The following is a 576,716-nucleotide window of genomic DNA, read 5'->3' as shown; positions in this document are numbered from 1 at the left end:
AATCGGTCTCACATTTAATTTAAAAAAATAAAATCAAATTAAATTTTCCTCATGGTAATAATATTAGGATACTAAGGGCCTGTTTCACCACTTTCTGATAAAGTGCCTAATAAGCTATTCACAATTTTTTTGACAGATTCTCCATACTTGATCCGTCAAGTTAATTGGTGGATAGCCTTATCAGGAAGTGGTGAAACAGGCCCTTACAATTTTCAACACACGATCTTAACCCTCCGTGTACGAGGTGAGGTAACACATACCCCAGCGCTAAAAAAATTGATAGCATTTTTAAAGGAAAATGTAAGTATGCGAGTTGGTTTCCTCAATAGCTGCAAATAAGACGTTGCTGCTTTAATTCCTACCAAATGTTCAGTCCTATATCTATCACCAATTTTGTTACATGTGATTAAATTTCGTCTGAGTATCACATACCCCACCTTAAAAAAATAAGTACGTAGCTAAAAAAATAAGTGTAACTTCTTTTGTTTTTATTTATTTATATGTTTAATTTGGTGTTTAACTTGCTGAAATATTATTTTCTGGTATAAGTTTTGCTAAGAACGTTTATGTTATCGAAAAAAATATATTATCCGAGTACTGACTGAAGAAGATGATGATTGTGACGCTGAGCTAATGAATTACGAACAAGAATCAGCTGGTAATGAAGATCAAATCAGTAATACCGGATATGAATTATACTAATTATATAGGAGTACTGGGCACATTTGCAAAAAGTATAATATGTCTAATGTCTATATTATGTATTTTACACACTAATTTTTGTGTCTAAATAACTGTCAATATTACGGAAACTTAATTAACCAAGATCTATTTCATATTGTTTATTTTAAACTAGATGACGCCCGCAACCCCGTTGCGCCAAAACTCGTTTATCGCGCGGGAACCGTACATTTTTCCGGGATAAAAACTATCCTATGTCCTTTCCCAGGACTCAAACTATCTTCATGCCAAATTTCAGCAAAATCGGTTCAGCGGTTTGAGCGTGAAGAGGTAACAGACAGACAGTCAGACAGACACACTTTCGCATTTATAATATTAGTATGGATTGATATTATAATAGGTTAAAACTAAATATACTATAGTCTTTGAAATTGAGAAGAATTTGATTGTAATAGGTGCAATTTGATTTTTGTACTGAAGAAAAGATTTCATAGTTTATACTTAGTTTGAGAAAAAAATCAATTTTTTGTACTTTTGCTTATAAAATGTATTTTATAATGTAAAATTGATTTTTTTTACTCAAACCAATTCATTATTAGATATTTAAACAATTTTTCGGATTTAACTGCCTTTTATTGTTGGGGTATGTCACACCCCCCCTAGTATAGCATAGTGAGATTATAGTTACTTAGTACAAGGAGGGTTAACTATAAACTTAGGACACGGCACCGTGTACCACTGTATACCTACATTACAAATATATTTTTTAATTAACATCATTATAATATTATCTTTAATTTAATTATGTTAATAAAAATATTTTTGTAAGTACATATTAGGGACCATTATAATGGTGTAATCGATTGGATTGCGTATAATAAATATCAATTTATTTAGACTTTGCTTTTGTAATACCTAATCATCTCCACCTAATCGAAATCCTTTAAAATAAACACTTATCATTATTTAATTTAGATACCACGTCCGATAAACGACGTAAGCGAAATTAAAAGGAATCAAACGCTTAATATGAATCTTCAATTTGGGATGAGGCGTAAAAAAGGTAAAAATATTTTGACAGCGCACATAATAGCTCAGGTGATTGAGACCGCATGGCGAGAGGGCCTACGGGTCTGCCATTACCTGTGTGTACCTCTATCGGCCATCGCTTGTTTCAATAATATACAATAGACATAAGACGCGTCGCCACAAAGGTGAAAACTGTGAGGACTTAGACTTGACCTTTGACCGTTTTGTCTAGAGTAATACTTTCTCTCTCTAAAAATAAACTCTGGAGAAATAAATTCTCGAGGCAAACTGTTTGTGCGTGAACTCCTCCAAAACGGCTCAACCGATCTTAATGAAATTTTGTATGTATGTTACGCTCAAAGACCGAAATCGCTCAATGAGCGAAAAAATGGCTCACAACGCGTTGTGGTCACAGTGAAACAGCCACGACGCGTTCTGGCAATCACAAAAAGACCATAACGCGAAATTCGTGTCGTGGCTGATATGCTATTCGTTTTTCTTCTTGATTTGTTCTTGATTGATTAATCGTCCATAGGTATGGAAGATTATATTTAAATTACCACGCGTACTACAAAATATTTTTTCTTTTACTAAATCACTGCATAACGTGTTTTTCATTATTATTTGAAAATATCCATAGCTCCATAATATCCGTGCTAATATTATTACTGTCTGTCTGTCTGGCGCAACACAGTGAAACAGCCACGACGCGAATTTCGCGTTATGGTCTTCGAAGTCTTAGAAAGCTGAAATTTAGTATGTAACATGATATTAGTACTAAAACAACAAAAAAATTATCAAACCCAACTTAACCTATATCCGTACCATTATAGAGCAAAATTAGGCAAAAATTTGTGTTTTTTGTATGGGAGCCCCCCTTAATTTTTTATTTTATTATATTATTATTAAATATTAAAGTAAATATATAACTAAGGACTTTTAGAAAAATTCAAGTACCTACCTGTTGCCATTATTGATATAGAGCAAAAAAGGCCAAAAAAATCACGTTTATTGTATGGGAGCCCGCCTTAAATATTTATTTTATTTTATTTTTAGTATTTGTTGTTACAGCGGCAATAGATATACATAATCTGTGAAAATTTTAACTCTCTAGCTATTACCGTTCTTGAGTTACAGCCTAGAGACAGACAGTCTTAGTAATAGGGTCCCGTTTTTACCCGGCCACCGATTTTAACTAATGTGTAGAGTTTTTAGATTCTCCTCGTGCGGCTGACACATTATATTATTATCAAATATTTTGCCGCGCTTTAGTGTAAAATTTAGGTTTTTAGATTTAGGGCTGAGTATGTAAGGTTAGAAACTTGGCTCTACATGAGATCTCACTACTTTTTGATACGACGAACTATAATATTATGTTCTCATCTTGGCAACATTTTTACATGAAAATGTTTTTGGTGGGATTACCATTAATTGCAATTCCATTATTATTCTAATAATAAAGTTTTAATTAAAATGTCAAACAGTCTGAAATCAACGATAATTTACTATAAGTACTAATTAACTGCTACGAAGTGCTACGAAACTTGTTACTATAAGGTAACGTAATACAGCTTGTTTCTTATTTAATGATTTTTGAAAAACAAGTTAGCCTAATAATTTATTGTCAAATTTATTATGCAGGTTTTACATTTCAAAATTATACTTATTAAGTATTAAAAATAACGTTAATACAGTAACTAGGTACCGTAGCAACTAGCACCGCTCCTAGCTCCTAAAGCTTTAAGTATATGAAAATACTAGCTGTCCCGGCAAACGTTTCTTTGTCATATAAAGTAAGTATTTCGCCCGTATTATTTTATTGAAGTGACTAAATAAGTATGTCACCATGGCAACGTCGATCGCTATCCCGTCGCAAAAACAATGGTCCCCGTTAGTCTCGAGTTGTAATAATTTATTATTATTTGTTCAACAAATGCACTTATCAATATAAAAAGTACCCAGTAGCCGATTCTCAGACCCACTGAATATGCATATACAATTTGGTTAAAATCAGTAAAGCCGTTTGGGAGGAGTACGCGGACTACATTGTGACACGAGAATTATATATATAAGATAATGTAGAGATGCGGGTTATTATCAATAAAAAATCCAAAAAATATCTTCATGTCGAATATCGTATACAGTAACCAAATAACAAAAATTAAACGCACTCTACTAGAGGCATCGAGAATATTCACCTAAAACCATAAAACTACACAACTTTTATAGCTACAAAAAGCGGCCTGCAGATACATAAACAGATAATATACGACTTATTTCATCCCATTACTGGCGCGCATCGCCTTCTAATAGGATAATTACTGGGTTGCCAGGTAAAAGCCGTGTTCGCAATTACAGGAGTATAGCAACACTGCTCCGTAAATTATAAGCCTTTTTCACATTTGAATAAGGTTATTTTTTTATTAGCTCTCGTATCGTTAAGTGTACAGGTTCATATTTTCTGCTTAATTAGCCGCTCGTAAAAAATATTAATTTTACCGACCAATAAGCTGATTGGTATGTTTAGTAGACATTCGGATGCAAAACGGTTTATTTTGTGTTGCGTATTGTATTCTGACATAGTACGATGATAAAATATAGTCTCTTTCAGAGATATTATTTGACATAACATAAAGTGCTAGAAAGTAAAGGTGAACATCGCATCACTTCCCTACTAATTTAAACCTTCCCTGGACTTCCAGGGCAAGACTAAAACTTGCCAAATCGGTTTAGCCATTCTAAAATTTATCGAGAGTAACAAAATTGTCTATCTTTTTTAGGGTTCCGTACCCAAAGTGTAAAAACGGGACCCTATTACTAAGACTTCAATGTCTGCTCGCCTGTCCGTCTGTCTGTCTGTATGTCTGTCTGTGTGTCTCCAGGCTGTAACTCATGAACCGCTATAGCTAGTCTTCTGAAATTTTCTCAGATTATGTAAGTACATACTCGTATATCTGTTGCAGCTATAACAACAAATACTAAAAACAAAATAACTTAAAATATATTTCAGGGGGTTCCCATACAACAAACGTGATTTTCTGCTATTTTTTGCTCGATATCAATAACGGCAATACGTAGGCACTTGAAATATTCACGAAATACTCAGTTTTATGTATTCTTTATTAATTTATAATAAAATTAAAATAAATGGAATAATTAAGGGTGCTCCCATACAAAAAAACAATTTTCAGCCTCTTTTTGCTTTATTGCGGTACGGCACCCTTCATGCGCGAGTCCAACTCGCACTTGGTGTATTTTTTTTTATATAGATGCATTAATGATTAAAGTACATAGTATTATTTTTTGCATGAAGATTTTTCATTTAAGGGGGCGACTAACCCTAAAGTGTCGATTTTATAATTCATTTTTATATTGGAAAATAAGCCCCGAATTGTTTCATTTTTTAAAATTAGATACTACATTATATTTCTGAGAATTCAATCTGAGCAAAAACACGATATCTTAAAATTTTCTCGATAGAAAAAAATCACAAACATGCATCTATTTTTCACGAATTTTTCATTTATTGCTATAACCGTGCATTGAACTAAGTTAATATTTTAACACATTGTATAAAATTCTATCATTGAGAGATCGACCTAGGGGATTTTTAAAATGTTGTATATTTATCGAGTTATTGAGAAAAAACTAATTTGGCGATGAACCCGCGTCGTTCTTTTTCACCTGGCATATGAAAGACGGGCGTGAGTGTGAAGAGAGAAGGACGATGTTTGGTTTTTGGGGTTAGTCGCCCTCTTAAGTAGTTACGTCGCGTCGTGCTAATCTTCGGTATTTTGTGCCTACTGCGCAGATACTTCGGCATTATTATAGGACGCAGTTGGCTGGTTTCTTCGAATCGAACACTAATGGCTGGCAGTGCCGTAAACAGGGCGGTGCCACCGGTGCCCAGGCACAGGGCGTAGACTCTGGGGGGCGCAAGAATGGCCAGACTGAACAGATCCTTATTTTTCGAATTGCTCTCGATAAGTTCCCGCTGCGCCCCAGAGATGTTTCCCAATGTATTAAAAATATCCACAGCCGAACATATAACCTCCTTCTTTTTGGAAGTCGGTTAAAAAACAAAGGTGCAGTTACATAGAAGCTGGCACAGGGCGCAAAAAAGGCTATTTACGGCACTGATGGCTGGAGGAATACTGACTTGGTCCTCATGCTGTGTCCAGAGTTAATTTGCATCTTAATTCATCTATCGACGGAAACTGTGCATTTTTGGGGCTAAAATATATTTGCATTTACGGAACTCAAAATATAAAATACTAGCTGTTGCCCGCGACTTCGTCCGCGTGGACTTTAGTTTATAGTTGTTCCCATACATCGATTGAGTCGTTTACGCGCAAATCAGAAAAGTATATAATTGTGTGGGAACCGCACATTTTTCCGGGACAAAAAACATTCCTTGTCCCAGATTCAAATTAGTATCTCTAATCTCCATGCCAAATTTCATCAAAATAGATTAAATAATTTAGGCGAGAATGATAAAAGTTTATTGTGCGGGAACCGTATATTTTCCGGGATAAAAGTATCCCTTGTCCTTTCCCAAGACTGAAAGTATTGCCATACTAAATTTCATCAAAATAGATTGAATAGTTGAGGCGATAATCATAAAAGTTTATTGTGCGGGAACCGTACATTTTCCGGGACAAAATTAGTATTCCTTGTCCTTTCCCGAGACTCAAAGTATCTCCATACCAAATTCCATCAAAATAGATTGAATAGTTTACGCGCAAATCATAAAAGTATATTGTGCAGTAACCGTACATTTTTCCGGGACAAAATGTATCCTATGTTCTTTTTCGAGACTCAAAGTAGATTTATACCAAATTTCAGCAAAATGGGTCCAGCCGTTTTTCGCGTGATGTCGTGACCACGCGAAAAATAACGTTCCGCGCATCTTCGCCCTCGTAAATTAGATATTTCACAGACAAATTAGTCCACAAAAAATAATCTATGATCCTTTACGTAGTCTACTTCTTATCTGTGCCAAATAACAGAAAAATTGCTCCAGTAGTTCGTGAGGTTTTTCCTCTATTTCCTCGTTTTTATTAGTCTTAGCGCAATAAAATATAGCCTATAGCCTTCCTCAATAAATAGGCTATCTAACACTGAAAGAATTTTTCAAATCGGACCAGTAGTTCTTGAGATTAGCGCGTTCAAATAAGCCCTTTTAAATAATTTCCGCCCGTTTTTTCCATACTTTCCTCTATTTCTTCGCTCCTATTAGTATTAGTGTGATAAAATATAGCCTTATAGCCTTCCTCGATAAATGGGCTATCTAACACTGAAAGAATTTTTTCAAATCGGACTAGTAGTTCCTGAGATATTGAGAGACAAAAAAACTCTTCCCAATTATAATATTGGTATAGATAAGTTATGTTTTTTTTAATAAATACTATTACACACGAAAATTAAAAAAGTACGTTGTGAAATATGACGAAACTGTAATGTTAACTAATAAAATGATTTGCCTGATTCATTTACACGCACACCCACTTAATGATGATAATATGTATAACACTGTCAATAAATAATCGTATTTATCAGTCCTTAAAGCATTCAGAGATAGAGATATATACAGTGATGTAATTAAAGAAATGTAGATATATTCAACCTATCACGGTGTATTAAAATATTTCCCAATTCCCGACGGTGTGGATTATGGGATAGCGTTTCTCACGGCCGCGAAGTCTGAAGCATTAACTGCCCTACTGGGACATATTATTTGCCCTGTGTTTAACAGTTTATTGATATTTAAAATAATAATAATTCTGCAGTTTAGTTACATGAGTATTTCGTGAGGAATGGTGATAGATTTCTAAATAATAAACTTTATTTAACCTCTTATTAGTAAAAAAAAGATAATAGACCGTACACTGTGCATATACGAGTTGTCTGTTGTACAATACAATTTTTTGACGTCATTTTCCGTCAAGCTACTTTTTAACATTCAAAATTGCATTAGTATTACGTATTCGCAGTGATAAGACGGGTAAATAAATATGTAATGAAAAACAAAGTAAGTATCTTATTAAATGAGTCAACATGGACTTAAATTACATATGGCACCCGTCGCTACAATCCTGTTTAAATTCGGAGTACGAAAAGCCCGCATTATCTACAATTAACGTCTCAACTCAATAAAACTAAATCATCGCATTAAATATGGCACCCGAGCCCGTGTAGAGTTACCGCGTATTAAAAGGACGTTTACTCAATACGAAGTTATCGGACAATCGGCCGTCTTCCCCGAACCTCCGCGACTAAAACATTATACCCTCACCTACTTTATTGCCGGCCGATAACGAGCTAATCTTCAAAGAGCCTCTCGCGAGGATATTTAAAAAACTATAAAAACTAACCTACCTACGGCGGAGGATCAGAAGCGGCGGGACCTAATAAAACAGGCTAATTTATATCGGACCGAAAACTCGCCACACTATAATAATACGACCACGACAACATCATTCGGCTTATAACATTTTTTAGCTGGCAACTCGGAGGAGGCGTGCGGGGCCTATGTATAAAGCTAGCTCTAAAAAAAACCGACGATGAGGTAACGAAGGCGGCGCGGTTGGTGCGTTCCTTTTTTAAAGCCTCGCCGCTCGACGTGTGTGGTCCGCTCGGGGCTCGATTTAAATAACATTCGCTCCTGTATCGACACCGTACGTTTGAATTTCGAACGCATCGCCTCCACAAATTTCCCGCTCGCCGTCGTATTTATAAATTGAAAATTAAAGACGATAATTGGTAGAAAATTGTTTGTAATTTCGATTGTTTTAAATATTCAAATGTTTTGCTTGTTGGCTCAATTAATGATATCCAAATATTTTGATGAACTTTAAAATTATAAAGTTTCAATTAAAGACGTCAGCTGTCTTTTATTTATAAGTAATTTGAAGGTGACATTCCCTAATTACATATTTTTTTAGGGTTCCCCAGCTATCTCAAATTTAACTTATTTCTAATTTCCACCTACAATATATTTGTTTCTTTCCACACATGATAAAAATGCATTATTTTATCTCAAATGTAAAAAACTATAATTTATGATAAAGTTCATCTTCTGATTACTTACCTTAAATCAGATTTTTGTCAACACCAGCATAATATACATAAGCTGTATTTTATTGTGAGATAGGTATCAGTGCCAGGAGGCATCAGATTTCTGATTTAAGGATCGTAACCGCGTAAGCCAGTTAGTATTTTAAAGGTTTTGGGTATTTATGCAGGTTGCAAGAAACCGTTTCCACGACTCCCGTCGAGACAAAAATTACGATGTATTTTTTTTTTCTGAGTGGCATGGTAATATTTATTATATTAATAACGTATATGCCAAAATGTAGAGGCTATAATTATTTGTCTCTATCTCCACTACTAAATGCAGATACAACTCTTCAACGGGGCAAGAAAAAAACAAGAGAGGCAAAGAATATTAAAGTAATGTATCCCTGAAGATCATAGTATCGAGGTAGCGGTCAATTTTAATATGTTGATAACATTGTAGCCTATTCAAAACGCCATCTCCATATTTTACACAAAATTATATAGTTAAGCTCCCGTATGACAAGGTACATGGTGGCTCGGAGGCGTTATTAATTAACTACAAGTTGACCAAAAAAAAAAAGAAAAAAAACTGGCAGGTGACATGTCTGTCGACGAAGTAATGAGCTGAAGGAAAAATATGTAAGTACCCGGGTAATAAGTACCTGCAGCACGGGAACATGTTTGCGGAGGCCTGGATATAGACATTACTAACAGTCGGAGAGGATCTATAAGGTAACACCTAATTGGGTACTAACCTTTGTTTTAATTAAAAAGTAAAATTATTTACTTAGATTTTAATTTGGACTTGACTGTAACATCATAAATTACAATCAAATCTTCTAATTGAAATTAACCTATCAAGATAACAATAGAATAACAATAGATTTCCAAGAATCCACGATCGAGGGATTAATTTAAATAATCTATTTTCCGACCGTCTACATCATGCCTAACACCGATTGGGACCAGTCCGACGGGCAAGAAGATATATGGATACCTACTATGACTTATTAGTCCCGAAACAGGGTCATAAGATAAATATTTCTGCAATACTACCTACAATATATACCATCAAGTATTGAGTATACCTAATATGTATGTACAAACTATGTACTTCCCTAACTATATCAAGGTGGTATGGTATAGTCTGGAATGAAATATATGAGTGTAATATACCAGAACGAGCGTGGTAGCTAATGGCGGAGCCCATTAAAATCGAAACTTGATAATATTAAAAATTTACAACCATGTAACCCAATACATGAGAGGAGTAAACGACGTTTTTATTATTTCATGACATATTTATCTTATTTATATACTAGCTAAAAGCACGGACCGTAGCCTTAGACTTTAATTGCATTCAAATCGAATAACTTGTTATCAATATGTTTTTAATACTTCTTAAAATACTATTATTTTTTTATAGATCAAATTAATGACAGTTCTTGTTTTGAACTGTACCCATATTACGACGTACGATGCTTTTTAAATTATCGTACCACACATTTCCACTCCCTCCTTTGCAGCCCAACACCAGAGGAACCACAAAATCTTTTTGTCTCAGTGATGACCAGGGACATGATTTACTGTCTTAAAATATGAGACGAATAATATTATAGCAAAGCACAAAAGTATGGCATAATTTATAACCGTAATGGGATATGTATTATGAATTTCATGTCTTATACATTGATATCCTCAAAAGCAGGCCACCCCGAGAGCCTTCCGCATAACTCAAAAACACCATAAAGACTACACAAAATCTAAAATATATTTCTAAAATGTATTAGACTACATCTAATACAATAGAATAAACGACTATTACTACAGCAAATAAACTAATACAGTAAATAAATCCCTGAGCGTTTTCAATGATCACAAGTCCGACACGATCCCTCCTCGCCTGATATAATTACAACACAAATTACCCATATCCCAGCCCTCAGACTCTCCGAGGTGTTGCCCCTGTGATAGCGAGATCATAAGCGAAAGCGTAAAGCGGGAGACATAAAAAATATCCACATTCGAGCGCCTACGATGATTCATAAAGCGATGTAGGCCTAAAAATACTAAAAATTAATAATTAAAATACCTTGGTATAAATTTTAACATTTGTTTGCTATAATTGATGTGATAATAAGTGCGTAATTGTATTACATAAAATTACGTACAATTTAAAATAAAATAATAAAAGAAACAATAATTATAATAATAATTAAGATTCATCGTAGCAGTGCTACGCTAATTGCCTACGGCGTAGCGCGTAGACTCAAAGGTTTTTTTCTAATCAAATGATTTCAACGCGTACCTTAAATTTTTAAATATTGTCTTAATGTGCAAAATGAATGGTTTTCAATACGTGGGAGAGCCATTCGTCGGCACGAATGGGCCGGCTCGACCGGATAAATACCACGTTCTCACAGAAAACCGGCGTGAAACAGCGCTTGCGCTGTGTTTCGCCGAGTGAGTGAGTTTACCGGAGGCCCAATCCCCTAACCCCTACCCTATTCCCTTCCCTACCCTCAACTATTCCCTTCCCTTTCCTTCCCTACCCTCCCCTATTACCCTATTCCCTCTTAAAAGGCCGGCAACGCACTTGCAGCTCTTCTGATGCTGCGAGTGTCCATGGGCGACGGAAGTTGCTTTCCATCAGGTGACCCGTTTGCTCGTTTGCCCCCTTATTTCATAAATAAAAAAATAATAAAAAAAAAATAAAAAAAAAAACTTCTAAGTTTAATAGACTATCGCGTACTTAACATTATTGCTCATTAATTATTTTTTTCTCCATAAAAAATAAAAACACTTTTGAATCTAATATTTTAACTCATTGAATAGTTATTAACAACTTAGCAATAATAATATACTTATTATAATGCTATTATTTTTTAGTTTTAATAATAAATAATAATATGCTAGTAACTATAAGTTAAATTCCGCTGTATCTCGCGCCGTATCCCAAGGGAGTCTATTTAAACTGTGATCCAGGGCAGATTATTGAGTGTGTAATTTATATACGGCTGATTCTCTATTGTTATTAGATCAGTTACTCTCCCTCGCTGTGCCCTTCATTTCTTTATTCTTTATGTTTTAAATAACCATTGTCATTGTCATTTTCATCATTATAATACATGTTCTGATACTAGACTTACATCTATACTATTATTATAAATTGGAATCTGTGTATGTCCGTCAACTCTTTGCGATCGACTAGCTGTACTGATTGAAGTAAAATTTGCTATAAAGATATTTTAACCCCGACAAATCACGTAGGAAAGATTTGTTGCAAAATATACACCGCACAAAAAATATCTGCACGAAATTACGATCAAATATTTCGTAGGTAATATTATGAAACCGATATCATTAGTAAAGATTTTTTAAATAATAATTAAAGTGTAAATACGTACTTACACTATAATGTACCTACAGACTCCCACAGAGTATACATTATATTGAAGTTTTTAAAACAGAAAAAACACTGTAAAAAAAAGTTATGTTAACCTTTTACTAAAACATACACAGAAATTGCGAATCATAAAGAAAAATCGATCACGCGATAAAAACCGGTGTAATGTAGTATGTATATATTATATGTACGACATTAATCACACAGTTGTTTGTTGATAATTTATATATAACCGCGGCTGTACACGCGAAATAGCACGAATTAATACAACAACTTCATTTTCAATTTAATAGAATTGTTTTTGTTTTAATATCAACACCAGAACGCTTAGTTTTTATAGTTGCGTTCTAGATATTCGTAAGCCATTTTGACTTTAAAATTGATGAACTACTGCAAACTTAACACGATAGCTAGAATTGAATGCTTTATTGTATTCATTCCGTAATGATTATTATAAAGTATTATTTCCAGATATTCTATATTATTATATTCAACATTCATAATTGAAGACGTGAGTGGAAGAATCGAACAAGTAACATCGAACAACGGACAATAACTCATTTTTTTCCTTATTATTTTAATAAACCTTGTAACTTATCTCATTCATAACCTAGTTAATATATCTGGCTACACATAATATAATCCACAGTTTTGCTTTTTCAAATTATTTTTCCAGCCTTAAAGCCTCCATTTAAGCAAAAAAACGGGAAGTTTTTTCTTGTTACCTTATTCTTCCACTCACGTCTTGAATTATTATGTCCATGCATACAGCAAGAAAAGCCAACGAACGGTAAACCTATGTAGGAAATTTGATTAGTTAAATATAATCATGTGCCTATAAAATTTATCTTTAGCTCACTTTCATAAAATCATTGACGAACAGTCGATATATCAAAGTAATAACGTAAAGTCTTTAAAGCTAAACAGCCTAATATAAAGTATCAAAACCGAATCGAGAATCCATAACCTCGATATCTAAACGACGTTATGCAATTAAATTTTCCACCTTTAATACAAGACGTTATAAAACTCCATTTATTAATCTGTGTAAGTACGGTGTGCCCCGCGACTCCGCTCGTAAAACGTAGCATTAACATATAAATTGTTATTTGTCAAGTGCGCGCGGCGCCCGAGATAAGGCACGGCCCGTTTGCCCCCGCTGATCATATTTTACAGGTAAACCTTAAGTAATTAATTTCAATTTTAACCTAATATACTGCTTTGTTATAGCTCGCTTGAGTGGTAATTGCGCTGTTTTTACGCCTTAAACTCATTTTTTGAAAGCCTTAAAACTTTTAAGGTTAACAGCAGATCCACTTGGATACTTACTCCTAAGTATTAAGTTCCTAAAGGAACACACATAATTATATTGTAGTATGTTACTAAACTTACCTGCATTTATATGTTTGTGTCTAACTCTTAAATCATAGAAAACAACAAAATTCCTATCATCATTATTTCATTATTCATTATTTCAGTTTACGACACATGAAATCATTAACACGTCCCATGCGACATAACATTTTACGCCTCGACATAAAAGAGACAAATATAAACAGATATTTTATTGTTATTTTCACATAAACTAGACATGTGCGTAAACGCCCTAACCGAAGACAATATGAATCTGACAGATGCAACTAATGTTCCCGCCATCTCCGAACGACCAATGGCGGCCATTTTTTTTTTCTTCGCCGCAACAGCTGCGCGTTTTCAGCCAGTATTAACGCATGTTATTGGGTGTTTTTGTAATCTGTGGTAGGGACTATCAAATATTAGGGATGTAATGGGGTTGTTTTTTCTGTCGATGATTTGTAGCGATGATGATGTTATTGTGTTATTAAATTGAAATTTTGTTTTATCTTGCGTTATCTATCATCTGTATTCACAAAATTTCAATGTGTTTGGGGGAAATTGTTTTATTTTTATTATTACGTGATACTATTATAGAATATACCTACTCGTGGTATCGGGCATTTATTATTATAAGGCCTGATATCACCAGCGACCAGTATTATTATATTTAAGTAGAATTAGAATCATATTACTAAATTTAATATTAACGCATCGTAACGACCGAATTCAAACGACAAAGAACGTGAAACTTCGGCCTCAACGATTTTCTAGAAGGCAATAAAATGACATCTGTTCATTTTTCCTTTATATTAATATAGGAATAGGATCTAGTTGCTGAGTGGGCGAAGTGAAGCAATATCCGCCATATTGCCGAGTGCCGACACTTGGCGGTAACGGCTCGTTCTGTTTCAGCAATCTTCAATTCGTTATGAGTTGCTGAAACTTACGGAAACTTTCACATACAAGAAATGTTATTACGTCGAATATTTGCAGGACGATTGAATGAAACGATTTGTGTTTATCTACTTTTTAACAGTGCTTGTATATTTAGTTATTGAGAAAAGTAGTTTAAACCACAGGGCCTAAGTTAATAAATATTTTATCATTGTGTTACCATAGAAACCGTAGGCGAACATGAAGTCGGTATTAAACTGTCAGCAAAATAATAAAGTAGAAATCACAGATATAATTAACTATCAAACTTAATAAATTAAGCGCTTAGATTCAGTACTAGTTGCTTAAGATTGCTTAGAATATAAAGCAATTTATTTAAACAGTAAAATGTAATCTCATTTCGTTCTACCTAGTTTCAAAGGCCACAGTAGGAGTTACGTAGCAACTACACAGTTATAGCCACAAAACAATGCAATCTCTACATTTTACTAATGCAATCATAATAAAATTATTCGGTCGACAGATCTCATTCGAGTATAATATGCCCGAAGGTACCGACCCGAGCGGCTTATTACACGCCACAGAAATAGCGCACCTTCGAATAAAAAGTAAATCCTCTTTTTGTCATCGACTTTGAGGCTTATTCTGAACGGCTAATCTCTACAAGTCGTTACCACTTTAACGATGTAAGTTAAATCCAATATTACGATTACAAAATACTTGTACAATCAAAGGCGTCCTCTTAATTTTTTTCAATTCGGCACAATGCCCACACCCTCGTTGCCGCGAAAAAAAATGGCGGGCTTTTTGACATGGCCGCGTAAACATCTTGTTAGTACGGACCAAATACGTACATTTATAAATATAAATAAGGCGTAGATATAATACTTTACAATACAATGGGCTTAACAAATGTTTTGCGTCGGGCGTTGTCACTTTTTTCTATGTAAATCGCGCGCGTAATTTGTGATCGTACCTTTGTCGCCCGCTCTCTTTTTCCCCGGCTGACATCTGAAAGGACTCCGAGATAGTTGTATCGCATCGTTGTGCTTATTTTAAATTATTCGTTAAATAACTTATTTTTAGGCAGCAACGAGATGGAGGCATAATTAGCTGAATTTTATAAGACTAAACTAGAACAGACCATTGTCGAAAATAGACCATCAAGCTGGAAATACCTACAGACCTACAAAATCCTGTGCTATAAGAAAATTAATGACAGTTTACAGGATGGCGGCGTTAGTTATTATTTTGACAATGGTCCAAACAAAGAGCCTTGTACAGCTGTACCCTGAAAAAAATACAATATGTACTTACCAAACGTAAAAATATTTAATAAATCCTTCTTCTCTACGGTAATTAATTTCAAACAACTTTTTAAGCACTTATTCCACTTTACTAAATTTAGACGTCTAAATGATTCAGTAACTAAATTTAGTCAAGTGGAATAGCATTTAGTAACTTTCTAAATGCTATTCCACTTGACTAAATTTAGTTACTGAATCATTTAGACGTCTAAATTTAGTAAGGTGGAATAAGTGCTTAAGTAAAAGAAAATGGCTTGCCTACAAACTAATTAGCTTATTACATAAGTTATTAGAGCTACATCCACATAGGCTTACAAGTAACAAGCGTCACGACTAACAAGAACAGCACAGACAATGACGACTCCATGTCATAAGCTGCAGCGATTTACAAAATAATAATTATTACTACCACAAAATCTGCAAACACAGATTTGGGCGACATTAAAAAGGTGTTTTGTTGGACTGTGGTTTTCTCATTTGAAACTCTTTCTTTTACGGTAATTATATTATGAAATATGAATTTATTACAACATCTATACATATAAATAAAAAGATGCATATGAATGTATATAGGGTACATACACCAAAACAACACTTTTTACAATTTTTGTCTGTATGTCTGTCTGTCTCTCTGTCTGTCTGTTTGTTCCGGCTAATCTCTGAAATGGCTGGAGCGATTTTGACGGGACTTTTTTTGGCACATAGCTGATGTAGTAAGGCATAACTTAGGCTACTTTTTAACCGACTTCCGAAAAGGAGGAGGATATATTCCCCTTTTTTATATTGGTTCGCGGACAACTCCGTCGTTTGTAGACCGATTTCCAAAAGTCTTTAGTTGTTGTATGAGATGTAGCCCGAATTTGGTAACATGATCACAAAAGTGGTGATCTGATGATGCAATCATTGAGAAATCGACAGGACTCCTTAAAATTTATATGGAAACATATAGTGATTTTACGTTTTTCTGAAGGATTTTAAGCTTAAACTACCAAAAAATAAGAATTTGCGCTGAAGTACACCCTGGTTCCGAAGATGCTGTACAGAACCCTTGAACCCTTATAGATAATTGTTCGGCAATTTTGGCGTTGTTTCAACAACTAACAGCATATTATTATGTCAATGTGTCAATAATACTAATCATCATCATCACTATAATTATGCCATGAATCATCACATTGTGTATTATCAAAAATCTTGCCTTTGATTATATTATTGTTCCACTGTTTGTTGACTGATTTTCAAAACTCTTTTGTTGCTATTTAGTGTTTACTGTTTATAGAGGTACAATAACCCGAATTTGGTACAATGCTTACGAAAGTGGTGATCTGATACTGAAATTCGTTAGATAAAGAGGGAACTCCTGGATATTTTTTGGGCCACACATAGACGCGTCAACTATTTCTGTATTCAACCTTCATAATTTTTTACTCCGTAGCAGCTAACTTTAGCACAATTTCTATGTGCAATTTACCGCTTTTTTTATAGATCTAGAAAATGAACTAAAAAGTATTAAATAATTCATATTCTGTACTCAGTATTTCTGTTCTCAGTCTTCATACCGGCTAACCTAATCACCAGTTCTATGACAAAATATAACTGCAACTTATATGACTGGTATCGAGTCTGGTTTGGTACCGAGTTCAAATTATGAATATTGAGAACAGAAATACTGAGTACCTACGGAATATGAATTATTAATTAATACTTTTTAGTTCATTTAAGAAATTGTCTTTACCTTGGAAGTCGGGTTCAATTTTTGTTTAAAAATAATAATTTTACTCTTATTGGTTATCCTTCAGATATACAGTATTGGCGTTTTTATCGACAACTTTAGGTTCATGAAAAGTGATCAGATCAACTACTTAAAAAGATCCCATTTTTACTATTTGGGTAGGGTAATGGGAAAATTTCTTTCTTTTTTATTTTCTTTTTTTATCACATTTTGCTGACGCGGACGAAGTCGCGGGCAACAGCTAGTCTTATATATAAAATTCTCGTGTCACAATGTTAGGCCGCGTACTCCTCCGAAACGGCTTTACTGATTTTAACCAAATTTTATATGCATATTCAGTGGGTCTGAGAATCGGCTACTGGGTACTTATTATATTGATAAGTGCATTTGTTGAATAAATAATAGTAAATTATTACAACTCGAGACTGACGGCGACCATTGTTTGTGAGACGGGATAGCGATGGACGTTGCCCTGGTGACATACATATTTAGTCACTGCAATAAAATAATATGGCCGAAAATCGAAATACTTTATATATGGCAAAGAAACGTTTGCCGGGACAGCTAGTAATATTATAAAATAGTGTTACCTACCGTCATTTGCAAACTTCACATCCAATAAAAGGTATCTTCAAAAAATCAAACTGAATAATATTCTCTCAAAAGCACTTTCTTGAGGCTGTTATCTTTATTATTTTAATATTTTTTAAGCTTTTCTAACAACTTAACTCCTGGTTTTCTAAATTAGATATTTGTAGGGCTTAATTTTTTTATACCCTATTTGAATATTAATCCTGACTGAGCAGTTTAAATCGCGGTATTTTGTGATCCAAGCCAAACCCAATGAAAACGCTTCATATTAAAATCTTCAGTTAAATAATTAGATTCCATGGAAAACATTACAGTTTACTTGAATAAAAATCAGATCTGAACTTGTCACTCTTCAGACATGGTCAGTGATTACGATTCTTGTAACAAATTGTTTTCAGTGAATCAATTACATATGAAATGCTGATGATTAGCTTACATGCTACTAGGTAATAGGTATAAATATACAATCTAAGACTATCCATACTTCCATACTAATATTATAAATGCGAAAGTGTACGACTATATGTCTGTCTGTCTGTCTGTCTGTCTGTTACCTCTTCACGCCCAAACCGCTGAACTGAATTTGCTGGGCATGGAGATACTTTGAGTTCCGGAAAAGGACATAGGATACTTTTGATCCCGAAAACATGTACAGTTCCCGCGCGATAAACGAGTTTTGGCGCAACGGAGTTGCGGGCGTCATGTAGTCTAATATAAGACTAAATAATATTACACATACAAGTAACTTATTACTTCGCTTGTGGAGGAAGCAGATGTAATATTCAGTAATTCAGTTTATTTTATATTTTTACATTAAGGGCCTTTTTCACCACTTCCTGATAAGGTGCCGGAATCCTGATAGGTTATCCACAACTTTTTTGACAGATGCTCCATACTCTATCTGTCAAGTTAAGTGGTGGATAGCCTATCCGGCACTTATCAGGAAGTGGTCAAACAGGCCCTAAGGCTCGAACGTCCGCGTGAACGAACGAACAGTTTGACCGCTACGAGATTGCTTGAGAGAAGAGACAATAACTGCTTGTGACCTCGCGGTGTACAGGCCAAACCGCTTGTTCGCGCACAATATACGCTTTACTGATTTTAACCAAAATAATGCATATTCAGTGGGTCTGAGAATCGGCTACTAGTTACTTATTATATTGATAAGTGAATTTGTTGAATAAATAATAGTAAATTATTACAACTCGAGACTGACGGCGACCATTGTTTGTGCGACGATATTTTAATCGAGCCTAATTAATACTTCTTTACTACTTTCTATACTTACTAGTAATATTAGAGGTAGGTATAATCTCGAATGTAACTTTGAGCCCCGGGAAATACATTGGAAAGTTTTATCCCGGAAAAGTGAGCGGTTCCCGCGTTGTAAACGGATTTTGCCGAAACGATGTTGCTGGCAACACCGATTTTAGAGTTCTTATGCGAAAATCTGTCTGTTTGTCTGTCTGTAACGAATTCACGGCCAAGCCACTTAACCGATGTTAGTAAAGCTTGCAGATACTTTGAGTCCTGGAAAAGGGTATAGGATAATTTTTATCCTAGAAAATATACCTACGGTTTCCGCATGATAAACGAATTTTGTCGCAACGGACATACGGGCATCATTTAGTAACGTACATAAGTACTACAATTAAAATCTGTGGTTTCCGATAAGGGAGATATACAAACAATAAATAGATATGAATAACAAAACAATAAATAAAGATTTAAAATATCACCATTACAAACCCACCCTAGAGTATAAAGTTACCCCTCAGATGTCACTAAACCTCAGTAATCGTATAACCAAAACCGCTAAACGTGGTGACGAATAAATTAATATGTGTAAACTAGCTGTCCCGGCAAACGTTTCTTTGCCATATAAAGTATTTCGCCCGTATTATTTCATTGAAGTGACTAAATAAGTATGTCACTATGGCAACGTCCATCGCTATCCCGTCGCACAAACAATGGTCATCGTCAGTCTCGAGTTGTAATAATTTACTATTATTTATTCAACAAATGCACTTATCAATATAAAAAGTACCCAGTAGCCGATTCTCAGACCCACTGAATATGCATATAAAATTTGGTTAAAATCAGTAAAGCTGTTTCGGAGGAGTACGCGGCCTAGCATTGTGACACGAGAATTTTATATGTAACTAGCTGTTACCCGCGACCTCGTCCACGTCAACAAAATGCAAAATACATAGGTAAAAAATTAAAAAAGTAAAAATATGTCCTCCTCCTTTTTGGAAGTCGGTTAAAAAGTAGCCTAAGTTACTCCTTATTACATCAGCTATCTGCCAATAAAAGTCCCGTCAAAATCGGTCCAGCCATTTCGGAGATTAGCCGGAACAAACAGACAGACATAACAGAGTGAAATAAGGGGGCAAACGAGCAAACGGGTCACCTGATGAAAAGCAACTTCCGTCGCCCATGGAGACTCGCAACATCAGAAGAGCTGCAGGTGCGTTGCCGGCCTTTTAAGAGGGAATAGGTGAGGAAAGGAAGGGAATAAGGTAGGGGATTGGGCCTCCGGTAAACTCACTCACTCGGTGAAACACAGCGCAAGCGCTGTTTCACGCCGGTTTTCTGTGAGCCCGTGGTATTTCTCCGGTCGAGCCGGCCCATTCGTGCCGAAGCATGGCTCTACTACGTAAAATAACGTGATGTCCTGGATCTTGCTAACACAGAACACAGGTACAACGGCCGCTCGAGGAGGAATCCACGACCGGCCGTTGTACCTCATAAGGGACCAGACTTCCACCAAAATAAGAAACACTTAATGAAATGAATAAGCACATATAAGGTAAATTCTTGAATTATCTATAACGTATATTATTCTGCTAACCTGAAAATAGTTTGAGCTATCATTCCAAGGCCTGTTACAACGACTTTACTTTTACGTTTGACTTTTATACGTTTTACTTTGTCTGTCTGTCGCAATCATCTGATGATTGCGACAGACAGACAAAGTAAAACGTATGTTATGGACAGTGATTGCCGTGATTATATTGGTCAGTCTGCGGTTGACAGCTGGTGACCATTTGCTACCATCGATATACGATACACAGAATTACCGAAAACAAATATTATGTGACCTAAATTTATTACTTTTACTTTGTACAGATCAAGTAGGCTTGAAACTTCGCTGAAAAATAAATAGGAACTAAATGTTACTCCTAACTTCTTAGCGCTGCAATTCATTTATCAAGAAAAAAACCGAAATAAATACCAATCCTATGTCCTTTCATGAGATTCAAAGATTTGCTAACCAAATATCTGAATTCGCCCTGCGTTTTGGTCTTTGGGTGTAATGGGGCGATAGATAGATCACATTATCACAATTTTTAAACACCCATGTGTTGTTTCAGCAAATAAGGGACACATCCTCCTTGCTTTTGTTATTATTTTTTTATGAAATAAGGGAGCAAACGAGCAAACGGGTCACCTTATGGAAAGCAACATCCGTCGCCCATGGACACTCGCAGCACCAGAAGAGCTGCAAGTGCGTTGCCAGCCTTTTAAGAGGGAATGAGGTAATAGAGGAGGGGAGGGAAGGGAAGGGAATAGGGGAAGGTAGGGAAGGGAAGGGAATAGGGGAGGGCAGGAAAGGGAATAGGGTAGGGGATTGGGCCACCGGTAAACTCACTCACTCGGCGAAACGTGTTATTTCTCCGGTCGAGCCGGCCCATTCGTGCCGAAGCATGCCTCTCCGACGTATAAATTTTGACGGCATTTTCAGTTGTTACATGTGTTTAGTTATTTATTTAGAGCACATAACTGTATATTCTCTTACGCCCCTTGAAAGAAATGACTAGTACCTCTCAGATCGACAAAGGCACCATTGCACATTCTTACATCAATGATAGCCGTCTTCGCGCTATATAAAGGAAAATGACAGATGTCATGTTTTTTTCCTGCATTGTTGAGTGGTCAGTATTTCCTGTGTTACCATTCGTAGTTATTTCACCCTCAATATAACCTTTCTGGCACTAACATAAGAATTATTTGTTGAAACTTGGAGGTAAAACATCTCAGAACGGACCGTACAGCCGTGTAAAGCCCATTGTCCGATAATTTGTTTGGACACGTGTTTGAAAAATAAACAAGTGTTGCCAGGTGTATCTAACACATTGTTTAATTGCATTGGTTTACGTAAAATAGGAAAAAGTATTGGTTGTGGTCAGCCGCTCCGCAGACTGCAATACAACTTACAGACATTATTTGTAACTTTTAACTGCCTATAATTGAAGATCAAACGAACTTACCTTTAGTGAAGTTCGATCACAATTATATGAGCGACTTCATTCTTAGCGATTTATCCAAAGCGACAATAATAATAATAATAATATATAATAAACACTAGCTGTTGCCCGCGACTTTGTCCGCGTCAACAAAATCAGTCCACAAATGGCGTAGTTGTCCAAGAAAAAATTCAAACAAACTTAAATATACCTTCCTCCTTTTCGGAAGTCGGTTAAAAAGAAGCCTAAGTTACATACAACAAGTTAGCCTTACTACATCAGCTATCTGCCAAAAAAAAGTCCCGTCAAAATCGCTCCAGCCATTTCAGAGATTAGCCGGAACAAACAGACAGACAGACATACAGACAAAAATTGTAAAAAATGTTGTTTTGGTGTATGACGTAGCGTATATACATTCGTATGCATGTAGTAAAAAACGGTTCTTTCAATATTACAAACAGACACTCCAATTTTATTTATATGTATACTCGTAGATGTATAATATACGTTTGTACAAGAAACAATATTAAATATAGATAATATACAATTAGTGAATACAAAATAGCGACTAGACACAATTTTATATTGTTAGTAAGTTATGCATCAGCATATTATATCCTAGTCTAGCTCTAGCCTAACTAGAGTCTTTTAACTGTCTAGCTTAGGAACCAATGACATGTAACCAACAAGTTGATATGTATTGAAAGATGACCGAGGCTGAAACTACCAATAGTTACCAGCACAGTATAGCAATATTATGTCATATTGCTATACTGTGTTTACCAGCTCACTTGCATATGACAAGCAATAACAGTTAATATAAAACATTACTTTAAATAACATGGCTCTCTTTCTCATATTATACAAGAAAAGACAAAGATGATATTTTAATCAAGGATTCACCCAGCCAGCTCAAACGCTCTTTCGCGTTAGGTTTTTACATACTAATGCCTGTTTTCACGAATGGTCTCCTAACGCTAAGTGTTCCCTAGCGATCTTTGCGGGTCAAATATCTCTTAAAACAAACACATTTAAAAAAAAGTAATATTTTGCAAAAGTTCTTACGCCCTAAGGGCGAACGTGACACGCAAAAATTCGTGAAATCTTGAAGGATATGTAGGGTACATAGGTAATGGTCGCTAGGGGACTACTTAGCGTTAGGAAGCGGTTGGTGAAAACAGGCATAAGTACATGCAAATACTACGAAACGAAAGACTATAAAAATTCCCTTCATCTTTTAACCGGCTACGCAATTAGTCAGCATTAAAGCGTGTAATTAAACAACTAGGGTGATAATTAAAATGTTTTTAATTGTTCTCCTCCATACATCGACAAGCAAACGACTCGTCTCAGCGATTATGGAGTGGTGTGAAACCGGCGAAAAACATGTCAAGTAATAAAGGTACACCTGTAAAATAAACTGCAATTAAAGACGCAACATCTACAAACTAAAAGTGATCATTGACTTTCAGGAATAAAACGAAGATGGCAATAATATACCCAGAAATTCAGACCAAATAAAAACACAGCGCACGGCCTACACGCTGCGTAAACACACGTGCATCCAAATACGCTACCTTGCGTTAGTTTTAATACTATTACATTACCTAACTGTAGTTTTTTTTTCATGAAATAAGGGGGCAAACGAGCAAACGGGTCACCTGATGGAAAGCAACTTCCGTCGCCCATGGACACTCGCAGCATCAGAAGAGCTGCAGGTGCGTTACCGGCCTTTTAAGAGGGAATAGGGTAATAGAGGAGTGTAGGGATGGGAAGGGAAGGTAATAGGGGAGGGTAGGGAAGCGAATAGGGTAGGGGATTGGGCCTCCGGTAAACTCACTCACTCGGCAAAACACAGCGCAAGCACTGTTTCGCACCGGTTTTCTGTGAGAACGTGGTATTTCTCCGGTCGAACCGGCCCATTCGTGCCGAAGCATGGCTCTCTCACGTCTAAAACAAGAAAAATATTTTGATTTACGCCCTTAGGTACGTTTAACTATCATTAAATGTGTCTGAGTGCGGCAGTTAGAGACATTTAATGATTATTATGAAACTTCAATGTAATGAAGAACTTTAGACAAATAAAGTCGCCGAAAGAGACTTTACGTGATAAAGTGTAGTGTGACTGTGTGTGTGAATGAGTAAATAATATATATTATGATAAAATTGTTCGGCGTGCATCCGTTGTCTGATTGCCATAACACAAGTTTTTACTTAGCATGGGTTTAGACGACGTGATGTACGCTACCTAGCTTTTATACTATTGTATAATATTATTGTATGCTTAATAAAGGATTTGAATTTGAATAATGTATGAAGCGTCAAAATCTTCTTTTAATTTCGTCTCTGAGTGCGGCAGTTTGACTTTACATAATATTATTAACTAGATGACGCCCGCAACTCCGTTGCGCCAAAACTCGTTTATCGCGTGGGAACCGTACATTTTCCGGGATAAAAAGTATCCTATGTCCTTTCCCGGGTCTCAAAGTATTTCCATGCCAAATTTCAGCAAAATCGGTTCAGCGGTTTGAGCGTGAAGAGGTAACAGACAGACACACTTTCGCATTTATAATATTAAGTATGGATGCCAAGCTAGCCACACTTTCACACTTTGAACTGTGTATAAATACTAATTCGTTTTAAGTCTAAAGTGGTAGAGCAACCTTGAAATAGCAAAACTTGAATCTTGACCAATTAAGCAATTTGAATTAAGATTGTTGCTTCGCTATATTTAAGTCGATCTCGATGACTTAATGGCGGCGTTACGCCACGTTAGACGGCTCTGCCAGATGGCCAATTTGTTTCTGACCGTGACCTCGATGTGTGGTACCGTGACTGTCAATATTGCATTATTCTCGTTTTTCACGAACACCACAAACATGAATCGCTTTTGTCGCGTCGGGTACGCCCGGGATTTACGATCGTTGAAATTCTCCGCTTAATAAATTACCTGTTTAAATATCGAGCACAATTGCGAAAGTTTCCTGGCGGCGAACGAAAAAAGTATCCAACTGTGCGAAAAAAAGTAACATAGAGCCCAAATCCACTTTTACGGTGCGGCGTCCGCAAAGCGATGCCTCCAGCGTGGAACGTTCGTATTTTGAAAATATTTTGACATTAATGGTCGTCTTTGTGAGTGGCCAGTGATGTTAGGTGACGTATTGTTTTTTTATGTCCGAAGCTTAGCGCAAAGGCGTTTCGCCGTTATAACTATCGTTCACAGTATGAACACGACTTACGAGCACGTACACGAGCTTATTGTGCGACCGAATTGAATTAAATTTGCCATTTATAATGGAAGTATTTTGATCGTAGAGATTTCTTAGGTGTCATATAACGATATGCGATTCGTATCTTGTTATCACGCGTATCAGACCTTAGTCTGATAGCCTTAGCTTAGGTTGGTAATTGGTATATTTCTTTTTTGTAACATAGGTGTTTGTAACGTAAAGATTTTTTCATCGATCATAGCTATCTTTAGCTACTATCTTATGATGCTACGGCACCTGAATGACGAATTAAAATGTTTTTATCCATTAGAATTTAAAATTGACGTGATGCAATTGTAACAAAAGAAAAGAATACGCTTGAAAAAATAAATAAAATATTAGACAGTGACATAGGTGACGATTTCATACATATAAATATTAATCAAAATGCTTCGGACGAAAATAAAATACGTTCCAGAAATATTAGACAATACTTACATAATATATTCAAAGTTTTCACACGCTTCCGAGAAATGCCGGCCGTTTTTTATCAGGGCTTAGAGAATTTTAAAAAGTCAAATGTCTATTTTGAATTTCGAATGTCGTTTAGGCGCGAAAGCGGGACCGCACACGACGCAAATATGCGCGATCAGCGATTAAGCACGCGTCGGACGTGACAGTATTTTTGCCAATTACAATTATTATTTACGATAAAATTGTAAGGGAGTCGTGATGTGCGATCTTTTCTGTTGCAATTGTTTACACTCGTAAACTTAAACTTATTTTATGTAGCAAAAAACTGTTGTGAACTTAATAATATAATAAATAATAATACTAGCTCCCGGCAAACATTGTTTTGCCATATAAAGTATTTCGCCCATATTATTTTATTGAAGTTATTAAATATAAGTATGACACGGTGGCAACGTCCATCGCTATCCCGTCGCCGTCAGTCTCGAGTTGTAAAATTTTACTATTATATTCAACAAATGCACTTATTGTCAATATAAAAAGTAGCCAGTAACTGATTCTCAGACCTACTGAATATGCATATAAAATTTGGTAAAAATCAGTAAAGCCGTTTCGGAGGAGTACAGTAACTAACAATTCATCAATCAATTCATAAGATTTACTAAGCTATTTAGCAATGCAAGTAAGTTTTGAACGTACCTAACAGTTCATCCGCTTGCGGCAAAACTTTACTGATTAGCGTTGTTAGGTAGCCCACTAACTTAAAAAACTTAATAATTTAGATGAAAGGGGACAGTGAGGCACGATGGGACGGAATTCAGAATTGAGATTCGTAGTACAATCATACCGACAAGAGCTATTAAAATTTTTCTTATTCATTTCGCTGTTATATATTCTTAACCTTAGGTTCTTAAACTAATTATTTCATCTCGTATCACTGTTCCACATTTGGCACGCTTATAGAGGTAATGCATGGACTGTAAGAAGCTTATAAGAGTCTAGGTCGGAATCATTCTAAATCGACTCATCGAGATGTAGAGAATCAGGAGTATAGTTTATTGAGAAGGTTCTTATGATAATAATGACAATAATTTTAGTAAAAAGTAGTCACAATTAAATAATATTTTGGTAAAAGTGACATTATTTACTCAGTGTTTTAAAGGCAGTCTTGTGTCCTTACTCGTAACATACCAAGTACCAACATAGCACTTTTTCGCTTTTTTTCCCTTTGCTATTCGATAATTTGTCGTCAACTTGTAGGTATTCAGTTGAACGCGTGTAATTATGACTTAAAAAGTTATCGTAAGCAAATCAGTTGTAATGAGTGTCATTATGGTTTTTCGCAAGCAATAAGTGGTAATACGACTTAATTGTTGCTGGTGGAGCTGTCAACTATGTTACTGGTGCTTGTATGCATTACTGGCTGGAAATAAAAATACTTTTTAACGTCGACATGGTAATTCAAAATAATTCTAAAATCGATTCGTCTTCGATTCGGTGCCGATAATGGAATCCGATATCGCGCCTTTATGGCTTATGGTTCACTTGTGCTTATTATGCATATTGTGCATATGGGTTCAAGTTAATCCTAGCTTTAGTTTTTATATTATCACTAGCTGTTGCCCGCGACTTCGTCCGCGTCAGCAAAATGTGATAACAAAGATAATAAAAAAGAGAAAAAAATCCCCTTTTTAAGGTTCCTTTATAAAAAAAGTGAAATATATCCTCCTCCTTTTCGGAAGTCCAAAAAGTAGCCTAAGTTATTCCTTACTACATCAGCTATGTGCCTAATAAAGTCCCGTCAAAATTGCTCCAGCCGTTTCAGAGACTAGCCGGGACAAACAGACATACAGACAAAAATTGTAAAAAATGTTGTTTTGGTGTCTGTACCCATATACATTCATATGAATGTAGTAAAAAACGGTTCTTTCAATATTACAAACAGACACTCCAATTTTATTTATATGTATACATGTTAACCATGCAGTGCATACAAAATAGATACTTAACGTATTTTATCAAGTTTTAAAATTTAAACCAAAGCCGCACAAGTGGGCTTATAATGCTAAGTACTCACATACGGTTTTACTCGATCGAGCAATCACGTAGACTGTAGAGTAAAAACCACGGCTCGGGTTTTCGTCCACACATTCAGCATTACTCATTAGTTTTACTCCAAATCGAGTAAAAATTTTCGTGTGGACCGCAGAATTCACACGCTTGAGTTTGGCTTGAGAGCTCGACGGCTTGCGTCGAGTAAGTTCGAAGGAAATTAGATTTTCGAGCCGGCTCGATGTGAGCATTCGAGCTGTCAGTTTTGCGGTCCACACGGTAATTTTTACTCAATTTGGAGTAAAACTATCGAGTTAAACCGTATGTGAGTACTTAGCATAAGACATATGTATTTAACAATATAATGATTGTGTCTGACAAAATCTAAACATATAAATAAAATTAGAGTGTCTGTTTGTAATATTGAAAGAATATTTTTTTACTAGATGCATATGAATGTATATAGGGTACATAATTATACCAAAACAACCGTTTTTACAATTTTTGTCTGTCTGTCTGTCTGTTTGTTCCGACTAATCTCTGAAATGGCTGGAGCTATTTTGACGGGACTTTTTTGGCAGATAGCCGATGGAGTAAGGAAGAACTTAGGCTACTTTTAACCGACTTCCGACTTTACTTTTTTTGTATTTGTTCTCGGACATCTACGCCATTTGTGGACCGATTTTCAAAATTTAACTAAAGTTCACTCAGACGAAGTCGCGGGCAACAGCTAGTAATTAATAATTTTACCGTACTGTGCCGTTTACAGTACACAAAAACAGTAAATCCTGAATTACAGATAAAACATTTTGCATTATAAATAAAAAATGAAGATTAATTGCGGCATTTTGTCGAAATGTCATGCTGACATTAGAAATAGCGCGCCGCGATAGGCTTAAATCTTTTATTTGATAACAGGCAAAGGCATTAGGGTTGGAGCCAATCCCTATTTAATGATTCTAATTCGCCTATTCCTATTCGAGTCACATATAGACCGGAAATGTAAGTTTTATAATCGGCCTATAATACCACTTTACAACATCCGGTATGTTTTTGTTTTGGTTGAGTAGGATTAAGTAGCTCGTGTATAATATTGTAAATTATAATAAAACATCATGTTACAACTATACAGCTGTAGTAATAACAAATTGAAACTGAAAAGACTTCAAAAACCATTCAAACACTAACTGATAGATTGACAGCAGTTCAATATTTCTTAGAACGTGTAAGAACAAAAATTCCATTTGCAACTTTGCAAGTACTTAAAAGAAGTATGTATCTTATATTATCTTTAAACGAGCTAGGGGTTTTCGGGGGCGATAAATCGATCTAGCTAGGAATCATTTTTAGAAAATGACATTTAATTCGTGCTTTATCGAATACCGAGCAAAGCTCGGTCAAATAGCTAGTAATTAAAAATCTTATATATACCTTATACTTAAAAATCTTATGTAAGTACTAATACCTTATACTTAAAAATCTTATGTAAGTATTCTTGAAAATTCGAACAAAGCACAAATTTTTTGTGCTTTGTTTGAAAACCTGGTTACCTGAAATTTTACATAGATTCTTTATATCCCGATAAAATTTACGGTTACCGCGCGATAAACAAAATTATTTAATGTTGGTGTCATTTATAATAATATTATATTTAAAGAACATTCTATTTCCCCGAATCTAATGGCAAAAAGTGAGAAATTAAATTGTCTCAGCAATACCGGGGTAATTGAAATAAAACATTTTGATCCTTTTTTTTTTCCTTATAGCGGCTTATTCTGTGTGGAACATGCAAATATAAAAATTTATCTGATGGTCAAAGGTATTTTCATCAAGGTCAAAATTCGCCATCAGTTTCTGGTAGACCTATATAACTATTCAATTTCCACTGTCTTTGCTCGTCATGTAACTTTTCCAATCTGGCAAACAGAGGCAAGCTGTCCATAGTTATACTATGTAAACATAATACATATTTATTTTTAAGGGGCGATAACAATATTCAAAAGTTCAACATGTTACATTTAAAATTATAAGGTAGAGTTCCCTATAATGAGGAACTGCGGCCCTTAGGTCGTCGACATTTCGATTACAATAGATAAACAAACTATGTTTGGTTCACCATCAATATGACCTAGTTAGCATTTTTTTATTATGTATTCGACTTGAGCCGGTCGATTCAAATTCAAAAATCGGCCAAGTGCGAGTCAGACTCACGCACGAAGGGTTCCGTACCGTTATACAGCAAAAATAGGCTCAAAATTGTGATTTTTGTATGGGAGCCCGTCTTAAATATTTATTTTATTTTATTTTATTATTAAATATTAAACAGTAAATAGAATCGAGGACTTTATGAATATTTTAAGTGCCTACCTGTTGCCATTATTGATATCAAGCAAAAAGGGCCAAAAAAACATGTTTGTTGAATGGGAGCCCCCTCAAATATTTTTTTAAGTATATATGTTTTGTTATAGCGAAAACAGAAATACACAATCTGTGAAAATTTTAGAAGTCTAGCTACAGCGGATCTGGAGATACAGACAAACATACGGCGAAGTCTTAGTAATAGGGTCCCGTTTTTACCCTTTGGGTACGGAACCCTAAATTTCGTTGCGACATCCAATGAATTTGTTTGTTCCATTTTTTTTCAAATTGAAATAAAGTAATATCTTTGAAAACACCACGACCAGTGTAATGTTGTTTTTGTGTATCAACATTCTGTTACGATTTCATTTTAACTTTTAAATATTCCACTAGCTTACCCAAGAAACGTGGTAACTTGTAAATCATTCATATTGTAGATATGAATGATTTACAAGATATATTATTATTTTTATAGATAACGTGACCATAGGTCCCGCTTTGGGCGGGACAGTCCCGCTTTCAGGCAGTTTGTCCTGGTGTCCCCCGCGAGGCCGAAATTGTCCCACTTTTGCAAACAGACCAAACGACATTTTTTTTTATGAAATAAGGGGGCAAACGAGCAAACGGGTCACCTGATGGAAAGCAACTTCCGTCGCCCATGGACACTCGCAGCATCAGAAGAGCTGCAAGTGCGTTGCCGGCCGTTTAAGAGGGAATAGGGTAGGGAAGGGAAGGGAATAGGGGAGGGTAGGGAATAGGGTAGGGGATTGGGCCTCCGGTAAACTCTGAGTGAGTTCAGTTCAGTGAGGCGAAACACAGCGCAAGCGCTGTTTCACGCCGGTTTTCTGTGAGAACGTGGTATTTCTCCGGTCGAGCCGGCCCATTCGTGCCGAAGCATGGCTCTCCCACGTATAAAATTTAAAAGTACTTTTATGTTTGAAATGCCTGTGCATTGTGCAACGCCTGGATGTAAGTACTCCCATACAACAAACGTGATTATTCTTAGCACTTTAATTATTATTCACAAAATACTCAATTATATTTACCTCTAGACTTTCATAACAATTAATAATAAAATAAAAATTTAAAGGGGGGGGGGGGGGGGGGGGTGAAATTCCGTAGGTTTCCCGCTCTGGCAAAAAATTTATGGTCATGATTGTTGATTATACATATCATATTTAAACTATTCTCTTGAATTACTCTATCTTGAAAAACGCATCAACATCCGTTCATATTTTTCTTATAGCACCTTTATCGTGGGTATAGCAGACACAATAGATTTTCAATTGTTTTGCGGCAGCCGGCTGCCGCTTGGAGATTGGTGAATTAGGTATTCACCAACTAACATGCATAGAGGTTAGGGACAGACATCAATATTTCTGGTGATGGAATCAATCACATTAAAGAGATTATTATCTTATAGCTAATGTATTAATAATAATATTATAATAGTTACCTAGCTAGTTTAAACTACACCAGCGGTAGGCAACAGGCGGACCGCGGTCCGTTTGCGGACCGCGAAAAGTCGAATCTCGGACCGCGAAATATTGTAATGTATTTTTTATACCAATTAGTATCAATTAATACATAGATAAGGTAAACGTATGTCGTATACCTTTATTAATAAAATTTAATATTAAAAATATTAAAGCTACATAGGACAAGTGTTTTTTTCTGGACCTCGTTAAAATTTTCCCACAGTATCCGGACCCCACCTAAAACTACTTGCCGACCCCTGCTCTAAACGAATAACGAATAAGAACATAACAGCTTCTTTTCTAATCGCTGCTCGCAAAAATCAACGTCTAGAGCTTCCTTGACTCTTGGTCAATTCAGACCGCAACGTGACGAGGCGAGGCGAGGCGCGGCGCGGCATGTGTATGGATTTGACAGATTTCAATCGCGTGAGACATCTTGCGAATCTGTCAAATACATATAAATTTAGATTTATGCATCTACGCGTCGCGTTGCGTTGCTGAATCAACCCTAAGGATTTAGCTTGTTTATTTTGTATGGATCAAAAGTTGAGATGATAGTCATAAATACTTTTCAAAATTGCACAAAAGCCACTACACCTAAACGTATAGATCTGCAGTAAAAAAGTAAAAACTTTTTTTTACCGTCGATCTTTATTTGACTAACACAATCTCAAGTCGTTAGCATTATCAGCGTTACACGGTGAAAGAAGCTATTCAATATTTAATCAAACAAAAAACGCCCTATCTATGATACTTTAAAATCAATCCCGCTTAGAAAAAAGAACTACAATTGGCTCGTCTAGATACTTATCTGAGGGCTCCTAATGGGCCATTGTCTTCGCTCGGAATTTCGAATTTGGAACGACTTTTTCTTCTTCTTTAATTGCGGCAATTTTTACGGATGTCACTTGACGCGTTCGGGCTTTTTACAAAACACGAATTTGATTTCGTCCAGTTTTATGATAAGATTGTTTTAATTCGTCCCTGCCGCGCCGTCGCCGTGTGGCTACGAACGGACTTGAGTTAGGTACGGTATAAACAGACGGTGTTGGCTTGAGTTGACTCGAAATCATCACTTCTTGGTCTTCAATGCTGTGACCGGTCTGCTCGATGTGGACGGTCGCTGGTAGAGTTTGCGGTCCTACAATACCCGCAACTCCGCCTGAAGCGGGAAGTGGAGCACCGTGGGATTTTAATGTGTAGGGGAATCCTACGTACCCCGACGGATTGCCCCAATCTGCGTATACAGTGTGTAACAAAAATAAGTGATAATATTTTAGGGTGTGTACGTGTTCCTTGTAGAGAGTTCACTGTGAAAGTAGCAGCTCTGAAAGACGAATTTTTTTTTTCACTTTTGTATGGGCAAGCCCGAGGCCCGAGCGTCACGAGTTTCCCCATACAAAAGTGAAAAAAATTTTTGGTCTTTCAGCGCTGCTACTTTCACAGTGAACTCTCTACAAGGAACACATACACACCCTAAAGTATTATCACTTATTTTTGTTACACCCTGTAGATATGTAAAAAAGATGCTACGTGTTTGGTTTGCAAAAATAAATAATTTCATTATATTCGTACTAAATTATCTACAATAGTGACACGTTACAATTTAATGCAATTGAGGGCGACTAACCCCAAAAATCAAACATAGTCCTTCTCTCTTCACACTCACTGATGTCCAAGGTGAAAAAGAATGACGCGGATTTATCGCCAAATTATTTTTTTCTCAATAACTCGATAAATATACAACATTTTAAAAATCCGCTAGGTTGATCTCTCAATGATAGAATTTTATACAATGTGTTAAAATATTAACTTAGTTCAATGTACGGTTATGGCAATAAATGAAAAATTCGTTAAAATTAGATGCATCTTTGTGATTTTTTTCTATCGAGAAAATTTTAAGATATTGTGTTTTTGCTCAGATCGAATTCTCGGAAATATAATGTAGTATCTAATTTTAGAAAATAAAATAATTCGGGGCTTATTTTCACGTATAAAAATGAATTATAAAATCGACACTTTAGGGTTAGTCACTCCCTTATGCTCTTTATATTTAAAACTAGATAGACGCTCGCAACTCCGTTGCGCCAAAATTGGTTTATCGCGCGGGAACCGTATATTTTTTCGGGATTAACCCGTCAAGCCTCATAAGCTCACTGGTGAGCGAGACACAATAGAATAACTATAGATTTCCAAGAATCTATGATCGAAGTATTAAAATCATCCTAACTATGTCCTTTCCCGGGACTCAAAGTATCTCCATAGCAAATAGCAAAATCGGTTCAGCCGTTTGGGCGTGAAGAGGTAACAGACAGACAGACAAATAGACAGACACACAATATTAAATATGGATTTTCGTACCCTTACATTTCTGTAGACTGTGTTGTCCATGAGGACAATTTTACGAGGACAAAGCTCAGCTGTTGACGTAAACAAATTGGCGCGCAGGTACAGACCTAAAAAGTGACAGGTTGACTTTTTTACATCATTGTTGCAAGCCGCAGACAATGCGCTAACGGCCGTGCGTGACAGTGCGCCTGCGCCCACAGCCACAGCAAATATTATACGGGTTTGTGTAATTATTTAAAGCTGTTGCGAGCTAATTATGTTGGCTAATATGGCTTATTAGATTGAGATACTCAGCTATCTCAACATTGAACAGCTGATATTATTACTTATATTAATTTAAGAGGTAAAGGTAAAGTAGGATGTCAGATTTGTGTCGTTTAAAAATAAAGTAGAAGTAAAATCTCTTCCACGTATTTGATAACGGCCTTAAGGGGAGGTTATTCCTAAATTAGCAGGCCGATGTCTGTCAGTGCTAAAATCGACGTAAAAGACATTAAAATAACATTCATATCAGCGCACCTTGTACAGTGGCGGTTACGACGCTCGCCGCGTCCATGATAGGGCGAAATAGGAGAAAAAACCTTTTTACTTAGATAAAAAATAGTATAACTAAACATGTATCCGTACATTTCCCTGTAAAATTTTAATAGTAATCGAACTATCCAAATTATTTTTTGATTGAGTCCCTGTAAGTCCTATAAAACTGAAAATGTTTTTAAAATCGAGGTTGTTTCGGAATTTTTTTTATCGAGTAAAATTATCTGTATTGTGTTTCTAATCGTAAAAGTCACTAGTTAAAAGATGTATCTATACACTTATATATTTTTCAGTTTTTTTTAATGACGCTTTCTTTAAAAATTACTCATTCTAGAAACGTGAATTTGGAATAACCTAGCCTTAATACTTAGACGAAAATTCAAAAAAAAATTGACAGTCCAAATGCTGTGAGATCTCGTAAAATACAAAATCCTAGTTGGTCCCTTAAACATTAGTGGCACCACACCCACCCACAGCCCTAACCTTTTTTTTGTTTTTTGAGTAAATATCGCAGTCTTGTTCTAAATCATCTTATGCTGCGGCCGCACATGCGTTCGTGCTTGAAACGATACCATTGGACGATCTGCGTGTATCGTCCAATGGTATCGTCTCATCACGAAGCTTCGTGACGATAGACGCATGTGCGGCCGCGGCATAAAGAGTATAACTGCATTCGACATTACTCAATACGTAAATTTTTTGTGAGTTAGTACACGAATGCTTAACAGCGTCCAGCTGTTGTAGTGCTCAGATCTGCCGTCTGAAACACTATTTGAAACACAAACTTACAAATAGGCATTTTTTTACCAAATAAGCAATAATTTAGGTTAAATATAATAAGAATCTAATTAGTTAATAATAAACATAATACTATGTCTATATTCGACACATTAATTTCTCTATACACCAAACGTTCCCGACGAAACTAATTTAAACTGAGGCCCTTTATTTTTCTAAGCCCAAAAAAACATAATAATGATCTTCAAACCGCTTCAGCTATCTCTTTCTAATGTGAGATAATTGATGATGCTTTCCTTGTCGCACGACCAAAATGGTGGAAGCAATAATACTAGATCCAACGTAACATGACCTTGGAACATAAAATAAATAAATAAGATCTGGGGTCAAACGGGGCCGGTCGCTAGATCACATGAGAAACATGTAATTTACTGGCCCAGCGTAAAATAATAATTAACTTTAGTTTTCGGTTCTGTCGAAGGGATGTAGGGTGACCAATAGACATAGAAATTTTGAAATAAGGGAATATTACGCAAAGGTAATAAATAATAATAAAAATAATAATATACTTAGTATTGGCAGAAACGTTGTCAAACGTCGAACAAAACGTTTTGTTTACTGTCTAACTCTATGCTGATTGCTGCTGCCTCTAGAGTGAAAATTGCAGTAGCAATTGCAGTAATAATATTATATTCTATTCCAAAAATTTCATTTAGCAGTACATCTAGCAAATCTATATTTATATGACAATTAGCTTATCCGGCTAACGTTGTTTTGCCACATACGTTATGACAATATGCTTAACTCATCAAAGGAATATCTTCCAACGGAGCGATATCTAAGTGTAAAAATAGGTATATAACAATAAAATAGAGTGAGGTTGACATTAAAAATAATATTGTACACTGTGTAAAAAATATACATTTTTCTACTTTTTTTTGTCTTCAATCGTTTTTACTATTTCCCTAAAAACGTTCACATAAAAGTGAGTTGAAATTACACGTATTGAAGATACAAATTATAAACCACTAAAACGCCATGAACTTAAGTATTATACTTAACAATCGGTTATCGTTTTACCGACGAGTACGCTGTAATTTGTTTACATTACGTTTACAAAGACTGACCCACTTGTAAAGAATCGGCTTTAATGGTGAAAGCATTGGTTATTTTTCTTGATTTTGTGGTAAACAAATAACTTTTAAATTGTAAAATAAAAAAAATTACAAATAAAAGCTACAACTTCGAACATGATATGGATACAGCTGGAATAGAAAAACACCTAAAATCTTTCTATTTCTGCCAACTTTGTTTTTCGAGCTATTTAGCGTCTTATATTATGTACCGGCTACTGCCCTACAACAATCTTGCGGCACTTGATTGACATTTTCATAGGGATACAAAGTGGTTGTCACTTAAAAACGATACCAGCGTTATGACGATGTTTACAGTGTGTGTGAAATTACAGCTTACAGTTAAATTATAGGCTGATCTGATTTCGGCTACAAAAAACTTATAAAACTGTCTAATGTTTATTAATGTTATGATGTTAGATTATGTTAACTGCAGCGTTTCATAATAGCAGTGAGAGAGAAATTACAGTTTCTTAATTGGCACTTTATCGGTGTTTGCTCTAATTTTGTTTCAAGAAACTTGTATCGCTATATAATGTTCATTGTCATGTCCCTACATTTATTCAAATAATGGCCACCCTATCGTCAAAACAGCCGCCATGCTGGATTACATAATACTGTCGGGATGACTTCATATAATCTATGGCTCTATGACTCTATACCTCTTCCAAATTACCTCGCTCTGGAAAGCCATCATTAGGGAACACAATATGGCGTAGATTTTTTATTGTATTTTACCAACTTTTGGTTGGTAGTTTTTATAGTTTGTATTCTGGTTGAAAAAACTTATAATTCATGTTCACTTTGGATATTGTTTTGTTGAGAAACTCTTAAGATTTAAAAGTAAAAATCGTAAAAACAAAACCAGAAATTTTTTTCGGTATTTTATCTTAAAAATTGCTTTTCTAAGATAAACTCCAATCTTGGTATCTAAACACCAAAAGTACAATTTTATCGCCCCGTAAAAAGATACCTCGCATAGAAAACGGTCCTATTCAACCGCTAAGATGTCGCAAATAAAAAGTTAGAAAAATTAATATATCATTCGGACCACCCATGTATAAACAGGCCGACTTACCTTTTCAAATTACCTTTTCAAAAAAAGGTAAAGATACCGCCCACTATAAATTACCTTAGGAGACGGTGTGTTGTCAAAACACGTGACAATCGAGCGGCGATTGTTGTGATTTACAGGCGGACACACATCACACAACAATTAGTGAACGCACACAAAAGACGCCCAGTGCGCTATTTTATGCAATTGTATTAGATACCGGTGAGGAAAATCGTCTAGGACAACATTGTTTTATGCCTGCCGTGGCGTGGGGCTAGTGTTCTAGCTATGGGCTTTTCTTACCTTATACATTTTGAAACAATATTCTGTTTTGATAGAATAATGATTATTATTTATTATACATGGGTGCGAGTTTCTTAGACTCCATTCGAATAGGAATATTTAAATTTTAATTAATGAAGAATCTATTAGCTTCTCTTAACTCTTACTTGGAAACTTTTAAAGGCTATAAGACTATATAGCTAAGGCTGGCTCTTTTTCAAAAGTCCTATAGATAACATTATAGGACTTTTGAAAAAGAGCCAGCCTTTGCTATTATCCTCTCATATTTTACAAACTCTATCGTACAACTTGTCTCTACTTAATTACACTCTCCAACTCTATGCTACATGTTCTTTCATAGCTATTTTTTGTTCGACCATAATTAAGATTTTAATTTGCAGATATTAAATTACAAAACCGCAAAATTTTGGGATAGTCTACTGTCTAGAGTTTTTTTCTTAATGATTTACACTACACTAGTGTAGTTTATTCTTAACAAAGCTTATTCTTAACAAAGCTTAGCAGTTCCAGGTACCTACGTCTAGACTCTAGACGTACCTGCAACATTAAACAGAAGTATTTTTTCTGTTGTTCCGACCATTCTGAAATATAATATAGTACATTCAGATTATGACTCCAAAGAACCATTCCGGCTTTGTGAAGCGGTACATACGAACCTTGCCATACAAAGATTCCACAGTCGCATGTCCTCGACATAATAATTATGAACATAGTATGTAATTTGTAGCGTAATTTGGTCGCTACTGTTGCGATTCCCTGAATCTGTCATTACGGCGACGTGGTCATGCAGATTGTGGCCGCTGACCACAGGAAGACACCTGGCCGGTGTGGTCGGCCCAAAAAAACAAATTACTCTAAATATTTGTTTAATATGTAATTCCCGTAATGGCATACGGTCAAGTAACCGAAAAGAAAGCGTGCAGATGGAGCGTCCGCCATCCGGGCAGCGTCGGAACAGACAAACAGAATAAAAACCGGCCAAGTGCGTGTCGGGCCACGCGCAATATGGGGTTCCGTAGGACCGCCAAATTTTGATTGGCCAATGACAAGACATTTATAACGTGTTTTACACTACTAACAATATCATATCAGTTACGTTCAAAGGAATTTTAACGAAAAGTTCCTTTATACATCGCCGAATACATGTTTACTATTATATTAAATTAATATTATAGACTATTACTCAATAACTTATGAAGTCTCCTTAGCCGTGATAATTTTCCTTTTAAATTGTACATATACCCTACTCTTGTGAATTTTTCACATTTTTAGAAGCAACCGTTTTGCAGCCACGTGGGGTGGGCGCGAAAAAAAAATTCATCCCCGCTTGATATGTAGGAGAGGTCCCATAAAAAATATTTTTTTAAGATTTTATATACCATTTTGTCGGCACCATTAATATGTGCATTCATGCCGAATTACAGCTTTAAGGTCTAAAATATAGTCTCGGAGCAAAACCGCGGACAGACAGACAGAACTAAAAATAGAACAATTATTTTTAAACATTATATTTTGAAAAAAGACAAAGTATTTAAAAAATAAATATTATTATATCAAAAGGTTAAGGCGACAAACACGGCAACGATACTATAAAAATAAAATGTCACTAGCTGTACATTTCGTATGAACCAATGCAGTGTGTGACGCGCTTTAAATTTAAATACTACTGTTACTACCTACTACTACTTGTACTGTTATACGTACCGAGGGCGTACCGAGGGAGGGGCAAGGGGTAGCAGCTGCCCCCCCCCCCCCTGGATCATGTTGACGTCCCTACTAAGTATATTATCTAGTACTTTTATCTATAAAAATTAAAAATTAAGAACGAAATTTCGCCATTTGTTTGCAATACAATATTTTTACAACTAAAAATTAATAATTTTTTATTCTTTATAAACACCTAGCTTATGAAAAATCTGATTTGCCCCCCCCCCCCCCCCTGGCCCAGAACCTGGGGGATTTGCCCCCCCCTGGCACCAGAACTTGGGTAATTTGCCCCCCCCTGGCCCAGAACCTGGGACGCCCATGCTATTATCTATTACCTATTGGTTTATCGGTTGCCCTTACCTGTTACATTTTACATTATCCAAACCTCTACCCCTAGGGTAGTAAGCCCTAACGCCTGAAGGAAAACCAGCCTGCATCACAGCTGCCCACGTTTTTTATCCACTGCAGTTATTACCTATTAGTATAGAACTATATCGAAGTTAAATAATTGAAGTGGGCTACAGCGTAACCGGAGTTGCAACTTGTCTTTTCTAATAACATTATTTGGACCACGGAGCTCAGTATTAGCTCCGTGATTTGGACGCTGTTAAGCATTAATTATGTAACATCCACAAAAAATTACGTATCCATTTAGTTACTTACAGTGGGTAGTTTTATATAAAACGAATGTAAATAATATGTACAAAAATAATTGGCTGGCTAACTGCGAGTCGGACTCGCGCACGAAGGGTTCCGTACCGTTAGCGAAAGATGGTAAAAAATTGTGTTTTTTGTATGGGAAAATAAAATATTAAATATTTATTTTATTTAATTTTTTTATTAGGTAATTATTAAAGAACAAATATAATTAAGAATTTTGTGAGTATTTCAAGTGCCTACCTGCTACCATTATTGATTCCGAGCAAAAAAGGCGAAAAAATTACTTTTATTGTATAGGAGCCCCCCTTGAATTTAGTTTTTAGTATTTGTTGTTATAGCGGTTATAGCCTTATTTTATTTAGTTTTTAGTATTTGTTGTTATAGCGGCAACAGAAATACACAATCTGTGAAAATTTCAGAAGTTTAGCTATAGCGGTTCTTGAGCTACAGCCTGGAGACATACAGACAGACGGACAGACTTCGAAATCTCAGTAATAGGGTCCCGATTTTATCCTTTGGGTACGGAACCCTAATATTGGTTTGTAAATAAAAAAAGATTTAATTCCTAAACAAAAAAAAGTGGGTTATTACACAAATGCTTAAAAGTTAAAACTCTTCTTTTACAAACAACAAATTGTTCCTCAAATAACATTATTTATTATTACTATTATTATTTTGCTTTACCAGCGGAACCAACGCTGAGATAAAGTAACTTTGTAGCGTAATGTTACGCATGCACAAGTACGCGAGTTGAGTGCGTGGAAAATCAGACCAACATAACCACATCATTGTCGAGGCAATTTGTTGAGACTTGAGAAATATCAGTATTATGTTATTTGTACAATGCCTATTGATTTTGCCGACTTTACAATCTTGCTGTCACACACGTCCATAATCCAATTGGCCTGTCCGCAGTCCAAAATATTTTATACTAGACGACCTGGCTAAATTCGTATCACTTCCCTCTTAATATCAACCTTCCCTGGACTTCCAAGTTCCACGCATAAATATTTAGAGACTAAAATCAGCTTAATCGGTTCAGCCATTCTCGATTTTTAATAAGACTAAAATTAATATGTATTTTATTTTAGATAGATTTCGTTTCCGTTCTTAAAACAACGCTGAGTTCTCCAAAGTCCAAACTCGTATACTTACCTATAAGAAGACATCCATACAAACATCCATACATCCTCACAAACTTTCCCCTTTATAATATTAAGTAGGAAATAGGATAGTAGAATAGGTTGAAAAACTTTTTTGTAAGGCCTGTAAGGGCGTGCAGTGTTCCAATTTATAGAAATAGCTTTTGAATTAAAATGGTATTCAAATACACTTCAAACATTTTTTTCCAATAAAGAACGAATAATTTAGAAACTGTATTCAAAGCCGTGTTCAGAAAAGCTATCAACGTTAAATAAAAATTATTACCTAATGAAAAATAATTATTCTGATAAGAAAAAAAAACGGTCCAATAGATTTTGTAATTTGAACATTTTTCACATAATTATTTTGTCTCTGAACTCTAAATTGTTGAAAAGCTAAATTTATAATAAATATTTTGTAAAGGCTATAGTTATTTATAGCTGGTACTTATTCGTAGATTCTTATTATATTGCCATACTCTGATTTAAGTAATAGTATAATATGTACATATTTATAAAAATAGGCAGCTTGAAGATTTTATGTAAAATTTAAAACTAATTTAACAGTTCGTTTTGGCCTCTAACTAAGAAAGTCATCAGCATGCTTGACTTAAACTAAATTAATGCCCTCTGTTGGGTAATAGTATAATTAGACTGCCTTGCTGAATACTTTTTGAAATCTATTCGACAACAGATGGCAGACTTGAATTTTTCAGCGCCATCTATTGGGTATTTTGTTAACTATAATAACGCCATCTAGCGTTATTACTTCGAGCTATATATTAACGCCATCTTTTAACTAATAGCAGAACTATCTCAACAGATACCTTTATCGTTGTTATAAAAGTACTATTAGGGATCTAAAGATGGCGCTTTTAATAAAACAACCTTTTTTTCGGGTTTCTTACCCAAAGGGTCAAAATAGAGCCCAATTACTAAGACCTCCTTGTCTGTCTGCCTGTCTCCAGGCTCAATAGCACTTGGTCGACTTTTTTATTGCGTTATATGGTTAAGATAAAATATTTTTTAAGTAGAGGAAGTAGAGAAACTAGTCTGAAAATAAATGGTAACCTTTTTTTAAGATAATATTTATTTATATTTTACTTAACATCTAGATACATAAAGAACATACCATTTAAAGGGAGTTATAAAATTTGGGAATGCATATTTTATTTAAAAAGAAAATCAAATTTCGTAACTAGACTTCTATAACTTCTTTAAACATATAAATAATATATTTTCATTGCAATTCAGTTAATATAAGTCTTGTTACGTAATTTGATAATTGAATAGGCTCATTCTTCATACTTATAATATCTAATCAATCTCAATCCTATTTTTTTTTTCATAATTCCTAAGTGCATGGTTCTAAACAAATTCAATTAAAATCGTCGCAATTTTCGTGTATGTGATGTACTGAGTAAACACGTAAAACGTAATCAGACATAATACATTGTAAAAGTACTCGTAGTCAAGTTTCAAAGCTCGCTCAATACTATGCTTTATAATTTGTGTACAAAATTTTTGTTTACAATGATTTGTCATGTTTTTTTAGATTCAAACTTTCGTTACAAGATTTATCACGTCACTAGTTTATTTGCATTTGTATGTTGATTTTGTGCAAAATAAACAGCCGCATAAAAAGCAGCAAACATCAGTACACATATTATAGATTCGAGTAGCTCAAAATTCATACCTACATTTGCAACCAAAGTAACTGTAATTTTTCTAATGCTTTCCCTTTTTCTTTTTCTTTCTCTTCTTCATATCATATTCACATACGGTCCCACTCAGATCCTGGTAACCATCGGACTTGTGGCTCTCGTAGTTCGGAAAGTTGATGCCCTCAGTCTGTTGGTAGTTCTCGGAGAAAGTTTCTGAGAACTTGGTGCTCAGAGACTCGGAGCCGAAGAATTTGTTGCCGATCTCCGCTTGGAGGTTCTGGTACTTGTCGGTGGTGGGGTAGAGCGTGTGGAGGATGTTGGTGGCGATGGTCACAGGCGAGGCGGGGTACGCCTGCTGCATCGGTCAGAATTTCAGATCCTGGAATATACAGAAGTGATTTGAAGGTTGTAAATATAAAAGTGGGTGCAACATGAGGACTCTATCACACAATAACGTTAGGAACCAGTGGAGGGCGGGCTCGTTATGACCCGTTTTGGAGGAGTTCGCGCACAAACACTGTGACACGAGAATTTGATATTTATTATTAGAAAGATTTTACACATAATGACAAATAAAACGCTTTGCTTCGCAATTTCCGTAAAAGCGAGTAACAACAACAAATACACAAACATACACATGACACCCACTCGAGATTCAGTAACTTCAGTAAGCAACTGGCGAGACGACGAGTGAAGAAACGGGCGGGCGTGGAGTTGGGGCATTCGGATTAGAAGGGGTTCGGATTATGGTGACGCCGCGTTAAAGTAAAAAATTGTTTTGGATATGTTTTAGATCGCTTGTTTTCTATGTGAGGCCGAGCCGGCCTCTCATAGAAAACAAGAAATAGAACAGAAATGAAAAGGGCGTAAGCGACAAAATAGTTTTTGTCGCGTAATTTAAAAACCATAAATATAAGCTATGGGCAAATTATAGTGTATGCTTGAACTAATCTAAGTACAAATTTTGGAAGCTTAAATCACTCTCTTCTGTTGGCTAAATTAGAATCCCTGTTTTTATAGAGGTATTTTTGATTAATTATTGTGTTATAAAAGTTGACCAATCTTATTATGCTATGGGTATTTCAAAGATAAAGACATGATGAATACTGACAATGAAATTTAATTTTAGTCATCATCAAGCTTTAGTCATTATTGAGAAAACATCGATATCGCTGCAGCCAAATTATCAAGGCGTCCGCGTCACCTTACAGAGGTCCTGCTGTATTCATTTTCAAAACGTAACTCCGATGACACGATGATAAGCAAAGATGTTTGGGAATAAGTAGTGTAAGGGCCGACGCTAAAACTCGCGCGGGCGCACGCTCGCGTGTGTATAAATGAAAAATAGTAGTAGCAGGCGCGTGCGACGGAGCGCGGACGCGAGCGACGACGCTGCCCATACGTACGCGCGCGTGCGCTCGCGCGAGTTTTAGCGTTGGCCCAAATACCTTGATGGCCTGCGGCAGGTCGGGCAGCTTCATGTCTCTCAGCTGCTGCGGCAGGTTCATGCTCTTGACCGCGGACACCGCGCGCGCCGGCGCCGCCGATATACCCGCCTGCAATACAAAACACAACACTTTGTTATAAAATCATAAAATTGGTAAAAATATTTGTCCGGGAGTTCTAATCCATACTACGCATATCTAATTAATTCATGTCACTGATAGATCTCTGTAGGTACACAATATCTCTGTGAGCCAGGGTCGTAGCTACCGTTGTATATGCCGTATCGATTATACGGAGCCTCCGGACCTCTATGTGAATTTTGGAACCCTTAGCAAAATCTTTACCATTCCTAAGGGTTCCTAACAATTTTTTATATGGGGCTTCGGAGGTACGCTACGCTTCTGCTGTAAGTTTATAAATTTTTAAAAGTAAGAGTTACAATATGTAATATCAAATACGGAAAATGAAAATTTTAAGAAAATTATTTGTGTAAAGTCGTAACGTATCTTAATTCGTATCCGTAATTCATTCTAGAATATGAAACATTTACAAATTACATGCTTGTTAAATAAAACCATGTACTTACATTGTACAAAGGAATTATGGGCTAGTTCATAACTCCAGTTCAGTTTAAAATGTATTTTGGTACTTAAAAAAAATGTTAAGGGTGGCTCTCCAGAAGTGCTGACAAAAGTGAAAAATAAATAATCGGCCAAGTGCGAATCGGACTCGCACACGAAGGGTTCAGTACCGTTATAGAGGAAAAATAGGCCAAAAATTGTGTTTTTATATGAGAGCCCCCCTTACATTTTTATTAAATTTAATTTTATTAAAGAAGACATACAACCTAAGGCCTTCATAAAAATTTCAAGTGCCTAGCTGTTGCCATTATTAATTACGAGCAAAAAAGGCCAAAAAAATAATGTGAAAATTTCAGAAGTCTAGCTAAAGCGGTTATTGGGTTACAGCCTGGAGACAGACAGACAGACAGATAGACAGACAGACTGACAGAAGGACAGACGGACAGACATTGAAGTCTCAGAATAGGGTCCCGTTTTTACCCTTTGGGTACGGAACCCTAAAAACCAGGGGCTGCTTTGCCCCTCAAAAATTTTGATTTATGTACCTCGGCCTTCTGCATCTTATTTTGCTCCTGCAGCCGGCTGAGGATATCGGCCATGTTGGTCTGCAGCACCATGCCACCCATCACCAGCTCGTCCAACACCTGGTGTGCCGCATCCGCGTGGAAGATCAGGTCCAACTCGCACACATTCTCAAAACATTTGTCCAATGTTTCTACAAATACCTGAAATTTTTATTAAACAAATAAGTGACTTTGAAATCATTATGATTAAAAATAATTTTTGTGTAGAAGGGTAATAAACATGGGCGCGGGCAGAAATAATTTCCAAGGGGTGCAGATTTTAGTTATCTTGCTTTTCTTTTCTTTTTACTTTTTACGAACAACAGTGACTGTCTGTTTACGTCAACAGAACACATTTAGTGCCGAAACATTACAAACTATCTTTATACGGCATGGTAATAGGATAACAAAATGCTTTTTATTTCAATAATTCCTGTTGATCCCGAGATTCCCAAAGGGTGCAAATGCACCACCTGGCACCCCCCTGCCGGCGCCCATGGTAATAAACATCCTTCCTTAGAAGTTTTAAAAGTAGTTGGATTGTAATAATTACCTGAATTAAGTCTAGGATACCAAGTTCACTCTCAGAAGAGTCAACACAGAACACAAAGTAAAGTGTTGCATAATGTCTGTAAATCAGCTTGTAGTCTGAGCCTCCGATAAGACTGAAAATATGTTAACAAAGCTAGGTATATGCCACAAACAACTTTCAGATCTCTTAGCTTAACTAGATGAGAAGTTGGTGCATATCGATAGTTGAATGAAAAAAGCAATGATATTCTATGTTACTAACGTAACTAGATTGGAAGTTTACGGTAGCAACGCGTTGCCACTTCGAAGATGCCTGCAGGCATATCTCACATACATAATGACATAACGAATATATGACTTGACATTGTCTTTTGAACAAAAAAGTGGTTACGCATTTCTGAGAATCTTTTGTAAGACATTGCTACTCTAGTATTTTAGAAACTCATTGGAAAAAAGTTACAAAGCACCAAATTTGCTATTTTTACAACAGAGTTGTTTATAGATTAATTTTTACTTTAAAAATCTTTCTGCCAAATAAATTCTTTAATAAAATATTGTTCAATATTATTGTAAGTCTAGGGGCCTGCTTTGACTAATCGAAAAAAATGTTGGTTGAGAAAAAATTGTTGATTTCGAATATATAAAAACCCATTTTGACCTCTAGTGTCGCTATCAATAACTACCAATTTCACTTTAACATTGCTACTTATGTATGTAGTTAAACAAATGAAATGTAGTCCTAAATTTTTATCCGATAACTGTTGTCATAGGAATAGGAATAACAATATTTAATTTTAAAAAAATACCTTCCACCTTCTAGAAAATTGCAAACATTGTCATCTCTTTTAGAAACCAATTGGAATGTCTCCTTTATTATCTGTTGTTGCATATCCTCATTCTGAAAAAAAAGTGACTTTTTTTAGTAAAAGTGATTTTCAAAACCAAAAGGATTATTCACTATGAATAATAAAAACTAAGGAAACGTAACTCCCACTTCAACCGTTTTGAATTTGGTTCCTTTTCGCACTCAAAAATATTGCAATGGCAACGAAACACTTGATTTACAAATTTACGAAATAAAGCCGTCACTTGTCACTTCTATATGTATTTACACAAAATTGTGTACCGGATACATGCATAAAGTATGCATGTATTCGGAACTCATATTGTAGACTCATGGACAATTTTTTGACACAGTTACTATTCCTTAGTTTTTATTATTTGTAGATGATTCATAAATATTTACTTATGTAAGAAAAAACAGGAGCTTGTTTTTAAGTCTCCTAATGTCATTATTATAAAGGGTCTATTGAACATAGCCCTAAAATAATTGGTTATTGATTTTCTCAATAAATACACTAATTTGCACTTAGTCATTTATGTGTATTCACATTCTATAGAGACAATTAATAGTAAGTTTTATAGGTTAACAATCAACTGTTTACTGTAATGATTTAATTCCATGAAATTATTTAGTGTACTTACAAAATATTGATAAAATTTAGATAGCCTAGGCTTCCCATGGTTGTTGAAAACTAAGATTGCTTTAATCATGTTTTTACTTTACTAAAATAACATTTATGATTAAAACGTATAATTATATTTCCTAATAAACTACTATTTTCAATTATATACAAGTAAAAAATAATAATTTGGAAATCCAAGAACTAAAAAGTGCTGATTGCAGCTGGCAAGTGCCACAGATCAGGGTTGCCAGATCAAAGACCGATCAAATCGCCACTTCGCGATAAAAAGATAGCCCAAAGTAGCCCAATAAAAAAGAAACACGGTAATTAAACGTAATGTCAATAAAACGTATGAATAATATTATATTATGCTACTGTTCTATTACATTAGAGTTATGTATTTACATGTAATTTTATCAATATTTTAAGGAGACTTGCTTCGTTTAATTCAAGAAGCTTATATAATATAACATAAGATTCTTGGTTTAATTGGATACTTGTAAATTTGCATTAGTGGTAACGAGTTGTTTTTATTTTTTGGGGTTTTTTTTCCCAACTATAAAAGTGACATTTAGCAATGAAAATCTATAATTCATAGTATTTATTTTAAAATTATGTATTTACGAAAAAAATCGAAACTCAAATTCACGATGATACCACCTCTTATAGAAAGATGTTGGGCAAGCGTTAGCGCGATGTAAGAGACGTAAGGCGCCATCTAGTATGAATTTTTGGAACTAACTTAATTTGAACAAATTTTCTTATTTTCACCCTCTTACAACCCTTTTTTCCAGTAAAAAAAGTAGCCTATGTCCTTTCTCAGGCCTTAGACTATCTGTATACAAAATTTCATTACAATCGGTTCGGTAGTTTTGGCGTGAAAGCGAGACAGACAGACAGACAGAGATACTTTCGCATTTATAATATTAGTATAGATTATCTATGATATCTACTGCCTCTCTCTCACAGAACACTAACACTCCTACCGGAGCTCTCTCTGCTCCTGAACAGAATGATATTCAACAGCCACCCACGCGGCGAACCACAGATTATGAGTGAAAGTGGCCGCGCATAGACAACGCATCGCTGCGTTCGTTGATATTATGGCCGCGTTCACGAAAATACAATAGTAGGCAGTAGCCCAATAGGCGATAAGTAAAAAACCGTGTCGCCCAACAGGCGATAAGTCGCCATTCCAAATTTTTTGTAGCTGCGGAGGACCGCAAAATAGCCCAATTGGCTACTTGTCGCCCAATCTGGCAACCCTGCCACAGATTACTAGTATATATTTGTAGAGCAAGTGCCAAATGTGAAATGTCAAAAAAAACAGATGACATGCAGGTGACAGAAGACAGCTGCAGTGTTGTCACATCTACCAACTTTATGGTAGATCTACCTATAGTCTGTCAAGAAAGTGAAGAAATTAAAAAGTGGCAACATCGTAGTGTCATCCCTGTTTACTTAGATTGATTTGACACTTTTTAATTTCTTCACTTTCTTGACAGACTTTATGGTTCCACTAAGGGAATACTGCAATTAGTTTAATCAAAATCGGTTCAGTAGTTTTTAGATACGGAATTTTAATTCTTAATACAATTTTGAAGTCAGTTAAGAGGAGTCCACACCGCCGTTTTTCCATACAAACGTTGTCCCCTTTTTCCTCCCTGGATAATGCCGGTAGAATTATAATTTCTTCCTGAATCCCTATATTGAGGGATTTTCATTTATATTTTTTAATTTTAATTTTAACAATCTTAACTAGATGGCGTAAGGATAGACACTTCTAGATTTTCTATTGGTTCCTCACCGATCTGAAATTATCTGCAGGTTGGCATCACTGACTACATATGGGTTGTGTTTCCAAAAAATATCAGTGTACTGTCAAGTGTGACATAAATCAAAACATCTTAAACCTAAGCGATCATTGGCCTAATCGATTAGGCCAGTACACTGGTAATAATTTAGGAACATGCTGACATAATAAAAACTTGTCAAACTGAAACTTGACAACTGAAAGAGTTTTGGCGGGCTTGTCACTTTCAAACTTCTTCTACTTTTTTTTGTTGGTGTGGTTTTTATTATTTTTTCCCAAATTGTGGTTTTTGGGTTTTTGATAGGTATTCATTATTGGTAAAATATTAGCCATTAAATATCCGTTATCTTATACAAGTGCAGGTATGCTGTTGTCAAAACCAAAATGTATAATTCCTGTGACATTTGGTGTGAATATCGGTAAATAGGGCTATTTCTTCAGTGAATTTTAGCTAAAACATCGTTATAATAACTTTATTATCCTATTCATTGAAATATTATTGCGTCTTTTTCAAGTTTTACATTCTTTTGCCCAGTTTTGTAGCAATTATTGATGGTATTCCCTGGTATTACCGATAGTTGTCTACCCATACGCCATCTAGTTACTAAAATGGAAACTGTTTGACAATCAAATTAAAAATATAGGAAAAGCCCTCATTTAGTTAATAAAAAAGATATGAACGTTCAAAAACCCCGTTCAACCCCGAACGTGCAGTTGTGACGCCAACTGCAAGTTTGCTTAGTTATTTCGTTTTGAACTTCGACCGCGGCCGTGCCTATGTTTCCCATAAAAATATAATATACTGCAATTGATTGTGTTTTCAGTAGAACGTCGTTAATGTCTAAGGGAGGATTTCACCAATCACACAACTTCGTTTTATGAAACTTAGTTCTTATTAAACGCGTTCCTACGGGGATGTAAATCTCGTTTTGTTTCAAATGGATTTCATAATCTTCTCTTAAATTTTTTGTTTATTTTACATGGTTTTATCATTTTGGAGTCTAGTTACGTTAAGTTATCGACAACAAAGCAAGAAACGGTACATAAGCTACCCAAATGCATCTATACAAACTTTTTGTTTTCGATTCGCCATGTCACTACACTGATAGCACTTCAACGGCTTTTATGAAGTTTAACCGTACAACATTGGACGTCCTGAAGATAGAACTCGGATTTGCTGTGAACGTTGTTGGTGAAATGCAATTCGGTACTATAAACGCGTTTAAATACGTTTAGAATCGATTTAGTGTACACAAAGCGCGTTTTATGACTCAGGTGAAATTGCATAACATTAACAAAAAATTAAAATCGACTTCCAAGTTAAAAACAATAATAACATGCTTATAATATATACTAAAAAGTATTAAATAATTTTTCCTATCTAATAGTGCCTTTTTCCGAATTCGGCTAAACCTCAACTATTTCTGTACTCAATCTTCATCATTTTGAAGTCGGTACCAGATAACTGAATCTTTAGTTCTCTGACAGAATATTTGAAACTTTTGGAACTGGCACCGACTTCAAAATTATGAAGATTGAGTACAGAAATAGTTGAGGTTTAGCCGAATTCGGAAAAAGGCACTATTAGATAGGAAAAATTATTTAATACTTTTTAGTACATATTATAAGGATGTTATTATTGTTTTTACCTTGGAAGTCGGTTTTAATTTTTTGTTAAAAGTAATCATTTCACTCTTTTTAGTTACCTACTAACCATCGCGTAAGTATATTTAATATTCTACGTATCTTAATTCTTATTACAATTTGTTAAGAGTCAGACGTCGTGCTCACAAATATCAGGTAGATAATTTTAAACAATACATTTAAAAAAATCGAAGTGAACAGTAAACAAGTGCTAGCAGCTAGGCCAGAGGTCGGCAGACTTACCAATCAGATGAGCTAAATATCGAGTTTGTACATTTTCCCATACCTTCAAAGAGCCGCTACATAAATTTTATAAGTCTAATAATAATAATGAGAGTCTAATTCGCTTCACACTACAAAGCTACATTTACAGTAAAAAAAAAGCCGAAATGTGACCCTCGTTAGTATGGCGAAAATACTTCAACCCCTTAATATTATCTTAATCTTGGTAAATGTTTACAAACCTACCGAAATTTATTTGACAAACTACTACAAAAGAAAGTCGACGGAGCCGCGATACGTGGGGCTCCTATTTCTAGGTGTTGTGGTCTAAGTTCCAACCTAACCTAACCTACTTTTGGACTTTCTGGATTGTGTTTGTTTTTGTTTTGGCGGGGGGCTGCGCCCCCCCCCCCCTTCCCCCCTTCGGTATCCGTGCCTGAGTAGTTAAGTAAGACTCACTCATCACAGCCTTGAGATCCCTTAAAAATACTTCGTAAACATCAGATAACAGATGATCTTACTCTATACTTACCTACTTGAAAACGTCCACCGCCAGTAAACGGAGAGTTTACTGGCGGTGGACGTTTCCAAGTTGGTAAGTATAGTATAGTAGTAAGGTTCGTAAGTAGGAGTTTTTCTCACCCAAAACAATCCTTCTTAACCCATGTCACCAACATTTAATTGACGTAGGTTCCTAAACCTTAGCCAAATTTTTCTAAGTATTTTCACCATACCATCAAGGGTCACATTTCGGCCTGTCATTCGACAGGGGTTGATTTTTGAGAAAAGTTTATCTGAGCTTTTTTGCTTCCCTTGGCGCCCCCTATCGATTGGTATATTAAAAAGGGGTGGTCATAGGGGGTAGTATTAAGTATTTTCTCCGTACTAACAAGGGTCACATTTCGGCCTGTCTTTCGACAGGCGTTGATTTTTGAGAAAAGCATATCTGAGTTTTTTTGCTCCCCTTGGCGCCCCCTATCGATTGGTATATTCAAAAAGGGTGGTTATAAGAGGTTAAAATTTTGACGAAAATTTTTTCTGTCTTTTTTCCATAGTGCCCCGTTTCCTTCAGTCCAACCCAAATGTGTGCCTTACGCTCTGGAGTAAAGGTTGAATTTGTTACTTGTGTTCAATTTTGTGGTACTTGAACTTGTTTTTTTTGTATTAAAATCGCTTTGAAATGTACCAAATAAATAAGGACATAACGTGATGACTGATGATATTTTATGGTGTTGTGTGTATATTGAATCCATATTATACAACCATGTGAGTTGTGACATTGGTGACCCTGACATGGTAGTGATGATGATGATGATGAATGTAATTTGCATAGTAGCATATGCTTTCAGTTCTTAAAACAACGCCTAAGCCCCCAAACTTGTATCTATAAGGAATCCGGAGTTCTCTTAGTATCTTCGGAACCATAGTACACCTTGGTGCAAAATCTTGCGTTTTGGTAGCATATGCTTAAGATGCTTCTCATAAAACCAAAATCACCATATGTTTTCATATAAATTTTGAAGGGTTCCTTCGATTACTCATGGATCCCATCATCAGATCACCACTTTTGTGAAAATGAGACCAAGTTGGAGTGAAACCTAATATAACAAAACAAAAATTTTGAAAATCGGTTCACAAACGGCAGAGTAGTGGTCGAACATACAAAAATAAAAATAAATAATAAAAAATAAATAAAATATATCCACAGCCGAATATATAACCTCCTCGTTTTTTGGAAGTCGGTTAAAAATAGAAAGAAAACGATAAACAAGTTGCCGAAACGCATCTGTGAAAACTGTCATTTTAACAAGTTTTTCGTCTATGTTTTTTGATCTGTCATGACACTACACTGACAGGACTTGAATGTGTTTAAAAACTCGAATATTGGGCACAGCAAATCCGATTTTTATCAGAAGATAAAAATCGGATTTGCTGTGAACGAGTTTAGATTATGTTGGTGAAATGCAATGAGAGATTTTCCTATATTTTTAATTTGATTGTCAAACAGTTTCCATTTTTGTAACTAGATGGCGTATGGGTAGACAACTATCGGTAATACCAGGGAATACCATCAATTTATTTAAGTAAAATTATGAACAACATTATTGATGCTCCAGATCTATTATCTAAATTCAATTTCAATGTCCCCAGAAGATACTTTCGCAATTACGTACCGTTCCATGTCCCACCCTATAAAACATTCTACCGCCGCAACTCATTTGTCTGTAGAGCTAGCGCACGTTTTAATAATTTTTATTTAGATAATAATATTGACGACATTTTTAAAATAAAAACATCTGAAATCTGTAAGCTTTTATCAAATGCCTATTTTAAAAATAAAAAATGAAAATTGTTACATACTTTGTATTGAGTAATAATTTCAATTACCTGTTATTATGTTTTGTGAGTGCTGTGGTGTATTATTTCCTAAGTTTTGTAATATTCTTACTGAAATTCACTGTTGTTTCTTAATTTGTTTACCTATACTTTTCATGTCGAGTCACTTGACTCATAGCTTATGTTATACTTTACGTCTTACCTTTACTTGCGAAAACTTTATAATTGGCTTTATGTTTTCTATTATAATTGTACTCTTACTGTATTTTCTGCAAGCTGTAAGTGTTCCGAATAAAATAAAATAAATAAATAATTGCTACAAAACTGGGCAAAAGAATGTAAAACTTGATACATTTTAACTTGAAAAAGACGCAATAATATTCCAATGAATAGGATAATAGAGCTATTATAACGATGTTTTAGCTAAAATTCACGGAAGAAATAGCCCTATTTACCGATATTCACACCAAATGTCACAGGAATTATACATTTTGGTTTTGACAACATCTTACCTGCACTTGTGCAAGATAATGGATATTTAATGGCTAATATTTTACCAATAATGAATATCAAAAACCCAAAAACCACAATTTGGGAAAAAATAATAAAAACCACACCAACAATAAAAAGTAGAAGTTTGAAAGTGACATGACCGCCAAAACAGTTGTCAAGTTTCATTTTGACAAGTTTTTATTATGTCAGCGTGTTCCTAAACTATTACCAGTGTAATGTCCTAATCGCTTAGGCCAATGATCGCTTAGGTTTAAGATATTTTGATTTGTGTCACACTTGACAGTACACTGATATTTTTTGGAAACACAACCCATATGTAGTCAGTGATGCCAACCTGTAGATAATTTCAGATCGGTGAGGAACTAATAGAAAATCTAGAAGTGTCTATCCTTACGCCATCTAGTTAAGATTGTTAAAATTAAAATTAAAAAAATATAAATTGTTCATTATGAATGGGAATTTCACAAATGGATACGATGAACGTACACCATTTCTGCAATAGCGTCCAATATTTACAGAATCAGCATCTTCGCGAGCTCCTTGATCATTTTTATGGTTCCGTAAATCGTAACCAAAGGGTAAAAACGGGACCATAGTACTTAGATTTCGCCGTCTGTTCCCAGATTTTTTTCCTCCAACAATCCCCCCAAAAAATTGTTCCCCCCAATTTTCCCCCCATCACCTAAAAAAAACCCCCAAATTTGGGGGGATTCTCCCCAATCTGGCATCACTGTTTGACAAACCGTTCAAACTGACATCAAACGGTTGCAGCATCAAACACGTTAGGTTTGAATCAAACCATTTGATCGTCTCGAGGGGCCTAATTTAATATACCTAGCACTTAGCAGAATAGAGCAACAATCTCGAGCTGTCAAACAAAACCGAAATTGGTTTTCATCTGTGTGAAAAATATGAGTACGTAATACGTATACACTTACACAAGCATCATTGAACATGAATTCTATGAGATTAAATTGTCAATATGCGGCTCGTGCCGACTGGACGTCAAAAAAAGATTGTTGCTGTCATGTATCACACGTCTCTTTTTACCACGCAGTGTTACTGATAGTGGCATCTCTCTTGCTCAGGCCTTTGTTTCTCTATTCCGCTAGGTATATTAACTTTATGGGCGTGGCGCTCTCTCATAATACCGCGGCCGCATGCTTTGCGATAAAACCGATACCATTGGACAATCTGCGTGTTACGTCGCATAGCACGAAGCTTCGGACGATAGACACAGGTGCGGCCGGGCCGTAAGAAATATCGGACGATAAAATCGCAGCTGCGTGCAAGGAATCGCGATTCGCGAAGTTCTATTATCGACCGATAATATCGCGCTGTCTGCGAGAGGCTTAATACTGTTGGCAATACCATAGATAAGGTAATACTGTTTTTTGTATAATCTGTGGTATTTCGTCTATGAAATCGCCTGTAGGCTCGCCGACGGTGGAAAGATTTTTGTGAGTGCTGCGAAAAAAAATCGTAACAAAACTTAAAACATTGTGTGAGAAAAATTGTACTGTTTTGTAAGTGTTATTGGATGAATAAAGAATTGAATGGATTTACCTCAAAATTCTGCCGAAGTGGATGTTTGTAAATACAGGTCAGTGTAAAAATATGAAGTGTTCATGTCACATTTGTCTTTATTTGGATACCGGGTCGCGCTCTAGCGGTGTCAGTTGGCTAATAACACGTCTATATTTATTACCTGGTTCATAATATAATACAGTAAATTGAAACCATGCGGCTTCAACTTAAAAATCTTTCTGCGTATTACAATAAATATTGTTCTGAAAATTTGTACCAACAGCATTGTTGTTTGTATAAAGTCTTTACAAGTCTATTTCAAAAAGGAAGCTCAGACCAAATTAGTGTTTATGTCGGCATAAAATAATTTTTACCTTGTTACTGATTAGTGATTACGGATTATTAATTGCCTATTTCAAGTATATGCCTTGTTCCTTTGGTACAACCTTTAAAACAAATTATATCTTTTATAACAAGTGTGATTTTAGAATTAAGGCATTTGATATGCGCTTTGCTTTGCATTTATAAACTATCCATTTGTACCAATGGTCCATAATTTTACTTTTAAATATTGTCAAAAATCAGTCAAGTGCGAGTCGGACTCGCGCACGAAGGTTTGCGTACTGATACAGAGCAAAAATAGGCTCAAAATTGTGTTTGTTGTATGGGAGCCCCCCTTAAATATTAATTTTATTTTGTTTTCAGTATTTGTTGTTATAGCGGCAACAGATTTATTTTGTTTTCAGTATTTGTTGTTATAGCGGTAACAGATTTATTTTGTTTTCAGTATTTGTTGTTATAGCGGCAACAGATTTATTTTGTTTTCAGTATTTGTTGTTATAGCGCTAACAGATTTATTTTGTTTTCAGTATTTCTTGTTATAGCGGCAACAGATATGTAACACAATCTGTGAAAATTTCAGAAGTCTAGCTGCTATAGCTACTTCTGACATTTTCTACTTCTAAGGTTCTAGAGATACAGCCTGGAGACAGACAGACGGACAGACAACGAAGTCTTAGTAATAGGGTCCCATTTTTACTCTTTGGGCATGGAACCCTAAAAACTGCTCTAATATATTGTAGCTATACCTATATATATTTTTATGTTGTATTTTTGTCTAGACTTTTGCCAGTTAAAATATGTCATATGCTGTTTATGTATGTGCTGTTTTTGTCTTCTTCGAAAAGTATAATGGATATGTAAAATTTTGTATGTAAAATGTAAATATTTTTACTATAGGAATTGGAGTGTACATACTACAGCTGCTGTAGCCCTACAACATTAGAAAGGAAGAGAATGAACATACTGACAGATTTTAGTGACAAAATGGGAGATTATTTTTATGGAAATGGATTTATTTTTTGTTTTTAGTGCATTTTAATAATAAATATTAAATACATTAAAATGCTCATGTGTTAGTTCTTATTGTTTTATATAGCTTATAAGAAGTTTTAGACGCACTTTTCCAGAAAGGTATATTTTACTATGTAGACCAAAACGATGATTACTTTTTGGTGTTGATAATTATTTTTTGATGATTAATGATTTTTTTATAACCACTGTGGTCATGCTAGGGTACTGGCATAGAAATGGTTTCTTTCTACGGAAGAATAGACAAAATGAGAGATTGACAAAGGTAATCTGCCATTTTGTAACTAAAATCTGTCAGTATGTCCATTCTCTCCCTTTTCTAATGTTGTTATGCTAATCCCCCATAAGTGGACTCAGTGCTAGTGCTATTTTATGGGAGTACATCTTGTAACTAGTATTTTAGTTTTGTAATTCTTCGGCAACTATGAATAATTCTCGCCCCCGAAACCCCCTATATTATACTAAATTTGAAAACTTTAACTTATAAAAATTATCATAACGCAATTCACTAGTATGAGTCCCTGGGACTCACTCGGCGTCATAACTCACCAAATATGGTATGTACGGCGTACGCACTCATCCTCTCGGCACCATGTCGCCCGCGTCACTACATGAAAGTACTGAGACGTGGGGGAAACTAGCTGCTAAGACTTTTAAATTAAGGCTGTTTAAAATTTTGATGCGAGTCCCTGGGACTCAGGAAGTGAATTAAGGGTTAATATTTAGGAGGCAAAATGAAATAAAATATCCTTTTTTTAGGCATTTCTTGTAATCACGTGGTCAGAGAGGTCAATTATTGACATATTTTGATATATAACATATTCGGCCTTTCCATCATTCCATGTTTGCTGTTATTACAGCACAATCACATTTTTATAAAGTTTTCCTGTTTAGGAGGAAAAAAGGGAGAACACATAATGTTATTGCGCTTGCCAAAACCTCAATGTGTAATTACTAATTAGTCAAGTTTTCAGAAAAGCCAAAACAAAAAAAAAAAACCAGTTGGCTAAGCGTCGTCTAGCTGTAGTGTTGAACGTTGTAGTCAACAAGTCGGCTAAACGACGTATAGCCGTGTGATTGAATGGCGTTGTTCAGTCAAAGGGCTAGCTGTTTGATTGAACGGCTATTTAAACCAGTCGGCTGCGACATATATATACAACTAGCTGTTGCCCGCGACTTCGTCCGCGTTAGTATAGTAGATCACGTCCCAAGTATTATTTATTGTACAAAAATATTCAATGTACAGCATTGACTTTCCTACGATTTTATTTTTCCGCGTTCCGCGCGGCTTCGCTTGCGTAATTTAGGAATTTCACGCGACCGTACATTTTTCCGCAAAAAATAGCCTATGTCCCTTAACGTGGTCTATTCTTCATGTTTGCCAAATAACATAAAAATTGCTCCAGTAGTTCTTAAGAATCTTAAGATAATAAGCAATTTCATATAATTTCCCCCGTTTTTTCCACATTTTCCTCTATTTCATCGCTCCTATTAGTCGTAGAATAAAAAAATATAACCTATGGCCTTCCTCAATAAATAGGCTATCTAACACTGAAAGAATTTTTCAAATCGGACTAGTAGTTCCTGAGATTAGCGCGTTCAAATAAGCCCTTTCAAATAATTTCCCCCGTTTTTTCCACACTTTCCTTTATTTTTTCGCTCTTATTAGTCTTAGCGTAATAAAATATAGCCTATAACCTTCCTCGATCAATGGGCTATCTAACACTGAAAGAATTTTTCAAATCGGACCAGTAGTTCCTGAGATTAGCGCGTTCAAATAAGCCCTTTCAAATAATTTCCCCCGTTTTCTCTACATTTTCCTCTATTTCTTCATTTCTATTAGTCTTAGCGTGATAAAATATAGCCTATAGCCTTCCTCGATAAATGGGCTATCTAACACTGAAAGAATTTTTCAAATCGGACCAGTAGTTCCTGAGATTAGCGCGTTCAAATAAGCCCTTTCAAATAATTTCCCCCGTTTTCTCTACATTTTCCTCTATTTCTTCATTTCTATTAGTCTTAGCGTGATAAAATATAGCCTATAGCCTTCCTCGATAAATGGGCTATCTAACACTAAAAGAATTTTTCAAATCGGACCAGTAGTTCCTGAGATTAGCGCGTTCAAACAAACAAACTAACAAACTCTGCAGAATTATAATATTAGTATAGATATACATACATAGGCCTGGAGATGATGACACAAAAATCTTGGTCATTTGTACCAGGCTGGCGGTTTTACAGGGGTATAATTACATAAAGACAAAAAGGAAAATGATGGCCATAGCGCTTGCATTGGCAGCCCAAACGCGTGGGCGTTAAGGCGAGGATAAACCCCAATTTGTTATTCCGTGACTCCCGGTTTACCTAGTTCCAATATAATAACGAAGTGTTAAAAAATATGAGATTTAAAGCACAATATTTAAAATACCTTAAACCATAAATATTTTAATAAAACGTAATACTTTGGCTGTAATTAATTTACAAACTCACCTCCGATAAAAATCTATTTCATAGAAATATAAGTATTAACTAGGATAATAATTATACATTTTATTTGAATAAATTGTTAGTAAATCTATAATAAAATGTCCTTAACCGAACAATTTTGTTTCTTAATGTTTATTTCCAAAGATATTAAAAAAAACACGAAAAATAGAGAAGATCCGCTCGAGTAACTACAGTTTTATGCTAAGCTAAAATGAATCTTATTGCGATGCGTATACGCTTGGTCTTTAGTTGTGTGCAAGGTTATCGTTTTGGATTGAGATTAATCCCCGCCTTATTCGAACGTGTCAGATAAAAAACGAGTGACGAACGATTTGTTCCACAAAAATGCTTGTATTTTCAGATAGTCGAAAAAAAATATAAGTAGGCGGTAGCGTAATGCCATACTTCTCGGGTGTGGCTTACAGCCCGTCATACCGATGCACAGTGTACGGAGGAGACGAAAAATCGGAAATTTTATTTTTTCTTCAATTTTGGATGGGCATTAGTATTATGAATGCGAGAGTAGAACACCCGCGTGTCAATTCGCAATAGTTTTTATTCTACGAGCTACCAAAGTTTAGCGATTTTTTGCGGCCCGGAAGCGAAAAATCTATATATGGGTGGTTCTACAAAAATTGGGTAACTTTTAGGGTTATTTTGTTTACTGTAGTTTTTATAGTAAAGGGCATTGAGTAACTTTGTATGGACCTGTGGCGTCATTTTTTTTTCCAGCGGCCAGGGATTAAACCAATACTATTTTGTAGCACTACATTAGAGAAACATATATTAGTAATAAAAATTATTCTAAGTAATATCGGAGCTGAGATACGACTTTTTTAGTATATTTATTTTTGCGCCTTATGTTCACAAAATCAATAGTAATTAAAGTTACTTTATGGAGCTATCCTTAACAAACAGGTATAGAAAGGGTTTATTAATCTGTTGGATATATATTTCTCACTAGCTATTGCCCACGACTTCGTCCGCGTCAAATATATTAATAATTTTTCATACATATTTTCACACTGGGTTTAATTAACTCTGGTCCGACTAAAATATAGCCAGACTTGAGACTATATTTCACTAGACAGTGGTTTTCAAAGGGCCGGATGCAATATTACTTATTAGGCAATTATAATTATTGCTCTTGTGAATTAATGTGTTGTAGGTAAAATGACTCTAGAGTCTAGGGTATTGTTCCCATAATATAATGTCGATTATTTCCACTATTTAGCGAATTTTCACCATAGTGCAGTATGAGTTATGACGCCGGACGCCACCTTTCGGCAGAATTTTTAGTCTAGCTTTTAAACTCCTTCCCAGCTCATACACGTGGAGCTGCAGAAATGTTTTATAGAATATTAACTAAACTATTTACTTACACTAAAAATATAAAAACATCAAAAGCCCTCTTTAAGAAATTCGAGAAAAAATGGATTTGCATTATTTTGCAAAAGAAAAATAAATAGTTAAAAAAACTCATTAAATGACGGCGCGTAGTAGTAGTATCATTCTTCTAAAATTTACGAATAACTAAAAATAGAAATAAATGATGAATTAATGAATTGTACTTGTATCTACCAGTGTGTAACAAAAATAAGTGATAATACTTTAGGGTGTGTACACTGTACGTGTTCCTTATAGAGAGTTCACTGTGAAAGTAGCAGCGCTGAAAGACGATTTTTTTTCACTTTTGTATGGACAAGGGCCCGAGCGTTTCCCCATACAAAGTTTATACGTGGGAGAGCCATGCTTCGGACGAATGGGCCGGCTTGACCGAAGAAATACCACGTTCTCACAGAAAACCGGCGTGAAACAGCGCTTGCGCTGTGTTTCGCCGAGTGAGTGAGTTTACCGGAGGCCCAATTCCCTTCCCTATCCTCCCCTATTCCCTTCCCTTCCCATCCCTACCCTCCCCTATTACCCTATTCCCTCTTAAAAGGCCGGCAACGCACCTGCAGCTCTTCTGATGCTGCGAGTGTCCATGGGCGACGGAAGTTGCTTTCCATCGGGTGACCCGTTTGCTCGTTTGCCCCCTTCTATCATAAAAAAAAACGAAAGTGAAAAAAAAATTTTTGGTCTTTCAGCGCTGCTACTTTCACAGAGAAAACTCTCTACAAGGAACACGTACACAGTACACACCCTAAAGTATTATCACTTATTTTTGTTACACCCTGTATATCTACAGGTTGTAACCAAACTAAGTGATAATTACTTTAGTTAGAGTATACTTATATTATGTGTCCCTTGTATACAAGGTTAGGTACTCTATAGAGTTCACTGTGAAAGAAGCAGCGCTGAAAGACATTTTTTTTGTGATTTGTATGGGCAAGCACCCTGGCGTAAAGAGTTTCCCCATACAAAAGTGAAAAAAAGTTCTCTTTCAGCGCTACTACTTTTACTCTAAACTCTATACACGAGAATCATACACAGTACACACCCTAAAGTATTATCACTTAGTTTTGTTATACCCTGTATACTAATATTATGAAGTTGAAGTGTTTGTGTGTTTGAAAGTGCTAATCTCAGGAACTTGATCTTGATCTCTTGAATTTGAAAAATTATTTTTATGTTGGATAGCCCATATATCGAGGAAGGCTTTAAGCTAATAAATAATGCCATTTTTGTTTTTTATTTTCCTGAGTATTCATGTTATGATTGAATTTACTTTTAGTTGAAAATACGAACTTAAAATGCCTAATATCTCGGCTCCGATATAGTTTAGCTATATGTCCCCCATAACAAAGTTTACTCCCCTTGATATGGTCTTTCATAATATGCCGGTTTGGTGAGTGGCCGCGAAATTTGATAATGACGCCAATATTACCCAAACCCCTTTAGACATCTTTGGGTTTAAAAGATGGGTAATATAATGAATATATTGTTGCAAATCGGGACAGTCATTTTTTAGAATAGTTTTTAAAATTCAAACGTGGGAGAGCCATGCTTCGGCACGAATGGGCCGGCTCGACCGGATAAATACCACGTTCTCACAGAAAACCGGCGTGAAACAGCGCTTGCGCTGTGTTTCGCCGAGTGAGTGAGTTTACCGGAGGCCCAATCCCCTAACCTCTACCCTATTCCCTTCCCTACCCTCAACTATTCCCTTCCCTTCCCTTCCCTACCCTCCCCTATTACCCTATTCCCTCTTAAAAGGTCGGCAACGCACTTGCAGCTCTTCTGATGCTGCGAGTGTCCATGGGCGACGGAAGTTGCTTTCCATCAGGTGACCCGTTTGCTCGTTTGCCCCCTTATTTCATAAAAAAAAAAACGATTTTTCTGAATTTGACTGCCATATATATATCGGTACTGTGTCACCCTCGTCAGTCCATACCCATGCCTGTATATATCGGTACTGTGTCACCCTCGTCAGTATAGGAATTAACGACTTACCCACAATACTGACTTTTTGACTGGCCCTGCGCAAGATTATGTCATATCCGACGAGCTAGCACTCATACTGTAATAGTGGCAAAGAAATGCTACAGTTCTTAGCTGACAATATTACCAACTAAACAAAATTAATAGTTATTTGACCATGTATACGTGTTTTTTGGTGAAAATTTTCGCATTTGAAAGTTACACAAAGGACTGACGAATGAAACCTATGACAAAGTTTCCTCTCTTTAAATAAAATTAAATACATTGTAAATATTTTTACATTATGAAAGTCCTGACATTCATTATTACGTACATTAAAGATTGTAAGTATATATCAAGTTGTCTGAAATTAATCGTAGAATCCGATGAACAGTCTCTTGATTGAACGTTTTTGGGTTTGTGACAGGCCAAAGTACTGACGTTTTGAGCATACTCTTTTAATTTTATACAATTTCTAATTAAATTACGTATCTGAAATTGAGTGACCAATTAAAAGAGATTACATACTTATAAAATTAAGTATAAAATCTTTAAAATAGAATGTGATTTAATATATATTGACTGGTGACAGCGAGTTACCCAATTTTTGTAGAATCATCCATATCTCCAAATTTTTTACGTAATAAATAAAATTTTGTATTCCACCTGAAAGCCTATTAAATAAGGTATATTTCAAGATTTTTTCCTGATCCGCCGTGTCGATATTTTACCTACAATAAAATAATTTTCATTTTTAGGTTTTTATTTTTTTAATCCAAAACCAAAAAAAAGATGCAATCGAAAATATCAACAAATTAAAGGTATGCAAGCATTCGCATTACGCACAAAAAAAACCACTTGTAAGATCCGTTTACAGGGCATTTTCAAAAAAACGTGTACTCTTGCAAAAATATGTCTATATTTTTTAAGGTCATTTATTTACCTTTGATTGAATGTTATATACAAGGAAAAATATTGAACTAATGGAATAAGTTAAAAAGAACGCCGAAAACGTTATATTATTCTGATATTCTTGAAACAAAATCGAATTTTCGACGAAACAGATTCCGTTGTGCGACTAAATGTAAAATATAATTTAATACAAAAAAATACAGCAATAAATGGATTTCTTCGTTTATTTAATCTAGTGAAATGCATATTTAATTGTTTATTAAAAAATATATACTTAGATAATTTCAAGGATCCACAAGAGTAGCAATTATTTTTAATCCATATGCGATCAACCCACTAGGTTATTTTTCATTTTTTTACATGAGTAAGTAATATTTAACATATTTAAAGAAGTTTTTATAACACAAAAATAAAAGTATTTTAACATTTTTATTGTTGCACTACTTATAAAAGTAAAAAATTCTTTGATTTCATACATTTAACTTCATTAATTAGAGGGACGAACATCTCATAATCATAAAGATGTGTTCACATGTCTACGAATTCCTAAGTTGTTATTAGACATCGGATTATATGCACGTACAAAGTGCCGAAATATGCATGCAAATATGCACTAGAAGTGGTCGAAATATGCACAAAATATGCACAATCAAAAGTCACTTAATATTAAAATTTATAATTTTTTTGAAGACTTTTCCGGCAGTGACATTAATAAAAGCGCCAATTTTTATAATTTCATAAAATCCAGGATTTTTAAGTTCTTGAAATAAAGACTTTTTAGTTTTTATTTATTTATTATACGTCAATAATAATTGTCTACCAACATTTTCCGATTGCCATCATAATGCCCATGGAATTTAAACTACCGAAATATGCAAAATTGCCAAAATATGCACTATCGCCTAAAAAGTGACATTATATGCATTTGCATATGCAAGTATGCAAATGCATATAATCCGATGTCTAGTTTATACGTGGGAGAGCCATGCTTCGGCACGAATGGGCCGGATCGATCGGATAAATACTACGTTCTCATAGAAAACCGGCGTGAAACAGCGCTTGCGCTGTGTTTCGCCGAGTGAGTGAGTTTACCGGAGGCCCAATCCCCTAACCCCTACCCTATTTCCTTACCTACCCTCAACTATTCCCTTCCCTACCCTCCCCTATTATCCTATTCCCTCTTAAAAGGCCGGCAACGCACTTGCAGCTCTTCTGATGCTGCGAGTGTCCATGGGCGACGGAAGTTGCTTTTCATCAGGTGACCCGTTTGCTCGTTTGCCCCTTTATTTCATTTAAAAAAAATGTTATTATATAAATCTAAAAATATCAATGACCGGCCATTATATGTGACCATACGAAAAGTCACAAATCGGAAGTCACGTAATATTACTTTCTTTAACTTTTAAAGTGTTTGTAAATAACCGATAATAGTTATCACAATTTCATTTTTTATACTAAATACTAAGCTAATTTTGCAACGTGTCAACAGTAAAAACAGTTGGAGAAAGTATAATAATGCTTACAAAATATGGTCACTTATCTGAACAAATAAACCGTTCCTGAAGAACCGTCCAACCTGCGTCCGCGTCTTGTAGCAGATTTTTAACTACTAAATTCAAATTGGAGTTTCTCGATGTACAATGAAATATAGTGCTATCATTTAGTGCCGAAAATATTTTTGTAGTATGTTTATAAAACTAAAAAAAACGGTCACTAAACAGAACATTCCGGTCGGGTTGTTTTTTCATGATTATAATTTTAATTAATTTGTAGTTAAATTATGTTACATTTTTCAATAACAAGACATTCAATTGATACATTAAGTATTTAGGAATCTAACATATGTTTTTTAAGTAACTTACTTTATGAAAAAAAAATAGTTATTAAAGATTTTGTTTCAACTTCTGGGAAGGGGACAGGTGAATTTAATAGTTTTCGGTACTTAAAAACCCTTATAAATCTCATACTAAATAAAATTTTATACAAACGTGAATGTATTTTAATAAAAGAAAACTTGTTTTTGCTCCTACATTAAAATTACAAAATGTTAGTATGTAATTTTTTACAAATAATCTGTAGCGAAGTCAAGGGACAAGGTAAAAACCAGGGGTACACATTTTTTTGAAAATGCCCTACAACTGGAGATATTTGATCGTGAAATCCTACGCTAGGGCTGCCACCATACGTCTTTCAATGGATGGCTGTCAATAATGCAATAGAAATAGTCACATAATATATTAACATTTACAGTATGAAAGTTATATATGCTTTTAATGAGTATATTTAAAATTATCACTTATAATACCACAAGAGCTTCAAAATTATCGGATATTTCCCGATAGGTTCGTTGCAAACAAATGAAGGATTTTTCAGGAAAAATCATTTGCGCTTCGCGCTCGTGATTTTTTAACCTGAAAAACTTGACGACTTTATTTGTTTACAGGGAACCTTGAGGGAAATGCCAGATAATTTTGAAGCTCGTGTGGTATTCGGGGGATTATTTTTCCGTCCCAAATGTCGGCCAATATAATTGCACCATGAGACACAATTGAATTCAACCTGTCAGTTTGACGTGTTTGTCTTTTATATATAGCAACTACCAGAGAAAATTTTCAAAAAATTATCAGTATAATACCATGTAGGTTGTACCACGTGACGTCGAATGGTGCAATTCTATTGGTCGATATTTGGGTCGGAAAAATAATCAAAAATAAATCTTAGAAAAAATATAAAACCTCCTCTTTTTTTGGAAGTCGGTAAATAAATCGGATCTCAGTTCGTAATACTTCAAACAATTAATATTATTTCTAGTATTTATTTAAAAAATCAAGGTAAGTGATGGTCACGCGAAAACGAAAAGACTACAAATAATACAGCGTTGCGTCGTTTGATAACCCTGTTGACAATTAAGTTTGTAAATTAAATAAATTGATTTAGCAGTGGTAGTAAGTGGATCTCATGGGTGATTTTTTTTGTGCGTATAGAATGCTTGTATACCTTTAATTTGTTATCTGTAATTGTGTATCTTTTGTTTAGTTTTGGATAAAAAAATAAAAAGCTAAAAATGAAAATTATTTTATTGTTTGTAAAATGTTGATACGGCGAATTAGGAAAAAAGCTTGAAATATGCCTTATTTAATAGGCTTTCAGGTGGTATACAAAATTTTATTTAGTACGTAAAAGTTTTGGAGAAATATGGATTTTTCCCTTCCGGGCCGCAAAAAAACGCTAAACTTTGGTAACTCGTAGCATCAAAACTATTGCGAATTGACACGCGGGTGTTCTACTCCTGCATTCATAATATTAATGCTTATTCAAAATTGAAGAAAATTGAAAATTTCCGATTTTTCGTCTCCTGCGTACACTGTGCGATGCGAATACATTAATTTTAATTAAAAAAAATTAACCATTTGTACCAGGCTAATTTTTGCACAGCTAATCATCGTCGAGTAGCCATTCAAGAAAATCACTTGCCATACTTTTCCGACAGGTCCCAGGCTGCCATACCACACAATTTTTTTGTTTTTGTGACCATATTGAGGACGATCAATCATTATTTTTAAGAGGAATTTTTTTTAAACTAATAATTTAAACAATAGAAATATTAAAAAAACGATTATAAACTATAAAATATTGTTATTAAGAAAAATTTTGTTTCTAAAAATCATAATATTTTCAAGAGAATAAAGGTAAGAATTTTTTTTTTAAAAGCATCGAAATAGCAAATGGCGGAAAAAATTTTTTTTTAGTTAATACATGTCCTTCATTGATATGAAAACAATTACGTGATAATAAATGAAACAAAATTTTTTTTGACATAATATTACTTGGATTTCTAGTTTTTTGTTCAAGTTAAAAAAATATTATAAAAAAAGTATTAAATTTGTTTTAACTTTTATGGCGTGATCTTGTTAAGTATGTTTATATCAAGGGTTCCACGAAGTGAAAAATATTTACGAAAATTATTTAAGATTTTATTTAAAGTACAATGAGGACGAAAGTTCGAAAAAATTTCGTTAGTTAACATTTGTCTAATTTGTTAAAAATTAACTTGAAGTTAAATTTCCAACGGGAGCAAATTCTTTGAAGTGTTCGGAATACACCATACGTTTTCGAAATTTTTAAATTAATATATTTTAATACCTTTAAAAAAATAATCAGTGTGACGTGCTCGGTTTTGAAGCCGCGCGCGCTACCTAAAAATGCCGCGCGGAGGCTTACTTTCAGCGTTAAATTAGAATTATAAATAATAGAGATAGAATTCCGGGAGTTGGGAGTTTTCTTATGGAAATTTCCTCCTCTTTAAGAATATTTTTTTTAAACTTCTTAAATGTTAATAGTTTCGGAGTTTTTAACAAAAAACGTAATACCTTTTTTTTGGCAACATAATTTGCTTATAACTTTTGCAATTTTTGTGTGCTAATACACGCTTCCGATACATTTTTCTAGACGTCTTCCCGAATCTAATGAGCTATCGCACGTATTTTTATGATCCTTATCTCTATATTTCGCCATTCTCAACTTATCGCTTAGACTATGTAAGCCACACCCGAGAAGTATGGCATTACGCTACCGCCTACATATTTTATTTCGACTATCTGAAAATACAAGCATTTTTGTGGAACAAATCGTTCGACACTCGTCCGACACGTTCGATTAAGGAGTAAGCACACTGAGACGGGCCGTGCCGGGGCGCATCGCAAAAATCCGCCTCCATACAATTTGTATGGAAGCGGATGCGCGTATCGCACACTGTGCCGGGGCGCATCGGCGCGGATTTTTGCTCGGCGGATTTTAGTCAATGCGACACGGCCCGACAAGACCCGCTGCGCTCCGGCAACAGTGTGCTATATAATAGCAAGCGGCGCGCGGATGTGATGCGATGCGGCCCGGCAAGCCTGGGCTCAAAATCCGTCAATACGTTGCGCGCCGACCCGCCCCGGCACGCCCCGGCACAGTGAGCGTTAAAAACCGTCAATGCGATGCGACCCGACCCGGCAATAGTGTGCTATAGCGCATTTTGCGCTGCGCTGCGCCCCGACCCGCCCCGGCACGCGCCGACAGAGTGTGCGCGAACCTTTAACGCCCACGCGTTTGGGCTGCCAGTGCGAGCGCTATGACCATCATTTTCCTTTTCGCCTTTACGTAATTATACCCCTGCACAGTGACGGATTAAGACTACTTGATGCCCTAAGGCCTAAGCAATCCATGCCTGTGGGCCCCCCTATCTGTATCTCAACTAGAATCGGTTTTTGAACCTTTACTCTTCTGGTGCTCCTTCAGAACTTCAGAAGTGATGCCCTAGGCAATTGCTTAATTTGATTAAGGGCTAATCCGTCACTGCCTCTGCACTATAGAACCGCCAGCCAGGTACAAATTACCGAAAATTTTGTGTCACCATCTCCAGGCCTAACATAGACTATGGCACATAGATTAGGTTGAGTTTTTTCTTTTCATTTCGATCCAAATGAATTAAACGCTCAATTAAACGATATTCTACACTGTTTCTCACTGATATTCGGGCGAGTGGGTGTGTCCAGTGATAACTCTAGGTCAGTGGGTCTAGCACGAGGCGTCGTGTATTTACGTCGCAGCCCACATCACGATGACGACAGAACGATCATTTTAAATTAAGATTACGATACGTTCAGATTTATTTTACTTCCGACGAAACTATCTTCTCTCGGCGTGTCAGCAGTCTATAATCGTTCCGCTATTGTCCTAAAATGCCATTAGTCAATCAGCCACTTCTTTTAGAAATTACACGTTTCTTAGCAGTCACGCTATACGCGGAGGTGAATTGAATCCAGTCGGACTGAGCGCAGGCCGATACCGACACACGGGAATTCACTCGGTCCGGAGATTTGATCAGCCTCCTTGTATATATGGGACCTTTATGCACCGTTTTTTCGGTTTTAAACCTGAAAAGTCTCTACACATCGGCCTACCCCCTACGCATCTGTACAATATGTCACCTGATGACGTGCGAGGGGCAGCAGATGCACCCGATAAAGTGTAGAGGTGGATATTAAAACTTAGGCACACCGTCTACATTCTACGTGTATATCTGCTGTCCTAGCACGGGGATTGTCGATCTAGAAGAAATAGATAAAAACAAGAAATAACTATAGTTTCTTGGAAAATAGTTCCTGATTTAAAGTAAATAAGGTCGTAGATTCATCGGCAACAATAATCATTTTTTATGTAAGTTTTTCGAGCAACTTTTACGACCTATTGTTTTGCGAGCTCGGATTTATAAACATTTTATAAAATGTTACACAATTTGTCTAGCACTTTGACGATGTAGATTCTTTGAGGGTGGAATTATCAATTTTCCCACGCTAAACAAATGGGTAATAAAAACAGTCCACAAAATGCACTTCAAAATAAAATGACATTGACAATGAATCTACGACCTTATTTACTTAAACGTAGGATCTCTTATCAAAAAAACTATAGTTATATTTTGTCTACAAAGATCGGAAACAAATTTCAATCCCCGTGCTAAGCAAGCTGGCATTAAAGAGAAACCAATTTCTTCAAAGACTTGGGAGTCATTCGTATACCTAAGCCTAAGCCGCTCTTCGTATCATCAAACTCATTGACCCCCTACTGTCGTATGAATTCGAATCGACTATTTCGAGGTCACGGCCTCGGCCGCTGTTTTATTATGTACGACGCAACTGCAAGTGTATCACCTTATTCACGTAAGGTTTGCGGGCGAGTTGATGACAGGTTTCCCTAACGTAAGGCATCGTGAATATGTTATACGGAATAGCGCATCGAATTTGAGTTTTTGATGCACTAGAGAGAATTTGGTGATAGAGAAAGAAAGCGATAGGGTTCTTTCATCGAGTCTTTAAGAGTGATTGCGATCATAAAGTGGACCTGTAATATCTTCTTTCTTCTTTTTTTATATATAAAACTCAAAGGTGATTGACTGACATGGTGATCTATCAACGCACAACCCAAACCACTGGACGGATCGGGCTGATTTTTTGCATGCAGGTAGATGTTATGACGTAAGCATCCGCTAAGAAAGGATTTTGCTATATTTCAACCCCAAGGGGTTAAAATAGGGGTGAATATAGTGGGTTATATATAATAATACTTCTTAACGCGAGCGAAGCTGCGGGCAAAAGCTCGTACATATATAATTTTTTTGATTAGCCTGTGCTGTCCCAATGCTGGGCAAAGGGCCCAGGGTAATATAATTAGTTACAAACTACTGATAGAGTGGGATCCCAGGGATATAATTAAGAGTATTGTATTTACAATACTCTTAATTATCTTAGGTATTTACCTATCTGATGACTGGCATCAGATAGGTATTTACAATACTCTTACGAATAAAATATATTTACTGTAAATATATAATATAACCGTCCGGAAAAGTATCGCTGGTGTCTTGTATGAAGTATGAGAAGTATATAATATGTATTAAAAAAATTGTAGAGACTGGTTCTTTTCAAACTCTACATTTTGTGTTTTGATTCGATCTTAATGCCTCCATAGTTTGCATCTGTTGATAGCCCAAGCAGGTGCCTATTTTTGTCCAGACGATGTTAAGATAAACGTTCGCCAAAATTATGATACTATCGGTATGTAACTTTTTAGGGTTTCGTACCCAAAGGGTAAAAACGGAACCCTATTACTGAGACTTCGATGTCTGTCCATCTGTCTGTCTCCAGGCTGTAACTCAAAAACGGTAATAGCTAGAGAGTTGAAATTTTCACAGATTATGTATATCTGCTGCCGCTATAACAACAAATACTAAAAACAAAATAAAATGACCCCCATATTTAAGGGGGGCTCCCATACAACAAACGTCATTTTTTTAGCCTTCTTTGCTCTGTCTATAGCACTATAGCAATAATGACAACAGGTAGGAACTTGAATTTTTTCAAAGTCCATAGTTATATGTGTAATTTAATATTTAATAATAATATTAAAATAAAAAATTAAGAGGGGCTCCTATACAAAAAAAAAAAAACAAATTTTGGCCTAATTTTGCTCTGTAATGGTACGAAACCCTTCGTGCGCGAGTCCGACTCGCACTTGGCCGATTATTTGCATACCGCTGACACTAAAGTTATATTTTTGTATGCGTCGAATTTGGCGGCTTTCCAGTTTAGTTTGCAGGTGCAACATAATAAAATGACAAAAAAAAACTAATATTTTGCACACCATTCTTTCGCAGTCTTTAAAAACATTAAGGTAATCGAATAGTAACAAATTTAGAAATACGTCTTTTCTTCAGTTCTATGATTTATCATGGTGATGAAATATAATTCATAACGATATAATTAAAATATATGAATCGGGAATAGGCTTTATAGTTATATATAATTCATTATTCAGTATTAGTTTAAGGACGGATGGTTCCAATAGGCAAGCTGCCAAATTTACGCGCAGTGTGTATGTTGGCCAAATATGAGTCAGAAATGCTTTACCTTTTTTGGGTTCCGTACATAAAGAGTAAAAACGGGACCCTATTACTGAGACTTCGATGTCTGTCTGTCTGTCTGTCTCCAGGCTGTATCTCAAGAACCGCTATAGCTAGACTTCTGAAATTTTCAGCAATTGTGTATTTTGGTGCCGCTATAACAACAAACACTAAAAAAAGAGTTAATATTATTTAGGGGGGGGGGGCATACAACAAACGTGATTTTTTGGCCTTTTTGGCTCGTAATCCATAATGGCACCATGTAGACACTTGAAATATTCACAAAATCCTCAATTATATCTATCTGTACTTTAACATTTAATAATAAAATTAAAATAAAATAAATAATTAAGGGAGTCCAGGGCTATACAAAAAGCACTATTTTTTTTTCCTATTTTGTCTCTATATCGGTACGGAACCCTTCGTGAGCGAGTCCGATTCGCACATTGCTGATTTTTTATATTTTTTTACTTATAGTATATTTTAATATTTTTGTAAACAAGACACTTCGAAATTGTTATAAGACTGGAAAAAAATTCTAAAGGACTAGGTACAACCCGATGCTCTACTATTTAGTTCAGATGTTTGCTACTATAACAAACTATTTAGTAATTACCTTAAACTTAGCAAGTTTTTATTAGTAGTTTTGTTTTAAAACCTAAAATGCCAATTAAATTAGGTATCACATAAAATGTTGATCACATCTGTCTAGTGGGAGATCCTAAAACTGAGATATAAATGTGTCACACTTTATTTTTATATATCTGTGAATCTAATTTTAGAAGTGTGAATACACTTTGGTGCGTTACTTACGCAGTTAGTTTGACATTATCTTGTTGTTTGGACAGTTAATAATAACTAGAGATCGCCCAATGGTCGAAATTTGACCTTAGTTTCAACGACATTAGGACTACTACCTATATTTTGTAAAAAATATTGACTTTATCATTTTTTTTCAACTCTTGTCTCTGGGACTTAGCTGATCTCAGACTGGCCGTGTAAGCATTGTCTAATAGTATCTTAAATTCAATTAAAAAAAAAAACTAATCCATTTTCAATTTGTCAACTTGTTGTCAACAGACTTCAACCATAAATAAAAGAGTAATATAATAATTTCAAAATAATATTAGTTCAATGCACTCCTTCACCATATAAAGTATAACTGTGCAAAATTTCATGCACCTACGTTTCCCCATTTTTCGTAAAAAGGATTACAAAGTTTTTCGTTCGCGTAATAATATTATGATGATTAAAAACTTTAAGAAAAAAACATTGTTTTACTAGATATAAAAAGAATAGTACCAAGAAATATAATTTACAGAAATTTATTTTAAAATCTTGACTTACCTGAAAACTACCAGTTAACTCAAAAGTCAAAACGATATGTAACGAACGAATTACGGTAGCTACGCAAAAAAACGTGTCAAAATATAGTCTTATCTTATTCTGGTAATAGTAAATACTAAATAGTAATAGGAATTGATAGCAAAGAACACTAGAAGACGTCCATTGAATTTAAGGCGTAGGAACTTCAATACCCAGACTTCAGAGTTCAGACCAAAGATTCCAATCTCATTCTTAAACCTAATTGAAAAAAAAACAATCGACTCCAACAAAGGGGCGCGAACAATCTATCTAATGGAGCGTAATTTGAAATTGGAATAGTAACAAAAACGCATCCTTCCTGTTTCCGCGTTAGTTAATTATTTAACTATATAAAAGTGATTTTGTCGCAGAGTCAATCAGTATTGGGGTGAGCCTCATCCCTTACGCATACAACCACTACTTCGATAGCTCTCGGTAAGACTTTTACACCTTTTTCCTTAGAAATAATGATATGAATGAGGCATAGACTTTTTCCTTCGTAAAGTATGAAGGAATACACTTATTTCTCCCATAGACTATGAAGGCATATTATGCCTTCTCTTTTTTCTCCATAGGGTATCGAGGCTAGCTCTTCTTTCTTAATAGAGTTATGTTTTTTCTTTTTCTTCAATTAGATAAGAATCCATTTCAAAAGACAAATTAAAAGTAAATAAAAGCAAACTACTTATGTACAGATTATTCTAGGGTGTTGCTTTGGTGGTCTTAATAACAATAAGGAGTCCAATGGTGCAATAACTAGTAATAACAATATAGAGGTGTCCGACTGTCTATTTGTATCGGTTAGCTCATTATGTAATGCAAGTTCAATGTCATACGACACTCATATTGTGTGCTCTGTGCTCGTGTACAGGAATAAAGAACTCGGCTCTTATTAACTTTAATGCTGTAATAGCAGACATGGAGAGAACTAATATGAATCTGTTGTGATGAGTAATGCCTTGTTTCTAAGGTTTTTTTTTTGACAGGAGTTTATCTATTCTCTAGTGCTTTTTCAGCTATCTTCAAAATGCAACCAATCGACACCGTCGCTAAATAGATATTTTTTTTAAACCTCAGAAATATAAAATAAGTGTTACTGTTTCTAAGGGACTTTATCTTTTTCATAGATTTGTTGATTGGTCAACTTTTTGATTAGATTCCTATTTAAAAAAAATCTTTGAAACCGGGCAATATTATGTCAGGCACAAAATAATCGTCGTTTGGCGTCTAGCAAATAAGAGAATACTAGTTTCTATGACGATTTCCTATTTATTTAAATTGGGCAGTCTGGGCCGCAGGTGTGATAGTGACGTTACTGACCAAGTGTGGGTGCAGTACACAAGAGCGCGATTTCTTACTTTGCCATCCCGTCTAGCATGCTTACAGCGAGATATATCTCACTCTCGAGTGTAGTTATATTGTCGATATCGACATAATATATCTATCTCTTTTTCCCTAACTTGTGGTGATCCCACACAGCCGTTAGAAAATGTTTAGTAACCATTTGTTAGCAAACATTTAATCACAAATGTTAAAAAATGTTAAAAATGTTTTCACGTTAGAAAATGTTTAGTAAACGTAAGTTAAAAAATTATAACAAAATAAAAGTGTTACCTTTTGTTTGCAAACCTTTTATAATGGTGACAACGGGGTATGCGGTGAGCCAATACTAGATTTAAATGTTATAAAACGTAAGTAAAAGTTAGTAAACATTTTCTAGTGTAGGAGCACTTATAAATTACTAGCTGTTGCCCGCGACTTCCTCCGCGTGGACTTCCGTTTTTAGCGCGCGATGTCAACAAAATTGGTGTCAAAAGCTTTTATAAAAAACCCTGGTACCCCTTAAATCAAAACAGCTGTGCAGTAACAAAAAGATTTGAATTGTTTAGCAACGATTTTCTGTTTGTTGGGCGCTTTTAAAATGGAAAATGTTACAGCCTGGAGACAGACACACCGACGGACAGACAGATGGACAGACAGACGGACAGACATCGAAGTCTTAGTAATAGGGTCCCGTTTCTACCCTTTGCGTACGGAACCCTAAAATCACGTTTGTTGTACATGGGCGCCCCCCTTAAATATTAATATTATTTCGTTTTTAGTATTTGTTGTTATAGCGGCAACCAAAATACACAATCTGTGAAAATTTCAGAAGTCTAGCTATAGCGGTTCTTGAGATACAGCCTGGAGACAGACAGACAGAGAAACGGACAGACATCGAAGTCTCAGTAATAGGGTCCCGTTTCTACCCTTTGGGTACGAAACCCTTAAAAATACAATAATTATCTCTAATTGATAAGACAAATGACAGATCTACACGAGAAAAAATGTATGTCATGTAAGGCAGGGTCAATAGAGATTTTTTTCTTTATTTTTTTCTCTTTCTCGTTGTGTGCATAATAGGCCGGCTGATGGCATGTGCTATCACTTATCAGAGAAGTTGATTCCTAGGCAGATGGCGGACCTAAGTAATTTTATCGCGTTAAGTTCATGCAGTCAGATTGTGGAACTCGCTTCCCCACACTGTTCGTGATAGCTCTACCATCGGTGTGTTTAAGAGACGCCTAAAGGAGCATCTTCATGAATCTCAATCCATTTAAGTACCGTTATTAAATATACATATAGTATTTATGTATTATAGACATATTGTATAGTATTTATTATTATTATTTATAATTCATATAGTATTATTATTATTATTAGTTATGTAAGTATATAACATAGATTCAAAGTTTAATTTTGTATTTGTGCACGCCCTGTCTGATGTCTTATGTCACATCTCTCTCCGTAGGGCTGCTGTAAGAAATTTCTTTGGAAATAAGCAGTCCTTTGTGTCGTTTTTCTGTGTCAATTTCTATGTAAATACTGTCTTGTGTGCAATAAATGTTTAAATAAATAAAAAATAAATAAGTCAAACCCATCCGAAAGATCATATCTAACATTGAATTGACATGATAAGCCTACCAAGTGGCGTAGGTCCATCAGCTGCCTAGGAACCAATTTCTTCGACAGTACAATCGACGTAGATCTAAAATCGCTAGAAAGTGAAGAGCATTTTATTTTTCAGGCCAATATATTGCTAATATAAGAGAATGTAGCGTATGAGCTGTAAAGTATAAAGTAATAAAGTAAATATTATTACGTCGCCACTCGCCAACCGTATAGCGACCGTAAAATTGTAGTACATAACACGGTAACAATATAGCCTCGATAGGTTTTCCTCCACGAGAGCAGCGCGTCACGACCCAAGATCACGCGCGCGGTAATAGGCACAAACTTGTTGATGTCTCTCAGAGACACTAGTCTATAGTCTTATAGGACACGGACTAACTTATATTTTGCTTTTGGCAACGTTTTTTTGGGATTTATAGACTGGTTCAAATTCTTTTTGGGAAGCATCTTTATATGAATTTTTTTTAATGAAAATTGTTATTAATTAAAAATGTTTGTTAGTAAGGGATCTTCTGAATTCTGGGCATATGACCTACTTTTTGTTATATTAGTTATGATATATATGATATATGTTATGATACGCACTTAGTAGAAAAGTAATGCAAAGTAGAGACTCCGACCGCAGGTCGATTTTTGCCCAAGCCGAAGCCAACATGGTATCATCATAACTTTATTTATCACCAAACTTTCATCTCCATTCCTGGGATGCACCGAGACACCGACTAGTGACTAGTGAGTAGCGACGCGTCATTCCCAAAAATAATTTGAACGAAGTCATGAATATTTACCGAGTGACGTGTCTGCGGCCGTTGTGTTACTCTGTGGCGCGTAACGCGATTCGTCGTTAGTACCGTAACGGCAGTCGTCGTTGCGATAGCTTATCGTTGGAACGGCGCGGGCGCACGTTTACGCGCATTTCAAATTGGTTTTAAACGTTGTACACACCTGTCAATTGTGTAAGTAACATTTAACGCAGTTCTTAAATTAGTTGTGTGTATCATTTATTTGTTTATTCGTCTCGTTATCTGCCTAATTGACGTAATTAATTCCTAGCGTTACTAACGGTGGAGGCATTTCGTTGTATAGTCATGTATAGTTATGCGCGGTTGGAAATGTTTTCAGTGTTGGAAAACATAGCTTATATTTCGCTTATTTACTTCGTTATACCTAGATATTTTCGTTATGCTCCTAACACACGTTTATTGTCCAATGATTCGAACATCAATAGTTTGAACTATTGATATTGTAAAATTCGTTAGTGTGTTTTTCCTGTTTGTTGCCACTGGCGACCACTTAACAACCTCTGTGGCTCAGTTGGTGGGCTATTGGTAGCTCAAGCCGGGGGTCGCGGGTTCGAATCCCGCCAACGGAACAAAATTTTTTCAAAGTTCCTGGGTCATGGATGTGTATTAAATATGTGTATAATATAATAAAAATCTTAAATATATATATAGTATAAAAAGTATTAAATATATTTCCGTTGTCTGGTGCCCGTAACACAAGTCCTTCAGGTACTTAGCACGGGGCCAGGCGGCCTACCACAACCTTTCCTAAAACTATCATGTTTCCAGAACACTTTGTTGTAAGATTACAATAACCTTACTTTGATTCGTACCATGAACTTTTTAAGGTGTATGAAAACAATCTTGTTTTATTCCTGCTAAGTGATGGGAAAGAACGAACGATATCAAATTATTTGTTTACATTTATCAATGGGTGGAAGCGAGAAAAGCAACTATGAAGCGCTTTGTTCCTCTCACACGATTGTGTAAACAAATGAATTGTCATGGGTGGAAGTGAGATAGCAGCTATAAAGCGTTTTGTCACTCTCACACGATTGTGTAAACAAATGAAGTGTCTAATTAGTCTAAACAAATGTAGAAAAAACTTATTAGTGACTGTAGAGAATTCGAATGGTACTACACCTAAATATTTCAATAAATTAAACCGATTCAGCGCTAAATTGTTAACAATAAGAATTAAATCAAATAGTGCAATTGTTGAAAAACCAATGCTGAAACCCAATTAAGACGTGAAGTGTTGTTGTGGTACGCTAAAACAAAAAAATTTTAAGTGGTGTGTGAGTTGCGCGACTTTGAAGACTGTTTCGATATTTTCTATTATAAGGTAAATAGAAGGTACGTAAATATTTAATTCTTTGGTTATCTCAAAGCAAAAGCCGTTTTTTTATGTACATGGTTAACTTTAAATACAAATAAAGTTAAGAATTTTCTTGTTAATACATAATATGCGTAATTTAAAGTCATACCGTACTCAATTTTCAAATATAATTTTACTAAAAAACAGTAAAAAATGCAAAACAATCTTAAAAAAGTTGATATTTCACAGCGGATTTAAGATCGCTAGTTTGACGTTAAAGTAATCTTGCTCATCTGTCAAACGGTGTTAAAATGGAGCTCATGGTACGCTGAGAGCGAATGATATTGGGACATGACGTCACAAAACGTCTTGACGGAACAATCATAAAGTAATCTTACTTTTAAGAGGTGATGGTACGAAATCATAAAGTAAGATTAAAATAATACTGCTATAAGAGGTTGTAGTAGGCCCCCAGACTGACGTGGTGTGAAGCGTCCATATATATTATTATTATTATTACTGGCCAGAGAGAAAACAATATTAGTATTATTTTTTCTCTCATATTATCATGAAATAATTATAGTCTTTATTACCACTTACACCGGCATATTAGTTATCAGAGCTATGTCGCTCTGCTGGTAGAGTCATTAAATGTACATTTTATGATATTGCCTGTAGTTGTTTTGTACAAATACAAAACCTTTATGTATATTTATTTCAATTCGTATTATTTTTTTTGCACGTTGTACTTAAAAAAAGGCCAAGTGGAAGTCGCACTCGCGCACGAAGGGTTCCGTACTGCTATAGAGCAAACATAGACCAAAAATTGTGTTTTGTATGGGAGCCCCCCTTAATTTTTTATTTTATTTTAATATTATTCTTAAAAATTTAAATAGACATATAATTAAGGTCTTTGTAAGAAATATCAAGTGCCTACCTGTTGCCATTATTGATATTTAGCAAAAATGGCCAAAAAAATCACGTTTTTTGTTTGGGAGCCCCCTTTAAATATAAATTTTATTTTATTTTTAGTATTTGTTGTTATATCGGAAACAGATATTACATAATCTGTGAAAATTTCAGAACTCTAGCTATAGCGGTTCTTGAGATACAGCTTGGAGACAGACAGACGGACAGACAGACATCGAAGTCTCATTAATAGGGTCTCGTTTTCACCCTTTGGGTACGGAACCCCAAAAATTACCTAGGTTTGCTACTTCAAAACACGAGGCTATATAGTCCTTCGGATTTAATATTTTGCGTAATGTTTGGATCTACTTGGTTATTGGACAAATGTTTGGACTTTGGGCGGTAGGCATTATACTATAATATGTGTGTCTAGACTTCACATTTTAAAGTTCAAATTAAGCGAAAGTGAAATAGCAAACAATGGACCTAAAATATAGCAATATTAATTACTTAAACTGTAATTAAATTACGCACACATTAGCTGTCATACTCTTCATTAAATTGAAGTTTAAATATCTCTGCAAGTGCGGCAGTAAGTAAAGATCTTTACTTTTGATTTCTGAGGAAGGTTTTATCATGGGGTGTGTATAAATTGGCTTAGCCCCATAACCTCCATTGGCTTCACTCGGTTGCGTTTGTGACGTGTGTCTGATAAGATTTGCGTAACATTACAGATTCGTTGCTCTATTAATACGCGTTATGCAGCCTCTATACATTGACCAAGATGGGCAAACACAGGCGAACGTGTTATAAGGGGATAATTGTCAATGATTCACGTCGCCATCTTGGTCCAGAGTGAAATGGGGGCATTATAAGTGTTACACATTATGTACTAATTTGCCAAATAATATGATCTATGTCAAACACATGTACTAACTAAATAGTAAGCAGTGATAGAATTTCAAGTTTTCGTGACAGTTCTGGTTCAGAAGTCCAGAACTTCTGGAGTTAAAATAACGAATACTTAATAAAGTTTTGGTTGAAAGGCGTTTTTAATAAAATTGAGTATCATAGTTGTATGCTTGCTTGGTAGAGCCACAGATTACTGAATAGTTACTGATAGAGCCTTATTATAAAAGTAATAAATACTTTTATAACATAAACACTACCTAACAGCTTACGTAGTGCTTATTTTGTATCTAAGAGCTGTTTGTAAATCAAAGCGCTGCGCGGCTTTAGTTTTGCAGCGCAATGTTTGTGTTTAGGTGTAGCATAACTCGCACTATGCACGTGCGTGACACGTTTGTTAACCTTACCACAGAATATATATTAGTAGTACCAAACCTTACGCTGAAAATACATACATACATACTAATATTATAAAGTAGATGACGCCCGCAACTACGATTCGCCAAAACACGTTTATCGCGCGGGAACCGTACATTTTTCCAGGACAAAAAGTTGAGGGCGTCATCTAGTAATTTCATATTATGATTGCTTTTATAAAAACCTATAAATAAATATAAAGGTAGCAGCTGAGTGTGAAAATAAACTTTAAACCACGTGATCTCTAAATGCAACTAATGCAATGAAAGCGGCGGGGCTAAAATGGTCACATTTAGCAATTCCTCTCAATCAATTCAGCAAATGATGCATTTTGCGATTTTAGAAAAATGAATCCTATTATGATTCATATCATGATTCTTTAAAGCGACCATTTTAGCCCCGCAGTTCTGTATGAACTTACGTAGTGTGTCACAACTCACAACTATTGCAACACAATTGACAATAAATGACATGCGAATATCTTGTACCTGAGGGCTATGGCACATGGCTAGGCTAAAGTCCATATTGAGATCAGGCTAACTATTATTTATTGATAGTTCATACTCACACCAGTTACAAAACTGAAATAGTGCATGACCTTTATTATTTCTTAAGGACTCTATATTTATACGAGCTAACGCACACACGTGCACCAAAACTACGTTGCTCTCTTTCGTACATGATTTATCGGCTGACTTGTAGTAGCTTAGTTTGACCACAGAATAGATAATAGTTGGTTTGACTCACATTCAGAATATAACCGGCCATGTGCATAGAACACTTCTCATTACTATTTACTACATATTTATTTAAAATGTCATTTCATACAGAATACATAAATGTTATTTTAAGTTTAAAAAGTACATTTATTATGATAACACAAATAATTGCAACCTAAGGTCTTCTATATTTATACAATTGGCGAGTCCACTTTTCGCGTTTCTACCTATCTCTAAATCATATTACTGTGTTCCGAGAAATTCATTCCAAGAAGTATACACTTTATAGCGATAGGAACACGGGTTAGGTACTTTTATACTCAGATAAATAGGTCGTAAATATCGAATTTGAGTTCTAATGTACGAGCATACAATCGATTATCGCATGGACCATGTTAGAAAAGAAACCTCTTATGAGAGTAATGTTTTGCGGAGCACTTCGTTTATTTTATTTGTAGTAACATACTTCTCGTGTAATATGTATAGTATAGAGATCGTAAAGGCAACGACCAGTGCAACGTCTAAAGGCTACTATCAAAATATGCTGAACTATTTTAATACACCGTCTCTTGACTCTTTTGGTAAAGAAGACCATCTTGACTAGTGGTTACTTATATGCTTGGTTACATGCAGCATGCTTCTTTAACCTTCAAGCGGTCGCGCGACGTCGAAAAGACTCCCTTCAATACATTTTCGTTCAAAATATCGATATTTTTCGTTGAATCCGTGTCATTCTCTCAGTGGCTTTTCATTATTTATCTATCTACCAAATAAATAGCTTACTCTTACTCTCCGCACCCCCTTAGCAGAAAAGAGCTCAATTGTTTTTGTCTCGGCGCCGGCGTCGAAAAGACTCCGCGCCTCTCTTATAATTTTACTAGCGACCCGCCCCGGCTTCGCACGAGTATAAAATATATTATAGCCTATGTCACTGAAATAATAACAGCCCTCTTTTTTGTCGGGGGTTAAAAATCAGCCAAGTGCGAGTCGGACTCGCGTACGAATTAATATTATTTTGTTTTTAGTATTTGTTATCTAAGCGGCAACAGATATACACAATAATAATATGTGAAAATTTCTGAAGTCTGGCTATAGCGGTTCTTGAGATAAAGCCTGGCCACAGACAGACAGACGGATAGATGGACAGACAACGAAGTCTTAGTAATAGGGTCCCGTTTTTACCCTTTGGGTACGGAACTATACAAGAATTGCTCGTTTAAAGTAAAATATATATATATATATATATATATATATATATATATATATATATATATATATATATATATATATATATATATATATACAGGGTGTAACAAAAACAAGTGATAATACTCTAGGGTGTGTACGTGTTCCTTGTAGAGAGTTCACTGTGAAAGTAGCAGCGCTGAAAGACGAGTTTCCTCATACAAAAGTGAAAAAAATTTTTGGTCTTTCAGCGCTGCTACTTTCACGGTGAACTCTCTACAAGGAACACGTACACACCCTAAAGTATTATCACTTATTTTTGTTACACCCTGTATATATATATATATATATATATATATATATATATATATATATATATATATATATATATATATATATATATATATATATATATATATATATATAAAATGTCTTTTTATTCGTGTTTTATCGATAATCGATAAACTGAAAAATATGACTCTTCCTGACATCTATTGGCGAATAATAATACTATTTTGTTGGTAACTAATTGTTTTAACGACCAGCAGATGGCGTTATTTAGTAACACGAAGTCAATAAGTGTTTGCTATACCGAGCAAAGCTCGGTCATCCAGGTACTGTTTATTTATAAAACTAAGTCGTCGTTGACCGATAACATTGGAGTGTTATTGCTAGATGAAAAAAAAATCGGAACTAGGATAAGAAAATTCCGATCACTTTTTCTGACCCTGTTCACACAAGATAAACTACTTTGAGTCACCCGATTTTATAACTAAGTTTTTATTAAAATACATTTAATTATCTGGGTGGAATTGATTACTTTTAAAAAGAGTAATAATTAAATTTATAAAATAATAAATCATTTTGAATGAAAAGTGTTTTGTTTTCCAAATTCACCTACGACGTCTTTTAGGTTACGCGCGACCACTTCCGTTACAAAAAAGCGCGCGCCCGCTTAAAGGTTAAAGCAAACTGTACAATATTTTGTATATTTTGATTTTTGTTTGAATGAGCGCAATATAGAAATTTTAATAGTAATCGATTATGTTTATCGATTAATATGCGTTTATAAATAATTATAAATCGTTTAAAAACACGTGATTATGCTTCGGGACTTGCCTCGGGCACGTGCAAAAAATTTTGAAGGAGATTATTTATATTATCGAAGATCTTCTTATTTCAATAATTTAAATATAAAATTAAAACTTGAGAGGTGTCAAGGGACACCCGGATGGAACGAAGTTATAAAAAAATGCTAACGGCCGTTCCCAATATTTGATCTATCTCTGGTTTTGCGCTACTAGAGATAGGAATAACTCACATTAGACATTAGAGACATATATTTTATGTCAATTGTGAGCTATTCCTATCTCTAGTAGGGCACAACCACAGATAGATCAAATATTGGGAACGGCCGTAAAAGAGAGAGAGAGAAACACGCGCTACCGCCTACCGCACGGCTTACAACTATAGCACTTTTGCTCTAGTTGTAAATTGTACTTAATATACCAACACTCTTGTGTCATGTCGCGTCGTTACAACTTTTTCCGTCTAGCCCCTTTTGCAACGCGCGATAAGGAACTTCGTTCCAATAAATCTATTTATACTATTGTTATTCATCTTATTTCTTTGGAAAAACTTTAAAGGAGATTGGTGTAATCTGTCTCTACTATCCCTAATGTTCTTGTCTCTTGAGAGTCGAGACTTAAACGTGTTTTGAACTAGATACTATAGTTAAACAAGACAACTTCTTTTATAGCTATGGCAATAAACATACAATTTCTTTCAAATCGTGTTACTGTAGTGTAGAGTTTCTCAAAAATAGTTCGTTTATTGTATTACCAACTATTTAACATTGCTTCGTAGTTCCCGCAGCTTAAACTTTCCGCTAAGTTTCTAGTTAACAAGTCAAAGGAAAACCGACAAGCGTATTTGCCTCAAAGTTCAACGTTCTTTTTAAGGACACACACAGATATGGTTTTTTGTCTGTCTGCGAATAAGGCCGCTTGTCCACAACTTCCGTCACCGGGACGTCGCGGACAAAAATTCAAATAAAACGCCACTTTATGACCTAGGCCAGGGATAGTGAACCGCTTCGTAATAACGTGCCCTTTTCTGTCTTCTGAAGTCTATCTGAAGAAGTCATTTTTTGTGATTCGGTGCGTATATAAAAATTTGCCTAATTTGGTGCTCACTATGCAGAGGTGGATCTATATCCTTCATTGTTGGCAAAATAATTACTTCGATACTAGTTTTGTGACCAGTGGCGTGCTCTTATGTCACGTGTAGGGCATGGATACCGGTAATCGGTATTACCGGAAAACCGGTAATACCGCACCATTTAGACAATTTTTAAATACCGGTGCTAAAGAGAAAAATACCGGTTTTTCGGTATTTTAGCTTTAATGTATTTTTGTATACGCACACGTGTTTTCAACACAATATTATGATTTATGAAACAATTGAATTTGAAAGTATACCAATACACTCAAAATCAACTGCTAGTAAAATAATAGTTTTGCTGTGTGTGTGTGAGTCCTGTGTTGGCATATATTTTCTTAGTCACACTTATTATTATAATAATGTTACGTGCTAGGGTTCGAAGGATTTGGAAAGAAAGACTGACTCTTATGCTGTGTATTTTATGAAGAACATCTGGTACTCTCGTTCTTGGGACAACTATCTGAAGATAGAACTATCTGCCGTTAGTCTTCTCCCATTTTCGGTAGAGTATTCCGTTTTGAAGTATCAGACTGTCCAATTGCGCCCAGTGCACTCCAGTTTTCTTCCATGTGATGATGTGCCGATGGTCGTCATTTCTTTCTTGAGCCTCCCTCATAGCAATATTCTCCCAGAGCCCCGAAGCACTTGTTCTCGTTAACTTTAAGATTCCTGCTTAACACAATGTTTGCAGTCTTCCGAACACGGCCTTCGTGAAAGTGCGTCGGCATTCCCATGCATCTTTCCGCTGCGGTGTTCTGTCTTGAAGCCAAACTCCTGGAGCTGTTCATGTTCAATCCATCGAGCTATTTGACCTTCTGGATTCTTGAATTGCAGTAGCCACTTCAAGGCTGCATGATCAGTTCACCGTAAAAACTGTCTGCCGATGAGATATTTGTTGAAATATTGTAGCGTCTTTACGACAGCCAAGAGTTCCTTTCTTGTCACACACTAGTTTCTAGAGAGAATCCAGAGGGCTTAGATAATGATTTGCTGAAATATGCAATAACAACTTCTCTTTCACTCTGTTTTTGAGATACCTAACATCCCTCCGTTGGCCGTGTTGCTTGCATCCGTGTTGACTACAAACTGACCTTCAGTTTGTGGATACTCCAGGATTGGTGTTTCACACAGATGTTTCTTCAGTTTCTGAAAAGAATCTTCAGAAGTCTCATCCCAACTAAATTGTCGTTTATCTTATGTCAGCCGATGTAATGGTTTGGCTATCTCCGAGAAACCCTTAACAAAATGCCAGCATGAGCATAGGCCGAGGAATGCCCGCACTTCGGTTTTGTTCTTAGGGATTGGCCAATTTTGAACTGCTTCCAGTTTCTCCGGGTCTGTCTGGATTCCATCACAGGAAACTTATATGTAAATGATAGTCGTTTTTTTAATGTTTAAATAATTGTTGGTTAATTATACTTAAGGAAGATTTTTTTTAGTTATTTGTTTAGTATAAGGAACAAATCACTGTTAAACTTTGAATAAACAAGTTTATTTTAATGTTTTTTTGTTTATTCGATTAAATTATAAAGGATTTAGTGTTTTTTTTTTTATAAATACCGCAAAAATACCGAAAAACCGGAATACCGGTTTTTGAAAAATCAATACCGGTATTAAACCGGTATTGCAAAAATTCCCAATACCGCCATGCCCTAGTCACGTGCCCGGTGCCACTGGTAGCACGCGTGCCATTGGTTCGCTATCCCTGTCCTAGGCTATAGGTTACATTTTCTACTGACATGGGTAATGGGTCTAGCGACCCATGCCGCCGCCGTTTCTAGTGGCGTAGAGCCTATAACCTATAGCCTCGGTCGTAAAGTGGCATTTTATTAAATTTAAATTTTGTCGGTGATTTTCCGGTGTCGGCAATGGACAATCGGAATAAGCCCGAGACCCATTCGTCTCGGGTTTTTTTGGCTGGCTGTGTTTATCAGCTATGAATTTCATAACATGTATATCTTCTCTGGCGCCAGTTATGTAAGCTTTTTAGATGTTTTTATCTTCTTTTATATATGGAATTCAGACGACATAGAATATTTTTTACGATAGCAGTTTTGATGTTACTTTATCAAAAAAATGTTGCTCAATGCTCGTCCAAGCCCGTCATTCATTTTATACGTGTTTATTTTAATATTTAGCTTCTTTAAAGTTTATCAGATGTCATTATTGTTATACTTAAGTTATTGATGGTTAAAAAAATGTATTACTTATAATCAAAAGCCAAAGGACATTAACCATTATTGTACTTCAAAAAGTTTATTTCTTGAATCTTGCACATTGGATCTTTGTAATATCTGATAGTAAAATAATAATAATAATAACACTCGGTCACTAGTCACTACTCACATAATATTATAATGAGCGGTTGATTTTAGTGTAGGAGTTAGGATTCCAGATATTTCTATCACGATGATGTGGTGTACACTAATGAAGCAATAAAATATTAACTCTATGGCTAGGTACATAGAGTTAAAAGTTTCTTGTCAATTACTCGCGTAAATTAAACTTTATTGTTACAATCTCAAAAGGAACAATGCGCTATATTTGTGTCGTTTGTTCAAGCTAATGTGGTCCTTATTGTCTACCATTATGTAATCGTTTATTCCAAGGTCGTAGGTTCGTTAAGATTTTGGCTTTAAATTGAGAGTTTCAAAATAATTAGTGCTAACTTTACAAAATATAGACGATACTTGACTATAGTTTTCGAACTGAAAGTAATCAAAGTGATCATGATGATTTTACTATCAGATTCAATATGGTGGATCTGTCGCAGCCGACTGGTTTAAATAGCCGTTCAATCAAACAGCTTAGAACTTAGACCACAACACAGAGGGAGCCGAGCGAGCGCAGCGAGCGTGCTGCGGCAGCAGCCGCCGACCGTCTTCAAACAAAAGGGGGGCTCGGGGGGCGCAGCCCCCCGCCAAAACAAAAACAAACTCAATCCACATAGTCCAAAAGTAGGTTAGGTTAGAACTGTGACTGTGCTACGGCAGCAACCGTCACAAAACACGCCTCAGAATTTTTTATTTTTACTTATTGCATTAAACTTTTGGTCATCCCTTAAACTTAATCCGAGAATAATCTTTCAATAAAATACAAAAAGTTTTCCTATTTAAAATACTAAAAGTTCTCCCAAATTACATATTAAGCTAATGGTTGCCCTAGTTAATTTGCCATTAAACCAGTTGGCTAAGCGTCGTCTAGCTGTAGTGTAGAACGTTGTAGTCAACAAGTCGGCTAAACGACGTATAGCCGTGAGATTGAACGGCTATTTAAACCAGTCGGCTGCGACATAATATCATAATATTAATACGTGAACGAAAAACTTTGTAACCCTTTTTACGAAAAATGGGGAAACGTAGGCGCATGAAATTTTGTACAGTTATAGTTTATATGGTGAAGGATTGCATCGAACTAATATTATTTTGAAATTATGATTTTATCATACATTTTTTTAACAAATAAAACATTACACACACTACAACACACACACATGAGAAATGACAGATTTTTGAGTGGCAAGCCTATACATACGAATTATACTCTTTTATTTATGGTTGAAGTCTGTTGACAACAAGTTGACAAATTGAAAATGGATTATAGTTTTTTTTATTGAATCTAAGATACTATTAGACAATGCCACAATAGACATAACGACCAGTAGTTCGACTGCAAAGAAACGGACAGGTTTCAATATCTGTCAAATTCGTCGGGTTTCACTAGGATTATGAACGGAATGTGCCTCGCGCTGGCTGATACAATTTATTTTTAAATATTTAAAATAAAGATTTTAAAATTGGATTCTGACAATTTTAATCGCTTGTGCCAAAACACAAACAACAATACGACCAAAGAGGAACACGCCCAGCGAATATGTCATAGTTTTAAATTAGTAGGTAACAAGTTAACAACCCTAGCGACGATTTTCGTCATAATACGTCAAATTTAAAAAATTCAACATCAGTTCTAAGTCGACATACTCTATAATTCTGTCTACTCTGACAATGCTTACACGGCCAGTCTGAGATCAGCTAAATCTCAGAGACAAGAGTTGAAAAAAATGATAAAGTCAATATTTTTTACAAAATATAGGTAGTAGTCCTAATGTCGTTGAAGGTCGAATTTCGACCATTGGGCGATCTCTAGTCTACTTAATTTGGTTTTGAGTTTTGACACGATTAAATAAATATTGAAGTAGTTCTTAGGACTCTTAGGCTTGACGTAGGTCCGCTATCTGCCTAAAAATCAATTTTTTCGATAGTGCGTATAATTTTTTAATTATGAAATAAGGGGGCAAACGAGCAAACGGGTCACCTGATGGAAAGCAACTTCCGTCGCCCATGGACACTCGCAGGATCAGAAGAGCTGCAGGGCGTTGCCGGCCTTTTAAGAGGGAATAGGGTAATGGGGGAGGGTAGGGATGGGAGGGGAAGGGAATAGGGGAGGGTAGGGAAGGGGATGGTAGGGGATTGGGCCTCCGGTAAACTCACTCACTCGGCGAAACACAGCGCAAGCGCTGTTTCACGCCGGTTTTCTGTGAGAACGTGGCATTTCTCCGGTCGAGCCGGCCCATTCGCGCCGAAGCATGGCTCTCCCACGTTTAAGAATGATTTTAGAGCAAAAGGTTATAATCAGTTATAACGTTAAGATAGTAAATCACATTCTAAGTAGGTACATCTGTATTCAGCATTTCTCAGAACTGGGATCGTGCAAATAAATCACGGAACTTCTAAGAATCGAATTGCATGCCATAAGCTCGCAATAGTCTCTTTTGACCGCAAGCCGCAACTGACTACGTTGCCTTCATATTTAACTAATATAATAATATTATCTGCTGGATTAAACCTACTCACTTAAAATACAAAAAGAGTATAGCGCGATATTTAAAAAGTCTAGAAATCTCTAGTTATATGGAACAAATAAGTATGACACGAAAGGCAATATGTTTCACTGTATGAGATAAGATAATAAGTAGGTACTTATAATATGTCAACAAAACAATACCTAAAATCGTGTCGCATAACTTTAAAGTGTACCACTAAAGCACGAGTATACCAAATACAATACGCAGGGCCCATAACCTGTTAATATTTATTTCATGTCTACCCTCGTTTACTACAGATAATGTTCCTAAGTTTTGTCCTTAACTGTTTAATAAACACTATAAAATATATCATACAGGTGATCATAATAATATTATAATCTTGAATCCAACGTTAATCTAAGACGTAACATGACAATGCATTAATAAATCGATGTTAAACGTCGAGCTCAAACAATAAAGTCGTTTAACGGATTGACAAGGATAAACACCGTTTATCAGTTGAAGATAACTTGGCTGGTCTTATCACTCTTATCTCACTGAGATCGTTACAGATAAACGCATGACTTGTGATTTGTAATAACGTCGCGACGTTAAAGATATGATCATTGATCATTGAATCATACATTGTATTATTTTATTGAGGTTAGTTGGGACAAGATTTGGCCCAAAAGCCAGCGACAGACAAACTGTTTTCATTTTATTAAAACTGAATGTTTCCGTACATAATATGACCCCTATAATAGAGGTTAAAGAACGACCTGCAACTGTAGATTTTCGGTCGCGGTTACTTTAGGAGGTATTTAGTTTAGATTCCAGATAGCCTTCGATAAAGTATGATGCACTTATCTTGTTTTCATCGGGATAGTTATCCCGAAGAAAACGCGATTCCTACAGTTGTAGGAGTCACTGCCGGACACTTATGACAGTAATTGCTTTCCACTGCTAGACCACCTCAAAGTCTATAGGGGTGTCTGGCAGTAGATGAATCAAATGAACAGACTGTTGTTTTCTATGTTTGTAAAATGAAATTATTTTTACTTTTTATACATTGTTTGTAACTCTATTTACGTGTATTTTTACATTGCACATCGTCATTTGTAAATTGTGTTGTTTCGTAAACATATTTTATTGTTATGTAATATTGATGAGTGATGACTACTTAAAAATCAGTTTACTCCGTAGCGTTGTTTATTTGAAATTTGAAAATACATACACATTATTATTTGATCTCTATAGTCATGAACTCATGACCGATACTTACCCACAATTAACCGCGCATGCCTGATGTTATACAAAATATAACGTTCCGCGGCCTCTCTACGTTGTTTGATAAATACAGGCGATTTACCCTTCCACTTTTGGACTTATGAAACATTAAAATCAGTTAAGTACCGAGTAGGGAATGCATTACCGGGATACCGGGATCCCGAAATACCGGGATCCCGCATGCATCTTGCGGGACTAATCCCGGTCGAAAATTTAGCGGGATCCCGCGGGACTGGCGGGATTACAAAGAAGCGTGATTCATACGTGTAACTCTGCAGGCGGAGGTACGTGAACTGGCTACTAGCAGCCCACTAAACAATTATTTACCTTCAATTCACTTGTCACCAACCAGCGTTGAAGCTGAGCTAACTTTTTCAGCTGCTGGTTACTTAGTGTGGAATATCAGGAGCCGTTTGGCAGACGACACAAAATTAATACCTTAACTTTTTTAACATACTTTTATAAGTTTGGGCTGTATGTATGTAGCGGACTCTTTGAGTTCAATTTTATATCTATATTTCGAAAAAAAAAAGTTAATTATAAGATGAAAATAAATAAGTGAGTTTTTTTAGTTTTTTTTAACTATTATTATTACGATTATACACTAGACATATAAAAAAATAGTTTTTATTTTTATTAAAAATCCTCTTGCTGAGTAACTAGATAGCATTTTTTTCTGACAGTTACGAAATCGTAACGTTATCGAATGTCAAATCTGTGGGAACTGTCAGCATTACATAATAGTTAGGGAGGGGAAGAAGGGATTTCGCGACATACTAGAGCGTGTCAGATTAAGCTTGTATTGGCTTCCGATATTAGGTGTCTAGTTATCATGATATCATAGAAATCAGATTTCTCACGTTGTGGGTTAAAAAAAGTTATTTTTGAATATTGCAATTGATCGGATCTGTCAGATTAAGATAGTGGATGAGTACCCAAAGAAGCTTCCATATAAAGCACTGACGGTTCAAAGTTTAGGTAAGCCTGTAGGGACATTTTGAAATATAAAAAAAATTGAAGCTTCACATTTTCCTAACTAAGCTTCGCAGATATTTTATGTTGCACTAAACTAAATGATTTAGTCCTTATTGTCTAAAATCTTGTTATAATGTACTTAAATAAGCAATTTTCTGAATTTCATTTCCTTTTCATAACTTAAAAATGGCTGCAGTTTCTGAACCCACCGCTAAAATAAAAAAATGTTCTTATTATTTTTTGATCAATTATACGTTATACCTAACCTAACCTACTAGGATTCTATGACGCTCGACTCTCGAGTGACTACCCACTCTCCACACCCTCGGGCCTCCCCTACTGTAAGTTCAAATAATTTTCGATAACGTTGCGATCATGCCTGTCTACCCATCGAAAACTCATTCTCACCCCTCTAAAACGAAAGAACCCTGTTTCGACTTTCGATATTAATACCATTATAAACATGAAGGTATATTCAAGTCCTGAAATTTAAAATACAGAGTTTAAAGTTCAGTCTGTTGACCAACATGTTCACCTAACCCAGATGACCAAAAATACTTTTTGCGACGTTTATTAGCGGTTTGCGAAACATTGTATTGTATATATGGAGATAATGATCAATTTGGCAAAATAAAACGAAATATGTCCATATTATTTCGTTTTCAGGTAATGTTCTGATAACCACTTTCGTGGTCTAGTGGTTTAGAGCATGGCACTTAAGTCTTGACGCGTGAGTTCCATTTCCGCGGCGCGGTGTAATATAAAATGTTTTTGACGTTCTCTTGTTTGTTTATAACTATTAACTTTATAATTATTGTTATAAAATTATAAACAAACAAGAGAACGAACGCAGGCTGATCACATGATTGACAAGAAAGATGATACAAGTGTTGGATGAGCACGTAAAATGTCGGTCCTGCGTCTGATCTCTTGTCACTCGTGTCGGATTATTCGTTCCACTGAGTTAAGGAACCAGATTATACGAAGAAATGCAATTATATTTGGCACACTCTTTGCATGAAAAAAATACTACCGTCTTACACTATAATTCAAATTCCAAGCGAGTTTTTGGTCAAAAAGAAGCTTTCAAATGCATGTTTCGGTATAATTCGTTGTGGGCGTTGTGTGTTATGCAGGTAGAAAGCAGGTGAAATCGCTAACTTCTGTACACAACCTTGACTCGCTTACGTAAGTGAAAGCAAAGGTTAGCGCTGCTGGGGATGTCTCCCAAGGTCAAGAAGTACCGATAATGTGGTGATTGGGATCTATTTCAGTAGGCAGATGATACTTCAGTTGGAATCGATTAGTGCCACTGGACGGAAGTTGTGAATTTCAAGTATAAAACGGTCACTAGCCGCTGGAACGGTTTTTAAATGTGCTAACTGCTAATGCTACTAAAGTGGCATGGAAGCTAAATTGGCAATTGCCAAGGTATTTAGGTCCCAAATCTAAGCTATATAAATGTGAAAGTATAAAAATACTTTCATGTCAGAAATGGACATCCCACAAGGTTCCCGGGAAATGTACATAATACGTATATCTGCAAATGAGTTATCAAAGAAATAGTTAACAATAACTTTCAGGTCATACCTTTTTAAGCTAGTTCTAGAAATGGTTTCGTCAACTCCAAGGTTTTAACTGTTTTCTAAAATGTAGCGTAGATGGAAGCGATAAATTTTATCAGTCTGTTGCGAAATCTTTTTTGCGCGTGTAAACAGCGGATATAGATAATATTTCGTGTGCCACTGACCTGCCATGTTTGGGTGAGGTAATCTTTTGTTAACGGCCGTCTGATCTATTTTTGTGGAGTTTATTGACTGATGAATATCGATTAATGTAAATGTTCATAATCATTCGACCCTAGGTCTTCTAAGTTGTATGTGTTATAAAATTATGAACTGTTGAAAAGTTGTCTATTTGGTCTGTAAAACTGATATCATTGCTGTGTGGAATTATGTAGGTATAGTTTGTTGTCAATCTACAGCGTTCCTCAATGTAAAAAAAGCCATCTGCCGTTTTTCGTTAATTGGCTTACGATTAGCAGTTCCGGCTTCCACGTTGTTCTTCTTGCGATTGTTATCAGCTAAGTGTCAAGGACTATTCTATATTGTTGGAGAAGTTTTGCTCCTAGCGAGGGGTAACTTGAGAATCGAGAACTGAGATTAACGAAGGACTTTATTCGATTCGATCGATTACATAATACCTAGATAGTAACTAAAATCCTTATTGTTATTTGAGCACGACTAACCAGTCTTCATTATATTAAATAATTTATTGCCTGTAAGAATATTACAGCAATTACATTCTACTTACGTCATGATAAGCCTGCAGCAACCCAAAATTGTAAGTTGTCTGCAATGATGATACCTATGCAATGGAATCAATTTTATCAATCGATCGTAGCGAAAATCATACGACCAATTTGTCTTTGGCGAGTAATTGTCGTTCCGTCTCATTTGCGGTCGGGTCGCGGCTGCCGGCGACCAATCGAAACTCGTCGACGGTCGAGTCTTGTGATTTCCACTTGTACAGTTCCCCATGTTTAATGAGCCGCGACTCTGTTGTCTTATCTCAATTAGTTTGTCATAGCTTCTTGTTCTTTTTTGTCGTGTTGATTTTTAGTCAATTGAGAATTGGTAGCATCTTAACAATTCACTGAAGTATTACAATAGAAGTACTAGAGAGTAGATACATTATCAAATTAACGGTTTAGTACTACAGGTTATGGGCCCAGATATTTTTTTAAAAGATCAGAATATAAACTTATAAATTGATCAAGTAAACAACTATTTCGGACATTTTGTTGATGACAGTAGTGTAAAAATAGCATATTTGTTTCGGCCCTCGCTCGGACAAATTGTATGGCGTCTTGGTATCGAGGCCGAGGCTGACACGAGGAAAGGTGAACTCGGCATGATCATGGCTAATGACCACGCACTGAACCTAATTAGACCTAAATTAGTGCCCATTGAACACTAATTAAATTGGGTTATCTCGATATCCGATAACTAGAGTTACAGCATATTGCACGGGTAGTAACTACATTATTGTCATAAGTTATTGATTAGGAATATTAACCGTGAAATTTGTGATTGGAAGCTGTATATATAATAGCCTTCTTTCTTTGTTGGCAGATTCGAAGCGGACCAGTGAACCCGATGCGACCGTAGTTACACGAAGTGAGCGAAAATGTCGCACCACCTAGTTACAGTGTGCATGTTCTGTCTGCTGTGCGCGGCGCACACCTGCGGCTCGCACGTCAGCATAGACAACGACCTGCGCGCCGTCGACACCACCAAGCAGCTGGAGTATGCGACATTCCACCTCGATAAGCGGAAAATAGAGTCCAAAATACGATACCACCAGAAGCTCCAGAAGATCCGGAGCAAGAGGGAGGTGAAGAATGTCAACCCCGGCGCGTACGTGGAGCAGATATTCGGCATGTATGGCGACGCTACCACGATGACAATGAACCTCACTGGTTTCAAGAGAATGCTAGAGGGTTTAGAGCTGAATACCCTAATCGAAGGAGGGGTTCAGAGGACTGAGACGAAGAAGTATATTTACCCCCCGAGTGGTGCTAAGGACGAGGAGGTAGTTAATGTAAGTTACAATTTTAATATAGCAACTACGACTAGTCCCGGTGGTCATAATATTAAATTGTATGTTTGTATCTTTGTAACTTGTTTTAGTGTGTGAGCAGCGAGGAACTAATCACAACGGTCAACACGAGATTAAAACCGCACGACCATGACCACGACCACGAGGATCACAGCGCGAGCGATCACGAGGCGGAGAATCAAATCTCGGAGGACACCCTCAAGGCTATATGCCCGATATTATTATATCAGAAGCTAGCCAACACCTCCATAGAGAGGGGCGGATGTCTCAAAGAAATGTCGAATACTCTAACGAGTCGGACGGATAAAAAGCAAAATGCATACTCGAAGAGTATGTTTTCGGTGTGGTTGTACTCCTCCCTGAGTATAACGGCGATCAGCGCGTGCGGGCTGCTGGGGGTCGCGGTGATACCCATCATGGACAAGACGTATTACAATCACATGCTGCAGTTCCTGGTCGCGTTGGCCGTGGGGACGCTGTCGGGAGACGCACTCCTGCACCTGATGCCGCACGCCATGAGCCCCATAGAGCACGACCACGACCACGAGAACGCGCTGGAGACGAGGGCGTCCCACGACGACGGCATGTGGAAGGGCCTGGCGGCGATGTTCGGCGTTGTCTTCTTCTACTTCACAGAGAAGGGCCTGACAGTCGTCGCCGAGTGGAGACGGAAGAGACAGAAGATGGAGGACGATAAACTCCCGTCCCGCGTGCGAGTATTAAAAGACGAGGCGGCCTGCTCCGGAGCAAAATCGCCGACGTCGAACTCCTTCATGAAACTCTTCAAACGCGACGAGAAGGGGGATCCCACGACGAAGACGTGCAAGCACAAGTACTCGGAGTACCCGTACTGCTACGACGAGATCGACACGGACACGCACGATGACCACCACCTGCGCGACGGTATACCGCCCAGCCCCAAAGACGGGAAGAAGCACAACAATTCCGTGAGCGTCGTGTCCTCGAACGCTTTGAACGCGGAAGGAAAGGAAAACGAGCCCACGGCCAAGGATTGGCTCCTCAAGTCCGAAACGCCGGCGGTTGTGGAGATGAATAACATTAAGCGCAAAGATGACGGCACGAAGGACGCCAAGGATGGAGACAGTTACACCGTTATATTGAGGTTAGTAGTCTCAACTTGTGTATTAGATAAGTTGTCAAAGCATTACGTCGTTTTACGTACCAATTACGACAGATGTAGCTTCCCTGTCTGTGACGTGGGTAGATCTGAATTCGGAACTGCAATCTACATGCATAATATAACCTTAACAAAATACATACGTAGGAGAACGAAGTACCTGCAAGGTAATTAATTCTCTTTGTTAACATGTTTTTTATTATATTATGTAATATTCCAGGGAGCACTCGCGCGCGCACCACGGGCACTCGCACTCGCACGGGCACGTGCACGCGCCGCCCTCGTCCATGAGCTCCGTCGCGTGGATGGTCATCATGGGCGACGGACTGCACAACTTCGCCGACGGAATGGCCATCGGTATGTGGACATTACTGTACAGAGTATGTAGTCAAGACGTTTTCTTTATCGCTTCTTTATAGAAAAAAAAAATTTTAACCGACTTCCAAAAAGGAGGAGGTGATACGTTCGGCTGTATAATTTTTTTTGTATGTTCAACGATTACTCAGCCGTTTGTGGTCCGATTTACAAAATTCTTTTTTTGTTGTATAGGATCTAACTCGAATTTGGTACCATGTTCACAACAGTGGTGACCTGAATAATATGAGTTATCGGCTTACCTTCTACTTGTGGACGTTTATTTGATGGGGGACTATCTGCTTAACATTACTTGGATGATGACATTAAATAAATCGGTACATTTTCTGTCAAATTTGTCATTAATTACATGCATGAAATGTTAGCAGATGTCAATTTTTACCTCTGTAAAACCTGCATACATACTTGCTTGCATTATAATATAACAAACCCGCTTAGTATTTTAAAATAGGTTCAAGTTAAATAACTTCTTTAATAGATTTATTCTTCTATAAAACATTATCTCATTTAAATACTTTTTTAATTAGGCCAATTTATTATTTTTTTATATTTTCCAGGTGCGGCGTTTGCATCAAACATTGCGGGCGGATTCTCGACTGCTATTGCTGTACTGTGTCACGAGTTGCCGCACGAGTTGGGTGAGGCTTTTTTGTATTAAATTAAATTTTACCGAGAAATGCGAGTCGACCTGTAACATTACAAGTGTGACCTAATTAAGTTTTAGCGCAGTGTAACATGAAGTAGGCTTTCGTTAGCCCACGTTTTTTCCATGCTCAGAAGTAGAAATGTTACGGTTTTTTTTAAGTTTGTCGAAAGTTTAAAAATTAAAATTTAAAAATTATTGTATGCTGCAATAGTTTAGTGTACAGGCAGATTTAGACAGAAAAGGAGAAAAAGTCTTCTTAAGTCTACGATTCAACAAAAGTCTACTATTGTGATGCATCATTAAGGCAGCTTCGTCTCTTGTTCGATCTAGCTCCTATCAAACTACAAAATGGTATACTTTACAGACTGGATCGAACTAAGAATTTTGTTTGAATGTTGCATTAAAAAGTAAAATTGGGGTACAGATAACATAAAATGTACTACTAAACGTACTAAAATAAAACGCTATTTTCAGATTCGAGGTATTCTAAATTCAAAATTTTCCAAATTTAAATTTTCACCAAAATTCATTCATTTCAAATTCTTCCTAATTCGAACTCTTTTTTTTTTCAGGTGACTTCGCGGTGCTCCTCAAGGCGGGTATGTCGGTCCGGCGCGCGGTGTACTACAACGCGCTGTCGTCGGTGCTGTGCCTGGCGGGCATGGTGTGCGGCGTGCTCGCCGGCCACGCCCCCTCCGCGACGCGTTGGCTGTTCGCCGCCGCCGCCGGCATGTTCCTCTACATCGCGCTCGTTGATATGGTGAGTTGATGTCTACGAATAATAAAAACTAAGGAAGAGTAACTGTGTCAAAAAATCTGTTCCACGAGCTACAAAAAGAGACCCGAATACATGCATACTTTATGCAAAAAGAGAGCCGAATACACGCAAGAATTTTGTGTAATTATAGAAGTGACAATTATTGTCAACGGCTTTATTTCGTAAATTTGAGTGTTATAGCACAATAGACATAACTACCAGTAGTTCGACTGCAAAGAAACGGACAGGTTTCAATATCTGTCAAATTCGTCGGGTTTCACTAGGATTATGAACGGATTGTGCCTCGCGCTGGCTGATATAATTTATTTTTAAATATTTAAAATAAAGATTTCAAAATTGGATTCTGACAATTTTAATCACATGTGCCAAAACACAAACAACAATAAAAGAGGAACACGTCCATCGAATATGTCATATTTTTAAATTCGTAGGTAACAAGTTAACAACCCTAGCGACGATTTTCGTCATAATACGTCAAATTTAAAAATTTCAACATCAGTTCTAAGTCGGCATACTCTATCATTCTGTCTACTCTGGTTATAGTTTGTGCGTTTTATGATGATATGCGTGACACATTATAATTGACAATAGTAGGGAAGTTACCTAACAAAAATTAATCGATAGTTTAAAAATATCGAATCACTTCGTAAAGGAATTGCAATCGAAATTATCGATTTCGTACTGACATTTCAGTGGTGCCGGCGATTTAAGATGGCAGCCCTTTTTTATCGATTTGATTTCGATTCAACAGAGTCAATCTCTATTGACATAAGTTTCGTTTCATGCATATGACATTTTTCAAATTTTTTCGTAACAATAATTTTATACTCCTATTTCACAGTTAATATTTATAATTTTTATTAATAAGTTAGCATTTAGCATCTTTTCATTTTTATTCATTAACAATTATAGGAAACATTTTTTTTTGTAGATGGAATATAATTTATTACATTTTGATTTTTTTTGTTTTCTTGTAAAAAGAACCCGTAGCGAGGAACGTGAAAACTGTCACCCATATCATCTTAGAACGCACAAACTATAGTGTTTCGTAGCTATAGTAATAAGTGTGCGAAAAGAAACCAAATTCAAAACGATTGAAGTATGGGAGTTACGTTTCCTTAATTTTTATTATTCATAGGTTGATATATATTATACTAGCTACTAGCTAGTAGACCCTCGAAGTTCAATATGTACTTTGGGGATATCATAAGGCTAGTAGTGGGAGATATTCCTAGTTATCCCGAATAAAATATTATAAAAGAGATTTATAATTAGATATAGAGACTCCTAAAGTAACTACAGCTCAAACTCCGCAGTTGCGTCGTTCTTACTTTCAGCTTTTATAAAATGACTAATGTCTGGCTACCCCTGGTTCTTACTGTAACATTTTTTCAAAAGTAGGAAAGGAGATCGAAACAATTACATACAATTCTGGGCCCTGTATGTAAAAACATGAAAATGGTGTGAATTAAAAGGTTCAAAATTAAGAGTTTCCTTGCTGAAAATTCTATAGATATTGACAATCTGAAAGCTGAGATATTCGAGGTTTAGTAACTCTCTGAACTTATTACATTTGGGCCCACCAGATTCAAATTTCCTTTCAAATTTCCTTTGCGTTTCATATTTCCTCACACAGGCATAATAGGCATGTTATTTATTCTGATTTCTGACACACGCAATCATTTATGCCACAGAAATGGATCTAGTTAGAACCGCCATGTCGCTCCAATTTGCATGAAAACGAGCGTGTCACTTTTTTCATACCTACTGTGACGTCACAAGAGCGCTTTAGTGATGGGAATACCCGTACGCGCGGAATCGATTCGAAGGCATCGCCGCGCCCCGTCTCTTTTGCCACTTTAATAGGTATATCGATTTTTTAATCGATTATTATTCGAGTTAATATACAGAGGAATGATAAATCTAAAGATACGTGCTTGCCAGGACAGCTAGTAATATATTATATTATTCTAAACTAAATCACTAAACAGGAACATAAATCATATTACATAAAATATAATTACCGAGTCACAAAATATCCCAAAGCGAACATTATCATTCCTCTGTTTCATGTCTGTTTCGAAAATCGATTAATTAGAATCGACAATATGTACAACACTATTTGTTTCATTTGACAGAAAAATGAGAATATTGACTGTATACCTCGAAACTAAGCGATGAGTGAAAGTATCGATTGTTTTATTTCCATTGCGCGCTCAATAGCGGACAAACAGAACGAACTCTATAATTTTCAAACTAAAGCGGCAATGTATTATAAATCATGCGGTATACACGCAGTTTAACGTAGATTTCATGGTAAAAACTACAACCACTCACGATTAACATTAAATAATTGATTTTAAAATAAAGGACACATGATTTAATAATAAAATTACTTACCGATGAAAAGAAACGTATCCACTGTTTAGACCAACGTTTCTAGTCGAATTTCCACAGCCCAATACGGCACAATTAGACATTTTTAGAATTCCGATTGATGTCCGATTCCGATAACGGTGGAGCGCAGACTAAAGAACAGACTTTCGAAAGATTGACATTGTACAACGTTTGGGAACGCGATGGCACGCGAAGTACATACACATGGCCTATCTAACTAGATCTATTTCTGTGGTTTATGCCTTGTATAATGTGGTTATGCGAGGTAAAATTTCATCACTTAATTATATTGTTTTCCGTCAAATTTAGATAAGGTTTAATCGTGATTATTTGCTTGCTTCATTGTTGACGTAAAATCCATGAATACCTTCAAAAATTTAAGAAATAAAATTTTATGAGCTAATTATTACGATATTAGTTTGTATCGTAATAAGCTCAAAAACACACACAGAAAAAAGCTCGTCTCTACTTCCTTAGTAGAGACTAATAGTGCCATGCAGCAAACTGCATTAGGTATGACCTCGGTATGACGTATCCATGTTGAATAAGGTGTCGCGATTTCCATGGTTTTTGCTCCATCTCTAAAATGGCTTGTTAAACATTATATAAACAAGTTTTCACCTCACCAACGTCAAATTTTTTTCTTGTTTCAGATTCCGGAATTGAGTTCGTCGCACAGCAACGAGGGTACGTTCTGCCAGTGCATCTTGCAGCTGATGGGGCTGGCCACCGGCATCGGGATCATGCTGGTCATCGCCCTCTACGAGCAAGACCTCAAGAACTTGTTCGGTTAAGTGTCAGTGACGAGTGCTTAGTGTTAAGTGAAGTGACAAAGTGAAGTATAACTACACTAGGGGTCATATTGACCGATGTAACGACATATATGAAATAAAATGTGATGTACTTAGGTAAAGCTCAAATGAATATTTTCTTAGACTCGGTACTATTGCTATCTTATATTTCTACGGTAAGATTTAAGTGTTGGCAGAGAAAGTAGTTGTGGCATTTACATGTACTTTTTGATACCCTCGTGTACAAAATTATCTTTTTACATAGATACCATGGACTTATTTTGTCATCTGAAATGACAATTCTTAATATCTGTCTGAAACATAGTGTGTTTGGAATTAGTATTGTTTAATTTAACCCATCAAGCCCCATTAGCTCACCGGTGAGCGAGACACAATAGATTTCCAAGAATCCATGATCGAAGGATTAAATTATGTGTATTATCTTGAAGTTAAATCATGTGACTACAACGAACAACCCAGCTGTTATTGTGGTATCTGCGTAAAGGGGTTTAAAACAATGTCAATTTTATAATAACTGTGTATTCCCCAAATGTACTTCGTTTACTCTTTCTCTGTTGCCTGTCTGTGAATACTGAGAATTATTATGTTCCTGCTTAATTTTAAGCCTATCGTACTAATTAATCCTTAAATATATAGACATACAAATACGGAGCATTTAATTTAAGACGCACTACTAAATACATCCATACATCGTAATATTGTTTCTTTTAGTTAAAAAGTGCAAGATCCAGAATTCCTTTGATCATTTCCTACTAAATAAGCGTAGCCTAGACTCTAACCCCCTTATAGTGTCTAAACACACTAGGCCGAAAAATCGCAGCCTATGTATTTTAAATTATCGATGACACACCATGCAGAAATTTCGTCGCGTTATATTGTATGCGTAGCGCATTGCTGGCGTAATCATGACGAACTTCGGCCGCGTATTTTCGGCCTAGTGTGTTTAGACACATGCCCCCTTACTAATAAACGCTGTATAAGCTTTGAATAGTTATACAGTGTTTTGTCTTCTTCAATCCAATTAAAAATGTCACTTGTGTGACAGGAACAAAACACTGTATAATTCAAAGCTTATACAGCGTTTATTAGTAAGGGGGTTAGGGTCAATTCAGACCGCAACGCGACTCGTAGATGCATTTAAAAATTTGTATGGATTTGACAGATTTGCAAGACGTCTCAATTGAAATCATACGTGGGAGAGCCATGCTTCGGCACGAATGGGCCGGCTCGACCGGAGAAATACCACGTTCTCACAGAAAACCGGCGTGAAACAGCGCTTGCGCTGTGTTTCGCCGAGTGAGTGAGTTTACCGGAGGCCCAATCCCCTACCCTATTCCCTTTCCTACCCTCCTCTATTCCCTTCCCTTCCCATCCCTACCCTCCCCTATTACCCTATTCCCTCTTCAAAGGCCGGCAACGCACCTGCAGCTCTTCTGATGCTGCGAGTGTCCATGGGCGACGGAAGTTGCTTTCCATCAGGTGACCCGTTTGCTCGTTTGCCCCCTTATTTCATAAAAAAAAAATGTCCACGCGTCGCGTTTCGGTCTAAATTGACAATTTGACCCATTACTGGTAAAATTAAGGTCTACTGCCTATGTCTTTTATGTGACTTTTCCGATATGTCAGACAAAACAAGTAGACCTTGTCATTGACCTTGTATCTCTCACTGTTTAAATATTTTTGTATAAGGGGGCAAAAGATTTATTGTTATTTTTATAACAGGGTTTTCACTTTGTTCATGACTTAAATATAGTTGATTAACAACATGTAATAATAATATAATAATTAAATGATAACTTTAATTCAATACCCTGTTTCTTGTAGCTTTAAAAACAATTGTCGTTTTTAGGATATCCTGCATTGATGTTGTCTAATGATGTTATAGACCTCAGGGGCCCAATTTTTATATTCAAGATGGATTCTACGTTTGTCCCGGAAGTTCGTAGGTTCGAGAATTGGGTCCCAGAACAGAATGTAAATAATGAAACAGTACTTAATTGCATTTCTTTGTTACACTCGAATATTTGTAATGTATCAATTTGTCCGAACCATGATATAAAATATTATTTCTTTAACGATAAATAACTGAAGTTTTATTTATATCGCTGTTTTCCAAATATCTAAACAAAATTAATGCTTGATAGTTGATATCCATACTAATATTATAAATGCGAAAGTATCTCTGTCTGTCTGTCTGTCTGTCTTGCTTTCACGCCAAAACTACTGAACCGATTGCAATGAAATTTTGTATACAGTTATTCTAGAGTCTGAGAAAGGACATAGGCTACATTTTGATGTGGGAAAATATCTTATTTCCATGAAAATATCGATGAAAATGAATTCGCATTGCGCGTGGCCAGCGCTCATCCCGGGGGTCCTGGGTTCGAGTCCCGCAGGCGGAACAAAAAGTTTTCAATGTTCCTGGGTCTTGGATGTGTATTAAAATAAAATTTCAAAAATCTTAAACATATTTTATGTATAATATTATAAAATCCATACTAATATTATAAATGCGAAAGTATCTCTGTCTGTCTGTCTGTCTGTCTTGCTTTCACGCCAAAACTACTGAACCGATTGCAATGAAATTTTGTATACAGTTATTCTAGAGTCTGAGAAAGGACATAGGCTACATTTTGATGTGGGAAAATATCTTATTTCCATGAAAATATCGATGAAAATGAATTCGCATTGCGCGTGGCCAGCGCTCATCCCGGGGGTCCTGGGTTCGAGTCCCGCAGGCGGAACAAAAAGTTTTCAATGTTCCTGGGTCTTGGATGTGTATTAAAATAAAATTTCAAAAATCTTAAACATATTTTATGTATAATATTATAAAATCCATACTAATATTATAAATGCGAAAGTATCTCTGTCTGTCTGTCTGTCTGTCTTGCTTTCACGCCAAAACTACTGAACCGATTGCAATGAAATTTTGTATACAGTTATTCTAGAGTCTGAGAAAGGACATAGGCTACATTTTGATGTGGGAAAATATCTTATTTCCATGAAAATATCGATGAAAATGAATTCGCATTGCGCGTGGCCAGCGCTCATCCCGGGGGTCCTGGGTTCGAGTCCCGCAGGCGGAACAAAAAGTTTTCAATGTTCCTGGGTCTTGGATGTGTATTAAAATAAAATTTCAAAAATCTTAAACATATTTTATGTATAATATTATAAAAAATCCAGAAATATATCGATGCAATGAACATTTTAGTTCTAATACGATTCAACAGATGGCGTTTTATTTTTTACTTTATTGTAACACTAGCTGTTGCCCGCGACTTCGTCCGCGTGGACTTTAGTTTATAGCACGCGGTGTCAACAAAATGTGTGTCAAATTTAAAAACTTTTTAAAACCCTGGTAAGTGGTACCCCTCTTAGGGCCGCGCTACACCGGAATGGCAGCGCTGAAAGTGCTCGCCTCGCCGCTGCCATTCCGGTGTAGCGCGGCCCTTAATTAATCAAAATACCCAAAAACAGATGTGCAGTGTGCACATAATCTATACTAACATTATAAATGCGAAAGTATCTCTGTCTGTCTGTCTGTCTGTCAGTCTCGCTTTCACGCCAAACGCCAAAACTACCGAACCGATTGTAATGAAATTTTGTATACAGATAGTCTAAAGCCTGAGAAAGGACATAGGCTACTTTTTTACTGGAAAAAAGGGTTGTAAGGGGGTGAAAATGCGTAAATTTGTTCAAATTAAGTTAGTTCCAACAGTTCATAATAGATGGCGCCGTGCGTCTTCTACATCGCGCTGACGCTTGCTCAAAAGTCTTTCTATAAGACGTGGTATCATCTTACATTTAAGTTTCGATTTTTTTCGATTGTTATATCTATTCTACGGTATTAAATAAGTCAGTACTTTATCTGTGCAGTGACGTAACCTTAAATCTATCAATGATAAATAGTTTATGGGTAAAGTTGTGTAATTGGAGGGCTAAATAAGCTTTAAAATTTTGCATAAAATATAAAGTTTAATATAAAAAAATGAAATACTTATTGTGTGCACACTGCACAGCTGTATTGATTTAAGGGGTACCAGGGTTTTTTTATAAAAGCTTTTGACACCAATTTTGTTGACATCGCGCGCTATAAACTGAAGTCCACGCGGACGAAGTCGCGGGCAACAGCTAGTATACTATATTGTATGTATATGATAGTTGATATGTATGCGTTGATAACGATACATAACATATAGTCGTTATATGAAAAATTCGGAAAATTCTGGATAATGCCAAAATACACTTTTATGGTTGTGTATTTAGACAATAGGTGGCAAATCGTTTCTTTTCTCAAAAATAGAAATATGGTACTTTTAGCGGCGGCTTGAGAGGTCATTATCTTAACCGAAACAGCGGTCTTACCCCCGAAACTGATATGAGTTTGATTATTGGTTTCAAATTGAGCCGCAGTACGATCTAGCGCTAGTATAGCTGCTAGGATTGGGAAAAACCGTTGAGATCGAATTAGTTCCAAATTGCGCCGCAGCACGAATTTGCGGTATTATAATATTTATTATGTCGGATGTAGCAAAAGCTTTGAGATCGAGCTGATTCGATTCTAATTCATTCGACAGTAAAGACCTGTCCACAGCTCCACGTCACGACGTCGTCGACGTGGGACGGTGCGGTAACGTGGCACGGTACGTTGACGTGACGTGTAAATTTACGTCAACGTAACGTAAAAGTGCACGTTTTTTTCTTCTCTTTCTCCGTTTTTAACAATAGCAAAAGCAGAATACGTATTGTGCGGTCCACATCTAGATTTGTAGTGAAGAATGTAAACAATGTAAAATAATATACATATTTATTTGTTTATACATAATAATTACAAAATGTTGTGTACCGCGTTACGGCGTGACGCGCTTGGGGTCGCGCGGGAACATGGAGGTCTTGCGGATGTTGTCCAGCCCCAGGTACAGCATAACCACGCGCTCCATGCCGATACCGCCGCCTGCAACAAACGTTCAAATCTGTCAGAAACTATGTAACCTAACCCCTATCAATAGAGAGCCATATTTGAGGAGCGAAAATTAGGAGCGCTCCTGAATCAAAAAATCAAACATCTCCCTTCTCTCTTCACACTCACGCCCGTCTTTCATATGTCAGGTGAAAAAGGACGGCGCGAAATCATCGCCAAGTTAGTTTTACTTGAATAAAAGACGAACTATAATGATTTTATAAAAGAAGTGTTTTGAGCAATTTAGGTTTTATCAATGCCTTTTTAGATATTAAAAAATATTAAAGAAAAGACAGCAAAATTCGAAGATCTAAGCAAAAATCTGTCTAAAACAAGGTTTTTTGTAAAAAAGAAACTATCGAGCATTTTTTCAGTAATCGTGTTTTCGTCTTGAGCATTTAATCTTCATGAACTTGTCTTCAAGTTACTTATGTAATCTTATGTATGATTACTTATGTAATCTTATGTATGATTATTGATTACTTATGTAATCTTCAAGTTACTTGTGTCAAAAAATCAGTTTTCTAGACCTTACAGATTTTGAGGTCTAGGTTTAAGTATTTAGTCAAGTTAGGGTCAGGTGCGCTCTTAATGCTCAATTAACACTTTCACAGTCCACGGTATACAAACGGATACGAAAACGTGGTTACCTAATACTTTACAATGAATATTGAAGTGGACTCGAGGGACTAGATTTTGCTTTTGTAATGGTGGACTGTGAAAGTGTTCTGTGTTAAAGCTCTATTTACAGGCATAATCAAGCAGGGGAAACAAACATTACATATGTATGGGTGAGTTAAGACTTAGTCTTACAGCTATACATTTATTTTAGTTGAATATACTCTTACCGGGTAAGACTATATCCAACTAAAAGTAAGGTAGTTGCATTTCGGGGAACCATTATTTTATTATTCGTAGCTTTAAACTAGCCCCTTTAAACTAGTAAAAATATTTTCGCAGCGAAAAATATTCAAGATGTGAAATATTCTGTCGTTGTCTGTCATGTGAGTTGTGACGTTTTCAACATACCAGTCAAAAACAAGTAGAACTGAGAACATGCATAAATTTTATCAGGAAGGGGGAATAAAACAACGCTTAAACCGCTGAATCATAATTTACATCTAGTATTATTAAAAGGAGCTCACCCGCGTGCGGTGGACATCCCAGCCTGAAGGATTCGATGTATGCTGCTATTTTGCTGATATCTGTTAACATCAAAACAAATTGCCTTACTTATTGAACCCAAAATGTATTCTTAGACCTACAATTCTGGGTTAAAGTTGTTATAAGACCTTAGACTTTAGTACCAAATGGCGGACCGCGGTCCGCATCCGGACCGCCGACCTATTGTGTGGACCAAGCATTTTCGAAGATGAACTTCGTTAAAATTAAATTTCGGTCTCGACTTACTGATGAACATCTCCAGGACTTAATATCAATAGCTTGCACCAATTTCACTCTTTGCGTCATGGAGATAATTAGCTGCAAAAATTGTCACTTTTCTCATTGATATGTAAATAAATACCTTTGTAAATTCCGTAATTACCTTTGTTTAATTTTTTTTATGTGTGGATCGCGAAGGTCATTAATGTCTTAATATGGACCCCGAGGAAAACTAATTGGTGACCCCTGCTTTAGTATAACGTATGTAACGTCAATAGTCATTTTCCCTACATCGGTTTCGTGGTAACCGGTATCATAAATATTGGCGAGGGCCACTGATGACTTGTAGTCTATACTCACCAATCCCATGGTGCTTGGCCCGCTCAGTGAGGAAGTCGGGGTCGTGTATGCGCTGCGCCCCGGACAGGATCTCCTCGCCGCGCATGAACATGTCGTATGAGTTCGACCATTTCTGGAAATATAAAGTTTATTTAAGATCCACGCCATGACGTAATTAAATTTAGTTCGGTTCTGGGTAAATTGTATTGATCTCGAATTATAAACTGTCACTGAATTTATAAGAAGCTGTATCTACGACACTTATATGTTCTCATTATTAATTTGATTAATTAATCATAATAACTAATATTATGAAAGCAAAAGTGTGCCTGTCATTCTGTTATCTTTGTACGCTTGAGCCGCTAAACCAATTTTGATGGAAATGGCACAGTACAGTTCTAGATTGCAGAAAAATATACAGCCACCGCGCGATTAACATATTTTGCGCAACACTGTTGCAATCAACATCCTGTATTTTATATTATAACAAATAAATAAATTAACGTACTTACATAATATTATTTTTGTCATGAAAACTATTCTACGTCATTTCTTTGATGGAAGATTGAACTTTTACCTTTATGGGTACGCGAAAGGTTTTATCTCAAATATTATCAAAATGTTGAATTCAATACCGGGTGAAGAGGTTAAACAGACAGACATAATATTACTATGAATAATAATGTTTAAGCCGGCCCCTAGACGATTAATTGTATTGTGCAATATATTGAAGGCGCGTGATGTTCAATATCAACCCTAGACGGTCAATAATGAATGAATGAATGAATGAATGAATATTCTTTATTGCATTTACACATATACATTTTATACAGAAATTCAAACTTAGTACTATTTTAAATAAACACAAAAGGCGGCTTTATTGCTATGCAGCAATTTCTTCCAAGCAACCGAAAAGCTGGAGATTATTTTATATAAAAAGCTAATAGGCAATGTGCAAAAACAAACTACTTACAACTAATTACTTTCATCTCGAAAAATTATATTACACAATAATATTACACAATACGTGATACTGCGCAATAAAATTGCTCGTCTAGGGGCGCGCTAACATAATATAGTTGTGGCTTTACCCACAATTCGCCTAACATTCCTGCATCGCGCTATCGAAGTTTTCTAAGTGTGTTGGTATATATACGACAGCTGAAATGTATCACGCGGGCTCCGGCCTGACCGAGCATAACACCTCGCTCGGTCGGAAGATCTTCCTTTGGCCGCCACACACATTATCCCACATAGTCTTTGTCGACTTACGGGGTTATTAGGGTCGGGCATGGTGTAGAAGGGCCTCACAGCGAGCGGGTACTTGTCGAGGATGTAGAAGTCGGTGTCGTACTTGGCCTTCACCAGCCGACCCAGCAGCTTCTCGTCAGGTGTTGACAGGTCATCCTCTTCGCCCAACGTCACTCCTAAACATGATACAATAAGAATTAATATAAACACTTTAGGAAAGAAAAGGGGTCTTATTAGCTGTTACTACGAGTACGCGTTACAAGAAGTGGACGAGTCTAGAACATCGTGAATGAAAAGAAACGCAATCTTTTTTTACTCGCGCTACTATGACTTAGCTATTCGAGTATTTATTAATATGCACTACTGCAAGAGACAATGTATCAATACACAAAATATAATATTATACAGGGTGCAATTAAACCTTCCTGCCAAATGTTGATATATTGATCCTTGTTAAAAATAAAAATACACGTATTTTTTCTTGTCTGAGTGACTATAAACTCAGTACTAAAATGTTGAGAAATAGCTTCCGAAAGTTATCCTAAAAACATTACAATTAATGGACACGACGCGACGCCCGCGCGTGAGGTGCCCCCGCGCGAGCGCCTCCCCCCGCGTCACCCCCGCTCATTCCCCCGCGACGCGAGTGACCGTTCTGCAACAATTTTAAATGGGATAAAATATGTTATAAAAAAATAGCACCCAATTTTTTTTTTTTTTGTTAAATGGACTCTTCTAATGATATCTAATCCCTAGAAAAAAATTGGCAGGAAGGTTTAATTGCACCCTGTATAGGTACCGCGACTAAAACGCAAGCGCTAATCACGTTTCTTTTCAATGTGTTTTCAAGCTTTTTACCTATTTTCTTTTCGCGCTATTTTTTACGTGTAATCTACTTATTGTTGCATCGTCCAAATTATGAGCAGCATTGGGCTGGGGATGATACGATAACGCGACGTCACAATAGATCAATTTGGATCGCTGCAACATCAGAACATAAGCGGAAGTGTGTACCTGACAGGCAAAGTTGAGGCAAAACTTGCACAGTTCTGTAACATACTAGCTCCGGCTTACGTGAACAATTGACACACCCTTGCGTGTATGGCCTGCTTTAGACGTGCCTTCGCGTACATAAAAAAAGGGTCGTTATTATCTCACCGGCCTCCTTGAGCATGGCGATGGCGTCGGGGAACTCGAGGCGCAGCGGCGGGTCGAGGAAGCGGAACGGCTCCACCTTGTACTGCTGCGCCACCGTCGCTATCTCTGTCGCGTACCTACACACCAAATAGATAAAAATCGGCCGAGTGCGAGTCGGACTCGCGCACGAAGGGTTCCGTACGATTATAGAGGAAAAATAGGCGAAAAATTGCGTTTTTGTATGGGAGCCCACCTAAAACATTTATTTTATTTTTATTTTATTATTAATATTATTATTAGACTACAGATAAAATTAAGGATATTGTGAAAATTTCAAGTGCCTAGCTTAAAAAAAAGGTAAAAAAAATTACGTTTGTTCTATGTGAGCCCCCCTTAAATATTAATTTTATTTTGTTTTCAGTATTTGTTGTTATAGCGGCAACAGATATACACAATCTGTGAAAATTTCAGAAGTTTAGCTATAGCCTATAGCGGTTCTTGAGATACAGCCTGGAGACAGACAGACGGACAGCCAACGAAGTCTTAGTATTGAGTCCCGTTTTTACCCTGTGGGTACGGAACCCTAAAAACTATAAGAGTGAAAGAGAAAGATCTAGTTGTTCCAGTTTAAGGCTGGTATAAATAGTCAGTACTTAAGATGCGACCCGGTCTCAAGACGCAGTTCGGCTCTGTGATTGGTCCAAATTTTGACAGCCAACCAATCACAGAGCCTGAACCGTGTCTTGAGACCGAGAAGCATCTTGAGTACTGACTATTTATACGGGCCTTAGAGTTCGATATTAAAATGTCGTAGTTCCAACATCGTCGGACAAAATTGGTCTCTAATATCTAAATGTTCCATTCGTCTCTAAGTGAGCGCGAAAATGCTTAGCTGACAACAGCTTTTTGTCATTCTATGATAACAATTTATATAAATATAATAGAGACCTACCCCAGCTTTGCTTTAACAATAATTATTTCTAGCCAGATCAATTCATTGTTTGAAATACTTATTAATACACAAATTGCAGATCTTTATTTTTTTCACTGGGCTTGAACAGACTTGATCAAATTACCTAAATAAAATATCAATTTCTCTAATGCAGTGGTACTCACCCTTTTTTTTACCGGCCTACAAACACGTTTAGTCTTGATGTCGTGGGCCGCAACCAAATATGTTTAGGGGCAAGGATATTACAATGATCAAAATTTGCGAATGAACAGTGGAAAAACTGGTGGACAATAAAAAAATAAATATTTACAATTATCATGAGCTTCAAGTGGGCCACAGACAAAGGTCCACCGGACCGCAGATTGAGTATAGCTGCTCTAATGGTACATGGTGTAATCAGATATAGGCCGACGAAACTACGGTATACTCACTGGTCCTGCAGCCCTCGGAACATATCGGTGAAGGTCTGTCCGATGGTGTCCACCACCTCGTGGTAGTGGTGCTTGAAGGCCATCTCCAGATCCAGACCCACGAACTCCGTGAGGTGACGATGCGTGTTGGAGTCCTCCGCGCGGAAGACTGCGCCTACTGTGAACACCTGAAAACAGAGATTATGTAATTACTCGGAAGCCTACTAATAAAAACTTGAGAGGTATCAAGGGACACCCAGATGGAACGAAGTTATAAAAAATAAAAAGAAACAGACAGAGACAGAGAGAGATACACGCGCTACCGCACGGCTTACAACTATGTAAGTATAGCATTTTTGCTCTAGTTGTTATATACCGACACTTTTGTGTCATGTCGTTACAACCTTTTTCGTCTAGCCCCTTTCGCAACGCGCGATAAGGAACTTCGTTCTATCTCGCACCGACGTAACTCCTCGAGTGAAAGACTCTCGATAGACGTGTAAGTATAGCTGCTTGTCTTTGTCTGGCATATTTGAAGAAGCCAAAAGTCAAGCTCTAAACCACCAAATAACGGAGGCGTTTTTGGACAAAATGACGTCATAATATTTTTTATAACCTCTTTAATATCGGTACTTGTGAAAAGTAGATTGTTGTGTATGGCAACTTTTTGGTTTTAAGTCACGTTGACAGTTGTAATCTGTGGTGCAGATCACGTTTAGATAAAATTGTGCACGTGGACAGAAAATCTGAAATCGGTTATAAAATAAAGAACGCAAATATATTTACATTGGTTTTAATACTAACACAGTATATATATTACTGGCGACGAGAAAAAAGGCAACGACAAAATGGCTCCAATTGGGCAAATGGAACAATTTAATCCAGAAAAACAGGATTTCAATGATTACAGTGAAAGAATGGAACAATTCTTTATCGTGAATGCTGTCGAAGAGAAAATGAAAGTACCCATGTTCCTCACGTTAATCGGGCCGGAAACATATAACGTGCTGAAAAATTTAGTGTCGCCGAAAACACCTGCGAAGAAAAGTTACACTGAAATTATATCAGTTCTATCAAAGCACTACACTGTGAGGAAGTCAGCCATTGCGGGTCGATATGAGTTTTACAATAGTTAAAGGAAGGCAAAATCAAAGTATAAATGATTTCATCGTCGAAATAAAAAAGAAGTCGGCGTTGTGTAATTTTGGATCCTTTTTGGATGAAGCCCTAAGGGACAGGCTTGTTTGTGGATTGTCGGATGAAAAAGTTATAAAAAAGTTATTAACGGAGGGCGATACTCTTTCTTTTGAGGAAGCGGCAAAAATAGCCAGAGCATATGAGAGTGCTGAAAGAGAATCAAAAAATATGTAGCCAGAGGTAGCAGAGCGCGAAATTCAGATAGTACAGAAAAAAAGGACAAATGCCACAGTTACATGGCAGAGGCGTTCTCCATCTAGACAGGAAAAGGCTGAATGCAGTCGATGCGGGGGAAACCATGTTGCTGACAAATGTTATAAGAAGACGTGGACGTGTTACACTTGCAAAAGGCAGGGCCATGTAGCAGCAAAGTGTTATTTTCGTCCGAGGGACAGAAATGTGGTGAAGAATTTGGAAATAGAGCAACCTGAGGAGGGGGATGTAGTCCTGGGCAGTATTCAGCATATTACGGGTGAAGAAGAGGCTGCCTGGGTAACATTATGACTCAAAAATGGAAAATCTATCAAACTACAAGTGGATACTGGTGCCTGCAAAACAGTCATACATAAAAGTGATTTTGAAAAGTATTTTGATAAAAATGTGCTCAAGAAATGTAATTATAAGTTAAAATCTGTATCAGGAGAACCATTAAGGGTTATGGGATCTATCAAGTTAGAGAGTGACGGGAAAGAATTGTATTTGACAGTTATAGATTGTGATAAGTATTTTCAACCTCCTATTGGTAGAAATTGGCTAAAGATTATTTTTCCAAGTTGACAAAAGTATTTTGAAATTAAGAAAATTGTAGGGGATGAAAATGAAAAACATTTAATTAAGAAATTGATTGATGAGGTAAGAAATAATTTTTAAAAAGTGTTTGAGAAGGATCGGTCCTCCCATATATTAAATTTTAAAGCAAATCTAAAGCTAAAACCTGGGGCAGAGCCTATCTTTCATAAAGCTTATACTATTCCTTACTCAAAAAAAGAGGAGGTCGAAAAAGAAATTATAAAATTAGAAAAGGCAGGTATTATTGAAAGAGTTAAGCACAGTAGGTGGGCTAGTCCAATAGTTATAGTGCATAGGAATGATAAGAAATTAAGAGTGTGCGTAGATTATAAAGTAACTTTAAATAAAGTACTGGATCAGAACATTACCCTCTGCCTATACCAGAGGACCTTTTCACTGAGTTGACCGGGGGTAGTGTTTTTTGTGTTTTAGATTTAACAGGGGCGTACCAGCAGTTACTTTTAGAGGAGTCTTCCCGGGAATATTATGACTATAAATACTCATCTGGGTTTATTTAGACCAATTCGTTTGCAATTTGGGGTATCCAGCGGGCCTTCTGTATTCCAATGTGCCATGGACCAAATTTTACTAGGATTGAAAAATGTCAAATGTTTTATCGACGATGTGGTAATTAAAGGAAACAGTATTTTGGATTGCTACGAGCATCTGGTTAAGGATTGAAGCGTTTAAAAACATATAATGTCAGAGTAAACATGGACAAATGCCAGTTTTTTTGTAGTGAAATTAAATTTTAGGGCATAATATATGTAAAGAAGGAATTAAACCTTTACCTGAAAAAGTTGAAGCCATTGTAAGAGCACCAGCACCCAAGTCAGTTACTCAATTGCAAGCTTATCTAGGTCTTTTAAATTACTACTGTAAATTTTTGCCAAGATTGTCAGAATGTTTAAAGCCTTTGCATTAATTGTTAAAAAGTAATATTCCTTTTAAATGGTCAGAGAGTTGTAAAAAATCTTTTCAAACTAGTAAACAACTATTAATTCAAAATCAATTATTAGTTCATTATGATTGCCGTAGACAACTGTATTTGACCACAGATGCCAGTGAATATGGTGTGGGGGCATTTCTTAGTTATAAAATAGATGGGGATCCAATTGGTTTTGCATCAGGTACGTTAAACGCAGCACAAAAAAAATATTTCCCAGGTAGAGAAAGAGGCATTAGCCATAATTTTTGCAATTAAAAAATTCCATAAATTTTTATATGGACGAAGCTTTATTTTAGTAACTGATTATCAACTTTTGAAGTTTATTTTTGATCCTTTAAAAATAATACCAGTCACTGCTAATGCCAGACTTCAGAGATGGGCTCTTTTGTTGTCTGGTTATACTTATGATATTGTCTACAGGAAGGGAACCTTGTTAGGAAATGCTGATGCATTATCACGTTTACCTTTGCCAGAAGAAGCCGAAGTTAATGACACTTTAATTTTTTTTAATTTTTACTGAAAACCCACCATTGGATTTTAGAGATATAGCATTCCATACCCGAAATGATTCAGAACTTAGTAAAGTTTTATGAGTATGTAACTACAGGGTGGCCAAAAAGTATAAGCCAGGAGAGTTTGAAGCCTTATTTTCTAAAGCGGGCTGAGCTATATATCGAACAAAAATGTATATTTGTTTTTTATAACCTCTTTAATATCGGTACTTGTGAAAAGTAGATTGTTGTGTATGGCAACTTTTTGGTTTTAAGTCACGTTGACAGTTGTAATCTGTGGTGCAGATCACGTTTAGATAAAATTGTGCACGTGGACAGAAAATCTGAAATTAGTAATAAAATAAAGAACGCAAATATATTTACATTGGTTTTATTACTAACACAGTATATATTATAGATATTACGCTAAAAAGTGTTATAGTGTAATTGTTTGAATTTCCTGTGTCATACACATAAAACGAGTACAAGGTTTGCCAACCTTTTATTAACAGGAACTTTTTGCCTAAAATGCTTAAAATATTTATTTTCATCTAACTGTGAGTAAAATTATGAATTCCGATAAGATGTTTTTCCGCAATAATAACAATCCAGGATGTCAGCTAACTCCTTATCCAATTACATAAAAATCACATCAGCCGTTTAGATGTGAAGAAGTAAAAAACATACCTACTTACAAACTTTAGCATTTATAATATTACTAGAAGACGCCTGCATCTCCATTGCGCCAAAATTCATTTATCGCGCGGGAACTGCACATTTTTTAGGATAAAAGTATCCTATGTCGTTTCCCGGGATTGAAAGTATCTCCATACCTTTCAGGAAAATCGGTTAGCGACACTTTCGCATTTATAATATTAGCTAGTAAGTATGGATGTATGATATAATGATGCTGGCTTCTCACGGCGTCGCACCACCTCGAGCCACCCCCTTCACAGGGCACGTGGCTCGAGCTGGCGCGGCGCCGCTTGTGTTATTACGCGCCGTAAGAAGCCAGCATGATGTGTGTACCTTTTCGAAGTCGGCAGCGATTGCCATCTGCTTGTATAGCTGGGGGCTCTGTGCGAGATAGGCGGACGACTTGAAGTACGAGACTGTGAACACGTTCGCCCCGCCCTCTGACGCCGCTGAGATTATCTTTGGCGTGTGGATCTCCACGAAACCTGCAATAAATGGAGATAGTGACAAACACATTTCGGGCCTAATTCTAATCATTTGGTATTGAATGTAGGACTCGATTATTTTTTAACAAAATATTGAAACCGACTTCCAAGGTAAAAATAATATTCTTAAAAACATGATCTAAAAAGTATGAAATAATTCTTATTCTTCATTAGTGCCTTTTCGAAATTCGACTTAACCTCAACCAATTCCGTACTCAATTTTCATTCGTTTGAAGTCGATACCAGCCACAGAAATGGATCCAGTTAGAACCGCCATGTCGCTCCAATTTGTATGAACACGAGCGTGTCACTTTTTTCATACCTACTGTGACGTCACAAGAGCGCTTTAGTGATGGGAATACCCGTACGCGCGGAATCGATTCGATGGCATCGCCGCGCCCCGTCTCTTTTGCCACTTTAATAGGTATATCGATTTTTTAATCGATTATTATTCGAGTTAATATACAGAGGAATGATAAATCTAAAGATACGTGCTTGCCAGGACGGCTAGTAATATATTATATTATTCTAAACTAAATCATTAAACAGGAACATAAATACATATTACATAAAATATAATTACCGAGTCACAAAATATCCCAAAGCGAACATTATCATTACTCTGTTTCATGTCTGTTTCGAAAATCGATTAATTAGAATCGAGAATATGTACAACACTATTTGCTTCATTTGACAGAAAAATGAGAATATTGACTGTACCTCGAAACTAAGCGATGTGTGAAAGTATCGATTGTTTTATTTCCATTGCGCGCTCAATAGCGGACAAACAGAACGGGCTCTATAATTTTCTAACTAAAGCGGCAATGTATTATGAATCATGCGGTACACACGCAGTTACGTAGATTTCATGGTAAAAACTACAACCACCCACGATTAACATTAAATAATTGATTTTAAAATAAAGGACACATGATTTAATAATAAAATTACTTACCGATGAAAAGAAACGTATCCACTATTTAGACCAACGTTTCTAGTTGAATTTCCACTGCCCAATACGGCAAAATTAGACATTTTTAGAATTCCGATTGACGTCCGATTCCGATAACGGTGGAGCGCAGACTAAAGAACAGACTTTCGAAATTTTGATATTGTACAACGTTTGGGAACGCGATGGCACGCGAAGTACATACACATGGCAGTTCTAACTATATCCATTTCTGTGATACCAGCCCAGAACTGATCAGATACTTGACATAAAACTTGGCCGGTACTGACTTTAAAATAATGGAAATTGGGTGCAGAACCAAAAAATCTTAAAAATCGGTCAACAAACGGCGAAGTGATCGTTGAACATACAAAAAAAAAATACAGACGAACATAATATAACCTCCTTATTTTTGGAAGTCGGTTATAAACATTGCGCACACCGTCATAGCGTTATTTTATGCCAACTTCTGTATTATTTCAATCATTAGCTAATTATACCTTGTTGTGTGAGTATATCGCGGAATAGTCGGCAAACTCCTGCCTCGATGCGGAAGATGGCCTGGTTGGCCGGCGTGCGCAGGTCCAGCACGCGGTTGTCCAGCCGCGTGTCCTGGTTCACGCGGATGCGGAGCGCCTCGGGGTCCTGGGTTGTAATAAAAAAGTGTATGTCATTGTAGCCCCGGCCGTAGATGACAGAGACAGATATATAGAGAACTAGATGACGCCCCCAACTTCGTTGCGCCAAAATTCGTTTCACTAAAATTCGAGCGGGAACCGTACATTTTTCCGGGTTAAAAACTATCCTATGTCCTTTCCCGGGACTCAAAGTATCTCCATGCCAAATTTCAGCAAAATCGGTTCAGCGGTTCGAGCGTGAAGAGGTAACAGACAGACATACAGACAGACAGACTCACAGTATGGATGGGCTCTTTGTCTGTCTCTGTCTACTTACTACATCCTTTTGTGTGGATGTGGATTTTATTATAAAGGGATTATGACTTTCGGATCTGCCTATGCCGGCCCGCAAGCGACCGCGACCGAAAACAATTCAAATAAAATCCCACTTTATGACATACGCTATATGTTTCATTTTCTATTGACACTGGTCCAGCGGCGGCATGCGCCGCTGCTTTGTAAGTTTGTAGTGGCGTAGAGCAAAATGTAACCATAGCCTATGTCACAAAGTGGCAATTTATTTCAATTTTTGTTATTGTGAGCCAGGTTTAGTACTTTTACTGTCATTGTAAGCCATGGTCGTGAATGACCAGAGCCGATGTGAAGAAAATTAGACAGAATATTATGTAAGTTTAATGCTAAGTACTCACATGCGGTTTTGCTGGATAGTTTTACTCCAAATCGAGTAATAATTACTGTGTGGACCGCAAAACTGACAGCTCCTGACAGCTCGAAGGCTCGCATCGAGCCAGCTTGATGGAATTAAATGTATCGATTTAGAGTAAAACTATCGAGCAGTGCTGAATGTGTGGACGAAAGTCCGAGCCGCGGGTTTTGCTTGACGTTATTGCTCTATCGAGCAAAACCGTATGTGAGTACTTAGCATAACATACGAAAAACCGTCAGCTTACTCATCTCGCAGCCGTTTGTAAGATCTTTGGTAGAAAAGACACTTTTTGCTGATAGTGTAAGGGAAATTATTATTTAACGCCTAATTTTTATTTGTGATTACTCGATGTTTTGACGGAAGTCGGCACGACAGACTGGAGATAAAATGGCAGAGTAATTTGTGTTGCAACTATGATATGGCCGCTACGCTCCAACAGACTTTCTAAAGCCAATCCCACTTACGTCAGTCTTCTCCGGTCTCGCAGCATCCTCTATCTGTAGGGGCAGCTGCGGCTTGGCGGCGGACACCACCCACACTTCAGAACCAAGCAGCTCCACATGCTGGACGGTGCAGGACTCCACCGGCGACGCGGTCTTCGCGACTGTGGCTTGGACGTCTACTATCGACTCCTTTGTGATGCTAGAATTATATGTAAAAAAATACTTCTGAAATTGTATTTTTTTCTTTTAAGATTTATCTTTCTTGTATAGAAATGAATAAAATTAAGGGATTTATATTATTTTCGTGGCTAGCATGGGTGTAGCTCTTACGCAAATAAAGAAGATAATTACATTAAGGCGCAGCGCAGATGACAGACTAGCCGTGAGGCCCGTGACGCACTTTTTAGTCTGTGGAAATAGAACCTATGCAATTATATGCAGACAGACTGCTACTAACGCAAACGACGCGCAAAAAGTCCGGCGCGTTACTGCATATAATTGCATAGGTTCTATTACCACAGACTAAAAAGTGCGTCACGGTCATGGTCACGGATAGACTGTCGTCTGCGCTGCGCCTTAATTTTAAATATCTAGACTAAGTTCAGTTTATAACTCCCACTGAAATTCACAATAGAATGGTCATTACTCATTATAATATCAAAATATCATAATGATCACTCTATTGTAATAATATCAAAATATATTACTCTGTTAATTCAAAAAAATAGAGAGTGACAGATTTACAAAATTGTCTGGAATAGTCTGTTCTTAGATCATAAAACTTCAGATAATAATTTAGGGACTAAACATCATATCCTTATGTGATGTTTAGTCCCTAAAACAAACAAACAAACAAACTAAAACAAGTTGAACATTTGCATCTCCAATCTGACGCTGACAACTCCTAAAATGGCATACGCCAAAAGAAGGAATAGAAACATTTAATAATTCTACTGTCGTCACACTAAACCCTCTTCTTAGAACTTAGAACTTACTTGCCAGTGAACTTGACCATCTGCTTGCTGACTTTCCTCTCGTCGTTAACACTGACCAGCAGCTGTACCGTGCTGGACGTCTGTCTCAACACCGCAAAACATTGTTTACCCTTGGCTCTTGTAGTTTGGAGACGAGCTAAAATTCAAATATAACTTTGATGTTATTTATGAAAGATTTAAAAGTAGTGACTAGTACTATAAGAACAGAATATAATTCACACTAACATTATAAATGCGAAAGTGTGTCTCGGTCTGTTAACTTTTTTTTAACGGGCTTTGGCCCCGCCACTCATTCCCACCACCGTATCTTCTGTGTAGCCAGGATCGACAGCAGTATCCAACCACGAAAACCCTTTGATATGATCTCAGGGAGCCCGAGGGACATGCTAAAGCTGTCTTGGGACCCGCAACGAAATTAATCAGAAGAAAATAGGACGAGTAGGAAGAAATTCCAGATTCCCTCCCCATACAAGTGGGAGACAGCACGAAGTTGCAGTGGCCGAAAGTCAAAGAACTGAAGGGGGAAGCACCACGGGAATAAACGATAATAATAATAGTGACTACTAAGCTAGAGCTAATTTAATTTTCTGTGTTGGACTGTTGTCAATAATAATTGTGACAAAAACGCTTGAAGGCACGGAAGTTCCGCGCTATCCACGAGATCACCGTAGTATGGGACTCCAGATGTACACAGTAGGTTGTTTAGCATTGTAGTTTTTTCGTCTTGCCAGAGACCGCACTCATTCAAATATGTTGCCTTCGGTCGAGCACATTTCCATGACCGGTCAGGAATTGAAAACGCAGTCAGTTAACTGTTCACACTTAACCCACTGAACCGATTTTAATTAAAGTTATGGAGACACTTTGAGTCCCGGGAAAGGACATAGGATACTTTTTATCCTAGAAAAATGTACAGTTCATAATTACACGATAAACGAATTTTGGCGCAACTGAGATGTGGGCGTCATCTAGTACTAAATATTTCTTTGTAAAGCCTTCAAATACCTTTAAAACATTTTATGTAAGTACTACAATTAATACTAACCTCTTATCCATACAACCTTTCCGTCTAATTTCACATTCAAATCTTTTACATCAGTGTACACTCTGTCACGGTTCTCCCCTGAGGACTGGATCAGTTTGCTAGTGCCATACCTGCCTTCCGACACGTCCGGTTCTGAAGCTTCTGTTTGTGCCGGATTGGCACTCTGAAGTATAAAATAAATGGCTGGTAAATTTTGTTGTTTCTAAATTTTAATGTCATGCACTCTTTAAATAATGTACCAACATCATAGTTATACAATTTTCTGCCCTAAGGTCATAAGTCATAAGGTCCTAAGGCACATTTATATCAGCACGCACGCGCCGAACGCGCCGCATTTTAGAATTCGTTGTAATATAATATTACTAGATGTCCCGCGCGGCTTCGCCCGCGTAAATCAGGAATTTTAAAGAAACCGTACATTTTCCCATAAAAAAAAATTCCCCCGTTTTTCCCACATTTTCCTGAGTTTCTTCGGTCGTATTAGTCTTAGCGTGAAAATATAATATAGCCTATAGTCTTACCCGATAAATGATCTATCTCACACTGAGATAAGTTTTTAAATCGGACCTGTAGTTCCTGAGATTGACGCGTTCAAGCAAACATACTCTTCAGGTTTATAATATTAGGTAGGTATAGATTTTTTTTAATTATCGCTTGACAAACTCGAGTCTCGATCTAAAAGACTATGAAATGGTATAATATGGCAGTGATGATGATGATGATGATGATTAATGTAATTTGCATAGTAGCATATGCTTTCTGTTCTTAAAACAACGCCGAAACTCCCAAACTTGTATCTATAAAGAATCAGGAGCTCTCTCAGCACCTTCCGAACCACGGTATACCAGGCATATCTCGGTGCAAAATCTTACTTGTTGGTAGCATATGCTTAGAATACTTCTCACGAAACCGAAGTCACCACATGTTTCCCTATAAGTTTTGGATGTTCCCTCGATTACTTATGGATCCTTCATCAGATCACCACTTTTGTAAATATAATACCAAATTGGGATGAACCCTATATACCAAAAGAAAAATTTTGAAAATCGGTTAACAAACGGCGGAGTAATCGTTGAATATAAGAAAACGAACATAACACCTCCCAATTTTGAAAGTCGGTTAAAATTGTAGCCTATGTGTTATTCTGATGTATAAGCTATATTATTGTAAAGTTTCATTAAAATCCGTTCAGTAGTTTTTGCGTGAAAGAGTAACAAACATCCATACATCCACAGATCCACACATCCATACATCCATCCCTACATCCATACATCCAAACAAACTTTCGCCTTTATAATATTATTAGGATGATGTGAAACCTCGCACATTAGTCCGCGCCGTACGCTCCGCATTTCGTGTACCATGTGGTGCGTTCAACGCATACGGTGCTGACAAGTGTGCGATCAGCTTTACCTTAGAAAAGTGACTTATTTAATATAATGTTCTATTCACATTTTACATACAATTTAGTATTAAATTAAGAAGTTACATATTAAAATACACATTTAAAATACTAAATACCTTATGCTCAGCTTTCTTTTGCTGCTTCTCGGCTGCTTTTGCGGCTTTTTTTGCAGCTTTTTTACTTTGAGCTGCATCACCTTCTGCAGGAGGTTGAGTCTGCTCCGATACCACCATGACTGAATTATAATAATATATGTATTTATAAATAAAATATACTGTTTTGTGCACAGAGTATACACATAAAAGCAACATAAAATAAATAAAATTATAACAGAAGTAAAGGTAGCCTTATAAGTAATTAAGTTATAAATTATTATCAGTATTAAATATTATGATCACTATGTTGTCTTTAAAAACTAACAACAACACAAAAATAAATAAATTATACTTCAGTGAAAATATTTTGAGTAAAAACTTGTCAAGTAGAATATTGACCCTGCAGCAGGGTTATCACTTATCTGTTAATTGCAATAACGACACAACAGGTGGCATAAGCATACATGCTTATGCCACCTGTTGTTGATAACCTTTTCATTTTATATAAGCCCTTCGGTGTATTTATTGTCAAAAAATCTGCAGTTTGTTCATCAACAATGATTTGAGTATAAGCGCGTTCTAAATCGATTTTTGTAAAAAATACCCCACCCTGTAGTTCTGCAAATGCTTCAGTGAGAGTAGGTAGAGGGTATGTGTCGGTATCAGTCACAGCATTTACTGTAGATCTATAATCCCCACACAACCGCACCTCACCATTTGGTTTGAGTACAGGTACTATTGGTGTTGCCCATTCTGAATGTGAGGTTGCCTCTGATTGCCATCGAGGCAACCTCACCAAAATCAATGATAAAACACCGGCTGAGCTTCTAAATAACAGACGATTCAGGACAAAATTCGATAAGTTAAACCCTCTTTCCTACAGATACACTGAGAGTGATGAGACAATAGACAAAAATATTAATACGAAGAGCAGGGAGTTTAATGTGGGACAGTCAGTTTATGTAAAAAAATACTGTGGTACACCGCGTTGGTTGAAAGGAGTGGTAGAAAAACGAGTGGGAATATGGAGATATCTGGTTAAATGGAATGATAAACTTTTAATGTGACACATTAATCAAATGCTGAGTTGCGGGGAGGAAAGTCAACAAATGATTTCAGAGCCAGAGCCAGAGTCAACCATAACCATGGATGACAGCGATGAGGATGATGATAGAGTTTCGATACCATCTCCTCGTCATTGGGCGGATATAGTCGGAGTGTCAGGACCACAGGATATAACTATTCATGAGAATTCACAAAATGCCACAGCAGTCAATACTTCTAAATGTCCACGAATTCATCGCCTGATTTAATTGAGCCTAAGCGCTTAGCCATATCTAATACTGACAAGGAATTAGATTGGTCCGAATTAGGAGACCGAGACTTAGAGATTGATAATGAAGAGATCTAAGTTAAATAAGGAATGTTAGGTTAGGGAATACTAGTGTCAGTAAGTGAATGATAGTGTTAGGACTAATATTGTAAGTGAACTAAACTAATTAGTGAACTCTCTTAAGGGGGGAGATATGTTATATATGGACAATGCGGGTAGTGACTTGTTTATGTGTAAAAAGTGAGGTAGTTGAAGAAAGCAGTCTGTCATTGCGATTCCAGCTCATCAACTAGGCTAGGACTCTCCAATCGTAAGATATATTACAATCATAAGATTTTATTTGATGATAAGGGTGAAATACGGTTTCCTAGGCCAAGTTCTACTAGAAATATGCATTAGTTCAATGAATATAGGTCAAGTCGCCTATTTTGTTTTACTACGATAATAATATTATTACGATCTCTTTATTTACTTAGTACGTAAATAAAGATCTGAAGCCTAGCCTTAATTAGTGACGAATGTTATCAAGGTATGTAGACTATTACAATCCCACCAAATACATTTCATGTAAAATGTTACCTCGACAACCATAAAAAGTTTGCCCTGTGAAAAAGACATCAGATCTAATGTGAAGCCAAGCTTCTGAATATACGCAGCCTAACTCTATCGACCCTAACTCCAACAAATTCTACATAATATATCTATAAATTCTAAAGTATTAGAGCTGTTCAATTGAGACTTTGTATGCTTAATAAATCTATTGATGATATCATATCCTGAAAATATGAACTATCTGCTACAACGGAAACCAATTCTATGAAGGTTAAAAAAACGGTGAAACACTTCGAGAAAAGGTAGGTAGTGCCCTTGCGCTTCGCTTGGCTCGTCTCAGCGGGCACACTACTGTGTCCCCAGATTGGTTATCGTTACACACTAAACATTAGGTATAAGGTTATAAGCAAAATTTATTTTCCTTATCTTACTATTGTATTAATAACGTATACGACACCGGTGCATTTTCTTACCTTTTGCTGAGTAATCTGGATGTATCAATTATATTCCAATTTGTGTTTCACGAGACGTTATACGAGTTAAAATGCTATTTTTGTCAATATAACACTTTAAAATAAAAGAACTTGATAAAATGGTTATTGCCCTACGTGTTTGAGGTTATGCTACTGTTGTCAACTTACAACTGTCATGCATGACTTTGACATTTCTGGATGTTTAACGAGTTTTTTTTATTCGTAGCGGGATTTTAACCAAGATGTCATCGTGGATGTCGATTAAATGCGTATATATTTTATAAAAACTTTTTTTATTATTTGAGGCTTTCAGTAATACTGACAGAAAACAGGCATGTCTGAATCAAATCAAAATACCGTATTCAGCATATTACATTGATCCTGTACAATTTGTGATGTCTAAATTTTTTGTTCAAAATGAAGAGAGATTTAACTGACCCTGAAACACAAAAAGCGGGAAGTGTATCGTTGATAATTTTACCAGATTCAAAATTAAAATGCCCGTGTTCACCGCTAACATACCAGGAGTTCTTAAAATTGGAGACAGAATAGAAATAGGCGGAAAAATAAAAGAAAATGCAAGAAAGTAAGCTGTTAAAAAGTGTAATTACAGTTGCCTAGTTTAAATTTAAGTTATTCGTTAGAAACCCTTACTCTCTATGTAGTATTATAATATCTGTTTACCACAACTTTTAGAATGTCAGTTAATCTATGTGCTCAGGAGGGCGAAGAGCCGAAAGATGTAGTTCTCCATTTCGACGTTCGCTTCCACAGAGACAACATCATATCACTCTCCAGAAAAAATGGAGTTTGGATAGGAAGTGGCAACTTAGACACCAACTATAACATGTTCGTTCCTGGTAAGTGTTATGGAAAAAAGTTATAAAATGATCACTAAATGATAATAAACTTACGCCGGTATAAATAGTCAGTACTCAAGATGCATCTCGGTCTCAAGACACGGTTCAGGCTCTGTGATTGGTTGGCTGTCAAAATTTGGACCAATCATAGTGCCGAACCGCGTCTTGAGACCGAGATGCATCTTGAGTACTGACTATATTTTATACCGGCCTTACTCCAACAAGGCATAGGTCTATTTACGAGAACTGCAACATAGATGTTTAGCGCGTCTCCCCACTTTTTCCGTAATGTAAAGTAAGCTTTTCCAATTACTAGGAACAGTTTTTCGGATCGTTTTCGAAGTAAAGGATACAGACGTTATAACTATCTACTGCCAAGGGAAGTTTCATTCGAACTTCTTGCCGAAGATTCCATTAAACATGGCAAAGTTTCTGGTGGCTTGGGCTGATGTGGAACGGATAACTCACTGCTACTTCCGCTTTGCAGGGCTTGTGAGTTTAAAATACGCAAAATTATTTTTCGAAAAGATGCAAACCATTATTTGGTATTTCAATACTGTATAAGACTGTACCTTCATTCTGAAGTACAATTTTCGTTTCAGGGTGAAGGAGACGATGAAGACATTCGCCATTCGCCACGCCCTGGCATACAGCCAATTCCAGGAAACGATGCAAAAAGATGGTAATAAACAATGTTTTAAGATCTAATTTTGTATTAGGCCCATCCTTAGAATCCATTGAGTCCAGTCTGCCTAGCATACGCCAACGAGATATCTCACTCTCGAGATAATTAAAAACTACTTGTCTCATAATGACAAAATCTCGACATTATCTCGACAAAACTCTATAAAAATGTGTTATTTCGATGAGAGATCTACGCGAGAAAAAATGTTTGTCATGCTAGGGTCAATAGGGATGAAGAAACAAACCATCAAACATCGAGAAAACATGTAGAGTGAGATATCTCGTTGGCGTATGCTAGGCAGGCAGGCTTACTTAAAATCTTACCTAAATAGATCAAAGTAGATGGCAAAATAACATACCTTTTTTCAGCACCAAAATGAAAAAACAGACTGCTCCAGATTCCATTGTAGAATCTAATGAAAGTTCTGATGATGACCACAAGGCGCACACGAGGGAAGCTCACATTGACAGATACAACATCTACGACACGCTAATGTGCCAACGGCCCACCATCAAAATGGGATCACCACAGTCACTAAAATGTAAAAAAGGCTTCCTTGGGCGCGGAAAACCCGAACATAAGCATTATAAACATTCTGACTCTGAAAGAGTAGAATCAGATCTATCGGAGGGTGCGTCCAGAAATGATTACTCCTCCGTAGGAGAATCAGAGGAAGCCATAGTCGATGCGAAGAAACGAATGAGGCGAGGCAAATTCGCGCCATTTTCACATGTCGTCAATTTGATGGAAAGAAGTCGCAGAAAGAGCTGATGTTATGAGACAAATGTTGATGAAGACTCGAATAAATAATTATTTTTTGAAAAATATTGCGATATGATTCCTTGTTCTAATGATTCCAATTATTTAAAGTATGAAATCTTTTATGTTTTATATAATAATAATAATTTGACTCAGTAGACTGAGTCAAATTATTATTATTATATAAAGCATAAAAGATTTCATACTTTAAATAATTAGAAAACCTTTAAATTGAGACTTTCCGAGTACATAGTATCTCATCTGGTATGAGTATAGCGTTACTATATCTATTGACGATAAAACAGATGAAGTACCCAACGAAGTTACAATAAAATATGATTACGTATCAATTTTAGTTACATTTTATTCAATAAAATATAATACATTCAGTAATAAGTTATTTACAATAAGATTGGAAGACAAAGAAACTTCCATCAGTAATAATGATAATACAGAATATTTACATACTGTTTTATAAATTGGCATTTTTCTATTACTATATCCACATCGAAACGATTCTATTATTTGTATAGGAACAATTAAAATTAAAAATAAATAAAATATGAATAAAGTAATTCTTAAAGAATTAATAATAATATTGATCGAATACGTCATTAAAATCATACGAGCTCAAAGGAACTCTAGCATTAGATTTCTTCAACGTAATTTAAGTGAAGATCAAGCACTTTTGTCCAACACAGGGCTTCAATAAACTTAAATACTTAAAAAATATTTGACTACTGATCTTAATTAAATGCCTGCTGTAAGTACGCGACACTTGAGATCACTATTTTAAATTAAAATTAACGGTCATAAAAGTCATATACGTTAAAACAACGAACAACATCTAATATATTCACCACACTGACAAATATTATCACACTTATGATTTTTTAACAAAATCACAAATTATGGTTGCATGTTCTTCACTTATTCCTATCTTCGTGAGCTGTGTTTTGGACACGAGGAAAAGTGATTCTCCGTCAATTTCGTGGTCCTGCAATAGCAGTGTTGTTTCCTCCCAACCGAATGGTTTTAGATGATCTACCAGTTTATCTACACTCCATGCTTTTACATTATCTGGGCTAACACTCGCAAATGGATTTTCTGTGAAACAATAAAAGCTTATGTTATAGCAAACATTCAAATGTAGTTAAAAATCATTATAATATTTTATTTTGTATGGTATATTTGTCTGTGAATTACCTTTGTCATTGAGAGGTTCTTCAATAATAGGTTCAACAAATTTCTCTTCCTTTAACTGAAGCTGGGACATATCCAATAGTCTTTCACTCTCCCCTTTCTTTTCTTTTGGTTCGAACTCCGGTTCTGGTTCCGTCTTTGGCTTTATAGCATCAGTGCTCACTCGCATAGTCTTTTCTTTCAGCGGCCTACGAATCTAAAATTAAAGAGAAATTAAAACTAATTCAAATATTTGAAACATATTTTAAGAATAAATTAAATTAATATTATTTTGTACTTACCGGAAACGCCATATTCGACTCTTGTATAACGTAACCATCAAGTACATGGGTAAGTAAAAAGCTTTTTTCATCTTTCGTTTCTTTGTTAGTTAAGCATTCAGTCTTTACTTCCTTGGCATCTTGGACGTCTTTTTTTACCTCACTATCCTTATTTGATACCTCAGTCTTTTCCTCACTTAGCTTCTCATTAACATTATCGTTTTGTGCAGAACTTGTATTAGGTTTGCTATCACTTTGAGTTACAGTAGTTTCGCTTTGAGTTACACTTGGTTGTAACAGACTTTTTAATATTTCTGGCTCTGGTTGTTCCGTCTCAGTAATTAATCTACCCCTGGCTTGGGTATAAACAGTATTCCTAATTAATTTGTCTTGTACGTTTGTATTCGATAAATTTTGAATTGCCTCAACGTTGTTGATCATTTTATTTCTTATCATTTGTTTCGGTTCTATCAATGATATATTTCTAACTGGTTTTGCTAATTCCTCTTTAATTTTTACATTTTGTGTATCCAGTGCCGTTATTTGTAAGCTATTCACAACCATTTTATTTTCCGGTCTCGGTGCACCTGTAGGATTCGAAATAATTTCTATTGCCGGCCTCGGTGGTGGTTCTTGTTTAATAATAATATTATTTTGGTTTGATATTACTACTTTGTTACGAATTTCATCAGGAGATTCGCTTTTTCTTTTTCTTGTGTTATCAATTTTCACATAGTTGGTATTAGCACTCGGTACATTAACTGTATTTGTGCTCATGTTACTTCTTCTAATGTTGTTCATATATACAATATTCTGGGGTGGCAGCTGTTGAACAGTTTGAGTGTTAGTGTTAATTTGGTTGGGTCTTGGTTGTATTGCTCTATAAATTGGTTGTCCAGTTCCACTAACCACTTGATAATTTGTTTTGTTTATAGGCGGTACCTTTTGCGCTACGATCGATTGAATGTTGGGTTGAGCGTTCGTAGGGAATCTCTGTGGCACAAAGTTTTGGTAATTTTGTTGTGTGTTTGTTGGGCTCCTCTGAGTTATAATTTGAAAATTTTGCTGAGCAGGGGCTTTTTGTGCCATGACAGTCTGATAGTTCTGTTGTACGTTTGCTTTTTGTGCTACAATCGTTTGATAGTTTTGTTGGACATTTGTATTGATAGCTTGTGGATGGACCTGTCTTATTTGTATGTTGTTGGAATCGAGCTGCGGTAACCTCTGTTGAATATTTGATAAAACCGGTTGTGATTGTTGGATTGTTACGTTGTTTTGTTTCGGATCTGCTTGATAAGTAGATATATGTTGGTTGAATTGGGCTGATACTTCATGAGGTTTATTTATTTGATTATTGTTTGTCACTTGATTATTTTGTATTGGTTTCTCCATCTGAACAGTTTGGTTTTGTACCTCAGGCATTATAACTTGATTTGGCATTGTTATATTTTGCGTTACCACTCTCTGATTCATGGTCATATTTGGCATCAAGTTTGCAGGAATCATCTGTATCGATCGTGGATCCTGGGGAGTTTGAACTAGCATCTGCGGCATGTTGTACCCGTAAGTCTGAAATTGATTTTGATCTATTTGCGGTTGAAATGCTTGCATGTAACTGTTTGGCACATTTTGCACGTATATTACTTGGTTTTGTACTTGATTTTGTATCCAGGGTGGTGGGTTTTGTGGGTTGATGACATACTGATTTTGTTGGACTTGTTCTCCTGAAATAAAATTGAAAATATTTAGCAATCAGAAATTTTAAAAGAAATACGTTAGGTTAATCATAATATTATTATAGTCAGCTTACCAGGAGGGAGAAACATCTGTGTGTCGTACACCACTCGCACCGGGCAAAGCATCATTTGCTGTTGAAATTCTGGGTTTCTGAAATTAGAGAAAGAGAAATCAGCTAAAGCATAGACTACGAATATTATGAGTAAGTATTGTTAGTAACTTTGTGTCATCACCACTGTCTCTCCCTATCTTTTACTTTTTACCTAGAGAACTTAAAAGATGGTAAATATAATACTTACTCAGAGAGATCTTGATACATCGGTTGTTGAATCTGCAACAAAAAAATTACATCATGATTATGTCGTCAGTCAAACCTTTGGTTACGGTGGGGTGATTGAGTTACGACTCCCAAACCAGCATTAGCTCTATTAGTAAAATTTTAGATTGAAAGTTTCAGCTAATCATGTGGAGGGTCGCTCATCAGCCGTTGGTTTTTTTTTTTTAATGAAATAAGGGGGCAAACGAGCAAACGGGTCACCTGATGGAAAGCAACTTCCGTCGCCCATGGACACTCGCAGCATCAGAAGAGCTGCAGGTGCGTTGCCGGCCTTTTAAGAGGAAATAGGGTAATGGGGAGGGTAGGGATGGAAAGGGAATAGGGGAGGGTAGGGAAGGGAATAGGGTAGGGGATTGGGCCTCCGGTAAACTTACTCACTCGGCGAAACACAGCGCTGTTTCACGCCGGTTTTCTGTGAGAACGTGGTACTTATTTCTCCGGTCGAGCCGGCCCATTCGTGCCGAAGCGTGGCTCTCCCACGTATAATCCGGTCGTCACGACGTTTATTTAAGGATCTCGAATGCAGTAGAGAAGTTTTATGTATAAATCCAGTATTGTGAATGTCCATGGATGGCAGATGTCACTTACCACCAGGTGGTGCATCTGATTGTTTCCTTGATAATTTCATAAAGGAATATCAGATCTAAACTATAGGCACTAGTAATATTACCATAATATTATGTACTTATTATGCAGCACATAGGTATAAAACTATACGGTTCGTTATCGTGCATCACTCATTTCATATCGAAATAAGTCGTAACTCGCAACAGGTTATGGTTTGTTTTGAAATAAAAAATGGTCGTCTATCTCTTTCGACCGGCTTCTCGCTCGATCACCCTCGGCATCCATTATCCATTTTGAATTCCGAATACCGCGTGCCGACAATATCACAATGCCGACATGATCAATAAAATGTATAGGCTCCTTATTTCGATCGCTATAAGGATCAAAGTGGAAGATCTGGTTTTATGGCTTTATGTGCCAAGGCAAACTAAAACATAATGTAAACAAGATAGGTTTGAAATTAGACTGTGTATTTCTCAGCTTGTTCCCCTTTGCAAGCGGACATTTTTGTTTTTTGTAGTGATGTTCACAATATATTTTTATCGATGAAATATTTTTGGAACAATATTCTTAGGTGCATTTTGTATTAAAAAAAGATATAGGTACATAATATGTCTTATTTAATATTTTTACTGACCTTATTTATTTTGTCGAACAATAATTTATTTATGATTTATGAACATTTTTGATAAAAAAAAGTATATTTGTGCGGTAAACATACTTAGTATATTATTTTTAAATTATTAAGTTTTGGTATGAGGTGACCTTCATTTCTTAAGCCATTAAACATTACTATTGTAATTTACTAACATTATGTTATCGATATTTGCCTCGGCAACATTTTACAACATAATATTATATTATTATAGTATCATATCATATTACATTTTGCTATCGCCTATCGGTACATAATATTTTTAACGCCTTACAATTATTTAAAAAAATTTTTAGAATGTGGGGAGTTCGTTATATTACGATTATATTATGGTGTATTTATTTATATTTATTATTGATGCCACATAAAAATAGTAGTAAATTTTAGACATATTTTTATCATGTTCTAACCCGCCTAGTAAAATAAGTTTTTATATAAAGGTTTGTTTAGGTACACGGAATCCCGGATTTACTTGGAATTTTTTTTATTTTAATTTATAACCCATCAATCCCCAAGTGGCACCCGGCTGTCGCATTACAATTGAAAATCTATTGTGTCTGCAATTCTCACAATCGAAGTATTAATAAAAAAATCCTTACAAGTTTAAAGTTCTACCAGAATTATCAATAATAATTGTGAAATGGATTTTGTTCTCTTAGAGCAAGAAAAGCTCATAGTAATTACATATATAATATTCACTGAACTAAATTTTTAAATCACAAAGCTTTTTTTTATACAGGCTGTAACAAAACTATAAGTGATAATACTTTTTTGTATATGGGCCTCCCATATAGAATTCGCTGTGAAAGTAGCAGCGCTGAAAGAGTATTTTTTTACCTTTATATGGAAACATTTATGACGCGCAGGCGCTTGTCCTTTCAAATCACAAACAAAAATGCTCTTTAGGCGCTGATACTTTTACTGCGAACTCTATTCATATAAGGGACACTTACACACCCTAAAGTATTATCACTTAGTTTTATTACACCTTGTATAATATATTTATTCGTACTAATATTATAAATTTAAAAGTGTGTCTGTCTATCTATCTGTTACCTCTTCATAACATAATTTGAGTCCCGAGAAAGGATAATAGAATACTTTTATCCCGGAAAAAAGTACGGTTCCCGCTCGATAAACGAATTTTGGCGTCACGGAGTTCCGGGCGTCATCTAGTTTATGAAATATTTATATTACTAACTACTTAGATCACAGATAAAAGAGTAAATTATTAAACGTTCTGATCGTATCGATACTTATGATGAATAGGAACGTCCCTAAAGCAAATATGGAGCGCTCTGGGGGCGCATCAAACATTAAATGCAGACGCTATAAATAAGTTAGAAGCGTGAAAGAGATAGATGTCCATGACGGGTTTGTGGTTAAAAGGAAACAGACGATGTTCCAATTTTATAAAGCGCGTTAGAAATTAGGATATTGGATTTAAAGTTTTAAAAATTTTTATTTAAAATTTGTCGTTAAATTATTTTTATTTTAAAATTTTAGAGGACTGAATGTTATATTTATCTATATTTTATGACTTTGGCAAATATGGAATAAAAAATAATATTTTTAATAAGTACTAAATAAGCAAAAAAAATGAACCTAAAATAAGTAAAGTAATTTTTAAAAATTGAAAAAAATGGCATACTTACTTACTTATTTATAAGTACCGTTAGTAATAAATCTGCCAACCTACATAGAAGTAAAATTTTATTTATGAGAACATAAATTTCTAAAAACCAAAACAAAAGCTGTTTTTGTAACTCAATAGCGCCATAAAGTAACAAAAACTGAGCACGCCGTCAAAAGTTACGTCCTGTGACGTCACTCGAACCCCGAACACGAGTTCAAGATAAGGTTCACAATCAAAACACAAATAATAATACCAACAACACAAAATACGAAGTATAACCATATCAGCATGCAATTTAATTAAAACAAAACATAAAATAGACTTACCATCTTTATTTTCAGCAAATATCAAATCAAACCAGTCTTTAAACAGCTGTAATCAAATCAAAACGTTCTAAATACGCTCACTTCGGACATCTTACTCGACGAAATGGCTGCTTCGATAATACAATACAACCATCCTACATTCAACCGCCTCTCTACCATACGAACGTAAATTGTACTAAAACGACGACAGTATCGCTGTCAGGCGAACAAAAATTTCAAAACTCGTATCGATTTTATGGCTGCCGGCTACTTGGTACAAGGGCGCTGTAACCAATGATAGTGTTGAGAGTAGGAACGGACCGCATTGGTGCTACGTATTTCGAAATTCAAACACGTGCCATGACCCCGTTTTGCCTCGGCAACCAACGGGGAGCGAGAACACTATATTGATCTCTTTCTAGCATCAATTTCTTTCTTTTGCGAACGGAAAGGCATATTGACTTTTTTCGACTTCAAAGAAATGACTGAATAACAAAGTGTCTTTGTTCTCTTTACTATCTACAATAAACCGTTTTACTGCGCAATAGAACTCAATTTTGGTTGAAAGTCAGCCATTGTTAAAACTCTTGACATCATCAAAACGGAATGGCTGAATGTTATAAAAATACATCTATTCATAAGTTATAACTCTTATCTTGCATTTTACCGGACAAGGTAATCGCTTATTAGTTATTATATTATACACGACTGAGTGTTTTTAATATTTAAAAAGATTTAGTGGGTCATTTAGATTACGTAAATTGGTATAACGCATTCTTATAACTAGATCTAAAACTGCCATCGACATCACTCAGCTGCAAGTTATCCATATTAAATAAATTAACAAAGGATACAAAAAATCCAAAAAAAATCTTGTCATATTATATTATGTTACTTAAATACATACTTACATATTTTTCTATCTTGTTATAAAAATCAACGATGTCAATACTAGTTCTATGATAAAATGACTTTGTTGCAATGTTCAGATTTACAATTAATATTTAATACTTTTTAGGCAAGGACAAATATTTTTGTATGGTTAATAATTTATAACGCTTTATAAATTGTTAACGATTTTATTCATAATAATTAATAACACCTACATTTTTATGTAAGTAAGTATATCAAAGTATTAAAAAATCGATATTTTTTTGTAACAGGGACGTCACTATTTTTATAAAAGGCTGCATTCAGCATTCTTAAAGGTACCGTACCTAATTAGTAATTACTTACTTACCTCAATAATTATTTTAATAACTTATAGTGACTAGTGTATTTAGTATTTAAATACTTGCCTTGTGGCTGTGTTGTAGGTATTCTAGGTAATAATATTTAGGTTTAGTTACCTAGCGGATGGGTATATTCACCCAATGATAGGTTTTTCTGTATGTGTCAGACTTTAACTACTGCACTGAACTGATTGCGAATTGCCAATGAATTTTGGTTTTTTGACGAATTTGACGAGTTTAATACTCGTCAAATTCGTCGTCGTCAAATTCGTCAAAAATAAACTTAAAGCATAGTAGGTAGACACTAGACGTACTTACCTAGTTATGTAATTATATTTAAATGTTTATTGTGCTTAAAGGCACCAAAAGAAAAAAGTTTTTGAAAGCTTTGGAGTTTGGACTATTGACTGGGTATTACCTAGGCAAACTACGTTTTGGCTGAGCGTCTCCCTCTATAATTAATTTGCCCTAACTTGTCCCAAGGACAATCACGTAGCTGTATTAACCGAAAATTCTATCTTTAAAAAAAATTAAGTACTTACTTATACCAAAGTTGGTAAGTATATTAATATAATTTTACGAACATAACTTGTTATTTGACAAAGGACCCTTTACAAAATTTTGTATTTTTTTCAATAAAGTTTGTATTAAGGTGCATTGGGGTAACTTCGGAAGAAAAAAAAAATGGGGATATTCCGAAAATGGCAAATAATTACCAAACAGAAAGTAATTTTGAGCTCTGGCTACATTAACCGAGACGCCAATTTAATCACCTCCCCCACTTCCTTTCCCTCGAGCCGTCAGCCGGCAGTGTATGTGCGCTAAGTTCATTTTTTCGCGCCAAGTGCAATTTTATGATTTTTTTGGGATTATCGAAATTATCGAAATTACCCCGTATTGTTTTACACAGAAATTAGGTAAGTTACGTAATATTTTGTTTGTTTTAAAGAAGCTTTGACGTTTTTTGCTTTCCTAAGAATAGGTTAGGTTGCTCTAGCTATGATTTTTAATAAACATTCGAAATAACCCCAGTGGGGTAAATTTGTTAACGAAATTTCCCCAAAAAATTTTTCATAGTCTTTTGCAGGGGTGCGCAACATAATACATATTCTATTATAATATTCCGATTTGATGGTCCTAAAATATGGATTGTTCTATTTGTAGGACAAGGTTACTCTTGAATTATATAACTATAATAACCTATCATTATACAAAAAAACAGCTTATTAGGGTACAGTTTTAGTCGTTTTAGTTCACTAATCAACAAAACTTAGTTGACTACGGAACCCTAAAACGCACCCCTAACCAGCTGATTTTCTGTATATTGATAGGTTAATAGTTCTATCTCTGTTAGCTACCACTTTCGTTGGCTTTTTTATTGTTCTTATTCTATTTATTTCTTTGCTCCAAATGTTGAGGACATCTGCATCCCCGATGGGGTAATTTCGAAAATTTTTCGGTACAAAACTTAGTTTGGTGTCTTCTATGGCTTGTATGCACAATGTTTTTGTATGGGGTAAAATAGAATAAAAATAAATATGTGCCTTAAATGTATTATTACATTAGGTCGTGTTTCGGCTGATATTCGAAATTACCCCTTGATTATTCGAAATTACCCATGAAAAGTAGAAATAGGGTTATATTTTAAAGGGGTAGTTATATCAGAATCCGTAAATACTTTTGAACTAAAAAATATACAATTCACATGGAAATATGTTTATTATAACTAAAATGTTACAGTTATAGGTAACAATATATACAAATTCGTCTTCTAAACTTGAAACAATGACACAATATACTCACTCTTCCAAAAACTTTACGATATTGCCCCAATGCACCTTATGTACTTAAGTATATTATGTAGGTACCACAGAACAATAAAAGTACGTTTTGAGTGAACGTGAACCTAGAAAATATTATATTGATTGTTTAGTACTAATTAGATACCCGACTGTTTTTTAACCGACTTTCCGCACCGAAAACTAGGAGGTTCTATGTTCAGGGTTACCTAAATATCTTTTACTCTCTAGGTACGAACCCTAACGTAACGACATGAATACATTTTAGGCGACGTTACTCAACTTAGAAATATTAAAATTTTACCTACGTTTAAACTCAGACCAAATTTTTATTTGGTCTGAGGCCTGATATGAGCGTAAATCATAATTTGATAAAGAAAAAATATTGATTACTTACTTACTTATATTATTATTTATTATAGATAGGTAGATGACGCCCACAACTCCATTGCGCTAAATGCCAATGTTCGTTTATCGCGCAGGAACCGTACATTTTACCGGGATAAAAAGTATCCTAATAGGTATGTCCTTTCCGGGCCCCAAAGTACCCATCTCCACACCAAATTTCAGCAAAATCGACTTAGCGGTTTGCGCGTGATGAGGTAACAGACAGACAGTTTTCGCATTTATATAATATTAGGTAGTATGAAAATATGGATTAAGTAGGAGAATTTAAAAAAATTATGTATCTATTCATAAACATACGAACATGATAAATACCGATCAAGTGCGTGTCGGGCCACGCGCATTATAGGGTTCCGTAGTACCTATGGTAGGGTAGTACCACTAGTTTTTCATAATTTTTGTATGGTCAATGAATGTATCTACAGTTATCACGTGTTTTACACTACTAACAACATCATCTCAGTTACTTTTAAAGGAATTTGAACGAAAAGTTCCTTTATACTTCGTAAAATACATTTTTAGTAGTTATATTTCATGGATCTCTTAATCAGAAAATTATCTATGAATACCTATAATATTTTTAAAAAACCAATCCAACCACACCCCACACGATGGGGTGGGCGCGAAAAAAAAATTCATCCCCGCTTGATGTGTAGGGGAGGTACCATAAAATAGATTTTATGTAAGTACCATTTTGTCGACATCATTAATATGTGTATTCATGCCAAACTACAGCTTTGTAGGCCCTATGGTTTCTGAGCACAACCGCGGACAGACAGACGGACAGACAAGGGCGTCGCCAAGGGCGGGCAGGGAGGGGCAGCTGCTCTCCCCTAGAGATTCTAAAAAGTTGCCAAATATAATGCAAACAACGACCACTATAATATTAAAATCTGGTAATAGATGTAAGGCTCGTAGTAGAATTGAAAAGCTTTATGTGCTGTCGAATTTACCAACAATTCATACATTCTTTTCTCATTCATAGAGAATGAGAAAAGTATGAATTGTAGTAGGTAAAGTCAACTTGCCCCCCCCTGCGCCATCGGCTGGCGACGCCCTTGCGGACAGGCAGTCTATTCAGTCAGACAGACGGACAGACGGACGGACAGACCGAAACTATAAGGGTTCCTCGTTGACTACTTTCAGGCAATTACTTTTAGCCGGTTTATATTACTCCAATCTAACGATCCAATCCAGCGCTGGAATGCTGCTGGAATATAATGCAGTAAACGGGTAGTGGAATGCACTGAATTGCATTGTAGTGTATTCCAGTGCCCCTAAACCAGTTTTTAGAAAAAATATCTATCTCCTGTAATTAACCAGCGCACAAGAGACAACGAGAAAGCTACAGATTGTCCTGTGTCCTCGACGTCTACGATCAATAGATATTCACCTTTCGCGTCATCTCTATTATAATAATGCTACTCCTTTTTACGGTTCCGTAGTCAACAAGGAACCCTTATAGTTTCGGTCTGTCCGTCTGTCTGTCCGCGGTTTCGCTAAGGCTTGAGACTATATAGGGCCTACTGCCTACAAAGCTGTAATTCGGCATGCATGCACATTTTAATGATGCCGACAAAATGGTACCTACCTATAAGTAGGTACCTACATAAAATTTCCGTGACGAAATTCACGAAATTATTCACATCTAATATCTATACTAGCTGTTGCCCGCGACTTCGTCCGCGTGGACTTTAGTTTATAGTTGTTACCGTACATCGATTGAATCGTTTACGCGCAAATCAGAAAAGTATATTGTGTGGGAACCGCACATTTTTCCGGGACAAAAGACATTCCTTGTCCCAGATTTAAATTAGTATCCCCAATCTCCATGCCAAATTTCCTCAAAATATATTAAATAGCTTAGGCGAGAATGATAAAAGTTTATTATGCGGGAACCGTATATTTTCCTGGATAAAAAGTATCCCTTGTCCTTTCCCGAGACTAAAAGTATTGCCATACCAAATTTCATCAAAATAGATTGAATAGTTTAGGCGAATATAATCATAAAAGTTTATTGTGCGGGAACCGTACATTTTCCGGGACAAAATTAGTATCTATTCCTTGTCCTTTCCCGAGACTCAAAGTATCTCGATACCAAATTCCATCAAAATAGATTGTATAGTTTACGAACAAATCATAAAAGTATTTTGTGCAGTAACCGTACATTTTTCCGGGACAAAACGTATCCTATGTTCTTTTTTGGGACTCAAAGTATCTTTATACCAAATTTCAGCAAAATAGGTCCAGCCGTTTACGCTTGATGTCGTGAGTCGTGACCACGCGAAATATACGGTTCCGCGCGGCTTCGCCCGCGTAAATTAGGTATTTCTAGTATAGTCCACAAAAAAAGCCTATGATCCTTCACGTGGTCTACTTCTTATCTGATCCAAATAACAGATAGTAGTCCGTGAGATAAGCCCTTTCAAATAATTTCCCCGTTTTTTACACATTTTCCTCTATTTCTTGGCTCCTATTAGTCTTAGCGTTATAAAATATAGCCTATAGCCTTTCTCGAAAACTGGGCTATCTAACACTGAAATATATTTTTGTAATCGGACCAGTAGTTCCTGAGATTAGCACGTTCAAATAAGCCCTTTCAAATAATTTCCCCCGTTTTTTCCACATTTTCCTATATTTCTTCGCTCCTATTAGTCTTAGCGTGATCAAATGTAACCTATAGCCTTTCTCGATAACTGGGCTATCTAACACTGAAAGAATTTTTCAAATCGGCCCAGTAGTTCCTGAGATTAGCGCGTTCAAAAAAATAAACAAACAAACTAACAAACTTCCGCTTTATAATATTAAAAGTATAGATTTTAAAATACGAATAAAAATTGCAATTCTATCCAGTAGTGTCGTTAGGGGGGGGGGGGGGGGGATGTATGCTGGGCCGTGGGCGACCGCCCAAGGCGCTGCGCCGGATAAAAAGAAGCGCCGCGGGCGCTGCGCCCCTATAAGAACTCGACAGGAGGCGCCGAAGAAATCTCGCCCAGGGCGCTGGTAGTGCTAAAATCGGCACTGCCTCTATCACAGATACTGTATCGACCCAAAATCTAGGTCTAGGTGTAAAATTACTATCTAAATCTTTAATTTCTACTTACTGTAAGTACATGTTTTTTATTCCTGAAAAAAAATAGTGGCTGCGATCGCTGACCGCTCTTGACCTCGTGATCCTATCATAAATAATAATGAATACTAAAAGATACCTGTGTTGGTACGGTAGTCGCTAGGTATTAAACTACTAGGTATTAAAGTATAGTTACTGCTTATATAAGTATTATTATGGACTTATGTATGAGTTACGGCTCCTCCCATCCCTAATCAGCCAGTGTCACCGTCTCTCGGCCTTTGTCGACCGTGTAATTAGGTAATCATTGACCTCGATATCATTTGTTTTTTGCGTGACCTTTTAAAAAAGTGATAAGAGCCCTTAGTCAAAATGCATTCGCTAGTTTCGATAGCGAAATTCGCGAATAGACCAAGAGCCTGCGACGGCCATCTGACTTTCCTCATTTAAGAAAAGCTGAAATAAAAGTTTACCTGTTTGTGACCTTTGCAGAGGTAGAAACGACCAACAACTATGGAGTTTCGGTCGCAGTTACGTACAACAAAATCAGGTAACCACCTGATTTTATGGATTTTATGGTAACCACCTGAACCCTAAAACGGAACCCTGACCAGCTGATTTTTTGTATATTGATAGGTTAATAGTTGTAGGTAAGTATAATTTAAGAGCATTGTCCTACAAATAGTACAATCCATATTTTAGGACCATCAAATCGAAATATAAATTATTATCCTTTCTATTAAAATATTTAAAGAAGAAGCAAGCAATGCCGTATAGAAACACCGAAATGTTAAAAGTTTTGCGGGTAGTTGTAAAAATAAAAGTCTATAAAAGAGGTTATGGTTAACGATACTCAAGCATTCAACTTACAATAATTTCATATTTAAGTATTTATTTCTGATTAAAATAAAATATTAAATTATTATATTTATTTACTTACCTACTAAAGAAAGCAGTGAAAAAACTATAAACAAAAAATAATTATTAATTAGTGTAGAAATATAATATACTTAATAACTTCTATAAACACTGACCTCTATAGTGTCTATAAATCATAGCCACAGGCTACGAATAACAGGTGATATTTTTGGTTGTTCAGTGAATCAATTCGTATCTATTTTGCTCGGAACAATTATTATTATGACTTTTAAAAATAAATTTGCCTGGATTAAAATATGCTTAGTTATTACTTATGTTATTATCAATGCGCAATTGGAGTTGGCTAGCCCAGCCTCTATAGTCTGGAATAATGAAATTTGCATAAAGCATTTCTTGAAAGAGACAAGAAACATTAGCTGCGACGAAAATATAGAAGAATAAATGGGCTCTGATTGGCTATTTACTAGAAGCTCTCTATACGGCATTGCCGATGTCTTGATTACCGAATAAAACGTTAGACTCTTTGTTTGCTATTGAGTGGAAATTATAGTTTGTCTAAAATGTCGGACGAATCAGATATCGAGATGCATTCAGCCTTACCGAAAAAGAAGACGAAGAATCCCCCAAAGAGTCCAACGCAAGAAATGCTACCGAAGAGCCAGGATAACAAGAAACCGAGCACGAAAGAAATGATCACCCAGGCTTTGACGGAAATGAAAAGCAGAAAGGGCATCAGTTTGTATGCCATAAAGAAATATATCGAAGAGAAATATCGAGTGGACGTAGAAAAATTCAACTATTTGATAAAGAAGTCGTTGAAGGACGGTGTGGAGGGAGGCTCCATCGTGCAGACGAAGGGCATGGGCGCGTCCGGATCTTTCAGACTCGCCGCTAAAGCTAAGCTTGAGAAGAAAAATAAGCTGGACACGAAAAAGAAAAGTAAACCACCGAAAACTTCGACCAAGAAAAGTGAGAAAGTGACAAAACAGAAGCCAACGAGTAAGACGGAACCCAAGAAGAAAAGTGAAAATAAAAGTGAAAGTAAAAAAGTAGAAAAAACAAAAGAATCGGCTACAGAAAAAACTGTTAAGAAACAAGCAGAAAAGAAAGAAAAGCAAAAAAAGGCAACCAAAATTGCAAAAGGTTTACAGACTCCTTCCAAAAAGAAAGCCGCCATGATGAAAAGAAAAAGTATTGGATCAATCATAAAACCACCGAAAATGAAACCTAAAGCCAAGGCTTAAGATTGTAAATACTATTGACAAATAATAATTATAACGGATATGATGATTTCTGTACATTTTATATTAATTAAACACATTTTATTAATAATTTTCTTTCATTTCATAACAAAGATTAAATTTTAAAAATCTTATTTTCATTAATTTTATAATTTTAATATTATAATTTTAAATGCTTACTATTTGATTAACATGATTGGGATAGTAAATAAGTAACAAAATAATATAAAAAATGTTTATTGATTTAGATTTTAAATGAATAAAAACTCATTGAAACATTTAAATTAATACGGACATTTAAATCTTAATCTAAAATTAACATAATAAATTATAACATTTTTAAAGTATATGTACTTGTCAACGAAAATGGAAATGCATGTTTCGAGGCTAGAAACATTTTAAATAATAATATTCTGTCTTATATCTATCTATTGAGCCCTATTTCAATCTATCCGCATGGGTGTTAAACAATTCAGAGTGAGACAGCATATTATAACAACTTCATGAAGACCAACAGAGACAGAAAAACTAGCACCGATATGGTCCAAATTATCTTTTCGTCGTTGATAAAAAGTATCTCGTCTTAAATATTTTTTGGCGCAACATAGTGATCTGCCTGCCTAGGATACGCCAACGGGATATCTCACTCTCGAGATAATTAAAAACTACTCGTCTCATAATGTCAAAATCTCGACATTATCTCGACAAAACTCTATAAAAATGTGTTATTTCGATGATAGATCTGCGCGGGAAACAATGTTTGTCATGCTAGGGTCAATAGAGATGAAGAGACAAACCGTCAAACATCGAGAAAACATGTAGAGTGATGTGAGTGAAAACATCTCGTTGGCGTTGCTAGGCAGGCTGCTTGCCCTGTAGACATAATCTTATTATTATTTATTACTCAGGCCAGTCGTATTCTTTATATTTTTAATCGTAAAGTCTAGTCGCCAGAGAGAGACAAATTTTGAAACAGATCAATGTATATCTTTCACTCGTGAGCACATTTTTTAAAGTGGCAGAGCCATGCTTCGACACGAATGGGTCGGCTCGACCGGAGAAATACCACGGGCTCACAGAAAACCGGCGTGAAACAGCGCTTGCGATGTGTTTCGCCGAGTGAGTGAGTTTACCGGAGGCCCAATCCCCTACCATACCCTATTGCCTCTTAAAACATGTCGGTGAAAAGACCGATATACCAATGTTTTCACGAGTAACAGAGAAAAGTAACCTTCTTAGCTTAGGCCTAGTTGTTCCCGGCGACTGGACTTCAGAATGTAAATCGTCGAAATGAAGGCCCTGCGAAGTCATGGTATTGCAATAGTATTCTAAGAAATTATAAACACAGTCAAACGCATCTATATCATAATATGTATGTGTTATAGTTGCTTAAAAGCTTTGGTTGATTTACACAATATCTAGTTTACTTTACGTATACTAATATTAAAATATAATTTGTTTACATATTAATTTGCGTATACACTGGACCACAGTTACACATTTCTGCAAACTTTTAATGAGCGATTGTTCCTAGCCTTTCTCATATTATCATTAAACAAAAGTAGTAATCAAAATTATGGTTAAATCATCCAAACTAAATTTTGTCCAGTGTATATGCAGCTCGATAGAAAAACTACTCAGTCTGAGAGACACAAATTTAACCTAAAGGTGACTTTCCGATCCTCGCGACAAGCGACTGCGACCCACAAAAATTCAAACAAAATGCCACTTTATGACCTAGGCCATAGGTTTTATTTTGCTCTACTTTTAGTGGAAAAAGTCGCGAGGATCGGAATGTCACATTAACAGCTATGAGTAATAATTATATCACATGCTTCGTATCGGACTACATGCAAGTAGAAAACGTACAATTATACTGTTCGCGTATCGCTTGAAAAAAAACCGAATTTATTAGCAAAATATGGAGTTTTCAAAACGTATAAGATATGCAGGAATTAAGCCAATAGGAATTATTTCTTCTGTTTTTATTGAGATGTAAACAGTTTAAAAAAATCAAACGATGTGAAAAATGCAAAACCTATAACTATAGGTCTGAACTATTGATTACACATAAATAATAATAAGTCATAAACTATGTAGAACCAACAAATTATAAAATAAGAAAGTGAAGAAAAAATAATAAAAGAGTATTAATAAGAAAGCACCAGTAGAATTTTACATTGAATATTAATTAATGGAACTATGAAATAAATGTTTCATATAACTTTGTCTATAGTAAATTCAAAACTTATTCTACATAGAAATGTGTTGGGGGCGTATACTGTGTAGATTTATGTATTGCTTTTTAAATGCTTTGAAAGTTTAAACTAAGTTTAAATTAAACGTATTTCTTTTCTTACAAAAATCATAGTGTATTAATTGATTTACTTACTATAGCTATCAGCTTAACTATTTAATTTGTTTCTTACATGAGTCATACATACATTTATACAAGTAAATACAATATTTGTATGTACAGTAGTCAGTACCCGACCAAAAAGTGCGCAAAAACGACTTTTTAAAATCAATTTACCTATTCTTAAGCTCTTACGTAACGCAAATGAGATATTGGTATCTAAAATATTGGTATTGTCATGTGCGCGTAAAGAGAAAATAGCGATAGGTAAATTGAATTAAAATAGTAGAATGAGTGAGTGACCCTGATTCTACTTTTTAATTTTTCTTTAGTCAAAAATGTCAAAATACAGTTTCGGTATCAAAGTTCGATGTCAAATATGCATGGGACATGACATTACGCATCGTAAACGCTATGACACTAAGACCCAATTTCACCATCCTCTGTTTGTTAAATCCTAACAAGGCATTACTTAACGGACCTTGGAAAATTAAACAGACTGTTAAAATACTTATGGCTCACAGTAAAAATGTAACAGCGGATTAGTAAATGCAATGATAAGTGAACAACGAGTGAACAACTATCAATTCGTTCATTCTTGTTATAAGGCGACGACCTTGCAATGTACAAGATTAATACGACATGTTTGCTGCAATGTGTCACTTTCTTTCATAGTAGTATAATAGTAGATAATGCGACCAAATTAAAATATCACTGATAGCATACATTTGTTACGCTATAATAGTTCTTCTTAATTTACCAGGTTAATAATTATTATCTGTCAAAGCTGAAAACATGAATCATAATACAAACTTTTATTTACATATTTCGGTTTGGTAATTTTCATACAAGTTAGTATATTTGCAATGTCAAGGAAAATCCGAAGGCTGAATTATTGGCAAAGTGAAAATAAATAATTATTCATAACTATGAAAATAATTAATAATAAGGATGTAGCGGAAACATGGCGGAAAGACTCAAAAGTCAAAACAGATTCTTTTATTAATATTGCATATTATTGTCTTTGAAAGTTGTTATTTTGACTCATATAACAGCCTGTTAAATATTTAACGGACCTCCATAGCAGGAATTAAATTTAACACCGTGTTAGGTGATTTAACATGACATTAGGGCATGGTGGAACGCTCGATAGCTCTAACAGGCCATTAACTGATTTAACAAGCCATTATTTATTTAACATTGCTTGATGAAACTGGGTCTAAGGCCAGGTTCACACGGCATTGTCCTGCACGTTTTTTTGCATTCGTTTGGTGATGGCGTGTAGTGATTTGTAGGTACACGATTTGTTGCAGTACAATCGACGCATGAAAGCGAAGTGTGTGTAAATAGTGGAGCATACAATGTATATAGAACATAATACATTGTAAAACGTATACTGCAAAAAATCGTGCAGGAAACGTGGAGGATTGTGCTGTGTGAACCAAGCCTAAGGGTTAATTCAGACTGCAACGCGACGCGTAGATGCATTTCTTTTGTATGGATTTGACAGATTTGCGAGACCTCTCACGCTCCCGAAATCTGTCAACTCAGTACAAATTTAGAAATGCATCTACGCGTTGCGTTGCGGTCTAAAGTGACCCTTAGAGATGCGTTATGTAAAATCCCATACATTTTTGATATCTAACATGGCTATCGAAACTGACGAATTCATTTTGGCTAAGCACTAAGGGTACTATTGTCAAAGGTCAATGAGCATTGACCGGGCAGTGCATATTATACAAGTCTATATCAAGCCCTTGGCCCGGCTCTCGGCGACAAACTTCCGCACGTGCACGATGTAGTCCAACATCACTGTCGCGAACGCCGCGTCCAACACGAACTGAGGGATTTTACCTAAAAAAAGAAAAAACAAAATAAGCGGAAAGAAATTTAGCCGTGTCCTTTAATCATACATAGGGTGTATCCTGTACATGTACAAGGTGTAACAAAAATAAGTGGTAATACTTTAGGGTGTGTACGTGTTACTTGTAGAGAGCTCACTGTGAAAGTAGCAGCGCTGAAAGACATTTTTTTTTCACTTTTGTATGGAGAACGTCCTGGCGCTGGGGCGCTTGCCTATACAAAAGTGAAAAAAAAAAATGTTCTTTCAGCGCTGCTACTTTCATAGTGAACTCTCTACAAGGAACACGTACACACCCTAAAGTATTATCACTTACTTTTGTTACACCTTGTATACGCGCGTCATGAATTTTTCCAAAGTTGAAAAAAAAGTTACTCTTTTTTTCAACTTAAAGTGCGTGCGTCGATTCGAGCAGACAACTTATAGTGGCAGCAAACAGTGTGTCGCAGTGAGATTACTTGATGCTTTGAGTATCTATGAAATTCCCTCCTCGCTTTATGTCGCTAACTACGGATGGATCTTCATAGAAATTCATCAAACACAGTAGTCAGTGCGACACGTACGTTTTTTTCATATTGTCGTATTTATACTGTGACATGATATCGTTTTTTACGAACATTGTCCATTGGCCCACCGCAAATTCCCACTACCTTGTCTCTTGTGTCGTCAGGATTGACAGCGGTATCTATAATCTAGCCACGGAACTTTAGTATGATTTCAGGGAGCCCGCGAAACGTTCAGCCGTTTTTTTTGCAAATAAATCAGAAGGAAGTAAGAAGTAAGCAATTTTTCTTTCCGTAAAAAGGCGAGGCTAAGTTGTAATAACGTAATAAAGGCCATCTCAAGGACAAGAATCATTACCTTTAAGGTCGCAGCACATGAGCCACTGGAAGATGCTCTTCTCCTCCATCTTGTCGCCCACGTCCACCATCTTGGGCCGCAGGAACCAGCACCCCACCTTGTTGTGACCTCTGCAATCAAAACACAACTTAAGACATAACCTCAAAATATTTAAACACCCTAAGATTTTAACAATATAGGACTTACATGCGCTGTACAGTGTACTTCCAACAAAGATCACAGATTGGAATAAAATAATCTACCACGTTTCAAACTTTATATGCGAGTGTGTACGGTTGGCAAAGAAATATTTAAAACAAACTTAGTTTTATATTCAGATACTAAATGTAATCAAAGGGCAAAATGCTATCTTGTGTAATAAGATTTTGTAAAAAAAAATACAAATGAATCAAATAAATCTTCAGGGACTACCTTTCACAGGTAACTATCATAGTTGTTCACCATGGATGAATAATTTTTACCTGACTACAGCAAAGCAAAAAGTAAGAGTTATGTGTCTCACAGGCTATGTATGTATGTATGTATGTATATGTTACCGTTAATTTGCATAAGCCAGTTGGAGTGCAGATAAACGCGGTATTCTGCAGATTATCTGGGTGAGTCAGTTAAAGTGCAAAAAATTGATTATATTCTTACATTGCTAGATAATCTGCAGAATATCTAGATAATCTGAAGACTACTGACTATGCATACGGTAAATTGCATAAAACAGGTTCTTGTTTGAATAAATAATATTATTTAGTTGTAGGTATAGATAAGGGATTATTGAATTTAATTTTTAGGACCTTAAAAAAGGAATAAAATATTAAATATTAAGTAACTAAAATATTACTGCACTGATAAAATATAACAGATCAAATCAACTAGAAAAAACCAATAATAAACAATTAAAAACACTCTAATGTTAGCCATACACGCAACGGTTTACCAGAGAGGTCTACCTGTGCGGTTATGCCTGCGCAAGAAAATCGGAATGTGTGTGGGAATAGACCTGTGCAGTTGCTTGGACCTGCGCAATCAACCGGCGCAAAATCGAGAATCAATTCTTTCTAATGACACCTGCGCAGGCATACCTGCAGGTAACCTCTCCGGTAGACCGTAGCGTGTGTGGTAGCCATAAGGTTAACATGCTCAAGTCAAAATTTTTTAGGACATAAACGAAGGAAGAGTTTAGCTTAGAATTTAGATTGTGAAAGAGTGACGTTAATGTGTTTTATATTAATTTCCTAAGATTGTTCTGGGTTTTTAATGTGTTTTATTGGTAGAATATTAACCATTAGATATATATTATCATACACAAGTGTAGGCCAGTGATACAACTTCCAGAAACGTGCCTTTTGTGTTCCCTCCTAAACTCCATCGAAAGTTTTAGTAAAGCGTCTACCATTTTACTGAATCGACCGATTTGAGTCCTTGACTGCATTGACTTTTACTTTGACTTTGAGTAAACTTTGGACTTTACCAAATAGAAAATCGATGCTAAAAATTGTTACAAAACATAGTTTTCCCGCCACTTATTTGACACTGGCCATGGTTATATAGCCGAAGAGCCATAATAAGAAAAAAATAAACAAGGGATAAAATATTCAATATTAACTTCATTGTTGTTGTTAATGTTACTCCACTGATAAAATATAACAGACCAAATCGTCGAACATAGGAACAGAGGGGTGGAGTCCCAGCGAAGGAGCGTAACAAAAGTGTTTAGTTCACTGTCTTCCGCAATTCAACGATGTACCATTCGTTACTATGCAAACTAACTAGGTAAAGTACAAAAATTTCCTTTTTTGATTTAAATTTCACACTTTACCGGATGGTATCAGGAAATCTGCAGATTACCTAGTTAATTTGAACATTAACGTATTCCGCATTCTAACGGTAACATAATATTATATACCTATACAATGCATTCGACCACCCTCCCGCTTTACACTGACCTCACCCGCGCACGCCCTTTGCAGGGACTATTAAATACCAGTTATTTGTAAGTTGTAGTTTAAGTTTAATTTATATTATTAAACAATAAACTTAATAACAAAAAAAAACTTAATTTATAATAGACTTTTTTGCAGTCAGTACTTGCGGGCGTTTGATCTTCGGGTAGTTACGCTTGCGTTCGGTATGACCGAATGTCATAAGCCTGCATCCTTGTCACTCTTGTTACAAATAATATTGGCATCTCGCACTTGACTACGTAGATATACTTTTAGTTTCTGTGTGTGAGTAATGTTTTGAGTGTATTGTTTTAGGATTGCTTTTCAAATGACATTTCTTAGAGTACACCACTTCTAATTCAGTTTAAATAGAATTCTTTGAATTACAATAGTATGCCAGTCAGTGGCGGATTAAGCATATTGCCGCCCTAGGCATTGCCAGTGGTAGGCATCGTAGTTTCTACGTTCTTCCGACTTTGAAAAAATGTATTCATATTTCATGATACCTATTTTGAATAAAAAGATATTTATTTAATTTTTATTTTAGTATAAATTATTATATACTTAATTGTTATTTTCTACATTTTGATAGATACCGTACACTGCGCACTTTTTAAGATTACTCGTATCTCTATCGTATAAATATTGTACACGAGCCAATCGCAATTCTAAACGGGCTCTTAGTAGGCTAACTCGGAAACTAAAGCAGCTAGTAAAAAAGCACAAACAGATTTTTCCCGATTTTTGTAAAAAATAAAACCACATCACTAGATTAATATTATATCACTTGTCATAATCAAAATACATGAAGGATTTGCCCAATTTCCTATAGCCTAGTTCGTAAAGTGGCATTCTGTTTGAGTTTTTGCCGATCGCGGTCGCGTATCTCGTGGGTCCAGAAAGCCGGCTTTAATCATCCTGCTATTATCTCCTAACGTAATCGCGGTAGTCGGGTCGGAAAGTCGGTTCCCATACATTTTTTTGACATCAATGTCATGAATGAATGAAATGAATGCATTTTGGTCTCTCAGCAGGCGTAGCATGGTCACCATAGAAACGGTTTCTTTCTACGGAAGATTAGACAAAGTGACTGTTAGACAATGGAAATCCGCCATTTTGTCGATAAAATCTGTCTGTTCGGGGTTGGGATAGATAAACAAGAGATCAAGAAAGGATATTCCTGTATTGCATAGATCTATTACTATAACTAAAATGGGATATGAGATTGAGCCACGCACTCGGTGAGATGTCGCGACGTGAACTAAACTTTATTACATTATTCAAAAGTAATAATTAATCAAAGATGCAGAGTTGCATTATTATCTAAGTTGCATAGTAGGTAATAAGGCAACACACGCTGTACGGGCGTTGACCCGTACACTGTCAGTATGTCGATTCTTTCCCATGTCTACTGTTGTTATGCTAGCCCTGCTGGTCAGTGTGGTGGGTTAAACATCGGAATGACTAGGGTTAATTTATATCTGACCTGACGTAATCGCGGAAGGGCGGGTACCCGGGCACGGCGACGCTGACGCCGCTGGCTATATAGCCGTACGGCTCGTCGTCGGTGGGGCGGCCGTCGCGGCCGAGCGCCGCGTTCCGCCGCAGTATGACGAAGTCGCGCGCCGCGATAATGCCGCGGCCGCCGCCCGCCGTCACCTGGTACGACAGGTCGATGCCGGGACCCACCTCCTGAGAAACCGTCATGTGTTAAAATCACAGTTATTCTTATGTTTATTTTATCATCACTTAACAGTTAACACAATATATTTCGTGACGCATCTGATGGTGTGACACTCTGTTGCGTAGTATCCTCGGATTGTAATAACAAATTTCATGCCATTTTTTTGTTGCTCAACACACATTTGCAATGTGTCAACATACAAGATATCACCCGTCATTCACCCGCTCCTACTTCCGATTTGCGTCGGCAAAACATCGCAATGTTGATAGACTGGCATATCATAAATAAGGGACCTATCAGACAGAGAGCGGTGACGCGGTCAAGCGTTCAAGTTGTCAGTTTTGAGTTCTTTGTATTGTATTAGGTTACATAGATATACTGCGTTCTGACCGCGTCAGAATTGCTCCTGTGTGACTGACCGCTCGAACGTAGAATGGGAACGCAGAATGCTTGAACGCGTGCCCGCTCTCTGCAGCAAGCTTATGCGCAATGTTTAGTGTAGCAACTAGCAATTTTTTTTTATGAAATAAGGGGGCAAACGGGTCACCTGATGGAAAGCAACTTCCGTCGCCCATGGACACTCGCAGCATCAGAAGAGCTGCAGGTGCGTTGCCGGCCTTTTAAGTGGGAATAGGGTAATAGGGGAGGGTAGGGATGGGAAGTCAAGGGAATAGGGGAGGGTAGGGAAGGGAATAGGGTAGGGGATTGGGCCTCCGGTAAACTCACTCACTCGGCGAAACACAACGTAAGCGCTGTTTCACGCCGGTTGTCTGTGAGAACGTTGTATTTCTCCGGTCGAGCCAGCCCATTCATCCCGAAGCATGGCTCTCTCACGTATAAATGGACGCACCTTAATCATCTCGCTCTTGAGTATGGTGGGGTTCCACTCGGGCAGTTTGGTTAGGTTGTTCTTGAGCTCCTCGTACATGAACTTGGCTGGACAGTCTATCAGAGCCTGAAAAAATTAATATTTCGTAAAAAAAATTGCAAACCTGCAGCAGCTTCAACGCGAATAAGCAGCCTCGACCAGGCAAATTTAATACAGCATTGAATGTCATAATTTACGTCTTCGCTCTTCGCTGAATTCAACAACGAATAAGCGTCGATAAGTATTCGCTTATCGACGCTTATTCGCATTATATCATGATAGCTATTTTTAGGTTTGCGAATTTTCTCAATGGAATTACTTATAAAGGTGCGTGCACACTCATCGTGAGTCGGTACACATTGGTTCTTGCCGAACTACCAAGCCTGACTATAAGATAGTAGGCAATTTTCAGTGGATATGTTATGAATATTGACTGGTTGTTTTTTACCACTCTTGCTTTCTCGAGGGTTAGGTATAATATGTGCAGACTCACCGTGAGTCGGTACACCTTGCCGAACTCGTCGGTGTGGACGGACTCGACCATGTCGCCCTTGTGGCTGCCGCGCTTCTCCAGCTTCCAGCCGCCCAGGTGGATGGTGCGGAACGCGTTCTCCATGCTCTTCTCGGCCATCTGCGTGTACTCGTCTATCTGGAATTGGAAACAATTACGGGTACAGAATACTATAATATGGTGATCGCACGTTTAACAGCACGTACGCACTGAACGCGCCGCATTTTAGAATTCGTTGTATGAAATGATGTGAAACCTCGCACATTCGTTATCGTTCGCACCGCATTTCGTGCACTATGCGGTGCGTTCGACGCGTATGGCGCTGACAAATGTGCGATCGGCTTCAATTGTCTTTCCTTCATCAGTATAATTGGCAGTTTATTAAGTTGGCAGAGGGTCATCCTTTGCAGTATGACCCTGTATGACATCCATTGTTGTCCCTAGATTTAATTTACAACCTCTTTTCTTTATTTAGCTACTTAATTTGCTTTGTTGTAGGTATCCTGATTTCTGAGTTATGACTCATGAGTCATGACTCATAAGCCATTAGTCACGAGAAATAAAATTGCGTTGTTAATAATATGTAAATAAGTAGCCTGTAGGTAAATAAGTTCACAGAAGAAACAGATTGAACAGATTATTGCTGCATATTATGTAAACTATGAATTAATGTTAGCAATGGTTTTGCAAGTCACAAAAATAACTTCATCCATCAATCGCCGAACATAACGGAAGTTTTTTACGTTTTACATCTCATTACAAAACTAAGAGCCTGACGTTTTACCACTTTCTGATGAAGTTCCGAATATGCTATTCAAAACTTTTTTGACAAATTCTCCATACTTGATCTGTCAAGTTAATTGGTGGATAGCCTATTCCGTCACTTATCAGGAAGTGGTGAATCAGGCTCTAAGTATTTTTTAATTTTTTTTCAGGTTTTCAAACATTTATTGCTGAGATTGTTAATAAGAATAAAATCATGTAATGTAACATCCCTATTAATTCGATTGCTGTATCAGACCCCCCTAAAGTACATTTTTCTTGATTACGACGAATCCATAAACAAGGGTAAAAAGCATTAAAGTTGCTGTAAGTATTGATATTTGTTTAAAATCTTCTTGTGAGTCCATGAATACTTGGATTCAACATAAAATCATAAATGCACGCATAATTAAATATTAAATCATATCTTATTTTTAATGTAACATTGTTAAATTAGGTATATATTATTCTAGATACAGCTTTTAATTATTTAAGATAAGTAATCAGTGCAGCTAATTGAAAACTATTTGACAAGGTTAAAACAATATTACAAACAACAATTTATTATTTTACAATTAATATTACAATACCATATGCTAAGTACTCACATAAAACCCGCGGTTCGGGATTTCGTCCACACATTCAGCATTGCTCGATAGTCTTATTCTAATTCGATTTAATTTTTAATTCCATCAAGCCGGCTCGATGCGAGCTTTCAAGCTGTGAATTTTACGGTCCACACAGTAATTATTACAGCTACTCGATTTGGAGCAAAACTATCGAGCAAAACCGCATGTAAAGTAAGTAAGTACTTATCATTAAATATTTCTTGTGACAAGTATCCAAAGCATGCATAATAATAATTTAAAAGAAATGATCGAAAAAAGTTTTTGTAATGCTGGGGCCACACTAACGAAAAACGCCATTAATTATTGCGATAATGCTATAACAATATGTTATAGCCAAGAAACTTAAATAATCGGCCAAGTGCGAGTCGGACTAGCGCACGAAGGGTTCCGTACCATTATAGAGCAAAAATAGTAAAAAAATGTGTTTTTTATATGGGAGACCCCCTTAATTATTTATTTTATTTCAATTTTATTATTATTTAATTATTAAAGTATAAATACAGCTGAGTATTTTGTGTACATTTCAAGTGCCTGTTTGTTGATACCGACCAAAAATGTTTGTTGTATGGGAGCCTCCCTTAAGTATTTAATTTATTTTGTTTTTAGTATTTGTTGTTATATCGGCATACATAATCTGTGAAAATTACAACTCTAGCTATTACTGTTCTTGAGTTACTGCCTGGAGACAGACTGAAAGATGGACAGACATCGAAGTCTCAGTAATAGGGTCCCGTTTTTACCATTTGGGTACGGAACTCTAAAAACACTGTTATTTTTGAGCTTCTTGGTTATAGGCTTATACCATTTCTCGTTAGTGTGGCCCTGGCATTAGAAGTAGGTACTTTATGCCCGGTTGCCAAATTAAAAAAAAATAGGAGTTTATGTATTTAGCAGCGTTGTTGATTGGTTACTCATTTGACGTTTGCCAATAAAATGCCTTATTGAATATATAAACTACCGTACAGCGTTAGTATAGGTCTACCAGAATCTGATGGCAATTTTTGACAGCAGTTTTTCAAAAAATATTCTTGATAATTGGATAAATTTTTATATTTGCATGTTTAACACACAGAATCAGCCGCTAGAAGAAAAAAAAGGATCAAAACTTTTTATTCCAATTACCCCGGTATTGCTAGAGTCAATTTATTTATTCACTTTTTGCCATCAGATTCTGGTAGACCCATAAGCTACTTATAATTTGTTTATATTAGCAATGATTCTCATAATGATTATCGTGTAAATTTTTCAAAAGTAAGGATACTGTAACATGCATTATAAAGAAAAAAAAAATCACACAAGAGGAAATGTAACGCCTATTTGAAAATAATACAATCCCAAAAGTGGGAAAGTTTGAAAAATATCCTAAATATTTTGTACCCGACATGGTTCGTCCAAAACATGGGTCTATATGTCAATTGTCAACTTACAGTCAACCACTCCGCATGGAATGGTCCGCTGTTGTCCCTATTGAAGATGGACTTCATAAAGTTGGCGATGGAGAAGCCGAAGATGCTCATGCTGCTCAGCTTCTTCTCCAATTCCTCCTCCGTACCAACATTTTCCAGCTCGCCCATATGCTTCTCAAAGTCTTGGTCGTCGATTTCCACATTATCGGTCTTCACTACTGAATTTGACGCCATTTTTTTAACGACCCTTCTTTACTTAATTATGAGAGATACTTTTATTATCAGAAATACTGTTATAATCAAATCGTTGCTACAATTACTGTTCAGTTGATGAAATCACAAACACAGACGTCCACAGATGTAACAACAAAAATTTGAAGGTACATAGAGAAAAAAGACACCAAAAAAAGCAGCGTATTACGTCTTGATAATAATAATATTATAATTATTGTAAACAAATGTGTGCGCCAAAAGGCAAAATGTAGCAAAAGACCAACACCGCTCCGTAGATTTCAAAATTAAGCCTTCAACTAACAAACTTTATACTTAGATATATTTAAATAACATGCAAGAAGATTGTTTTTTTAGTCAATAAAAATCATTAAAAAAGAAGAGTCGTCCCATTCATTCCATTAAAAAAATAGATACCCAGAAAGTTCATTATTATCAAAGTTATCACCAAAAGCCCTTGTTAGTTGCTTTAGTAAGTCTGAAGCAGACCCGTCCTAGGCAAATCTAGTCTAACTTACAGTTAACCATTCTGCATGGAACGGTTCTTCCTCCTGTTCTTTGAATATATTCTTCATCCAGCCTCCGAAAGAGAACCCCAATATACCCGTCCCTCTCTTATCTTGGTCGGCATTGACTAAGTCTTTGGGCTTCGTTACTTCTACCGATTGATTGGACGATGCCATTTTGGTCGTTTCAACAACTTATAAAAAACGGACGTAAAAACGGTTTTAGGAACTTTTTGTATTGGTATGTGGATAGTTTATTTTATGATGCAGCCTGGGCCAATATTAAAAATTATTAAATATTAATTAAAGTATGATTTTATATACCAAACCCATAAAAATAATGATTGAAAAATCTATAAAGTACCTATTATAAGCATCAAAAATAATATGTTTTTTTTTTGTTATTTTCAAAATGGTTATTTTATGCTATACGTAATACCGAATATTATGTATGCCTCTATTATATAATACTAGCTGTTGCCCGCGACTTCGTCCGCGTGGACTAGTAACCCTTAAATCAAAATATCCAAAAAACATCAAAATACTATTTATTATAATAATATTTCATTATTTTAAATTAAACTTTATTTATGCTACATTTGTTAAGCTTATTTAGCTCCCCATTACACAACTTTACCCATAAACTATAATTTATCATTAATAGGTTTAAGGTTACGTCACTGCATAGATAAAGTACTGAAAGGTGCTACGAATAATAAAAACTAAAGAAGAGTAACTCCGTCAAAAAAAGTGCACCAAAAGGCTACAAAATGTGACCCGAATACATGTATACTTTATGCATGTGTTCGGTACACATTTTTCGTGTATATATACTCGAGTGACATTCAACCAGGTTGATATGACAATTTTGTCAAACTCATTTTACAATTTGTTTACATAGGTTTGTTTACTTACTTTTTACGTAGCTTTTTACAATATTTTTGTTGTTAAAATGCCTAAATGCCCTGTGAAATGGTGTAGAAGTCATACAGATACGACTTTTAATACAGGAATAACCTTTCATCTGTAAGTGAATTGTTTAAAACTATGCTTAAATTTCTTGTATTTTTGTCGACCCAAAAAATATGGTTTATTTAAGTTGGATGCTAGGGTATTTGTATAAAATTAAGCTGGTCTCTTTGTGTTTGTTTACATGTTATTCTAAAAGTGCAATAATCAAAAAATAATATAATTACAACATTTTTACAAAGTAGCCATGGACAGTGTTATGCAAGATGTAACAATTTAATCATAAACGAAATTTTGGGGTCTGGCTGACATTATGATTATACTAAATGCGTTATAAGATGATATGGGTATTCTCATATTTCTTGCTACGGATTTTTTACGACAAAACAAAAAAAACATAATGTAATATATTTTTTTTTATGAAATAAGGGGGCAAACGAGCAAACGGGTCACCTGATGGAATAATTAGGGTAGGGGATTGGGCCTCCGGTAAACTCACTCACTCGGCGAAACACAGCGCAAGCGCTGTTTCACGCCGGTTTTCTGTGAGAACGTAGTATTTCTCCGGTCGAGCCGGCCCATTCGTGCCGAAGCATAGCTCTCCCACGTACCAAAATCTTAAATCGAAAAATTACGTTCAATCGACAAAACAAATAAGTATTTCCTTTAATATTGTAAATGAACAAAAATAAAAAACTGCTAACTGTTATTAAAATATTATATTAATTGTGAGTTATAAACTGTACAAAATTTACGTAAGTTTTTAATTTCAATTCTGTAATAATTTAGCACATAGATTTTTGTAATCTGAAAACGTCTTCTCTAGGTGCTCGGATAGTTTTAGATTCGCCCGAGTCGTACAAGGTTTGTTCATAATTATTAAGTACATGTATAATATTATAATTATTATCGATGTCTGAAGTATCAGAGGAAAAAGTTTGATTTTAAAATAATAATTATGTGCTCGTTTCTTCGTGATAGTAGATGTGCTTGGTGTATACTGCATAATACTATCCGCTTTTGACAATTATTTGTTTCATAACTATGACAATGACAATAACCGCGCAGGCTGTCGTCCGGCGCGCAATATTATGATACGTTACCTGGGATACGACCTTGGCGAAAATCTGAATTGTCATATTTTAGTGTTCGAAAAGGAGCCAAATTTAAAACGGTTGAAGTATGGGAGTTACGTTTCCTTAGTTTTTATTATTCGTAGGAGTAGTGAGTTATACAAAAGCGTGTAAAACAATCTAAAGAATCGAAAAATATATCTTGAGATGGTACCACCTCATATATAAACACATAAGAGCAAGCGATTGCGCGATGTAGACGACTCTTAGCGCCATCTGTTATACATTTTTTAACTAACTTAATTTGAACAAATTTACGCATTTTCAACCCCTTACAACCCCTTTTCCCAGTTAAAAAGTAGCCTATATCTTTTCTCAGGCTTTAGACTATCTGTGTACAAAATTTCATTACAATCGGTTCAGCAGTTTTGGCGTGAAAGCGAGACAGACAGATATACTTTCGCATTTATAATATTAGTATCTAAGATAAAAAAATTATGTATATAATTTGTACATCTATTTGTTTGTATTGTACATTATTATCAATATCTGCGACCTTGCAACGATAAGGATTCAGGTATGATTTTGATATGATACATTTTAAGTAATCAATAAATTGTTATTGACAATGGATTAAATGAGGAGAGATTTAAAACTCGCTTACGTCAGTTTACCCTGCTGACGTCATAATCCCCTAAAATATCTCATTCACGATTCTTCATCAGAAAAGTACCTTTAAATAAAAGTAGTTTGGATTATAATTTTTGGTACTTAATACTTTAAAGGATTGTATAATTTTTTTTTATATGAAATAAGGGGGCAAACGAGCAAACGGGTCACCTGATGGAAAGCAACTTCCGTCGCCCATGGACACTCGCAGCATCAGAAGAGCTGCAAGTACGTTGCCGGCCTTTTAAGAGGGAATAGGGTAATAGGGGAAGGTAAGGTAGGAATGGGAAGGGAAGGGAATAGGGGAGAGTAGGGAAGGGAATAGGATAGGGGATTGGGCCTCCGGTAAACTCACTCACTCGGCGAAACACAGCGCAAGCGCTGTTTCACGCCGGTTTTCTGCGAGAACGTGGTATCTCTCCGGTCGAGCCGGCCCACTCGTGCCGAAGCATGGCTTCTTTTAAATTTTTTGTACTTTATTTTTTTTTAAATTATTAGTACCTTAAAGCTTTGTCCACACTGTGCCTTTTTCTGTTCGTCAAGGGCATGCGTTATAGCGCAGTCAACAGCGAACGTGAGGCATGCCCGCGACGCATGGCCTCTGACCGTATCCAAAACTTCAAAAATGACAATATTGGCCTTGCGTTCCATGACGCATTCAATTATTGAATGCGCCAATATAAAAGTTGATGACGGAAATTGAAGATGAAAGCACAGTGTGGACATAACTATTGTAACATGATCAATTTATTATTTTGCAAACAACTAATTAGCTTTTCTTATTTTCTTGTTAGTAAAATCACTGGACACAGAAAGACAAAGATACTAAACTTATCATTAAGTTTAGATTTTACGTGGGAGAGCCATGCTTCGGCACGAATGGGCCGGCTCAACCGGAGAAATACCACGGTTTCACAAAAAACCTGCGTGAAACAACGCTTGCGCTGTGTTTCGCCGAGTGAGTGAGTTTACCGGAGGCCGAATACCCTACGCTATTCCCTTCCCTACCCTCCCCTATTCCCTTCCCTTCCCTACCCTCCCCTATTCCCTTCCCTTCCCTACCCTCCCCTATTACCTTATTCTCTCTTAAAAGGCCGGCAGCGCACCTGCAGCTCTTCTGATCCTGCGAGTGTCCATGGGCGACGGAAGTCGCTTTCCATCAGGTGACCCGTTTGCTCGTTTGCCCCCTTATTTCATTAAAAAAAAAGTATTACCGTACCTACTAGTGTTTAAAAATATCTTTGTTAATAAGAATTAGGTGACAGGGCCGGATTTGCAAATCGGAATAATTCTGAATAAATAAAATAACAATAACTGTTTTTTTTTTTTACAGAATGAGTAGTAAATTTTAATTAGACTAGACTTTGGCCGTATTCGTTGTTATAAAGAATTCTTAGGTTTACTTGCACCAGTATATTAACCCTGGATTAAATGTATTTTTATTTCTTTCTTCCTCGTATTTGTGAAAGAAAATGTATGATATTTTAACACATGGTTAACTTCAACTCGGATTGGTGCAAGTGTCCTCAGTTGTTTACTGGTCGAGTTATCGATAAGACAAAGTAAACAGCTAGATGTCCCTATTTCAGTTCAATCACCCAATATGACCCAAATTAGACTTACGTATGTCTCCGGAAGATACCTTTCTATGTTAAAAAGTGAAAGGTGAAACAAAAATTGAGCGATAATTAGTTTCTCGAGCATGTTCAGCGAACATTTTTAGGCACACCACATTAACATAATTATATCGTAAGTTCTACAATAGAAACACGCAATAAAAATATATTATACCACAGAATAAATTATATTAGTAGCTTTGATTGACCCAATTTTTTTCAGATTTTTAGCATTCGAGGGGAGAAGTAGGATGTTTGTGACATTTTTTAAATTTCTGTAGAAAAAAAGCATTATTGTATTATAATGGTATTATATTATAAATTATAATTAAAAAAAAAACTTATTACGTCGACGTGGTACACTAAACACAGCTTTCTAGCTATAATAATTTGCGAGATGTGGTCTTTGTCGTTTGGTTAATCGCTACATAAGTATCACAAACTTTGTTAATAAAGCAATGCAGTATACGGTATATATACCCTGTCAACACGATAAAATACTGAGTTGTTAAATTAAAAACAAAGCAATGGGATGAGAAATAAGCAAAAAATTATGTAAGGAAAAATACACGAAAATGATATAATTTTAGTAATGAATGATCATTTTATTCCACTGCCGAAGTTGGCACACTATTAGCACAATGTCGAATCAATCACCACTATCAACAAACTTTGCAAAGTTTAATCAATTTGGACACACGCGTAGCGTCGCGACGACGTACGACCGGCAACTGACTACAGTTATTCTGACTCACGATCACAATACTCCTTTATGTAGGCGAGACCCGATAATACAAATGTTACATTCATTATAGGCTCCGTAAAAAGTCCTATCTGGATTATGAAATATGAATCATGGAGGGTTTTCAATTGTTTGGACTCCATAACTGGACGACTTACGGCCATTTTCATGTGCAGTCATTTGTGTTTTGTGATTTAATAATTTTTAGATACGCATGATATTATTATATTTTATACTTACACAAGATAATATTACTATAGGATATTTTGTACTTTCTTTTGAAATTCTGACACAGTAAACAAACATAGGTTATCCAAAATATAACATAGCAACGATAATATGATAAGCGACAGATAACATAACCTAACATTATCCAATATTACGAATTATTACACGCGGCAAACACTAGGTTTGACCTAAGTATATCAATCTAAAAATAGAAAAACCGGCCAAGTGCGTGTCGGGCCACGCGCAATATTCCGTAGTACCGATAGTTTTTGATTTTTTTTGTATGGTCAATGAATGTACATTTATAACGTGTTTTACACTTTTAACAATATCATCTCAGTTACTTTCAAAGGAATTTGAACGAAAAATTCAAGTTATTTATTATATTCTCTCCTTCCTTGATCTGTCATTGGTGGATAGCCTATTTGTCACTTATCAGGAAGTGGTGAAACAGTCCCTTAGAGTTGTCAGTAATGATAACAATATTGAAACAAAATATTCTTATCTTTAGACAACATGACTGATATAATTATGATTTTGGTGAGAATTATAACTACATTTTATGTATATTTGTCTACACTCTACACTCCACGACATTCGTTTATCTATTTCCTGACCTTTGACATGCTTTGTCATTAGCGTTTTGTTTGTATATAGTTTGTATGTTACATTAATCCAGCCCCATAAGCTCACCGGTGAGCGAGACACAGTAGTATAACAAAAGATTTCCAAGCATCCACGATCGAATGATTTAAGTGAGTTGGGTTTATTTTGGTATAACAAATTCTTATAGAATGTATATAGTTTGGCTAGTAGCCATGAATTTTTAACCAAACCGAGTATTTTTTATAATGTGTTATATTATACCTATATAAATGTAAAGTGTAAGGCAACGTGTTATATATTAGGTCCATAATATCCTTAAACTTTATATATTTGCGAAATGTATGTCTGTGTAGACAGCTTCTTGACGCCTAAGCCATAGGATCAAAATAGATTTTTATAAAAAATGTACAGTTTTGTCGCGTATAAATTTCTGTGTGATCATACGGGTAACTTCTGGTAGCGAATACAAGTCTAATCTATCGGCAAATGCACAAAGAATCGCCTTATTAAACGTTCATCTGTGGTGACCCCAATTGTTGGTATTTGTTGATTAATCAATCATTTATTGCTATCTGCACACGTGCTTGTGCTGGCATACATAGTTAATATAAGTCAGATTAAACAACCACTAAACAATCAATAATCATACAGTACCATGGTGTATTCAGTTATTGAACCTTGCAATATAATGTTATTTATTTTAATAACACGGAATAAGGTTCAAGACTAAAAAATAACACATTTATATAATTACTTAAACGTTAGATATAATATGACAAGGTGATAACTAATGTATACGATAAGGTTCAGAGCAGAGGTAGCGTTTAGCTGGCGAGCGCGGTCGCCCGCTTCGCGTAATATAAACTCACGTACATATTGCGTGCGCATTGGCGTACTGCATTCTGATAATAATAATTATTATTTCATATCAATTTCTTTATCTTCAAATACCAAAAGAATTCAATTTATGATTGAATTTTCAAGCAAACTATACTCAACCATAGCCACCATGTCCCGCGCGGGACAGGCTCAGTCTCGCTTTTCGGGGAAAGCCCGAACGTACGTGCAAAGTGCTTAGGAAGAAAGGTGCGTGATGAAGATGTAGAGGGGTGGATTTTCTTTGGCTACTTTAGCTTAAAAAGATAAAAATTAAAAAAAAACTTTTGATTTTATACTTTTTTTACTTTGTCCTGCTTTTGGCTAAAGAATCCCGCTTTTTTACCTAAAAAGTTGTAAAGTCCCGACTTGGTACAAAAAAAAACTGCCAACGCTGGTACACACCCACCCTAAAGTATTATCACTTACTTTTGTTACACCCTGTATTTAGCCTATATTTAAAGGTGGAAAAAGAAAAAAGTTTAGGTGTAAGCCCAGAGCCCTGAGTGTACGCATATTTACAACTAGTCGATGCCCACAACTCCGTTGCGCCGAAATTAGTTTATCGCGGGAACCGAATATTAATCCGGGATAAAAAAAAGTATTCATTGATTTCTTTTAACTACTTACAACTTTTTTCCCGCAGTGATATGAGACTAGCCTCAATGATAAGAAATGATAGCCATAGAAAGAGCTTTGTAACGAGATACCTCTGACAGACGACAGTTATTGGCGGTGGGTACACTTCCCATACGTTTCCGTCCGTCCTCCTTTCATACAAATCGGTTAGCGGCTTAAATTAAAAAAAAAAATGATCGTATAGGGGCCCGCTTAAGCGTGAAGAGGTAACAGACAAGACAGACACACTGTTGTATTATAATGGTATGAAAGTATGGATATTTAAAAACGCTACGAATGAACGCGTAGTACGAATCCAGCCTAAGTGAATGGCCCCTTTCAGTTTGTTCAAAGCATGAATTTTAATGAATAGGTCTCCTCTTTGATGTAGCGTCTCCATAGCCAGTTTGAATAACCGGACGAGACCAAGGTAGACCACTTCAAGCAATCTTTAGTATAAATAACAATAATTATAATTGGCTACACTTTTTAGTCCTGAGAAGTCTCAGATATATTATTTTGTCCAAATTTGATTGAACATCTTTAGTTAAAATTAAATTATTGCCATACATGGATTGAAATTGTTACCTTGAAGTTATTATTTTATTGTTTTATGTAACAACTAATATTATAGGACACGGTGGTTTACTGGTATTAACTATTTAGTTCTCTGTGGCAGTTTCGTTAAGACGTCAGTGAATCATGCATACAAAAGAGTTCGAACCTTTTTGTATGGAGCGTGGCATACCTAATTAGTTTCAAATGCTTAAAATGGCATATTTTTGTGTACACCTATGAACCATATTTTGTGTACTGTATCAATGTAAAAGCATAAGGGCTAAAAGCCAAAACAAACATTTATAGGAAAAAAAACCTTGGACCGCCCAAAAAGTTTACGTCATCCCCTAGGGTTGACTACGCCACTGGACTTATCGTAGTAGAATTAGTACTTTGTGCAACTGATAGGCACGCACATGACTGAGAAAAGCCGATTACATAAAAATTAAAATTACTACTTTCAACATCAATGCCCATTGCCCACTTGTGATATACGTATCACTAATTAGGATTAACCTATATCAATCATGTTTCATGGCTGATTCTAGATAATGTGAACATATAATAAGTCAACGTATGATAATAATTAATATGTGACAGGCCTAGAAATGTAATTTATGCGATAGAGTGCACACAAATTTTATTTGTTACTAAGCGCGCATTCAGCGTTTTATCAGCATCAGCATTAGGGGCCCTAGGGCCCTAGCCCCTAGCTCTTTTTCTGTTAAGCGTGTCATCGCCCGCGCGCGGATCTAATCCACGTGTTTCTTCCTGTCATGTGTTCATCCCGTGCAGACCAGATCCGCGCGCGAGTGACAACATGCACGACAGGAAAAGCGCCTTTCTAGCTTTCAGCCTAGCAACAGCTGCACAGCTGTTATCCGTTGAAATTATATGCATAATATTATTATCAACATAAACACGTTTTAGTATAGAGAATTAAGTAAAGGTGATCGCAGATTTATCAGCACGCACGCGCCAACAATATTGAACGGCTCGAGGCGATATGGTGCCGATCCCTTTTCGAGTTGATATGTGTGCTGTGACCTTAATTCTACCTTCTACCGTCTACGCAGCTATTACGGCTGCTGCGCAACAACTAATAAGTCTGAATGTAAGTAGTGCATCGAATTGAAAAAATATAGTTATCCAGTCAAATAATCGATACTAAAATTGATACATTTCTGTTCGATATTAAAATTGATTTCAACCAAACGCCCTTTGCCCTATACATAGATAACATTTAATCACGGGCTAGAAAATACAGCTGACAGCTCCACTGCAGCGATTACATATTATTATGTTGTGTTCTTTGTTCTAAAATTGTTTTGATAACTATAAAAATAAATATATTACGATTCACTAGATATTGGCAAACTGTCTGCTTTGCAAAAATATTGTCTTTGTAAGATAAAAGGATATTGAACTTTAAAAGGGTATTAAAACCGACTGTAGTATAGAGGTATGGATTTAGGAAATAATATTTGGATAAGGGACATCCTTGCCTTAAAGTAAAATTTAAAAAAAATTACTTACGCCTTTTCAGTAAAAATAGCAATGCACAAAATGCATTGCCAACTAAAACTGTTTTACTAATAATAATTTTACTAATTAATTTTAAGCTAAAAAGTACTCAACTATTGGAGCAATGAAGAAAGAAGCCCTAAGCCTACAATTTGCACGGAATCAAAATAGCAGGGGTGGCAAATAATGGCAACTAAAGGCTGCCATATAAATGCAAAATATTATAGTAAATATAGATATAGTTAAAATAATTTAAGGTGGCACCAGCGGTCATTCACCTTCCTAGTCTAGGAGGTACCTGAAAAATGCTCGCACTGTATTCTGTTAACAAATTGAGCTCTTATAAAGACACAGACTATTATAGATTCATCGAAAATCCTCTTGGCACCTCTTAGTATGATAACCTCCAACTATTTATGATTTCGAAAGTGATATACTTGATAGTACTTGATACTCAGTTCACATCGAGTATGCAAAATACGATATTATCGCCCATATAGGGCGATATAGATATACTATCAACTAGAAACATCTGTCACTTCATTGTCAATCGCGGTTTGTATAGAAAACGATGAAATATGACAAGTTTTTTGACAGGGGGTCAATGACTGCTACGGACAGAATTCGGCAATTTGAGAACAAAAACAAAAACTCGCACCCAACACACGAAATAATGTGTAAGCTACGAAATATTTGAAACCATTTCCTGTTAAGGTGATCGCAAATTTATCAGCACGCTCGCGCCGTACGCGCAGCGTTTTAGAATTCGTTGTATGAAATGATGTGAAACCTCGCCTCCACCAGGCCTGTCCCACTCGCGAGAATAGGTATCGTACTGTAAGTACCACCCGCGGGTGGCCAATCAGTAGGGACTCACAAGCGAGCGGTGACGCACGCGCAAGATTTTTCGTCGCGTATCTACTGTTTACTGATCATAGAGGAATTTTATTCATGATACTGATTTAACCGCTGTGACAAAATAGTTATAAATCTTATAAAAATGAACAATTAAGAAAGGCCAATGAAATTTGTATTTGAATAAGGTATTTAAATACAAAATTAGATAAAAACTATACAAACAATCCAAATAGCAAATAAACCAATTTCATACAAAGAAACGCACAAACTACACAGAAATAAACACTCGTTACTATGTTTAAATTGTAAAAGTTTCCGGCACTATAATCGCATATATAAAACTAATATAAAAGGTTGGGTCACTAAAATTTTATATTACTATAATTTGCTATTCATACCAATAGTAATTAAAAAATAATATTTTGTTTTCTAAAAGGCGAAAACCTTGATTTCGTCAGAAAAGGTACGAGTTATGCGATAGACAGAGAGTGGACATGTAGGTGAATATAATTGTATGCACCTAGCACTACGCGGTCGGAATTTCAACTTAATAGTATCGTAACATGAGTCGTTATTTCTTTAAACGGGTTTCGCAAGTGAGACTTCTGTTGGTACTACTAATATATATTCTGTGCCTCCTCACCGTACGTACCGCATTTCGTGCACTATGTGCAGTGCCTTTTTTATTATATAATAGCCTTTTTTGCGCCCTGTGCGAGCTTCTATATTATAACTACACCTTTGTTTTTTAACCGACTTCCAAAAAGGAGGAGGTTATATATTTTTTTACTACATTGGGAAACATCTCTGGGACGCAGTGGGAACATATCGGGAGCAATTCGAAAAATAAGGATCTGTCTGGTCTGGCCATTCTTGCGCCCCCCCAGAGTCTACGCCCTGTGCCTGGGCACCGGTGGCACAGCCTTACGGCACTGACTATGCGGTGCGTTCGACGCGTATGGTGCTGACAAATGTGCGATAAGCTTTAGCAACACGGCGAAAATAGGCTCACCTGGTCCTGAGTCAGTATGACTTGTTCCCCGGCTTTCCTCGGTCTGGGGCTGGACTCCGGAGTCTCCACGGGCGAGAACCAGTTGACTGTGGACTCTCCGTGAGTGGACTGGGGCCGGAGGTGTCTGTTGGTGGGACCGCCTAGCAGCGGAGTTCGTTCCGTAGCGCCGTGGTGGACTGTGGACAGATAATCAATATAAAAAAAAATCGGCCAAGTGCGAGTCGGACTCGCGCACGAAGTGTTCCATACCGATACAGAGCAAAAATATAGACTAAAATTTGTGTTTTTTGTATGGAGCTTAAATTTTTACTAGCTAATTGACCGAGCTTTGCTCGGGATTCGAAACACGAATAAAATGACATTTTCTAAAAATGATTCCTAGCTAGATCGATTTATCGCCCCCGAAACCCCTTATATACTAAATTTCACGAAAATCGTAGGAGCCGATTCCGATTATATTTATTATATATATATATATATATATATATATATATATATATATATATATATATATATATATATATATATATATATATATATATATATATTTCCACCCCGGAGTTGATATTGCGTCCTACATGGCGGTTTTTACCGATGATATTGCGTCCGACTGACTTGTTGCATCCTGTATACGGACGCAAGATTGACCATCTCTCAAATTCAGCCAGAAGTAGTGTTAAGGTTAGTACAATGGCTGGGTGAAATATTGGCATGGACGTTGTTTTGTCACCGGAGTGCTTTTCGGCGTATTTCTTAGTTCCGCTATTTGGCGCGCGAATTTTGGAGGTCGCTACTGTGCGCCGTATATCGGTGGCGTATATTCGATACTTTGTTTACGTATAACACGCCGATAATGTGGATTCCTGTATATAATAAAGTTTTTATCAATTCTAATGTGTGATTTAATTACGTCCCACAAAACGACATCGTCCCAGAGGAGACGCGGGGGTGACAGAGGCGAGGGGGCGGAGTTCGCACGCGACATGCAAGGGCATGTTTTTGTTTATATTTTTTGCCGGCCAGCGCGGACGTAATGACGCTTGTGGTATAAATATTGTGTAGTGGGGCGAATATTTGAGAGAGACTAAATTCATGTCTTCAAAGTTGGGTTCACAACGCCTTCGTAAATTTGATGTAACATTACACATTTCAATGTCTAATTAACTTACAAAAATGCTGCTAAAACTATTTGAAAGTAGAGTTAATATTTCAAAAGTTATTATAAAAAAAGTACCAAATTATGAAATTTTTGCGTGTCGTTTCGATACTGCCGCTTACAATTTATTATTTATAAAAAAAAATGAGCTAGAAAGGATTAAAAATTTAATGTTAATTTGAAGATAAAGAAGAGAAGAATCCGATACCAACAAATAACACATCAACTTACATTAAATAACTAAAAATTATATTTTTAAAATGTTCATAAAATTCGCGTCATTGTCCTGCGCATTGTTTGTTTTGAATGCCTTGCCGATATACTCAACGTGACGGGTTGAAACCTATTTTGCGATAAAATCTGCTGGCTCACTTTATTTGATCGCAGTGCTTTGGTGTGGATAGAGGTCTTCGTTTTATGCTCTCTCTCTCTCTCTTTGAAATACGTTCTACAAAAATTTCCAAATAAGACGTCATTTACATTTCTCGATGTGTGCCAACATTTGTCTGTTTTTCACTACTTTTTTTATACCAAGTTATAAAGGCCCGCAACATTTCTAAGTTCTTAATAATTTTCTTTATATCAATACTTAATTATAAACGAATTTAGTGAATTCCTCATTTTCCTGAACGTCTTTTTCCTGAATAGCCCTAAAAACATAATGACGATCATTCAGAATAATGATCAAATCTGTAACTGTATTTCAAGAAAACAGGAACAAATATATCGAATCGATGCAATGTCGATATTACAATTAGGTAGTTATTTGACACATTTTCGAAAAATAGTAGTAGAATAGTAAGAAAAGTAGTAAAAATGTTATCTACACTTCAATATTATAAAGCAGGAGAGGTTGTTTGTTTGTTTGAACGCGTTAATCTCAGGAACTACTAGTCCGATTTGAAAAATTCTTTCAGTGTTAGATAGCCCATTTATAAAAAATAAATAAATAAAAAAATCTTTATTCCAATTTTTAACATTACACAACCACAATAAACAAAAAATACAAAAGAGAAAAAAAAGTGTACATGAGAGAATGTGAAAACAAAGAAAGCACTATCCTAAAATAAAAGTAACAAAATTTGCATATTTAAACAACATAATATTTATGTTTTTTATTTAAACAACATAATAATTATTTATCGAGGAAGGCTATAAGCAATATTTTATCACGCTAAGAATAATAGAAGCGAAGAAATAGAGGAAAATGTGGAAAAAACGGAGGGAAATTATTTGAAAGGGCTTATTTGAACGCGCTTATCTCAGGAACTACTGGTCCGATTTGAAAAATTCTTTCAGTGTTAGATTATCGTGTCAATGGTTGTCGTGATTGATGTAGATCGTTTTTTTTTAAAGAAGTGATTTTAAAAACTATTTTAAAGACAAAATAAAATGGCCTTGGCCGTCGACCCATTTTGTAATACAAAAAAAATGTTTTAATTGTGGTGCAACGACCAAGAATAATATCAATATTATTACAAATAATTTTGTTCTACCTATGAAACGAAAGAACATAAAATCGCTTTATAAATCTTCATTTTTCTGGTGCAGCATATTTATTTACAAATAAATATGCAATTTACGATCATTATCCTGACGTCCAGTGTCCTGTTTGTTGTTGAACTGTTTATATACTTACCTGTCTAAAAGTATTTTGGATCGATTGTATTAACTACTATGTCCCTACCTACATACCTACGTATATGATTTTCTTTGATAAGTACTTACCTATTGTATATTTTAAACAAAAGCCCATCAGTGACTGAGTTTAGACTGCGAATTGGGTTGGGACTAATGTATTTTTAAATATCTATACTTACTAATATTGTAGAGACGAAATATTTAATCGTTTGCTTATTACTATTTAACTTACGAGTTACGAGACTACTGAACCAACTTAAATAATTCTTTCGCTATTAGAAAGCCACGGTAATGAGCAAATAGCCCAAACAAGTGCATCGAAACTCAACGTCAAGTGGTTACCGGGTCATGGGCTAGGCTGTACACTGTACAGTGTTCTAAGATTTTTTTTTAATCTTGACTTTCTTCATTCATAAATCGACACCCTTGACAAGATTTATAGTAACTGTGATGGCATACTTATAATAATAATAATGTACTTTTATTCAGCTCGATAACATAAAAACCTTAATCTAGACAATTACAACATGCAAATTATTTTATTTTCAATGGTTTTTTTATATTAGAATGTTAAGATCGCAACCGGCAGCTTAGCTAGGTTACAGTATAACCTGTGTTAAAGCCACCGGACCCTTTCCCAACTACTGATCGCATATCGCTGATTTTACATTTCAGGCAATTAAAATTAGATTACAAATCAAATCAATGTTTAAAATTAATCAAACTTGATACAATAAACGGGGGCGGTGGTTACTCGCGTCCGTAGGAATTACCTTTTACTACCCTACACGTGTCCCCCGGGTGGTGCTAAACGAGTAACAACGCCGAGTCTCAGGCGGCGGATATGATAACCTGACTCCTAGGCAGTAGTGGCTTTGAGGACTAAATACCCTCAAAAAGTCTAGCGCGGAAAGCAATGGGAAACTACCGCGACTAAAATCCCAAGAAAACCACCATGATTAAGAACGCCACCAGAGATAATATGATGTCATGCGACCCGACTAACGCTCGGCGCCAGCTTGGTTCCGGGCCGACTGGTGTGAAATTGGCTACCGGCTGCAGTTGGAAACATAACATCTTACTCTAGCAAACTAACACCCAAGGGAAGGGCAATAACAATAGGAACCTGGAATGTCCGTGGACTTTTAAGGCCAGGAAAAATCGAAGTTGTTGAAGCGGAGATGGAGCGCTATAATCTGGCTATACTAGGATTGAGTGAGACCCATGTCAAAGATAACGGATACCACATCACACCTGAAGGAAATATGGTAATCTACTCTGACAGGCAAGACAATAGTTTTAGTGGTGTGGGCTTCATAGTTGCTAGCTGGCTACGAGACAAGGTATTGGGGTATAATACCATCAACAATAGAATTATATCCTTAAAAATTTCAGCCCATCCACACCCAATTAACTTTGTACAGGTCTATGCGCCGACCACTGCAGCCACCGAAGAAGAGATGGAGGAATTTTACCACGAGCTAGAATTAACCTGCAAAGCGTTACCAAAGAAGGAATGTACTATCATCCTGGGAGACTTTAATGCTAAGATAGGGCACACTGATAATGATCAACACCTAAGGAATGTTATTGGGGAATACGGCTTAGGAGCCCGCAACAGTCGAGGTGAGATGTTGTTAGAGTTTTGCATTGAAAAAGGACTATTCGTAACTAACACGGCATATAAACAACATCCAAGACGCTTATGGACATGGCGATCGCCAACAGGTCATAAAAATCAGATTGACTTCATATTAATCAGCAGCAGATGGAAGTCGTGCATAACTCTCTCAAAGACTTTTCCGGGTGCAGATTGTGGCAGCGACCATCAGCTGTATATACAGAGTCCGCCTCAAAGTAGTTTCAAAGCCTCCACCATCCAAAAATATTCTTCTAACACAAGAAGCGAAAGCTTTTGAGGACACACTACAAACTCGACTGGACAGTGAAACGTATTGCCCATTTGACTCAGCCAATACATCACGGAATCAGCTTAAGGCCGCATGAGAAGAGACAACTAGAACAATCACAAATGGACGGAAAGTAAAACACCCTAGATCTGAGTGGATGACCACTTGGGAGGCAATCGCACAAAGAAAGGCTCTAAAGACTGGAGGAATTCGTTCAAAGGAAGAACAACAGCGATACTCTGAACTTGACTCACTAGTACAGCGTCTCTGTAGACATGACAAGAATGCATATATCAATTATATATGTAGAGATATACAAACACACTCTGATACCCTACATCCAAGAGACATGTTCTAAAAGGTAAAAATTCTCACACGGGAACGAAAATCAAAATCTTGGAACATAGAAGAGGAAAAGGGTGATTTTAGACAAGAACCAAGTGATGACAAGATGGAGGAACTACTGCCAAGACCTGTACAAATATGACGCTGATGAACCTGACACTAGATTAGATTTTACAGATAAAGAACCCGACATCGTTCTCCATGAAGTAGAAGCAGCTATAAATAAGCTCAAAACAAAAGCTTGCGGTGGAGATGGTATACAGGCACAAGTGCTTAAGAGCTTGGGTAAGTGTGGAATCAGAGTAATGCATTCAATATGTCTTAAAGTATGGAGAACAGGACAGTGGCCAGACGATTGGACAGAATCTCTCGTGATACCACTACATAAGAAAGGGTCGACTAAAAAGTGTGGAAATTATCGGACCATCTCACTAATTTCACACGCCAGTAAGATTCTTCTCCATGTTATAAACAACAGATTGGCACACTATATAACTAGACAGATATCCAAAGAGCAGGCGGGATTCGTAAAGGGCAGGGGTACCCGAGAACAAATCCTAAACATCCGTCAGCTGATAGAAAAGAGCAGAGAATTCAATGTCCCAATAGTACTCTGTTTTGTGAATTACGCTAAGGCCTTTGACTGCATCGTCTGGTCCAAAATGCTGGAGGTGATGAGAGAGTTGGGCGTCCCCGATCATCTCATATTTTTGGTACAAAACCTCTATCTGGAAGGTCGATCAAGGGTGCGATTAGACAATGATCTGTCAGAGCCGTTTGCTACAGAGCGTGGTGTCAGACAGGGTTGCATCCTCTCTCCACAGCTGTTCAACCTCGTAGGCGAATATATAATGCGTCGAGTGTTGGAAGATTGGGAGGATGGTATTAAAATTAACGGATACCTTCTCAACAACCTAAGGTTCGCTGACGACACCACGCTTATAAGTACTTGCGAAGTGAAACTTGCTGAACTTCTAGCGCGGCTCGAAAAGATTAGTCGAGACTTTGGCCTCCAAATCAATCGCAATAAAACCAAACTGATGTACGTCGATAAGCTGAACCAAATACAAAAGACATCCTTACTACAAGATCTCCAACCCGTAGAGGAGTTTGTCTACCTGGGATCGTTGATTAGCAACAATGGTAACTGCGAGAGGGAGGTTGTCCGACGGGCTCAGATGGCTAAATCTGCGGTTGGGCGCTTAGAAAAGATATGGAAGAATAAGAACATCTATCGTAGCACAAAAATAACACTAATGCGTTCCCTAATCTTTTCAATATTTTTATATGCCTCCGAGACATGGACACTAAAAGCACGTACTCGAGCTAAGATTGACGCTTTTGAAATGTGGTGCTGGCGTAAAATGCTCGGCATCCCTTGGACCGCACACTGGACCAACACGTCTATACTTCAGCAACTCAAAATTACCACCCGCCTGTCCACGCTTTGTCTACAACGATCACTTGCCTTTTTTGGCCACATAGCCCGCCGGGAGCCTAATAATCTTGAGAGTCTCATACTAGCTGGGCAATTAGAGGGGAAAAGAGGCAGAGGCAGAGTGGCTACACGATGGACAGACGCGATTGTCAAGGCTGCTGACTGCACGTTCCAGGAGGCATTTCATCAGGCCAAAAATAGAGACAAGTGGAGAGCCCTATCCCAAAAAGCAAATTTTGGTGGTCACGTCCCTCAGCCATGAGGATACGACTAGGAAGAAGATACAATAAACAATACAAAAAACGATCGAAACGATCTACATCAATCACGACAACCATGATTGACTATGACTATCACAGCACAGAACGCAACGTCGCGTCGTGTTTGCTTACGCGCGCGCGTTAACCAACTACTTACGAAAAAATGTATTATTATTGTGAACTTGTATTATAATTAAATACCGTCCTCTTTTTGTACAAAACAAATAAACAGAAATAATAGGTACTATTATAGATAATAACCATAATTTAAATTTACAAACAAAGTATATATATTGTTGTGTAATTTTTGTGTAGTTGTGTAATTTTTTGAGATTTTGGACTGTTTTATCTTATTTTTGATAGGTACGTTAATAATTTTTTAAACGTTTTTATTTTTCTTTTCGACGCCTAAAGGGCCTTTTTTTGAGACTTTGTACTGATAGGTATGTCTGATATGTGATTCTTCAGGTTAATATTTTTCTAAGCATTTTTGTTTTATTTTTTTAACGCCTAAACGGCTAATAACGAATTTCAATTTGTTAAATTTTATCAACTTGTCACGTGGGCAGAGCCACGATTGAAAACTAGTATTGCTTACATACACAAGTTAACTATAGTCAATGTCACAGTAAATTAGCCTCTCAACTGGTCGTTCTTAAAATTGTTAATTTCTTAAATTACTTTTATGTTCCTATTTCGGTGTATTTGATTTGTCCGACACTTTGATTATTATGACTATGGGTTTATTATTGTACCTACTTGATTTTAAACAATAAAACTTAAAAATACCTACTTAAAAATACCGAAACAATTGTTTTATTTTGTGTTCATACTTAAGTTCAGAAGAAACACGCTCACATAAATAAAATGCTCCCACATCATATCTATCATAATTATCCTTAATATTTTTTAGTTAGCCTAGCGGACTTACCTAATTATAATTTAAAATTTAATTAATCTATGTAATATAGGGATAACTTGTTTTTAATGTCTGTTATGTACTCCAAGTTATAGAAATAAGTATTTCATTTTAATCGACTTCATAAAGAGGGATGATTCTCTATTTATACATACATATCGTCACTCCTGTCCCTCATTAGGGTAGACAGAGACCACATCACGCAATGAATTTATTGGGATCTATTATATAGGTACCTATGTATGTATCGATATAACATATAAGGTTAGGAGGAAGCAACAAACTCAACAGTTTATGGCGTACATACAAAAATAATATACGGTACCGATATAATCTCAAATATAGTAAGGAGTCATTTAATTAGTAGAATGCATGGAATTAATATAGTACAATATACGGTATCAATATAACCATACATTTAAATGGATGTAGGAAAAACGATTAAATGCATGGAAGGAATACAAAAATATACAATGTGTCACATGATTTCCATCGCGAACGGAAGCAAAAAACCAGCGAGAATTATTTCAAATTGAATATCTAATTTTCGTACGTAAACAAAATTTCTCGTCGACAATAGAATTCACATGACAGCAATGTAACTATATTCGCACGAATAACAATTAAAAAGTCATTGGAAATGGTAGACGCCATAGGGTTCGACTTTGAAAAGACGCAACAAGTCTTCGGCGATTTAAATATATATATATATATATATATATATATATATATATATATATATATATATATATATATATATATATATATATATATATATATATATATATATATATATATATATATATATATATATATATATATATATATATATATATATATATATATATATATATATATGTAGGTCGTTGTAAGTAATATAAAGTTATTTTACTGCATTTCTAAATAAGTAAGTTACTTACCAATGGCCTCAATGATCTGTTTGGCCTGCAACTCTTGTGGTAGCACCCGGAAGTCCAGAAACCACGCCTCCACCCACGACAGAGTGAACGAAGTCAATATTAAAAATACTTGGAACACCGGCTGTGATGCATCGGGCCACTGAAAAATAAATTAGAATTTAAAAAAAATTAAAGGGTCACATATACAGGATGTATGACAAAACTAAGTGATAATACTTTAGGGCGTGTATGCGTCCCCTACATAGAGTTCGTTGTGAAAGTAGCTTAGCGTTTTTTTTCCACCTTTGTATGGAAAAATCATAATACAGTGGCTTCTCCAGTATCATTGCTTTCCCATACAAATCACAAAAAAAGAAAAATAACAGCACCTATCTTTGTCGAAATTGGCGCGATATCGAATTGCGAAACCGTGTGTCAGAATTATAAGACTTTTTAGCCCTAAAGCGTAGTGTCTTGGTTCTATTAAAATATCAAGAAAACAACTTACATCATACACAAAAACCTTGCCAATTAAAAAGGCACAAGTAAATGATGTGGAGATCTGAAATAAGAAAAAAATACATAAGATTTCTAGGGGTATGAACTTTTGTTATTACATAAGTACATAATATTTTGGATATGTATAAGAAGAAAATATTCAAAATAAAAAACATAAAACTTTTATTAAACAGAGTTGAAGTAAGAATTTATATCATGTTTCCTTATTTATTTTGCTAATTTGATGAATGTGACAGAAAGCAATATTTCAATATTTAGGTGGTTAAAAATATATCTTACCGCAATAACAATCCAGTTGTTAATGTACAAAATTGCATAGAACAATAGAAGCACTAGGAACCTAAGGACAGCTGCTATCACTATGTCAAACAAGGACACTTTTACATCATAATGTACAATTTCTTTATCAAAGATCTGGACTAGTGTATCACCTTTCATCTGAAAAAAATATTGAGAACAATTCTATAGTCATTGTTTGCAAAAACACTACATCTGCAAGTTCTTGACCCAACATATTTTTACAGGGCTACCAAAAGGAAAGCACATAAACAGTAATATTTTAACATGAATTGTTTGAATAAGTCTTAATTTATGCAAGGAAAATTATATTATCCAAAACTAACCACAACACATATGAGCCACATGAGACTCGTGAAGAGCAGATCAAACGTTACAAACAGACAGAAGAAGCGACGGATTGAGGACATGTTGCCCTGGGGCCGGTGGCCGGCGACCAGGTCTTCTGACACCAGATTCACCGATTGGGAGTGACCTGCAATTTAAAACAATGCCCATTGTTAAAGTATTATGACTTTGTTTTTTACTTGTTGTAATCCCTCTGAAGGAATTTTGGAATTTAGTTTGTATGGGAGGTTTTAATACTATTATACAATGTAAAACATATTTAGCCTTTGTATCATGGAATGGCAATTGTAATAAAAATATGAAACAATCCTAGTATTTTATTTAGAAAATACAGGAAATATAATTTAACTTACTAAAATTTCTATATGGAGGGCTAGACACACTACTGAGGAGGGTCTCCGCTGCTTCCCTTATATGATAGTCAGCCATTTTATCTGAAACCATTAATTAATTCTTGTAAATACATTTCCAATAACAAGAAGATTTATTGTAAGGCTTGAATTGTATAATTATTTAATAGAGTCTACATTTAATAATAAATTGTTTGTATGCAGTTTAACAAAATTTAATTCATGAAGCCCTAAGCGGACGCATCCGGCCGTGATAACGATAGATAAGCTATTGTGTCTTGTTATTCCACGATCGATGGGTTAACATAAAATTAACTAATTGATCATAACAGAAACATCACACATAATTAAAAAACCCTGCTATTGACAAACATATTTTAATCTTTTTTCCAAGAACTAAGCTATTGAATGTTTAAATTATTTCACAAACTTCCTTAGTTAGCATCATAATAATATATCAATTGACATATCACTACAGTTGTAAACAAAGATAAAATTGTTTACCTTGAATACTACCATTAGAACTTCCTTCAAGTCCAAGCTATAAGCTCATGAGAAATGTAAAGAAACCCCATAATTAGAATTCTGAGAAACCTATTTTGTTATACTATGTAGATTAAATATTAAAGTTAGAATGATTTTGACCAAACAAGCAAGGCAAAAAAAATTGTAGCTTTTATTGTCTTACATTGTCTTTTGTTTTTGCCAACTTTTAGCTATTGAAATGTTTCAATTTATAGGTCTACCAGGATCTGATGGATTATAGTGAGAAAAGAAATTGACTCTAGCTGTACCAGAGTAATTGGAATACTTAAAACATTTTGATCCTTTTTTTTCTTATAGCTGCTCATTGGGTCAGGTGATTCTGTGCAAAACATGCGAATATAAAAAAAATATCCAATGATCAAGGATATTTTTTGAAAATCTGCCATCCAAATTTGCCATCAGATCCTGGTTGACCTGAACACTCGTGTTATGAGATCTTCTGATAAATAGTGGTCCTATTTATCAGAGGATTTAAATCGTCTGATAAATAGGGCCACTATATATAAAGATTCATGAAGGATAAACACGAATAAAAATATACTATAAAACCTAAATTAATTGAACAAAAGACTTACATGTTGGTGTACACCACTACTTTTTAATCTACAATGCACATAGCTCTATTAACAAAACTAAACAAAAATGCTACACGGTGGGATTGTCCAATAAAGAAACAATCATCTCATTGTTATTTTGAACAAATATTCATCACGAATTACAAAAGTTTCAACAATGTTATCAAACACAATTTTTTGTGCCATTGAAACTTGAAAAGTTGAAACTGAAATGTCAGAATCATAAACTGTCAGATTGGAAAATGACAGCTTGTTTTTTTTCCGCAGCTCTAAGAGTCAATGAAATGAATCAGAACCAAAAGAAGAAGAAGAAGAAATGAATCAGAAGGGTAAATATTTTCGTCTTGGAAGATATTTTTTAATTTTCATAAATTCATACACCAACCCATAGACTTAATATAGGTTTATGCACCAACCAAACCAACAAAACAAAACAACTAGTAAGTAAAATAAAAATCAAACAAAATATAATTTTCAATATTTTTATTGACATAGAACTTACACATTATAATTTACACAGTGTGTTTGTGTAAACACCGTTATCCTTGAAACCATCAAATGAGCCCGTCAAAATGAATAACTTTTTCTATGAGAACAATGCTGGGAACTCAAAAAAAATGCCGTCTTCATACCCATAGACAATGTCCATAGACTTGATATATACTGTCGATGCCCAGAGACTTATATAAGATATATGCTTATTTATATATACTGTTCATACCCATAATACGCATTACGCATGCGGCAATGGCATGCCCGATGGGTATGAAGACGGATTTTTTTGAGTTCCCAGCATTGTTCTCATAGAATAAGTTGTTCATTTTGACGGGCTCATTTGATGGTTTCAAGGATAACGATGTTCACACTAACATCTTGTATAAAGTTAAGAAATAAAGAATTCCAATCATAATGCTTATTTGTACTCGATGTAAGTATGTTTTTCTCTATGCTTATTTATTAGCTTCATGCACTGACCTCCATTATACATCTTGTTTAATGGAGGTCAGTGGCTTCATGGGTTACTATGAGTATTTTTTTTTAATTATGACATAATTCAATGGTGCGGCCGCACATGCGTCTATCGTACGAAGCTTCGTGGCACTATGAGACGATACCATTGGACGATACATGCAGATCGTCCAATGGTAGCATTACGCAGGTGCAGCCCTGGCATAATATTATTACATACAATGCGACCACGATTATAATGTATTTCGGCAATCATTGTTGTAAGTTTTTCATCTTACTGAAGATAGGTATAATTTATTATCATAAATTAGTCCATATCTATCAATTGAAACGACGACTGCCTGAGGTGAGGTTTCTGAGACAAAACCACATTGCAATTAGCAATGTGGTTTTGTCTCAGAAACCTCTTTTTATTGTGAGTCCTCTCTTTCTCTTCTCTGTCTTTTATAAACTTATAATTTAGTATGTTATGCCGCGGCCGCACATGCGTCTATCGTACGAAGCTTCGTGCTATGACTTATGAGATAAGAGACGATATCATTGGACGATGGTACGCAGATCGTCCAATGGTATCGTTTTGGTTTTAAGCACGAAGCACTACGCAGGTGCGGCGCGGGCATTATATTATGACTAGCAATTAGGTATAAGTAGCTATTACTATCATATTGGATATTATTTTAATAACAATCTGATAACCCTAGACAATAATTATTAATAATACCTCTAGAATCAAGATTATTATAATATTCAAGATGTCATGAGTCATGACTCATGGCCAACTTAATATTATATAAGTAATTCTTACTCTCCTACCATTAAATACGAATATAAATATAGAACAGCAACTGCAAATTTTAACTCTACGTTCACAGCTAAGGCAAACAATCATAATAATCATAGTATACAGTCTTAATACCTACATAATTACAATCACTAATAAATAATTACTTAACTAGTAAATCTGTTAAGCAATAATTTTAGAATAAACCAACAAACTTTATTCATACAATATAATATTATCTGTAGTCATAAATTCTATTCTAGTACCATCTAGCGGTACCGACTCTATTATCTGGTGGGTCTCGAGCGCAGCAGTACGAAGCCAGGATGCCCACTGATGCCAGGGCTAGGGACAGTATGCTGATGCTGCAGACCGCTCCGGAGGTGATGTCGTTCATTGCTGTCCCCGGCTTCGGTTCCACCGACAAGAGGAGGAGCAGACCAAACGCGCTTAGCAGCGAAAATGATGAGAGGACGATGTAGCCTGCAAGAGGAGAAATTATTTTTAAAATGTATCTAGGTTTGACTTTGTCCAGTCATCGAACGTTTTTTTTTATGAAATAAGGGGGCAAACGAGCAAACGGGTCACCTGATCAACTACCTTCGCCCATGGACATTCGCAACATTAGAAGAGCTGCAGGTGCGTTAGTCGTTTACCCGGCCGGAGGGAATACGCTTTCTTCTTGAGGTTTGATTTAATAAAATTAAATTAATTAGTGATAAATACTATACTCCTGTATAACAAATATCTATTAACGGAGACTGAAAGAACTTTAAAACATTAATATTTCTCTGGGCTTAGTTAGTCTAAATTAGGGGTAAAACTTCCGCTGCGGGTGGACATAAAAATTGTGGTTAAAATACTTTGTACGATTCATGTCAGCTGACCCGCATTACGTTTTGAGGTTTTCGAACAAAGAGGTTGATCAGTGATCACGATAATCCCCTGCCAAGATGAGACAAGCTAGGCGCAACACGACAATATTGAGTTAATATGTAAAATATTGTTTGGGCGTAAAAAAAACATCATGTACCATCAAGGAAATTGATGTCATGTCAATTCAATGTTTATAATTGTGATCTATCGGCTGGGTTTGACGTAACACGTTACACGACCAATCTACGCAGGTCCGCCATCTGCCTAGGAATCAACTTCTCTGATAGTACCTAAACGTGATAAATAAATAAATAAAATAAATAAATAAAAAACTCTTTATTCAAACCATTAATGAAACAATTCAGATACAAAGAGAGGAAAAAAATAGTTTGAAATGGCGGCCTTACTGCTGGAAGCAGTTTCTTCCAGGCAACCGTAAACTTAATTACTTAACAAAAAAATACTTATCTGAAAATATTTGTGATACAATTTCTATTAATAAACATACTTACAATACATGTATACATACATAAATTAATAAACACATATAATATTATTATGATACGAAGAAGGAAATAAAAGAAATCAGAATTTTAAGAGTTTGCAGATAGATCTAAGTAATGTTGTTTAAGTCTTTTCTTGAAAGTATTAATAGATTTGGAATTTTGTATGGTTTCGGGTAGAGCATTCCACAGACGGATAGCAGAGAAGGCATGGGCGTACCCAGGTTCTGGGCCAGGGGGGGGGCAAATTACCCACGTTCTGGTGCCAGGGGGGGGCAAATCACCCAGGTTCTGGGCCAGGGGGGGGGGGGCAAATCAGATTTTTCATAAGCTAGGTGTTTATAAAGAATAAAAAATTAATAATTTTTAGTTGTAAAAATATTTGTATTGCAAACAAATGGCAAAAATTCGTTCTTAATTTTTAATTTTTATAGATAAAAGTACTAGATATTAAACTTAGTAGGGACGTCAACATGATCCAGGGGGGGGGGGGCAGCTGCCCCCCCCCTCGGTACGCCCATGAGAGACGGTGAAGGAAGAGTCATAGAAGTTAGTGTTGTGAGAAGGGAAGGCAAGAGTTAGTTTATTGGCTGAACGAAGTGTAGGATGTTTGTGTCCAAGAAAGGTAAAGATTTGTTTGAGGTAAGCAGGAGATTTGGGATTAAATAAAATATTGTAAAGAAGATGAAGAATGTGTGTATTCCGACGCAACTTCACAGGTAGCCACTTTAGTTCTGTCCGGTACATAGATATGTGATCATATTTTCGTAGGCCGAAAATAAATCGGATGCAAAGATCTTGCAGGCGTTCCAGGGAAGAAAGAAGTTGATCGTTAAGATCACTGTAGCTGACATCTGCGTAGTCTAAGATAGGAAACATAAGAGCGTGAACTAGTGAGATTTTAGTTGATACAGGAAGGAAGTAACTGAGGCGTCTGAGAGAGGCAGTGGCAGCGAACAGCTTCTTGCGGAGTTCTTGAGTTTGGGTGTTCCATGAAAGAGTGCGGTCAATGTATGTAAACGTGATGCGACATAATAAAAACCCAAGCATTTTCCCTTCATCAGTCTTCACAATGTTCCAGCCTAATTGCCAATGAAGTTAAAAGTGTGTAAATAATATGTACCTACCTGAAATGTAATTTCTGTTTGGCAGAAGCTGGTTTCTTCTCGACCTCAGACCCAGAAGGCCTAGCAGAAAGCACGTGAAGCCGGCGAGAGCTCCGAAGTCCAGATAGTACCGTCTTCCCACCTGAAATATTATGATTTCATGTTAGAAGGCATCGGAATAAAGGCACAGTATACTATCAGCTTTATAAAAGGTACAAAAGAAAGGTTTAGCTTTTATATCTGCGTCATTGAAAGCCACCACACCTCTATATTATGGTCATTGGTCGGTGTCAGTAAAACAGCCCTTACAGCTTAAATAGAAAGCTCTATTGTAAGTTTCATTTGAGAGCTCGCCTTTAGTGAGTTCGATTTTACCCTTTCTTATATCAGGCGATCTGCGGCTAATTTACTGATATGAGCATTAGCTCATAAGGAGGAAATAAGACTTACGCTATACATCATGTAGAAGCTGAGGCACGACGTTAGACCGCCACAGAGAGTCAGCATCAGAGCAGCGATGGTCAGCGACGCCGCCGCACTGCCAGCGGTCTTCAGGCTGGAGATGGACTTGTATGTGTCTTCCGAGTATACTGACGGTGATTGTGGTGCTACCCTGGAATTTGGAGTTATTATTATTTATTGGTAAACAAGGCGAAATAATTCTAAATAGTGTCGAAACTGACGGCTTTTACTCGTCACTTGTAGTGATGTATAAAACCAGCTTAAATGGCTTAGGCAGTGCTATACTTGAAACACCCCATTTTGGACTAGAGTGACATGAGGTGAATTAAAATACGTGTCCGAAGGTATCGTGGTCGAGGATCGTGTGGAACTATCTAAGCTTCGAAGACCATCTTAATGTCTTACACAGTACTTAGGGAATTATGTTATTTTTTTAGTCGGTTATTTTACAGTACAGAGAGGGAATTATGTTATCAGTAGACAGTAAAGTTATTTAGATACAAGAGCACTATTAAAGCGACTTATTTGGATACAAGAGCACTATTATTATCTATTCCGTGACAAGAGCTAGTAATATTATTATCAATGCAGTTTTTATACGTGGGAGAACCATGCTTCGGCACGAATGGGCCGGCTCGACCGGAGAAATACCACGTTCTCACAGAAAACCGGCGTGAAACAGCGCTAGCGCTGTATTTCGCCGAGTGAGTGAGTTTACCGGAGGCCCAATCCCCTACCCTATTCCCTTCCCTACCCTCCCCTATTCCCTTCCCATCCCTACCCTCCCCTATTACCCTATTCCCTCTTAAAAGGTCGGCAACGCACCTGCAGCTCTTCCGATGCTGCGAGTGTCCATGGGCGATGGAAGTTGCTTTCCATCAGGTGACCCGTTTGCTCGTTTGCCCCCTTATTTCATAAAAAAAAAACTTACCTAGGCATAATTACTGCTGTAGTTTTCGCGTCTGGTCTGCCGATAGGTTTCTTTTTGAAACTTCTGTCTCTACTTAAATCACTTCTGTCCATTTCGAAGCTTCTTTCTCTTTTCTCCCTTGGACTCGTCACAAACACGTCCCTTTCCAGTTCAGGTAATCCGTAGTTCAGTTTCTGTTGCGCCTTCGGTGATATGGGCGACGTGGTTCCTCTCATCATTGACAAGTTCGCACAGGATTTTGAAGGCGTGACGTTAGTCGGTGTGCTGGAGATGATCTTCATGGGCGTATCGGGGTACCGCGGACTCTCGGCTTTGTTTGGTGTTATTCGGACTGAGGGCTGACTCGCGTAGCTTTTCAGTTTCCTGGGCGTCGAGAGCAGCTCGTGAAGCTTCTGAGTGGCAATCAGATTCTTCTTGGACATCGTGGGCGAGGTGAACGTCACTTTCTTCTCCTCGTCGTCGGAGGGAACTATCGCGTATCTGTGCACCTTGCCGTTGACGGTTTTGACAATTTCCGTCGGTATTTCCTTCAGCTCGTGCTCGTCGGGGCCGTCCACGTTGTATTCCTCGACCTCGCTCTCGTCGGCCTCCACTATTCTCTTCTTCGTCGGCGAATAATCCATCTCGTCGTCGTAGTCTATGACTTCGTATCTGTGTCTCCTGGAGTCTTCTAAGCCGTCGTCGCTCTCCGCGTTTCTGTCGTACCTGGTTTGTCGCTTCTGTCTGATCTGAGCCATCTCGAGGTCCTCGCTCCTGGTCCTGCACCGGACGATGGTCCGCGTCGGTTTGCAGATCATGGACGACTGTCTCTGGAACTGGTTCTGGTATTTGGCGGGCTTCGGCGGGAGCTCGGGCGGCTCGTCCCTGTGGTACCTGCCCGCCGGCGACATCCGCAGCGGATTGTCCGAGATGTCCGTCCTTAGAATCCTATTTTCCACCTTCCTGGGTGAGTTCGCTCCCAGGGGCGGCATCCTCTTGTTCGGCGAAACGATTTTTGTTACGCATGATTTTTGAAACACCACCTCACTCTGGGCACAAAAGGCTGGGTTGGAATAATATTTGTAAACAATTTTTGGAGATTCCATTTTAAGCGTATATTTTCCCCGGATGTGTTCACTCGCTGAACCTAAATGCTAGTGCATTACTCCTGTGGCCTAATGGAAGGGTGACTTCCTAAGCGGAACCGATCAGGTCTGCTGGTTTTCTTAAGGTTTGCGCGTCCTTATTTGAGTTCACTTCATTCTGTTAAGTTCTTAAGGTAGTTTCGTCTCGTAAGCACTTTTTTCTTTCACTGACATTATAATATTTTAAGTTGGGAGTAACTTTATAATTCCTTCATGTCCCTTACGTGTTCGCGTCACAAAATATAACCGTCAACTGGAGATTCCCTTCGAAAAAAAAACTTACTGGGGTCGGAAATGGCGCGAGCGCACCCCTGTAGCACGCGCTATATTTGATACAGTGCAATATAGATCTTATTTTCCTTAGAATAAAATAGGTTTTAAATTTTCTGTTCTTATATTACAACTTTTTGAATGTAAAAGCTCGTGTATTTGAAAAAATACTTGTTATTTGACTTTGCGCTTCATTTCATTGTAATAGAGTCGAAATTAGCTTTATTGAAAAAGCTCGAAGTGTTGTGCAATTACTGAGTTATGGAGGGAACGGAAGAATGGCATTTTTTGTTCGATTGAGTTCCGTTGGACATGTTTTTTTATATTAATGGTATCAACAAATGATTTCACTCATTTGGCACAATATAAAAAGTGCCAAACGAGAGAAAGCTGCAGGACCTTTAACTGTTAGTCACTTAACCCCTACTATTCGTAGCTTAACTCGATAAAAAGTAATTATATGACGAATGAAATTAATATGACGTGTTACATTAAGTTTTCTGCTGTTTAGTAAGTTGATCGTAATTTACAATATCGTGGCTAAATAAAAATACCAATTTCATTTATTAAAGATCTTTTTCGTTGCTTTTATGATCTGTAAGAGTTCGTTAAACTTTCTACAACTCCTCTGGCTACCATTAATAGAGTGCTAGAAGTCCGGTAAACCAGTCAAGTCAGTAGCGAGTGGTCACAGTCACGGGGACAATACTCTGGCGACACGTGCCAGTAACCGTTACGAACATCTGCCCTACAGCTGCGCGCAGGGGTGTGCAACCGGTGGTGGCATTGTTGGAATACATTTTGCTTACCAGCTGGTATAATACTTAATTTATTCAAATACTAATATGAACAATGTCATTAACGTTTCACTTTCTATACGTAACATATCATCTCGACGTAACATATTATTTAACTACATAAAAGTACCATAGGTAAAAGTACGTCATGGACCATGGTCGATTACCTAAGTTGTAATATAAGTTCTATATTAAAATTGTTCAATGATCTTTCAAAAGATAATGATTTCAACATTGACTACAGTTATAAATTTTAGTAACTTACATTATTATTATGTAAGAAAAACTATTTAAAATTGAAATAAATCAATTTAATATCATTACAATAGATAGTGGGAGAGCCATGCTTCGGCACGAATGGGCCGGCTCGACCGGAGAAATACCACGTTCTCACAGAAAACCGGCGTGAAACAGCGCTTGCGCTGTGTTTCGCCGAGTGAGTGAGTTTACCGGAGGCCCAAAACCCTACCCTATTCCCTTCCCTACCCTCCCCTATTCCCTTCCCTTCCCATCCTTACCCTCCCCTATTACCCTGTTCCCTCTTAAAAGGCAACGCACTTGCAGCTCTTCTGATGCTGCGAGTGTCCATGGGCGACGGAAGTTGCTTTCCATCAGGTGACCCGTTTGCTCGTTTGCCCCCTTATTTCATAAAAAAAAAAAGTTTAAACGCTCGCTAAACATGTAGATTACTGCGAAATAAAAGGTTTAACACCACTGAGTATTAGGAGGGAGCACGGTACCAACTGCAAGGTACCTTTAGGTATGTTCATCGATTTTTTTAAATGCTCAAATAAAGGGTAAGGTCAGGGTTGGTGTTTTAAAATCTAGGCCTAAATGTTAATCCTCAGAAAGGACGGAGCCTAGGAGGCTAGGAGATTTAAAATCTCCTAGCCTTCCTTCCAGCTGTCTGTATAATTTTGATATATTATCTTATCTTATATCTTTAAACGAGCAATTCTTGTATATATATAATTGAAATCTCGGAATCGGCTCCAACAATTTTCATGAGATTTTGTATTTAGGGGGTTTCGGGGGCGATAAATCGATCTAGCTAGGAGTCATTTTTAGAAAATGGCATTTTATTCGTGTTTTATCGAATACCGAGCTTTGCTCGGTTAAATAGCTAGTTTTCATAAAAGTACAAAGATTTCCGATAAATATTGAGGATTCGGATTAATTATTTTACTCTTTAATCTTTGTTGTAGGTACAAACTTTCTGCAGTCTGCAAGTTTATAGTGCTTACTGCTTACGACCGCAATACTAGGTCTAACGGGGTATTTAAATGAAAACCACTATAACCATTACGAAATATATTAAATAATCATTATAAACAAATCACATTCATCAAATCACAGTCTCCACCAGGGCGGTGCCGTCAAACCTTCTCTATTTCGTGGCTCTTGTGGTACAAAGATATGGCCTTGAGGGCTTCGACGTTGGCGTGCGTGGCCAGCTCACCAGGGATCAGCAGCCGCACCGCGGTCTGGATCTCGCGGCTGGAGAGCGTCGTCTTCTTCCCGTGGGCCACCAGGGTCCCCGCTTCAGCGGCGATCTTCTCCAGCATGTCGTTCACGAAGTTGTTCATTATCAACATCGAGTGGCGCGAAATACCGAACGCGTCTTTCGTAATGCTCCTTAATAATTTGAAGATGTAGATCGAGAAGCTCTGGTAGTTCCTCTTCTTCATCTTTTTTACTTTCGATATGGGTTTCTCGATCGGTTTCTCCATGGATTTGAGCGGTTTCTTCGGCACTTTTGTCGGCGCCATTTTGTTACATTTGTGTTATGCGTAGTGCTTACTGTTTGGCGTGTCCGAGTTGAAAATTTTGAATTATTATTTTATATTGACTCAAACTGAGTTAACCGTTGAAGGTGATATCTATTATATATGTGAGACAGAAGCTGCATTACATCTCGCTCTGGCAATCACGTGATGCGTGACGTGATTAATTCGTCCCCTCGCTATAAATACGCGAGGGGTCGCGAGCGCGGCGCATTCAGCTAGCGACGATGACGGGACGCGGTAAAGGAGGGAAAGGCCTGGGGAAGGGGGGAGCTAAACGCCACCGGAAAGTACTCCGAGACAACATCCAGGGGATCACGAAGCCCGCGATCAGGAGACTGGCGAGGCGAGGCGGCGTAAAGCGGATCTCCGGGCTCATCTACGAGGAGACTCGCGGGGTTCTGAAGGTTTTCCTGGAGAACGTCATCCGGGACGCCGTGACGTACACGGAGCACGCGAAACGGAAGACCGTGACGGCGATGGACGTGGTCTACGCGCTGAAGAGACAAGGCCGCACTTTGTACGGCTTCGGAGGATAATTACATAATATACTATAACTATTACACTATTTATTGATTACTAGCTATTGACAAAGGTCCTTTTCAGGACCGCAATTCCTCTGTTTTTTTCATCTAACGACGTATGATTCCTAAATGAGTATCTAAGACAACTTAGCCCCTAGATAAAATTATTAACATAAGGAAAATTGCAGAGTCTGCGATCTCCTTAATAGTTGAAATTACACTACACATTTACATAATACACATAACTGCAAATACTCAACGCACACACAATACTCAACCTTTTTATGAGATTGGAATGTTTTTGCAGCCGGTATTTTATCGGTTATGAGTGCTAACTGCTAGCCCGTAGTTGATCTCATATAATATTTATAAAAATTGTAAATATATGTAAATCATATTAAGTATAAGTATTAAGAGGATTCCACACCGCCCTTTTTTCCATACAAACGTTGTCCCCTGTTTCCTCCCTGGATAATGCTAGTAGAGTTATAATTTTTTTCCTGAATATCTACGGCCACTAATACAATGTCCCTATGTTTTCTTTTTTTTCATAATTTAATTATTAAATAAGATATGAACGTTCAAAAACCCAAAAAAATGGCCAGATTTTCCAGTGCGTTCAAACGTCCAGAAAACAGATTTGGCTAGATTACACAAAAAAAGCAAAACATAGGAACACAGCTGAAGCCTTTTTTTAATCTTTAATGAAAAAAGTACTTAAATCGGTTAAGTTTTGGAGAAGGAATCAGGGGACAACGAATCGTTGATTTTTTGGATTTTCTGCAGTTGTCTCTATCGCGTTCTGCGGTATAGGCTTGAGGTAAGGGAGACAGCTATAGATATTACACGTACTTTTTTTTCATTTCTCTAGCCCCTGGTGTATCCTCTTAAGTTCTTTCTCAGGTGCTTAACGAAAGTTTTCTATCAGTTATTGTAGAAAGTTAATAAATTAATAATAATATCATATAAGTACTTACTTAATAATCAAAATATGGTTACAATTATTTACAATGCTAATTACAAAAATTCAAGCTATTTGCATGTAGATAAGTACATTAATAAATGCAGTTTTCTCAGAGAACTAGTCGTTGAATATTGATATTGGAATAGTGTATCATAATAAAAACATATTATGACTTGTTCCATGATCCACACAATTTAGGTACATACATACAGCCATACAGCAAGCACGTTCATAATATATGTAATTATTTTAATAAAGCATATTTTTACTTAATAAGTTAACACTTTTTAAAGTTCATTCTAACTTTATAGAAAACATTTTAGTAAAATAACTGAATACCTATTCATCGTTCAGAGTTTTCATACCTCGGAGTTGCATGAGAATGACTCGTATGTAGTTGACATAAGCGTCGAAATGTAACATTTAAAACGAAATTATTAAAAATATTGAAGGCAGTCTTAAAAATATCCGCTTCAACGAACGTATATAAAGCGATCAGTCGGCATCTTCGGGCATTTTCAAAAAAATGTGTACCCCTGGTTTTTACCTTGTCCCTTGACTTTGCTACAGATTATTTGTAAAAAATTACATACTAACATTTTGTAATTTTAATGTAGGAGCAAAAACAAGTTTTCTTTTATTAAAATACATTCACGTTTGTATAAAATTTTATTTAGTATGAGATTTATAAGGGTTTTTAAGTACCGAAACCTATTAAATTCACCTGTCCCCTTCCCAGAAGTTGTAACAAAATCTTTAATAACTATTTTTTTTCTTAAAGTAAGTTACTTAAAAAACATATGTTAGATTCCTAAATACTTAATGTATCAATTGAATGTCTTATTATTGAAAAATCTAACATAATTTAACTACAAATTAATTAAAATTATAATCATGAAAAAACAACCCGACCGGAATGTTCGGTTTAGTGACCGTTTTTTTTAGTTTTATAAACATACTACAAAAATATTTTCGGCACTAAATGATAGCACTATATTTCATTGTACATCGAGAAACTTCAATTTGAATTTAGTAGTTAAAAATCTGCTACAAGACGCGGACGCAGGTTGGATGGTTCTTCAGGAACGGTTTATTTGTTCAGATAAGTGACCATATTTTGTAAGCATTATTATACTTTCTCCAACTGTTTTTACTGTTGACACGTTGCAAAATTAGCTTAGTATTTAGTGTAAAAAATGAAATTGTGATAACTATAATCTGTTATTTACAAACACTTTAAAAGTAAAAGAAAGTAATATTACGTGACTTCCGACTTGTGACTTTTCGTATGGTCACATATAATGGAACGGACAAGTCACAACAGGCGGAAAGCATAAGGCTTAGTTCACATTTTAAATAAATTATTTTTTTATTCACAGATTTTATTAAGAAAATTGGAGATTTTTAAACTGGTACGATTAACGTACAAATATATTTTTTATTACTTATGTGTTAAGGTGACGCCGCGTTAAAGTAAAAAACCGTTTTGGATATGTTTTAGATTGTTAGTTTTCTATGAAAGGCCGGCCCGGCCGCTCACAGAAAACAAGCAATGTTACAGCAAAAAATGGAAAGGGCGTAAGCGACAAAATAGTTTTGTCGCGTAATTTCAAAACCATAAATACATTTCATATAAGCTATGGGCAAATTAAAGTGTATGCTTGAACCAATCCATGTACATTTTTGGAAGCTCCCACTCACTCTCCTCTGTTGGAAAAATAGGAATCCTTTTTTTTACACAGGTCTATTTGATTGATTATTCTGTGTTATAAAAGTTGACCAATCGTGTTATGCTATGGGTAAATCAAAGACAAAGACATTGAAAAATCGATATCGCTACAGGCGTCAATCAAGGCGTCGCCTTTACTTAACAGTAACAAATATTTAAAATTTAAGTACCTAAAAGTTTTATTTTTTAAATAATTTTGATTTTATTTTCACTACTTTTCTATCAGTAAAGTTGAAAATCATTTTGTGTCATTGATATTTTTAGATTTATAATAACTAGACATCGGATTATATGCATTTGCATACTTGCATATGCAAATGCATATTATAATGTCACTTTTTAGGCGATAGTGCATATTTTGGCAATTTTGCATATTTCGGTAGTTTAACTTCCATGGGCATTAAGATTGCAATCGGAAAATGTTGGTAGAAAATTATTATTGGCGTATAATAAATAAATAAAAAGTCTTTATTTCAAGAGATTAAAAATCCTGGATTTTATGAAATTATAAAAATTGGCGCTTTTATTAATGTCACTACCGGAAAAGTCTTCAAAAAATAATAAATTTTAATATTAAGTGACTTTTGATTGTGCATATTTTGTGCATATTTCGACCATTTTTCGTGCATATTTGCATGGATATTTCGGCACTTTGATCGTGCATATAATCCGATGTCATTAATAACTTAGGAATTCGTAGACATGTGAACACATCTTTATGATTATGAGATGTTCGTCCCTCTAATTAATGAAGTTAAATCTATGAAATCAAAGAATTTTTTACTTTTACAAGTAGTGCAACAATAAAAATGTTTAAATAAAAGGTTTTTGTGTTATAAAAACTTCTTTAAATTTGTTAAATATTACTTACTCATGTAAAAAAATGAAAAATAACCTAGTGGGTAGGTCACATAGTCACACTATGGATTAAAAATAATTGCTACTCTTGTTGATCCTTGAAATTATCAAAATTCTTTTTAATAAACAATTAAATATGCATTTCACTAGATGAAATAAACGAAGAAATCCATTTATTGCTGTATTTTTTTGTATTAAATTATATTTTACATTTAGTCGCACAACGGAATCTGTTTCGTCGAAAATTCGATTTTGTTTCAATAATATCAGAATAATATAACGTTTTCAGCGTTCTTTTTAACTTATTCCATTAGTTCAATAGTTTTCCTTGTATATGACATTCAAATAAAGGTAAATAAATGACCTTAAAAAATATAGACATATTTTTGCAAGGGTACACGTTTTTTTGAAAATGCCCCTGAATCGTTCTGGCCGACAGTTCGGCCGACGGTCGGCCAGCTCCGACCAGTCGGCCAAACACCGCTGCCGGGGCCGAGACGACAGTACATCAACTGGATATGTGAATAGTAGTAGTAGTAAGTTATTATTAATGGGAAATTATTGTAGTATGTACAGATATCATTAAATTACGCGACGAATACCGAACTAATGGTAGATATCTGGGTGTTTGAACTAAACAAGGCTCTTTTCAGAGCTGCAATTCATCGTTTTAATCTAAAAACGAACGTTTTTCAGCATTTTAACGTAATTTACAAAAATATAATTATTAATTATGTATATATTCGTAACCTAATATTCCTAGTAATAAAATACAAAAGCTACCTAAATTATTATTTCCTGAATTTACGTAAGTGTTCATTCATTAATTTATTTTAATAATATCTTAAAAATATATAGAAAGTGCTAAAAAAAGAAAAACACCACTTGATATAATATAAGTTAGAACTAAATTCTCGAGCTTCGTAGCCCGTTGATGTCGTTTATTTGTTAATTTAATTAGGTGCTATGTTAGAGGTGCTACAAAATACAAATTAACTTATTCTTCCCACACAGTTTAGGGTTTAAAACATGAATTTGTATTATTAGTTCTCTATAAGCAGCTATGTTGACTATTAGTTAATATTGTGCAATTATTTTTTATACCTAATTCGATTGATAAAAAATTCTTATTTTCATTTAAATATCTTTATAAACGAAACTAGTAATTATTGTAACACAATATAATATTATATGATTCACATATTACTTAATCCTACTAATATTACCTATAAAGGCGAAAGTTTGTTTGGATGTATAGATGTATGGATGTGTGGATGTGTGGATGTATGGATGTTTGTTACTCTTTCACGCAAAAACTACTGAACGGATTTTAATGAAACTTTACAATAATATAGCTTACACATCAGAATAACACATAGGCTACAATTTTAACCGACTTTCAAAATGGGGGAGGTGTTATGTTTGTTTTCTTATGTTCAACGATTACTCCGCCGTTTGTTAACCGATTTTCATAATTTTTCTTTTGGTATGTAGGGTATCATCCCAATTTGGTATTATATTCACAAAAGTGGTGATCTGATGAAGGATCCATAAGTAATCGAGGAAACTCCTCAAAATTTGTGGGGAAACATGTGGTGACTTCGGTTTCGTGAGAAGTATTCTAAGCATATGCTACAAACAAGTAAGATTTTGCACCGACGTATACCTGGTATACCGTGGTTCGGAAGGTGCTGAGAGAACTCCTGATTCTTTATAGATACAAGTTTGGGAGTTTCGGCGTTGTTTTAAGCACGGAAAACATATGCAACTATGCAAATTACATTCATCATCATCATCATCATCACTACCATAATATTATACCATGCATCGTCCCATGATTATGAGCCTTTTCATAGTCTTTTAGATCGAGGCTCGAGTTTGTCAAGCGATAATTTAAAAAAATCTATACTTAATATTATAAACCTGAAGAGTGAAGGGTATGTTTGCTTGAATGCGCTAATCTCAGGAACTACAGGTCCGATTTAAAAACTTATTTCAGTGTTAGATATCTCATTTATCGAGTAAGTAAAGGCTATAGGCTATATTATCAATTATATTATCACGCTTAGACTAATACGACCGAAGAAACTCAGGAAAATGTGGTAAAAACGGGGAAATATTAGAAAGGGTTTATCTCACGAACTACTGGAGCAATTTTTATAGCAATATTTGGCACTTATATAGAGTAGACCACGTGAAAGGAGTACTTATAGCTATTTTTATTCGAAAATGTACGGTTTCTGTGAAATTCTTAATTTACGCGGACGAAGCCGCGCGGGACATCTAGTTTAATATAATAATCAGTACAAAGTACGATCCTAACTACTATGTGTACTTAAATTTCGTAGATTCAATTCTTGTTCGATCATCTGAGTAGATTTTTTTTCTACACTCACGAAACTTTTAAATAATAATTTTAATCAAGTAAGAAGTTATTTTCAAAATTATTAAAAACAATTTATAAACTTCACATTCTTCACAACATTCTTATCCAAACGTAAAGACCAAGTTATGACATAATATTATATTTTATAAAGGTACAAGAAAAGAAACAAAATAATTAATTAAACAAAATAATAATTGAAACATTAATACAATCGCGTTACTATTAATTCTCACGAACTAATATAAATTGAATAATCATTTACACGTATGGTTCGCTGTAATTCGCTACACCCGCAGTGACTCGCGCCCCCCTGCAAGACATATAGCCACGCAACGCCGCGCCGGCGAGAGAGAACACAAATATGAAAGAGAAAGATATCAGTGAAAGAGAATATATAGTGTGAAAGAGAAAGATGTCGTCCAAAGCACGCAGAGCCAAAGCGAAGTCGCGGTCCTCTCGCGCCGGCCTTTACTTTCCCGTATCGAGAATCCACAAAATACTGAAGAAGGGGAACTACGCGCCACGAATAGGGGCAGGGGCGCCGGTCTACCTCGCTGCTGCTCTAGAGTACCTGACTGCTGAAATACTGGAGCTGGCCGCAGACGTCGCCAAGGAGAGCAAGAAGACCAGAATCCTGCCTCGACATATTCTATTCGCCATTAAAAACGACGAGGAGTTAAGCAGGATGCTGACTGGGGTCACCATATCAAGAGGAGGAGTCTGTCCCGCCATCCATCCACTACTGCTGCCGAAGAAAACTGTCAAGAAGCTGACGCAATCCCAGCACTCGCAGTCTTCGCAGGAGCACTAAGCTGGACTTTTATGATGAAGAATCTGTTTGTTTAATTATTTATTGTGTATTTATGGTATAATTTAACGTATAATAATAATATAATTTTCATAAATATTTATTTGTGATTTGATACGAGTCCTTTTAAGGACTAAATGATATCGAGTGTTTCAATCGCTTACCACGACAAGCAAAAGCATTCACGACTAAATTTGTATACTAACGCTTTAAGCTACTGTGCATCTAAATATCACAATCAGTATACGGGTGCAGCTTCACACCACGTCAGTCTGGCCCCGTGGTAAGCATCTGAAGGACATGTGTTACAGGAACCAGACAACGGATATATTATATTTAATACTTTTATCGCCAGTCGTGTCGGTCTTCCGTCCCACTGGGTTATGAGAGTGAAGGAATAGAGAGTGTTCTTGTGTACTGCACACTTGAGCACTATAAAATTACTCCTTCGTACCTGGCCTAGTTTCAATGAAACTGGCCACCGTCACCAAAATCGGCGTGGGGAGTGTTATTACTTTTATACTATACATATATTTAAGATTTTTATTATATGATACAGTGTATATTTAGGACACATCCATTCCGTCAGCAGGATTCGAACCCGCGACCCCCGGCTTGAGCTACCATCGCGCTCAACACTGAGCCACAGCCCACAGAGGGCGCCCAAGTTGAAATTTTTGTTTACATTTAGATCAGAATGAATCGAAACGAAGTATGAAGCTACTATATTGTATGTACTATCAGAGAAGTTGATTCCTAGGTAGATGGCGGACCTAAGTAATTTGGTCGCGTTGAGTCAAACCCATAAAGTTAATATACCTAGCGGAATAGAGAAACAAAGGCCTGAGCGAGCGAGATGCCACTATCAGTAACACTGCGTGGTAAAAAGAGTACGTGTGATACATAACAGCAGAAGCAATTTTTTCATCTGTTTGACGTCGTGTTGACAATTTAATCTAATCTTAATTTAATCTTATGTAAACTCATCTTGCTTATGTAAACATGTGTATACGTAAACAAATTTTACACACAGACGTAAATAAATTTCGGTTTAGTTTGACAGCTCGAGATTGTTGCTCTATTCCGCTAGGTAGGTATATTAACTTTATGGTCAAACCCTCAATCACGGATCACAATTCACAGCTAACATTTTTACATAAGCCGACCAAATGACGTATAGGCCCGTCAACTGCCTAGGAATCAATTTCCTCGATAGCACAACATCGTATTCGTATCACAAATTAACTACAATAATTTTATGGTGTAAATAAAACAACTAATTATAAAAACATCCTGTATTCACAACTTACGCCTAAATAAATAGGAAACTGCTATACTACTATGTACTTCCAACAGTGCACTGCACAACTGCATTGAGAACACAAATGTGTGTTGCAGGCCTGCAGCCAACTATACTGTCCTCGGCGAAACATGGCGGTAGCGGTCATTGACTCCCTGTCAAAAACTTGTCATTTTCTATATAAGCCGCGATTGATAGTGAAGTGTCAGATGTTGTCAATTGCGGCTTTGTCCGCTTGTCCGTTGTAATATATTATAAACCGCGAGTGACAGTGAAGTGTCAGATGTTGTCAATTGCGGCTTTGTATAGAAAATGACAAGTTTTTGACAGAGAGTCAATGACCGCTACCGCCATGTTTCGCCGAGTACAGTAAAATTTAATTTGATAGTTAATTTGACGCCTAGGTTGTGAAACGCAATTAAAGCTAATCTAGATGTTTGCCGAGCCTTAGATTTAGATTTTATACAGGATAGAAATCACATTGTCGACCAAATTTAATTAGAAAGCCACAAGACTACGCATATTTTTAGAGGCTCTATCCATCTGTCCTGCACACAGTACAGCGCAACACCAAAATGGCACTGACATAAGGAAAAACGAACCGTATTGCTCCATAGACTAGGACGAGTCGGCACATGAGTACCGAAAACTATTCCACCAAGATTCCACCTCAATTTTTTTATGCGATCCTCTTCAAATTGCCCTCCTGATGATATAAATGCATGTTGCCAGGGCGCAACCCGGTGCCATATTGTTTAAACAAACATTGTTTAAACAATTGCAAGAAATTGTTATTTTTCAACCGAACAACTTTTTTTTATATTCTTTATTGAAATACCAATAAAAAAGGTCCTATGACTTTTTACGATAAAGTTAATATTTTTAAAGATATGAATTTTTAAAGGTTCGAAAAACCTCAAATTTTGGTACTTTCGACAGATGAATAATATATTTAAAAAAAATAATGTCAAAGTAATATATTTTTTTAATTCTATATACAATAGTTAATAATATTGTTAGAGATTTCAAAAAATTTCATTGTTTATATCTTTTTTTTTATCTTAGCAAAAGTAGACAAAAAATTGTGTTTTTTGTATGGGAGCCCCCCTTAAACAATTACTTTATTTTAATTTATTATTAAATATTAAAATACAAATATAATTAAGGATTTCGTGAAATTTTCAAGTGCCTAGCTGTTACTATTATTGATTACGAGCAAAAAAGGCCAAAAAAATTACGTTTCTTGTATCCCATACATATTAACCCCCCTTAAATATTAACTTTATTTTATTTTTAGTATTTGTTCTTATAGCGGCAATAGACATACACAATCTGTAAAACATGTCAGAAGTCTAGCTATAGCGGTTCTTGAGATACAGCCTGGAGACATATAGACAAACTGGCAGACGGACAGACAACGAAGTCTTAGTAAACCCTATTATTAAGACTTCTGAAATTTTCACAGATTGTGTATAACAACAAATACTAAAAATTAAATAAAGTATATTATTTAAGGGGGGCTCCCATACAAGAAACGTGATTTTTTTGGCCTTTTTTGCTCGTAATCAATAATAATAACAGTTAGGCACTTGAAAATTTCATAAAATCTTTAATTATATTTGTACTTTAATAATGAATAATAAAATTAAAATAAAGTAATTGTTTAATGGGGGCTCCCATGCAAAAACACAATTTTTTGTCTACTTTTGCTAAGATAAAAAAAAGATATAAACAATGAATTTTTTTTAAATCTCTATTAACAATATTATTAACTATTGTATATAGAATTAAAAAAATATATATTACTTTGACATTATTATTTTTTTAAATATATTTTTCATCGGTCGAAAGTACCCAAATTTGAGGTTTTTCGAACCTTTAAAAATTCATATCTTTAAAAATATTAACTTTATCGTAAAAAGTCATAGGACTTTTTTTATTGGTATTTCAATAAAGAATATAAAAAAAATTTGTTCGGTTGAAAAATAACAATTTCTTGCAATTGTTTAAACAATGTTTGTTTAAACATGCATTTATATCATCAGGAGGGCAATTTGAAGAGGATCGCATAAAAAAATTGAGGTGGAATAGTTTTCGGTACTCATGCGCCGACTCGTGCTAGTCTACCATCAATAAAGTCCGATATTACTAAGTATATGCGTGAGAATCATCTGGTGTACGTCTCGGAAGACAGTCCGCACGTTGTCGGTGTCAGTGGCGTTAGTGAAGTGGAAGTAGCACTCTCGGGCTCGTGATGCCTCTAGGATGACGAAGCGTTCTGCTGCCACTGACCGCTTGCGACGATCGCGACGGTTCATGGTTATGTCCTGGATAAGAAGGGCATTGTTAGGGCATGTTTCACCGCTTACTGATAAAGTGGCGAATAGGCTATTCACAGCTTTTTTGACAGATTCTCCATACTTTATCTATCAAGTTAAGTGGTGGATAGCCTATTCGAGACTTATCAGGAAGTGGTGAAACAGGCCCTTAGTATAGTTATTTATAGACAGTAACAGATGGGTTTCGCAGACATTTTCTCATAAGAATACTAGGACAACAATGTTCTTATTAATAAATAGATGACACCCGCAACTCAGTTGCGCCAAAATTCGTTTATCGCGTGGGGACCGTACATTTTTAGGGTTCCGTACTCAAAGGATAAAAACAGGACCCTATTACTAAGACTTCGTTGTCTGTCCGTCTGTCCGTCTGTCCGTCTGACCGTATGACCGTCCGTCCGTCCGTCCGTCCGTTCGTCTGTGTGTCTCCAGGCTGTATCTCAAGAACCGCTAAGGCTAGACTTCTGAAATTTTCACAGATTGTGTATATTATCCGTTGCCACTATTACAACAAATACTAAAAACCAAAATAAAATTAATATCAAAGGGGGGCTCCCATACAACGAACGTGATTTTTTTTACTTTTTTTGCTCTTTATCAATAATGGAAACAGGTAGGCACTTGTATTTTCAAAAAGGTTTTAATTATATGTGCACTTTAATAACTAATAAAAATATTAAAATAAAATAAAAATTTAATCCCATACAAAAAACACAATTTTTGGCCTATTTTTACTGCTTCGGTACGGAACCGCTTCGTGCACGAGAACTCGCACTTAGCCGATTATTTCGGGATACAAAGTATTCCGTGTCCTTTCCCGGGATACTTCCGTATCCACTTACAAAATTTCAGCAAAATCATTCTGAGTGGATAAGCGTTACAGAGGTAAAAGACAGGCAGACAGACAGATAGATAGACAGACAGACAGACAGACGGACAACAGACAGCCGGACAGACAGACAGACGGACAGACAGATCATCACTTTCGCATTTATAATAATCGTATGGATATGGAAGTATCGATTTTTCTTGTTTTCCTGAGTTTCGAATTAAAATAATCCTAATATTAAACCACTCACAGCGAACAAACTCTTGATGAACATCTTGGTCCTGGTGTACTCGTCGGCGTGCAGCTGGAAGTTGTCGTACGCGGGGAAGTAGCGCGCGATGCTGCGCCCCTGCGACACCTTCGCCTGCAGTATGTCCTGCTTGTTCAGGAACACTATCAGACCCGCCTCCAGGAGAAACCTGGATAATGATATTTAATTGTAATCTTTGTGTGTGTGTCTCACAATTGTAACGGAATATTGATTTGCGAAGAGGTTAATATAATCCAGTCGTGGAACAATTTAAAATGTATGCCCTATGACTCAATAGTCTCTGAGCAAAACCGCGGACAGACAGACGGACTGGGCCGGTTTTAGCACTACCAGCGCCCTGGGCGAGATTTCTTCGGCGCCCAGGGTGCTGGTATGTGCAAAAAAAAAAGGCGGCGCCCCTTTTGTATGCGTTCGGCGCCCCTCTTTATCCGGCGCCCTGGGCGGTCGTCCAGCATCGCCCGCCCCCCCCCCCCCCCCTAACGCCACTACTGCAGACGGACGGAGAAACAGACGGACTGACAGACCAGACAGGCAAACTATAATGGTTCCTTGTTGACTACGGAACCCTAAAAAAGGGCCCAGGCGGCCCTTTTTTTTCGGGCCGTTCGACCAGCTTGCCCACCCCTCTCCTACCCGGCCCCCCTCCCCCTCACGGTGCTACTGTTGATAGGATAATGTGATAATGGTATTTGACTCTAAACAAACATACCTGCTATGCCACACGTCCTCAAACAGCGCGAGTGACTCCGCGAGTCTGTTCTGCGTGTGGTCCTCGCGCAGGGTCTGGTCGAAGTCGCTGCAGGCCACCATGAACCAGATCGCGTGGATACCCTCGAACACCTGGGGGAGTCATCATCATTGTATGTTACACAAGGCTGGTTTTAGCACTACCAGCGCCCCCCCCCCCTAACGTCGCTACTGTATAGTTACCAGGTTCGTGCAAATTATAAGGAAAAAAATGTGTAAATTTCCGTATGTTACAAAATGTTATTTATCGTGTTGTTCCACTTACGTCTTCAATGGTAATTATTATTAAATACGTGATCCCCCTAAATTTCAGGCTACCACTGCGTCAACACCTACTCCACAATCCATAGACTGGGCTAGTCGACAACCAAACTTAAGATTGCACAGAGTTCTCGACTTCGGGGGTTACATTTTATCGTAAAAACAATAAAAATGATCGTAAAATCAAAATACTGTAATAACGACATAAAATGGAATTTCGTAAAGTTTTTACCTGTATCCACTTCTTCCGTTCCCCCCGCTGGCCGCCGACGTCGAACATCCAGAACTCCTGCACGCCACCGTGCATCGACTTCGGCACCTGGTAACATTCAATAATTTTAGCATGGGACAGCCATGCTTCAGGACCAATAGGCTTGCAAGAATTAAGAAACCAATACGTACAACTTATGTTGTGTTTCGGCAAGTGAGTAAGTTAAGAGGCTTACAGCGGTACAGACTACAGCCTGAAATTTGAGAATATTTTAATTTAAAATAATTTTTTATCTGCTTTCTTACATCCCGTCTCCGTTCGTTAAAGGCCGCTGTAAGAAATTTCTTTTGAAATAAGCAGTCCTTTGTGTCGTTTTTTTCATGTAAATACATAGTATTGTTATAAATGTGTCTTGTGTATAATAAATTGTAAAAATAAAAATTAATTTGTGTAAGTACTAACTTTAACTTTAAACTCGATCTTCTGTATGCCGGTGGTCTTCTGTCGACATCGCAGGATGTCGGCGTCTGACGGCACGTAGTCCGCCTTCTCTATGAGGTCTATCCGGTCTAGGAAACTGGAAACATAAGGGTTTACTATGATAAGGTAACGTATTTTATGTGAAGTATCGGCGGCCTCACAGAATTGTAAGTATCTCGCCGTAAGGCCGTTTGCCCGTTTGTCTACCGTCGCCGTCACCGGGATGTCACTGCCACTCTACGACCTAGGCTATAGGTTCCATTTTCTACCGATATTAGTCTAGCGACTAAGGTTATCGGATACCCAAATGATCAGGGATTATAATATTTTTTTGTATATTTATTGTACTTAGTTATTTATAGTTTAAGGTTTATTAATGGACGATGTAAAGTATTTGTGTACCTATCAACCCACAATTTTTTTTTACCTACGCAGATCTTATCGGTTCAGATAGTTAGCTCCGTAACGGAAGATTAGGCATTGAAAACTAAAATGACGTTCGTATTTCATGTAATACATCTATGTCTGAGTCATTAGTGATTTGGAGTTTTGGTATTAAAGACGTAGGTAATGTCACAAGTCCCAATATGATGGTGATCATTTGTGAGTTGTGACTTGTGAGACAGCGTAAATGGTACTTTATGCAGGACAAAAACTATACCGTCTTACCACAAAAGATCTAAACATCTATTGAATTATTTGAACAGTTGTTTTGAGACTATTATGTACTGAATTTTTCTCTAATCAACTGCTCAATAGTGTTTGAATCTTTTGTAGTAAGACCGATAGTGTCTAAATCTAATGTCCTTTCCGGGGACTTAAAGTGTTATCAATTATCATATCAAACACGAAATGTTCTGTCGCAATTCTAATGTTAGTCCATACTAAAAGCATAAACCATTTTATGCTAATGAACAAACTTACTACTCGGCACTGTCCAACAACTGGTACTCGTTGGACCTCCTATAGCACTCTCTGACTCCCGGGTCCCGCCATAAAGCCCGTACATGATCGAAGTAGTCCTGAAACAACATTCATACTCAGCAATCGGCGACGCACTGAAATCTGCGTACAGGTGGGCGGTATTTATACGCTGCAAGCGTCTGTCTCAGTCACACGCAAAGGAAATAATTTGTGTGTCTCTTTCTAATTATTTTAATTCTTATTGGATTTTTAATGTTTATGTGATATTTCTTATTGGACTATGATTAATAGGTTTTTATTATGTAATTCGAGCTGATGATATGTTATGATAACTTCTCCTGTTAGATAATATTATATTGATTTTAATGAGAATAATATTTTGATTGTGAATAATATATATAAATTAAAAAACTGCAAATGATCGTGACCGTTGTGTAAATGCTTACTTTTGTAATAAAATTTCCAAGTTTTCATGAAATATTGAGATTAACTACTTTGGACCATAATTATAAGAACGTAATCAGTTATCAGCATGACTCCTTGAAAAATACCTTTAGTATCCTGCTCCTTTGTCAAAATAGGTTAGTCTGTGTTTCAAGACGCAAGTGAATGAATCTCACCTCAGTATACTCAAGTGGTCCGTCCGGTCCGATCTTCAGTATGTACTGCTGCGACTGGATGTTCTTGGGGTTGTGCAGGGCGATGCTAAGCGCCGGCATGTTTCGTACTATGTCGTAGATCGACTCGTGCGTGTTGTGACGGATGTGCGCAACTTTCTTGGCTTTTTCGCTAGAATCATACTTGGTATTAGGTCTAAAATTAGGGTAATCACAACATAATATCATATCAGCTGTAATATTTATTACTTTCGCGTTCGCCAAAGTTAGTGATAACTTGATAAGCAAGAGACACATAGCTACGGTGCGCTGCAGCGCATTCTGTCATCAAAATGGAATATAATACCACGGTAAAAATAAACCGTGTTATTACATTATGTTGTGGCGCGCGTTACGGTTAAGGGCTCCCACACAATACTGCGAATTCGCATCGCATTGCAAATATCTGCGACAAAACTCATAATAAAAATGAGTTTGCGATACAAATTCGCACGAATTCGCAGTTATGTATGAGAGCCCTTACACAGTACAAGACGATGACAGCGCCTTATTCATTCCCCCAGTCATGTCCATCGTTCGATCAATATTTACAATGATTCGCGTCCGACATCTTAAAATATCACAGCGCAGCGTCACTCGTTGCACCCGGAGCAGCATGGCTTCGATTTAACATGGATCATCGTCCCTCGAATTAAATTAAAGCTACCGTATAGCTCGGTCATGAACAGTGATCTCACTGTCATATTGTGTGTTACTTTTAAGCTTTTTTAATCGGGCTTTGGCCCACCACACAATCCCACCGCTGTATCTCCTATGTCGCGGTCGTAATGAGCGACAGCGGTATCTAACCACGAAAACCCTTTGATATGATCTCAGGGAGCTCGAGGGAAATCCTGAAGCTGTAAAATTGGGACCCGCAACGACATTAATCATAAGAAGATATGAGAAGTAGGAACTAGGAAGTATTCAGTTAAGTTACTTTTGAGCTTGTAGTCACTTATAGATACGTAAACTTAGTACCTGTATGAAAATCCTTGAACGTGTAGTATGCGCATTTGTTTCAATATGGTGGTCTTCCCGCTTTCGCCAGTTCCTAGCAGTAACAGTTTTATAGCCTGAAAATTATGTAAACTCATGTAGGACTTTGGAATTTTGGAAACCTGCATGATATCTTTTGTAGTAAGCTTGCTAATTCATTGCTTTACCAATGGAACAAATTAGTACCTATACCAAGCAGTACCTACAAACAAGTTTCAAAAGATCTCAATCAAAATATTATTTTTTTAATCTAAGAGGGTCCCGTGAAAATCCAGTGTTTTAGAAATTTGCAACTGTACTTACATTATTATAAGATTTGATCCATTCTTTTATTTCTCTGTCGATTTCTTTGGAGTAAGATTCATTGGCGTTGTGATGTTTTCTACAAAGGAATAGAGGCATAGTGCCTACTCCTAAAAGTTATGCTCTAAAAACTTATTGAAGTTCAGTCCATTCAATATCAAAACACACTTAATTTATGTAATCACTAAAATTAGTTTTGAAATCCATTACAATGTTATCATTTGTAGGCCAAGTGTTTTAAGCTTCAATTACACACGTTCAATTTCAGATCACAGAATTTGCTATCATAAATACACGCAAAACCTTATAGGTACCTACAATCTCGAATTTGAACAAAATTGATATTTATGTCACACCAAAGGAAAGCCTAATGCAATTCTCAAGTTCAGAAGGAACCGTATCTTTCACACTCACTTGTCTGGATATCGCACGAGTATATTCGCGTCTTAACCAAGGTCTAGGTTAGTATAGCTGAAGACAGGGTATACTCTTACTGTCAACGCGCCGCGCGGTCAAAGCAAATCACAGGACTGAATTTGTGACTATCAGATAATTGTCTGATAAGCGATTTCCGCCGATAAAACAGACATAATCGTCTGTTTATTATTACATTTCTCGATTTGCTAATAATATTTGTATGAAATCGATTTTGATCGAGTGATATGCTACTCGATTAAAATGTGACTTCTTCAGTAAGTTTCGTAAGAAATTAGCTTATGTTTTTCTGCAATTCTGTTTCAATATACACCTGTATATTTTATCTAATTTAATTACATAAATTGTAACCTAACCTAGTATTAGTCTAATCAAGGGCCATTTTACATACCTAATTGAATTGATTTTCAAATAAAATCGATATTGCAACGGATTGTAGAATGCAGCTGCGCTTGCGTCAAGTTACCGCCCTCTTGTCACATTATTTGCCAAAAGCAGCTGCTCGAAAATGTTGATTTCAACTTTATCCATTCATTGGATTTTCAATCAATTTGCTTTGACTAATGGGGTGACCAGTATAATAATAATAATAATAAAGCCTTTTATTTCCTCGATAAATATATCCTTTTAGCAAACATTATTTTTCTATTCTAAACAATAATTAATAATCACATGCATAATTAAAATTACAATACAATAAACAAAATTAATATTAAACAATCAAAATAAGCAAAAAAAAAATAGTAATAATTTAAATATAAATCAAAATTTATAAATATATATAATATATGATTCTTAACAAATCTAAAAAATATAATTCATTAGTTTTTATTATTATTTTATTTTTGATTAATTATTATTTTTAAGTTATTCTATATCATCATATAATTAAAATCTCAATACAATAATTAAAATCAAAAAATTAATATTAAACATTAAACAATCATAATAAGCAAAAAATAGTATTAATAGTAATATAAATCAAAATTTACAAAATATATATTATTATGATTCTAAACAAATGTAAAAAGTATAATTCATTAGTTTTTTATTATTTTTATTTTTTATTTTTGATTAATTATTATTTTTAAGTTATTCTATATCAAGGACCTCTCTATAGAGTGAAGGCCTCCTCCATGTCCCTCCAGACTATTCTGTCATTTGCCTTATCTATCCAGTCTTTACCTGCTGATTTTATAATTTCGTCGAGCCATCATTCTGTCGGTCTGCCTCTACTTCTCTTACCCACAGGTCCTTTCCACAATGTTATATTTTTGGCCCATCTGTCATTTTTCATACGTGCAACATGACCAGCCCACTTCCATTTTAGCTTTTTACAGTGTTCTAAAGCATCTATAAATGTTGTGGCTTTCCTAATGTCTGCGTTTCTTTTTTTGTGCCTAAGTCTTAGATTCAAAATGCTTCTTTCCATCGCTCTCTGTGTTGTTGCTACTTTGTTTCTCGTCTGTTTATTGAATATCCACGTTTGGGATGCATATGTGAGAGATGGAAGTACACATATATCTATTATTATTTTTTTAAACTTCATCGATGTGTTTGACTTGAGAATTTCTTTGAAACTCCAAAATTTATTCCACGCCATATTAACGCGTCTCAATAACTCATCATGGTGTCTTGATTTTTTAAAATATACTAATTTGCCTAGATAAGTGTACTCCTGGACATATTCTAAAGCCACATCTTTGATATATATTGGTGTTTCGGTGCTATTCGTCATAACTTTTGTTTTTGTTGTGTTAAGATCTAGGCCTATTTCGTTACTAACAAAATTTATTTCATTTATCATTAACTCTAATTTTGATGGGCTTTCAGCAAATAGCACAATATCATCTGCGAACCTAAGGTTGCTTAAGAATTTTCCATTAATGTATATGCCTTTATTTTCCCATTTTAAGGACTTCATGATATCTTGTCGCACGGTTATGAAAATTCTTGGGGAGAGCGGGTCCCCTTGACGAACGCCTCTACATATTATATCTATTTTACTACCTTTTTTATCAAGAATTACTCTACTTGTGCTTTTCTTATATATGTATTGTATAAGCTGACCAGTATATCGATTTATATATCAGTTATACTGATATATAAATAAACATATTGCACTATTCTCTGAATAGATAATGATTGATTCAGGGATTGGCTTAAGCATGATGTAGGCATTGAGTTGCAAATTGCAATGAACAAATAAATCCAAAGTTTTTTTCTAGTCAGTCATAGAAGAAAAACCGGCCAAGTGTAAGTTGGACTCGCGCACGAAGGGTTCCGTACATACGTATACAGGGTGTCAAAAATAAGTGATAATACTTTAGGGTGTGTGCGTGTTCCTTGTAGTGAGTTCACTGTGAAAGTAGCAGCGCTGAAAGACCAAATTTTTTTTTCACTTTTGTATGGGGAAACTCGTGACGCTTGGCCCTTGCCCATACAAAAGTGAAAAAAAAAATTCGTCTTTCAGCGCTGCTACTTTCACAGTGAACTCTCTCTCTACAAGGAACACGTACACACCCTAAAGTATTATCACTTATTTTTGTTACACACTGTATACATACGTACGTACATACGTTATAGAGCAAAAATAGACCTGGTTTTTATATGAAAGCTCCCCTTAATGTTTTATTATATTTTATTATTATTATTAAATATTAAAGTACGCATATAATAAAAGACTTTCTGAAAAATTCAAGTGCCTACCTCATCCCATTATTGATATAGAGCAAAAAATGCCGAAAAAAATATAGTTTGTTGTATGGGAGCCCTCCTAGGGCCCCGTGAGGGCTAGTGGCGCCTGTGTGCAAAAAATCGGCCAAGTGCGAGTTGGACTCGCATCCGAAGGGTTCCGTTCATACCGTTAGAGAGGAAAAATTGCCCAAAAATTGTGTTTTTTGTATGGGAGGCCCACTCAATTTTTATGTCATTTTAATACTTACATATTATTATTAATTATTGAATAATAATTAATAATAATAATGCCTTCGTAAAAATTTAAAGTGCCTACTTGTTGCCATTATTGATATGATAGGCCAAAAATATCACGTTTGTTGTGGGATTTGGGAGCTCCCCCTAAATATTAAATTTATTTTGTTTTTAGTATTAGCTATAGAATATGTAATCTATACTAATATTATAAAGCGGAAGAGTTTGTTTGTTTGTTTGTTTGTTTGAACGCGCCAATCTCAGGAACTACTGATCTGATTTGAAAAATTCTTTCAGTGTTAGATAGCCCATTTATCGAGGAAGGCTATAGGCTATATTTTATCACGCTAATACTAATAGGAGCGAAGAAATAGAAGAAAGTGTGGAAAAAACAACGGAGGGAAATTATTTGAAAGGGCTTATTTGAACGCGCTAATCTCAGGAACTACTGGTCCGATTCGAAAAATTCTTTCAGTGTTAGATAACCCATTTATCGAGAAAGGCCATAGGCTATATTTTATCACGCTAAGACTAATGGAACCGAAGAAATAGAGGAAAATGTGGAAAAAATGGGGGAAATTATTTGAAAGGGCTTATTTGAACGCGCTAATCTCAGAAACTACTAATCTGATTTGAAAAATTCTTTCAGTGTTAGATAGCATATTTATCGAGGAAGGCTATAGGCTATATTTTATCACGCTAAGACTAATAGGAGCGAAGAAATAGAGGAAAAGGTGGAAAAAAACGGGCAAAATTATTTGAAAGGGCTTATCTTGATGAACTACTGGAGCAATTTTTCTGTTATTTGACACATTATTTTTTCGGTTATTTTTTTTTTTAGGTATGTTCAACGATTACTCAGCCGTTTGTGGTCCGATTTACAAAATTCTTTTTGTGTTGTATAGGGTTTGACTCGAATTTGGTACCATGTTCATAAAAGTGGTGACCTGATGATGGGATCCATGAGTAATCGAGAGAACTCCTCAAAATTTATATGGAAACATATTATAGTGATTTCGATTTTTTCGAAAGTTTTTTAGGCATATACTACCAAAAAAGATGATTTTGCACCAGGATGTACCCTGGTTCCGAAGGTACCCAGCAAAACTTTTGAATCCTTATAGATACAAGTTCGAGGATTTTGGCTTTATTTAAACTACTCCAAGCAAAACTGCTGCTGAACATAGGCTAAATTTTATTTTGGAAAAAATTGGGTTTCGTAAGATATTTGGGTTTTTCGGACGCCAGATGTAAAATCAACCAGAAAAGTTACTTATTTTGCGTACGCTGCCGAAACTATAAAAGATAAAACCATAAATGTTCTAAGTAATTGTAGATCTTATAAATATCTACAAAAAAGTCCGCGACACACTATACTTATCTATGTCGAGTGAGGCACAATAACCATTATTTTATTTAAAATCTTGAATTTTTTTGGACTACATTTAAACGCGTTTATTTTACTTATGCTATTAATCCTTATGAAAATAAATTATTTCATCACTAAGTACAGTTTATGTACATAACAATTTGATCTTTGAATGATTAAAATTGGACGTTTAGTTTTGAAATTATGGCGAAATTAAAATATAACGATAGTGGGCGTCACCAAGCGGGGGTGCGTGTGCGGGAGGAAGACAATCTGTGCAGTGTGCACTATAACTATATATTGCATCCCTTCGGATAATGACTGCGTCCCGTCGTCGATGTCAGTGTTGGAGTCTGTGAATTGACCTGGGAATCATTTTGCTGACCGAGTCTGGGTAGGCTTTTTGCAGCCGCAGCCGCGGGCGACCGCTAGTATTCTATAGAACATTCCTCCACTACTTCTGTAATGGGCCGGGAAATAAATTATAGGAGCTAGACTAAAAATATGTACTGCCGAAGGGTGGCGTCCAGCGCCATACTGCACTTTGGCCAAAAATAGCTAAATAGTGGAAATTGGCATAAAACTTCGCTCCCATACAAAAAACACAATTTTTAGCCCATTTTTGCTCTGTATCGGTACGGAATCCTTCGTGCGCGAGTCCGACTTGCACTTGGCCGATTTATTAGTATTTGTTGTAACAGCGGCACCAGAAATACATAATCTGTGAAAATTTCAGAAGTGTAGCTATAGCGGTTCTTGAGTTACAGCCTGGAGACAGACGGACAGACATCGAAGTCTCAGTAATAGGATCCCGTTTTTACCCTTTGGGTACGGGACCCTAAAAAAGGCAGAATTTAATCTATTCATTACCACTTTTGATTGGCTAGAGTTAAACAGTTAACTAACAACAGTATTGAAAAGGTGAAGTCCTGTCAAAAAACCTCAATATTAAGCAGCTGCAGTAATTCTAAATCAGATTCACTCTTGATATCTCCACAGTCCACATATCATGCAGGTTTAGACAAGCGTCTGATTTTGGCAAACAGTAGGACAACGCGATTGCCCTCCTACTAGCTACCGGGGCTATGTCGATAAGATCGTGTTATCACGTAACACGAAACATCCATTAGTAGAGCACGTATCTCTAAAATATATCATTAAAAGACGATTAAATCATATAATTTCGGCGATATAACAATTATTGGCGGCGAATGACTGTTCTTGAACTTGTAGTTACGATATAGCGGTTTCAATTAGGTAAGTAACTTATGAATAATGTAATACATGGCATAAAACATGTTCGCCAAAATGATATTTAGATAATATCATATACATATACTAATATTATGAAGCCGAAGATTTTATTTGTTTGCTTGAACGCGCTAATCTCAGGAACTGCTGGTCTAAATGTACTAAAATGTCGATGACCAAATACTACAACACTGCCGGACTGCACTGGAGCCCTCCCTAGCACCATTGACCGTCACCACCTCTATTGCTTAACAAAACGGCAAGGAAAGCATGATTTGAGAGCCTCTTAATTTAAGTAGCGTTCAGAATTCAGTTGTATACTGGCGGTACCGGTAAGTTTAACAGTAGGGGATATCTATGCCTCTTGAACTCAAGTGGACGTTTCATGATTGCATACTCAAAGCGGCAAACATCGCAGGGTTCTATTGTTGACTCTTATCTGTGACTAATTATATACTTTCAGGAAGTTCAGTTATTTTCACCCCTTTGCCGATAATTTAAGGTTCATTCTTACATAAATTCAGAGGAAAAATAATTATGAACGATGTGTATGATTATTCTATTTGTCTGTTCTAAATAAGCGATAATATGCGATTTGAATGTAGCGTTACCTAAATGTAATACTGATTACGGTACAACACCACCAGTTTGAAATACTTATCAAATATTATCAAGAGAAAATTTATAATAAAGTTAACGATTATTCCCCTTTTTCGGCACTTTGGGAGTGCCAAAAAAGTGGGTGACTCCACAAAAACAAGCTGTACGATTTGAAATAGAAGAATGAGAGTGCTTACATATTATCATAACGTGAAATAGTTAAAAAAGCGTAACATTACGATTTAATAAACAAAGTAAGATTGTGTTTACCTAATTCGTATTCCGTATTGAAGGGCGCATATTATATCAAATTGCTTCTCTCTTCACACTCACGCCAGTCTTTCATATGCCAGGTGAAAAAGGACGACGCGGAATCATCGCCAAGTTAGCGGGCAGTTATATATGTATTCTTTTTTTAAAGGATATCTATTAAGTTATTAAAAATATGTAAGTAACATAAACCCTACCTTATCTATAATGTAATTATACTAAAAAGTTTCAAGCTTTATTTTAATTTTTAAAGTATTACTTACTCGAATACTAGCAGTTTAACGTGTTAACGTAAATCACCTTCGGAAGCAACTTCGCAATTTTTTTCTATCGAGAAAATTGTATGCTATCGTGTTTTTGAATAACATAGTCACTAGTGTTGGTCCTGAAGTTTGCTGCATCCTAATTTAACATTCAGTTTTTCATTAATATTGATATTACAGACGATCATGTAAAGCAATTTGATAGGTATAGGTAATACGCGCTCTTAAACGGTTTTTCGGCTCACTCATAACTTAGGCTAGTTATGAGTGAGCCGAATAACCTACAAAATATAAGGGAAATCCCCTTACGGTTTTATGTAATCGCCAAATGCAAGTACATACATACCTTATCTAATATCTTAGTTCTTACAGAATGCAGCACTTGTCTCTGCTTAACAATTTTCCTGTTACTTTTTTGAACAATAACAATGATATCAGCAAAAATGTATACCAATTTCGTATACGTAACCAATTTTGATGAGATTATGTATACTTACCGAAAGAGCGTCCGTGGCCTAATGGGTAGACCTTTGGTTCGCACTCTTAGAGGGTGCAGGTTCGGTCCCGGGTGGAGGCGTGTACCAATGAGACATTTTCTGATCTCAAGTATAAGTATATATACGGACGCTCGTACGGTGAAGGAAAACATCATGAGGAAACCCGCACATAGTTGGTCCCAGACATATTGAATAGTTCTTTCCTCTGGACTAGGCCGACTATGATGCGAGAATGCCGTATGCGCTTGGGCAACCATACGTCATACGGACATTTTAAAAAATCTTGTCCCAGGCATTACAGTATTTGAGGAGTGGTTACTTCGCTCTGAAAATCATCCATAACGGATGAAAAGGCCTAGTTTTTTTTATGTATACCGAGAAATACTTTAGGTTTGGGAAAAGACGTAGAAGCTTTTCATACTAAATATTGGCGCAACGAAATTGAAGAACAAATATGAAATAACCAAATAAAATTAAAACAATACTACAGTACCCACTAATGTTCTTATTGAAATAATTATAATAAGTAAGCAGATGAAATAAAACTATTGATTTCAACAAACATTTATTACATAAACAACATTAAATAATGTTATAAATAATAATAATAATCAATGTAACAAAACTAAGTAAATATTTTAGACTACCATACATTTTATGCGACAATATTAACTTACAGTAAGTATACTAATTTTTTGTAATTTATAATAACATTTTATATCTTAAACATGACTACGATTCATATATTTTAGTACTTACCTATAAAACTCAAAAAATAATTTTTAACTAATTTTGGTAATACTGTAAATGGCTAAATATTATTTTAAGAAATAAGTTACAAAGATATTGAAATTATGTAACAAACATAATATTACAAAATAAAATGCCAAGTGTCAATAATAATTTGTTAGCTTGTAACATTTTATAAGAAGAAAGAATTTTTAAAAGAAGCAATCTTTTTTGTGGAGCTAATCTTATAAACTATAAGTAAAGAGATTTGCGAGATAATACCATAATAGTTACTGAAATAGGCACAAAATTTTTTTATTATCTTAAGAAAGGAATGTGAAGTTAGAATCGTTTTCGGAAACAAGTATTTCCAACGTAAAATGTTAGAAAGTTAGAAATGCTATACTTATAGTATAATATTAGTCTATAATTATAAATCATTTTATTAGGCTTTAATAACTAGAATTAGATTAATAGATAAATATAAGATACGCATTTATTCAAGCTATTTAGTGTGTATTTACACGGTCCGATTATATTATAGTAATTTCGCGCATATTGCAGATATATTATATTAAATATGCATTATATTTTGTGTATAATAATAATAATAATATCTATGGACGCTTCACACCACGTCTATGTATTATATTATAATCTATGTATTATATTGTAAATAACGTGAATGAGTCATAAACGCTTGAAGTGCATAATATCATCCCTACAAGGATTTTTTTAGGCGTGGCCAAAAACTAAATCTTGCAATGTGCCACATTTGTTATACATCAACGTAGTTATGTACATGTTTACAGGTCCCTTGTCCCTTTGAACGTAGCCAACATTAGAACTAACGCTTGTGTAATTTGAGTGACTAGAGATCGCCCAATGGTCGAAATTCGACCTTAGTTTCAAAAACATTAGGACTACTACCTATATTTTGGAAAAAAAACTGATTTTATCATATTTTTTTCAACTCTTGTCTCTGGGACTCAGCTGATCTCAGACTGGCCGTGTAAGCATTGTCTAATAGTATCTAAGATTCAATAAAAAAAAACTATAATCCATTTTCAATTTGTCACCTTGTTGTCAACAGGCTTCAACCATAAATAAAAGAGTATAATTCGTATGTATAGGCTTGTCACTCAAAAATCTGTCATTCTTCTTAGTGCGTGTGTTGTAGTGTGTGTAATGTTTTATTTGTTAAAAAAATGTCTGATAAAAGCATAATTTCAAAATAATATTAGCTCGATGCACTCCTTCACCATATAAACTATAACTGTGCAAAATTTCATTCGCCTACGTTTCCCCATTTTTCGTCAAAAGGGATACAAAGTTTTTGGCTCACGTATTAATATAAAGATATTATATTGTATACTAGTGTAATTTGATGAATATTTTTCGCATCAATGTTTTCTGGCAATGTCAAAAGTGTAAAAATATTTTTGTAGGAGCTCCATATCCATACTGTCGCAATTATACTTATTACTCAATTATGCAACATAAATCATCGTGTTTTATTTGAACAAAATGACGTATCACACTATTATTCTTCTTCATGAAATGCCATACTAACCTTTAAAACGTTTTTTACGTATATACAATGCTTTTTTGCCATGATAAGTAAGGCGGGCTAGATTGAACGAGTCATGTATTGCAAGAAATAGTAAAATGAGGGTTTTATGGCGCTATGCAGCCGTAGGGTTCTTCTTCTTCTTTTGGCGTAACCCTCCCCATTAAGGAGCCGTAGGGTCTATCGGGTTAATTGTCGTGTCAAACAGCTATCATATGTCACTATATAGCTTTCACATGTCACGATATAACTGTCATAATATGTCTGTCTGACACATAAAGTTAATATACCTAGCGGAATAGACAAACAAAGGCCTTAGCAAGCGAGATGTCACTATCAGTAACACTGCGTGGTAAAAAGAGACGTGTGATACATGACAGCAGCACTCTTTTTTGACGTCCAGTCGGCACGTGCCACTCGTTTTCAATTTAATCTCATAGAATTCATGTTCAATCATGCTTGTGTAAGTACACATACACATATTTTTCACACTGATGAAAACCAATTTCGGTTTCGTTTGACAGCTCGAGATTGTTGCTCTATTCCGCTAGGTATATTAACTTTATGGTCTGACACGACATTTGACCCCACCGTCCCTCTGGTGGCAAATGATATATCGAAAACCCTCATTGATAACTGCTGATTAATTAATAAACTTGAACTGTCGATTGATATACTCAAACATAACTCATCTACACGTTGAACCTCGTCTCGGAGCCGTCGGCCAGCATGAGTGTTACGGTGCGGGCGTTGGTCCAGACCAGGCGCGCCAGCCGCGCGGGGTTGAGCCGCGCGACGTCCGCCATCGGCGCCGTGCTGTAACACTTCACGCAGCGGGTCTGAGCCGCGCCGAGGCCAAACATACCTGGAATACAACAAGTTTTACGTGGTAGAGCGAGGAGTGCTTTGGCACGAATGGGCCGGGTCGACCGGAGAAATACCACGGGCTCACAGAAAACCAGCGTGAAAAAGCGCTTGCGCTATGTTTCGCCGAGTGAGTGAGTTTACCGGAGGCCCAATTTCCTACTCTTCCCTTCCTTACCTCCATGTTGCGTGTGTCCATGGGTGACGGAAGTTGCTTTCGATCAGGTGGCCCGTTTGCTCGTTTGCCCCTTTATTTCATAAAAAAAAGTTTCGTAGCATTCATAGATGTTTTCTGTAATATTGTTACACTGAAAGTCGCTTTCCCGAAAAAAAAATTACATATAATTTTCCGAGACTCAAAGTATCTCTATACGAAACTTCATGAAAAACAGTACAGAGTACAGACAGAATATCACACTTTCGCATTTCTAACATGACATATGGATAAAATTGTCGTACTTACTTTTAAAAGTAAACGAGCCTTGCAAGACTGAGACTACATGCTGTATACATACCGGCCGTGCTCTGCCAGAAGGACAGCCTGTTGTCGGCAGTGGCGTACGACACGAGGTAGCGGCCGTCGGGGCTGAACGCGCACGCCGTCACCGCGCCGCCGTGCGCCGCCAGCGACTGGCACCGCCCCGCGCGCAACTCGTAGATCGCCAGCTGGCCCGTGTGGGAGCCCACTGAAATGTGGTTACTTGATGAGTTTTAAGGCAAGATAGATACTACACCAGACCAGTGTGATAGGACGCATCTCATAGTACTGGAATGAAACGGTACGTAACAAAGTTGCGATTAATTACGATTTACAAGTATATCTTTATACAATGTCACACAAAAAGCTCACGTTTACAGCCAAATACCCTGTAAAACTATATTCAGGCCGCAAACATATATAAATCGCCTAGTTACTTATCTTTAAGCAGTGTTTTATACGTGGGAGAGCCATGCTTCGGCGCGAATGGGCCGGCTCGACCGGAGAAATACCACGTTCTCACAGAAAACCGGCGTGAAACAGCGCTTGCGCTGTGTTTCGCCGAGTGAGTGAGTTTACCGGAGGCCCAATCCCCTACCCTATTCCCTTCCCTACCCTCCCCTATTCCCTTCCCTTCCCATCCCTACCCTCCCCTATTACCCTATTCCCTCTTAAAAGGACGGCAACGCACCTGCAGCTCTTCTGATGATGCGAGTGTCCATGGGCGACGGAAGTTGCTTTCCATCAGGTGACCCGTTTGCTCGTTTGCCCCCTTGTTTCATTTAAAAAAAAAAGTTATTTGACAAAAGTCGTAATTGTCGTACTCAAATGCTACTGTTCTAATCGAAAATACCTTTTCCAAACTCATACGTAGTATTGCATATGTGGCCCAAACATAAACTTATAATATACTGTCGTATAGACCACCTGACAACCCAAAAATGCGTGACCATTTTTGATCTGTCAATGTGTGCGTGTGCTAGTGATGTATATTTTACTATCGATAGTATAGTATTTTGCTATCGATAGTTTAGTCCGTTCGAGTTATTTTACCTGAGTTTCTATAAGAAATAAATAATATGCAACTTTGACAGATTTTGTATTTCAAATTAGGTATCATAAATTTTAATTGGCAAAAAAGGTGACGATTGAAAAGTAGATACACATTTTCGTTTGGAATGATTTTTCAATCGTCATTCGTCGGATATGTAATGACTTATGACATGAGGTTCTTATAGGGGTAAATAATATACACATAACACATTATAAAGTTACTTATTTATTACTCAGGTAAAATCTATCTGGTAAATCAGCCCTTACATTGCTGCATTGAAAGTAAACGTTGAAAGTAAACAACACACATAGTATATTATATTTTATTCTTAAATTAAATACATATCATAAAATATCATAATACTTTTGGGAGTGCCTCCGCTGCCGGCGCCGTCTCCCAAAAATATCAGTAATGGGAACTACGGTAAGTATACTGCCGGCAGCCGAGATATAAAACAACGACTGCCGGCGCTGGCACTAAAAATGGGAGCCGGTAAAGCGCTAGGTTCCAGCGCCGATACACAAATTTTAAAAAGAAATAATAATTATAATCATAATTTATATATTCGACTTTACCGACTTCCAAAGGTGAAAACCTATTTGTATTACCTGTTTGGTACCTATTTGTTCGGCTGTGGATATTTTAGTTTTTTGTGATGCATTTTGCTTAGCTTAGCTTTACCTTAGCTATCTTTTTTCAGCTACCAAAAAGTAAGATTTTGCACCACAGCTACAGTTATAAACTCCATGGTATACTTCCGAAGGTACTGAACAGAACTTTAGATTCCTTATACATGTTAGAGAGTTTCAGCGTTGTTTAAAGAAGCAAAGATATTGTTTTTAAATGCTACTATGCAGATCACATTTATCAGCATCTTCATCATCACCACCATTAACCCATCCAAGCTTCAAGCCCCATACGAGCACCGGTGATCGCGACAACAATAGAATACAATAGCATTTCCGAGAATCCCTGATCAAAGGATTCAAATAATTATGTATCCTTACAATTATTATGACCTTATTATTTGTACTTTTCATAGTCATTTAGCTCAAGTCTGATGTTTTTGATCATTATTCTGTTTGACAAGCGATGTTTGCAGAATAGGCGCCGGCAGCCTATTCGGCAAACATCGCGTGACTTCGGCAAACTTCGGAGTTCGGAAAACGGTGCCGGCAGCCATTTCGGCAACCGGCGCCGGCAGCGGAGGCACTCCGTAATACTTTTTATTACAATTATTTTTAACCGACTTCCAAAAAGGAGGAGGTTAGACGTTCGGCTGTGGATATAATATTTTTTATGTATGTTCAACGATTACTCCGCCGTTTGTGAACCGATTTGAAGTTAAAGACAATAGTAATATTATACTTAAATGAACTAAAAAGTATTAAATAATCCTTATTCTGTACTCAGTATTTCTGTTCTCAATCTTCATAATTTTGAAGTCGGTACCAGTCCTATTAATAAGTATAATATAAGTTGCAGTTATACCTATTCTGTCAGAGAACTGTCTATTATATTATTGAAAGCTGCATTCAATGAGTATTAGATTCAAGTGACTGATCTGTGAAACCTTGATTTTATACTAGGTATGTCAAAAGATAATTATTACTTAAAAATAATCGTTAAAATAAGATAATATGTCCTTTTTAAGGTGATAAATATAAAGGTAAATGATTTTTATTTTAGTTTTATGTTATTGTAAAATATCGATAAGCATATCGATAAATTTGATTCAAGCACTAGCGTATATGTAAAAAAATTTAATGAAAATTTTTTCTTCAAAATTTGTGTAATATAAGAACAATAGTAACTTTAGTTACGCAAAATATGAAAGTAAAAGGGAGGATTCACAATATTTTATTTGAAATAGAGAGCTAAAGACAGAATAGAGCAAAAATAAACACATCGTAGCAATTAGGACATGAAGATTTACCTGTGAAATGTATATTTTTAACCCCCGACAAAAAAGAGGGGTGTTATAAGTTTGACGTGTCTGTCTGTCGGTCTGTCTGTCTGTCTGGGCATCGTAGCATCCAAACGGGTGGACCGATTTTGATCTAGTTTTTTTTTGTTTGAAAGCTGACTTATTTGAGAGTGTTCTTAGCTATAGTTCATCATCATCAGCCTGCTCCATGCTGAAAAATCGCGATTCATCTGGTTCGTGAAGGGCCGATTAGCAACTTGCAGTCGTTTGGTGGGCTTTATTGCATTCTAGTTCGTGACATTTATGAATATTTACACATTAATGGAAAGTTGACCTGGTGCTGCACCATCACCTGGTAATCAATAAAATACCCAACTCCTCACCAACTTAGAGCAATGGTTTCGTGTTTGGGCTCATTTTAATTGCGACAACTAGTAAGACGTAGATAATCAATAATTTTTTGCATGCTGCTGTTGCAGCCTCACCTGGATTCTATAGGAGCCGAGCTCCACATGAACCCAAAGTGGAGGTTTCATGTTTGGACTCATATTGACGGCCTCATCCAAAAGGGCATTCCTTTATGGTATTTATTCATTGGGATATAATATTATGATCCTGTTGATAGGAATTAAATTAACCAACACAAGTTTAAAAAGCATGAAATAAAATAAAATTAAGAAATTTAAAAAAACCCCCGCCAAACAACTTTAGAAAGTAATGAAATAATATATTTTACTGACTTTAAGTTTAAATAATTCCTAAGTGTAAAGTGATATTTTAGTCCATAATTGTTGTCATGGTGTGTCGGGGGACCGCTAATGTAGATGTTTGATTTCACATAACATTATAGTTTAAGGATCAGTTCACAGCGAACCGAATCGAGACAATCAGTGATATGGCGATACAAAATGCAAAAGACACTGTTGGCGGTCCCCTGACACACCGTGACAACAATTATGGACTAAAATATCACTTTACACTTAGGAATTATTTAAACTTAAAGTCAGTAAAATATATTATTTCATTACTTTTTAAAGTTGTTTGGCGGGGGTTTTTTTAAATTTCTTAATTTAATTTTTCAGGATTATTCTTATGATTTACACTGCAAAGAAGTACAGAACAAGTAATCATTTTTAAATATAATAATATTTATTAAAAATAACAAACAAATTAAACAATATATTGGAAATACCGAATGGGCGTAAAAACGATTGACGACTTTTGACGACCTGTCAAATAAAAGTTGTTACAATTTTCATTAGACTGCCTCTCTCTTTTCATCTTGTTATAATTCCATAAAGGATTTTCTTCTCTCTCGCACTCTTTGTTGGTCTATGCATTATAAGTTTATGGGCCCAAATATGTCTAATTTTCCTTAAAAATAAATTACCTGCAATCCTCCTTGTAGCTGGACAGTGTGAGACCTGGTTGTAGCGGCAGATGGCGGGGAACACCTCGTTCAGCCCCTTGCTCTTCAGATGCGACTGATCCACGCAGTGCAGGATTATGTCCATCACCTGAAACATGTTGAAACCAATAATGACGGACCCAATTTTAGAGTTATTTTACATTGATTCAGTAGCAGGAGTCAAATAGTGGACGCTGGATAGGATTAAATAATGCTACTGGATAGATGGACCTTGCTTATAATGACATTAAACGATATATCCAGTGCCTTCAACCCATTCTTTTTAGCATCCGGCTACTGCACAAATTTAAATCAGCACTTATGTGATACTCGAGTGTATCGCACGCTGTGAGCGAGACAAAAAAAGCACCAACACATACCTCAACCAGCAGCTCAGCGACTTCAGCGTGCATGCGCTCTATGAGCAGCTCTATGCCACGCAGCACCTCCGCGCGGCCGCGCTGCAATGCCGCGGCGGCGGGCGGCGGGGGCGCGCTCGCTGGCGCCGCAGCAACGCGCGCAACCTCACGCGCCATCGTTGTTATGAATGCCGCTGGCCTGCATAATAGTTTAATATATTTAGTATGTGTTTAAAGATAGAAACCGTAAACAAACATAATAATGTATTTTAGGTAGAATGCCACTTTTTACCGACTTCCAAAAAGGAGGAGGTTATACGTTCGGCTGTATGTATCTTTTTTTTTTTGTATTTTCAACGATAACTCAGCCATTTGTGATCCGATTTTCAAAATTCTTTTAGTGTTGTATAGGGTTTAACTCGAATTTGGTACCATGTTCACAAAAGTGGTGATCTGATGAAGGGATCCTGGAGGAATCGAGGGGACTCCTTGAAATTTGTATGAAAACATATAGTAATTTCAATTTTTTCTGAAGCATTCGAGGTAAATGCTACCAAAAAGTAAGATTTCGCACCAGGTTATACCCTGGATCCGAAGGTACCCAACAGAACTTTTGAATCCTTATAGATACAGGTTCGGGGATTTCGGCGTTGTTTAAACAACTGAAAGCATAAGCCAAAACATCAATTTATTTGATCATCATCATCAAAATCATAATTATGCCATGAGTCATCACATTATGACCCAATTATTGATGCTTTTCGTGATATTTTGCATCGAAGCAGATGTTTTTGATGATTATTTTGCTGTTTGTGGACCGATTTTCAAAATTCTTGTGTTGTTGTATAGGATATAATCTTGATTTTGTATAATAATTACGAAAGTGGTGAGCTGATGATGGGATCTATGAGCAATCGAGGGAAATCCTTGAAATTTATCAAAAGACTATGAGGTAAAAATGTTGTTTCTAGTAACTTAAACATATGTTACGAATAAGAGAAAGTTCATACGAAGGTGTCTCTTGGTCCAAAGGCACTGAACAGAACTCCTGAACCTTTAAAGATAAAAGTTTTTAAATTGCAGCTTCGCTTAGATAACTGCAAGCATTTACCACAATTTCGCTTACAGTAACATAATGTGAATAGTTAACATTCGTAGTGGTTATTTACGCATTAAGCCTTATCTTGTAGATAACTAAAAAGAGTGAAATTATTATTTTTAACAAAAAATTAAAACCGACTTCCAAGGTAAAAATAATAATAATATGAACTAAAAATCTCTTACTCTATAATAGTGTATTTTTTCAGAATTCTTCTAAATCTCAACTATTTCTGTACATACTACAGTCTTCATTACTTTGAAGTCGGTACCAGTCCCAAAAGCTTCAGCGGGGCTAAAATGGTCGCTTTGAAGAATCATGACATGAATCATAATATGATTCATTTTTCTAAAATCGCAAAATGCAACTCTGCTTGCAATTCATTTCTGTATTTTTGTACTGATTTGACATTTGTCAGTTTGACAGTTTTGACAATTCATTTGCTGAATTGATTGAGAGGAATTGCTAAATGTGACCATTTTAGCCCCGCAGATATTCTGACATTGACTGAACTCACGATAAAATTAGCTGGTACCGACTCCAAATAATGAAGACTGTATGTATGTACAGAAATAGTTGAGAAAGAATACTCATATATAAATTCTGAAAAAGGCACTATTATAGGGTAAGAGTTATTTAATACTTTTTAGTTCATATTATTATTGTTTTTACCTTGGAAGTCGGTTTTAATTTTTTGTTAAAAATAATAATTGCACAATAAACAACGACACATAAAGTATAAAAGGTAATTGACTTAACTTTCTTAGGTATGTATAAAACTTACCTAAGGAAATAGTAGTTTTCTTGCCCCGCTTTTTTATAATGTATGCACATATACATGCTTGTACGTACCTAGCGGTGGCGATGAGCGTGAGCGCGTGTCGCGCGGTGCGGCACGAGTCGGCCTGCGGCGTCAGCGGCAGCCCGTACGTCATCGACGGCACCAGCTTGTCCGCGTCCGAGCACATCTCCAGCAGACCTGATTAACGATCACTCACTATTCGTCTTAAAACAGTAACGTCATCAGGTAAATAATTCATCTTCAAACCGTACTGTTTAAATGGCTTTCATTGGTGAAACTTAACATCACTGCATTCTTAACGCAAATAAACGATAGTATAAAATGTGACTTTATTTCCTAAAAACCTTTTAAAATTGTTTTACAAAAGTTAGAAGTACTTATGACGTTTTTACTTACTTTGTGTAGGTTTATTTGTAAGTGTATCGGCTGCATTACTTATTTTGAGTGTAGATGTTAGATTTTGAGTGTTACAGGTACCGGTGGAGATATAAAATGCAAATCTAAACAGGACGTTTACTGACCAATAAGCACATGGCTGACGTCAAGGTAGGGCTCCCAGACGGCGAACCCGCGGCCGAGCAGGTCGACGGCGGCGCGGCGCAGCGGCGTGTGCGCGGGCAGGCGCGAGCTGCCCGGCGCCAGCAGCAGGTGCGTCAGCGCCAGCGCCGTCAGTCGAGCCAGGTTGTTCGACGCGGCGCTAAGTGTGAACCCTGTCACGACATAAATACATACATAAAACTTTAATAAATTCCATACAAAGTAACAAAAGTGTAATAATGTAAGCACCGTTTTTGCATGTCAAGTTACTGTTGCGCATTATGTTCGCGTCATTACGCGAACATAATATTTATTTATTAAGTAATATAATATTTATTTAATAAACTTGCCTTCTACAATAGAACTCTTTCTGCTGTCGCCATCTTTACGTCTCTTGTTGCCCGCCGCACCTGTAACATAAAAGATAATAAAATTTAAACAATCAAAAACTATACTACATTCACTACATTTTTATGTAAACATCCTGCTCCATTTTATTTTATTACTAATTTTTGAACAATAACAATTAAAGTTTATGCGTTTTAAGATGATATGGGTGACACATTATAATTGACAATAGTAGGGAAGTTACCTAAGAAAATTAATCGATAATTTAAAAATATCGAATCACTTCGTAAAGGAATTGCAATCGAAATTATCGATTTCGTACTGACGTTTCAGAGTGGCGCCGGCGATTTAAAATGGCCGCCCTTTTTATCAATTTGATTTCGATTCAACAGTGTCAATCTCTATTGGCATAAGTTCCATTTCATGCATCTGACATTTTTCAAATATTTTCGTAACAATAATTTTCACAGTTAAAATTTATAATTTTATATTGTCCGTTACCTTCGCTAGCGATGTCCTGTCCGAACTCAGCGCCGATGACGCCGAGCAGCACGACGGCGGTGGTCTGCTGCCGCTTGAGCTCCGCCTTCGACGACGGCTTGCGTACAAGCTCCTCCTCTTCCTCTTCAAACTCTTCTTCTGGCTGAAAGGGTGACAATAGTTTTTTTTTTATGATGGCAATGACAGTGAGCGCACACCGCCCGCGCCAATCAACCCCCCCCCCCTCCGTTTCACATTGACTTTCGTACATAACCACATCGCAACTACTGGCGACAACGCAACCACGTCGACATTTTGTCGTTGCGATGTGGTGTGGTTGCGGTACGTGCGGGTTGGCCCTTATGTGCCAATGTTGACCAAAAAATAAGGGAGGGGGAACTGAAGCTACAACATTGACAAAATGTAAAGACGAGTAACGGGAAGTTAAGAGAAGGGAAGTGGCCGCTAACGGTAACAAAGTACGTGTTAGTGACCTAAGTTTGACTGCCTGCGCATAATTTAAAGGCGCTGTTAGCAATTTCATCAAGCCTAATCAAACGACAATGGGCCTTTATTGGCCCAATGTAAATTAGATCCTAAACCTTTTGGAACTAATACTCACGTCTTTAGGCACTTTCTCGTGCGGCTCTTTCTGCGCGGCGTGCGGGTTGATGCTCTCGGTGTGCGTGTACAGCGGCAGGTACTGCGCCCAGTTGTCCACCAGCGACTTGCGACCCTTGGGGCCCAGTCTGTGAATAGCAGGGCAGATAAATAAACTTGGAACCGAATAATTCGACAGCGAAGTTCAGAAGTAAAAAGTAAATAGAATTTGACATAAGGCATTTCAAGCGCCTTGTCACGCGTCAACTCCCACACATTTTTGAATTTTTATATCAGCCATGTTACCATAGTAATTACAACGACGAAGTTTCTTTCCTTTCACCTTCCTGGCCCTTTAGTCAAGACTTTATCATTATCGCTTCTTCGTTATCTATCGCGCCGATCAAAATGTACGGAATTGACATAAGCGTTCGTTATTATGACGCGCGTTAACGTTCGACTCGTCTGTGCCATGTAGCCTTTATTATAATCACAAACGACGAAATAATAAGGAGTTATTATCACAATTATATAACGTTATTTTAACTATCCTGTCTGCACTATGTATCCTGACCCTTTAGTCAAAACCTTTTCTTTAACGTTTCTTATAGAATCACCGATCAAAATGTATGGAATTGACTTATGCGTTCGTTAATAATATGACGTTGACGTTCGACTCGTCTAATGTCAATTCCGTACATTTTGATCGGCGATTCTATGAAGAAGCGATAAGGAAAACGTATTAGCTAGAGCTCAGAGCCTCTAGCTGTGCTGGTTATTTGGGTGCAATAAAGATGTTATCACCTGCTAAGTTCAGCGAGCAGCAGCGCCTGCGCCGCCTCGCGCACCTCCAGGCAGTGGTGCTGCCACCTGCGAGCCAACATCTCCACCTGTGGACGCTTAAAGCTCTTTGCACCTGGAAATATATATACTTAAGATCAGGCATTCTTACATATTTCAAGTAGTCCTACTTGCTGGAAGACTGCTTTAAATGTTACGAAAAAGTTAGGTATTAAATTGAGCAATACAATTTTCTAAAGAAGAATTCAACATATTATGAAATGGGATTGATTACTGAAACTTCAATATTTCCTTGCAAACTTACAAATTTTCCTTTTCGTTATTAATCCACTTCTTAAATTAGGTCCTCTGACTTTCATTACAGTTAATAAAAGAGAGTCAACATGCTATCAAATTCAAAGCCAACTTTTATCTAGGACAAATAATATCGGCAAAAGAAATGCCAAAGGATAATCAACTATGGTCCTTCGAGACGGATACGTACCGGCGGCAACGACCTTGTCGGGCAGCAGCACACAGTGCAGCGTGGCCAGCAGCGACCAGCCCTGCTTGATGTGCGCCTGCTGCGCCGCCAGCTGCTCCTCACGCTCTTCGTCACCAGCCCACGAGGAGGTACGGGTTGTGGGCCTAAAATAACCATCATTACCGTTTGTATTGTGGCGAGTCAGCGTGTAAGTTGCAAAGCGCATGTAAGCGCAGCACGAAGATCACGCAACCTGACGGCAAGGTCTCCTGATTTCGGGGATGACGATACGCAAAGCGTTAGCCACGCCCTCTGCAACATGGCCGCATGTGTATCTATTCTACTACATATTTATGGCAACTTCATTCCTTGTTTCAATAAGTCCGGATTCTATTATATAACAAAGTTGTATTCGTATACGCAAACAAACGTTTTGTCGTTTGTTTGACAATGACGTCTAGACAAATTTAACAGACGTTTGATGTTTTAAAATATGTGACAACATTATTCTGCTGTTTGTTCGATGGCTGACTGGATCCCAACTCTATTGTTAGATTAAAAAACAGAATCAGCTTATTCCGACTCCTTATTTACTTTACAAATCTCCTTTAACTGCTGGTTTTTATCATCGAAATACAGTCAACATAGCCGACAATGTCTATTACCATCCTTTATCCAATATGAGCCAATGCATACCTGTGCAATTTTCTAGCGACCTCCTGCTCGGGTACGAAGCTGGCGTTGCTCATTGACATGAGCGTGTTTGCCAGCGCCACGATGGACAGCAGGTGGTTGGTGGTCAAAGTGGTGCTCAACTCCCAGTGGAGTTTGGACGAGAATAGCCTGGGGAGGAAAGGAGGTTTATTGGTAAAACAGTAAAATGTTTTCAACACTTGCAGAGTTAAGTTACAAGTTTGAAGCCGGCTACATGAAGCGGCAGCAGATGACGTGTCGTCGCGACACTACTGGTTTCTATGAAATTTAGTTATATATTTCTATGAAAAGTGTCGCTGGCTTCGTGTCGCTAGCTGCGGAGGGTGTTTCATAGAAATGCATAGAAACCAGTAGTGTCGCGACTACACGTAGTCTGCGGTCGCTTCATGAATCATGTCGCCCGCTGCCAACCACCTTTGACATGGCTATCTATATTATTCTGACAGACTTTAGAGATAAAATAAAATGACCGTTTTTCTTTATCAATCTATTAACTTTCCCTATTTTTTTTTTTGTAGATACAAACCGCTGAAGAAAGTGTGCTGGACAGTGTTAAGTTATGAGATTACCATTGAATTGAAAATTGAAATGTTTATGATAAATTTTATTACCTAACAAGATCCTCGTCTTAAGCGGTATCATGTTTCTTCCGTTACCTGGTAAGCTTCTCCTGGCGCAGCAGCTCCGGCGGCAGGTCGGAGTTGAGGAGGAGCGGGTCGTCGGGGGCGGCCGCACAGGCCTCCGCCCAGCCGCCCAGCCGCGTCGGCAGCTGCACCGACATGTGCCCGTGACGCGACACTACGCCGAAACATACCGGCACCTAAATGGGAAATTCGACGATATCGTTGATCAGCATCGTCATCACTCATCATCAATGTGAAATCTTTAGTATTTTGTTATGATACTTTCTTGGACACTAGATTTTCAAGCTTTTTTGAAGCGCGAATCCTTTAAACTCTTAACAATATAAAGTTAACAGTCAAAGGCGTAATAATAGGCCATCACTTGTGTGAAATATTTAGCAACAGTAAATACATTTTTAAAAAGACAGTAAGGCCGCGTTTCCACTGACGCAGAGCGGAGCGGAGAGAAGCTTAGCGGTGCCCGAATTGACCAATCATGCTATTCCAGCGGAATGACAGCGACGATTTCGAGCATGTTGATTGGTCAATTCGGCACCGCTAAGCTCCTCTCCGCTCCGTCAGTGGAAACGCGGCCTGATAAGGGCGTTCGCTGCGTTGAGTGTGTGCCCGGCGCGGCTGCCCGTCGCGGGCTCCCGCGCCATGCGCTCGCCATAGTAATCGTGCGATGGCTGACCCGCTCAACGCAGCGCTGCTCTATGGGATGACATGACAAGCACGCCTCGCGGGTGGCCGCGCCGTCGCACGCTTAACGCAGCGAACGCCCTAATAATCTCTACCAACTACTGTTGATTGTTAGTCGTTAGATGTTACCGTTCTACGTCGCTGTTGTCGCTTTTGTCTAGGTTTAATTCTCTTAAAAGTCCTTCTTGAGTCCTAAAAGGCTGCCTATGTATTTAGAGTTCTTCTACATTTTGCAGTTACAAGCCATACTACTAATACTGACATCGTACATCGTCATTGGTATGTTTTTAATTACAAAAGAGGTAACCTACATCGACCGAACAGTCTCTGATCCTGTAAGGTCTTGGCAGTACTCGGTAGTTACCATGGGTCGGAGCAGGCCCAGCTTGGACTCGGCGACGCGGTCGAGGTCTGGATCCAGGCCCCAGGCGTGCAGCAGCGACAGCAGGATCTGGGCTATCTCCATCGTGTGCGGCGGCTCCGCCAGCGACATGTCGCGCGGCCGCTGCCGCTTCTGCCCTTGGTCGTCTGTAACCAACGAAATATATGATTTAGTAAATTAGTAAGAATAGTACGCAACTTATGGTAAGGATATTTTAAATATCTATCATGTTTCAAATAATGAACGAGGTAATTTTTGATTTCCTGCAAAATACCAAATTTAAAAAATATATTTAATCATAAAGAAGAACGCCGTCTTACTTCCGTTGCGTCTTTTTCGGAAGATGGCATTTAACACCAACAATCTGAAATGCGTAACATAACGTACTTAATAACATACATATTCGCAGCGCGCGGTATACTTTTTCATTTTATTTAAAAAAATATTACAACTATTATTTTCATCGGATAATTTATAAAAATAATGCAACGAAAATATGAGAGGATCTCTGCATTTCTGCCGCCGCTATGCCTTTCATTGTTTGTAATCTCTGTATACTGTTTCGTGCAATCAACAAAACAAATAAAGATTAACGTTGTTCACACAGATCAGAGATTATGGCGCGTCTGACATTGACGCCGTTTCAGACAACGCCACGAAATGCCGACCGTGGGTAAACCATGGGTAAACAATATCCATAGAGCGCACATCGACCATAAATTTTATGGAGATGCACAAATAGCTACTCATAATAATTTCAACATACTCTGCAATTATTTAAAACCTTTGTGTTGTTTAGTCCTCTTTATCGAAAAGCTGACCCAGACAGACAACAAACCACCAAACCTTCTTTTGCCATATAAATTATTTCAAAGTAGATGTACATACAAAATTTCATAAAAATCGGTTGAGCCGTTTTGGAGGAGTTCGCGCACAAACACTGTGACACTAGACTTTTATATATTAGATAAAAGTAAAACTTTTGCTTACAAAAAGGGGCTTGGCAAATCTTACTGAAAAACCATAAAGTTAATATACCTAGCGGAATAGAGAAACAAAGGCCTGAGCAAGCGAGATGTCACTATCAGTAACACTGCGTGATAAAAAGAGACGTGTGATACATAACAGCAGCACTCTATTTTTGACGTCCAGTCGGCACGTGCCGCACGTTGACAATTTAATCTCATAGAAATCATGTTCAATCATGCATGTGTCAGTGTATACGTACACATATTTTTCACACAGGTGAAAACCAATTTTGGTTTCGTTTGATAGCTCGAGATTGTTGCTCTATTCCGCTAGATATATTAACTTTATGTGAAAAACAAAACAAGAAATAACAAAAATTGTCGTCAAACAAAAAGTCTATAGACAATGCAGCTTGATTTATTATTTTCAAAAATTAAAAGCTTATGACAAAGTAGAAGCAGCCTATTCAGGTATTGAAGAGATTTTGTAATACATCTATGACCCCGCATAACGGGAATATGTTTTTCGTTAACTTTTGTATATTAATTACATTGTTATGGGTATAATCGATGCGCGAGTTGTGTGAACGCACATTAACGATGACTATTGAATGAAGCCGACACGCTTGACCGATTTCTTAAATTTCTTAATTTTTTGTTAATCTACATATAAAACACGACCTGTGTGCCAAATGTCATAACGCTAGGATAATTGGAAGTGGCCTAGAGGTTTTGATTACCGGTCAGTGAGTAAGTGCCAAAATTAGCTATTTAGGGACATATAGGTATCAGGATCTACCCAAGCTATATCTATGAAATTGGGCATACTGCTCAAGTACTAGTATATAATTATGTAGGTATAATTTTATCCTTGCTCTCGAAATAGACACTAAGATACAGGGGAGTCAAAAGCGTCGAAACGGTTCGTGTAAATAGTGCACGGCATGCCCGGGGCCTGCTGGAACTAGGCCTGCGCACTTCCGTGAGCTTTGATAAGATAGCTATAACAGAGCTAGGTTTATATTACATGAGGCTTCGAATAACGAATTTACAATAGAGAATATTTTTATGTACCCTACACTAATGAATACAAAAAATTATTATTGTAATTAACAGTTATAAACTTGTATTGAGACAATTTGGACTTTGTTGTGTTCTCTAAAGATATTAAAATGTAATTTATAATTATAAGTTTATGAAAATGTATAACAGAAGTCCCAAAATGTAGATAGGTATGTTGTGCAGTGTACGAGTAGTTTAAGGCGGCCGGTGTGTGGTGATGTGCCGTGTGTTAAACGAATTTCTTTGGCCAAATATGTTGCAGAAAGATTTGTTCAAATAAGGTTCAAATTATAATACTTAAGTTCTGTAAGTATAAGATATGCCCGTTGCAGACGATGCACAGTAGCTTGCGCGAGTACTTGCGCAGGTACTTGCGCCAGCGTTCAAACGTAAAAAGATCACGCGAAGTAGCTTTGTATAGTGCCAGTGCATAGTAGGCAACCATGGACAAGCGTATGGTTTTGAATAAACTTTTTAAGTGCCTAATTCAAGAGCTAAATGGAGTGATAGCAGAGGAACTGATGCAGGAAATACAGAATTTAGAAAAAGGAAAACGATTGTGGGTGAGAAAATGGATTACAAGAAGGAAATTACTTGGGGGGTCAAATTTATTAATGCGAGAACTAGCTTTGGAGGATGCAAAAGAATACCAGAAAATTATGCGTTTGACAATAGAAATAAAGACATAAGAAACTGTATAGTTTTGTCTGAGTTCCATTTATTCATTTTTAATTCACAAACTTAAAACATTAAGACTCAATAAAACAACCAACTCCCCAACAATCTAGTGGTAGGTTTCTACATCTTTACCAAAACAACAAACAGACTGAACTGGCGCTAGTACTGGCGCTAGTACTGGTCAACGCATGTTCAAACGATGACCAGTGAAGTAGCGCGGGGGTGAAGTAGACGGAGCGGGGGCAAATGAGTCGCACTTGCGCGAGGACCAAAGCGAGTGCTACTAAGCAACTTGCACTCGCACTTTCACTAAGCAAAATGCGTTCACACGATGAAAATATATGCGTAGTATTAGTACTTGCGCAAGCTACTGCGCATCGTCTGCAACGGGCTTACGCTTATTTTCTACTGCAAGTTATTATTTATTTATGTTATATATTTAAGCTGTGTTTTGCGCTAGAATAAGTTTGCTTATTATTAGTCAATGTTCTCAAGTAAGTGAATTATTGTAATTCTTTTTGAGAAATAAAGTCTTTAACCGTAACCATGATATTATTTTACTTATTGTATCGTGACATTCGTGAGCAAAGTTAATAACTCAGAGCCCACGAATAAAAAACACTATAGAAGAGTAATTGATTCAAAAAAAATGAAAAAAAAAAACATTTCAGTTCAGTTGGTTGTCTCTCGGCGTCCATCATACAATTTTCATTGCCTTAGCTTCGTAATGTCAGCAGCTGGACCCTGAGCGGTCAATGTATAAGAATAACTGTTCTATACTGTATTTCGATGCTCAGAACACAGTTCTAGAGTCTAGGAATATAGAAGTATCGAGTATAGATGTAGGTGTAGGCTTAATATAATTAGAGCCGGGCTGCAAGGCCGAGCCGACCGCGCCTACGTCGTTGCAACATTCTTTGTTAATCGCACAGCTTTTACAGAAAGCTCAAGTTTTGCCTTTCACTATATTATAATCTAAGCTATGTTCTTTGTTATTGTTAGCAGTGATGGTGTCATGGCATGCCCTATATAAAAATAATAACTTTAACTTACTGAATGACAACTTTAGCAACATATAGTTTTCGTTCAATAAGTTCAATAAGAGCATCTCGTGAAAAATTAATATACCAAATATTGTCTTTCTCAAAAAAAATAAGTGAGGCCAAATGTTTTTTGTATTGATGAATATTCATTACTTGTCGGTCATGGCTAAAAATTTCTTTTTTTTACATATTTTCGTTTTATATTTTTGACCTTAACCTAATTATACTAATTAGGTACTATTTCACATGTAAACAGTATAACAAAGTTAATAAAGTACTCATTCCTATAACAAAAGTGATCAAGATAAATATCATGTGAGCGAATGGTCACCTTTACTATACAGTGTGTAACAAAAACTAGTGATAATACTTTTGGGTGTGTGTGGGTGTTTGTGTGTCCTTGTAGAGAGTTCACTGTGAAAGTAGCAGCTCTGAAAGACGAACATTTTTTTTCACTTTTTTATGGGCAAGGGCGTCACGACGTCACGAGTTTCCCCATACAAAAAAAAAGTGAAAAAAATTATGGTCTTTCAGCGCTGCGACTTTCACAGTGAGCTCTCTACAAGGAACACGCACACACCCTAAAGTATTATCACTTGTTTTTGTTACAGCCTGCATATTTTTTAAGGAATGTATAGATTCCGAACTTAGCCAATACCTACGCAATTTACCAAACAGACTAAGGTAGTTTAATAAAATAAGCTTCTAAAGTGTATCCAGTATTGGTCTGGTAATTTAAAACAAGTAGATAATGTCGGTGACTCGATGTATACAGTGCATATTCAAACGACCGGCAATTAGACCAGAAACGAAGGCCACCCCGACACTTAATACATGGAAATGATACTGGCATTTACTGACAAAAATATCTTACGCCTCGGCAAAAGAACACTCTAGAATTCTCAATATCAAAATAGAGCAAAACGCTATTCTGGGCTATATATATATATATATATATATATATATTTACTAGATGTCCCGCGCGGCTTCGCCCGCGTAAATTAGAAATTTTACAGAATCCGTAGCTACATTTTCCCATAAAAAATATTTCCCCCGTTTTTCCCACATTTTCCTGAGTTTCTTTTGTCGTATTAGTCTTAGAGTAATAATATAATATAACCTTCTCGATAAATGATGAGTCTTACTCGATAAATGATCTATCTAACACTGAGATAAGTTTTTAAATCGGACCTGTAGTTTCTGAGATTGACGCGTTCAAGCAAACATACTCTTCAGGTTTATAATATTAGGTAGATATAGATTTTTTTTAATTATTGCTTGACAAACTCGAGTCTCGATCTAAAAGACTATGAAATGGTATAATATGGTAGTGATGATGATGAAGAATGTAATTTGCATAGTAGCATATGCTTTCTGTTCTTAAAACAACACCGAAACTCCCAAACTTGTATCTATAAAGAATCAGGAATTCTCTCAGCACCTTCCGAACCACGGTATACCAGGTATATCTCGGTGCAAAATCTTACTTGTTGGTAGCATATGCTTAGAATACTTCTCACGAAACCGAAGTCACCATATGTTTCCCTATAAGTTTTGAGGAGTTCCCTCGATTACTTATGGATCCTTCATCAGATCACCACTTTTCTGAATATAATACCAAATTGGGATGATACCCTATATACCAAAAGAAAAATTTTGAAAATCGGTTAACAAACGGCGGAGTAATCGTTGAATATAAGAAAACGAACATAACACCTCCCCCATTTTGAAAGTCGGTTAAAATTGTAGCCTATGTGTTATTTATTTAATATTTTAATCAGCACATGAATTGAATAACAAAATTTTTTTCAAATTAATCGTAGCACCATCTGTCAGGACAAACTAAAATTGAAATAGAATAATATTGAATGCGATGATAGCGCCGTCCGCCGGATCTAATGTAAAACATTCCAAAATCAACAACTCCTTATAAATAAGAAATTAATTGAAAAAACATTTTCCAGTAGACCAAACTGTAAATCTAAACCATTCTCGAATCTCCACGAACACACACAAAAAATTTCATCAAAATTGGTCCAGTCGTTTAGGAGGAGTTCAGTCACATACACACGCACACAAGAAATATATATATTAAGATGGATCTTTAATTGGATGTTAAATCGATAATTTTTTTATTGTGATACTCAGACTTGTCGTATACTATAATAATAAGTGCGACTCGGACTCGCGCACGAAAGGTTCCGTACCATTATAGAGCAAAATTAGGCCAAAATTGTGTTTTTCGTATGGGAGCCCCCCTCAATTTTATTTTAATTTAATACTAGCTGTTTGACCGAGGTATCCGATGAAAATGACATTTTCTAGAAATGATTCCTAGCTAGATCGATTTGTTGGCCCCGAAACCCCCTATATACTATAATACTAATACTACTAATTTCATCAAAATCGTTGGAGCCGATTCCGAGATTCCATATATATAAACACACCGGCAAAATTAGAGGAACATAACAAAATTTTCAATTTTTTTTTTAATTGTTCACTGATTTTTATATATTTATTTATTTATTTACTAATTGATTATTAAAAAATAAATTTATTATAAATTTAGGGCATAAAAACGTGAAAAATAGAAAAAAATCAGCAAAAATAAAAAAATTAAGAAAATCTTATAAATTTCAGTAGTAAGTTTTTAAGATAAATTCTTCATTTTTATTAAAGAAATGCCATGTTAAAAGCGTGTAATGCTGGTGTAATGCCTTCTATGGATCTCAAGAGGGCCTGGATACGCCATTCCATGCTTGCATTTTAATTGTCAATCATTTCCTGTGGGATATTCTCCTACTCCTCCAGTAGCGCCAACTCGAGCTCCTGGACTCATTTTGGAGCTGGAGTTTTAACTCGTACCGTTCACCCATTGATGTGCCACACGTCTTCAATCGGATCCACATCCGTAGACCACGCTGGCCTCTCCACCTGGGCTACGCCAGCATCGTTTAGGTAATAATGCCCGATTTTCTTACTCTATGGACGCACATAAAATTGAAAATAACTACCTAAAACTGTGTAAAAGGCACACCATGCAGTTCCAGGATGTCGGTGCTATAGCTCTGTACTGTCAAAGTACCATCATCTATAATCATCAGCTCCATGCGGGCTCCAAATCATATGCAACTCCAAACCATTACGAAGCCTGCATCATAGGCCACTGTTTCCGGTAAGTTTGATGGCCTGTAGCTTTCCTTATGATTTATCCACATTCTTTATCGCCTGTCAATACAATGTACACAGAATTTGCTCCCATCACTGTACAGCACAAGATTTCACTCACTTGTCTAATTTTGATGTTCACGCGCAAATCTTAGCCTGGCTCTTCGGTGTCCTGTCTCAAGTTTTGGTGCCCTTGCTGGCACTTTTGAGTTTAATTTAACTTATTTGAGTCTTCTTCTTACTGTACAATCACTTACACGTTCATCTTGGACCTGTTCCGACAGGTTTCGTGTCTGCATAGCAGTTTGAGGTCGATTTCTTAAGTTTTGTTTCCTTACAAAATGGTCATTCTGAACCATTGTCACCCGATATCTGCCTTGTTCTCGTCTCCGAACGTAAGATCCAGTCTCTCTGAAGCCTTGAAAGTTACGATGAACCACGGAAGCCGACACACCTAAGGCCTGACTGACCGAACGGTAGGTGTGACCTTTCTCTATCGTGGTTACAGCTCTAGCTGTCGCAGATGCTGGGAAATCACTAATTTTGTATCTAAGCAATGTGTTCTTCCAAAAACCAAACAATCAAATGAGCTGAGCATACCTTGCACCCCGCTAAAACGCCATTCTTATCAGGAACACTTACAACGTCAATAATCGAAAAACACTTATTAGGGTATAATTGCTATAAAAACCTGTCAACTTGCCAGTTTTGTTCAATATTTTATTTCTTGAATGAGCTTAGAAGCTATAAAAAAGGCTTTCAGACAGCCCGGCCCAGTTGAGTTCAAGTTTTGGCCCTTTTTACCAATGTTCCGCTAATTTTGCCAGTGTGTGTATATATATATATATATATATATATATATATATATATATATATATATATATATATATATATATATATATATATATATTGATTATAGAATTGCTCGTTTATCACATATAACTAAGAACTTTGACAAAAATTCAAGTACCTACCTGTTGCCATTATTGATATAGAGCAATAAGGCCAAAACAATCACATTTGTTGTATGGAAGCCCCCCTTACATATTAATTTTATCTTGTTTGTAGTATATTTTATTGTTAAAGCGGCAACAGATATACACAATCTGTGAAAATTTCAGAAGTCTAGCCTAAGCGGTTCTTGAGTAACAGCCTGGAGACAGACGGACAGACGGACAGATATCGAAGTCTTAGTAATAGGGTCCCGTTTTTACCCTTTGGGTACGGAACCCCAAAAAGTAGTAAACGAAAGATATTATGTTTGCTTTTGTTCTCAGTGCTAGCACAAAGTTTAGTTGATAATGTTCGCAATCCAGTGTCACTAATTTCAATGCGCTCTATGAGCAATTACAGTTGTAGATGCTCTATTAACAAGCGAATATAAATATAAGAAAGCTTATTCTACTACATAGGAGAGTTCATTTCTTCAAGCGAACAACTATGTATCAAAAAGAAATAAAATCAAAGGTATTTTTATTAAACACAAAACAAGTACTTCAAGAATTCCCTTTCAAGTTCAAGAGCAGCCTATACACACGTATCAATGAAAAAATGAAGGAAATGTCATAGTGGTCTAAACCGGCCAACGCCTAGGGCGGCCTTGTGTTGGTGAATGTGCCTGACGCATGGGACATGGCCGATATTATATGCGGAAGTGGCATGCGGGTCTTTAATGTGGAAATGCCAAAGGGACTGAAGCAAGAAAAAACCCGGATTTGTCACACGTAAAAGGGCATAATATATTACTTTTGTTGCGTTGCGGTGCTTGCGTTTACAGGACAACGCATTGTATCATGTATGCCACAATATCTGCGTTGCGGGGGCTCGCGACATTTGACATACAATACAAGATGGTCAGTGGTCACATCCATACTGCGTACATTGTATTTATAAATAAGGGTTCCGTTTTTTGTCATTTGACTACGGAACCTAATTGTAGCACAAATTTAGCGCCGAAATATTAAATCATAATATATCCAAGTTTTCAAAAGTTCGAAAGATCTTGTAACGCTACTTACGGCCGTTCCCAATATTTGATCTATGTCTGGTTTTGCCCTACTAGAGATAGGAATAGCTCACATTAGACATTAGAGCCATATAATTTATGTCAATTGTGAGCTATTCCTATCTCTAGTAGGGCAAAACCAGAGATAGATCAAATATTGGGAACGGCCGTTACTGACTTTGTAGCAGAGGCAAATATAACTTCATTGGAGACCTAATTGGAATTACTCATTTCGTTATAATTTTTCCAAAATGTTCTATTTGTTTATAACGCAAACAACTAAAAACTATATATTTTGCAAAGTAATATATGTATACCGACGTTCAACGATACAGCTCGATAAAGAATGTCAATCGGCAACATTTTGCCCAATTGTCAGTGCATATTGCGGTTTCCGCCGATAGAATATCTACAAATAGATAAAATCTACTGCGGTTACCGATAGCAACATACAAATATTGTAATAGCCATGTCTAGGTATACTTTTAAACCAACATAAGCCTTAAACTATGAGACCGATTTTAATTAGACTAGTGAAGTAAATCACGAGGAAGGACACTGAACACTTGTTAGTGTGAATAAATGTACGGTTCTTCCCAGATTTTCATATATTCTATTGTATGTTATTCTAGCTCTGATTGAGATATTCATCTTTTTTATCTAACGTTCCCGATACATTTTTTTCGCAAGTTAAAAAAACAAATTTGGAAGCTTCTACACATAATTTTAAAGACAATTCTAGCATGTTTTTTTTATAAAATAAGGGGGCAAACGAGCAAACGGGTCACCTGATAGAAAGCAACTTCCGTCGCCTATGGACACTCGCAGCATCAGAAGAGCTGCAAGTGCGTTGCCGGCCTTTTAAGAGGGAATAGGGTAATAGGGGAGGGTAGGGAAGGGAATAATGTAGGGGATTTTGCCTCCGGTAAACTCACTCACTCGGCGAAACAGTGCGCAAGCGCTGTTTCACGCCGGTTTTCTGTGAGAACGTGGTATTTCTCCGGCCGAGCCAGCCCATTCGCGCCGAAGCATGGCTCTCCCACGCATGTGACGCGGTACAGATTATTTTATCACTCAAAAGTTCTTTAGAGTCCATTTTAAAGTTTTATTTGACATCTAGACCGTTACGTTAATATATGGCGTGTGTAATTGCAGGAGATAGGAGATAAGAGGCGTGCGAACATTAAATGACTCATGCGCAACCCATTTTAGGATATTTCAATCTCGCGAAATGCCTTTTGTGTAAATTTTTGTTACGCTTTATGAAAGGTTTGTATTTTTGGCGTCACGTCTTATTAATAAGTTTAGGCTGTCTTATATAATATTTTAGTTAAAGACATAATATTTACACGCCTTATTGACTTATTTCTTGGTAATACGACTCACAAATGGTAAACTGGATCTATCTTCTATTTACTGAACCGTACATTGTCAATTTGCAGTCATGGGCATAGCCACACTGGGGCAAGCTGGGGCGCTTGCCCCACCCTGGCTCTGACCTATAAGGTGCCTAACTAAACAAAAAAAATGTTTTTCAACTAACTACAATCATAATATCCGTACAGCTCGACAAGGCTTTGAATGAACGTGGCGAAAAAAGGAACTAACGCTGCCATCATACAAAAACGTCATTTTTGACAGTTCTCCTTTACCAGCAGCGCTCCCGTCGCTTTGGTAGGTTGACTGCTGCCCCACCCTGTGCCCAAGCCTGGCTACGCCCATGTTTGCAGTGGCAGAGTTTTAAAATACAATTTTATAACAGAGCAAGTAACAATATGAACTTGATATTTAAAACTATTAATATTTAATGTGGTTACATAGAGCAAGGCGATACACCCACTATTTATAAGTTTTCAACACCGGAATTACATTCAATCAATTTTTATTACAAAGTATATTGACAGCTCGCGGAATTTTGAACCTTGTGGTGTAAGTAATAGGAGTGTGCGGTATGGTCAGCTATGTCAGCGTCCCCGGCGAGGTTATATCAACTTATATCACCGCCCCGATCGGCCGTGATTCGACGGAATGTAGGGTGAAAGGTAAAGGTGTGATTACAGGTATGAGCGGAAGCGGAAATTAATGAAAAGCCCCCTAATTGAAGTTGTTTTAAAATATTTTGTAAAATTTTATTTTAGACTTTGCTAACGATTTTGTTGTCATCTAACCAAACGTTGAATTAATTTGTATATGCGATTTCACTACAATACTATTTTTAGGCGAACACTCGCTGTAGCCACTACTCTATCGGACAGATCAAGTATTTGTAGTTATTTTTCTACCTTTTTTTAGGAAAAAAAGAAACATTCGAACAATAAAGCCAATCGCCAATCAATATTCAGTAATCGCTTTTGCCTATTATTTGCACCATACACTAGTGAACGGCGCGTACATTTGGCCCAGACAGACTAGACAATGGAATTGTAACGCGCTGACCTAACAGCTAACAGACAAACAAACAAATATTTACACGATGACTATCATACGCAATTACAGGATTTAAGAAGAAACCAAAAAGTACTAACTGTAACTAAACACGTAAAGTGCCTATTTAAAACTTTTTTTTTTTTTAATTAAGGCAGCTGTTGAGTAAAATAAAATATATAAAAAGTCCTAACTCCTAATAAAAGACTTTTGATTATGCATAATATTTTTAACTTTGTGCCTATTTCGGCCATTTCAACACCTCGATCGTGGGAATCGCAGACACAATAGATTTTCAATTGTTATGCGGCAGCCGGGTGCCGCTTGGGGATTGATGGGTTAAGGGCAAAATTATGCATATTTATGTCTAGTCATCAATTATAAACGAGCGTTATATAACACCGCTTTTCTGTGATGATGTCCTATATTTTGGATATTATTTCTATATTATTTAGAGAGTGCTAAAATTACGATTTAACATTTCATCAGATCTATCAGATCACTGATATGGAAAAAGCAATTACCATCAACTGCTGGCATTATAACCCACAGTTAAAGTTTACTGGATCAATTAACAACAGACTAGTTCCACTTATGGTATTTAAATGTTTGTTTTAGTACTCACGTTATACAAAAGCGTGGGACGATGGTTGCATATTTATTTGTTAGTATTACTATTGACTAATATATAGAGACAAAAGTACAGAACAAATTATGTACAATATAATATGTATTTAATTGAACGAGGTACTTTGTTTTTACAGGCAGCTGAATAAATTGTGCCTAAATCTTGATAAAAGTATAAAATAGTTTTATAAGGGCCTGTTTCACCACTTTCTGATAAAGTGCCTAATAGGCTATTCACAACTTTTTTGACAGATTCTCCATACTTGATCTGTCAAGTTAATTGATGGATAGCCTTATCAGGAAGTGGTGAAATCGGCCCTTAATATAATAAAAATATCAAAGTAGTAACTAGCACGATAGTTATAGTTGTTTGGCAAGATCTAGTATAAATTATATCAAAGATATGACCACATTAAAGATAAGTTACACTCGCTCTGCGCTCAACAATGAAGTCGGCCATGATCGTTTTGCATTAGCTGAGATTAATGTGTTATACTTAGTAGAATATTTTTAATCTTTAATGACTGCTTATCTCTAACATTATTTTTTTTAAGTTTGTAATTATATTTTATGGCAATTAAAATAAAACGATTAAAATCGTTATGTTGAAATATACAACTTACAGAGGGTAGTTATAGACATAAGACTAGAGCACTAAACTTAAAAAAAAAAAAGCACAAAAGCGGCCTCATCTAAGCTTTTGATGGACAACATGACAAACAAATCGGAGAGGCAATGATGGTTGATGCTTTCGATATATCTCGGGGTTCATCGAGCATCGTTGGCACATCTAACAATTAAATCATTGTCGACAGAGCCATGTGATCATGTGTAAGCTGTAACATCATCGGACAATCGGCACTTAGTAACGAAACCATGTCACTGTTACAAAAATCCACACGTACAACACTTCTCACGTCGTGTCGCAACACGTGATGTGTGTCGGTGATAAACGACCTGTCATATACATAAAGGAGCCTAAACATTATCTTGTAAGTCTCAAAATCATGTAGGAAGGACTCCTTCCGCTGCAAAGTCGCGAATTCCTTACTAGCTAAGGCTGTATTTTTTTATGAAATACAGCCTTAGCCAACGGTATATTCGATACTAGATTCGGCGTATGAGAATTGGACCTCTTGAAAATTTATTGCACCAGACAATTGCATGTCTCATACATATAAAGAAGCTGAAACTTATACCTTACAAAGCTCACACGTAACCTTAATCGGCTTAATGCTTAAGAAATCATCCAGCTCCTGGAATTGCTAAAGCCATGAAGTCAGTACTAACTTCCATAAAGTCATGTAGATCTGTCTCCTAAGCCATTGACTATTTATCGTACCTTCTCTATGCCCGGGTTCGTTTTGGTAGTAGGTAACTTGAGACTCTAAATTGATAAAAGTCTAAGTTTTGTAAAAACACATCATAATTCTACTTTAATGCATTTTTTTCCGTTAATTGAATTAGAACAGCAGCAATATTTTATCGAATAATAAGCTGTATATTTGCGACCAATCATTGTTGTCTCTAATTCATATTAAATCGTTACGCCAGTCCAACGCGTTATCGGTGAGGTGTGGACCGACTTCGAGCGTTAAGGGGCCAATTATTATCTTGAGCAGGACAGCCTGAAATTCAATCCTAGACCGCAGGCACGAGAATCAAGAATACTTAAGTACTTTATAAGGCGATTAACTTCTATAAACTACTACATTTTGTCGCAAAAAAATCTTTATGAAAGTCAAAAGTCACAAACAGTGGCACCAAGCCCTATCGTTGTGACTTATGCGTTCCTTTGATAAAACCAACTAAAAGATAAAAATACCAACGATATACCGATTATATTACTATTAATAGTATTAGCTGCACTGGAATACAACTACAGCTACCTTCGAATAATAATATTACCTACACTGGAGTCCGGAACACTACATTTCAATGGGCCAGCACAAACGCCAGCGCTGGCACCAAGCCCCGTTGCGCCAGTAATAAGCCAGCAAAGGTCAGTCGCCGGAGGCCGCCGCCGCACACGAAAGGGTTATTCGCAATTACCCATTATACACGGTGGCTCTATTTGATTATTGCATGTATATGCTTTTTCTATGGGAACTTTACGAAATACTATAAATATAAAAGCCTACTAAAATTGCACAGTGATAAGAAATCTATTATTTTACCGGAAAATAAAATACAAACAAATTGTGTTAAAAATTATGTTACAAACTGTAGAAAACATTGAAACACTTTCAAGTCTTGTCTTTTGACAGTAACATTTTTTTTATTTTTAGTTATGGACGCTTCACACCACGTCAGTCTGGCCCCGTGCTAAGTACCTGAAGGACTTGTGTTACGGGTACCAGACAACGGAAATATATTTAATACTTTTATACTATACATAAATTTAAGATTTTTATTATATCATACACATATTTAATACACATCCAGACCCGGGAACATTGAAAACTTTTTGTTCCGTCGGCGGGATTCGAACCCGCGACCCCCTGCTTGAGCTGCCACACACTCAACCACTTGAGCCACAGAGGTCGTCAAACATTCTTATGTTATTGAAATTTTACCATTTCAAATTATTATTATGTTTTAAGTTCTACACTGCACTACTGCACGTCCATTAATATAACGGTAATATCATTAATTCAAACGTTTAATACATGGAAAACCAAATATAACATAGGGCAAACGACATTCGGAGATAGGCCAACAGCGCGCTATACAAAAGACATAAACGGGCGCGCGGCCCGGCCACCACCGTCTCACATACTTGGTTTTCATAATTACTTCATTACAAAACAGACCTAATTACAGAGGTCGTTCGCAAGGTCTCCAATGTTCAAAATGTGTATGTTAATTACGTGAAATAAAAACATTATATTCATGAAACATTCTATTGCTACGGACTTATTGTTTTGATTAATTGAGATAACTGCGTGTTTATAGTTGTTTTAGTGTTATTATGACACCTTTTGAAACTTTATACACTCTTAAAAATTATATTATAAACATTTTCATTTACACATAAATCACAAATACTAAAAGCACATTAATTTCAATGATCCACGACTACAAATATAAACATCTTCTCGATCTGTCTTCAGTCCGCCGCCGGTGAGCCGCCAATGAGTGTGCTGTGAAAACTTTTATGACACCTTTATTATGCAGAGTTTTGTACGTGGGAGAGCCATGCTTCGGCACGAATGGGCCGGCTCGACCGGAGAAATACCACGTCCTCACAGAAAACCGGCGTGAAACAGCACTTGCGCTGTGCTTCGCCGAGTGAGTGAGTTTACCGGAGGCCCAATCCCCTATCCTATTCCCTTCCATACCCTCCCCTATTCCCTTCCCTTCCCTACCCTCCCCTATTACCCTATTCCCTATTAAAAGGCCGGCAACGCACCTGCAGCTCTCTGATGCTGCGAGTGTCCATGGGCGACGGAAGTTGCTTTCCATCAGGTGACCCGTTTGCTCGTTTGCCCCCTTATATCATAAAAAAAATAAATAGTACTCACAACTCGCGCTTATTAGTTTGACAAACTTCTAAAAGTTCGCACGAAAAGAAACCTCGTGCGATCAAGGAATTCAATCATAAAAATTGATACTATCTTTTAATTTATCGAAACTCTTTGGTATTTCTTAATCACTTAGCCAGCAAGCTTGACCATTGTTATCGGCTAAAACCAATCACAAGTTGCTACGTTATCAACACCGTCAATCATCACCGATAACCAGATCTGCTCATAGTGATGTGACGCCACATGGAGGTCAAGGAACAATGCCTTGCAACCTACTTCTTTTGTGATTTATTTTATTCCTAATGATTTATAAAGAAACTAAAAAAGTAAATAAATTACTATAATAATGAAATCAAATATAGCTCAGAAACAAGTATGAGCAACTCTGAGCGAAGCTCGGTCTCCCAGCTTCGCTCAGAGTTTGCTGGTACCGCAATACCCGCGTTTTACTACAGAATTTCTGTCTCGTTTTTTCTGCTGTAGAAGTCCTTATAGTTTATATGATAATTTTAAGATGACCATAGAGCCGTATTTGCAGTCATAGCCGAGTTTCTTATTATTTGTGTATGTATGTATGTAAAGTACAAGATTTTTTGTCGTAAGCGTTGGTCGCTTAAAATTGCTACACATAGGTAGCAATTTTAAGCGACCAACGCTTATGACAAAAATCTTGTACTTTACATACATACATAAACATAACCAAATTATTTGTTATTAACAAAAATTTGGAATTCAACGATTTAAAAGGTAATCCGATAGGAATCGTGTTGTACGAACCCTTCGCTACGGAATTGGATATGTGAAAAACGTGTATCCTTATCGGGATTCATGCTTACATGTAAGCTCATGACAAACGGACGATCTCTGTACGTCACGACTCTAGTTTTAGGGATTAAATATCATGCGCTGAAACTCCATTGTAAATTCAACTCTATCACAATATCATAAAGTCCAAAATTGAATAAAACTTAATATACAATAACCCACACATATTGAGGTCTATTGGTGAATTTCGATACCAATCTAGATATCCTATAGCTAGTACCTATAGGCTGAAAGGTATCGGGTTAGGTGGAGTAACGGACACCGGGTCGGTTCCGCGTCTCCGGCGTTATATTATCCTTTTGCAATGACACAATTATTCAACGCTGGCAGCCTTGTGCGACTGTTACTGATTGACCTATAAAAGGTTAGAACTTTCAAATCATATACTGGTTAATGTAAACTAATAGTCCGCCCGCGCTAGACGTAGATATTATGATACGAGTATTATGCATATCAATAAACGATGATTATTATTATTATGGTTATTATTGGCCTCCTGTTTGGTCGGCCATTTACTGCTGGGCAAAAGCCTCTTTTATTCTATAATAATTATTATAGAATAAGAGTGGCCATAAGATCACAGTATCGTAAATTATAATTTACGATACTGTGATATTATGGCCACTCTTTGTCGAACGCATCCAGTTCGACGCGCCACCTTTTTTTGGGTCGGCCTCTATTACGCCGACCACTCGTGGTAGCGACAAATGATGATTGAACTTTTTAGTATCTGATATCTGATTAGACGTGGGAGAGCCATGATTCGGCACGAATGGGCCGGCTCAACCGGAGAAATACCCCGTTCTCACAGAAAACCGGCGTGAAACAGCGCTTGCGCTGTGTTTCATCGAGTGAGTGAGTTTACCGGAGGCCCAATCCCGTACCCTATCTCCTTCCCTACCCTCCCCTATTCCTTTCCCTACCCTCCCCTATTCCCTTCCCATCCCTACCCTACCCTATTCCCTCTTAAAAGGCCGGCAACGCACCTGCAGCTCTTCTGATGCTGCGAGTGTCTATGGGGGATGAAAGTTTGTATATAATAATACTTCTTAACGCGAGAAAAGCCGCGGGCAAAAGCTCGTTTCTGAATAAATTTGACTCAAATGCTTTCAGAATGTCGGGCTACATGTTGCCTACCACCGGTTCGGGAACTAACCCGGCGAGAAGAAAAATAAACAGCGAGTAGAGTTTTTCTTACAATCAGTTCCGCTAAATAGTTTGTACGTGTAAAAACTGACTCGTATTTATTTCAGCCGTAACTTGTATTAGGTTCTAGCTTAACGAGTAATCATCAAACGAGGTATCATCATGGTCAGTAATTTTACAAGACAGTTGCTTTTACAACTTGACGGTCAAAACTGCACTTTTACGCCTTCATTTGGTCAAATAAGATACAATGATGGAGCATGGGAAGTCTATTTAGTACTTTGCTATCAAAATGTTCAATTTTTACTTTTTACTTGAAGATACTCATTGGGTTTCTTAAATGTAAAAAATATGGTTAAGAGATTTTTCCATTGAAGAAGTTGGTAGGATTTTAACAATTTTCACTTTTTTACAATCAAATATACACATTTATTTCAATAAAAATATAACTGTTTATTGTGAATTGTGCTAGAAACAATCAAGTTATCAATTATAACAAGCTATTGGATAACGAGCCAGCTCATCCGTGCCGGCGCATGTACAATGTTAATGAATTAGGTCAGTTATATAATACGTTATGAATGGATCCACACTAGCTTATGAATACTGTCCCTGTATGCTTATGAATACTGTCCCTGTATGAATCCGGATACTTTGCGATACGGATGGCAGATGCGTCATTTCTGCTTCATTCCTTTTCCATCAGAGTCACACGTATTGAGATACCAAGAACTGTTGTTGCAAGCTAAGTGTGAAATTGGTGTTCCCTATATTATGTTATGATTTACTCCCTATTGAGAATGAATACTATTCACGTAAAAGCTGTAATTTGTTCCGCAATAAATAAAAACTATCATAATATTATGTCCTTTTCTGGGTAACAGGGAACAGGTAACAGACAGAGAGAGTATTACTTTCACGATTATATAACCATAGCAAGGACTTCCATGTGTCTGTCTGTCTGTCTTTTACCGCTGAACTGATTTTGCTGAAATTTAGTGTGTAAATATATTTTTATGTATGTAGTAATACTTTGAGAACCGGGAAAGGACATAGGATACTTTTTATCCCGGAAAAATGTACTGCTCCTGCGCGATAATTTTGTCGCATCGGAGTTGCGGGCGTCACCATACTATAGTAGTACCATAGTACCATATAAAATAGAGAAATAGAGATGTATATTGTAAAGTGTACGTATGGTATACGACACATTCGCTAGATTTTCGCGTAAACACGTCATGCTAATTAAGCAACATATTATACCGGAAAGCTGTACATATATGTGTGGACCGTACGAGCTATAAGGTCACGGTCGTATTTTGTGCCGAATCAGAACCTGATCGTGAGCTGTTCACACACATGTATTACGTACGTTATGACACAGATAACGGCATAATATGTTTTTCACCTAAACTCGTCAATATTTTGTCTTTTTTTTCGGGATGACTGTAGGAGTCTCGTCTTCCTCTGCCGGTCACTTATGACAGATGCTTCCCAGATCACCTCAAAGTCTAATAAAATTAACGTGGGAGAGCCATGCTTAGGCACGAATAGGCCGGCACGACCGGAGAAATACCACGTTCTCACAGAAAACCGGCGTGAAACAGCGCTTGCGCTGTGTTTCGCCGAGTGAGTGAGTTCACCGGAGGCCCAATTCCCTTCCCTACCCTCCCCTATTTCCTTCCTTTCCCTTCCCTATTACCCTATTCCCTCTTAAAAGTCCGGCAACGCACCTGCAGCTCTTCTGATGCTGCGAGAGTCCATGGGCGACGGAAGTTGCTTTCCATCACGTGATCCGTTTGCTCGCTTGCCCCCTTATTTCATAAAAAAAACTTAAATTTAGGGATGTCTGACAAAGGAAAGGAACTGTCAAAAATGTTCGGAAATGGAAGACGAGATTCCTACTGTTATCCCGAAGAAAATAAGAAAATAAATTGAGCTTCATACTTTATCGCAGGTGAGGTAGACCTTCAGAACTGGATACCTCCTAAAGTAACCGCGACCGAGTCTCCATAGTTTCTGGCCGTTCTTACCTCTATAATAGGGGTCATATACAGAAGAACTTTCAGCTTTTATAAAATGACAAAATTCTGGCAGTCTCTGGCTCTTATTGGGTTATTCAGGCAGTCTCTGGGTTATTTGGTATACTTGTAGGTCTGAGACGAAGCTCAATGTTGTCAGATACTATTTGATATTTAGCGAAAAAATAATTAAGACGTGAAAATCTTTATTAATGCAAATAAAACTAATACGGTCCTTGAACTATAAATGTTTCTTCCGCTTAGGCTATATGAAACAACCTATATGTAATGTTTTCATTAGTGTTGATATCAGCTATTTGCTAAAATTTCATCATGATTATGATTCTTTACAAAAATAGACTTTGCCAGGGAAACCTAGGTAAACATTATTCCTCTCCAAAATCTCCACTTTTTATTGCAATTTACATAATAACGTAGCTAATCGTTAAAAATAAAAGTGTTACATTTTATTTTCATAAATTATATGCAAAAATTATTATAATGATCGCACTAAAAGTGAAACGTTAGCATACGTTTAAACAATAGTTACATTTTGTTCACCTTTCCAAAAAACATCAGTCGAAGATTTTAACAACGAATCATTAAATGTGCCTTTAAGAGGAGTCCACACCGCCGTTTTTCCATACAAACGTTGTCCCCTGTTTCCTCCCTGGATAATGCCGGTAGAGTTATGATTTTTGTCCTGAATATCAATGGCCACTATTAGCATGTCCCTATGTTTTCTTTTTTTTCATAATTTTATTATTAAAAAAGATAAGAACGTCCAAAAAACCAAAAAATGGCCAGATTTTCCTCTGTGAAAAAAAATAAAACATAGGAACACAGCTCAAGCATTGCTTTAATTCTTAATGAAAAAAGTACTTAAATTGGTTAAGTTTTGGAGAAGGAATCAGCGGACAACGAATCGAAGATTTCTGTTCCTTTATTAGAACTTTTGTCGTGTTGTCTCTATCGCGCTCTGCGGTGGGAGACTTGAGACTGATGAGGCAGCAATACATTTTCAAATACCTATTTTCAATTTCTCTCGCCCCTGGTGTATCCTCTTAATGAAGTTAAAACAATTTTGGTGCAAAAGACAGACGCAGATGTGCCTTTAACGAAGCTAAAACAATTTTGGTGAAAATACAGACGCAACCATCATAATATTAAGACATTTTTGTCACCTCAATAAAAGTTATAAATGGCTATCTTTTATAAGTAGGTATACAAATACTAAAGACCGTTTTCACCAACCACCCATTGGCATTGAGTGACCCTTAGCGGTTTTTTAAGTGTCGTGCATCACATATAAACAATTGGTAAAACTTAAGAGACGCCTGTGAAAAAACAATAAAAATTAACGTAATGCATACAAAACAAATAATTCCATCACCTGATTTATATTAATTGAACAAATTATTATCTTAGCAGCTGTACGCTAGCAGCCTTCAATTCAGGATGTAATTATACCTGCTCAAATAGGACCACATTCGTACCTAATAATTACAAATAATATCAAACAAATAAAATTATTACAAACTTAACATAACGAGAATTTCATAAAACACTTATTAAAATTACAACAATTATTAACATCATAAAACAACACTAATTAGAAAAAACAATCGTACTTGTATTTGAAATAATAAGTATCTTACATAATCTGCTCACAACAGCAAGAAAATGGAACTGTCTTAGATGTCTCGGATTGGACGGATGGAAGTTTTTCATATTTCAGTTACACAAAATTCTTGTAAATTCAAAGTTTTAAAAACATTTCTTACGTAGAAACTCTCTGGTCAAAAATTATTTTTAAGAATTTCGTAAGATCGCTAGCGTTATGATGCTAGCGATCTCTTGGACCCTGAATCTATTAACATTTTTTCTAAATTAGTCTCAGATATTCAGGGTATAGAATACAATAAGCATTAATATACTTACAATAATGCACAAATCTTACTTTTGGCTCATATAATTTAATTGACACATTTAAGTTGCGTTAAATTTGTCGATATATTTCGCACGTTTTTATTATTACATTTTAGTATTTTACCATTTAATTGATAGCCTCTAACTCATACTGTACCGCACAAGTAACAGTCGACTTATAGTCGATCATAGAAAAAATGACATTGGTCTGACTGACACATTCCAAAGTCAAAATTTCGTACATGCGTGTACCAAAACCACCGCGCTTCCTGCACCCTTCCCGCCCTTGAGCTCGGCCGCTTACTTTTTTAAGCGCGTTCCGTTTCACACCACGCGCTGAACGTATAAAAACCGCCGGGAACGTAATGAGAGCAATCAGTAGCCCTCGAGCAGTCTACGACAGAAGTGCACGATGAGATTTCTGGTCAGTTCGCCGTTTGAATTGTGTAACGTGAACAGTGCTGTGCCCGACTAGTGCCGCGCCGAACGGATTATCGATAATGTGGATTTATTTTCGCAGATTGTTGCCGCCGCCGTCCTCGCCTGCGCCGCAGCCGCACCCTCGGGTGCCCTGCTGGCCGGCCCCTACGGTCACGGGCTCGGGCTCGCCGGTCCCCTGGGCCTAGCCCACGGCGGGCTCGCCGTCGCCCACGCCGCCCCCCTGGCCGTCGCCCACGCCCCAGCTCTCCCCACCATCCCCCCGGGTGACCTCCAGGGCGCCGCCATCGACGCCCACGTCGAGGCCACCGACCATGCCCGCGCCTCCGTCGACGCCGCCCGCGAGTACCACGACCAGGCTAGCGAGCTCCAGGGTCAGGCCATCAACGCCGCCGAGGATCACGCCTGGCAGTCGGTCGACGCCGCCCAGACCGCCCAGGCTCAGGTCGACGGCGCCGCCGCCGGAGTCGCCCCCGTGGTAGCCCGCCAGCTCGCCGGCCACGGCCACGGCCTGGCCTACGCCGCGCACGCCCCGGTGCTCGCCGCTCCTGCCCCCGTCCTCGCCGGCCACGGTCTCGGCTACGCCGGCCACGGACTCGGATACGCCGGCCTGGGCCACGCCGCGCTCGCCGGCTCCCGTTCCGTCGCCACCTCCTCTCTGTCCCAGACCCACCCCGCGCCCCTGATCCACGCCCCGGTCGCGTACGCCGCGCACGGCGGACTCCTCGCCGGACACGGCCTCGCGCACGGATGGTAAACTGTGATAATTAACTTAGCCAAAAAATACTCAATTGTTCGGAATGTAATATTTTTTAATTGTAAAAAAATGTACAGATGTAAAGGCGAGGATGTGTGTGAATAAATGGTAACTTATAACGAGTCACCCTTTTAATTTAATCCCGGAGACGCAGTTAGACACGAAACACATACAAAAGTAAAAATTCTAACAGACCACACAATAGTCTCATAGATATCTATGGCGACGCGCCGCTACCCTGATCTTTTGGCCTCTATCTATGCAAGCAAACATAATGTCGGCCCGGCACGACATTTCGACGGCGCAACTCGTTGCGACACAGCGAACTAAATATCAAATATATTCATAATTACATAGAATTTATTAGCTGGTACTGTTATTTTGCAATACTCGAGCCCAATTAATTCAAACAAAAAACGATAAAATACTAATTGTAAGATTTGAATAATTATATAAAGCCAGAAACATAACGCACTGTTTAATTACAACGCAAAAGCGATAGTAGATAATAAATTAAAATTAATGATATAAGCGGAAGCCGATAAACCTTGAATAAGTGTAACGAATGGCCCGTGGAGTTGAAAATAGAGCAACAAAAACTAGTAATATTAATAGGAGCACGCTGGCCGCTAGGAAATGTTACACCGAGCCATTTATGTACGGTTTTTTACAGCGACAATGACAGTCCGGTCAATATATAGAGCGGATCAATATCAAGGCCTTACAAGGATTTTCAAACAAAGAACTTCTGTTCCTAATTTAAATATGATCGAATCGGCGACACTTCAACAGGACTTTTCGATACAGATTTAGAAGAATGACAATAACAAAAATTAATTAAACTAAACAAATACCCTCATTTGAGAAATAAGACTGTAAAACTTCATAGACACAAAAACGAAAACATAGAACCACCTCCTTTTTGAAAGTCGGTTAATACCATAAAGGATATAAGTATAAAAACCAAATTAAAAATACATATTAAAATCTTATGGAATAAATATTTTGAAATAGATACAAGGAGGAATTTCAAACCAAAAAATGGGTGAAAAACTCCAAAAAGTAATTACAGTAATGAATTTCCTCAATGATATATCGCAATAGAAAGATGCCTGGAGCCTTGGAAATAAGTGGTGTGTTGCGCAAGCTGAGTCAGTAATCAGGGTTACCAGGCATCCGCCCGCCCGGCCTAGTGTTCACATAAACACATACATTTTCAAACAGTGTTGCCAAACTAAAATTGATGTTTCATATTGTAATGTGCCTTTTTACCCATAATTCTAAGTTATTTCAATCGCATCGAAAAAACCGTTATAAACTATAATTATTAGATTTTATTAGTATAGTATCTAAAAAGCTTAATATCCTAAATTATATACCTATTTTAATTTAGTATATTAAGCTTTTTTAGATAATTATTATTAATTAAGTGAATATATAACATTGTATCCTGTTTCTATTTATCAGATAGATAGGGCTTTTCTTAGCCAGAAAATAAAAGGACTAAAGAATAACAATTTTAAATTAAAATAAAAGAGCAACCAGTAATCAGGGCCAGCCCAAAACTGAAATACTTGACATAGAACTTAGCCAGTACCGACTTCAAAAGAATGAAAATTGAGAACAGAATTGGTTGAGGTTTAGTAGAATTTAGAAAAAGGCGCTTAAGGAGAATAAGAATTATTTCACACTTTTTAGATTATATTTTGAAGAATATTGTTTTTACCTTCGAAGTCGGTTTAATTTTTTTGTTAAAAAATAATAATTTTACTCTTTTTAGTTATCTACAAGATAAGGCTTCATGCGTAAATAACCGCAACGAATGCTAACTACATATTCACATTCTGTTACTGTAAGCGGAGTTATTGTGGTAAATGCTTGCAGTTATCTAAGCGATGCTGCAATTTCCGAACTTTTATCTTTAAAGGTTCAGGAGTTCTGTTCAGTGCCTTCGGATCAAGAGACACCTTTGTCTGCAATTAGATATTTGTAATATAATATGTTTAAGTTACTAGAAAAAACTTCTTAACCGCCATTTGATTTTACAAAATTTCAAGGATTTACCACGATTGCACATAGATCCCATCATCAGATCATCAATTTCGTAATGGTAATACAAAATTTAGATTATATCCTAATTCCTATACAACAAAAGAATTTTAAAAATTAGTCCACAAACAGCGAAATAATCATCAAAAACATCAGCTTCGATGCTAAATATCACGAAAAGTACTAATAATTGGGTCATAATTTGATGACCCAGGCCATGGTATAATTATTATAGTTGTGTTGATGATGATTAATCAACTTGATATATTGGCTTATGCTTTCTGTTGTTTAAACAACCGAAATCCCCGAACCTGTATCTACGTACGGTACCCAACAGAACTTTTGAAACCTTATGTTTTAAAAGTTCTGTTGGGTACCTTCGGATCCAGGGTTTAACCTGGTGCGAAATCTTACTTTTTGGTAGCATTTATCTCGAATGGTTCAGAAAAAAAATCGAAATCACTATATGTTTCAATACACATTTCAAGGAGTCCCCTCGATTCCTCATGGATCCCATCATAAGATCACCATTTTTGTGAACATGGTAACAAATTTGAGCTAAACCCTATACAACACAAAAATAATTTAAAAAATCGGATCATAAGCGGCTGAGTAATCGTTGAACATACATAAAAGTTAAAACAAATACATACAAGCGAACGTATTACCTCCTCCTTTTTGGAAGTCGGTCAAAAATGAATCCATATTAACCTTGGTCACGACATCACGCGTAAACGGCTGAAACGATTTTGCTGAAATTTGGTATATCGATACTTTGAGTCCCGAAAAAGAACATAGGATACATTTCGTCCCGGAAAAATGTACGGTTACCGCACAATATACTTTTATGATTTGCGCGTAAACTATTCAATCGATTTTGATGATTTTTTGTATGGAGATACTTTGAGTCTCGGAAAAAGACAAAAGATACTTTTTATCCCGAAAAATTTACGGTTCCCGCACAATAAACTTTTATGATTTTCGCCTAAACTATTCAATCTATTTTGCTGGAATTTCGTATAGAGATACTTTGAGGCTCGGGAAAGAACATAGGATATATTTTGTCCCGGAAAAATGTACGGTTCCCACACAGTATACTTTTATGATTTTCGCGTAACAACCATAAAGTCCACGCGGACGAAGACGCGGGCAACAGCTAGTTTATAATATGTAGATGTGTTATCATCGTTAGCTAGTTTACAACAATTATTCTATAAATTAAGTTGAGCTATTTATATAAGACGCCTGTTTTAATGACATAGCAATTGAGTCATTAGGATATGGCTAGTGAATGGCAGAACATAAAAGCGATGTGAATGGTGGATAAAATACTGACTTGTACAAGTATTCCATAAAATAAAGTCAATCTTTTAATAGCAACAACAACAAACCTAAATAACAACCTTAAAGCCCAGAACTAAGGGTACAAATTAAGATCCTATCGTCGATCGCTCATTAGGATCTAAAATAACACGAAACGATCAATCAAAGTCAGCAATCGCGAATGTGGGAATGGAAGAGGATGGTACTACTGCAGAGTAATCAATACGTGTCACTTGTCACAACCATAGGTCAATGCAACCTGTTACTAATCGAAAACATAAACCTACTGAGAAGTGAGTGATAGCAGGGCTACGTTTGAATAGTGAAAAATACCCCACACTTTTCTCCACAACTTCCATATTTTCTCGGAACTCAATGTGACGATCGGCGATCGATTTTTTTTTTTTTTTGAAAAATCGCTTTACTACCTATAGCCTTCAAATCGGTCTATAAAGAGGTGTGTGTCTTTTAGTTACCTTCGAGATAACGACCTGTAAATAGTACATTATTTCTTTGACGTCCTTTTGAAGGCCTCACCTATCTCGTATCATTAGGATGGCAATCATTGCTACAACAAAAACAATGACGATGATAGAAATATTGCTGATGATGAAGATGACTACGTTGACAACAATGATGATGATGATCATGAACTTATCAGACCAGATGGGTTCAGTCATCGTGAAACAGCGGTCAGTGGCCGCGAAACGGGTTCAAGATCGAACGAAAGTAAAACGCCTTAAGGCTTCCGCATACCGCGACCGCATCTGCGTTTATCATAATGACGACATCACGCAACCGCACCAATTGTGAATTATCACTTGTTACTAATGTTAACGGAACTTTGGAAAAAAGGTAGAAAGCATTACACTAGTTTGGCTTTAATATTTAAGTGAAAAAAGTGTAGAAAAAACAGCCACTGGAATTATTATACAAGGAAATTTGCAAATTTAAGAAAAAGCGAGGCAAGGGCATAACCTAACGATTTACGCAATCAATATTTAGTACAATATTATAAATCAAGATAATACCCAAACTTTTTAATTTATTAACTGTCCGCCCAACGAAATATTATATAGTAAAGACTCTAAAGAACGAAATTACCCTAAGGTAGTAAGGTTAAAGTTTAAACCACACCGAAAATTTAACGCTTAAAAACATCAATAAATTGAATTTGCCGTCGTTCAGCGGTGTCGTGTTAGCTGGTGATCGTGCATCATCATGTCGCGTTTCTGTGTGACCCGACCCTTACTCAGTGCATGCTCTGCTGTCGTGACCACCCTTATATGTCCCATTACTGCAATACCCCATGTAATAGTCAAATAGTAATAGACTATAAGTATACTGATGCAACCTGCGGATGCCTCCAGCGATTGACATGTCAAATACATGTTCCCTCGCTCGAGGGTCTCCGGTAATAATAGACGAAGTATACAACTAAAATATATGCTTAGAGGGACCATTATGTTAACGAGCGTGAAATTGAATAATATCCGGTTTCTGACAGGAGTTTATGTGTTCAACAGCGTTGTTGATTGGTTAATGTTTTGACGTTAGCAGGTCAAATGCGCTAGGCCCTAGGGAATGGATGAACTCCAGTTATAAGAAAAGAACCACAGAAAACGGGCATAAGCCAAGCTAAAGAATGAGGGATTTTCATTTATATTTTTTAATTTTAATTTTAACAATCTTAACTAGATGGCGTAAGGATAAACACTTCTAGATTTTCTATTGGTTCCTCACCGATCTGAAATTATCTGCAGGTTGGCATCACTGATTACATATGGGTTGTGTTTCCAAAAAATATCAGTGTACTGTCAAGTGTGACATAAATCAAAATATCTTAAACCTAAGCGATCATTGGCCTAAGCGATTAGGCCAGTACACTGGTAATAGTTTAGGAACACGCTGACATAATAAAAACTTGTCAAACTGAAACTTGACAACTGAAAGAGTTTTGGCGGGCATGTCACTTTCAAACTTCTTCTACTTTTTATTGTTGGTGTGATTTTTATTATTTTTTCCCAAATTGTGGTTTTTGGGTTTTTCATATCCATTATTGGTAAAATGTTAGCCATTAAATATCCGTTATCTTGCACAAGTGCAGGTAAGATGTTGTCAAAACCAAAATGTATAATTCCTGTGACATTTGGTGTGAATATCGGTAAATAGGGCTATTTCTTCCGTGAATTTTAGCTAAAACATCGTTATAATAACTTTTTTATCCTATTCATTGGAATATTATTGCGTCTTTTTCAAGTTGAAATGTATTAAGTTTTACATTCTTTTGCCCAGTTTCGTAGCAATTATTGATGTATTCCCTGGTATTACCGATTGTTGTTTACCCATACGCTATCTAGTTACTAAAATGGAAACTGTTTGACAATGAAATTAAAAATATAGGAAAATCCCTCATTAGATAAACTCAACAAATTATGTTTGTTTAGGCACAGGGTTTCAAAGGTGTTATAATCTACGGAATGTAAACTCTTGATTACTTTGACCAATAATGATACTGGCGTCAGTAAAAAAAAATCTCCCTGTTCAAACATCTGTAGACAGTTTTCAGATATTTTGACCAGATTGTAAGCCTCACCATAAGATGATGCTTCATGCATACAAATAAAAAATAACTAACATACGTAGCTTAACTCGTAGCGTTCGTAGCTTCGTAGAGCTACGACCTCCTACGCCTTTTCAAATTCCAACTTCTGTCAAAATTATAGGTCTAGCAGGATATGATGGCAAATTTGAATGACAGATTTTCAAAAAATATCCTAATTATAATATATATCCTAATTATATAATAATTTTGTATATTTGCATGTTACACACAGAACCAGCCGCTATAAAGGAAAAAAAGTATCAAAACGTTTTACTCCAATTACCCCGGTATTGCCTAACATCAATTTCTTTTGTCCCTTTTTGCCATCAGATCCTGGTCAGTCCTGGTAGATCTATTACTACTAGTGATTACGTTTTATAAAACCGACTTTCAGAAAAAAGGTTGTATTTATATTTGACCCATATTTTAGGAGCTTTAAAAGTACCATCTTTGCCTCATATTTAACCGACTTCCAAAAAACGTGCATATTCGACCCAAATATTTTAGAGCTAATACGTACCATACGTGTATACCGTGTGGGCCCAGTGCGAACAAAGCCAGAACAAAGGAGAGCGACATATATTTATAAAAGACCACTATCCTTGCCGAATAGGATAAAATATGCGCCGGACTCTCATTAAAGCGTCTGCTTATAGCTACACTAGCTTGAGCGTATGGATTTGCCTGACTGACAATATTTTTTTACTGAAAAATATTTCTTGCATTCCTGTAGAGTCCAGGGTTTTTCAACCTATTGGTCACTACCCCCTCATGGGAGTTTTTGTAGGGGGGGTCGCCAGAGGTCAAAATGTTGTTAAGGAAAAAATTAAAATGATTAATTTAAAAAATTAAAATGAGAATACATGAAGTATAAGAATTTTAACAAGAGGACTTATTATTTATAAACATACGTACATGATAAAAAATCAAACTGGTGGAGGGGTCGCGAAATATTTTTTCATACCAGGGGTCATATAATAAAAAGGTAGAGAGCGCAGACGTAGAGCTTAGACGATACAGATGACACGTGAAAAGTGTAATTAAACATAGTGTTAATAGTTCAAATTATAAATCTTTACATCTTGACAGTTGGCAGTCATGTTGTGGTACTTAACAATACAATTAGTGACTTTAGCTAGGAACTTCTATTTCTTTTATATTTACAGTGCTCAATCTCCTACCTCCTAGGTACTAATTATATTGAGGGATATAAACGAAACAACAAACAAACGTACAGACCGTCTAGATTTCTGCGTACGCGCAATTACCTGACATTTTATACGCACATAAAATTAAAATAAACCTCGCTCGTAATGTTGACATTTAACAATTGCTTCATACAACGCGAGCTGGTAATTCACTACGGTGACCATGCTTCAACGGAACAAACTTTTAAAAGAATGAAGTCACATGGTTTTTTACGTATGATTTCTAAACATATTTGAAGACACTGTTTTGCCATTGGGTAACTAATGGTAAAAAAGTGTGTAATTTGAAAACTATATTTTTTGCATAAATGGAGACTTTTAGGAGCGGGAAAATTATTTGAAATAAAAAATGCGGAGTCTATGTATGACTAGATGCTAGATGCTAGAGCTACATTAGCTAGATAATGAAATAGCTGGTAAGTTACAAGGTTTGTTCAAATTATAAGGAAAAAAAATTTGCAATTGCTCTTATCTCGTAAAATATTTTAGTTCGCCACTCTATTCACTCATCTCATGTTTCTCGTTGAGGAAAGGGTTTTTCGTGCGGGGACCGTCCATTTTTCCATGATAAAAACAATCCTTAAGTATCCTTTCCCAAAAGTGAAAAGTGTCATGAAATTTTTATCTTAATATCCGATCCCAAGCCAGACCAAAATGACTGTCACCCTAGCTATCTCTAAATAAACTTACCCGAGGCAATATTCAATTCAGTGTTTAAAAGTCAATTCATGTTCCCTATTTAAATTCGTTCAGGTTTAGTGAGGATATGAGAACCTTGATGAAATGATTATTTAAGTATTTGTACAACTAGATTCCTTATTATGAATATTAATTTCAAGATTAATATACCTGACCTAGATAGTCAGGATGTAATTGACAATATTTTCGTCATTTTATGCTTACTTTTAATTTCACAGTAGAAAAATTATAATGTTAATATATTACCCCCAAGTCATTAAGGTCCAGTAGTGCAGATCTACGTTAAATTCAACCCTTGGTTAAATATGATTTTTTCTCTCCTTAAATAAAAAGAGACTGTATAAGTAGGCTCTATAAAATTGCTACTAACTTTCAACTCTGAAATAACATAACGCGTCTTTAAGAGTTTTAATTACCTCTTTAAACTTTTGAAAATTCCAATTTATGCCAGCCTGAGTCAGAGTAGACAGAATTATACCTGAGTGCTTCGCTTCGAGATATCGTTCAATATACTCGTATTACCTGAGCGAAACTTAATACTATCCTTCGGTTCCAAGGTTCGGTTCTATTTTAAAATACGTATAATTTTATATTACTTTATGCATCTTTTCTAGATTCTGAATAGCAAAAATTCCTGATTTATTAAATTTTAGGTGTAGATATTGGATACCTATTATGTAGATATATCATATAGAATATACATAGACAAATAGATACATTATTAAAATATACGTTGATGTAAATAAAGAGAATGGAGAAGCAAGGGAGGGAGTAGTTGTACTTGATGTGTTTTTTATGTTAATCTAATCCAGACCTACTACAATGTGTGGGACTATCTCAGAAGGGAGAAAAATTAAACAAATACGTATCACTTAACGCCATTTATTAATTTATAAAATACCCACATTAATTATCATTCTACTATTATAATATTAAGGAAAAGAAATAAATATGTATAATCATTTCAACGAATTTATAATTCTCAAATTTAATATTAATATCATCAAAAATATAAACTTAAATATCTAAAGTAGATGGTACAATAATCACTCACTAACCTGTTTCCTTGAAGGCGGCTCGTTCAGAAGTGATGGCCGACGGCACTAAATCACTTTTCATGACATGACGTCTGTCAAACGTCAAAGTGACGTTTGACAGTCGCCATAGACATCGGTGACAGATATATGACTAATATTTAAATAAAAAAAAATGTAAACAAACGGTAAAATACTTTAAAATAATACGTGTATGTAACAGTCGGCCATCCTCTAGGAACGAGTCTCTTCGTTCTAAGTTCATCACAACAAATTATTGTATTTATTTTCCATTAATTACATAATATTAAAATGTCACACAGTCATATTTGCACATTTTTATATATTTTAGATTTCACACAATATTTTACATTTCACTTTTAGACATTATATATTTTATTTATACTTACACATTTTTTTAATTGTCATTTTAAAGTTCAATATATATTTTAATAATTATTTACTATAAATTATTATTATTACCACTTTTTTTATATATTGCTATTTTAACTAACAAAAACAATTATTTTACCATAATTTAAATTAGTTAACTTTGCTTAACAATGGTTAACTTTGTATTAGTTACTTCCTTCACCATTACAAAGCAACCTCGATGTCCTGAGCCACTCCTGGGTGGCGAGTTCGTACGCCATTCAGGCCCGGCTCAAGGCATCACTCATCACACAAGTCATCACTTTCTTAAATATAGCTGTATGGTTTGGGAGTTACTTCCTTCACTCACAACTCACACAACTGCGATGATTTAAACCACTCCTGGGCGACAAGTTCATATGCCAATCATGCCCGGCTAAAACCACCCCTCACTCAATCACTGATCATTATATTATTATTCGCTTAATCACTAATTATGCTCGCTTTTATGATCTATAGACTTCCATTAAAAATGATTAGAATATTACTGTAATAATTTAAGTACATATAATAATATTATATTAATCAAATCTTTAATTCCTTTTATATTATCAATTCATAATTTTAAGTATTCTCGTCTTCACTATTGTCATCACTATCATCAGTTGAAGAGCAAGCAGCAGCATTACCGAAACTGAGCCAAGGATAAACTTTGTCTATTGCTACTATTGCTTCGTATTTAGGCCCCTTCCTGGTAAGTGGTGTGTCCTCTATAAGGAATCTATCATTCGGTAAAATCTTTTTGATTCTATAAGGTCCTCTACACCTAGCTTCTAACTTTTTAGACTGACCGGGTCCAGTTACTACATTTCTAATAATTCTAACTAAATCACCTTCTGTATAAATCTTACTAGGCTTTTTCTTTTTATCATAGCGCTCTTTCATCAGCTGTTCATTTCGTTTTAACCTATCACTAGCTTCTGCTCTTATATCTTCTATATTTTGGACATCTGTATTTATATCATTATTTAAGTCATTTAATATCCCTAACGCCGGGTTTGATACATTCTTTCCGAACAAGAGTTCGGAAGGTGTCTTTTTCGTTACGTCATGTACAGAGGTGTTAATACCTAACTGGACATCTGGAAGAAGTTCATCCCATGAGTTTTTGTCTTTACCGTGAACCATAGAGCCAAGAGCAGCTAGAATGGTGCGGTTATACCGTTCTACCTGCCCATTTGCTCGTGGTGTTGCGACAGCATTTAGAATATGCTTTGCGCCAACAGACCTAATAAATAATTTAAACTTTTTACTCGTGAAACTCGTACCTCTATCCGTTATTAATCGCGAAGGCGAGCCAAAAAAACTAAACAATGTACGAAATGCCTTTATAGATTCTTTAGTGCGCGTGCTCTTGACAGGAGTTAAGCTGACAAACTTTGTGAATGAGTCTACCACAACTAATATATATGTATGACCTCGTTTGCTACGTGGAAATGGGCCTAAATGGTCTGCATGTATCGTGTGGAAGGGGATATCAATCTTAGCTATAGGATGTAATGGTCCCTCTTTTGATCCAGATGGCAGTTTATGGTGAGCGCACTCAAGACAAGCGGACACGTATTTCCTAATAAATCTACGCATTTTTGGGAACCAAAATTTTGATCTGACACGCTCTAAGGTCTTTTCAAAGCCAAAGTGGCCCACATCATCATGGTTTGCCTTCATAAGTTGCCACCTTACGCCCCTTGGAACAACCCACCTAGTATTTCCATTTTCTAGAACACGAAACACTCTACCATTTTTAACGCTATATTCTTTAAAGACTTTTGTAACGTAGGGAGTATTACGATCTTCCAAAATTTCCCTGATTCGTTTAATTTCTTCATCAGAAGACTGTACCGTTGAAATCCAATCCTCAGCAGTGATTGCCAGAACATCTAATGTATGTATCGGTTCTGGATCCACTGACACTGGACTCCTGCTGAGAGCGTCTACATGAGACATCCTCTCACCAGGACGGTATTCAATGGTGCAGTCATATTCAAGAAATTGGATCCACCACCTAGATATGCGTGGAATCAGGTCTCTCTTAGTAAAGGTTGTACGAAGTGCATTACAGTCCGTTATTATGGTAAACTTAATGCCAATCAGGTAAGAGCGAAACTTGTTTAAAGCCGAAATTACCGCAAGGGTTTCAAGTTCAAACGAGTGAAATTTCATTTCGTCTCCCTGAGTTTGCCGACTATAGTAGGCAATGGGCTGCCATAGTTCGGACTCTTTTCGTTGTAATAATATAGCAGCCAATCCAAATTTGGAGGCATCAGTATGCAACTGAGTCTCTGCGTGGGGATCATAAAGAGCAAGTATAGGTCTTTCCGAAAGAAATTTCTTTATATTCTCAAAAGCATGAGCTTCGTCGTCACCCCAATGCCATGGCATATCCTTCTTCAAGAGACTCGTCAAGGGTCTGACAATCAACGCAAAACCCTTAACAAATCGCCTGAAAAAACTGGCAAGACCTAGAAACCTCCTGACCTCATGCTGATTTTGTGGAACAGAGAATTTAGTTACTGCTTCAGTTTTTGCAAATCCGGGTCTAACACCCCTGCTGTCTACCTCAAAACCCAGAAAATCAATCTTTTCTTGAAAGAAGTGACATTTCTCCATTTTTAAAGTAAGACCTGCCTCCCGTAAGAGTTTAAGGACTTCTTCTAGCCTTTTTAAGCCTTCTTCAAACGTCCTAGATGGTATCAATATATCGTCCATATATATAACAACGTATGGTACTTTGGACTTACTAAGGACCTTATGAATAACTCGCTGAAATACTGCCGGGGCATTTGCTAGACCAAACGGTACGCGATTGTATTCAAACTGTCCGTCTGGTGTAACAAATGCCGTTTTCTCACGAGATTCTTCAGCTATGGGAATTTGGTGATATCCTGAGGCTAAATCCAAGGACGTGAACAGGAACTGTCCGGACAGTTCGTCTAATAGATCGTCGATCCTAGGAAGTGGGTAATGGTCACGTTTTGTACGCCTATTGAGTGCACGATAATCTACACACAGGCGTTTTTCGCCGGATTTCTTTTTGACTAATACAATAGGACTGGCAAAAGGGGAACTTGATTCGCGAACAATTCCATGTTCAACCATATCACTAACCATGTCCTGTACTAATTTACGTTCCGAGTAAGCCATACGATACGGCCTATAAACTACAGGAGTTGAATCAATGAGGTGGATCTCCATTTCTGCTACGTTCGTAAAACCAAGGTCATGCATGCCTGTAGAAAAACAGTCTTTATATTCGGTAAGTAAATTGTGAAATTCAAGTTTTTGTGCCTCAGTTAATTGTGAGCCATGGTTAGGATCAACAGGTGAGTCATTAATTTCATTAATTATTCTCATAACTTCTTTATATAATCCCATAAATTTAGCACGCGTTACAAGAGTATTACCTTTTAGCTTTATAGGATTCATGCTTACGCTCTGAATTAAAACCTGACAATTTGTTTCTTTTATTTGATACTCCCCAGGTAAAAGATAATATTCTTGTCCTAGCTTTCCACGAATTGATCCGTTTACATAAATATATCCATTACAAGAGACATCCGAAATAACATTCACAGCTTTCATCTCTCCTGCCTTTATTTCAATGTCATTAGCTAAACGTAACTGTAGTTTTAAGTCATGTTCATGTTCTATACGCTCAAATTTTAAATCATTTGGGGTTTTCGTAATTTTAAGTGTAGGTCTTTCCGTAAACGTATGTCCTAGTAGAATGTTACAATTTATTAATTTATCATCAACTATATAAACTTCAACATCATCTTCGCTTACTCCCTGTATTTTAATGTTAGTTGTCGTGCGACCTAAAGGCAAATATGGTATGTTCCCTAGCCCTCTTAATCGTGGTCCATTTATTGGTTCCCATTTTAACCCTAATTCTATAGCATCGCTTTCACGAATAAGAGTAACCTCACTTCCTAAGTCCACTTGACACACAGTAGTAGTACCATTAATTGAGATAGGAAGCTTATACTTTGTATTGGTATTTTCTGATTCTCTAACCTCCAAAACATTTTTGTCTTTAGGCGCAACGGCACCCTTAGTTTTAATGCAATTTGAAGCTTCGTGACCTAAATAGTTGCAGACTGTACATTTTATCAGAGGTTTAGGACATTTGAAACTAGGATGTCCGATACCTTCGCAATTAAAACATTTTACTTGGCTCTTGTACATACTATTAGTATTACTTTTGGTAGTATTGTCCGTTGTCTTCGTATAACTATTATTAGGAGCTGCTAAACTATGTTGCCGTCTATCTCTGTTATTATTGTATTGCGTAACATTGTAATTATATTGACTGCGATTTTGCGACTTAATGGTTTTGAAAAACTCCAAAACGTCTTCCGGTTTATCAAACTTTGCTGCTTGTGCACCTAAGCGAACTCCTCTATCATCAACTCCATAAAGGACACAATCTACTGCTTGCTTTCCAAATATTTTGCACCTATTGAGTAAATTAACCTTAGCGAAATAATATAATTCTAGAGATTCACCAGGGCGTACTCGTCTATTAAGCATCTCGGTCAGTAGTTCCGCGTAGTTTTCCGTCGATGGAAACGATTCCTTTAGCATAGCTTTCCACTCAGACCATGTATGCTTAATAGAGGGTAGTCCCTGATACCAAGTTTTAGCGATGCCGCTAAGTTTGGGCAGGGCATAGTGAATTGTTTGTTTATCACTCCAATTGTAAATCTCCGCACATTCATCTACTTTGTCTATCCAAACGTTTACAGTCTGTTCTCTAACAAGTGGATCGAATTCAGGAATGACATTTGCAAGTACCGTACTAGAAAATGATTCACGACTCCCTGCCCCTGCTCCAAGCATGTTCAAGAATTGTTCCATTAAATTGTCATTCCTATCCTTTATCGGTGGAGCCTCAATATCTGGAGTAAAAAGTGAGCGTCCACGTTTATTAGTACGACATGGGGTTTTGCTACTATTTCTATGTTGATGTATTGTAGACATTTGGTCAGATTCATTATCACTTAATCGCTTACGCAATCTACAGATCTCGCTTTCAAGTACCTTAAGTCTTTCTTCTTTCTGTGAGACTTTTCTCCCATGGTGGTGTGAATGACGTGCGCGGTCAGGGCTCCTGCTCCGACCGCCGTCACGCCGGTCTCTAGCAGGACTGCGGCTTCGTGTCCGCGAGCTGTCCCGCCGGTCGACGTACCGTGAAGTGGCCGACGTTCGTGCGCGGCTCGGACCACGGCGCGATATCCCATTGGATTCACAACCACTCATTTTCTGAAACTCAAAACGATCGTGTGAATATGCGTAAAATACGTTTGATTAAAATAAAATAATAATAAAAAAAATAAATAAAAAAAAAAACGTTATATCTCATAATATTGTGTAAATATAATATTGTAATCAACCGTGATTTGTGATAGTTCATTACGTATTTTAAATATATTATAATAATATAATACAGTAAACTCGGCATTCGCTTGAAATTATTTAGAATAAGCCATTATAAATATTATATTATATTAAAATAATAAAATAAATTCATAGGGATTGAAAAGACGGTAGACTAAAATTATTTCATTATGGCGTATAAGAAAAGTAAACGATAATAATTTAATCTCTCGACATCTTTTAAATCAACAGACTTTTTTTTGGATTTAAAAATATATTTTGAGTAAATATCATTGATAAAGCTAGAATAGAAGTGTATTTCAAAATTATGTCTAATATTATAATATATGATACCTATTATTTTATATAATATTTTATCCAAATTCATCAGCAATCACATATTGAAATTTAAATCGAGGACGGTTTAAATCTATAAAATAATCACTATTCTGCATTGATGACCTTATTTTAATCAAAAATGTTCGAACAATAAAAAGTTTCAAAATTAAAAAAAATATATAAATAGAATACCGTGGCGTGGTACGTGAGTTGTGACACGAAATATTCATTATTTCCGTGATTTATCCCACTTCTGAGATGTGGGACTATCTCAGAAGGGAGAAAAATTAAACAAATACGTATCACTTAACGCCATTTATTAATTTATAAAATACCCACATTAATTATCATTCTACTATTATAATATTAAGGAAAAGAAATAAATATGTATAATCATTTCAACGAATTTATAATTCTCAAATTTAATATTAATATCATCAAAAATATAAACTTAAATATCTAAAGTAGATGGTACAATAATCACTCACTAACCTGTTTCCTTGAAGGCGGCTCGTTCAGAAGTGATGGCCGACGGCACTAAATCACTTTTCATGACATGACGTCTGTCAAACGTCAAAGTGACGTTTGACAGTCGCCATAGACATCGGTGACAGATATATGACTAATATTTAAATAAAAAAAAATGTAAACAAACGGTAAAATACTTTAAAATAATACGTGTATGTAACAAATGTAACATAACAATATATGCGAAAGTCTGTCTTTCTGTTTGTTACCTCTTCCTTATCATATACTTTAATATGGTGCAATTTGAAGTAGCTGTTGCATCAGATGATGTTATTTCAATGGATTCAATAGATGCACGCTGTATTCAATGAAAATTCAATTTCTTTATTATTTTATTACTTACATAAAATAGGAATAATAACTTTTTTTTGCAAAAACATGGTATCTATACTAATATTATAAATGCGAAAGTATCTCTGTCTGTCTGTCTGTCTGTCTGTCTGTCTCGCTTTCACGCCAAAACTACCAAACCGATTGTTATGAAATTTTGTATACAGAATATAGTCTAAAGCCTGAGAAAGGACATAGGCTACTTTTTTACTGGAAAAAAGGGTTGTAAGGGGGTGAAACTACGTAAATATGTTCAAATTAAGTTAGTTCCAAAAATGCATAATAGATGGCGCCGTGCGTCTCTTACATCGCGCTAACGCTTGCCCAAAGATCTTTCTATAAGAGGTGGTATCATCTTACATTCGAGTTTCGATTTTTTTTCGATTATTTCTTCTTTTTTACGTCATTTAATAACTCAGTACTTTATCTATACAGTGACGTAACCTTAAACCTATCAATGATAAATAGTTTATGTGTAAAGTTGTGTAATTGGGGGGCTAAATAAGCTTTAAAATTTGGCATAAAATAATATAAAGTTTAATTTTAAAAAATTAAATATTATGTGCACACTGCACAGCTGCTGTTTTGATTTAAGGGGTACCAGGGTTTTTTTTTATAAAAGCTTTTGACACCAATTTTGTTGACATCGCGCGCTATAAACTGATGTCAATGCGGACGAAGTCGCGGGCAACAGCTAGTTTACAATAAAATGCTACAATGTGAAATAGCACTCATGAGAGGACAGACGATAGCCTAGTGTAATTGGTCTTCAAACAGTTGTTTGAAGACCAACTAAAGATAGTATTTACTTGATGCAAGCGTTTCAAATGCGTTTCGAAATAACAAAAATTCATAGCACTCAATCTTGTCTCGAAATATGCTTCAATTGTGCCCTGAGGTTTTTCGACATGTTTGTCTTTTCAATTGTTCTGTGAAAAAACTTCATAACGGCAACTACACTTTCCTAAATTCCTAGTCCATATTTCGAGTAAGTATGGACTATAGGGCTCTGGGCCATTAACATTCGAAGTAACAAAATAGAAGAAAACATCAATCAGCATTCCACGAGAACCAGTGTGGCCAGTCATGTATGGCGCCTAAATATTGCTCCAATAAACTCGAGATGGCCACAGTTTGCGTCAAATTGGAGTTTCCTGATGCTTACACCTTCGGGCGCTTGACATTTCTTTTTTACATTTTTTATCCGAGACATCCAGTTTTTGAGTCATATGGTACTGTAATATAAAAACCGTCTGAAGCCTGGTGGAGCCAATCAGTAGCCATCCACGCAGCAAGATGAGAGTTCTGGTTAGTTGTTAAGTGATTGTGTTTGTGTATATCGAGACATTTGCGTATATTGGAGCGTTCGGTTCGAGTTCTTCCGCGTTCTTTCTTTGTTCACTTGGGTTGTCTTAAACGCAGTTTAAATTATTCAAATATCAACTTTAGTTAAATGCCCTTTTAAGATGTGATAATTCTATTGCTACGGTCACCTTTTTCGGCGCTTGGCGATGCGTCTCTACGACTTTCAGTCATTGTTGTTTGATATAAAATTATTCGCACTTCATCATGTTGTAATTGAGTTACATTTCCAGACGTCTCAAAATTTGGCCATATTGTTTGTTTATTGAAAAAGTTTCTTTGCACAGAAAAAAATCTAGATTTTTTACGCAAAAAACCTTTTCATTTGTTTTATGAAATAATGGGGCAAACGAGCAAACGGATCACCTGATGGAAAGCAACTTCCGTCGCCCATGGACACTCGCAGCATCAGAAGAGCTGCAGATGCGTTGCCATTTTGTCCTAAAATCTATTTATATTGCTATCAATTTCGAATTTCAAATTCTGAATTTTGTGCGTATTTTAGGTATACGCATAATGCATATAAACAATAAAATTCCGAATTCAGTATTAAAACTAATAGTAATATTTCAGACAGCTGATATTGTTCTCAAATATTAAATTTCCAACATTTATAAGTACATTATCATTCCTTTTGTCCTTATTTCATTGATTCCAATAAGTGAATAGGGCTCTTTACTAAGTTAATCTTTGATCCCTTGCTCAAGAAACAAAGCATTGACATTCAATACTTTCCTCCCACCTAGCTCGACCATTTTGTAAAATTATAAATTTTTTTGGTGACTAAACTATAGGTAATCATGGCCCACGTATTAAAATTATCTTCTAACAATCCGCCCTCGCTGTGTCCTTAATTAGTATCGATTAGACACATTAACAATTGTAATATACCGGTACGAGCAAGGCAGAACTACATACATTTTAATGTAATTTTACTGCAATAAATATTAGATACAAGTGTTTTTTGTATTCGATTTGCAAGAGTGATTTATATTAAAGTGCCTGCTTAAAATTTATAGCTTTATAGCAGTACTGAATTTGCTCACAAAAGGAACTTCGTTGCGAAAAACTTAATAGTTGCTAGTGGTTGGCAGTAAGATGAACCATAGAACAATAATTACACAGCACTAAATTACAAAGCTTTTAAATAAAAAGACAACATTTTTAGTAATGGGTACTTGATGTATTTAATTTTCAGATTCTGTCTGCATTCGTTGCTTTCGCCGCGGCAGCGCCTGCGCCGCAAACGCCTATCATTGGCGTTATACCGACCTTCGTCGTTGCGCCTACAATTCCACCAGGCGATGTGGAAGCCGCAGTCATTGACGCTCAGGTTCGTTTTTTTTTGTAAAATTGACACTACCGTCTTTGGTCACTACAGACTGGAGGCATACTATACATTATCTACTAAATTCTCCAACAGCTCAGATCAACGCACATGCAAACATACGTCTCTTTCATTTACATATCTTTTGTAGACGAACTGTGCAGCTTCACTGTAGTTGAATCTTTGACTGCTGACCTGTTATAATAATTATTAAGTATATTTCACAAACAATACATTTCTTTTTTGACCAACATTTACTTATTAACGCAGGTCAAATCCCTTGATCAAGCCCAAGCTGCCGTCGACCAAGCCAGAGAATTAACCGAAATTGCTTCTGAAAATGTTAACGAAGGTGTTCTTGAGGTTAACGACTTGGCCAAGGAAAAGGCTGACCTAGCTTTGTGGGAGGCTGAAGAGAAGAAATGGCAAAACCTTAACGCTGAACAACTGGCTATTGCCCAGCAGCAAGCCGCTGCTGCAAGCCTTGAAGCAAGCGCTGGTAGGTATTCGCATTAAAAACATTTTTTTATGTGTGTAGTTTAATACCCCTGCACTGTTAAAAATATTATCACTTCTCAAAATTCAATTTGTTTTAAACTTCCAGAACCTGAAATAAAAGCTGCCTCACCTGCCGAAGAACCAAAACCAGAAGAACCCAAAATAGAAGAAGCCAAAACAGAGGAGAAAATTGAACAGACCGCTGAAATCAAATCTGCCGAGCAACCCGCAGAGCAGCCGGAAATTAAATCTGAAAATATCGTCGAAACCTCAGTTGAAATTAAACCCGCTGCTGAAATAGCACCTGAAGTTAAAGCGACTGAGCTGAAAACCTTGAACCTCAGCGACATCAAACCAAAACTACTTAGCCCTGTTGTATACGCTGCTCCTAACCTAGGATTCGGTTACCAACCATTGATTACTCCCGTAGCATATTCCCAACCGGCTTGGAACAGTTACTCCGCAGTGACTTCCTTCCAAAACCTGCAAGGTCAACTCTTGACCCAAATCCACTAAGCTTTTACACTAAGCAAAATAAATTAGAATATATCTGTGCAATCATTGGTTTTTCTTTTTCTGCCCCTACGCGTATGTGTGTGATTGATCGGTATAAACCCTAATCATCGATAGAGGCAAAGCAACGTGTTTTATAGATGAAAGATGTTTTAATAACGTTAATTACTCTGTTGACTCACATTTTAATTATTTATCAAAACATGTGCTATGGTTAACGTGACCATACGTCCCGCTTTGTGCGGGACAGTCCCGCTTTCTGGCAGTCTGTCCCGCTGTCCCTCGCGAGGCCGAAATTGTCCCGCTTTTGCAAAGAGACCAAACGATAATTTAAAAGTATTATTTTACATTCAAAATAACTGTGCAATGCCGGGTAGTCACGCAATTCCATTCAACAAATGTGGTTATTCTGCCATATTTTGCTTAAATACAGATAGGCATTAGACATTCACAACGTACTCAATCAGTTGTACATCCTCTATACTTTCATAATTAATCATAAAATGAAAATAAAATTTATTTGGGGGGGGGCGGGGGTCCATAGATGTCCCGCTCTAACAAAAAAAAATGGTCACGTTAGCTATGGTCGTTATTAAACAGTAGTCTAGAATAGTTCTACTCATTCAGTAGCCAATAGCCACTACGACTAAGATGAGAGTTCTGGTATGTATTAACTATTAAACTATTGATTTACCTTGTTCATGTACAAAGTTAATTGATGCAATAGAACAAGTTTACTGGGTCATTTGTAAATGCGCAATACAAACTGTATGGTATTATTTTTTGTAATCTTATTAGTATATTTGAATAAAGAAAGAAGTACTATAAGCTTGGATCACTTAACAATTAACAAATTATATACATTTTGAACAGATCATCCTTGCTGTAGCCACGTTAACGGCCGCGGCTCCGCACCTTCCATCTAAATCTAATGGAATTTCTGAAGATGGCGAAGTCATTAAAATTGAGAAAGCCTTAGGAGAGCAAAGATTTATACGTTCAACAGACGATTCAGAGTCTACTACTGGTATGTATTATAAATTAAAATACACTTTGCACGTGAAATGGATGATAATATTTAAAAAAAAATTCCAATACAAATTGCCGTTAATTATTATATTTTGTTACAAGTCAACTCATAATTTTAACAGGTACTTAATGATTAGTAGTCTAATAAAGTTTCAAATTTTTTTTAAGAGCCTATGCTGTCCCACTGCTGGGCAAAGGCCCTCCCCCAAAGTCTTCTAATCCTCTCGATCCAACGCAGCCGTAGGCCAACCTGGCTCGTATTTGTTGCTGTTGCTTTGTGACCGTATGCTTGCGGCTTGTATGGCCCGCCCAGTCCCATTTTAGCTTGGCAGCTTTTATGCCGACGTCTGCAATACCAGTTTTGGAGCGCAGTGTGCTAATTCTTATTAGGTCCGCTAGTCTGACCCCTAAATGCTGCGCTCCATCGCTCTTTGGCAAACCCCGAGCTGGGGCCGTTGCGACTCGGTCAATGACCAGGTCTGAGCGCCGTAAGTTAGGATGGGCAAAATAAACATGTGGACGTTTCAGGGAGATTGGTAAATTTCCCTTCATCAGCGTCTTCATGGACCAGTAGCTCTTGCAGGAGTTTTCGATTCGTCGATCGACTTCCTTCCCTTGTCTGTTATCAAAAGAGACAGCTGGCCCAAGTAGATGTATGTACTTAATTATATGCAATACGAGTAGGTATATCAAGTATGTAAATGAAAATAAATTCTGATATTTTAATAAAACTCTATTTTCAGACAACTCAGAACTTGAAGATTCAGACTCGGAATTGTCTGAAGAATCACTTTGGTTGGCCGATGAGAAAAAATGGCACGAACAAGAAAATGAAGGCACAGAAACAACGGAACTCGAGGGAGAAGCTAGTCATGAACAAGGTGAATGTATAATATATTAAGTTATTATTCATGTTCATAATATTGTTTATAAGACAAAAACAATTAATGAACTTAACTAAAACAATTCATGGGTCATTTATTCAATTTATGACAATTGACACCTCATAAATTTAATAAATTACTCTTGAATTGAAATGAAATTGAAATGTGACAAAATCACCACTTTTAAGTCTAATTAAAAAATTTGCTTACATTTTAAAAGACGGTATAGTAAAGTATTTCATGACTAAAGTACACTTTTTATTCTTCCAGAAAAATCATCATCAGAGACAGAAGATTTAAGTGGAAGTATAATACCAACTGTGTTAGTAGAGGATGTAGATTTAAATAATGCAAATGCTGAAACCCTATATCCACAGTCATCATTATATCAAAACAATTTGATGCCTTGGGATATCCCTGGCGCATACTCTAGGCGTTGGCTTTATGAATTACCACAGTACTATAATAGGGTTCCACGTATATCAAAACATTAAGCAAAACCCTTGTTAACACTTTATTTCGTAGTACATTCTATTGTTATTTCTTAGAATATATGAGGGCAGAACCCTAGACACTAGCATTGTATAAACATTCTTAATTAAAATACTTATTACATATAATATTGTTTTTGCATTATATCCTACTAATATTATAAAGGCGAAAGTTTGTTTGGATGTATGGATGTATAGATGTATGGATGTGTGGATGTGTGGATGTATGCATGTTTGTTACTCTTTCACGCAAAAACTACTGAACGGATTTTAATGAAACTTTACAATAATATAGCTTATACATCAGAATAACACATAGGCTACAATTTTAACCGACTTTCAAAATGGGGGAGGTGTTATGTGCGTTTTCTTATGTTCAACGATTACTCCGCCGTTTGTTAACCGATTTTCAAAATTTTTCTTTTGGTATGTAGGGTATCATCCCAATTTGTTATTATATTCACAAAAGTGGTGATCTGATGAAGGATCCATAAGTAATCGAGGGAACTCCTCAAAATTTATGGGGAAACATGTGGTGACTTCGGTTTCGTGAGAAGTATTCTAAGCATATGCTACAAACAAGTAAGATTTTGCACCGAGGTATACCTGGTATACCGTGGTTCGGAAGGTGCTGAGAGAACTCCTGATTCTTTATAGATACTAGTTTGGGAGTTTCGGCGTTGTTTTAAGAACGGAAAGCATATGCTACTATGCAAATTACATTCATCATCATCATCATCACTACCATAATATTATACCATGCATCGTCCCATGATTATGAGCCTTTTCATAGTCTTTTAGATCGAGGCTCGAGTTTGTCAAGCGATAATTTAAAAAAATCTATACTTAATATTATAAACCTGAAGAGTATGTTTGCTTGAATGCGCTAATCTCAGGAACTACAGGTCCGATTTGAAAACTTATTTCAGTGTTAGATATCTCATTTATCGAGTAAGGCTATAGGCTATATTATATTATATTATCACGCTAAGACTACTACGACCGAAGAAACTCAGGAAAATGTGGTTAAAACGGGGAAAATATTAGAAAGGGTTTATCTCACGAACTACTGGAGCAATTTTTATAGCAATATTTGGCACTTATATAGAGTAGACCACGTGAAAGGAGTATTTATAGCTATTTTTATTCGAAAATGGACGGTTTCTGTGAAATTCCTAATTTACGCGGGCGAAGCCGCGCGGGACATCTAGTACTCGGTAAAATAAAAGTAAAGATATAAATTTTATTTTATCGTTATTATGTGGTTATTATGATATCTATTACTTATGATATAAAATTAATATTACTATACGATTAAATAAAGGTTGTTGTTTCGCATTCCAGCCGCGGTTAGTAAGCGCGTGAGCACGTTCTGTGACGTAGTTAGACACGTGGTTAATTCAAAGGCTTTTTCCTTCAATCGACTAAACTTATCTTAGTTAAGTCTACTAATAAAACAATGAATAGCTAACCGTTTCCTATATATTCTATAGCAGCAATACTCAAATAGCTTTCATAAGGGCTCCGGGAGCGACACATGTTTTTTTTAGACATGGTATCATGAATGCAACCAGCATGAAGTCACGTTACAAAACAATGCCACATGAAAATGTTAACTTCCTCTCGGAATAGGCTAGATGACTATTTTGTTTTCTTATTGGTAATTGAAAGGCCCTTAAAAAATAGAAACATCGCTGAAAGAATGACTCTGATAGCTTAAAAATTCACCAAGATATGACAATTCAAACATCTCATAAAATAGACCTGCCCGAAACGCTCCATACAAAGTGCTACGAAAGACTGACGTCACTCTTTCGTAGTTAGTACGCATCGGGAGACAAATTTGTTCGATAGGTATATCAAATATTGCGTTTATGAAAGTAGTTTCATAACAAAAGTTGCTTTTAATTGCATAAGTTATCGATTGGTATACAAATATTAAGAAATTTAATTGAAAAAAAAATCGACTTGATTATCTAACTTTGAAGGCGCATAACAAAAAAAAATAAAAATGCTATCGAGCTGTAATTTTGGGAATACTTATTTTTCGCCGTGATTTCTTTATTTTATTAACCAAATTCGCTAATCTTTGACCTTGTCATCATCCCTATTGTGTACAGCGAAAGAAATGAAGAGAAAGAACATACTTTATACAAATTCTGACCACGCACATCGATCACGAGTGACTAACGAAATGGAAATTATGACCACGGACGAGATATTCTTATCACGCGGCCTTGCACACCAAGACCCGGTCACCCAGATTCGTGTGACGTGTGTTGAATTTGCCAAAAGTATTTACTTTTAATTTCAGTTGTATTTTGCCTATTTGGTTAGGAATTACGAGGGCTGCTATTTATGTATCCGGAACTGGCCACTTACAAGAACAATATTTAAAAAGTAATTACAACATTTGAAAATAGAACTCTTTGGTTGAAGAATACATTTTGTTTCATGTGACTGTCAATTATTTTTCCATTGTGGCGTCATTTTGAAAATTGTGTGTCTTCATTTGCCATGAATTTAACGCGTGAACATTTTCGTGCAATGATTTACTACGATTTTCGGCGTGGGCTAAATCAACAACAGTGCTTTATTCAACTCACCGCAACTTTTGGAGATGAAGCACCATCAAAAACCACTGTTTATCACTGGTACAGTGAGTTTAATCGTGGGCGGTCTATGCTCACGGATGAAAATAAAGAAGGTCGCCCAAAAACAGCTGTTGTCCCTCAAAATATAGATGCTGTGCGGGAACTAATAATGCGTGATCGTCATGTTACATATCGCGAGATAGAGGCGTCCTTAGGCATAAGTATGACGAGCATACATAAGATATTACACGAACATTTGGCTGTAAAAAAAATATGTTCGCGTTGGATTCCGCACAACTTGACAATCGATCAAAAACGGGCTCGTGTCGATTGGTGCAAAAAAATGATAAAAAAATACAACCGTGGTACGTCAAAAGCCGTTTATAATATCTACACAGGTGATGAATCTTGGATCTATGCATATGACTCCGAAACTAAACAACAGTCAACGGTGTGGGTGTTCCAAGATGAGCCGAAACCAACAAAAGTTACTCGTGCAAAAAGTACTTTGAAGCAAATGGTCGCCTGTTTTTTTGGAATTAATGGACAGTGACAGTGCCATTAGAGAATCGTAAAACGGTTAATTCTGAATGGTATACGACCATTTGTTTACCAGAAGTCTTTGAAGAAATAAGAAAGGACAACCGACAACGCAGAATCATATTACATCACGACAATGCTAGCTGTCACACCTCAGCTGAAACAACTCAGTTTTTGGAGGGTCAAAAGATCGAATTGACTGGTCATCCGCCGTACAGCCCTGATTTGGCACCTAACGATTTCTTTTTATTTCCATACGCGAAGAACAAATTACGTGGTCAACGTTTTTCGAGCCGCGAAGAGGCTGTTGATGCGTTCAAAATGCACGTTTTGGAGATACCTCAATCAGAATGGAAAAAGTGCTATGAAAATTGGTTCCAGCGTATGCAAAAGTGTGTCGATCATCGCGGCGAATATTTTGAAAAGCAATAAAACCATATTAAATGATATATGTTTGTTTCTTTTTTTAATTCCGGATACATAAATAGCAGCCCTCGTAGTACGCAGTGATATATTATCGTCTTCTATGTACCATCGAAGAAACTGATTCATAGGCAGTTGACGGACCTACGATATTGGGTCGGATTTTGTCAATTCAATATTAGTCGTTATTTGTCGGCTGGGTTTGAAATAACGCAACCAAATTACGTAGACCATCTGCCTGTGAATCAACTTCTCTGATAGTACATAAACTTATTCTAATCCTACTAATCCTACTAATATTATAAAGGCGAAAGTTTGTTTGGATGTATGGATGTATGGATGTGTGGATGTAAGGATGTTTGTTACTCTTTCACGCAAAAACTACCGAACGGATTTTAATGAAACTTTACAATAATATAGCTTATACATCAGATTTCAGAATAACACATAGGCTACAATTTTAACCGACTTTCAAAATGGGGGAGGTGTTATGTTCGTTTTCTTATGTTCAACGATTACTCCACCGTTTGTTAACCGATTTTCAAAATTTTTCTTTTGGTATATAGGGTATCATCCCAATTTGGTATTATATGCACAAAAGTGGTGATCTGATGAAGGATGCATAAGTAATCGAGGGAACTCCTCAAAATTTATATGGCAATATGTGGTGACTTCGGTTTCGTGAGAAGTATTCTAAGCATATGCTACCAACAAGTAAGATTTTGCACCGAGGTATACCTGGTATACCGTGGTTCAGAAGGTGCTGAGAGAACTCCTGATTCTTTATAGATACAAGTTTGGGAGTTTCGGCTTTGTTTTAAGAACGGAAAGCATATGCTACTATGCAAATTACATTAATCATCATCATCATCATCACTACCATATTATCCTACTAATATTATAAAGGCGAAAGTTTGTTTGGATGTATGGATGTATGGATGTGTGGATGTATGGATGTTTGTTACTCTTTCACGCAAAAACTACCGAACGGATTTTAATGAAACTTTACAATAATATAGCTTATACATCAGAATAACACATAGGCTACAATTTTAACCGACTTTCAAAATGGAGGAGGTGTTATGTTCGTTTTTTATGTTCAACGATTACTCCGCCGTTTGTTAACCGATTTTCAAAAATTTTCTTTTGGTCTATGAGGTATCATCCGAATTTGGTATAGGGTTGTTGAGGAAGTGATTATGAGGAAGAGGAGGAGGAAGAGGAATCGTCACGCGCAAATTTAGAGGATGCGGATGAGGAAGAGGATATTTTTTGAGGAAGAGGATGCGGATGAGGAAGCGGATGAGGAATGGGATGATAGGAAATTTCAAATTATAAATACTAGCGGACCCAAACCAAAAGCCTTTGTCCAGTACATAACTAGGTACATACATTACACAAAAAAAACCGGCCAAGTGCGAGTCGGACTCGCGCACCGAGGGTTCCGACTGCTTAAAGGTATTATAGACCTGAGTATTTGGTATGAATTTCAATTTAATACCTCTACGCGTTTATGAGGAAATGGGTAGTAAGTTTAAAATTATTAAAAAAATATATATTATGTGATGTAACTAAAAATTTATGGTTTTCGTAATTTTTCCTTTATCTATGCTATAAGACGTTGCTTCGTACCAAATTTCAAGATTCTGAGTTCACGGGAAGCACCCTGTAGGTTTTGATTCCCTTGCAAGTGTCGAAAATTTGCGGCATAAACGGCTGTATCTTTTGATTGCGTTGGCTTAGAAGTTTGATTTTTTCACAGCTTCAAGGGACAGTAGACCTGAGTAATTGATATAAATTTCAGCTTCATACCTCCACGCGTTCCTGAGAAAAAGGGTCTTGACAGACGGACGGACGGACAGACGGACAACAAAGTGATCCTATAAGGGTTCCGTTTTTTCCTTTTGAGGTACGGAACCCTAAAAATAATTAAAAGGGCATTTTCCAGTGGACCAAACTATGAATCTAAACCATTCTCAAAACACACACCATAAAGAATCATCAAAATCGGTCCAGCAGTTAAGGAGGAGCACAGTAACATACACAACACACGCACACAAAAATAATCGGCCAAGTGCGAGTCGGACTCGCGCATGAAGGATTTCGTACCGTTATAGAGAAATAAAACCGGCCAAGTGCGAGTCGGACTCGCGCACCGAGGGTTCCGACAGCTTAAAGGTATTATAGACCTGAGTATTTGGTATGAATTTCAATTTAATACCTCTACGCGTTTATGAGGAAATGGGTAGTAAGTTTAAAATTATTAAAAAAAAAAATATTATGTGATGTAACTAAAAATTTATGGTTTTCGTAATTTTTCCTTTATCTATGCTATAAGACGTTGCTTCGTACCAAATTTCAAGATTCTGAGTTCACGGGAAGCAGCCTGTAGGTTTTGATTCCCTTGCAAGTGTCGAAAATTTGCGGCATAAACGGCTGTATCTTTTGATTGCGTTGGCTTAGAAGTTTGATTTTTTCACAGCTTCAAGGGACAGTAGACCTGAGTAATTGATATAAATTTCAGCTTCATACCTCCACGCGTTCCTGAGAAAAAGGGTCTTGACAGACGGACAGACGGACAACAAAGTGATCCTATAAGGGTTCCGTTTTTTCCTTTTGAGGTACGGAACCCTAAAAATAGGCCAAAAATTGTGTTTTTTGTATGGGAGCCCCCCTTAATTTTTTATTTTATTTTAATATTATTATTAATCATTAAAGTACACATACAATTAAGGACTTTGTGAAAATTTCAAGTGCGTACCTCTTGCGATTATTGATTACGAACAAAAAAGGCCAAAAAAAGTCAAGTTTGTTGTATGGGGACCCCCCTTAAATATTAATTTAATTTTGTTTTAGTTTTTGCTGTTATAGCGGCAACAAAAATACACAATCTGTAAAAATTTCAGAAGGCTAGCTATAGCCGTTCTTGAGATACAGTCTGGAGACAGACAGACAGACGGACAGACATCGAAGTCTCAGTAATAGAGTCCCGTTTTTACCCTTTGGGTACGGAACCCTAAAAAGATGAGTGAATGATACAATTCTCGCGCTCTGGTATGTACGTTGCCATGATTGGATACGCAGTGAAATTCCTCATAAATTTTGAGGAAGCGATAGCGGAAGAGGATTTTTTATTTTTATTTATGAGGATGCGGTAGCGGTTGAGGAACCCAAAATATTGCGGAACTTCCTCATTATGAGGAAGCGGAAGAGGAATCCTCAGCAACCCTAATTTGGTATTATCTTCGCAAAAGTGGTGATCTGATGAAGGATCCAGAAGTAATCGAGGGATCTCCTCAAAATTTATAGGGAAACATAATATGGTGACTTCGGTTTCGTGAGAAGTATTTTAAACATATGCTACCAATAAGTAAGATTTTGCACCAAGGTATACCTGGCATACCGTGGCTCAGAAGGTGCTGAGAGAACGTCGGATTCTTTATAGATTTGGGAGTTTCGGTGTTGTTTTAAGAACGGTAAGCATATGCTACTATGCAAATTACATTCATCATCATCATCATCACTACCATGTTATACCATGCATCGTCCCATGATTATGAGCCTTTTCATAGTCTTTTAGATCGAGGTTCGAGTTAGTCAAGCGATAATAAAAAAAAATCTATACTTAATATTATAAACCTGAAGAGTATGTTTGCTTGAACGCACTTATCTCAGGAACTACTGGTCCGATTTAGAAACTTATTTCAGTGTTAGATAGCTAATTTATCGAGTAAGACTATAGGCTATATATTATCACGCTAAGACTAATGCGACCGAATAAACTCAGAAAAATGTGGGAAACACGTGGGAAATATTAGAAATTACGAACTACTGGAGCAATTTTTATGGCAATATTTGGCACAGATATAGAGTAGACCGAGTGAAGGGAGTAGGGACATAAGCTATTTTTTATGGGAAAATGTACGGTTTCCGTAAAATTCCTAATTTACGCGGGCGAAGCCGCGCGGGACATCTAGTAGATAATAATGAAGAAAAACAAAATTATTAGGTCATCTCATAGCTTTGCTAAAAAGCATATTAATGCACAATGTTCGTGGATCGGACAAGAGCTCTACGGGCCAGGCCACAACACTGCGTTGCGGCGTCGCATAGAAAAGCAATGTAGTTTTTTGCGATGCGACGTCGCAACGCAGTGTTGTGGCCTGGTCCTACATGTTATGCAAAAAACATGCAAAAACCATTATGCGCCAACGTAGAGAGGCCGCGTAAATAGGAAGAAAAGAACCCTCCCGATCAAATCTATCAACTGACAGTTGATAGATTTGATCGGGAGGGTTCTTTTCTTACAATTAACCTACATTAAAATCGGTTCCTCATGGGAGTGGCGATGCGACAAAGATAACATAATATTACACGCTTTATTTGTGTTTTATTGCTTCGTAGGCCAACTCTTAGGCCGTGTTCACACCAAACCGACTGTGAGCCACCGAATGTGAGCGAACGCTACGCAGGTTATTGTATTTCTATACGTATTCACTTTTTCGTTCACACCTAACCGACAATACGCCATTACGCTAGGCGTAGGCGCGGACATTCGATACCGCATAATATTCCGTATGATTTTCACGTTCACACTGGGGCTCACAGTGAGCCTGCGCCCTGCTCACATTCGGCGGCGTATAGTCAGTTTGGTCTGAACACGCGCTTAGATTTATAACTTCTTTCACCAGATTCCTTATTTACCGATTGTAAAAACTTTAACAAACTACTACTATAACACTACAAGTTTTATGTAATTATTCTATAACACAATTTTCTTTTTCCGTTACACGTATATGGGTGAAGCTTGCTAAATATGCCAATTATCTTAACAATCACTTAGATCCCAGCAATAATACTGAGAACAGCTATAAATATTGTAAACGTAAAAGGGTTTTCATACACTTCTCTGTAGCCCGATTCTAATATTTTAATGCGACAGTAAGGCAGCTGCGTTCCTTGTTCGATCCAGTCCCTTTCCTATCAAACTATTATGGTATTCTCACAAAATATATAACATACTGCTTTGCCGTTTCATATTGATAAGATCGAATAAGGAGCGATGCTGCATTGATATTTCTTTACAATAGAATAAGTGTGCTGTAGTCATTACATGTGAAAAAACACATGTCACGCGTGCCTATAAACGTCACTAATTACTATTAATATAATGTAACCGGATCAATATAACATAAAACATATTAGACCTCCGCTCGAGGTAGTGATGTCACAATCATAAGTATTGCATCGATGAGGATAAACAATTTTAACAAGAGACTAACTGCCGCACTCACAGACAAATATTAATTATTTACCTGTAGTTAATTGAAGATTTTGACATAAGCCCCATATATTATCTATCAAAGTCTTCATTTAATTATAGCAGTAAGTCGTAAAATAGGTAAAACATAACCATGATTTGAAAATGTAGAGACCATGACAGATAAAGAATATTCACAATACCATTAAATATATGTTATACTGGAAAACTGATGTAGCACCTCCATCGTGGGTATCGCAGACACAATAACAATTGTTATGCGGCAGTCGGCTGCCGCTTCGGGATTGATGGGTTAAATAAAAATTAAGTATGGAGAAACTTTTTGTTCTGGAAAGGGACATATGACATATCACATAAGATTCTATCTCAGAAAATTCACGTTTTCCGCGTAATAATCGTATTTCGGCCCAACGAAGTCAATATATCTAGCTATAAATATCGCTATATCTATATTGTATCTTTCCTCTATGGTACGTTTAACGACATAATATCGATATTGTCTACCGTTAATCACATCACTATAAGTATCACGTCCGAGGGCATCTAATTAAAAAAAAAACAGCCAAGTGCGAGTCGGACTCGCGCACGAAAGGTTCCGTGCCACTATAGAGCAAAAATATGAAAAAAATGTGTTTTTGTTTGTATTTCAATTTTATTAATTACTAGCATGAGTAAAATAAACGCGTTTAAGTGTAGTCCAAAAAAATTCAAGATTATTTTAAATAAAAAAAATTTTGTTGTGCCTCACTCAACATAGATAGGTATCTTCAATAAATTAGAACATTTTATGGTTCTATCTTTTATAGTTTAGGCAGCGTACGCAAAATAAGTAACTTTTCTGGTCGATTTTTTACACCTTGTCTCCGAAAAACCCAAATATCTTACGGAAACCTATTTTTTCCTAAATAAAATTTAGCCTATGACATAGGCTAAATTTTATTTAGCTACATTATCCACGAGTAATACTCGTGGATAATGTAGCTTTCGAACAGTGAAAGAATTTTAAAAATCGGTCCAGCAGTTTTTGAGCCTATTCATCACAATAATTATACAAACAAAGTTTTCCTCTTTATAATATTAGTGTAGAAGTGTAGATTAAAGTACAAATAAAACTGAGTATTTTGTGAACATTTCAGGTGGCTACCTGTTGTCATCACTGATACCGAGCAAAAAATTTTAAAAAATCACGATTGTTGTACGGGAGCCCCCCTAAAATAATTATTTTATTTTGCTTTTAGTATTTGTTCTTATAGCGGCAACAGAAATACACAATCTGTGAAAATTTCAGAAGTCTAGCTATAGCGGTTCTTGAGTTACAGCCTGGAGACAGACAGACGGACAGACATCGAAGTCTCAGTAATAGAGTCCCGTTTTTACCCTTTGGGTACGGAACCCTAAAAATATATAATAAGTCCACGAACAACGCGCAACGTACAAGGTATTGTAGAGGTCGGCCACAACGCGAGCTGACGAAATTGTGGCCGGTGGTTGCGAGCCGGCGTGGTGGGCGCGGCGGGCGCGGTGTCGCCAGGAATTCACTAAAATATACTAAGTATTATTATAATGTGCGAAGCCCGGACAAGAAGAATGAAAAATGATTCACGGACGCACTCAGGCTTGACTTGAAATTGGCTTGAACAGCAACTTTCCATTGTGGCTATCAACTACCAAGCAAATAGCATAATATATACCATAAGCTCATCGTAATATAATTAACTAGATGTCCCGCGCGGCTTCGCCCGCGTAAATTAGGAATTTTACAGAAACCGTACATTTTCCCATATAAAATAGCTTTGTATACTCCCTTCACGTGGTCTACTCTACAGTGTGTAACAAAAACTAGTGATAATACTTTAGGGTGTGTACACGTTCCTTGTAGAGAGTTTACTGTGAAAGTAGCAGCTCTGAAAGACGAACATTTTTTTTCACTTTTGTATGGGCAAGGGCCCGAGCGTCACGAGTTTCCCCATACAAAAGTGAAAAAAAATTTTGGTCTTTCAGCGCTGCTACTTTCACAGTCAACTCTCTACAAGGAACACGTACACACCCTAAAGTATTATCACTTGTTTTTGTTACACCCTGTATATCTGTGCTTAATATTGCCATAAAAATTGCTCCAGTAGTTCGTAATTTCTAATATTTCCCCCGTTTTTCCCACATTTTCCTGCGTTTCTTCGGTCGTATTAGTCTTAGCGTGATAATATATAGCCTATAGTCTTACTCGATAAATTAGCTATCTAACACTGAAATAAGTTTTTAAATCGGACCTGTTGTTCCTGAGATTAACGCATTCAAGCAAACATACTCTTTAAGTTTATAATATTAGGTAGGTATATTTTTTTTAATTATCGTTAGACAAACTCGAGTCTCGATCTAAAAGACTATGAAAATTACCAATAACAGGGTCATTATAGGCTCATAAGTCATAACTATGGGACGATGCATGGTATAATATGGTAGTGATGATGATGATGAATGTAATTTGCACAGTAGCATATGCTTTCCGTTCTTAAAACAACGCCGAAACTCCCAAACTTGTATCTATAAAGAATCAGGAGTTCTCTCAGCACCTTCCGAACCACGGTAAAGTATACCTCGGTGCAAAATCTTACTTGTTGGTAGCATATGCTTAAAATACTTCTCACGAAACCGAAGTCACCACATGTTCCCCTATAAATTTTGAGGAGTTCCCTCGATTAATTATGGATCCTTCATCAGATCACCACTTTTATGAATAACACCTCCCCCATTTTGAAAGTCGGTTAAAATTGTAGCCTATGTGTTATTCTGATGTATAAGCTATATTATTGTAAAGTTTCACTAAAATCCGTTCAGTAGTTTTTGCGTGAAAGAGTAACAAACATCCATACATCCACACATCCATACATCCAAACTTTCGTCTTTATAATATTAGTAGGACTAGTAGGATAGACTAGATGACGCCCCCAACTCCGTTGCGCCAAAATTCGTTTATCGGGCGGCAACCGTACATTTTTCCGGGATATATCCTATGTCCTTTCCCGGGATTCGAAGTATCTTCCATACCAATCAGCAAAATCGGTCAAGCGATTTGGGCGTGATGAGGTAACAGACAGCTGATAGACACATTTTCGCATTTACAATATTAGTAAGTAAGTATGGATTATAATGTACGCAACCCGGCCAAGAAGAATGAAAAATGATTTTTGAACGAACGCACTCAGAGAGAATATTTTGAGAGATTAATTGGCTTGAACAGCAACTTTAATTTAATACAGATTTTGGGTTTTGGAGATCCAATAGAATCGCTGCACATAGCCTGGTCAGACAAATGAAGCAATTCGAAAACACATCACTTCAGGCCCGGATCTAGGGGGGGGCGAGAGGGTGCACTTGCCCCGGGCGGAAAAGTATGCGGGGCGGCCGGAGGCCACCTGCCAAACTTTTGCCGCTTTTTTCACCGCCGCGTGCGCCACCAATGGCCCACCGCGCTACCCCGTCAACGTTGTTTCGCAGAATTCTATCGGTTGTTAAAAGACTTGGAGGCGCCCCTTGTCGCGGGGCAATCATAGCATTTTATTTAAGTACCAATTGAAAACGCACATTTTTGCTTGGAGGACGGCAAATTGGGATTCTGCTCCCCCCTTTTTAAAACGTAGATCCGGGCCTGCATCACTTATAATAAGGCAGCTCTAAGTGGAAACGCACCCTTAGATAGGATATGGTCGCTGTTTGCGTACTGTACTGCATTTGTGTACTGAGTACTGACCCACATTTTTTTTGTCGAATTTTGAATGCAGTCTTATTCTAAATGATCTAAAGAACATGACTGCATTCACAACTCAATCCGTATTTTTTTGTGGGATGATATATGCTTAACAGAGTCTATGTATGGAGTTTACATATAATTTAAAGATAGAGAAAAACAATATAATTTAAAGATAAGTAATTATAACATCTCTTTCATTGCGGCCGTTAGAACATCTTTATAAACATCTTTGAAGATCTGTATCTTCTCGGCCGAACCAACAATTGACCTACACCGTTCCATCGTTATCCGAAAGACATTCGCACGATGCCATCTTTAACAAGACGTAAAATTATATATTAAACTAAAGCGCATTCCACATTATGTTTAGAGGTGAAATATTTTGGGAACTGCTTATTGCGTGCTTCCTGAGTGTAACACCCGTATCAATTAAATGTACAATGTACATACACAACAATTACAATCATATTTTGGTGGTCGTTTTCAATGAATTTAATTGTATCGGAAACATAATCTATTTCTTAAACTACCTATTAATTTTTTACCGCGCTGTCTAGTGTTAAATTCATTAACAATTCATGATGGAATAATTTTTCCTCGGCCTGAAAGAATTTCACAGTATGTTTTATGCGGCCAACTTAAGCATGATGTGCTTTGTGCCTGCATAATATATTTTCTTGTGTCATATCGTATTAGTAATGAACGTAATACTAACAAGCGCAAAACTGACAAGCAGAGGAAATAAGAATTGCGTGACATTTATACGTAGGAGAGCCATGCTTCGGCATTCGCTGCAAAACCTAGTTATTGCGCATGTCCAAATCATGTCATGCCATGGCAACGACAACTGTTTACGACTTGACATTTAACCCAATTGCAATTTGTTGGTGGCGTTGCAATGAACAAACCAGTGGGAGAGCCATGCTTCGGCACGAATGGGCCGGCTCGACCGGATAAATACCACGTTCTCACAGAAAACCGGCGTGAAACAGCGCTTGCGCTGTGTTTCGCCGAGTTTATTATATATTCTATATATTATTTATTATATATATTCCGTGAGTTTACCGGAGGCCCAATCCCCTAACCCCTACCCTATTCCCTTCCCTACCCTCAACTATTCCCTTCCCTTCCCTTTCCTACCCTCCCCTATTACCCTATTCCCTCTTAAAAGGCCGGCAAGTGGCAACGCACTTGCAGCTCTTCTGATGCTGCGAGTGTCCATGGGCGACAGAAGTTGCTTTCCATCAGGTGACCCGTTTGCTCGTTTGCCCCCTTATTTCACAAAAAAAAAAAGACATTAAGGGTTTTCCTAGATCCTAAATTAAAGAAGAGCATGTCAATATAAACTTCTGACTTTTATGATTTTTTTTTGTTAAGGTAACTATTTTTATATTGCCGTTTTGGTATATCTAGAGATCGCCCAATGGTCGATATTCGACCTTAGTTTCAACGACATTAAGACTACTACGTTTCATTTGTAAAAAAATATTGACTATCATATATTTTTTTCAACTCTCGTTGATCTCAGACTGGCCGTGTAAATCTAATCGTATCTAAGATTAGTATATATTAAGTCTATGCTAAGATTCATAAAAAAAATATATAATCAATTTTCAATTTGTCAACTTGTTGTCTCAGACTGGCCGTGTAAATCTAATCGTATCTAAGATTCATAGACATAATAAACGAGGTTTATGCTAAGATTCATAAAGAAAATATAATCAATTTTCAATTTGTCAACTTGTTGTCAACAGACTTCAAACACAAATAAAAGAGTACCTATAATTCGTACGTATAGGCAACAGATATACACAATCTGTGAAAATTTCAGAAGTCTAGCTATAGGCCTCTTGGATATCTCTAGTGGCGCGGCGAGTGGCAGATTCAGGCAACACGTGTCCGTCAGAGTGCGATCAGCTGTAAAATACGGTTTACTAGTTTTAATGAAAACACGTTGAAAATGTTAAAAAGTGCTCTGAAATAGGAAAATATGGGCGGTACGAGGTACTGTTGTGTTGTAGGGTGCAATAATTCCCAATCTTCGAATCGTGAATTAACGTTTTATTCGTTTCTGAGACGGAATTGGGAAACGTATCGAAATCAACATGCCGATTATTAATCATGCTTAAATCTAAATCTCGCATGAATATTTCTAAAATATCACGTGCAAGTTATTTTTAATATCATTGTTTCATTATGTATGATAATATATTGTAATTTAAAAAACGATATAATAAAAAATAACACATAAAATTATTGTCGGTTTAATATTTCAGAACAATACTTATTCCTTCAATATTCACTTTTGCATGTATACTATTATCATACTAATATACTAATTACTGATATTACTAATTTACTAATAATATTATAAGTGCGAAAGTGTGTCTGTCTGTTACCTCTTAACGTCTAAACTGCTGAACAGATTTTGCTGAAATTTGGCATGGATAACTCTATATATCCTTATGAGTCCCGAAAAAGGACATAGGCAGTGGCGTAACTATAAGATCCGGGGCCCGTGGCAAATCGATGGGGCTCTATCAGTAAAAATCGTTACGTTAATAATCTATACTAATATTATAAATGCGAAAGTATCTCTGTCTGTCTGTCTGTCTGTCTGTCTGTCTCGCTTTCACGCCAAAACTACTGAACCGATTGTAATGAAATTTTGTACACAGATAGTCTAAAGCCTGAGAAAGGACATACGCTACTTTTTAACTGGAAAAGGGGGTTGTAAGGGGGTGAAAATGCGTAAATTTGGTCAAATTAAGTTAGTTCTAAAAATTCAAAATAGATGGCGCCAAGAGTCCCCTAGATCGCGCTATTGCTTGCTCATGCGTATTTCTATAAGAGGTGGTACCATGTTAAACTATATTTTCGATTCTTTCGATTGTTATACACGTTATTAACTAATAACTCACCTACCAACTTAGATATCAAATTCAAAAACAACAGCGCCAGAACTACTAAACCGATTGTAATGAATTTTTTACACAGATAGTCTAAAGCCTGAGAAAGGACATAGGCTACTTTTTAACTGGAAAAGGGTAAGGGGGTGAAAATGCGTAAATTTGGTCAAATTAAGTTAGTTCCAAAAACTCAAAATAGATGGCACCAAGAGTCCCCTAGATCGCGCTATTGCTTGCTCATGCGTATTTCTATAAGAGGTGGTACCATGATAGACTAGGTTTTTCGATTCTTATACACGTTATTAACTAGGAACTCACCTACCAACTTAGATTAGATATCAAATTCAAAAACAACAGCGCCAAAACTGCTGAATCGATTGTAATGAAATTTTGTACACAGATAGTCTAAAGCCTGAGAAAGGACATAGGCTACTTATTACTGGAAAAAGGGGTTGTAAGGGGGTGTTTATGCGTAAATTTGTTCAAATTAAGTTAGTTCCAAAAACTGGAACAGATGGCGCCAAGAGTCGCCTAGATCGCGCTATCGCTTGCTCATATGTATTTCTATAAGAGGTGGTACCATGTTGAGTTAATATTTCAATGCTTTCGATTGTTATACATGTTATTAAATAACTCACGTACCAACATAGAAATCAGAAACAACAGTCTACCAATAATAAATACTAAATAGTTTATGGCCTATGGGTATTGGCTATTGGGCAAAGCTAAAGTTCTGTAATGCATTATGCAGCTAAGTTCAAAAGTAAATATCATATTATGTGCACACTACACGGCTGTTTTGGGTATTTTGATTTAAGGGGTACCAGGGTTTTAAAAAGCTTTTGACACCAATTTTATTGACACCGCGCGCTATTAACTGAAGTCCACGCGGACGAAGTCGCGGGCAACAGTTAGTAAAACAATATGTACTTAACAAATGTTGCCCTTTTGGGCCGGAGGCCCGTGGCATTTTGCCAGCCCTATAGTTACGCCACTGGACATAGGATACTTTTTGTCTCCAGAAAATGTACGGTTCCCGAACCCGCGCGAATAAAAAGTTATGGCACAACGGAGTTGCGGGCGTCATCTAGTAAATATGTATAATACATTATTACATATTAAAATTTTCTTTGATAATTAAATACAATATCTTCATTTTCCATTTTCATTTTGCATGTACGGTTGAATAGTTGCTGAAAATATATTTGTTTACATAATTCAACTATTAATTAATTTTCCAATTAATACATAGCTCCACTTTCACGTCGTACAGTCGATTACCTCCTCTGGTCTGTGGTATTACTTTTAAACGGATGATTCGTTCTACTCTCCATCATCATGGATTTCGAAGACCTCATGAACACGATCGCTTTGGAATAGTTTGTGCCCTATAATTTTTAATTAGGTAAACAACCTGTTATTAGTAATAAGTAATAAATAAAATAAATACTTAAATAAAAATAAAAATAGCCTTTATTCTATTACCAATTAAGTGAGTCTTACATTTTTTTCATTTATAAGATTAAGTACATGCATAATATTTTTGTTATCAATAATAGTATTCGGTTTAAATATTACATTAGAATCAACTGATTACAATAAAACATTTGATTTGAGTTTAGGTAATTAAAACATCATACGAAGTAATCAAAAGACCATTAACATTTGTTTGTTATATTATACAATTTATCAATACTATTAGTTTAAAATATTGCATTATTTTAAATTTATTTCATTAAAACATTTCACTATAAATTAATCAAAGCATATTTTTTTTTACATAACTATCAACAACTAATAAAATGATTTCAGTGGTTGTAATTCTTTTTATATTACTATATCCATTCCATCTCATATTACATTACTTTATTAATTATAATCAATAAACCAATGCAACACACAACAAAACATACAAATATTAAATTTATTATTCTGCATGCAAAGAATATACATATTAATTAATATAGCATTCAATTTTCGTATATAATATTAATCAATATAGCATTCAATTTTCTATTTCTTTTAATCTACTAATAAATAATCTATTCAGGTAATAGTCGCCTTATTGGCGTAGGCCTCCCCCAATATCTTCCACCTCTGTCTATCTCTTGCTTCTCTCATCCAGTCCTCTCTAACTTCTGTGTAAATACACAAATATTTACTCTATCGTGTTTTCTCTGTTCTCCTCTATTTCTCGTATTGTCTTGTTACTTATTCTATCTCTTAGCTTAATATATAACATGCTTCTCTCTATTATCCTCTGGCAATCGCTATTTTACATAGTTTAAGGAAAATATTATGCAGAGAACATCTTTTCTTCTAGTGGAAGAGGATGGTGGGGGGTGATTGTCTTAATCTCCCGCGGTGACAAGCCGTACTGGGAGATTGAGAGGGGCCGGAGCTGGTTGTTATTCTGTTGTTGTTATCCGGCTTGAGCAGCTTACCTCCGCAGAATCAATAATTGGTGGCATCTTATCTTGAGATAGTGTGTGCTTCTTAATAACAAAATTATTCATGTTATTAGTTTTATTCATCTTCTTGCGCTGCTTTGGGTTTTGATTTGCTGTATTATGGCTTGAGTGAGGAAGTTTACTACTTGCTTGCAAGTGTGTATTTTCAGAATCAGGTGAGGATGGGAGCGATCTTTTATTGTTTTTTTTTAGTATTACCAATTTATCATATACTATTCTTACTCTATTTCCTTTTTCGAGTTCAATCTTTGCTTGTTCCTGTAGTTCCTTCCTTTTTTCTAACACTTGTTGTGGATAGTCCTCTTTACAATAGTAATTAGTGTTTTTAAAGTTTCCTTTCTTCTTGAGGATATTTATTTTTTGTGCGAGCGTTGAAAATGTTAATTTTGCGGGGCTATTTAATTAATTGGGCGGGGACTATCCCTTCGTTTACCTATTCGCCTTATCACTTGTATATCTCTTGGTTCCATGTAGATAGTTAGGTATTCTTGTATGATGTTAATAAATTTGTTTTGTAAGTTTTCATATGATGATTCTCCTTCTTCGATACCAAAAAACACTAGGTTCCTCTGTCTCACCTCTTTTTCCAATAAATATATTCTGTGTTCTTGATTTTCTATTAAGTTTTCCAATTTGACTTGTTGTTCTTCCCATTTAAGAAACCTCTCATCTAGCATTTTATTAATACTTTGTGTCACTTCTTTTGTTATTTTTTCACAATTTTTCTGTTGTCTATCTTTTGGGCATTTATTTCTTTTTGTATGTTATTAAGCGCGATCATAATCTCCTCCATGTTTATCATGTTCTACTTCTTCTTATTTCTACTTGTTTACAATCTTTTGACAGATCCTGTTTTACCAATAAGCATTGATTGGGTAGTGCCCTAATAAGTAATAAGTAATAGGTAACTAATAAGATGATCTTACAAATAAATAAATACACAGAAAAAAATCATATTCAATGAATTTGAAAGAATATTTCATGATCGTGTATATTTAAGTAAATATAGCTTTCGATAAACAGATTTTCCGCGGAAAAAGTCTGTGGAAATATTCCGAAATCCAAACTTAATAGTAATTTGGCTCATTACTTTTTATTGTGCTAAAAATATAAACAATTACCAAAAAAGTGCTGTGACTTGTATGAGAATCATATGAGAAAAGCGGTCACGAGTTTCCGCCGTCAACCAACCCGCGGCGTTGCCGTAGCTTAGCACCGATATCCAAGAGGCCTATAGCGGTTCTTGAGGTATAGCCTGGAGACGAACAGACGGACAACCATCGAAGTCTTAGTAATAGGGTCCCGTTTTTACCCTTTGAATACGGAACCCTAAAAAAATAAACAAATTTTGATTATTATTCATTACAGGAGTTGCTTTAAACCAGCGAACCTTCTGAAATATCGGTTCCATATTGCAAGATCTACACGAGAGTGAAGAAAAAATGATCCAGTTACCATCCGCGATATTTTTGAACCGGTCCTTATCAAAGGCCGACGACGCTTAAATGCCAACAATGCAAGCCCTCTGCTGTCACATACCACTCAGCAGTTAATTATAAAAAAATCCCCGACAAGACTGTGAAAGATCAATAAAGTACCGATTCAAAGTAGAAAGAAATGGAAGAAGAAGTGAAAAACAATGGAAGAAAGTTATAGATCCTTTGAACATAGGATAGTGACCTTGAAATGCCCACACTTAAGATTATTTCATACAAACCGGAGCTCTATATAAAATATGTAATAAGCGATTACACGTCTTGATCTCGTTATTCTATATGTCAGGCCGCATGTCACACCGTAGCGTAACTTTTATGGCAATATCGGCCAAATAAGATTACTTTTCTAGATAAAAGTTTTAAATATCATTAACTAGCGACCCGCCCCGGCTTCGCACGGGTATAAAATATATTATTGCCTATGTCACTCACTGAAGAAATGATTAAAATCGATTCAGTAGTTATGAATTATATTCATTACTACCCGTGGCCCGCATTGGTCAGTACCGCCGCAAAAGCTACGTCTCACAATTGTTTAATCTGTAATATCTTTGAAAATATTCATTTAAATCATATGCTGTAAAAGGCTATATTATATCTGTATTAAATCAATAATGTATTTAAATTATTTAATTGAATAAGGATTATTGGCGCATAGGTTAAAATCGCTTCGAAAATTAGCCATTATTTGAAGTTAAAAGTAAATGACAAAAAATGTTATTGTGGGATATCCATAAGAGATAGAAATATACCATCGCAGAGCTTTCTGTAGACCTTTTCATAGTATACAGTACATTATTTTGATCAATCCCGTAGGGTTCAGTATGCGTTTGCAATGTATGTGGAAAAAAATGTAATTATTTACGACATCACATTAGAAACCCCAAAAATAACAGTATTTCTCTACTATTTAATGAATGTTATTATACTTATAAACCTTCCTTTTTCAGCACTCATCTAGTAAAGAAAACCTCATCAAAATCCGTTGCGTAGTTTTAAAGAATAAAGGGAACAAAGAACATGAGGGAAAAAAAGCGACTTTGTTTTATACTATGTATCTAGTGATAGTCTGTCTGGTACATTTTGGAAATAATTTAAAGGTTTTATTTAATTAGAAAGAATTTCCTATTACTGTTATTATTGTTATATTGACGTTGAATAAAATTGGCGTAAAAGCTAATTGACTAACACAAAATCACGTATTTACCGGTGATAAGATCAATAAACTTGATACTCGCCCTAGTCCCTTACTGATAGTTCACGCTCTGATATGCACGAAATATGACCTGACCAAACTAGAGTAACGATAGGTATGTTTAATGTAATGTTTTTATCTGACGAACGCACACCAAAATAATTAAATTTACTTAAACTGTATATTTACAATTTCATTATTATAAAAGATAAAGACACTCCAATTACAACAGTTTTGTTTTTAAAGCAATTCTTTCCAGTATACAATACAAACAAAATTGTAATACAAACGTAGAACAATTATAAGACAACTGACAAGCTATTGCCCAAAAATTAACTCTACATATAAATAAATAGACTACAAAGGTAATAATTAAGGGATAAATATTTCATTTATCCCTTAATTTGAGGTTCCACCTTCCAAAAAAGTTCGTTGCAGTGTGATAGCGGCCGAGGGTAGATCCTACCTTCACAAATATGACACCTTAAATGTCACGTACTTTTTTCCTGCGAGCCCAGAGCTTCCTGCTTTGGACTCCGCCCAGCCGATCGCCACATCACATAGAGCTTAGACAAGTTAGACACGCCACAACAATTCATACCCCTCAAACGAAGGTGATAACAAAATTGTTAATTGCTTATTTATATTCATGATACAATTATTACATTGTTATTATTGTAATTATCATTATCATATTATATATAATAGCAAAAGCACTTGCTAGCATAAAAATATTACATTGGAGACTAAATCGTCTTTTGTAGATCTTATGGGACAAAAATTGCACTTAGAATAATTAGAATAGAATAGAATATTTATTTATTTGCAGCTATTACTTACTATTACAGATACAATAAAAATAACTTAAATTATGATAATATTACAACAAAATAATGACAGTAAAATTCCTAAATAAATCAGCCGCAAATTGGACCAAGCTCGGCAGTGTTGGCACACCTAGCAGGTATCCAACGCCGGTCTTCCGCTTGCACAAACATGCACAAACATTCAACATGACTCTACAAAAATATACAGATAAATTATATAAAATAAACAGCCTATTTAAAAACGTAAAGCATCTTTGAGCTAGAAACTCAAAATTTCGCACATGTGTTCCTCCTAATATTAGGTGTCCATTAAGTAAGATAATCAAAATCGATAAAAGATAGGATAGAGACTCAAACATCAGAGCTTATATGTCTGGATAGAATGAAATTAATTTTCAGGATTCTATTTTACACTGACGAAGTCGCAGGAAAAGACCGCAAAGTAATTTAATTCATCAAGCTCCATATTACACTCACCGGTGAACGAGACACAATAGAATATCTATTGTGTCTCGTTTTCCCACGACCGACGGGTTACATAAGCTTTAATTTACTTCTTAAGAAACAGGATTAAAGTAAACTTTGCTGAAACAATCGCACACAGTAAATTAGTCAAATGTATCTGAAATTGCAACAAACGAATTGTTGACATAAAGATTGATTGCAAAAACTTTGAGTCACTGCTTAAAATAATTATAGATCTATTGCTTTTGTAAGTAGAAATACCATGATTAGTCTGAAAGACGACCATAATACGCCTAGGCTAATATTATAAATAAAACAAACGCCTGCATAGAAACGATTTCAAAATCTATGTTCAAAAAAGCGCCTTCAGCAAACAATCATCAATAAAACTAATGATACACACAAAGTCTCATTAATTATGCTCGAAATTACACTAAAAATCACAATTAAACATACAGTCCCACACCCTGACATAAATAAAAAAATATACTAGTTAACCTTTTAATACGGAATTGGCAACTCTATACTTTCTTAAGGCAGCGCGAAACTCGTACTATCAATGATAATGGGGGACTTTCGTATGCTACTTCGGTATATAAGCGGCGTGCAGTTTAGGGATAGCATTCAGTAGCTCTCGAGTAGTCTGACAAAGAAGTACACGATGAGATTTCTGGTAAGATCACATATTATCTTATCAGTATATAACAACCCCTAATTATTCAGAAAAAAGTGATATTAAAAAATAATTAAAGCTCAAGAGTAAAATTTCAATATCCTTTATTGGTTGTCAATTAAAGTTAAAACCATTAATTTCCAAAATATAATAGTTTTTGAAAAATTAAGGGTTGCCATTTCTACATCAACTGTTAATCAGGATTCAGGACTATACAAACAAAATTCATCTCAAAATTAATCTTTTCAAAATTTTCTCAGTATTTTAATACGTCCAGATATAACGTTACAAACTACTTTTATTTGACTGAAAAAAATAATGCTATTTTTTCACGCTTCCAACGCGTTGAAATCTTTTGTACTACAATTTTGTACACTGTCATTAAATTGATCTGAGCTACTTTCTTTTATTTTGCTCATGTACTATTCATTTTATTTATAAATGTATTAATGAAAAGTGTTTAAATAATAGATGTAACAAGTGAATGATTATAATATTACAGAATCGCAATACTCAAATAAGCGCCACGGATTAAGAAATAAATTAATTTGTATGTCAAGTACGCATAGTTTAAATAGCGATCATATCTACCACTAAACATATAACTTATTTTATAAACATAATATAACGGATAACATAAGTCACCGGATGTATAAGACGCGCTAATATATTTTTATTAATCAAACTTTTTAGTAAAGACGAAAAGTTAGTGTTATTTGCATATTTATTATCCTTTATACAAAAAGTATAAGGGCTCCTTCTTAAAACGCGATACACAATTAAAAAAACTATGAAAATCATGAATAACCAGAACTCAGTCCCATAGAGCCACTAAAAACCTAGAGCATCAGAACCAGAAGTTATCAAAATGTCGTTATCAGTAGAGTTGTAGGGGAAAAACTGGTACAATCAAGGCAGCACTTTGTATGCAGGCTGGTGCGTGTTGCGCAATACAAGGCCCTTCGCACACAACAGCCAATATTACTAACGTTAGAGTGATGTACTGCATACAAAAAACGTGCGATTGGAAATGCTATCGAAGAATTTTCCCTATCAATTATATCAAGAAATTACTTTCATTATGTATGGTCCAAACCACGAAGTCCCAATATCTCTCAAAATCTCAATTAGTATTTAGGCTAATAACACTCCTTTTGGCGCAGTCGGAAAAATAGACTCAAATTATTCTTGACTTAGTTGCACTGTTTCCGCCAAAACCTTCAAGTTAACGAATTCTTTATTTACGTATTATATTTAATTTTATTTCTCATGTAAATAATACTTAACCATTGTGAGAACCTTAGTTTGTTTACACCCTATGTATCGTTACTATTCAAATCTTTAACAAGGTTATTTTGTATATATTCGTAGGAGACGTGCTATTTCATACAAATTAGCTTTGTTTGTTTAATTATCATAATAATTGATATTCGTAAATGATTTTCTATGGCCTATTCTTTTAGCGTAAACTCCAAGGTTAAGAATCAGCACTTTAAGAAGCCATGAATGTTTTTGTTGATTCTTTTTAGTTAAGAACAAACAAAACAAAGAAACATAAAACAAAAGCTTGCTCTAGCGCAATAAAAATAAGGCTTCTTAATATCTTTACCCATATTTAATAGACTCAAAGGTTTTAGCAGCAAGCCATAAAAGCCTAATCTTGTTACGTGTTCACTCGCATATAATTCAATCCTACGTTGCATAATTTTCAACAAAGGCATTTAGGAGTGTAGGCGTCATTATATCTCGTTGTCTATCATATCGTACATATTTCGCCGGTAACAAACCCTAAATAACTGCACAGCTTGCAACGCAACACGATTTCTGTAGGCTTCACATACCATTATCGGAACTGGCATGTAGTAGCGTTTCTTTAGCTTGAGACATCTATTATTACTTCTTCACTCATCTCGTAGTCATCATCACTTCTTATGCTTTGACGTCATTTTCCTGTTCTTTCATAAATCTTCATCATCTAATCTAAGATATCTCCGTCCAACAGGTAGCTTTCGTCGCCCTTATCGGCTATGCCTCGGCTAGCGCCATCGTCTCCCCTCTGCTCCTAGGAGCGAACGCGGGAGACGTGCAGGCCGCGGCCATCGACGCGACGGTAGCCGCCCGGGACGCTGTGCGCGCCGTCGGCGAGAGCCAGGCCCGCGCCGCCGAGGCAGTGCTGCAGCACAACACCGAGGCAGTCCGCGCCGTCGCCGAGACCAACCGTGACATCCACGAGAACGCCTACTGGAACGGAGTCGCCGCCTCCCAGAACCTCGTCGCCGCCGCCCAGTCCCAGGCCGCCGCCCTCGACGGAGTCGCCGCCAGCGTCCGCGCCGCCGCCATCGCCAACCCCCTGGCCTACGCTGCTCCCCTCGGTTGGGCCGGCGCCGTCCCCGTCGCTCCCTACGGCCTCGGCGTCCACGGCCTCGGCGTCCACGGGCTCGGCCTCCGCGCCTGGTGATTTAGCTCAATCCGGTAGTCCAGTCCTCGTGTGATGCCAGCGCTGGCAGTAGTCGTACCGCCAGGTCTGGCATGACAACCATCAGTTTGCTCAACGGTACCCAACACAGGTTTCAAGCGTAACTCTCTTGTACTTAGCGGAATCATGCCATCACTGCCAAAGTGTAAATAAAACCTACTAAACATGACGCATTTTATTCTTACTTTCCCATGCATAAGTAATGTGCATAACTCTGTACAATCTAAAACAGCTGATAAGAGCTTTTTATAATAATTAGTCTAGCCGAATATTAATGACAGCGAATACATAAAATAAATAATTACTGTAAATGTTTATAATTTGCATAACAAAATTGGCTAAATACTTGCCTATCTTGCAAAAATTTATGTGTACAATATAAAATAACATACTAATTAGATTTTATGATAAATGCTGTTAGCCCCCTTATAATAATAATTTATCACCACCATTTAACTAGATTTCAAACTGTCACAAAATGATAATAAAGCACAGATTACCACTATTACCATAAAATTTAAAAGAAGGACAACCAATGATTACTCATTTATTTGAATAGGAATGCAGTTAATTCCTGTATAAGTGCATAAAAATCGTTGACAGCTAAAATGAAATAACAAGGTGACCGACATAATAACATAGCAGGGTCCAATGGCAGGATCAAGAGCTGCCATAATTACAGACTTTGGCCTAGTGGACACAGCTCTAATTAGTTATTGATATAAATTACAAGCTTTAAGATAAGTGGTCAACAGTCAACACAAATTGTTAACACAGATACCTATTGTCAATACAAATCAAGGCATAAAAGCCTTTAGGGTCTCCTATCTCGGTTAAAGGTAACTGGGTTAGAAATCAAATTATCTGAAGTGCGTATAATATACGAGAAACAAGAAGCATAACATAATATACTTCAGCCAGTTCGTTTTTAGGTTTCCATAGCCAAATGGCAAAAAACGGAACGGATTCGTCATGTTTGTCTGTCTCTCTGTCTGTCTGTCCGTCCGTATGTCACAGCCACTTTTCTCCGAAACTATAAGAGCTATACTATTGAAACTTGGTAAGTAGATGTAGTCTGTGAACCGCATTAAGATTTTGATACAAAAATGGAAAATTTTAAAAAATTTTTAGGTGTCCCTATAGGTACAACTGAAACATTTTTTTTTTATTTAACCTATGCGTGTGGGTTCAAAAATCATATTGAGGTTCCTCAGGTTTTTTTCTAACCTCGATAGTTTGCGAGAGAGACTCTTCTAAAGTGGTAAAATGTGTGTCCCCCCCTCTAACTTCTAAAGTATCATGATAAGTCTAAAAAATATATATGATGTACATTACTATAAAAACTACCAATGAAAATTGGTTTGAACGAGATCTAGCAAGTAGTTTTTTTTATACGCCATAAATGGTAAACCTTAAACCAACAAAAAAATGTTTTTTCATCTAACCTATGCGTGTGGGGTATCTATGGATAGGTCTTTAAAAATCATATTAAAGTTTCTAATATTTTTTTTTTCCAACCTGAATAGTTTGCGAGAGAGACTCTTCTAAAGTGGTAAAATGTGTGTCCCCCCCCCCTCAAACTTCTAAAGTAGGGGCATGATAAGTCTAAAAAAAAATATATGATGTACATTACTATAAAAAACTACCAACGAAAATTGGTTTGAACGAGATCTAGCAAGTAGTTTTTTTTATACGTCATAAAAGGTAAACCTTAAATTAACTTTCATTAAATCAACTGAAAAACAAAAACCTTTTAATTTCATAAAAATAAACCTTATTGCTGCTGCGGAACCCTTCATGGGCGAGTTCAACTCGTACTTGGCCGGTTTTTTTAAATATGAAATAAGGGATGATGGAAAGCAACTTCCGTCACCCATGGACACTCGCAGCATCAGAAGAGCTGCAGGTGCGTTGCCGGCCTTTTAAGAGCGAATAGGGTAGGGGAGGGTAGGGAAGGGAATAGGGGAGGGTAGGGAAGAAAAAGGGGAGGGTAGGGTAGGGAAAAGTGTAGGGGGGGGATTGGGCCTCCGGTAAACTCACCCACTCGGCGAAACACAGCGCAAGCGCTGTTTCAAGCCGGTTGTATGTGAGCCCGTGGTATTTCTCTGGTCGAAAAAAGTTTTAGTCGAGATCTACGCAAGGCTTCAGTAGCGTATATTTATTGGTCATAAACAAAGTTAAAATACCTAGCGGAATAGAGGAACAATCCCGAGCTGTCCAACTAAACCAAAATTGATTTACATCAGTGTGTAAGTACAAATAAGTTTACGAGTGTGCGTGTAAATGATGTTCCTACATTACATTTTTCTGAGAGCTCAAATTGTCAACGTGCCGATAAGAGCAGACTGACTATCAAACAGATGAAAAAAAGAGTTCTGCCACCTCAAATCACGCATCTCTTTTCTTCCACGCAGTTTTACTTGTTAGTTGTTACTTCAGTCACAACTGATAGTGACATCTCGCTTGCTCAGCTCTTTGTTCCTTTATTCCGCTGGGTATATTAACTTTATGGTCATAAATATACAATAATTGAAATAGACTAAGAAGCAAGTCTGTCAATTAAAGATGTATATCAGGTCAAATTCCGTAGTACATCCAATTAAATTACGAAAGTACTAAATTTGTAAAAAATTGGACACCCAGACACTTATTATTAATTATAATGATTTTTATGTTAGATTTTTAAAGAACTATTCGATATTTAATTACTATTGAAAAAAATAGCAGCGTTTTACCCTGAAATAAAACGCTTATTAAATACTTACCTTATTTGAAGCATAATAATTGAGATAGGCACTTCCGTTTCCGCAGATTTTACCTCCTTTTCTTTCCTGAATGTTGGTAGCTCTGTCAACCTTGGCGCCATCATCGAGCAGGTAGAGGGAGAATTCCCGCTCGACTATGATCATTGAGTCGAAATTACACCAGGCAGAAATAAAGTTATGCTTCAAATAAGGTAAGTATTTAATAAGCGTTTTATTTCAGGGTAAAACGCTGCTATTAAACACTTGACCGTTATTTGAAGCATAATAATTGAGACGTGTTTGTTATCGCCTGGTGATGATGTACGCCAATGTGACAAAATAAAAGTAAGACACCAATGTGAAAAGAAAATATAACAATATAAAATAAAAATAGTAATTCCTTGTGGGAATACTTCTAAAATTTTATAAATGAATATATAGGTGATATAAGAGTGATGGAATAGAAAATCCAGTGTTCAAACACTTTTTTACACAATTATTACACCAAAAACTGATTGACAAATCAAAAATACAACTTGTAAAAGCTTTGATATGGACATAATGAAATCAACTAAAGGAACAAAATAATTTCTTAAATCGTTAGAATTAGATTAAAGTACTAGTTTTTTGTACCGATTTTCAATAACGGCCCCAAAAGTATTTCATGAATGGATACATTGTCTATCCAACTTTCAGCCATAGCTGAGCGGACGTTACCTGGTGGTGCAGTTGTCTCAGACAAGTTAGTTTTGATACCGCCAGCTAAAGGCGGCAGATGGTTTTCCTCGCAAACTCGTAAATAAATTGCACATTTAGCTTCGCTAATCGCTACGCCTGCGATGAAAAAAGTGATTACAGCATTTAAGCCAGTAAACAGCAAGGTTGCTTATTACTGGGATTGCTTAAAATCTTCCAGCTAGATTGCCTAGAATCAGAACTGTTCGTTTTAGTTATGACTAAATAAATTAATCACATTAAGAATTTTAAACCACTGTATTCTTACAGTGTGTAAGATCATGTACACGTCTGCCCGACGAAAACAAAAGCAAAATATCTGTATGTCTAGAAAATACAAATAAATTACTTTCGTCAACTGGCGTCAACAGTATAAGACTTCAATAAGTTTTTAATTTATGTTGTACAAGCTTTTTCAATGCAATAGATTTTAACATGTTTTACCAAACCGTAAGAACTTAAAGGGCCAGAAATCTCTGTATCAGACATGGAAGATATCTACATATGTAAGAAAATAGTGTTATAAGAGAGCTTAATCTATTAAAAATAGATAAGCTAAGAATTTTGCAAGGACTGTGGCCGTCGGCTTGTGAGCATCATAGCATCACATCTGTGAAACTTACAAATCAAAATCAAAATCAAAATTGTTTTATTTCTGAATAAATTTAAAATAAATGTTTTCAGAAAGTCCTACATGATGCCTACCACCGGTTCGGGAACTAACCCGGCGAGAAGAACCGGCGTAAGAAACTCGCACGGGGCCCACTTTTTTACCAAAAAAAGTGAGAAAAAAATTAATCTTTTAAAATAAAGTTTACAATTTTGTAACTAAATATTATATACAATATCCACATACATAATTGTAAGTCCTATAATAATGAAGAAGTAGCCTTGCAAAAAGCCATCCTACTCCCAAGGTGTGCCATCGTTTATGAAATCATTGACCTTATAATAGGTTTTGGCACACAAACGTTCTTTAACTACTTTTTTAAATTTATTAATGGAAAGATTTTGAACTTTTTCTGGGATTTTAATCTGTTATGTTCATATAATTAAGAACACATAAAAATCATCAAGTGCTAACTTAACATGGACTAAACTTTGGCACAGTGAATGGTAACTCAGTTTATAAATAATAATAATAAACAATCGGCAAAGAGCGAGTCGGATTCGCGCACAAAGGGTTCCTTACCGATATATTGCAAAATAATTAAGCCTCCGGCTTAGGAATTGCACTCTAGGGGTTGACAAGCTACTAAAGAAAAAAAAGAAAAAAAACGCTACGCGGGGCTCCTACTTCTGGGTGGTTCCCAAAAAATAACCACGATGGCAAAGGCGGGAGCTACGCTGCGCTACGCTCCCGCCTTAGCCATCTAACCTAACCCAATCAAGTCGTATTGGGCCAACATTGCTATTAATTATTTAAGAATCATTAATAAATTTATTAACCCATACAATTACAATACAATAGAGAATTTTGATAATTTTTCTTAATTTTTATCAAGAAACCTTGAATTACTTATATAGTTTTGGAATGATAAAATCTTTCACCATATGATCTCATCATAATTACCAAAAATCTTTGTCGCTAACACAGAAATAGATCAAGATATATCTGTGGTCGCTAAAGAGTAAAGAGCGAGCGCAAAGGAGTGAGTGCGGCGTTAGATGAGGAGGCCCCAACATGTTTTTCAGTAAAACAGAGAAACAAAAAGATAATAAAGTTAGGTTAAAAATATTTTAGTTGCACGATTTGTCAATTTGTAGACTTGTTTTGATAATAGAAATTGATTTTATTGTGGTCCACCTTTCGATATCGTTTTTAGAAATTCCGTTGTAAGATTGTCCAACTTAGAGTGCAAGTTAGTATTTTTGATAAACAATTTAAATTTTAGTTTTACAAATAATATATCCGATGTATGAACCATATTTATGGTGTGAATTCGGTTATAAAGGTCGTCTCGTTTTGTATTATGTTTAAGTTTTTTTTGAAGGACATGTTCAGTTAATCATTTTGTTTTTTTTTTTGATCAGCATTAGTTTTTCTGGTATGCATTCAGTTAATTAGCGGAGTTAAGGTTTTTCAGCACACCGCTGAAAAATTATTTTGGTGTGCATTTAATAATATCCCCTATAATATTATGATTTATTGTATTATAAGTCGACTTATAATACAATAAATCATAATATTATAGGGTATTACTTGATACGTGGGAGAGCCATGCTTATTCAACGAGCCGACAAGAATTTGTGATACAACTGCGACTTGCATAGATAATATTTTCACCAACTTCCCTATAGGAAGGAAATAATTAATGCATTAAGCTCTGATCACTGTGGACAGTTAGCTTCATTTAATATAAATTGTGATACTAATTTAAAAGAAAAAATTGAATATATACCTATAAATACAAAACGTATTGTGAAATTTAGAAGTAAATTATCATCAAGTTTTGAGAAGTTGAATGTATCAAATGATCCAGATAAAGCGTTTAACAATATATTCAATAGAGTAAATCAGCAATATAACGCTGTATTTACTTCTAAAACGGTCAGTTTGAATAATAAAAGAAATAATTTCAAAAAATGGGCAACTGCAGGTATTATTGTAAGTAGACAAAAATTATATGATTTGTATAACGAGAAAACTATAAACCGGAGTGAAGCTTTTAAATTGTACGTCAAGAAATACTCAAAAACTTTTAAAAAGGCCTGTCAAGCAGCGAAGGCACTTCAAATTAAAGAGAAAATTAGAGACTCTAAAAATAAAGTGAAAACCACCTGGAAAATAATTGCGGATGAGACTGGAAAAGTCGCCTGTCGTAACTCTAAATTTGAACTTTTAATTAATAATAAAAAAATCAATTCTGATCTTGAGGTTGCGACAGTCTTTGAGAAGTTTTTTGCAGACATTCCAATCTCAACTACAAAGAACTTAAATTCATCACCTACAGTTGCAGAAAAAATACTTAGAGAACATGTCAAGGAATGTGATGTCAATTTTATTTTTAGAGATATTGACTCCAGAGATATTATCAAGACTTTCAAATCAATCAATATTAAAAGAACCACTGATCTCTGGGGTATGTCCACAAAAATTATAAAATCAGTAATTGACATCATTGCCCCTTACCTAGCTTTAGTTTTTAATAATTGTATCAAACGTGGTGTGTTCCCAGACTTAATGAAGCAGAGCAAGGTGATGCCTCTATTTAAAGCTGGGAAGAAATCAGACCCAGCCAACTATAGACCAATATCCATATTGCCGACTTTAAGTAAAATCTTTGAAAAAAGAATTCTAAATCAATTACTTGCTCATTTTAACTCAAATAATTTATTACATAATAATCAATTTGGTTTTACTAAAGGTCGGTCTACAACAGATGCAGGCATTAGTCTTCTGTGTAGTATTTTTGAAGCTTGGGAGGAGTCGCAGGATGCACTTGGTATTTTCTGCGATCTCTCTAAAGCATTTGACTGTGTGGAGTATGATACTAATACGATATGATATGATAATATAAGAAAACTACACCATTATGGTGTAAGGGGCACGGCACTTAAACTTCTAAAATCTTACCTTACAAATAGAACGCAGAGGGTGGAAGTTAACTCCATAAGGTCTAATGGAACCAAAATAAAACTAGGTGTGCCACAAGGGTCCATTTTAGGGCCTTTTCTTTTTCTCATCTATATAAATGATTTACCTTATCTTGTTAAAGATAAGCATGAGATAGTACTTTTTGCTGATGACACTTCACTAATTTTTAATGTGAAGAGGCGACAATTTAATTATGACGAGGTAAATAGTGCTCTCTCAAAAATAGTATATTGGTTTAATGCTAATAATTTACTTTTGAACTCTAATAAAACAAAATGTTTAAAATTTATCTTGCCAAATGTTAGGCAAGTACAAACCAATGTACTATTAAATGATGAGAAAATGAATTTAGTAGACACCACCGTATTTCTAGGCATAACGCTTGATTGTAAGTTACAATGGGGTCCACATATTGCGAAACTGGCAGATAAGCTTAGTTCTGCAGCATATTCTGTTAAAAAAATTCGTGAAATCAGTGATGTAGAGACCGCGCGATTAGTTTACTTTAGCTACTTTCATAGCATAATGTCTTACGGCATCCTCTTGTGGGGAAACGCGGCGGACATTAATACAATATTTGTGCTGCAGAAGCGAGCTATTCGTTCTATTTATAAGATGTCGTCTTTGGAATCTCTAAGAGAAAAATTTAAAGAAATAAGAATTCTGACCGTCACATCTCAATACATTTTGGAAAATCTATACTAATATTATAAATGCGAAAGTATCTATATAGTCTGTCTGTCTGTCTCGCTTTCACGCCAAAACTACTGAACCGATTGTAATGAAATTTTGTACACAGATAGTCTAAAGCCTGGGAAAGGACATAGGCTACTTTTTAACTGGAAAAAGGGGTTGTAAGGGGGTGAAAATGCGTAAATTTGGTCAAATTAAGTTAGTTCCAAAAACTCAAAATAGATGGCGCCAAGAGTCCCCTAGATCGCGCTATCGCTTGCTCATGCATATTTCTATAAGAGGTGGTACCATGTTGATATGCGTTTTTCGATTCTTTCGATTGTTATACATGTTATTAAATAACTCACCTACCAACAAAGATATCAGAAACAGTCTACCAATAATAAATACTAAATAGTTTATGGGCATTGGGCAAAGCTAAGGTTGTGTAATGCATTATGCAGCTAAGTTGTGTAACGCTAAATAAGCTTTAAAATTTGGTATAAAAAAGTTTAATTAAGTAAAAAAAAATCATATTATGTGCACACTACACGACTGTTTTGGGTATTTTGATTTAAGGGGTACCAGGGTTTTAAAAATCTTTTGACACCAATTTTGTTGACACCGCGCGCTATAAACTGAAGTCCACGCGGACGAAGTCGCGGGCAACAGCTAGTCTCTTATATGTTAGAAAGAACATAAATATTTTCAAAAAGAAAAGTGATATTCATAATGTAAATACTAGAAATAAGAACAAGTTAGCAATACCAATGTTCAGACTAGCCAAAATAAGCAAATCCTTTAAAGGCCAATGTATACGCCTATACAATAAAATCCCAGAAAATGTTCAAAATCTACCTTTAAACAAATTTAAAAAAGCAGTTAAAGAACGTTTGTGTGCTAAAGCGTATTATAAAGTCAATGATTTCTTCGAGGACAGCACACCTTGGGAATAGTGTGGCTCCATGCAGGTTACTTTTCTTTTAATTTTGTTACATAACTGTAAGCCGTAACATTGTATTTTCCATTTTTTTAGTAAAATATGGCCCCGTGCGAGTTTCTTACGCCGGTTCTTCTCGGCAGGGTAGTTCCCGAACCGGTGGTAGGCAACGTAGTTTCTTCGTTCGACTTTCAAAAAGTGTATCATGATACCCATTTTGAATAAAAAGATATTTTATTATTTATTCGGCACGAATGGGTCGGCTCGACCGGAGAAATACCACGTTCTCACAGAAAACCGGCGTGAAACAGCGCTAGCGCTGTGTTTCGCCGAGTGAGTGAGTTTACCGGAGGCCCAATCCCCTACCCTATTCCCTTCCCTACCCTCCCCAATTCCCTTCCCATCCCTACCCTATTCCCTCTTAAAAGGCCGGCAACGCACCTGCAGCTCTTCTGATGCTGCGAGTGTCCATGGGCGACGGAAGTTGCTTTTCATCAGGTGACCCGTTTGCTCGTTTGCCCCCTTATTTCATAAAAAAAAAACTTATTGATGTGGCATATTATTATTAATAGCGTCGTTACTAAACTTCCGTGTCTATTTGCTCTATTGTATATTATAGTTGTTATAACTTATAGTGCTTACAAGTAAGGAATAGACGAAGTCAAAAAAATTAAGCTTCTTCTAGGTTTTGGAAGGGAGGTTATTGAATATTTTATGAAAATATTATTATTAAGTTTCTAGCTCAGTGTAATATATATAACATATTATTAGATGTAATACGCAGAAATTAACTAGAGACCCTATTCTAGGAAGACTAATGTAATCAATGCCAAATTAATTCCTGCATTTTGTACTTAAATAAAATTGAGAGAGCCATGCTTCGGCACGAATGGGCCGGCTCGTCCGGATAAATACCACGTTCTCACAGAAAACCGGCGTGAAACAACGTGTTTCGCCGAGTGAGTGAGTTTACCGGAGGCCCAATCCCCTACCCTCAACTATTCCCTTCCCTTCCCTTCCCTATCCTCCCCTATTACCCTATTCCCTCTTAAAAGGCCGGCAACGCACTTGCAGCTCTTCTGATGCTGCGAGTGTCCATGGGCGAAGGAAGTTGCTTTCTATCAGGTGACCCATTTGCTCGTTTGCCCCCTTATTTCTTAAAAAAAAATTGTAAACACTAAATGTAGAGCCAAATATGAGTAATAAACTAATAACAATGACTTCGACACGCGCCTAAAAATAGCAGCACGTGCGTCGTGCGTTTTGTGACGTTTATATTCACTTAAAAGGCTATTAAATTCGACCGACACCATTTGCTATTTAATTCACATTTTATTATTGATTCATGACAAAAAACCATTAAAATGTCGACCAGTTGCTAGCAATATGTCAATCGTTTGTCACGCAATAATAGTGTTTATGGCCTAAGCCGAAAGGGCGCCACTTCGTGGTGCAGTAAATATTGAATCTGGGCTGCCTTGGTTAGGGCGCGGGCGTATGCTACACAGTCTATAATTTGCGCGAACATATTTGACATAGAACTTGTAAATTCCATGATTGTAATCGTCATATTGCTGATGCATAAAAGTATGTTTGTCTACTGCATCTTCAAGCTTAAACCGCTAAACCTATTTGGTCAAAATTTGATATTAAAGATGCTTTGAGTGCCGAAAAAGGACTAGTTTTTGTTTATTATTTTTTTCACGAAAAATATAGTTATGTCGCGAAAAAAGAAATTTTAAACGAACTTATTTTTTTTTAATTAAATAAGGGGGCAAACGAGTAAACGGGTCACCTGATGGTAAGCAACTACCGTCGCCCATGGACACTCGCAACATCAGAAGAGCTGCAGGTGCGTTGCCGGCCTTTTAAGAGGGAATACAACATAGCAGCATCTAGTAGAACATAAAATGTTCGTCAACAAGTTGGTCGTTATTTTCGCCCGTAAGTACACTGCGGTAGATTTATCAATTATAATTTACGAATGTAGATCACCTTGGTGGCTATAAATATAATAAATACGCACAGTACTTATTCCAATATACGTTACTTATTGTACGTGTAGGGAGTGACAAATGTCACACTTTTTATATTAATAAATAAGTTTAAGTGGTTTTAAACATTGCCGAAGAATGGAGATAAATGAAATGTAGTTTGTAGGAATGTTGAGAAAACTAAATTTTTTTTTCCTCACATGATTTATCGCTACTACGGGCTTACCTGGAAGAAAAAAAACATTATGAATATTTATCACATAGTGAGGCAATTTGTTTTAACAATCCATATTTCCATACTGATTGCGAAAGCGTCTGTCATCTCTACACTATTTTTACAATTGAACCAACGTAGAAGATAATAATTAAGTAACCTCTGGTATGATTTAAGGTGACGCCGCGTTAAGGTAAAAAACCGTGTTGGATATGTTTTAGAAATGGAAAGGGCGTAAGCGACAAAATGGTTTTTGTCGCGTAATTTAAAAACCATAAATATATTTCATATAAGCTATGGGCAAATTAAAGTGCATGCTTGAACCAATCTATGTACAAATTTTGAAAGCTTAAATCACTCTCTGTTGGCAAAATTAGAATCCCTTTTTTTACAGAGGTCTTTTTAAATAATTGACAACATTTCAAAATTTTAACATGGCTTTTTTATTATTTTATATGAAAGCAGACTTAAAATAAGGCGACACGTGTTTCTTGCTTTTTCAAAATTATGTTTTTATGATACCTAAAAAATAGATTTTAATCCTTCGTATTCTGAAGAGACGTAAGTGCCAAGTGACGTCATACTTACGTCTGGACCACAATAGACATAACTACCAGTAGTTCGACTGCAAAGAGACAGACAGGATTTAATATCTGTCAAATTCGTCGGGTTTCACTAGGATTATGAACGGAATGTGCTGGCTGATATTAATTTATTTTTAAATATTTAAAATAAAGATTTCAAAATTGGATTCTGACAATTTTAATCGCATGTGCCAAAACACAAACAACAATACGACCAAAAGAGGAATACATCCAGCGAATATGTCATAGTTTTAAATTCGTAGGTAACAAGTTAACAACCCTAGCGACGATTTTCGTCACAATACGTAGAATTTAAAAATTTCAACATCAGTTCTAAGTCGGCATACTCTATAATTCTGTCTACTCTGTCTGAACGGTTAATTCCATTACACTTTAACAAAAGAAAATCTGTCAATGTAAGTTTGTTACGTTTATTATGACGTCTGTCAATGTCAACCTGGAGGATAGGTAAGTTACCTATCCTAAGGTAACCAATGAGGTAATGTTATTTTTTAGAAATGTCATTGTTGACAGGTGGTTGACAGTGACGTTTTTGTTTTTATGCTTCATGTTGTCTTTTTAAAACTATTTTACACCAGGCAAACAAACTGTATGATATTATGCCGTAAGTATGACGTCACAGCGTATTTTTCAGTTTTTCTTTTTGAATTTTCATTCATTTGCAGATAAAAAAAATATATATTAGTGTGATGTGACTAGTGAGTGACCCCCCCCCAAAATTTCAGGCTGCGACCGCTCCTGCGGAGAGATGCGCGCGCTTATCTTCTTTCAATATACATACATATAGATGGAGCTCGAGAAGTTTTACTTCAGTTGTGTGGTCTAAACTCTTAAGCACAGGCTTTTTTTTAATGTAGTAACATAACCGAAAACTGCAAAATAGGAACCGTGCCAGAACTGCTGGTCGTATTGATATAGTTTATATATACAGTATCGGTATAATGAACCTACAAAACGGTTTACTCATAAAATGACACGTGTTCTGATAGGTCAAAACTCCAAAAAAACCGACGCTTGTTGTGTATGAAAATATATTTTTTGCTGTTCGATACTTAGCTAATAAATCGTAACTTATTTGTCAACCATTATAATATTACTAGAGATCGCCCAATGGTCGAAATTCGACCTTAGTTTCGACGACATTAGGACTACTACACTACCTATATTTTGTAAAAAAATATTTACTTTATCATATTTTTTTCCAACTCTTGTCTCTGGGACTCAGCTGATCTAAGACTGGCCGTGTAAGCATTGTCTAATAGTATCTAAGATTCAATAAAAAAAACTATAATCCATTTTCAATTTGTCAACTTGTTGTCAACAGACTTCAACCATAAATAAAAGAGTATAATTCGTATGTATAGGCTTGTCACTCAAAAATCTGTCAGCGTTCCTTGTGTGTGTGTTGTAGTGTGTGTAATGTTTTATTTGTTAAAAAAATGTATTATAAAAGCATAATTTCAAAATAATATTAGCTCGATGCACTCCTTCACCATATAAACTATAACTGTGCAAAATTTCATTCGCCCACGTTTCCCCATTTTTCGTCAAAAGGGATACAAAGTTTTTCGCTTGCGTATTAATATACAGATGCTTTGAGTTTATTTGGTCTCTACCTTTTGGGTCTAGATGTCCCTTCAGCTGCTCCGCTTTCGCCTGCAGCTTGGTCTGCATCGTTTCGGCACCTTCCTTCATTTTCGCCAGGATACCTACAATTATAGTTATTATAATCTCATTCTTATACTAGGAATATAACAGAGCAGAAACAGGCACCCTGGTCGCTACGAATACTCATACACAGAGGATATTCGTGGCATCAACCCTAACCATATCGTTCAATTTATGAGCAGCATTGAGTTGGGGACGGTTCTCTAGTGCGAAGAAGTCACAATAGATTCTCATGGGTCGCAGTGACGTCTAGGGCTACAACGACCTGCCTTAAAAATATTGGAATGCCTAAAGTCGGTATTTATCGGAAATTCTGGTGTCATTGTTTCAATGTAAGCTACGCTCACAACAAGTGAAATTTGAGTGTATTCGTAAACGGTTAATATAAGGGTCAAACAATAGGACTAACCTATTAGACAACTAGTAACTACTAACTACCCACCATGTTTATCCTTTTCCTTCAACAAGCGTTCCATATCTCCGGCCTTGTCTTTGACACGACCGAAAAAGTCTATCCAATAGTGTATGCGTGTAAAAGAGATATATTATATGAAACATCACAGGATAATGAACGAGTCCGTGGTCCAGCGGTTTAGTGGCTCTTGACGGAGGTTGTGGGTTCGATCCCCTCGTTGGAAACATGTTTTTTTCAAGTTTGGCTGAACACCTGATTGTCTGACAAATAGGATGATCCATGCGTCGGATGAGTATGTAAAAAGTCGGTTCTGCGCCTTATCTCTCGCCAGTCGTGTCGGTAGTGGGACGGACCCACAGGGTTATGAATAAAGGAATAGAAAGTGCTCTTGTGTACTACGCACACACATGGGCACTATAAAAATACTCCTGCGTAACTGGCCTGGTTTCAATGACACTGGTCACCGTCACCGAAACCGGCGTGGGATAATTATCACAGTATCAAAAACGTTTAAGAATCAGTGGCGAAGAGTCCATATATCCCGATTCCCGTCGGCTTCCCTTTTGGAAAATCGAATCTATGGGCCGAATACATTTTTATCTAATAAATATTTTACATACTTAAAAAACTTTGAATTCACTAAACGCCTACAAAATTTTATATGCAATAAATTTTTCTTTCACTTGAAATAGTTTAAATTAATAATTAATCGCCTACAAATTTATATAGGCAATGCAACGTGCAGGCCATCTCCGATAGAAGCCGATAAATTGGCGGGTTATTTCTTCATACAACGATATTTCATAGTAAGCATCTGTCCTTTTCATTCCTGTGAACTGATCGTCATGTTCTGACTCGTTCTACCACGCGCCAATATACTCTGAAATAAGCCGATACTCGGCGAGTTATTACGGAGAAAGGTTAATTGGCAACGCACAAGTGCGAGCGAGAAAGATGAACTTCATGAAGTAAAATTGTTATGAGTCAAATGGCGGATGAGTGTTTGTAAACAACTTGTTTGTTTTGTGTTTAAATGTCGAATGTTATTTGTTTAAGCGTTATAAGAAGAGTGCAGTGTCGCGAATTTAAATTAATTTGTATTGTGATTTGTTAATTTTGACTCGTACAGCTGAGACTGTTAACGCTTACGCTTCGTTGTTTCGTTAAACGCTTCATAGTACTGTATAAACAGTTTTAGTTCATCGTATAAAGCTACAAAGTTTTGTTTCTTATGTAGATACTAACCGGATATCTTCTTGGCAGCATCGGGGCTGGCGGACTGCGTCAGCGCCGCCACCTTCATGTACTCGCTCGTGATGAGTCCGGCCGCCTGATACAATTGCAATATGAATGAAAATGTGAAAAAAGTTAATAATCGTGCCATCAGAGAAATTGGTCGAATCCGTCGTAGGCACATGGCAGGCCTACATTATTTAGTAAAGTTTTGATAACTCGCCCAGCCGACAGATGACTTACAGTGACTTGACATAACCTAACCAAACAACATAGATCCGCCATCTGCTAATTTATGAGCCTTCTCTTAGGGCTCGTGACGTATTAATTCAGAATTAGCTAGTAAAGCGTTTCCTTACATTTAACAAAATTAATAATATGTAAAAACCCGTTAAATTATAGGGATGTCTTAATTACCTCTAAGCTAGCGGGGCTCATGGCGGAGTACTCCTCACTCAGTAGCTCCACAATCAGACCCTCGATGTCGAAAAAGAGGATGTGACTCTCGGGATCTAAACAGGGAAGCGAAATGTTATTGATACATCGATTTATAACGTCGTGACGAATATGATTTTCTACGACGAATTTAATAATTCAAAGAATATTACGCTATAGACTAGCTGCTGCGGCCTGCGGTGTATAAACAGATTCGTTTATTGATCTATAGCTCAACATGTCAACAAGTCTCTTACACTCACGCAGGAAACAATTGCTCCAGCCTCCACAACCTCCGTTGAAACGAGATAGCAAAATGCGTTATCTTCAGTGTTTGATGATGATGAAGACGATATCGTATAATATTCCGCTGGTGAGTACCAGCGGAATTAGACCGAAAACCCTGCAACCACCACCAGCCCGCGCGCCGTCGCCGCACGCATCGCCGACGATGATGATGATTATTGTGGTGGTAATGATGATGATTCACCAGCCGGGTTGGAGCGGAAGCCATGCACTGTGAGCGGTACGCGGCGCGCGAGTGCGGGCTCGGCAAGCGGGCCAACGCACAATGGAAAATTTGGGTCCGTATCGGATCAAAAATCTGTAACTTCAAGGTTTTTCATCGTATTGTATTGAGATTTGGCACATGTATACAGGGATATACAAAGATTTTAAAAATAATCAATTTTTTGTATTTTTTTTCAATGTATTACATATTTATTTTAGGTTACAAAAAAAGAAAAGAGAAAAAAGTAATACGAGTAGTATTTATATGTTTATTTTTTATAAATAAGTACTAATATGAGTAAAATTAAGAAAACTTAAACAATTACTTATCACACAAGCATAATAAAATACATAAAATTATAAAATCGTATAGTACCTATCTATACCTCACACCAAACCCATTGATCTCAGATTAGACAAATCTTTTTTACTTAGATTTTAAATTAATTAAAAAAATAAGAAAACTTTTAGGTAGATTTTAAATAAAATAAAAAATAAGAAAAATTAAGTATATTTTCAATCACAGTAACTTAGTACAAAAATTTAGAATAATAATGCCGGCTCCGCTACTAATCACGCCATTTTATATCATCCCCTCTCCTCTCCTCGCCTCTCCCGCCAGTCTCCTCTGTTGCACCCTTCACCCCTCCTCCGATTATCACACCACTCCACTCCGCCCGTTACAGTCGGCCATCCTGTAACAATTGCGCCGCAATTGGCACAAAAAAACATCATTAGCTCTCCAATAAATCAATCAAATCATCTCTATCAACTATTTCTTCATCACTGCTGGTATCACTACACTGTGGGGCACTGCGATATGGTCTTATAGAGTCTGCGGCTACAACCCCTGTAAACTTATATTTATATCCTCGCATGCCTTTAATACTTCGAATTTCATATCGCCCGTTAGGTAATACCTTTTACACAATATAAGGCCCCGAATAAAGTGCTTGTAACTTTGTATTTACATTTTTTACTTCCCCACCAGTAGGCGCCTGCTTCCATAAGACCAAATCGCCCTTAGCAAACTTTCTTTCAGGCTTATGACGTTTATCAAAATTTCTTTTCATAACTTCGCTACGATGTTTTAACCTACGAGAAACAATTTCTCGTTTTTCTTGAATAGATGTACTACTACTAGCTTCATTGTGTTCGTTTGTCAAGTTTGGCATTAGTCTACTGCGATAGCTAAATAAAACTTCAAAAGGATGGTAACCCAAGCTCTCATTTATCGTATTGTTTATTCCCCACACGACATCTGGTAAACATTCAGTCCACATATTTGGATCTCTAACTCGCGTACGCATAGCATCAAGTAGAGTTCTGTTGTATCTCTCCACTTGGCCATTAGCACGCGGGCACGCTATAGCGTTAACTGTGTGACGAAAGTTATATTCTACGGAGAATTCTTTAAACACTCTACTTGTGAAAGCTAAGTTCCTATCCGATATGATTCTTTTTGGGTATCCGAATAAACTAAACATGTCTTTGAGTACCCTGACAGTCTCCACAGAGTTTATGGTTCTAGTGGGGCGTGCAATCAAGAACTTTGTAAAAGAATCGACAATCATAAGTATATACTGATAACCTTTTGGTGACCTACTGAAAGGACCTAAATGGTCGATATGTACTGTGTCCATTGGTGATGACGGTTTAGGAATTGGATGTAACTCTCCGGCGGGCTTACCATAATCACCCTTCCCATACGCGCACTCTAAACATGAATTTATGTACTTTTTAATAAAACGTGTCATTTTCGGGAACAAATAATCAGCTTTAATCAACTCATCGCACCTCTTAATACCTACGTGACCTATTTGATCATGCAATTTCTGCATCAATTTCCAACGAGCAAAAGAAGGAACTACGAGTTTTTCCCCGTTAAAAGTTTTTCTATATAAACGATCATTTTTAATTTTGTAATTATTAATCACGTCATTACACGCATTACCCTCTTTTAGTTGCTTAATAATATTGTTTAATTTTTCATCTTGTAATTGTACTGTTAAATACCAATCTTCATTTAAAATTCGTAGCAAATGAAACTGATCATAATCATCAACAGGTACACTAATAGGGTTCCGACTGAGAGCATCGACATGTTACATTCTATCGCCTGGCCTATATTCTATTTCAATATCGTATTCCTGAATTATTAACCACCATCGTGCTATTCTAGGTATTAATTCTTTTTTCTGTAACGTATATCTGACTGCAGAACAATCTGTAATAATTTTAACTGGCTTGCCTAAAACGTAAACACGAAAACGCTTTAGTGACGCCACCACGGCTAACGTCTCCAATTCATAGCTATGATACAAGGATTCTTCTCGAGTGGTTACTCGACTAAAATAAAAAACTGGCTTTAAATTCCCATCTTCCTGTTTTTGTAACAAAATTCCTGCTAACCCACTTTTTCAAGCGTCCGTATGAATTTCGCACGACAATTTTTCATCGTACAAAGCTAAAACAGGACGAGAAATTAGCCTTGATTTAAGTTACTCAAAACTTTGCATCTGTTCATGACCCCATTGCCACACATTATTCTTTTTTGTCAAATCACTAAGAGGCTTAGCTAAAATCGCAAAATTTTTAACGAACTTTCTAAAATAACTACACAACCCCAAGAATTGCCTCAATTCATGTAAATTATTTGGGTGACTAAATTTTGAAACGGCCGCAATTTTATGATCTCCTGGTTTAATTCCTTCACTACTAATTTCGTGTCCTAAAAATGAAACACTAGACTTTAAAAATGAACACTTACGCACATTCAGTTTCATGTGACTCTGTCGTAATTTACAAAATACTTTTTCTAATAACTCTAAACCCGCAGAAACGTCAAATGTTGACAATAAAATGTCATCCATGAAGCAAATAATTTCATCACTACCCACCATTCGTACTAATTTTTGAATGACACGCATAAAAACCGACGGTGCATTTGCCAAACCAAAGGGTACCCTCAAAAATTCGTATAACCCGTCCGGTGTTATGAAAGCAGTTTTATTTATAGAATCTGGATGAATTTTAATATGATGGTAACCAGAAAATAAGTCTAGTTTTGTAAATATTTTCTTATTGGCTAGCTTTGACAACTGGTCATCTATATGTGGGAGAGGAAAACATTCCTTAACGGTTATCGAGTTTAATGACCTATAATCGACACACAAACGATAATCGCCATTTTTCTTGCGAACTAAAATAATTGGCGAAGCATATTCTGATGATGATTCCCTAATAATATGGCCCTCTAACATCTCGTTAATTTTTCTAGCTACTACTTCTCTCTCCATATGAGCTAAGCGGTAAGGTTTTCTTTTTATAGGGATATCACTTGTAAGTTTTATTTCCATTTGCCCTAAATCCGTAACGCCCATCTCTTTGACAGTACTAGCAAAACAATCCGAATACTTATTTAAGTCGATATAATTTATTTTTATCTCCGTCACACAAATTATTGCCCATGTCGATATCATCAAGTTTTACACCACCTATATTACTCTCCTCGCCACTACTCACTAAAAAAATATTTGCACTCACCTCTGGCACAATGTCGCACCTCTCCGCTCTAGTGATAGTCTCATCCTTTTTCCACATTATCGGCTGAGCCCCGATGTTACAGACTTTGATGTAGCCCTTGCCTTCCCGTAAAATTCCACGTCCAAGAGCATACACGACTCCACTTAAGCTGTATTGTCTCGGTTTTGTGCTCAAATATCCAGGAGGTGGATTGGCTACGTACACACTCACGAGGCTGCTTCCGATCGGGACTTCAGTATCTTCGGCTACTAAAACTCTAAAACATAACGCTTCTTCAATTGTGTCGATAAGATTTAAATTAGTAACCGTTACCTTTTAGAAAAATGCACCATCTTTTGATACACTCAAAACAACTTTTTCATTATTTATGACTGGCTGTCCAATTAATAATGCTATGTCTCCTAAATTTTCTCGTGTGACAACTGCAGTCGTACGTAATTGGATGTCATCAACATTCAAATCAAAATGTACTAAGCCGTCAGCTGTAACGGCCGAACCTGCAAATCCTTTTAACATGGTATTGGATGGTTCCATTTGTAAATTGATTGCATCTGCAGCAGTCTTCGTAATCACATTTAATTCACTTCCGGTATCGATAAAAGATTTAACAAGAACTCCATTTACTTTTACCCTCTTCTTATAATTGTCGTTTAGATTCAACAAAACTTGCACCTTCTTTTCGTGACTTTTATTGCTTGCATTTGGCGCAGGTTCCTGTTTACAATTCGTGGCAACATGGCCTTGCTTCCCACATCTACAACACTTACGTTTATCCGGTGCGCTACACTCAGGAGCAATGTGTCCAACTTCATTGCATCGATAGCATATAGGTTGTTGACGAGAATTTTTACTACCAGATGCTTCCATCGGCCGAGATGTTATGTTCCTGTTACTCACTAAACTCTTGGTTACCTGCGTCATTTGGTAGTTATTGACGGCTGACAAAAATCCCTCGTACAACTCGTCGGGACTCGAGCACTGGTATGCCTGAGCGTTAGCATGCAACTCGTGCGGTAACCCTCTAATAATACACGAAACAGCAGCCTTATCACTTAGCTGGCATCTGTAACACATGGCTAACTTTTCTTGAAAATACTTCGTCATAGATTCGTTAGGTAATTTCTTACGGTTCATTAATTCCTCCAATAGAGTTGCATAATCGTGGTGACGGGGAAAAGCTCTTGTGAGTAGGTTTTTCCACTCGTCCCATGAATAGTTATAGGAATCCAAGCGGTTAAACCACACCCGTGCTTGACCTTGTAATTTAGATTGAAGGTGAAATGATTTTACTTCTTCGGACCAAACCTTGACCTTGTAATTTAGATTGAAGGTGAAATGATTTTACTTCTTCGGACCAATCGTAAATATTTCCTAATTGATCAATTTTCTTTAACCAATTCTGCACATTCATATCACGATTTTCAGGATCAAATTCAGGAATTAATTTATCCGTATGGAGTAATTTATCTACCCTCCAAATTGTTATTTTGAAATTTACTGATTACTTCACTAACCTTTTGCGATATTATGGTATCAACACTTTCGGTTAAGGAGTTATTATCTTCATTGTTACTCACGTGTTCATTACTTCTTATTTTCTTGGATTTTGTATTATTACCAGAATAATGACGCCGGAAACGCTTCATCTTCTTAGCACGTGGTAAAAATCCCACTTCTGAACTTTTACTTAGATTTTAAATTAATTAAAAAAATAAGAAAACTTTTAGGTAGATTTTAAGTAAAATAAAAAATAAGAAAAATTAAGTATATTTTCAATCACAGTAACTTAGTACAAAAATTTAGAATAATAATGCCGGCTCCGCTACTAATCACGCCATTTTATATCATCCCCTCTCCTCTCCTCGCCTCTCCCGCCAGTCTCCTCTGTTGCACCCTTCACCCCTCCTCCGATTATCGCACCACTCCACTCCGCCCGTCACATCTTATAATATTATTGGTTTTATATAACTAGGTTTTAGTTAGTTAATGTTATATCTAATTGTTATCGCTATTCCTAAATAAAATTACTTCCGGTGTAAATGTAGGATCACCTTCAGGTACCACCTTCAAAAGACTTAGTGCCTCTTCATCAAGATCCTTCACATTTCTAACATAAGGTTTTCTTAAACTTGAAATGTATGGATCTGAAGTATATAGAAGCGTTTTAAATACGTCTTCATTTGTAGCTATACGGGAACATTTTCTGGCATGGTGCAGGCGCATATTTCTGTAGTCTTTTTTGCGCGACTCTTGTGCATCTTCCGACAGTTGCTCAACAGGAAGAACAGAAAAATGTTTGATCACGTTTTCTCCGTGTATAAGTAATTTGTGCACTTAGGATGGCATGTAGTACCAATCATAGTTACTAACATAAATTCGCGCAGTTTCTAAGGCATAAACTCCAAATTTTTCGAGATCGATCATCATTCCAGAAGATAGAGCTTGTAAAATAATATACAAGCGTTTAATCAATGTCTCATCAACACCTGTTATGTTCGCTGAGCAAGTGTAATTGTAAAAGAACCTTCGTGCTGTATTTCCATCACTTGAGTTTCCACTTACTTGACGAGGTTTGTCGATAATTAATCCTAGCTCTTCCCTGAAACGTTTTTGAACAAATTCCTTCTTTTCATTCTTCAATTTCTTTTTTTCTTCTGTTGTAGCAGACCAAGTCTTAATGTCAAGACTTTAGCAAATGTTTAATACCATTTCCATGCTGCGAATCCAGGCATGCAATGTGGATAATCCATATTGGTAAGCACATTCATTTTCAGGTCACTTAATAGGTCATTCATATCCTGACTCCAGCCAGCTTGGATTATTCCGAATAAATTTGTCCTTTTTCCGTGATGCTTGAGCCCAGCGCTTATTGAAAGAAGGCAGAATATTATGTCTTTGAATGTCACCAATTACAAAACACAAGTTGTTTTCAGAAACATTTTATGTTTGCTGTAGAACTATGGACAACGATTCCAAGGTTCTGCCACGCTCGATATAGGGAATGATCAAAGTCCCTTGCCGTTGCCAAATGCCGTTAGTACAGTTGAAAGTTGACATTTTAATGGAAATAACCAATTTAAATAAGTGTTACTTAATATGAAATACACGCTGAAGTGTGCATTTGAAGATATTTGCTTCCCCTTATATACTGTTTTTTTAGATATGAAATACGTACTAATATCAATGTTATGGCATATTTACTCACGCAGGACGAGTGCAAAATAGATTATAAGCTATTGCTATCAAAATATTGTGGTTAATATTGTTTTTGTAAACTATGTCAGCAGTAACCGCAAAAGATACCGAACTATATACTCCGACCTCTATCACATTTTTAGCCATAACTTCCAGGACCGCAAACTTCCGCAGCAGATTTTTTTATTTTTTCATTTATGAATAGTTAGGCTATCAAATAACACATAAAGTCGCGCGTGGGGAGACGTGGGTAAATATGAAAACCTTCGACGAAAAAAAAAGAAGTGAAAAATAGGGCATGTCAATTTTTAAGTACTTACTCAAAAATAAAAAGCATATTAAAAAAATTTAATAGCTCATTATTAAGAACATAAAATATCCTTTTTAAAAATGCATAAAACCGCATGCATGTGCTAAATACTTTTTTCACAATATTCATTTGAATTGTGTATGCAAACATTTGAATGAGCCATCCGCTACTTCAAATTACTTCAACCTATGATAAAAAAATATTTATGTAGTTTTAGTAGAAAAAAATGTCTGATTAGGATTATTTGGTTATTAGAGTATCGAATTCAATAAATATTTCATTCAAATTGTGATATTTTTAAAAACCATTTATGATATGCTCTAGTTCTACCATTTTCCATAGTGCGCCGCCGCCTCGCTCGCCCGCCTGCAGCGCCGCCAGCCCGCGTGCCGTTGCCGCACGCATCGCCGACGATGATGATGATAGTGATGATTATTGTGGTGGTGATGATGATGATGACTCACCAGCCGGATTGGAGCGGAAACCCTGCACGGTGAGGGGTGCGCGGCGCGCACGTGCGGGCTCAGCGAGAGGGCCGCCGCCGCCGCCGCGCTCGCCCGCTTGCAGCGCCGCCAGCCCGCGTGCCGTCGCCGCACGCATCGCCGTCAGGTTGCGGTGACGCAGACCCCTGTGTGTACGCATTGACGATTTAATCAAAAACTCGGTAGACCATGTTTAGATTTTCGTACAAACGACGAGTCGGTAGCTTGTTGTCATAGCATGAGTTGACAAGCCCTAATCTTATGAGTTATGGCCTTATATGCTACTAAAAATTTTACTCACATACTTTTGACTTCTCCCATTGAAGATGAAGTATGAAGATGTACTGTATACTTATCTACAGTAAACGTACTCTGCAGGTATCCTGACGTCTATAGCAGACATAATTAGGCAGCCCATCCGTCTACTATGTCATACAACTGGATCATAAACATATGAGTCACCTGAAGAAGTGTACGGCGGGGTTGGCGAGGCCCTGCAGGTCGGTGCCCGCACTGACAGCCCCGCCCAGCTCGTCCGCCACCGTCTCGTCGCACGCTGATAGGACTTCTTCCGCTATCATGCCTGATAAGTTGTGGTTACAAAAAAAACTTTTAATGGTCTATTTGGATTATAATATAATAATCACAAGTAGCTAATTGGCGATTGCTTGATTTTAATATTTAGACACGTGATTTCTTCTCTAGATCTATCTAGGTAAATCACGTCTGTTTTCTGTTGAACCATACTGGCACTCACCATGCAGCACCCTATCCAGGTGTCCCGTCTCCATCTGCCAGACGTAGACGGTACCGTCGCTGCAGCCCACCACCATGAAGTCGTCGAGCGGCCGCCACTTGATCGTCGTCACCGGAAACAGGTGGCGCGATGCTAACGTCACACACTTCCGCTCCGACAGACCTAGAAAATCACTTCTTTAATAATCTTTTATCTTTACTATAGTTTGTGTGTTTTATGATGATATGCGTGACATATTATAATTGGAAGTTACCTAACAAAAATTAATCGATAATTTAAAAATATCGAATCACTTCGTAAAAAAATTGCAATCGAAATTATCGATTTCGTACTGACATTTCAGTGGTGCCTGCGATTTAAGATGGCCGCCCTTTTTTATCGATTTGATTACGATTCAACAGAGTCAATCTCTATTGACATAAGTTCCGTCTCATGCATCTGACATTTTTCAAATGTTTTCGTAACAATAATTTTATACCCCTATTTCACAGTTAATATTTATGATTTTATATTAATAAGTTAGCATTTAGCAACTTTTCATTTTTATTCATTTACAATTAAAGGAAACATTTATTACATTTTGTTTTTTTTTTTTTTTTGTTTTCTTGTAAAAAAACCCGTAGTGCCAAGGAATATGAAAACTGTCACCCATATCATCATAAAACGCACAAACTATAGATTTCAGTTTGGTTTTATTTTTGATCAAAAGATTAAATTATGTACTGAGTAAAGTTAAATTATTTCCTTAGTAATATTTCATTCTTTGATTTTGGTTTGAGTTTTTTTTTTTATATAAAATTACTTACTGAGTAAAGTGACGCTGTGATCGGAGGCTACGGAGCAAATACACTTCTGTATGCGAGGCTGTAACAAACGATCAACTATATTTAGGTGTCAATCGAGAAGACAAATAGTGTCAATTTTTACAGCGAAAGTTTCACTTTCGGCAAAGATTATGTGTCTAAACACACTAGGCTGAATTACACCGGCGTAATTTCCGCCGCAAATGTCAAACGCATACAAAATGCGACGTAATAGTGTGTCACCCCTCGTATTCGGCCCGTATTTTGTATGCAATTTAAACGCGGCGAAATTTACGCTGGCGTAATTCAGCCTAGTGTGTTTAGAGCCTTAGTTTGATTTGTGTCTATAGCGCAAATCAAATGTCATCTCAATCCATTTATGGTACACTTAACAGTAACGTAAGATGGAATCCTCTAGAGTCTAGACAATAACGTCACAAGTAACGTGCAACGTGTACGCCAACATTGCACACTAGCGTGCAAGGTTGCCAGCTCGCGCGCATAGGTAATTAGTAAAAAGACCAGAAAAGTCGATAAACAAAATGTTCACGCTAATAAACTCACGCTGCAGTTCTGCGGCGGCACAATGAGCTGCGTGATCTCGCCGGCGTGCACGCAGAACCGGTGTAGCAGCGCGCCGCTGAACAGGTCCCATAGGCACACAGCGAAGTCGATGCCGCCGGACACGAGGTGAGACTTGTCGTATCTGCGACAGAATTTAATTAGAGGTTTCGAGGCTTTTCAATACACAATATAATATGTGTGCCCACGATAATGGTACGCAAACAAGTATGCACGCACACACGCACGTAGTACTATAAACTGAGATTGAGAAACGAGTGAGTGTATGCCTCACTTCTCGTTTACTCCACTATGTATAAAAACGTTGGTTCCACAATAATTTTGATATTTTCTCAGAACTCACGCTTCTTACTTATTCAAATGTATTGGTATTTCATATAGCTGGAGATCGCCCAATGGTCGAAATTCGACCTTAGTTTCAACGACATTAATACTACTACCTATATTTTGTAAAAAAAATATTGACTTTATCATAATATATTTTTCAACTCTTGTCTCTGGGACTCAGCTGATCTCAGACTGGCCGTGTAAGCATTGTCTAATAGTATCTAAGATTCAATAAAAGAAACTATAATTTATTTTCAATTTGTCACCTTGTTATTAACAGACTTCAACCATAAATAAATTCGTGTGTATAGGCTTGTCACTGCAAAATCTGTCGTTTTTCCTAGTGTGTGTGTTGTAGTGTGTTTAATGTTTTATTTATTAAAGTATGTATGATAAAAGCATAATTTCAAAATAATATTAGCTCGATGCATTTTCCCATTTTTCGTTAAAAGGGATACAAAGTTTTTGGCTCACGTATTAATATATTGTATAACGTCAACTGAAATAAGTCTACAATTAACAAACCTGGGATGAACGTGGTGCGGGTATAGCAGACAGTTGACGCGACCGTTGTGTCCTAGCAGGAGCTGATGGGGCGGCCAGTCTACGAAACGGTAATTTATTACTAACATTCCTGCTACTAAGAATATGAACACAGTAAATAACTATACGAAACCTTATCGCCTTTTGTCTAACATATTGGAAACAACGTATTATTATGACAGAATGAGGAGGACCTTGAATAGTTACACGTTAAAAATGTTTAATTAGTAAGGGGCGTAAGTTAGTAAATTCTGAAAATGTAGACTAAAGAGAATCAGCTAAGGCTAACTAGAGTGTATAATGTATATGACTCTCGTCACCTACCGTAATGGTAAAGGTTCAATGAATTAATAATTTCAATATTAATGAAACATACTGATTCTGTATGGTGGACAAATCATAAGCACCAGTAGCCACAGAGACTAAATCCAGCTACGTATATTGATACGTAGCTGGATTTAGTCTCTGTGGCTACATAAAACTAGATGACGCCCGCAACTCCGTTGCGCGAAAATTAATTGATCGGTCGGGAACCGTACATTTTTTGGGACAAAAAGTATCCTATGTAAAGGACATAGGAGACTCAAAGTATCTCCAGACCAAATTTTAGCAAAACCGGTTCAGCGGTTTGAGCGTAAAGAGATAACAGACAGACAGGCACACTTTCGCATTTATAATATTATTAGTATCTATATTAGTAAGTATGGATAGTACTGTTGCACTTTGTTACTGACCATCAAGTTGCTGGTGGCTACCATGCAGCAGCTGCAGCTGGACGGTGTGCGTGGCGTTGACGATCACTATGGAGCCGTCCTCGCGACCCACCACCAGCCGGTTTGCCACCAGCAGGTAGATCGAAGCTGTTAGTTTGATCTCTGTGGACAAAGTATTTTGGTTATACACGGATAACGGTAATAAGTTAAAATGTTTAAAAATAATTACAACATGGAGATGTTCACCTGACCAAATTACGTAGTTTCATACTACGTAATTTGGTCAGGGTAGGTCAAGCACAGCCGATGTAACGACTAAAACTAACTTCAAAATAAAACAACCAAATAAAGAATTTTAGCTATTTGCTTATATTTATCATTTTTCTGACAATCTATACTAATATTATAAATGCGAAAGTATCTCTGTCTGTCTGTCTGTCTGTCTCGCTTTCACGCCAAAACTACTGAACCGATTGTAATGAAATTTTGTACACAGATAGTCTAAAGCCTGAGAAAGGACATAGGCTACTTTTTAACTGGAAAAAGGGGTTGTAAGGGGGTGATAATGCGTAAATTTGGTCAAATTAAGTTAGTCCCAAAAATGCAAAACAGATGGCGCCAAGAGTCCGTTAGATCGCGCTATTGCTTGCTCATGCGTATTTCTATAAGAGGTGGTACCATGTTGAGTTGAATTTTTCGATTCTTTCGATTGTTATACACGTTACTAACTAATAACTTACCTACCAACTTAGATATCATTTATCAAATTCAAAAACAACAGCGCCAAAACTACTGAACCCATTGTAATGAAATTTTGTACACAGATAGTCTAAAGCCTAAGAAAGGACATAGGCTACTTCTTACTGGAAAAAGGGGTTGTAAGGGGGTGTTTATGCGTAAATTTGTTCAAATTAAGTTACTTCAAAAAACTGGAACAGATGGCGCCAAGGGTCGCCTAGATCGCGCTATCGCTTGCTCATATGTATTTCTATAAAAGGTGGTACCATGTTGAGTTAATGTTTAGAATCTTTCGATTGTTATACATGTAATTAAATAACTCACTTACCAAAATAGATATCAGAAACAACAGTCTACCAATAATAAAATATACTTACTAAATAGTTTATGGGTATTGGGCAAAGCTAAAGTTGTGTAATGCATTATGCAGCTAAGTTGTGTAAGTTGTAACGCTAAATAAGCTTGGTATAAAAAAGTTTAATTTGAAAAAAATCACATTATGTGCACACTACACGGCTATTTTGGGTATTTTGATTTAAGGGGTACCAGGGTTTCGAAAAAGCTTTTGACACCAATTTTATTGACACCGCGCGCTATAAACTGAAGTCCACGCGGACGAAGTCGCGGGCAACAGCTAGTTCAATATACACAGAATGCATTTGGTGTAAAAAAAAAAAAGAAATTAGGGCCTGTTTCACCACTTCCTGATAAAGTGCCGGATAGGCTATCCACAACTTATTTGACATATTCTCCATACTCTATCTATCAAATTAAGATGTGGATAGACTATCTGGCACTTATCAGGAGGTGGTGCGCTCAAGCCCTAAATATTGTAACTTGTAAGTAAACTAGGTCTGAAAGGTCAGAAATAAATAATCCTTAAATATTATTAACTTACTTAATACCATAAGTTGTTATACACACCAGGTTCATCAGGATGACTGAACTGGTCCAGAATGCCCACCGGACTGGGGTTCATCTCGGCCCACGCCATCTCCAAACTCGTCAGCACTATCGGCGCGTGCGCTGCAAAAACAACAAACATTTTTTTTTTCAATTAAAACCAATATATTATTCAAGGATATAAGAAGATATAGGAAATACTCTTAAATTAATTCTTTAATGGTCGTATGTTCTCGGAAACAAATCTCATACGCAAGTATATACTGTCTTCTCTGTGCGAGGTAACACTTAGTGCCTATACACACGGCTCGTTGAGTCAGAAGCAGTCTTGACGTAAACACCCCCTCCCCCTTCGTCTCGGGGGCTACTGTCCGTCACGTGTGCGTTGCGCGCTGCTATCACGACGCAGCGTGCCGTGTGAACACCTTGGTTTTTGTATGTAAAACAACGCAACGGCAGCGCTGCATCGACGCAACGCGCCGTGTTGACGGACCCTTACACGGCACTTTCTGCGGCACGGGGTTGACGGCGTCGTCGACGTTCCACAGCGACACGACGCCGGCGGAGTCGCCGCGCAGCAGCAGCCGCCGCTGCTTTCCGCCCACCGACGTCAGCGCGAAGCGGATAGCCGGCGGACACGACAGCAGCTGCAACATAAATCACACAGTAACAGACAGTAAATACAAAGTATACAGTAAAAGATAGCAGCTGCCACACAACGTACAATTAGTAAAAGAAAGCAGCTGCAACTTCCCCATTGCACGTTTTGCAGAAAAAAAGCGGATGTTATTGTTACTGTAAACAAATGAGATTTAACATACCTTATTGTCCGGATGAGCAAGAATGCTATACAGCACTGGACTATCATGGTCGACTGACGGTCCATGGAAACCCTTGTGATCAGGCACAGAACTGAAACATGAAAATTATTTTGTAACACTTCAATAATGACGATTTAAACACACTACAAATCTGCACAAAAGACCAATAATATATTTCAAATATATCATTCGCACGTACGTATTGCGTGCGTACTTTTTTACGTACAGTACGTTGTAACGCACGCTCGAAGCGTGCACTCGATAAATATCAAGCGCATATTACTGTAAAACAATCATATTTTAGGAAAATACAGAGAAAGTTGCATTATTTAATTTATACACACATAAAGTAGAAAATTGTAAATTATTGGGCTTTTTTTGTTAAAAAAAAAGGTAAACGAAACACAGATGGTTGAAATGATGTGCTGTATGCAACATAATACACACACTAGTATCTAATAAAAACATGAAATAGGTCAAGCTTTAAATGGTTTATAACATTTAAAATTTAAGCGCAAAAGCGTAGCCTATTTCATCAAATTAAAATAAAAACTGCACATACAATGAAATTCTAAGAAAGGTAACTTAATTATTTATATATCTAATTATTAAACAATATTACAATAGTTTTAGATGTGAAGCAATTTTTAATAAGCTTGAATCTTATTTCGTTCCAGGAAATGAGTGTTTAGTACAATGTTTATAAATGTTGTAACTTGTAAGTCATCAATTATAATATATTTACAAGATGTAATAATCCTCGAGTCTGCTTGCCACAAGTCTTGCCATGAGACGGCAAGATTACTTTATTGATGGTTTCTGTACAGGATCAGATCTAAGACTAGAGTGCTAAATACCTAAACTAAAATTCACATACACGCTACAAATAAAATACGAAATAAAACTGTGCTGACCTACTGATAGCTCGTCCCCGAAGTTTGCTATAAAAAGAAATTACATTTTAGCCACACTCGAACTGAGCGTAATGATTAGCTTCTTCAAAACATTTTTACTTCCATGCCAAAGTATTTATTATTTGTATCTGGAGGCTTCTGACTCTTATGAAACATGTAACAATGTAAATGTATTCAGTAATATCAAATGCTCATTCAATGGCACTATTGTGTTATGAACTAACAAAAACAGCCGCATAGTGCTCTGATGAATTACTAATGGCTAACATAAAATATCAAACATTGAAATTTTGATAACTGTAAAAAGACTGGTAATGCATATTTTTTTGCTATGGCGCGGGCGCAGCGGTAAATAACATATTCAATTAAGAAACGAGTAGTGACAAATCAATATATGAAATTTCTACGCCACTACACTTTGTCAGTTGCCTACAAGTCTTTTTACATTTTAACTAACCAATTCAATACCAAAAATGTTCAGTAAGTCTATTTTAATACTTTACTTACTTAGCAGGCAGTTTATAAAGGTACCCCTTTCCTTCTGTAGACCATACGAGTACTCTATCAGGTGCTAAGAAGTCACCAGACATCCAGCGCTCACCAGATGGCGCTTGTATAGAGCACAGAACAGAAAAGTCACCTGAAAACATTTGTAATTTTAAAAATATATATTAGTACACAAAAACGTTAAAATATGAGTTTATTTTATCTTCCTTTTTAGCAGACTACAATAGTCCATTTTCAGTATTTTATTCACATTCTTTTGTTTTTATTAAATTTTACAAAAGCTTGCGACCCTTATATTAAAGTACTCTGTAGTCTGTAATTCTTATATTTTTTTAAATAAAATACAAGCAATTCAAAAGATTTATGGCACAAAACTACAGTTCCAACTTACCAGCGTCATATATTTGACAATATTTAGCACACACTATGAGAACAGTGCGTTGATTATAAGCACAGCAGTTCAGTGCCAGGGCATTCAGGCAGCGAATCTGCTTTGACTCATTCTCATAAATTGGCTCAGATTGTTTATTTTCGTGCCCAAGTAGAGACCACACCTGAAAAACAGTTCAAATAAAGACAAGGATTATTTTTATAAACTCATATTATGTCTGACTAACCAAATTTTCAACAGAAAAATAAATTACCTTCACTGTACCAGTTATTGATATAGCAAGGACTACATCATCCTTTCTTGAAGATGGCCTTAAAACCTGAAAAGTAAAGTTTTAATGCTAAATTTCAGTTTTCTATAGATCTATCTATGCTAATATTATAAAGCGGAAGAGTTTGTTTGTTTGAACATGCTAATCTCAGGAACTACTGATCCGATTTGAAAAATTCTTTCAGTGTTAAATTTATGGAGGAAGGCTATATTTTAACACGCTAAGATTAATAGAAGCAAAGAAATAGAGAAAAATGTGGAAAAAACGGGGAAAATTATTTGAAAGAGCTTATCTCACAAACTACTGGAGCAATTTTTATGTTATTTGGCACAAGCATCATAGGCTATTTTTTGTGGACTAATTTGTCTGTGAAATATCTAATTTACGCTGGCAAAGCCCGGCGGGTCTAGTCTCATTATAAGTTTGAAAACTGAATGATATATAGATATTGAATCGACCTATAGGGCTCAGTTGAATCAGAAATCACATTATAACCACTTACGTGCAAGGCAGATATCCAATCTGGATTCATTTTAGAGCTCAGGCAAAAAAGAATTTCTAATGAAAATGCATCCATGATTAATATTTCAGCATAATATCCATTGCAGAAAAGTCTCAGGTCTTCGCTGTTACACATGTGGTAAGCCTGAAAATCAAAACTGAGGTGATGATACAATATACTTACTTTTACAGTAAAAGTTTTATTTTTAAGGTTTTATCCACCAGATTGGAATCAGAGCATACAGATTGTTTGCCTTGTATTGATTTCTATGGTACTATATTGTGTACTGGAACATCATTTCTGCACTGGTCAAATTATAAATGGCGATGCTCCATCTGCACCGTACGTTCCAATTCCAACCCCTTTTTTTTTTTTATCAAATTTTTTATCAAAAAGTAAATGAAATAAAGTATTTACCTGAATGTTAGTATGTATTTGTGTCAACTTAACACTCTCTCTGCATTTCCCATCCACCAAGTCCCAAGTGCACATTTCACCAGCTTCAGAAGAACTGACAATAAAGTTATTATCCTAAAAAAGACATAATTGTAGTGTTATTTTCATTACTGCTACTGCTTTTTCTATTCTGCTACATATATAAAAATATGGTAACAAATATATACCTGTATAATAGAAGCTCTGGAAAGGCAAGTGACTGGTGCAGTATGCCCCACAAGAAGGCAGCGAGGCGTCATTTTTAGGGTCTCAGGATCTACTTGCCATATACAAATCTGGCCGTCATAGCATCCGGTGACCAGAGTCTTCTGATCCCGAGACAGGTACACGGACGATATACAGTGCGTTGGAGCATGTTTTCCCCACAACACCACAGGCACAATAAGATTAGTGCTGGGCATTGTGACTAAGCGAAATTACGTTTCTGTAAAGAATAGCGTATCTAAGGACAAAGTTAAATGTATTTGAATACTATTGAAAAAGTGTATTAGCATAACAAAACCACAAGAGTGGTTGTAATGATAATATTAGTGCTGGAAATACATACATGACAAGGACACAAGTTAATTAGTAATTACACATACCGCTTTCTTAATCTTACAGGTATAGGAGAATATGCATCTATGTTCTGCGTAACACTCATATACAGGTTTTATGAAATATTACTTGTGTATCGCAAAATTACAATTTTATTACGAGACGATTTATATTTTTGCAACAAATCGATGCACAGCTGACAAATGTCAACTGTGGGCTGGCAGTAATAATAAAGTAGGTAGGTACTTTGTGGGGCTCGCTGTCAACTGTCAACTATCTACCTAAAGGTGCCCATACACGGGACAATTTGTCGTTTCGATCGATCGTCAAGAAAATCGTCCAATCGATCTTTTGAACGTAAAATCGGTTGCGATATTGCTACACACGTACAATTTGTCGTTCGATTTTAACATCGAGGAGATAAATCGTTACGATAATTGTCCCGTGTATATTTTTATAAACACACCTTTACAATTATTTTTTTTTTAAATATAAGCCAGAGTCAAGTGAAAATGGCGGGAAAGTAAACAATGTATAAACGGGCACTGGAATGCACCAATTTCTTATGTCAATTCTGAACTTTGACTGAAGTCTGAACCACTGACCAAGCGGCGAGCACCCGGGAGCCTCTGACGGAATCACAGATGAATCACAGATAACTGATAAATATATTATTATTTATAAACTAGCTGAAAGACGAGCTTTGTGAGGGCTCGCATCGTCACCTTTACAATATATTTTTTTAAATATAAGCCAGAGTCAAGTGAAAATGGCGGGAAAGTAAACAATGTATAAACGGGCACAGCTGGAATGCACCAATTTCTTATGTCAATTCTGAACTTTGACTGAAGTCTGAACCACTGACCAAGCGGCGAGCACCCGGGAGCATCTGACGGAATCACAGATGAATCACAGATAACTGATAAATATATTATTATTTATAAACTAGCTGAAAGACGAGCTTTGTGAGGGCTCGCATCGTCACACCTTGACTGACTGATGATAACACATCTACATATAAATAAAAATTACTATGTTAAAGCACAAATCAATAGGCGTAATAGTTTTTCCGTAAAGTATACAACAAAATGTACAGGTTGTGGGATTTGGATACACTAGGGCTCGCTTCACTCGCCCTGATAATGTAAGCCGGCGATTAAAAAATGACGTTTTATTCTTTGGTTTGATTCATTTGATTTGCCTCGTCACTCGTGTATTATTTTTTGTATTGTTTTCCTCTATGGTTTGATTTTTGTTGTTCGCAAAGTCGTTCGTTTGATCGTAAACCATATTTTATGATTTTATTACATTAAAACACAAATATGGCCAAGTCTATGAGAAAAAAGGCAGGAAAAAAATCAGCGCCTTCTACAAAAATTGACGAAACAGATGAAATGAAACTAAAACTCCTCGCAGATTTAAATAACATGGAGCTCCAAGATATTGCTATTTATCCTCCAGAACTTAATACACAATTAATTGAACAACTTCAGGTTTGAATTTAGTTATTATTATTATAAAACATCATACAGATACAATAATAATAAACTTTACGATAACAAAAAATCCGCCAAGTGCGAGTTGGTCTCGCGCACGAAGGGTTCCGTACCAATAAAGAGCAAAAATAGGTTAAAAATGTATATTTTTGTATGGGAGCCCTCCTTAAATATTTAATTTACTTAAGTTATTTCGTTTTTAGTAGGTATTTGTTGCTATAGCGGCAATAGATACACAAAATGTGTGAAAATTTCAGAAATCTAGCTATAGCCGTTCTTGAGATACAGGCTGGAGACAGACAGACGGATAGACAGACATCGTCATCTTAGTAATCGGGTCCCGTTATTTTCAGCAGTATCAGCATCCTGGGCGCCGAAAAAATCTCGCCCACGGCGCTGGTAGTGCTAAAACCGGCCGAATAGGATAGTTTTCATTGTGGAATTTCTACAGCTCAAGGAAGGGCTAAAAATATGATATTACAATAGGTACATACTCTCATACTCTACCATCATAGTATTTGAAATACTCTACCCATAGTATTTGAAATACTATGATGGTAGAGACCGTAGAGTATTTGCAACTTCTGTGAAGAGCGGGTTGAAACACTGTATTTGAACCACTCTTCACTAGCTAGCTTTTAGTTCAGTGCTTTTTGTAGCGTCTCGTATTTTTAAGTACCCACCTACATAGTAGCGATTTCTTAAAAGGTACGGTAGGTAAAATAAATTATTGTGTTTATCTTCTTGCACCTTTTAAAAGAAATTATGTTTATCATATTTTTAGACTTTGACCGCCGAAAATGGTAGCCTTCGTAAGTGTTTATTTACAAAAGACAGTGAAATAAAAGAGCTTGAGACAACGATAGACGAACTGAAAGAGAGAATACGCGATATTATTTCTAGCACAGGACCAGCTATTTCACTAAAGTCTGCTGGAATTATTAGTGACAAAATTTCAGCGCTCTGTAAACAAAATCGTCATCTTGTTGCTGAAGTTGAAAGTTATAAAACGAAAGTATCCAAACTTGAACGAAAATTAAATGAAATTGAAATGAAAACTAAGGAACCCGAAAAACCAGAACATTGTCAATGTAAAACTGAACCAATTGATAACGACCCAGATGAGGTTAAGGAATTAAATAATAAATTAAATGCTGTGAATAAAAAGCTGTACGAAAGTAAAAATAAAAATCTTGAATTAAAAAATGATATTTTGGTAGCTACTAAAATACTCCAACAGGAAATAGGAGACAAATTCATCAATATAAAAGATCTACAAAACGATCTAGCAGGCTGGAAAGGTAGAGCCCAACAGATAGTATTATTGCAAGCAAAAATTCAGGAACTTGAAGAAAAGCTTAATGGAAATCAGAAGGATAACATTGAAGTAAAAGGGAAGGATCACATACAGGTTGACATTTAAAATAAATGTGAAGAGTACCTAATTATTAATGTATTTATCTAAAAACATTTTAAGTAGCCTTATATTTTTCAGAAAATTCGAGAGTATGAATTGAAGAGGAAAAATGAAGTTGATCTAGCAATGAGAGAATTAGATAGAGTAAAACAAGAAAATTTCGAGTTGAAAAGAAAATTGGATGGCTCACGATGTCGTATTCGAAATCTCGAGTGTGATATAGGCATGTTCAGACAAAAGATACAAACATTTACAGAGAAAAGTCAACATGATGACTTACTGGTTAGCGAACAAAGGGTAAGAATAAAACAAAATAAATCCTTGGCATAATTTGCAATGTACGCCATTGGATTCGTAACAATTTTAACGACATTAATCAAAACAACAATATACCTATTAGATCACGGTGATAGCTAGGTGTTAGCCAAGTGTTAGCTTATTTCTATGATTTGTGATGTTTCATTTTTAAATTATAATAAGTTAAGTAATTAATTTTCAGAACCAAATCAAGAATTTGGAGTTACATTACGAGGAATTATTAAAAGAAAATACAAATAAAATGTATAAATTAAAATCGGAAGTAAAAGAATTTCAAATTATGATTTCAAACAATGATTCAAAAGTTAAAGCACTTAGCGAACAATTAAGTGAAAAAACACGGAAAATACAGGATATTCAAGAACAGCTTGAAAAATATAAAAAATGTTCCTTACAAGCTGTGTTTTTTACTCCAATGAAACTAGCGACTGAAAATGAAATCGCGAAACTGTCCGAACTTGTGGTTTCATTAAATAAAAGACTAGATATAGAGCGCCACCATTGGGAAGACTTAGATAAAAGGTATAGAGAAGTGAAGGAGAAAAAAATTCGGGCGGAAAAAAAGATTGTGAATTTGGAGAATGAATTGGGTGTTCTTAAAAATTCCAAAAAAAGTCTGAAAATAACACGATCCATATCTTCCAAGGACACCAACGGAGAAGGCAGTGAAGGTCACATGTTAAAGAAAGTCTCTGTAGCAAGCTATTCATTAGAAAAGCATGAAAATTGTAATTGTAATTTATTAATTGATGAACTGAAATGTAAACTAGAATTGTCACAAGAAAAAATTAAAATCATGGAGGATAAGTTGAAAATGACTGTCGAGGAAAAATCGGAGGATTATCAAGCACTAATAAACATGATACAAACTTCTAAACAATACTTCAATGAAGCTTTAGTCGCTCTTAAAGAAGATAAGTGTCCCTGTCCTCTATAATTTTTATTACTTTTTTATCAAGCATATACATATTCATTTTCTTCTTTTCAATTAATATTTAAATAAATAATTGCAGTTTACTTATTTTCTAATACCTATTTATTTTAAACACAACCCTTCTTTAAGCGCAGTTGCAGCTCTTTGGTGAAACAACAAACGTGAAAGTTGTTAGTTGAAACAGGGCTTCATAACGTTATGAAATAAATATCCAGAAAAAATATCGTTACGTACCGTTGTAGCATAAGGTGATAATAAAAAATAGCAACATCGTAGTGTCATCCCTTTTTTCTTAGATTGATTTGAAAGGGATGACACTACGATGTTGTCATTTTTTAATTTCTTTCTTGACAGACTCTACCTAGCGGAATAGAGCAACAATATCGAGCTGTCAAACGAAACCGAAATTGGTTTACATATTATTGTGTGTGTAAAAATATGTGTACGTATGTATACACTTACACTTGAAGCATCATAGAACGTGAATTCTATGAGATTAAATTGTCAACGTGCCGATAAGTGCCGATTGGACGTCAAAAAAAAGAGTTCTGCTGTCATGTATCACATTATTCACACGTCTCTTTTTACCACGCAGTGTTACTGATGATGACATCTCGCTTGCTCAGGCCTTTGTTTCTCTATTCGGCTAGGTATATTAACTTTATGCGTTGTAGGCTTGTAGCCAATAATATCCTAGGTTGTAGCCAGATAACGGTATTTTTTTAACGATAATAATATTTAAATATTATTTAAGTCCGACAAAAAAAAGACGACATTAATAGAGTCGCCACTTGTTTCCAGTGTGTCCTCTTAATGGCCACATCCAGTCGCTATAAAAGATTTTGATATTTTATATTAAAATTAAATACAGTTTAAAAAACACGTTGTAAATATTATGATTTATGTATAATTGCGGCTCTTCACGATGGGCCAGCGTAGTGGGCCATCACGATGGCCCAGCGTGTACAGGACGTAGTGGCGTAGGATGGCCGATGGCGCCAGCGCTGGCCGTGGAATGGCGGCGGTGTCGGTTTTTCAGCCGCACATCAAAGGATGATGGCCTAGCGATGGCGGTACGCCTCTACACGTTGGCGATACGACAGTCGTGAGTCGGTGCCTGACCGCGGTCGAGTGAGGACGTCGTAATTCGTATTACAATTTACGAATTTCATTCAAAATGACGAGTACGTGGTCTCATAATGAATGAAACTATATTAATATGATAAAGCTGAAAGTTTGTATGGATGTTTGTTACTTTTGTTACTCTTTTACTAAAAACTACTGAACGGATTTATTGAAATTACAACAATTATTATGGCTTTTACATTATATATCTACATAACTCCTGACTCTTTAAAGATACAATTTTAGGAGTTTTGGCGTTGTTTTAAGAACGGAAAGCATATTATGCTATTATTACATTCATCAGTGTCATCATCATCACTACCATAAACCATTATTTTAATTTTAGTCTCGAAATAATTATTCGTAGAATTCAAGAGAAGGTTCATATTATTAGGAGGGAGGTGATACGAAGTTCACCGGGTCATCTGGTGAAGTCATAAATTATTAAAAATGCACGTTTTGCATTGCCGCAAAGGCTAATGCTTACACGTCCATCTTGAACGACGTTTAGATCATAACTGAACACGGCCATCATGTAGAGGCATTGCGACCATTGCATAGCCATCGCATGCGCCATTCGATCGCCCAGCGCTGGCCCATCTTGAAGAGGGGCCATAATATTATGTAGTTATGAAAATTTTAAATAACTGTGATGTAGTTTAAATAGTGTGTGTTTAATTTACGATAATATTACAAGAAAAAATCTTACTTAGATCTATATTCAGTATATAAAAATGAACTGCCCGGCAGAAATTCTGCTACTCACAACTCACAAATTAGATATAGGCATAGTCATATGCCTATATAGGCGTAGGCATAAATACCGTACTGATAATTTAACTGTTGAGTATTGTGTTGAGTGTTGAATCCATTATGTCTATGGTTGAAACAAAGTTTTAGCTTCTTTTAAAGCTCCGTCTTTAATTTTTTAAGCACTGGTAGCCCACTACTTTTTTTTTATGAATGGTAACATTTGCGCCGCCATTTGTCATTTTTTTGGCATGCGCGCAAGGGAATGCATCGAAAGTTGTGCTCTTGAGTGTTTCACATAAATTTAACAAGTTTAAAAACTTTTTTCGTGAAAAGTGTGTCCTGTGCTGCTGCATGAAACTATAGTGACCCTCGTTTGTGTTAATTTGTGTCGATAAGTTAACAAAAAGTCAAAATGAATAAAACTTGTGCGAGGTGCGAAAAAACAGTTTATCCCACTGAAGAATTAAAATGTTTAGACAAGGTAATTCCTATACAGATTACTTATTGATATATGATTTAATTGATTAACTTAGAACTTCGAAAACTTAAATGTTGGTAATTTCAGAAAAGATTTGAGTTTAATATCTCAGTGAGGACAGATACGTACTTATTTATTGCAGTAACCCGGGTACATCATTCTATACTGGCGGACGGATGAGTCATTTTATATAAAATTCGCTGATATCATTAGATTCATTACAGATTATGTGTATCACTCATATTGAACTGTGACTCCCGTTCATTGTATATTTTATACATATTATGTGACCTTGAAACGTAACGTTTCGGAGTATTTACTCCCCATATCAGACGTTTTTATGAATGTATTTGTTGTCATTGACTCCAACTTACTATGACACAAATGCTAAGTAAAAAAAATATAATAATATTAAGTTTAGATAGGATCAATATCAATGATTCTAAATTTAAAGAAATTCACTTTCTTTGTATGCACACTAAGTACATATTATATATTTGATAAGGCTATTGCATATTTTATGTAAACTGTGAAGTTTGATATTCTGATAAGTGATAACAAAAGTAATCAGAGATAAGAAATACAATTTTTACTTCATAAAATATCATCATCATATCAGCCTATAGTTGTCCACTGCTGTACATAGGCCTCTCTCAATGAACGCCAAGATGACCAATCTCCTGCTACTCGTATCTAACATGGGCCTGCAATTATACGGAGATTGTCATCACACCTCGTTGGAGGTCGACCATTGATAGTTTGATTCACTGGCCCCTGTCAGATTGCCAATCCGCGTGCTCCGAGTGGCAAATATGAGCATAGAATATCCCGTCTTTACCCTTTGGGTACGGAACCCTAAGTTAAATTAAAAATTTAACTTGCACTTACTTGCTTTATTCAGTAAGTAGTTAGCAATACCTATGCTCAGATTAGAGCAGTTCCATCCCCCTTCATATTATGGCCCCATTAACGGTGGAAGATTAGGAGTTCTATTATTTTAGAAGCTTAGGGGCATAGCTGGGCACCGTTAATCAAATAGTTAACTTCGTTAATCCGTTAAAAAAAATGTTAGCTTCGTTAAATGTTAAAGTGTTACGTTTCAGACGAATTAACCCAAGTTAATGTTAATCGTTAATCCGTTAATATGTGTAATATGGCCTTGTTGTAACTTATATGCGTTAGTGTACATATACAAAACCTGTTGGTTTAAGGTTTTGGAAGTTAACAGGTTAGGGGAAAACAAAATACTTCTATAATTATTGTATTCTAGGTAGAATACAATAAGTATTTTGTTATTATAAATCATTTACATGTTGATAAAGAAGAGTATATTTTAGTTAGGTAACTAAATTATACTGCACTCTTCTTTATCAATATGCAAATGATTTATAATAACAATAAACAAATCACTCTCTCTCTATAAGCACCGGAGCTGAGTAGTTAAATGATAAAACGAAACAAATCTCTTCTCACTCGCATGCGCCTAAAAATTTATATCAGCTAGTATTGTTTTTGTTTCGTCTGATCCTGTATTCGTGCCGCGCCGCGGTGCCGAGCGCTAAATAGTAGGCATTGGATTAACGATTAATGGACTTCTGCATATTAACGGAAGTTAACCTGTCCGTTAATATTTTTAAAAGTTAACTTAAAAGTTAATCCGTTAATTAACTATTAACGGATTAACGAGTTAATGCCCAGCTATGCTTAGGGGTTAGGGGAAAAGGGCACAGAAAATATTATATTACTCATTTAATTATGCTCCTTTTAATAATAAAACATGATCTTGCATTCTACAATATCTACTCTGTTTGCAATTTTTAATAGTAAGAAATAGAGCACAAAGAAGTTAGTTTTATTATTGCTAAATACTACTTAACACTAGTACTTCTATTTCATGAAACTTCTACTTCTGCATGTTGTTATTACACAACTGACAACACATTTTTTAACGTTATGTCATAAAACTTTGTAAATGTCACATCTGCTGTAATATTTCTACATCATAATACTTTATGGAATCACTTAATGCGGGCTCTACACTCGCGGCGCGAATTGCGGCCGCGATTCACGGATGCTACGCGACGTAAACACGATGCGTACAAATACGAAGCCGCGAAGCGCAAACACGAAGCTGCGAAACCCTCCACACTCGCGGTTCGCGGGCTTTCGCGCCGCGAGTGTAGAGCCCGCATAAGAAGTTCTAGCATTCTAACATAATATTTCCTGTTCCATGTTTGATGGCAATCTTAGCAAACAGATATCAGTAGCTTCTTCATATTATTAAAGATATAGACAAGCCAGCTGATAGTCCATGGCAATCTTAGTTGTAATGATCATGTATGTGATGATGTAATTAATGACAAACACCAATACTTTTTTTTGAATTATTTTTGAATTATTATTTGCAAATTTAGGAAAAAATGCCCCTGCAATGAACAAACACTTCCTATTAATTTCATGAATGAAAGCATGTTACTATTGAGTAGTTTTGTTATTATTCATTTATGACTAATCTGTTTGTTATAGCACTAACTGGTCCGAGTATTAAATAAGGAAACTACAATTACCCAAAGACTAACTCAGTATGAGGTCAGACAACACTTGGAGCGCAGTAAAGTAAAACAGTACAGGCATGTTAATAAGTATTGAAAATAACATTTAGAATTTAGATGAACACCTCCATCGTGGGTTTTGCAGACACAATAGGTTTTGAACACTAATAAAACACTATTTTTCGTGTATATTAGTGGAAAAAGTTCCACTAAATTCAGAAATAATTATAATTTTTTTTTAATTTATAATTATTTCTGAATATAGTGGAAAAAGTGCACGAAAAATAGTGTTTTATTAGTGTTCAACATGAATTTCCACCAAGAACCAACAGTACAATCAATTACATAATATACAATAGGTTTTCAATTGTTATGCGGCAGACGTCTGCTGCATTTGTATTGATGGGTTAAAATATAATTTTGAAATTTTTATATATTAATTTTCTTTCTGATTTAATTTTTATTGCATATTACAAGCATTGCCGAAAATCTCCCCCTAACTTAAAAAAAGTTTTTTCTTTCATCTCTCCCCCCCCCCCCCCCCTTACTCTGTTTTAAAAAAACAACTGGAAAAAGTGTGATTCCGGCCAGGATCGAACTGGCGGCCTTCTGCGTGTAAAGCAGATGTGATAACCACTACACCACGGAACCGATACATATGAGTGCGAAAATATAGTGCGTCAAGAATGTCTAGGAGGCGAAACTTTTTTTTTTTAAGCAATAGCAACACTCTTTTGACATTAATTTTGTCCCTTTGTTGTATCAATACTCTATGACGTAAAATTTACAAAACAAAGATTTTCAATTTGCATAAATTTAGTTTTACAATGTGAAAACAACATGTTACTGCGATTAATATTTATAATTAAAGTGAAAGACGTGTCATAGTGCTGAAAATTTGAAGATTTTCATTGAAGAAAAATAGTAATACGCGAAAATATCACTGAAATTCTCGCGTCCACATTTCCGATTCTGATCGCACAATCGCCATAGTAGCAGGTAATTAAGCGTTTGTTTTATCAATTTTATTTGTTTATTTTATTGTATAATGCAATTTTAAGTAGCCTGAGTAAGTATTATGTGGTTTAATAAAACAACAATTTTACTTAAACCTTATGTTTACGTAAACAATGAACTGTCAAAGAAATCTATCATATAACGCGCCTATCAATGATTGATACTTTGACTTAGGTGCTTTGCGTTTTTAGACGTAGGTATATAAAATTCTCGTGTCACAGTGTATGTGCTTAACTCCTTTAACACTTTGATGCAGCGTAATATAATATTATAATTATTACGTTTTAATTTTTACGTTACGTTTACAGGTAGCAGAAAAATCGTTTAACGAAATAACCGAAATGACTGGGAGAATTTATGCTATCATTTTGAAACACTCAAAATAAATACAAGGAGTGGGAATTAACCCTTTATTAGGATATCCTAAATTCAATATTGAAGAGCTGATTATTGAAGATGAAAGTGCCTCTTCACTGTGACACCACTGCTGTAACTACATGGACCTAGAAAGTGGCGATGATTCTGTTTCCGGCTGCATTGTAGAATATTATTTGGATGATCATATTTTATTAAAATAACAAAACCCTGTTTTTCACTTATTTATTTTTTGTATTTTCTTAAATAAGTAGTTCCATAATAAAAAAGGAGTGAGCTTCTCTCAGCTCTCACTGGTCATCAAAGTAGCTCTGCAGCTCTCAGGGAGAGGGTACTTAAATAACAGGTGTTATAAATTCATAATAGTATGTAGCACTAGTGACTAGATGTCCCGGTGAACTTCGTGTCACTTATAAACCTTCCCTGGACTTCCAGGAATATTTAAAGACTAAAATTAGCCACATCAGTTCAACCATTTAATCGAGTTATTGCATTTTTTATATAGTCCGTCAAGAAAGTGAAGAAGTTAAAAAGTGGCAACATCGTAGTATCATTTCTTTTTAGGGTTCCGTACCCAAAGGGTAAAAACGGAACCCTATTACTGAGACTTCGATTTCTGTCCGTCTGTCCGTCTGTCTCCAGGCTGTAACTCAAGAACAGTAATAGCTACAGAGTTGAAATTTTCACAGACTATGTATTTCTGTTGCCGCTATAATAACAAATACTAAAAACAAAATAAATTAAATATTTAAGCGGGGCTCCGATACAACAAACATAATTTTTCAAACATTTTTTGCTCGGTAACAATGATGACAACAGCCGTGTTAGTTTCATTTTTTGGCAGTTTGGCAGCTGACTGTCAACTTCATAATGGAGTGTCATGTTCTTACAATTTCTGTCAGATTTTAGAACATGACACTCACACTGACACTAATTTTTAACTTTGCGCATGCGCAATGTACATTGAAAAACGAAACGAACACGACTAACAAGTAGGCACTTGAAATTTTCACAAAGGTCATAATTATATTATGTGTTATTTAATAATATTTAAATAAAATAAAAATGTAAGGGGGGCTCCCATACAAAAACACAATTTTGGCTGATTTTTGTTCTATAACGGTACGGAACCCTTCGTGCGCAAGTCCGACTCGCACTTGACCGATTATTTCTTAGATTGATTTGAAAGGGATGACACTACGATGTTGCCACTTTTTAATTTCTTCACTTTCTTGACAGAGACAGACTATGACATAATATACAAAGATTATAATAGGTAGGTACTTTACATAGATTAGATTGTTTCCTGTAATGTCGTAAATTAAACACACAATATAAGTACATCATAATTATTTGAAATTTTCTTAACTACATAATATATATAAATCATAATATTTACAACGTGTTTTTAAACTGTATTTAATATAAAGTATCAAAATCTTTTATAGTGACTGGATACAGTGTGGCCATAAGAGGCCACACCGGAAACAAGTGGCGACTCTATTTAATGTCGTGACTTTTTTGACGGGCTATACGTACTTTCCTGTACTAATAATGTTTCAAAAGGCCGACAAATTGAAAGAGATAAGATTTATTATTTTTTGCAGTAATTTTTAACGTTTATAAACTACAAAACGCAGCATAGAATGGGTTTGACCAGCTCCTTAATTTAGCCAGTCAATTTCTTAATTAACATCTCAGCAAGTTGTCTTAAATTCTTAATTAGCAATAATTAGCTCCCAAATCCTTCAAACTATGCCGGTCTACGTCGCGACTTTCCTCGATTCGGCAGCATTGACCTCTATTCGCCTGCATCTTATCTTATCACATTTTTATCATCGTGACCAGTTTATGGAATCTAAAAAGAATTTGAGACTAAATGCAATTTGTTCTTCTTCCAAACGAATTTCACCCGATAAGCGACAGGAAGTTTGAAAAAGAACCAGCCTTTGAAACTGTTGTCCAGTAATCAGTATCAGGCAGCTAGCAACGCAAAAACAATTTAATATATTTCCAGCCGTACATTTTCTTGGAGTTTTCTTATTCTCACATTATAATATTATCCATGACGGCTTTATCTTATATCTTTAAACGAGCAATTCTTGTATATTATCTTATATATAAAAATGGATTTTCAAATGTGTTAGTCGCGCTAAAACTCGAAAACGGCTGAACGGATTGGGCTGATTTTAGTCTTAAAATATTTGTAGAACCCCAGGGAAGGTTTTAAAGTGACACGCAGTTCACCGGGACAGCTAGTCTTATATATAAAAATGGATTTTCAAATGTGTTAGTCACGCTAAAACTCGAAAACGGCTGAACGGATTGAGCTGATTTTAGTCTTAAAATATTCGTAGAAGTCCAGGGAAGGTTTTAAAGTGACACGAAGTTCACCGGGACGGCTAGTATTATATATAATTGGAATCTCGGAATCGGCTCCAACGATTTTCATGACATTTAGTATATAGGGAGTTTCGGGGCAATAAATCGATCTAGCTAGAAATCATTTTTAGAAAATGTCATTTTATTCGTGTTTTATCGAATAACGAGCAAAGCTCGGTCAAATAGCTAGTTCATATTTAAAGGAAATCTGTCGGTTTTCCCCTAAAATCTGTCCGCACTTCTATTCTCTCGCTTTATAATATTTATACAGTGGCCATCCAGCCTGCAGCTACATATATAATAAAACAGATTTATCTAGACAACTGTATTATAATAGTAATGTGTTCTTTATTCGTAATAAATCCAATGTGATAAATCAAGTCTTCACATTCTTTCATTTAGTCAATAATTATATTGTTCGCAGCTCGCGTGTTGAGAAATCGCAATATCAATTCGTATAAGTTTAAAAAATAAACTACTTCATGTTACTGTTGTTTGTTAGAACATAACTCAATTAAAATCTTAGCTACATAGATTTTCTTCGCTTTCTTTGAATGTTCGCACTTTCACGCTCAGAATACTATCACGAAAATCTGCGCAGATGCGGAAAAGAGCCATTTAATATACTTACTTTTGTTTATATTATTTTAGATCTGGTTCTAAATAAATTGAAAATTAACTGAACAATTTGTCTTTTATTGAAGAATCTTAAAAACTGGGAGTTCTCATACCTAATTCTTGGAAGTTGGAACTCCGACAGAATATTCAAATAAGTAACAATTCATTAATATTTATAAGACTCGAGATTTGTACCCAAATGCTTTATTATTAAAATCTAAGCCAAATTATCGTGATTACGACAAATATTAGGCAACATTAAAATAATATTAGTGTCCACCCGATGTCCTTAGCTTTCTAATATTGCGTGAAGCGTGAACGTGTGATATCGTATTCCGCGAACAATTAGATAAACAGTGTTACCGTATAAAAGCGCACATTCTCTTTAGTATATTCATAAACTTCACTGATTTTGTCGGCCTTCGAAGAGGACCATCCTAACACCTAGGATTAGCGTTTATCACCGATAGTATTCGTACTATCTCGTCAATAGCGATGTTTTCATCTTACATTACCCACATTAATTGGTCACAGTTGGTTAATTGTGTTATTAGCATCCATTGTTATACCTCAAGGTCCCCTCTCTTGACGTAACGGAATGAGACACGGGAGTTCTCACGCAATTCTTCAAAGAGGTTACGAATGTCTTTATCTTCTCATTGTTGCGATGTAAGGCAAAATTTACTTATAATGTCGTTACTAGGTTCTTCTGTAGGACGCTATAATTCTTTAGAATTCTACTTTTGCCATCAGAAGTCCTGACAGCACTAGTAGTAGACGACGCGATGTGTTGTAGACTGCAGAGTGCGCTCCGTACGGCATAGTCCATAGCATCTTGTAGTTTGAGGAGTAATACTATCGCTATTGCTTTGCTGTTAGACTTACCGTAGCATGATTACCACAGTAGAAACGCGAAAGGATGAAAATGCTGACTTTTGAAGACAATCTGACAAATTACCTTTCTGAATCTCTCACTAGGTCAACTCTACCGTATAGGGAAATTTTTTACGGTCATGCTCAGCGTGCGGGGATGTACGATTGTAGCAACATTTTTTTACTGTCAATGCGTGTCTACGAATCGTAAAAGTACCCAAATTCTTTTATTACTCCATCGCGTCAAAACCGCGCGGAATGTCCCGCAATAGAGCTGTCGGATTACGAAAAAAGCTGCATTTTGCGAAAGAATTCACGTCCACTCTGTTGCAAAATCATTGTTTTGTAATGTTATCGGTTTATTCACGGGGATCGTAGATAGAAGCTGAGAGTATTAAAGCTGCTTTGGTTGGAGATGCTCTCGAACTGGAATGCCACAGAAGAGAACAATGACCAATGACATTTCAGTCAGTATCATTGATATTTTATCCACTACCAAACAGACATAAACATCGAATACAGCGCCTTATATTTTTGCAAAGGGATCGCTAAGTCGTGCGTGGTCTGTAAAAATAACGACCCAAAGCTTTTCACCTCTCCATGGCTTCGCGTGAAAGCAATGTTAATTGCTGTGTTGTATTTTCTAATAACCCTTGATGTTGCGTGTTCACTCACCAAATAAGGATTTGTGTAGAAACCTTCATAATTATGAGCGACTTCAAAATGAAGGCTTATGCCCATTCTAGTTGAGACAAAAATGTTAAGTGTGGCCTTTTTATGATCTAAATACTTGGAGATTTAGGTAAGGTTCACGTCGCTGGCTTCAATCATCAATCATCAAATCAAAATCGGCACTTTATGTATTTACCACCAACAAAAAAAGGACAATAATACTAAACCTTATGAATAATTTAGAACAATCAAATTGAACACAATTTTTCATTTCAATGAGGTTTAAATTGTTTTCTTTATTCACAATAGTAATTCTAGGTCGCCTAGGACGTGTAGGAGTTCATAAATCATACAATCTGTTTTATATTTTAATAATATCAAACATTATCAGCAAAACTGTTTCCTAACAAAAAATAAAAGTAAGGCTTCCGTTTAGTCGCGGCCCGAGACCGATAAGTGTTATTGCAAAAATTGTCGGTGAAAGTCAATCAATTTAGCTACAACCATGTTCTGGTCAACATTCAGTAACGATTAACGACCTATCAGTATTTTTGTGTTTGACCCGCGAAGTCGTCTGATGCACTCAGACACATTCAATGACGATATACACCAATTTAATGAAGAGTTTGATAGATAATGTGTGGACTGTGGGGCATAAGTCAAAATATTCATTTAATTACAGTTTGAAGAATTTAAATTTTAATATTCGTCTATGTGTGCGGCAGTTAGTGCTTATTTTTACTATATTTAACAATACAAGCTTAAGACCCAGTTTCATCAAGCAATGTTAAATAAATTATTGCTTGTTAAATCAGTTAATGGCCTGTTAGAGCTATCGAGCGTTCCACCATGCCCTAATGTCATGTTAAATCACCTAACACGGTGTTAAATTTAATTCCTGCTATGGAGATCCGTTAAATATTTAACAGGCTGTTAAATGAGTCAAAATAACAACTTTCAAAGACAATAATATGCAATATCAATAAAAGAATCTGTTTTGACTTTTGAGTCTTTCCGCCATGTTTCCGCTACGTCCTTATTATTAATTATTTTCATAGACTTTATGAATAATTATTTATTTTCACTTTGCCAAAAATTCAGCCTTCGGATTTTCCTTGACACTGCAAATATACTAACTTGTATCAACATTACCAAACCGAAATATGTAAATAAAAGTTTGTATTATGATTTATGTTTTCAGCTTTGACAGATAATAATTATTAACCTGGTAAATTAAGAAGAACTATTATAGCGTAACAAATGTATGCGATCAGTAATATTTTAATTTGGTCGCATTATCTACTATTATACTACTATGGAAGAAAGTGACACATTGCAGCAAACATGTCGTATTAATCTTGTACATTGCAATTTCGTCGCCTTACAACAAGAATGAACGAATTGATATTTGTTCACTCGTTGTTCACTTATCATTGCATTTACTAATCCGCTGTTAAATTTTTACTGTGGGACATAAGTATTTTAACAGTCTGTTTAATTTTCCAAGGTCCGTTAAGTAATGCCTTGTTAGAATTTAACAAACAGAGGTTGGTGATATTGGGTCTAAGTTATCTAGCTATAACTGGTTTTGTTCAACTGTAGAAATAGCCAAATGCAAGATGTCTTTACTTACCTATTCTAGAGCGCATTGGCCGCTCTTCCAGCGTGGAATTATTGGGTCGAGTTTCCTCCTCTCGGAGCGATATTGTATAATTGCCATTTAAATGCACTACCCAGTACCCAGTCATAAGTATAGAATATAGATAGTTAGCGTGGTGTGATGTAATGTCAATCTATATGGGCATTGGGCAAGGCAAGTGGTCTCATACTCTCTATGTGTAATGGATTTTATTTGAACTATATTCTGTAATAATTTTCTAGAAAATAGAATTCGACATACGCATAAGACACATGCGGGGCTAAAATGGTCGCTTTGAAGAATTATTTATTGAATCATAATATGATTGACAATTCATTTGCTGAATTGATTGAGAGGAATGGCTAATGTGACCATTTTAGCCCCGCTGATTCTACCCAAAATGAAAACACGCAGATGTCATTTGGCAAACATTAATTGCCTGACATAAACTTACTCAATCGACTTGGATTTTTAAAAAGAGTTACCTTTTTATAATCCAAGATTCACCACTTTCATACAGCCTCAACTAATCTAAGTTCAAACCAATATTTGATTAGCAACCACTTAAGAGTATAAGGCGTATCCACATCTGAGCAGTGCGGCGCTGCAGCTGACCTGATTTAATCGGTACTCAAACGAGTGCCACACTCCTCAACTGCGGTTAACTACATCTAAATATGACATTCAGCTGTAGCCTGTAGCCGAAAACTATTCCTATACCATACATTTGTACTATTTTATGCCACACTAGCTGTCCCGGCAAACGTTGTTTTGCCATCATAACCGTAAGCAAATCGGTTCAGTAGTTTTCGTGTTAAAGCAAAAATCTTATACAAAATCTGACCCCCTCTTTCTTCCCTTTAGAGGGGGGGGGGTAACTTTTATACACCAGTAGCGGTAGCACGGCGACCAGCGGAAATGCGAAAGTATGGACAAACTGTGGAAATAAACCTAAGGTGCCGTTCCAATCTTTTTTCGTTCCGAAAAATTCAATTAAAATGCCACTTTATGACACAGTATAGTATATGTCATAATGTAGGATATTATTTGAATTTTTAGAACTATAGTCTGTCATAAAGTGGCTTTTTAATTGAATTATTCGGAATTAAAAAAGATCGGAACGGCACCTTAAGTTTATCTCCACAGTTTGTGACTATAGTCTGTCATAAAGTGGCATTTTAATTGAATTTTTCGGAACGAAAAAAGATCGGAACCGCGCCTTAGGTTTATTTCCACAGTTTGTCCATACTTTCGCATTTCCGCTGGTCGCCGTGCTAGCACTACAGATGTTAAGTTGGAAGAAGACAAATATATCTGCGAAAACCGCATTCAAATCGGATCAGTAGTTTTCGTGTGATAGTGGAACAAACACACAGACAGACAGACAGACAGACAGACAAAAAAACTGACCACATTTTTGGCTTCTATAGCGATGTAGTGACACCCCCCGCTTATTATTTTTTGAATATATTTAATGTACATAACCTTCATTTCTACAGTTTTATTATATGTATATATAATAATATGCAGCTTCGTTCCTTATTCAATCTAGTCATTTTTGGGTTCCGTACTCAAAAAGTAAAAACGGGACCCTATAATTACTAAGACTTCGTTGTCTGTCCGTCTGTCTGTCTCCAGGCTGTATCTCAAGAACCGCTATGGCTAGACTTCTGAAATTTTCACAGATTGTGTATTTCTGTTGTCGCTATAACAACAAATAATAAAAAAAAAATATTTAAGTTGGCTCTCAAACTGTTGTTTGATTTTTTTGGCCTTTTTTGTTCGGTAACAATAATGGCAACAGGAAGGCACTTGAAATTTTCACAAAAGCCTAATTATATCTGTATTTTAGTAATTAATAATAAATAATAATATTTTTTAATAAAATAAAAATTTAACCTTTCAAGCCCCATAAAAGCACCGGTGATCGCGACAACAATAGAATAACAAAAGATATCCAAGAATCCGCGATATACTCCCATACAAAAACATAATTTTTGGCCTATTTTTGCTCTATGACGGTACGGAACCCTACGTGCGCGAGCCCAACTCGCACTTGGCTGATTTTTAAAATAGTTTTTTTTTTTAACTAGACAGACCTTTAAGATCGTGGTCTTAGAATCCTGTTTGAACGGATTTCCTACTTCCCTCATGAGCATGACCACTGCTCTCAAACTGTAGCAACTTCTTCTAATAATAAAATTTAATAATAATTAAAGTTTTTTAAACAATTTGAGATTTATCTTAAGACCTGTAAAATTAAACTTTAAAGTTTAAAAGTGAGAAATTCGGCTAATGCAGGGACTAGGGAGGGGTAGGTACTGTTTGCGAAGTCAGGGCGAAAATATTGTTACTGCAAAGTGCAAAGGTACAACTAATAGTTACATGTATTTAGTGTCGGTAGCCCTAGGCTTTGATGACCAACCAAATAGATTGCTTATAAATTGTGACTTGTGACCTCTCATTTCTAATAGATTAAGTACCAACTGTTTGGCCTAAATGGACCTCAGCATCATCTCATAGTAGCTTATAATAATAGCTAGGTTATATTATTATACCTATGTTAACTTTAAACCCGAGCATGTCCACAAAAATTATTAAATCAATAATTGACATCGTAGCTCCTCATTTAGCAATGATTTTTAATGACTGTATAAAAAATTGTGTTTTCCTGACTTAATGAAGCATAGCAAGATTGTTCCTTTATTCAAAGCCGGAACTAAATCGGATCCCACGAATTTCAGGCCTATATCAATTCTACCGACCTTTAGTAAAATATTTGAAAAAAATATTTTAAAACAATTACTAGTACATTTTAATTCTAATAATTTACATGATAATCAATACGGATTTACTAAGGGTCGATCCACAACGGATGCTGGTATAGGACTTCTTTGCAGTATTTTTGAGGCTTGGGAGGAGTCGCAGGATGCCTTAGGTGTGTTTTGCGATCTCTCCAAAGCCTTCGATTGTGTTGAGCATGCTACATTGGTCAGGAAACTGCGCCACTACGGAATTAAAGACTCTGCTCTCAGCCTTTTGACTTCTTACCTTAAAAATAGGACTCAAAGGGTTGAGGTAAATATTAAAAGGTCCAAAGGAACCAAAATAGAATTAGGTGTCCAACAGGGATCTATATTAGGCCCATTTCTTTTTCTCATCTTTATAAATGACTTACCTTATCTAGTTAAGGATAATAATAATGAGATAGTGCTTTTTGCTGATGACACTTCACTTATTTTTAAAGTGAAGCGACAACAGTCGAACTACGACGAGGTAAACAGTGCTCTCTCAAAAATAGTACATTGGTTTAATGTTAATAACTTACTTTTAAATTCTAGTAAAACAAAATTTATAAAGTTTACTTTGCCCAATGTTAGGCAAGTCCAAACCAATGTAGTATTAAATGATGAGAAGATGAATTTAGTAGACTACACTGTAGCGAGTTTCTTAGGTATTATATTTACTTGATAGTAAATTACAGTGGGGTCCTCACATTGTTAATCTTGCAGGTAGGCTCAGTTCTGCAGCATATACAGTCAGAAAAATTAGGGAAATTTCTGACAAAGACACGGCACGATTAGTATATTTTAGTTATTTTCATAGTAGGATGTCATATGGAATCCTTTTATGGGGAAACGCTTCCGACATTAATACAATATTTGTGCTGCAGAAGCGAGCCATACGTTCTATTTATAAAATGTCTGCTTTAGAATCTCTGAGAGATAAATTTAAAGAAATTGGTATTCTAACTGTTGCTTCTCAATACATTTTGGATAATGTAATATATCTACACTACTATTATAAAGAGGAAAGATTTGATTTTTTTGTTTGTTTGAGTCGAATAGGCTCCGAAACTACTGGACCGATTTGAAAAATTCTTTTACCATTGGAATCCTGCATTATTTCTGCTGAACATAGGCTAATTTTTATTTTGGAAAAATATAAGGTTCCGTAAGATATTTGGGATTTTCGGACGCAAGGTTTAAAAAATCAACCAGAAAAGTTACTTATTTTGCGTACGCTGCCTAAACTATAAAAGATAGAGGCATAAAATGTTCTAAGTAATTATAGATCTTTTAAATATCTACAAAAAAGTCCGCGACACACTATACCTATCTATGTTGAGTGAGGCACAATAACCATTTTTTTATTAAAAAATCTAGAATTTTTTTTGGACTATATTTAAATGCGTTTATTTAAATCATGCTATTGACCCTTATCAAAATAAATTATTTCATCACTAAGTACAGTTAATGTAGATAATATTTGGTCTTTGAATGATTAAAATTGGACGTTTGGTTTTAATGTTATGGCGAAATTAAAATATTACGATTTCTGCTGCACGTTGCGAATTGGGCGTCAAGGCGCGATGCGCGGGTGTGCGTGCGGTAGGGGAGAGATTTAATTATCAGTGCCACAGACTCGCCCGGAGAGTCCACGTAAATATTACCTCGATCGTGGGAATCGCAGACACAATAGATTTTCAATAGTTATGCGACAGCCGGGTGCTGCTTTATTGATTTGATATAGACTATCGTGCTTCATTATTATAATCCTAATTTCAAAAAAGCTTTAAAAGTTAGGAAATTATTTGAAAGGGCTTATCTCACGAACTACTAGATCATTTTTTCTGTTATTTGGATTAGATAAGAAATAGACCACGTGAAGGATCATAGGCTTTTTTTGGGGACTGATTTTTCTGTGAAATATCCAATTTACGCGGGCGAAGCCGCGCGGAACGTCTAGTGTTAGATAAAAATATAAGTAAATTTAAAGTTAAAAGTGACATTCACTCTAGGAATACTAGAAATAAGCACAAGCTAGATATGCCGGTGATCAGACTTAGTAAAGTCAGTAAATCTTTTAAAGGTCAATGTATACGCCTTTACAACAAAATCCCAGAAAACGTTCAAAATCTTTCCATTAATAAATTTAAAAAAGTAGTTAAAGAACGTTTGTGTGCCAAAGCCTATTATAAGGTCAATGATTTCATAAACAATGGCACACCTTGGGAGTAGGATGGCTTCTTGCAAGGCTACTTCTTCATTATTATAGGACTTACAATTATGTATGTGGATATTTTATATAATATTTAGTTACAAAATTGCAACTTTATTTTAAAAGATTAATTTTTTCTCACTTTTTTGGTAAAAAAGAGGGCCCCGTGCGAGTTTCTTACGCCGGTTCTTCTCGCCGGGTTAGTTCCCGAACCGGTGGTAGGCATCATGTAGGACTTTCTGAAAACATTTATTTTAAATTTATTCAGAAATAAAACAATTTTGATTTTGATTTCGAGCTGAAAATAGTATTATTTTCCGGAGTTTCCACAAATTCCATTGTTTATGTCAATATCACGTTTACGTGCAGTACTTCTGAGTTTGTGGTTTATCGGTCACGAATTTGGTGGAAATAGTTTTATTTGTATGTTTATCGTAACATTCCTTCACAAGCTGAATTCCTCGTGATATCTTTATAAAAATACTAGCTGTGCCTGCGGTGTTATCCGCGGTTTAAGTGATATCAAATAAAATAAAAGACTATGAAAATCACCAATATAGGGGGCAAAACGGGACGATACATGGTTCTTTAATGGTTTATGCTAGTGATGATGATGATGATGATGATGAATGTAATTTGCATAGTAGCATAATATGCTTTCCGTTCAGATTAAAGCAACGTCGAAGCTCCCAAACTTGTATCTATAAAGAGGTATACCTTGGTGCAAAATCTTACGTGTTGGTAGCATATGCTTAGAATACTCCTCACGAAACCGAAGTCACCACATGTTTCAATATAAATTTTGAGGAGTTCCCTCGATTACTTATGGATCCCTTCATCAGATCGTCACTTTTATGAATATGGTTCCAAATTGGGATGATATCCTATACAACAAAAGAAAATTTTTGAAAATTGGTTCACAAACGGCGGAGTAATCGTTGAACATAAAAAAATCGGCCAAGTGCGAGTCGGACTCGCGCGTGAAGGGTTCTGAACCGATACAGACCAAAAATAGGCTAAAAATTGTGGTTTTTGCATGGAATTAAATTTTTATTTTATCTTAATTAAATACTAAAGTACACCTATAACAAAAGAATGTGTGAAAAATTCAAGTGCCTACCTCTTGTTATTATTGATACCTGTAGAGCGAAAAAGGCCGAATAAATCACGTATGTTGCCAAAGATTGGTCGTCAAAAATGGAAAGATAAGGCACAGTGCTCGACATTTAGGTCTCTTTTTGGTAGGGCGAGGAATGTGCGGGTCGGGGTCCGGGGATGAGCGCATAATATGGAGCGCATAAGACGCTATTTTTAGATAGCGATTAGATGGTGACACGCTATTGGTAGATATTGTCAACACGCGCTAACCAGCCCCTTATGTGTCGCCGAGCGATCTAAAACTTTGCATGGCCTTTATACCTAAGTGATATTATTTACAAGGTTTACAGTGCGCCAGTATTACGTCAAAATAAGGCAATGCGGCGACCAGCTGGCAGAGTGCCTGACCTATCCTTGACCGATCACAACAGATACACAATCTATATCATTTTAACTGCCAAATGCAAAAGTTTTGAAGCTTAGACCTCCTTTATAATATGTATAGGTGTAACGTCATAAGGATGTGACAATACAGGGTGTGAATATTGTGTCTCTTCTATACTTAGAGTTCAATGTGAAAATTGCAACGCTGGAAAAGTAACTTTTCTATTTTTGTTTAGCAAAATTCATGACGTTAGGGGCTTGGAGCACAGGGAACTCTATGTCTATGTGCGGGACACATATAAATAAAATATATTCTCCTCCTCCTAAAGTATATTTACTTCTTTACGTTACACTTTGTATAAAATGTTTTATTTCATAAAGTTATGCATATTTTAGGTTTACACCGTCAAACTTAACGGTGGCTTCAAATTGTGTCTGTCCTCAACAACCTCAACGAGACGTGCGTCGCTCCCCTTGAGTAGTTACAAATCTGTTATTTTACCGTTCTTGACTTGCAAGATTCTGCATATTATCATGATTCATGATAATATGCAGAACATGAAAAGTGCCAATATAATTAACATTTAACAGTATCTCGCTTTGCATGAACTGGAAAATATTCCTATAAGATTATTCATAGGAAATGGGATATTTTCTTCTAGTGGAAAAATCTGAGTGATTTTCAATATTGGTCTTTATAAGCCTTCAGCAGTCAGCACTCAGCACATCTCTTGTTCACCCACTGAGACCAGCCCCGGATTTATAAATAGGCCGTATAGGCCACGGCCTAGGGGTAACAGCGTCCATAGAAGTCGACAGACTTCGCCCATGCGGCGGCGGAAATAAAGTACTACACTCATAAAAAAAATATAAATTCGGCGCTGCCTGAGACTAGTGATGTGTGGCTGAGAAATGATGTAATAGTGGCCCTTTACTATTATCTCAAAGATATTTCTGTTTAATTTGCAGGTATGGCACAAGGGGTGTTTCAAATGTCAAGAATGCGGGATGACGCTCAACATGAGGACATACAAGGGATACGGCAAGCGACCATACTGTGAAGCGTGAGTACTTTCACTTATACTTGTTATAGTGAATAGTCACTTTATGCGGTCACTCCACAATCCACATTGGCCAATTCTTCTCTTCAAACGGAGGAGAACGGAGGAAGGTTTTGAACATATATTCGTCTTTACTCTATAATTGCCTCTTTATCGACGTCGATTGAGCATGTGATATGCGTCCAGTAGATGACTAACAATGTAGGCTTGTCAAGTTGTCATCCCTACAAGGGTTGTTCAAGGAATGAGTAATGAGAATTACCATGAGATTCGAGAGCTCATCGACTCTTGCGCAAGGGATAGAGCGGGGCATGTCCTTCTTTTATTTAGCAAATCATTTAATAACATATCAGCGAAGATAATCATCTTACTTTAAACTTCAAATCTTATGCTGCGTTTCCATGCTTGCCAAGGCTTGGCAAGCATCCACAAGGCACAAGCGTCCACAAATCTCGCTTGACATTTGGAAGTCGTTTACACGCTTGTGAATGCGTCAGTGTATTACGTACATCCAAGCATGGCGAACACCTAACTTGTGTCGGCTAGTACGTTTGATTTAACCTTTCATAGCGGCTACTAAGCGCGCGCCAACGTGTGATCGCGTCGCAAGCGTCCTTTGATCTGTGTCCAAAAAGTCAAAAGACAAAAACCGACACTCAACCGGATCAGATTCAAGCGTCCACAAGCTCACGCAAGCCAAGCCAGATGCTCTCTTTACACGCTTGTGCTTGTGGACGCTGGTCAAGCCTCGGCAAGCATGGGGACGCAGCATTAAAGTTATAGCGATTCGCACATAATATTATAATTTATATTATACTAGCGACCCGCCCCGGCTTCGCACGGGTATAAAATATATTACAGCCTATGTCACTAAAAAAATGATGAAAATCGATTCAGTAGTTTTGATAAATAATTAATTTATATTCATTACTACCCGTGGCCCGCATTGGTCGGTACCTACTGCCGCAAAAGCTACGTCCCGCAATTTTTAATCTGTAATATCTTCGAAAATATTCATTTAAAATTTAAATCATAATATGCTTTATACGCTTTCATACGTGGGAGATCCATACTTCGGCACGAATGGGCCGGCTCGACCGGAGAAATACCACGTTCTCACAGAAAACGGGCGTGAAGCAGCGCTTGAGCTGTGTTTCGCCGAGTGAGTGAGTTTACCGGAGGCCCAATCCCCTACCCTATTCCCTTCCCTACCCTCCCCTACTCCCTTCCCTTCCCTCCCCTACCCTCCCCTATTACCCTCTTCCCTCTTAAAAGGCCGGCAACGCACCTGCAGCTCTTCTGATGCTGCGAGTGTCCATGGGCGACGGAAGTTGCTTTCCATCAGGTAACCCGTTTGCTCGTTTGCCCCCTTATTTCATTAAAAAAAAATTGTGATCGAAGGCCGTATTGGTTAAAATCACTTCGAAAATTAGCCATTATTTGAAGTTAAAAGTAAATGACAAAAAAATGTTATTGTGGAATATCCTTATTCGTATATACTATCGTGTTTTCTGTAGACCTTTTCAATGTGTACAATACTTAGTACATTATTTACATGAAGAATAGATACGTGAAAGGACATAGGTTTCTTTTTAGCGGAAAAATGTACGGTTTCCGTGACATTCCTAAATTACGCGGGCGATGTATAGTGATACCCTTCCCGCGAGCGCATCGCCGCTTTGGTAGCGCCCACTTCGAAACGGGCGTACATCGCAATATTTTAATTTCGCCATAACTTCTGAACCAAACATCAAATTAATAATCAAAAGACCAAATATATTCTACATAAACTGTACTTAGTGATGAAATAATTTATTTTGATAAGGATTATTAGCATGAGTAAAATAAATCCGTTTAAATGTAGATCAATAAAAATCAAGATTTTTAAATAAAAAAATGGTTGTTGTGCCTCACTTGACATAGATAGGTATAGCGTGTCGCGGACATTTTTGTAGATATTTATAAGATCTACATTTACTTAGAACATTGTATAGTTCTATCTTTTATAGTTTGGGCAGCGTACCCAAAATAAGTAAATTTTCTGGTTGTTTCCGAAAAACTGAAATATCTTACGGAACCCTATATTTTCCAAAATAAAAAGTAGCCTATGTTACTCGTAAATAATGTAGCTTTCGAATGGTGAAAGAATTTTTTAAATCGGTCCAATAGTTTTTGAGCCTATTCATTACAATTAAACAAACAAACAAACAAAGTTTACCTCTTTATAATATTAGTATAGATTATGATATCATAATATCATTATTACACCCGTATACGCGTCTATACTCTGCACGGACGTAAAAAAAATCTATGTTAGTATCGATCATTATTGTCATCGGCCTTCGCTTACTCACACTTTATACCGTAAGCAAAATAGATAAAAGAATCACTTCAGAGTCTTGGCTAAGAGTTGGATTAACTGTGGGTTGATCGGTCGGCAATTACAGTCTGTAGACTTGATTGCTTGCTGCTGTTCACCTTTATTTAAATTTTAAATGCTAAATTGATTAAAAATTGTATTTCTAGCAATTAATACTGATCCAATTTATTATGTTGAAGGTTTATCAGATTTTATTAAATTAATATATAGGAGAGCCATCGGATGTAATTCACAGAAGATTTAGGGCCCTTTCACCACTTCCTGATAAGGTGCCGGATAGGCTAGCCACAACTTATTTGACAGATGCTCTATACTCTATCTGTGAAGTTGAGGATAGCCTATCGTCCAATAATGTAGTAAACAATCAGACGACTACTTCAAAGATTCCATTCCATTTTAAGGGTTTCGTACCCAAAGGGTAAAAACGGGACCCTATTACCATAGCTATACTAATACTTCGATGTCTGTCTGTCCGTCTGCCTGTCTCCAGACTGTAACTCAAGAACGGTAATAGCTAGAGAGATGAAATTTTCACAAATTATTCATTTCTGTTGCCGCTATAACAACAAATACTAAAAACAAAAAAAAATATTTAAGGGGGGCTCCCCTTGACGTGACTTTTTTTGCCATTTTTTGCTCTATATCAATAATGGCAGCAGATAGGCACTTTATATTTTCACAAGGGTCTTAAACATATCTCTACTTTAATAATTAATAATAATAATTTAATCAGAAGAATATAACCCAACAAAAATCGGCCAAGTGATTTTTGTTGGGTTATATTATTCTGATTTTAGGAATTAAACTTAATTTTATGGGTCACAAAAGTTAAAATATTTTAATTTCCCCAATCCATCAGAATGCTCTAAAGGTATGCCTTTTCTAAATTAATTTTTATCTTGTATACTTCTACGTCTAAAAGATCTTGGTAGAGTTTATGTACAACTGATTGTTGTACAAATGATTGTTTCATGGCCATTTTTTTTAATTAATAATTACTGGCATTGAATCTAAATCCCGCAATCATTCTTCTTGATCCAGAATAATCACATCATATTATTATAGATGAAAGATGTATCTTCTGTCCGTACCGCGTGGACTGGGTGCGTTTAGAGGCACATGAATCACTTGGTATCGCGTCAACGTTTAATGCCCTACTTAGGTATCGGGCCACAGCACAGCACAATGGGCACCGGTTCCGACGAGAGAAACTCCCGACATCCTACAATCTACATATTGTCTGAACATCATCATCAGCAGGTTCAGCATTGCCACAGTAGAAATGCTAAAGAATAGAAGTGCTGACAGTTTTTGCGGAGAAACTGACAGATTTCCTTTGTTAATCCATCACTTTGTTATCTTTATCATAAGAATATTCCTTCCTTTCTATGGTGGCCATGCCAAGCCTGCTGGTCGTCGCCGTATAAAGAACGATAAGATCAAGTGGGCAAATAAGTGGCCACATTTTGCTAATTGCAATCTATCGCTTCTATCCACCGTAAATTAACTGCAGGCCAAGCAGTTGAAATGCAAAACATAAACGGACAGATGTTAAAGACAAAATTACAGATTTCGTTTAATCGATCTGTAACTTTGTCGCCATAATATAATATTATACCAAATACAACAAAATCGTTCAGTGGTTCCTACGTGAGAAAGTAACAAACATTAGTAGTAGAAATGATACTTCCTAGTAAGGTTTATTATCAGCTAATATCATAATTTATTAGCAAATAGCAGTTACTGAGAATTCAGAATTTCAGACACAGAAGACATGTATAAAACAGCCAGAAGACATATTGTACAGAAAGTGCTTTTCGCAATTTTGTACGGAACAGTTCGTGGGCAAGTCCTGCTCTCACTTGGCCAGTTTTTTTTAGGGTTCTTTCCTGCACATGCGTCGACATTCCACGATCATTAATATCAGACAATTAAGCCATGCGTGTTTCAGTTAATGACAAAATTGTACAAATGCGGATGGAAAAATAAAAATACCGTCACGACCATTAGTAAGAGTTTAAAGAGTGTGATTGAGATCCCAGACCAGCCAGACACTCGTGACTACGGATGAAACATATTATTATACCATGGCGTGGTAGTACTACAATTATTTAGACGTTTGGATGCCAACTAGTTTGTAAGTTAGGCCAATTTAGAGGTACAGGCTGCCAAAGGTACCAAAACAGGCCATGTACCATGAAACTGTTTTGAGACTCAAACAATCGGACGAGAATGCCGCCTCCTACTCTAACAAACGTGAAATGACTTTGTTTACAGAGCTTACTTCTTTTCTATTGTTTACAGCGGGATTATTCTGAAAGCAAACTACAGGAGTTAGGACTTAGGCACCACAGGCTGTCCACAGCCACAGTAAACGTTGGTTCTGAATCTACTGTAGCACTCATAGTACACTGAAAGCGGTTCAGTGGATTTCAATACTTGTACTGATATGTATTCTGTGATTTCGGTACAAATTTGTAATGCAGATCCACCTGTAGCGTCCTTTTGGAACAACCCCATATCGTTTCATTAATAAGAGCAAGAGAGGTGTCTGTCTAGGCTGGGATCTCAGTCTATAGATCACGTACGTGCGACCGAACGACAATGCACTTCATGTCCTCAAATATGTGCAATAAAAATGAAAGTGTTAGCCATTTAACTTGCGCAATGTGTTGTCATCGCACTCACAAGCGATTACCGACCTCAAGGCATTGTAATAAAGATGTAATTGTTTCAGCAATAATGGTAATCCTATCTAATAGAAAATACGTCTTAAGTGATCGAATTAAGGTTGAATTTAAATGCTTTCTCCTAATATAAATTGAATTACATTCGACAACTCTTAATTTGCATTGCCCCGAGTGTTGAACCCTAAAGTCTCGGTGTTAGGGTTTAAACTTGTCTTCACTTGTCAAATTGTAATTGTTATGCACGGTGCACACACGAGGAATGTCACGTTTTGTATTATGACATGTTATGTCATTATGACATTGTTGCTCCATTCGTCACATTATTAAGAAATGGAACGTTTTCACTTTTCGATACACAATTCGCACGAAAGAACGATTAAAATATTACGAATCGGGCGTAGTTAGTTCTGACAGGTTTAAATAGCAGAGTCTCGTTTGATTGAGTGCTTTAATGAGCAGTATGAATGAAATCGTATTTTTTGCGACCGAAAGTAAATAATTCAGTTTAATCGATTAATTGCAGCCGGCACATCACTAATCGTGGTAATTTATCGCCATATTGGGAGTAGTTTTGCGGTAGAAGGCGTCGTGGAAGAAAGTCGGCCGAAGCTGGGTGCGAGTAAGAGTGTGACGAATGAATTCACTACGCAGATTTGTCGTTTATATTCTAGGTTTGAAATAAACCTAGAAGATAAACATTAGTTCGGCTAAATCAAAAAAGCTTAAAATTAAGATATCTAGCCAATAGAGTGTTTACTCTTTCTAAACGAAATTTGAATTTAATGATTAATTTACATTCTGTGTTGGATTATATTATACATAATATGACATCCTAGCTTTACGTAAAAGCAGAATATGTATTATTTTATTAAAGTATACAAGGACGCATTTATTTCCAACTAAATATTTACCAGTGGCCTAACTAATAACTCTATAGAATAGATATTTCTGTCGACTTCACTTCTTACATTTTAAAGAGCGCCATCAAAATCCTGTCCTCTGAAGAAGAACCTGTATACGAACAAACAAACTTATAACAGCCCTCTTTTTTGTCGGGGGTTAAAAAAGAGCTTCAAGCTTTATATATAAAGCTTGAAGCTCTTATATCTCTCTCTCTCTATACATCTTGCTATTTCCTAGTGATATGAGCTAACTGCAAAAGCTACAATTACATAACGAACTTATCCACTTCATTAGATCTAAATACATAGTAAAATATCGACGCATTCACCTAATATGTATTCATTGGGGCTACAATTATTTCACTGGAAGTGTGTCAAAAGGTTAATTAAATGTCGCGTGCTGTATAATATTCCAAAGCTATGTATTTCAAAACCGTATTAGTTTTGGTCACGGTAGCTATTAAGAGGAGTCCACACCGCCCTTTTTTCCATACAAACGCTGTCCCCTGTTTCCTCCCTGAATAATGCTAGTAAAGTTATAATTTTTTTCCTGAATATCTACCACTAATACAATGTCCCTATGTTTTGTTTTTTTTTTCATTATTTTATTATTAAATAAGATATGAACGTTCAAAAACCCCAAAAAAATGGCCAGATTTGCCGCTGTGTTCAAACGTCCAGAAAACAGATTTAGCTAGATTATACAAAAAAAGCAAAACATAGGAACACAGCTCAAGCCTTTCTTTAATCTTTAGTGAAAAAAGTACTTAAATCGGTTAAGTTTTGGAGAAGGAATCAGGGGACAACGAATCGTTGATTTTCTGCAGTTGTCTCTATCGTTTTCTGCGGTATAGGCTTGAGGTAAGGGAGACAGCTATAGATATTACACGTACTTTTTTTTTCATTTCTCTAGCCCCTGGTGTATCCTCTTAAGTATTCCCACAGGAAATATTTGTTTATTACAAAACAAAGGGAAAAAGAGGAGCGGCGTTTTGTTGGTACATTTCCCTTACTTTCCTCTGTTTGTCGAATTTCTTATAGGGCATCACAAGAAGGATCCACGAGATTCTTCTTATCGGGCCTACATCTCGACACGAACGAAACGAGAACGAAAATTAATATGTCATAGTCCTCATATATAGGCTGAGGCGTAAACGAAGAATATTTCAACATAATAATATGTTACTAGTTTCTACCTTCATAAGGTTATATTATAAGTTATAAGGTCGACAAATATTGGCAAATATCACAAGATAACTTATCAACTATTAGCACTGGCGATGGCGTACGTGGGTGTTTTGATGTCCCGCCTCGCGCCTGTTTTATTGAACTCGTGTTACATAAATAACTTACACGAGGTTTATTACGAGGAAAATGTTAACTATTGACCTTGAGAGAAGCCCCGAATTCCAATATCAGATATTGAGGCTTAGGTCTTAGACAGTCCCTATTAGGTGAGGTTCTCTACATATAAATAATTGTTAAAATTAATTTGGCTGTATTAGTTCATGGTTGCATAATATTATTGATCTACTCGCTAGTTATATTTAAAGACAAACTTTAGTTATTGGATTGGTTACTTAGTTAATTGTTTTGGTCTTTCATAGTTCATAATATTATAATATTATTTAATACTTGCAATAATGTATTTTCACTTGTCAATAGGCTAGGATGGCTATTGTAATGCACCAATAAAGAGATACATTCTAATATATAAAATTCTCATGTCACAGTGTTTGTGCACAAACTCCTCCAAAACGGCTCAACCGATTTTAATGAAATTTGTATATATACATTCATTAGGCCTGAGAATAGGTTTTTATCTACTTTTTATATTGATACTAGAAATAATTTATATCGCAAAACAACATTTGCCGGGTCAGCTAGTTTTAATATAAATATGTCATGTATTCCAGGCACGTGCCGAAAGCGAAGCACACGACGATGGCGGAGACGCCCGAGCTGAAGCGCATCGCGGAGAACACCAAGCTGCAGAGCAACGTCAAGTACCACGCCGACTTCGAGAAGAGCAAGGGGAAATTCACACAGGTATGGAGTTTTCACTTTATTACAACACATAGGATTGCGCACCAGAGGCGTAGTTATAGTTAAGGTTAAGGTTATCGTCAAATATGGTGTCCAATATGGACTTCTACTAGGGATTTGACAGTTCATTTGACATTTTGTTAAGGTTAAAATAGTTAAAGTTAGTTGGTGCAACCCACGCATAATGACTTCTCTTCCTCGTAATGAGGAGCCTTAGGGTCTATCGCGTCAATTGTCGTGTCATACAGCTGTCATATGTCACGAAATAGCTTCCACATGTCACGATATAGCTGTCATATTATGTCTGGACTCTGGCACGACATTTGACACGAAAGCTCCTACCGTCCCTCTGGTGGCAAATTATATTCGAAAACCCTCATATCAATCTCTAACTGTAATATATAATGGTTAGGGCTTCCCTCTCGCCATTTCTATTATTTATAATTTCGATGCTATATTTTGTCGTTCTGATTCTGATATCGATTGTGTTGTAAGTCATAACGAGCGGAAAACTCAATCGAATGAATAATATGAAGGTTGAGAGTTAAGCTCCTGATATATTTACCATGATAATATCAGGCTACAGATTTTATATGCTTTCCTCATGTTTGAAACTCAGTTGGCCTGACTCTGTGTTCTGGAAATCTTCTTAATAACTTGAAATACTCATTAAACGCTAACATTTCAGGTGGCCGACGACCCAGAAACACTCAGGATCAAAGCGAACACTAAGATAATCAGCAACGTCGCGTACCACGGCGATCTCGAGAAGAAGGCGCAGATGGAGAAGCAGAGACAGATCAACGAGAACGGCGAGATTGTCGGTCAGTATATACTCTACTCGGGTTGAGAATACACGGAATCCGTACTCTTAAGGTCCATTCACTTATAAGGCATCTTACAGACGAACAGCACTAGCCAACGGCAGATACGACTGCAGCCGTCGACGTGTTGACAGGGCTGCCGACTGCCGTCGACAAGTGCCGGTCGTCTGTAAGAAGCCTTACGTAACATTTAAAGGCGAGAAGGGGTTCATAAAAATCTGACAATACATGTTAAAGAAAAAGTGTCATAAGGAGGGGTTGTAAAATATAAATTTTGAGTAACGTAATAAGTGGATGGTCTCTTAATAATTAATATTATGTCGAATTGGCTACTATTCGTTAATAGCAAGTTAGCTAATTTCGACATTTGTACGCCTGATTTTCTTCCTAACGCGATGGAATATATTTTTTTTTTGGTTTCATAAATATAACACGTAGAAGTATATTGAAAGACATTGGAAGAAGATGCCAACTTAATTTCTACGTGTTGTATGATGGTGTGAGTTGCTTTGTGTGATTTTACTAAGCACTGTGTGCTATCTAGTTTGTTGAAATAATTAAGATCGTTAGTTCTCTTGGCTTATGACACTGGTGCGAGAACTTCTTACTGCCCAAGTGTTCTAGTAAGAAAGAGTTTCAAGGCAAGTGTCTAAAACCATGCCTATAATGTTTAGAATAAAATTTCTCTATAAACTGAAAATGCTACAGCAATACGAGGGCTGCTAGTTATGTATCCGGAACTGGCCACTTACAAGAACAATATTTAAAAAGTAATTACAACATTTGAAAATAGAACTCTTTGGTTGAAGAATACATTTTGTTTCATGTGACTGTCAATTATTTTTCCATTGTGGCGTCATTTTGAAAATTGCGTGTCTTCATTTGCCATGGATTTAACGCGTGAACATTTTCGTGCAATGATTTACTACGATTTTCGGCGTGGGCTAAATCAACAACAGTGCTTTATTCAACTCACCGCAACTTTTGGAGATGAAGCACCATCAAAAACCACTGTTTATCACTGGTACAGTGAGTTTAATCGTGGGCGGTCTATGCTCACGGATGAAAATAAAGAAGGTCGCCCAAAAACAGCTGTTGTCCCAAAAAAAATATAGATGCTGTGCGGGAACTAATAATGCGTGATCGTCATGTTACATATCGCGAGATAGAGGCGTCCTTAGGCATAAGTATGACGAGCATACATAAGATATTACACGAACATTTGGCTGTAAAAAAAATATGTTCGCGTTGGATTCCGCACAACTTGACAATCGATCAAAAACGGGCTCGTGTCGATTGGTGCAAAAAAATGATAAAAAAATACAACCGTGGTACGTCAAAAGCCGTTTATAATATCTACACAGGTGATGAATCTTGGATCTATGCATATGACCCCGAAACTAAACAACAGTCAACGGTGTGGGTGTTCCAAGATGAGCCGAAACCAACAAAAGTTACTCGTGCAAAAAGTACTTTGAAGCAAATGGTCGCCTGTTTTTTTGGAATTAATGGACATGTGGCTACAGTGCCATTAGAGAATCGTAAAACGGTTAATTCTGAATGGTATACGACCATTTGTTTACCAGAAGTCTTTGAAGAAATAAGAAAGGACAACCGACAACGCAGAATCATATTACATCACGACAATGCTAGCTGTCACACCTCAGCTGAAACAACTCAGTTTTTGGAGGGTCAAAAGATCGAATTGACTGGTCATCCGCCGTACAGCCCTGATTTGGCACCTAACGATTTCTTTTTATTTCCATACGCGAAGAACAAATTACGTGGTCAACGTTTTTCGAGCCGCGAAGAGGATGTTGATGCGTTCAAAATGCACGTTTTGGAGATACCTCAATCAGAATGGAAAAAGTGCTATGAAAATTGGTTCCAGCGTATGCAAAAGTGTGTCGATCATCGCGGCGAATATTTTGAAAAGCAATAAAACCATATTAAATGATATATGTTTGTTTCTTTTTTTAATTCCGGATACATAAATAGCAGCCCTCGTATAAAAGTAACATGCTTATCCGAAGTACAATTTATCTCAAAGTCTCAAAGATTTTAAGTATATTTTGTATTTTATAAAGTTAGTAAATTGGGCATCTGATTAGACTACCACGTCCATGAGTATGTTTAAAAATATTTCACCTTGTTTGCCTACTGAAAGCTATACAACTAGCTGAAACTAACCAGATAGCACACGGAGCTGTTTACATGTTGACTGATTCATGTGGACCATTTGTGTTAACTGTTCACGATACATTCATTCGCACATACACTGCGAAGGTCGAGGGATAATACTAAAATAGTAGGAATCTGACTGATTACTTCGAATTATGTGTTCCAAACATTAAATAATATTTTTTAATAAATGGCCATAAAAACATCGACACTTTTTTGTGATTTTCTAAAAGCTTATGGCCATTTTTGGGACCATTGTGCAGCTAAAAACACCTTATAGTTTTATCATTTAGAAGCTACTCAGTCAGACTCCTAGCCGCTCATCCATTTTTCCATTTGTCTGTCATGCTAGACGTAGCCACCAACGACAACTATCAGCACCAAATCGAGACGTACGCCACGGAGATGCTGCCGCCGCCGAACCTGCCGCCCAAGAACCACTACCAGATCCCGGCCGCTCAGACACAGAGACAGTACACCGAGTCGCGTCAGGAGGACTACTATCCGTATCCGAAGTACGAGGACTATCCGAACGCGAATCCGCATCCACAGGCCACCCAAGGTTATGGTCAGAAGATCGGCAGGATTCAGGATTACGATCCGCTAAGCGACGGCCCCCGCGCGCCGCCCAACACGCAGCGCGCGTCCGCCACGCTCATATACTCCAGCGACGGCAAGCGAGGTCAGTCGCACACCGCCATCTTGTTCATATCCGCCATTTTGTGTTTGTTGTGGTTTGGGTGGTTCGCCAGACGGCAGACAAACTATTTGTTATTCTGTTTTAATTTATGCTGTCATCTTTTTCAGTCCATAAATATTGTTACTTAGTCATCAAAAATGTTTTCTACCATAATTTTTCTTATCGTCTAAATAATTTATGTACGGTGTTACAGGCGCACACCAGGTGCAGCAACAACAGAGCAGCAGGCATATCGGACGAGTGACCGACATGGACCCGCTGGCTAACGAGCAGCCGCGAGCGGTCAACCACGCCCCCAACCACGCCCAAAGTCACGCCCCCAACCATGCGGCTAACCACGCGCCTAATCACCATGCGCCTAGTCATCATATGCAGGTAATAAGGTGTATGTAACAGAACCTCACAAAAGAATAAAAACGCCGCTCTCCAGTCCACGACTATAGTCGACGCCGCGCGCCGTCGTTCTGGCTGTTATAAAGATTAAAATTTATTTATCTATCTAATCTCTACTGAATTGGTTATCTCTCATAATAATGCCGTAAATACTAAATTCTTGGTAGGCACACTATATTATATTATGTTATAACGTCGATATTCGAAAAGGACATACATTAATGTTCTTTCTCTATACTTTCAGAGAGTGTACATAGCGATGTACGACTACGAGGCTAACGACAGCGACGAGGTGTCGTTCCGGGAGGGCGACTACATCTCCAACGTCACGTCCATCGACTCCGGCTGGATGACGGGGCAGGTTCTGCGCACCGGCCGCACCGGCATGCTGCCCGCCAACTACGTCGAGCCCGTCGACCCCGCGCATCTCAATTAGACCGCACGACACGATATACCACACGATACGATATGTCGCATACGAGAAAATTATACCAATAGAAGTCTTAAGTTTAAGTCTTAAGATGCCAGACTTCACCGACGCCTGTTAAAGGTATTTCTCACTCTTTGTATAAAAGAGAAGGCATGTGTAGGCGATGGCGAAATTGGGACTAAATCTTATAACATTAACTGAATAATTAACACGGTAGCATGTCCTATACAAGCAACGCTGCAAACATCAGGTTTTTGTTATAAGAATTAGATTTCAATGGCATCTATTTTACATTCAGTGCACAATAATCTGCGTTATTTAAAACGACATACCATAGACAAATAATTCACTTTCACAAAGTTTGTGCACTGACTTAATCATCCAACCACTCACTTATCACTGATATAAAATAAATCGATTAAATAAGCCATTATCCAGGCATTTCATCTTCGAAAATATCGTTGGGGTACCATGGTATGGTATAAAGAAGACGGGCAAGTTGCCAACTGCCTTGTTATAATAATTAAAATAAGGACAATAAAAAATATTGAACATATCACATTGAACATTCGTCGATTCGCTTATCGAATTTTTAATGTTAGGTGATTCCTAAATTTTTTACACAAATTATGGCCTATAACACTGCTTTAAAAAACTCTTTGGAGTTGTAATTTACACTGACTGCTCGTTAGGCGACTAATTATTATTATTAAAATATACTAGTGTCGATAAATGCCTTACCTAGATGTAGATGAAGGCTTTATGCACAATCGAAAGACTCACATGTCTAAAACATAACTGTAGTTCAAAGTATGAGGCTAGTCACAATTTTTAAGTTTTGTAACTTGCGTCGTGGTTTGAACTATATTATAATTTATAATCAATATAATATTTAGTTTTTAGAAGGCCAATAAATTGTTTTTTTTTAATAGTACGTCCCAGTATGACCATACAGTGATATGAACAGAAGTATCTCATATGTGTAATTCCATTAACGTCAGTTACCTTTATATTGCGTGCAACTTTATAAGATAAATTTTTCAATCAAAGTTCTTGCCACTTCACGCCACCACTCCGATGGCACGCCTCTGCATGTTTAACATTACCAGTAACTATCCAGCTAAACTATTTATCTTATTCAATATTTTGCATTTTACATCATTCCGATTTTTTTAAATTTTATCTTAATTTTAATTGTATATATTAAACATGCATTTTTAGAATATTTCGATTGTTCTTATGATTCAGTACTTTGGGTATGCTTTTAAATTTTGAGATTAATTTCACAATAAAATATTTATATAAAATGTACCTGACCTATTTTTTACGGTCTAGGTTATTTGTAAATATATACATTTAGGTATAGGTTATGGTGGACACCATATTTTTATATATATTTTTATAACGTCATTTTTATATATTATTCAGCATAATATATTCGTTAAGGACATTTCTAGGAGGTTGGCAGAAAGGTTAACCAACGCGTTATATCTCCCCTACTCACTTAGCGAATGAAAATATTTTGTCTATCAAAACTAAAGATTGTAAAATTTTAACCGAGTTAGATTTATCACGATATCAATAAAGGGCTTGCCAATCTCCCCAAATATCACATTCCGATATTGTTACACCGATACACGATGTAACATTCTCCATTACGTCATATCAATTATTATTCACTTCAACTTGCTTGATGTAAGCGCACTTGTAGGTTAGATTTTATTTATTTTACCCTCGAAGTGTTATCAAACTATAGAGGGCACTCTGTTAAGGGCAAGTATAATATATCCTTTAGCCTCAATTTCACCAACGACTATTAAAGTTAACGCTCGCATTAGTATCACGTTACCTCTTTCGTTTTTCTTATGAATGAAAGAGAAGACTTGACATTTTAACAAGCTGTTAGCACTAACAGACGTTGGTGAAATTGGGGCTTAAGGTCATAGTTTTATAAGATTTTGTTATATTCATCACAAATGTATCTTATTTTATTTCAATGTTACTATTCTAACGAAAATCATGTTTCCTATGTTTTTGCATTATGACTGTTTTAAACAAAGTATGTATTTTATCACACGATAAATTTTATAATCTTTTTGCTACTTAATTTTTTTTGATTTATCTTATTTTCCAACTTTATACAGTAATTTGTTCGTACATATTTGTACGAACAAATTACTGTATAAGTTTGGAAAATAAGATAAATCAAATCCAATGTATTAAATGAGTAATACTGTTTATTGTAATAACCAATTCTGTGCTAGATTTAACAACAATTTCAACTGCTTATTTAAAATATGTCTAAGACTCACATCTCCATTTTGCCAACAAATGTATAGTAACAGTATTATATCCGCCCCATGTATACAGTGCCTTTATAATGGTTAATAAATTTTAGTTGTATTATAACTGCGTTTATTTATTACGAATACGACCCAAGTAGTAGTCAGTAGATCGATGTTTAGTTCTTCAATTAGTATTATGAAAATGTCTTACTAGACATTTTGTAATAAATTTCCAATAAATACTTTATTCTCCAGACTTTAATAATAATAATCGGTCTATACATTTTTACAAGTTCAACCGCTTCGTAAGGGCCTGTATTCACTTTGATTAGTGATAAATGCAGGTGATTAGTAATCAGGAGAAAGCAAGTGTGGACAGCAAGCGATTAGTGCAAGTCATTTAGGGCCAACGCTAAAACATGGGCGGATGCGATGGGTGCGACGCACGCGTCGGAAGATCACCGCGGGCCACGAATCCGTGAGCGGGCACGCGTGGCGTGCGCCCATCTCATTTATCGCTGCTAGTATATTTTTTATCTCGAGCGTACAATTGTGTCGAGTAAATTATTATTAAAATAAAAAATTACCATGGATTACATTTTACTAATACTATATCATATTAAAAAATAAGAATTAAATTTGAAAGTGATTCCCTTATGTGGAAAAAAACACCCAAACGACGATTACAACTTTAACGACTTTTTGAATCGTTATATTATTTCAAAAACGGTGGCTCTAGGGAAAAAATATTGAACCCGTTTTGTAGATAATTTTATGACCTACAATTTTGTTTCAGGCATTTTTATGAAAAACCAAGTAGTTTTGCTAAAAATCGCGAAAAACTAATTTTTTGGATGTTGGGTATAAAAAATCTGTGCAGAGGAACTATGGAAGACTTTTAAAATATGTATATCATTTGTAATCATATTCTAAACAATATTACCGATGTTCAGCTTAGTGCGAATTTATGCAACCTCAAATGTCTAACTTGACTGGGCTATGGGTTCAATAAAATTAAAGTGTGATATTGACAATACAATTGCTCGTCTAGGCGGCCGGCTAAAGTAGCGCTTGCAGCGACTCTTCCGACGCTCGGGAAATACGACCGTTGCCGAAAAATTACGACTATGTTTGCATTATCAATTTATCACTTTCGGAGCACTGTGTCCTAGAAATAAAACTCACGGAAATATGTAACACATTTATTAACTACAATACTATATAATATAGCATTTTATGCATCATGTTAAACTATTCTAATACTCCGATTAGCAACTAGCGTTTGAAATAGGCACTGCATAAGGCACCTTATAATAAGGCGCTTTGCAGACGACGGGGTGGGGCGGGCCGGTCCATTTCGCTGCGTACGCCCGTCGATATCTGCAGCTGCCCGCGCCGCGTACACAAAGCACACGCCGTCTACGTTACTGCATGTAAACTGGTTTGTGTGATCCACGGCGGGCAGCCCGGACATGCGCCGCCAGTGCCCGCCGGGCACCTGCGGCGCCCACCGTGTGCGTTGGTAATATAGGATTCCCTTTGTGCTATCGTTCGCGGCGAAACTGACCGCCCCGCCCCGCCTCTTCGTCTGCAAAGCGCCTCTTAAAATAGATAACACGTTTTATTTACTTATTCTATTTTATAAAGCTAAGGCATCTCCATTTTTGGGCTTAGTAGCCGCATAAAAATAAAATATAAGGCAAGCGTGTTTCATGATCAAAATGACTTGACCAACAGCAAAACCCATCATGGCGAATTACTGAAAAAGTTGCTATCAATATTTTATCTTTTACACGTTATATAATATTATATTATGACAACACTTACAAGTTATATGACATAATCTAGAGGTAACCAGCTGTAACAATTACATAGCCACTTTGGTGTCAGGAGCAGTTTTTCTCACTTCACATCTTAAAACAGTTCATGAAGTCAAAACACCCGGGATCACTTGAAGTCACCTATTTGGTGCTAGTTGAGTTCACCATTACGATTATGATACCTCTGACATACATAAGCTTTCTTAGTCGCTAAACACATAACAATATATCTTTTACTAATAAAAGTTATAGACCTTTTTATAAATACAATTATATTTCATAAAATATTATACTCTTCAAGATTCTGATCGTAATTGACAACCTATATGCATCCAACCGTTTGACGATCATTTGATAATATGTGCTGAGTGCGCGATGTAACAACTCGCAAAGAAGAGATTGCTTACAATTTGCATGACATCGAAACAGGCAACTTACTTTCAAAACTAGTGTCTTTTAATGCAATACAAATTGTAAACTTCTATACATGTAGAGACAAAAACTAGCACTCATTACACGAAAATCTCCAAACGTAAATGATCTTGCATTTTCATAGTCAATAAAATTACAATCCCTTCAATATTTTGGTCCCTGCTCTAAGACTAATTCATAATGTTCTTATTATTTACCATTGATATCCTCAGAATTTGAGAAACCTACGCACTATAATTTCTGCGTTCTACGATACTACGTCAAAATTTGTATTGGACAAATAAAATCTTATATAATAATCATAATCTAAGTAAAACAACATAACAGACCTATTTATAATAGGCATTATATTTGGATTAAGCAATTTCATGCAATAATATTAATTATTAATGATAATATGACGAATGAGGTGACGGTGTTAGTGAAAAAAATATTGTAAAACACAACTCTACACTAATAGCAACTTGATGTTATTGTTGCTCCAAATTCTTTCAAAGACTATATTACTGCTCCATCAACAAAGTCTAACTCAAACCAACTATGTGGTGAGGGTGTAAAAACCTGATTAATATTAAAAATTGTAGCGAGAGATTTAGGTTTCTCTTCGTTGCAAAGTAAAGGCGTGATTCATTAACATATTAATTCTGACGCTCCTCACATCAGCTACTAGATGTCGACCATGAATCTCTTACTCTCGTATAAATTTAGCTGACTTTCCATTTAACAACTTTGTTTTATGACATAACACAATTAGAGAGAAACTTCCAAACTTATGCCAATTCAACACATTAAATCAAAGCTAAACTTTGAGATTTTTAAACGTCTAGATTTGCAGCTCAAACCTAGACGAGGTATTGTCATCTCAGTGTTTCACCCGGTGGTGATACGGGTTTGTGGGTTCCATCCGAGGGTCTGTGGGTCCCGCCTGTGTAACGGGGGTCAGTTGGTCTGGCTGAGCAGCAGCGAGCCATCGTCGAGTTTCTCCAGGCGGTAGGTGGAGTGGTCGGGCAGGTGGCGCACCAGCTCGTCAGTCAGACGCACCTTGGCTCCGTTCGGCCCCGACACGAGGACCGTGTCGGAATCCTAAAAAATAAAAAAGGATTCTAAAATATGCATTAAAGTAATACTATATAAGCTTTGAATAGTTATACAGTGTTTTGTTCCTGTCACACAAGTGACATTTTTAATTGGATTGAAGAAGGCAAAACACTGTATAACTATTCAAAGCTTATACGGCGTTTATTAGTAAGGGGGAAGAACTTCATAACTTCAGTATTTCTATCTTGTAGTACTTATAATAGTAATCTATGCAAAAACCAAACAGAAGCTAATTTATTTTCTGTCAAAATCCTCATGGAAATTAATATCTGTTATAGGCCTACTACGAAACCGTTTTGAGACTCAAACATCGAATGAGAATCGTGTTCTACTCTAACAACGTCATTTCTCGTTTGTTAGAGTAGGATGCGGCATTCCCGTACTTTATGATATATTACTTACTTTATAGTATATATTGTTTGAGTCTCAAAACGGTTCTGTGTATGTACTATGTAGTGTATGGTACCTTGGCGCCGAGCAGTGTCCGCAGCTTAGCGAGCAGCTCGTGCGCGCGGCAGGCGTGCAGGTAGAGCGCGCTGTACACGCCCCCGCCGCCGCCGCCGCCGCACACGTACAGCGTCAGACGCGGCTCGATACGCCTGACAATAGTTACTAGTTAGTCTTATGCCGCAGCCGCACATGCCTCTAACGTCACGAGGCTTCGTGCTATGAGAAAATACCATTGGACGATACACGCAGATCGTCTAATGGTATCGCCTCAAGCGTACGAAGCACTACGGAGGTGCGGCCGCAGCAATAAGCAATAAATAATATTTTTGTTTACATATAATTTTTTTTAGATTTTAGATTGTAGGTTTTATTGACTCTTGATTATTGAAAGCATTACGCAGCTGTCAGCATATTATAGTATATTATTTTAGTAGACTTTTCTATGCTTTTGACTGAGAATGTTATGTTCTGAAGAAAGCGGAAAAGAAAACTTTAAGGAATGACTTACTTGGCATGCAGAGCATTGAATAGACGAATGCCGTCGGCTAGCCCGCAGATCTGTATTATATCATCACGCGACAACCTGCACAAAAGTGGCTCATTAACATATTAAAGTAAGTCTTTTTTAATTCTCTATAATTAATGTTACTGAATTTGAATTCCATGTGTCTATAGCCCAGTCAACATAGAAATAAATTCAGCCTATCCCCATTTCTCTCATTTACTTGCATAATTATGGAAATTCGGCTATGTCTGCTTGCTATGCTATTCGGCTATGCTTTACATAGAAAGTGTAAACAAAAGGGACAAACAGCGATCGGACTGTTTTCATGAGCCAGAACATCGCCTGCCTCTTAAATAAGAAGACTAGCTCCTGCAATACCGTCTTAAACTCTATTCCTTTTTAATTTGTATAAAGCCACTTCTCACCTGAGCAAATCAGCTCCGGAGAAGTTGTTGAATGTGGGCACATGCTGCGTGAAGCGGTGGCGAGTCAGCCACGCCGCAGTCTCCGCCGCGGACGCCTCCTTAGACAAACCGTAGCTCTGCAACAAAACACGTTTCTAACGTAACAACTAGCCAAAATGAATGATGTATCTAAAGTCTACGGATATTGGACTAAAGTACCAAAGTGTACCTGTCTATCAGTATGTCTGTCTGCCACCACTGCACATATTTACATACAGAATTTGATTATAATTTCTACGAATATACTTCTACGAGTTTAAGGAAAGGGCATGGGATAGTTTTATATACCGGAAAAAATGTGCCGTTCCCGAGCGATAAACATTTTTTTTGCCTTAAGGACACAATCTAGTATCAATATAAATGAGCAAAATGTGCAAACCTTATCTGGATCCTCAGCGGACTGCGGCAGGTCCGGCAGGATGGCGCCGGGAGAGTGACACGTCGGCGAGCTCACTTTCACATCGCCCCCACTGGTGAAACATTGTCAAATTAGAACAAAAATCAGTAAACTTCATGAAATATTTTAAATTGTAGTAGTGGTTTGGATCAAAAAGCGAATGGCTAGACTATAGACTATAGCAGTGTTTTTTAATCTTTTTGATTTCGCGACCTCTTTACAGATTGAAATATACTGGCGACCCCCTCATGTCAAAGAAATAATTTTATTAAAAGGTATTAAAGGTAAAAGGTATTAAAGGTAATGATTTTTCCTAATTTGCTATATTTATCTATTATAATTAACACCTCAACTTTTTCTTTCTGTCGGCGACCCCCCGAGTAAGGCTTCGCGACCCACAGATTGAAAAACACTGGACTGTAGGATGTGGTTAGATTAGTAGTAGTAATAGTTTTTCTGAATTGTTTAGAAAATTTAAAGTAAATAAAGCTATGATCAAAAAATTATATATATATCAATTTTACTTACTCTTGGCAGTATAGAGGTTTCATTTGATTGTTTGAAGACAAAATCGCTGAAACAAAAAACAAACACTTTTTTATTTTAAATCCTTAAATTTTTAACTCAATTAGACTTAAGAAAATAGACTTCAAATGTTCCAAAAGTATTTAGATTTAAATTACCTAGTAAAATGTTTATTAATCATTCCAAGGCTAAATCTGGATCTAGGCAGACTTGAACCTAATTACTAATTAGTAATGCCAACAATTTAACAATTAACTCACCAGGCTGGGACAGAACTGGATTGTTAACCAGTATGGGACTTGCAACAGCTTTTGGTGCCACACTGCAACAAAAACAATTGAATTAGCAATTTAAACAATTCCTTTTACTTTATTTGTCAATGAAAACCATAAAAGTTTATATATGTATGTCGTATGTGCTTGCACTTTAAAGAGTATACCTATATTTAAAATATGTGTTGCTTTTATGTCTTTTCCCATTTTTTATAGTTAGTAATTTTAAATAAGTATAAATACAAGTTACATAATTTTTTAAATTTATATATAATTAGTTAATTACACATAAATTAAAACTACATAATATGTTGTGTTACCTCAACTATAAGCTTTTATGTTTGTAACATATCCTATCAGTAAGAAGTCTAATGACCTACCAGTGAGGAAGATCAAATAACAATCAGGGGTTAAAGACAGGATGTCCGTGACCACTAAGTGGAGTAAGTGGAAAAAATGCTTCTAGAACCTCCTCAGTTTCTATCTAATATCATTGCAAGTTGCCTTGTTAGTTAATACAAAAAAGGATTAAAATTTCAAATAAACCACAAGACGAGATTGTACACTTGCTTGAAGAAATATCATTTCCATTGTTTAAATGACCAAAAATGAAATAATTATCGAGAAATAGCTTTTCTATATACATATTTTTCTTTATCTCTAAAAAACTTATTATAAGACTTTTGTAAAAAGTTGTGTTCCAGTTATACCCATTACCCATGTAAATGTCCTTTTAAATTTTTATTGGCCTTCCAATACAATTGTCTTTCCGATGACTTGTAGTCTTCAGTGACTCAATGTATTCATTATTCAAGTATGCCATACATTTCAATGTTTTTATTTCTTAGCTATTATAATTATATATACCATGTGTGAAATATTTATTGAGAATATTATTATAGTGACCTTGCACACCCAATATTATACTTAAAACAGGTTTACTCGCCTATATTATATAAGTAGTATGAAAACTAGCAGTATAGCTTTGCTCGGTATTCGATAAAACACGAATAAAATGACATTTTCTAGAAATGATTCCTAGCTAGATCGATTTATCGCCCCCGAAACCCCCTATATACAAAATTTCATGAAAATTGTTGGAGCCGATTCCGAGATTCCAATTATATATACTTATACAAGAATTGCTCGTTTAAAGATACTAGAGATCGCCCAATGGTCGAAATTCGACCTTGCAACGACATTAGGACTACTACCTATATTTTGTAAAAAATATTGACTTCATAGTTTTTTTCAATTCTTGTCTCTGGGACTCAGCTGATCTCAAAGCATTGTCTAATACTATCTAAAATTAAATAAAAAAACAAATGGATTACATTTTCAATTTGTCAACTTGTTGTCAACAGACTTAAACCATAAATAAAAGAGTATAATTCGTATGTATAGGCTTGTCACTCAAAAATCTGTCATTTTTCCTAGTAGTAGTGTCACAGTATGTGTAAAGTTTTATTTATTAAAAATATATATGATAAAAGTATAATTTTAAAATAATATTAGCTCGATGCACTCCTTCACCATATAAACTATAACTGTGAGAAATTTCATGCACCTACGTTTCCCCATTTTTCGTAAAAAGGGTTACAAAGTTTTTCTCTCACATATTAATATATAGATTTAGCTTTCTGACATAACTTAGATGTTATGTCAGAAAGTTAAAGACAGACCTTTCAGATGATACAGATACACCCTTTATGACTATGATTGAAAGCAAATTTAAAAGTAGGTCATTCACAATTTCAGATCTAAGCATAATAATTTCATTGCTATAGTATGATTCTTAACATTGAGCATCGCAAGTTATATATTTATATAGGCAATAAGAACATCGCAAGGTTAGTCGGTGTCCTTAAGTACATTGTTTACAACAGTGTTGCAGAACACTTCATTGTACCTGTATTAGTCGCACTTAAAACAATTACTACTATGTACTTCACAGGTATTACATATTTTATCAATAGAGGTACATAGTTGCAAAAAACAATTATCTGTAGAATATAATATATAAATTCCGTCTATTATTAATTGTTCCTAACATCATTTTCTTTATTGTTGAGTAAACTTATGGCTGTTTCTTATTTCCTCAACATGCGAAAATCTGCATTATTCAATGCCTGGGGCATTCACGAAAGGCATATTGTGGCATGTTTTAATTATTGTTTAAATATTTCTAACACATTGCAGAATAGAGCTATAAAAGTGAGTGCCAAGTGTCAACAATTAGGTCACAATATTATTTTTAGCGGATAACAAAAATGATAATTACGGTAATCGCGAGCGGAAAGGTCTAACGTGGACGTTCACAGCCCTCAGCTTCCTGGCCAGCTCCCGGTAGATGGCCGGGGCGGCCTCGATCTCCACCTCGGTCTTCAGTAAACTGAACTTCATGCGCCACCCGTGGGTCTCCACGCCGTGCACGAGACGCGCTCTCAGGACCACCCCACGACCCAAATGCCGTGCACTCAGTCTCTGCTCGAGAACGAGCATATTCCTCGTCAGCTATAGTCCTGTCTGGTCAAGTTGAAGAAGATGAAAGCACCAGACTTGATAGGATACGCTCCGCCTCTGGAAACCACCATAGCTAAACCGCGAGCCCCCGCAACTATCATTGGTCTCGGCTGAACCTAACAGAACGCGCACTAATGATTGACTATCCCTAGAGAGTTTTCACTTTTCACTTGTCCAACATTATCATCGATGTCCTCGCTGGAAATGAGTTTATCACTGCGATATTTCGTGAACGCGAGATTATTTATAAACGTTGGATACGCGAGCGACGAGATAATACCGGTTAGCGGAAAGAAAATTAGGATTCGTAAGCTGTAAATGCGCCCGATTGCACGAAAATAAAAACACAAACAAAGCAACGCAACATCGAGAAGCACCGACCGAATGATACTGGACGAAATGGCGTCTCATTGGCCGAGAGTCGAGACTCGAGAGTTAAAAGTTGAAACGCGCTCGACGATTGGATCAAAACCGGATCGAATCGGTTTGCCGCGGCCGCGGCCGGCTCACGTTGGTGCGTACAACGTCACGGCACTAGTGATGGGCAAGATATTAAATCGGTTTATATCGATTCAGTTCACACTGCACATTATAATAAATTATTATGACATGCAATGTGAAAAACTTTATCGCGAATTATAACACAGTAGATACGAACTGAGTATTATAGGCGTATAGGCTATAGTCATAAGAAGATATTTTTTGATGAAAACGCTAGATGCCTGAGTCGTATCGGCAGCGAACCGGATACAATAATAGGTGCACAGTTTCGGTCAATTGAGTATTTGAAATATATCTATCAATTTGTCGACAACTGCTGTAAACTGGCTTTAAATTGGATTGTTTACAGGCGTATTGGTACTTTTGGAAATATGTGCCTGGCACTTTAAATAAATTCGGGCTTTCGTGAATTCCTGTAAATTATAATACTTGAAATCCTTTTCTTAGTACAATAATAATTATTACTTACTCACTAAAAAACAGATGATCCTATTTTTTTTCCACCTATTTTCTCAACACTTACCTTTTTCCGTCTTTTTACTTTATAGTAAAAAGACGGAAAAAGGTAAATTGCATTTATTAGAAGCGAAATAATATGTAGACAGAAAATTTATTTACAAGCAATTTATCAAATCCATTCGGCAGTTTCATGAATTAATACGCAAACACAAATGATGCGATAATTTTAGATACTAATTTGTAATATATTTTAGTAACTTTTATTAATAAAGTTATATCTGGAATACATTATTGCTAATTGTAAAAATAAAATTTTCAGAATAAAGAATTTTACATACTTAAATGAGCATATAACATACCTACTAATTATAGGGCAAGTAATTTCGATTTTATATGATATTTTTAAGAAAGAAATATCGAATCAACAATTGTTTTTTTCTTAATATTTAAAGTAGGAGACATACAGAGCCAGCAGCGGCGGCATAGGTCGCAATGTCAGTAGGAGATATACAGGGTTCAACAGAACAAAGTGAGGATATTATGAGTCCTCTTTATAATTGTATGGGCAAGTGCCCCAGCGTCATGAATTTGCCCATACAAAATAAAAGAAAAAGATACTCTTTCAGCGATGCTACTTTTACAGTGAACTCTATAAAGGACACTCATACACACCCTTAAGTATTATCATTTTGATTTTGTTACATCCTGTATACTATTTCCATCAATTATGTGTAAAACCGAAACGTCAATCATCATGAAGAAAATATCTCCAAAGACGGTCCCGGTACACATGAGCCAATTGTCATAATTTATCACATTAGACATCGTTTGTGATGTCATGTTGTCGTCGTTTTATTATCTTGACCTTTCACCTGTTTTGAACAGCAATGGGACATTAACGGCAAGTAAAAATAAATGCAATTTAATTTCATCCATAACAACTTCCAATTTGCATCATTACCACATCCGCTATCATTAATTTTTCAAACGATGGTGGTAACTAAGTATTCATTTGGCTCCTAAAGTCTAAGAGGCAATAGTAATTGCTCAATGCTCGATTATAACATTACATCGATCATAGAGGTACTGTATAGTAATTATTTAATAAGTACTAGCTGTCCCGGTGAACTTCGTGTCACTTTAAAACCTTCCCTGGACTTCTGCGAATATTTTAAGACTAAAATTAGCCCAATCCGTTCAGCCGTTTTCGAGTTTTAGCGTTACTAACACAATTGAAAATCCATTTTCAAAACGGAACCCCTATAGATTCGTCATGTCTGTCTGTCTGTCTGTCTGTCCGTCCGTATGTCACAGCCACTTTTCTCCGAACCTATAAGAGCTATACTAATGAAACTTGGTAAGTAGATGTAGTCTGTGAACCGCATTAAGATTTTGATACAACAATGGAAAAAATATTAAAAATTTTAGGGGTCCCCATAGGTACAACTGAAACAAAAATTTTTTTTTTCATCTAACCTATGCTTGTGGGGTATCTATGGATAGGTCTTCAAAAATCATGTTGAGGTTTCTAATATCATTTTTTTCTAACCTGAATAGTTTGCGAGAGAGACTCTTCCAAAGTGATAAAATGTGTCCCGTCCCCCCCTCTAACTTCTAAAGTAGAGGCATGATAAATCTAAAAAAATATATTATGATATGTACATTACTATAAAAACTACCAACGAAATTTGGTTTGATCGAAATCTAACAAGTAGTTTTTTTATACGTCATAAATGGTAAACCTTAATTTATAACTTTCATTAAATCAACTGAAATATAAAAATAAATCAAAAACCTTTTAATTTCATAAAAATAAAACTTATTGTTGCTAAGGAACCCTCCATGGGCGAGTCCAACTCGCACTTGGCCGCTTTTTTATATAATACTAGCTGTGCCGGTAAACTTCGTGTCACTTTAAAACCTTTCCTGGACTTCTACAAATATTTTAAGACTAAAATCAGCCCAATCCGTTCAACCGCTTTCGAGTTTTAGCGCGACTAATACATTTGGAAATCTATTTTTATAATTATATAAGAAATAAGAATATAGATTTTGTAGGTTGAAACGCCTTTTGATACGGTAAAAATTGTAATAAATCTATAAAATTACCTAACATGGATCATTATCCAGAACACATTTATAAAAAGCTAGAACACCATTGTGTTCTAGCGTTTTATAAATGTTTTAACAAAACGCTAGAACACACTACTAAATAAACTACATGGAATGAAAATACTCAGTAGTGTTTAAATTTTCCCAATTTGCGTTCATAAATTCAATTGGTCGTGCTACTGCGTTTGAGCTGAGTGTGCGTGTCACACCACTAAATTGTCAATTGACCAACAAGGGCCGCAATTGAGCAATAATATGTTAATATAGGGCCGGAGAGAGAACTCAGTTTAACAAGCTGTTCTATTTTTAAACTTAACTAGTGATGTGCCATTTCGAATCACTGGTATCGATTTTGTAAGATGAATCTTACAAAACTGGACCATTTTTAATGAAATAATAATGATTAAAGGATCTAACGGCATTATAATAATTAAAACAAGATGTTTTGTAGATTTAAGATGATATAATGGTTTTTTATATTTCTATCAAACTTGATTGAAAAAAATTGTATCGATATCTATAGCGACATCTATAGGCAGTTCATATTGCCCTAAATTATTGAATCATGTTGAAAGCGATATCTTGTGTAAGTAAGTATGCCATTTTCCCCTTTTAAAATAAAGTTCTTAAAAATGAACCTCTGAATAATTTATCTGTCAAGTGAATATACAGGGTATAACAAAAATGAGTGATAATACTTTAGGGTGTGTACGTGTTCCTTGTAAAGAGTTCAATGTGAAAGTAGCAGCGCTGACAGACCAAATTTTTTTTTCACTTTTGTATGGGGAAACTCGTGACGCTCGGGCCCTTGCCCATACAAAAGTGAAAAAAAAAAATTCGTCTTTCAGCGCTGCTACTTTCACAGTGAACTCTCTACAAGGAACACGTATACACCCTAAAGTATTAATAAATCAATGATCAGACTTCTTTACAATTATTAAGCCCCAATTTCACCAACAACTGTTAAAGTTAATGATCGAATTAGTATCACGTCACCTCTTTCGTTTTTCATATGAATGAAAGAGAAGACTTGACATTTTAACAAGCTGTTAACACTACAGATGTTAGTGAAATTAGGCCCAAAAGTTAGATCACTGATCACTAATGAGTAATGATGGCACGTTATCGAATGCTATTGTTTTTGATATTGTAAAAATGCGCAGACCGTCCTTCCAATTCCGCTGAGCGATCTTTAAGTTATGCTCTGCCTAAGCCCGCTGAACAGAGTGTGAAACATGTAACGATAGTAGGGTACTCACCACATGTCCGGCGAGTATGGTGGTGAAGACGTGGTGACCAGGGACGGTGGAGGCTGCAGGGCTTCGTTGGACAGCTGACATAAAGAATAAATGAAAATAATATTGCTACACCAATGCATAAAATGTACAAAGTTTTGTTCTTGTTACGTTTGAAAAGGTGGTTTATAATAGACAAGGACAAAAATAGTACATTACGCACCTAGGGCAGGAAAATAAGAAATGTCAAAAAAAAACACAGGCTTTCTTATTTACTGCCCATTGTGCGTATACTATTTTTCTCCTCGACGGAGACGTAAAACGGCAACATCGGTAAGCGCAGCGGGACGAAAGTTGACGTTTCCCGGAGGTGAGAAAAATTATTTAGCATAAACTTTCTGTAACTATTTTTATTACTAAGGGAGTTGATGTTGATACCGTATAGTCAAGAAAATCATGTGTTTTACAGTTTATAATGAAATTAATGAAGAGTACGCGTTTTCATCACAGCTCAATGTGTAAAATAGGACATATTATTGCAATGTTTTTACGCTAGCTAGGCACCGCCAGCATAGACAAACTAGTAAGCAAAAAGTTTTGTTCGACGTTTGACAACGTTTCTGTTAATAGTAGGGGAGGTCGCGCTCATTTTAAAAAGTCATTTCATACCGAGCGAAAATCGTAACAATAATACTATTCTATTAATACATAAGAGTTTTGATCGTCAGCTACTTCAGTATGGATGGAATAAAAATTGAGAGTATCTCAAAGTTGTTGTTGGGAATCGTATTGAATTGACATTAAAAAGATCCCAATTCGCACCCAATAAAGGTTCATATCTAGATTATACACGTTTTGGTTCGGTAGGTGCTATTTTAGTTTTAGTATATAACAACAGATGGCGCTTTTAATGTAAAATGTATATAATTCTTCTTCACAAATACATATTGACTATCGAATGAATTACTTAAAATTGCTATGTGAGACAATTTTATGGTTAATTCAAACGAAAATGGCCGTCAGGTGAATATTTGCAAGTGGAAATGTCGTCTACGCGACGCCCTAGGATACATTGAGCGCGAAGTAGGGCTATATTGGTTATAGATTATATCGCTGGCTGACGGGCTTTCCACCCGCATATTAACGACTGACGGTGGTCTTTATTATTAAAAAGGTATCAACATTCACCTGTACAAATTTTGTACGGTATGAAATTACTTTATATTTTAATTTTTTAACATAGTTCAGTAACGCGACTGGCGTTGAATCCCCCGTCTGCGATACGGCTGACGGTGCATTTTTGGTTAAGCATGACCTCAATAATCATCCATAAAATTTTCATTCGGTATAAAATCACTTTTCGCAATTATTTTTTTACAACTTTGAAATACTCTCAGTTAACATCCCACTACGGGTGCGGCGACTGACGCTGATTATATTGATTGATAAATATTAAGCTACCGCTGGACAAACGACAAGCGGTATGAAATGACTTAGCAATAAATAGCAGTACCTCCCCTACTATAAGGACGCTATCACAAAAATTATGACAAAAATTAGCAGGTCAGTACGAATATCGACGTTAAGGACATTAAAATAACATTCAATATCAGCGCGCCTTGTACAGTGGCGGTTACGACGCTCGCCGCTTTCTTGATAGGGCGAAAATGTATGAAGAAATTTGAGTTTCTTATTTTTCTTATAAATGGAAATGTTATTTATTTTTATATAAAATATTTAACTATTCGTATAATAAGCAACAATTTTTTTGTATATTTATTTTCCTTAGTTCAGTGTATTTAGCTATAATGGTACCTAATCAAATCCCATTTTTTTAATCTTTTGCGATTATTGTGATGGTTAAAACGCATTTATATGAAAATTTTGTATGCGGCTATAAATTTTTTATGGTATAGACGTGGAGATGAATATGTTATCTTTCATTTGAAACCAAAATATCCTTGGAGTGTGACTCCTAATTCTTTAAAATGGTACCTGAAAATCGCTGATATTTGTGAAAAAATGTGATAGCGTCCTTAATATTCTGGCATGACGTGCGACGTAAAATGCGGTCGAAGCCTTGAGTGGCTTAACCTTTGACATTTGGTGCGGGCATTACTTAGCCATACCTAACCGACAATTATTCTTTTGTTTGTCCCTTGTGTGTTTAATAAAGATGTTTTATTGTTTATTGTTTTAAAGGTTTTCAATTTCAGGTACACGTACGGTGGTGAGTATGGTGGCGTCGCAGCCGGGCTGGTACTTGTCGAGATCCATGCGCGGCCGCCGCAGCACCTTCTCCCGATCCTGCTTGTGCTTGCGGTCAGCACCCTTCAGCTTGAACACCTGAACAGAATAGAGCGGGTGACGTTAGTAGCGGCCCTGGAGGGTGGCGAACAGGGCAATCGCCCGGGGCCTCGCGCTTGCAGGGGACTCGCAAGGTATTTTTTGGAAGACAAAGGTCAAAGGGCCTCGCAAAGACTTGCCGCCCGGGGCCTCGCAATGGATAAGGCCGCTACTGGGTGACGTTATGTTTCAGTATTGTATTGAAAAGTTCGGTCATAGTAAAAGGAGGGGAAGTAAGTTATCTTCATACAAAGGCATCGCGCGCGGCTTGTATGTGTGCGCTATAGTACCTATAGTATACTATAGTACCGCACACCACAAAATCTCGGCGGTACCCACGAAGCTAAACTGGCCGAGATTTTGTTGTGTGCGGTACGTGGCGACGCATTGATACTATGGCGCACACATACAAGCCGCGCGCGGTGCCTTTGTATGACGATAACTTACTTCCTCTCCTTTTATTATGGTTCGGTCGTAGAAATTAAGTTGACCCATCGCTACTTGTCACTATTACTCGTGTATTAAAATATTTATATCACCTTCGAGACTGAAGCTTTAAGCATCGGCTGCATAGGTCGCTTGAAACTGCTACCAATGTCGGTAGAAAATGAAACATAAAGTCATACTTAATAGAGTGGCATTTTATTTGAATTTCTGTTGGTCGCGGTCGCTCACGGTACAATCATTGGTCAATAAGTCGTGGCGCATGTTTATTGGTTGTCAGTTTACACATGAAAGTTGTTGTAAGAGAATGGAATTTAACAACGTTTGGGCTCTATTTGCTACCAACAAAAGGTCCACTCTACCTTGATCTGGCAGGCGGCGGCGTGCAGGCGGAGCGGCTGGTCGGCGAGGCTGGTCTCCACCTGTATGCGGAACGGCACACCCTTCTCGCCGCCGTGCTTCTTAGCCGTGAACTCCGTCGAAATGCAATTCACCTGGATTAAAGTTTAAGAATTAGGAATATTTGAGGTTAATTGATTATTTGATTATCCAGGCCAGGGAAACTACAACGTCTGCGATTTAGACTGGAGGAGGTGAAGAATATCAAGTTTGAAAATTCAGCTAATCATTAAAAATTTAGTACAAGACATTGGTATAATATAGTCAGAAGATCGCCTGCCGAAAACTAAATATGTATTGTCAATAACTATTTCACTAGCCCTAAAATTACTAACTTCTTTGAAGTTCCTGACCTCGGCACATTATTCTCAGCACCACGTTTTAATAGTTACCATTTTCTAAACTTTTTAAAATTTTCTATCAACACGGTTTTACATAGACAATCCCCCCTCCAATTATTAATAATATTTTCAGAAATCGATTTTTAATAACATCATACGTATTAAAGTGATAATTACGTTTTAGAGCTTTAGAATTTAGACATTGTTACATACCTTGATGTATACGCCGACGTCTTTGGTGGGGTCCCAGTATACGTGCAGCGCGTTGAGGCAGGCCGGCTGCTCCACGCGGATCACGCCGTAAGATAGCGGCACGTCCACCTGCACAACGAATACATTCTATAAAGCTCTTGTTTGTGTAAACTTTAACACATTGTCGGAGGTTACACGTTCAGATTCTCATCAATCTGGTAAAGATTGACGCGAAACTGAACGTGTAACACATGGATTGATGGACTGATCATTTTTTATTGTGTACTTTTTAGCCATCAATCTGGCGTCAATCTCAGATTGATGGACTGAACTGATGCCAGATTGAGCGTGTACGACTATGATGTTATACTCTTTTTCTCGTTCATTGGCTGTCGCTGTTGATGAATCAGAAGCGAAAACGACACCATACCGATATACATTGGCTGTCTTTTAGGCCAATAGCGGCCAGGTCGCGGCGGGTAATGATAATCATTACCTCAATGATCCGCTCGCCGGGTCGCTCGGCGTGCCACTGCGCGATCTGCTGCGGCTCCATGTACTGCAGGCGACGTTCGTGGAAGCAGATCTTGATTATACTCTGTATAACACACAACATTCAAGTTTAATATACTGTACAGTTCGTAGCAAGCAAGCAGGTAAAAAAATTAGATCGAAATCGGTCCATCCGTTCAGATGCTACGATGCGACCGACAGACATACACACAGACGGACAAACAGACACCTCAAAGTTATAACACTCCTCTTTTTTGTCGGGGGTTAAAAAGAAGACTGAAACTATTGTCACTTTATAATTTACTGTAAGATGTTTTTAAATAACTTTATTATATCAGCATTCAGCGCCATCTATCAAAAGATTCGTAATTATTGACTTAATCAATTATTAGAGATGTGGAATGGATGGACACAGTTGTGCCCGGTTTCTCATGTTTATTCACTATTCAATAGCGCGTTTAAGCAACCACGGACAAATAAAACAATCAACGATCTTATTGAATAGACTCATATAGACTCATGAAAAAAACATAGTAACCAGGCATAAACTGGTCCGATGTTTATAAAGTGAGTTTATTGTATTCCATAATCGTTTACTATTATAAATATGAAATGCATAGTCTTGATTCACTTTGACCATGGTGTGTAGCGCTAATGAATAAATAAACCATCGACAAAACAGCGTTAAAACAGTCAGTGTTAAAAATGTGCTATTTGAGAAGTTGATTCATAGGCAGATGGCGGACCAACGTACTTTGGTCACGTTATGTCAAGCCCAGCCAAACAGTACACGATTATAGTAGGGAACTTACCTAAAAAAATTAATTGATAATTTAAAAATATCGAATCACTTCGTAAAGGAATTGCAATCGAAATTATCGAATTCGTACTGACGTTTCAGAGTGGCGCTGGCGATTTAAAATGGCCGCCCTTTTTATCGATTTGATTTCGATTCAATAGTGTCAATCTCTATTGGCATATGTTCCGTTTCATGCATCTGACATTTTTCAAATATTTTCGTAACAATAATTTTATACACTATTTCACAGTTAATAATATAATTTTATATTATTAATAAGTTAGCATTTAGCAACTTTTCATTTTTATTCATTTTACAATTATAGGAATCGTTTGTTTTTGTAGATGGAATATAATTTATTACATTTTGTTTTTTTTTTTTGTTTTCTTGTAAAAAAAATCCGTAGTGAGGAATATGAAACCTGTCACCCATATCATCTTAAAACGCACAAACTATAATATTGAATTGACATAACTCGACCAAATAACGTAGGTCCATCAACTGCCTATGAATCAACTTCTCAAATAGTAGGTACATTTTTAACACTTTATTCGATAGTACCTTGAGTATCTTGCCCTTGTAGTGTGAGAGGTCGCCGAGCTTCTTGAGTTTGATCTCGTAGGGCTGCCCCTGGTTGAGGTACGTCAGAGTCTCCTCGTTCTGTTTCGTCGCGATAGATGTCGCCGCTGCCAGCACGTACTGGAATCTGCGGGGTGAATGTATAGTAAAGTAGCTAAAACTTTCGAAATTTTTTAAAGTTTAGTTTTGAATCAAGAAATTCCGTAACGAAAACACCTAACATACGTCTAACGTCGTTTCAGTTCGGTAGACTTCGGCTCAGCGTGGCTCTTTGGCACTGGCCACGGTCGGTGCGAAGTTGCTAGACTTCGACCATAAAGTTAAGATACCTTTTTTTTTTTTCACGCAGAGAAATACATTTACGCATTTGACACAGGGGATGGGGACTCCCGCTGCGGATATGTGGGGCTCATCGCGGCGAAGATGGTATGTGCCGCGACGCCCTAAAACTCTGCGACGCTCCTGTCGCCACTCAAGACGAAGCCACGGGCACGACACACCCACCATACCTAGTGGAATAGAGCAACAATCTCGAGCTGTCAAACGTAACCGAAATTGGTTTTCGTCTGTGTGTAAAAATATGTGTACGTATACACTTACACAAGCATAATTGAACATGATTTCTATGAGATTAAATTGTCAACGTGCGGCACGTACCGACTGGACGTCAAAAAAAAGAGTGCTACTGTCATGTATCACACGTCTCTTTTTACCACGCAGTGGTTACTGATAGTGACATCTCGCTTGCTCAGGCCTTTGTTTATCTATTCCGGTAGGTATATTAACTTTATGACTTCGACATGGTGTTTGTGTGCGTTTAGACGTAATATGCAAATTACTTATAATAATTGCATAAGTTGACAAAAATGTCATGCAGTAGGTTTACCGCGGCAGTCCCCGCGTACCTACTACACGTATTTTTTATACATAATAAAGAACTAAATAAAATACTGCAGGAAGCGTGAATTGTCCCGCGATACAAATTTATAGCAAATGTTGTTTTTCTGTAATCTACTCTAGCTGCGCCAAATTTTATTAAGGGGCTCCAATACGCGAATGACCTTGGGCAAACGAGTGTTTCCACACCCCACTTCCGTACCTCACCCCCGCGCCATTCGTAATAACGACATCTAGTGCAATATCGAACAATTAACACAACGCAGTCTAAAATACATATTTTAATGTAAAGAGGAAAACTATTATAGACAGTTTGCTTATTTCACGAAGGGTTAATGAGTCATGGTAGCGCAATGGTCAGAAGCGTGAATATTCAACATACGTTATGAGTCTTAGGTTCGCTACGCGATGAAAGTTTAATTTTAATTAATTGCTTTTTTACAACATATTTTATTTAGAATATTTTATTATTAATTGGGTAAAACAAATGTTTTTTCTTCAAAATGTTATTTATTCAAATTGCTGTTTTAAAATCCCTTCAGAATAATTAGCTCATTAAAATGTAACTAGAGTAAGTACTCAAAAAATACGTAGGTAATGACTAATGAATGATAGCTTATTTATTGACTTTTTTTTTAATTTTTTATTCAGAAGTAACGCGGTGGACGGCAGGCACACGGCGCGCCGCGCCGTCGCGCTGGACGCACGCTTTTAGTAGTCGACGTTGTTTTCGTGGACGTGTTTTGCCAAATAATAAATTAGTAAATAATCCATGGTAAATTTACTCGACACAACTGTACAATGTACACGCTCGAGAAATTATTATACTAGCAGCGCTAAGGGCCGCTGTACACCGGAATGGCAGCGGCGAGGCGAGCACTTTCAGTGTCATACGGTTTTTATCTTCATTATTGTAATAAGTACATAGTATCGCTTGAGAAGTCTACTAGTCTAAGAGGTAAGTTGAGAATGGCGAAATATAGAGATAAGGGTCATAAAAATACGTGCGATAGCTCATTAGATTCGGGAAGACGTCTAGAAAAATGTATCGGAAGCGTGTATTAGCACACAAAAAATTGCAAAAGTTATAAGCAAATTAGGTTGCCAAAAAAAAGGTATTACGTTTTTTGTTAAAAACTCCGGAACTATTAACATTTAAGAAGTTTAAAAAAAAGGTTCTTAAAGAGGAGGAAATTTCCATAAGAAAACTCCCAACCTCCTAACTCCTAAGTTAGGGCATCGAGACCGGGTTTTCCCGAAACCGGGTCATGAAAAAACCCGGGTTTCAAAAATGGAACCCGGGTTTTTCGAGCTTTTCGGGTTAATTATTAAAGGCCAGACCTGATTTAATGGTATTTATAATAAACTAACATACAAATCATTTATTTTATAACATATTGTATAGGTTTAATTATTTATATTGGTCATAATTAAACAACATATAATATTTTTAAGAAAAAGTTTCGTTTTAGGAACATTAAAGACTAATTGTCATAAAAATATTTATTAATAATAATTAATAATACATATTTTAAAAAACCTACCAAAACTATTCAATGTAAAAAAGCCAAGTCTCTTCAAAAAATCTATCCTTCGCAAAAAGTTTTCAAATTTCATAGAAGCCAAGTCTTGTTAAACTTATTTTATAGTTTTCAATCAATATTCAGTGATTGACTACAGTTTTGTTTATTATGTGATCACAGGCTTACAAGATAAAATGTGGACAGCTTCAAAGGGTTCTAAAGACTTAGAAATAAGTCTGCTGAAAGTACCGTAGACTTTTGATGATGGGCAAGTCAGCCACTAGGTGACAAAACGTTGAAGCTTGTTGGTGATAAAATACACCCATCAACAAGGTCTTTGGGATATTTGTATTTTTGGAATATCTAAAAACCTGTCAGAAATTTTTGAAGACAGTGTATGGAACAATGATAGCTTATTTTTTAATATTTAATAAAATATTATTAAAAACACTTTTCCGAATTTTATCGTTTATAAAGCAATCACAGGTATCTTATAGTCACAAAAAGTCAATAATAAGTAAACAAATCTTTATTTCCTTTCATTAACTGAAAATTTTATTCGAATGAGATATTTTTATTGCTGATTGTCAAATTAATAGTAATAATTTATACTGATCGATTTTTGGCTGCATACAGTATTTTTACAAAAAAAAAAATTATTGTATTCTGCTGCGGTATGACACCCAGTCTTCTTTGCAATTTAAAGTCATTATTTTCAGTCGTCTAACTTACTAAAAACACTTAAAGGTTTTTGTTTGTCGTTATGCTTTTTGTCGTTATTTGTTATATTCACAACATAACAAAAAGCGATAATATGAAGACAATGCAATCAGTAAAAAGGTTCCAGGAGAGCAACCAGCCCCTAGAAACTGACAAAACCATGCCGAGGAGTTTCCATCAAGTATATTTTGAACCCATGTATTGCCGTCTGACAAATGCGGCAGATTGCTTTTTATTGGTTGAGAGACTGATGTTGGTAACACATAATAGGACGAATGGTGGCTTTCTTTAGCCGGCCGTGGATATCATACTAAAACACTGCGGAATTACTAAAACACGTGATTTTGGTGAATCGAGATAAAATATAACAAGCAGAGTTTTTATCAGCATCAGCGCCAGAGACAATTTCTTGTGTGTAACAGCATGCCACCATGGTTAATCTTCCAAATTCATTAAAAGCAACATTCCGCATTTGCCATAATATTATGGTCTGGTCTGATCAATTATATGGTAATCTGACATGAATTTTGTCTATTGTGACTAGAACTAATGACTACAAAAAGCTTTGAGGTGTAGTGTAATGTAAGATTTTTCAGAAATGTAAGATTTTCCAGTTTGTTGGATAACAGAAAAGTTACCTTAAATTGCAAAGAATATTCGGCTTCATACCGTAGCAAGGCAGACCAAAGGCAATTTCAAGTAAAAACTAGGCACAAAAATTTAATTACAGGTATATCATCAATAAGGACCAAATAATTATTAATAACGTGACAATCAGCAATAAAAATGTAAAAGATGAAATAAAGATTTGTTGGCATACGTTTTATATTTAAGGTTATTCTTCCATTTACTGTCTTCAAAAATTCTTGATAGATTTTTATATATACCTATTTCATAAAAAACAAATACATTTAATAATATAATTATGTAATTTGGAGGTGAAGCTTGTTGTAATACTTAATCTTGGGCCGAAAATCTTAATCCCTAGCTTTGATAAGATCCAATATTATGTATAATAGGAGAGGTAAATAGTCGCTTTTCTAAAAGTATGTGACCGCACACTATGGTATTTAAATAGTATTTTACTGAAAAGGAGTTGGCGATCGCTGAAAATCATATTTAAAGTATTTTCGCTTCGTTAATCTTTGAATTTTAAGAAAACCCGAGAAATCCGGGTACCCGGGTTTTCGTTTAAAAAAACCCGAAAACCCGGGTTTTGAAAAAAGGGTCCGGGTTTCGATGCCCTACTCCTAAGCCTCCGCGCGACATTTTTAGGTAGCGCGCGCGGCTTCAAAACCGAGCACGTCAAACTGATTATTTTTTAAAGGTATTAAATATTGATTTAAATTTTTTTAATTTTAAACTACTAATTTAAACAATTTAAATATTAAAAAAAACGATTATGAACAATAAAATATTGTTATTAAGAAAAAAATTGTTTCTAAAAATCATAATATTTTCAAGAGAATAAAGGTAAGAAAAAAAATTTTTTAAAAGCATCGAAATAGTCCATTGGTTTATAAATTTTTCATTAGCAAATGGCGGAAAATTTTTTTTTTTTAGTTAATAAATGTCCTTCATTGATATGAAAACAATTACTTACGTGATAATAAATGAAACAATTTTTTTTGACAATATTACTTGGATTTCTAATTTTTTTTTCAAGTTAAAAAAATATTATAAACAAAGTATTACATTTTTTTAAATTTTTATGGCGTGATCTTGTTAAGTATGTTTATATCAAGGGCTCCACGAAGTGAAAAATTTTTACGAAAATTATTTAAGATTTTATTTAAAGTACAATGAGGACGGAAGTTCGAAAATATTTCGTTAGTTAACATTTGTCTAATTTGTTGAAAAATTAACTTCAAGTTAAATTTCCAACGGGAGCAAATTCTTTGAAGTGTTCGGAATACACCATAAGTTTTTGAAATTTTTAAATCAATATTTAATACCTTTAAAAAAATAATCAGTGTGACGTGCTCGGTTTTGAAGCCGCGCGCGCTACCTAAAAATGATGCGCGGAGGCTTAGGAGGGAGTTCCCAACTCCCTCCTAAGCCTAAAAATATTATATGTTGTTTAATTATGACCAATATAAATAATTAAACCTATACAATATGTTATAAAATAAATGATTTGTAACCTTTAATAATTAACCCGAAAAGCTCGAAAAACCCGGGTTCCATTTTTGAAACCCGGGTTTTTTCATGACCCGGTTTCGGGAAAACCCGGTCTCGATGCCCTAACTTAGGAGTTAGGAGGTTGGGAGTTTTCTTATGGAAATTTCCTCCTCTTTAAGAATCTTTTTTTTAAACTTCTTAAATGTTAATAGTTCCGGAGTTTTTAACAAAAAACGTAATACCTTTTTTTGGCAACCTAATTTGCCTATAACTTTTGCAATTTTTTGTGTGCTAATACACGCTTCCGATACATTTTTCTAGACGTCTTCCCGAATCTAATGAGCTATCGCACGTATTTTTATGACCCTTATCTCTATACATATTTCGCCATTCTCAACTTATCGCTTAGGCTATACGGCCGCCCGTGGCCGCTCGTGGCCGCTCGTGGCCGCTGGCGGCCAACGATATCAAAATACTTAGATACGACGTACATGCCGTCTAAACTGTAGCAATCAGCAATGTTTTTGCATGCAAAATGTGCATCGAGAAAATATTGTCGTCCTTTTTTGTCTTACAGTAATATCATATACTACTTTCTCTTTCGCTCATTTTACGCTTTAATCGAATCGAAAAAATATTGTCGTCCTTTTTTGTCTTACAGTAATATCATATACTACTTTCTCAATACTTATTATTACAAACGGACGTTTTATTGTTGTTCATTTTGACGGGCTCATTCATGGTTTCAAGGATAACGGTGTTTATACTAACACACTGTATATAAATGTATATCATAATTCATAATATATGAACCTACCTATACATATAATAATTATATTATAAATATACATGTAGTAAAAAGAATAATTTCAATATTACAAACGTCCGTTTGTTATATTGAAATTCACTCCAATTTTATTTATTTGTACATATAAATATTTTCCACGTATCATTACATAATAATATAATATTAAAAAAAAAATTGCATCGCAATCGCGTGCATTTGTGACCTTGACATCGGGCACGCCCACGCCGCCGTCTATTCGGTGTGTATGCATGTTACTATAGCAAATACAAGTTCATTGTAGTTCTGAATAATTATGACAGATGGCGTGCCTGATTTTACGTAATTTAAATCGTAGGCGCAGCGACGCGAAGCGACACAACCTCCCCCTGCAAAGGCGCGCAGCCGTCTGCCGCCCGCGTCCCGCTCCGACCCCTCTCTTCAAAAACAGCTATAAGTTGTCATATCTAATAAAATATTGCATTAAATAAAAATGTAAGAAAACACATTTGTAAATGACATATATACTCATAATTTGAGCCAAAATTTCTGGCAATATATTTTGAAACAACAGAATTAAAACAACATTTGTAGGAAAATTATTGCGTTCAAATTTATTTTTTTTCTCGTAAACTATACTTCTAAATTAGAATTTTTTAAAGAGGAAATGAAGGTCAATAAATTAGCTATCATTACGTATTTTATATTGAGTACTCTCTTTACATTTGAATGAGCAATAAAGGAAAACTCTGCGGGCAATATGGTATTTTCACGTAATGAAGCCCCTTAAAGTAACTACTTAGTTCTAAAAAACTTGGTCACGCTGTTTTTTTAACTGAACACGTATAATCCGACCTCTTTTGCTACTTGTCTCTTTTACTCCTGCGTGAGTAAAAGAGACAAGTAGCTACTACTTTTTAGTAGTATTTTTTTATTTATAATTGACAATCACATCCGACATCGTGACTAACAGTGACTAAAGCGCCATCTACCCATGTATCGATTTATCTGATTGTACTGAGTCCGGCGCTCAATGACATACCTGGTATCATCCTTGAAACTTTGTTCGCGCTGCACGGGCGAGTGCAGGAAGCCGTCCAGCGAGCTCGCCGGCGAACACATCAGCAGCCCGCCCGCTGAAACAATAACGCCATTATTACAACTATAACATGAGCATGTATCGTTGTAGTTAAATTATAACTTACGTTAAGTATATTCACTATATACTATTGGAAACAACGTCAACGTCAAATTATATTACCAGTGTCGAGTATATATTATCGTTATCAAACGGACCAGAATTCAGAAAACCAGAGTACGGATCATCTGATGATTAAACCCCTAAGCCCCGACCCATGGCTTTGTCCATTTCAATTTTCAGTAGAAAAAATAAATATGTTACTTTGAATTATCGTAGTAAGTTTCTACTACTATCCAAAAAGTCAGGATTAAAACATTAGCCCTTAATTTTTAAACCATTAAAAGCTTACTCTTGTTCTCCTGTCCGTTGGGCGAGTGGTAGCCGTTGACGGGCATCATGGAGATAGGAGCCATGTTCTGGCACTGCATACTCTCTGGGCTGTTTGCTGCAATTACAATAACTTACTATTACTTAGTTATTCAAAGTTTAACTTCACTTCAATAAAGTCCGATAACACGTGGATAATCTTAAATTGACCTTATGCTACTTGTCTCTTTTACTCGCGCATGAATATTGATACTTTATTTCAACAACAACACAATTAACAGCAGTTGTGTGCGAGTGAAACAGACAAGACACAGGTATAGCCATGTGTCAATATAAAATTTCTACTAGCTCCGACAGTACTTTAGCCTAAAAATCACAATGATCTCACAGAAATATGAAGGTTTCTTTGCATAATATTACGACCTGAAATTATAAACCGAATTTAACGCCAGAATGACAACAAGCAAAAACTAATTTGCAAATAATGAATAGGAGGCCTGCCTACGATGGGGAAGATAGTAGACAGTTTAAAAAATGTCATGTCAGTGACATGTCTTGTTTACTCACCATGTTGGTTCATCATGGCGGCATTGTGTGGGGGGGAGGGCTGGCACCCCTCCTCCATACCCTCGCGACCGTCCACAACCATGTTGGTGATCTGTAATTAGTAATTACAATCAATCATTCAATTCTTACTAATATTATAAATGAGAAACTGTGTCTGTCTGTTACCTCTTCACCGATTTTGCTGAAATTTGGTATGGAGATACTTTGAGTCCCAGGAAAGGACATAGGATACTTTTTATCCCGAAAAAATGCACGGTTCCCGCGCGATAAAACAATTTTGGCGTAACAGAGTTACGGGCTTCATCTGGTATAAATAATTTTCCAAAAAGAAGTCAAAATTTATACGAGTATGCAATCATGAGCTCATATTTCGATAAGAACAGAGACCAGACATAAGAACGTTTTGGTTAACAATCCCACTGAAATATTTCATGGAATATTCTGTGACGGATTATGCCAGCCCGGCACAATTTGACGACACTTGCTATAACACGGCTATTGGCTAATCCAACACTAGAATACAGAATTTGCTTTATATTGTGATAACTTGATAAGATATTGCCCGAGACATCATTTCGACAAAATTAGGGGCAAATGGCGCTATGTAGGCGTACCGCGTAAGCTATATCGTGTCAATCAGCTGTCATATGTCACGAAATAGCTTCCACATGTATATGTGCTATCATATGTCTGTCTGACACGACATTTGACACGAAAGACCCAACAGTCCCTCTGGTGGCAAATGATATATTATCGAAAACCCTCATTCAGTTTACGCGCGTTTAAATAGACTTTCATGTTAATTTATAATACTAAATACATACTAAATACTAATGTATGTATGTGTACCTGTCTGTCATCAGGTCGGCGGGGCCAGGCGCGGCGCGGCGGCGACAGCACGGCGCCGGTGGGCGACGGCGCCTCCTGCTTGAACACCAGCGACGGCAGCGACAGCAGCGCCTCGCTGGAATAACAACAATCATGTTGAACACTAAAGAGAAACCAGGGGGGGGTCACTGCCATATTCCCACAAGGCGGAGCGAGAGCTCAAATTTGTAGGACTATATTATAGCATTCGGGTCCCGCCTTGGTTAGGTTAGGTAATTACAATTTTTTGTCTTTTAAAAAAATCTTTCACCCATCACTTGGGTCACAAGAAATATTGACTAGAAACATAACCAGGAAAATATATGCAACATATCCTCTTGTCCCATATTCTAAATAAAATATATTATGATTGTGTCCTTTAGTACTTGTAGACGTGTAGAGAGAATTGAACAAGTTTTGACTGTATTATGTAAGCGTTGTTAAGTGTAAGCTTCAATTTGAAATTGAAGAGTAAACTTAACAAGTAAGGGGGCGAATGACGAATTATGTAGGGACACGTCTTCATCGAAAGACGAGGTTAAAGGTCCATTAGGGTAACCAAACATGTGTGGTAACTCTAAAAGATTAAGGACCAATTTGAAAAGCAAACATGTCCCAAATCTTGGCACTATGTGTTAGTAGCAATAGCAGTTACTTTAAAACCCATCAATATCCTCCTTTAACATATCGTTTCAGTGGTTTAAGCTTGAACATATGCCTGTACCTCTAAAACAGATAGACAGACAGACATACGCGGCCGGGGACATTATTAGAAATATTATAATATGAAGTGATTAATAAATAATATCTTCTTATTATGAGTGAACATCTATTCTCTTTATCTCTCTTCATATATCACTGTATAGTGTAGACCACCAATTAGTTTCTCTCGGGGTCCGTTTTAATAAATAAAATGACCTTCGCGGTACGCACATTTAAAATAAAATAAACAAATGTAATTACGGAAATACAAAAATATTTGTATCAATGAGAAAAGTGACAATTTTTGTTGCTACATGTTCATCAGTATGTCGAGACCGAAATTAGTTTTTAACGAAGTTCATCTTCGAACATGCTTGGTCCGCACACCGGGTCGGCGGTCCGCCATTTGGTGACCCCTGGTGTAGACTGTATACTATCCCAACTGTTTGTTACAGTTCAGTGGCTGCTACAGTATACTCACTTCATAGACAGCTCGCCGGGCAGCTCGAGGTCAATGTCGTTGACCTGCCAGCCCGGGGACATGTGCGACGACGACGAGCTGGTGCCGCTGCCGACCTCGCCCAGCGTCGCTGGAACAGTTATCACAGGTTCAAGGGTGCAGGGATATACGTGACGAGACCGATGGTAAACAATTGAAATCTTCAGATAATATTAGATTTTGATATTTTGATTCAACATTAATCTTCTCTCTCTCTTCGATCTTGTCCGGATCCCATAAAACAGTGAAATAGTAATCATAAATGCTCGTAACAAATGCCAGACGACTGAATTTATTTCTTTTGTTGTCTTATTATAAAATAAAAAGACTGCATCGAAGCTGTATTAATGGTCGATCGAAATCATAGCATCGCGGTACGGATTGAAATTGATTAGAGCAGGGGTTCTCAAACTTTTAATACCACGGAATTTTTAAAGGGTCTTTCTCATTTCAAGGAAAATAAGAAATCTTGAAAAACAGCGTTAACGGATTTCCCGACCAAAAAAAAAAAAACTACACCTCTCCATCATGAAACTGGACACAAAGTAATTCTACTTTTAAAATACAAGTAACTGTGTATCAACTCTTAATTTTGATATTTATGAAATAACTGATACTATATAATTATTTAATATAAGTACTTTATTACAATATAATATTTACACTGACATAAACCTTATAGTATCTTATCTTGGTCTTCATAGGAAACACTCGACAGCGATTCCAGAGGACATTGTCGTTATGTTTATGCACTTTACAGTCTTTACTTTATCATCATCATTATCATTGACTACAGAGTCACATTCACAGTCACCCAATCATTGGAATTTGGACCTGCAGTTACTCCAACAGTGGCAGATATAATTGATGTCAGTAACTACTTATTGCGCATGGCAATAGATAAGAAAACCAGACTGCGGTGATAAGGGCTACGGACCTCTAGCTCTTGCTAGTTGCTTTAATTACAAATGACCAATGATAAACTATGAGTAGAGATACTAGCACATAAAGGCGTTGGAAATCTTTCCATAACAAGTGAAATAACGGTAGTATTTGATTGTTACGTTTAAATTGGTAATGGTTACTTTGAAAATCAATGATAATAAAAAAAGTAAAGAAAAATCACAAGATTTATATTACTTTTTAGATATATAATTTACATTTTAAAAATTAAACTCGACTACCTTTGAATATGCGAAGTGGCCGAAGTCGTTCAATTTTATGTAATTTCGTGATACTCTTTCATACATAAATTTCAATATAAATCAAGTTTGTAGCTATAATATTTATAAATTACTAGCTGTTGCCCGCGACTTCGTCCGCGTGGACTTCAGTTTATAGTACTTTATAGCGCGCGATGTCAACAAAATTGGTGTCAAAAGCTTTTATAAAAAAACCCTGGTACCCCTTAAATCAATACAGCTGTGCAGTGTGCACACAATAAGTATTTCATTTTTTTATATTAAACTTTATATTTTATGCCAAATTTTAAAGCTTATTTAGCCCTCCGATTACACAACTTTACCCATAAACTATTTATCATTGATAGATTTAAGGTTACGTCACTGCACAGATAAAGTACTGAGTTATTTAATACCGTAGAATAGATATAACAATCGAAAAAAATCGAAACTTAAATGTAAGATGATACCACGTCTTATAGGAAGACTTTTGAGCAAGCGTCAGCGCGATGTAGAAGACGCACGGCGCCATCTATTATGAATTGTTGGAACTAACTTAATTTGAACAAATTTACGCATTTTCACCCCCTTACAACCCTTTTTTCCAGTAAAAAAAGTAGCCTATGTCCTTTCTCAGGCTTTAGACTATCTGTATACAAAATTTCATTACCATCGGTTCGGTAGTTTTGGCGTTTGGCGTGAAAGCGAGACTGACAGACAGACAGACAGACAGAGATACTTTTGGCGTTTGGCGTGAAAGCGAGACTGACAGACAGACAGACAGACAAAGATACTTTCGCATTTATAATATTAGTATAGATTATGTGCACACTGCACAGCTGTTTTTTTGATTAATTAAGGGCCGCGCTACACCGGAATGGCAGCGGCGAGGCGAGCACTTTCAGCGCTGCCATTCCGGTGTAACGCGGCCCTAAGAGGGGTACCACTTACCAGGGTTTTAAAAAGTTTTTAAATTTGACACAAATTTTGTTGACACCGCGCGCTATAAACTAAAGTCCACGCGGACGAAGTCGCGGGCAACAGCTAGTTAGTTAATATTAACGTGTATAACAATCGAAAGAATCGTAAAACTTACCTCAACATGGTACCACCTCTTATAGAAATACGCATGAGCAAGCAATAGCGCGATCTAGGGGACTCTTGGCGCCATCTGTTTTGAGTTTTTTGGAACTAAGTTAATTTAACCAAATTTACGCATTTTCACCCCCTTACAACCCCTTTTTCCAGTTAAAAAGTAGCCTATGTCCTTTCTCAAGCTTTAGACTATCTGTGTACAAAATTTCATTACAATCGGTTCAGTAGTTTTGGCGCTGTTGTTTTTGAATTTGATGTCTAAGTTGGTAGGTGAGTTATTAGTTAATAACGTGTATAACAATCGAAAGAATCGAAAATTGGTACCACCTCTTATAGAAATACGTATGAGCAAGCAATAGCGCGATCTAGGGGACTCTTGGCGCCATCTGTTTTAAGTTTTTGGAACTAAGTTAATTTGACCAAATTTACGCATTTTCACCCCCTTACAACCCCTTTTTCCAGTTAAAAAGTAGCCTATGTCCTTTCTCAGGCTTTAGACTATCTGTGTACAAAATTTCATTACTATCGGTTCAGTAGTTTTGGCGTGAAAGCGAGACAGACAGACAGACAGACAGAGATACTTTCGCATTTATAATATTAGTATAGATAATATTCTAACGTATTAAAAACTATAAACAAAAACATACTAACTAATAAGTATGATTAGTTCTATGTTACAATAAAGTAAAAAAACCGGCCAAGTGCGAGTCGGACTCGCGCACCGAGGGTTCCGACAGCTTAAAGGTATTATAGACCTGAGTATTTGGTATGAATTTCAATTTAATACCTCTACGCGTTTATGAGGAAATGGGTAGTAAGTTTAAAATTATTAAAAAAAATATATTATGTGATGTAACTAAAAATTTATGGTTTTCGTAATTTTTCCTTTATCTATGCTATAAGACGTTGCTTCGTACCAAATTTCAAGATTCTGAGTTCACGGGAAGCACCCTGTAGGTTTTGATTCCCTTGCAAGTGTCGAAAATTTGCGGCATAAACGGCTGTATCTTTTGATTGCGTTGGCTTAGAAGTTTGATTTTTTCACAGCTTCAAGGGACAGTAGACCTGAGTAATTGATATAAATTTCAGCTTCATACCTCCACGCGTTCCTGAGAAAAAGGGTCTTGACAGACGGACGGACGGACAGACGGACAACAAAGTGATCCTATAAGGGTTCCGTTTTTTCCTTTTGAGGTACGGAACCCTAAAAATAAAACGCCATCTGTTGAATCGTATTAGAACTAAAATGTTCATTCCATCGATATATTTCTGGATTTTTTATAATATTATACATAAAATATGTTTAAGATTTTTGAAATTTTATTTTAATACACATCCAAGACCCAGGAAAATTGAAAACTTTTTGTTCCGCCTGCGGGACTCGAACCCAGGACCCCCGGGATGAGCGCTGGCCACGCGCAATGCGAATTCATTTTCATCGAAATTTTCATGGAAATAAGATATTTTCCCACATCAAAATGTAGCCTATGTCCTTTCTCAGACTCTAGAATAACTGTATACAAAATTTCATTGCAATCGGTTCAGTAGTTTTGGCGTGAAAGCAAGACAGACAGACAGACAGACAGACAGACAGAGATACTTTCGCATTTATAATATTAGTATGGATAATTAATCGATAATCTATTTCCGGTTTTCGGAATTTCATGACTCCATAACATTTGGCCGACGCGCGCGCGAGGTGGTTATTACCAGTTCCGAGGCCTGACCAAAGTGTGAGTGATAACATAATGTTCCTGCGCCCGAGCCACTTGTTTGCGAAACGAAGAAAACCAGATAACCGAGGTCAAATGTCAAATCTCTATCGCCCGACTCATGCCTTTAATTTGTTAAATGGAAATATATTTCACCACTTCGTCGGCGCTTTACTGGAACTTTCCAAACGGGTTAAAATAAAAAAATAAAATTTCATCTCTATTTTTACATGTTAGTAGCCCTTTAGCGGCTCTACAATGCAGACTGAAAAAAAATGTTTTGACTTTTTTTATTCGATCAGGTAATAAAAAAGTTACCGTAGGCATTATAGGTAATGCTCGCGAAGGCGTGCGCACCGAACTCGGCGAACCGCCTTCCCTCGCTCGCCTCCCTCGCTGCGAACTGTAAGACGGCGGCGGCGGACACTCTATCCGGCTGCTGGGTGTCCTCTACCATGGTCACACGCACGCGATCACTGACACATCTCCCGACACTTTAAAATTCGTAGCTCAAATGTCGCCGACAGATGGCGCGCTTCGCTGTCAGAAAACACAGCAGTACTTTATCGTCCATATATACTTCTTCGTCAGAATCCTTATTATTTTGTTTGTTTTGATTTGTGTCACCATTTTAGTGTAAACCATAACCGTTCACAACGCTACATAGAAATATATTTGCTTGAAATATTTGGGTTGTGATAGGATTATTGCAATATGTTTCGACTTTAGTCAACTTTATAAGAGTTCTATGATTTATTTTAATTTTTGAGGAAAGTGTGGCTCATACTTGGATTTTTTTATGTATCATATATCACATTTATCTCCTTAGTCTATATTATGTTCTCTACATCACCGTGTAAGTTACTACCTAGTAAAGTGCTTAATTGTTATTATCAGCAGTGAGAACCGTCTATGCCAACATAAAAATATGTCAAAATTTTGTATATGTAAACATAATGTCACCTTATAGGTACGATGCGAATAATAAATTATGGAAGCTCAGACATCAATACACCGGTTTGTTATAAATGCCGGAATTTTCCACTTCTGTATTCTAAATATGACTTAATTTAATAGTTTTCTTATCTAAGTTGTTATGTAAATATTTAATTTAAAGTATAAAATATCGATACTAACAATGATGGAGTACGTAAGCAGCATTGATCCATGGGGTGAAGCAAAGACGCTCATACTGGGACATCCTGAGTGATGAACAAAAAATATAAGTTGTGAGATCAAAATATTATAAAATGCTTTAAAACCTACAAGGCTGCTTGCCTTAATAAATAAAGCGCGTAATTTTTTACAGCCTTTGCATGCTCGCTTCGTTTAAAAAATCAATAATTACCCAAAGTGTTACCTATTTTGTACATTTTGAATTGCTACTACTTTTATAGTCTGTCAAGAAAGTGAAGACGCGCGCGAAAATTTTCTAAACGTGATCACGCTTAAAAGGTGCTTTTTTCTTTGTATTTTCACAGAGAACGCTTATTACATTTTAAATATTGTCACCTTGCACATTTTTATCTCGAATTAATAAAGTTCTCATATTTTTTATTTCATTTAAAAAAAATTGCGCGCGTCTTTACTTTCTTGACAGACTATAAATTAGAACTATCCATTCCAATATTATCTATCTAATTCTTAAACGAGCAGTGCAGTATTTCATTGATCAAGCTCGTCCTTTCAAATATACATGATAATGCTTTACATAACTATATAGTTTAAATGTATGTATGTTATAGTTTAGAGTAATTTCCACGATAGTGATCTGATCCTTTAAAAAAATTCTTCAGACAGGAATTATAGTGTGGTAAGTGATTATAGGTAAAAAAAGTTTTTAAATTAAAATACAATAATAGGTATAGACCAAAATCAAAATTGATTATCACCGTCTATTTCTTACATAATTTGATATTTCATTTTAAGACGTCATTATCAATATATATATTTACCAGAAGTTATATATTTAAAAACTCAAAAGAACGATAAGAAAAGTGTTGCTTTGTTACTTGATATGATTTAAAAGTGTGTAATACAAAGGGAGCCCTTTTCTCTTGAAGATTTTTACACAATCTAGTTAACGTAGGGGTACAAAATATTATGTTCACTATAGCAAGGTAAAAATGTGTTATTAAAGGAATGAAGTAAACGTATAAAAGTGAGTATTCTACAGAAGAAATGTTAATTACGGGGGTTCAAAAATTTTTTCCCTCCTGACGGTGCTTGTAATACTGAGATATTTGAAAATATTCAAAGAAAAGGGATCACCTAATTACATATTGTATTCTAATATTTTTTGACTAGTTATTATGTGTATTCTAGATTTTTAATTTGTATGTCGTTATACAAATTAATATCTTACATTCTCCGTGATCCCTCTCTCGTTCCGTTGATACAAATGATAGAGGCTCATCTTTGTAATGTACATTGTACAGTAATACAACTATTTGCACACCTTATCGTGCTACGTGTGGCCATAAAAATCGTTCTCTGCTGAATAATGCTGTATTTGTTTGCCGTATTAAGGGTACAATAAAGTTAGCTTATCGCACGATTCTGATTATTACAACTAATTTTCAACGGGTTTGCTCGGTTTTTCTGACCTTTGTCGGAAGTAGAATCCAAAAAGACCGAGCACAAGTCTTAACAAGTAAAACTAGTGGGCAAGAGGAGCAAGAGGTTAAGGATTAAATGACCTTCAAATTTAAATTTCAGCGACTTTAATCCCTTGACATTGGAGACATCCGTATTAGGTAATCATGTAATGTGACGTAGCGTGGTGCTAATTGATCGTGACTGATGCACAGCACTCGGAGACGCCTAAACCAGTTCTATACCAAAGTGATGTAAAGCAAATAACTACATACTATTCCGACACCGTACCATAACAACAAATGTGTTAAATCAGGTAACACTTAGCACCGCCACCGCTCTCTTTTTGATCTCTACTTGAATATTATCAAGTTTTAACTACAATTTTTCTTCATTTGGAAAAAAATATGTTTCTCTTTATCAATTATCTTTGCTTTCATTGGTTAATACCGAGTGGTTGGTACCATTAATGATTTTTTAAAATTATTTAAGATGTTGAGATGATGTATATTGTAATTACATACATCATTATAAAACAAAGTGACAAACTGATAAACCTTGTTAGTAGGTAATCTCACGTTAAATTTGGAAGATAAGCCTCACGCAGAACAATTAGGTGATTTACTTTAATTTAGTGTTGATTAAATAAAATTATCTGGAGATTATGTCTCGGGGTGATAGACACCATGTCTACTACAGGAGATAAGGATCACAGGCTAACACACTGACTGTGTTTACTTACTACTTAGCGTCTCGTATTCGGGGGTTGTTTAACAAGGCATGGTCATGACTGTCTCAAGGGATTTTTCCCGGTTTTGTATCATGACACGACATATTTAATGTTCTATATTATTATAGTTTTGCAATTTTAAACTAATTTTATATTATGTATATATATATATATACCTATTGATTTTTAATGAAGTCGTTTTCCCAGATAATTAGTATCTGGCGGGCTGGCGGCCGCCTAAAGAAGTTTCGTGTCACCCAGGGCATAGGGGTCCCGACAAACAGGTTGAAACTGCGCTAGTCGCCAGATTACCTATACTGTATACAGTATACTACGAAAATAAAATTGTGTAAATTCTTTTTCTGTGGTTTAAAACAACTCGCAGCATTTTATGCCCTTAAATTAGGTTTTAAAAGTAAATAGGTTGCATAAAACTGTTCACAGTATTCTAATTTCTAAACGTAAAGCTTACGTTAGACGACAGGAATTACGTTTTATCTAAGTAGCTACGCGATTACGTTTGCTTAGAATTACATACACGTACAGAACAACAAATAATTATGCAATATTATGCATTATTTACATTATTTAATCTTTTCCGTTCAACACGCGTTTATCACGAGCGATTGCTTATGTCGTCTCTATTAACCGAATTCCTAAAAGGGAGATACTATCTATTAGTCTATCAAAATGTATCTTCATTCGAAACCAATCGAATATAGAGGTAATATAGAATACTATTTTAATTCTTTTTTAGGGTTCCGTAGTCAACAAGGCACCCTTATAGTTTCGGTTTGTCCGTTCGTTTGTCTGTCTGTCCATCCAAGTAGACCTACAAAGCTGTAATTCGGCATGAATGCACATCTTAATCATGCTGACAAAATAGTTAAATCTTTGAAAAAAAACATTTTTTCTACGGTACCTCCCCTACACATCAATGCGTGGGTGATTATTTTTTTCGCGTTCACCCCACCGTGTAGGGTGTGGTTGGATAGGTTTTTTAAGAATATTACAAGTAATTTTTTTTTATTAAATAAGGGGGCAAACGAGCAAACGGGTCACCTGATGGAAAGCAACTTTCGTCGCCCATGGACACTCGCAGCATCAGAAGAGCTGCAGGTGCGTTGCCGGCCTTTTAAGAGGGAATAGGGTAATAGGGGAGTTTAGGGATTGGGCCTCCGCCGGCAAACTCACTCACTCGGCGAAACACAGCGCAAGCGCTGTTTCACGCCGGTTTTCTGTGAGAACGTGGTATTTCTCCGGTCGAACCGGCCCATTCGTGCCGAAGCATGGCTCTCCCACGTATAAAAGATCATATTTTTATGATTTCCCTAAATCATAAAATGATCTTTGAATACTCGTAATTTGTGAAATATGAAGTTTTAAAGTGGAAAAAATCGTTAGAGTCCAGTCCCCCCCTTCTACCTGCTAAACGGTTGCTTCCGGAAATGTGAAAATAATCACAGGAGTAGGAAATATTATGCTGAATTTAAAAGGAAAACCATCACGACTAAGAAGACTTCATAAGTTATTGAGTAATAGTCGATCAACTAAAAAGTAAAAACAAATGTAATCGTAGAAGTACCAAGGAACTTTTCGTTCAAAATCCTTTGAACGTAACTGAGATGATGTTGCTGGTAGTGTAAAACACGTTATAAATGTGCATTCATTGATCATACAAAAATTAAAAAAAAAAACTAGCGGTACTACGGAACCCTATATAGCGCGTGGCACGACACGCCCTTGGCCGGTTTTTACAGAGCATTATAAGGCTGTGTACACAAACGCCGCAGCGGCAGCGGCAGCGGCACCGCCACCGCGGCGGTGCCGCTCTATTACTCATACTTGTATTTCTATTTGCCCTTACACACGGCGCCGCCGCGCGCCACGGCGGCTGCGATACCGTGCCTCTGCCGCTGCGGCGCCGTATGTAAGGGCCCATAGAAATACAAGGATGAGTATTGCAGCGCGACGTGTGTGTAAACTACCAAATATGTATCGAAAGAATAATTCGAATTGGAAAATATCCGCTTCTTCTCGCCATAAATTCATCACAGAACGGAACTCTACAACTCTACTCCTTGGGGCAACGTGCATCATGATAATATATTGATACTAGATGACGCCCGCAACTCCGTTGCGCCAAAACTCGTTTATCGCGGCGGAACCGTACGTTTTTTTTGGGATAAAAAGTATCCTATGTCCTTTCCCGGGACTTCAAGTATCTCCATGCCAAATTTCAGCAAAATCGGTCCAGCGGTTTGGGAGTGAAGAGGTAACAGACAGACAGACAGACAGACACACTTTCGCATTTATAATATTAGTATGGATGAAGTATCTATCTTATCTACACGCGTAGGTGTTATTGCAATACATATTAAAATTTAAATTGCTGTTTAAGTACGTGCAGACTGCAGTATACCTACTTCACTTCGGATTGCTGCGCGGAACGTGTATACTATTCAGGGTATTATGTGGGGGACAGTTTTTTTTTTTACTTTCAGCTAAGTATTTTCGATAGAAAAAAAGCAATATGGATGTGACTAATTATTTACTGGATAGTTATTACTGGACAGCAGGACTTACTAGTCGAATCAAGAGACATTTTATCATAGCGTAATTTTAATTTAACGAAAAGTTTGTCAGAAAATGTATGGAGTTATGTCAAAACCTTCAATCCTTCGATGGCAGGTTTGTGGAAATCTATTGTTATTCTATTGTTGTCGCGATCACCCGTGCTCTTATGGGGCTTGAGGAGGAAAAGAATTGAATTCAAGTATCCCCTGAGTGCGGCGGATATACTTGAACAAGGTGCTGTTTCTGAAGTATTTTACCAGGAGATTATATTAATGTATATCAGGGCTCGGAACCGGTTTGAAAATACCGGTTTACTTCGGTTAAAAACCGGTAAATATATCGTTCTTTTATTTACAGGTTAAACAAGCGAAATTGGAATCTCGGAATCGGCTCCAACGATTTTCATGAAATTTAGTATATAGCGGGTTTCGGGGGCGATAAATTGATCTAGCTAGGAATAATTTCTAGAAAATGTCATTTTCATCGGATACCCAGCAAAGCTCGGTCAAACAGCTAGTACTATATAATATAACAATCGTGTAAGACCTTCTTGATGTGAACACAGCATGCTAATATAAAATAATATTAAAATACTTTACAAATTGTTAAGTTAGTAAACAATATTTTTTTTTTGTTTTTGTAACCATTTACCATATTGAAGACGGTCAATTATGATTTTAAGAGGAAAATTTTTTCTTAGCTATTAATTTTGAGAATAGAAATATTGTAAATAATTAAATATTGTTATTAAGAAAAAAATTTGTTTCTAAAAATCATAATATTTTCAAAGCATAAAGTTAAGAAAAAAAAATTTAAAAGCATCGAAATAGTCCATTTGTTTATGCATTTTTTATAAACAAATGGCGGATTTTTTTTAGTTAATACATGTCTTTCATTGATATAAAAACAATTATGTGATGGTAAATGAAAGAAAAAAAAATTGACAATAATCAATATTACTTGGATTTATAGTTTTTTGTTTTTTTTTTTTTTTTTTATGAAATAAGGGGGGCAAACGAGCAAACGGGTCACCCGATGGAAAGCAACTTCCGTCGCCCATGGACACTCGCAGCATCAGAAGAGCTGCATGTGCGTTGCCGGCCTTTTAAGAGGGAATAGGGTAGTAGGGGAGGGTAGGGAAGGGAAGGGAATAGGGTAGGGGATTGGGCCTCCGGTAAACTCACTCACTCGGCGAAACACAGCGCAAGCGCTGTTTCACGCCGGTTTTCTGTGAGAACGTGGTATTTATCCGGTCGAGCCTGCCCATTCGTGCCGAAGCATGGCTCTCCCACGTATAAAACCACGTGTTCAAGTTAAAAAATTATTATAAACAAAGTATCATTTTTTTTAAACGTTAAGTATGTTTATATAATACTAGCTGACCCGGCGAACTTCGTACCACCTAACAGTCAATTGAATGTCGTGTTACTTTTTAGCTGAACTAATTTAGGCTTTGATGAACGTAAAACAATGATACAAAATAATATATTTATATAGATAGAAACAAAAAAGTATTTTATTATGATGAATGATGATGAAAACATACATACAGAATGAGAATAAGAATAAAAAATAATAATTAAGTAAGTACTTCAAACTCATGTCAGAAAAAAATGATTGAAAACTATGTTGTGCAGATTGGGAAAAAAAATAAAACTCGTATTAATTCAATATCCGAAATATAATAAAAAGGCCCATTCACTGCAGGACTGCCGTGCTGTCCTGCCGTGAATGGGCCCTTTAACAGTGCCTGAACTTTCGAGACATAGACAATAGCTCAAAGAGTATATAACCACTACGTATGAATAGCTTATCAAGAAAAATCATAGACAACCTATAAAAAGAAAATTACACTTTTGTTAACCTGTAGATTTTTTTTTCCTTAATCTTATAACCTTTACCAATTGATTTTTTATTCCCCAAATTCCGTTCCTTTCCGATGATTTTATGTTTTTACTGTAGAATAAATCTTAGGTATTATTTTCGGGAATTAAAAATTAAATAATTAATAAATAATTTTCGAAAATTAATGTCTAAAACAAACAAATATAACAGTACCTGAACTTTGTAGACATTTTACAAAAAATAAATTTCTGAACGCGCACATGATGTCTTCAGAAAAAAATAAAGTTGTGGCTTAAATGTCTCAGCAACCAGGCCATAAGCTCCAAAAAAATAAATAGTTGTTACACTATTTGACAGGATTGGACAACAAATGTTTGACATGTAATAAACAAATCAGCATCCATTGAAATCATAGACTTAATATATACTGTCGTAATTGAAATCATAGACTTAATAATTATAGGTTTATGATTGAAATGGTATTCATTACACATATCGAGTTTTCATTGTTTTTAAGATGTATTCTGCTATTCGGGACGGAAACAAATCCAACAAATCAAAAACCATGGCAATCGGTCCAGCCGTTCTCGAGTTATAAGTGTTGTAACAAACACGACTTTCTTTTATATATATAGATTATGTTTAAGGGCTCCATGAAGTGAAAAAAATTTACGAAAATTATTTAAATATTTTTTTTATGTACAATGAGGTTTACAAGTTAAAAAAAAATTCGTTAGTTAACATTTGTCTAATTTGTTGAAAAATACTTTAAGTTAAATTTCCAACGGGAGCAAATTCTTTAAAGTGTTCGGAATACACCATAAGTTTTTTAAATTTTTAAATTAATATTTAGGTACAATATTTCGCGGTCCGAAATTCGACCTTTCGCGGTCCGCAAACGGGCCGCGGTCCGCGTGTTGCCTACCGCTGACTTAGACTATAAAACAAATACACTTTTTAAGTCGAGTAAAATAAAAAACACTACATTTTTAAAAGCTTTTATTTAACTTGCGCTGTATGTATGTAAGCATGTATGTAAGCATGTATGTTCGGGTGAAATCTTGGAACTCAATTTTGGAGTAGATATATTTAACCGATCGAGCTGAAATTTTGCAGGCACGTTTAGTTTGGATGACAATACATGATATTGTATGTGACATCACTCTAAATAAAATATGGCCGACCATCTAAGATGGCGAAATTGTTATTTTCTATGCAGTTCTACAATATGGATATTAAATGAAAGGGCTTTTTGAGAATAACTCTAAAACGAATGTAATGTCATACTACATCCAATATGGCGGCTCATCTAAGATAGATGTATAGTTATTTTTAATGCACTTCTGCAATATGGGTATCAAATGAAAGGGCTCATTGAGAGTAACTTGGAAACGAATGTAATGTCATTCTACATCCAATATGGCGGCTCATCTAAGATAGGGGAATATAGTTATTTTTAAAACACTTCTGCAATATGGGTATCAAACAAAAAGGCTTATTGAGAGTAAATTGAAAAGTCGTGTCGTATCCTGTCGTGCCGTGTCGTGAGTCGTGACGTATCGTGTCGTATCGTGTCGTATCGTAACATGACGTGACGTGACGTGACGCGACGTGACGTGTGGTTTCGTGTCGTGTCGTGTCGTGTCGTGTCGTGTCGTGTCGTGTCGTGTCGTGTCGTGTCGTGTTGTGTCTTGTTATGTCAAGTCATGCAAATTGTATAATATATGGAGGTTATAACTTAATAGTTAGAATTTTTAAGGGGAAATTTATTTTCTTCTTTTTAAAGTAATATACATATAAAAGCTTTTTTTTTCAAAAAGTTTTTTGCTTATAATTTATTTACTGATAAATGTTAAATACCTAATAGAAAACTAATTACCTATTAAAATCGGTATGATCATTTTATAAAAATCAAAATTGTCTGAAACGAGATGGTTGCCGATAACAGGTATAAATCATAATATTCACCCTACAGCACACATACATACGACATAGTAATGTCCATGTCAATGTCCATTACTATTATCATTCTGATGAATATAATTTGCACATACTTTCCGTTCTTAAAACAACGCTGAAACCCCCAAAATCTATAAGGAATCACTTCCGTCAGCATCTTCGCAAATTATACCTTGATGCAAAATCTTACTTTTCGCTTGCGCACGGGGTGGCAACGTCGCGCACGGCAAATTACCGGTTAATTTTCAATACCAAAACCGAAATTAAAGAAAAACCGGTATTCTGCGCTTACCGGTTTTTACCGGTAAAGTGCAACCTTTAACCGAAATCGATTTCGGTTTGGGGTCAATGACCAAAACTGGTTTTGTTCTGCAACCGGTTTCCGAGCCCTGATGTATATAGAACTCCTAGGCCATTTGTTTATTACTGGTACTACTATCTAATAAAATACTCAACTTACTTTGGTCTGGGACTTTGAAGCATTTAATTTTATTTGAGTTTTTTTTTATTCGAACCTCAAAAAATTAGATTGTATTCTATTTCCGAATCCGGTATAATAATTAACACAATCGACCGGAATTATTTTGATAACGATAACCTTAATAGTTAATAGCAATTTATCTTCAACTAGACGTTCCGCGTAAATAAGTTATTTCACAGAAATTAGTCCACAAAAAAAAGCCTATGATCCTTCACGTGGTCTACTTCTTATCTGATCCAAATAATAGTAGTTCGTGAGATAAGCCCTTTCAAATAATTTCCCCCGTTTTTTTTACATTTTCCTCTATTACTTGGCTCCTATTAGTCTTGGCGTGGCGTTAAAATATAACCTATAGCCCTTCTCGATAACTGGGCTATCTAACACTGAAATAATTTTTCAAATCGAACCAGTAGTTCCTGAGATTAGCACGTTCAAATAAGTTCTTTCAAGTAATTTCCCCCCGTTTTTTTCCACATTTTTCTCTATTTCTTCGCTCCTATTAGTCTTTGCGTGATAAAATATAGCCTATAGCTTTCTTTGATAAATGGACTACTTACATTGAAGGAATTGTTCAAATCCACCAACCAGTAGTTCCTGAGATTAGCGCGTTCAAATAAGTTCTTTCAAATAATTTCCCCCCGTTTTTTCCACATTTTCCTCTATTTCTTTACTCCTATAAGTCTAAGCGTGATAAAATATAGCTCATAGCCTTCCTCAATAAATGGACTACTAACATTGAAAGAATTTTTCAAATCGGACCAGTAGTTCCTGAGATTAGCGCGTTCAAACAAACAAACTCTTTCGCTTTATAATATCCGCATACTTAACAACGTGACATAAACTGTGGCAGACCAAATTGAGTGAAGTAACAGAGTTAGTTTGGGAGACAAGGCGAAACCCTATCGGGTCGCCGGGGAAACTGATATGTCGCTCCTTATTAGTCTGACACACTTCGACAGATAATTGTATCACAGCTACAATAACCCACATTAACTAAGAAAAATATTGAGTATATTGAATGGTGAGTCTATTACTTATAAGCCCTTATGTGTAAGGCGATGCCATAGGGAAGTGGTTCTCAAACTTTTTTGGTGGCGGAACCCTTTTAAGAAATGTCATTTTATCGGACGCCAAAAAATAATGTTTTATCTTTGAATGAGTTGACTCTTTGCTGGTGTCTGATGACATTTCTGAAAACAATTTATGTATGGCTCGCGAAACCAGTACAAGGCCTTTGCGGAAACCCAGGGCTCCGCGAAGCACACTTTGAGAATGGATGCCATAAACTATGGACATAAGGTCTTATTCTCAATCGCAATGATAATAGTGGCTCTCTCTACCAGCGGCGCTACATAGAAGTAAATTGCAACAAAATATATTATGTAGCGTTTCTATCAGCTTATTCACTTAGCGTTTTAATAAAACTAGAGATCGCCCAATGGTCGAAATTCGACCTTAGTTTCAACGACATTAGGACTACTACGTATAATTTGTAAACTCTACTCTAACTCTACAACTCTCGTCTCTGGGACTCAGCTGATCTCAGACTGGCCGTGTAAGCATTGTTTAATAGTATATAAGATTCGATAAAAAAAACAATAATCCATTTTCAATTTATCAACTTGTTGTCAACAGACTTCAACCATAAATTAAAGAGTATAATTCGTATGTATAGGTTTGTCACTCAAAAATCTGTCATCTTCTTGAGTGTGGGTATTGTAGTGTGTGTAATGTTTTATTAGTTAAAAAATGTATGATAAAAGCATAATTTCAAAATAATATTAGCTCGATGCACTCCTTAACCATATAAACTATTGTGCAAAATTTCATTCACCTACGTTTCCGCATTTTTCGTCAAAAGGGATACAAAGTTTTTCGCTTGCGTATTAATATATAGATTATTTTAATAAAATGATGCATTATCATTTATGGGGTTGCTGTGCCCGGGCTGAATTCTTGTCATATTATGTTTTTATATCTAAGGACTAAGCATACTACATATTACTTCTAATGAATGATATGGGTTGCTGTTTGATTATCACGAGAAATAGATACATATATTACGAAAAATTCCAATGCGTTTTCACCTATCATAAGACAGAAACAGCCAATGACCATTTTAAGCGGCGCTTGTTATGTAATAATAATAAAAAAAATGCAAGTTACAAACTTTTTAAGCGGCGCTTATAGAATCATGTTATGTAATAATAATAATTAAAAAAAATGCAAGTTACAAACTTACGATAAGAACTATGCTAATAATGGGGTATTTAACTGCATTATAAATCTTATAAATAAAATTCTCGTGTCACAATGTTAGGCCGCGTACTCCTCCGAAACGGCTTTACTGATTTTAATCAAATTGTATATGCATATTCAGTCATGGGTCTTAGAATCGGCTACTGGGTACTTTTTATATTGATAAGTGCATTTGTTGAATAAATAATAGTAAATTATTACAACTCGAGACTGACGGCGACCACTGTTTGTGCAACGGGATAGCGATGGACGTTGCCATGGTGACATACTTATTTAGTCACTTCAATAAAATAATATGGGCGAAATACTTTATATGACAAAGAAACGTTTGCCGGGACAGCTCGTAAATTATAATATTATATTGTACATACTACATAGCTCATTCCATGCCGTCAATGTAACAACCCTTAGAGTATTTATACAGGAATCCCTCCAACCGTGTACAATCGTTTTGAGAGCACATTTTTAACCGTCTCCCCCAGCATTGAAATACTTGGCGTTAACATATCAAGCAAGCTATAATTGACATTAAATCCTGGAGATGTTCATCTGTAAATCGAGACTCGAGACCTAAATTTATTTTTAACGAAGTTCATCTTCGAACATGCTTGGTCCGCACACAATGGGTCGGCGGTCCGGATGCGGCCCGCGGTCCGCCATTTGGTAACCCCTGATCTAGAGGGTAAGGCCAAGTCAGCCTCGAAGAAGCTTGATGTTCTGAACAGAGCGAGACGGCACTTCAGTTCGTAACAACGCCTACAACTCTACAAGGCGCAGGTTCGGCCTCATATGGAATATTGTTCTCATCTCTGGGCAGGGGCGCAAAAATATCAACTGCTCCCTCCGGATCGTATCCAACGAAGGGCCGCTCGAATTATTGATTTACATAGTGTTTCAAACACCTTGGACCCCTTGGAATTACGCCGAGATGTAGCTTCACTGCAGAGTGAAGCTACATCTCCTCTATCGGTTGTATCACGGAGAGTGCTCTGAGGAATTGTTCGGAATCATACCACCTGCAACTTTTCGCCATCAAAATATACCATCCTCATCACCTTGATGAGTGGCAGTCTTCCACCGTGCGTTTCTCGCGTAACTTTATGCCGCGCACTGTAAAACTCTGGAACGAACTGTCACCACCAGTATATAGACCTATACGACCTGCAAACCTTTAAGAAGACAGCGTATTCCCTCTTAAAAGGCCGGCAACGCACCTGCAGTTCTCTGATGTTGCGAGTGGGCAACGGTAGTTGCTTTCCATCAGGTGACCCGTTTGCTCGTTTGCCCCCTTATTGTTGTAATTTACAACTTTTCCATTAAAATGGCGAAGAAGTATGGCCCGGCTTCATACTGTTACAATACTTATAATAAATTTATTTCGAAAATATCTAATCTATGGCTGAAAACCGCATTACAATTCGTTTGATATTGATCATCATCATCTAAGCGAGTCAGCGATAGCGACATAATATGTATAGAGATTAGTTTTGGGAAATATAGTCATTATTTTACCGTAAAAGATTATCTTACGGTAAAAAGAGTAGGAACTAGGAGTAGAGTTGCAGAAAAAAATATTCTTTACGTCAGCAATTACCTCGTGAAGGTGCAGCTTATATTACTGATAGAGTAGGTATGTCCTCTCGCTTGTAGGGTTTGTGAGTATTCATTAAGATTTCGTCATTTTTGGTGAGTAAATATTTAACAAATTCTCCACACTGTTTTTAATTCTGTTATCTGTACCTACATAAAATTTTAATGTACCGTACTACAGTAGAATACAACGAAAAGTATTGCCAATTTTAACATAAAACTAATCGATTTAAGAATGATAACTTTTCAAACCTTCAGCTCTAAATATGTACAAAATTAATGGCCGTCATATTGCAATAATCCGATCCGTAACACGATCTTCACAAATATTTCACGCAAAACCACCAAAAACACAATTTCTTGATAATATAGAATTGAGGGCCAAAAGTTTGAGCGAAATGTCAAACGCGTCTTATTACCAAAACGCTACGCGTGTTACTGCTTTTAGAATGTTTATAATTTTGTTGTCTCCATTCTCCATTATTATCTATACCAGTTAACGTTACAATGTTATATCAAATTTAATGCCTAAACTCGTATGTCTCTGCGGGGAAAACGTGACTCGCTCGATCTAGAAAAAACGATTAGCGATTACATCCATCGATATATTTGTACTTTGAAAATGCTAAAAAAAGAACAATCAAGTTAAGTTTTTAGGAGCTACCCGTAAGAGTAAGTACTTCATAACTATGGAGGTACCAAATTCGAAATAACATTACTATTTTCTACGGCGCGGTGCAATAACTTCGCCTACAAAGTGTAGTAGAGCACAGACTCAAAAACTTAAGGCGTTGAAAAATAATGATATTTAAATCTAGTAGTCTATCAAATACCGAGAAGTATTCAGCTTGAAATATATTTAGGAGACATTATTTAATTGACTTCAGCAACTCTATATATTTTATAAGTTAACCTACTATGGAGGTGCCATAGTAGGTATCGCAGACACAATTGATTTTCAATATTTACTTAATACTTAATACGTAGAGTAACCACAACAATAACAACAAAACAGTACAAGGGTATATTCCTAAAAGGTCTATGCCATGTAGAACATCTATATCTTGTGTAATCATTGGCAAGATGGCCGCTATTTGTCCATTTGTGTCAACATTGTGACACGTTTTGAACTCTACGTCAGATAAAAACGAATATCTTTGATTTATTGGCATTACTATAATATAATGCAATTTGTGTAAGTACAGTGTTATGAAAATATAATTTGTTATATCTAATTGAATAAATGATTTAGCTTTAAAACCTAAGAACTTCTCCTGGTCAAAATTACTAAGATCAGAAGTCAAGAGAGTGGTTGAAGCGCGGCACACATTTGGAACTTGGAGACTGGAATAGTGTCATTTTTGGGACCTTTTCGACTACTTTCAGTCACTTGACCTGTGCCAGATTATAGATAGGTATTTAATGTGCATAAGCCCTCGTTCACAAGAGTTTCTTTCACTTTCATTGCGTAAAAAAGAAGCAGTAAGCTCGTACAATGCTTAATATACATTATTTCTGAAAATGGAACGCTAAATATATCAAACAGAAATGATTGAATTATGCGCCGCTCGTATGTCTATTGTCTACAAAGTCCAGACAGACAGAAATAAATTTGTAATATTCTAAAGTATTTTTATCGTGAGATAAAAAGAACGGTCGACACCGCCAATAACCAAAACATTTTGATTTATCACTATTTTCTATCTTACCTTCATCGTAATCGAACAGGAAAAGACAACAGCTTACTAAAATTATCAGTTTATATTCTGTTGGAATATGTATGTTTACCATTGGTCATTTATAATATAAGGGGTTCTTAAATCTAACTTAAGTATATTATAAAATTTACAAACTTAAGTACCTAATGTATAGATGGCTGCCTTCACATAGATGACTACAGTCTCCATTAGCTAAAGGGGTCTACGCCTTGTTCGTAGAGGGTCTACGAGGCCCTACGAACAACCGCAAAAATGAATGCGTTCGCGTATACGATGTGCAAACCTTTTGCAACAAGCCTAAATATTTTCCCGAAATTACGCAAAGCCGCGAATCCATCTATATGTCGTAGGATGATTTGATAAATCCGTGTTTTCGCGAAATCCCTAGAATTTTCGCGAAAATTCGATTAATCAAATCATCCTACGATGTCGTAGGATGATTTGATAAATCGAATTTTCGCGAAAATTCTAGGGATTTCGCGAAAACACGGATTTATCAAATCATCCTACGTCATATACACGTAGATTTCATATTATGTAGAGTCACAGAATATATTATACTAGCGACCCGGCGTCGCACGGGTATAAAATATATAGAAACTGAAAAAATTATTAAAATCGATAGCCTATGATCCTTTACGTGGTCTACTTCTTATCTGTGTAAAATAACATAAAAATTGCTCCAGTAGTTCGCGAGATAAGCCCTTTCAAATAATTTCCCCCGTTTTTTTCCACATTCTCCTATTAGTCATAGCGTGATAAAATATAACCTATAGCCTTCCTCAATAAATGGGCTATATAACACTGAAAGAATCATCAAAATCCGTTACGTAGTTTTAAAAATTAAAGGGAACAAAGGGACATGAGGGGAAAAAAGCAACTTTGTTTTATAATATGTCAAGAATAGTACTCCATAGTAGAGTATAAGCTGACACATCGCTGTACATTTTTTGAGCCGTATCAGCCGAGCGACTGTCACGCTAAAGTCTAAACTAGCATGATGCTTTGAGAGCTAAGCCGTAATGCGTCGCGGTGAGTCGCCGCAACGGCCATCGTTTGATGTTCTGTCAAACTCTATTTCTTCGTTTCAAATCGCGTTCGGCGACGTAATGTCACATAGATGCGTTACCTCGTCGGACCGGATTGGATAGAACGATGGGAACTGTAAGTCTTATTCTAGAAATCAACTAGAATAAGACTTACAGAGAAATTAGAACTGGCCCAGAGAAGGAGTAACTTGCTGCGCTATCGCCGTTTTGTATTGTGATATTGGGCTTTGCTGTAACGCAACTATGTGGCATACAGCAGGGCTAAAATGGTCGCTTTGGAGAATCATATTATGAATAATAATATGATTCATTTTTTTTAAATCGCAAAATGCAAGTCTGCTTGTAATTCATGTCTAGTAATTCGTATTAATTTGACATTTGTCAGTTTGACAGTTTTGACAATTCATTTGCTGAATTGATTGAAAGGAATTGCTAAATGTGACCATTTTAGCCCCGCAGTTCGTTATGCCGTTCCAACAACGTAACGCAACGTAACCCCCTTCTAAGGTAAAGGCAGCCTTAAGTAGGTACTAGATAATATAAAACTTGTGAGTGAACTTACCCATAATCTTCTTCGGCGGAACTTTCCTCTGCTCCTTCTCGTTGGGGTCGTCGCGGCGCATCGTCTTGCCGTCGCCCTGCCACTTCCGCTTCCGGCCGTCGCGCTCCTCCAGATACATGCCCAGCTCGTCCGTCACGACGGTCAGCCTCACAGACGATTCCCAAGTGAACGGGTCCTCCTTGCGGCAATCATGCATAATATAGTCTTTGTTCTCCTCGAAAAATTCCATCACAGACGAGCCATCGCTCACACTACACTAAGAGTCACTGAATGGATGGATGACGATGATCGATGGGGTGGTCCGCTCGGGCGAGTCGGTTAGAACAGCACGAAGAAGGAGTTGTACAGCTTCTTGATGCCGGTGGTCTCGCGCTGTCGGTGTCTCTGCAGCAGCTGGTTCTCGATTTTCAGGAGCATGTTTGTGCTCGAGCGACAGAGGTGGTACTGTATGTGGGGGACCAGGCCGGGGAACGTTTTCTTGGTGAAGCGGTTGCCGATCAAATACGTTGGCTGGCAGAGAATGGCCTCCATGTGGCCTCCTTTTTACTTCACAAACTTCGAGTTCTTCTCTCGATCGGGCCCCTAGTGTGAGGCTTTTACGGCTCCTGTAAACATAGAACACATATGAAATATTGACATAAAACATTACGAGCTATACATAAAGGCGCCTAACAATCGATCAGCATCAGTGGTTTTCATCAACGAGAGCCGTGTTTGTTCATTGTCGTTTGTGTAATTATGCGAATCAAAATGGTAAGAACAATCTTTAAACACAAAATTCTGTGAGAAAAAATAACGGTTCGGGAATCAGAAATTTGGTAGCGGTTAAAACTATCCCATCAAAACATCCTGTAAAAAACCAAGTCTCGCAACTCAGTTTTTATACCGTAAAAATTTTTGAATTCCACGCGAGCGAAGCCGCGGGCAAAAGCTAGTGCTTCATATAATATATAGATACCTATCTACAACTATTATTCCTTCGAATATACGTACGCAAATATCGATGGTACCGGTACAATGATTCATAAACTTTGTAATCTTATACATGTAGCTATATGGGATTACAAAGTTATTCACGAAGTTAGAGAAAGAAGAAGAAAACTGGACAGTAATTATGAAATGTTTATTAGGTTTTCCCTTAATTAAGACCCTAAACACTAGCTAGATATCTCTCTACCGACGATAAACCGGAGATATTGATGGTACGGGTACAATGATCCATAAACCGCAAATGTAACTTTGTAATCCTATACATTTATATGGGATTACAAAGTTATTTAGGAAGTTAGTGTATCTAGAAAACTGGACAGAAATTTTGATATATTTGAATTTTTCCTTATGTGGTCGCTGCTTAGAATATAATTAGTGTTTAGTGTCTTACTAAACACTAATTATATTCTAAGCAGCGACCACATAACCCAATAGACGCCTAATGTTTTGATTTCTCTTAACAAATTATTGTGTCAATGTGCTGAGGTAAGCGACGCGGGGGGAGACAGAAGAAATGCATTACGATTGGCCAATTCAAATTCACGGCATGTCATAAATCAGAACTAGTGATGGGAAGTACGAGAAGCGCTTGTCAAAAGAAATAAAAAAACCAGTACAATGTACATATTTATATTTTATTTTAAAGTATATAATGAAGAAAAGACTTTTATCCTCTCGTCTGTCAAGCGCCCAAAATCGGCGTCTTAATACGACCTAATATAAATAAACAATATAAGCCAGCTTATATTGATTCTCTCCTTGTTACACTTCTTACAACGTAAACAATAAAACAGAGATGCAAATAAAAGCTGCCAACCTTTGTTTAGCATAAAAAAGGTTATTAATTGTGGCAAGATTCTTAAGATATACAAAAACGTTTTCGGATTATATTAAAAAAGTACCTATACTTACCTATATTTAAAAACATACTTTTTTTTACAAATTATATATACTTTTTTTAAATTTTCAAAGGGCAAAAATTATGTGATATTATATGATTTTTGCGAAACTTTTATCGTTTACGCAGGACAATAGGAAAAATCACCCGATTTTGAAACATTCTTCATTGGTGCTCCGCTCCTATTGGTCTTAGCGTGATAATATAATATAGGCTACATAGGATATATAATAAAGCCTTCCTTGATTAATACTGAAAGAAAATTCAAATCGGTCCAGTAGTTTCTGAGATCAGCGCGTTCAAACAACAAACAAACACTTCAGCTTTATATTTATTATTAGTATAGATTATTTGACTAATTCTAATTCCGCCACATGATTTCTAAGTCACAATGAAATTGATGGAAATTTATTTCTAAAAATATTTGTTCGCCAATAAAACTGCTTGAAGTTTTAGTGACTAAAAATCTTTACTTGGTTACTTTCTTTACGCTTTCAAGATAAGATTTCATGATTACTTCGCAACGCCGACAAAAAACAACGCTTTGTGATGGGTAGTAGTAGACAGGGCCCTCGCTACCATATGTACAATGTGTGCAATGCACACGGGCGCCATGCTCTAGGGGCGCCAAATCGCCATCTTTAGGGGCACCAAAACCAAGGACCGAAAAAATTTGCCTAAGGGGCGCCAAAATCCTTTTTTTGCACACAGGCGCCAGAAGCCCTTACGGGGGCCCTGGTAGTAGATGGATGGTTTATCCATATTTCTCTTACTAAAATTGGCAAAAACAGTGTTGGTACTGCAGAGCTCAGTAATCGTCGACAATTTTTATTGCTATAAATTATAATCATTAATCAGTTGTTTAACAACAGTCCAACTCAAAATGACTTGAGCATATCACGCTTTGTTTCGATTTTCGACAAAAAAAAATATACCTCTGAAAGATATTATATTATTATTATTATTATTATATTAAAGATAGTTGTAATCACATCACTAGTGACGCGTGACGATAACGGAGGAAAGGATACGCATTACTATACTCGGCGCGGCGAACCTTGGTCCCTATGACACTGACAGTTAATAACATTGTAATGGCGTCCCCATTAAATTAGGATCATATTAGAGCTGTCTAAAAATGCCATTTATAAATTTTACGTAGCTTTATGCCATTACAATGATATTCCGTTGGAACTTTTAACAATTCCTAACATTTACAAGAAATTATCTCAACCTGAAATTACGTTTACGTCCTGCAAAACTTACGTTGTGTGATGACGTAAGTTTTGCAGGACGTAAACGTAAATTCAGATTGAGATAATTTCTTGTAAATGTTAAGAATTGTTAAAAGTTCTAATGTAATATCATTGTAATGGCATAAAGCTACGTAAAATTTATAAATGGCATTTTTAGACACATCCAATATGATCCTAATTTAATGGTGACGCCATTACAATGTTATTAACTGTCAGTTTCATAGGGATCAAGGTTCGCCGCGCCAAGTATAATTTGTATTTGATAGAAAGGGATATGACTTATGTCAAATGCTTTCGTCATGGATTGCGACCAGTGTAATTTGAGCTCTGAATAAATTGATTCTTGACAGTAAAAAAAATATTTTGTATGAAACGCACGAGATGTACACGGGTCACGGATGTGGTCGATACTAAGACAGATTTCGCTGTCATTATCTAAAGTAAGACCTATAAGTCTTACATATTGTCTGAAAGTATTCGCCTTGCATTAGGCGTCTAGAGGCTATGTGGTCGCTGATTCTAAGTTTGAAGGTTCTATGTCTGCTAGAAGTGCCTTAGACTTTTGGTGATCGGTCAGTCAGTCAGTCAGTCAGTCTGTGACAAAATTAAGAAACTTTAACAAGTTACAGTTCTTAAACTACTGGTGCAAATTGAATAAAATTTTAAATATACCGTGTTTATACAATGCTTGCTTAACAACTGAAAATTCAGGATTGTTGGTTTATCCACAATGAAGTTATAGGGGGTCAAAAAGAGCCTGAATTGGTTCGAGAAAAGGATAGTACGGCCGTGCCGCTTTTTTGCTCGACTTGGAGGGGGCACTGCCGTGCCCCCAGATTTGCTTTATGTAATTTCACGCAACGCGGAATCACAGAATAATTAAGTTCTGCGCACAGAATGTGATGTCTTAAGCTGCCTTACTTGAACTACATTCGTCAAACACGATTCAATTAGTTGACTGAATAGCAACATGACCTTTTCTTATTATATATTATTGTATGATCAGTCAATGCAGAGTAGGTACGGTGCAGATGCGACAATAGCCGTCCTTCATGTATCTATTCTGCACAATAAATTGACTGAGCAACGATACTGCGCAGTTTGGCTTTAGCGAAGATATAAGGGATATGGTTTGGCTTTGGCAAAGATATAAGGGATACTGGGGCCGTAGTCAAAGTCCCTTTCGTTAAAAACGATGACGAAGCTCGTTATCAAAATGTATAGGATTTAACATTAGTGTTCGAAATCGAAATGTCATTTAGTGATGACTTATGTCAAACCGCATACATTTTGATAACGAATTTCGTCATCTTTTTAACGGAAGATACTTTGTCTAAGGGGGCTGTTTGGCTTTTTTGCGAAGATATAAGGGATATTGTTTGGCTTTGGCGAATATTTAAAGGGTACGGTTTGGCTTTGGCGAAGATTTAAGGGGTACGGATTGGCTTTGGGATACATCAAAAAGAAATAGTGCTATTTTGAATTCTGTAGTTACAAAGAATGGTATTGAGAAATTAACTAGAATAAGACTTACAGAGAGATTAGACTGCTCTAGGCATTCTCAGAAGACTATAGTTTTACACCACAAAGAAAAAGAGATAAAGAACTGTGTCACAAAAACTACCAGAGCCTTATTAAGATGTCCGTGCTGCAATTGTACCACATAATTGAAGAGAATAAAAATATCTAGTATTTATAAAAAAATCTAGAGCTCAAGCTCTCAAATTTGTAGAGAACTATGAAGAATGATGAGGAGAATAGCGTCATTAGACCATTTTATTTTGGTCTCATCACTTTTGACATAATATAATAAAGAAATGTAGAGTATCAAGAAAGTAGGTATTAAAATGAAATTAATACTGTGCGTTGTTGATGCTTACTGCTTAGGTTATTGTATACATAACATCCACATAAGATGTACGTCGCTTACGAATCACATAATAAATTATATAATTAATTAAATTTAAATGAAGTTGTTCTCCTCAATCATTATAATCAATATTTTTCAAAATATTAAATATTAAGTACTTACCAATTAAAATTTTTGCTTTAAAAATAATTTATTATCATATTTTAATCTCTTCTAAGATAAATTACAGAAAAACCTACTTTATTGCTATCAATACATTTTTTTGTTTTAATGGCAAGTAAAAGAAAGGACTCTTGCAAATTGTAATAATAAAATAAATTACCTTAAATTGGTAAAAAATTAAAACAATGATCAAATGCAGTCCTCAAAAATCAAAGAGTCTAGGTAAAAAATAATTAACAGGTTATGTATTTAAAAGGCGCAGAATAAATACACCGTGACAAAAAGAATTTAGTGGAATAAATCAAATCACTGAAAAATATCTTGAAGAACCTCAAAAACGCAAATCCACACTATCCGGCCGACCGGCTCAGACAATCCGCAAAACACATCACATCATAATCCTCACCTCAAAACCGTCCTTGTAAAGCAAACAACTACCACTGCACAAAAGTCAATGTGGGCGTAAATCAGAAAACAAGAGCCATTTTGGCGAATATCCACTTGAGAATGGCCATCCTTCGACCGCCACCGTCTCGGAAATACATGGCTCAATCGACCATTTCAGCGGGAGTTTTTAGTGGAACTTCCGTTGCGATTAACTTCGCGAGAGTAGTGTGCGAACAGCTTGTTGACTCTCTATTGCTAAATTGATGGCAGCAAGACGGTCAAATGAATAAATACAGAAAATTGTCGTTAATTCACTGACCAATGGCGAGCCGGCGTTCGTGGATGTGTGGAATTGGACCACTTGGCCGGCAGGGTCACACGACCGCGACGGGGCGGTACTGCGTCGCGGGACCAGGGTTCCGTAGGTATGTAAACAGACAGATGTATCCAAGAACAAAATAAAAAGAAAACATTTAAGTTTACTCAATATTCAATAGCTGGATCTCTGGGTAGATAAGGAAGTTTCGTGGTCATAATAACTCTCTCTCAAAGGAGGGACAGGTATTAACTATTAGGTATAAACGCACAAGCATAAATAAATGGCAGATTACTAAATTTTAACATTAACTAAAGTCGTCGAATTATTGCTTAATAACAAGCTGTACAAAAGATCATCCTAATCGAAATGGTAATGTTCAGAGTTCAGACTCTACAGTAAGGAGTCCGCAAATATTACCTATTGAACGCGGGTAGAATAAAATTAAAACTGTTCTTTGGCATATTGACAATTAATATACATAAGATTTAAGAAAATACAATGTAGAGTTGAATGTAGCTTGGATATTCTCAGCGAAGACGTTGGACGTTTCAACCAGTCAATTAAGAGCAATGATATTTAATGAGACGCGTGTTACAAACGCCCATACAATAATTGTTATTTATTGAAACAATTAAAAAGTTTCGCGTTGTTCCTTTAATGGAGATCTTAATGGTGTTCAGTTCGTTCCTTGAAATTGTGACATCATACTCAATTAGAAGATACCTTTATTTAATCACAAAATATGTATAGTGAACTTTGAAGAATAACCTTCTTAGTGTGCAAACTCCTAATAGATTAGTCGGGCGACAAGCAACTGCCTAATAGATTGTATTACCTAGGCTTTACAGGCCTAGATAATGTAGTCTGTCAGCTATCAATCCGCAGCCTGCGCAACCTAACCTAACCTAGGTTAGGTTAAATTAGGCTGCGCGACGGAAGTTCCTAAGGCAGATTCATCAGGCTCTAAAGATGAAGTCTGCCAACAAACAATAGGTTAACTGGGCGACGGACAAGAGCCTAAGAATGCGTTTCCACCAGAGTGTGTTGCGAGGAATGTGTTTTTAAGATCCAATAGCTGCATCGCCGCGCTGAGCGATGTCATGGCAAGCTCACGTCAATGAAGCGATTCTATTGGTTCTTAAAATACATTCCTCGCAACACATCTATGGTGGAAACGCAGCCTTAGACAGACTCACCAGACTCTAGATTAGCGGAGCGTTCTTCACATTAAGAGGAGACCTAAGCTCCCGCTATGGGTACTTTATCCTTTACCTTTATATTAGGTATGTTTATTGGCGGATATCAAAATAAGCTATAGTATCAAGTATTTAATGGTCACCTGTTTTGTGCATATTTCAACTAACTATATTTTCACAAGGGAGAATGTGGATAGTAGCAATGTGCCTTTTTCACTTTGGCCCATGATGGATTAGTCCGATTATGAACATGTAGAGTGCATGCTCGTCTATGACTGCTCATGATCGACGTGCATACATTGTACTATCAGAGAAGTTGATTCCTAGGCAGATGGGGGGCCTACGTAGTTTGGTCGCGACTCGCGTTACGTTAAACCCATCCGACATGTTAGGTTTAGGTTTAAAAATCTTTATTTTCACTTATTTTATACGTGGGAGAGCCATGCTTCGGCACGAATGGGCCGGCTCGACCGGAGAAATACCACGTTCTCAAAGAAAAGCGGCGTGAAACAGCGCTTGCGCTGTGTTTCGCCGAGTGAGTGAGTTTACCGGAGGCCCAACCCCCTACCCTATTTCTTTCCCTACCCTCCCCTATTACCCTATTCCATCTTAAAAGGCCGGCAACGCACCTGCCAACTTCTGATGCTGCGAGTGTCAATGGGCGACGGAAGTTGCTTTCCATCAGGTGACCCGTTTGCTCGTTTGCCCCCTTATTTAAAAAAAAATACATGAAAACAGAAAATTACAAGAATAAAATATGTTGATACATTGCGTTCGTCAGTTAGCAACTAGATACATGATATTCACTCAGTGTTTAATTTAATATTTATAGTTAAACTAGATGTCCCGCGCGGCTTTGCCCGCGTAAATTAGGAATTTTACAGAAACCGTACATTTTCCCATAAAAAATATTTCCCCCGTTTTTCCCACATTTTCCTGAGTTTCTTCGGTCGTATTAGTCTTAGCGTGATAATATAATATAACCGATAGCCTTACTCGATAAATGATCTATCTAACACTGAGATAAGTTTTTAAATTGGACCTGTAGTTCCTGAGATTGACGCGTTCTTAAGCAAACATACTCTTCAGGTTTATAATATTAGGTAGGTATAGATTTTTTTAAATTATCGCTTTACAAACTCGAGTCTCGATCTAAAAGACTATGAAATGGTATAATATGGTAGTGATGATGATGATGATGAATGTAATTTGCATAGTAGCATATGCTTTCTGTTCTTAAAACAACGCCGAAACTCCCAAACTTGTATATATAAAGAATCACTAGTTCTCTCAGCACCTTCCGAACCACGGTATACCAGGTATATCTCGGTGCAAAATCTAACTTGTTGGTAGCATATGTTTAGAATACTTCTCACGAAACCGAAGTCACCACATGTTTCCCTATAAGTTTTGAGGAGTTCCCTCGATTACTTATGGATCCTTCATCAGATCACCACTTTTGTGAATATAATACCAAATTGGGATGATACCCTATACACCAAAAGAAAAATTTTGAAAATCGGTTAACAAACGGCGGAGTAATTGTTGAATATAAGAAAACGAACATAACACCTCCCCCATTTTGAAAGTCGGTTAAAATTGTAGCCTATGTGTTATTCTGATGTATAAGCTATATTATTGTAAAGTTTCATTAAAATCCGTTCAGTAGTTTTTGCGTGAAAGAGTAACAAACATCCATACATCCACATATCCATACATCCAAACAAACTTTCGCCTTTATAATATTAGTAGGATTAAATTAATGAAATAAGAGAGTCTACATATTCTGCCCTTTCCAAACACTGAATTATTTGGTAAAGGCAATTTCTTGCCTTTAAGATCACAATTATTAACATTGAATTGACATGATCCGACCAAAATATGAGGTCCGTCAACTGCCTAGGAATCAATTTCCTCGATGGTACTAAAATGGTTTAAGCAATGACAGCTAGGTCTGCAATATTATGGTAATATTGGTTATATTATATCATGGACCTACAAGCTTCTAAAATGACGTGTTACATATGGAAGGACATTTTAAACGTAAAACATAGTAGACGCTTTCATATTTAATAAATAACCAGACAGATAAGGTCAAAACATTGTATAGATGGAATGTCTGTGTAAACCATAAAGTTAATATACCTAGCGGAATAGAGCAACAATCTCGAGTTGTCAAACGAAACCGAAATTGGTTTACTTCTGTGTGTAAAAATATGTGTACGTATACACTTACACAAGCATGATTGAACATGAATTCTATGAGATTAAATTGTCAACGTGACGATAAGTGCCGACTGGACGTCAAAAAAAGAGTTCTGCTGTCATGTATCACACGTCTCTTTTTACCACGCAGTTTTACTGATCTTCCTTGCTCAGGCCTTTGTTTTTTTTTTATGAAATAAGGGGGCAAACGAACAAACGGGTCACCTGATGGAAAGCAACTTCCGTCGCCCATGGACACTCGCAGCATCAGAAGAGCTGCAAGTGCGTTGCCGGCCTTTTAAGAGGGAATAGGGTAATACGGGAGGGTAGGGAAGGGAAGGAAAGGGAATAGTTGAGGGTAGGGAAGGGAATAGGGTAGGGGTTAGGGGATTGGGCCTCCGGTAAACTCACTTACTCGGCGAAACACAGCGCAAGCGCTGTTTCACGCCGGTTTTCTGTGAGAACGTGGTATTTATCCGGTCGAGCCGGCCCATTCGTGCCGAAGCATGGCTCTCCGCCGTTTCTCTATTCCGCTAGGTATATTAACTTTATGGTGTAAACAGCATGTTTTCTAATTTAAGTAAAGGGGTAAAAATATAAGTAGGTATGCTGGTAACTAAGTCAGTATCAGTATGTTATATATTTTTCGTGTCTTCCGGCTCGTTCTCAATGAGGGTGTTTGAAATTATATACTTTGCCACCAGGTGCCGCTATGTAGCCTTAAGGTCTATCGTGTCAAACTACTGTCATATGTCACGATATAGCTGTCATGTGTACACTGACACAATCATATGCCTATTTGACACGATAGACCCCAAAGCCCACATACATAGCGGCGGCGCACAGTGTGATAAAAACCTCGATTTTGTTTCACCGCGTTTTTCTTTCAAAATACTATAGTTGATAGCTATATAAACATTAGAGTAAAACTCCGAGATCGATATTCTTTGTAGTTATTTTTTTAAAGAGTGTCAAAGTTGGCGTTTTTCCGGGTCAAAAATTTGCATAAAAATTAATTAAAAAAAAACTAATCAAGTAACATTAATTTTGAATATACCAATTGAACAAGCACTTAATACTTTACTTTTTCTCCGAATTTGGTTAACCTACTGTGATCAAGTAGGGAGATATTTATTTATTTAGTAATTTTAGTTTTTTATTTTAAATTTCGCGATTAGATCGAATTAGAAAAAGTTTTAAGCATGAAATGATAGTGTGAGTAATCCTTTATCAATGTTATCAAAAATCACACTCTAATAACCTCTGTGTCAGAAGTTATATCGTATTTAAATTTTTTTTAATAAAAATTCGGATTTTTTGTACCTAAGGTTGTCACTAAAGGTCTCTTGTTTGATTTATCCGGTTGATACGCAAATTCGCAATCGATATCCTATACAAAAAATATCAGGATCACGTTTAGGTAGGTCTAATAATAAAAAATCTAAAAAGTGAAAAAATATGACGTAAATTAATGATTTTATATGCTCAAACAGTATCTAATCAGTAATCACCTTCTGATGTAGTCGGGGAAAATAAAATATCAACTTTAGTGACAACCCTAGGTATAAAAAAATCCAAATTTTTATAAAAAAAATTGAATTGGATATTACTTCTGACACAGAGGTTATTAGAGTGTGATTTTTGATAACATTGATAAAGGATTACTCACACTATCATTTCATGCTTAAAACTTTTTCTAATTCAATCTAATCGCGAAATAACAAATAAAAAACTAAAATTACTAAATAAATAAATATCTGCCTACTTGATCACAGTAGGTTAACCAAATTCGGAGAAAAAGTCAAGTATTAAGTGCTTGTTTAATTGGTATAAACAAAATTAATGTTACTTGATTAGTTTTTTTTCTATTAATTTTTATGCAAATTTTTTACCCGGAAAAACGCCAACTTTGACACTCTTTAAAAAAATAACTACAAAGAATATCGATCTCGGAGTTTTACTCTAATGTTTATATAGCTATCAACTATAGTATTTTGAAAGAAAAACGTTGTGAAACAAAATCGAGGTTTTTATCACACTGTGCGGCGGCGGCTGGTGGCAAATAGAATTTCAAAAACCCTCTCATTGTTTGTGTGTACCAACAAATTTCAATTTTGTCTCTTCTATTCTGTTTTGTTACTTATTTCGCTAGTGTTTTGAAATACTACGTAAATCTATTTCAGGATGGGTTCTGCACTTACCATCAAAGGAAAAAAAGCCAGAAACAAAATTCCTCGTATGTCAATCCCTAATGTCTAGATTTCCAAGCGAGATCTTCGATATCAGCTTACAGACAGCACATTCAATTGTTTCCATTTATATAACTATGGCCCCGGGTTGAAAAATATATTCTTCTCGCTCGGTTCTCTCTCTCTTTCTCTCTCTCTGTCTAGTCGGACGTGATGAGCACGTGACTATTCACTCTGGAAAAGGAAAAAAGCCTTTTATTAATATTTTTTTATTTATTTTTTAAAAACCTATTTACTAATTAGTTTTTATGAAATAAAGCCATAAATTTCTTTTAACTGTTACAGAAGTAAGTTTTGGTTAAACGGAACATAAACAGGAAACAAACCATTTTGTAATGAACGGTCAAAAATCCTAAGACTAAAAATTTTGAGATGTTTTTTTTCAATAGTAGTTAAATCTGTAATTTGTACAAGATTATATTAAATTACTGTTTAAAAAAACCCTTTTTCAGTTTACATGTTGCTGATGAGGAAATGCAGAAAAATGTTTGAAAGTTTAGAAGATAAACATTTTAAATAATCACACCTAAAATCATCTTTTCAGAAGCCCGATTTGCGAGGCGTTGAACGCAAAAAAAAATATTTTGCTCCAACTTTACAGGAGTGACGAGCGATACGTCAAAGGAACACTTCGATTACACAATTACAGACAGGCAAATTGATCATTTAAGACGCGACGATGTAATATGGACGTTGAGCAATTGTAATAAAGTCTTTTTAACAGGGACGTCATCAAGTGGTTTGCTTAAAGTGAGATTTATTGGGATCGAGTTAGAACGAACCGGTTTATGCGAGACCGGGGCAGTCAGCATTTTTACTTTATATTATGCATAATCTAATTTATAATGCTGTTGCGTAACTTCTAACGGAAACAGAACCGTATTAGATGCATCATGCAGCACACAGCAAGAAACGCGCAAACGGACAAAAGATAAGTCTAAAATTAAATATTATACAAGTGACAATAATAATATTATCCTTTACGACTTGAAATTCATTTGTTTCATCGTCTGAAAAATGTACAAACTGACACAAAAAACCAAGACCTCTAATTATTAAAAAGTAACTTAAAAACAGAATACTTAATAAAAAAAAATTTAATACCACCCGAACCAGAGACTACACATTTGCCCCAACTTAGATAATTTAAATAAGTTTTAACTATCATAGTCTAATTACTCAAATCAGGTAGACCTATCTAAAGAGAAAACTTTACTGCAGAAAATTGGGTAAATCCATAAAGCACATTTTCAGAAATCCAACCACGAAAAAACCTCAAAGTATTTTTAACCACTCACTCACCAGAAAGCGTCAAAGCTGCAAGCTGACGGAGCCGTGTCCATTTTTTAAACTTATTAGAAAAATAAACTTTGGTGACAAATTTTGAAAACGTTCAACACAACGGGCCGCCTCAAAATGCGGCTAGAGTCTGGTTGCTGGCTGTTGCGCCTGTTCCGATGAGGAGGGCTCACAATTGGTGCAACACAATGACCGCACAGCTAATCAGCGACGAATTTGTGAATACATTCAATACTTTTTGTACGCAGAAAGCGTCTGACTTCATTTGAATGTGAACCATTTACGGTCCAGGGTAGGAACTGCCCCATTCATCGACAAATTCCCTTAAAGTGGGGAAAATATGTTTTGGAAAGTATAAGACAGGTAAATAGCTGCAGTAGCAGATTTTTTTCAAATAGTATGGAGCTAACTAATAGATAATACAATTACCTCATTATAAAGTCTCATTAACGTTTATCTCAAGAGGACAGAGGTTTTTATTGGATTTGACGAGCTGCGCTTTTCTTATCGGACTCTAATGATCGAGCGAGTTTGCTGGAATTTTCTTGTGATGCATACGCGACGTTGAAATGAAGCATAAACATTAAATATGCTAGTTTATGCGTTTAATAGCGCTCTCGTTCAAGGACATCGAGAAATCTTTAGCTGTGGCGTTACAAATTGACAATGGGCGTAAAATTCTTATCATTGCATAACGCAGTGCCAGAAGAGTATTGTGTGTTAGCCAAGGATCGGTCGTTTTGTTATACCAATTAAAATAATTCCTTGTTGTCGGAACAACCGTTAAACGTGTCATATCACCGATTAAAAGTAGACTGAAAAAATACTAAAAAAGTACAGAACAGCAAAATAGGTTCATTTGCTCCAAAATTATAAGTTTTCTTTTAAGAATTTTGCAAATTCAGAATATGTAGATATCAAACAGCTTTCTTGCTTAGCCAATTAGGAAAAAAATCACAGTAACTTGCTTCATACCCATTTCTAGCTTCACGATCGCAAGCATGTAGATAGATAAGTATACTATGTATGTATGTATTGTGGACTGTGGTAGATAGTATGTACTGTGTAGCCTTCTTATTCATAATGAAATCATGCACTTGTTAGGTTAAACGTTGAAAATATTATATTATAACCGGCCGCCTAGAGGAGCAATTTTATTGTCAACATCACATAATATAATATTCGTAATATTATTGACCGTCTAGGGTTGCTATTCAACAATGCCTTCAATCTTATTGTCAAATAAAGTGTTTGATAAAATTGATATTGACATTAAAATTGCTCGTCTAGGCGGCCGGTATTATGTAGTCGGCTAGATCAGCGGTAACTTATTTTGTCTAGCGCCCACTTTGAGAAAAAAAATTTTTGCGCCCCCATGTTTTACCTACTTTCAAACCAAAGCCTCTACACAATGTCTACATTTTTTCTGGGTCCCACACTTTAGGCGTTATCGCCCACTTTGGGAAAGGCTAGGCTAGATTATGGGAACTTGTTTGCTATGAAATAATATTGACAGTTTGAATTGATGCTTGTTATTACTATTTTTTATTTTTTGGTAATTATGTCAATGCTACCTTTTCTGATTCTGTCACAACTCACACACACTGCTCAATACCATAGTCTTTGAAAAGGAGGAAGGTATCAGATTGAGTTGCTTAAAGAAAACATACTGTGGGGATTGAACCAGGAAATGCACTAAACAATACATTTTATGTCAAAATATTTATTAATGATTTACAAATAAGTAATTAAAAATTAAATATTTTTTTACACTAATCCATTGATCATGGATTCTTGGAAATCTATTGTTGTGGCCACTAGGGAGTTGAAGCGTTAGAATATCATAAAAAGTCAGTAAAGACTTCAAAATGGTGATTCAATGATCGCACAGCTTGCAATTTTGCTCTAGATTTCAACGCACCAAGTTCAACATTGTCCAGACAGAAGAAAATACACTTTACTCTGGCATGCACTAGCGCCATACCACACATAAAGCACGGCTCCCTCAATAAATACATGTGATATCCAGTACAAAGATATGGTCCTTCTTTTCCATTAGCTTGTGCCTTTTCGTAACCAAACTTAACTTCAGGATATTTCTCCTGAAGATGTGTCAACACTTGCAAATCATGTTCTCTTGAAGCCCACACTCCCCCGCCTTGTGTTTTAGCAACATTATCAACTGCCAGCATCACAGAATGCTGAACTGGATGGTCTCTTCTGTTATCGAAAGCTATAGCAACAACTGTTTGTGAAACTGGTTCGACAACTAGAGCTGCATTATTAATCATATCATCATTTAAACTTTCCTTATCCTTATGCCATTTTGCAAGTTCAAACACAATTTGCATGTACTTTTTATGTTGTTTTATTTGGTCAGACGAAAACAGTTCATTGTTGACTAGTTTTTCTAAGTACAGATTGGGATGAAAGTTGCATGGCCACAGAGTATTTGCATCCTGATACTGCTTCTTTACTTTTGGTGGCAAAGAGGGGACCTCAACTTGCTGGAAGTCTTCGAATACAGTTGCCAGTTCCTCTGCATGAATATTAATAAACTCCAGTATTGACAAGGGTTGCACAAGCTCCGTTTTACACAGTATGATGTGCTGACGTTTAGCTCTCTTCAAGTGCTGCAAATCTTTTAAAGGCAACTTCTCATTTAAAACTAAAATGGTTTTGGAAATATCCTTTACATCTTTCAAGCACCCTACGAACACATTCACTGATGGTATAGTTTTGTATATATCATCAGCTAGTACTGCTTTCAAGTTTGTTTTCGAGGTCCATATTTTTTTTATGCAATCGTCCACATCCACTTTCATAATTGCATTGTTTGGTTTGAACCTCTTTACTGTTGGCTCAGATTCTGATGTCATTATATTACACTTACTATTTGGTGTTTGCTGAAATGAGAAAGCAATAGAAAACAGTCACTAATAGAAAAGATCCCACTTTTGAATACACATGCCACTTCAAACAACAACAATAATTATCATATTTGTGATAACACATAGAGCACTTTATCAGGATTGCATATGTAATTTGTTTTGTTTTATGACTTTATGTAACCATATTTGTATTATGATCTGGCCAGATATAAAAGTGTGTTTTATTAAATGAGATAGAGAGAGAGATTTTAATGTAACTTTAATTGGAATTGTAAGCAGATATAATCAAATCACCCATTCAATTCATACTTATAATATATTTATTGACAATACATAAACTTTAAGCACTTTGAAGAACAATGTGCACATATTTCATGAATTTTATGAAAAATTATTACAATAACACAATTATGTTGACAATTTTTATGTGAATTTGTGACTAAAAAGATATTATGTGCAGATTTAAAGTCATGTAGATAATAACTAGATATTTGACCGAGCTTTGCTCGGCATTCAATAAAACATTAATAAATAGACATTTTTTTAAAATGATTCCTAGCTAGATTGATTTATCACCCCCGAAACCCCCTATATATACAAGCATTGCTTGTTTAAAGATATAAGATTATATAGTATATATCAAAAACAAGACCTATTTCTTTTATAGTATACAAAAGTGTATACTATAAAAGAAATAGTCAGGAAAAAAAATATGTACTGACCTTAAAGTATTTATAAACTACATTTTCACTTCTCAACTCAACTGTTATTAGAAAAGTTTTTTAACTAAGCTTCACAATTCACTTTAGGAAAAATCCCAATACGATGTTTATTTACGGCCGTTCCCAATATTTGATCTATCTCTGGTTTTGCCCTACTAGAGATAGGAATAGCTCACAATTGACATAAAATATATATCTTGTCTAATTTGAGCTATTCCTATCTCTAGTAGGGCAAAACCAGAGATAGATCAAATATTGGGAATGGCCGTTAGTTAACACTACCACTTGTTAATCCATTGTTTTCTTAAGTTACATATTCGAAAACCTTAACATATTTTCGTGGCTAACTAAAGTAACATTCATGGTAATGTAGCCAGTATTGAAAATTTTAAAGAATTCTATTCATATCAGAATTAACGCGATAAGAGAATTATTACGAAAATAATATTAATCCATTGGTTACGCTGTTTATTAAATATGAAATTATGTCATTAATATATCAGATGTAGATTTCTGTTATAAAATGTTCGTGGTATAATACATTATACTATATAATTAGGCGTAGTAACTACACGAAAGATGATAAAAGTCATAATATTGTAAATAAAATAGATAAAATACCTGTTTGCACAATCCAAATTCAAGTCTGCGAAGATGAAAAAGAGATGTCAATTATTAAGAAATCGTTAAGCATGAGATCAATCATAAAACACTCGCTCGTATAAGAACAGCGATTTTATAACTTTAGCACGAGTTTTAATTATGCACGCATGTAAAATCCTGTATTTTATTAATAAAAATTAAAAATAGCAGCCATTAGACAGACGACGACTGCCGTGGATGAGTGACACTGACAAGTGACAACTGACGTCTGACAGAAGATTAGCGCCAGCAGGCAACAACCATTGACTTTTATAAGTGGACGCGGCATAATGGTCTCTACCAAATCCAAAAACTTATAATGCATAGACCAACAAAGTGTGCGAGAGAGAAGAAAATCCTTTATGGAATTATAACAAGATAAAAAGAGAGAGGCAGTCTAATGAAAATTGTAACAACTTTTATTTGACAGGTCGTCAAAAGTCGTCAATCGTTTTTATGCCCTTTCGGTATTTGCAATTTATTATTTAAATCGTATGTTATTTTCAACAAATACTATTATATATAACAATAATAACTTGTGCTGTGAGTGATTGCAGTGTAAATCATAGGAATAATCCTGATTATTTTTCCGACCCAAATATCGACCAATAGAATTGCACCATTCGACGTCACGTGGTACAACCTACATGGTATTATACTGATAATTTTTTGAAAATTTTCTCTGGTAGTTGCTATATATAAAAGACAAACACGTCAAACTGACAGGTTGAATTCAATTGTGTCTCATGGTGCAATTATATTGGCCGACATTTGGGACGGAAAAATAATCCCCCGAATACCACACGAGCTTCAAAATTATCTGGCATTTCCCTCAAGGTTCCCTGCAAACAAATAAAGTCGTCAAGTTTTTCAGGAAAAATCACTCGCGCTTCGCGCTCGTGATTTTTTAACCTGAAAAACTTGAATCCTTCATTTGTTTGCAACGAACCTATCGGGAAATATCCGATAATTTTGAAGCTCTTGTGGTATTATAAGTGAAAAATATACATTTCACCCGTAAATAATCTTTATGTCCTAATTGCTACGATGTGTTTATTTTTGTTCTATTCTTTCTTTAGCTCTCTATTTCAAATAAAATATTGTGAATACTCCCTTTTACTTTCATATTTTCCGTAACTAAAGTTACTATTGTTCTTATATTACACAAATTTTGTAGAAAAATTTTTCATATTTTTTTTTACATATACGCTAGTGCTTGAATCAAATTTATCGATATGCTGATCGAAATTTTACAATAGCATAAAACTAAAATAAAAATCATTTACCTTTATATTTATCACCTTAAAAAGGTCATATTATCTTATTTTTACGATTATTTTTAAGTAATAATTATCTTTTGACATACCTAGTATAAAATCAAGGTTTCACAGATCAGTCACTTGAATCTAATACTCATTGAATGCAGCTTTCAATAATATAATAGACAGTTCTCTGACAGAATAGGTATAAGTGCAACTTATATTATACTTAATAGGACTGGTACCGACTTCAAAATTATGAAGATTGAGAACAGAAATACTGAATACAGAATAAGGATTATTTAATACTTTTTAGTTCGTTTAAGTATAATATTACTATTGTCTTTACCTTCAAATCGGTTCACAAATGGCGGAGTAATCGTTGAACATACATAAAAAATATAATATCCTCAGCCGAAGGTCTAACCTCCTCCTTAAAGTCGGTTAAAAATGATTGTAATAAAAAGTATTAGGGAGTGTCTCCGCTGCCGGCGCTGGTTGCCAAAATGGCTGCCAGCGCCGTTTTCCGAACTCCGAAGTTTGCCGAAGTCACGCGATGTTTGCCGAATAGACTGCCGGTGCCTATTCGGCAAACATCGCTTGTCAAACAGAATAATGATCAAAAACATCAGACTTGAGCTAAATGACTATGAAAAGTAAGTACAAATAAAAAGGTCATAATAATTGTAAGCATGCATAATTATTTGAATCCTTAGATCGGGGATTCTCGGAAATGCTATTGTATTCTATTGATGTCGCGATCACCGGTGTTCGTATGGGGCTTGAATCTTGGATGGGTTAATGGTGGTGATGATGAAGATGCTGATAAATGTGATCTGCATAGTAGCATTTAAAGACAATATCTTTGCTTCTTTAAACAACGCTGAAACTCTCTAACATCTATACTAATATTATAATTCTGCAGAGTTTGTTAGTTTGTTTGTTTGAACACGGTAATCTCAGGAACTACTGGTCCGATTTGAAAACTGCTTTCAGTGTTAGATAGCCCATTTATCGAGGAAGGCTATAGGTTATATTTTATCACGCTAAGACTAATAGAAGCGAAGAAATAGAGGAAAATATGGAAAAAACGGGGGGAAATTATTTGAAAGGGCTTATTTGAACGCGCTAATCTCAGGAACTACTGGTCGGATTTGAAAAATTCTTTCAATGTTAGATAGCCTATTTATCGAGGAAGGTCATAAGCTATATTTTATCATTATAAGACTAATAGGAGCAAAGAAATAGAGGAAAATGTGGAAAAAACGGGGGAAATTATATGAAATTGCTTATTATCTTAAGAACTACTGGAGCGATTTTTATGTTATTTGGCAAACATGAAGAATAGACAACGTTTAGCGACATAGGCTATTTTGTTGCGGAAAACTGTACGGTCGCGTGAAATTCCTAAATTACGCAAGCGAAGCCGCGCGGAACATCTACTTATATATAATAAAATCGTAGGAAAGTCAATTCTGTACATTGAATATTTTTGTACAATAAATAATACTTGGGACGTGATCTACTATGCTAACGCGGACGAAGTCGCGGGCAACAGCTAGTGTAAAAGGAATCTGAAGTTCTGTTCAGTACCTTCGGAAGTATACCATGGAGTTTATAACTGTAGCTGTGGTGCAAAATCTTACTTTTTGGTAGCTGAAAAAAGATGGCTAAGGTAAAGCTACGCTAAGAAAATGCATCACAAAAAACTAAAATATCCACAGCCGAACAAATAGGTACCAAACCTTCACCTTTAAAAGTCGAATATGTATATAAATTGAAATTATAATTATAATTCCTTTTTCAAATTTGTGTATCGGCACTGGAACCTAGCGCTTTACGCATTATCACCGGCTCCCATTTTGAGTGCCAGCGCCAGCAGTCGTTGTTTTATATCTCGGCTGCCGGCAGTATACTTACCGTAGTTCCCATTACTGATATTTTTGGGAGCCGGCGCCGGCAGCGGAGGCACTCCCAAAAGTATTATGATATTTAATGATATGTATTTAATTTAAGAATAAAATATAATATACTATGTGTGTTGTTTACTTTCAACGTTTACTTTCAATGCAGCAATGTAAGGGCTGATTTACCAGATAGATTTTACCTGAGTAATAAATAAGTAACTTTATAATGTGTTATGTGTATTATTATTATTTACCCCTATAAGAACCTCATGTCAAAAGTCATAACATATCCGACGAATGGCGATTGAAAAATCATTCCAAACGAAAATGTGTATCTACTTTTCAATCGTCACTTCTTTTGACAATTAAAATGTATGATACCTAATTTGAAATACAAAATCTGTCAAAGTTGCATATTATTTATTTCTTATAGAAACTCAGGTAAAATAACTCGAACGGACTAAACTATCGATAGCAAAATACTATACTATCGATAGTAAAATATACATCACTAGCACACGCACACATTGACAGATCAAAAATGGTCACGCATTTTCGGGTTGTCAGGTGGTCTATACGACAGTTTATTATACCTCAGTTTCTATAAGAAATAAATAATATGCAACTTTGACAGGTTTGTATTTCAAATTAGGTATCATAAATTTTAATTGGCAAAAAAAGGTGACGATTGAAAAGTAGATACACATTTTCTTTTGGAATGATTTTTCAATCGTCGGATATGTTATGAGTTATGACATGAGGTTCTTATAGGGATAAATAATATACACATAACACATTATAAAGTTACTTATTTATTACTCAGGTAAAATCTATCTGGTAAATCAGCCCTTACATTGAAAGTAAATTTTGAAAGTAAACAACACACATAGTATATTATACTTTATTCTTAAATTAAATACATATCATAAAATATCATATTATTTTTTATTACAATTATTTTTAACCGACTTCCAAACAGGAGGAGTCTAGACGTTCGGCTGTGGATATATTTTTTATGTATGTTCAACGATTACTCCGCCGTTTATGAACCGATTTTCAAATTTTTTCTTTTGTTGTACATTGTATTGTTCCGAGTAGGTATCATGTTCACAAAAGTGGTGGTATGGTGATGGAAACCATAAGAAATCGAGGTGACTCCTTGATATTCAAATGGGAACATATTATGGTCCCAGAAAACGTTCAAAATCTTTCGATTAATAAATTTAAAAAAGTAGTCAAAGAACGTTTTGTGCAAAGCCAAAATGATTTCATAAACGATGGCACATCTTGGGAGTAGAATGCTGAATGACTGCTTGCAAGACTACTTCTACATGACTTACAATTATTAATATGTATCTATCTATGTTTACATTTTTTCTCACTTTTTTTGGTAAAAAGTGGGCCCCGTGCGAGTTTCTTACGCCGGTTCTTCTCGTCGGCTTAGTTCCCGAACCGGTGGTAGGCACCATGTATTCTGAAAATATATTTTATTTTAGATTTGTTCAGAAATAAAGCAATTTTGATTTTGATTTTTTAAAACACCAACTGTAAGTATAGAAAACCTTAAGGACAGCTTAAAAGAGTAAAATTATTATTTTTAAACAAAAAATTAAAACCGACTTCCAAGGTAATGACAATTGTAATATTGTACTTAAATGAACTAAAAAGTATTAAATAATTCTTATACTGTACTCAGTATTAATTCTGTTCTCAATCTTCATTATTTTGCAATCGGTACCAGCTTACCTAATCGCCAGTTCTCTGACAGAATAGGTATAACTGCAACTTATATACTTAGGACTGGTACCGACTTCAAAATACTTTTTAGTTCATTTAAGTATAATCTTAAATAAACTAAAAAGCAATAATTGCTTATAATTGCTTATTTTTAATAATTACTTCAGTAACAAGTGCAACAGTATGTCAAACTTACTGGTACAAATAAAGTTGGGATAGCTCCTTTAACCAAAATAGTATTTATTCTACTTTTTCTTTAAAAATTTTCAGTGAAATGTTTGCTACATATTGTTGAATTTTTCTTGGGATTCCAACCAACACGACATTTCAGCCATTTTCCTCTTATTAGAGGATCTTGAGGGAATCTGTAAAACAAAATATGATTATGATTTATAAATATTCCTCTAGTTTTAGAGTCACTCTATATTATAGTAGTTATATTATATTAGCTATATTATACTATACTATATTATATTAGTTAAAACAAGATAATATGCCCGTTTTAGTCCGGCCGCACATTATCAGAATTTCTGATCACAAAAATTCGGACGCCCCGCCCCGCTGATACAAATTCTTTTAGTATGATGGGTCTACAACAAAATGTATGAACAGAGTGCGTTCCGCCGGGCGTCCGAATTTTTCTGATCAGAAATTTCGGATAATGTGCGGCCGGGCTTAAGGTGATAAATATAAAGGTAAATGATTTTTATTTTAGTTTTATGTTATTGTAAAATATCGATAAGCATATCGATAAATTTGATTCAAGCACTAGCGTATATGTAAAAAATTTTGATGAAAAATTTTTCTTCAAAATATGTGTAATATAAGAACAATAGTACCTTTAGTTACGAAAAATATGAAAGTAAAAGGGAGGATTCACAATATTTTATTTGAAATAGAGAACTAAAGACAGAATATAGCAAAAATAAACACATCGTAGCAATTAGGACATGAAGATTAATTACCTGTGAAATGTATATTTTTCAGGATTATTCTTATGATTTACACTGCAAACACTTACAGCACAACTCACAAGTCACTACTTTTAAATATAATAATATTTATTAAAAATAACAAACAAATTGAACAATATATTGGAAATACCGAAAGGGCATAAAAACGACTGACGACTTTTGACGACCTGTCAAATAAAAGTGGTTACAATTTTCATTAGACTGCCTCTCTCTTTTCATCTTGTTATAATTCCACAAAGGATTTTCTTCTCTCTCGCACCCTTTGTTGGTCTTTAGTGGTCTTTAGCATTATAGCTTTATGATGACAGCAGCACTCTTTTTTTGACGTCCAGTCGGTACGTGCCGCACGTTGACAATTATTTAATCTCATAGAATTCATGTTCAATCATGCTTGTGTAAGTGTATACGTACACATATTTTTCACACAGATGAAAACCAATTTTGGTTTCGTTTGACAGTTCGAGATTGTTGCTCTATTCCGCTAGGTATATTAACTTTATGGATTGGTAGAACTTAAGCGCTTATTCCACTTGTCCTATTTAGAAGTCCTAGCTAGGATCCTACATAGGAGACTAATTAGTTCGCTTCTTATTCCACTTGTCCTAATTTAGTGACTAAATCAGTTGTCATTTTGTTCAGACGTCTTCTTAATGGCTCCAGTTCTATCAAAGCAACAAAAAATTGGTCTTCTCATAGGCTTAGCTGTTGGCTCAATGAAAATAAAAATAAATAAAAGGCGAAAAAATGGTTGAAAGAATTTTTGCTCCACGTAAAATTATAAATTATGAACTTTCTCAACTACTTGGAACCAGCAGACTTAAGAAATTACCTACGAATGGATTCCAGATCTTATAACATATTACATAATATAAATTGACTTTAATACAGATTTAGCAGTTCCCACTACAGATAAAAGATTGAAACCATCTGGCAACACTGATTTAGTCATTCAGGATCCACATTTTTTTCCGATTTAGGATCCTAGGTAGGATCCTAGCTTTCTAAATGCTATTCCACTTGACTAAATTTTTTAGGATCCTAGCTAGGACTTCCTAAATAGGACAAGTGGAATAAGCGCTTTAGAAACCAATGTGACATGTTTTCGGCCATTGAGATACTATACGACAGTATATGAATAAGTCTATGCTATAGGTAGATAGGAGAGAGCCTTATATCGGTGTATAAGCGTCAAAAGCGTGTAATGTTATGTCCTACTTACTAGGACATAACAAAGGAGTCGGTCTGCATATTTCATGTAATAAAAGCGTTAATAAAGGTTTTTAGCATAGACTTATTTTATGGTTTTTAGTAAACATTTTATGCTAGATATTGATATTGTTGAGTTTTGTGGTTCCGCTAAATTGGTTCCATTAAATACGTAAGTTTTGAACAACTTTTTTTGGGCTTTTCAATCGGTATTTTTGTAATCTAAAAAGACAATTTATAAGTTTAATAATCCCTTATTTGTGCTATATAAGGCATTAGTGTTAAAAATGTCACATCAATTAATAATTTGGCAACAAAAATTGCATAGCTTTTTACGTGTGCCTACGGATTCTCATTATTTGAACTATAGTTTATCGATATCATGAACTAAATGACTTTCTGTCCTGGATTATAATGTGCTTCGAAATGATCGACAAATAGAAATATTCAAGAAAATAAACGCACACTACTTGTATGAAAATAAGCACAAAATGGCCACGCAATGACGGATTAAGATTACATCTATACTATACAATATTGTTTATAACTTTATCTATGTTTTCGGTAGAAGTTTGACATAAGTATTTTTAAGTGATAAGGCAGAAGCTTTTAGAATCAGGCCTAAAGTACACTACTAAATATCAGTATATTTAGTAGTGTACTTTAGGCCTAATTCTAAAAGCTTCTGCCTTATCACTTAAAAATAAGTATTTTTATCTATGTTTTCGGTAGAAGTTTGACATAAGTATGTCAAACTTCTACCGAAAACATAGATAAAAAGCGATTGTTTGCCATAAATAAAAGAAGAAGAAGAAGAAAGTTATAAACAATATTGTTTGTTGTTATTGTTGTTATAAGATAGGGTTGCCATCCGTCCGGATTTCCCCTGATGTGTCCTAGTTTGAAGGGCGTCCGGCCGGGTTTTTGAAAAGTGTCCGGTTGAAATCCGGACACTTTTGATGAGAGAAATCCAACTTTTTAACCAGGCAGTAATTAACGAAAGATAAAAACTCGCTAAGCATACACACGGTTGGAAAAGCAAAAATTGGCAAGACGTTATCGTAAATACTGTTGAGGTGTCCGGGGAAATAATCACATTTCGGCCAAATGTCCGGGAATTTTGTCGTGCCTGACCGGCGAAGGGAATTTGGGTGATGGCAACCTTACTGAAGAATTAAGATTTTTGTTTTTGAGTTCAATCTGCAGACACAGTGCAGAGTTCAGTTTGAGGAATACACGAAATAAGTTGACTCGCTATTTATAATTTATAAATGGCTGAACCCCTGCTATATTCTGATTCATTTTCTTCATTAAAATAATCTGCTCTTAGCTCTTTCTTGCTTCTATCCTGCTTTAAATACCCTGTTCTAGCCAGCTACTTTACCCTGCTTTTAAGTTTAAGCCTACTGCCCAACTTTACACTTCTCCGTTTTACTTTAATCTGAAGAGTAGAGTAGCTGGGTAGAGTAGAGATCTAGCTTAAGCCTACGCTAGTCCCCTCTAACGCTCTACTCAGAGTAGACTAGTAGAATGTAGCTCGGAATTAAAAAAAACAAACGAGTCATGTTGGTTGTGTAGTACGATTTTATTACTTATGATTACTACTTATACTTATACTTATGAGTTATTATGAGGTATTTTATACTTATGAGTTAGTGAGTAGTAAGAATTAGAAGTATATAATGTTATCATGTCAGTACATACTGCAGTATGAAAACGGTACAAAAGTTATCCTAGCTTGTGAGATTGTTGCCATGTTCATTGTAATTGGTGTGTTTCGCGTACATTTTTTCTAATTATTTTCCATTGTTTGGTACCAGGTTTGGCAAGATTCTGAAGCGATTTCGCATAATGCATACAGGGCACTACCGGAAGCATCATAATCTGAAAGAAAAAAAAAACATTTTAGTTTAAGCTTACCCAACGTACCGTTCCAAATTCTTTAATAATTTAATCTATAATAGTAATTATTAGTAGTATTCTATAGTAATAGAATAGAATAGACCAATGCTAATTTTTCATTCTTGAAATAACGTTCGCGTTAAACGAAACCAAACCACGCACAGTCGAAACCAAACCAAATCGAGTTGTGAGTAGTGACTCGTGAGTCGTGAGTCGTTACATAAATAAAGTTAAAAAAGTCTGTCTCCCACGCTGTATATGGCAAAACAAGGTTTGTCGGATCGGGTAATAATAAATATATTTTCACGTCCTTCTCAGTTCTCACATCTGTGTACTCCATTTGCATTTAGATGTGGGAGAGTCATGCTTCGGCACGAATGGGCCAGCTCGACCGGAGAAATACCACGTTCTCACAGAAAACCGCCGTGAAACAGCGCTTGCACTGTGTTTCGCCGAGTGAGTGAGTTTACCGGAGGGGCGGAGGCCCAATCCCCTACCCTATTCCCTTCCCTACTCTCCCCTATTACCCTAGTCCCTTTTAAAAGGCCGGTAACGCACATGTAGCTCTTCTGATGCTGCGAGTGTCAATGGGCGACGGAAGTTGCTTTCCATCAGGTGACCCGTTTGCTCGTTTGCCCCCTTATTTCATAAAAAAATGTGGAAACCCTCTTACCGATATTATTTCTCTTGCCAAAAATGGATCCATTAAATGGTAATTTCTTGGAATTGGCTTCGCAGCAGGCAAAGCACAGAGCGACGATAAGGCAGACCACGACGAAGAAGCGCATCTGAAAGCAGAATTACAATTTAGGGCGTATTTTACGATTGCCTTATTAGTTCTAAATAACCTATTTGGTCGTTTTGCTCAGCTAGAACTTAGAAGTAACCATATGTATCTATACGAAATTTAAAACCCTCCAATAATCCAGCAAAAGAGTGAAATATATTATGTACTTACTGTTGAAGTTAGACCAAATTTTATTAGCAATGAAGCTTATTCTCTGAATTCTTGTAGAGCACTGATGCAGTGACATCAGCCTCGGGGTTTTTATATTGAGCTTGTCTCGGCTAAGAAACGTAAAATAAAATCTAATTAGAGCAACCCTATCTTATTATTAGTTTTGATAATAATTCGTTTATAAATCTATCACGGGATTTTCGATCCAAGTAGTTTATTTTTAACCCCGGGTTTTTTAACAAAAAGACGGGTATAATAAATTTGACGTGTCTGTCTGTGTGTGCGTCTGTCTGTCTGTGTGTGTGTGAGCTGAAAGTACTTTTAATATAAATTTATTTACTTTTACAGAATTATTCTCCATTAATAATAAGTAATGACTGCCAAATCCAAAAAATGTTGGAAGTACGCCTTACATTTTTACACAATTCGTAGTTCGTACGTTTACGTTTTGCTATTAAGTTTCTACAGGACAACAAAATATAAAAAAGAATTAATAGATTCAGTGTAAATATTGTAATAGTTAATACCAACGTCACAGAAGTTCCTATTATTCAAAATTTTACGAAACTTAAGTTCGCTACTCCTACTATGTACTGGAGATAAGATTAAATGTAATATGTTCTTCTATAAATTGGTAAACTATGACACCAACTTTTATATGGATCGGCTTATGCAAAGAAGAGCTAATAATTAATTTTAATCACTGGCCCTTAGCGGACAGTACTACATTTTCTCTATTTCTCTTTGACGTGACGGCTCACATGTAAGAAATTTGCGACTGAAACTTGTTAAATTGACTTCATCTTTACGAATCTTTTATTATAGCTTTCCATATCCATATTCACATCGTGCAATTTATGGACCGGTATTATTTCACGCTCACCCAAATTTCCCTCTATCAATATTATGCACTAACGAAGTTTTGATCCCAAAGGACTTTAATCCTCTATCACAGTCAATATGCGGTCAGTATCCAATAATCCTATAATTGAGTGTGGACCTGAGGGCGTAGCCGCCATGTCCTAATTTTCCACTATAAATTGGCGGGAAAATTCGTCTTGGACATCAGTTGTCATTCCGCTTCAGACAGTGATACCAGCCTGAAGAACATCAGCACACCATAAATTATTAAAGGTTCGTACATATATCTATTAATTATTATTAAAAACAAAAAAACATATATTTTACTATTTTATATTGTAACAATGTCCAACTCCTCATTGCCTATATTGTTAGATTTTTTATTAACTTAATGGCCGGGGATTTTGTGTGACCTACCGAAGCATTTATGAAGGTATTCAATCATATCCTGAAAGGTCGAAAATTACTGTACTTACCAGATGATTTCACAGTGAGATTATATAGTAACCACTAACCAATAACGTGCATGCCTCGTGAGTCGGGAATTTAAAATTTGTGTGTTTCAGATGCGTTTCTCTATCATGAGGTTGACCGTGACTATCGCCGTTATCGCAGTAATACTGAGCGTCATTGGCTCTACCGAAGCTAACTATAAAAACGCTCCAATGAATGGGATTATGTTTGGTAAAAGAGGACCGTCAACAGGTATATGTTTTGCAATTTATAATATAGCAATTTAAATTGCGACTCGGACTTGACAACTATCATCCGCGACAAGCGAGCCAATAAACATTCGCTGTTTCTAGCGTTGACCAATATCAACACAGTAAGTTTTCGAATCCCGAGTCCAACTGGATTATTGTAAATGATTTAAGTGGAATCCATACTAATATTATAAATGCGAAAGTATCTCTGTCTGTCTGTCTGTCTGTCTGTCTGTCTGTCTTGCTTTCACGCCAAAACTACTGAACCGATTGCAATGAAATTTTGTATACAGTTATTCTAGAGTCTGAGAAAGGACATAGGCTACATTTTGATGTGGGAAAATATCTTATTTCCATGAAAATTTCGATGAAAATGAATTCGCATTGCGCGTGGCCAGCGCTCATCCCGGGGGTCCTGGGTTCGAGTCCCGCAGGCGGAACAAAAAGTTTTCAATGTTCCTGGGTCTTGGATGTGTATTAAAATAAAATTTCAAAAATCTTAAACATATTTTATGTATAATATTATAAAAAATCCAGAAATATATCGATGGAATGAACATTTTAGTTCTAATACGATTCAACAGATGGCGTTTTATTTTTTACTTTATTGTAACATAGAACTAATCATACTTATTAGTTAGTATGTTTTTGTTTATAGTTTTTAATACGTTAGAATATTGTGTTTAATAATATTATCACTTGGTATAATAATAATCAATCTATCTTATCTTATGTAGAACTCCTACTGCATTTCTAATCCATACTATCCATACTAATATTATAAATGCGAAAGTATCTCTGTCTGTCTGTCTGTCTGTCTGTCTGTCTGTCTTGCTTTCACGCCAAAACTACTAAACCGATTGCAATGAAATTTTGTATACAGTTATTCTAGAGTCTGAGAAAGGACATAGGCTACATTTTGATGTGGGAAAATATATTATATCCATGAAAATTTCGATGAAAATGAATTCGCATTGCGCGTGGCCAGCGCTCATCCCGGGGGTCCTGGGTTCGAGTCCCGCAGGCGGAACAAAAAGTTTTCAATGTTCCTGGGTCTTGGATGTGTATTAAAATAAAATTTCAAAAATCTTAAACATATTTTATGTATAATACTAGCTGTTGCCCGCAACTTCGTCCGCGTGGACTTCAGGTTATAGCGCGCGATGTCAACAAAATTGGTGTCAAAAGCTTTTATAAAAAAACCCTGGTACCCCTTAAATCAATAGAGCTGTGCAGTGTGCACACAATAAGTATTTCATTTTTTTATATTTAACTTTATATTTTATGCCAAATTTTAAAGCTTATTTAGCCCTCCAATTACACAACTTTACCCATAAACTATTTATCATTGATAGATTTATGTTTATTATTATTATTATTTAAGGTTACGTCACTGCACAGATAAAGTACTGAGTTATTTAATACCGTAGAATAGATATAACAATCGAAAAAAATCGAAACTTAAATGTAAGATGATACCACGTCTTATAGGAAGACTTTTGAGCAAGCGTCAGCGCGATGTAGAAGACGCACGGCGCCATCTATTATGAATTGTTGGAACTAACTTAATTTGAACAAATTTACGCATTTTCGGGGTGAATATTACATTACAACCCTTTTTTCCAGTAAAAAAGTAGCCTATGTCCTTTCTCAGGCTTTAGACTATCTGTATACAAAATTTCATTACAATCGGTTCGGTAGTTTTGGCGTTTGGCGTGAAAGCGAGACTGACAGACAGACAGACAGAGATACTTTTGGCGTTTGGCGTGAAAGCGAGACTGACAGACAGACAGACAGACAGAGATACTTTCGCATTTATAATATTAGTATAGATTATGTGCACACTGCACAGCTGTTTTTGGGTATTTTGATTAATTAAGGGCCGCGCTACACCGGAATGGCAGCGGCGAGGCGAGCACTTTCAGCGCTGCCATTCCGGTGTAGCGCGGCCCTAAGAGGGGTACCACTTACCAGGGTTTTAAAAAGTTTTTAAATTTGACACAAATTTTGTTGACACCGCGCGCTATAAACTAAAGTCCACGCGGACGAAGTCGCGGGCAACAGCTAGTAATCTATATCTTTACTTCTATACTTTTTTAATATTATAATTGGGAAGAGTTTGTTTGTTTGTTGAACGCGCTAATCTCAGGAACTACTGGTCCGATTTGAAAACTTATTTCATTGTTAGATAGCCCATTTATCGAGGAAGGCTATAGGCTATATTTTATCGCGCTAAAACTAATAGGAGCGAAGAAATAGAAGAAAGTGTGGAAAAAATGGAGGAAATTATTTGAAAGGGCTTATTTGAACGCGCTAATCTCAGGAACTACTGGTCCAATTTGAAAAATTCTTTTAGTGTTAGATAGTCCATTTATCGAGGAAGGCTATAGGCCATATTTTATTACGGTAAAACTAATAGGAGCGAAGAAAATAGAGGAAAATGTGTAAAAAAAAAGGGGAAATTATTTGAAAGGACTTATCTCACGAACTACTGGAGCAATTTTTCTGTTATTTGGCAGAGATAAGAAGTAGACCACGTGAAGGATCATAGGCTATTTTTTGTGGACTAATTTGTCTGTTAAATATCTAATTTACGCGGGCGAAGCTGCGCGGAACGTTATATTTCGCGTGGTCACGACATCACGAGTAAACGGCTGGATCCATTTTGCTGAAATATGGTATAAAGATACTTGTAGTCCCGAAAAAGGACAAGGAATACTAATTTTGTCCCGGAAAATGTACGGTTTCCGCACAATAAACTTTTATTATTATCGCCTAAACTATTCAATCTATTTTGATGAAATTTGGTATGGCAATACTTTCAGTCTCGGGAAAGGACAAGGGATACTTTTTATACCAGAAAATATATGGTTCCCGCTTAATAAACTTTTTATGATTCTAAAAAACTTAAGTCCACGCGTACGAATTCGCGGGCAACAGCTAATAATAAATAATAAACAACTATCGATCGAGTACATATAAATTTTTTTATTTATTTTTTTATTTATACTAATATTATGTAAATTTTCAGAGTATGACCCTCGAACAAAGGCCTACACCAGTTTGTGCGAAATCGCGACTGAAGCATGCCAAACTTGGTTTCCTCTGCAAGAAAATATTTAGAGATCTTAATGTTTAACGCGGGCTATGCAGCATTTGTAATGTTCTTATTACATTATATAAACGACACAATATTTAATTTTTTATGATATGACTTTATTACGATGATATCCAACAAACTGTATTAGGCATCTATATAATTATTATTGTAATGTAGAAACTAGAAAGTCTATAAAAAACTTAAAGTGGGATACGATCATCAATGTTATGAATTTTAAATAAAGTATCTCTCCTAAATTTTGTTAATGTCTATTATTTTTATTCCCTATGTACAAATCATTTTATAATTTGTTTTCAAAGACCTCAGAACAGGAAAATAAGTTCTTTGCAGGTTTGTCACAAGGGCACATTGGTTTGTCACCCAACGTAACACAATCTTTTAGGTTTTAGGTAATAAAATTATGTACCCTTGCCTTGACTTTTGGAAAATTGCAATTTTCATTTTTCCAAAACTCGCTATAATTTATATAATAATATAAATATAAGGAAGTATGTAATAGTCAAACATAGTTATTATTATACTAGCTGTTGCCCGTGACTTCGTCCGCGTTAGCGTAGTAGATCACATCCCAAGTATTATTTATTGTACAAAAATATTCAATATACAGAATTGACTTTCCTACGATTTTATTATATATAGATAGATGTTCCGCACGGCTTCACTTGCGTAATTTAGGAATTTCACGCAACCGTACATTTTGCAGCAAAAAATAGCCTATGTCCCTTCACGTGGTCTGTTCTTTATGTTTGCCAAATAACATAAAAATTGCTCCAATAGTTCATAAGATAATAAGCAATTCCATATAATTTCCCCCGTTTTTTCCACATTTTCATCTATTTCTTCGCTTTTATTAGTTTTAGCGTGATAAAATATAGTTTATAACCTTTCTCAATCAATGAGCTATCTAACACTGAAAGAATTTTTCAAATCGGACCAGTAGTTCCTGAGATTAGCGCGTTCAAATAAGCCCTTTCAAATAATTTCCCCCCGTTTTTTCCACATTTTCCTCTATTTCTTCGCTCCTATTATATTTAGCGTGATAAAATATAGCCTATAACCTTCCTTGATAAATGGGCTATTCAACAGTAAAAGAATTTTTCAAATCGAACCAGTAGTTCCTGAGATTAGCGCGTTCAAACAAACAAACTCTTCCCAATTATAATATTAAGTATAGATTAAGCAGTATTAATAATTTAAGAACCTAGTACCAATATAAGAATAATGCTCAGTTTCGATTAAATTTATTTTCTAATCTTTTTAATGGGCATCAATTGTTTCATAGACTGGAATTAAATTCGTGGGAGAATGTTGATGACGACTTTCAATGTTTCTATTGTTAGACATCTTTCGCTTTTTGCCGCTTTATGTAATGTTCCCACTTCCATACGGAAGGCCTTATGTAGTCTATTCTCTTATACACATTTATAACACAAGCTTGTCCCGAGCCCAACTCCCAATCGTTTCGTTCATTTGTTAATTTAAAATTATAGTTTATTTATGCCGTATTATGTGACTTGTGCCTTCTAATTTTTTTTAATGGTAAAATAATATTTATTGACATTTTGAAATGACACAAGTGACATATGTCATAAGTCATTCACAATGCAGTGACGTTTCGCAATTACAATACCTACTCCCTAGAACGAGAAATAAATTTTTATCTTTATGAATTTTAAACCTACCTTTTTTCTAAAATGAGTTCTCTGTTCTCACAAAAATAACCCGAGTGCAAAATAATGTAAGAAAAATTCGTAACCTTCTGCTGTCCCCTAACAAAATATATTGAAAATGACGACCAAGGAGCTATACACCAAGGTAAATATTTCAATATATCAACAACTTATTTGTATTTCTTTTTACAATTGACGAATTTCACTAGCGTATCTTTATTAGTAGTCATATATTTAGTGTTGTTTTCACGCTCTTGACTCTGTGTGTGAGTAATCTAGATCAAGTTGATTATAATCACTCTCACTATCTATGTCAGTTGCATAAAATCATAATACTCGCAAATTAAAAATATGAATTATTCATAAGTACGTAATTTCATTACAGTTGATTGGGGTTTGTAGTAGAATTTGACTATTCAGTTGATTCCTTTTACTCACTTCATAGTTGATACTGCTAATTCTTACAAATAATATTTATTGTTTGAATGATTTATGTACCTGAGTTGGCATACCAAAATACAGTAATAATGAACCTTTCTGTTAATATTATCATTATGTTTATTAAAATCTTTTATATGTTCTATAAAGTATCTATTACTTATACTAAGTGAAGAGAATTTAATTTAAGTACAATTTATTTTTTCATTAATTATAATGCAAACATGAAAATTATTATTACTACCCACATTTTATCTAAGTAATAATTTTAGGAAATAAATTAAAGTAAGTGGAAAGTAGGAAATAAATTGTATACGTGGGAGAGCCATGCTTCGGCACGAATGGGCCGGCTCGACCGGATAAATACCACGTTCTCACAGAAAACCGGCGTGAAACAGCGCTTGCGCTGTGTTTCGCCGAGTGAGTGAGTTTACCGGAGGCCCAATCCCCTAACCCCTACCCTATTTCCTTCCCTACCCTCAACTATTCCCTTCCCTTCCTTCCCTACCCTCCCCTATTACCCTATTCTCTTAAAAGGCCGGCAACGCACTTGCAGCTCTTCTGATGCTGCGAGTGTCCATGGGCAACGGAAGTTGCTTTCCATCAGGTGACCCGTTCGCTCGTTTGCCCCATTATTTCATAAAAAAAAAAAAAAAAAAGTGAGTTACTCTTTTATGTACTTACTAACTGCAAATTATTGTAAACTTATGTGGCTCATTTAGAAACTTATTGTTTTATATAAAAAAAAAATAACAAGTTTTATTCTTTTCAAAAACAAAAACCTGTATTTTACTTCCATGACAGGTTTATTATTGCATAAAATGATTGATGATTCAGAAGATTGTGCATATAATATATCTAAATAATCACAGCAGAGCTATATTCTTAAGCTTTTATAAAAATCAAAATTTCTCTACGGTCTACGAATAATATTCACTAATATTCACACATATATCAGTAGTTCCCGAACTGGTGGGAATACGAAACACTTACATTCAAATTTAGAAAATAAAGCCGTTGACAATAATTATTGTCACCAAATACATGCATAAAGTTTGCATGTATTCGGGTCACATTTTGTAGACTGGCAGACAGAATTTTTGACACAGTTACTCTTCTTTAGTTTTTATTATTCATAGTACCGGGTACAAATAAGCAACATTTTAATTTTTATAACATTTTTAATGAAATATTTCAAATATAGAGCAATGAAACAATACACAACAAATAATAAATGTTGGGTTACATACAATATGTAGTCATCTAGGGCCATAAAGCCAGCTGAACTAGTTAATAAAAATCTTCACATAAAACTGACAGTACTTAAAAACTAGTTGAAACATGTCTAAGGCTGACTGTTATTTGTAGGATGCGCGGATCTGGGTGGAGCACCCGGTGGAGGTGTGGGAGAGTGCCACCGTCACCAGCGATTATCGCTCCGGAGTCCTCATTGTCAAACTCGACCGAAGTGGCGAAATACGTCAAATTAAAGTAAGTGTATTAATATTATTTATATGTATTGATCCATCGCAAGTAACCTTGTATGAACTGGTTTTATTGTAAGCAAATATGTACCCTTAGAGCAAATCAATGGCCGACCCTAGTTACTGCCTGATGCCTCTAATTATATTAGGTAATCATTCTGACTTTATTTGCTAAGAAACAAAGGCAGAAGGGCAACACACATTAGGAATAGCATTTGAATGAGATTTCAATCAGTGTTTTGTACCTGTTAAATTATTTTTGTTCAAAAATACTGATATGGTATTCACAATTTCCCTTTGAGTTTTGACTGAGTTCAGCTCTAGATTTATGTCAAGGCAGTATAGGCCACGGCCTATGGGCGGTAGGCCGGTAGCGTCCTATGGTGTCCTAGAGGGGGCAGCGTCCTAGGATGGCGGCAGAGTTTGTACACAGGGGCGGCAAAATTTAAGTTGGCCCTGACTGAGCTATTGGGCAGCAATTAGCATGACTAAACAGTAAACTGTGAACATTCCTTGTTGTAAGTTTCAGATTCTGAAATGGAATTGTGAATTGAGATTTGAGGGGGTATAATTATGATAATATATGTATAATATAAGCAGTGTTTAAAATTGTTTTTGTAACATAAATATACTCAATCTGCTAGCTAAAAATGGTAATACTCATAAAGATAATTAGGGCCAGTAGGCCTACTACTAAACCGTTTTGAGACTCAAACAATCGGAAGAGAATGCCGCGTCCTGCTCTAATAATGTCATTTCACGTTTGTTAGAGAAGGACGCAACATTCGTACGATTGTTTCAGTCTCAAAACCGTTTCGTGGTACGGGCCCTGTTTCACCACTTCCTAATAAAAGACGAAAAGGCAATCCATCGATTAACTTGACAGATCAAGTTTGGAGAATCTGTCAAAAAGTTGTGAATAGCCTATTCGGAACTTTATCAGAAAGTGGTGAAACAGGCCCTTACTGTTTTATTATGATTGATAAACAGCGGTAAAATAGGATCATGGGTGTGAAAACGTAATTCGATCCTAAATTGTTGAAACCACAGGCCAATTAGTATAATTTCAAATGAATAATCACAACGAAGCCTCAAGCCTGAACGTTCAGCCCATAAGGAGCACGACCATGGCTATAATCTTGTTAGTCCTTACTAATTGTCTGCTTGGGGTGCAAATGTTACGTAATGCTTCTTATGTTTCCAACTAATGATATTCCACCCCAATTTATAATGCGCGTGTGCGATTGCCAATATGACATCATGTTTTATCTACAATGGACATCCGGATTTCCATAATATTACATTCATTCTGCGCTTCTTCCGTAAGCAAATGACTAAAAGTTGTAATATTTATAATTTGAACTTGTTTATTTCGTCGGCATATATCCGTGCTACAAATTTTTTGTAACTTAAGAGCGATTTACTTTACAAAAATTTGGATCACGGATATGCCACCGAAATTGAGAAGTATAAAAATTGGACATAGTTCAGGACTACAGGAAACTGGAAAGTCCTGTGATTATGGGGGAGTCTATTAACACCATAAACCTAAGAACTCAATTAACAAATAGACGATACAAAAATATTTATTTTTATATACTTAATATTATAAATAAAATTAAATTTAAAATGTTGTTAGTCTCGTAACTCGGGAACGGCTGAACTGATTTGGCTAATTTTCGTCTTAAAATGTTCATCGTTGTCCAGGGAAGGTTTAATGTGTTTGGAAGGAAAGGATTCACCGTTTTATTTTTTTTAAGAGCGCTTACAGACGAACGGCACCTACACACACAGGCCACAGCACAAGTGTCAAAAATAATCCAGCGACTACCGTCGACGCGTGCCGTTCGAATGTGACAAGCCTAAAACTTGTAGTCCACTAGCTCGATTATGATGATGATGTAGTTGATCACGGAACTGTTATCACAGCATGGTAGTTAGTGAGTACAAATTACCGAGCTGTTTTCATTCGTAACGCGAATCGCTCAATGCGCTTGTTTGGAGAACTGGGTCAACGACATAGCTCACTGTAATATTATGATCGATGGAACTCGACATGCTAATTATTGGAGCTAATTAACAATAAGTTTTTTACGAAAGACGGACTGATCAAAAGTTTTTGAATAACTTACGACTTATTCGGTAAACACCTTGCTCGATTTATGTGTCTGCGCGAACGAGCTTTTTGGCACAAGAAATTATTGTATGTATGTATTTACATGTATGTATTTACTTTCATCCCGCTATTCAGCGGGACGACTGTCACTATTTAAATGATTCGTTTCATACAATTGCTTGCGATCTCTCGGTTACCGTTCATGCGGACGCATTTAAATCTAGCCTATCTTATATCGAGTCAATTATCCATTCATAGTAAGAAAACGCCTCCGTGGTCCAGTGGTTTAGAGCGTGGCTCTTGACTCGGAGGTCGCTGGATGCTGGTGGTGGGTTCGAAATTCGAATATCGAGTCAATTCTCCATTCATAGTAAGAAAACGCCTCCGTGGCCCAGTGGTTTAGTGCGTGGCTCTTGATTCGGAGGTCGTGGGTTCGATTCCCGCGTTGGAAACACGTTATTTCCAAGTTGGTAAAAGGACAATGCAGGCTGATAACCTGATTGTCTGACAAATAAGATTTTTTTTACATGCCCATCCGACGCATGGATCATGCGTCGGATTGGAATGTAAAAATTCGGTCCTGCGTCTGATCTCTCGCCAGTCGCCAGACGCCAGTCGTGTCAGTCTTCCCTCTCACTGGGTTTTGAGAGTAAAGGAAAAGAGAGTGCTCTTGTGTACTGCGCATACACTTGGGCACTATAAAAATTACTCCTGCGTAACTGGCCTGGTTTTAATGAAACCGGCCACCGTCACCGAAATCGGTGTGGGAGTTATTATTATTATAGTAAGAAAAACCTAAAGTACGCTTTACGCTCCCTTAATATCTGTCTACGCCCCCTAAGAGTCAGTCCACACGGCGCGTTGCGTCAGCGTTGCGTCGACGCAGCGCTGCCGTTGTGTTCTTTTACATACTGACAAGAAGCCCCCGAGACGAAGCGGGAAGGGGTGTTGACGTTAAAGGTCACAGCACACATATCAACTCGGCACCGTATCGCCTCGAGCCGTTCAATATTGTTTGTATGAAACTCCCTACCGCAACGCACACTAAGCGAAACCGTAACGTAATCGCCTCGCCTCGGAAGGGGACAGCGGTCGGCGAGCCGCAAGTGAGGCGTCGTCTAGCCGTAGCTGAGTTGACGTACAGGCGCTACTGATACGCTTTGGTAATGCGTGCATACGTTAGGTTGACGCCTGGTTGACACCTGATTGACGGCGAGGCGAAAGGCGATACGGTGACGATCCCTTTCCGAGTTGATATGTGTGCTGTGACCTTAAGAGGATACAACAGCGGCTAGAGAAATGAAAAAAAAGTACGTGTAATATCTATAGCTGTCTCCCTTACCTCAAGCCTATACCGCAGAACGCGATAGAGACAACTGCAGAAAATCCAGAAAATCAACGATTCGTTGTCCCCTGATTCCTTCTCCAAAACTTAACCGATTTAAGTACTTTTTCCATTAAAGATTAAAAAAAGGCTTGAGCTGTGTTCCTATGTTTTGCTTTTTTTGTATAATCTAGCCAAATCTGTTTTCTGGACGTTTGAACACAGTGGAAAATCTGGCCATTTTTTTGGGTTTTTGAACGTTCATATCTTATTTAATAATTAAATTATGAAAAAAAAGAAAACATAGGGACATTGTATTAGTGGCCGTAGATATTCAGGAAAAAAATTATAACTCTACTAGCATTATCCAGGGAGGAAACAGGGGACAACGTTTGTATGGAAAAAAGGGCGGTGTGGAATCCTCTTAAGACTGCTTCGTAATAACGCATCGATGACGCAGCGCCCGTGTGGCCCGCTATGCGTCAAACGGCAGCGCTGCGTCGACTGTGGTGTGGGCTGGCTCTAAGGTGCCGTGCGGGCGGCGTGCCCAGTGCCCTGGTCGAGAACTCCTGCTATAGAATATCAGTGGTTTGATATTGATCCTCACCACAAAACCATTACATATTAGGTCATGCGAGCCGTGATATAAGCTGATTATAATTTTATCGATTAAAAACAAATGAACAGGCAGGTAAACCTATTACATTGTTCCGACCGCAAAGGAACCTCGTCTAGGTGTTTACTTACGGAAACTGTTTTAACCGACTTCAAAATTGAGAAGCACTTATTCTTAAACTTTTTGCGACTGCACGGTCCCCGTTGGACAGCTTTTCTCTTGTTTAGTAGGTTCTTGACTCTGTCTGATCCATTCAATGATCAGTGTCATCATCAGGGATCAATTCATTTGTTGTTTTTAGGGTTCCGTACCTCAAAAGGAAAAAACGGAACCCTTATAGGATCACTTTGTTGTCCGTCTGTCCGTCTGTCAAGACCCTTTTTCTCAGGAACGCGTGGAGGTATGAAGCTGAAATTTATATCAATTACTCAGGTCTACTGTCCCTTGAAGCTGTGAAAAAATCAAACTTCTAAGCCAACGCAATCAAAAGATACAGCCGTTTATGCCGCAAATTTTCGACACTTGCAAGGGAATCAAAACCTACAGGGTGCTTCCCGTGAACTCAGAATCTTGAAATTTGGTACGAAGCAACGTCTTATAGCATAGATAAAGGAAAAATTACGAAAACCATAAATTTTTAGTTACATCACATAATATATTTTTTTTTAATAATTTTAAACTTACTACCCATTTCCTCATAAACGCGTAGAGGTATTAAATTGAAATTCATACCAAATACTCAGGTCTATAATACCTTTAAGCTGTCGGAACCCTCGGTGCGCGAGTCCGACTCGCACTTGGCCGGTTTTTTTTTCGCGATGTCCGGCTTAAGTGATTAAGGATGTAATCGTTTAAGCTTTAGTTACAACCGTATTATTTTAGTAAGATTAGAGTGTTACGAGGTTTTAGTACTGCTCGTCATAAAAAAGTCCTTTTTGCTGTATTCAGTAGAATATCTCTCCTACTCTCTCTATTCTAGAGCAGCGGTAGGTGTAGAGCATCAAACTTTTTGGTGGCGGAACCCCTTTAATTATATTAACTATTAGCGTTTTGACGGACCCACCAAAAAAAGAATGTTTTGTCTTGGAATGTATTGTCTCTAAGATGGTGTTTGATGAAATTTCTAAAAACAATGTATGTATCGTTCGCGGGGCCCAAGGCCTTTGCGCTACCCCAGGGCTCCGTGGGGCAAACTTTGAGAATGGCTGCTGTAGAGAGATAACTTGTGTCGTGCGTTTAGATACCACAATCGTATAAGGGCCTGTTTCACCAATTCCTGATAAGTGCCGAATAGGCTATCCACCACTTAACTTGACAGATGAAGTACGGAGAATCTGTCAAAAAACATGTGAATAGCCTATTCGGCACTTTATCAGAAAGTGGTGAAACAGGCCATAATTCTCATAAATCTCATTGCCAGTGTCTTGTATCTGATAAATAAATGCAATTACTTATTGAAAATGTTAATTAACTATCCTAATGTTTATTGGTCGTCCTTGTTTAAACTTGGTATGTGCAATTTGTTCGGAATATGAAATGTATAACTTTAAATTGATAAACATATTTAGAAAAACAAAAAGCTGAACAAATAAATGTTTTTGTATTCATACGTGTTGTATCTTTGAACTCATTTTGAAGGTTATTGTACAGTTTAAGTACGATAAAAATAAAACATGAAGTGTGTTCTACATACTAACAAACATATAAGAAAAAGTTTTTATTGAAATGTAGAATATGATATGAAATATTATATGTTTTTTTAAAAAAAGGTGCTTATTTTAACATGAATCAAGTGAGCCACAGGTAAACACAGCTGAATATTTTCAATCTTAATAATTTAGTTTGAGATTATTTTAAAAATATAATATGTGCTGTTTGTATTAAATGTATTTTACTCTATTCCTATTTTAGTAACGAGAGTGAACCTATATCAAATTAGCTATCAAAGCGAACGAAGGCCACAAGAAATATAATATTATGTAGAAATATTCGCCAGCCAACTGTAAGACTGTTAATTAGTGACATGCTAATACTATAATGCCTTTAGTAAATACTCTGTGGGTTTTCTAAATCATTGTACTTCATCATTGTTCTTCTGATTTCAAACAATGCATACCGCCAACTATTTATACCTATAAATCAGAGGTTTTTTTGCTTAACCCCCCAAAGCAATTGAAAAATCAATATTCAAATTAATATTATGTCTAAATATTTTAGATTACTAAAGGACATGCAGTCAAAAACAGTAAGGAAACTTCGATCTCGACGGCCTCCAAGTTGAAATAAATAATTCCTAATTGCAATTTTAATGTGATATTATCTAGTTCTAAAGTTCGATCATCAAACAGGAAGAATTTTTAACAAAGTTTATTATCTCACACGCGTAGGAAACATTGCCCTATTTACGCAAAAACTCTCGACACAAGTAGGCAGTAGCCTCTATCAAAATTATTACTCTCTGTTCGATGGCCAGACTTTGGAATAAGATGAAATTGATGAATTGCATTATCTTGCATTATCTTAAAAACATAATTTGAGCTTTACCGAAATCTTTCAAAGCAAATCAAAATCCTTTTTTTTTGCAAGGAATATGGTACAATAAGGTGTTAGTATTTTCAGTCTCTAGTCTTTAAATATTCTACTATGTTCATAGTGTGCAAATAGGTTGCCCGTGCCCAAATATTTCGCCCATAAAGCCGTGCCTCTTTGACGTGCCCTTATACGCACAATTGTGTTTTTCAGATCACAGATGAGAGTCAGATGCCCCCGCTGCGGAACCCGTCGCTTCTCATCGGCCAGAACGACCTCACGTCTCTATCCTATCTCCACGAACCTGCTGTATTACACAACCTGAGAGTAAGGTGAGAAAACGTAGCATACATTTTTATACGATTTCAAAAAAGAAAGAAACAATTCGACTGTACATATGTTTTTAGTGTTCCGTACCCGAAGGGTAAAAACTGAAAGTAAAACGGGACCCTATTACTAATGCTTTATTTAAACACACTTGACGCTACCGCTTCGCAGTCGCCTGGTCGCATAGGTTTGAACAAAGCATTAGACTTCGATGTCTGATATATAATGAGTGTTTAGTCCTTGTCTGATACTTTGGAAAGCGTTACTCTACGCCAGCCTTTCCCAAAGTGGGCGATAACGCCCCCTTGTGGGTGCTGAGGTCTGAAGGGGGGCGGTGTGGGACCCAGAAAAAAAATGGGGGCGTTGTGTAGAGGCTTGGAGGGTGATTTATTTCATCAGGATACATTTTAAATTGAAACAATGGGGGCGCTAAAATATAATTTGTTCTTAAAGTGGGCGATAGACAAAATAAGAACATCTACTCTACACTTACCTAAGGGTAGTGTATTTAGACAGATGGCTTCAATCTCATCCAAATGGGTCATGCCGTCTTTAACTGCCGGTCTCTGAAAAAATGTCGTAGAATTTATTAAATTTAGTAAAACGGTATTATGCGGCTTTTATAAAATGTGGCCAACGATGCGTCTCTGTTATCTTATTTAACTTTCAAGGTCGATGCACAGTCTTAAACAAAGTGTTAATATTGTCTGCTATTATGTTATGAAGTCATCCTAACAAGGTTTCTCCCAAACTTGTTTTTGTGCAACAAAATTTCGGACATCGAACGAATTAAATTGATGATTAACCATTAGTATTTATTGTTTGGAAGGTTTTCTAACCTACTTAAAATAAATTAAGAAATTTAAAAAAAACCCCGCCAAAACAACTTTAAAAAGTAATGAAATAATATTTATTGCCTTTAAGTTCAAATAATTCCTAACTTGTGTAAAGTAATATTTTAGTCCATAATTGTTGTCACGGTGTGTCAGGGGACCGCCAAGTAAACTACAACCTACAACCGCCAAGTCGCTGGTTACCTATCTCGATTCAGATCGCTGTGAATTGATCCTTAAACTTGTTATGTGAAATCAAACAGATGTTTGATTTTTGTCAATTGTTGTCAAGGTGTGACACACCTTGACAACAATTATGGACTAAAATATTACTTTACACAAGTTAGGAATTATTTGAACTTAAAGGCAATAAATATTGTTTCATTACTTTTGAAAGTTGTTTTGGCGGGGGTTTTTTTTTTTAATTTCTTAATTTTATTTTATTTCATACTTTTTAAACTTGTGTTGGTTATAACTTATAGTGCAGAATAATTACTATCAACAGAATCATATTCTCATGATTACCAGCTCTCAATGTCCTTTTCGATGAGGCCGTTAATATGAGCCCAAACATGAAACGTCCACTTTGGGTTCATACGAAGCTCGGTTCCTATAGAATCCAGGTGATGCTGCAGCAGCAGCATGTAAATATTTACTGTTTATACTTTATCTACTTCTTACTGGTTGTCGCAATTAAAATGAGCCCAAACACGAAACCTCTGCTCTAAGTTGGTGAGGAATTGGATATCCTATTGATTACCAGGTGATGCTGCAGCACCAGGTCAACTTTCCATTATTATGTGTATACGTATATTGTATATTCACAAATGTCACGAACTAGAATGAAATATAAAACCCATTAAAACGACTACAAGTTGCTAACGGCCTTTCATGAACCAGATAAACCCTGATTGTCCAGCACTGAGCAGGCTGATGATGATGAATTATAGCTAAGAACACTCTCGATCATGTCAGCTTTCAAACAAAAAAAAAACTAGATCAAAATCGGTCCACCCGTTTGGATGCTACGATGCCACGGACAGATACACACACAGACAAACAGACAGACAGACAGACAGACAGACAGACACGTCAAACTTATAACACCCCTCTTTTTTGTCGGGGGGTAAAAATAGGAAATTGTAAATTCGATCCGTGGGTTTATTTAAAAACTAGAATATATATTGGTCGCAACTTATTGTAATTCGTTTATCACCCAGTAGTTGTACATTTTTCCGTATAGAAACTATCCTATCACAATACTTGAAATACCCTCATGACTCATACTTAATTTCATCAAAATCGGCTTTCCGGATTAAACGTGAATAGGTATCAGACAGACAAGTTTATTTTCGCATTTATATTATTAGCATAAATATCAGCGAAGGCCATCTGTAAATAAGTTGTATAATAAAAATGTCTAATTGCAGATTTTGTGACCGCAATGCCATCTACACGTACTGTGGTATTGTGCTGGTTGCCATCAACCCTTACTACGACTTGCCGATATACGGTGAGTACTGCTTTATTATTACTTCAACCAGTGGTCATGGTCTTCATTTTGACGTTTCAACTTTTTAAAAGAAAATTTTAAATGTCAAACGTCAAGATTATGACATATAATTCTTTTAAATTGTGTTTTAAAAAGTACAAACGTCAAAAGAAAGCAATAACCTACTTACGGCCGTTCCCAATATTTATCTATCTCTGGTTTTGCCCTACTAGAGATAGGAATAGCTCACATTAGACATTAGAAACATATATTTTATGTCAATTCAATAGCATAGCTCGGTCGTATGTCAAACCAGAGATAGATTGAATATTGGGAACGGCCGTTAAAGTTTATATTAGTCAGGGGCGGATCTACTGTATGGCTTTTTGGGCTGCAGCCCAGGGCCCCGCGAATACAGAGGGCCCCCAACCGAACTGAAACCAATAGACGATATTGTCAATAATAAAAATTATATAGAATTTAAAAATTAAAAAAAAAACCGATTATAAGGTTGGCGCATTATCCAAATGCCGTAGATGAACATTTAGTGAATGAGTGCAAATCTTACTTACTGCAGTCTAAGACAGAGTCGTACACCTTTTGCAGTGAATTTTTTTATAATTTCCTTTCCTCTATTTCTTCGCTCCTATTAGTATTAGCGTGATAAAAATAGCCTATAGCCTTCCTCGATAAATGGGCTTTCTAACACTGAAAGAATTTTTCAAATCGGACCAGTTGTTCCTGAGATTAGCGCGTTAAAACAAACAAACAAACTCTTCCCAATTATAATATTAGTATAGATTATTATAGATATACCTACATCACTACAAAAAACAGTTTCTTGTCAAAATGGCAATTAGTTGAGTAATTAGGTAGGGCCCCCAAAGAATTTTTCAATTCGGACCAATAGTTCCTGAGATTAGCGCGTTCAAAATTCAAATAAACCCTTTCAAATAATTTCACCCCGTTTTTTTCCACACTTTCCTCTATTTCTTCGCTCCTATTAGTATTAGCGTAATAAAAATAGCCTATAGCCTTCCTCGATAAATGGGCTTTCTAACACTGAAAGAATTTTTCAAATCGGACCAGTTGTTCCTGAGATTAGCGCGTTCAAACAAACAAACTCTTCCCAATTATAATATTAGTATAGATTAGTATAGATATACCTACATCACTACAGAAAACAGTTTCTTGTCAATATGGCAATTAGTTAAATTAGTTAGAGTAATTAGGTAGTAACTAAGCAGTATTAGCCCAGCCCATGAGTAGACAATAAGTTGTGACTACTTTTAACTATGTCCTAAGTTCTATAATATACCTAATACTGTATAGTATTAGATTATATTTCAAGACTATCTGGGAGCACGGACTGCCGTGTCTGGAGCACTGGCTCCAGCCAAGCTTTTTAGCAAAGGCGAGGCCGTAGCATACTTTTCTCGAAGCGGTTCCCGGCTTTTTCACACCCCCTTTATTTTCGATGTTAACAAAGCTAGGGATTTAGAATTTCGGTGACTAGGAGCAAGTATTAAAACTAGCTTAACCTCCAAATTACATAACATTTCGATAAATAGTTTAATAGTTACGGATGATCAAAGTTACTACATTTTGTCTCTCACAGACTGACAGATCATCAAAATTCTAAGGTACTTCTAGCAGACTTAGAACCTTGAAATTTGGCAACAAGGTGGCCAAGTGCGAGTTGGACTGGCGTACATAGGGTTCCGTACCGTAAATTTGTATGGGAGCCCCCCTTAAACCACAAGTTTATGTACTTTTTATTACTTATTATTAAAGTTGAAATACAATTAAGTATTTTCTGAAATTTTCAAAATCTTACTTTTACCATTATGGAGGATATACTTAGAGCAAAAAAGGGCAAAAAAACGTGTTTGTTGTATGAGACCCCCGATTAATCATTTATTTTATTTTAGTTGGACTATTAGCTTTTATAGCGACAACAAAAGTACATAATTTGTAAAAAATTAAAATATCTAGCTATTGCGGTTCTCGAGATCTAGCGTCGTGACACACGGGCGGACGACAGGCAGACAGCGAAGCCTAGACTCATTAGGAATAGGCTCCCGTTTTCATCCTTTGGACAAGGAAACCTAAAAACTGAAAAGTATAATCTAACTTTATTAAATAAAAGAAAAAATTTTTAGGTTTGTGGCTTTGCAAGAACATTAAACATGAGTTTCGACTTCATAATAATTATTTTACGTACAAAAGGAAAAATAGTGTTAATAAAGTTAACAATGAAACTATGATAATTAAATTCGATTAAAATATAAATGAAATCAGAAATGCGAATTACGATGTACACTCCATACTCGCTCGATAGATTGTGTAGCACTCCCTTTATATCGCGGTATCGCTTGTTTGCAGAGTATAATTATTATGGTTTAAAAAAATCCGGGATAGGTCGTAATACTCAATCGAAAGTAACATCGGTGCACGAATAACTTCCTGAAAGTTTAAAAGTTGTTGGTCTATCGTCATAGAATTTGTACTTAGTAAAAGTATCTACCTGTTATTATCAATTAATTTTACGACCTAGAGATAGAGAATGGGTGCTAAGCTAAGTACAGAAAAGTTTTAACGTGACCTGAAAAGAAAAGAAACCTTAAAAAAAGAAATGAAATCCCACCAAAACATTAAATGTAAAAAGGAGCCAAGCAAAATATTGCATAGCCATGCAATATATCTATCGTTAAAAGTCTTAGATCACATTCAAGCCAAGCCTTCAACTTATTTTGTAATTTAAATCAACATTCAGTGAATTTATCAATAGTTTTCTTTATTTTATAATTATTATAGTGGCTTGGCAATAAGCACTGGAGAAATATAATCAGCAACTGATTGGATTTATTGGGTACCATCGTCCACATGCGTCGTTACATACTAAAAAACACTTTACGCTTGCCGTTTGTGTAAGTATGAACTACCCCAAATATGAAGTTTTATATTTGTTTTTCTTGTACTCATTGCCGAGCCACTATAATAATTATAAAGTAAAGAAAACGATTGATAAATTCACTGAATGTTGATTTAAATTACAAAATAAGTTGAAGGCTTGGCTTGAATGTGATCTGAAAACTTTTTACGATAGATTGCATTGCATGGCTATGCAATATTTTGCTTGGCTCCTTTTTACATTTAATGTTTTGGTGGGATTACAAATACTTGAAATATTAAGTACAACTTTTTATATTATCGATTACAAAGTTTCAATAACGTAATTTCATGCAATAAATGCAATTTAATTACACCAAATAATTGCATTTGGAAGCACTACGAGTACTTGTTAAGTAATATGTGTTAAGTAATATTTTTTCCTTGTCCTAATTTTTTCTCTACGAATAACCTTCAAAAATACAAAGTACTGGGTACTATTAAAATTTACAAAACTAATACAATTATTAATAGTTATGGTGGAATATGTAGCATGAGTCAAAAAGATGTTGTATGTTTTAGGCGACGAGACAATCATGGCGTACCGAGGACAGTCCATGGGAGATTTAGATCCGCACATCTTCGCCGTCTCGGAGGAGGCCTACACTAAGCTCGAACGAGAAGGACGAGATCAGAGTATTATAGGTGAGATAATTATCAGATTATTATACTAGCCCGATTTCTAAACATGTTTTGTCATAAACCTAACATAAACCGCGTTTATCTGAGGCAGACTTTTAAAACCTCTATCTAGTGACCACTGAATAAAACTTATTGACTACTATACCTTAATTTTTACTTTACTATAAGCTGGGAATGTTACTATTTTACGAATGACATATTATTTGTTTACTTTAGTCGTTCAATGAAACTTAAAACTAAAATATTAACCAACAAATAGTTTTACCAAATTCAAATGCTTTTAGGATACGACCCTTTGGAGTTGCCTTACGCGTCAGTAATTTTAATCATACGCTTTAACAGTGTCGCTTACTTGCTTTATATGCTTTTTAATTCCAATCGTAATATCTTAATATTCAAATCTATTAATATTTGTAGATAAATAAAGTATTCCCAATCGTTATAGTGAGTGGCGAGTCCGGTGCGGGTAAGACTGTATCGGCCAAGTACGCGATGCGATACTTCGCCGCGGTGGGGGGAAACGCCAGCGAGACGCAGGTCGAACGGAAGGTGTTAGCCAGCAGTCCTATTATGGAGGTAAGTGGACTATAGTCTACAGCCTGCTTATTGAACATATAGAAATTGTGCCATTGGGCTATCGCTACTTGTCTCTATCATTCGTACGAAAATATAGCTATCGCCTATCACCCTCCTATCTCGTACGAGTGGAAACGAGACAGTTGTGTGCGAGGAAAAGAGACAAGTAGCGATAGGACAGTCTGGCCGTAATTATTTCATGCTCAGTGGTCAGATAGGCAAATCGCAGAAATAAACTTTCAAAATATGTCAGATATATTAGTATGTCATACTATCTGTCCCGGCGTTGTTTTGCCGTATATTGTGACACGAGAATTTTATATATAAGATTATACAAATTAATGTGCGTAACTCAGTGATCAGATAGGCAAATTGCAGAAATGAACCTTCAAAATATGTCAGATATATAATTAGTATGTCATAATATTATACAAATGAATGTGCATAACTTTATAGTATACTAGCTGTTGCCCGCGACTTCGTCCGCGTGGACTTTAGTTTATAGCGCGCGGTGTCAACAAAATTTGTGTCAAATTTAAAACTTTTTAAAACCCTGGTAAGTGGTACCCCTCTTAGGGCCGCGCTACACCGGAATGGCAGCGCTGAAAGTGCTCGCCTCGCCGCTGCCATTCTGGTGTAGCGCGGCCCTTAATTAATCAAAATACCCAAAAACAGCTGTGCAGTGTGCACATAATCTATACTAATATTATAAATGCGAAAGTATCTCTGTCTGTCTGTCAGTCTCGCTTTCACGCCAAACGCCAAAACTACCGAACCGATTGTAATGAAATTTTGTTTACAGATAGTCTAAAGCCTGAGAAAGGACATAGGCTACTTTTTTACTGGAAAAAAGGGTTGTCAGGGGGTGAAAATGCGTAAATTTGTTTAAATTAAGTTATTTCCAAAAATTCATAATAGATGGCGCCGTGCGTCTTCTACATCGCGCTGACGCTTGCTCAAAAGTCTTTCTATAAGAGGTGGTATCATCTTACATTTTAGTTTCGTAATTTTTTTCGATTGTTATATCAATTCAACGGTATTAAATAACTCAGTACTTTATCTGTGCAGTGACGTAACCTTAAACCTAACAATGATAAATAGTTTATGGGTAAAGTTGTGTAATTGGGGGCTAAATAAGCTTTAAAATTTGGCATAAAATATAATGTTTAATATAAAAAATGAAATACTTATTGTGTGCACACTGAACAGCTGTATTGATTTAAGGGGTACCAGGGTTTTTTATAAAAGCTTTTGACACCAATTTTGTTTACATCGCGCTTTATAAACTGAAGTCCACGCGGACGAAGTCGCGGGCAACAGCTAGTAACTAATAAGTATGATTAGTTCTATGTTACAATGAAGTAAAAAATAAAACGCCATCTGTTGAATTGCATTAGAACTAAAATGTTCATTGCATCGATATATTTCTGGATTGTTTATAATATTATACATAAAATATATTTAAGTAAAAAATAAAACGCCATCTGTTTTCATATATTAGAATTAAAATGTTGATTGCATTGATATATTTTCTGGATGGAATATAGGCCAACACGGTACGCTTGAACTCCTTTATTTTAGAGCGCCTTCTGTCGTCAACTTGTCACATATATTAGAAATGCAGTAGGAGTTCTATAAGATAAGATAGATTGATTATTATTATACCAAGTGATAATATTATTAAACATAATATTCTAACGTATTAAAAACTATAAACAAAAACATAATAACTAATAAGTATGATTAGTTCTATGTTACAATGAAGTAAAAAATAAAACGCCATCTGTTGAATCGTATTAGAACTAAAATGTTCATTGCATCGATATATTCCTGGATTTTTTATAATATTATACATAAAATATATTTAAGATTTTTGAAATTTTATTTTAATACACATCTAAGACCCAGGAACATTTAAAACTTTTTGTTCCGCCTGCGGGACTCGAACCCAGGACCCCCGGGATGAGCGCTGGCCATGCGTAATGCGAATTCATTTTCATCGATATTTTCATGGAAATAAGATATTTTCCCACATCAAAATGTAGCCTATGTCCTTTCTCAGACTCTAGAATAACTGTGTACAAAATTTCATTGCAATCGGTTCAGTAGTTTTGGCGTCAAAGCGAGACAGACAGACAGAGATACTTTCGCATTATAATATTAGTATGCATTTACGATGGGGTAACGCATCACACATTAAAATACATTTTATCATCTTTAGGGAATGTTATTATTCGACAAATTAACTATTCGAATAATTCGAATATTTTGCAAAAGTTTTTGAATAATTCGAATATTATTCGAATAATTAAAAATTTTTGAAAAATGCTGAAAGTCTGAATAAAAGTAACAAAAAGCTTCGTACAACCATGTACAACCTATTTTCTTAATACTATGAAGTAAGCAATTCTTATTTTTATTTTTATCAACATAAATCTTTGTAAATGACATAGTAAATTTTTATTGTTAAACACTTTAAAATGTTTATTTTAAGGTTACAGCTGGGCAATTAACGAAAGGCTGTAAAGTGTAAACCGTTTTCGATTGTATCACCTTTTACTTTTCTCATGTGATTATGCTTAATCTTGCTAGGCAGCAGTGGAGATTAAATAATAATAATATGATATTCGACGTTATGGTATCTGTTCATTATACTAAGCCAGCTTTTTGATATTTTCAATCCACGTTCACCTAGTTCACCTTCACCTGTGTCAACGTGGCTCGAAATTATAAAAAATGGCCACTAGAAAACAAACACCACAACAAAGAAAAAAATTTGCAACGAAGCCCTAGGGGAGGGTGAAACCATCCTAGAGTGATTTTAGTAATATGAAGTTTGATAACGCCAATAACATGATATTAATATTACGGGAGGTCACGACATTTTTGGTAACGATATCCAAAATGACTTATTTTAGATTGAGAAGATAAAGAGCAATTCTCTGATGCCAAATATGTCGGTCTGTCTGCGTAAAGTAGTTGCGTTCTCTGTATAGGGCGCCTGAAAACCCAGTTATCATGACCAAAAAAAAAAGATAAGGTAAATGGCTGAGTAAGTTGTATTAGGTAAGTACTAGTTGTTTTCATATCAGTAGCGTAAAAACTGACCAAATATTCGGTTGCGTTATTAAAATATATATATATATATATATATATATATATATATATATATATATATATATATATATATATATATATATATATATATATATATATATATATATATATATATATATATACATATCATTAAAGATGTAGAATATTCATAAATAATATTATTTTTCTGAAATAAACATAATTGTGTTCTTATTCCATGTTAATTTTATGTTTGATAGCATTTTAAACAAAAATAAAAAATATTTTTACTATTCGAATTATTCGAAAAATAATGTGGCGAATAATAGAATCGTCGAATATTCGAATAAAACGAGTATTCGAATATTCGAATAACATACCCTAATCATCTTAACCAAAAGCGACATCAATATACATAATATAATTTTGAATTTAAATTTGAATACATCCTCCTTTTTCCTTTTTAACCGACTTACAAAGAGGAGGAGGTTCTGTCATCTGTGGATACTTATTTTTTTTAAAACTTATGAACTTGCTTACAGGCCATAGGCAACGCGAAGACGACGCGCAACGACAACTCATCACGTTTCGGCAAGTTCATAGAGATCCACTTCGACCATCAGTACCGGATATCCGGGGCCAGTATGCGCACCTACCTGCTGGAGAAGTCCAGGGTGGTCTACCAGAGTGCCGGCGAGAGGAACTACCACGTCTTCTACCAGCTCTGCGCCGCCGCGCATATGATGCCCGAGCTTAAGTTAGGTAAGTAAAATTTATGTCTGTATCGTGTAATATTCAAAATCGCGTGTATAAGTGGCGAATCGAGAAATACGATCCCGGCATTTTTTTTTATCCCGGGGTTTCGAACTTACATAAAGACAATACCGAGATCCATGCTGGGATTGTTTTAGGATGGCAATGGCAATGACAAGCCAGCAAAATACTGTTTGATTTGTCTTTTGGATATTTCGTCGGTAAGTCTGTGATCAGGCGGGTTGTTATTGGAGGATTGCGATGACACACACATACGCTCCTTGTCTATCCAATTAAAATCAAGCAACGATTAATGTTAAACAAATGTTTTGTATTGCAGATCATCAGGACTCCTTCCACTATCTGAACCAGGGCGGCAGTCCAGATATAGACGGCGTCGATGATCTTAAAGCATTCCACGAGACCAAGAACGCTCTCACAACATTAGGTAACGTGAAACTATAAAGAGATGTGATATTGGTCATTACAATTGTGCTACAAGCTAGAATTTAGAGCAATAATATGAGATCACAGTATAACGCAAGCTCCGAGGATTCGATGAGGTTTCAAAAATTTTGTGAGTAATCTGGCAGGGTTGTTATGTATCTTTCAACAGCAATGCAACAGCAATCGACAGCAGATCTTGCGACAACAATGAAACATACACTTGCTGTCACAAGTCTGTGCGGTGCTGCAAGTGTAGTTTAGGGTAGTCGAACTCGGACTGTAACTAGCTTACAACCACCTTCCCAATCCTCCAGAGTTTGAGTGCGCGAATATTTTACAAAGTGTCTATGCTATGCTTACGTCTAATATACAGGGTGTGTACGTGTTCCGTGTAGAGAGTTCACTGTGAAAGTAGCAGCGCTGAAAGACCAAAATTTTTTTTCACTTTTGCATGGGGAAACTCGTGACGCTCGGGCCCTTGCCCATACAAAAGTGAAAATTTTTTTTCACTCCGTAGCCCAAAATTGTTACTCTAATTTGAAAATGGAATATTGTGCAGGAGTGTCAGAGATAGAGCAGCAGAACATGTTGACGGTGCTGGCGGCGATCCTGCACCTCGGTAACGTCGACCTCACCACAGACCCGGACGACCACACGGGGAACAACGACGGCGCATACATTGATGTTAGTATTAACTTACAAGTTTTAAATTGGGAATATATTGTGTAGTTCGGCTTTTAATAATAATTGAACTACACCTAGCTAATAATTTTAAATATCTTAAGTGGGTGAAGAGTGAGCGGGAGAATGCGCACGGGGACACGCCATCTGTAGATTAACGACCAAACGTTGACATGTTTTTTTTTTAATGTAATAAACGAGCAAACGGGTCATCTGATGAAAAGCAACTTCCGTCGCCCATGGACACACGCAGCATCAGAAGAGCTGCAGGTGCGTTGCCGGTCTTTTAATTTATTTTTTATTTATTTTATTTATTTAGAAAACTTACAACTCTATTTAACAGGATAACTTGCTATTCTAAAAAACTGCAAGCCAATAATAAGTTTCCACTAACACAATATCTAAAGTACTTATGAAATACATATACTATAAAAAGTAATATAATGACCCTTAAGAAATATACTTAACTACCATTATAATTAAATACTACTTTTCTAAGACAAATCTTCTTAAAACCAGCCACCAATGGCATGTACCATTGATAGCTAGTTTCAGAAAACTTATGCTAATTGGAAATAATTAGTGTTAAAGTTGAATTATTTTAAGATAATACTTTAAAATAGTTTCAGATAAATTAAAACAATATCTATAATATAAGTATGTTTTTTGAGTTGCGACTTTCACCATGCAGGTCTAGGCTAAATAACAAATTAAAATAATATTACATTAAGTATACTAAAAGTTTATAATTAAATTTTATTTTACTTAATAGTTTTAAGTAATAGTTTTAACAGTCTAACATTCCTGCAATTCATTATAAGCTTTATAATAAATTACAATACCATCACACTATTAAACCGTATATCTTTAAACGAGCAATTATTGTTTACATATACATACACATACATTCACATATATACATACATACATACACACACATATACATTATATATATATATATATATATATATATATATATATATATATATATATATATATATATATATATATATATATATATATATATATATATATATATATATATATATATATATATATATATATATATATATATATATAATTAATTAATTTCTGAAATATTTTGTAGGGATGTTAAAATGTAGTTTATTATGTAGATATGGGCAGTCGATGTTACCATTAATTATTTTTATTAAATAGGACAAGTCTGTAATATTTCTGCGAATTGATAATGGTAGAAAATGAAAATGCCTACATCTGTCTTCATAAGTCGGAAAATAGTAACCACTTTTGTATTGAAGGAATCGTAAAAACCGCTTTTGAATGGATCCGATTCTATTAATATAAATGTCATATTTGGGGTTCCAAACCTCAGACGCATAATCTAGTATACTCCGGACATAGGCACAATATAAGATCTCGAGTACTTTTAGAGCAGAGAAGTTTTTACTCACTCTAATGATAAACCCGAGAGCCTTTGACGCGTTATTAACTATGAAATCAATATGTTTATCAAATAATAATTTTGAATCTACCATGACTCCCAGGTCTCTCATATTTAACGTTCTCTTAAGCACAGTACCCCTGATGTTGTAGGAGAAATTAAGTAATTTAATATTTCGTGTGAAAGTCATGGCATAACATTTCGAGATGTTGAGATCTAGCTTATTAGCTAGACAGTATTCATTAAATCGATCAAGATCTTCTTGAAGTAGTTGACAATCAGTTAATGAACGAATATTTTTGAAGATTTTTTTGTGTTTTAATAATTATTGTTAAAATAGGGTAGGTACGAGGGCTGCTATTTATGTATCCGGAATTAAAAAAAGAAACAAACATATATCATTTAATATGGTTTTATTGCTTTTCAAAATATTCGCCGCGATGATCGACACACTTTTGCATACGCTGGAACCAATTTTCATAGCACTTTTTCCAATCTGATTGAGGTACTCGTACAAGACTAGGCCGCTCAGCTGACGACAGAGCGAGACGTATACAAGTAATATCGTTAACGTACAGGTTGCAGCAAGATAGCAGCAGGTTAAATTATTACAAGCCAGAATGACCCGTAATAGTAAGTTTTTACTATAGCTTGCATACCATATTTGCGTATTTGCGTAACAGGATTTGTACTTACCTGGGATACTTCTTCGAATTTACATCCAATCAAATGGAACTCAACTGGGCGATAACAAACAAGTTTGTAATAGTCAGAGATTCTCAAACCTTGCATAGTGAATATGTCGCACTTGTAATATAACTTAGAAAATAATAGTTTTAACTTAGTTCTAATTAAGGTATTACAACACAATTTTAAAAACTTAGTTCTAAGTAACGTAAGTAATGTTTTATATATAACGAATGTCAAGTATAATATTTTCACTTTGTAATTCTGTCCAGGTCTTTCTCTGTTTTTATAAAAAACACAGGTGCCGAGTCTGATTTTCTCACCATAATTTTTGTGTGCTTTACCCAAACGTACTTATAGCCTTACTCTTTACCTAAGGATTTGGCTTTTTCTAGAAGGCTTTTGTTTCTTTGAGATAAATGATCGTTGACATATATAGTGGTCGTGCTGGAGAAACCAATATCGGAAGCGATGAGATTGCGTCTTCTCGAAACAGCTACGAAATCTTCTTTAATATATCGGTTATTGAAAGAGACAATTATTGGCTTAGGTATATTAGGTGATCTTGTGGGAACTCGAGCAATGTAGTTTATGTCTTCCTTCTTTATTTCATAATTTGAAGCGGAACCAATTTTTAAGGCTAAGCTTATAAGATTTTCGTTTTTAAGCTGCGGTACTCCTTTGATCTCAGCATTGTTTGCCCTAGCCCATTGGTCTCTTTGATCAATTTCTTCATTTAATCTTATTATTTCTTTTTGCAACTTGGGAATTTCCGATGCAGTTTTTTCCATATCAGCGACTTTGGTAGTTAGTCCTTTGATGTTAGTAGACATTTTGTCCATACGATCATGTGCCATCTCAACGGAGGATATCAGATCGGATATATCCGACTTAATGCTTTTGATGTCTTCTATAACTGATGCAAGGGAGCCAGCTAAAGTAGGACCGCGTTTAACTGGTCTTGAATCCTTTCCAATTGGGTGGGTGTATGAGAATATACAGGAACCGGCGAAGCACAAGGGCTTGCCTTGCACTTCATACATCTCCAGACGTTCTTTCTCTCGCCCAACCGCCTATAACCAGCCTCAGTTACCAAGAGCAAGCGAAATCATATTGTAGCTTGCATACGCTACAAATAGGTCCATCTGAATGACTTTCGTTGCAACTGCCGCACAAAAACATGTTGAGAATCACTGGACGCTAGACAACTCACAAGTACGCGTGCACTCGATAGCAACACCGATTGGCTTGCTCTCACCTCACCGATTGGTTAAGAGGGAATAGGGTAATAGGGTAGGGTAGAGAAGGGAAGGGAATAGGGGAGGGTAGGGGATTGGGCCTCCGGTAAACTCACTCACTCGGCGAAACACAGCGCAAGCACTGTTTCACGCCGGTTTTCTGTTTTCTGGTTGACCCATTCGTGCCGAAGCATGGCTCTCCCACGTGTAAGTGTATTTATTAGTTGCTGTGCAGAAATATGCAGAGAGATTTTAATGCGAGGCGACATAATCACGTTCCAACTTTTATGGAGCGTGAATTTCCTGTTTTCGAGAAAAACCCAAGTTCTTATAGACATTTATTAATGCCTGTGATATAATTAACATGTAAGAAAAACTTTTTTAAGGTCACAGCGCACATATCAACTCGGGATCGTCACCGTATCGCCTTTCGCCTCGCCGTCAACCAGGGTCCAGGCGTCAACCTAACGTATGCATGGACGTATTAACAAAGCGTATCAGTAGCGCCTGCACGACAACTCGGCTACGGCTAGGCGGCGCCTCGCTTGCGGCTCGCCGACCGCTGTCCCCTTCCGAGGCGAGGCAATGACGTTACGGTTCCGCTTAGTGTGAGTTGCAGTAGGGAGTTTTATATAAACAATATTGAACGCCTCGAGGCGATACGGTGCCGATCCCTTTCCGAGTTGATATGAGTGCTGTGACCTTTAAACAACAGTTTTCACAGTCTATTAACAGATTATATACTTTCCCAGAGTCAAGATAGACACCTGACGATCATATGCGCACTGCTTGGAATATCGCGGCCCGAACTATCACGATGGCTGACGCACCGCCGGATTGCGTCTGCGCACGAGGTCAGTTGAAGTTATTTTATCAATGTAAGCTGTATGTTTCTATGTTGTGCCATTATTGACAATCGTAATCCCTAACCTGCTTGCGAAGCTGTTTCTATGTTTATAGCATATAACAGTCCTATCGATTGTGGGTGCAATCAAACGCGGCAAGGAACTAAATTTTAAATATGATCGAAGTTTTAAGTATCCGTAATCGTAATCCATTAAATTTTTAAATAATATACAAAAAAAAATAACGTAAAGTTTTGTGAAATTAAAATATTTTATTTTTAAATACTTGCATTAAAACTTTTGAATTTTTATCCCACTAAATGATCTATAAATTAAATAACCAAATAACTTTATTAGGTGATAGTATCCCGCATGGACGTGCAGCGCGCGGCGTTCGGCCGCGACGCGCTCGCCAAGCGGCTGTACGGCGAACTGTTCTCGTGGCTCGTGCAGGCTGTTAACAGAGCCTTGGATACGGGACACGCTAAGTCACATTTCATTGGCAAGTTTTATTCTGCGTGTGGATAGAATATGGCTCATTTATAGTTAACAGTACCTGAATGACCGAGCTTTGCTCGGTATAGCAAACACTCATTGACTTCGTGTTACTTAACAACGCCATCTGCTGGAATAGCTTTAGCTGTTGTTGTGTCGTTATAGCAATTAGTTGCTCACAAAATTATTCTATATAATATATATATATATATATATATATATATATATATATATATATATATATATATATATATATATATATATATATATATATATATATATATATATATATATATATATATATATATATATATATATATATATATATATATATATATATATATATATATATATATAAAACGAGCAATATATATATATATATTAAAGTAAACTAAAGATATAAGATTTTACGTTGAGTACGTACTACCGTGTACGTACACGCTCGTGCATACGTAGACAAAATGTTGCATTTGTATGATACTGATTGTATGAAAACTTGTGTGTGTAGAGTCAGAGTAGATTTATTGATGTGAATATCTTACTTGAAAACGAATAATTATGTAGTATTAAAGTTAAACGACAAAAGAAACAATCACGTCAAACTAAATGTACGACACGTAAGGCATCGAATCGTTCGCAACTGCACTATGCGTTTGCGAACGAATTTGCAACTACATTGCAGCAGAGCGGCGCCACACGCCCCGTCCTAAAATTCTACGTATGAAATGATATGTCATATGAGACATAATATACCGCACTACCGACTACGCTAAACCGTCTTATCACGTGTCCACTTTAAGACGTGATATGAAGTGTCGCGTCGCTTTGCTATAGTGTAGTTACGGCTAGTGCGGATATACTTATATACCTGATGAAATTACTGTATAAATTAATGATTTTATAATTTAAGGCGTGCTGGATATATACGGGTTTGAGACGTTTGAGATCAACTCGTTCGAGCAGTTCTGCATCAACTACGCCAACGAGAAGCTGCAGCAGCAGTTTAACTCGCACGTCTTTAAGCTAGAGCAGGACGAGTATATCAAGGTATAGAAATGTTGTCAAGATTATTGAATAAACGTTTGATGTCCAAATTATATATAATTTGGAAATCAAACGAGTATATCAAGGTATAGAAATGTTGTCAAGATTATTGAATAAACGTTATATATAATCTTGACAACAAACGTTTATAAACGTTTATTAATTACTTATTTTTTTAATAACGAAAATCATACGACAGGCTTCTGGACCCAAAGGTCGTTCTGTGGCAATAAATCCTAATTATGAGCAGTGTGCGTTTTATGGCAGGATTTCTAGAATTTTCTATTGATTCTAAATAGTCTTTATATTAAATACAGTACATTACTTGCAGGAGGAAATATCGTGGAAAATGATTGATTTCTACGACAACCAGCCGTGTATTGATCTCATAGAGGATCGGTTAGGTGTGCTAGCTCTACTGGACGAGGAATGCAGGGTACCGCAGGGCTCCGACAGAGGGTTCGTCACGAAGCTACATCAGAAGTGTTCGCAGTACCCACACTTCCTCAAACCGAGGTTTGGTGATGCCGGTTAGTTCGTAATTTTAATAAAATAGATAGCAATATTTTGATCACAAATGTTAATAATATGTGTTTAAAGGATCAGTCCATGTATTTAATGTTACGTCAAACAAGCGTAAATCTGTATCATTCGTCTTAATCTCTTTTATGTTACAAACGAGTTATACACGCATATTGCAAAATATTGTGGCTCTAATAGTGTGTATTTCGCAGCATTCATAATAAAACACTTCGCTGACAACGTGGAGTACCAATGTGGCGGGTTCCTCGAGAAGAACCGTGATACAGTGTTGGAGGAGCAGCTTGAGTGCGTGCGACAGTCTACAGTGCGGCTCGTAAGGGTTATGTTGGCGGACGCGAGCGCGGACGCAACTGCGGGCACGCACGCCACGTTGCCGCCACCGTCGCGTCGCCGTACCACGCCATCTGTGCCCGTCGCTAGTCTTACGGTCAGTGGACGTCATATTTGCTATGTATTTGAAATATTTTGGTTGCGTCCTTCGTTTAATTACCTTTTAATTTTATATTTTTTCTTAGAAATTTACGCGCTAAGCTCAGAAGTTTTATATTTGTATGATTATATGTAGACATTTCAGAAACTTTATGGCACAAAAAAGGTTTTTCGCAATTTTGCAATTAAATACACGTTGTGTTTGTTTATGTATAGTTACGTATCGTCACGTTACGTTACCACGTCACGTGATATACGAAGTTCAGTGAACCCTGAAGAGTTATATCCAGCGTATAATATGTATTATTATTATTTTATTTGTAAGGAGTCCTTCAAGCCCCATAAGGACACCGGTGACCGCGACAACAATAGAATACAATAGTATTTCCAAGAATCCCCGATCGAAGGATTAATATGTATTTTTGACTATTGTAACTAAATATTTAATTCTTAATAAATAATATCAGCAACCGCCCCGCCGAGCGTCCGGTCAGAAGCAGACGGTCGGCGCTCAGTTCCGCCAATCGCTATCGGCGCTGATGTGCACGCTGTCGGCGACCACGCCGCACTACGTCCGCTGCATCAAGCCCAACGACACTAAACAGGCGTTCCAGTTCGATGCTGCTCGCGCCGTCAATCAGCTGCGGTGAGTTATAGGGTTGCCAGTGAAGAGTTAAGACTGGCTAAAGTCATCAAAAGTTAGTATTAATTGGTAAACGATATGCCTAGTGGCGGGAAAGTATGTCTTTTGTTTAAACGTCGCATTTCTAATACGAAAGCAAAATAATTGTAACAAGACTTCTATTTGTTATTCCCGATTTTGGCGGGATGTCCCGATTTTTTCATCAAAATTAAATGTCCCGCGCGGGACAGGCTCAGTCCCGCTTTTCGGGGAAAGCCCGAACGTACGTGCAGCGTGCTGAGAAAAAAAGGTGCTTAATGAAGATAAGAGTGTGGGAGGTAGAGGGTTGGATTTTATTTGGCTACTTTAGCTTTCTATTGTCACGTAAACGTTATTTTAACGCAAATAAAATGTTAAAAAATTCAAAAAACTTGTTTTTATACTTTTTTTTACTTTGTCCCGTTTTTGACTGAAGAATCCCGCTTTTTCAATCAAAAAGTTCCAAAGTCCCGACTTGGCACAAAAAAGTCTGGCAACGCTGAGAGACACGTAGTTACATGTTGAAGGCTTTTTTTGTTAATATAATTCTCATTTTGTTACAGAGCGTGCGGTGTGTTGGAAACCATTCGTATATCATCAGCAGGATTTCCGTCAAGATGGCTGTATCAAGATTTCTTCAGCAGGTAATGACGTACGGAAATTACATAAGTAATTTCATAACTTACTCAAATAATTAGCAGTCTCTTAATTTAATTACTGCAAACTAATGAATATATTTAATCCATTTTGTTCACTAACAGCTCTTGTCTTGTAGTAGTATGTCATACGAGAAGGAGTGAACATTACTTTTTTTAAATATTAACCTGTGACCATGTGGGTCACAGTAAGAAGAGCAAAGTGCAAAACCAAACAATACGGGTATAGTGTCAGTAACGTAAAAAGAAAAAATATTTGAATACTATGGGGGAATTTAATATTGATATTTTTGACAGGTACCGACTTCTTTGCCTCTTCAAGGAGATAGACCGGGCGGACATAAAGGCGACTTGCTCCAGAATACTCAATCGACACATCAAAGAGCCGGACAAATATCAGTTCGGTGCGACGAAGATATTTTTCAGAGCTGGACAGGTGAGTCCACTAGAAGAGTTTATGAAGTTATTTCGATAGCAAACTGTGTCTTTATATTTTATGAACATTTCCAGACAGTATAATATTGACCTTATTAATTTAAAAAATATTTACGCAGCGTAAATATTTTTTTTTATTAATACTGACTCTGTTTGTCATGTAACATTTGGTTTGTTTTATTATGTTGGTTATATATTTTTTGTCTTATAATTTGTCATTTAAAAAGCGAAGCGAATCGTTCACAATTTATGTTTAACCAAGCCAACAACACAGGGTCACTCTCATACAATCTCCAAAATTCTAAATGCAATATATAGGTATGTAAGTACATAGTTATTTAGGCATGCACCGTAAGAATGGTCTTTACATGATGTGGGTACTTATATAAAAAAACTAGATAATGTTCGTAATTCCGATGCATCATTATTCATTTATCGCGCGAGAACTGTACATTTTTCCGGGATAATAAGTATCCTATGTCCTTTACTGGGACTCAAAGTATCTCCATACCAAATCGGTTCAGTGGCAAAGTTATTCCATATGTCTGTAACATACAGCCAGACAGACACACTTTCGCATTTATATTTTACTAGATGACGCCCGCAACTCCGTTGCGCCAAAATTCGTTTATCGTGTGGGAACCGTACATTTTACCGGGATAAAAGTATCCTATGTCCTTTCCCGGGACTCAAAGTATCACCATGCCAAATTTCAGCAAAATCGGTTCAGCGGTTTGAGCGTGAAGAGGTAACAGACAGACAGACAGACAGACAGACGGACAGACAGACAGACACACTTTCACATTTATAATATTAGTATGGAAGTATGGATATAACATTAGTATGGATTTTATCGTGCAGGTTGCGTACCTAGAGAAAATCCGTGCGGACGTCCAGCGTCTGTATTGCGTGCGCGTTCAGAGCTGCGTGCGCGGGTTTCTCGCGCGCCGCCGCTACCGCCGCCTGGTGGCCGCGCTGCACGGGATACAGGCGCGCGCGAGAGCTTTCCTCGTCCGCAGGTATGTTTTATAAACAAATTGTCACTACTTTTATATAAATAAACCACAGTATGCGTTCCTATAATGCGTTAAATGTAACGTTTTCAGTTATTAAAGTTCACATTACAATGAAATGGGATATTTTTAGGTTTAAGAATTTCCTTACTGTGAATGGTGAATTATACACATCCGATTTTAGTTCCATTTGCAGCTATCAAAATGTTAAAATAATACTTATGTGCTTGTTTTTTGTGGCACATTATAATAATTGATTTAATACTTACTGTGAGCTACGCCTCAAAGCATTTTCAGCCTGTTCGCGAAGTCTGGTTAAAAATTTACACGATTCTAACAGGAAAGTGCAAGAGATCCGTCGCAACCGTGCCGCGGTTAAGATCCAAAAGAACGTGCGCGGCTGGCTCGCGCGGACCAAGTATCAGCGACTGCGGCGACTGGCGATCGGCCTACAGGCGCACGCGAGAGGGTACCTCGCACGGAAACTGTACAAGGATAAAAGGATGCTCAAAGCGGTAAATTAAAAAATAAATAAATTACAAATTTAATCTGCATGCTATAGTCCGGTCGCTGAACACATTGGCGTAAAGCGCTACGTCACTGTACTCAGCGACCGGATTCAATATTGTCTTCCAATTCTCAACTCGAATATTGTCAATTGTCATCTCATTATCACGTGACAAGTCGCGACTTGTCACATGATAATGAGATGACAATATTCGTGCGAGAATGAAAGAGACAAGTGGCGAAAGATCACTCAATCTCATGGTGCTCTGCGACCAGACTTCAGAACGTGGTACGTAACATTATATCAGTTATCGTTTACTAATATTAATTTGTTTTTTGTTAGACGATCACAATACAACGATACGCGCGTGGCTACCTTGCCAGGAAGAAAGCGAAGAAGATGAGACGCCAGATAATTATTGCGCAATCTGCAGTAAGTATCACTTTAATATGGTATCGATTTTTTTTAAACTCTTGTGGTCTTGTTGACAAAATATATTCAGACCATAAAGTTAATATACCTAGCGGAATAGAGAAACAAAGGCCTGAGCAAGAGAGATGTCACTATCAGTAACACTGCGTGGTAAAAAGAGACGTGTGATACATGACAGCAGCACTCTTTTTGACGTCCAGTCGGCACGTGCCGCACGTTGACAATTTAATCTCATATATTTCATGTTCAATCATGCTTGTGTAAAGTACACATATTTTTCATACAGATTTTGGTTACGTTTGACAGCTCGAGATTGTTGCTCTATTCCGCTAGGTATATTAACTTTATGATTCAGACACAATATTATTATTTCATAATCATAATCATAATATCTCTATTTGCTCGAAATGTGGTTACAAAGGATGACAAAAAGTGAATGAACAGTACCAGCACACTTCGCTAATAAATTGTTAGCATGCAAATGTTCATTTCTTTAAAAGAGTAAGACAATATTAAATATAAACATTCAGACAAAATAAGAAAATCAAATTTAAATAAGTAATACAGTGCTAAGTGTCATTTAAAGAGTAATTAATCATCTTTATAAAATGTTTTATTTATAGTGTTGATGGTCATCATCCAAAATGTCATAAGATACAGATTTAAGTCAATAGATTGAATTAATTAATGAAAATGATGTCATATGGGTATAAATTTGGTCATTGATTAGTAAATTAGTAAAATATTAATAAGTAATGTTAAAGAAATATATTAATAAAAAAAAATATAATAATATATAGTGTCAAAATTAGTTCAATAATAAGAAAAATAAAATGTCAAAAATAATAATAATAATAATAAAATGTCAATTAGTCGAGATTACATTAACAATAGTATGTGATGTCATTTATTTCATTATAATAACAATAATTTCTAATGTCTAGGTTAAAATTAATGATAACTAAAACTCTTCATATTATTTTGATGTTATCATTGAAATAATCAGAAAGGTTATAATAGCATTTGCTTATTAAAAGTTCTTTGACTGATTTTTTGAACAAGTTTATACTGACATTATTTTTTCTTATAGATAGTGGCAATTAATTATAAACTAGCTGTTGCCCGCGACTTCGTCCGCGTGGACTTCAGTTTATAGCGCTCGATGTCAACAAAATTGGTGTCAAAAGCTTTTATAAAAAAAACCCTGGTACCCCTTAAATCAAAACAGCTGTGCAGTGTGCACATAATATTTCATTTTTTAAAATTAAACTGTATATATTATGCCAAATTTTAAAGCTTATTTAGCCCCCCAATTACACAACTTTACCCATAAACTATTTATCATTGATAGGTTTAAGGTTACGTCACTGTATTTATATAAAGTACTGACTTATTAAATAACTTGTAAAATAGAAATAACAATCGAAAAAAATCGAAACTCGAATGTGTCATGATACCACCTCTTATAGAAAGATGTTGGGCAAGCGTTAGCGCGATGTAAGAGCCATCTAGTATGAATTTTTGGAACTAACTTAATTTGAACAAATTTTCGTATTTTCACCCCCTTACAACCCTTTTTTCCGGTAAAAAAGTAGCCTATGTCCTTTCTCAGGCTTTAGACTATCTGTATACAAAATTTCATTACAATCGGTTCGGTAGTTTTGGCGTTTGGCGTAAAAGCGAGACAGACAGAGATACTTTCGCATTTATAATATTAGTATAGATTTTGGATGACATACCTAATACACTTTTACAAACAAGTGACGTTTTATAATTGTTTGTTTATTTATATTTATATTTTTAATTTATTTTTCAAAATATTTTAACGGTCCTTATTAGTTTTGTCGTTCTAAGCGCACCGTGTCTGGCGTCATTTATTCCTTCATACCCTATACAATATATTCTACTTACCCTATTAGATTCGTCGTTTCCTCGCCCGTCGTCTCTACAAGCGCCTGCGCATCGAAGCCCGCAGTCTTGATCATGTGAAGAGCCTCAACAAGGGTCTGGAGAACAAGATCATCAGCCTGCAGCAGCGGCTTGGAGACGCGCTAGAGAAGGCCAGGGGTGTTGAACCATTGCAGGCGCAGATTGTTGAGCTCAGGTAAGTATTTTCAAATTTCTTGCCAGGGTTTCCCAACTATTATAAATGAAGAAAAGCCAGGACGTACTTTCGGACATAATATGACCTTGTTTTACCGAAGGTACGTCCTTATGTGTTCAACACTCTTCAAAGAACTTGGGCCTTTATCTTAACGAAGGTACGAGAAGATATTATTATACTCTTTTTGTGGTGTATTATATTTTAATAATTACGTTATATTTTTTCAACAGGGCGAAACTGGAAATGCACAAAGCGGTAGAAATAGAGGCTAAGGCGCTCAAGGAGAGCATAAACAGCAAAGAGAACCTCCTCACTAAACTACAAGCGGAACTGGCGGAGGAGAAAGAGAAGAATAAGAGAGTGTTAACGGAGAAGAAAGAATTGGAAGAGAAGTATAAACGAGACAAGGAGGCGCTGGCTTCCGAGAGCGAGAAGTTAGCGAACGAACTGAGAAGCAATAAGGAGCATTATGAACTGGCTTTGGAAGGTAAAATTTATGCTATTAGAAGTTTGTTTCCTTGCAGGTAAAAAGGGCAACATCTAACTAAACAAAAACAGCAATAAAGAGGTAGCACTAGAATAAGCAAAGTGAATCTTTCCTTATTTAAAATTCGCGGCACTCGTGTTACAGGTTATGACACTATTGTGAAGTGACTTGATAAGAATATCTTTTGCTTTTTGTATTATTATTTATTTCGTTGCAGATCGACTGTCGTACTCAATTAATTCCATCGTGAAAATCTTACTGAAAATATTTTTCAATGAAATCAGTACAAGTTAGATGGCTCTTGTCCGAAGCTTTTTTATTTTTTATTTAGTACCTAATTCAAATCATATACATATTTAGGATTTACAACTTTAGTCACGTTTTGTATTTTTTTTTATTTACTTATTGTTTTATACAAAAAAGCTTTATATTATTTAATTTTTAGTCATTTATTTCTGTATAAAAATTGTAAAATTGTAATGATAAAATAAAAAATAGACGTTCAATCAACTGTCATTTGCATGTAAAACATTTGTCGATATTAAAATCAACAGAATCTAATTGATTACCGCCTTTTATATGATAAGATAATCCATATTATCTGGCTCGATATTTATTATTTGTCTGCATTGTAATCACAACCGAATTACAACACTCTAAGATCCAAAATTGTCTACAAGTCGATAGTAATTAGCAATATCCATGCGAGAATGCAACTAAGCAAAGTGTTGTTCAGTTTGAGGTGTAGTTATAATGAAAATATAAAGTATGTATTATTAATCATGTGAAGATGTAGGCAATACTAGTGCTTAGGCTTTTAACTGAGTGGCTAAAATGGTCGAGCAATCGTCAAATGAGGATATCAAAGAGGCTTACACGACCGCCGACGCGTACGCTGTTTGGTCGAAAGAGTTCCATCAACGTGCTAACTTTTGGAAAGGTTAACTAGTTTTAACCGTTCATTAGAGTAATTAAAAGTAATCCAGTTATTGCCGTCGTAATACGTAGTTTGTTAGTAGAATAACATCGTAATGATAAAATTTTTGTCGTTGTTTATGTTTATATCGTGACATTCCAATTTCCAACTAGCGTATATTATGGTAAATTAAACATTTCTAAAACTTTATAACTTCAAATAAAATAAATAAGTATTATGTATGTTAGTAGTTAAGTAATTTTTTTTGTGTAAACAATTTATTCGTTTATTTGTTGTAGAAAGGGACAAACAGCACGAAGCAGAGAAGAAGGCGTTATGTCTAGAACTAGAGGCGGAGAGACAGAGCCGACAGAAACTGCTCTCTTCGCAGTACGAGCTGCAGGAACGACTTGATACTATACAAAGGTATGTTCTTAACATTGTAAACTTATTTGGTCTAGAGAGAAATAAACAGAAGTAGAATTTCCATAATTTTATTTTGAAAACACGACGCGATGTAGATAAACATTTAGAATTGAGTATTAAAAATTAAAAAGCTTATACGGACGCTGTTAAGCATTTGTGTCTCATCCCACAAAGAAAATACATGTTTTTTAGATCATTTAGAACTTAACAGCGACCATAATTATATTGTAATCGTTATTTTATAAATGCACTTTATGACACAGTGTTTTTCTTCCATCCAATTTTGATAAACATTGTTTTGTATTTTGTGAAGATCTACAACTTATATTTTATTTACAGAGCTCCTGCACCAAAAGAACATCGACGCTCCCTGTCCGATGCTAGCACAAACTCACAACAAGAGAACACTGTTGAAGATGTAAGTCACAAAATTTTACAACAACTGCAGCGAATGGTTGTGTGGCGGTACCCACAATTCGCCTAACATTCCTGGATCGCGCTATCGAAGTTTTCTGAGCGCGTCGGTATATATACGACAGCTGAAATGTGTCACGTGGGCTCCGGCCTGACCGAGCATAACACCTCGCTCAGTCGGAAGATCTTCCTTTGTGGCGGCCTAGCATTATCTCACATTGGTGACCCTCGACAGAACACGCCTCCTTCATCATCATCACAGTTGTGCGTTCTTGTACGCTCGAGCGTGTACTCACACGATCATTAATCGCACGCACACTCGTGCGTGCACATATGATTAATGAATATAATATGATGTTCTTATACAACGCAATGATTATTTAGTCTAAATACATTTTATGCTTCATAATTTAAATAAAGTATATAAAAAATGTTTGTAGGACTTCGGGTATGGATCCGTCCGTTCTGTGGAGACTACGAGGCCCGCGCTAGAGGCAGTCAACTGGTCCGCCGGCACACACAATGGACCGACACCGGTAAGTTTTAACTTTTAACCGACTCAAAATATGAGGATAATATATTTCCCCTTCAGAATTTGTGAGCGAAACCACTAAATCAGTCACAAAACTTAAGATGAAATGTCAAGTTTCAGGCTTTGTATCTTCGTAAATCCTTTTATTTGGAAAAAATAATGATATGCGAAAATTTAATTTAGGTTAATTTATGTTATTATGTAATTTTGTAGATGGCGGACGCTGGTCTGGTGCTACGTATGCAGAACAGAATCTCCGTGTTGCAGGGAGAGCTCTCCAGAACTGCTAAGAGAGCCGCCGATCTCGAAGATAGACTTACAAGTAAATCCAGTTTAATAATTTTAATAACTAGTGTTTTGCTTTTGCAGGGAGGAAATATCATTTATCAGCGTCATTTAGTAATGTAGTACCCGAATGGTATATATTTCACTTGGAAGAAAGCAGTACGGCGCGCGTTAAATATGGTTTTTTCAAGCCAGGACTTTTTGGTCATTACTGATTTGTAATTTACTTTTTCATTTAAAGCCGCATTTTTTGGAGACTTAGGGCCTGTTTCACCACTTCCTGATAAGTGACGAATAGGCTATCCACCAATTAACTTGACAGATCAAGTATGGATAATCTGTCAAAAAAGTTATGAATAGCCTAATCGGCACTTTATCAGAAAGTGGTGAAACAGGCCCTTAAAATGACTTTTTTTATAGACCGTCTGATGTCACCGCCGTCGAATCCCGACACGGACAGGTTCAAGGTGGAGGAGCTGGAGATTGAGAACAAGAAGCTCCGAGAGCATCTGAACAGGCTGCGGGCGGCCGGCGATGGCAACCAGGTCTCTAAAGAGATTCTAGGTGAGCTAAAAGTATTAGTTACAAAAATACGCATATCAGAGTATACAGTGAGATTTTTCTAATTGTGAAGACTTGAACATTGAATTTCGTCGAAAGTCGGTTTATTATACAAAGTAACAAAGCTGTGGCGGTACCCACAATAGGTAAGATGCTATATTTTTAATTTATGTGTTTATTTTAAACAACTCCATGTAGAATAGACCACAAGTATATTAAACAAATTAAAACACTGGAATTTACTGCAAAAAATGTGGTTTAAAATTGTCAATTTAAATTTCATAGTCTCTATGACGTCACTACTGTAAATTACATTTATTGACAATGGCCCCACCTGATCGTATAGGTCAGTTAACTAAAGCTGGCAATTTCACAGTACTTCACATAATTTCACTATAACTGTATAGTGAAATTGATAAGTGTGAAATGTGTACTGTGAAATTGTTTTTTTATAAATAAATGATTTTGTAGGTAGATTAGAGTCCCGAACGCTGGCCGCGCGCCGATTACACGTGACTGACTTGTAAAATCACGCAGTATTTATAAACAGTAGCAAAAGAAAAGATAGAGAGACGGGCAGACTTTTCATGATGCGTATGCGGTACGACGTCTCGCCGCGCGCTTATTCACAGACACTACACAAGCGCAATGTGTAAATGTGTTGATCGTGCCTGCTTTAGTTAACTGACATGTACCTCTCAAAAAGTTGTCATGCCCCGCGTTCCATTTAGCGTTAAAAACGATCAAAGCGCTCAAAATGGAGACATTTTGATCGTTTTTAACGCTAAATGGAACGCTAGGATAGCATGTGTGACGTCACTGAACGCTGATTGGTGTTTTGAAATCCGTTCCGTTTCAAGCTACTTTTAATTTGTAATTTTTGTAAAAAACAATATATTATAAAATATTGACCTTGCAGTGAGTGGCCCTTCTTTTATATTTTTTTAAACTTTTAATAGCAAAATTTTCACATATATTATATTTGCATGTTCCCTATTAGCGCCACATTCCTGCTTTGCCTACGAATAATAAAAACTATATTATTCGTAGTGCATTGCGCTATCGAAAGTGTGTCGGTATATTATACAATGTGTAACAAAATTAGTAATAATATTTTAGGGTGCGTATGTGTTTCTTAATATAATATAGAGTTCAATGTGTAAGTAGTAGCGCTGAAAGAGCAAAATTTTTTTGTGATTTGTATGGGTAAGTGTCAGCGCGTCATAAATTTTTCCATACAAAGGTGAAAAAAAATTACTCTTTCAGCACTGCTACTTTCACAGCGAACTGGGAACCCATACACACCCTAAACTATTATCACTTAGTTTTGTTACACCCTGTATATGACAGCTGAAATCAATTACGGGGGCTCCGGCCTGACCGAGCATAAAACCTTGCTCGGTCTGAAGATCTTCCTTTGCGGCCACCAAGCATATTCCCACAAAGCTAACAGTAAAAATTACAGCCAAAAAAAATTGTGTCTAATATGTTGGGACTTTTATAAATATGGGGGATTTTTATAAATAACATGAATTGAGTCGATGGATACCATGGACTTTATTCATGTTATTTATAAAAATCTAAAACCATACGTATCGTGCCGTATGTAACTACTCGAAATTGAACTTTATTCTGTAATACACTAGAAGATACATTACTTTATCAGAGTTGAGAAAAATGTGCGTCGAAAAGGTTGTCGATTCACGACTTTGATATCAGATATAATAAATCCGGTATCTATTCTAGACACGTTGAGCGCTATGCAGAAGGAGTTGGACAGGCGGCGCGATGAATGTATACAGCTGAAGAGCGTTCTCACACATCAGGTAAGGATTACAGTATTAATTCAAATATTATTCTGAGTAATGAGTGCGGTCGCGGGATAGAAAGAATCTAGAGCAGTGATCTTTAAGCTGGTGATTACCTGACCGGACTTTAAAAATACGTGTTAAAACTTCCTGGAACCCTGGACCGTAGTCTATTTCACTCGCGTGCGCCGTGCACACATGCTGTCTCACGCTCGGGTGAGACGGTCTGCGATCGAAACGTCATTAGACTTGAGAATCAGAACCCTGATTTATGTTTTAGAACCTCTAAGACTAAGGACCTGTTTCATCACTTCCTGATAAGTGAAGAGTAGGCTCTCCACCAATAAACTTGACAGATCAAGTATGGAGAATCTGTCAAAAAGTATTCTAAATTCAAAAACTATTCACATAGCCTATTAGGCACTTTATCAGAAAGTGGTGAAACAGGTCCTAAAGGTTATAATGTACAACAAAATTAATTCCTAAAAACTTGTATTTACCGGATGTTATAACATATTATCAAATTCCACAGATCCTAGTTTACGATTACGAAAAAAATTGTTTGTATAAGCTGCGTGACATGCGTATCTTATGCTTGATGTATTTATCTTTGTGCAGATAAAAATTTATAGCATCAATGTTACATTTTTTCCTATTTACAACTTTCGCTCAAACTATTTACATATAACTTTTAACACTAAAATTATATCGTATGGTTATAGATAAAAAAACAGAATTTGTAAAATTTGTTTTCTAAATCCATAATAAATCTTTAAGTGACATCATGCAAATAAAAAAACATCTCCTATAAACATTATCACGAAATATTCGTGGTTGATACAAACAATGTTATCTATGAGTCAACATTTGCTCGTCAACACAGCCGACAGTTGTTTTGTAAGAAGAATACTGAGATATGGACTTTGTTGAAATATAATTAAGGATCAAATTACTTTGACATGATCTCCATAAATATTAATCTTATATATTTTTTAATTTTCACCATAGTTTTGTATGAACTGTCAGAGTTAAGTAGGCATGTAAAATGACTGGTGTGTTTATGAAGACGTTGTTTTTAGACCAGCCCTTAAAACGTGTTGTAAAGCCAAAGAAAAAGGTAAAAGCATCCTTAAACCTAGGTCATAGACTCTATGACTATGGCCATAGACTCTATGACTATGGTCATAGACTCTATAGACTCTAATATTACTAAGGTAATAAATAGGTCATAGAGAATTCCATAGTTAGGTTTAAATTTCAATAACTCTAGATTTGGTCAGTTAACTACTGAAATTTGAAACTCGGCATAATATTATAATTAAAAGCACAATTAGATTAAAATTGAAAAAGACCTTAAAATAATCTAGGAATAAGTAGGATTAATAAATCATTACTTAGGAGTAAATATACAATGAAATACAATAATTTAATTGTTTTAAATATTTTGTTCAAGCAGAAACCATGGTTCCAAGCATTGAAAAGTGTTGTGAGTAAAATGGCTCTTGCCATATTTACTAAGTTTCGAATTTTGTTTGCATAGACGACGTTCCATTTTGTTGCACCTAGACTGTTTATTATTGTTATTTTTTAGGTTATAGAATTGTCGTTCTATACAATAAATTATGTTATTTTAAATACCAACTTTTTATTTTAGTTGTAAGTTTATTTTATTTTAAATTAATAGACAAGCGTTATTAATAAGTTTTTCATATTCTTTTTACGCTTCCTTCGCTGTTGCATGGTATTTATTTTTTGTTATTTTCTTGTTTATTGTTATTGCCAATATTTTGTTCATGTTATTTAAATATGGGCTTTATATGTATAGACGGTGAATCTGAAGTCGCTTGCGTCCAACTACGGCTCTGACGTGGACATCATCAACGAAGATGGCGAGCTGGCTACCGCGTATGAAGCCCAGAAGGGAATCAACAGGTATGTAATAAAATATTATATAATAAAAATAATAATAATGAAATATATAAATAAAATTTACAAAAATAATAATTAGATTTGAACAAATGGTTAAGTAAATATATGAAAAAGAGAAAAGGTAGTTTCAGCTTATAAATAAAATATTTACGCAGCGTGTAACTATTCTGTCTTTATCTGTTATTTGACTTGTCTAATATAATATCGTAATAATATATCTATTGTCTTGTTTTTATTAGAAAGTGGGTTTAGGTTTAGTCTTTAACTTTTATTCATTTGCAGAGCACTACAAGAAGAACTGGTTAACGAGAAGAAATATTTCGCGGAGCACCTCGCATCCGCCAAGGCGGAGATTGAGAAGCTGAAAGAAGACAATGAGAAGTATCAGAAGTAAGTCTTGTAGTCTACATGTAGGTAGAATATGTTTTTCTTTCACTTCAGTAATGATATATTAACACTAGCAAATAGCTGATTACATGGTCGTGATATGATTTTAACGCCATAATATAATATATATAGTTAAAATTATCTTACAGAAAAGAGATTTTTATGTAGATATTTTAGGGTGGTTAACTCTTTCGTTACAGCTTAGAAGAAGAATCGTCCATTTCATCTTTCAAGAGATATTTGAAATTTTTGTACCCTGGCAACACCACACAACCAGTCCTACTCTGTGATAATATCCTAATGAATATGACCTACGCTGTTTTTAATATATTTTCTGAATAATTTTAACTTATTAACATATCACATAAAAAAATGAGGTAGACAATATTTATATTTTTTTATTATTATTATCGCACCAATAATTTAAAATCATGGCAAATATTTAATGCCTGCCCTTAATTTTTGAAAGCTGTTGCTACCTATGATAAATACCATCGTTAGTGTGACAACTTTAAAGTCTTTTGGTTCTCTTCAGGACCTTACATCAGTGTACCATGAAAATCCATTACAAGAGTAGAATACGATGTGGTCCCTTTCGTGACCAAATATCAGTGTGCTAAAACATAAACATTTCATCTATTTTAAAGTCTTGCAAAACATTAAAAAAATTTAAGCTGTGTAGCCAATTAATACTCTTTTAGTTTGTTCAACTACTATATCAGTGTACCAAGCCATCACATAAATGCATCACAAGTGTGACCACTTCAATTAGCGATGGTTCGTTTCGAGACTTCATATCAGTGTACCATGCAAATGCATCACATTCACAAGTGTAACCGCTTTAGTTGACTGTGGTCTTTTTCTGGACCTAATATCAGTGTACCATATAAATGCATCACAAGTGTAACCATTTCAATTAGATATGGTTCGTTTCTAAATTTCATATCAGTCTACCATACAAATGCATCACAAGTGTAACCGCTTTAGTTGACCGTGGTCCTTTTCTGGACCTTATATCAGTGTACCATACAAATGTATCACAAGTGTAACCGCTTTAGTTGACTGTGGTCCTTTTCTGGACCTTATATCAGTGAACCATATAAATGCATCACAAGTGTAGCCGCTTTAGTTGACTGTGGTCCTTTTCTAGACCTTATATCAGTGAACCATATAAATGCATCACAAGTGTAACCATATTTTCAATTAGATATGGTTTGTTTCTAAATTTTTTATCAGTGTACCATACAAACGCATCACAAGTGTATCCGCTTCAGTTGATTGTAGTCCTTTTCTAGACCTTACATCAGTGTAGGTAGTAGGTACCATATAAATGCATCACAAGTGTAACCGCTTCAATTAGCTATGATTAGTTTCTGGACCTTATAGCAGTATAAACCATATAAAGGCATAATAAGTGGAACCATTAGAACGCCATTTCAATACATATATTAGTATACCATATTATGAACTCAAAATAATAGAACCATAAAGTCAGTGTGCCATAAAATCAATATAAAATTTAATCACTTGCGTCTAATCCAGGAGTCAGGACATAAATAATATCAGTGTACCATTAATTGATTAGAACACGATACAACGTGTAACCAATTCAAATGTGGCTTATCGAGCAGCAGTGTACCATATTACAGAACATTAGTTGAAACCCACGATGTCTATATCCAGTCAGGATATATAAGTCTACCATATAAACCTTTTAAAGCATTGTAATCACAATGCAACGTGATACTATAGAGTATTTAGAAAACTTGGAAGATTGTGGCCCTTGTCGGAACCATAAAACAGCAGTGTAACCATTTTCTACTTAGGGATCTTTGACGTTAGACAAGTGCAAAACGTCATGGACCATCACGATAAGTGTAACCATACCTCTAGATGGTAAAAACCATCAACTGGTCCTGTTCAGGGCCTTATAATATCAGTGTTTTACGTAGTAACAACAACAGTAAAAATATGTCTTAAACTTTAAATCAAAGTAACATATATATTTTTTTATTAATTAAAGTTAATGTCTAGACTGTAGCATATAATATTGAAACATATAATCAGGGAATATTAAAGGAAATGAAAACAGACTTAAAGACTAATAATTATTATAATCTTTCAATTTAAACATTAAATTAAAAGTATTTCATTATAATATGTAATTTATTACACAATATAATATTTCTTATAACACAAACTTAGCTTATGAACAAATAAATTTTAATTTCGTTAATAAATTAAGCATAGTTTTAATGTAGCGGATAAAGTAACGTCATCGCAAAGACAAACATTTCATTCTTCATTGGTAATATAATATTTTGTGTGTGTGTAGGTTATTGAGCGTAGATCTCAGCCAAGAGCCCAAGAACAAGAGTCAGGAGTACGCACAAAATGAGATCATACGACTGGCCTCCGAGAGCCTTGCTATTCAGGTAATCGTTTCAAGTACTTATTATCAATGTTTCCTTTCAGGCAATAGACAAAGCAAACTTTCAATAATAGTTATATCTTGACTTAACTCATGTTAAGTCAAGATATTACTGAAACTTGCCTAAACATAAAAATATTATATCAGCTGTAGCCTAGTACAGCCTAGTACAGCCACTCATTTGCGCCGGTCTGAATTAAAAATGTGAATGAGAAGGTATGATTTTTACCACAGGATTAAAAATAAATATTGGCGATTTTCTAAAGACCTGCTGGAATTTTTAGACGCCCCCATGACAATGTCATCCAAGTCATCCAGACTTGGATGACATTGTCATGGCGGCGTGTTTAAGAAACAGCACTCAAGTGACATTTTACAATGTGGCGGCGTTACTTCTCATTTCGGTGAAATGCAGCCTTGTAAGCCTGTAAAAATATTCCAGATTTGATATAAGTAGATAGTAGATACATATTATTTTGTGTGTGTGTAAAAGATACATATTATTTTGTGTGTGTAAACAAAATGTGTGTGTGTGTTATCAGGAGCGCGTGGACAAGCTGTCGGAGAGCTGCCGGCGGTACAAGAACCAGATCCGACTGCTCGTGTGCAAGCTGAAGGAAGCGGGCATTGATGACGTCACAGACATACTCGAGGGAAATGGTACTATTTTTATGACTAACTAGCTGTTGCCCGCGACTTTGTCCGCGTGGACTTCAGTTTATAGCGCGCGATGTCAACAAAATTGGTGTCAAAAGGTTTTATAAAAAAAACCCTGGTACCCCTTAAATCAAAACAGCTGTGCAGTGTGCACATATTTAATTTTTTAAAATTACACTTTATATATTATGCCAAATTTTAAAGCTTATTTAGCCCCCCAATTACACAACTTTACCCATAAACTATTTATCATTGATAGGTTTAAGGTTACGTCACTGTATATAATATAAATTATAAAGTATTGACTTATTAAATAACGTAAAAAAGAAATAACAATCGAAAAAAATCGAAACTCAAATGTATGTTGATACCACCTCTTATAGAAAGATGTTGGGCAAGCGTTAGCGCGATGTAAGAGACGCACGGCGCCATCTAGTATGAATTTTTGGAACTAACTTAATTTGAACAAATTTTCGTATTTTCACCCCCTTACAACCCTTTTTTCCAGTAAAAAAGTAGCCTATGTCCTTTCTCAGGCTTTAGACTATCTGTATACAAAATTTCATTACAATCGGTTCGGTAGTTTTGGCGTGAAAGCGAGACAGACAGACAGAGATACTTTCGCATTTATAATATTAGTATAGATTAAATTGGTATAGTGCGGCTGTGGAACATGTTGATTCGTCCATTGACTCAAAGCTACTAATTGTCTCTTTCACACCTGTATGAATATAGTTATGTACAGTACTCCCAGATTAATAATGCGCATGGAAATCTTCGCTAGTTCTCGTAATCACGGAAACACCCGAATCTATGAAACGTAAGAGCCCCAAACAATGCACTTGCATTTTGCACCTTGTTCAAAGGAAATAGAAGTAAATATCATTATCATATAGCCGGTGGCTGTCCGCCGTCGCCGGTCCGTCAATAAGTGCTTAGATAACTCACCGGGAAGCCATCGCGGCGTTACCATGGTAACGTCCAGTCAACGTCAGGCGTCTGTACGTCGCTGGGAAGCGCTGTTTTTCTTATAGTTTAGTTTAAAACAGCGCTTGTAGCGACGTCTTCCGACGCTCGGGAAATACGACCGTTTCCGAAAAATTACGAAAATTTCTATGCGCATTATCACTTTGGGAGCACTGTATTGCAATCTCGCAATCTTTTTGAGCATGACTGGAAAAGATGGGCGAATAGACGAATATTTTTCAGTTATGTAAGAATTATTACCGTAACAATCTTCAATCCCCCGTATACTTTTTGAATGTAATATTACACAATATTGAATTTTTTTTTTCACAGATACGATAATATCTCAAAACATCTCGACGGTGGATCTGGCGCCGGTGATGAGAAAGAAAGAGAGAGAGTATCTCGGCATGTTCGAGTACAAGCTGCAGGACGAGGGCGTCATCATCAAGAAGTTGATCACTGGTATGTGGTCTGCCTAATATATTTCCGTTGTCTAATACCTGTAACCTGTAACACAAGTCCTACAGGTACTTACACAGGACCAGACTGACGTGGTGTGAAGCGTCAATAGATATTATATTATATAAAAAAATGTCTCTGAGTACGGCAGTTAGTTTATTACTATTTAATTTAAGTATTAATTTTAAAGACATTTTAAATTTTTATTTAAAACTGAACTACAATTATTTCATCGTCTGAATTATTTAATATCGCAACAGTAAATAAACGTTCAAATTTTCAATCGCCACGGAAAAAATACTGCTGTGATGGTCATCTATGAATAAAAAACTCACACTATCTCCATATGCATGACAGACCTGAAGCCTCGCACGGCTATCACCCTACTGCCCGGTCTTCCGGCTTACATCCTGTTCATGATGCTGCGGCACACGGACCACGTGGACGACGAGCCCAAGATGCACCACCTCATGAAGGCCATCCGACTCGCTGTCAAGAAAACGCTGAAGAAGAGAGTTGACAGTGTGGAGTATAGCGCCATGTGGCTCTCTAATATGTTAAGGTTGGTACTTCTGTCAGCTACTATAGTTTTAATGACGTTTGGCCCAGTATGCACCAGCTCATGAAGGCGATCTGAGTCGCAGTCAAAAAGATGCTGAAAAAGCGAGCTAACGGCTAATAGAGTGGAGTATAATGCCATGTGGCTCTCTGTTAACTTTTATAGTGTAGACTGTAGACCAGCGATCGGCAACCTTTTGACAGGCAAGGGCCACAAGGTGGCAAAACAAACTAAAGGCGGGCCGCAGACTTTATACTCGTATTAACACTATAAGCCTCAATAGGCTTATAGTGTTAATACGAGTATAAATCTAGAAAACCCCTCATTATACGTAGGTATAGCCCAATGGCTATACCTACGTATAATGAGGGGTTTTCTAGACTACAATTAAAAAACGTTTTAACCTCTCTGATGGATGGCACTAGTTTTTTACTAGTCAGTGAGCTGTCAAATTTTTAAGAGAGAAAATAATATGAGAGGATTTAGAAAAATAAACAAAGTTTTTATTTAATTGACACAAACAGCTACGTTTTTAAGTTGCGTTAACTAATGGAAACATTAAAAAACATTGTTTGATACTTATAACTTATTCACAAAATATTCACGGGCCGCATGCGGCCTAACAACGTATTATCACTTAGTTTTGTAACATTCTGTATATTTGACCATCAATTTACAATTAATTACATAGTAATATTTGAACCTCAACCATTAAAGTTATTAAAATGTTCTCAGGCTACTAAACAACCTGCGTCAGTACAGCGGCGACGCGATCTACCAGGCGGCCAACACGCCGCGCCAGAACCAGCAGAGCCTGCGGATATTCGACCTCTCCGAGTACCGACAGCTGCTCAGCGACATCGCGATATGGATCTACCAAGGTATATCAATTTGGTTGCCATTATGGATTTATCAATTTCAAATATAAATTTATGGAAACTATTGGCCGTGCATACGGCCTAAGTGTCTTGTCGGCAGGGTGATTTTGTACCTTGCGACATCAATAACAGCAATCACCTCTTTTATTGCTTTCTCAAAATACATCATCACCCTGAGATCTCTTTACCTATCAGATTATTGTTATTATTTTCAACGAAATCTGAAATACTATTGTGCTGCTGCTAGTTTCAGATAAAATGAGTTATTAATAACTAATATTGTGTTGTAAGCTTAGATAGTTCACTTTTGTATGATTGTAGACTTACAAGTTATAACTATTTCATATATTTTAATAAATTATCGTATCATGAAGTCAGCATTCCAAGATAGCTTTAAAAGTAACATATCAATCCAAGTTGTTGACATATAAAGTTATTACTACTTTATAGGTTCAAATAAAATTAGGTAATTTACAATCAGATCAAAAATTTGCAGTTTTTGTTTCGGTCACATTTCGATGTCGCCAGTCTAACATACCGTTAACAGCAATATAACAATCCAAATGTAATCCTCCAGGTCTAATAAACCTCCTGGAGCACCAGCTCGAGCGGCTCATCGTGGCGGCCATTTTGGAGTACGAGGAGATCAGTGGGCTGTCCGGTCCGCGCGCGCCCGCGCCGCAGCCCTCCGCCGGCCCCGCGCGCCTCAAACACGAGCTCGCGGCCGCGCACGAGCAGTTGAGGCTGCACGCTGTCGACCCACCGCTCCGGGTCATGATATTCAAGCAGGTACTAGGAGCACAGAAGTTGTATAAACAATGGTGCTTCGATTAGCTTATAAAATTTTATAATTATTACTGGAAACAGTGTAACACAAATAATTCCAATATAAACTTAGATCTAGTTTAGTTGTCATAATTAACATCAATTTTTCTCGTGGTGCTTCCCCTTTAGTTCTTTGACTTTCGATCATTGCAACTTTGTGCTGTCTCCCGCTTTTTATGGGGAGGTAAAACTGTTTACTTCCTACTCCTCCTATCTTTTTCTGATTAAATTCGACGCGGATCGCAAGACAGCTTTAGCATGTCCCTCGGGCTCCCTGAGATCATATCAAAGGGTTTTCGTAGTTGGATACCGCTGTCGATCCTGGGACACAGGAGATACAGTGGTGGGAATGTGTGGTGCGCTAAAGCCCGTTTAAAAACACGGTTAGTGTCAATTGTTGCTTAATAAATATTTACTTATTTATAAAAATATTTGCAAAATGGATACGGTGTACAATGTTTTGTCTTTGTCATATTAAGTTAGAAAAATTACTTGAAAAATACATAGACAAAAGGAAAGGCTCATTGATAAGTGTTTACTTGCTTCTTTCGCGCACGAATATACTCGTATTGTTATCGCGCTATGTCTTGTGAGTACCAGATAAAATGAGTTATCAATGCTCATTTCTACACATTTTGCGGCCTGACTTTATTTAGGAGTAGGGCCAGTCTATCGTTTTATTGGAATTTTTTTAATAATTATATTGTTCTCAGTTATTCTACTACATCTGCGCGTACAGTCTCAACCACCTGCTACTACGTAAGGACCTGTGCTGCTGGGCGAAGGGTCTACAGATACGATACAACATTTCACATTTGGAGACGTGGATCAAGGAACATCTGGCAGAGTACGGACAGACAAGTGTAAGCAGACTTCTTTTTTTTAACTCAATGAATTATTATTGGCCTAGAGATAACACTAAAATCAAATAGCCCGAAGCCCTACCTGCATGACAAATAATAAGAGTAAGAGAGAAAGACAATATATTTGGCTCTTCTCTTTCTTATGGTTGTCCTGGATTCCAACTCCTTGAAGGTGTGTTTAGCTCGCAGTGATTTGTAATATATCGACTTTGTCCAGGTGGAGGAGACGCTAGGTGTGCTGAAACCGATAACGCAGGCGGTGCACCTGCTGCAGGCGCGTAAGTCGATGGCCGACGTCGCCAGCACAGTCGACATGTGCGCCGATCTGTCCGCCATGCAAGTGTGCAAGGTACGTTACTGATGCCCGCAGATTGATTTTTTTATCTTGTTATAGCTATGAATGTGGCAAAAATTGTTCGTTATCTGCTGTCGCTCAAACGCGAAACAAAGTCCTAAAAGATCATATAAATAAAAGAATATTATATTCTCTATTTCGGTTATAATAGTAACTAATATATAGTAGTATTTGTTGATAAGTAATAGTAGACTTGTAATAGTAGTATTTGTTGATTAATTACAGAATTACCGAGTGGTCATTTAATTATAAAAGCAGATGACCATAAAATGCTCGTCTTACATAAATTTTGCTTGTGTTTTTTAATACTCCTCATACATTCACAGATACTGAACATGTACACGCCGGCAGAGGAGTACGAGGTGAAGGTGACGCGGGAGTTCATACACGAGATACAGAAGCTGATGCACGAGCGCGCCGGACCCAACGCCAGCAAGGAGCCCGTGAGTTTAACATAACTTTTTTGACGTGACAACGTTTAATACCTTCCGTAGTATCGAGTTGCATGCACGAAAAAGATGACGTCATTGTATCGTCACGCTCATTAGCTATGTCCACACTGTGCCTTTTTTTCTTCGTCAAAGGCATGCGTCATAGGGCAGTCAACAGCGCACGTGATGCATGCCCGCGACGCATGCGCTCTGACCGTATCCGCTTTGTTCTTTTTACCCGACTGTTTTCTGGAACTTCTTATGACCAAATAAGCCGCACCCAGTAAAACGTTCTCGTCGCACATGTTACAATAAGCTGACAGACACTGCAACTGAACTAAATGACAATGTTGGCGTTGCGTTCGTTGAAGCATTCAAACGGAATTTACAGACAATCAATTTTTTATACATAAAATAAGGGGCCAAACGAGCAAACGGGTCACCTGATGGAAAGTAACTACCGTCTCCCATGGGCAGTCGCAACATTAGAAGAGCTGCAGGTGCGTTGCCGGCCTTTTCAGAGGGGATACACTCTCTTCTTGAAGGTTTGCAGGTCGTATTGGTCCGGAAATACTGCTGTTGACACTTCGTTCCAGAGTTTTACAGTACGTGGCAGAAAGTTACGCGAAAAACGCACGGTGGAAGCCACTCATCAAGGCGATGTGGATGGTACATTTTTCGCGTGGAAAATCTATAGTCCGTTCGCGTTACGAAGTCTAAATTATGTCGGAATAGTTTGAAATTCTGAAGTACTATGAAATAAGTTGATTCATAAGCATTTGGTTGCGTTATGTCGAACCCAGCTGTCGGATCAAAAATACCACAAATTGTCTTAACCCAACCAAATGCCGTAGGTGCCTCATCTGCCTTATACGTAGGTTACACGATCAATCTGGCATCAGTCTGTCGTCAATCTGTGATTGATGTCAGATTAAAATAATTATCAGTCCATCAATCCGTGGGTTAGACGATTAGTTTTCCGTCAATCTTTACCAGATTGATGGTTCAGATTGTGCCATCTACGTCTATAGAGGTAGAATTAATTTATTTTATACATAACGTCTTATGCGTCAATATTATTGGTCGATTCTTGATGGATTTTGACATAACATGACATGTTGTAGCATTTCAGTAAATGACAAACAGCTGTAAATCAAAATGATACAAGAAGCATTACTTTTTATTTCGGCTATCAAATCTATTTAAAAACAATACATTTGATAACGCGTAATCAGAAGCAGCTGTTAATTCCGATTTTGGTCTCGTAGTGCGTGACTATGGCGTGGTAAAGACCTGCACGTTCTCCTACGATAATCCTTACCATGTTATTTCCAGCAAAACCTGCTGATGGACACGAAGATGATCTACTCGGTGCAGTTCCAGTACAGCCCCTCCGCCATCCGCCTGGAGGACATCGAGGTGCCAGAAGTTCTGGAACTGGACGGACTACTCACCAAGATATAAACGTATGTTGGACATAATGGCCATAACTGCCATATTCATTACAAATCTTTACTGGATTGCTATTCACTATCCAGTAAATATTTAATTCATAATTACTCATAATCTACCGAATTAAAGATTCACAATGCAATAGAAATCTAGTGAATTGTAGAGATAATGAGACAGTAACCCGGCCTAATTCTATCACATATTATGTAGAACACCGCCACTGCTTAGCTTCTGAGTATATCGCATTTATCACTATAATTGGATTTGGTATCCTCCTCTAATTCTTCAGTAGAATATGATAGACAGATCGAAAACTATAAGTCAACGTAATACGCTGTTGAAATTGGGAAAAAAAAGTCCTAAAACAATTTTTGGAAAAAACTTTGTGAAATTTTACAAATTGTTTGAAAATCGTTGGAGCCGATTCCGAGATTCCAATTATAAATATATATATTCAAGAATTGCTCGTTTAAAGATATAAGATAAGATAAACAAAATCTGCACGCACTTGCAGCACATTGCGTACAAGAACGTGCACGTGAATGCGTGTGTACGTACGCGTGTTTGCTCTGTTTCTTGACCATAATAATATTTTATCTGGCGGTGGCGAATTTTATTCTCTAAAGATATTGATAACGCTCAAAGATCCGCATATTTAAAAAGATAATTTTGTGCGTTTATATAATTTTAATTAATAAATGAACTTAAGAAGAAAATAAGCAAACGAATTGGCTGTTGGTGAGTGATAATTATTGTCCATAAACTGTATGTATACTCTGAAAATACTTCTGTCGCAACAGGAACCAATAGTAACATATCTTTTGTTTATTTCTCTATGTAGGTATTACATTCATATTCAATGACTGATATACAACCAAAATTGAAATCTCAAAGTGTCTGATGCCTAAGAGAGATGGCGATATATTATATATCTAACTCACCTTATAATTTTACGCTCTTACTATTTCTAGATTCTCTTTCAAGATGGACCTGTGGGAGCACCAAAACGTTCAAGATGATATTCACCAAGGTTTACTTCAAAGTTATTTAAAAACTTCAAAATTCCAATGGTATTTATTTAGTGAAGTTGAAATATCCAATTGCCATAATATATCAACGAATTATTTTAGCTTAATATATTTTGTACTTAAGCATTCCTATTTTTATTAAGTGTGTAACACTAAGTTTTTATAGTTTAATCGATAACGAGTATACAATAATGTTATTTTTATTTATTATGATATTGCGTTCGATTATTTTTATATTTGTATATTTTAGATTTGAATTAAATGTAAATATTTAATAGATATCATTTCTAGTTACAATCAAATTCGTCCTATAACCTATTGTTGAGTACTTAATATGTTTATTCTGCTCAAGTCTTCCCTAAGCCTAATTTTTTTGAATCATAGATAAAATTCATTCCTATATAATATATTTATCGCGACATATTTATAATAAAAATATTCATTCACCCCTTTGCTAATAAAAATATTTACTTATACAATTGATATACAATGTTTTGTCCATATAATATGATACATTAGAAAATTATCTCGAAGGATAAAACATCGTATAAGTACCTTATTTATTGTGTAACTGTTTTTATTATTAATTAGGAGGTTAGATAATTATTTTGATATTGCTGAAAATTGAATTTCCTAATTTCCTGGTAGCAAAATAATTGTTATTTACGATAATATTACTTACCTATATTAATTGTTTCTTGTTTGTTTAATGAATTTTAAAGTCTTATGAAAGAATTTAATTCACATGTAACCGGTAACTCCAATTTAAAGATTTAAATTTCGAACGTCACCTGCATTAGACATCAAACGCCATATTAGAAAACGTAAATCGCTTCTGATTGGTCTTAATAATCTAGAAGTTTTGTAATTGGCTATATGTCGTGGTGTCGCATTACGCATAATGTTTACGGTTAAAAAATGTATATGTATTCAATGTAGTTAATTTTTGCTGCCATTTTATTGCCACTATAATTATGGACCACTGTAGAACTATTTATAGTATCATAGAATAATAACAACAGTACCATTATTATAATATCTGTTCATGCTCCATAAAAAACTAGCCAATTGAAAATACACTTTGAGATGGTTATCTTTTTAAAATGTTGTAAGAAAAATGGATACTGTACGTGTTTCATAAAGGTGTTTAAAAATAAAACTTTTTTCGTCGATCAGATATAATAATATAATATTTGTTACTGACCCATAATATAAAATGTTATAGCCATGATGCTTTAAGCCTTCTAATAATAATGTGACCAATTTTATTTATTATACTCACGACATTGAGATCATACATATACACACTATAGTCTTGTGATAGAGGTGGCTAGTTCAAGTACAAGCACATAGCACCACTCAATGAAATAGCGAAATAGTTAGTGTTACCTGATACAATAATACGTAGATGTTGCAAAATATATTTATAGATGTAATTATATTTATAGTCGAGAGTTACCATTATAGGTGCGTTATGGCGTATTAGATTATTATAGTATTAATTGAGAATTGAGAAATATATAGTAAAATATATTTATAGTATTAAGATACGTATTTATTGATATAGTTAACTCTACGTTCAAGGGTACTATGTTATTAAAGATATCTATGTATGTATAATGTTACATGTTTTAAGATATTATGTTCGTAGACCCAGTGACCTTATTACAGCCAATTCCACAAAGTAAGTGATCGTTCTTCTCTTTCATTAAAACGAAGAACGATGGAGATAACATATGTTCAATCAAGGATAAACTTTACCATAACTTGGTGAAATTGGCACTTTAAGTATTTTCAAAAGTATTATTTCTTTTCATATATCAGTTAAGTAGAGATCGTCTGCTCATATTAAAACTGAACATATTTCACTGTACATTGTCACTCTGATTAAGTCTTTAAGACATAAGTACTTGCACCAGTGTTAGTAATCTTTTGTCAAAATGTCATGCCTTCTCTTCATATATACTAAAAACGATAGAGATAACATGATGTTCTTGTAAGCCTTAAGGTGAAACCGCACTAGTGTGACACGTCACGATGCGATAGTTCTTCCATAGAACTGTCAACTGACGTCTTACAAACGTGAATTTGACGTTTTATAAACGTCAGTTCTATGGAAGTGAAGTTTCGCATGGTGTCGTGACTCGTGTCCCACTAGTGCGGTATCGCCTTTACAACAATGTGTATTAAAATTTTTAGGGTTCCGTACCCAAAGGGTAAAAACGGGCCCTATTACTATGACTTCGTTGTCTGTCCGTCTGTCTGTCACCAGGCTGTATCTCAAGAACCGCTAATAGCTCGACATCTGAAATTTTCACATATTGTGTATATCTGTTACCGCTACAACAACAATATTTTATACTAAACACAAAATAAAATTGATATTTAAGGGGGCTTCCATACAACAAACGTGATTTTTTGGCCTTTTTTACTCAGTAACAATAATGGCAACAGGTAGGCACAATTTTCACAAAGGCATTAATAATAATATGTGTACTTTAATAATTAATAATAATAGTACCTGGATGACCGAGCTTTGCTCGGTATAGCAAACACTCATTGACTTCGTGTTACTTAATAACGCCATCTGCTGGTCGTTAAAACAATTAGTTGCTCACAAAATAGTATCATTATTCGCCAATAGATGTCAGGCAGAATCACATTTTTCAGTTTATCGATTACCGATAAAACACGAATAAAAACACATTTTATGAAAAATTCCGAGATTCCAAATATATATATATATATATATATATATATATATATATATATATATATATATATATATATATATATATATATATATATATATATATATATATATATATATAGTGGGGCCAAATAGGCCAAAAACAATTTTTGGCCTATTTTTGCTCTATAACGGTACGGAACCATTCGTGTGCGAGTCCAGCTCGCACTTGGCCGATTATTAGAAATTGAAAAATTCCGAGATTCCAAATATATATATATATATATATATATATATATATATATATATATATATATATATTTGGAATCTCTATATTTTATATTTGCTCTATAACGGTACGGAACTAAATACTTTAATAAACAGTCCACAGCGCAAATCTAGAATCCTCAGTAGGGAATTATTAACTTACAAAGTTCAGTTTTGAATAAGACGTTTTCTACTTAATGTATTTATTTGTATTGTAAGAGAATTGTGTCTAGTTGCTACAGATATTCATATGTTTACCCTTACTCATTGCTTCCTTTTAATATGCCCGTAAAGATAGGTGCTAGTTGAAATTTTTTCATTTCGTTTCGTTCGTTAAATTATATCGGAAAATTATATACATGAATATATTTAGTACAATAAGGTAGTAGAATTTTCAAGACGCAAAATAAAGTCAGTTTGATTTTAATAACGGAATACTCAGTCACTCACCAAAAAGAAGTACAACTACTTTTTTAATGTGCACCGATGACCGAAAAACATTAATAGCGAAGTTTAAAGTGGTAATATTGTTCACACTGTCTTCAATTTTTCAACTGGCTTTATGTTTGTAGTCTATTTGTGATTGATGTGTCAATTTATATTGTAACCTTTTCATTTCGCTAACGAGAGAAAGAGTAAAATATAAAACAGCAGCCCAAGCAGTAAATAAACACAGGTTCAACAAAATTGTCGTAACGAGAAAATTGTTAAATCGTCGTTGCGATAGTCTATATTATTATTCGGTGAAGATTGCTTGTACCGGTAGTGTTTTTTTTTCGCAAATAATTATCGAAATAACTTTTTGTGGCAGCTTTTACAGACTTAAGTATCTACCTATGTACTAAGTTTTAAATGTTAATACATTTTTGCAACAAAATGAGCTGCACAAAACTCGTTATGATAAGTTACATTATAGCATACATGCTGTATCTCTCGTTAGTGTATCACGAACTATATTAATATTATACTTAAAGCAATTAACGCAGTGTACTAAGCGTCGGATAGCTTGGGGCGCGTTTTCATTAGTCGTTAACTCGTACGGTATACAGCATACGGGGAGTCTATGACATGTAAAGGCGCATTTTTATTGGTCGTGGCATGCGTTTCAGAAATCTCCCGCACCCTGCATGCGGGCCCTATGGACCAGTGAAAATGCGCCATTATTCGGGTGTTTTTCGCAGCTTACTTCGGCCATTCTCAGGAGAGCAAAATTTAAGTGTCCCGGGCTTGTATACTCTGTAATATTATCATAATCAAGTATGCAATATTTTTAAACGGTAGATAGCATCCATAACTAGCTACAAACTTAAACACAGGCTTCTAATTTAAGAAATTCAGACTAAATTAATTTAAGTCGTGTTTAAAAATCATGTTTTTCTCATTACCGTGACGTGTCCCCACGCCAACTTGATCTCGACACTTGCTTGTAATTTTTATAGCATACATATTAACCATGATCTATTCATCGTTTTAAATGCTCATAAACATTGGTTATCGCATTGGAAAATATCGACTCAATAGGCACAGCCTATAAATAGTTATCATGAAATAATCGCTTGTCCTATCAAAAGTTCTAATTATCGTAACGCATACTGTTTTCGGGTGCCCACCCAAAAATAACAGGATTTGGCACATTACAAGTGCACGGGTCACTTCTCCTTAGCGTGTTCCACGGCCCATCAGCGGTCCCATGTCATTAATGTTAGTGTGCCGCCGATGAAGCACGAGAGTATCCTCTTACCGTAGCTTTGGTAACGAACTTTTCTAATTACCGTAATCTTATTTTGCTATTTAATTTTTAATAAGATTGTATGTTGATCATGTCAATCTAGAAAGTAATTTGGCCTACGTACTTTGCCCTAAACAAGTTTTTGCAAACTGTGTCGGTTTTTTAAATTTTTCAAGAAAATCTAACTTTTACTAATTACCGTATACTAATTACCATATATTCCTAATTACCGTTGTATGAAAAACTGATACCTACTTTTATCAATTGAAGTTTTCTCGCGGTTTTCATATCTATGAATGAGTCTTTAATAATACTAGCTTTTGCCCGCGCTTTGCCCGCGTTAAAAAGTACTATCATATACAATCTTTCATCCCCTATTTTATCCCCTTAGAGGTAGAATTTATCAAAACCCTTTCTTAGGGGATGCCTACGTCATAGTAGCTTTATGCATGGGAAGTATTAGCCCGATCGGTTTAAAATTATGTTGTAAAGTGGTCTGGGGGTCTCTCTAGCGAGTATAAATAGAGGTGTGGAGTGCGACAAGGTGGATTAACATCTCCTCGTCTGTTCAATCTTTACGTAAATAAGCTGATCGAGGAGCTGAGCAGCACTAATGTCGGTTGTTCCATTGGCGGAGTAATGCTGAACAACATTAGTTGTGCTGATGACATGGTGTTGCTCAGTCCCTCGATCAGTGGCCTCAGAAAACTGCTAGGCAAGTGTCAAGCGTATGCCGAGGCCCAAGGACTCAAGTTTAACTCTAAGAAAAGTGAACTTCTTGTTTTTCAACCCCGTGAACACAAAGTTAGCACAATACCACCCGTGTTTCTAAATGAAGTTCCACTTGCTAGAGTCAATAAATTCAAATATCTGGGTCATTGGGTAACTGACACGCTTGCTGACGAAGTAGACATTGAGAGGGAGCGAAGGGCGTTGGCCGTACGTGGGAACATGTTAGCTCGTAGATTTGCAAGATGCTCTACAGAGGTGAAAGTGACTTTATTTAAAGCTTACTGTCAGTCCTTTTACACATGCCATCTATGGGCGAGCTTCACCCAGCGTGCGATAAATGCTCTTCGTGTTCAGTACAATAATATCTTTGGAAAGCTGTTAGGACTGGAAACGTTGAGTAAAAATTTGAAATCACCCAGTTTTATATCAGAGATCAAAGGAAAAAGTGAAAGAAAGGTATACTTAATAAAAGAAAATACTGCTTATGAAGAAAACTCAAAAAAGGAATGAGTTAAACTTTAGAGCTTATTACAAAAGACAAAAAGAAAAGAAAAAATGGAAAAAAATCGAGAAATAAGTGTTCACAAATAGAGATGAACTTGTAAAATTACGAGAAAACAAAAATAAGTAATTTCGAGCTGTAAAAGCTGTGAGCTACATTTGAGTTGCTATTCTGTCCAAAGAGATTTAGATTAATTATTTTAAGGTTCATCGTACCTGGATCTTAATAAATATCTACAGTTAATGGTTGTATAGGACATCGTTAATTCTACCCCTTTTGTGACAATTATACGTGCAACTTATTAATCAGTATTTTTCTATGATGTTTTAGATTTAATTATAATGCTTTCTAATTATCGTTACATAAAATTTTACATTTGTCTAATTACCGTACACATAAATTTTTTAAGTCTTATTATCTAAAAAACTACAATTAAATGTACCACGCCAAATTTATTATTGTATTCGTATCTTTCATTACTTTCATATTTTAATGAGTTTAAGTCAAATTAGCGAAGAAAAAAAAATGGTAACGGTAATTAGGCAAATAATGCCAAACCGGAGAATGGCCGACTTGATATCTAACGACAGAGACAAAACACGCATATAAGCTATCTGACGTTTATAGATAGATTGTGAAAAGCTATAATATAATCTGAGATATATTCAATGTTTGTTGGAAAACTATATCCATTTTATAGATGCAATATGATTGCATTGTGTTATTCATCTAATCAAATTCTATATAAATGTTTATTCGTTATATAAAATGCTTCCAAATTTCAATTTAATATGATATTGAACATTTTCATATCTATACTGTTTACACCCGTAAGCAATACTATCATATCTTTTACGATTATTATTGTATTATTATTTCTATAAATTCCTTTGATGCGTATCCTAAGCCTCGCTTTAGCCCTGTACGAAGTATCTCTTAATGTTAAGCCTACAATGTGTTATTTAAAAAATATATAGAATGTAATCGATACATTCTATTCGCAAAAAAAATATATATTTTAAAGTGGTATTAAAAAGTTATGTACGGACTACGCACAGGGTTACATAAAATGTTGCGACAGCTATTCAACAGGTATTTAACAGCAGATATTACTCAATATTTGCTGCCTGTCTAAAATTTCGATGCGGAATTTTTGACAAACAGCAGATACTATGCAATGTCCCGCTGTCAAACACCTGTTGCATTGCTGTTGCAAGATAGATAACCTCCGTGCAAATCCTTTGAAATATTATTCAAAGTTCTATTTTTTTTAAATAGCACATTGTAGGATATTATTGGCTGGTAGGTTATTATGAATTGTATTTTTATAAACAGAATAATGCAGAATCGATATTCAAATTTGTTGTAGAAGAGACGGAATCATTAAACACGCCTTGTTTGAGTTTTTAAACTTTAATAGGTTCTTAAAGAATTATTATTCATAATAGCCAACTAGTTTAATGTGCTGGTTGCGAGTTTTGTTACTACTTGCCAAAAAGTTAAGTATAATAATTTGTACAGCATCGAAACGGCGCCCCTAGTGGCGAACAATGGAAACTAATTCCATGCCGTACAAATTCTCTATCCTATCAAGCCCCATGACACCGGTGACCGCGACAACAATAGAATAACAATAGATTTCCAAGAATCCGCGATCGAAGGATTAATTTTTGACAGGGAGTACTGAGTAGTGTCGAAACTCGCACTGAGCGCTTCTTCGCTTGTGCATTTACTGTTTTACTACTCCAGCCGTACTCGGAGATATTTTATTATTAACTTTAAATCGATGAAGATTTTGACATAAATTTTATTTATTATCAGTCAAACTTTTCATTAAATTAAAGTATTTATTAAGGCGAGGATAAACCCCAATTTGTTATTCCGTGACTCCCGGTTTACCTAGTTCCAATATAATAACGAAGTGTTAAAAAATATGAGATATAAAGCACAATATTTAAAATACCTTAAACCATAAACATTTTTTAAAAACGTAATACTTCGGCTGTAATTAATTTACAAACTCACCTCCGAAAAAACTCTATTTCATCAAAATATAAGTATTAACTAGGATAATTATACATTTTATTTGAATAAATTGTTAGTAAATCTATATTAAAAGCTCTTTAACCGAACAATTTTGTTTCTTAATATTTATTTCCAAAGATATTAAAAAAAAACATGAAAAATAGAGAAAATCCGCCGGAGTAGTTACAGTTTTATGCTAAGCTAAAATGAATCTTATTGCGATGCGTATACGCTTGGTCTTTGGTTATGTGCAAGGTTATTGTTTTTGATTGAGATTAATCCCCGCCTTAAATAGGTACTCCGAGTGCGGTCGTAATGTGTACAGTGTGTTACTTACTTTTGTGCTGTGAGCTACATTCCGTTTAGCTTAGATGTTATTTATTGTTAGACATATAAATATTTCGTTGTAAAATTAATAGAATAAATGATGTTAGTTATTAACTGTTTCATTGTACAAACCGGCATCCAATTTTTTTAACTGTTGTGTTCAAGGCTCCTGGGCCTCTATCATGAGCTCTTAAAGCCAGCCAGAATACTGACTGGCTCGCATTTTGGTACCATGACCTCTATTTTCCAGCCAGTCAGTGGTCACGTGACACCAAACTCACTTCTCCATTGTTAACTGAGTAATAATTTCGAATCATGACAACACTTCTGACATAAGCTCGCTTGCTTTTACGTCAAATACAGCAATTCAATAAACACCAACCAACGAGTAGCTTTTACTGAATAGTTTACATTTTAGTAATTTTATTTATTAATATTACATACTTTTTAGTCTTAAATTATATTGCTATTTAGTTGGTTAGTTACTTAATAAGTTATATTTTAGTCTGTAGCATATATTTTAGTGAAAATAATTCGTTATTAAAACCAAAAAACTTAACATTCGAAGTGTCCAAATTTTTGGAAAACGATTAAGTATTCTCAAGTTAATCACGAACTGATACATAAGTAAAGACGTAGAGACCTTAGTAATCCATTTAGTGTTAGTGAGGTTTCAGAATAATAACATAAGTGAGGTGTAGTATACCTATATGTCTAGTCAACAATAAGGTTTGCATTTGTGCGATGAGCTAAGACTGCATTGATTTAGTACACAAGAAACACATACAAGGTATAAGGAACACAAGTGTTGTGTATAATTACTGTAAAACAAGTATGAATTTTCACCAAAAACCTACAGGTACAATCTTATAGTTGCATTGTAGGTTTTTGTGTTATTTCACAAACTATTTCCTTGTAAACCTGAAGTATTTTGGTATATGCATGATAAACACTGCACCAAAGAGGTAAATAATTCAATATTACTTACTTTTAACAAGAATTTTCAGAACACAACCTTTTAACCTTTAGATGTATACGTATAACATGCTCCGGATAAACATTGACACACCTAAACTACTAGAAAAGTTAAATAATTGATATGATATTATCAATCCCAATTAGAAACCCAATTAGCTAAATTCTCATATGAGCACTTTTTCATTTAGAACTTCTTCTCTTGACGACAATATGGTATTATATGATGGGAATAGTGTAAATCACAAAATTTTACTCAAAAACAAAAACCTACATTATAGTACTTTTCCAAAAAAGACTTACTTAATAAGAATTGCATAACAAACATATGGAACTTATTGTTCATAAAACATAATATTATCATAGGAACATATATTATTATGTATTACCAAAAATACTTTTGTACTTACCTCAATAATAATAATAAGTATTAGTTTTATATTAAATTAAAACTTACTATGTACTTCTTAGGAACCTATCTTAGGAGCATTTCGTACAATCTTTTGATTGCAGTAGGTCTTTGTGTTATTTCACAAACTATTTCCTTGTAAACCATGCATGATAAACGCTGCACCAAAGAGGTAAATTCAAAGGTATTACTTTCTCAATAACAAGAATTTTGAGAACACAACCTTTGAAACTTTAGATTCAAGTATATTCACGAATAAATATTGACACACACACATACACCTAAACTACTAGAAAAGTTAAATCATTGATAATATAAAATCCAAATTAGCTAAATTCTCATATGCACTTTTTCATTTATAACTTCTCTTGACTACAATATGATATAATATACAATGGGAATAGTCACTAAAACTCAAAAATATAATCCTACATTACTTATAGTACTTTTTCCAAAAAGACATAACAAAAATTGCATAACAAACATACTTATTGTTCATAAAACATAATATTTTCATTGGAACTTATATTATTATTACCAAAAATTCTTTTGTACCTCAATAATAATAATATTAGTTTTATATTACTTATTACATTAAAATTTAAAATACATGAGGACTTTAGTAAGTCCTCATGTATTATACATTTTAAAAAGATGTGGTCGTTTTAGGGACCTATCAGACAGAGTGGTCACGCGTTGAAGCATTTGCGTTGGAGCAGTCAGTGTGTGACTGAGGAGCAATTCTAACACATTCAGAACTCCTCCTGTGTGAGTATATAGAGATACTCACACGGGAGGCATTCTACAACATAATACAACACAAAGAACACAAAACCCTTGACCGCTCTCTGTCTGAGATATCCCAGGCAATTTCCCATAGTTGCAACTTGCAATGCAGTTTCTAATTGTTATTGGTTTGCCAAATAAAAGTCTGAAATTATAATATTGTTTTTATCTTTCATCAAAAGTTGGTATTTGAACTCCTTTAATAATAATAAATTAATATTTACACAAGGGATATTTGATTCATCTTCTTTGATTTTAAGTGACAAGACCTTGTTTAAGATTTCCGCTGTATAAATATTTTTAGAAGTATAATATAAAAGAGATTTAACACTTGCCTATCTGATACTAGGTTGATAATAAGGTGTAAGACAAATGTAGTACCTATTGATGAAAGCTGTGTATGAATATGTATCTAAGGTAGGTATATTTAAGTGAGAAAATAAATGAAAAAACATTTAAAAACGAGTATTTATTAAATTTCTTTTAATTAAAGCTTTTGAGTGAATATATATTATCTTCCTAGGACTTCGTCATCATTACACTTGCTATTCTTTATTATAAAATGTAGTACTTATAGTATCTCAGTGTTAGCAATCATCCTTTATCCTGAAAAATATTTGGTTCAGCGTACACAGTACTAATAATGTAAAATGCCTTACAAGGCACAAAAAGGGGATTATTAAACTTATAAATTGCCTGTTTATGTTACAATAATACCTATTTGAAAGCTCAAAAAAACGTAGGTGTTCAAGAATGAGTTCAAGTTCAACAAACTATGTTCAACTCATGACATCAACTCTGTTGTAATGCATGTAATTGTAATCCACAAGTTTGATGCATTTCTAAGACTTTTTCATGGTAGATTATTTAGCGTAGGTATCAAGTAGGTATAGGATATAATAAACTTATCAATTTCTTGCTTAAAACATAATCTCTATAAACATAATAACAATATTATCCAATTATCTTTTTTTTTTGTCTCCTTCTTCTTCTCTTTTTTAATTGCCGACTCAGTTAGTTGCCAATGTCAGAGAATTCTTTCTCCTCTAGATCGCCATGCTTGTGATAATATAAACATGAAGGAGTGTTATTTTCTCAGTGTTTTCATAAAGGGCTTATAAAATACCAAAAAATATAAATAAAACCATTTACACATTTATAATAATTACCTTTAAATACAATAAATCGGTGCAAAAGTAACTATTCCTACATTGACCACGTTTTATATTAGAAAATAGTATATTTTATAATAAAAAATATTAATCTTTTTTTAAACTATATTTTCATCTTGATTTACAATTTTTCCGTTAGTCGTTATGGCTAAGCCATTTCAATTCCTAAAAAAAAAAACAATTCCGTTAGTCAAATTTGACGTTCGTGTTTGACATTTCTTAATCCAGTTCAGAGACAAATATTACAGGTTAAAACCATTGAGAAGTAAAAGTGCACATGATACGGAAACATAACCATTCACTTTACAACTGTTTACATACCTGCACGGATTAGCTCAGGTTTTGACAAAGTTAATGATAGGGGGGCTGTTTATAAACCGCAATCGCCTACTCAATAACAATCTTGGCTGATACGGTCTCAGCATCTTACTTGAATTGAATTGTAATTTAATATGTTGTGTCTCCCGCCAGGGCCGCTGTTAGGGTTTAAACATCTGTTTTAAGCATAAACCGTAAGTCTGCAGTAGTAGATAATGTAGAATACAGAATCTTAACAGGCTAAAAGAAAATACCTATCATACTTTCAAACGTTTTGACATTTACTGCGTATCCTACTAAAGCGTAGAGTTACTATATGCCAAGTATGAGTACATACTTTGAATAAGGTTGAACTTAGAAAAGCATGCAGATTATGATTTTGAATGTTGCTATAGTTGCTGGTCCATTTTTTTTTGTAAAAAAGAATGGAGTAATATGACAATTGGCAAAATTCACACTGAGGTGAATTTTGCCAAGTGTCATATCGGTGTGTATCACAGAACGAGGTCTTCATTTTGCATACTCAACTCCATCCAGAACCCGCTCTATAATATTAGGAAATAAATTGTAGAAAATGTAGTTTATCCTTATGATGACAATTCTTAGATAACATAATATATTATTACGTTTTATTAGTTACCAATGCAGATAATATAACAAGCATCGGCCGGGAACCAAGCGCGATAATTCACTTATCTTTATAATGAAGTCAATTTCATCAGAGATAAATTTTATTTACCTTATTTAATAGCACGTGAGTATGTACTACATGGGGCCGGAGAAATATTTATTGTGGGCGATAGACCTTTACTGACTATAGCGGTAAAATTATAATCTTCTTTACAATCTTGTCTTTACTTTCTTTTATAATTTATGTGATCTATTTGTCCAAAAATGTAGAAACGCACACTAAGCGGAACCGTAACGTAATCGCCTCGCTTCGGAAGGGGACAGCGGTCGGCGAGCCGTAAGCGAGGCGCCGCCTAGCCGTAGCCGAGTTGACGTACAGGCGCTACTGATATACGCTTTGGTAATACGTGCATACGTTAGGTTGACGCCTGGTTGACGGACGGTCGAGTTGATATGAGTCAATGTGTGCTGTGACCATTATCTTCAAGTTTTTCGTAATTGTTGTAATATTTAGATTAAACCGCTCAGATAAGTTGCATACCTAAATGTTTGCAGGTGAGGCGCTTAGATTTCAATACTTTCTTATTTCCGTATTTATGACGGTTGAACTTGTACTTAAGATCCGTATTAAAGTGTGGCGTATTATCAAACAAAACTGTGCTCTTAACTGTGCTGTAAAACTGTTCAGCAATGAGCATCTCTGGATTTATAAATAGGAGCGGCTGATTTTGTACCTGGGGTGCGAATATAAATTGGCCTACACTTATGCTATAAGGTACTTGATTGATATCTTACAAATTATTATATAATTAAAGAGGTTACCAAGGTATTAAGTAGGAGTAGGACCAGTGCCGTAAATAGCCTTTTTTGCGCCCTGTGCGAGCTTATATAACTGCACCCTTGTTTTTTGACTGACTTCCAAAAAGGAGAAGGTTATAAATTATAATATGTTCGGCTGTGGATATATTTTTTTTACTATATTGGAAAACATCTCTGGGGCGCAGCGGGAAGTACTTATCGGGAGCAATTCGAAAAAATAAAGAGTCTACCTAGTCATTCTTGCGCCCCTCCAGAGTCTACGCCCTGTGCCTGGGCACCGGTGGCACCGCCCTACTTACGGCACTGAGTAGGACTTAGAAGTACCTCATGTTTACCCAAGCAAAAAGTGGGTAAAGTAGGAGCAGCAACTACAGCATTGATGTTTTTGGAAATAGTTATGCACCGGCTATCCTGGAAAATGATTTCGCCGATCATGGGCAGTAACAAGGTAAATATCATATTATAGTAGGGGAGGGGAGAGTGCTATTCGCGTAGTTACTCGAGAGTCGAGCGTCATGGAGACCTAGTAGGTTTTATTAGATTAGGTAAGGCTAATAAAAAAAGAGCGTTTTTTTTTATTTTAGCGGTGGGTTCAGAAACTGCAGCCATCTAACATAAAATGTCTGCAAAGCTTAGTTAGGAAAATATGAAGCTTTATTTTTCTATATTTTAAAATGTCTCTGCGGGCTTACCTTACCTTTAAAACGTCAGTGCTTTATATGGAAGCTTCTTTGGGGTATGCTAAACATCCCCTATCTTAATCTGACCGATCGGATAATATTTCAATACTTCAAAATAACTTTTTTAAACCCACCACGTGAGAAATCTGATTTCTATACCACGATAACTAGACGGATGTTGGAAGTCTATTCAAGCTTAATCTGACACGCTCTAGCAGGTCGCGAAATCCCCTCGTCCCCTCCCCTACTATGCTATATACTTATCTTGTACATATTATTTTATCTACAAATTATGTTGATAATTACGTGTACGGTGTAATCCTTTAAGAATTTCACCGCGGAAGCTACGATATATGTAATGTTTATCTATTTCAGCTTCAAGTAAATTCAAGATTGGTGTTCCAATTACAGGTGTTGCTCGTTTCATATTAGCTCAAAACGTAAGTCATTTTCAGTTTTGTGTCTTGTTTTTTAGGGTTCCGTAGCCAAAAGGCAAAAAACGGAACCCTTATAGGTTCTTCATGTCTGTCTGTCTGTCCGCCCGTATGTAACAGACACTTTTCTCCGAAACTATAAGAGCTATACTATTGAAATTATTAAAAATTTTAAGGGTCCCCATAGGTACAATTGAAACAAAAAAAATCTAACCTATGCGTTTCTAACATCATTTTTTTCTAACCTGAATAGTTTGCGAGAGAGACCTTCCAAAGTGGTAAAATGTGTCTCCCCCCCCCCCCTCTAACTTCTAAAGTAGGGGCATGATAAGTCTAAAAAAATATATGATGTACATTACTATAAAAACTACCAACGAAAATTAGTTTGAACGAGGTCTAACAAGTAGTTTTTTTATACGTCATAAATGGTAAACCTTAATTTAACTTGCATTAAATCAACTGAAATATAAAAATAAATATATATATACAGGGTGTAACAAAAATAAGTGATAATACTTTAGGGTGTGTACGTGTTCCTTGTAGAGAGTTCACTGTGAAAGTAGCAGCGCTGAAAGACCAAAAATTTTTTTCACTTTTGTATGGGGAAACTCGTGACGCTCGGGCCGTTGCCCATACAAAAGTGAAATTTTTTTTTCGTCTTTCAGCACTGCTACTTTCACAGTGAACTCTCTACAAGGAACACGTACACACCCTAAAGTATTATCACTTATTTTTGTTACACCCTGTATATATATAATAAATATACCTTTTAATTTCATAAACCTTATTGCTGCTGCGGAACCCTTCATGGGCGAGTCCAACTCGCACTTGGCCGGTTTTTTAAAAGTTGTTTTACAACCGAACCGGTGGTAGGCAACGTAGTTTTTTCGTTCGACTTTCAAAAAGTGTATCATGATACCCATTTTGAATAAAAAGATATTTTATTATTTATCATTATTTATTAATATTAGGCACAAAGAACGAAGATCCAAAAAATCTGACCCTCGTAGACGTTCGTAGACCCTCTACGCAAGTCTACGCGGAGCTATTTTATAAGCAACTTCCGTATTCCATACCACAATATTGCTCATTGTACTTATGCGAAAAATAGAATAATAGCCATTTTTGTATTTTCACAGACTTTATTTTGTCGATTTTTTAGTTCAGTCCAGATCCAGTCAATGGCATAAGCGAAAGTACCTAGTACCTACCACTACACCTACCATAAGCAATTTTTGTTGAAATATAGATACAGCAGTTAAATACGCTCGCTAGGTATGCCGTGTACAGTGTACACACGGCATTGGACTTAGTTTTCCTTTCGTCGTGGCCGTGGTGCCTTGTGTTAATGATAACATTGCTAATATTTAGTTGGATCATAATTGTGTCATATTGAAGATATTTTTGGTATGTTAACTATCATGATTTTTGTTATTGTTACATAAAGTTTTTTTACCAATCATAATATTAATACGCGAGCGAAAAACTTTGTAACCCTTTTGACGAAAAATGGGGAAACGTAGGTGCATGAAATTTTGCACAGTTATAGTTTATATGGTGAAGGAGTGCATCGAGCTAATATTATTTTGAAATTATGCTTTTATCATACATTTTTTTAACAAATAAAACATTACACACACTACAACACATACACTAGGGACAAGTCTATACTGTATAGGTAGGCTTGTCCCTAGTGTGTGTAAAGTAAGCAAATATTTCAAAGGTCAATGTATACGCCTATATAATAAAATCCCAGACGACGTCCAAAATCTTTCAATTAAAAAATTTAAAAAAGTTGTTAAAGATCGTTTGTGTGCTAAGGCTTATTATAAGGTAATTGATTTTCTCAATGATAGCACACCTTGGGAAAAATAAGCTGACTGACCATAGGTCGCTTCTATATAAATGTACCATATTTTTGCTTACTATAAGTACATACTTGACGTAAATTAGTTTAAACTATCTTTGTTATTTTCCACCTTTTTGGTAAAAGGTGGCCCCGTGCGAGTTTCTTAGGCCGGTTCTTCTCGGCGGGGTAGTTCCCGAACCGGTGGTAGGCCTCATGTAGACTCGACGTTCTTAAAGTGTTAACTTTGTTAACCTATTTGGAAATAAATATTTTTGATTTTGATTTTGATTTTGTGTGTTGTAGTATACTGTATACGAATTGTCTGATGTCTGTTGAACCATAAAAATATATTTTATGGTTCAACCATAAAATATATAACAGGCAATTCGTATATGTTGTCAAATTGAAAATAGATTGAGTTTTTTTATTGAATCCTAAAAAGTAAATTTTTTATTTAATTTTATATAGGTATAAGATTTATTTTTTATCTGAGGTCGAATTTCAACCATTGGGCGATCTCTAGTTTATTTAATTTCTAAAAAGTTAGGTACTTTTAGATGCGTTTACTGTTGCCGAATTTTAATATAACATTATAAACATAGATAGTGCAGATTTTCTTGCAAAGGATATAGATAGAGCTTATTTATAATTATTACATATTTAAATGTACTTAGATCTATTCTTAAAATATTCATTCCATAAACTAAAACTGGCACATTAAGAAGAAGGCACAACTTACTGAGTCTCATGTTATCATCCAATATCCCCATTTTGTAAAGTTTTGGTATTTCTTTAACTAGTTCAAAAAAATTATTTCAATATTTCTACGTTCATCAACTTTCTTTGATCAGAAACTAAGTCAATTCTTTAAAATGTTCACTTATTTTTCAATTTTAATTTTGTTTAGGTTTTTTTCAATCTTAATTTTAATTCTGTTGCCTTAATTTTATCCATCCTTGTAATAAATGTTTACTCGAGCAATAGTAGCCAAGTGGCCTTGTTTGTCGATTCCTTAATTCTTCGTGATAGCAGATAGTTAGGTAATGACACAATAAAAAAATTACAATCTTTTAAATTCCTGTTATCACGAATATTATGATGGTGTAAGCCACTGTCGTGGCAATCATTACAGCTGTAAAATATTTAAATATAATTGTTGTATTATGCTACTAGGCCATAATATGTAGAGCTCGAGGCAATAGCCGGGCTAAACGTCGCGTCGTGTCATGGTAGAATTCATTCCGACTGAAGGCCCCAAAATAATTTGCCGTGCCTCCTAAAGCTTGCTACGCCACTGATCGTTTGCAGGGTTTCTCGATAGAACACAAGCGTTGCTCTATCAAAAAACTCTGCAGTCGGCATCCAATCAACTATCCAAATCGCTCTAAATGGGTTCAGAAGTATAGGTACTTACATAATTTTATTATAAGTATTACTTGAGCTTGACCATATAACTTTCTGGGAGTTTTTAATCTTGCTGCATAATATAGTCTTTTTTAAAAATGTGGTTTTTTACTACGCAGGGTTATTTTAGTGTAATATTATAAAATCTAATAATTGTAATAGTGACCAATTCAAATTTATTAGCACTACAACTCTCCGGTATAGTAAAAATAAACACCTTATTTGCTTCTGTAAAGTTCATTCAGGCGGAGTTACACGTTCCGATATTTAATATTTGACCGACGATAGTGACAATCCCGCACCTACCGATTCGTATGTCGACATAGTGGGGAAAATTAGTTGTCCAACGGAAGAAAAATATGATGTTACCACATTATATTTTTCTTCCATTATAGTGGAATAATAGTATGGAATTCTAGCTATATGGGGCACTTGCGGCACCCTTTGCGGTTTTCCACACTCTGACCACACTTACTAAATTTAATAACAATGTTTAACCGTAATTTCAGCTAAATACACGGCGATATTCAAAATGCCTTTAGTTCAAGGACCACTGACATGGACGTCCTCCTGTTGGAGACATTAAAGCCGTTTTCAATGTCCATTTGAAAGGAAAAAAGTGTGTGCACAAAATATTATATAAGATGGATTCCACCGACGTCAGAAAAAGAAGCACGGTAAGATATTTTTAAGGACTTTAAACTTATTATTCCCTTGTGTTTACTATACCCATCGTTATGTCGTAGGACACTACGTTAGGAATATGTCGGTACGAATTTAAATACAACGAGTGTCATCATGAGCGAAGTAAAAGTTTTACACAATAGGAACAATAATAATACCGCTTGCAGATGAGATCAAACAAATGTGGCATCAAAATACAGTAAAAATAATCCCTATTATCATCTCTTCAACCGGCGTTATCCCAAAAACACTTGCCGTTGCACTCAAATCCCTCAACCTTCACAAAAACACATATACAGGTTGTAACAAAAATAAGTGATAATACTTTAGGGTGTGTACGTGTTCCTTGTAGAGAGTTCACTGTGAAAGTAGCAGCGCTGAAAGACCAAATTTTTTTTCACTTTCGTATGGGGAAACTCGTGACGCTCGGGCCCTTGCCCATACAAAAGTGAAAAAAAAAATTGGTCTTTCAGCGCTGCTACTTTCACAGTAAACTCTCTACAAGGAACACGTACACACCCTAAAGTATTATCACTTATTTTTGTTACACACTGTATACAGTTACAAAAGTCAATTGTTATAAATACCTGCTCTATAGTACGCCGCTTCCTTAATTCATCTTCATCCTTTCCAACATCTCATAGCAACTAAACTTCACACTTTATGAACAAGATACTTGGCAAATACCCGTACCTGCTTTCTGCCGGTGAAAGCCGAGACGAAACTTAAAATAAATAATAATAATAATAATATCTATGGACGCTTCACACCACGTCAGTCTGGCCCCGTGGTAAGTACCTGAAGGACTTTTGTTACAGGTACCAGTCATCAAACGGAAATATATTTAATACTTTTATTCTATGCATATATTTAAGATTTTTATTATATGATACACATATTTAATACACATCCATGACCCAGGAACTTTGAAAACTTTTTGTTTCGTCGGCGGGATTCGAACCCGCAACCCCCGGCTTGAGCTACCAACGCGCTCACCACTGAGCCAGCGAGGTCGTAACCTGAGTACGTTTATATAGATATTCTCGTTTACTTTTTAGGGTTCCGTGCCCAAAGGGTAAAAACGGGACCCTATTACAGAGACTTCGATGTCTGTCCGTATGTCCGTCTGTCTCCAGGCTGTAGCTCAAGAACCGCTGTAGCTAGCCTTCTGAAATTTTCACAGATTGTGTATTTCTATTGCCGCTATAACACCAAATACTAAAAACAAAATAAAATAAATATTTAAGGGGGCTCCCATACAAGAAACGTGATTTGTTTGGCCTTTTTTGCTCGTAATTAATAATGGTAGCAGGTAGTCACTTGAAATACTCACAATATTCTTAATTAGATTTGTACTGTAACAATTAATAATGAAATAAATATTTAAGGGGGCTACCATACAAAAAAAACAAATTTTGCCAACTTTCGCTCAATAACGGTACGGAACCCTTCGTGCGCGAGTCCGACCCGGTCTCGGCCGATTTTTTTTAACAACATGAGGCAAAAATGTTCATAAAATAAAATACAGATCATAAACAGGAAAATGCATTTTTACAGTAGGTAGTTACATCTTAATCTTAAAATACGTGACTGTGTTTGTTTGTTCAAAGCTAATATTTACGTTTCTCAACATAAACGACTCATACACGATACGAAGTACCTACATTGTAGAGCGTTACATACTTTCTAATAATATTGTACACCTGGAACTGGCGTCTGGCGTAGTATACTGTATACAGTACTTATTTGTAATTACTTAAACAGCCTTGCTATTTAATACTTTTATAAATACGTATATAGGAAAAAAAAGTGATATTACTTAATCGAGGTTTATAACGTTTTTAACACAGTTATAGGACCGAAAGAAAGTTAAAATCAATTTTTATCGCCACAAAATGTGCAGTTACCGTGGGATTTCATTTAGTATACGTGGGAGAGCCATGCTTCGGCACGAATGGGCCGGCTCGACCGGATAAATACCACGTTCTCACAGAAAACCGGCGTGAAATAGCGCTTGCGCTGTGTTTCGCCGAGTAAGTGAGTTTACCGGAGGCCCAATCCCCTAACCCCTACCCTATTCCCTTCCCTACCCTCAACTATTCCCTTCCCTTCCCTCCCCTATTACCCTATTCCCTCTTAAAAGGCCGGCAACGCACTTGCAGCTCTTCTGATGCTGCGAGTGTCCATGGGCGACGGAAGTTGCTTTCCATCAGGTGACCCGTTTGCTCGTTTGCCCCCTTATTTCATAAAAAACAAAAAAAAAAAGTCAAGTGCACACGAAGTCTGCGACTTTCTATACGGTATACACAATAAATTATTATAGTAGAGTTGCCTCTCTACCAAATGCAATCTTGTTTGCCCGTAATCTGATTTTTTGCTCTACATAACTCTCTCCACTTCTTGTTTATTTAATTATGAAGCTCGCACGTTCATCGAATTAATAAAATTGAGGAAAGGATATCATAGCTCGGCAATAAAACTTGACTGCCATCGTTACAGGTTAATAATAAATTCGAAAGTAGTTTTGTCGTGTACACCGACGACTTTACTATAAGTGGTCTTATATTTTGTGCAAGATTTTATAATTTAATCAAATTTTGTTTTTGAAAATGAGACAGATGAGGCAAAAGGTTGGATAGTAAATTTAAATTTTTGGTGTTGTTAGACACTAATTGTTTAGTTTAAATTCCAATTCAAAGGTTAAACTGTTACGAATTTTTGTATGGGAGCCCACCTTAAGTAGTCTTACCTAGCGAGCTTATTAAAAATTGTGTGAATATTTCAGGCCAGTAATGGGAGCAATTTGGAAATGGTGGCCGTGGCAAAGAAGGAGGAAGTCAGCAATGGAGGGGTGAGTTATTTAACTAATTTATTAGTCGTGAGATGCGTATAAATCAATCCAAACATTAACGTTCGATTCCCAATGGTGTTTTACCATGTAGGGTCAAGGGTGTAGGGAACCATTTACCGTGTAGGGAAAAATATTGCTACATTTTCTGTACTTAGATAATTTTATTACCTACAATTTTTTTTCAGGCATTTTTATGAAAAAACTTACCGTTTTGCTAAAAATCGTGAAAAACTAATTTTTTGGACCTTCGACCTTGGGTAAAAAATTTCCATACAGGGGAACTAAGGGGAACTTTCAAATATCATTTGCAATCATATCCTATATTACCGATTCCCGTCTTGGTGCGAATTTATGCAACCTCAAATGTCTAACTTGACTGAGCTATGGGTTCAATAAAATGAAAACGTGATATTGACAATACAATTGCTCGTCTAGGCGGCCGGTAAGAGAGTAGAGTCCCATGCCCAAGCAATCAAATAGTTTTGACAATCATTTTCCCCCGATAAACATGGCGGGTGTTATTTTTACCGACTTCCAAAAAGGAGGAGGTTATACGTTCGGCTGTATGTATCTTTTTTTTTTTTGTATGTTCAACGATAACTCAGCCGTTTGTGATCCGATTTTCAAAATTCTTTTTGTGTTGTATAGGGCTTAACTCGGATTTGGTACCATGCTCACAAAAGTGGTGATCTGATGATGGGATCCTGGAGGAATCGAGGGGACTCCTTGAAATTTGTATGGAAACATATAGTTATTTCAATTTTTTCTGAAGCATTCGAGGCAAATGCTACCAAAAAGTAAGATTTCGCACCAGGTTATACCCTGAATCCGAAGGTACCCAACAGAACTTTTGAATCTTTATAGACACAGGTTCGGGGATTTCGGCGTTGTTTAAACAACTGAAAGCATAAGCCAACACATAAATTTATTTGATCATCATCATCAAAATTATGCCATGGGTCATCACATTATGACCCAATTATTAATGCTTTTCGTGATATTTTACATCGCAGCAGATGTTTTTGATGATTATTTCGCTTTTTGTGAACCGCTTTTCAAAATTATTGTGTTGTTGTATAGGGTATAATCTTGATTTTGTATAATAATTACAAAAGTGGTGAGCTGATGATGGGATCTATGAGCAATCGAGGGAAATCCTTGAAATTTATCAAAAGACTCATAGTGGTTAAAATGTTGTTTCTAGTAACTTAAACATATGTTACGAATAAGAGAAAGTTCATACGAAGGTGTTTCTTGGTCCAAAGGCACTGAACAGAACTCCTGAACCTTTAAAGATAAAAGTTTTAAATTGCAGCATCGCTTAGATAACTGCAAAACTTTACCACAATTTCGCTTACAGTAACGTAGAAGTAATGTGAATAGTTAACATTCGTAGTGGTTATTTTCGCATAAAGCCTTATCTTGTAGATAACTTTTTAGTTATCTAACTCTTTTTGAGTGAAATTATTATTTTTAACAAAAAATTTAAACCGACTTCCAAGGTAAAAACAATAATAATATGAACTAAAAAGTATTAAATAACTCTTACTCTATAATAGTGCCTTTTTCAGAATTCATCTAAATCTCAACTATTTCTGTACATATACTACAGTCTTCATTACTTTGAAGTCGGTACCAGTCCCAAAAGCTTTAGATATTCTGACATTGGCTGAACTCACGATAAAATTAGCTGGTACCGACTTCAAAGTAATGAAGACTGTAGTATATGTACAGAAATAGTTGAGATTTAGACGAATTCTGAAAAAGGCACTATTATAGAGTAAGAGTTATTTAATACTTTTTAGTTCATATTATTATTGTTTTTACCTTGGAAGTCGGTTTAAATTTTTTGTTAAAAATAATGACATACTTAATATTAAGGTCTGTGTGCCTGTCCGTGGCATCGTAGAATCTAAACGGATTCACCGATTTGGATTTTTTTTTGTTAGAAAACTGACATGATAGAGTTTCATCATCATCAGCTGTTGCTGTAAAATTTTTGCTAGAATATATTTTTTTCGGCGGCTTTTTTTTCTTAATTTATTGCTTATTGATTTCAGCCGATCCACGAGTCACTGGAATACGAACCATCTGGATGTTTGGAGGTGTTTCTAACAAGAATAGGCGGTTCCACTGACGATTTCTTTAAAAGAAATCGTTCTGCTATAAAAACAATTTCTCTGTTTATCCTCAATGGACTCGTGATAGGATTTTTCTTCGCCAGCTTGTACTACTGGATCAATAATGGTAAGTAGAATATAAGACATGGGTAAAATTATGTATCCTGAATGCAGGATCATAAATTCAGGATCCTAAATACAGGATGCTGGATTTAGGTCCTAAGTGATTTGCAATCGTTTTGCAATCCCAAATGCAGGATTGTCTGCCTGCATTTAGGATTGCAAATCAGCATTGTGCACTTAGGATCCTGCATATTGGATCTTGTGAAAAAAAGGTAGATCTTGCTCTACCTTTTTTTTGCTGCGCAGGGGAAACCCATCATGGGTGCCCCGGGTTGGGGATGTGCCTCAGTAAGCTGAAGCACCCCGGGGGTATGTACTCTTACTCACTAAAACCACCTGCCGTTCGCCTTCAGCCGTATAAAGGAGGGATGTCCCGGATCTTACAAACACAGGACTCCCTCCACGACCGGCCGGTCTACCTCAGAAGGGACCGGACGTCCATCTTACCTCTACCTAACCTAACAAGCCTAGTGAGAAACATAATATTGTGAAAAGGGGTTTGGGTAATATTGGCGTCATTTTCAAATCTCGCGGCCACTCACCAAACCGGCATATTATGAAAGAACATATCAAGGGGAGTAAACTTTATTATGGGGGACATATAGCTAAACTATATCGGAGCCGAGATATTAGGCATTTTAAGTTCGTATTTTCAACTAAACGTAAATTCAATCATAACATGAATATTCAGGAAATTACAATAAAACGGCGTTATTTATTAGCTTAAAGCCTTCCTCGATAAACGGCCTATCCAACACAAAAATATTTTTTCAAATCGAACAAGCAGTTCCTGAGATTAGCACTTTCAAACACACAAACACTTCAACTTAATAATAGTAGTATAAATATAGGGTTTTTTTTTATGAAATAAGGGGGCAAACGAGCAAACGGGTCACCTGATGGAAAGCAACTTCCGTCGCCCGTGGACACTCGCAGCATAAGAAGAGCTGCAGGTGCGTTGCCGGCCTTTTAAGAGGTAATAGGATAATAGGGAAGGGGAAGGGATGGGAAGGGAATAGGGGAGGGTAGGGAAGGGAATATGTGAGGGTAGGGAAGGGAATAGGGTAGGGGATTGGGCCTCCGGTAAACTCACTCACTCGGCGAAACACAGCGCAAGCGCTGTTTCATGCCGGTTTTCTGTGAGAACGTGGTATTTCTCCAGTCGAGCCGGTCCGTTCGTGCCGAAGCATGGCTCTCCCACGTATAAAACACGAAAACGGCTGAACGGATTGGGCTGATTTTAGTCTTAAAATATTCGTCGAAAGAAGTCCAGGAAGGGTTTTAAAGTGACACGAAGTTCACTGGGACAGCTTGTATTCTATAAAACATTCCTGCAGCTGTACTTCTAAAATTAGTCGGAAAGTAGATTAAAAGCTGGACTGAAAATTCTGCCGAAAGCTGGTGACGTCGGGCGTCATACTACTTTGCATACTGCAAAATTCGCTAAATAGTGGAAATAATCGACATTATATTATGGGAACAACACCCTAGAGTCATTTTACCCACAACACATTAATACACAAGAACAATAATTATAATTGCCTTATATTGCATCCGGCCCTTTGAAAACCACTGTCTAATGAAATATAGTCTCAAGTCTGGCTATATTGTAGTCGGGCGAGAGTTAAACCCAGTATGAAAATATGTATGAAAAATTATTTCCATTTGACGCGGCTGAAGTCGTGGGCAATAGTTAGTGAGAAATATACAGGGTGTAACAAAAATAAGTGATAATACTCTAGGGTGTGTACGTGTTCCTTGTAGAGAGTTCACTGTGAAAGTAGCAGCGCTGAAAGACCAAAATTTTTTTTCACTTTTGTATGGGGAAACTCGTGACGCTCGGGCCCTTGCCCATACAAAAGTGAAAAAAAATGTTCGTCTTTCAGCGCTGCTACTTTTACATTGAACTCTCTACAAGGAACACGTGCACACCCTAAAGTATTATCACTTGTTTTTGTTACACCCTGTATATCCAACAGATTAATATACCCTTTCTACGCCTGTTAGTTAAGGATAGCTCTATAAAGTAACGTTAATTACTATTGATTTTGTAAACATATTTAAGATGCAAAAATAAATATACTAAAATAATCGTAGCTCAGCTCCGATATTACTTAGAACAATTTTTATTACTGATATATGTTTCTCTAATGTAGTGCTACAAAATAGTTATGGTTTTATCTCTGGCCGCTGGAAAAAAAATGACGCCACAGGTCCATACAAAGTTACCCAATGCCCTTTGTGGCTTTATAGTCCAAACCATGATTTGAAACATAGAGCTAAATGATGATGTTTTAGAACTTTGTAAAATGTAAGTGTAATTTAACAGTTAACACCTTTCAGGTTCACCACAGTTGGAGCTGTGTGACGGTTTCGGGAGCCTCATCGCTTTTCTGGGCATCATATACTTCTTTCTCATATATTTCCTCATCGTCAAGAGATTCTTCGGCGAATGGTTCGAGAGAGTTGTGTGGACTAAGGTGGAAAATTTCGCAGAATCCCTTTGGAAATTCGTGTAAGGAACAAACAATGAACATCTAAAGGTCGGTCGCGCAGCATGTAGCAAATTGTTCTGTGGCTTCCTCCTCCTTCGGTTGCTTAGAAATAAATTAGTTATATTGGTAGGTTCGCTTTTGGAGCATGACAGAAAAATTTTCGTGCGCGAGTAAATTGCTAAATACCTTACTAATAACGCTTTAAATAGAACAGTGTTTTGTCTTCTTCAATCCAATTAAAAATGTCACTTGTGTGACAGGAACAAAACACTGTATAACTATTCAAAGCTTATACAACGTTTATTAGTAAGGGGGCTAAGGAATAAGGATGGATCAAAGGATGAATTTCTGCATGATCGGCGACCGGACTATAGATTTTTTTAAAGAAAACTCTTTCTTTTTTAAAGAAATCTCGTACATATTATACATCTAACACTAGTACACATACACCAAAGAGACTTCTTGCAATTTTTCGTCATGACTTGTGAATTTCGGCTTCAGCCGTCTTTCAGTCTAAATCTTATATCTTTAAACGAGCAATTCTTGTATTTATATATATAAATATATATTTGGAATCTCGGAATTTCATGAAATTTAGTATATAGGGGGTTTCAGGGGCGATAAATAGATTAGCTAGGAATCATTTTTAGAAAATGTCATTTTATTAGTGTTTTATCGAATACCGAGCAAAGCTCGGTCAAACAGCTAGTGCTATATAAAACACAGAAAGCCTAACTATACCGTGTTTCTGTTATTGAGATACAGATTAAATAATAATAAGTATAATTACTGTGTAATTATGTGATGTTTTAAACTTAAACTTTTACGTATATTTTCCAGGATATTAAGGTTTTTAGTGTGCGCCGGCATACTAGTTATGATCATCGGTTTTCTGGTGTGGGACACGAGGGACGCTTCGCACAGACTCATGTCGCTTCTTGGTGTTACTTTCTTATTGCTATTCGGTAAGTATTCTCAAGATGAAATACAGAGGGTGATTTTAAAAAGTACTCGGTAGAAGAGCTCCATAATAAATTTGTAAGAGATAGGGAAAACTATCTCTTACAATTATGTATCTCTTCTACCAAGTACTTTGTTTGCTGATGCTGAATTAAGTCGTGAGCTCTATTTTGATAAAAACCAAAACTACATCAATTTCTATGGCTGGGTTACTGATATGGGGAAAGAATTACACAAAAATTAATGTACCATCGAGGAAATTGATTCCTAGGCAGCTGACAGACCAACGTCATTTGGTCGTATCATGTCAATTCAATGTTATAGTTTTTGCGTTTTATGATGATATGGCCTATGGATGACAGTTCTCATATTCCTTGCTACGGATTTTTTTTACAAGAAAACAAAAAAAAATCAAAATATAATAAATTATATTCCATCTACAAAAATAAATGTTTCCTATAATTGTAAATGAATAAAAATGAAATGCAATGACCATTCTTCCATCCCATTGTTCCCAGGGTTCATGTTCTCGAAGTACCCCGGTCGCGTCCGCTGGCGTACTGTGGGCGTGGGCCTGCTCATACAGTTCCTGTTCGGGCTGCTCTTCATCAGGTGGGACACGGGCCGGTACGCGCTGCAGTGCTTCTCTGAGAAGGTAATCTAGGTCATTACTAATATAATAAATGCGAAAGTATGTCTGTCTATCTGTTACCTCTTCACGCCTTAACGGCTGATCAGATTTTCCTGAAATTTGGTATATTATGGAGATACTTTGAGTCCCGGCAAAGGACATAGGATACTTTTTATCCCGGAAAAATGTACGGTTTCTGCGCGATAAACGAGTTTTGGCGCAACGGGGTTGCGGGCGTCATCTAGTCTACACTAATATTATAAAGAGGAAAACTTTGTATAATTGTAATGAATAGGCTCGAAAACTACTGGACCGATTTTAAAAATTCTTTCACCATTCGAAAGCTACGTTATCTACGAGTAACATAGGCTAAATTTTATTTTGGAAGAAATAGGTTTCCGTAACCTAATTGGGGTTTTTCGGACACAAAGTGTAAAAAATCTACCAGAAAAGTTACTCATTTTGCGTACGCTGCCTAAACTATAAAAGATAGAACCATAAAATGTTCCATTTAGTTGTAGATCTTATAAATAGCTACAAAAAAGTCCGCGACGCACTATACCTATCTATGTCAAGTGAGTCACAACAACCATTTTTTTATTTAAAAAATCTTGAATTTTTTTTGGACTACATTTAAACGAGTTTATTTTACTCATGCTATTAATCCTTATAAAATAAATTATTTCATCACTAAGTACAGTCTATGTAGATAATATTTGGTCATTGAATGATTAAAATTGTACGTTTGGTTTTGAAGTTATGGCGAAATTAAACGGCCCGTTGCGAAGTGGGCGTCATCAAGGCGGCGCGGGGGTGCGCGTGCGAGAGGAGATTTTAGATATACTTTATAACTATAATATAGCTATTTCCAGTTTCCACACTGTCTCATCTTCAATTTTCGTCATCTTCTTTCATTCAACTGTCGTATTGGCGCATTCAATTATTTTCTTAAATATTTGAAAATGCCTAAGAGAACCAGGTCGGACGATCATGGCACCATTCACACACAATTTTTGCCGGGACAGCTAGTCATTAATAAATTCTTACGTTCCGTCTTACGGCCTGGGTCTAAACTTCTAAAGACTAACCTTTGTGCCTAAAAGTAAAACAGACTATCTATTGTTAAATATTATGAACATTTTAAAGTAACTCTGTCATCATAACAAATATAGATTGCTTTACATCTATAAAATTTTCCTTTCAGACTTCGGCGCAAACGAGGTTGCTGGTTTTTTTTTTCGAATATGTAATTTTTTTTTCTCATACCTCTAACTGAAGTAATGTTCGCAGGTGGCGACGTTCCTGTCCTACGGTATAGAGGGCGCGGCGTTCGTGTTCGGGGACCTGCTAGTGAGGAATGAAGGTGTCTTCGCTTTTAGTGTAAGTTATTTTGTTTTATTTCTAGACATTTTTCCGAAGAAGATAATAATATTATTTTCATATCTTATAATATACTTATAAAAATAAGTCGGGTTTTTCTTCCTGACGCTATAACTCCAGAACGCACGAACCGATTTCCACGGTTTTGCATTCGTTAGAAAGGTCTCGGGCGACGTGCAGAGGTCTATAGAAAAAAAAACTTCAAGAGAAAAGCTGGAAAACAGGGAAATTAATTTTATGGCAAAACAACATTGCCGGGACAGCTAGTTATGTATATTGCAGTTTTGACCATTTTGCGCTTGGTAATCATTGTTTTCAATAGACCATCTGTCACAGAAAATTATCGAGCGTCATTGGAAGTATGCAGATTACTGCCTAACTTTGCCCTTCTTGTTTTATAAGTACATATGTCAAAGTTTTGTTACAATCATCACAATGTTTTACCAACTTCAATTATTGTATTTTCTCAACATTCAACCAACTTCACTCCCATTTCCCCAACAATCTTCAATTTTAACAATAATCAGCCAAGCCTGCCTAGTATGCGCCAACGGGATATCTCACTCTCGAGATAATTAAAAACTACTCGTCTCATAATGTCAAAATCTCGACATTATCTCGACAAAATTCTATAAAAATGTGTTATTTCGATGATAGATCTGCGCGGGAAACAATGTTTGTCATCCTAGGGTCAATAGAGATGAAGAAACAAACCATCGAACATCGAGAAAACATGTAGAGTGAGATATCTCGTTGGCGTATGCTAGGCAGGCTGGATTTATAAATAGGTCGCGGCCTAGGGGCAGCAGCGTCTTAGGAAAACGGCGGCGTCCTCGTATGGGCGGCACATTTCGTACACGGGGGCAGCGGAAATAAATTGGCTTACACTCATAAAAATATATAAATCGAGCACTGACATAACCTGGCAACTTGCAGACGCTGCCGATAATCTTCTTCTTCAGCATGCTGGTGGAGGTGCTGTTCTTCTGGGGCGCGCTGCAGTGGTTCGTGCTGACGCTGGGCCGGCTGTTGCAGGCGGCAACCACCACCACCGTGTGCGAGAGCGTCATCGCTATCGGAAATACGTTTCTTGGGATGGTGAGATGTGGTTCTTCTGTTACCTATAACTTATAATTAAATACTAGGTATTTGATAGCGAGCAAAGGTATCCGATAAAACACGATTAAAATGACATTTTCTAAAAATGATTCCTAGCTAGATCGACTAGTATATAGGCTGAATTTCATGAAAATCTTTGGAGCCGATTCCGAGATTCCAATTATATATTACTAGCTGTTGCCCGCGACTTCGTCCGCGTGGACTTCAGTTTATAGCGCGCGATGTCAACAAAATTGGTGTCAAAAGCTTTTATAAAAAAAAACCCTGGTACCCCTTAAATCAAAACAGCTGTGCAGTGTGCACATAATATTTCAATTTTTTAAATTAAACTTTATATTTCATGCCAAATTTTTAAGCTTATTTAGCCCTCCAATTAGCCCCACAACTTTACCCATAAACTATTTATCAATGATAGGTTTAAGGTTACGTCACTGCATAGATAACGAACTGATTTATTATATAACGTAAAATAGAAATAACAATCGAAAAAAAAATCGTATATAAGATAATACCACCTCTTATAGAAAGACTTTTGGTCAAGCGTTAGCGCGATGTAGAAGACGCACGGCGCCATCTATTATAGATTTTTGGAACTAACTTAATTTGAACAAATTTACGCATTTTCTCCCCCTTACAACGCTTTTTTTCAGTAAAAAAGTAGCCTATGTCCTTTCTCAGGCTTTAGACTGTCTGTATACAAAATTTCATTACAATGGGTTCGGTAGTTTTGGCGTGAAAGCGAGACAGACAGACAGAGATACTTTCGCATTTATAATATTAGTATAGATATACATATCAACCTTTCCATGGTCTTTTGTAGTATTTTTTTCTCTGCGAGTAAATCATTTAATTCCAGACCGAGTCGATATTGCTTGTGAAGCCGTACTTGAGTATCCTGACGCCCTCTGAATTGCATTTAATCATGTCATCCGGTTATGCCACTGTGTCAGGTAAGACTTACATACATTAATATAATATTTTTAATTGAAGTACATAATATGTATAATTATTTAAGTATCAAGTTAGCCATTATAGTCTGTTATTTCGCCGATGCCGCCTAGAAGTTATAGCTTCTTGGCGCAATTCTCCTCTCCTACTCATAATATTATGATCAAAATACCATATTACGTTTTACGGTTAATCTGGCTCTTAATATTACTGAAACGGTGAAGAGGTAACAAACAGACAGTAAGAGCTATAACTCACCGGGACGCAACCGCGACGTAACCAGCGACGTTACCATTGCAACGTCCAAGCAACGTCTGGCGTCTCTACGTCGCCGCAAAGCGCTGTTTTTAGGGTTCCGTAGTCAACAAGGAACCCTTATAGTTTCGGTCTGTCCGTCCGCTGTCTGTCCATCTGTAGTGTAGGCGACGCACTACACCTGATAGACCATAAATTATAATAAATTATTAGAATTAGTTCTTTGTAAGAAAACAATCTATGTTGTAAGTTTAAATAATAAGTTATTTGTATTGGTTTTGATATATTGCTAACACTTTGTATGGTTTCGATAAATAAAGATTAGGTGCTGAAAGAGCGTTCCCACAGGAAAGGGTACAGGCCCTTAGCCCGGCTCCCCGGAACCGGGACCGGGACCCACAGTCGCAACTAAAGCCGCACGTAAGTCGCACGCAAGGTGACACTCAACTTATTGAACGCTCCGATGTACCATAGTTTTTCTAATTCGTGGTTTTATTAAATTCCTTATACCGTCTGTCTGTCCGCGGGTTTACTCAGAGACTATAGGACCTACAAAGTAATTTGGCATGAATGTAATAATGCCGACAAAATGGTACATGAAATCTTTAAAAAAATATTTTTTATGGTACCTTCCCTACACATCAAGCGGGGATGATTTTTTTTTTCGCGTCCATCCCATCGTGTTGGGTGTCGTTGGATAGGTTTTCTAAAATATTATGAGTATCCAAAGAACATTTTCCGATTTACTATTATATGGTCACTGGCTACGTCGCGATGGCGTCTCGGTGAGTTATAGTATAGCCCTAAGACACACTTTATAGTATGGATTTCCCCCCAGGCACAATACTGGCGGCGTACATAGGTTTCGGCGCGGAGCCGGCGCACCTGGTGACGGCGAGCGTGATGTCCGCGCCCGCCGCCATCGCCTACTCCAAGCTGCTCATGCCCGAGACCAGGCGCTCGCTCACCAGCGTCGACAACATACAGGATATTGATAAGTGAGTGATGATGATGAATATAACGGCCGCACTCAGTGACATTTAATGATTACTTATTACTTAACATTAATGAAGGTTTTCCATATTTATCATTTGCCACCAGAGAGACGGTGGGGTCTTTGGTGACAAATGTCGAGTCAGCAGTCAGACAGACAAGCTATATCGTGACATGTGGAAACTATTTCGTGACATTACCCTACGGCTACGTAGCGCCATTTATCCCACATTTAAAGAAGATATTGACAAAAATTGTATCCAGGAGCTTATTATTATCAATATTTTCATTAACGTGGGAGAGCTATGCTTCGGCACGAATGGACCGGCTCGACCGGAGAAATACCACGTCCTCACAGAAAACCGGCGTGAAACAGCGCTTCCGCTGTGTTTCGCCGAGTGAGTGAGTTTACCGGAGGCCCAATCCCCTACCCTTTTCCTTTCCCTACCCGGGGAGGGTAGGGAAAGGAAAAGGGTAAGGGTAGGGGGGTATTTCCTTCCGTACCCTCCCCTATTCCCTTCCGTACCCTCCCCTATTACCCCTTAAAAGGCCGGCAACGCACCTGCAGCTCTTCTGATGCTGCGAGTGTCCGTGGGCGACGGAAGTTGCTTTCCATCAGGTGACCCGTTTGCTCGTTTGCCCCCTTATTTCATTAAAAAAAAATTGAAGTTATCTAATCATTTTGTCTGAGTGTGGCCGTAAGTTTGGTAGTGCTGGGTGCATTGTGCATTTTTAACACTTATCGCAATAGAGTTAACTAGATTTTCTGTAACCTCGAATGTGTTACTATTCCTTGCCACTAGGGGGCGCTGTAGCGTCGCCAAACAAAATATGGGATTTAACTGTTTCGCGTAGCGGCAAATAGTGAAGAAAAATCATAATATTATATCACAAATGCACTCTGTAGTAATTATCTTAAGACCTATCTAACACGTGTAAGGCGTCAAAATGAGGCATTCGAAGTTTTTCATTACTTTTCGCCACGAGATGGCGCAACTTAGTAAAGCAAGAAAGGGTTGAAGTTGAATCTTAATATTATTCTTTTGTTTTTTCATTTTTATTTTCTGCCCGAGGAAGTCTACAAATGTTTGCTTGGCCACAGCAAACTTGTCATAAACACCCTGGCTATAACCCTTGGCTCGTTAAACTCACTCATTTCTCTCCAGACAGGACCAGTCAGCGCTGTCTGCGGCGACGCGCGGCGCGACCAACGGCATCGCGCTGGTCCTCAACATCGTGGCCAACCTGGTCGCCTTCGTGTCCTTCATCGCCTTCCTCAATGGCGTGCTGAGCTACTGCGGCGGCATGCTGGGCAACCCCGACCTTGACCTTGAGTGGATATTGGGCAAGATATTTATCCCCATGTGCTGGATGATGGGTGAGTCCTTGTCTTGAAGGTTTCGTATAGGTCTTGTTTATTGTCCTCAATGGCATGCTGGGTTACTGCGGCGGCATGCTGGGCAACCCCGACCTTGAACTTGATTGGATATTGGGCAAGATATTCAACCCCGTGTGCTGTATCATGGGTGAGCCAGGACTCAGGAGTCCAGTTGTCTAGGATTTGGATTTATTAGCGCGATAGACAACTTTCAACTCGAGTGGATAGTAGACAAAATCTAAGCCAGGTTTTGTTTGACGGGTAAACTGAATATTACAGATCAATCACAATATATATATGATCACATCACGAGTCAGGTGGGTAAGGAATAAATATCACCAAACTCCATCCATTGAAGCAGAAACCATAGAGCATATCTTACTTGTCTCCTGCGTAAAAACCTTACTAGATAACGTCGATGTTACTAAGTCTGTAGGCAGGACAAATCTGAAAACATTTATACTAAACAATAACACAGTAACAAACTCACTCGTGTTCCTCTCAGGTGTGCCGTGGGAGGAGTGCGAGCTGGTGGGATCTCTGATCGGGCTGAAGACCGTCATCAACGAGTTCGTCGCCTACCAGCGCATGGGCGAGATGAAGCGAGACGGACTGCTCTCTGTGAGTTGTTTTACTGTACAATGACATGACGTGTATGTAGAAATTGATTCATAGGCTGTTGACGGACCAGCGTCATTTGGACGGATTTTGTGAATTTAGTATTTATTAGTCTTGATCTATCAGCTGGGTTTGACATAACGTAACCAAATTACGTAGGTCCCCCATCTACCTACGAACCAACATCTCTTAAATTACGTGTACGTACACGATTACGCCGTACGCGTACTGTATATGCGTGTAGTTGATGACTCTGAAGTCTGTCACACACGTGGCCAAATTTAGTTGTTTACTTTCTGTATGTACTATCAGAGGCTAGACATACAATATGTACTATCAGAGAAGTTGATTCCTATGCAAATCAGGGACCTAAGTAGTTTGGTTGGACCTAAGTAGGAATCAACTTCCTCGATGGTACCATCGAGGAAGTTGATTCCTATGCAATTGACAGACCAACGTTATTTGGTCGAATATGTCAATTCAATGTTAATTGTGATCTGTCAGCTGGGCTTGACGTATATATATTCCCTGATAGTACATTTTCACTGTCTATTATAAACGTGACACTCCCTGGACAGGTGCCTGGCATCAAATAGGGACCATGTTGGAGGTATTATTAATAATAATTAATCTATGTGTAGAAATATTTTTTTTTATCACAGCCGCGCGCGGAGCTGATCGCGACGTACTCTCTGTGCGGGTTCACCAACCCGTCGTCCGCCGGCATCCTCATCGGCGCCATCTCCGCCATGGCGCCCAACCAGCGGGAGACGCTTTCCTCGGTACGTACTAATACCAGCCATCTTCTAAACTTTCTTCGAAATTCTTGTTCGTACCCGGACGATATGTAGCGCTAGCCTATAAATTGAATCGGCCTCAGCCTCGAAATCAGAGGGCAGCGAGGCGGTGGCGGCTGCGGCGCGGGACCAGCGCGTTCAAATGTATAGGTTTATATGGAACTGGCTTCGCAGGCAACAGCGCGCCGAGCGTCGTGCTGCGTAATAGATGGCTTCCCGCACCTCCCCGATCCCCCCCAGCTCCCGCCCCGCTGCCCGCAAAATTCGAGGCTAAGGCCTAAGAATTGAGTCCCGCGCACTTGCTCGCGCGTTAAGAGTATACACCAGGAGCTAGAGAAATGAAAAAAAGTACGTGTAATATCTATAGCTGTCTCCCTTACCTCAAGCCTATACCGCAGAACGCGATAGAGACAACTGCAGAAAATCAACGATTCGTTGTCCCCTGATTCCTTCTCCAAAACTTCACAGATTTAAGTACTTTTTTAATTAAAGATTAAAGAAAGGCTTGAGCTGTGTTCCTATGTTTTATTTTTTTTGTATAATCTAGCCAAATCTGTTTCTTGGATGTTTGAACACAGCGGAAAATCTGGCCTTTTTTTTGGGTTTTTGAACGTTCATATCTTGTTTAATAATTAAATTATGAAATAAAAGAAAACATAGGGACATTGTATTAGTGGCCGTAGATATTCAGGAAAAAAATTATAACTCTACTAGCATTATCCAGGGAGGAAACAGGGGACAACGTTTGTATGGAAAAACGACGGTGTGGACTCCTCTTAAGTATTTGGAAGCGGGATAGGCGATACTTGATACAGCGTCTATAATTTTATTGCATGAATTAAATTGATTGCTAGTAAAATGCTGAACACGTTTATTGAATAACTAAGCATATTGTTATTTGTTAAAGTAGGTACTTACTTATTTACTTCGTGCACAAAATTTATAATTTGATATCTTATTTTTGTGTTTCAGTTGGCTATAAGGGCATTCTTTGCTGGATGTGGAATTTGTTTCCTAAACGCGTGCATAGCAGGTAATAACTCATATCAACCAAATAACTATAAATCAACAATTATTATTGTTTTTCAAATTTTAAATCATATGTTTTTAATTTGTTTACAGGAGTCCTTATGCCAGAGGGATCTTTCGGATAATAACAACTTGTTTTCAAAGCAGTGTGATATATTTTTAATGTATAATATAAGTAGAAACAATTACTTATTGTTAATTATAATATTGTGTATAGTTTTTACAAAATATTAAAATAAGGTGTAACTATAGGTGCTTATAAAATAGTACTGTCGTTACATTACACAATAATAGCTCATCTAGTTTCTAGTCAAAACGAGTTACAAAAATACACATAAAATGATTGTTACTGAAATTCTTTTTAGTTGTAAGTTTGATACCAAAATATTAAAAATAAATTGATAAGACATTACTTGATGTATCATAAAAGTACTAGGGTAATATTTTAATAAATAAAAAGTACTTTGTTTTATATTTATGGCTTTTTATAGGATTATGAACTTCAGATTTTGTTGTAATACTTAAGTTTAAATACAGGTGCCTAGTAATAACCAGTTTTGTAATAAAAAGCTAGTAATTTTTTTTGATTTGTTTTTATTCCTCTGCCCTATCAGACCAGCTCCATAAACATAACTATGTTCAATCGTATATAACAGATATAACTAATTAACTAGTTACTACTTAGGTACTATAGATACCAACGCTCCGAGCACGAGTTCAGTTGGCCCTTTTCTCTTTTTCTGCCATGCGTATTATTTCCCGCGACCTGCGGGGCTAAAATAGTCACATTTAGCAATTACTCTCAATCAATTCAGCAAATGAATTGTCAAAACTGTCAAACTGTCAAATCAGTACAAAAATACAGAAATGAATTGCAAGCAGAGATGCATTTTGCGATTTTAGAAGAATGAATCATATTATGATTCATAAGATCATGATTCTTCAAAGCGACCATTTTAGCCCCGCGGATCTCGTTCGCATACAAGTTGCCCGCATCCTATCATTTCACAGATATTTTTCCTGTCTGCGGGTAACACGCGCGCGGCCAAGAGCATGTTGTCACCCGCACGCGGACCAGGTACGAGCGATAATATTATATTCATGAAAGGAAAAGGGCCCTTCGGAGGAATCGGAGCCAAGAAGCGGGACAGTGCAATGGACTAAAACAGCTGGCGCACGTAGTAGGTACTAGAAGGTAATAAATAATAATAAAGTGAGAGAGTGAGACCTCGTTGATAAGACTGTTGAAAATCGTGTCAAGATAGTTAAAAGAAGAAATGAAAAAGTCAAGTCAGTCAAAAATGTTACGACAATATGGTCGGTAGTTTTAAGAAATTAGTTTATTTAAAACAAACAAAATTAACTCCGAAATCGTATCAGTTATGATACTTTATCAATACTTAGCGATACACGCAAGTTTCGTTTTATTCGTGGTCGTAAAAATTGGTTGTAAAATTCTAGAAAAATATAAATTACCAATGCACGAAAAAAATCATAGGCGTATCACAGAAAACGATGAAAATGGGCAGGAAATAGTGAAGTGGGTGCCAAAAAAAAAGCACGAAGTTTTGAAAGCGAAATATAAATGTTTGAAAAAATTATTTCAAATCTACGACGCGAGCGTCATAGGTCTGCTGCCGGATGCTGCCGCCCTTGATCCTCAGCCAGAGGAACCGCTACGGAGACATAAAAGAACTTATAGAACGATCGTTGACGCCTCAGCGGGGACAACGCAGAACTCGAGCGTCAATATCACGCAATCTGACAATGGGGCGACCATCGCCAGAGCCCTTGTCCAAGATTTAAAAGTGCAAGTCTCGTCAGCAAATCTACAAGATGTGAGAATCGACACAAAAGACTATTCAACGCAAGATTTCAGAGACAACGTTTCATACATAAACGAGAGAAACAGACAACTCACTTTGCCCATACAAAGAGTTCAGAAACGAAAGCCGACTCGATTCCAATCCTTCATCCATAGACTTCTAGGGATAAATTACGAATCTGCCAACTGTATTCTGCCAGACGGTAGAGTGTACGCAGCGAGCGACAACAACATTTTCGGCATGCGCGAGAAGAGACGACGAAGAGGATTACAAGTGCGACGAGTGAGAAATGTCAAGAAGGTCCATTCGGAAATCGTTCTCGGAAACGATCAGAGCCCGTTAATATTCTCGCACATACAATCCATCCAGAGAAGTTGCCTGCTGGACACAACGCAACGACAGTGTCCCATTCTGGGATGCCACATGATAGTTTATGGTATCTAAATTTTGTCACTTATTTAGAACATGCTTCAGAACTATTTGCTTTGCTGAAACATGGATCTTTAACTAGACAAACGATATCTAAATAATAAGTTATAGAATACGTAAGTTATTTTATTCTACAGGTATTATCAACTACAACGATCACTTAAACCTCTGCCATTTTCCCGAAAAGAAATTCATTTGCCACTACTGCCACGAGGGATTTTGTACTGAACGCGAAAAAAATGTGCACGAAAATGAGCATATCGGCATTACGCAACTGTGTAGCAGAACTGCCAATCCATCGGATGTGAGGTAAACACTATAATATGTTACTCAGTATATCAGGGTGTGTGCGACGTGGGTATGTATAGGTACCGTGTTTTTTTTAAACGGTTACTGGCCCATCGCACATTCCCCCCTTACCCCTGTGTCGTCAAGATCAACAGTGGTAACCAACCACGAAAACCCTTTGATAGATATGATCTCAGGGGTGCCTCACAAGTCACAAGCTTGTCCCTCACAAATCACAAGCTTAATCAGAAGAAAGGTTGAAAGAGTAGAAGATATTAAAAAAACGTGTCTATAGATAATGCAAGTAATTGTTTTTAATTTCAGAGTTGAACCGACAAAAGTGATCCATGTGAACGATACTCAAACAGAGACCGATGTCCCAAAAGTCGAAGTGCCCGAGGAAAAATTGCAAAAAATAGTTTCGTTTTTCGAAAGAATTCAAGATCCCGACCAGCTTATCGCCGAAATTAAGAGGAGTAAAGTTTCTCATGTACCAGAAAAAGCGCAAGTTACAGAAGAACCAGTAAAATTGGAAAGTTCCAAAGCTAGCAGATGCTCCATCAATGTGAGACGGAGATCGCGGGATATAATATCAACTCCTAGATCTGATACAATTTCGAGGACTTATTGCGAGACCTTCCGGTGTCGCGTATGCGGAGAAACCTTCAACTACAGGTGTATTTGTGTTCCTAACATTGATCTTAACCAAAAATCCATACTAATATTTTAAACGAAGTGTGTCATGTATAATTACACACTTTGTTCACTTAACGCCCAAACCGCTGAACCAATTTTGCTGTAATTTTGTATGAACTATGAAGATACTTCGAGTCACTGGAAAGGACATACGATATTTTTTATCCCGCGAAATGTACGGTTTTCACGCGATAAACGAATCTTGGCGCAACGGAGTTGCGGGCGTCATCTAGTATTTAATAAATGATTCTCCCAATACATTCAATATTACAATTGTATAGCTCTTCAATCAAATATGTCTGTAGATGCACAGTTGCCGTCTAAAAAGTGGCACCGGCAAATAATGGCATAAATCAACAACACAGGCTACGCCTTTCTCCAGCTTAGTCTAGTGAGCTTTATCTAGTTTGGTTTATGGTTAAGTTTTTTTTTTCAATGCACGTTTGTCAGAGTCGTAAAAAATTTATTGCCTTGGGCGGTGTTGGACCTTTGGACTGGGAGATAATATGTACGGACTTTCAGATGGTTTTATTTTGATACTTTTGTCAACTGCTTAAGGCCCAGTAGTCCCTAAAATAAGCAGGTCGATGTCTGTCAGTACGAATATCGACGTTAAGAACATTAAAATAACATTAAGAGGGCGACTAACTCAAAAAATCAAACATCGTCCTTCTCTCTTCACACTCACACCCGTCTTTCATATGCCAGGTGAAAAAGGACGACGCGGATTCATCGCCAAATTAGTTTTTTCTCAATAACTCGATAAATATACAACATTTTAAAAATCCGCTAGGTCGATCACTCAATGATAGAATATTATACAATGTGTTAAAATATTAACTTAGTTCAATACACGGTTATGGCAATAAATGATATCGTGTTTTTGCTCAGATCGAATTCTCGGAAATATAATGTAGTATCTAATTTTAGAAAATGAAACAATTCGGGACTTATTTTCAAGTATAAAAATGAATTATAAAATCAACACTTTAGGGTTAGTCGCCCCCTTAATATCAGCGCGCCTTGTACAGTGGCTGTTACGCGCTCGCCGCGTGCCTTCATAATAGAAAATAGGAGTAAAAACCTTGTTTTTAGTATTACACAAATCAAATATATCAAATCGTTTACGTTAGGTTACGACAAATATATCTACTGCATTTTTTGTTTTTTCTAGAAAGTGTGTAATTTAGCCATAAAATGATTTAGTGATGAAAAACAGCGTTATAACAGTCATCTTTGAGATTTTTTTCTATCGAGCAGAATTTTTCAAATTGTGTACTGATATACATTTGCGTATAGGAAATTTTCTCAATTTTAAAACGGTACTTATTTTATACTTACATAATGACATTTCCTTTACTAAAAACGTGTTTTAAAAAAACCCATTGTACGTAGTTGCAACAACCACAGCGCCTTAAGGTTTAAATTAGATAAAACTGTACAACTAAAAGTATGGGAAAAAATGTAATTAAGTAATTATTACTTTAAGACATTTTCTCCCATACTTTTAGTTGTAAACATCTACATAAGTATGTATAGACTGGGGGATATTATTTTGTTTAAGTTTGTATGGAACTGTGCATCTACTGAAATATATTTTGATAGCTAATCCAGTTTGAAATATCATGCCTTCTCTTAAACAAATACGATAATGAGATAATTAAAATTATTCATTTAAGGGTTTTAAAATCATTTTATCCGTAAATCTTATATTCGTTTTATGATTGTCTGTTCTGAAAGTTCAACACTTCATTAGCTAATTATATCATTAATTAACCGAACACAAAGTTATTCCATAATACTCAGTTACTGCCGCACTCAGAGTGGAACATTAATTACTTAATTGCAATTAATTCAAAATTTTGACATAAGCCTCATACATTATCTGTCAAACTCTTCATTAAATTGAAGGTTAATCGTAATTAAATGTCTCTGAGTACGGCGGTTAGTGTACTAATTATTAGCAATCTTCTAATAAACGCTCACTAATCAAGTAATATTCCAGTGAATATTATCAATCAATTTTAACTTATATTCAACAGGCACCAGCTAGCTTTGCACACGAGCTTGGAGCACCGTATGCAGCAGAAATTCCGCAAGTTCCACAGCTGCGCCGGCATACTCAGTAGCTCTGACAAGAACCCTTCACCGGCACCATCCTCAGGCTCGTCCAAGGCCTCCTCCCTATCGAGTGATCTCAGCGAAACCTCCGCCAATATCGTCTACTACACCTCTACAGAAACTGTGGCAAAGAAGCCCTCTGTGGTCAACGACTTCGTCCACAGAGTCCGCACGGGATTCTCCTACAAATGGGAACCGGGAACCAAAATTATTCGTGTCTAGCTCTTTTGTCTATGTTTTGTTTTGTCACTATATAATATTTTAAATTCCATTTTGGTGTTTCATTTGATGCTTGGTAAGGATTCTTGGTATAATAACTAAATTATAATCAAACAGACTAGTTGAAAAAGGTAGGGGGTTAAATAAAAAAGAGTATTATTTCAAACCACTCATTTATTTGTAGGGTTTTTGTTTTTACACAATTCTCACTTCCGACTGTGAGATCGCTAACGGAAAACGCAAATGATCATTGGAAGCCAAGTTTTAAATTTCGTTTAAACACTACGTACGTTACAAACTTATTAAGAATATTAATCGGTATAAAATGCAATAAACGATTAAAGAATTCAACACAATTCTAAACGAGTAACATTACAAAAAAGTTAAATACACAATATCACATCACAAATATTAATGATTACTTGTATAACGAATATAGAGCCCTGGAGGACACCTAGTGCGGGGATATGCATGCTTTGGACTGTAAAGGTATAAACTTCAAAAGTAATATAATTTTTATTATTCGTATATTATTGCGTTATATTTGTATATTCAATTTCAATTAACTCTTAAACAATATTTACACTTCACAGACGCCGGAGCTGCGTGATCGACACGAACGAAAGATTTAATTCAATAAACTATATCATATCATATTACGTACAATCGTATATTTAATTTTAATATAATTATACTTATAATTAGAAAAAAAGTTCTAACGTAACACGAATAAAAAATATGAAAAAGCAATGACGCAAGAATAATATGATACTTAGATAACTAGGAGTACGTTACAATAATGACTTAGCGTACAGAATCGTCCGCCGCGCTCGGACGGGGACCGTGCAATAAAACTAATACAAATTATATTATAACATCTCGAAACGTTACGCGTAGACTGGGATAAAACCGGTAAACATTATTTTTCAACATTTAAACAACACAAACTATTAGGCGCTCCGTGCGCGCCAGACTCACATGGCATAATATACAATTAGTGTGATAATTTCTCAATAATAGAACATTTTCCAACTATTATATACGATATCCGATATCGGGCCGAGAACGAGAATAAATGGATACTTAATATTTTATGCGTCATATAAATTTTGTCTTTCTCGATTTGGGTACTGGGAAAACGCCCTTATTCCTTTAGAAATATATTTTAGACGAATAATAATTCCAGTATGAGTATGACGTGCGCGCGCGCCGCTCACTAACAACCCTACTACACTACAGCCGTGACGGTAGCGATCTCACAACACTAACGCCCTGAACCTTCTAGCACCGATCCGTGATATTGCCGCACTCATGAGAATGTATTATATTATATATCAATGTGTAAAATACCTCTTATAATTTACTTGACTAGTTTATGGAGCTTCGACTCCTTTACGATTATGTGGTCGGACCGATTTTAGTGATCTATCCGATTCTTTCCCCCCAGATACCTTCCAAAATTTCGGCGTAGGTCACTAAAATCGATCGTCGATGCGATGTCAAAAATTATGTCATAAAACAAACTTTTTAGTTTCATATCTGCATCCGTGAATAAATTAAAAATGATCGGAGAATGTAAAGAACAATAACACATTCCCAATATACCTTCCCCCGTCGAATTAATAGCATTTATGGGATATGTTCATAACATACGTGAGTTTCTAATTAACAATTTTTGTGCTGACCTCAATAAACACAGTAAACTGGTATAAAATTATCTGCATTTCAACATCTTTAATATTAAACTTTCAACTGCCAATATTTCTCAGCAAATATTTTAGTATCGATTACAATTAGATTTTTTATGCTATTAATTCGTAACATACAACCAACATTCAAATACTTATATTAAAATATATCTTTAACATGTCCGTTTCATTTATTTACCAATCGTTTATAAATAGATAATATTAGCGACTCCGTCGAGTCGAGATTTTTGAACGAAAGTTACAGTGTACTTCAATATTGAACCTACTTTTGTAGCTACGTATACTTTAAAACCGGAGTATATAATGTAACAAAATGTGTATAGCAACTTAACTAAGCGGATAGACAGGAGTCCGGTTATAAAATTAATTGAAGTAATATAATATTCATAGCCCTATTCCACCTCCGCTGCCACCTCTCTCGACCGATCCGACACAAAATTACAATGATTTATCATCTAGTCTTAAAGCATAATAAACAATAATTCTATCTATGTGATTTTTTATTAAAATATAAAAAATAAAACCGATATCGTTTTTCGAACAACATGATTATAGTATTATTTTAAAATGATATTTAATAAAAAGATTAGTTAGCATTGTTATAATACAAAAAAAATATATGCTGACTGTGCCCTTAAAAGATGATTATTTATAAGTTACGAAATAAACGAAAATAGACACAGTTTGACTTGGATAAGAATATGAAAACGTGTGAAGTCTGCGATCGTTCAAACATAAAACTAACATTATATTACAAATCTCGTTGTTAAATGTATTGTGGCACATTATAGGAAAATAATATTTTGAATCGAGAAACAATAATTCAAAATATAAAGCAAAACGCATTTCAAAATACGTCACAGTAATGTGACACGGTAAAGTCTGTATCAAACATATTATACGAGTTACGACATGTTGAGGTAATCAATTGTTTGAGCTACATTTATCAAAACTACTTTTTACTTTTATGTGCTTATCATTAATTTTAGAGCTTCTCGTTTCGTCAATCTGAAATAAAAATATTTGAGTGAGTTGAAGAACGTTTTTGATAAGTCAATTTTTTATAATAATTCATTTTATGCGAACAAAATAAATATCAAAGTTTATTTCAGTTTTAGTGAGTAAACCATAGACATAGTATTTTGATTACATTAATTTGTGTCACCTAGAAGGCGCTATAGCCTATTTATAACGATACTTTATTGGTCTAATTATAATAACTAGTTTGAAAGTTACGACTTACGAGGGAACAGATGAACATCCATAACTATTAACTACATACCCATAGTCGGGAAAAATAACGCAACGAATTCATTCAATTCTCTTTCAATAATATTACAAAATATCTAGCTCTCGTTTATGCCTTCTATCTATTATACCATCGAAGAAATTAATTCCTAGGCAGTTGATGCACATAGGTCTTGGTTGGTTAGCTGGGACTGGTCGGATGTCTACGCTAGCGACGGCGACGTAGAAATGGCAACGTCACTGGCCACGTCGCCGTGGCATCCCGGTGAGGTATGGCTCTAACGCAGTCTTTCCCAAAGTGGGCGTTATCGCACTTTCTGGGCGCTGAAGGTCTAAAGTTTTATTTCTGGGACCCGGGATTTTTTTCATCTGGATGAATTTTAAATTGAAACAATATGGGCGCTAAAACATTTGTTCTCAAAGTGAACTGTCAAAAAACAAAATAAGTTTGGGAACCCTTGCTCTGACACGACCAAATTACTTAGGTCTGCCATCTGCCTAGAAATCAACTTCTCTGATATTAAATAATATGTCTATTTTGCCTTCTCAGCTGTGTTAGTAGTGTGGTGTGTGACTCACCGGCCTAGGACATGGAGGAGCAGGGGTGAGGGTGGCTGCCCATCTGCGTGAGCACGCGGTCCAGCCACTGCAGCGGCCCGTTCAGGTGCAGCTCGATCCAGCACGGCGTCGACGTCACCGTCTGCCGTCTGAAAACAGGTTACGGAACATTTTATTACACAAATAATTATTGGTTTCCGATTTGCGTATATAAAAGCGTTTAAGCAGAAAAAAATTATTGACAAAACAAGATTTACTTTTGCATTCGATTTTATTGAGTCCAACACTGAGTTCAACAACATTCATACTGTAGCTGATGAGGTTTCAGATGTTTTTTGACAGGGTTTTGTCTATTCAACGGCATTGTTGATTGATATTTTGACGTTAGCCTAAGAAAAGTGTAGTGACTAGTGTGTATGTAAACTTTCAAGAAACCTCAGAAACAAGGCGTTAGGAATGCATTATTTTTAACAAGACCTGTACCCGATACGCATATTAAATGCATAATATTATGCTTGTACGCATAACTAACGTACTTTTTGGAACAAAGTTCCTTATCGCGCGTTGCGAATGGGGGCTAGATGAAAAAAGTTGTAACGACATGACACAAAAGTGTCAGTATATTACAACTAAAGCAAAAGTGCTAGTTAGTTTTTTTTTTTTTTATGTATTTTTTTTGAGACACTAAGGTTTCACCCAGACCCAGCTGTTTAAAGCACGTAAGTTTGATATACGTAAGTATATCAAACCGCAAAACCCATATAAAATGTCAAATTTGTATTATTTAATTCTGTGGCTCGTTATTTTGATTATAGCGTAGTAAACGCACCTGTACTCAGCCCCCCATCCCTTAACGAAGCTCATGCGGATGGTGCACATGCGCGTGAGCTGGAACACCGCCTCGAACCCCTGCGACACGGACTGCGTCAACAGCGCCGCGAACTCCTGGTTGTTGAAGATCTTCAGGTTGCAGCCTGAAACATTACATTATAATTAAACATGGCAGGAGTCGGTTAGGCTATCTTGATTTCTCACTTCACAATCTTAGTTTTTTTTTATAGAAATGACGGTTGATGTATGTATTGTATGTATACAGGACGTGACAGAAGGTACGACAGCCTCTAACGTTGTATGTATCGCCATCTGAATAAATAACATTTTTAACGCAAAAATATTAGTTGTGGTTTGCGACATTGGTTTACATCAATTTGCCACCATAAAAGCGCACATCGCTTATCAGCGCCGATTAGTTGTTTTTTTTTTTCATAAATACGAAGAACGAGAGGTATTAAATGTTAATATACTTACGAATATTTGCAAGACGAACTGTACAAGAATAAAAAGAGCAAGTGGACCTGGGCAATATCTCAATCTGCTAAGATCTTTAAAGCATACTCCCGGTACTACTACAAATAATGAATCATACAACTCAGTATGTAATACAAACTCACCGGGCGGAATCTTACATACAGTGGCGGGGTGCCAGCCGTATCGCTGGTTGCAGTTCGGGCTCTGCACGAATATCGACGAGTCGCTCAGGCACTCCGCGAACACCTCGCCTGAAATTATGACCCATTTACAAACTTGGCAGTAATACAAAAACTCGCAGGTCCAATATGGACACTTTAATATTTACAATCATCGACAATGAAGCAATAATTTCAGATGTAGTCCAATCAAATTACGAAATAAATAAACATGAACGAACACAGTTTGGGGATTTTAAGGATCGATAGGGGGGTGAATTCTGAGCATAAATTCCAATTTGAGGGGTTCTACTGAGGTCAGCTCAAGGTCATTTCGATGGAAACGCGTTTAATTCGATATCTCGAGAATGATCAGTGTTAGACAAAAAATTGTAGAAATCTTTTCTCTTCCAAATTAAATTTACTAACTTTTTTATCTGAAACTTTTTCTTTTAACATTAATATTTTTCAACTTATTACTCCCGAAAGGCAAACATTTTACTTTTTAGGGTTCCGTACCCAAAGGGTAAAAACGGGACCCTATTACTGAGACTTCAATGTCTGTCCGTCTGTCTGTCCATCTGTCTGTCCGTCTGTCTGTCCGTCTGTCTGTTCGTCTGTCTGTCCGTCTGTCTGTCCGTCTGTCTGTCCGTCTGTCTGTTTGACTCCAGGCTGTAACTCAAGAAGCGCTATAGCTAGACTTCTGAAATTTTTACAGATTATGTATTTCTGGTGCCGCTATAATAAAAAATACTAAAAACAAAATAAAATTAATATTTAAGGGGGGCTCCCATACAAGAAATGTTATATTTTTGGTCTTTTTGGCTCGTAATCCATAATGGCAACATATAGACACTTGAAATTTTCACAAAATCCTCAATTATATGCGTACTTATATATTAATTCAATGATATACGAATATTATACGAATATTAATTCAATAATACAATTAAAATAAAATAAATAATTTAGGGGGGCTCCCATACAAAAAAACACAATTTTTTTTCTTATTTTCGCTCTATAACGGTACGGAACCCTTCGTGCGCGAGTCCGACTCGCACTTAGCCGATTTTTTTTAATAGAAAAAAAAGTAAAATTTTTGCCTTACAGGAGTAATAAGTAGAAAAATATTAATGTTTAAAAAAAAGTTAGTAAATTTAATTTGGAAGAGAAAAGATTTCTACAATTTTTTGCCTAACACTGATCATTCTCGAGATATCGAATTAAACGCGTTTCCATCGAAATGACCTTGAGCTGACCTCAGTAGAACCCCTCAAATTGGAATTTATGCTCAGAATACACCCCTATCGACCCTTTAAATCCCCAAACTGTGTTCGTTCATGTTTATTTAACCCATTTTGAGCCGTAATTTTATTGGACTAATGTAGCAAACGGCCACATGAGTCATGAGAGATGAAGAGTCATCAATTTTTTATTGACAAATATATAAGCTTATGAGAATAATAATAATAACTCTTATATGTGAAAATGTGTTAATGGTTTCCTTGTAATATTTCTAGATATTATGTACACTACCTTTATTATGTAACTGTTTGTTTTCCAAATAAAATAAAATAGTAATTACTTACCGCCAATATAGTAGAGACGCACGCCTTTGCCGATGTGTCTCCGAGTCTGCTCCACCACCTCGTTCCTGTTCACGTTGGACAACAGCCCCAGGCAAAACCTGCAACACAAATATATATCAATAACGTCTAATTTAACTGGAAAACAAACCAGCCCCCGTGACAAGTGGCAAAACGCTAACGCTAGCGCTACAAAATGTATGGATTTAACATTAGTATTCGCTAGCGAAGCGATGACTTATGTCATATCGCATACATTTTGGCTGCGTTCCAGATGACGTTAATTTTGACCAAAACGCTCAAAACGTCCCCTTCTGCTGTTCCCTTTGGCGACCGGGGTCGTTTTGATAGCGGCTATGACGTCACTCATGACGTCATCATTTTCGCTCAAAACGACCCTTGACGAAGATGGGTCAAAGTGGGCGTTCTAGTTTTTTTTTAATTTTAACGTAACTATATCGCGAAAGCCATGTTTGGAAAGTTTTCAGGAGAGAGTAGAGACAAAAAAACTTTATATTATTTCATTACAAATAATATTTTAATTAAATAAATTAAATAACATCTCATCTCTCTTATACCTGTTGACTTACTCGTACTTGACTAAGCATTAAGCGGTATTGTTACCTAACGTTTATATGTATATTGTGACAATAGTCAATATTCAAAATATGTGGTTTTGTTATTAAAATATGATTCAATGTGAAAACTCAAATATAATAAAAGCTTAACTATATTAAAATATGATTACTTAAGTAAAAAAATGTAATACTAAAAACGAAACAAATATAATATTATGTACCTACATATTTTATTAAAATAAATGTAACTATAAACAATAAAATTACTTTTATTTACGACTTGAAGAAAAGGATCGTAATATCCAAGTTCGGTTCAATGTACCTATGTATAAAAAAAATATAGTTCTTTTTTTAAACTTTTCTCAAAACGCTCAAAACGATCCATAATCCGTTCCACTTGGGTTTGTATCACTGACGCTCACAAGCTAGTGGAACGGGAAAAACTACGGTCTTGAGCGTGAACGTTTCTAACGTCATCTGGAACGCGGGGTTTGTAGCCCTAGCGTTAGCGTTAGCGCTTTGCCACATGTCTACAGGCCCTGACACGGCCAGAGAATATGAGTAGGAACCCCAAGTGAGATTTCCGACCAAGCATGGTTGCACATTTATGAGTTTTCAATGTTTAATTTACTGTCTGGACTCTAGGGGCAGACCCGACTCACGCAAAGCACCCTCTATGGGACTCAAAATGTTACAGTAAGAATTTTCTGACACTTTCCTACCTATGTATTCTTAGGACTATAACTCACCGGGAAGCCAACGCGACGTAGCCAGTGATGTTACCATGGCAACGTCCAAGCAACTTCTGGCGTCTCTACTCTCTACGTAGCCGCAAAGCGGTGTTTTTCTTAAAGTTAAGTTTAAAAGTAACGTCACTGGCTACGTCACGATCCCGGTAACAGTTTAAAGCTCATAGAGCAGGTACACATTGGGCGTTTTGAAGCGCGCTCTTTCCGAGAACCCCGGATTCTATTAAAGCGTACACATGCAAGCGCGACAGTAACGCGCGTTTGCAAGTGTACGCCGAATGAGTACCTGCTCTTAGTGTTTGTCGTGTTAAACAGCTATCACGAATTTCAAAAACCCTCATTTTAGTACTGACCGCTCGCTGTTGCTGGGGTCGGTGAAGCCATCTACGGTGATGGAGGGCTGCGAGGCGTGGAAGGTCTCGCCGACGCGCGTGTTGAGCTCGTAGTAGCTGATGCTGCACCAGAACGCCGGCTCGTGGTACAGCACGGGCGCCGCCTCCGCGCCCGACAGCGGCGACGGCGTAAGGCGCGTCAGCTCTGAGGGAGATACGGTGATATCAGTGTGTCAAGTAGATCCATACTAACAATAGCTCCCACACCGGTTTCGGTGACGGTGGCCGCTTTCATTAAAACCGGGCCAGTTACGCAGGAGTAATTTTATAGTGCCCAAGTGTGTGCACAGTACACAAAAGCACTCTCTATTCCTTTACTCTCATAACCCAGTGGGACGGAAGATCGACACGACCGGCGAGAGATCAGGCGCAGAACTGACTTTTTACATGCCCATGCCGACGCATGAATCATCTTACTTGTCAGACAATCAGGTGATCAGCCTGCATTGTCCTAACCAAACTTGGAAATAATATGTTTCCAACGCGGGAATCGAACTCACGACCTCCGAGTCAAGAGCCGCGGCGCGCGCTCTATACCACTAGACCACGGATCTATACCACTATACGGACGACCATAGTCCATACTTATATTATAAATGTGTGTCTGTCCGTCTGTATGTCTGTCTGTCTGTCACCTCTTCAGTCTTCACGCCCAAACCACTGAAACGATTTTGCTGAAATATGGTTTGTAGATACTTTGAGTCCCGGGAAAGGACATATGACACTTTTAATTACAGAAAAATGTACGGTTCCCGCGCGATAAACGATTTTTGGCGAAACGGAGTAGCGAGCATCCTCTGGTATTTGTCTACAATTGCTTGTAATCGACGTTAATTTAATTTTCAGAGGTAACTGACGTGTATGGTGGTAAGATTTATGCTTATTAATTTGTTAAAAAAAAAGTTGAAAGAACAATGTTTGCAACAAAAAAACGGCATAATAGGGTTGTCAACAAACTCACGCATGTTGTCGTTGTGGTCCATGGGGTCTCCGTCCTCGCTCATGTAGCCCGGCGGCGGAGTCTCCACCGTCGACCCACCCCTGAACAAAAACATCTTATTAACCGACTTCAAAAAAAAAGATTATCAATTCGACACGTTCACATGGTGCCGAAACCCATTTGTGTTTATGAAGAGTTGTGAAGAGAATCAGAGGTATTTTTAGTTACGAGTTCTTACATACAAAACGAGAGATTATAATATTACTATAGAGATGGAGTCACATAATATCTTAATATTATTAGAGAAAATTTCTTGTATTATTGTGAATTGTGTGTAATGAGAATGGAGTAAAAAAAATTAAGAAATTTAAAAAAAAACCCCGCCAAACAACTTTAAAAATTAATGAAATAATATATTTTACTGACTTTAAGTTTAAATAATTCCTAAGTGTAAAGTGATATCTTAGTCCATAATTGTTGTCACGGTGTGTCGGGGGACCGCCAACAGTGTCTTTTGCATTTTGTATCGCCATGTCACTGATTGGTTCGCTGTGAACTGACCCTTAAACTATAATGTTATGTGAAATGAAACATTTACATTAGCGGTCCACCTTGACAACAATAATTATGGACTAAAATATCACTTTACACTTAGGAATTATTTGAACTTAAAGTCAGTAAAATATATTATTTCATTAATTTTTAAAGTTGTTTGGCGGGGGTTTTTTTAAATTTCTTAATTTAATTTTATTTCATGCTTTTAAAATTGTGTTGGTTATAGTGCAGAATAATTCGTCGTATCCTACGAATAGGGGCGCCCTCGTCACTATGGCTTTTTATTTTTATTGCAAAATCGAAATCGGCAGCTCATTATCTATAACCTTCAGTGTAAAAAAAAAAAGTAAAAAGTTAATTTTAATAACCAGTAAATGAAGTTTTAAAAAATGACACATTTGTTAGCTCTTAAATTCCCCGGCGAAAAAAGCAACAAAGGCTTCAGTGACCGTTTTCTTGGAGTGCGTGAAACGACGCGCGAAACGGCGGGGACGAGGCGCTCGCGCCACCACGCCCTTACTCCGCGAACTCGCGTATGCGTCATTGCACTGTTTTTTGTTTAAATTACTTTGTGTTAACCGTAAAAGGGAACACACAGTAAGTATAAAAAATGTTTTACATTCTTAAAAGTACCTGGAAAAAAGACACTATTGCGTCTGTGGCTTTTTTCCACGGAATCGTCTCTTAGTACTACTACTAGGGAATCGTTTGCCCTAATGGCCTTTGTTGCCTTTTTCTATGTATTTATTTCTTTAATTTTTCTTTAGTTGAACAGTTATTATTGGATTATGCATTTGCCTTTTATATACTAACCATTTCGAAAAGTATATAATTGAAAGTTTATAATGTTTTGTTTTAATTTTGTTAAAAAGCCGCAGTGAACTTTGTGGCTTTTTCCGCCGTATAGAAAAATAGTTAAAGGTAGTGTGCTACAAGAATATTTAAATATAAAATAATATTCCACAATATAATGAGTTTTTTTTTTTGTATTTTAAGGTTCTAGAAAACGAAAACAGTCCCCGGTGCCTGAAATAATTGAAAAAAAAGTTTCTTTTTTATTAAAAATTTAGGAAAAGAGCTTTTGGTGTATCGAGAGTGAGTGTAACGAAACTGTTTTTTGTTACTATTTTTTTTTGGTTTATTGGACGAACTGTGAGTAACTGAACGTACCCAAAATTTTGAGTACATCTCTCGAGCTGTGCTGATGATGTATCATCGGTCATCACACTCTTGCAAAAGGACACGAGGGATGTCGTGTATCGTCTCATAAAAAAATTTGATTTAGAATACAAAATATTAGCGTTATGATGCTAAGCTGATGTTGAAGTAGAATAGGCACCGCTCCATCATATTGTAACTACTCATAAGCTAAACCAAGAGCCAGAAACAGCCAGAGTTTTCTTTTACCTATAATCATTATGCTATACTCGTACTTTCCCATTTATACTTAAAATATAAAATTATACTTAAAAGTATTCACGCCCTAGCGAAGCAACTAATCGACATGATTTTTAGCACATACTAAGTCGAAAGATTTAATAGTAACAAAGGCTACTTTTGGTTTTGGAAAAACATAATGTTCCTAAAATACTCGTGTTTTACGAGATTTTTGAATTTCACGCGATCGAAACCGGGGGCAAAAGCGTAACTCATATAGAGGTAAGAACGGCAACCAACTATTATAGAGCTTCGGTCGTGGATACTTTAGGAGGTATCCAGTTTTGAAAGTCTACCGCACCATCGATAAAATTTAAGGTATTTTTTTTCCTCTCTCCCACTCTCTCGCTCTCGAATCTCGTCTCCCACTGACGGACCCTTATGACAGTTGCTCCCTATTGCCAGATAACTTATGCCAGTTACTTCCCACTGCCATACCACCTCAAAGTATAATACTTTTGGCATTTTAGGGAATAATTAAGGGTGTTTGAGATGAGATTCCTACATTTCCGAAAGAAGTAAGAAAAAAAAGCGCTTTACATTGTATCGAAGGCTAGGTAGACTTCTAAAACTGGATACCTCCTAGACGCGATCGAAATTCTATTATAATTATATATATTTGCTGTTTGTTCATACAGGAAAACTTTCAGCTTTTATAAAATGACAAAAATCTGTCTATCGCTGGCTCTTGGATAATCTCATAGCCATAAAAGTTAACCAATATTATAATAGTCAGAGTAACTAGTCGTTAGTTATAATGTTATGCGTAATCTTTTGAAGTCATGTATTGTTTTTTTAAATAAGCTTTTTGCTATCGAGTGCACCATAATATCAAGTTTGTTATTTGCCAGTGTTTAGGATATTATGATGATGCAATATTTAATTATATTCGTTTAACCCTGTTGCTATGCTTTGGGTTAAATGTGCGCATGTTTTTATATACATTCCCTTATGTAGTCTCTTATGTGGCGAACAGTATTCTGATCCACCAACTGAAGATTGGATTGAATGTTGCCTTTGTGGATCCTGGTGACACGAACAGAGCACCAGCGGACACGGCAATTTTATTTGTGATACATGTCTCATCACGAAGTAACTAAATATATTTCTAAGTGAAAGTTGATCTCATATTTCGATTTAAGACGATTTTGTTGTTTAAAATTAAGTATGTATAGGTAGTTAAAAATTCAAATAATACACGAATATCGTTTATGTTCTAAAATATGTATATTTTGTTGTTGCGTACTCTTACCCAAAGTGCTGCGTACAGATACCCAGATACTGGGGTAAGAGTGCGCAAATGGACGGGTTATTGTTTTCTAAAGTTTCTTAAAATATAAGCTACTGAAAAATACTATTGTTGTGTTTAAGTTGTTAACAAATTAACAGTCTTACAAATTAACACACTTTTGTTTCATTGTACTAATTATATTTGAGTTTTTTAAACCATCAAAGTTTAAATGCGCACACTTGACCCACAAGACTCTACTATGTAATATAAAATATTTCTAGAATTGATCAGTTTTAATATAATATGTTAGTCTATATCAGCGTCTGAACAAATGTGCCAAATTTCGAAAGTGTATGTATACAGCTAGTATACAGTATGTTTGTATGTTCATATCTCCGGAACCACATGCGGTAAGATGACGCCATGAGTGTTGGATGTGTGGAACAGAACAGAGAACAGTGAATGGAACAGCAGCGTAAGCGACAAAATGGTTTTAGTCGCGTAATTTAAGAACCATAAATACATTTCATATAAGCTATGGGCAAATTAAAATGGAAGCTTAAATCATTCTCCTCTGTTGGCAAAATAGGAGTCCCTTTTTTTACAGAGGTCTTTTTGATTGATTATTCTGTGTTATAAAAGTTGACCAATCGTGTTATGCTATGGGTAATTCAAAGACAAAGACATGATGAATACTGACAATGAACTTTAATTTCTTAGCTTTAGTCATTGCTGAGAAAAATCCATATCGCTACAGTCAAATTATCAAGGCGTCGCCTTAAGTAATTCTTTTTTGTTTTTCGAGCTATTGTAATAACTTAGGGATCTAACGCTAGCTAACTTAGGGAAATTACTGTACATTTCATCAAAATCAGTTCAGTAGTTTTGAGATAGTTAATTTTAAGTCTATCTTTTTAAAATACTATTATTCGATCACAGTATAAACTTGTATAGATTAATTGAAGCTCAGTATAATATATCCTCTTCATATCGTCGCGATAGAGGCAGTCTACTCTGCTTAGTGCTTTCGTATTTTCTTTCGTTGTTCAAGGCACACTCGCTCCAAACTAAGTTATACAATCTATTGACCACTAGGTCAATATACATTATACTATTATTAAAATTAGCTTTACATTAAATGGACTAAATATTTTAAGACAAAATATTAATTTTCAGACATTAAAGTTGAAACTATTTCATATATTTTTAATAAAAGTTTACCGACCCCTCCATACTTCAAAATTTCCTAACTCACTGACAGTGAGTCACTGACAGTGAGTCACTGATCTTTAGGCCCGATTCCACCAACATCTGTTAGCCCGGGCGCGCACTGGCGGCCATCGAGATAGATATACCTTAGTATGAAACCGCCATAGACGACGCGCACCTGGCCGCAACGCGACCTGCGGCCACACCATACTTGGGATGGCCGCCGCGGCCTGGCCGCTAGTGCGCGCCCGGACTTAGTGTTAACAGCTTGTTAAAATGTCATGTTTTCTCTTTCATTCATATAAAAAACAAAAGAGGTAATGTGATACTAATTTGAGCTTTAACTTTAACAGTTCTTGGTGAAATTGGGTCTTAAACTCTTAAAGAAGATAGTACTCACAGATGTACGGTGGTGTTGCTGGGCACCTGCTGGCCCACGGTGGCCTCCAGGTAGAGGGTGCTGTGGCCGCCCACGCCGCCCACGCCCACCACGCCGCCGCTCTGCATCACGTTGCTGCAACACACCATCGATTACGGGATTATACTTAAGAGGTGGGCAAATGGCCAAATAGCCAGCCTGGGCAGTTTCCCGTCTGTAGTGATAATCACACTGGAATTTGGTAGCAGGTTGGCCTACGATCGCGTTAGAGCGGGAAGAATGGAACACCTTGGGGGAGACCTTTGCCTAACAGTGGGACACTAGGCTCTAAATAATCACACTAGTAAGTAGTAACTATACATTGTATAGTGTACTGCAGTGTGACAACTTACATTACACTTTCTTGATATATTACTGATATTTGTAAAGAAAATATTTATAAGTATGAAAACGAAATCGAATAACGAGTGATACATGACTCACTTATCTGTGATCTCGTGGTGGTGGTAGTCCACATAGGGCGGGGGAGCTCGGACTTCGCCCTCGGGGCAGCGAGGCACCAGTATTGGTGGCAGAGCTGGACAGAACAAATTAATAAAGATTATGCAATATTGATTTTATATTATGTGTATTGGCATATTTTGCTTGTAATTGCATGTAAAGACAACCGCTTACCAGTTTAAGTTATTAACTGTCAAAGAAACATTTAACAATGATGACACTTCAATTTAACGAAGAGGTTGATCGATAATGTTAAAATCTTTATTTGGCAAAAGGCTTATGTCAAAATTACAGTTAACTAATTAATGTCTGTCTCTGAGTGCCGCAGTAAATTGAGCTGTTTGACTGATTTTATAAATTGAAAATTAGTACTTAATTTCCTTACCAGGCGAGTCAATCTTATTGTAGTGGTAAGGGTTGACACACACTTCGTCTTTCTTCAGCTGATATGCAAACTCACAGTGGTCAACAGGTTTTAATTCATGCTGACTCTGAAAAGCAAATATATAATTTTGTTAATTCTCTATCTATTAACATATTTTTAGGGTTCCATACCCAAAGGGTAAAAACGGGACCCTATTACTAAGACTTCGATGTCTGTCTGTCTGTCTCCAGGCTGTTTTTTTATTTTTATTTTTATGAAATAAGGGGGCAAACGAGCAAACGGGTCACCTGATGGAAAGCAACTTCCGTCGCCCATGGACACTCGCAGCATAAGAAGAGCTGGCGCACCTGGCGTTGCCGGCCTTTTAAGAAGGTATAGGGGAGGGTAGGGATGGAAAGGGAATAGGGGAGGGTAGGGAAGGGAATAGGGTAGGGGATTGGGTCTCCGGTAAACTCACTCACTCACTCGGCGAAACACAGCGCAAGTGCTGTTTCACGTCGGTTTTCTGTGAGAACGTGGTATTTCTCCGGTTGAGTCGGCCCATTCGTGCCGAAGCATGGCTCTCCCACGTATATGTATTTCAAGAACGAAGAAATTTTCACAGATTGTGTATTTCTGGTGCCGCTATAACAACAAATACTACACTACGCTATAACAACAAAATAAAATTAATATTTACCCATACAACAAACATGATTTCTTTGCTATTTTTTGCACAATATCAATTACCGCAACACTATACACTATAGGCACTTGAAATATTCACGAAATACTCAGTTGTATTTGTAATTTAATCATTGATGATAAAATTTAAATTAATTAATTAAGGGCGGCTCCCATACAAAAAAACACAATTTTCAGCCTATTTTTGCTCTATTGTGGTACGGAACCCTTTGTGCGCGAGTCCAACTTGCACTTGGCCGATTTTTTTTCCTTCAACTGGCACTATTGTTTTCCATTTATACAAACAATCATAAACACCGAGCCAATTGAGATTCAGATTTTACTGTAGCAGAAATACCTTGCCTTTATCTGAAAGGACTCTTATTATAAAAATACAGTAGAACTCCAATTATCCGAATTAATGGGGACCGGGGCCCATTCGGATAATCAAATATTCGGATAATCGGATTTTTAAAAAAAAATTGCCATTGGAGAGAATAAAAGCTACGTTTTGATATTGCACTATTTTTTTATTGAATTAAATGAAAGAAACATGGAATTTTCACATGTTTTAAATATAAATAAAATGTACTAATGTACAAGTTTAGAAATAAAAATCATTGTTTTTTAAACATCTCCGTTAATGTAAGCTGTTTTGCGGTCTTCAACCGTTTTTGGGCAGCCAGGTCACGCATTCGCTTGACGGTGAGCAGTTGCAAGTGGTCACACTCGGGCTGACGCGTGATTCGGATAATCGGCGATCCGGATAGTCGGAGTTCGGATAATTGGAGTTCTACTGTACTCTTATTATTATAATATAGCCTTACAGATATTATTGACAGGACAGTTAAGTGATAATATCACGTATGGAGATGATATAGTTTATTTGAATTTAATAAAAAAAAGCATTGTTACACTCACCTGAAGCTGCGGCCACCGCCACAGCCTGCAGTAGACCACATGCGGCAAACCCTTTCTGTACTGACCATTGACACCATTGTCATTTAGCTTAACTCTGTTGACAAAAATATATCAAAACTTATAGCATTTCTCCAAAAGCATAATTCATTATATGATATTTTTGAATGTAAGTAAAAAATTGGCTTTGTCATAACGTAAAGGGGTAATCATACAATTTATTATATTATTTTGCTTTCTTTGATCTAATCTCTAATCTACTTTTGAGTAGAACTTTATATAGGACAGGTATCATCTATGTATGCTACTCCTACAATATCAGACACGCATATCCTATATGGGCATTTTCAAAAAAATGTGTACCCCTGGTTTTTACCTTGTCCCTTGACTTCGCTACAGATTATTTGTAAAAAATTACATACTAACATTTTGTAATTTTAATGTAGGAGCATAAACAAGTTTTCTTTTATTAAAATACATTCACGTTTGTATATAATTTTATTTAGTATGAGATTTATAAGGGTTTTTAAGTACCGAAACCTATTAAATTCACCTGTCCCCTTCCCAGAAGTTGAAACAAAATCTTTAATAACTATTTTTTTTCTTAAAGTAAGTTACTTAAAAAACATATGTTAGATTCTTAAATACTTAATGTATCAATTGAATGTCTTGTTATTGAAAAATCTAACATAATTTAACTACAAATTAATTAAAATTATAATCATGAAAAAACAACCCGGCCGGAATGTTCGGTTTAGTGACCGTTTTTTTTAGTTTTATAAACATACTACAAAAATATTTTCGGCACTAAATGATAGCACTATATTTCATTGTACATCGAGAAACTTCAATTTAAATTTAGTAGTTAAAAATCTGCTACAAGACGCGGACGCAGGTTGGATGGTTCTTCAGGAACGGTTTATTTGTTCAGATAAGTGACCATATTTTGTAAGCATTATTATACTTTCTCCAACTGTTTTTACTGTTGACACGTTGCAAAATTAGTTTAGTATTTAGTATAAAAAATGAAATTGTGATAACTATTATCGGTTATTTACAAACACTTTAAAAGTAAAAGAAAGTAATATTACGTGACTTCCGACTTGTGACTTTTCGTATGGTCACATATAATGGAACGGACAAGTCACAACAGGCGGAAAGCATAAGGCTTAGTTCACATTTTAAATAAATTATTTTTTTATTCACAGATTTTATTAAGAAAATTGGAGATTTTTAAACTGGTACGATTAACGTACAAATATATTTTATAATACTTATGTGTTAAGGTGACGCCGCGTTAAAGTAAAAAACCGTTTTGGATATGTTTTAGATTGCTAGTTTTCTATGAAAGGCCGGCCCGGCCTCTCACAGAAAACAAGCAATGGAACAGCAAAAAATGGAAAGGGCGTAAGCGACAAAATAGTTTTGTCGCGTAATTTAAAAACCATAAATACATTTCATATAAGCTATGGGCAAATTAAAGTGTATGCTTGAACCAATCCATGTACATTTTTGGAAGCTTAAATCACTCTCCTCTGTAGGGAAAAATAGGAATCCTTTTTTTTTACACAGGTCTATTTGATTGATTATTCTGTTTTATAAAAGTTGACCAATCGTGTTATGCTATGGGTAAATCAAAGACAAAGACATGATAAATACTGACAATGAACTTTAATTTCTTAGCTTTAGTTATTGCTGAGAAAAATCGATATCGCTTAGGATATGTTATTCGAATATTCGAATACTCGTTTTATTCGAATATTCGACGGTTTTATTATTCGAATATTCGCCAAATTATTTTTCGAATAATTCGAATACTAAAAATATTTTTTATTTTTGTTTAAAATGCTATCAAACATAAAATTAACATGGAATAAGGACATAATTAAGTGTATTTCAGAAAAATAATATCATTTATGAATATTCTACATCTTTAATGATATATATAAATCTGTTTTTAGTACTAATGAGTATACGGCCATTCATCGTCGCTGTTGACCATGTTTTTAAATCATTGTTGTTCATGTTATATAAAACAAACTCGTTTTTTAAGAAGGTAATAAATGTAAGTGCAATATTGAGATTTTTAAAATATGTAGTTAAAATACAAAAGATATTTTTTTATACAGCTATTTTTTTTTTATATAAGCTCGCAATGTGATCTATTCGACAAGTTGATAAAAATTTGCTATTCAATAGCTTTACCACGGCAGTCCTCGACTGATAATTGAAACAGTACAGTTTCAAAAAATGTCGATGGCGCCTTAATATCATGTTATTTGTGTTATCAAACTTCAAGTTACTAAATTCACCAGCTCTAGGATTGTTTCACCCTCTTTCAGGGCTTCGTTGCAATTTTTTTTTCTTTGTTGTGGGGTTGGTTTTCTAGTGACCCTTTTTTATAATTTCGAGCCACATTGACACAGGTGAAGCCGACTAGGTGAACTAGGTGAACGTGGATCGAAAATATCAAAAAGACGGGTAAGCTGGCTTAGTATTAATGAACAGATATCTTAACTCAACTTTAATCTCAACTGCTGCCTAGCAAGACTTAAGCATAATCACATGAGAAAAGTAAAAGGTGCTACGATCGAAAACTGTTTACACTTTACAGCCTTTCTTTTATTGCCCAGCTGTAACCTTAAAATATACATTTTTAAAGTGTTTCACAATAAAAATAAACTATGTCATTTTTAAAGATTTATGTTGATAAAAGTAAAAATAAGAATTGCTTACTTTAGAGTATTAACAAAATAGGTTGTACATGGCTGTACGAAGCTTTTTGTTACTTTTATTCTGAGTATTCAGCATTTTTCAATATTTTTTAATTATTCGAATAATATTCGAATTATTCGAAAAGTTTTGTAAAATATTCGAATTATTCGAATAGTACATTTGTCGAATAATAACATTCCCTAATATCGCTACAGCCAAATCATAAAGGCGTCGACTTTACTTAACAATAACAAATATACTATTTAAAATTTAAGTACCTAAAAGTTTTATGTTTTTTAAAAATTTTGATTTTATTTCCACTACTTTTCTATCAGTAAAGTTGAAAATCATTTTGTGTCGTTGATATTTGCAGATTTATAATAACTAGACATCAGATTATATGCATTTGCATACTTGCATATGCAAATGCATATAATCACTTTTTAGGCGATAGTGCATATTTTGGCAATTTTTCGTTGATAGTGCATATTTCGGTAGTTTAACTTCCATGGGCATTAAGATTGCAATCGGAAAATGTTGGTAGAAAATTATTATTGGCGTATAATAAATAAATAAAAAGTCTTTATTTCAAGAAATTAAAAATCCTGTATTTTATGAAATTATAAAAATTGGCGCTTTTATTAATGTCACTACCGGAAAAGTCTTCAAAAAAATAATAAATTTTAATATTAAGTGACTTTTGATTGTGCATATTTTGTGCATATTTCGACCATTTTTCGTGCATATTTGCATGGATATTTCGGCACTTTGATCGTGCATATAATCCGATGTCATTAATAACTTAGGAATTCGTAGACATGTGAACACATCTTTATGATTATGAGATGTTCGTCCCTCTAATTATTGAAGTTAAATCTATGAAATCAAAGAATTTTTTACTTTTATAAGTAGTGCAACAATAAAAATGTTTAAATAAAAGGTTTTTGTGTTATAAAAACTCCTTTAAATATGTTAAATATTACTTACTCATGTAAAAAAATTAAAAATAACCTAGTGGTTGGGTCACATAGTCACACTATGGATTAAAAATAATTGCTACTCTTGTTGATCCTTGAAATTATCAAAATTTTTTTTAATAAACAATTAAATATGCATTTCACTAGATTAAATTAACGAAGAAATCCATTTATTGCTGTATTTTTTTGTATTAAATTATATTTTACATTTAGTCGCACAACGGAATCTGTTTCGTCGAAAATTCGATTTTGTTTCAATAATATCAGAATAATATAACGTTTTCAGCGTTCTTTTTAACTTATTCCATTAGTTCAATATTTTTCCTTGTATATGACATTCAAAAAAAGGTAAATAAATGACCTTAAAAAATATAGACATATTTTTGCAAGGGTACACGTTTTTTTGAAAATGCCCATATGCCACTACTACTTTATGACAAAATCAAAAGAAAGAAGATAGCTTTAACACAAATGTGTTAACATTGTAAATATTAAAAGCTAGGTGGAGGCTAATATTTATTAGCCTCCACCTAGCTTTTAATATTTACAAATCAGTTAAATGCGGACATGACAGGTAAAAACCCTTGACTTTGCAGCCAAAAGTCTGGCTGCAAAGTCAGTCATAAACAGATTTTTTTAAAACAATTTTTTTAAATCAAGGCAGGAATAATTATATTCTGTTCATTGAAGTGCAAACAAGCCATTACATAATTATTTAGCCTTTTAAAACTTGTCTTCCACAAAGATTGGACATATCCAAAAGAAACGAGTACACTAAATTAAAGAGTGAGTGTAAATTTTCCCTTTTTTTTTAATCTAGCATTTAAATAGAAATAAAAAATCTTGTATCCAAAATCCTGGAAATTTTATTTTGTTTGGCCCGGATGACTTACAAACTAAGACAAATCTGGGGAACTCAAACATAATATTATGACAATTATTATTATTTATTACTGTTATTAGTATTTTGAATGTAGCAATATATAGAAACTAACATGATTATAATGTAGCAATAATAAGCAACTAACCTAACCTAACCCGTCAATGTTACCTGTAGGCTGTACCTACAGGTAACATTGACGCTATATTATTTAATTTGTGTAGTTGAGATAAGTACTATTTAATTTATTTACATTTTTATTTATAAATTATATTTACCTAGCTCTAGGTAGGCCAAAGACAGAAACAACAATAGTAAACAAAAACAAAACAAAATCGTCAAATCACATACTTACTTATATTAGAGCTGTCAAAAAAACTATCATACCTACAATTATTTTAAATTTAAATACCTATGTAATTATTATAGGTCGAGAAACTTGTGTAAGTACTACGTACATAATGTTAATATTATCGTAATTTTGTAATATTGAGCTACGAAAAAATCAATGATACTCACAAGTTTGCGATAACATACTTTCCGATATTCGCACCAAATAGAATCACATTTTCTTATTAGATTCTAATAAGAATCACATTCGGACTTACTAAATGATTAAGATAACAATCTAAAATAAATCAACTACAAAGCGATCTTCTGATAATTTCGTCTACGCTTTCCGCAAACGGCAATGTACCTAAACAATAATCGTAAACGTTTTCAGGGTTCACACTTCGAAGCTTTACCGGCACTCAGTTTTATAAATTCGGTAGGATATTTATTAAAAAAGGAAAACTTATGATCCGAAAATAGTCAGTCTAACAAAAAGCTTCAATTGTTTTGACGGGAATTCGACCTTCGTTTTGGATTTTGCGTCCTGTCTGCGGTTATGTCACCAATTTACGGTGGTCATTGTACGCGGCGAGGTGAACGTACGGCGTGAACTTTTCGATCTTGTCGGATTATAGTACGCTTAGTTCAAGAATCAAGTCTGCGTTCGCGAATGGGACGGGTTTTCCAATTTCCAGTTTCCGTATTTCCAAAAGCAACTATTGATGAACGAAAAAACGATAAAAATACATTATACGAAAATGCTATGCTTTAAATTTTAATGCATTGTGTTGGTTGAACATTAAAATATAATTGCTCAGAAGTGGTGCATTTTATTTGTGTTGAAAATTGGAAAAATCTATAAGGCGCAAAAATTTGCACTCAGATAGGTATTTATTAGTGATCGGCCAAAAAATCTAGTTTCGGCCAAAATATGTATAGCCGCAGTCTCGTACTTGCTTGCCAACGAGGCCCCAGCTCAGTAGTCAGTTCGCCACCATCTATTTAGTCGTGTTTTGAGATTACGTTTTCCAAATAGTGACCGACCGATATTTCGGTTTCGGTCAGTTTCGGACAAAAATAAGATTTTTGTCCGACCTTTTTTTCCTGTTTCGGCCTTTGTTCCGGTTTCGGCCAAAATATAGCCGAAACTCGAGTGTTCGTGAATTTTCGTTCGTCGTTACTCGTTCGTTAAATTTCGCAGCTTTAGATTTCGCCGCCGAGGCCCCGGCTCAGTTCGCACTTCGCCACCGTCCATTTAATCCTGTTTTGACATTATATTTAACAAATAAGTGCAAAATTACTAAATATTTATTTAGTTTTTATTAGTACTTCATTTTATTTTCATCAAATTGTCTAAGCCTAGACCGAGTATTAAGAGGTTTATTGTTGAATTTTATTTCTAAACGATAAACGCACGTTTATTTAATATAGTTATGTAACTGTTGGTGAATTACGTACCTAAGTCTTATTTTAACAATTTTCCCGAACAAACGATTAAGTAAATGCTATGATAAATTGATTGTATTATGTGTGAACTTTATTTACTTAATTGTTTTGTTTGACTATGAGATAACAGGAGGATATAGCTTGCGAGAATTATCTTGTTAATCATCTCGCCTCATTTTTTTCCTTACACTACGCGTTTTATTTATATTTAATATTAACCTTTAACTATGAACGTTTAGTCTCACAGACCGTTCCTACCCTGCCCATATTATCTACCCCACTTCCCCGTAAGATTTACTCTTGCGGCCCTTAGTATCTTCAGGTTTAGTGGCAAAACGTCTTCTGACGCAAAAAAATGTGACGCCAACTGCAAATTTGCTTAGTAATTTCGTTTTTTCGTCTGTAAGAATAGTGTGTCCATGTAAATCTCATTCAAAGAATATGACTGCAATTGATTGTTTTCAGTAGTACGTCTTTGCTTTAACTTAGGGTAACCTTTCGTTGTAATATACTAAAAACTTGGTATCGGATCAAAAAAGGAATAATATGGTACTGAAAAGTTTCTAGAGAACATATTCATTATTCGAGTCTAAGATTGATAACATTTATTTTAAGACTAGACGTTCTGCGCAGCTTCGCCCACGCAAATTAGGAATTTCACAGAAGATTTTTTTTTTCAAAAGTTGGAGAAAAAATATATTTGAAAGCCATTTTGTCACTAAAATCTATATATATAAAACTCGAAGGTGACTGACTGATTGACATAGTGATCTATCAACGCACAGCCCAAACCACTGGACGGATCGGGCTGAAATTTGGCATGCAGGTAGATGTTATGACGTAGGCATCCGCTGAGAAAGGATATTGATAAATTCCAACCCCAAGGGGTTCAAATAGGGGATAAAAGTTTATATATAATAATACCTCTTAACGCGAGCGAAGCCGCGGGCAAAAGCTCGTATAATATATTTTAGTATAATATATTTAATTTTAGTATAATATTATATTTTTTGCGTTGCGGTCAAAAATAGTGTCGACGGTATGTAATAATATGACCAGCCACTATTTTCAGATCAAATACCATGATCTTGTCTTGATTTGTTCTTGATCGAGCAAAGCTGCGGGCAAAAGCTCGTTAAAAATAAAATAGTTCTTTTGTTTAGGTTTGACGTTTCAAATTTAAAGCTCTCTTTTCTTCTAAGTATTTTTTTAATTTAACTTTATTTATAAAAGTTAATAATCAGAGTAGATAGGCTATTAAATAAGGTTTATTTTAATGTGTAGGTGTCTTAAAAAAAGTTAATAGAATTTTAGTTATTTAGGTTTAATTGAAATATCCCTAGATCAAGTTGATGTGTGTATTAATAATAATATAATATCTATGGACGCTTCACACCACGTCAGTCTGGCCCCGTGCTAGGTAAGTACCTCAAGGACTTGTGTTACGGGTACCAGATAAGACAACGGAAATATATTTAATACTTTTATACTAACATAATATATTTAAGATTTTTACTATACAATACACATATTTAATACACATCCATGACACAGGAACTTTGAAAACTTTTTGTTCCGTCGGCGGCATTCGAACCCGCGACCCCCCGCTTGAGCTACCGTCGTCAAATTATCGTCGTATTAGTTTAGAAATGTCACAAAAAGTAAAAAATCCAATTAGGCACGTTTTTGTGTTAATTAATTTAAAAAAAATAGTTAATTTCAGTAAATTATCGTTACTTTAAATGTTTTGTCGAGTTTCGGTTTTGGTTTCGGTTTCGGCCGAAACTGAGGATAAGGCCGAAAGTTCGGTTTCGGTTTTAGTTTCGGCTAAAACTGAAGGTAAGGCCGAAAGTTCGGTTTCGGTTTCGGCTGAAAAATCAGTTTCGATCGGACACTATTTTAAATACTTTATTTTTCTTAAAAAAAGAAACATACTCGGATATTGTGGTCTTAATTATCAAAATGCGTAACTCCATTGCATTGGAATGAACTTTACAGGAGCAAATAAAAAGTGCTTAATTTTATTTAATTTAAGTGTTATTTTAAATGGTTTGCAAAACTAGGAATATTGTATTAATTTAAATGCCTAAACCTTATTACAATTAGATTCATTCCAATGGAGTTACCCATTTTGATATAAGCCAACAGTATGATACTATCATGTCCATGGACGTAGCCAGGATTCTAAAAAGGGGGGGGCAGGTGAGGTAAAAATTAATAACAAAATAAAACGAGCGAGCGAACTGGGATTGAATGCCTCCCCTTTCACTCCGCAACTCTCTTCGTTGCATGTTTAGGTATGAAACTCGTGAGCATTAGTGACCGATCGCTATTGTAGGGGGGGGGTCTGCCCGTACCTCGCTACGCTCATGATCATGTCATGTCATACCTATAAGCAATTCAAAACTTTTTGTTCGCTCACGTCTATAATACCCACCTAAGCGATTTCTGCTGGAACTTATTCAGGGTATTTAGGGCTGGTTTACACATATTAAGTAGATAAGTAGTAACTAAATTTTAACTTAATTTGAAGTGCCTGCCCGAAATGACAAGCCCCGCCTGCCAACTTAACAGAAAATAGTCAAAATTTTAATTTCCTTGTTTAGTACTTAACTTAATTTTAACTTGCTACTTGCTACTAAATTGTGTATTTACATGCAATAAGTAACTTAAAATTAAGTCAAATAGTAAATACTTATCAACTTAACACGTGTAAATGAGCCATTAGGGACAAAACATACTATACGTGGGAGAGCCATGCTTCGGCACGAATGGGCCGGCTCGACCGGAGAAATACCACGTTCTCACAGAAAACCGGCGTGAAACAGTGCTTGCGCTGTGTTTTTTCCCTTCCCTATCCTCCCTTAACCCTTCCCTTTCCATGCCTACCCTCCCCTAATCCCTCTTAAAAGGCCGGCAACACACCTGCAGCTCTTCTGATGCTGCGAGTATCCATGGGCGACGGAAGTTGCTTTCCATCAGGTGACCCGTTTGCGCATTTGCCCCCTTGTTTCATTAAAAAAAAAACCAAAAGTCCTGACGTCTAGGAGGTGAGAAGGAGGGAGGGGAGGGGAGGGTGACAAAGATTTCAATTTTTGGTTCTTCGTCAATAACTAAAAAACTATGCGTTGTAGCAAAAAATATTCTATGACGACATTAAAGCTTATTAAATTCTCTATAAATTAGATTTTATGCAGTTTTTCCAAATTCTCATCCGTTTTCGAACTACACGCTCAGGAAAAGTAAAAATTAATAAAGCTTTAAAATATGTAGGTATTCCTTTCTAATTCTGTTTGCAACGACAAAATATTGTTCTTAGTCAATGCTCAGATGCTGATAAGTCGTCTATTGTCCTTGGCGTCAATGTATTACCTACATTTTTCTACCCTCACTTTTGAGGGGTCAGCTCATTCCCGATGATTCATGATGTTTTTTATACAAATAATTAAGCTGGCACTATGAAAAGGTCTACAGAAAACTCCGCGATGGTATATTGCCTATCTCTTATGGATATCCCACAATAATTTTTTTTGTCATTTACTTTTAACTTCAAATTATGGCCTTTGTTTTGTTATTTTTCGAAGTGATTTTTAACCAATACGGCAATAATCCTTATTCAATTAAATACTTTAAATACATTATTGATTTAATACAGATCTATATGGCCCTTTACAGCATAATATGATTTAAATGAATATTTTCGAAGATATTACAGATTTTAAAATTGTGGGATGTAGCTTTTGCGGCAGTACCGACCAATGCGGGCCATGGGTAGTAATGAATATAATTAAAACCTACTGAATCGATTTTAATCATTTCTTCGGTGAGTTATATAAGCTATAATATATTTTATATCCAAATACATCCAAAATTTACTTAAACTTTAAATTACACTTAAGTATTATAATTAATTAATGAATCACAGAATAATTTCCAGTAATATATTTAAATAAAATAAATAAAAATAAAACATTTTTATTTCAGTCTGTGGACCTATAATGATAAAATACTTGCCAGTGAGATTTGTAATCTCTGCAGGAATATTGTTAAAATAGAAGTACACCTCAGGCTTTATGTGAAGTAGCCAAGATTTTGGTATCAAATTATTGTATTTATGATATTGTAATGAATTAGTAGCTACAATAAGTTCAATGGCTACTAGGGTTCATAGATATTAATGTTGACTTCATGCATATATTTTGTGTGTTCGTTTATAATTTATAGATAAGATATTACATTATTTTATAGACAAGGTACAGCTTTAGTTATTAATCTCAGTAAAATACTGTACTATATTAAATTGTAATAAACCATAGTTAAATATTAAACATGTGGATGCATAATACTTATAAATCACTTTGAAAAAGCCAGTAAAGGGCAAACAATATCTTTGTGTATGGAAAAAAAAACAAAATATTCACCTTGGGATCGTTACGCATTTAGTGTGGCTGTTTTGATTAGATAAAGCCTTTTCTAGTTCTTCAATAGCGCCACTTTTCTTCAATTTTTTCACAAGACTTTTTACAGCCTTCTCTGACCACTTGTCTTCTGCAGTCGACGTACCTTCGGGACCTTTTTTCCACCCCAGAAGTCGCTTAACCACTGGAGGTGTTAGCGGAAACATTCCGCGAAACTTCACCGATTTGATTCACAGACACATTCACGAACTTCGAGCATAAAATGTAATAAACGTAATTGTAAACTAATTACAGTTCCTTCTGTGAGTTTTAGTATAAATCAAAAGTAAATTAACCCGAAAAGTACGAATACGGCCATTAATTTCTACTAATGAAAATTGGGAATTAGGAATGACATTGACAAAATACAAATCAGACAGCAAAATATGACATTTTTTTTTAATTCGGCCCGGTCGGGACAGGCAAAGGGAGCGTTGCCCATACAGCCACAAAATAAAAGACAATAATTTGACAGGTATATTTTTATGTCGGCTGTACACTCTCGCCGAGATACAGCGAGGCGGCCCGAGTGCGAGAGTGTAAATGGGTGAGCTCGCCTCGTCCCGCCTGTCTCGGACCCTCTCGGTCCGATGTCGGTATTTTGCGCCCGAGACAAAGGGTCTCGCGACTCGCGAGGAAAGCGAGCGCATTACTGTACACTCTCGCGTTTTTCACTACTAGTCGCGCCGCTAGACAGTACAGAACAGAAAAATAACAATAATAAACGTCACTGTCAGTCATTATCTGTGAGAAATAAAATTAAATATCTTTGGATTAAAATGATATCTTTCGATGCATGGTGAATGGTTCATATTTTAACTGCGATTAAACTAAGCAAGAATGTACATGATCATGGGCGTACCGAGGGGGGGGCGTTTTTTTATTTTAGCGGTGGGTTCAGAAACTGCAGGCATTTTAAAGTTTTGAAAAAGAAAATATATCCAGAAAATTGCTTATTTAGGTTAATTATATTATGCATTATATTATATTATGCAAAATAAAATATCTGCCAAGCTTACTTAGAAAAATATGAAGCTTTATTTTTTTTTTATTTTAAAATGTCCCTACAGGCTTACCTAACCTTTGAATCGTCAGTGCTTTATATGGAAGCTTCTTTGGGGTATACTAAACACCCCTATCTTAATCTGACAGATCCGATGGCATTTCAATGTTTAAAAAAATTTGCTTTAACCCACCATGCGAGAAATCTGATTTCTATACCATGATAACTAGACACATATCAGAAGCCTATACAAGCCATAAAGTTAATATACCTAGCGGAATAGAAAAACGAAGGCCTGAGCAAGAGAGATGTCACTATCAGTAACACTGCGTGGTAAAAAAGACGTGTGATACAATGACAGCTGCACTCTTTTTTTTGACGTCCAGTTGGCACGTGCCGCACGTTGACAATTTAATCTCATAGAATTCATGTTCAATCATGCTTGTGTAAGTGTATACGTACACATATTATTTTTCACACAGATGAAAACCAATTTTGGTTTCGTTTGACAGCTCGAGATTGTTGCTCTATTCCGCTAGGTATATTAACTTTATGATACAAGCTTAATCTGACACGCTCGAGCTACTTCCGAAATCCCCTCTTCCCCTCCCCAACTATTCGTTCTAAGTATATGAGACGATACCATTGGACGATACACGCAGATCGTCCAATGGTATCGGTTTAAGGCTGATACCGGCCACCTGAAATTAGCAGGTCGATGTCTATCAGTACAAATATCGACGTTAAGGACATTAAAAATAACATTTACTAGCTGTTCGTCCGCGTGGACTTCAGTTTATAGCGCGCGATGTCAACAAAATTGGTGTCAAAAGCTTTTATAAAAAAACCCTGGTACCCCTTAAATCAATACAGCTGTGCAGTGTGCACACAATAAGTATTTCATTTTTTTATATTAAA

At 36.2% G+C, this 576,716-nt stretch overlaps 27 protein-coding genes, 1 long non-coding RNA gene and 1 other non-coding gene across 49 annotated transcripts; 15 read left to right on the top strand and 14 right to left on the bottom strand.

Moving 5' to 3' along the window:
* Window positions 1-42,634: 42,634 nt before the first annotated feature.
* Window positions 42,635-47,965, bottom strand: LOC121739818 (AP-3 complex subunit sigma-1). 2 transcript variants are annotated; one of them, XM_042132396.1, is made up of 6 exons: window positions 47,767-47,965; window positions 47,088-47,179; window positions 46,304-46,415; window positions 45,733-45,912; window positions 44,609-44,716; window positions 42,635-43,515 (listed from the first exon to the last, which is right to left on the bottom strand). In XM_042132396.1, exons 1-6 carry the CDS (start codon window positions 47,833-47,835, stop codon window positions 43,225-43,227), a joined length of 852 nt encoding a protein of 283 aa, XP_041988330.1. In that variant the 5' UTR covers window positions 47,836-47,965; the 3' UTR covers window positions 42,635-43,224. The 2 variants fall into 2 exon arrangements, with proteins under 2 accessions (XP_041988330.1, XP_041988329.1); XM_042132395.1 differs by having other exon boundaries at window positions 43,404-43,539; window positions 47,767-47,963.
* Window positions 47,966-55,703: 7,738 nt separating this feature from the next.
* LOC121739858 (zinc transporter foi) lies at window positions 55,704-102,638 on the top strand. Of its 3 annotated transcripts, XM_042132446.1 has the most exons (8): window positions 55,704-55,879; window positions 74,116-74,179; window positions 95,359-95,827; window positions 95,917-96,968; window positions 97,204-97,340; window positions 97,916-97,996; window positions 98,577-98,764; window positions 101,833-102,638. In XM_042132446.1, the coding sequence occupies exons 3-8, from the start codon at window positions 95,414-95,416 to the stop codon at window positions 101,971-101,973; spliced, it is 2,013 nt and encodes a 670-aa protein (XP_041988380.1). In that variant the 5' UTR covers window positions 55,704-55,879; window positions 74,116-74,179; window positions 95,359-95,413; the 3' UTR covers window positions 101,974-102,638. The 3 variants fall into 3 exon arrangements, with proteins under 3 accessions (XP_041988380.1, XP_041988378.1, XP_041988379.1); XM_042132444.1 differs by lacking the exon at window positions 74,116-74,179; XM_042132445.1 differs by lacking the exons at window positions 55,704-55,879; window positions 74,116-74,179 and adding an exon at window positions 77,559-77,652.
* Window positions 102,639-106,781: 4,143 nt separating this feature from the next.
* On the bottom strand, window positions 106,782-125,820 carry LOC121739859 (aspartate--tRNA ligase, cytoplasmic). 2 transcript variants are annotated; one of them, XM_042132447.1, is made up of 13 exons: window positions 125,665-125,820; window positions 123,328-123,446; window positions 121,807-121,969; window positions 120,762-120,897; window positions 119,788-119,965; window positions 118,480-118,624; window positions 116,879-117,030; window positions 112,445-112,611; window positions 111,083-111,198; window positions 109,946-110,100; window positions 108,695-108,806; window positions 108,097-108,156; window positions 106,782-106,945 (listed from the first exon to the last, which is right to left on the bottom strand). In XM_042132447.1, the coding sequence occupies exons 2-13, from the start codon at window positions 123,442-123,444 to the stop codon at window positions 106,842-106,844; spliced, it is 1,605 nt and encodes a 534-aa protein (XP_041988381.1). In that variant the 5' UTR covers window positions 123,445-123,446; window positions 125,665-125,820; the 3' UTR covers window positions 106,782-106,841. The 2 variants fall into 2 exon arrangements, with proteins under 2 accessions (XP_041988381.1, XP_041988382.1); XM_042132448.1 differs by having other exon boundaries at window positions 123,328-123,458; window positions 125,669-125,820.
* Window positions 125,821-126,004: 184 nt separating this feature from the next.
* Window positions 126,005-128,348, top strand: LOC121739860. Of its 2 annotated transcripts, XM_042132450.1 has the most exons (6): window positions 126,005-126,250; window positions 126,361-126,524; window positions 126,841-127,016; window positions 127,127-127,206; window positions 127,578-127,986; window positions 128,242-128,348. In XM_042132450.1, exons 1-5 carry the CDS (start codon window positions 126,162-126,164, stop codon window positions 127,978-127,980), a joined length of 912 nt encoding a protein of 303 aa, XP_041988384.1. In that variant the 5' UTR covers window positions 126,005-126,161; the 3' UTR covers window positions 127,981-127,986; window positions 128,242-128,348. The 2 variants fall into 2 exon arrangements, with proteins under 2 accessions (XP_041988384.1, XP_041988383.1); XM_042132449.1 differs by lacking the exon at window positions 128,242-128,348 and having other exon boundaries at window positions 127,578-128,037.
* A 229-nt stretch (window positions 128,349-128,577) lies between these two features.
* Window positions 128,578-134,920, bottom strand: LOC121739857. Its single transcript, XM_042132443.1, has 6 exons — window positions 134,690-134,920; window positions 131,468-131,499; window positions 131,242-131,318; window positions 129,453-131,155; window positions 129,175-129,367; window positions 128,578-129,075 (listed from the first exon to the last, which is right to left on the bottom strand). The coding sequence occupies exons 1-6, from the start codon at window positions 134,690-134,692 to the stop codon at window positions 128,852-128,854; spliced, it is 2,232 nt and encodes a 743-aa protein (XP_041988377.1). The 5' UTR covers window positions 134,693-134,920; the 3' UTR covers window positions 128,578-128,851.
* A 7,646-nt stretch (window positions 134,921-142,566) lies between these two features.
* LOC121739861 (histone H1-like) lies at window positions 142,567-143,366 on the top strand. The gene has a single exon (XM_042132451.1). The coding sequence runs from the start codon at window positions 142,614-142,616 to the stop codon at window positions 143,295-143,297; it is 684 nt and encodes a 227-aa protein (XP_041988385.1). The 5' UTR covers window positions 142,567-142,613; the 3' UTR covers window positions 143,298-143,366.
* A 3,546-nt stretch (window positions 143,367-146,912) lies between these two features.
* Window positions 146,913-186,427, bottom strand: LOC121739863. The gene is made up of 15 exons (XM_042132452.1): window positions 185,084-186,427; window positions 184,141-184,303; window positions 183,712-183,832; window positions 181,473-181,688; window positions 178,338-178,418; window positions 177,963-178,111; window positions 177,619-177,777; window positions 177,329-177,382; window positions 176,842-176,980; window positions 168,253-168,428; window positions 153,352-153,507; window positions 152,841-152,945; window positions 151,793-151,998; window positions 148,373-148,482; window positions 146,913-147,504 (listed from the first exon to the last, which is right to left on the bottom strand). The coding sequence occupies exons 1-15, from the start codon at window positions 186,166-186,168 to the stop codon at window positions 147,395-147,397; spliced, it is 3,030 nt and encodes a 1,009-aa protein (XP_041988386.1). The 5' UTR covers window positions 186,169-186,427; the 3' UTR covers window positions 146,913-147,394.
* Window positions 186,428-188,570: 2,143 nt separating this feature from the next.
* Window positions 188,571-189,099, bottom strand: LOC121739605 (late histone H2B.L4-like). Its single transcript, XM_042132095.1, has one exon. The coding sequence runs from the start codon at window positions 189,041-189,043 to the stop codon at window positions 188,651-188,653; it is 393 nt and encodes a 130-aa protein (XP_041988029.1). The 5' UTR covers window positions 189,044-189,099; the 3' UTR covers window positions 188,571-188,650.
* Window positions 189,100-189,260: 161 nt separating this feature from the next.
* On the top strand, window positions 189,261-189,672 carry LOC121739606 (histone H4). Its single transcript, XM_042132096.1, has one exon. The coding sequence runs from the start codon at window positions 189,286-189,288 to the stop codon at window positions 189,595-189,597; it is 312 nt and encodes a 103-aa protein (XP_041988030.1). The 5' UTR covers window positions 189,261-189,285; the 3' UTR covers window positions 189,598-189,672.
* A 6,191-nt stretch (window positions 189,673-195,863) lies between these two features.
* Window positions 195,864-196,465, top strand: LOC121739604 (histone H2A-beta, sperm-like). The gene has a single exon (XM_042132093.1). The coding sequence runs from the start codon at window positions 195,932-195,934 to the stop codon at window positions 196,328-196,330; it is 399 nt and encodes a 132-aa protein (XP_041988027.1). The 5' UTR covers window positions 195,864-195,931; the 3' UTR covers window positions 196,331-196,465.
* A 3,258-nt stretch (window positions 196,466-199,723) lies between these two features.
* LOC121739985 (guanine nucleotide-binding protein G(f) subunit alpha) lies at window positions 199,724-206,159 on the bottom strand. Its single transcript, XM_042132656.1, has 9 exons — window positions 205,648-206,159; window positions 205,327-205,421; window positions 204,310-204,478; window positions 203,690-203,787; window positions 202,748-202,862; window positions 202,307-202,393; window positions 201,776-201,906; window positions 201,046-201,214; window positions 199,724-199,954 (listed from the first exon to the last, which is right to left on the bottom strand). The coding sequence occupies exons 1-9, from the start codon at window positions 205,744-205,746 to the stop codon at window positions 199,757-199,759; spliced, it is 1,161 nt and encodes a 386-aa protein (XP_041988590.1). The 5' UTR covers window positions 205,747-206,159; the 3' UTR covers window positions 199,724-199,756.
* A 9,936-nt stretch (window positions 206,160-216,095) lies between these two features.
* Window positions 216,096-332,214, bottom strand: LOC121739983 (WD repeat-containing protein 7). Of its 4 annotated transcripts, XM_042132650.1 has the most exons (36): window positions 332,058-332,214; window positions 331,641-331,897; window positions 331,435-331,548; window positions 331,018-331,161; window positions 330,498-330,563; window positions 330,245-330,407; window positions 329,854-329,986; window positions 329,347-329,373; window positions 328,433-328,523; window positions 328,111-328,258; window positions 327,633-327,734; window positions 325,992-326,132; window positions 325,240-325,318; window positions 324,370-324,511; window positions 323,809-323,866; window positions 323,003-323,164; window positions 322,708-322,828; window positions 322,228-322,391; window positions 314,185-314,279; window positions 313,780-313,864; window positions 312,562-312,630; window positions 312,068-312,160; window positions 229,186-229,349; window positions 228,153-228,316; window positions 227,479-227,625; window positions 226,804-226,946; window positions 226,323-226,434; window positions 225,541-225,667; window positions 224,940-225,081; window positions 224,441-224,500; window positions 224,075-224,263; window positions 223,604-223,730; window positions 221,674-221,851; window positions 221,276-221,402; window positions 216,942-217,112; window positions 216,096-216,427 (listed from the first exon to the last, which is right to left on the bottom strand). In XM_042132650.1, the coding sequence occupies exons 2-36, from the start codon at window positions 331,872-331,874 to the stop codon at window positions 216,255-216,257; spliced, it is 4,455 nt and encodes a 1,484-aa protein (XP_041988584.1). In that variant the 5' UTR covers window positions 331,875-331,897; window positions 332,058-332,214; the 3' UTR covers window positions 216,096-216,254. The 4 variants fall into 4 exon arrangements, with proteins under 4 accessions (XP_041988584.1, XP_041988586.1, XP_041988585.1 ...); XM_042132652.1 differs by lacking the exon at window positions 312,562-312,630; XM_042132651.1 differs by lacking the exon at window positions 329,347-329,373.
* On the top strand, window positions 250,861-251,943 carry LOC121739988 (cuticle protein 65-like). The gene is made up of 2 exons (XM_042132658.1): window positions 250,861-251,050; window positions 251,147-251,943. Exons 1-2 carry the CDS (start codon window positions 251,039-251,041, stop codon window positions 251,819-251,821), a joined length of 687 nt encoding a protein of 228 aa, XP_041988592.1. The 5' UTR covers window positions 250,861-251,038; the 3' UTR covers window positions 251,822-251,943.
* On the bottom strand, window positions 261,792-266,465 carry LOC121739984. Of its 2 annotated transcripts, none has more exons than XM_042132654.1 (2): window positions 264,476-266,465; window positions 261,792-261,900 (listed from the first exon to the last, which is right to left on the bottom strand). In XM_042132654.1, exons 1-2 carry the CDS (start codon window positions 266,431-266,433, stop codon window positions 261,882-261,884), a joined length of 1,977 nt encoding a protein of 658 aa, XP_041988588.1. In that variant the 5' UTR covers window positions 266,434-266,465; the 3' UTR covers window positions 261,792-261,881. The 2 variants fall into 2 exon arrangements, with proteins under 2 accessions (XP_041988588.1, XP_041988589.1); XM_042132655.1 differs by having other exon boundaries at window positions 261,850-261,905; window positions 264,481-266,465.
* On the bottom strand, window positions 268,036-290,148 carry LOC121739991. Its single transcript, XR_006037517.1, has 4 exons — window positions 290,137-290,148; window positions 281,819-282,086; window positions 280,233-280,236; window positions 268,036-268,047 (listed from the first exon to the last, which is right to left on the bottom strand). It is a non-coding gene; the product is annotated as an uncharacterized LOC121739991 (long non-coding RNA).
* LOC121739987 (pupal cuticle protein PCP52-like) lies at window positions 269,033-271,492 on the top strand. Its single transcript, XM_042132657.1, has 4 exons — window positions 269,033-269,055; window positions 270,308-270,442; window positions 270,707-270,935; window positions 271,041-271,492. The coding sequence occupies exons 1-4, from the start codon at window positions 269,044-269,046 to the stop codon at window positions 271,448-271,450; spliced, it is 786 nt and encodes a 261-aa protein (XP_041988591.1). The 5' UTR covers window positions 269,033-269,043; the 3' UTR covers window positions 271,451-271,492.
* Window positions 272,019-273,982, top strand: LOC121739989. Its single transcript, XM_042132660.1, has 4 exons — window positions 272,019-272,110; window positions 272,321-272,474; window positions 273,220-273,357; window positions 273,631-273,982. Exons 1-4 carry the CDS (start codon window positions 272,099-272,101, stop codon window positions 273,852-273,854), a joined length of 528 nt encoding a protein of 175 aa, XP_041988594.1. The 5' UTR covers window positions 272,019-272,098; the 3' UTR covers window positions 273,855-273,982.
* On the top strand, window positions 296,405-299,115 carry LOC121739990 (cuticle protein 1-like). Its single transcript, XM_042132661.1, has 2 exons — window positions 296,405-296,473; window positions 298,476-299,115. The coding sequence occupies exons 1-2, from the start codon at window positions 296,462-296,464 to the stop codon at window positions 298,929-298,931; spliced, it is 468 nt and encodes a 155-aa protein (XP_041988595.1). The 5' UTR covers window positions 296,405-296,461; the 3' UTR covers window positions 298,932-299,115.
* A 1,103-nt stretch (window positions 332,215-333,317) lies between the features above and the next one.
* On the top strand, window positions 333,318-336,191 carry LOC121739510 (coiled-coil domain-containing protein 13). 2 transcript variants are annotated; one of them, XM_042132019.1, is made up of 4 exons: window positions 333,318-333,503; window positions 334,291-334,917; window positions 335,002-335,220; window positions 335,423-336,191. In XM_042132019.1, exons 1-4 carry the CDS (start codon window positions 333,333-333,335, stop codon window positions 336,176-336,178), a joined length of 1,773 nt encoding a protein of 590 aa, XP_041987953.1. In that variant the 5' UTR covers window positions 333,318-333,332; the 3' UTR covers window positions 336,179-336,191. The 2 variants fall into 2 exon arrangements, with proteins under 2 accessions (XP_041987953.1, XP_041987947.1); XM_042132013.1 differs by having other exon boundaries at window positions 334,987-335,220.
* Window positions 336,192-338,297: 2,106 nt separating this feature from the next.
* LOC121739925 (LIM and SH3 domain protein Lasp) lies at window positions 338,298-370,592 on the top strand. Its single transcript, XM_042132539.1, has 7 exons — window positions 338,298-338,534; window positions 356,112-356,206; window positions 364,092-364,224; window positions 364,910-365,045; window positions 367,579-367,908; window positions 368,120-368,301; window positions 368,564-370,592. The coding sequence occupies exons 1-7, from the start codon at window positions 338,466-338,468 to the stop codon at window positions 368,753-368,755; spliced, it is 1,137 nt and encodes a 378-aa protein (XP_041988473.1). The 5' UTR covers window positions 338,298-338,465; the 3' UTR covers window positions 368,756-370,592.
* Trnav-uac lies at window positions 341,662-341,734 on the bottom strand. The gene has a single exon. It is a non-coding gene; the product is annotated as a tRNA-Val (tRNA).
* Window positions 370,593-372,618: 2,026 nt separating the features above from the next.
* LOC121739924 (transcription factor CP2-like protein 1) lies at window positions 372,619-421,170 on the bottom strand. Of its 5 annotated transcripts, none has more exons than XM_042132535.1 (20): window positions 417,865-418,004; window positions 403,895-404,235; window positions 399,571-399,679; window positions 398,370-398,484; window positions 397,521-397,611; window positions 396,976-397,071; window positions 396,528-396,621; window positions 389,423-389,567; window positions 388,046-388,147; window positions 387,571-387,678; window positions 386,980-387,111; window positions 386,054-386,173; window positions 383,852-383,925; window positions 376,986-377,047; window positions 376,729-376,774; window positions 376,183-376,273; window positions 375,765-375,880; window positions 375,343-375,417; window positions 374,851-374,983; window positions 372,619-374,369 (listed from the first exon to the last, which is right to left on the bottom strand). In XM_042132535.1, exons 2-20 carry the CDS (start codon window positions 404,031-404,033, stop codon window positions 374,226-374,228), a joined length of 1,992 nt encoding a protein of 663 aa, XP_041988469.1. In that variant the 5' UTR covers window positions 404,034-404,235; window positions 417,865-418,004; the 3' UTR covers window positions 372,619-374,225. The 5 variants fall into 5 exon arrangements, with proteins under 5 accessions (XP_041988469.1, XP_041988471.1, XP_041988468.1 ...); XM_042132537.1 differs by lacking the exons at window positions 403,895-404,235; window positions 417,865-418,004 and adding exons at window positions 404,714-404,778; window positions 405,942-405,958; XM_042132534.1 differs by lacking the exons at window positions 403,895-404,235; window positions 417,865-418,004 and adding an exon at window positions 420,942-421,170.
* An 89-nt stretch (window positions 421,171-421,259) lies between these two features.
* LOC121739927 lies at window positions 421,260-426,740 on the bottom strand. The gene is made up of 2 exons (XM_042132544.1): window positions 426,524-426,740; window positions 421,260-421,546 (listed from the first exon to the last, which is right to left on the bottom strand). Exon 2 carries the CDS (start codon window positions 421,470-421,472, stop codon window positions 421,260-421,262), a length of 213 nt encoding a protein of 70 aa, XP_041988478.1. The 5' UTR covers window positions 421,473-421,546; window positions 426,524-426,740.
* Window positions 426,741-435,558: 8,818 nt separating this feature from the next.
* On the bottom strand, window positions 435,559-438,229 carry LOC121739926 (probable inactive tRNA-specific adenosine deaminase-like protein 3). Of its 3 annotated transcripts, none has more exons than XM_042132543.1 (3): window positions 437,668-437,758; window positions 437,386-437,426; window positions 435,559-436,678 (listed from the first exon to the last, which is right to left on the bottom strand). In XM_042132543.1, the coding sequence occupies exon 3, from the start codon at window positions 436,649-436,651 to the stop codon at window positions 435,614-435,616; it is 1,038 nt and encodes a 345-aa protein (XP_041988477.1). In that variant the 5' UTR covers window positions 436,652-436,678; window positions 437,386-437,426; window positions 437,668-437,758; the 3' UTR covers window positions 435,559-435,613. The 3 variants fall into 3 exon arrangements, with proteins under 3 accessions (XP_041988477.1, XP_041988476.1, XP_041988474.1); XM_042132542.1 differs by having other exon boundaries at window positions 437,386-437,466; window positions 437,711-437,725; XM_042132540.1 differs by lacking the exons at window positions 437,386-437,426; window positions 437,668-437,758 and adding an exon at window positions 438,007-438,229.
* A 10,817-nt stretch (window positions 438,230-449,046) lies between these two features.
* LOC121737291 (neuropeptide IMFamide) lies at window positions 449,047-452,714 on the top strand. The gene is made up of 3 exons (XM_042128926.1): window positions 449,047-449,104; window positions 449,398-449,536; window positions 452,567-452,714. The coding sequence occupies exons 2-3, from the start codon at window positions 449,398-449,400 to the stop codon at window positions 452,656-452,658; spliced, it is 231 nt and encodes a 76-aa protein (XP_041984860.1). The 5' UTR covers window positions 449,047-449,104; the 3' UTR covers window positions 452,659-452,714.
* Window positions 452,715-454,271: 1,557 nt separating this feature from the next.
* On the top strand, window positions 454,272-505,991 carry LOC121737275 (unconventional myosin-Va). 3 transcript variants are annotated; one of them, XM_042128911.1, is made up of 42 exons: window positions 454,272-454,471; window positions 456,133-456,255; window positions 463,047-463,165; window positions 465,424-465,506; window positions 468,960-469,082; window positions 469,525-469,655; window positions 473,273-473,492; window positions 473,824-473,931; window positions 474,490-474,614; window positions 478,712-478,813; window positions 479,162-479,306; window positions 480,210-480,346; window positions 480,675-480,873; window positions 481,078-481,313; window positions 481,783-481,961; window positions 482,540-482,620; window positions 482,930-483,068; window positions 483,929-484,086; window positions 484,421-484,595; window positions 484,931-485,020; window positions 486,940-487,124; window positions 487,355-487,611; window positions 488,827-488,953; window positions 489,293-489,371; window positions 489,808-489,903; window positions 490,113-490,221; window positions 490,605-490,748; window positions 492,492-492,571; window positions 494,010-494,039; window positions 494,379-494,485; window positions 494,765-494,872; window positions 497,205-497,304; window positions 497,843-497,960; window positions 499,257-499,388; window positions 499,743-499,947; window positions 500,680-500,825; window positions 501,400-501,611; window positions 502,361-502,510; window positions 502,728-502,859; window positions 503,192-503,308; window positions 504,632-504,762; window positions 505,720-505,991. In XM_042128911.1, the coding sequence occupies exons 1-41, from the start codon at window positions 454,445-454,447 to the stop codon at window positions 504,758-504,760; spliced, it is 5,463 nt and encodes a 1,820-aa protein (XP_041984845.1). In that variant the 5' UTR covers window positions 454,272-454,444; the 3' UTR covers window positions 504,761-504,762; window positions 505,720-505,991. The 3 variants fall into 3 exon arrangements, with proteins under 3 accessions (XP_041984845.1, XP_041984836.1, XP_041984854.1); XM_042128902.1 differs by having other exon boundaries at window positions 494,007-494,039; XM_042128920.1 differs by lacking the exon at window positions 494,010-494,039.
* A 15,573-nt stretch (window positions 505,992-521,564) lies between these two features.
* Window positions 521,565-542,098, top strand: LOC121740013 (uncharacterized transporter YutK). Of its 2 annotated transcripts, XM_042132687.1 has the most exons (16): window positions 521,565-521,677; window positions 524,033-524,200; window positions 526,993-527,058; window positions 529,119-529,305; window positions 531,645-531,816; window positions 532,637-532,761; window positions 533,275-533,411; window positions 534,678-534,767; window positions 535,704-535,865; window positions 536,743-536,836; window positions 537,928-538,087; window positions 539,249-539,460; window positions 539,966-540,081; window positions 540,741-540,860; window positions 541,848-541,908; window positions 541,998-542,098. In XM_042132687.1, exons 2-16 carry the CDS (start codon window positions 524,168-524,170, stop codon window positions 542,027-542,029), a joined length of 1,767 nt encoding a protein of 588 aa, XP_041988621.1. In that variant the 5' UTR covers window positions 521,565-521,677; window positions 524,033-524,167; the 3' UTR covers window positions 542,030-542,098. The 2 variants fall into 2 exon arrangements, with proteins under 2 accessions (XP_041988621.1, XP_041988622.1); XM_042132688.1 differs by lacking the exons at window positions 521,565-521,677; window positions 524,033-524,200 and adding an exon at window positions 526,478-526,507.
* LOC121740017 (mothers against decapentaplegic homolog 3) lies at window positions 534,464-575,130 on the bottom strand. Of its 2 annotated transcripts, XR_006037521.1 has the most exons (13): window positions 574,760-575,130; window positions 563,991-564,084; window positions 562,407-562,512; window positions 562,004-562,097; window positions 561,542-561,655; window positions 556,731-556,810; window positions 555,731-555,914; window positions 554,054-554,151; window positions 552,450-552,557; window positions 551,828-551,972; window positions 551,020-551,147; window positions 549,625-550,200; window positions 534,464-534,475 (listed from the first exon to the last, which is right to left on the bottom strand). XR_006037521.1 is itself a non-coding variant. In XM_042132691.1 (12 exons), the coding sequence occupies exons 1-11, from the start codon at window positions 574,960-574,962 to the stop codon at window positions 551,024-551,026; spliced, it is 1,350 nt and encodes a 449-aa protein (XP_041988625.1). In that variant the 5' UTR covers window positions 574,963-575,130; the 3' UTR covers window positions 547,640-550,200; window positions 551,020-551,023. The 2 variants fall into 2 exon arrangements, 1 of the variants encoding a protein (XP_041988625.1); XM_042132691.1 differs by lacking the exon at window positions 534,464-534,475 and having other exon boundaries at window positions 547,640-550,200.
* LOC121740014 lies at window positions 543,148-547,535 on the top strand. The gene is made up of 4 exons (XM_042132689.1): window positions 543,148-544,166; window positions 544,297-544,468; window positions 544,772-545,122; window positions 547,186-547,535. Exons 1-4 carry the CDS (start codon window positions 543,287-543,289, stop codon window positions 547,484-547,486), a joined length of 1,704 nt encoding a protein of 567 aa, XP_041988623.1. The 5' UTR covers window positions 543,148-543,286; the 3' UTR covers window positions 547,487-547,535.
* Window positions 575,131-576,716: the final 1,586 nt, after the last annotated feature.

The sequence above is a fragment of the Aricia agestis genome, chromosome 2 (assembly GCF_905147365.1).
Source record: "Aricia agestis chromosome 2, ilAriAges1.1, whole genome shotgun sequence".
Taxonomy (NCBI): Eukaryota; Metazoa; Arthropoda; class Insecta; order Lepidoptera; family Lycaenidae; genus Aricia; species Aricia agestis.
Note: the sequence above shows the minus strand (reverse complement) of the source record. Positions and strands in the feature narration are given on the sequence as shown.

Coding starts and splice junctions, on each gene's coding strand:
- LOC121739924 (XM_042132534.1), bottom strand. CDS start 421,170: ATGGAATTTTTCGAGGAGAACAAAGACTATATTATGCATGATTGCCGC. Junction 387,679..388,045: donor CCGGCGAGCGGATCATTGAG/GTAATGATTATC, acceptor TTCGTTGTGCAG/GTGGACGTGCCGCTATCTTA. Junction 383,926..386,053: donor ACGCCACCATACTCACCACC/GTACGTGTACCT, acceptor TCTTTATGTCAG/CTGTCCAACGAAGCCCTGCA.
- LOC121739860 (XM_042132450.1), top strand. CDS start 126,162: ATGCCCGTGTTCACCGCTAACATACCAGGAGTTCTTAAAATTGGAGAC. Junction 126,251..126,360: donor ATAAAAGAAAATGCAAGAAA/GTAAGCTGTTAA, acceptor CACAACTTTTAG/AATGTCAGTTAATCTATGTG. Junction 127,017..127,126: donor ACTTCCGCTTTGCAGGGCTT/GTGAGTTTAAAA, acceptor TTTTCGTTTCAG/GGTGAAGGAGACGATGAAGA.
- LOC121739983 (XM_042132650.1), bottom strand. CDS start 331,874: ATGCCCAGCACTAATCTTATTGTGCCTGTGGTGTTGTGGGGAAAACAT. Junction 323,165..323,808: donor TCACAGCGTCACTTTACTCA/GTAAGTAATTTT, acceptor GTGATTTTCTAG/GTCTGTCGGAGCGGAAGTGT. Junction 228,317..229,185: donor TGGGCCTGCTCCGACCCATG/GTAACTACCGAG, acceptor TTTCCCATTTAG/GTGCCGGTATGTTTCGGCGT.
- LOC121739861 (XM_042132451.1), top strand. CDS start 142,614: ATGTCGGACGAATCAGATATCGAGATGCATTCAGCCTTACCGAAAAAG.
- LOC121739985 (XM_042132656.1), bottom strand. CDS start 205,746: ATGCCTCTATTCCTTTGTAGAAAACATCACAACGCCAATGAATCTTAC. Junction 202,863..203,689: donor TTGTTGGACAGTGCCGAGTA/GTAAGTTTGTTC, acceptor TTATGTTTCCAG/TTTCCTAGACCGGATAGACC. Junction 201,215..201,775: donor GAGGACGTGTGGCATAGCAG/GTATGTTTGTTT, acceptor ATCATTATCCAG/GTTTCTCCTGGAGGCGGGTC.
- LOC121737291 (XM_042128926.1), top strand. CDS start 449,398: ATGCGTTTCTCTATCATGAGGTTGACCGTGACTATCGCCGTTATCGCA. Junction 449,537..452,566: donor TAAAAGAGGACCGTCAACAG/GTATATGTTTTG, acceptor GTAAATTTTCAG/AGTATGACCCTCGAACAAAG.
- LOC121739989 (XM_042132660.1), top strand. Junction 272,475..273,219: donor CGATTCAGAGTCTACTACTG/GTATGTATTATA, acceptor CTCTATTTTCAG/ACAACTCAGAACTTGAAGAT. Junction 273,358..273,630: donor AGAAGCTAGTCATGAACAAG/GTGAATGTATAA, acceptor TTATTCTTCCAG/AAAAATCATCATCAGAGACA.
- LOC121740013 (XM_042132687.1), top strand. CDS start 524,168: ATGGATTCCACCGACGTCAGAAAAAGAAGCACG. Junction 531,817..532,636: donor GAATCCCTTTGGAAATTCGT/GTAAGGAACAAA, acceptor TATATTTTCCAG/GATATTAAGGTTTTTAGTGT. Junction 536,837..537,927: donor CGGTTATGCCACTGTGTCAG/GTAAGACTTACA, acceptor ATTTCCCCCCAG/GCACAATACTGGCGGCGTAC.
- LOC121739857 (XM_042132443.1), bottom strand. Junction 131,156..131,241: donor ACAGATGTTTCTCCCTCCTG/GTAAGCTGACTA, acceptor ATTTTATTTCAG/GAGAACAAGTCCAACAAAAT. Junction 129,368..129,452: donor AGTCGAATATGGCGTTTCCG/GTAAGTACAAAA, acceptor CTTTAATTTTAG/ATTCGTAGGCCGCTGAAAGA.
- LOC121739605 (XM_042132095.1), bottom strand. CDS start 189,043: ATGGCGCCGACAAAAGTGCCGAAGAAACCGCTCAAATCCATGGAGAAA.
- LOC121739606 (XM_042132096.1), top strand. CDS start 189,286: ATGACGGGACGCGGTAAAGGAGGGAAAGGCCTGGGGAAGGGGGGAGCT.
- LOC121737275 (XM_042128902.1), top strand. CDS start 454,445: ATGACGACCAAGGAGCTATACACCAAG. Junction 490,222..490,604: donor TCTCGAAGATAGACTTACAA/GTAAATCCAGTT, acceptor CTTTTTTTATAG/ACCGTCTGATGTCACCGCCG. Junction 500,826..501,399: donor CGCGATATGGATCTACCAAG/GTATATCAATTT, acceptor GTAATCCTCCAG/GTCTAATAAACCTCCTGGAG.
- LOC121739984 (XM_042132654.1), bottom strand. CDS start 266,433: ATGAGTGGTTGTGAATCCAATGGGATATCGCGCCGTGGTCCGAGCCGC.
- LOC121740017 (XM_042132691.1), bottom strand. CDS start 574,962: ATGTTTCCGCTAACACCTCCAGTGGTTAAGCGACTTCTGGGGTGGAAA. Junction 561,656..562,003: donor CACCACGAGATCACAGATAA/GTGAGTCATGTA, acceptor GGTGTGTTGCAG/CAACGTGATGCAGAGCGGCG. Junction 554,152..555,730: donor GACCCCAGCAACAGCGAGCG/GTCAGTACTAAA, acceptor TTTGTGTTGCAG/GTTTTGCCTGGGGCTGTTGT.
- LOC121739858 (XM_042132444.1), top strand. CDS start 95,414: ATGTCGCACCACCTAGTTACAGTGTGCATGTTCTGTCTGCTGTGCGCG. Junction 97,341..97,915: donor CGCCGACGGAATGGCCATCG/GTATGTGGACAT, acceptor TATATTTTCCAG/GTGCGGCGTTTGCATCAAAC. Junction 98,765..101,832: donor ACATCGCGCTCGTTGATATG/GTGAGTTGATGT, acceptor TTCTTGTTTCAG/ATTCCGGAATTGAGTTCGTC.
- LOC121739510 (XM_042132013.1), top strand. CDS start 333,333: ATGGCCAAGTCTATGAGAAAAAAGGCAGGAAAAAAATCAGCGCCTTCT. Junction 334,918..334,986: donor AAGGGAAGGATCACATACAG/GTTGACATTTAA, acceptor CATTTTAAGTAG/CCTTATATTTTTCAGAAAAT. Junction 335,221..335,422: donor TACTGGTTAGCGAACAAAGG/GTAAGAATAAAA, acceptor ATTAATTTTCAG/AACCAAATCAAGAATTTGGA.
- LOC121739926 (XM_042132540.1), bottom strand. CDS start 436,651: ATGACATCAGAATCTGAGCCAACAGTAAAGAGGTTCAAACCAAACAAT.
- LOC121739604 (XM_042132093.1), top strand. CDS start 195,932: ATGTCGTCCAAAGCACGCAGAGCCAAAGCGAAGTCGCGGTCCTCTCGC.
- LOC121739818 (XM_042132396.1), bottom strand. CDS start 47,835: ATGATTAAAGCAATCTTAGTTTTCAACAACCATGGGAAGCCTAGGCTA. Junction 46,416..47,087: donor AATTTTCTAGAAGGTGGAAG/GTATTTTTTTAA, acceptor ACATATTTTCAG/TCTTATCGGAGGCTCAGACT. Junction 43,516..44,608: donor ACCTGCCGCAGGCCATCAAG/GTATTTGGGCCA, acceptor TGACCGATGCAG/CAGGCGTACCCCGCCTCGCC.
- LOC121740014 (XM_042132689.1), top strand. CDS start 543,287: ATGATACTTTATCAATACTTAGCGATACACGCAAGTTTCGTTTTATTC. Junction 544,469..544,771: donor GCCAATCCATCGGATGTGAG/GTAAACACTATA, acceptor TTTTAATTTCAG/AGTTGAACCGACAAAAGTGA. Junction 545,123..547,185: donor GGAGAAACCTTCAACTACAG/GTGTATTTGTGT, acceptor TATATTCAACAG/GCACCAGCTAGCTTTGCACA.
- LOC121739987 (XM_042132657.1), top strand. Junction 270,443..270,706: donor CCGCAGTCATTGACGCTCAG/GTTCGTTTTTTT, acceptor TTATTAACGCAG/GTCAAATCCCTTGATCAAGC. Junction 270,936..271,040: donor AAGCCTTGAAGCAAGCGCTG/GTAGGTATTCGC, acceptor TTAAACTTCCAG/AACCTGAAATAAAAGCTGCC.
- LOC121739925 (XM_042132539.1), top strand. CDS start 338,466: ATGAATAAAACTTGTGCGAGGTGCGAAAAAACAGTTTATCCCACTGAA. Junction 338,535..356,111: donor AATTAAAATGTTTAGACAAG/GTAATTCCTATA, acceptor TTTAATTTGCAG/GTATGGCACAAGGGGTGTTT. Junction 364,225..364,909: donor GCAAGGGGAAATTCACACAG/GTATGGAGTTTT, acceptor CTAACATTTCAG/GTGGCCGACGACCCAGAAAC.
- LOC121739859 (XM_042132447.1), bottom strand. CDS start 123,444: ATGGTGGTATCGGAGCAGACTCAACCTCCTGCAGAAGGTGATGCAGCT. Junction 119,966..120,761: donor ATGGTCAAGTTCACTGGCAA/GTAAGTTCTAAG, acceptor ATATAATTCTAG/CATCACAAAGGAGTCGATAG. Junction 118,625..119,787: donor CGAGACCGGAGAAGACTGAC/GTAAGTGGGATT, acceptor ATTACAACCCAG/GACCCCGAGGCGCTCCGCAT.
- LOC121739927 (XM_042132544.1), bottom strand. CDS start 421,472: ATGGAGGCCATTCTCTGCCAGCCAACGTATTTGATCGGCAACCGCTTC.
- LOC121739863 (XM_042132452.1), bottom strand. CDS start 186,168: ATGGAATCTCCAAAAATTGTTTACAAATATTATTCCAACCCAGCCTTT. Junction 178,419..181,472: donor TAGAGTCGGTACCGCTAGAT/GGTACTAGAATA, acceptor TAATGGTTTCAG/ATAAAATGGCTGACTATCAT. Junction 177,383..177,618: donor ACAACTGGATTGTTATTGCG/GTAAGATATATT, acceptor TTCTTATTTCAG/ATCTCCACATCATTTACTTG.